This window comes from Hemicordylus capensis, chromosome 4 (assembly GCF_027244095.1).
Source record: "Hemicordylus capensis ecotype Gifberg chromosome 4, rHemCap1.1.pri, whole genome shotgun sequence".
Classification (NCBI taxonomy): Eukaryota; Metazoa; Chordata; class Lepidosauria; order Squamata; family Cordylidae; genus Hemicordylus; species Hemicordylus capensis.
Genome location: NC_069660.1, coordinates 242,715,417 through 243,292,132, shown reverse-complemented (window position 1 = coordinate 243,292,132; position 576,716 = coordinate 242,715,417). Strand labels below are relative to the sequence as shown.

General features: G+C 43.2%; 4 protein-coding genes and 2 long non-coding RNA genes across 18 annotated transcripts; 5 read left to right on the top strand and 1 right to left on the bottom strand.

The window, feature by feature from the left end:
* Positions 1 to 97,757: 97,757 nt before the first annotated feature.
* LOC128323216 (desumoylating isopeptidase 1-like) lies at positions 97,758 to 98,255 on the top strand. Its single transcript, XM_053245946.1, has one exon. It carries the CDS (start codon positions 97,758 to 97,760, stop codon positions 98,253 to 98,255), a length of 498 nt encoding a protein of 165 aa, XP_053101921.1.
* A 50,619-nt stretch (positions 98,256 to 148,874) lies between these two features.
* Positions 148,875 to 167,050, top strand: LOC128324483 (uncharacterized). Of its 3 annotated transcripts, XR_008306891.1 has the most exons (5): positions 148,914 to 148,962; positions 149,239 to 149,384; positions 160,200 to 160,327; positions 162,518 to 162,694; positions 165,247 to 167,050. It is a non-coding gene; the product is annotated as an uncharacterized LOC128324483 (long non-coding RNA). The 3 variants fall into 3 exon arrangements; XR_008306890.1 differs by having other exon boundaries at positions 148,875 to 149,384; XR_008306892.1 differs by lacking the exon at positions 149,239 to 149,384 and having other exon boundaries at positions 148,878 to 148,962.
* An 85,577-nt stretch (positions 167,051 to 252,627) lies between these two features.
* METTL4 (methyltransferase 4, N6-adenosine) lies at positions 252,628 to 286,563 on the bottom strand. Of its 2 annotated transcripts, XM_053249113.1 has the most exons (10): positions 286,162 to 286,563; positions 285,968 to 286,021; positions 282,983 to 283,463; positions 278,399 to 278,464; positions 276,805 to 277,171; positions 275,634 to 275,703; positions 268,464 to 268,638; positions 265,948 to 266,054; positions 264,561 to 264,652; positions 252,628 to 254,677 (listed from the first exon to the last, which is right to left on the bottom strand). In XM_053249113.1, the coding sequence occupies exons 3-10, from the start codon at positions 283,388 to 283,390 to the stop codon at positions 254,523 to 254,525; spliced, it is 1,440 nt and encodes a 479-aa protein (XP_053105088.1). In that variant the 5' UTR covers positions 283,391 to 283,463; positions 285,968 to 286,021; positions 286,162 to 286,563; the 3' UTR covers positions 252,628 to 254,522. The 2 variants fall into 2 exon arrangements, with proteins under 2 accessions (XP_053105088.1, XP_053105087.1); XM_053249112.1 differs by lacking the exon at positions 285,968 to 286,021.
* On the top strand, positions 256,144 to 263,268 carry LOC128324484 (uncharacterized). Its single transcript, XR_008306893.1, has 2 exons — positions 256,144 to 256,206; positions 263,107 to 263,268. It is a non-coding gene; the product is annotated as an uncharacterized LOC128324484 (long non-coding RNA).
* A 180-nt stretch (positions 286,564 to 286,743) lies between the features above and the next one.
* On the top strand, positions 286,744 to 307,074 carry NDC80 (NDC80 kinetochore complex component). Of its 3 annotated transcripts, none has more exons than XM_053313475.1 (17): positions 286,744 to 286,870; positions 288,144 to 288,262; positions 289,468 to 289,554; positions 289,992 to 290,118; positions 290,488 to 290,660; positions 291,697 to 291,799; positions 294,390 to 294,479; positions 296,652 to 296,745; positions 298,140 to 298,246; positions 298,372 to 298,516; positions 299,092 to 299,297; positions 299,795 to 299,947; positions 300,257 to 300,346; positions 302,815 to 302,907; positions 303,233 to 303,363; positions 305,467 to 305,569; positions 306,594 to 307,074. In XM_053313475.1, exons 2-17 carry the CDS (start codon positions 288,162 to 288,164, stop codon positions 306,729 to 306,731), a joined length of 1,941 nt encoding a protein of 646 aa, XP_053169450.1. In that variant the 5' UTR covers positions 286,744 to 286,870; positions 288,144 to 288,161; the 3' UTR covers positions 306,732 to 307,074. The 3 variants fall into 3 exon arrangements, with proteins under 3 accessions (XP_053169450.1, XP_053169449.1, XP_053169451.1); XM_053313474.1 differs by having other exon boundaries at positions 286,820 to 286,976; XM_053313476.1 differs by lacking the exon at positions 286,744 to 286,870 and adding an exon at positions 287,087 to 287,106.
* An 8,807-nt stretch (positions 307,075 to 315,881) lies between these two features.
* Positions 315,882 to 576,101, top strand: SMCHD1 (structural maintenance of chromosomes flexible hinge domain containing 1). Of its 8 annotated transcripts, none has more exons than XM_053245721.1 (49): positions 315,882 to 316,230; positions 360,084 to 360,159; positions 363,400 to 363,561; positions 371,983 to 372,065; positions 372,155 to 372,285; positions 378,873 to 378,987; positions 403,266 to 403,385; positions 404,379 to 404,545; positions 405,335 to 405,428; positions 413,644 to 413,854; positions 415,891 to 416,011; positions 416,091 to 416,274; positions 416,926 to 417,123; positions 417,668 to 417,781; positions 427,267 to 427,373; positions 428,385 to 428,467; positions 428,612 to 428,725; positions 429,113 to 429,190; positions 429,278 to 429,397; positions 442,353 to 442,497; positions 443,241 to 443,337; positions 445,212 to 445,284; positions 452,769 to 452,908; positions 459,739 to 459,873; positions 461,524 to 461,751; positions 470,518 to 470,586; positions 474,443 to 474,591; positions 475,084 to 475,172; positions 480,103 to 480,221; positions 480,833 to 481,000; positions 481,765 to 481,890; positions 482,304 to 482,383; positions 482,505 to 482,662; positions 497,769 to 497,881; positions 509,695 to 509,750; positions 512,075 to 512,162; positions 517,607 to 517,738; positions 526,812 to 526,964; positions 527,908 to 528,034; positions 528,219 to 528,338; positions 529,012 to 529,097; positions 530,470 to 530,592; positions 532,785 to 532,975; positions 543,313 to 543,422; positions 552,421 to 552,491; positions 566,403 to 566,574; positions 569,800 to 569,958; positions 572,597 to 572,714; positions 575,764 to 576,101. In XM_053245721.1, the coding sequence occupies exons 1-49, from the start codon at positions 316,087 to 316,089 to the stop codon at positions 575,765 to 575,767; spliced, it is 6,021 nt and encodes a 2,006-aa protein (XP_053101696.1). In that variant the 5' UTR covers positions 315,882 to 316,086; the 3' UTR covers positions 575,768 to 576,101. The 8 variants fall into 8 exon arrangements, with proteins under 8 accessions (XP_053101696.1, XP_053101693.1, XP_053101698.1 ...); XM_053245718.1 differs by having other exon boundaries at positions 315,883 to 316,230; positions 575,759 to 576,101; XM_053245719.1 differs by having other exon boundaries at positions 315,884 to 316,230; positions 470,566 to 470,586; positions 575,759 to 576,101.
* Positions 576,102 to 576,716: the final 615 nt, after the last annotated feature.

Sequence of the window (576,716 nt, the reverse complement as noted above, 5' to 3'; positions counted from 1 at the left end):
CCACCATCAAGCAGCGCATCATAGACCAGAACTTCCTGAACAGAGTCCTGAACTTCCTTACCAGTGATGGGCTTAGATCAGGCCTGCTCAACTTCGGCCCTCCTGCAGATGTTGGCCTACAACTCCCATAATCCCTGGCTATTGGCCACTGTGGCTAGGGATTATGGGATTTGTAGTCCAAAAACAGCTGGGGGGCCTAAATTGAGCAGGCCTGGCTTAGATATTCTGCCTCTCCAGAGGCATACGTCACTCCATTTTAGGTCCCAAAGCACAGGAAGGCGTTCACTCTGGCTCACTTTAATGCTCTCCCTTCAGCAGTGCTAGAAGGCCATTATAGAAGAACTCTATTTGCAGAGCGCTTATGCCCTTGTGGCTCAGGGCAAATTGAAACTACCAAGAATGTCCTCCTCCACTGTTTGCTGTATAGAGATATTCACGCATCCCTCATTCTGCCATTGTTATGCAAGCACCCGGGATGATCAAGCCAATTCTATAACTCCTTGCTGCTCTCTGACTCTAAGCCTACCATCACATACAGCATTGCCAGGTTCTGTGGGGCAGCAACCAGCATTCATCAGCAGATGATAGACTCTGAGTCCTATCAGCCTTAGTTTGTCCTCCAGTGACTCAGGGTGGGCTCCACTCTCTCCTCATTCAATACTAATTATCAATAGTTTTATTACTTAGGTTTTTATGTGTTTTGACTTTTTATATCTTTTAATCTTTTTAATATCTCTTTTGACCCCTTTCATGCCACCCCTTCCCTTTTATGCCTTTTTTGCTTTTTTATGACTCTTATGCCTTTTCAAGCTTTTTATGCCCCCATAGCTCTTGTATACTTTCTATTATTTTTATTACCATATGTATTTTTACTTTTAATATGTAATCTCCTCTTATATTTTATGCTGGTCTATGACCATAAAAAAGATTGATTTGATTTGAAATTGGAGTTTGGCAAGGGAAACTGCAGGTTGCTTTTGCCGCAAAGCTGCAGTTGCACGCATTTGGATGTTCACAAATTCCAACCTCTGCCCCATTTAACTGTGGTTTCAGTTACGTGCAGATGTGGCCAATGGAGAGAAGGCGAGCATTAGTCAAAATTATTTTCCACATTTATATATTTATTTATTTATTCAATTTATATACCACCCTTCCAAAATGGCTCAGGGCAGTTTACAACAGAATGAAAACAATTAAAACCAGTTAACAATTACAATCAAAACTATAAAAATGGAATAAGACCAATTAAACATTCAAACAGCTAAAAACCCTGGAAAACCAGAGCAAACATTTAAAACAATTTAAATCAGTTTACAGCAGTCTAAAAACCCTGGAAGGCCAGGCCAAACAGATAGGCTTTAAGGGCTCTCCTGGAAGACAGTAATGAACTCAAATTGCAGATTTCTGCTGGGAGTGCATTCCATAGCCCAGGAGCAACTACAGAGAAGGCCCCTCTCTCAGTAACCACCAGACAAACTTGTGGTAACTGGATACAGACCTCCTTAGATTACCTTAATGTGCAGTGGGGATCATGCAGCAGAAGGTGCTCTCTAAGATAACTTCTTTAAGATAACTAGAGAGATAACTAAGATATACTTTTTTCTCCAGCATAATTATTTAGTGCTTTGGTACTCTTTCAAGATGTATATCTCCTTGCTTCACTTGAGTTGCCCTTTTTACACATGGCTTCCATTTGCATTAATTATTGTCTGCTTTATTCCATATTCCCTCTTTGCTGTCCACCATGAAAGACCTATGGATGAATATCTGGAGATTCCACCAAGGCAATCCATCCACCCTTTGTTTTTAGGAGGTTTGCCCAATTTATTTATTACAATTGCATGAAAAGGGATTTTCATTTCTTCCATCAGTTCACAGCCTCTTTTCTGGACTGCCTTATACTTCTTTGAAACTTATCTGATCACCTCAAAATGACAAAAACCTTCTGACAACTGTACTATGCACATTTATTTTAAAATTATTTTCTTTTAAAATGCTAGGCATCATTTCTTTTTGTAAAAATGATTCAGTCGGGAAGAAGATTATGGAATTTTATAGGCACTAAGATGTGGATGAGAAGCAGCACTATTCAAAGTGTCAGTGGCATGTGTCAGCTTCTCAGATGCAACTGAAAAAGATAAGTCCGGTGGTGTAATAGGTATGCACAGGAAAGATTATTCATGGCCCAAGAGAACAGATGCTTAAATGCAGAAATGCTCTCAGATGGCATTTCAGATGGCATTTCTCAGTGTAAGCAAGTGATGCATATCAGGGCAAAAATCCCACAAAAAAACACCCCAAACCCCTAGCTTCACATATACACTGATGGGGTCTCAGTTGTCAGTGACTGACCAGGAGAGAGATCTTGGGGTCATAGTAGGCAGCTCGTTGAAAGTGTTGACTCAGTGCACAGCAGCTGTGAAAAAGGCAAATTCCATGCTCTGAATAATTAGGAAGGGTATTGAAAGTTCTGGTCACCGTATCTTAAGAAGGTAATTGTAAAACTGGAAAAAGTGCAGAAGGGGGCAATCAAAAAGATCAGGAGCCTAGAGCACCTTCCTTATTAGGCAAGGCTACAGCATCTAGGTCTTTTTTAGTTTGGAAAAGAGGTGACTACAGGGAGACATGATAGAGGTGTATAAAATTATACATGGAGTAGAGAGAGTGGACAGAGAGAGAAATTTCTCCCTCTCTCATGACAACACTAGAAATAGGGGTTATCCCATGAAACTGAAGGCTGGAAAATTTAGGACCACCAAAAGTAAGTACTTTTTCACACAACACATGATCTATGGGATTCTCTGTCACAGGATGTGGTGATGACCATTAGCATGGATGGCTTTAAAAGAGGCTTTGACAAATTCATGGAGGACAGGTCTATCAATAGCTACTAGTCTAGTGGCCATAGACACCTCCAGCCTCAGAGGCAATATGCCTCTAAATACAAGGGGGGCAGGAGCAATGGCAGGAGAGAGGGCTTGCCCTCACCTCTTGCCTGTGGGCTTCTCAGATGCATGTGGTGGGCCATTGTTTGAAATAGGATGCTGGACTAGATAAGCCTTCATGCTAATCCAGCAGGACTGTTCTTATATTCTTGTGCAAGAAACTGATCCTGGGCCTTAAATCCATAATAATAATTAGCACTGACAGCAAATTATGCCTTGAGGTAGAAGGAGAGATAAAGAGGTGAGCTGAGAATAGTTGACCATGATCTTCTGGAATATAGACCAGGTAAGGCTATGCTTTTTGTTCTGTTGCTGTAGAAACATGCAAATTTTGAGAGTGTGGAATGCTAAAAAGCTTAGCAAAAGGTTGGTAGGTACGTTAAAAGATATCACCTCACCTGTTTTATATTTCTTACTGTCGGAGAACAACATAGTTTCAATCATTTATTCAGTCTTTTGGAACAGATTAATAACTATCCAAGAACTCCCATACTTTTCAAATGGGCAGTGATTGCCCAGTACTGTATAATTTGATATTCAAAACAGACTCTGGATTGTGTTTACCTTACAGAAAGAGGCACACAGGGTGGAGAGCAAAACTTATTGTCTATATGTGTGGGGTGCTTTATCCTTGTACAAAGTTGAAGCTTTTGATTGACATTTGAGCCCCTGGTGGTGCAGTGGTAAAACTGCCGCCCTGTAACCAGAAGGTTATAAGTTCGATCCTGACCAGGGGCTCAAGGTTGACTCAGCCTTCCATCCTTCCGAGGTCGGTAAAATGAGTACCCAGAATGTTGGGGGCAATATGCTAAATCACTGTAAACCGCTTAGAGAGCTTCCAGCTATAGAGCGGTATATAAATGTAAGTGCTATTGCTACTGCTATTGCTATTTATTCCTGCGTGGGCATCCATAGCGATACAGAGGATAGAAGTGTTTGTTTGTTTGCTTGTTTGCTTGCTTGCTTGCGAACATAAGAACAGCCCTGCTGGATAAGGCCCAAGGCCCATCTAGTCCAGCATCCTGTTTCACACAGTGACCCACCAGATGCTGCTGGAAGCCTACAGGGAGGAGATGAGGGCATGCCCTCTCTCCTGCTGTTAGTCCCCTGCAACTGGTCAGAGGCATCCTGCCTCTGAGGCTGAAGGTGGCCTATAGCCCTCAGACTAGTAGCCATTGATAGACCTCTCCTCCATGAAGTTATCCAAAGCCCTCTTAAAGCCATCCAAGTCATTGATGTGGTTCTCTGCCACCACATCTTGTGGCAGAGAATTCCACAAGTTGATTGTGTGTTGTGTGAAAATGTACTTCTTTTTGTTGGTCCTAAATCTTTTGGCAATCAATTTTATGGGATGACCCCTGGTTCTAGTGTTGTGTGAGAGGCAGGGAAAATTCTCTCTATCCACTTTCTCCACACCATGCATGATTTTATAGACCTCTATCAAGTCTCCCTGCAGTCATCTTTTTTCTAAACTAAAAAGCCACAGGTGTTGTAGCCTTGCCTCATAAGGAAGGCGCTCTAGGCCCCTGATCATCTTGGTTGCCTGCTTCTGCACCTTTTCCAGTTCTACAATGTCCTTTTTTAGATGTGGTGACCAGAATTGTATGCAATACTCCAAGTGTGGCCACACCATAGTTTTATAGAAGGGCATTATAATATAAGCAGTTTTATTTTCAATCCCCTTCCTAATTATCCCTAGCATGGAATTTGTTCCTTTCACAGCTGCTGCACACTGAGTTGACACTTTCAATGAGCTGTCCACCATGATCACAAGATCCCTTTCCTGGTCAGTCATTGACAGCTCATATCCCATCAGCATATATGTGAAGTTGGGATTTTTTGTCCCAGTGTACATCACTTTACAGTTGACAACATTGAACCGCATTTGCCGTTTTGTTGCTCAATCCCCCAGTTTGGATAGATCCTTTTAGAGCTCCTCACAATCTGTTTTGGATTTCACTACCCTAAATAGTTTGGTATCATCTGCAAATATGGCTACCTCGCTGCTTACCCCAACTTCTAGATCTTTTATGAATAGATTAAAAAGCACCCCTCTGAGTATAGATCTGTGGACAAATCCATTGTGAAAACTCTCCATTTATACCTACCCTCTGTTTCCAATCCACATTTATTCCCTTGTCCTCCTATCCCATGACTGCCAAGTTTTTTCAAGAGTCATTGATGAGGAACTTTGTCAAAAGCTTTTTGGAAGTCCAGGTATACTATGTCACCCAGATCACTTTTATCCACACAGCTGCTGACACTCTCAAAGAACTCCAAAAGGTTTGTGAGGCAAGATTTACCTTTGCAGAAGCCATGCTGGTTCTCCCCCAGCAGGGCCTATTCTTCTTGTCAATTTTATGCTTGAGAATGTTTTCCATCAATTTGCCTAGAACAGACCTGGAGACTAGTCTCATGATTGCAGAAAATCAGGCTAGCCTCTGCTAGCCCAATTTTCTGTAATCGTGAGAACCACCAGGCTCAGCTGCGAGCCCAGTGGTTCTAGAGTGGGTAACCCGCTCAAGTACTCCTGCCTTAAAACTGGGTTTGCAGAGCGAGCGCTCCCAAAACCCAGTTTTCAAGGTCATGAGTAGCCGCCGTGTTGCTCTGTGCAGCACCTACTTACGAGGAGACCCCCGGAGGGGAAGCGAAAAGCCACCTCCCGGCTCTGGGGGTCTCACCAGTATGCCCTGCATGCTGGCGCAGGGCATACTGGAGCTTCCAGGGGCCATGCGGCCCCCGAATGCCCCAGCCCCCACCAGCTTAGCCCACTCTCCCCGCTCAACTTCTCAAACCGGGTCTCACTGATCATGAGACCCGACTCATAAAGTTAACCGGCCTGTAATTTCCCAGATTGCCCCTTGATCCCTTTTTGAAAATCAGTGTTACATTTGCTACTTTCCAATCCTCCAGTACAGAGCCTGATTGCAGGGATAAGTTATATATATTTTGCAAGGAGGTCAGCAATTTCACATTTGAGGTCTTTAAGGACTCTTGGATGGATGCCGATGGGCCTTGGCAATTTCTTTTAATTATTTTTTCAGTTTAGAATATCATCTCTTGTCACTTCTATCTGACTCAGTACTTTAGCCTTTGTCTCTGAAAAGCCTGGTACAGGAACAGGTATATGCTCAGTATCCTCTGCCATGAAGTCAGATGCAAAGAACTCATTTAGCTTCTCTGCAACCTCCATATCCATATCCTCCATATCCTCCCTAATAATCCCTTTCACTCCCTCATTGTCTAATGGTCCAACCGCCTCTCTGGCAGGTTTCCTGCTTCTGATGTATTTAAAGAATACATCAGAAGGGGAATTGTTATTCCCCTTGATTCTTTTAACTAAATGTTCCTCAAACTCTCTTTTGCCTCCCTTATTGTCACCTTGCATTTATTTTGCTAGAGTTTCTGTTCCTTTGTGTCCTCTTCATTTGGGCAGGCCTTCCAATTTCTGAAGGAAGTCTTCTTCCCCTTTATAGCTTCCTTGACTTTACCTCTTAGCCATGCTGGCATCCTCCCAGTCTTGGTGGTACCTTTCCTCCTTTTTGGTATGCATTCTAACTGGGCTTCTAGTATTGTGGTTTTAAGTAAATTGCATGCATTCTGGAGCAAAATGACTCTCCTGATTTTCCCTTTCAGTTTTCTTTCCACTCAACTCCTCATTTTGGAGAAGTTTCCTCTTCTGAAATTCAAAGTGTATGTGCTAGACTTCCTTGCTGAATCTCTCCCTGCATGTATGCTGAATTTGATTGCACTATGGTCACTGTTCCCTAAAGGGTCGATGATACTAACATCCCACACCAGGTCCTGGGTGCCACTCAGGATTAAGTCCAAGGTTGCCTTCTCTCTGGTTGGTTCCATGACCAACTATTCTAGGGCACAGTCATTTAGCGTATCTAGAAATCTGATCTCTTTGACATTACCTGACTGTGAATTTACCCAGTCTATGCGTGGGTAATTGAAGTCACCCATTATTACTGCCTGCCTCTTCTTGATGCCTCCCTGATTTCCTTCTGCAACTCCCAGTCACTGCCAGCATTTTGATCCAGAGGGTGATATCACATCCCCAGTAGCACATTTCCTTTCAGGCCTTGTATTGTCACCCACAGGGTTTCTGCAGAGGACTCTGGTCCTCCTAGGTTTTCTAGCTTGTTAGATTCTATCCCTTCCTTACAATACAGTGCTACTCCACCTCCAAGGCGCCCCTCCCTGTCCTTTCTATAGAGTTTATATTCAGTGATAACAGTGCCCCACTGGTTCTCACTGTTCCACCATGTTTCAGTTATGCCCACTATATATACTTCTTCATTAGCAACCAAGCACTCCAGCTCTCCCATCTCAGCTTGTAGGCTTCTGACACTGGCATATAAGCTGCTATATTCTGAATCTCTTACCTGGTGTATGCTATCTTTGGGCTCTTTGCTCTCTTTGATCAGCTAGCACAGCCTTCTGTCTGCAATTTATGTGGTTCTACTGTGTCCCCTTCTGTTTTATCTGAATCTTTTACACCCTCGCACTTTAAGAGATGGCATTTGCTGAACTGGATACTGCCCAGCTCCTGTCAGCTATTCCCCAGGCATCATTTAAAGCTGCCCTGCGACCTTTTTGATTTTAAGCTTCTTTATTTTTGCTTGCATGCTTATTTTGAATTCCCCATGAAAATCTACAGGGCAGCTTGTAAGAACTGGTAGTGTACTGTGACACATAAATTAATAAAATCAGGCTTCTGTGACACTCTGGGTGTGCCTTCTTCCAATTAGATTTCTCTGAGACCTGGTAATTCTGTTAGGCAGTGCCTCAGAAATAATCAAGTGATACATGCAAATGACCCACCCTCAGAGGATGTCACCTGCTACTGCAGCATCTCTGAATCAGTCACTATTCTATAAAGTTGTTCACACAACCAAAGCTTACCCAGCCTGGGGAAGGCTGGGGGGAAGACAGGAGCCATCCTGCCTTCCCCCACATGATGTACACTGCTCTTGGGCTTACCAGGATCGCATACCCACATGGCCAGCGAGGGAACAGGGAGAAAGCAGGCTGTAGTGGTGCATTGGGGTGGACGAGCGTGGTGTATTGAGAAATTTTCCTGCCATCAGACGCTCTAGCCACCCAGCTCTGTGGCTGTTTGGGCTGCAGGCAACCTGAGGAGACACACAACCAGGGAATAGGGTGGAAAGTGTGCTCATGCCCTTCCACCTTGGTAAAAGCTTGAGGAGAATACTCGGGCTACCTGGCTGGACAGTGCTGGGATTGGGCCCAGTCCCAGTGCTCCACATGAGTAGCCCTACCTGGGAAAGGCTGTGTAAACCCGGGTAGGGCTGCTTGTGTGAACAGCCACTATATGTGCTTCCTTCCCACTTGAAAAAAAACTGGGTGGCATCAAAACTTTTGGTGGAGTGGTACACCTTTGACACCCACTTGTTGGTGCAGTGGTACACCTTTGACAGACACACCATTGCTGGATGGTTCTTCTTGTGAGTAAGCCTAGGGACCATGTGTGTTAACCCAAGGGAAAGGGGCTGGGGCCCCCTTCGCCAACTTTATTGTACAGAAAATAGAGCGGAACCATTCAATGATTCCTGGGTGGGACTATCTTTTAAACCTGGCCCCATGTATCTTCCCAGCAATCTCATTGGGTTGCCCTGTGTATAGTGCCACCGTGACTGCATGTGCTTATGAACATACTTCTTTATCAATCCATTTTCTGAGCGCAACGCATATAGTGCCCATCTTGCCATTCCGTTCCCTTTCTCACCTGATTGTCAGGAGGTAGAAACCAGGGACACAGTGGGAGGTGGGCATCCCCCCACATGCGGCTTTCCCATTTGACAGACAAAGTTTGGGATGGGATGTGGCATCATCCCTGTTGCCAGGCAATGGCTTGAGTAGTTCGGAGACAGGGGTGAGGCAATTGCTGGGAGAGGCGGCCACTGAGAAGCACAGCAGTCATGAAGTGGGCATATTCCTGGGCAGGTTTGAGCCACCTCTTTATGATTTCTGTTCCAGAATCAGCATGAAACCATGGTTATGGTGGCATCTGCATTTGGACGTAATGCTGCCACCCCCAAACCTCTCAGGTTGGAACAGCAAAACTCACAGCAAACCAAAGGTTCAAAATGGAATTTAGCAAGGGAAAGAACAGGTTGTTTTTGCCACAAAACCAGTTACATGCATTTTCATGTACAAGAATTCCAATCTCTGCCCCATTTAACTGTGGTTTCATATTATGTGTGAAGAGGGCTATCATTAATAACTAACACAATGAGGAAAATTACTCTAAATTGTCCCACTGAAATTAAAAGGACAATTTAGGCATTAATTAGGTTCAATGGGAGTACTCTGATTAATTTTCCTCTTCATGTCAGCCAATATTATTATTATTATTATTATTATTATTATTATTATTATGCTATTTACACACAGTCTACCAGATGTTATTGACTGGATTTGGTACTTTGACTATTGGGCCCTTTCCAAGTGTCTAGAATAACTAAAGAAGAAAAAGATATTGTTGTAGTATTCGTGCTGTCCTGAGTAGTGTGGCCTTCTGTAGTCGATGTGTTGTAATTTTATTGCTTCCCAAGGTGTAGAGGTGGTTTTCAAATTCTTTTAGTACTGCACCAAGGGCACATGTTGTTGTTGTTGTATACTGTGGGGTTTTTTTTAATGTTATCAACATGATTTACATAGAATAAAAATGTGGCTCTTTCTCCAAAGAGTCCACACTCTAAAAAGAAACTCAAAGTAGACACTGGCAACAACCACTGTAGGGATACTGTTCTGGGGCAATTGCTCTGCCCCTCCAAAATATAAATAGAATCATAGAATAGAATGTAAATTTTATATGGGCAGGGGATGTTTATTTGTATGAAGGAGCATTCAGTCATGCAGCTTCTCACTTGCAGTCTGATATAGATGGTGTTTTAAAAATATACATAAACAATTAACTCTTTTAGCTACCCTTCAAATTATATCAGATATTTCATCATTATGGTGATGTGGGCAATTTGACATGCACTTTTAAAAGAGAATAGACACATTGTCATTACCGCATGGCATGCATAAGGAAGGCACGTGTCTCACAAGCACATCCTGTCTTCTAGCCTTTGTTTCTTTTTATAAACCTGTAATATGCATAAATAACACTAAATAAGATAATGAATTATTTTAAGTAAAATGGTATGTACATTAATTTACAAGTCCTACTGGCATCTTTTTCTGTACATCCTTGGTAAGTCAAAAATAGCATGGGTAGCATGTGATGTGTGAGAAACTTTGCCAGAATGGTCTTGATTGAGCATTAACACAACTTTATTTAACCTGTTGGATTCCATAAAATGTTCTGGGATATGCCCAGATATGTTATGGGAAGAGACCAATTGAAGAGATTCAGAGACCAATTGTTGGACTTTCCTTGCCACCTATGGCACATAGACCTCTCCAGTTCACAAGGGCTCTTTCTCCTTCCATAGCCATGAATAGGGAAGACTCACTTACACAGATGGGGCTGATTCACTTTTAAAGTGCTATGAGCTATAATCCCAAGGACTACATGGAAGAGATCTATATCTTTCCTCAGCAAAGCTTCAAGCATTTTGTTTTTTCAGCAGATACAAACCAGGTGATTTCTGCTCCTGCTGGGGGAGAGTCTTTATCAGCACTTTTGGGAGGAGAGTAGCAGGGAATGTTGGGAGTTTTTAAAAAACCCAGCAAAAACCAAACTAGATGATCAGTGCTGTCCAAGTAGGATATGTTCACTAGAATCCATATAGAATATTTCATAGCTATCTTCAGATAAAATCATTCTCATGTTCACTGAGGAGGGAGAGCAAGATCACATTGAGGAACCTCCACACATTCAGTACTCCCAATTGCAGATAAATGCTGAATGCACTGATGCTCAGGATTTTTTATTCTGATGCTCAGGATGTGGCCAAGAAGTGCAATCCTGCCGCTCCCTCTCAAGTGTTTAGTGAATGCAAGGATGCTTTTTTCTTAAGCTGGCTCATGGCTTATTCTTGTCTGGCCTGTAAGCTACACACAGCCCTCCTTTCACCTATTAAGGCCTTTCACCCATTAAAGCTTTCCCATTTTCTTTCAGAATAACTGGCCTTTAGGAGAGCCATCACACAAAAACAGTGAGAAGCTATACATGTTGATGGTAAGAAAACCATGCCATTGACATTGCTATTGAACCAGTAATTCGTACCTTAACGTTACTTCATGGGAGCATATAGTCTGTGAAGGCCAGAACTGCTCCTGTGAACTAGGGGGGAAAGTGGTTAAGAACATAAGAACAGCCCTGCTGGATCAGGCCCAAGGCCCATCTAGTCCAGCATCCTATGTCACACTGTGGCCCACCAGATGCTGCTGGAAGCCTACAGGCAGGAGTTGAGGGCATGCCCTGTTTCCTGCTGTTACTCCGCCGCAACTGGTACTCAGAGGCATCCTGCCTTTGAGGCTGGAGGTGGCCTATAGCCACCAGACCAGTAGCCATTGATAGACCTCTCCTCCATGAAGTTACCCAAAGCCCTCTTAAAACCATCCAGGTTGTTGGCTGTCACCACATCTTGTGGCAGAGAATTCCACAAGTTGATTATGGGTTGTGTGAAAAAGTATCTCTGTTTGTTGGTCCTAAATTTCTTGGCAATCAATTTCATGGGATGACCCCTGGTTCTAGTGTTGTGTGAGAGGCAAGGAAATTTCTCTCTATCTACTTTCTCCACACCATGCATGATTTTATAGACCCCTATCATGTCTCCCTGCAGTCGTCTTTTTTCTAAACTAAATTGCCCCAGGTGCTAGAATATGGCATCTGGCCATAGCCTTGTCCCACCACCCATTGAATCATCAGGAGAGGTCGGTCCACAGTTGCCAGCAGCTCGTTTGGTGGCTACTCGGGGACAGGCCTTCTCTGCTGCTACCCCAGAGCTTTAGAACGCACTCCCTGCTGAAATAAGAGCCTTCTCATCTCCGACAACTTTTTAAAAGTCTTTAAAGATGCACCTATCCACCCAGGCTTTTAATTAAATATTGTTTTAACAGTTTTATCATTGTTTTAAAATGTTGTTTTAAAATTTTTAATTGTTGTACTGTTTTAATTTTTTTGTTTGCTCTTTGTAAACCACCCAGAGACATGGGTTTGGGGCGGTATAGAAGTGTGTTTAATTAATTATTTTAAAAAGTGCTCTAGGCCCCTGATCATCTTGGTTGCCCTCTTCTGCTTCTGTTTCTTTGGACTGGTCCCAACAAGCCTAGTGCCCTTAGAAACTGGGTTTCATTTTTATACAGTCTCTCATTCGTGCTTTTTCCAGTGGGTAGCCATGTTAGTGTGTTTCAGCAAAAATAACAAAGAGTATTCTGGCAAAGACTAACACATGTCTTGTGCCATAAGCCTTCAAGGACCTCAGTCCACTTGAGATTTTTGCACTTCCATTGTTGTTTACAGTTACTAATGTTCATTGTGTCCTTCTTATGCCATCAGGAACATATTTTTGGTAGGCAAATAGCATTTATGGGGTCAGGGGAGAGCAGCAAAAATCGCTCCAACTCCCACCATATGCATGTTCTGCTGCTTGGCAAGACTCTGGCCGAGTTCAGAGCAGTCTCTCTGTGGGGGGACAGCCACTGTTTCCCTTTGGCTGACAATAAGGCATTTCACATTATCATCTGGGTGTAGTTTGAGGGAGGGGAAAAGAAGCCCCCTCATCTCAGCCCCTATCCCAATCCCTACACAGGAACAGAGCCTCCCTCAGGCTCTCTTATTGTCTCTCTCTCTCCAGTTAATCAGGCTAGTACATGTTCCAATATGGAGAAAAAGAGCTGGCTTCTCCAAGATATCCTACAATGCATTGCACACACAGCAGACAGGCAGCCCTCATTCTGGAGTATCTCTTCTCTAACTGGCCCTTCTAGTCACAGAACTCTATGATAAAGAGCCACTGGAGGCCAGGGAACAGTATTAACAGCAATCTTCACACACAAGCAGCAGACTGAGATATGGGGGCTTCTTTTCCTCTGCAAACTGGGTTAAGATATGGGTAGAGAAGTGAGGGTACCATGTTTTGAGCAGGCTGTGTTTATAGGAATTGTGTGGGTTCACATGCTCCTGCAATCCTGGGCCTCTTTCTGCTCCATGTGTGTAAGACCTTTTTGCTTTCCCAATGTGTTGCATAAAAGTGGTAGGAGAGTGATGTAACAATGCCATATAACTTGATATGCAGAGCCAGCAGTAGCTCAAGACACCCTGGAGCAAATGCTGAGGGCACAACAATCCAGGAGGGAGTACTGCTCAGGGGTGCAGATGGAGAAAAAATCTGAAGAGGAACTCCTCAATTAAATTGGGGTGGTGGGGGGAGGAATGACAGTTTTTGGAGAGAGAGAAATATTGTTGAGGGGCTGAAGATATGGGTGATTAGCAAGTAGCAACCATCTACTACTAGCTAGAAAGTTGTTGTTGTTGCTGCTGGTGGTCCATTAAAAATGAAAGAAACCCACATCTCTTCCCATAGTAAGAGGAGTGGGCCTCCACAAAGGAGGGCTCCACAAAGATCACTTTGCCAAGGGCCCCCTTAACCTTGGAGCCAGCTCTGTTAATGTGTGTGCTCTCTTCTCTGTTAATATGTATCTGTTAATGTGTGTGCATTCTTCTCTGTTAATTATTGCACCAGTAGAAGGGAAAATGGAAAATAGAACCAGAGCACTAGAAAACCTATTAGGGGGTAATTCTTCCATCAAATTCCATTAGCTCCTGTTGAACTATGCATGGCTAACCTAGGTGCAGGATTGCAGCCTTTGTCAAGTACAAAACAGAATAGTATTTTCTATAAGAAACAGGCTGAACGTATCCCACCTCTGTTATCAATAACACTGCCCTGGTGGGTCTGTTATGTTCTACTGCCACTTACTTCTAGACCTGCTCGAATAGGCAAGTCTTTCGTTTGGTATTTGGATTTGATATGCCCTATTCTATTTGGTGCTACAAATGTCCTTTGGATGCTTCCCCTGATTCAGATTGAGTGATTCACATCCAAATATTTAATTGTCTGAAAAGGTTATAATGGAAAGAATGACCAAAATGCCTATAATGACCTTATTTGTTTGTAGAATGAAATGAAAACTACATCCTGTCCACAATGGAGGATATATTATGATTGGAACGAAACTGAGAGCTGAAGAAAGTCACTGGCCAGTTTGAGATGTCAATTTCAAAGGACTCTTTCTCATTTATGAAAGATTATCTTTTCCTTTTCAACTTTTCAACAAGTTACATTTGCCATTGAAAAACAAATGGCCGAATCTCTTCTAATCCCTCTAAATTGATTCAAACACTGATGATTCGATACAAAAGAGATTCAGATTGACCTATTCAATGCCCTATTTGACCTGAATCTCAGCCAAATTGAATAGCAATCCAAAGCTCTGCACAGTCCTACTTACTACATATTATAGTTCTTTGAACATATTCAGAAACATTGGCTCATTGTAGGTAGGTAGGTAAGTAGGCAGGCAAACAAACAAATAAGCTACTACCAAAGCTTTCTGTAAGCTATTTCTTTGCAACACCATTTAAGGTTCACTGGCACTGAACCCCAAGTTAGCAAACAAATGAATCAGACCTTCCAACTAGACAAAGATAAATGGGAATGATGTCATTTTACTCTACCCCACCTCCGCTTTCATCTGTCAACATAAAAGTGTTGTTTGTCTTTTGAAAGTCTCTTTTGTGCCTAAACTTTTACACCTGCTAAGAAAAAGAAAACCATCTTACTGTATTTACCAGAATTCAAGAGTAGGTGTTTTCCAAATTCCAAATTCTTTGGGGTTAGAAAGCAAGAAAATTCAGAGTCTTATTTCTTTCAGGTAAGTACAGTTATAACCTGTATTTAACCTCAATTTTTAGGGGATCATCTTAAATTCAGAGTTATCTTCTATTCGGGTAAATATAGTGCTTCACAAACGTATCTTCATCAGTTAACAATGGGAATTATTGCTGTGTAGTGCCAGATTGCACTATCAGAAAATAAACTTTCTAAACCATTCTTATTTGGTAACATATCCCCTCTATCTATTCAGGAAATATTCCTAGTTATAAGAACTCTAAAAACTTGTTGGAATTTAAAGACACAAGTAAAAAGTGTAAAAAAATGGTGTTATCTTATCAGTTTGACGAGGGATAAATGCCAGATTAGAGTCTGTTCAATTGCATAGTTCATTGATATTTGCATTATTTGTTAATGTTATTTGTTATTTGTTAATTATTAATGTTCCAGCACTGCTGTTGTGTCAATGAACTTCGACATTTTTTTATGTTTAAAGTTTACTCAGTGGTCTGGGTGTAGTGATGAAGGTGTGTCGCATCATGCGTCAATAGTGGGTACCCTCAGACAGCTACATTCCACACCACAATGACAATAGCACTGAATTTTCTTAAGCACAATATCTTGCACTTTGATGTGAGATATCGCCAAGTATGATCTCTAGAAAACTGTTCAACAATCAAGCAACAAGTGTGCATTTATTTCACACACAAAACAATCTGATTGCACCAAAAAAGCTCCAAGCATTAAAGGTGAAACATGATAATTAGACCCATCTCATTAGTTGAAGCTTGGCAGTAATCCAAAAATTTATCCTAATCAGAAACTGAACCTTCCTTTTATTAGCAAAACAATATTATGAAATTTCCTCATTAACAAATTACAAGGCACATTTATTTATTAGATTTAACAGTTGCCTATGAAGTGAATATGTACTGTATTATTATTCCTTGAAGACATTATGAACATAATGTATGTAGGGAGGGGGGAGTCTCTAGACACCATTATTTACAAAGACCGATTCCATTTCACTGAAATATAATCCTGAACAAATTCTCATTAAAGAAACACGTTGTTCTAGTAAGAAGTAATCTGCCTACTTTCCTTTCTCTATCCCTACAACTGGACTAAATTTGGTCCAAATTGGTTAGGCAGTTCACAAGTTAGTCCACTTGTGCCTCAAACATTCATGTGTCCGCCATCTAGAACTGGGGTGGATGACATCACAAACTATGTATTTGAGGCATTCCTATGGGTCCCTACAACTGTACATAATTTTGTACAAATTGGTTCCCACTTGCACCTCAGATGTTCATATGTCCACCATCTTGAATGTGGGTGGATGACATCATTACAATCTAAGCCACTGAGGTACCCCTGTATGTCCCTACAGCTGTAGCAAATTTGGTTCAAATCGGTTAGGCAGTTTAAAAGTGAGCCTACTTGCACCTCAAATATTCACACATCCACCATCTTGAATTCGGGTAGATGACATACTCACAAACTAGGCCATTGAAGTATCCCTATATGTCACTACAACTGTACCCGATTTGGTTCATATTGGTCCAGGTATTGCAAAGTCGATAGGGGATGAATGGATACACAGACAGACACACGGACGCAATGCAGGAGGATCTCATAAGCCTACTGGAAAGTAGGCTCAAAATCTTCTCCACATCATAATAAAATAGTCTAAACTTCAGAATGATAGCCAGGATGGTTATGAACATAATTTACTAGTGATTTACCAATTAAGAGACAACTTACTTTATCTAGACACTTCAGGAAAATGCTCAAAAATAAATGCAAAATTGGAATATGCAGTAAATCCTAATTAGTCTAGTTTAAGTTATTTTATATCCCAGCCTTTGACATTTTGCTGAGTTTTTTGTGTGACCATTTTCACCCACATTCTATGATCTTGGGGTCTCCCCTCAGTCTTCTCTGGCAAATAAAAAATAATATTTAATGAAGCAAATCATATTATCTTCAAAAGAATACTATACTAGACAAAGAGAGGGCTAGATCACACATGCACCTTCCCCCCAGATGAGAGCCGGTCTGTCACTGGGAGTGTATTACTCCAGATATCCCACAATGCACCATGTGACATGTGTGATACATTGGGGGGTCCCCCAGGAGATGGGTGCTCTAGGTGCCCATCTCTGTGTCCACTGGGACTGAACATAGCCCCAGCTAACAGACAATCCTTGAGCCTGGTTTAAGGGCTCGCTAAAAGCCAGGTTTAAAAGAGGGGCTAGGTAGTGCTGCCCTGCCGGGATCAGACCCAGTCCTGGCGGTTTTCACACATAGCCTAACCAGGGGAAGAGCTGGACATGGAGCTCTGAAACCAGGCACAGTTGCACCACAGGATAGTGGGACTCTGTGTACTAAATTTGAAGCTGATGGGCCAATTAATTGATTTTTAATAAAAAAATTTAAGACATGGAGGGTGATTCACTCTGTTTTTTAATTTCCCGGTTGATCTTTTGCAAGCCTACCACCTGGTGGCTGAATGAACAAAAAAAACGGTGAAATACCTCCCTGTCTAAAAACACTATTAAAAACCCATCAATTGGCTGATTCACTTCAAATTTAGTACGCAGAATTCCACTGTCTTGTGCTACAACTGTACCTGGTTTCAGAGCTCCATGGCCACCCCTTCCCAATTTATGATTTTTTTCTAATTTTCAATTGACCTTGATGTTACGAAGCCTTGTAGCTGGCTCTAAAGACATGTACCAACCTTGCACAAGACCTAAAGCAACTTTGTGGGTTTTTAAAAGTCAAACTTCTATGATTTTTTTTTTAAAAAATAGCAATGGTTTAAAAGAATGCAGGGTCTCCACCACACATATGCTCATATCGGCTCCTTCTCTACCTGGACCAGAAGTACTGTAAAGAGAACATGCAATGCGAACAATCCCTGTTTGGAAAAAACCTAAGAAACTGTAGCCAGACTTCAGAAGAATATGAACAGCCCCAGCTTTACTCTGAATTATGCCTGAAAACATTTATTTCCATCTATTTCTGCTTTGACTACTCTCATCCTAATTTGTCTGATGTTAGACCACTTCCTCCCATACTAAAGCTGGCAGTTTGGAAAGTCTCCGTGAGGACATTTTATGTTGGGATGGCACCATTTTCCAGACATACTTGTGAACAATAAAAAGCTTCATTCCCATCATGCCCAAATATGTGATCTAACTCATGTAAAGAATCCCAAACTACATCTGCCCTGCACATACTGTAGTCTCATTTCTTTCTGGTGCCATAGTGGTTCATGTAACTTATCTGATTCTCCTAATCTTCCACCTAAGAATTATGTTTTTTCCCCACACGTGAATTATTGAGAAAAATCTCAGCCCTAGGGCAGCCTTTAGGATTTTTGTTTCTTCTATACTACTAGGACATTTCCCCTTATTTAAAAAAATGTATTTGAAGACCAGTCCAGTTGTTCTTTATAACTACATTTTGAAAAGAAGCATGTGAATTTTCTAGTCCTATGTTAATGCCTTTGTCCTCAATCCTTACTAGGACTGAGGACAAAGGGGCATGTTTGAATGATTACACAAATATCCAAACTTTAATGGACAAGAAATTTATATATATACATCTCATATTTCCAGCTAATTCCATGCCAGCTGCACTGTCTGTTGGTGAATTTCTGGGTTTAATTTAAGATTCTGCTTCTTACTTGTAAAGCCCTTCACAACCTGGGACCAACATATCTTGAAGAGCATCTCTCCACTTGCCTTTGAAGGTTGTCATCAAGAGCCCCTGATCTGACTGAGTACATTTTTCTGTGTGGTAAAAGGCCATGGTAAGGAGCAGGGTTCTGACAATGGTTGTCCTGGTTTCCCCTTGACATTCATCAGTGCTCTGTGCTCATAGTTCATAGGCATCTCTGTAAAGTACATGCATTTCTCAGGGCCTTTAGTTCAATGGAGGGAGAAACATGTCTTGACTTTGGTGCTGTCACTGTTTAGTTTTAATGTTCACCATTTTTATCACTTTGTTGTATGGCAAGAAGCTGTTTATACATTATTTTAATTGGTTTTGAGTGCCACCTTCAGTATTTGTAGAAGGGTGAGGTATAAAGGATTTAAATGAGGATGGGTGGTATAAAACTGTGAAGAAGAAGAGGAGGAGGAGGAGGGGGAGGAAGAGGAAGAAAGCACTTTGCAGTAATCATGCCATGACATGACAAAGGTATGGATAATTGTGGCCAGATCTTCCTTCTTGAGAAAGGGACGCAGCTGGCATACTAGCAGAAGCTATGCAAAGGCACCCCCGGCCACTGCCTCCAGTGGAGCATCCAATAGCAGAGCCAGGTCTAGCAACAATCTCATTACACGAGAAACAAAGAAGGAATGGTGTTGCTTTCATCGTCAGGAACAATATAGCAATCACAGTACTTGGGTACAATGCAGTCAGTAACCGTCTAATATCAATTAGATTTTGTGGACAACCCTTTAACATGACAGTTCTTCAAGCCCCAATGACTGATGCAGGAGAAGAGGAAGTTGATGGGTTTTATGCTCAAGTTCAGTCTGAAATTGACAGAACATGCAAGCAAGATGTGCTGCTGGTGGTTGGAGACTGGAATGCCAAAGTTGGAAATGGTAAAGAAGAAAACACAGTTGGACTGTATGGCCTAGGAAACAGAAATGAAGCAGGGGAATGACTTATTCGTTTTTGCCAAGCCAATGATCTCTTCAGTCCTAACACATTCTTCATACAACCAAAGCGATGCCTATACATATGGACTTCACCAGATGGAGTACATAGAAATCAAATTGATTATGTTATTGGTGCAAGGAGGTGGAAGAGTTCAGTTATAACAGCAAAAACATGGCCAGGGGTCAATTGTGCAACAGATCATAAACTGCTCATGTGCAAGTTCCAAGTCAAGCTAAAGTGGAAAAACAAAGCTATCCAGCTTCCACAATATGATCTTGAGAATATATCCACCATTTTCAAGTAAAACATCAGAAACTGCATTGAAGTTCTGAACCTCATTGATAGGGAACCAGAGGAACTATGGAATGAAATCAAAGAAGTGGTTAAGGACGAATGTGAAAAGAGACTGCCAAGACCAAGAAGCAGAAGAAAGCAAAATGGATGTCAGAGCAGATGGTGGAAATTGCCAAGAAGAGGAGAGAAGCCAAAGTCAAGAAAGATAGAGACCTCAGGAAAGAACAATAGGGAATTTCAGAAAGCTATTAGAAGAGACAAGGAGCAGTATTACAATGACATCTGTAAAGACCTAGAGGATGGAAATAGACACAGAAAAACAAGGAAAGTTTTCCAAAAGATCTCTGAACTCAGAAGGAAGTTCCAACTTCGAATTGGTATATTAAGGGATGCCAAAGAACAGATAGTAACTGATTCAGAGAATATCAAACAGAGATGGAAGGAGTATACAGAAAATCTGTACAGCGGGGACATCAACATCCAAGATACTCTAGAAGATATTCCCTACTTGCAAGAACCTCTAGTATGAGAAGATAAAGTTAGATCAGCACTCCGGTCATTACCAAGTCTGAAGGCTACAGGAATTGATGGAATAGCTACAGAAATATGGCAGGCAACAGAAGAAGAATCAATCAAGGTTCTAACCAAACTATGCCAGCAAATCTGGAGAACAACACAGTGACCAACAGATTGTAAGAGGTCAGTCTACATACACATACCAAAGAAAGAAGACTTAACAGATTGTGCAAACTATTGCACAATATCCTTAATTTCACATGCTAGCAAAATAATACTCAGGATCATCCAACCCAGATTAGAGCCCTACATGGAAAGGGAAATGCCAGATGTTCAAGCTGGTTTCAGAAAAGGCTGAGGAACAAGAAACATCATTGCTGATGCATGCTGGATAATTGAGAAAGCCAAAGAACACCAAAAAGAAGTCAATATGTGCTTTATTGGCAACAGAAAAGTCTTCGATTGCACCATTGACCATGTCATGTTGTAGAATGTCCTTAGGAAAATTGGCATCCCAGAACATCTCATTGTTCTCATGAGAAACCTTTACACAGGACAGCAAGCCACAGTCCTGACGGATCCTGGTGAAACAGACTAGTTCCAGATTGGCAGAGGAGTAAGACAAGATTGTATACTTTCTCCTTATTTATTCAACATATATGCTGAACATACTGAAAGAAGCTGGATTGGAAGAAGATGAGTGTGGTTTTAAAGTTGGAGGAAGAAACATCAATAACCTGTGCTACGGTGATGACACCACTCTGACAGATAATAGATAAGAGTGTGGATGATCTGAAGCTCTATATAGGACTGGAACTAAATGTAAAGAAGACTAAACTAATGACAACGGGTACAGCAACCACCCTCAGAATTGATAATGAAGACATTGAAGTGGTGGATAGCTTCTGCCTTTTAGGATCGACCATCAACAGGAGGTTTTTCCACTATGCTATATTAACAGAAAAAAGTGAATTAAAAAATGCTTACAAAATCACATCACCAGAAGAAATCTTACAAACTGTGCACTATACTGGGCAATTTTACCATTTTCTGATCCACAACTCTAATCTGTTGTTAAGTACCAATGTGGTATCATAGCATAAATTCCCAGCCTGCTAAATATTGAAACACAAGAGCTGACAAGTTATTCACTGATCAGAAAGAAACACTTGAGGGGCTGATTTGAAGCAGGCTTAATTCCTGGTATGGGATGCTAATGGAGGCTGAACCTTCCTGAACAAATACTTTCTCCCAGGCTGAAATCTAGCCAAGACAAAGATACTACCAAAAATAACCCCTTTGGCCTCTCTGCAATTTCTGTGAGTGTGCCATGCAATGAAAAAGGAGAAGAGATTATTTAAATGTGAAGCTTCTAAACTATTAAAATTCTTTACACCCTCACAGACAACAGTCTTATGGAAATCCTGGATTAAATGGGACTTTAGTTTTTCAGAGTGGTTTCAGTGGTTTCAGAGTGGACCTTGTGCTTCCTTCCACTCAGCATTTCCATCTCATGCAAAATAGATCTTCACAACTCCCTTGGCATGTAGATGAGCAAGTTTTTGGAAATGCAGGGACACTCCGTACATCATCCTGCTCCCTTTTGCATCATCATCAAATGTGCATTTACTCTCAGAGCCTCCACTCTGACATTTGGCTTTTAATGTGAGGTGCAGTATTCATTTGGGAGAGCTTTCAAGAGGCGATTCATCCTCATGTGAAATTTGCCATTGTACAATCACATTAGAGACTAGGGTTGCCAACTCTGACTGTAGCTATTCCTGGAGGTTATTCACACATGGCTTCATGCCTCGGGATATCTGAAGAGAGAATCTCCTACGCAGCAGATTTGCAAGATGTTTAATTTGGGGCATTAAATGGACAGTTCACATAGCATTAGCTCCTCTCCGCAATCCCTGGCAGATCTTTTTCCTGTGCATTTGCACCAGCTGGTTCCAGGTTTTTCTTCCAACCAATCCTCACAGAGGACGAGTTGAGAGACTTTTTGTTTTGTTTTGTTAGTTTGACAGCCTTGTAGAAGAACAGCATGATGGGTTGCCAAGGGATCAGCAGCAGAACTCTTAACCCAAGCATGCAGAATCTGACCCAAATCTTTGCTGATTTTTAGAATGAACTTGCCTTTGTGAGTGAATGCCTTCATCCCCTCATGATCCCCTACCCACCACAGCCCAGAGGCAGGGAAGTTTAAAATAGAAATCATTGCATTCTCTGTCATGAAGAAAAATGCAGGCAAATCAGCTCAAAAAAGGGAGGGGCTCATGTTACAGCAGACTGTAGTCTCCATTCTGCATATCTAAAGTCTATGTTAAGTCCCACATTTTGCAGTTTGTGCTTGCACTTAACTCAGGAATTTCTCCCTCCCCCTCCCCTGGACTCCCTCCACAGAATTTCACCAATCTGCTAAAAACCCTCCCCCTCCAGCGCTTGCAGTTGCAAATACTCAGAGCTGTCAGAATCCCCTTCATTGAGTTTTGAAAAATGCCAAATGTTGAAAAACGCCACTCCACACATCAAGGTAAAGTGGTGGGGCATAACAGGCTTTTTTCAAAAGCCACTGGAAATAGAGGATTATTTTAAGCAGGACATAAATTGGGCTATGCCACAATGTGCAGCCTCGATTCGGGGGGAAACAGAGTCCTGTCTGTACTGGTCCCTGATAGCCCGAAGGGACTTCAAAGTAAAGGCAGCTGATATGTGGACTCACACTCTCCATTGCAAAGGAGATTTGGACGTAAATCCTTGTCTGTAAAGCCTCCTGGAGCCCCCCCCCCGCCCACTTCTTCTTCAGGTTTTGTTACCAGTTTTGTCACCATTTCAAACCATTGAAATCTCCTGGACTGCTTTCGACTGTCAGCTGGAAACTGAGGCAAATTCCTGGAGACTCCAGGCCAATCCTGGGAGACTGGCAACCCTATTAGAGGTCTACACCATCCCAGAAATGGGTTTAAATGAATCATTGAGCAGCTGGCCAGTTCTGGGACTTCCTGTTTTAAAAGCATCAAGCATGTGCACTGCACAGTGTTCCTGAAGCTTCCATTTGACCCTGACCCTTGACACTATTCAAAATCACACAGAAGGAAGTTCAGCAAATCAATGACTGATGCTTATATTAAGTGTTGTGAATATATGTACAAGAAGATGGACTTGGGCGGGGTTGGCATTGTTGAGCAGCGGCTTATGGCCCTCATACGGAATTTGCCTTTTAAAAGACAATGCAAAAAGTGGGGTTTTTTTTACCCCGGGCATCAGAGGTGCTATTACCCCCAGACCTTGGGGACCTGGTTCATGGCCTTCGAGGTCCAAGGAGGCCTCCAAAGGCCCAGGGGGACCCCCTGCTGCCATCCCACCCCACACCAGCCCCTCCATTGCCCCTTGGAGCCAAACGGTGGTGCCAAAAACTTCAAGAATTCTAGCCACCACATGCACAGATAGGGGTGGGGGTGAGCCGAGCAGGACTCCCCCACCCCCGTGGCGGTGGCGGGCAGAGTGGGAGAGGCCGCTGGGCCTGACTGTTCGACCCAGTGGCCTTTGAGAACGCTGAGGTGCTCCAGCGTGCCTGCACAGTTAGAATAGAGTGTCACAAGCCTGTGACGTTAGGGCTTGTGACGCTCTATTCCAACTGCACAGGCACGTTGGAGTGGGCCTGCTTGGCTCATCCCCAACCCCCTGGCCTTGCACAGAGTGGCTAAAATTCTTGAAGTTTTCCGCACAGCAGTTCAGCACTGCGGGGCAGCGGCAAGGTGGGGTGGCAGCAGAAGCCCCCACCCCCGGACCTTTTGGTGCTGCGGTTCAGTGCGGCGGGGCAGTAGCCTTCAAGAAATGCAGGTTTAACTTTTCAAAAACTTCAACTTTTTAATTTTAAAGCGGGGCGGGGGGTGGGCTCCGAAGCCCTTTAGGTCTGGACACCAAAATTACCTAGGTATGCCCCTGCTGGGCATAGATCAGGCTAAGCTCCAATGAGCAATGAAAACCCCAAATTGTGTATGGAGTGCTCACCGATAGCACACAGCGACTTCGACTTGAAGCTGGATGATATGTGAACACATACTTGCCCTTCCATGGTTAAGCAAAGTAAAATCACAGCCTGGGAATGCTCTTGCTTATTTTATCCATATTTTATGCACATTCCATGTTGCTAACAAATTGATTGTAGCCCAAGTTTTACAAACATGTCTATTGATTTTCCTCCATGACTCAGCCACTGAGTCCATCGTTCATTGTCATAAATAATTTCTAGAAGTAATAACAGCCAAGGTGGTGCCTGCTGCAAGAAAACTCCTTGATGTGGACATGTCCATGATTCAGGACACTCTTGATCTGGAGGGCAAATATACGCTGCAGTTATTCCATGTCGGATGACCCCAGCTATGCTGTCAACTGTCCTTAATGTTTGAATGACAGTTTCAGATGCCGTGATCAGGCTTCTCAATCCTCCTCCTGTTTTTTTTATTGGGCTTCTCCTGTGCTTCTTTAGGAGTTACCACAGGCCATTAGTGCTACCACAAGTCAAACACTTTCCAAAGTTGAAATTAAAATAGATTGGATTGGTGATAATTGCTTAGTAATTAAACTCTGAAACTCTGAAATGTGCTAGAAGATCATTCACACTATTGGTCTTCCTGACAACAGTTCCTAGTAGGAAAACATATGTTTTAAATCAGGTGACTTTAATGATGTTCTGAAGCCTGCTATTTTGGTTGGGGGCTGGTCACAACTATATAATGCCTTAACACCTTGTCCTGTCATAAGCATTGCTATCATAAGCATCTGCTAAGGTTGGTTTCCTGATATTTCATGTATTGAAAGAATTAAGAATACCAGAGATATGCAAAATTCCAGAGAATTTCCGGTGGCTATTCCCTTTTATAGATTGAAAGTGTAAGAGGACCTGCTCCTCATATTAATTTTAAGTTGCAGTTCTATGCCCACATATTTGGGAGTAAGTGCAATTGGACACAGTGGCCCAGTTCATATGTACAAGTTAATTGGAGTTAAGCATGGCTGAGGTTTCAGTTCTTAACTCCAAATCATCAAACCATGGCCAGCCATTCACCAAACCATGGCCAGCCAAACTCCAGTTGAAGGAGAGGGGAACCTCTCCCTGCTGCCCAGCTGCTGAGGCACATCCCTGCCGCCTCTATACTGGAGTTTGGAAAAGGCATGAAACAGTGGTTATAGCTGAGTCAGCATTTGGGTGTAGCACTTGGCAGCAAAATCTCAATTGTTGGTGGCAAAACTTAGGGATAACACAAGGTTCCAACTGGAGTTTGGTGAGGCAAACTGGAGTTAGCTTTTGGCCCGTAGCTGTGGTTTCACACTTTCTGGCATACTGAAGTTACAACCTCGGCTAATTATAACCGTGGTTATCCTGTACGTCTGAACTCAGCCAATGGCACTTACTCCTGAGTAAAATATTATAGAATTGTGCTGTATATTTGCTATTCTATAGTACCTGCTAGTATTACTTAGTTGTGGAACACAATAGAAACCAGCCTTGCATATGCCGAACTTTTAGGCTAGTGTTATGATTAGCAATACTTCATGCTTCTTCCTGGTACTTGAATTTTCCTTTCTCCAGGGGTCCAAATGCCTGAGCCAGGGGAGGTCCCTCATATGTTGAGGTGAAGTGGCTACCTCAGGCAGCAGATTACTGGGGTGTCCTCAGGGTGGCAAGATGCCCCCCCTCCAGTGCCATCAGAGCAGCTCTTTGGGACCCATCTGACTCTTGCAAGGCACGTGTCACTCCTTGCAAAGCTTGCAAGAAACACAAGGAGAGATGAAGAGGCTTCTGGAAACCCCTCTCCCTCCTTCCCTCCCTGCCTCCCAGAAGCTTGCAAGGGTGAGTTTTGAAAGGAGGCTGCTTCCTATCAGGATTGTGGGGCAAGGCATCACTTAGTGCCTCGTCTCTGATGCCACAATACCTTGAGCTGCCCCTGTCCTGAATTCATGTGATAAAATCCAGATCTCTCCATTTCATATAATGTTTCGTTATGATTTCCCACCCCTCCCCTTGCTGTCATGATTGCATTTTGCCATTGTGGCTACAGTTCATGGCTCCTTAATCCTGGCCACAAGTATTTTGGGTGTTAACATTACACAAAGCAAGAAACTGAAGCATCAGTAAGCTAGAGACAGAATTCTTGCTCGGCTATAATTAAACTGATATTATGTATTCTAAACAATTGACCATGAGATAAACATCATATTAATTTACAGGGGAAGTTGCTTAGGTAACCTCCAAAAAGCCATTGTTCTTGTAACTAGGATACATTTACATTGACAGTACAATGGCTCTGTCTAGATATGGTCCCCAAGGACACTTCCGAAGAAAACTGTCAAAGTCTCAAACAGCTATGAGAGACAAACACCATGTCCTGAGAGAATTGTTTCCCCATCATAAGACTGTCAGGGAATAGTATTGGTTGTTCCTCTATATTGTTATGCACCTAAAGCAAGTGTCTGCCTTTATGTGTGGCCCCTGATTTGGGATGGGTGGGTGGACTATGTGACAAATGTTTATCTCCATTTTACTTGCAAGTAACAAGTAAAACCTTATGTGAATTGGATTTGACTACTATTCTCAGTGGGATCAGATCTCTGACCTCCTAAAGTAAGCAGAGAAACTACCAGTATAAATGACAGCTCTTGTGATAATTTTGACAAGGAGATGACTCTTTTCTTAGCTCTATCACAATACCAAATGATGTTATGAGGGACAGTGATAGGCAGAAGACTATAGAACCTTTGGAAGCTTGCACTGAAATGTTCTTTATAAAATATAGTTAATGCATACATTAAATATATACAAGATAAGCCTGATCACTAATCTTTTTAAAAGGGGGTAGATTCATTGTTGTCTTTCCTTTAGATGCACCTCTTGTGCCTGACACAGGGTCCTCTCTGGTTGTCCATGGGCAGGGACATGACCTACTGGGCAGGTGGGCAGGTGGTGGGGAGGCTTCCCAAATCTTGCCTTCCCACCAGACATTCATTGTTTTCCTGATGGGGGCCCACTCTGCGCGCCCACACAATCAGCCCTGCTCCGTGCAGTGTGGAGCAGGGTGGATCACTCTGAGGCCAGGATTTGTCCCAGCTTCCGGGAAACCCACAATGCACCACGTGACACACATGATGCATTGGAGGATTCCCCCAAGAGATGGGCGCTCTAGGTGCCCATCTTTGTGTGCAGCTGGCCTGGAAACAGCCCAGCTCACACACAAGCAAGTAGCCCAGGATAAAGGAGTGTTTGCTCCCTAAATCTTGGCTAGTAGCCAGGCTAAAGCACCAGGCTAGGCGACACTGGCCCGCCACAGTTGGGCCCGATCCCAGTGGTTCTCATGCATAGCCTAACCCAGGCTAGGCATCCCGTTAGGCTGCGCATGCAAACAGCCTCATTGATTTCATTGGCATCTGTTTAATTTGGTTGTGTGTGTTTTAAATTTAATTTGATAGCTTGTATTGCTGGTCTACGACCAAAATAAAGTTTTACTTTACTGATAGCTTGTAGTTGTTTGGGGGGCTTTAGTGGGCATTCCTTTGGGGAGGAGGGAGGGAGGGATAGCTGAAACGACCTGCCAATGAATGAATGAATGAATGAATGAATGAATAGTATAGTATAGTAGATATGGATGAATAAGTTTTTGTACTGAGATGTTTATTACAGGTGGCCCTCATTATCTGTGGTTTCAACAACTGCGGTTTTGTGTAGCCACAGACAGGTCTTAGAGACCCAGTTTCTTTATCCGCAGTATAAAAAAATAGACAAAAATTTGTCTCTTTGTAGTTTTGTGTGGCTAGAAATGACCCAGAAATGAATTCCTATGTCATTTTCAGTCGCCATTTTACAGTGCAAAGCCATTTTGTGGCTCTTTTTAAAAAATCCCTGTGATTTTTCATGAAAAATTGGAGGAATTTGAGGTGGGAGATTCCTCGAGAGCTGAAGACCTGGAGAGCAAGATACAGCACTTTATTTCTCTTATTTCCCCCCTCCCCGCTTTTGTAGCCCTTCTTTGTGTGAGGGCACCTGGATCCCCATACGGGTGAGCTTTCTTTATTTGCAGTTTCTGTATCCATGCCTATAGGTGAGAACATGACCCCCATGAATAACGAGGTCCACCTGTATTTGGCAAATAAGTCCAAATGTATTTATTTATGAAATAAAAAATACCAATATAAAAACAGATGTTATATTTCCAAGTGGGCATGCTTGGAAGTAAAAGAAAAAAGCCTGTTCTCTGGCATCTGCTGGTCAACATCCTGACTAAAGCTGTATCCATGCAAGCACAAGAAACACAGCTACACTCCCACTTCCAAAACATGGGGGCTTGTGTGCAGGGGAGGGCAATTTTTCTCCAATCTCACTTTCTCCCAGAAGTGATTTGTGCACCTGGCAGTAGTTATTTCCCTGAGGGCTGTGACAACCATTATCATTTCTGTAAAGTTTGTCATTTAATACCAAAGTCCTCTTCCCCCAACATTAGGAACATAGGAAGCTGCCATTTACCAAGTCAGACCATTGGTCTATCTAGCTCAGTATTGTCTTCACAGACTGGTAGCAGCTTCTCCAAGGTTGCAGGCAGGAGTCTCTCTCAGCCCTATCTTGGAGATGCCAGGGAGGGAACTTGAAACCTTCTGCTCTTCCCAGAGCGGCTCCATCCCCTGAGGGGAATTTCTTACAGTGCTCGCACTTCTAGTCACCCATTCATATGCAACCAGAGCAGACCCTGCTTAGCTAAGGGGACAAGTCATGCTCGCTACCACAAGACCAGCTCTCCTCTCCTGGACATTGTACATCAACATTAAAAATGATTATAGAAAAGGATAGATTAGATATACATGGGGTAGTAAAAAAACACCCTACTGGATTCAGACCTAAGCTAAGGCTAATTATTTTGGCTCAAGCTCCACAAAGCCAGAAAATTGGGACCTAAGGCTAATACCTTAACAGACGTGCCACCTGATCAGTAATGATGTTATGCAATGCCACAAATTGTTCTCACTTACAACTTGCCCTCCATGCACCTACACAAGTTCTTAGCTCAAGAGATGTCATATTTAAAAGAAATAGAATTTTGAGACTTACAATGGTGGGACTTTTTGTGTGAGCTACTCATCTTAACTAAAAGAACATGCCATGCCTCTTTAATGGATCGAGAAAATAATACTTATTAGAAGGCAATAAATTATCACCTGATTCTATAAATATCGCTATTGCACCCATACCCAATGAAGACATAGCATAGCATCTATATATTTAATCCTCGTAGACGTGCCTGATGTGTGGCGAGTGCGTCCCAGCACTCAGCTGATTGGCTGAGTCGCAGAGGTGCCAGATTGGCTGGGCACCAGCAGTCAGCACTTGGCACCACTCACGACTCGAGAACAGTGGGCCGTTTGGGGAAGCCAGCAGCAAGGCGGCTGGCCACTTAGGGAAGCATTCGGCTGGCAGTGGCCCGCTCGGAGAAGCGGGTGGGTGGCTGGTGGTGGAGGCTGGTTCAGGAGGGGAACAGGGAGGTAGGGCAAGAAATGAGACTGGGGCAGGAGCCAGTGGGAGGGAGAGCAGGAAGAGAGAGACTGGGGTAGGAGGTGGGGGAGGGAGGGCAGAAGGCAAGGGGAGGGAGGGCAAGAAGAGAGAGACGGGGCAGGAAGTGGGGAGGGAGGGCAGAGGCAGGGGGAGGGAGGGCAAGAACAGAGACTGGGGCAGGAGGTGGGGAGGGAGGGCAGGAGGCAGGGGGAGGGAGGGCATGAAGATAGACTGGGGAAGGAGGTGGGGGAGGGAGAGTAGGAAGAGAGAGACTGGGGCAGGAGCTGTGGGAGGGAGGTCAAGAAGAGAGACTGGGGAAGGAGGCAGGGGAGTGTAGAAGAAACAACGTTCTCCTAACTAAACCCCTAAAAGTAAGTAAACTACCTCACAGATGCTCTGTACAGGTTCAGCTCGTAGTCTTTATTTCGGTCTTTGACCAGCACAACAGCAAAATAGACAAACACAGTTCAATCTATTCCTACAAAATAATAAAAAGTCTTTATAAAATTACTTAGTATAATAAGTAGAAGAAGCTAGAAGTTAAAACTATGAACATAAAGCTATATAAAACAGATTACCTCAGAGAGCGCCTTCTTCTGTATGATCCCCACTGCACATTAAGGTCATCTGAGGAGGTCCGTATCCAGTTACCACCGGTACGTCTGGTGGCGACTCAGAGGCAGGCCTTCTCTGTAACCGCTCCTGGGCTGTGGAATGCAGTCCCAGCAGAAATCCGTAATTCAAACTCTTTATTGACCTTCAGGAGAGCCCTTAAGACTTAATTGTTTGGCCTGGCTTTCCAGGGTTTTTTAATTGTTGTAAGGGTTTTTTTAATGTACTGGGTTTTTTAAGGGCATTAAAATTGTTTTTTAAACTGATTGTTTTATGGTATTTTAAAGTTTTTGTTTTTATTGTTGACTTATTTTAACTTTTATTGTTTTGTTTGTAAACTGCCCTGAGCCAAATTCGGAAGGGCTGTATAATAATTAATTAATTAATTAATTAATATAGAGGTTAGGCAACACTAATAACAGAATGACACTGAGTATAACGGTAGAAAGACAGCAAAATTATGTAATTAATACAGAGCAGTGTTAAATCTCATAGAATATTTAGTTCTTAACGAGCTCTGAACGAATTTTGCTACCTCTAAGGCAGAACTTGGCCACACAGAGACATCTTAGCCACATGACATCTAGAGTCATTCTGATCTGCCAAGAGAAAATTTAGGTAAAAGGAATCAGTACAGCCTGGATATGAGCTAATATCTGAAGAGATGAGCTTATGCTGAATATCACGGAAATAATGACAGTACAAGAGTATATGAGCTGTCGTTTCATTCTCGCCAGAGCCACAGGGGCAAAAACACTCTCCATATGGAATTCTTTGATATCTCTCTTCCAACACAGCTGTGCACAAGGCATTGCATCGGGCCAATGTCAGGGCTCTGCGGTACTTTGAGACTGTTAGCTGGTTTAAATACTTGGTGGGGGTAACGCTCAGAATTTGATTGCCCAAAAAGACACCAACCGGAATGGAGCCTTGATCAATTTTCCGCTCCATATCATAAATTCTTTCCCTTATTTTGAGTCTGGCATTTTCATAACCCAGGGTAGCAGTGTGGTGGGAGAAAAACCGTAATAATAATAATATAGCCTTTCTTCCACCCCTTTTTCCCACTTTGAGTGATATATGTCATTTAGCACCAATGGAGCTAAACCAATGGGATGGGAAATCAGCTTAAGTCAGAATTCAAAAATAATAATCCAAGCCCTAGCCTCTATTTTGAACAACCCTGCTTCCAGCCATATAACCACCCTAGGAATGCAGCTGAGGACCTGAAATATATTCTTCAGGAAATTAGATTGAACGCTTCTAATTGAGAGAAATTAGGGTATATGCCTAGCTGTACAAGAGCTGTGCATGGACTTTGGCCTCAAAGAGTTTAATAGCCGCAGGGCCAATGAAGACATGAGATACTTATATTGGATTAGCTTTTTCAATGACCTTCTTTAATGTGCAATAAAAGTTAAAAGTTTAAAAGTTTAAAAACATTCAAAAGTTTAAAACTTAAAAACTAAACCACAGATGTAACAAAATAGCAAACGTTTCGATGTAAAACATCATCCTCAGTGCTATACAAAGGTGGCTGAGTGATCTTAAATACAACTCCAAACAATGATTCCGCTAAAGAACTGAAGGCAATCAACCTATCCTGTGCAGCTCCCAATATCACATACAGGGAAAAGAAAAGAAAAGAAAAACATAGAAGGAGGGAAAAGAACACAAAGGCATGATAAAGTTCATATACTCAATAACCAATGAATTTCATTGCTTCCCTCATTTCCTCTTTAACATTTATAGTTGGGTGCAACTGTTCTATATATATATATATAACTTCTCTGATTTTTTGTTTCCTCACATCTATCTCCACAGCCAAGGTGAATATCTTTGTATTCACTTCTCTGCTTTGATGTTGTTCTTTAACATGGACTCCCCATGGTTTTGTTCTATCTCTATGCTGTATGTCTGCCAGATGTTCCTTATATCTTTTTATCAGGGGTCAACCAGTTTCACCAATATAAAGTTGCATGCACTCCCAGCATAAACTTCTAAACTTTTAACTTTTATTGCACATTAAAGAAAGTCATTGAAAAAGCTTTGCAGTGTGGAAATGTGTATTTCATCGCCCTTATACTGTCTTATATTGGATTAATATTGGGCTACAATTTTATTAAAATACATAGCTGAAAGGTAAAGAGGATTAGCTTTTGCCCGCTTCAGTGTGGTAGCTAGGGACTCACTACCATCAGCACTAGTCCCACTTAGATAAGTAGGGTGACACACCATGGCTCCAGACAGCATCAGTCCTAAGGTAGATGCTCTCCATCTTAGCCAACCTAGTGTCAAGGCACCTGCTTAATCAAGCCATATAGCTTTTCTGGAGACTGCCCCGCCCCTTGCAGGTTAGAGTGAGCACAAGGCAGCATTCCCTGAGCCATAAAACGCCTAGGGACTGTCAAGGACCCCTCTTTATGCCAAACATGTGCCTTAAGGTGTTCACTGACACTACCCCTGTAAGCTGCACTTGCACTATACCTGCCATTGTGACCAATGCAAACAAACAAACACACCCTGACTACCTAAGGAACAATAGTGCAAGGTAGGCAAAAAAAAGACCCATGACCAATGCCCATCTGTCCTGGGCCAAAAGATTCCTACCTGGCCACTGAAAGGGCGACCAGCCAGAGCCCGCACTATGTCCAGGGAGGGAAGGAGGGTCACTTCTCGGAATGTGACTGAGAGGGGCTGGGAAGCTGGTGCCGGAATGGCCCAGCAAGCCCCACCCACAAGGCACAGCTACAAATGAACAAGCCCCCAAAATCTCCTGCTTCATCGTTTGAGGACAGGGCAAAGAGGCTGCACCCTAGATAGGGGCTAAGGGTGAGTGGCCACATTTTTAGAATCGCTAACTCCTGTTAATTGTTTCACTAGCTTCAAAATAATTAGATGCTTAACAACCCAGTTACCGAACCAGTGGGAAAACTGCAAACCTTGCTTTGTACCAGGGGGTATTAATCCTAAAATATAACAAAAGCCCTAAGCGGTTACAGTTTCTTTTTACAACTAGTTAACTCAAATTCTTCATGTACAGTCATATTCATTCCTACTCTGAATGAATATGACTATTCCTCTAGGAGTCATCCAGTCCCCTGTTCACTCATGTGTCAGTTTTGGTGATAAATGCAAAGCAACCATAGATAAGCCTGGTACAAAGCACTTAGATCATTGTAAAGCTTAGCAGTTAGTCATACTGGCTGATATCCAGACTACCAAAGTGTCCAAGCTTCATGCAGCTGTGGGGATGCAGTGAGAGTCTGCACTCTGCTCTATTGCATTATTGAATTATGAGCACAGTGGCACAGGAGTGCTGATTTTTTAGGGCACTATCCTGTGTTCCAGAAGTGCTCTATTGAAGTAGAAAATACATCCCTTAAAGCAGGAATGCATTTAGGTAGGGAGGCACCAAGATGGTGATGCCATAGCAGCTAAACATTGGGTTTGCTTCAAAAGGAATGCATTTACACTTCCACAGAGTTCTTCCAGAGCGTGGGAGACTGCCCAGAAATATTATCTCCCTAGCACTCTTGCAGAATTGTATTAATGACTCAGAACAAAGTGGGGCTCTCATTGCATCCCTTGAAGTGTGGACTCTTTGGCAGCCAGGATGTCAGCTCTTAATTTCAGATAAATGATTGGAGTAAGCCCTGACCAAATTTAATTGAGACTGTACTCTTGGGATGGAAATCATTCTCTTACTATGAAAGGGATGATAACTCTGACTTTATTTTATTTCATGTTACCTGTACATACAAAAATTGCATCTTCAAAATAATGGATGAGGAGTCTTTCTTGGAAACAGGTCTTCCAATTTTCAATAAAAATTTCCTCCCACCAACTTCACCCACATTAAACAGTCAAAAGGAATGAAATCCCAAGCCATGCAGACTAAAAATAAAATAAGCAAGACTGGTTGACATTTTTAAAAAGACAGAAGCAGAAAAGGAAACAAAGCTAGCTAATTTCTTACTTGGAAAATTATTTATTTTCATTTGTGTTATTTGAATGAACATGTTCACTGTAAATTAGAGATAATAATTTACTGTGGATATTATTTCATTCTTATGTAAGTAAGCTGATTAAAATTCTCATAAAAGGCATTTTTTTCTGTTAAAATGTCTTCATAAAAATCATAGGCGCATAGGCACCACCTGTCTCTATTTACCAGGAACAATCCCTATTTTCTGGAGTCTGTCCCTAGTAAATCACAATCCCAATTTTGTCCCTGTCTTTTTTGTCTCTTGGGGATGCTTTGTTCATTTTTATTTTCCCCACATGAGTTGATGGAGTTGTCATTCTTAGGGATTCAGCTCCATCTCTGAGTCTGTAGAAAATAAACTTCCAATCCCATGTCAAGCAACCGCCACAGGACCATTCATGTGAGCACATGAGCGGTGGCGTCCCGAAGAGGAAACAGTCATATAGGGGAATGTAGGTAGGTTCCTGCCTTCCTCCCAGCCCTCCCTAGCCTCATGGCCAATGGTCGTGAGAACAATTTCACTGTTTCCCTGCCCCAGCCCCAGCTACGGCACCATGATGTTCCAGGGAAGGAATCAAAGTCATGATATTGCATTCTTTCCCAATTTCCCTCCCAGGGCAGGGGGGAATGGTCATTTCCCTCTAACTATAGGGGCAGCCACTTTCCCACAGTAATGCACCAGAGCGAGGACACAATGTCATCACATTGCTTCCTTCCTTGGGGTATTTTAAGGGGATCACTAGGGGGCAGGAAGTTGCATTTTAAATTTCCACCACTGTGACTGGCCAGATGGCAGTCAGTTTCCAATTAGAAGATATAAGGAACCCCACTTCTTGAATTCAGGAAAGCACTTCCACCCACCAATGCATCAGACTGATCCTTGGCTCAATTTTATGCATAAAACTCTGTGCATTGTCAACACAATGCAAATTAATTAGTATTGGATCAGAAAAGATGCTGATAATTTGCTTGGTACATACTAGCCCTAGTAACTGATGAACTCCTGTTCCCATCTACCCAGTACAGTTTGGATTGTAATGTCTGAAGAGAGACATATCTTCTGAGGGACATCTTTGGTGGGACATTTCAGGGTGTTTGAAGTCTGAGACACCTGAAGCCTCATTGTTGGCCTGATGTACTGATTACAGGATACAGAAACCAGAGCTGAATATTTGGAAGCTCTCTAATTATGGCATTTTCCAAAGACCTCAAGCTGCCAGCAGTATGGCCAATTTCTGCAGTATCAGAAGAAACTTTTTTTCTGCAGCCTGTAATCTGGAAGCTGGAATTACAGTTTGCCAAAAAAACAAACCTCAGTTTGCAGTTTGTCAAACCAACCAAACGTTTTCAATCCAGCAGTAATAATTTCATAGTTTTGAAAGAGATATGCTTAGACATAAGCAAACTATTACAAACTAGGGATGTGCAAAAGGGTTCTAAACCGAACCAGTTCAAAGTTGAACTGGTTCTTTCTGGGATTGAGCCAAACTGCCCCCAGTTTGGCTTGACCCTGGACCAAATTCCCCACACCGGTCTGTTTAGGGGTTCACAAACAAAAATAAATTAAATTTTTTTGTTATGTCCTCCGGGGGGGGTTGTCCAAGGCATCAGGGGGGTCGTCAGAGGTTTCCCCTCCCCCCCCCCCGCTGGCCTCTGTGTGGCCTGGGCATGGCCATTGCGTAAGTGCGGTGGCCTGCAAAATGGCCGCTGCACTGAGGAAAAGGCCCGAATAGGGCAAAGAACGGCTGAACGGGGCCATTTTTGAAGATGAGAAGGCCAGTGGGGGGAGGGGGGACCGCTGTGGACCCCACTACCACCACCTCGGAGAACACTCCCAGAGAGGGCAAGTTTATTTAAAAAAATTAAAACTTTTTTGTTTGCGAACTCCCCCAGAATAAACTGAACCAGGGGGGTCGAGGGGGTGTCAGATTGAACTGGCCCGGTCTGGTTTGGGTCTGGTTTGGACTCTAACCAAACCAAACCAGCCGGTTCCGTGCACACCTCTATTACAAACATAATCCAAAACAAGATGTGGAATTTTATTGTGAGGTTTTTTACTCATTTTGAACATATATTTTTATTTTGTTTATGAATGAAAATGGGCAAATGTTTTACCACACACTGATCAAAATTTGGCAACCTACTAGGGGTCAAATAAAATTGCTTTGTGGATTAGTTCCAGCCTATCAGCTAGCAATTGACCATATTTGATCTACAAGAAACCACATATCCAGCTAATTCCAAGGAAAAAATAAGCTATAGCATACCAGCAGAATCCTCCTGAGTAGGCTGCAAATTCCTATATATTTTCTTTTACCCACAAGTGGATATGAGTGATAATCATCACACTAAGAGGATGAATCTGCTACAACAGTATGATAATATTCTGTGGACGAGTAGAACAAATTAAGCAAGCTACAGCCCACTCCATGACATCAGGCTGTGCTTAGAATCTCAAGCAATGTAATATTAATGTCTATCTAATTGGAGAATTTATCAGGACTGCCTTGCCAGTAAACAGCCAGCCATCTGGGCACAAGAGGTTTACGTGATCACTGTTGATTGTCAAAACAGTGGCATTTTGCTGACCTTAAGAAATTTAATTTAAAAATGCTGTATTCCTCACCACATGGTATGAGAAACACAGAATATTCTAAGTGAGATTCCTTAACAGGCTGCTATACTTTATTACTTTACACTGTTTGTTAGTGGCATTTCATTTCATGCAACACTTTGATCATTGGCCGGCAACCAGTGGGTCAGAAACTAAAACTCAGTTGCAGACCAACCAACGGTAGGCCATAACACACTATTTTGCCTTTTTAAGCAATGCTTTTTTTAAAAAAGGTGGCAGGTGGGGAGCAGAGGGATGTGCTTTATGGGGAGGGAGGGAGGGAGGGAGGGAGAGAAATGGAGAGGAAAAAGACAAAAAATGGGGTAAAGAACAAAGACGACTGACATATATAGTGAAAAATGAATGATGAGTCCCCTATATCTGATTGGAATTCAAATTTAAACCTTGTCTGAAAAGGTTTAAGACTAGTGACATTGAAACATTACATTCTGAAAATAAAAATAGAACCAGAGATGGGGGGGCGGGTGGTTAATGATAATTATGGGTATGTTGAAATTATTTGATGGGGAGCACTGCACCTAAATATCTCAAGCATTTAACATGCGTATATAGTAATAGTTACTGCCATCCAGTACAATACAAAGCTTCACTTCTGAGGCAACAACAACCTACTACCTATCTTCACTTCCGAAGACAGCGCGTCATCTTCATGTGCCAAATACAGGTTTTTCTCAGGACAAAGTTTGCCACAAACAGCTCTCCATAAGTCTCATTGAAGTGAAAAAGTATAGCTCCCATTTATTTTATGGGGCTGGATGATTTAGATTTTATTTTACTTTTATTTATTGTTAAATTTATATACCGCCTTTCATTAAAAACAATCCCAAGGTGGTTTACAAAAGTTTAAAAACATATACAGTAATTAAAATGACAGTTAAAGTACTCAGCTAAAAATATGACAACAAATCTGATTTAAAATATATAAAATAAAAACATAAAAACTGGACACAGATTGACATCTAGGATTATTAATATCTTTTTGTACTCTCAGATATATGATATTGGAAAGAAAGGAGTCGACAGTTTGGTTCATGCCATAAAGAAGTCCTGAAATAATTGGTATTTTGCTATAGATTATTAAAAGGTTAGGGATAGGGAAGCCAAAATTCAGAACCCTAGAAGTCAGCTGCCAGAAATCAGCTGCAGATTCCTCCTGGCAAGACACAAAAAATGAATGAAAATTATTAAAGACAACCATTTCATTTGAATGAGATTTGTTCAGAGTTTATTCTGGCAAAGGTTGCTCAGAGAAATGCTTGTTCATGCCACATTATTGTTGAATTATTGTATGACAACCTCTGGATAACCAAATATCTATGGTTAGTAAGTAAATATTCTATGCATGGGTGTATTATTTTAATAATAATATATTTCATTCTAAACCATCATGACAGATGGTAATTGGGCAGTATAGAAATGTAACAAATGTTCACATGATGAATTTTATAATTGCAAGTTTCTTTCTGTTATCAGCTCATGTTGGAGGTTCTTAAGAATTTAGGACCTAGGTTGCTTTCTGCACATAACAGGATATGAGGGAGAAGAGGTATTTCTAGACAATTTCCTTTCCCTATATCTCCTGAGACTATGTCCCTGAGGGTTGCGGGGGGGAGTGTATGGGGAGTGTATTGGTTACTATAAACAACAGATTTTCTAGACTGTTGGGTTTTTTTTTTTAAGCCTTTTCATCCTTAACTAGTTTCTCAATGAATATCTGATTGTCAAATATCTGGTATCTGATTGTCAAAGAATATATCATTTAACAATCCTCTTGTGATTCATATCATCTCTGTTAGCATGAGAAAGAGGACTTATATTTTTTTATTATGAGGAAGGTCATTCATTCATTAGAAAATTAAATTAGCTATGGAAACATCAACAGTTTTAAGAGCTCGATCTGGAGGAGGAAAACAGATATTTATTTTTAATAAATGGAAGTTCATTGATTTTAAATCATATTCAGGAGAATAACAGTGGTAATGATGACCCCTGGGCCATATCCCATAGAAGAAAATGACTGACTCTTTTAGACAATTAGTCTGTCTTTTACAATGTACTTGACTACTCAGTAGCAGAGAATTAGAAGGATGAACTGACACAGAAGCGAATTCCATCTAAACCATGGGGATTGGTGTTAACTGTACTGCGCAAAAGCTGTATTGAGTCATTCGTTTTAAAAAAGCCGCTCTGCACAAGTAGAGTGTTCCAAGTGGGTCTGGACCTGCCTGCAGCAAGAATCCAGTCCCTTAGTCACCACCCCACACGTACACACCTGTGATTTTATGCTCACAGCATTCGTCTGAAGAGGCAAATCACCTGTCTCTGTGATCAGCAGGCTGAGGTACCTGCAGGGGCATGATGGGAGCTCTCACACAATTCCCCCTGTGTGAGTGCAGTTGGGGGACTGGCAGGAAAGGGGGGCACATTACACCCATTTGACCTATCAGGACATTTCTGTCAAATATTCCAAAAAGTCAAGGGTTTTTAAGCATTCAATAGAAACATTTAAAAAGCCAAAGTGGTTTTCAAAATGAATCAGGGGAGCAGTGCTTTTGAGCAAGACTTCTAAAAGAACTAAGCCAAGAACTAACATATTAAGTTCTAGTGCAAACTGATAATTGCAAATTAACAAGTCACTGGGCCCAGATAGAATACACTCAAGTATCCTTACAGAGCTCAAATGAGAACTGTTGATCCAACAAAAAATATGCGGCATGTCACTAAAATCAACCTCCCTGAAAGCACTGGAATTTAGTCTGTTCATTGCCACAAAATGTGCCTTAAGTGGCTCTAAAGAGGAAATTAGCCAAAATGAAGGAGAATCAGTCTATCAAGGGTTATTCGTTATTATAGTGAAGTGTGTTCAACAGCAGTTGCTGGGGGACAAGCAAAGGGAAGGACTGTCGCCATCATGCCCCGATTGTGTGCTTTGCCTAAACATCTGTCTGGTTACTGTTAGAAACAGGATACTGGATTGGAAGGGCACTTGGCCTGATATAGCAAAGCTGTTTTCCGGGAGCTGTTTCCCCTACCCGCATTAAAAAACCAAACATGGAACATTGTTACATGCATTTGCCTGAGATGTGCAGTTTGTCCATCAGTATGCATTGCATCATCTTAAGTGAAATACATTTCCTTTCTGTGAAACCTTCTTCCAGTCATGTTCACAAAGTATTCATCGCTAGGGCTCACACAAGCCCCCAGAAGAGCCACTGTTTTCTTTTCATAGTGGCTCTATCTACCACTGCTGTGAGAACTTAATTTCTGAACCAAACCCACCTTCATAGAGCTTTCTATTCTTCTGCCTCCTTGGGCTTTGGGTCTTTAGGAGCCAACTTCTCAGTCTCAGGCAGGCACTCTCAGCCATCTTACTGCAGTATCAATTAAGTGGCTAAAGCTTTGTCTGAGCTACAGATGGAGTAAAACATAAAAAATAGAAAAGGACTCTATGAAACAAAACAAAATAATCATGAACATTCTTAGAAAGAAGAAAAGTACTTAGTGCAAAGCACCACAACTTTCAGCAATGAATCTCTTGGGGGTGATGTTCTGAAGGAAGTATCTTGTTGTGATATAAAGTATTTATATCCATCCAACTGGCATAATTTTGTGAGTTCCACAAAACAGAAAATTGACTGTTTAGAGCAATAGCACCTACCTGCACAACTCCACGGATAGTTCTTAGAATACAAATAAAGAGAACAGTAAAATACTGTAGCTACATTCCAGTGTGGAGGAAGGAATAGTAACATACAGGAGTACAGTATCAGGGAAATGGGAATTGTGATGGAGGTGGGGGGCCCAACTGAGCTACTGAAGAATGGAGCCATGGAGAAAAATCATAGAATCATATGCCAGATGCAATTACATCTGAAACATTACAAAAGTTCATGCAGTCTGGAGAGGGGAAATGTCAAGAAAATGGGGGGTGGGTGTTGAAACCAAGGAAGGATAAGAGTGCAAAATAAGGCAACAACCCAATGGAAGGAAGGGAGTCAACAGCATGCAGATAGAGAGAGAGAGAGAGAGAGAGAGAGAGAGAGAGAGAGAGAGAGAGAGATATTTTATCTTTTTCACAGAAGACTACAAACTATTGGAGATAACCAGTGGCAGCTGGTGCAAAAGAGCTGGGTCCAGAGTCTGGATTACCTCTCTCCCTCTCTTGTTTTGCTCTGCCCCAATTAAACCTCCCAACCACCCTGATGAATTACCAGCCTGCTAGTCTCAATGTGGGGTGAGATGAGAGGGAGAAAGGTAGTCAAGGCAGGGCAGAACAGAAGAATCAGGCCCTGCACCTGCAATTTTCCTCCACCCAGGGCTGTCCCGAGGGGGGTGCGGGTCTGGGGGCGAATCAGCATGTGCAGGGCCTCCTTGACATTTCATATAATTACAGAATCATACTGATGACATACAGTGTAAATCGTGTGAATGAGGTTTTTGGACATGTCCAAACAGCTTGGACATATAATGCATTTCTAAAGAAATAAAAATAAAAAGCACAACATGCCTCACAGTTCTCAGACCTTCTGGGTTGCAAATCAACTCGAGCACAATGCATAGATAGATAGATAGAATATTGTTTGTTCCAGAAGTTTTTGTAATTTTCTGCCATGAAACAAGCCACATATGATTTTTGGGATGGGTTTAAAAACAACAACAACAACAATTTGTCCAATCCACTTCAATTTAAATATGCATATTCCTTCCTCCCTGCACTACATCTCTGCTCAATTCCAAAGCCCTATGCCAAGTCATTCCAGGTGATCTAAGGGATGGGGCTGAAAGGGGGGCATTTTACCCTTTTTTATGAAGGCAAAGGGCAGATTCTTCCATATGGGGGTGGAATAATGGTCTAAGGGGGGACTTCAGTTCCAGACATTTTTGTAATTTTCTGCCATGAAGCAAGCCACTTATAGGACTTTTTGGGTGGGTTTTTTAAATTGAAGGAAAAAAAATTAAAAACCAACCATTTGTCCAATCCACTTCAATTTAAATATACTTATTCCTCCCACCCTGCCCTACATCTCTGCGCAATACCAAAGCCCTATGGCAAGCCAATCCCTAAATATTCAAGGGGGGAGATAGCCACAAAAAAGGAAATAACATCATACCTCCATTACTAAGGCTGGGCTGGGCTGGGCAGAGGGTCTGCAGATAGCTCTGGTGCTGGTCACTCTCTGCCTGCCTGCCTGCCTGCCTGCTTGCTTGCTTCTTTCCTGAGCTTCAGGATTTATGTGCCCTTGGCCACCAGAAATCCCTACAGATTGAATGCAACATTTTATAAAGTCCAAAATGACCAGCAGGATGTCTATCATGACATTGTTTTCAGGATCGTGGCTTGTAATAAGCCTGAAGGCACATATAATTGATCCCTATAATATAGAAGACCATCTTTTAGGGAGAAATCTGACTGCTCATCTGGACCTGTTACAGCCAATTCTTGACAACGAGTTTGAGCAAATTGGTCTTGCACTTGTTGATCCCGTAACTGCTCTTTGATTGCAGGAAACTGAATAATTGCAACAAAATGTCAAGGTCGCAGCACGGTGGACACCAATTTCGAGACATGTTCAGCTGCATATTCAGGTTTTCGTGAAAGAGCATCCGCCTGGCGATTATGGGAGCTAGGTATATACATGACTTTAAAATTGAAGTGGGCAAAAAACTGGGACCACCGGATCTGCTGCTGATTGAATTTGTGGGTGGTTTGAAGATATTCCAAATTCTGGTGGTCTGTCTGTACCTCAATAGAATGCTGTGCTCCCTCCAATAAATGCTTCCACATCTCAAAAGCAGCCTTTATGGCCAACAGTTCCTTGTCCCAGATGGTATAATTCTGCTCTGAGATATTCAATTTCCTGAAAAAATAGGCTCAAGGTAGCAAAGCTCCATTGAACTGGCTGGGCTGTAATAAAACCACCCCTATCGCCACACTGGAAGCATCTGTTTCCACAACAAAGGGAGTTCGGGGATCAAGGTGTTGCAAAATAGGTTCTGATACAAAAAGTCTCTTTAACCCATCAAGGGCCTGTTGCGCCTCTGGTCCCCATTGAAATCAAGTTTTGCTTCTAAGCAAATCTGAAATGGGAGCTGAGAGGTGAGCAAAGCCAACAATAAATCTGTGATAGTAGTTCGCAAATCCCAGAAAGTGCTGGACACCTTTCACATTTCTGAGAGGGTTGCCAGTATACCACTACCTCTATCTTTTCTAGATCCATCTTGATTCCCTTGAGTGAAATCTGATGTCCTAAAAAGTCCACCACCAGAAGATCAAATGCACATTTTCCCAACAGCATACAAATGGTATTTCTGTATCCTCTGTAAAACAGCCCGAACATGAAAATAATGGGATTGTGGTGTTGGAGAATAAATCAAATCCAAATAAACAATCATAAATCTATCCAGATAATCTCGGAAAATATCATTCATTAGATGTTGAAAGACAATTATACTTATATTGCCCATATAGGTCTGAAATGCAGTTTTCCAGTCATCTCCCTTTTTGATGCGCACCAAATTGTACGCACCTCTCAAATCCAATTTGGTATAAATGGTGGCACCCTGAATTATGTCCAAGAGTTCTACAATGAGAGGCAACGGATAACAATTTTGAATGGTGATTTAATTAAGGGCTCAATAATCATTACAAAGTCTCAGTTCCCTGCACTTCTACTTTACAAATAGCATTGGTGCAGTGACAGGAAAAGAAGAGGGTCGAATAAAACCCTTCCTCAAATTCTTTTCGAGGAAATCTCACAGAGCAGCCAACTCTGGTTCAGATAGGGAGTAAATTCTCTCCTTCCCCACCCCCAGCAATACTGCTCCAAGTACAAGATAATAGCACAAACATATGGTCTATGCGGGGGTAATTGATCAGCTTCCTTCTTATCAAATACATTAGCAAACTCCTGATACTTCTCAGATAACTTTGCTGTAGAAACTGAGGACGCTGATTCCATCCCCCGCCTTAGCCGAGACTGGCCAGCAGTGCTCACGACAATGGTCCAATAAAAAAACCACCTCCCCTCGAGACAACGTAATACAAGGGTCATGTAAAGAAAGCCAATTCACCCCCAAGACCAAAGGATAGGGTGAAATAGTAGTCCCCCAAAACGGAATTATCTCCATATGTCCCTGGATTACCAACTGGAGAGGCTCAGTCTGCTCAGTTACAGGCCCGGAAAATAGGGGTCACCCATCTATTGTTTCCACTGCCACAGGAGATTCCAACAGTTTCCACTGAATTTGGTGGGCATTCGCAAAATCATCAAGTTACTGGAAGCTCTGGAGTTGTCCCTGGCAACAGTTCTCACTGGCATTTGCCCTGGGCGATAAAACGTGACTTGCAAACAGAGTGAGGAGGGGTGGGATCTGATAGGAGCCCCTACTTGACTCCTACAACCCAGACTTAAGATCCCAACTAAGGCCGGGCAGAGTCATTTCCCGAAACAGCAGGGTGGGGCTACTTTACAGGGCAAGTGTTTGCATAGTGTCCTCCTTGACCACAATACAGACACAGTCCCTGCTTGCCTGAGACAATTCTTCTCTTCCACAGTGAGTCGAGGACATGCTCCTCCCAGCTGCATGGGTTCCTCCCCTGACCTATCCGAAGCAGCCAGGGTCACTGAAGGAGTGGCTCTAGGAAGTGGCATAGCCCCCCTTCTTCCTACCAAAGTCTGATGGGAAAGCCGACCGTTTTCTAGCCGGGCATCAATCTGCGTGCCTAGTTCTATCAAGGCTTTAAGGATGGGAGGTTGCTCCACCCTTGCAAGCTCATCCAGGACTTCATCTGACAAGCCCTCCTGAAATTGATCCATAAGAATCACATCATTCCAATCTAATTGGAATTTCAACAAATTTAAAGAACTGGCATGTACGGCAACAGAGTCTTTTCCTTGGCGCAAACATCTAATCTGACAGTCCCTGCCTTTGAAGGATCTTCATAAGTGGCCCGCAACTCAGCCACAAAAGCTGAATAATTTACAAGAAGCAGTGCCCCTTGAAGCAAAAAGGGGGTAGCCCATTTGGCTGCAGGCCCAGTGAGGAGACTTATCACAAACCTCATGTTAAATCTATCATCAGGAAAGTCCTCTGCTCTTAATTGCATGAAGAGTCCACTGACTGTCCTAAGAAAGCATAAAACATAGCTGGAGATCCATCAGACTTATCTGGAACTGCCACAGGGCACTTATGATTTACAGCCAGGCATTGAGCCACTAACTGTGTACGAAGAGCTGCAAATGCAGTGGTTAACTGGTCGACCTGGTTTTGGAGGGGTTCTGCCATCTTCCCCTGGCACTCCAAGAATTAAAAGGGGTGGAAACCCCAAAGGTCACCCGGCCCTGCTGGCCCCTCCTGCGCCAAACACTCACCCTGGCCTGTCTCAATTATCTCCCCATTCACATCACCTGCCTGCTCCTCCTCAGGTGCCTCCGCACCTTCTAGTAAGTTGCCTGCCCCCCCCCCCACTCCTCTCCAGTGTCCTCGAGTGGGGGCATGACAGAGTTGGAGCTCTAACAGCTTCCCTGGGAGCCTTTCAAGTTGCACAGACACAAAAGATCAGCTGTGGGGAAATAGGTGGCTGGGACTGGGGGAGAGAGGAGGGCAGGCTGCATTGAGGGGCCTGTGCCAGCTCGGGGCTCAGGGCAATTGCCCTGGTCACCCTGCCCTAAGGACGGTCCTGCCTCCACCCCACCCCTGGAGGAGTTTTCCTCCACTCCAGCCATCAGTGGAGATGACCTATAAAAGAGAAAGATATGGGATACTAGAAGACAGAATGCAAACTCATGATAATGTTGTACCCATTGGTTTGGCAAAAGCTTCCCATGCAAAGCATGCAAAAGCAATAAAATCTTCAAACCTGGGATACAAGAATCAGCAACCATTTCCAAATAGTCAACTTTATTACAAACATATGATTAATTCAGAGTGTTCTACAATTAGTACCACAATATTTGCTGCAATTACACTGGCTGCAGTCTCACTATACCATTGCTGCCTGAATGTGTGGCTAGTTTCTTGCTATTCTGCAGGGGGCTGTAGAAGAAAGAAGTTAAATGTGCACTTATGAAATGAATTCATGTAAAAGGAAGTCATAATACACTATGTGTTAGATAAATATTATGATTAGTGAAAATAGTGAATTTAACAGGAAAAATATACATGATGTTTGATACAAAATATGCCAATCTTCTACTATCAACCTCTATAGCAATATCCAGAATGACTAAGAAATTGGCTCAAAACTAGGAACTGCATGTACTTCCTCCACTCAAGCCATATGCAGTTATTTGCATATTCCGATTAAATTTTCAGCCAACAGCAAAATCTACTTTATGAGGCTAGAAGGGGTTTTTTTTTAATTGCTTTGTTTTACTGTAAAGTCAAACAATATTTTTCTGAGGTATTCATGTGAATGGCAAGTTTTAAAATTAGTTTTGCTTAGTGATGGGAAAGGCAAAGAAACAAATAATAACAATGGGCAAATCATTCATATCAACCACTCCCTGAAATCAAAGCTCAGATTTTCAGAACAAATATGTTGGATTTGGAAATTGAAGACCCATTTCCAGTACTGTATCCCATTCTAGAGGGAGCATTGGAGGTGTTTATCATAGGAACATAGGAAGCTGCCATATACTGAGTCAGACCATTGGTCCATCTCGCTCAGTATTGTCTACACAGACTGGCAGCGGCTTCTCCAAGGCTGCAGGCAGGAATCTCTCTCAGCCCTATCTTGTTACTATCATTTTTCAAACTCAGGTTCCATTCTCTATATAAAAACCAAAAGTGCTATGAACATTTCCTTCCTTGTGAACGTTAAGAAGATAATGACTATAATTTTTTTCAGCTGCTTATGGGTACCTGAAGTGTTGGTAGCACTATAAGCACATAAGAATAAGCTGAAGTCATATACCCACTTACCCACATACTGACTTCAATAGACTTGCAATCAGCACTGGCTCATCAATGCTTGCCTCTTGAGGCCAACGGCAATGAGCTGCCCTATCCCTGTCACCAGCCCCACCCCCTGGGCTGGAGTCAGTGCTCTTCCTGCCCTCTCCCTCACTGGCCTCACTAGCCCTGATGTCAACCCTCTTCCTCTTTGCCACCAGTCTCACTTTCCAGAATGTGCTGCTGCTGGTCTTGCAGGCTGGCCAGGCAACGTTTATGTAGGAGAAGCTCACCCACTGGCCTCTTCTTATCACCTTCCTTCCCCCCCCCCACATCTGCCCACTGTGCCTTAGCCACCACTTTCTTACCAACTAGGTTATCTCCTACCCTCCACCCTCTTCTTCCATTTGTTTTATCCCATTTTTATCTGTGCCTGCGGCATTCCTTATCTCCCCCACCCTACTTGACTCTTCCCTCCTATCTCTCTCCCACTGTAGCTCCCCTCCAGCATCTGAAATGGAGGAGAAAAATTTTGGTGCTGAGGGGGGAAGACCAAGGGAGAGTGAGAGCAACAGGAGGAAAGAGCAGGATGCTGAGCCACATGGGCTGATACAGGAGAAAGGGAGGAGGAGGAGGAGGAGGAGGAGGAGAAGCTGCTGGATGAGCTGCTACTACATGAACACTGGCTGGCTGGCCTGCAACAGCAAGCAGTGGTATGCCTTGGAAGGTGAGGCTGGCTGTGAGGGGAAGAGGGGTAGTTTTGGGTCCAGTGAGGCAAGGGGTGGGGCTGGTAGGAAGGAAAAGACAGGAAGACAAGGGTGATGGCAATGCAGTTGAGGCAAGGTGGCTGCAGTAGGCATGTGGGGTGATGCCTGAGGGGGGCTGAGCAAGGGGCCAACATGCACTGCCTGAGGTTTGGCCTCATGGGGTAGCACCGCTGCTTGAAACTGCCTAAAAGATGTCAATCCTTATATTTCTGGCTAACATAGCTCTTCTTTCACAGACAATCGGGTCTGCGGGGTTTCCAGACACAGAACTGTGATTCAGCAACAGCAGTGCCACCCAGGGTAATGTTCTCTATATACCAAACCTTGTTATGATTGTTAGTAGTAAAAGTTGTGGCCTGTTTTCACCCAAGGTATATCTGTCAGTTTCCATCTTCTCACTGCTAATGAAATACAAAAACAAGTCTATAACTCAAAGAAATCACTTTCCACTTCTTATTCCCAACACTGCAATCCAGCTACTTTGTTCTTTCGTATCATGAGCAGATTCAGAAACACAAAGCAATCGCATCTTTATTTGGAAGAAAAGGTAATAGGGAGTGATTGGAACTAGATTCAACAGATTGCTAAAATATATGGAAGCTATTGCCATGATCACTGGAAAGCAGGCTAAGCTCGCTTAGCCCACTTTCCAGTGGTTGTGGGAACCACCGGGCTCACAGGTGAGCCTGATGCTCCCAAGGCAGCGGGCCCGCCTAAACCACCCTCCCTTTAAACGAGGTGAACAAAGTGAGTGCTTCGTTAACCTCATTTCATTGCTCGTGTGTCACTGCAGCACATGGCGACACACAAGTAGACTCCTGACCAGGAGGCTGCAAGCAGCCTCCCAGGCTCGGAGGTCTCTCCAGGATGTCCCGCGTGCTTGTGCAGGGCATCCTGGAACTTCTGGGGTCCATGTGACTCCCAATCCCCACAGCCCCAGCCGGCACCGTGATGGAGTGGGCAGTCGTGTGGGTACCTGATCCAGCTGCCCAGCTACAAGCAGCTGCTCATCTGCAGGGAGAGCGGGCTAAGTCCACTCTCCCTGCAGAACCCCCTCAGGTGCTTCACACATGTCGTGTGAAGTGCCTCGTGGCTTAAGAATGTTTTGACTAGCAAAACTGTGGGGTATATTTGATTCTTTGTAATACATTCAGAAAATCGAATTTTTGTGACTCTAGGTCTTTTGTTATTCAGGCTATGGAAAAAAACTATATTCTCTATAGGTTCACTTCTTACAATTTAAATAGTAAATTAAAATAGTAGTCTGCTTTATTTATCTCATCCTTTTCCAGAGAGGATTAGTGATTTTTGCATGCTAATATAGCCCTTACATTTTCAGAGCACCACATGTAATGTTGTATGTATTTTCTCCTGCCATGATAAGTAATGGAATTCATTTAAATATCCATAATGCAATTATTCATATAAAACTCATGGAGATAGTATTCCTAGATGATACTTTTAAAATATATCTATCCTGACACCCTATGCAAGTATTAAAGGCAGCTAACACAATATATTAAAAGAACGGAGAAAATATATTTAAAAAATGAAAAAGTGTAAACAGCAGTAAAATGATTATTTCTTCCTCTTCCCTCCCTAAATATCATGAATGTTCAGGACTGTCCCTAGGAGGTGCGGGGCTGGCAATGAGTGGCATTCCCCCTCAGCCATGCTTCTTTGCTGCCGCTCCTCCCCCTCCCCCCAGATAATCAGCAGGGTACTCCCCATTAGCTACATTACCCGCACTCCTCATCAGTCACTCGGTGAATTGACCCCCCCTGCTTTGTGAAAGGAAAGGAAAGGAAAGGAAAGGAAAGGAAAGGAAAGGAAAGGAAATTTTCCTTTATTTTCTGTAGAGGAAAATACCCTAGTAGACTTAGGGTTAATTTAGTGTATAGCACTAAAGACTTCCATTGCCCCCCCCCCCACCTTTGAGCAAAGAAGGAGGTGCATCAACTTCCCAGCCCCGTGCAAACTAGATACTAAATGAGAGGCCCATGTGCACTCAGGGTGCATGCATACGTCTCATTTAGTATCCAGCTTGTGTGGATAGAAACCAAAGAAACCAAAGAAAGGAGACTTAACAGATTGTGCAAATCATCACACAATATCCTTAATTTCACATGCTAGCAAAATAATACTCAGGATAATCCAACACAGATTAGAGCTCTACGTGGAAAGGGAAATGCCAGATGTTCAAGCTGGTTTCAGAAAAGGCCGAGGAACAAGAGACATCATTGCTGATGCATGCTGGATAACTGAGAAAGCCAAAGAATACCAAAAAGAAGTCAATATGTGCTTTATTGACTACAGAAAAGCCTTTGACTGTGTCAACCATGTTATGTTGTGGAATATCTTTAGGAAAATGGGCATCCCAGAACATCTCATTGTTCTCATGAGAAACCTATAGACAGGACAGGAACACACAGTCCTGACAGAACATGGTGAAACAGACTGGTTCCAGATCGGCAAAGAAGTAAGACAAGGCTGTATACTTTCTCCTTAATTATTCAATTTATATGCTGAACTGAGAGAAGCTGGATTGGAAGAAGATGAGCGTGGTTTTAAAGCTGGAGGAAGAAACATCAATAATCTGCGCTGTGCTGATGACACCACTCTGATAGCTGAGAGTGTGGATCATCTGCAAGCTCTAGATAGGACCACAACTGCCCAGAGATGTATGTTTGGGTGGGGGATAGATAGATAGATAGATAGATAACTGTAAAGACTAAACCAATGGCAACGGTTACAGCAACCAGCCTCACAATTGACAATGAAGACATTGAAGTGTGGGTAGCTTCTGCCTTTTAGGATTGACCATCAACAGTAAAGGATCCAGCAGGCAAGATATACGCCGCAGACTAGCACTTGGTAGGGTTGCAACGAAGGTCTTTGAAAGAATTTTTAGATGCGGTGATATGTCTATACCTACAAAGATTAGAATTGTTCGGACAATGGTTTTTCCAGTTACACTCTATGGATGCAAAAACTGGTCTTTGAAGAAGCAAGATAGAAAAAGTATTGATACTTTTGAACTTTGGTGCTGGAGAAGACTTTTGAGGATATCACGGGCAGCCAGGAAGGAAAACAAACAAATGGATCATAGAACAAATCAATCCAGAATTTTCACTCGAGGCACAAATGACAAGGCTCAAACTATCATACTTTGGACACATTATGCGAAAACCCAGCTCCCTTGGAAAGTCCATAATGCTTGGAAAAACTGAAGGAAAGAGAAGAAAAGGACAAAAAAGAAAAAAATATTTCTTTTTAGATTATGAGCCCTTTGGGGACAGGAATCCATCTTATGTATTTATTATTTCTCTGTGTAAACCTTCCTGAGCCATTTTTGGAAGGGCGGTATAGAAATCGAATGAATGAATGAATGAATGAATGAATGACCAGCAACAAGGTGGATGGACTCAATTATTATAGCAACAAATGCACCACTGAGAGACCTAAAAGGCCAAGTTGAAGACAGACCACCGTGGAGGGAATCTATCTATGTGGTTGCTATTGACTCGACAATGACTTGACAGCGCGTAATCAATCTATCAATCAATCACACAGGGCTGGAAAGTTTGATCACCTCTCTTTGCTCAAAGGAGGAGGGAGGGGAATGGAACTCTTTAGTGCAACTTGCTAAATTAACCCTATTCTGGTCGATGACCTTAAATAAATAAAACTGAAACTAAATTAACCATAACATTACAAGGGATTTTTTCTCTACAGAAGCAGTAGTTTAATTTCCTTTCACTGAGCAGGTAGGGGGTGAGGAGCAGTGGCTGATGGGGTCAGAGAATGGTTGGGCCCAGCTGTGGGGCCTAAGGAAGAGTGGGGCTGGCTGTGATTGCCCCGCTCACCCCGTCTAAAGAGTGGTCCTGTGAATGATATTGATTTAACCTGGCAATGAAAATATAAAAAAGGGGTACCTCATGAGCCTCTTTTGGGATTGAGCTCGAAACTCTGGGCCCCACCACTGAAAAGGACCTGTCTCAAGTCCAACCCACCCAACCTCTGATGGCAGGATCACCCAAATTAATGGGCTCCACTGGGAACAGTAGCATCTGATTATTCTGTGAGAAGAAAATCCTTTAAATATCCTGTCCCAGACTATTTGGGACTTTATACTAAGCCTAGAAACAGAATGGAAGTCAGTGCAGATCTGTAAGCATATATTGTCAGACATACAAAGACAATTAGCTTTAGCTTTCAGGAGGCCCTCGGCAAACTGCCCTCCAGCTCCCTCAAACAATGGGTGTTTCATCTAGTACTATCACCAAATTTCAAATCCCTCAGACTATGAAAACCAGGCTAAAAGTATTCCACAAGCAGATTCACAGTAGAATGATGCTTAGAAAAACAAGGTAGATGAGCTAAATTACATATTGCCGAGATGGCAAAGAATCCCCATGTCCATTCTCATCAGGCCTTGAACAAAATTCTCTTTGAAACATCACTCAGGTCATCACCCAGCCACCCAGGGTCCCACTGCATAGGTGTGGCGGCCTCCAAAATGGCCACCATGGCAGGGAATAGGCCCGGAAAGAGCCAAAGATGCTTGAACCAGGTGATTTTTCAGGAAAGGAATGCTGGTGAGGGGAGGGGGAACCTGCACAGACAGCTCCACCACCACTTTGGAGAAGCCCCCCGGAGGGGTTAAGCTGGAAAAAGAAAAGGGGAGAATTTTTAAAAAAATGTTCATTGAACCACCCCCCGCCGAACTGAACCAAACAAGCAGGGGGTTTCGAAGGGGGCCAAAACCAAACTGGCCTGGTGCAGTTTGAGTTTGGTTCAAATTTGAACCGAACTGGGCCAGGTAGTTTTGTGCACACCCCTACTGGCTATATTAACACTGCTATATTCACACTGCCATTGAGATCATTAGGAGAGGTCCATCTGCAGTTGCCCTAGTGTCTACTCGGGGACAGGCCTTCTCCACTGCTGCCCCAGAATAGGACTATCCATTGGCTGCCATATCTGATGGCAGATGGCAGCCTTGCACAAGATTGATGGGGAAATTTTAAAAAAGTGGAACACACTCCCCATCTTAAAAGTTCATTAAAAATTAATGGATTTTTTTTTTTTACACCAAACGAATTGTGGCTAGGGATAATGGGAATTGTAGTTCAACAACAGCTGGAGGGTTAAGATTGGCCACCTGTGTCCTAGGTTGTCCCAGAAAATGAGAGTGCCAAAATATGTCCATTTGACACTGGAGATGACCTTCCCCACATCAAGACATAATTCATATATCTTGGCTTTGCCTGGACCAGTCTATGGGGTCAGCACTATGGGATAGCAGTCAAAGACCAACTGCTGATGTCCAAGACCACATCTGTACCCAGAGCCTACATGCTGCTGATGGAACAGAAAACTTTCAGAGACCACTCAGTTAGAAGAGGCCCATAGATGGCAGGTTGCCAAAGGTGCCTGAAACTTGGAAGTCAATTCTGGCTTTGTCAATGAGCTCTGTTGTTCCTGCTGCTGTGAAGACAACTCAATGTAAGATCAGCCCTGATGCACAGGTAATCTATACCGCCAGTCTTCACAGCTATTATGCAGCAGAATTTACATTCTCTCTTTGTCCCAAGTGTTCTGTTTGCTGTTTCCATTTAATAATACCTCCTATTCAGATGGGCATTCTACTTGGTCCCATTTCACTGGACAACTTCAAGATCATTGCATTTTAATAGGCAAGTCCTCATGAGAAGATAGTGCATGTGCTTCAATAAAGTGTGAAGATGAGCCTTCCAGCAGAAATTAGATAAACAAGGGATTTTCTTTCACCATGGAGACAGGACTTTAAGTCACTGAGAAAGTAAGGATGTTGTGCTGTTCTTCACTTTGATATCTTGAACAAAGAGTACTGTGGTGAACTCTAGAGAAGAAAACATGCTGTCTCGAAAATGGACAAGAGATATTATCGTAAGGGGAAAACTTAATGTAGTTTTCCCCCTTTTATTCCCCACACTCATTGAGAGCATCCTCAGTTCCCAATGCAAACTACCAAGAAATAATAATCATGTATTATTCTCATTCCCTGTCTCGCAGGCTGAGAGAAAAAGATTGTTAATCTTTTGGCATAAAGAAAGAAAATATGCCTTGGGCATTTGCATGAAGCTTCTGTTCCTTGGAGCTGCCCACACATGTTAATACTAGCCAAGCAACTCCAATTACTACTGGATTCCAGAAAAATGCTAAATTTCTTCCAACTAATTTAACCAGTGCGTTTTTATTCACATTCCAAGCAGAGTACTAAAATAGCATCATGCATATATACAACATTCTCTGGGTTGTTATAAGCAACATGTATTTAATGTTAATAACTCCAGCTAATTCTTTATTAGCATGGTTTTAAGAAACAGCCTATTATTTGTCTTTTCAGGAACAAGTTTAGAACTGCTGCTGGAAAGATAAAACAGGCTTTACAACGTAATGGGTAATATTGTGATAGGGAAATGGTCATAGGTAGCAAAATAAAGCCTTTTCACCAGCCCTTAAGTATTTTTGTTAGCTTCTCTTTAACAATAAATCAATGAATTAGTTGATATACTGGTGACACAATACACATAATGGATCTACACCATATTCTTCTCTCCAGACCTTTTTATTGTGTAGATTAAAAGAAAATTAAATACTACAAATAAAGAACAGATGTTTCAACGTACAGACGTCAACTTCAGTGTTCCCTGTCTCACTGTTTAAAATCCACACTCTTATATCCCAGATACTCTCCCTAAATCTAATCAGGCATTAGATTCGAATGTGAAAAAAAGGGAGAAGGAAAAGTTTCCTGTCAGTGAAGGCAAAGCTGTGAGTCATCAATTTCCACCTTCACCTCCCCCCCCCCCCGCCGGGGCTGTAACTAGGGAAAATGGCACCTAGGGCAACCACTGAAATTGCACACACCCCACCCCCTGTCCAAACATCTGACACCCATCTTTCAGATCAGTGTTTCCCATAGTCTGGGAAACATACCAGTGGGGATTCAAACCGGCAACCTCTGGCTTGCTAGGCAAGTCATTTCCCCACTGCACCATCAGGTGGCTACTACAGGGCCTAAAAAAGGAACATCCATTACGTTCCATGGAGGCATCAATTATAAAAAATGAAGGAACCCATTATATTCTGCTGTAAGGGACACGTTCTGGAAAAGGCACATCTAACAACCCTGAGGACAAACTTCACTCTGTATTTATTGCATAAGCAGCTTGCTCACTGGCTAAGCAAGATACTCTTATACAGAAGCAGCAGACATGACCACAAGCACTGATCAATATTTTCATTTAGCTACAAACAGAGTTGGGGGGGGAGGGAGAAATGCAACATGCATACAATCCCTGCAGAAACTTGTCATATCCCCAAATTCTCATGCAATCTTTTACCAAATTAAAAATTGCCACATTAAAAACTCTCCTCATAGATATGTCCCTACGCAAATAATGGAACAGAAACCCACCCAGCCATCTATCCCAGAATGGCGCACCACTTACCTCCATCTGTCTCCAGCCCCGGAACTAGGAGGGTCCGTCCCTGTCAGGACATGGAACGCCAACACCTCCGCCATGGAAGAGCAGGAAGAGCAGCAAAAGGGGCTGGGTTTGCCGCAGGTAGCCTGGGCACTGGCAGGCGGGCACTTTCCCATTGGCTGTGGTCTAGAGAATGTGTGCATGACACCCCACCTACTAGGAGCACCCCCCCCCAGCAAGCACCTGCCATTCGTTTCAGGGGCAGGAGATGCTGAACAAGCAAAAGAAAGTTCTTCATCATGTATATAACCCATGGAACTCACTGCCACAAGGTGTGGTGGCCATAGGCTTTTAGATGTGTTTAGAAAGTGGGGTTAGGCAAATTTACAGTGGGAGATGGTGGATATATCAATGGCTAACAGCCATAATAGGTAAATTGAACCTCCAGGTAGTGTATACTTCTGAACACCAGATGCTGAGGGTCAATAATGTCAATAAAACCACTATGATATGATACCACTATGATAACCACTATATGATAACATAACAAACATGAAAGGTGTCATGCATCTAAAGAGGCAGTCACTAGGAAGAAATAGTAAGTGAAAAGGAAGAATGTAGCAGTTTATTAAATAAATAAGAAATAGCAGTACATTTATTAAAGATTAATACATGTACTTGGGATATTCATTGATGAAAGTGGTGGGGGAGAGGGAGAAGGTGTGACAAGGTCTTCTGTACTTTTAACTCTGACAAATTCTCCTGTTTTGCAGAACTGTTCACTTTCACCTCTGCCTGGCTAAGCAGATGGTGTAAGCTACAAGACTATACAGCATAAATGCTGCACGGTCTGGGTACCGGTGGGCAGGCACTCTCCCATTGGCTGTGGTCTGGAGAGTGTGTGCATGGTGCCCTGCCCACCCAGGCTACTAGGAGCCCCCCCAGCAAGCACTTGCCATTTATTTCAGGCAGCGCTTGCTGCCTGAAAGCATCTATTCCCCTTTCTCTCCCTCCAGATAGGGAGAGAAAGGAAGAATAGATGCTTTCAGGCAGCAAGCGCTGCCTGAAATGATGCCAAATAGCTTGCTCAGGCTCTTCGGAGCTTGAGGCCAAACCCCTTTGATATCACATGCAAAGGGGCATGACTTCAGGCAAGTGCTCAGGGGGGGCTCCTAGTAGCCTGGGTGGGGGGGTGCCTCTCCAGACTGCAGTTGGGGGCGGGGCATGGCAGGCACTTTGCACCCCCCCCAATGGATGAATTATGAATTATGCCATCTATTAAGATAATTTGGAGAGGTTCATTTACAGTTGCTACTGACTTGTTTTGTGGCAACTCAGAACTGGGCCTTCTCTGTGGATGCCCCAGGGCTTTGGAATATGCTCCCTGTCAAAATAAGAGCTTCTCCATCTCTGATTGCTTTTAAAATACCCTCAAAATGCACTTATTTTCTCAGGCTTTTATTGTTTTGTTTTTTATTTTGTTTTTATATTTGTTGTATTTCAAATTATGTACACCACCTAGGGATATACATAGCAGGTGGTATATAAATATGATAGATAGATAGATAGATAGATAGATAGATAGATAGATAGATAGATAGATGTGTATATGCCTCCTGACCTCTCACTCTTATATGAAAAGTAGAAGATACTACAAAGTGGTTAGAGTGCTGGACTAGGACCGGGGAGACCTGAGTTCAAATCCCCATTCAGCCATAATACTAGCTGGGTGACTCTGGGCCAGTCACTTCTCTCTCAGCCTAACCTACTTAGTTGTGAGGCAGTTGTTGTGAGGAGAAACTCAAGTATGTAGTACACTGCTCTGGGCTCCTTGGAGGAAGAGCGGGATATAAATGTAACAACAACAACAACAACAACAACAACTGATAAGGCAGGAACTGTGTGATTTGGGGTCAGTAGTACCTGACCCAAATATTAGAGCTGGTCAGAATTCCTGGAGCACAGCTTCTCCAAAGAACTCCCCACCACCACCTCACCACCACCTTAAGAAAAATATTATTATTTTCAGTAATGTACAAAAGAAAACAAATTACACCCCCCCACCCCAAAAAAAAAAACCCCACAACACACACACACACACACACACACAGAGAGAACTCATCTCAGGAAAAAAACATTTATTACTCTTCATTTATTACTCTTCATTTATTACTATTATTATTATTATTTCATGTAATATTCCATTTAGAATGTTTGTAACTGCATTTATAAAATAAAAACCATGTCCAGCCTTTCAGGTCTTATATTCACAAGTTTTATAGCATCAAAAAAATTTTAAAAGGGTAACCAGCATTCCAAAATGAAACACATAATTGAGATGAGCAGAAGCTTTTCATTGGGAAGATAACTTGTCCTGTACCAGCAACTCCTAAATTTTATCAAACCAACACTTAATTTTTGGAGGGTTCCTCCTTTTCTATTCCTTGACAATGCAAAGTTTTGCTGCCAGTAATAAAAGCATAATCGGTTCCCTGCATAAAGCAGACACTGGTGGATCCTAAAAAGCATGTAGCAAGATTATTTCAGGTTTCTAAGGCAACAACACAGATGTAATTTCCTTAACAAATTGAATTACTCTGTGCAAAAATAATTCAAGTTGCAGGCAAAACCATCACATATGAAGATATGATCCCATTTGACTACATCTCCAACACTTATTTGAATATTCAAGAATCATATGAGAGAGTTTTGGGGGTGTTCTGTACCATATAAAGATGACCTTATAAGCAGATTCCCTTAAATTTAAGGAAGAGGAGAAAAAAGGACCTCTAGACCATTTGTGTGTCCATATAAATTCATCTGTCTCAACTCCTAAATCTAAGAACATAAGAACATAAGAACAGCCCTTCTGGATCAGGCCCAAGATCCATCTAGTCAAGCGTCCTGTTTCACACAGTGGCCCACCAGATGCCACTGGAAGCCTACAGGCAGTAGTTGAGGGCATGCCCTCTCTCCTGCTGTACTCCCCTGGAACTGGTACTAAGAGGCATACTGCCTTTGAGGCTGGAGGTGGCCTATAGCACTCCAACTAGTAGTCATTGATAGCCCTCTCCTCCATTAAGTTATCGAAACCCCTCTGAAAGCCTTCCAGGTTGTTGGCTGTCATCACATCTTGTGGAAGAGAATTCCACAAGTTGATTATGCATAGTGTGAGAAAGTACCTCCATTTGGTCCTAAATTTCTTGGCAATCAATTTCATGGGATGACCCCTAGTTCTAGTGTTATGTGAGAGGGAGAAGAATTTCTCTCTATCCACTTTCTCCACACCAAGCATGATTTATGGACCTCTATCAGGTCTCCCCGCAGTTGTCTTTTCTCTGAACTAAATAGCCCCAGCTGTTGTAGCCTTGCCTCATAAGGAAGGTGTTCTAGGCCCCTGATCATCTTGGTTGCCCCCTTCTGCACCTTTTCCAGTTCTACAATGTCCTTTTTTAGATGTGGTGACCAGAATTGTACACAGTACTCCAGGTGTGGCTGCACAATCGTTTTGTATAAGGGCATTATAATATTAGCCGTTTTATTTTCGATCCCCTTCCTAATGATCCCCAGCATGGAATTGGCCTTTTTCACAGCTGCCACACATTGAGTTAACAACACTTTCAACTATTTGTCCACCATGACCCCAAGATCCCTCTCCTGGTCATTCACCAACAGGTCAGATTCCATCAACGTATACTTGAAGTTGGGGTTTTTCATCCCAATGTGCATCACTTTACACTAGCCAACATTGAACCACATTTGCCATTTTGTCACCCACTCCCCCAGTTTGGAGCGATCCTTTTGGAGCTCCTCACGAGTTTGTTATCATCTGCAAATTTGGCCACCTTGCTGCTTACCCCTACTTCTAGATCATTTATGAATAAATTAAGAAGCACCGGTCCCAGTACAGATCCCTGGGAGACCCCACTTCTTACTTCTCTCCATTGCAAAAGCTCTCCATTTATATCTACCCTCTGTTTCCTGTCTTTCAACCAGTTAGCAAGCCACACATGTACTTGTCCCCTTATCCCATGACTGCCAGGTTTCCTCAAGAGTCTTTGATGAGGAACTTTGTCGAAAGCTTTTTGGAAGTCCAGGTATACTATGTTGACTGTATCACCTTTTTATCCAAACACTTGTTGACACTCTGAAAGAACTCTAAAAAGTGTGTGAAGCAAGATTTACCTACCTTTGCAGAAGCCATGCTTGTTCTCTTCCAGCAGGGCCTGTTCTTCTATGTGCTTTAGAATTTTATCCTTGAGGATGCTTTCTATCAATTTGCCTGGAATTGACATTAAGCTATCTGGCCTGTAATTTCCCGGATCACCCCTGGTTCCCTTTTTGAAAATCAGTGTTACATTGGCTACTTTCCAGTCCTCCTGTACAGAACCTTATTTCAGGGATAAGTTATATATTTTATATATTATATATTTTGCAAGGAGGTCAGCAATTTCACATTTGAGTTCTTTGAGGACTCTTGGATGGATGCTATCTAGCCCTGGCAATTTGCTAGTTTTCAGTTTTTCCATACAGTTTAGAACATCATCTCTTGTCACTTCTATCTGACTCAGTTTTTTAGCCTCCATCCCCAAAAAGCCTGGTTCAGGAACAAGTATATGCTCAGTATCCTCTGCCATGAAGTCAGATGCAAAGAACCCATTTAGCTTCTCTGCAACCTCCATATCCTCCTTAATAATCCCTTTCACTCCCTCATTGACTAATGGTCCAACCACCTCCCTGGCAGGTTTCCTGCATCTGATGTATTTAAAGAAGTTTTTGTTATTCCCCTCGATGCTTTTAGCTAAATGTTCCTCAAACTCTCTTTTCACCACCCTTATTGTCACCTTGCATTTGTTTTGCCAGAGTTTGTGTTCCTTTCTGTGCTCTTCATTTATATAGCCCTTCCAATTTTGGAAGGAAGTCTTCTTACCTTTTATGGCTTCCCAGTCCATTCCCCAATCTCTCACATAACCCCCCCATAATAAGATAATTTTAAATTAATAATAATAATAATAATAATAATAAATTCTATTAATGAAACCTTTAAACTCTTGTGAGACTTCCATTAGCAATTTTTCAAACTCTGTTAAGGCTCTCTTAAACTGCAATGAAATGTTAACACCCCTAAAAGAAATCTAACTTGGTAAGTTTTGTTGACCTGCCTTTTTTACTAAAGCAGCCAACCTTAGTTTTTCAGCAAATCTTTCCAGGGCAGGATGGATAGCAAAGATCTATAGAAATTTCACAACAGCTGGAGATTTACTGTAATTCAGGGAGAAATGGAAGGGCTTAACATTTATCTCCAGGAACCCAGAACTAGGGATGTGCGAAACGTTTCAGATACAAAACGTTTTGTACCCAAAACAGCCTGTTTCGAAACGTGAACTCTCAACCCCAGTGCTGGCATCGTGTGTTTGCTCGGGTTGCTCACAGCCTGAGCATACACAGAGTCGGGCACATAGAGTGCCCATCATACAGGGATATCCCCAAAGGTACTGTGCTCATCGCACACTGCCTTCTGGGATATGTAGAGGCCAGGAAAATGAGTCCTAGCTTCTAGTGATCTGGGCTGCCAGGACAGTGATCCATGCTGCTCCGTACAGCACAGATTGTCTGTAGGGAAGGTATGTGAAACCCTGCCTTCCTCCAGATCCAAAAGTTTTGTATACAAAACAAAACGTCCCTGTTTCAGCTACAAAACGTTTTGTTGTTTCGGACCTCCATTTTGTAGTGATCTCTGAGTTAGTCTCCATTTTGTGTTTGACATCTCTTTGAATTTCCCACCCTTCCAGCCTTCTGATCGGTGACCTAAAGCATGGGCTGACCTGCTGACCTGCTGACAATTCCCTCCTTGTTCCACATTGGCTCTTTTGCTTCTTGCCACTCTTTACTGACCCCACATTGGCCAGGGGAAGGGTTGCTAACCCATGGGGTGCTGGGTTCTGCTGTTTCTGTGGTGTTTTGAGTGTAGATTCTCTGGTAGCATATGAGAGTGGATTCTTGTTTTTCACTGAAAATATCATATGCTACCAGAGAATCTACAATGAACACCTCAGAAACACAAAATCCAGTACCCCAAGGGCTTGTGGGTATGGAGGTAGTTGGCACCCTATGTGCACTACACAACCCCTCACTCTGGGAAACCCCAGTGCCCCCCAAGTGGAATTATGGGGCTGCTGAAACCTCCATTATTCCCTATGGGAGAAATCTTAAAAGACACATAAACTTCAACAATTCACAAAGGATCAGCCCTTTGCCCAATGGAGAGGAGAACTGGTCTTGTGGCTGAGCATGACTTGTCTCCATAGCTAAGCAGGATCTGCCCTGGTTGCATATGAATGGGAGACCTGATGTGTGAGCACTGCAAGATATTCCCCACAGGGGATGAAGCCACTCTGGGAAGAGCAGAAGGTTTCAAGTTCCCTCCCTGGCTTCTCCAAGATAGGGCTGAGAGAGATTCCTGCCTGCAACCTTGGAGAAGCCACTGCCAGTCTGTGAAGACAATACTGAGCTAGATAGACCAATGGTCTGACTCAGTATATGGCAGTTTCCTATGTTCCTAATACTTTTGAGATAATTCTGGAAGTTTCCTTGCCCCCATTGGGCACTACCACCCACCACACTCCGCTCTGGGTCATCCCTTTCCCCTTGATTTGAAGCGATACATTTGCTGGGATCCCCATTATTCCCTATGGGAAAATTCTTAAAGATGTGTAAACTTTAAAAATTCACAAAAAATCAGCCCTTTGCCTAATTCCTTTGAAATTTGGGTGGTAGCTTCCACCCATTGGACACCACCACCACCACCACCCACTCTTTTTGCCCTGGGACCCTTTTAAAAAATCCAAATTGATTCAGATTCGGATTCGGAAAATTCGGCTACAAAACAAAACAGGGCTGATTCAGATTCAGAAGATTTGGGTACAAAACAAAACGTGGGTGTTTTGATTTGGATACAAATCGAAACAAGAAAATTCCAAAATGCACACCCCTACCCAGAACCCAGCACCAAAACCGCTGTTAAGCACACTCTAAATTAACAATGGCATCAGCAATGAATCCAATCTACTTAATGCATCAGTGGGTAGCTGTGTCGAGGATTTCTAGTGCTGTGGACATGTGTTAACAGCCAGTCTGCTGACGAGGATGGGTGAGGCAGCTGCATCAGGCAGCATTTTGCCTTCTGCTGCTGCCTCCAACTGCCTCAGCATACCTCTTCCAAATGTGTATGTGCACTGACAACAGTGTGTTTCACACACACCAGCCACCACCACTGCTACCAGCAATCTCCTCCTCTCTCTTGCTCATCCTGCCCTGCCTTTTTAAAAAGAGCAGTACGAAGTGTCTTTGGATCAAAATTATATATTATGGATTGTATTGTGTTTTATTGAAATGATTAGAGATAGATGATCAAGATAATGTTCATCAGCATTCACCTGTACTTTAAATATCCCAATTTTAATGTTGATGACAAATCAGTGATATTATTGTCCATCAACCTTTATTGCAAATTAGCAATATTTCAAGTTAGAATGTTTGTTTTAACAAATTAATAAGTTATAAGACTATATATTTAAGTTAAGTAAATCTGTTACAGATAATTGTGGGATGTCTTGGAAGAATCACTACATACTGTATAAAATATTTATGAAATATGTTAACAATTAAAGGATAATTTGTGTATTTTGGTGTTTTTCTGGCCCTATCCACTCCCAGCACAGTACTTCCAGTGACTGTTGCTGGTGTCTGTCTTATGTTTCTTTTTAGATTGTGAGTCCTTTGGGGACAGGGAGCCATCTTATTTGTTTTTTTATTTCTCTATGTAAACCGCTTTGGAAACTTTTGTTGAAAAGCAGTATATAAATATTTGTTGTTGTTGTTTTTGGTTAATCCATTCCTTGATCCAGGCCAGCTTTTGAATGGGGCTTTAGTTACTTGTATTCCAGACCTAGAGTAGAGGCAGGGCTAAAAAAACAGCCAACAGCAAGAGCACTTGCCTCTCTGTAAAGAAAGGTAAAGTGTGCTGTCGAGTCAATTTCGACTCCTGGCACCCACAGAGCCCTGTGGTTTTCTTTGGTAGAATACAGAAGGGATTTACCATTGCCTCCTCCAGCACAGTATGAAATGATGCCTTTCACCATCTTCCTGTATCACTGCTGCCCTATATAGTACCAGCGGGGAATCAAACCGGCAACCTTCTGCTTGTTAGTCAAGCATTTCCCAGCTGTGCCACTTAAGGTGTCATTGCCTCTCTGCACACAATATCTATTTCATTAAACTATTAATATTCCTGATTCCACTCCACTGCCTTGTCCTGGCATATGACAAATCTTTCCCTTGTATTCTACATGTATAAATGAATGTACTAAATGTTATTATATATTTCAGTGCCTCAAAAACCATGACATTTTTGCAATGGTATGATGATGAGCACATTTATACATGTGCACAGAACCAGCTGGCCTGGTTCAGTTTGAGTTTGGACGGGAATCGAACCTGACTGGACAAGTTCGGTCCAGCATGCCTTAGAACCCCCCTGGTCTGGTGGGGTTCGCAAAGATTTTTTTTTTTTAAATCTCTAACCCCATTGGGGGGTTTCTTTTAGGTCATGGGGGGGTCCATGAGGGTTCTCCCTCCCACCGCTGGCCTAGTTAATCAACACCGTGGACCCTTGTAGACCCTTTTTCAGCCTATTTGGGCCTCTGTATGGAGGTGCATTGGCCATTTTGCCCACCACCATGCATGTGCAAATGGCCTCTGTGAGGCCTGACATGGCCCAGGGCCTTACAGAGGCCATTTGCGCATGCACGGTGGCCATTTAAAAAAATGTTTTATAAATGGCTGCCACACATATGGCCTCTGCGAGGCCCTGAGCCATCCCAGGCCTCACAGAGGCCATTTGTGCATGCACAGTGGTGGGCAAAATGGCCACCATACTGAGGCCCAAAGCAGCGGTGATTAACAAGGTCAGCAGAGGAAGGGGTAACCTTCATGGAAATCCCCCCAAAAGCCTAGAGGAAGCCCCCCAAAGGGACTAGAGGTTAACCCCCCGTAAATTGAGAACCCCCTGAACCATCGGGGGCAGGGTGGCCAGAACCTAAGGGGTATACTCAAGAGTCAAATGGGCCGTAACCCAAAATTTGGATTTAAAAAAGCCAAATCTGGCAACAGAGTCGGGGGGGTCGGTCTGAGGTCAGACCAAACGGAGGGATTCAGTTCGACCCTGGAGCCATCAAACTAACCGGTTCAACATAGAACAAAACTCCCCTAGAACTGTTCGCACATCCCTAATGTGAAGCCCAGTACTATGCCTGTTTCCTGAGAGGTAATGAACTGCTCAGAAGTCTCAATGAATTCAATGCCTAGGAATTTTATGGGACTGCCTCCAGATAATGGTGCCTAGGACTGTAGCCTTTAAAAATTGAGAATTCTAAACTGAATCTGCAGCAGGAACACAGACAAAAAGTACTGAGCATGATTTCTTGGATTGGGGAAAAAACTCTTGGCAAAGTATTAACCAAAATCCCATTGTTAATTCTTTGCTAATAAACTGGGATAATCTTAAATCTAAATTAAGTGCTCCTGTTCACACCTATAATTTATACTGAGAAATTTAATTAAAAACAATTTTAGGAAGCTTTGTACTGTGGGGCAGAAAAAGCTTCTCAATATTTCTTAATGAATCACAACATAATGAGTTATAATAAGATATGTACAATAACGGAAGCTGAAAAGCAGCCATTCTTCCAATATGTACCCATTAGGCATTATATTTAAGATTCAATAAAGATTTTAATTTTAAATGTTAACAGAATGTTTGATGGACTTGCAGTATTCCTCTTCCACCTGAGCTGCGAGGGAGGTATAGCCTATCTACAACACTGCGGGGGTGAAAAGCAAAATTGATGGTCATTATTTTCCTGGTCTTATGATCTAGCGTCTCTCGCTCTGCCTGGGTCCAGTCTATTATTCTTGCAGTGTATCTAAGAGGTATAGCCCAGGTGTTTATGGCTTGTATGGTGTTCTCACCATTGAGTTTGGACTTTAGGGTTTTTCTAACTCTCCTGATGTATTCACTTCCAATTTTAATTTCAACTTCAGTGTGTGCAATGTTATCAGCCTGGAGAATGCCCAAATATTTGTAATGTTCTTTCTCTTCCATGTTCTTGATCTTGCTTCCATTGGGTAGTTCTATTCCTTCTGTTTTTGTCATTTTTCCTCTGTTCATTATTAATGCAGCACACCTGTCTAGTCCAAACTCCATTGCTATATTGCTACTGATTATATGGACAGGGTTTAGCAATGATTCGATTTCTGTCTGGGATGTTCCATATAATTTCAGATCGTCCATTTACAGCAGATGGTTGATTTTACTTGATGTTTTAGATGTTTGGTATCCGAGGCCTGTTTTGTTTAGTATTTGTGAAAATGGAGTCATGGAGATTACAAACAGAGGTTTGTAATAGCCATGAGATTTATTATTATTATCTCTTGTTTACACAGTCAGACAGGTGTTATTGACTGCTTTGTTTTATCCAGACATCGAGTCCTTCCCAAGGACCTGGGATGGCTGAATTTTATTTTCAGTTGTTATAGATATCGTCGCAGAATATAGGCTGTTCCCAGTAAAGCTGCTTTTTGTAATTGGCTGATGGTGATTTCTGTGGCCCCTATGGTGTTGAGGTGCTCTTCAAGGTCTTTTGAAACTGCATCCAGGGCGCCAATGACCACTGGGATTATTTTGGTCTTTTTCTGCCACAGCCTTTCAATTTCAATTTGTAGATCTTTGTATTTGGTGATTTTTTTCTATTTCTTTTTCTTCTATTCTGCTATCCCCTGGTATTGCTATGTCGACTATTTTCACTTGTTTTTCTTTCTTCTCGACTACAGTTATATCTGGTGTATTGTGTGACAGATGTTTGTCTGTTTGTAGTCGGAAGTTCCATAATATTTTTACATCTTCATTTTCCTCAACTTTTTCAATTCGATGGTCCCACCAATTTTTGGCTACAGGTAGCTTGTCTTTTTTGCAGATGTTCCAGTGTATCATCCCTGCTACCTTGTCATGCCTTTCTTTGTAGTCAGTCTGTGCGATCTTTTTACAACAGCTGATTAGGTGGTCCACTGTTTCATCTGCTTCTTTACAAAGGCGGCACTTGCTGTTTGTTCTTGACTTTTCTACTTTTGCTCTTATTGCATTTGTTCTTAGTGCCTGTTCTTGTGCAGCCAGTATTAAACCCTCTGTTTCTTTCTTCAAGTTGCCATTCTTAAGCCATTGCCAGGTCTTGGTGATGTCTGATTTTCCACTTAAATTGTGCAAATATTGACCATGCAGGGGCTTATTTCTCCATTTTTCTGCTCGGTTCTTGACTTGTTCTTTCTTATAGGCCTGCTTTCTTTCATTGGTGTTGAACAGTTTTGCATTATTGACCATTTGAAGTGCATCTTCTTCACTGTCCTTGATATATTCTTCAAGGCATCTTTCTCCTCCTCTACTGTTTGATGGACTTGCAGCATTCCACCTGAGCTGCGAGGGAGGTATAGCCTATCTACATCACTGCGGGGGTGCAGAGCATGATTGATGGTCATTTTTTTCCTGTTCTTATGATCCAGCGTCTCTAGCTCTGCCTGGGTCCAGTCTATTATCCCTGCAGTGTATCTGATAACAGGTATAGCCAAGGTGTTTATGGCTTGTATGGTGTTCCCGCCATTGAGTTTGGACTTGAGGATTTTTCTAATTCTCCTGATGTATTCACTTCCCATTTTTATTTTAACTTCAATGTGTGTGATGTTATCAGCCTGGAGAATGCCCAAGTATTTGTAATTTTCTTTCTCTTCCAGGTTCTTGATCTTACTTCCATTGGGCAGTTCTATTCCTTCTGTTTTTCTTATTTTCCCTCTGTTCATTATTAATGCAGCACACTTGTCTAGTCCAAACTCCATTGCTATATCGCTACTGATTATATGGACAGTGTTTAGCAGTGATTCGATTTCTGACTGGGACTTTGCATACAACTTCAGATCGTCCATGTACAGCAGATGGTTGATTTTACTTGATGTTTTAGATGTTTGGTATAAGAAGCCTGTTTTGTTTAGTATTTTTGAAAGTGGAGTCATGGCGATTACAAACAACAGATGGGATAGTGAGTCCCCTTGGATAATACCTCTTCTAATGCTAACTTGTCCAAGAGTCTCACCATTGATTGTCAACTGTGTACTCCACATGCTCATTGCTTTTTAAAATAAATATCTGAATGTTTTTGCTGACTCCAGTTGTTTCTAAACAGTTTAGTATCCATGTGTGAGGCAATGAGTCAAAGACTTTCTTTCTACTTGTTTTTCTTCTCTTGCAATTTTCTAAAATCATTTTGTCAATCAGCAGCTGGTCTTTGGTGCCTCTGGTGTTCGGGAACTTTCCTTTCTGTTCAACTGGAAGCTGCTTATTAGTTAATAAGTGTTGCATGACTTCATCTGCTATTATTCCAGTTAATAATTTGAACAAGGTTGGCAGGCAGGTTATCGGTCATTAATTACTTGGAACTGCACCTTTTGCTGGGTCTTTCATGATGAGATCAGTTTTCCCAGTTGTTAGCCATTGTTCAGTATCACCTCCTTGCAAAATGTGATTGAACTGTTTTGATAGTTGTTTATGAAGGCTTGTTAGGTGTTTAAACCAAAAGCCATGCCGTTCATTGTCGCCTGGAGCAATCCAATTTTTAATTTTCTTTGCTTTTTCACTTATTAATTCCAGTCTTATTATTAGATCTTGCATTTGTTGGTTACATTTTTCGACCTCTTTTACCCAGCCTGCTTTTTTATTATAATCTATTGGATTGTCCCATTGTTTCCCCCAGAATTGCACTGTTTCTTCTTGATTTGGTGTTTCTAAGTTTCTTGCAATATCTCCTTCTATACTTTGGTAGAAACGTCTCTGATTTGACTGGAATTGGAGATTCTGCCTGTGTTGTGTAATTCTGGCTTAATACCTGCTAATCTTCTTTGACACTGCTGTTATTTGCTGCTTTATTATTTCCAGGACTTCTCTAATTTTCCTTGAATCTATATGGTATTTTTCGATCAGATACTGTTTGGTATTTTCATTCTTCAGCTTCTTGTCTTTCATATCTTTCAAGTTACGAGCATCTGATCTAAGCCTGGAGATTTTATTTTCTAATCTAATCTTCCATTTAGCTGATGTACTCCTCTCTTTTTTTACAGGTCCACTGATCTTATATCCGAGCTCTTGTTTTGTTATTGTTGCTGCACTGTACATTAGTTGGTTTGTTTCTTGTAAATTATTGGTTGTTATTTCTGCAAGTGCAGCATTGACATCTTTTAATGCCTGAGCAAGTTGTTTTTGGGCAACTGTTTTTAGAGCTGGAAGTCGAACTCTGGTGGTTGTTTGGTTCATGTGCTCAGTTATTTTTTGCTTTAGTTCTTGTTGCTTTTCTGTTAAACAGCATTTGGGTTTTTGAGGTGAAGGCAAAGGGGAGGTTGCCTGGTTTTTATTTTGAAACAGTTCAGCAACAGTGGCATCCTCTATTTCTGACACTTCCTCCACCTGCGCCTGAGCAACTGCTTCAGTTGGTGGTAATTCTTCTTCCATATCTTGAGCCTGTGTTGCTCTTTGCAGTTCTTCCAGTTCAACTTTTGTGAATACTTTATTCCTTATTATGAATCTTCTCTGGTCTTCTAGCCTTTGTTCTGTTATTTCTGTATCTGGATGCTTCTCTTTCCAAATTTGGTACATTCTTTTTAAATAACCTCTTTTAGTTGGACTAGACTTTTAATAGCAGATCATTATTTCCTTGTTGGCGTTTTCCGTATATTTTTTCCGGTTAAGCGACGTTTCTTCCAGTAACCCTATAGTCTCCAGCCCTGGTTGCTCAACTGAAGATCCTGAGTCCTGTTGCCCACTTGCCACCAGATATCTATGGACTCCAGCACCTGGTGTGGCCCTTGTTGCCCCGGGCGACGACCGATCCGGTATAGATTTATTAAAGTTATGTCTCACCATATTGTTGATGGGAGAGGCACTCTTTGTCTGGCTCCTCTGGTGAGACCTGTCCAGTATGGTTGGACCTCTGGCATAGCTCTCACCTTCCTCAGAGCACACAAGCCCCACAACCACGCCAAGGTAGTGCCTCACTGGGGGATTATTGCTGTTGTTTTTGTTATTGTTGTTGTTGTTTATAAACCACCCCATTCAAAGGCTCTGGGTGGTGTACAACAAATTTAAAAAGACCTAAAAATACACCATTTAAAACACAGTGCTAAAAACAATATAAAAACAATTCAAAAACTATTTAAAACTAATTAAAATACTTTAAAAATCAATTTATAAACTCTGGAAGGCCAGACCAAACAAGTACGTTTTTAGAGTTCTCTTGAATGCTGACAGTGAGCCTAAACTGTAGATATCTGCCAAGAGTGCATTCCATAGACCAGGAGAAGCTACAGAAAAGGACAGTTACGAGTTGCCACCAGACGTACCAGTGGTGACTGGAAGCGGACCTCTCCAGATGACCTCGACAAGCGATGGGGATCATACCAAAGAAGGCGCTCTCTAAGGTAGCCCAGTCCCAAGCCATTCAGAGCTTTAAAGGTAATAACTAGCACTTTGTATTTCACCTGGAAACATATCGGCAGTCAGTGCAACTGTTTTAAGACAGGCATAATATGATCTGTCCGGGGTACCACAGAGACCTGTCTGGCTGCCGCATTTTGAACTAACTGAAGTTTCTGAACTATGTACAAAGGCAGCCGCACATAGAGTGCATTGCAGTAGTCCAGCCTGGAGGTTACCACGTGATGCACCATTGTTTTGAGGTCGTTCTCTTCAAGGGATGGACACAGCTGTTGAATCAACCAAAGTTGTTAGAAAGTGCTCCTGGCCATAACCTCCACCTGACATACCAGGGTGACTCCAGGATCCAAGAGCACTCCCAAGCTGTGTACCAGTTCTTTCTGGGGCAGTGTAACCCCATCCATCACAGGAAGAGCTAACTCTTCCCTTAAATTCCAATCCCCACAATGAGCACCTCCATCTTGCTTGGATTCAACTTCATTTTGTTATCCCTCATCCAGCCCCTTACTGCCCATAGGCAGGCGTTTAGGGAGTGTATGCCATTTCATCGTGATGATGGTGATGGTGGTGATGATGGTGGTGATGGTGATGAGGAGAAATAGATTTCAGTGTCATCAGCATACGGATAACACCCTGCACCCAATCTCCTGATGACTTCATCCAGTGGTTTCATGTAAATGTTAAAAAGCATTGGTGACAGAATGGAGCCCTGAGGGATTCCATATTAAAGCTCCCATTTTAAAGAGGAACTGTCACCAAGCTCCACCATCTGGAATCTGCCTGAGAGATAGGAGCGGAACCACTGCAAAGCAGTACTTCCTATCCCCAATTCTGCCAGGCGATCCTGAAGGATGCCATGGTCAATGGTATCAAATTCTTCCAAGAGATCCAAAGAGTCACACTCCCTCTGTCGATTCCCTGGTAAAGGTCATCCATCAGGTCGACCAAGGCAGACTCAACCTCATAGCCCATTCTAAAGACAGTTTGAAATGAGTCTAGATGATCGGTTTACTCCAAACCTGCCTGAAGTTCTCCACTCTCTCAATCATCTTGCCCAGCCATGGGAGATTGGAGACTGGCCTATAACTATCCATCACTGAGGTACCTAGGGAAGGCTTCTTAAGAAGTGGTCTAACCATTGCCTTTTTCAAGCAAGGAGGCATCCTACCCTTCCTGAGCAATAAGTTAATAATATTAACAAGGCTATCTCTAACCATTTCCCTGCTAGTCACCTACCTTGCTGCTTTAGACCCCACAACTCCTCTGTATACCACAAGGCCACTTTTAAAGAAGTTTGGAAGGGATACTTGGGAGTAATCGTGTCTACTGCCCTGGTGAGTTCCCTATTCCAGGTTCCCACCAGAATCACTGGCAGGACCAACATTTAAACCCTCCAAGGCTTTTTGGAATCCTACTGGGTCTAGCAGCCATCTTGGGTGGACCATCTTAATAGGTCTTCCACCCCTGCAGGGCTGGGTTTTGGCTGTGAAACCAACCTTAATGTGGTCCGTCCATGAGAATGGGAAACCACAGGATCCCACACCCACGGAACACCGCCCTGATCCAAACGAACGACCAAATTGAGTATGTGGCTGGCAACATGAGTTGGTCCTGAAACTAGTTGGGATAGGCCCATAGTTGTCATGGCTGCTATGAACTCCAGACAAGCTGCACTAGACAAAGCCTCACAATGGATATTGAAGTCCCCCAGAACTAAAAGTCTGGGTGACTCCAACACCAACTCCAAGACTAGCTCTGTCAGCTCAGTTAGGAAGTCAGTTGGGCAGCGGGGTGGAGGGTACACCAACAGAATCTCCAATCTATCCCTAGTTGTCAGCCTCAGAAAGACACACTCAATATTAGTCAGCTGTCGCACAGGGGCCCTGGTAAGGAAAATGGTATCCTTATGGACCACAGCCTCTTCACCCCCCTGCCCACTTCCCCTAGCCTGCTCCACAACAGAGTAGCTTGGTGGAAGAAGCTGGGCCCAAACTGGGCCACTAGCTTCCCCCAACCAGGTCTCAGTTATACAAGCCAGGTTGGCTCCCTCATCCATGATCAAGTCATGGATGATTTCAGTCTTACTCTGAACTGACCTGGCATTGCAAAGGAGCAAGGCTAGGTTTTGTGGGAAGTTAGAACTGCTCCCTGAGGCTAGAGAGCTGACAAGGCAGCTGGAAGTGCAAACAGTTACTGAATTCTTAGTTTCCCTTCCCCTGTAATGGACACCTTGTCGTGAATCTGTCAGGCTAGCCAGACAAAGTGTAACAGAGGCAGAAGCAGAACAGCAAAGTCTAACAGGAAAAAATTCTCCAAACCAGTTCCAGTCAAAAGAACCCAAACGCATGACAACAAAAGTCCTGGCAAAACCCAATAAAAGGAGGACTAGCAATATTCAACCAAGACCTCCAACCCCACCTTAATATAACTCCCCTCCCCCCGACTCCAGTCCCACATTGAAGGCCCGGCACCAAAGGCCTGCCCGCTTTGGCAGTCACCTACAGGCAGTCCTCCAGCATGCCTTCCTCCAATATATGCTACCAAGACCTCCAGAAATATCCCCTCTCACGAGAGATCTCTGGTCTTTAGGGACAGGTGGAACAAGTCAAGCATTCAGGTAGAAGGCACAGGTGGAATAGGATAGCAATCAGGCTGACACAAGCTGGTTCTTCCAAAGGTCTGCGGCTGAAAAAACAAACCTCCTGAACCAAGACAGGAATGTGTGCAGGCACAGTGAGATGGCTATTGTTTGTCAGGAGAGGCATTGACAGAATCTACCCCGCTTCTTCTCTTCACCGTCTCCAACCTCCCAGATGCTCTTAGCGTGCCTTCCTCCAATATATGCTACCAAGGGCTAGTAGCATTCGTGTGAATACCCCTCTCCCAAATGGTGGAAAGAAGTGGTGTTGTCACAACTTTCTACCTAAGTACAGTAAAGAGTTAGAGTGGCATTTAAATGGAGATCATGCTTAACTTGATGATGTAATAATTTTGTATAAGCATACTTGGAACCTGAGGGGTGGATGAGGATTCTTAGGAGGCTAAATTGGTTCTAAGATTTAATCCTCCAAAATTAAATTTTACTCACTGGGCAACATACCAACACATATGGAAGAATGTTTTGCATGTGCAAGGGTGGAATGAGACATTTTTGCTGATCCCCTCCTTCCTCTGCTGCCCCAATGGCCCCTCACAATAATGTCCCTGAGGGTTGGGAGGACATTCAGGGACATATTTTCATGGGCATTGGGGGTAGCTGAGAAGTGAAGTTAGACAAAAAAATCTCCCCTCTTGCACATACACACTAGTGACATTGATTGGTAGGTTGTCTGCTGTGATTTATTATCACTTAACAGTGACCTTAAATTTAAAATTGGAAAACAAATTATCATAATTTTGGGTAGAAACACCACATTGGGTAGAAACACCACTGTAAATGCCACAGTAAGGAAAAAAGGCTGGAAAAATTGCAGAAATGCCGCATTGGCGTAAAGGCCACAGTTAGAGGGAGATATCATCCATTATTTTTTGTTGTTGTGTTGAATGCTTAAAATTTTACTACCATACAGTTAAGTTTAAAATTTCACTACAGCTAAGCATTGTAACCTATATCCTCATCAGTCTTAACACAGTGAAAGGAAATGAAAGCAATGAAAGGAAATTAAGACATAAATGCTGGACACTTTTTTAAAAAAATAGTTTATTTTTTTTAAATTTTAACACATTACATTGCAGAAGTAATTTCCCATTACACTTCATAGGAAATCTTCTTTTATTTATTTTTAAGCACATCACATTATAAACTTCAAATTGCATGTCAAAGGAAACATTGTTTGCTTTTTCCCCCACATCACATTCCAAAAACTATAAATTTCAAATTGCACTTCAAAGGAAACATTGGTTGCTTTTTTTGCACATCACTTTCCAAAAAATTATAAATTTCAAATTGCACTTGAAAAGAAGCCTTTAAAGTCTGAATTATCACTTTCCAAAATAAAAAGGCTTAACAAGGTCTCATTTAATTTTTCAGGATAGTCTGCGTGCTCGTCATTTTCATCCTCTTGTGAAATGTCAGTTGCATTGCTTTCAGCATTTCCAGATTGTATAATTCCAGCTTCTGTGAAACCAGAAATCACTGAAGAAGTTTTAACAGCTTTCCATGCTTCGCAGTAGGTGACCTCGCAGTAGGTGCTTTGCGTATTTCCCCACCCTTTGTTAATGTATGCAGGCCTTTCCTCATCCAGTTTTCCCAACACTTCTGCATTTCACATTGTAATGCCTTGTTTGTGGATAAGTCTAAAGGCTGCAAGATTTTGGACAAACCGCCAGGAATCACAGCTAGCATAGCTGATACCATTTTGCATTCATTTTTAACAAGGCAGGATATTGTTACATCTCTTGGAACACAAAGCAAAGTAAAAACTTTAAAGCAAATCAGAGAGTACAAAATAAAAGCAGTAAATTTACACCGTCTGCTGGCCTGAGTGCAAAGATAATAACCATAAGTATACAGAACAACCTACAAATCAAACCCTAATCTCGGGAATAAATGACCCCACCAACCTAGGAACTTAGGAACCTGCCTTATACCAAGTCAGATCATTGGTCCATCTCTAGCTCAGTATTGTCTATACAGACTGGCAGTGGCTTCTCACAGGCAGGAATCTCTCTCAGCCCTATCTTGGAGATGCCAGGGAGGGAAGTTGGGACCTTCTGCATGCAAGCATGCAAGTGCTCTTCCCAGAGCGGCCCCATCCCCTGAGGGGAATACATTGGCTGGCAACAAGTGCAACATGACCTCTCCAGATGACCTCAGTGAACAGTGGGGATCATGCAGAAAAAGGCATTCTCTTAGGCATCCCAGGTCCAAACCATTTGAAGTTGTAATGGTTTTCTGTTCATTTCTTTCCTAAATGTTAAGTTACTCCTAGGGAAATCAAAGGCTTAATATCCAAAATATACAAAAGGTATTTGGCACTGCATGAAATAGAATAAACTGGGGATCTAAAATGTAGAAAAATTGGAGTGAATTTAGGATCTTCTGTTATTGATGACAAAAGGATTTATTTTAAAGAAATTGTAACAAAAATTAATACATTCACAAGATTAAATGAAAATCATTTAAAACTTCTGGGTCAATGGCATTTGATGTCTAAGGAATGAAACAATCTACACCCTTCTGCATTATAAATGTTAGAGTTTGTGAAACACTGAACACAGCCGTATTGGGTCTTGTATCAAAACTAATGTATATAGGAGGAAAAGTAATAAAAGCAGTTAAAGAGATAGTAAGATATTTTATTTGACATCTCATATTTTCTCTCTCTCTCCCATCTAATCATTTCCCCCTCTTATGTGGAGTTGGCATTTCATTCTTCTTGCCCTTTCCTTTATTACAGCCAGGTCTTGACTTCAGTTTGGCAGATCCTGACACAGTTTTTCTGTTACTGAAATTACATTTGTCATTGCCGTAGCACCACTACTATATATCTTAGGAAGTATGTACACATGTGTTTAAGTGAAACTATCTGTCTTGTGTGCCTCCAAGTGAGATTTATTACTGCATGTCTTTGAATTGCTTGTCTGTCTGTATTTCAATCATGCACCTCACTCCACATTGTTTCACAACTGTTCTTTTTTTGTTCCCCATGCAAGATCTGAATCTTTTCTTCTTCTTTCTTTTACCCTATACCTGACTTGAAGCAGACAGTTATTGCAACTTTTGTTTGGAATTAAGAAGTAACTATGCAGCACGTTAGGCTGGAAGGAAAGCAGAACACAACCTACCTTTCCCCACATGATCCTTGTCACTCCAGGATTGCTTGTGCTGTGTGCTCACACAAGTAGCATGTGAGCTATCCCAGAGTGGTGAGGGGGCAGGGGAAAAGCAGGCTGCGGACTCCTGAATCCTACAATGCACCATGTGAGAAGCTCAGTGCATTGGGAGATCTCCCTGCTGCTGACGCTCCTTCCTCCTGGCACTATGGAAGCTCAATCATTGGCAGCTTGAGCTTCCACATGACTAGGTGGTGAAGGAGAAGGGCACATGAGCACCCTCCTCCCTTACTTTAGCTGGGTACAAAGCCAGGACTGATCTCAGAGGTTCTCATGATCAGCCCTATCCAGGCTAGCACTGTTTGTGAGAACAACCTCAGTGTGTCTGCTTCCTCAATGCTTGCAACAAGCCAGTGCTTATCTAGTTCCAGTTAAGTTTTGTCTAACTGAAGAAGTGTTACAGGCAATCCTGAGTGTTACAGATAGGGGTGTGCAATTCAATTCAAGGTCAAATTGATTTGGGTGGAATCGGGGTCAATTTGCAGATTCAACCTCAAAACGAATTGCCCTCAAAATAGAGGACCTGATTGGGGTTCAAAGCAAATCACACCTGATTTGACCCAAATCAATTTGGGTGATTCAAGCACCATTTTGAAGCCTGCTTTGCTGTGGAAATGGCCCTCAAAATGACACCATTTCTCCAGGGAGAGCTGGTCTACCAATTGGGGTCAGCGGGTAGACCAGCCCACCCTCCAGACTTCATGCTTCTGTCTGCTTCAGAGGACTAGTCTATCTGGTAGACTACTCTTCTGAGGCAGGCTGACATACCAAGTCCAGAGCAGAGCACTTATCTACCTGCTGACCCCAATTGGTAGACCAGCTTTCCCCAGAAAAAAGCACCATTTTGAGGCCCATTTTTCCAGCAAAATGGGCTTCAAAATGGCACTCGAATCACCTGGATTCATTGAGACAACCGGTGAAGCCAGCTTCAAATCAAATTGCAGAATTTGATTAGTGCACACCCCTCATTACAAAACTTATTTGGTATCTGAGGCTAGCACAAATAATGCATTTTCCCCACAACGGTGCCATGTTTCTACAGAAATGTGACAGGTGTCAGAATACTTGGATATGGAGAGTTATTATGTATCCATTATTTACAGCAGACTCGTAACTAATGACGTTAGCTGTATAAAGAACACTGAGGAAAGATTTACAATGTAATTGCTTCTCACTAAATTGGAGAAAGAAAACAAAATGTAATTGAAAATGTTGCAAATCGAATTACAGTACAAAACAAATCCTTTACAAAATATCCCTGCATGGATTTGTCTTGATACAATAGTTTGTCTTGCTTCTTAAATATGTCATTCATGCTACAATAAATGAAGAACGTTCTTGAATCTGCCAAATAAACCAGCATATCTTTAGAAAGATATGCCTAAGAGTTCAGATTATCAACATAATTTGGAAATGCCCTCTGAACCTTAAAATTATCAGCATATTGCCTGGAGTAATTTAGGAACAAATCAAAACCCTGGCATTTTTGAACTCTGTCAGAAATAGCAAAACACATGCACAGCTCCTATAGTAGATTGGTTTGTGTTGCATCAGTGACTAATTGGTTATTTAACATAACTATGTAACTAGCAGGGATACAAGTTGTCTGTAGCTGTTTTCAGAGCATGGAAAAGAGTTTTCATTTGTATGCACATTCCCAGACAGCTCAAGGCCTCTCAACATTGGTGAGTGAAGACACTGGATGCCATCCATGTCCACATGACAGAATATTCCAAAAAAGAAGTCATCAGTTTTGGATTCACATCCCTTAACAACATTACTTGGTACCATTGCTTGTAACCCATGCCATTCTATTTCTCATAGGACAGCTGGCCCTACTTGGTGTAAAACGTCCCTGCTCCTATACCTGAGCAAGGCTGGATCAATTAACAGGCCAATTTGTTAAATGGCCAATTAATGAATGTAAAGAGGCAGCCTCAGGAAGTCCTCAACTAAATAGCTGAACTCAGTCACCTTCCTCAAATGGTCATAGGCTGATAAGCTACAGATGAAGCCAGATCTTGTCAGCTCCTAGCCAGGAAAGAGTCTGCTTGTTGCTCTCAATCTCGATTCTAGAAGCCACCAGCTGTTCATGAAGCTGGCTGAAGTTCCACCATCTCAGCTCCCTAGCAAGCAGATCAGCAGTCTCTTTGTTTTTTCAGAAAACAATAACTATCAATCTTCTAGAAAGCAAAACTGTAGGTTTTCAACTTGCTACAAAATCTAGAACAGGTTTCTGAGTTTTTATTGTAACAAAGCTGCATTCTATTGACTCTTTCAGCTCTTTCTTTGACTCCAACACTACTAAACAATAGGGATGTGCATGGAACCAGCGCCTGCCAGTCCAAAGGTGTGTGTGTGTGGGGGGGTAACTTTAAGGGCAAGGGAGGGTGCTCTTACCCCTCCCTCCATGTTCCCCCCACCAGTGCTGTGATTTCAAACAGTCCGGTGGGTCAGCAGCATACCTCCCTGCCACCCTATTGCTTCCTTGGACTGGAAGTGACCAGAAGTACCTGGTGCACGTGTGCACATCGTACTTGTGTGTGCATGTGGTACATATGTGCACACATATCATGTGTGCATGCACACTGGGAACTTCTAGTCACTTCCAGTTGGAGGAAGCAACGGGGTGGCAGGGAGGTACGGATCATTTGCATACACAGCACTGGCAGGGGAAACGCAGCGGGAGGGGTAAAAGCACCCTCCCCCACCCTTAACATTATCTACCACCCCACTTCGAACTGGCTCTAACGCCAGTCCACGGAACCAATTCAGCGCTTCTAGCACTTAATGGTTCAGTGCACATGCCTACTAAACAAGAACCACCATAACAAATAAAGTACTAACCAGCACTCCTGCCCATCTTTTTGTCAGGGCTCTGGCTCCACTCCTCCTCTTGTCAAGGTGGAATATCTACACACAGAAGCAACTCAAACCATGGCACACACAAAAATATCATTAATTCACATTATACATCCACATTTGTGGTTTTACTCCAAACATAGCTCAAGATATGCAAATTAAACTCCCACTAACCTTTCTGGGTTTCCCCCTGCCCCCAAGTCTCTGCAAACATTACTTATTTGGTGTGCTCCACTAGATGGCAATCTAAGGCCTAATCTGTTACACTAAGAACAATCACAGAGCATCATTCAGCCCTTTCAGTTGTGTACTAAACCAAACATGTGGGAAGGCAGCAAACAGTGGATAATGTCAAACTGCAGGTATGGGGGAGTGTTATTCTGCTATCATAGTGCAACTCTGCTAGTCAGAGTTGTCCACTGTATGGATGGGTGAAGAAATCACAAGCAGAAGGACTGCACAGAACAGATTTGCACTCATTGCACATTTGTCCTCCAGTTATACAACCACCTAAGTGCTAACACAAGCTGCGATAAGATGCACTTATCTTAATTAGATACAATTTTTATACTATGAATTTGATAAGCAAATGCAAAGAGAGAATGTTGCTAATGGTTCCCACAGACACCAGCCTTCAGAACTGGGTCAGTTGTGTTAACAACTGACCTGTTTTTAGGTCAGTTTTTAGTGGATTGTTTTCTATATTTTCCTACAAACCTGAAAGCATCACACTTTCATTTAAAACTATGATTAATCTATTTTGGGGTCACCAGGCCATGACCTGACATCTCACCAGGCCTGTGCAAATTCAGATTTGAAAATTCAGATTTTATCTGAAATTGCCCAAATTTGGTAAAATCCAAATATGATATTTTTCAAAAATCAGCTTAGTAGAGTTGGAATTAATTCTGAAATATCAAAATTGATTTCAGAAATACTTTGGAATTTCAGAATTAGCAAAATGGTACAATCCCCCCCCCCCCAGAGATGAATAGGAAAATGCAATGGGGAAGACAAAAATTAATATATAATTAATGTACTTTCCCCTTCATTTGGGGGTGAAATGATGGTCCTAGGAAAGACTTCAGATCCAGAACTTTTTGTAACATTCTGGCTTGAAACAAGCCATATTTCACAATTGTTAGCCATTTTAAATATTTTTTAAAATATCACCAAAAATCAGAGGAGTGGCCCATAGCTTTGAAAAAATAAAAATAAAACTGAGTCCTGCCAATGGACTGCCAGTTTTCATAACTGTATGCCCATGTAAATGACATTTCCTAAGAAGCCAGAATCCTTCCTGCTGGGAATAACGCAAGGAGTGTTTTCTGCAACCAATTTAACATTCTTTATGTATGCTACTACGGCGGCCAGAATAATATATGCACAGAAATGGAAGAGTAATGAACTGCCTTCAAAAGAAGATTGGCTGATAAAAATTTTGGAATATGCAGAGATGGCAAAACTCACAGCACTGATAAGAGATCAAAATTTGGAATGTTTTAAAGAAGATTGGAAACCATTTTTATTATACTTAAAGAACTATTTCCCTAATATTGATTTTACAACAGGGTTTGAAATTTAGTAATAATAGCAGGTTGGGTAGATGAAAATCGAGTTTGTAAGGTTTAAGATATATGTTTTGAATTACTATTATAGCAAGGGTTAATTCTATAGTTGGTGATTCACGAGGAGGTGTGAGCAGGAAGTCAATATTTGTTTAATGTGATGTGAATGTTAAGATATTGTTAAAATCAATAAAAATTTAAACATGAAAAAAACCACTGCATGCCCATTCATTCTGGAAATATAAAAGGGAAGGGGAAAGGAGCATGCTGTTACCCCATTTCATGAAGGCAAAGAGCAGATCCACCCACATGCTGGTGGAAAGATGGTTCAAGGAGGGTCTTTAGTTTCTGAAGTTTTTGTAAAGTTCTAGCTTAAAACAAGCCAGATTTTAGTATTTTTAGCCATTTTTACCAAAAAAAATCACCAAAAATCATAGAATTGAGCAATTCTCTGAATTCACTATGAGCAGCTCTGACTTCTTTCCCCATATGTGCAGAATGTTTTAAGGCTCTAGGACCAACAGATAATGTTTCATGATTGTTTTAAATTTCCCCATTGGGGGGAAATCAGAATTTAAGTCAGAATTCGGATTCAGATTTCGAATCCGAGCTGATATCTGACATCGCTTGAGCCCATAGGATCCAAATCTGAAATTGTCAAAGTTAGATTGGGTGCAATCTGAATCTTAATTTACTGAACATGCACAGGCCTACAGTACATCTCACTAGCATAATATACTCATAGAGAGACTAGAAAAAGAATATAGATGGCATTTAACAATCATTTGGAAAGCTGTGGGATCATCCTTCCAGACTTATTAGCTGAAATATTTTTGTGGAGATGGGTTTAATAAGAATTTGTGGACTTTAAATTGTGATTTATTTAATACTGTACATTCACCAGTTTCTAAATGTGAAACTGTCAGATTTATTGCTTTGTGGCAGAAGCATTTCCCTTACACTTTTTGGCAGACAGACTATAAAGCATCTTGTCTATTTTCAAACAGTATGTGAGGTCTTAAATGATTATGCAGATCAGATGGAATGTATTCAAGATATGACAGACTTTCCTCAATCAACTGGGCTTTAGGTTCAAGGTTTTCATTGTTTTGGTATCTTTTACCCAACAACATGTCAAGCACACATCTCTCTGCTTGGGACAAATCTGCACATAAAAGACCTCAAATAAATTTCTTCTTTTAGGGCTAATTTGTAGAGCAAGAATATCATTTGTTTTTAAGGCAGAGCATGTGTATTTAAACACTTGCTCCCTGTTTAGATTTAAGACAGACATTTGAAGTGTGATAGAAATAGTTTGAAAACATTCTCTTCCCTGAAAACGAATGCCTTGGAATGCATTGAATGTGCATTCCCATGCAGAATCACTTCCACCACACTAGAATTATTTCTGTCTTCACCTAAAGATCTTCAAACTGAACCCAAAGCAAAAACCAGTTGAGAACAGGTGTTGTGTGTGTGTGTGTGTGTTTGTGGTTTTTTTTGTGAACCACAACTGAACCTGAACCTAAAATCTTAAGACTTACTTGAACCTGAACCTGAACCAATCCCCTAAATAAACAAAAAAGCAGTAACTGGTTCAGAATAAGTGTTTCAACCCCTACTAGCTTGGCAAAGAGGCACCTTTTAACGTGGTGATTCTCTTTTATTTAGCAGGGGGGGGGAGTAACTGGCTCTATCCACCCCCAGCACAGTACATCCAGTGACTGTTGCTAGTGTCTATCTTATTTTTCTTTTTAGATTGTGAGCCCTTAGGGGACAGGAATCCATCTTATTTATTTATTATTTCTCTGTGTAAACCACCCTGAGCCATTTTTGGAAGGGCAGTAGAGAAATAAAATCCAATCAATCAATCAATCAATAATTCTTCAATTAGTAGTGAGGGCTCCTTTCTGCATCTTCAAAGGAAATTATATTTCCTAGTGAACTATCTGAAAGAGAAGGAGGAGCAGTAGAGGTTGATAGGCAGGGCCTGGGACTGGTAGTTTGGTGCTCAAGTAGAAACTTCACTTCCCCCACAGACCTTTGGGCTTGGTTCATACGTAACGGGAAACCAGAGGTTCCTTCACCTCCAGTTTCCAAACCTGAATGTCCAAACCAGGGGAAATGGAGTTTGCGGGGAGAAGTGACCCACAGTTTCTCTTGCCCAACTCCACTCTGAACCTTCAGTCAGAGTGGAGTTTTGCCACTGCAAATTCCAGTTTTGCAATGCCAGCGTTATGTACAAATGCTGGCACTGCAATTTGGGCCCCATGGAGCTGGTGTCGAGGGAGAAAGCTCCTCCCTCACTCTGGCCTGATTGGCTGTGCGGGTTGTCCTTCTGTAAAGAAGGAAGCCTGCACAGCCAGCAATCCCCACCTCTCTGCAGTCTTGCTGACTGCAGAAAGACACTATCCCCAACACCCAACCGCAGAGGGGAAACAGGAAGGTGGGGAGCAGGGAACCACAGGTTCTGTTTTACATATGAACCAGCCCTTGTTGTCCAGCCTCAAGAACATCTCATTAGATCCAGAAACTGCAACTGTCTGCAAGCTGCTTTTATTATTTCCTTACCATCCATCCTAAGCAGGGCAAGTTAAAGTTTTCCTTTTTATTCAGTTAGAATAGAGTCCTAGTTGAGAAAAGGGAGATGGATATTTAGCTATAGCCCTTTAAGTCTTGAGGAAGGGAGATGAATATAACAACCTGATTAATAATCACTTTACTGTTTTACTTGAGCTTCCCTAGGTGGTTCTTCCCTTTAGAGTGGGTCTAAAGCCTTTTCTCCTCTGGCCACGAATACTCTAGGACTAGGGGATTATTTATTTCAAGAAATATAGAAAATTGGTTAGGCTTGCAGGCAATGTAATTTTTTTTAAGAGCCTAGGAAAATCACTGTTCCTCTATCCACAGAGCAAGAATTATGTTATATTGCTGTACTGTGAATGTATAGCAAGGAGCATAAAAACAACATTACTAAGCAGCTTTTAAATGTTTTTCCCCTCAATTTAATGTTATTATTGAATTCATTTTTGCAGATTCACATTGCAGCAAAAGAGTTTATATTATTCTACTTGAAATGTATCTGAAACTGGATTAAAACTTGTTCACATATTTAGAAGAGGGGTAACAACTGTCCATATGCAATAACATCTCTATCAGTAGCTGCTGCTTCCAGAGGGGAGGGTGTGTGTGTGTGTGTTTACATTGTGAGGCCTTTTGGAACAAGGAATCATTTTCTCATTCCTTTTGTTGTGTAAACAACTTGGGGGACTCTTTTGTATGTGTAGAAAAGCAGTATAAAATATTCTTAATAATAACTGTTGTACTTCTACAGACAAATAAGCTTTGATCATACATGCACTTAAGCCTTCTTCTGGGATACTTGGTTCTCATAGCAGGGCTACTCCAGCCCTCCATAAGAACATAGGAAGCTGCCTTCTACTGAGTCAGACCATTGGTCCATCTAGCTCAGTGTTGTCTAAACAGACTGGCAAAGGTTTCTTCAAGGTTGCAGGCAGAAGTCTCCCTTGGCCTATCTTGGAGATGCCAGGGAGGGAACTTGGGACTTCCTGCATGCAAGCATGCAGATGCTCTTCCCAGAGTGGCTCCATCCCCTAAGGGAAATATCTTACAGTGCTCACATGTAGCCTCGCATTTATATGCAAACCATGTTGGACCCTGCTTAGCAAATGGAACAATTCATGCTTGCTACCACAAGACCAGCTCTCCTCCTGCAAATGTTGGCCTACAGTTCCCATTATCAATTATTATTGGCCACTGCGTCTGGGGATGCTGGGAGATGTTATCCAAAAGCAGCTGGAGCATCACAGTTGAGTAGCCCTGTGACATAGTCTCTTACTAAAAACTCAGGGTGAATAGTCTCTTACTTCACTCTCAGGGTGAAGTCACACTAAAAACTTTGTAAATGAGGGCTCTCAAATAGGGGCTTTTTCTCTCCAAGTACAAATACCACATTACCAGCACATTTATAACTTAGATTTTAGCAACAATCATTTCAATTATTATAATTACTCAAAATATTATGAAATAATAGTAGACCATTCTACCATAACCTCACTGACTATGGATCAAAGATATGGAGCTGCAGCAGTTCTCATCTTAGTTAGGATGTTTTACATCCACACTGAAGATAATGCTCTAGGACTGTTTCAGAGAAACTGGTTCACAGCCTAACCATGCATTTAGCCATACAGTTAAAGTCCTAGCAAGATAAAAAGTAACGGAAGTTACCGTATTAAGGAAGATGTCCTCTTTTTCTAAAGACACAGGGACAAGTTGGGATTTGACCCCCTCAACAGGGATGTAGCAAAGTTGAAGTGGGCCCTGGGCTAAGCCATGAAGATGGGCCCCCTGCTGGCATCTTCTTCCCACCATGTATTCGCTGCAGGAGGACTATCTGGACATGGTGAAAGGCAAAACATTCTTGGCATGCCCTTTCTCTCATTCCTATGCAAATAATATCACACACTACCCACATGCCAGTCAGGAGCCATCAGCTTGCCACTCAGCTAGGTGGGGGGAGAGCAAAGAGTGGGGTTTTCCCCAGCCAGTGTACCCCCTCATGAGCCCAGAAACATTTGTTCCCCAATACACCATTCAATTATAGCTATGTCCCTGCTCATCAGTGAAAGTCTTTTCATATCCCCTAAACAACTCTGTTCACTCTCCCTTGCTGCTTCCTATCTGTGAAGCTGCCACCTTTATCATGTACATGGTCCCACCATCAAATGGTCTCTCAGATCCTAAAAACAGATCTTTTCTGTGTTGCTTGTCCTCGTGACTTGTCCTCTTAATCCTCATTCTTTACTTTAATCAAGTTTTGAGGCTGTTCTCATGAGCAGCCTAGCCCAGGCTAGGGCAGCCTAACCTAGGCTAGGTTGCTCGTGTGGAGCACTGGGATCTAGGGGTGTGCATGGAACCAGCTGGTCCTGACATTACCCAGGCCACTCAGAGGCCCATTGTGAAGGCACAGCAGCATCCAAGATGGCCACTGAGCCGGGGGGGGGAAGGCCCGAATGGGCTGGTTTTGGACAGAATGGTGGCCGGTGGGGGGAGAGAGAACCTATGTGGACTCACCACCACCTCAGAGAACACCCATGGAGAAAGTACATTTAAAAAATATATATATATATTTAAAAAAACCTCATGAACCCCTCAAACTGGCTGGGGGTGGTCGTCAGAGGTCTGACCAAATAGGGGGTGGTTCGGTTTGACCCCAAACCATTGAACAAAACAGGTTCAATGTCAAACATGTTCGACGTCCAACCTGTTTGCCATCCCTACTGGGATCCGCATGGATCCCAGTGCTCCTGCCCAGTCCAACCCCGCTCCAAAGCAAGTGCTCCCCCCTTTTAAAAATATCTCTTTATTGTTTTTCAGCAAAATAACAGAAATAGAAAAGAGACAAGGAGGAAAATAGATAAAAGAAAGATAAAAGTAATTTTACAATTAGCAGTTCTTAGACATCTCATAATTACATACATCAATTGGAAAGTCCAGCAGCCCTCTGTTCTCCACCTTCCAAAAAACACCCACCCACGCAAATCCGCCCTTGCCAAGAATTATAAACCAACCAACCAACAAACAAACCACAGAAGTACAGCTTTAACTAACCTTATGTTCTAGAAAGAGAAACCAAATCTTGGATGAGGGTGTTGACCCTGTGCTAAATTGTAAATTATGAAAGGCTCCCAAATAGACATAAATGTTTCACCTGAAGTATTCCGTAAGCAGTAACCTTAGCCATAGAGGCATATTACCATAATTTTAATAACCACTCATCTACCGTCGAGATTATTTGTTGTCTCCATTTAGCCACATATAAGATCCTGGCTGCAGTAATCATATACAAAGACAGCTCTGAATACTTAGTAGGAATATAGGATTTAGTCATGTTTAACAAAAAAAACCCTCTGGAGAGTAAGGAAAATTTATGTTTAAAATTTATTGTATCTTACAGTGAATTTTTTTCCAGAATTGTTGCATTTTGCTACATGTCCACCACATATGATAAAATGTCCCCGCATGGCTCTTCCAACAATCTCCAGAGTAATTACAATCCATCTTTGCAATCATTGTGGGAGTAATATACCATAGAAAATACATTTTGTACCAATTTTCCCTTAAAATGCTATTTGCTGTAAATGTAATGTTCACCTTCCCTCGGTATTCCCATGGTTGCATATCAATTGTTGTGTTTAAATTTTGCATCCACTTGATCATACAGTCTTTTATCTGTTCTGTTTCTGAATCATATTTCAATAACATGCACATGCTTTTTCTCTTTTAAAAAAACCCCCACAAAGCCCCAAAACTGTACATGGTAAATCCTCACACAAACAGGGATAAAAATAATCCACAATCCAAAGAAGGCAATGCTCTTATTGAGATCAACCAAAAAGTAATGAGCATCAAATGGTTAATTTTTATGTCCTGCAGAAGTCTTCATCAGGGTAGGTGGAATGTCAAAAGGTAACCTTAACGGTTTGGGCCCTGGATACCTGAGGGACCGAATATATATATTCCAATTTAATATTTTTATTGTGTACTTTTGATAGTCTTGCATTGTTTTAAATGTTTTATAAACTGCCTTGAGATCATTTTAATGAAAGGCGGTATTAAAAATTAACCATTAAATAAATAAATAAATAAATAAATAAATAAAGCCAGAAAGGGGAATGTTAGAAGTATCCCAAGCCTGTCGTTTATAACATTTAAAGACACAGGGCAACATCTAGACTAATGCCACCCTCATTTTAGAACGTTTCAAACATGAGCAATTTTTTTCTGGTTTCCCTCCCTTCCCTGTGCTACCTTGATATCTCCCAAAAATGTTTCATGAGGGCTGGGGTGAGGGACCCTCAGATATATACATGATGGGAATTGGCAAAGAGGGGGTTGGCAAAAATAATTGTGTGTGCAAAATATTCTAATGTGGGCAGTGTTCATATGGATGCTCACAAATGTTTACAGGGTTTTATGCAGACTTGGATTAGTCTTTGAAAGGTATATGACCATTTCAAAACAGCCCTATTTTTTGAAACTCATACCTTTCATAGATTAATCCAAGGCTGAATAAAACGCTCTGAACTCCATATTTAGATTTTCAAACTGCAGACTCAGGGCATGCCCCCTCCTGCAGTTCTTTTGTTTATCATCTCGCCTGGTGAAAATTTCTGTAAGACTTGAGAGCTTGCTCATTGATACTTAGAACTTTCTGGCTCAACCTAATGAAAGCATTACTTACTTTGGATTGTGACCTTTTCTTGTAATGGACTAACATGGACACCTACAATTTTGTGAACAGCAACAAGGTGACTTGATATTTTGCAGATCAAGCTGTTTCAAAGTTTTCTACAAGTCCCTCTTGCCTTAAAATCAGTGGAATTCATATCATTTGTAGTTGAGTTGATAGGTAATGGACCCTGATGACTCATAGAAATGAATGAAGTGTTTGACTTCTTCTTTTGTGGCTGTTTTTTGTTTTTGTTTTAATTGGTGAATATGAGTTGTTATCTCCAGTTGCCCTTTCCAGCCACTGCAAATGGTAAATATCAGCATTGATTGGATGGAACCTCTTAATTCTCTTAATCGATACTTCATTCATCCCAGGAATGTATTTGCTCCTATTTATTTAAATAAATGTCAATCAAGTCTTTCTTTGAAGAAATCTAGACAATGCTGTTACATAGGAGGAATTCTACTAGCTAGCAAAAACACCTTAAACTTTCATTTTTATGTAGTTCATAGCACTGAGAATGTAACCTTTGTAAATTACACCTGTAATACAACAGCTAATGTCAACTCTATGGACAATGTATAGATGTAGTTGTCAACTAGGATTCAGAAGTATTCTGTATTCAATTTTTTATAAATATTATTTATTTAGATATTTAGCCCAAAATTTAGGAATGAGTAATGCCACTTTAAAATTACATAATGAAATATTAATAACATATAATTCATGAACATATAATTCATTTGTGGGAGAAGAGCTGGTCTTGTGCTAGCAAGCATAAATTGACCCTTTTGCTAAGCAGGGTCTACCCTGGTTTGCATTTGAATGGGTGACTACATGTGAGAGCACTGTAAGAAATTCCCCTTAGTGGGTGGGGCTAAGAGCATCTGGGTGCAAGTTCCTTCCCTGATCTCTCCAAGACAGGGCTGAGAGAGACTCCTGCCTGTAATCTTAGTGTTGCCAGAAAGCCATATTTTGGGGTAGCACAGTAAGCATGCCTCTACACAAATAACTCAATCATACTGGATCATGGGCTCATGATCCTAGTACCCACTTTACTCAGCCTAGTCAAAAGAACTGAGTCTTGGCTCAAAGCAGGTTGAGGTTATGCTGGAAGCGTAACCACAGGTTATGCTGGAAGCGTGCCCTCAGGTCTAAGTTATCAAGGCTGACCAAAACCAGGATGTGCCTATGCCTCACTAACAAGGAATGGCAGGCTATTCAGAACCTACTTCAAAGACAACTCACAGACAGGAGGAATCTTCTGATCTATAAGAGATAGCAGTGGAGAAATCTGGGGAGTAATGCAGATAAGGCAGCACATTTCTCACACCCATTCTGAATTAGCAAATTAGCAGTCGAGGACTCAGTGGAGTAGCCCATCAAAACTATAGCTATGTAATCTTTCCACACCTGGTCTTAAGATAGTCAACCAAGTACAGTCCTATTCATCATGTACATCACATTTTTATTCCCTCCCCCAGGTGTGGGCAAAATTGCAGGGAAACTCTCCTTCTCATTTACCAATGGAAAAGTACAAAAAACCCTCCATGTGCAGCTTCCACGTGGCGGGAAAACTTGGTAGGTTGCTGAACAATTAACATTGAGGCATGTTTGCACCAGAGTAAAACCCTTTTTCCTGAGTTAAAAATCCACTCAGAGGCGGGTAAATTCCAAAAAACAAAAGGGGGGGGGGACTTTATTCAAAATACTACAAACTGCTTTAGTCTGACGCTTTCTCAGCATTTAGTTACAGATAACAGAAACACTTAGTACTTGCAAGAATACTTTCAAAGAGCACTCCAGCTGGTATTTGGAGGCACACTTTAAATATCGTGGTTACTCAGTTGTAAAGACAATTCAAAAAGCACCCCCAGTTGCAAGGAACCTTTAAAAGCACCTTTACAGGGTACAGTGACTTCAACAGAGCCCTGATTGGATAAAAGGGCTCAGGTTCAGTTCCTCTTAATTACGTTATAGATAAAAACACTATAGACCAATTGTAAGGATTTGCAAAAGCACAAAATCAAAAGAAATCTAATGCAGGCTACCTAACACACGGCTCCCTGGCTAAACCTTTCCCCGAAGCCGAAGCCCTTGGCTTCCTTTCCCCTTGTACTCACTCCAAACTCCAGGAGATAATTCAAGTTTCCTGCAATCCTGTCTCTCAAGGATCTGCAGATATCTTTCCATGAAAGAAGTCTCCGGGCTGGCTGATGACCATGAGGCAGCCAGACCTCATCACTGGTACTCACAAAGCCTGCTCCCCATCTTCTCTCCTCCCCTCCTGGCTCCTCCTGAGAACAAAGACCCCCTTCACTTCCTGCCACCGGACCCTCTAGGTCCTGGTCACTGTGAGCTGAGTGGCTGATCCCTAGAGGTCATTGCCTGACAGACAGGACAGGGTTCACTTCCAGTTCACTCTTTAGGGGAGGGGAGGGCTGATCACCACAGTTAGTTAGTTAGTTTGTTTGTTTGTTTTTGAAGTTTAGGCTGTTTCCCCCTTACCACCGCTATTTCTCATTTGTATTATTTATTTAAATATATGAAAACACAGAGTCCCCTTCTGGTAAAGTCCTGAGGACAGGCTTCATCAGTTCTAGCAATCAGTCTGAGGAAGAAATTATTCAGGGCTATTTCAAACTGAACAGGTGTCAACCCTACTTGGAAGCTAGATGACACAAACCATCTTTGTACAGTGTACTCACAGTCATTCACATATTATATTCAGTGCATAGACAGTAGTACACTTTCTACCTGTACTTGAGAGTTCTCCACCCAGGTTTACTTTGGAAATGAATTCACATACAGTCATTCACACAAACACCTGTACATGTGTACAGACATCTGTAATCTCATACTATGAAATTTCTGAATAGGGCTACTAAGCGGCAAGAATTTAACAAGTACACACAATGGGCTGTCCTATTGCAACATTTGCCATCAGAATAAGTGAGACGGCTAGTGGGGAACCTTTTGTCCCCTGCCATGATGGAAGAAACAGAGAATATATGAATATATATGCAATATTAGTCTAAGGTACCATTTGACATGTACATGTTCTGAAGAGCTGGAAAATGTGATTACCAGTTTCTTTGCTCTGAATAAAAGGTAATTGGATGCCTTTGATTTTATAGTGGAGACCAGTCTGGCTGCCACATTTTGAACTGAAGTTTCCGAACTATGTACAAAGGTAGAGCACATTGCAGTAGTCAAGCCTGGAGTTTACCAGCTGATGCAGCACTGTTTTGAGATCATTCTCTTCAAGGAATGGACGCAGCTGTAGAATCAACCGAAGTTGATGGAAAGTGCTCCTGGACATAGCCTCCACCTGGGATACCAGGGTGAGGCCTGGATCCAAGAGCACTCCCAGGCTGCGTACCTGTTCCTTCTGGGGGAGTGTAACCTCATCCAGCACAGTAAGAACTAACTCTGATCCCCCGCAATGAGTGCCTCTGTCTTGCTTGGATTCAGCTTCAACTTGTTGTCCCTCATCCAACCCATTACTGCTCGTAGGCAGGCATTTAGGGAATGAATGCAATTTCATGATGATGATGATGATGATGATGATGATGATGATGATGATGATGGAAGTAGATTAGGGTGTCATCAACATACTGATAACGCCCTGCACAAAATCTCCTGATGACCTCACTCAGCAGTTTCATGTAGATGTTAAAAAGCATTGGTGACAGAATGGAGCCATAAGGGACTCCATATAATAGCTCCCATTTTGAAGAACAACCATCACAAAGCTCCACCATTTGGAATCTGCCTGAGAGATAGGAGCAGAAACATTGCAAATCAGTGCATCCTATCCCCAGCTCCCCCAGGTGATCCAGAAGGATACTATGTACAAGAGTATCAAATGTCACTGAGAGATCCAAAAGAACCAACAGTCACACTCCCTCTGTCAATTCCCTGGTAAAGGTCATCCATCAGGCCAACGAAGGCTGTCTCAAGCCCATAGCCTGCTCTAAGGCCAGTTTGAAATGGGTCTGGATAATTCGTTTCCTCTAGAACTGCCTGGAGCTGGTTAGCTACCACTCTTTCAATCACCTTGCCCAACCATGGGAGATTGGAGACTGGCCTATAAATGCCCATTGCTTAGGGATCTAGGGAAGGCTTCTTAAGAAGTGGTCTAATCATTGTCTCCTTCAAACAAGGAGGCATCCTACCCTCCCTCAACAATGAGTTAATGATATTAACTAGGCCTTCTCCAACAGTCTCCCTGCTAGATAGAAGCAGCCAAGTTGGGCAAGGATCCAGAGAGCAAGTGGTAGGCTGTACCGCCCCAAGCAGCTTGTCCACGTCCTCAGTCATCACAGATTGAAACTTATTCAATCTAATACTGCAAGAAGGCTTGCTGGACACCTCCTTAATAGATTCTGCAAAAACAGCAGAGTCCAGGTTGGCCTGAATACAAGCGATTTTGTCCACAAAGAACCCATTACAAGCATTACAGCAGAACATAGTCTCTGGGGACTGGTTTGCAAATGCTCCCTGACCAGGGTAACAAAACAACAACAACAACAACAACAGTTCTGCTATGTCTATGATAATGCAAGAATAAATGAAACATACCTCTAGGGTTATGCACATCTTTGGAAGAGACATGCCTCTTTTTTCTTCTTCAATGACTGATCTCACCTGCTGCTAGTTCCTCCATGGTTTTCCTCCTGACAACTATTAACACCTCAGTAAGCATGAGAATGTTGTCTTGCAACCAGTTTCCACCTATTTCTCTCAGCAGGGATATGTACTGACAATATGTTTGGCATGCCCATGTTGGGGGAAAATATAGCAGATTCTCCTGATTGCTTTCTTCTTCATGTCACAGATAGTTCTACATGAGTTATCTAGAAATTATGAGTTTCTGCAAACAACATCTTCTAACCTAAGGCAACACAAAACGTCAAGGTTAGATTGCAAAAGTGTTAATGGGCAACCCAGTGGGGAGCGGGGGAAGAGAGAGAGATTGCTGCCAGTAAAATCATGAAGATTGTGTTTCACAGGCTTGGGAAAAGGTGAATCATTTTCAGTTCTCACTTTCACACAAACAAAAGGTAGTCTTAAGAGGTGAAAAACCATCATTTTCATATGTGAACAGTGAAAAGAGAAATCAGAAAGGCTGACACAGCACCATTTCATACCACCAGCACTTTCAAATCAAACTCATATAATATTATTTATTTATTTTTTATTTTTTATTTGATTTTGTAATTTATTTATTTGATTATAAATAAATAAATAATATATAAATAAATATATTAAACTACCACCTGCCTATTGCCAAATATCTTAATGATCAAACTACTGCCAAATATCTTAACTTTCTATCATAAATTAGCATTTCTCTGAAGGTACAGTTAAGAAGTATACTACTATGCATGCAATGAATATAACTTGTGAATAACTGCACCTAAGTGCAATTTGCTACTCACTCATCCCAGTGAGTGGTAGCTGAAATATGTTATCTTTATTGTGCATGGCCTCTTTCAGAGGCAAGCCCAGAAAACCTCAGGGTGAGAAGTCATGTGAACGAACTGGAGAAAACAGTTTGAGTGTTGCAGCAGAAGCCTCTGTGAGTAGCTAGATATATGACGTCCTCAGGAGCCTTCTAGGGCAAGACAGAGAGACAGTCTGTTGATGGCTATGAGTGTGGTATCCACTTTATCCTTCTTTGATCCAAATTGGTCCCAACTTACACTTCAAACGTTCGTGTATCCATCATCTTGAACCAGGGTAGGTGACATTACAAACTACATCATTGAAGTGTCTCTATGTGTTCCGACTCCTGTAGCAAATGTGGTTCAAATTGGTTAGGGGGTTCACATGTTAGCCCAATTGTGCCTCTTTAATTGGGATAGATTACATCATCACAAATGATGCCATTGAGGTGTCCCTGTGTGTCACTCACTACAACTGTACCAGATTTGGTTCAGATTGGTTAGGCAGTCCATAAATTAGCCTACTTGTGCCACAAACATTAACATGTCTGCCATCTTGAATCAGGGTGGATAACATCATTACAAACTTCATCATTGAGATGTCCCTATGTGTCCCTAAACCTGTAGCAAATTTGGTTCAAATTGATCAGGTCCATAGGCATATCTAGGGGTGAAGCAGCCAGGGCACGTGCCCTGTGTGCCACTTGTGGGGGAGGTGCCAGTGCCATGCTGCTTCCCACCCCCTCCCCAGGAAATTTATTTTTATTTTTTAAAATTTAACCTGTAGCCCCTTTGGGGGGCTTCCTAAATGCCGGCGGGGAGGTATGCAAAGGTTCCCCCTCCCCCCGCCCAGCTGGCCTCTTAAATCACCACCACAGCCCATCCTGGGATGATTTTTGGCCCCTTCCGGCCTGCAAAAATTGGTGTGGTGGCCATTTCGGAGGCTGCCACACATGTTCAAATGGCCTTTGCGAGGCCTGGCAAGGTTTAAGGCTTCTCAGGGACCATTTGAGCATGTGAAGTGGCCATTTTGTTTTCAGCGGCCATTTTTTTAAAAATTTGTTTTATTTTTAAAAGATGGCCACAGCACATGCTCAGTAATCTTATAAGCAGGCCAGCATCCCCATTTGTTATTCCTATGTTGCCGAGAGGAAATTTGCTGGAAGAAAGTCTGACTTTGTGGCAGAGTGCTGGACAGTGGAATATGGGGCAATTGAAATAAGTTGAGAGGGCAGAGATGTGGCTACTTTTCATGGATAGGATCTGTGGCATTCAGAAGGAAATCCTGTCCATGACAACTGCTAGGCTAAACATCTAACTGCTAGGCTAAACATCTTAGCTTGGACACCTTTTGGAAAAACACAAGAATGATCTACCTCTTTGAACTGGCCTGTGGGAGCGAGTGTGAAACTGGAAAAGGTAAAGAATGTCAGTGGTATTACAAGGAGATTAATTTCATTATGTTTTGCCTTTTATTATCTGCCCCACACTTTTGCTATTTGTGGGTTACACATCTAAACCCAAATCAAAACACAGACAAATGATTTAGAAGGCACCTGATTAATTTTGATAGCAGAAATATTTTGCAGTAGTCTTGGCAAGGATAGCAGGAACAGGTGGCAGTCAATCATTTCAATCAAAGGAGTTGTGAACACAACATTTCTACACAAAATTTAAAAAGCAAACACAGGTAGTCAGTCTGCATTTAAAGGGCATTGTAGCTGGGGATGATGGGAGTTGTAGGGATGCAATACTGGGAAACTCTGCAGCAAAGGATGGGAGCGGGAGAGGACGATGATCTGGGCAGACATACACTTATGATGGACATCACAGAATTTCATTACATGGCTGTGATTTAAGAGGCCAGTGGAGGGAGGGGGAACCTTTGCAGACCCCCCCCCCAGCCTTTAGGAAGCCCCTCGAAAGGACAACAGGTAATAAAAAAATATTTAAAAATTAATATAAGTTGATGTTTGGACAGGGGTGCAATTTCAGTGCTTGCCCTAGGCGCTATTTTCCCTAGATGCACCTCTGACCAGGCGGTTCACCAGTTTGCTCCCTTGTACCTCAAACATGTACACATCTGCCATCTTGAATCAGGGTGGATGGCATCATCACAAACTAAGCTGTTGAAGTGTCCCTATGTGTCATTCACTACAACTGCACCTAATTTGGTTCAAATTGGTTAGACAGCCCACAAGTTAGCCCATTTGCGTCTCAGATATTCACGTCTACCATCTTGAATTGGGCTGGATTACATAATCACAAACTACGCCATTGAGGTTCTCTAAAGCTGTAGCTAATTTGGTTCAAATTGGTTAGGTGGTTCACAAGTTAGCCCACTTATGCCTCAAAAATTTACACATTCGCCACTTTGAATTGGGGTGGATGACATCATCACAAACTACACTATTGAAGTGTCCCTATATGTCCCTACAACTGTACCTAATTTGGTTCATATTGATCCAGGTATTGCAAAGTTGATGGGGGGATAGACACACAGACAAACACACACACGGAATGCTGGGTGATCTCATAAGCCTACAGGAAAGTAGGCTAAAAAGGACATTATAGTCTGACACTCTAACCACTAGCTGAGTGGGGATTTGACAGATTCAAATCCACATTCAGCCATGAAACTCACTGGGTGACCCCAGGTCAATCATACAGGGTTGTTGTGAGGATAAAAATGGGGGCAGGACCATGTATGCTTCCTTGAGTTCCTCAGAAGAAGGGTGGGATACAGATGTAATAAATAAGATAAAGAAATATGGGTATCAGAATTTGTGAAAAGGAAGAGAATGAATTCATTGGCTGTGATACACATTATAATGAGTGTGATAATTCTGAAATGCATCATCTCATACTGTGTGGGAGGAGGCAATAGTAAACCCCTCCTGTAGTCAAGTCAAGTCAAGCTTTATTACAGTCAGAGACCAGCATAAAATTACACATTAAATGAAGGTAATACTAGAGAAAGGTTATGTTGATAGAGGCGATTGCAAATATGATAACTATTGTTTAAAGGCTAGACTTTAAAATAATTACAATTTAAAAAGAAACGAGCTATACTACTAAGAAACAAACACTGCTAAACATACTTTTCCATAATAAAATGCACAGAAAAGATAGAAGGGAAATTTAAATAGTGCTAGTAACAAAGCTGAAAATGATTTTATATGTGGTAAAAAGCTAGAATTAAAATTAAGAATGGCTAAAACTGTAATGGTTACCATAAATTGGACTGTTACTAAAAATGGTAAAGTTACACTAAATGGTAAAATACACTAAAATACGCTAAATGGTGAAGTTACACTGCATTGATCTAATTAAAAAATGCATTGCCATAGTGCAGTTAGTATGATATGAAGAATATGGAGGCGAGTGTTATCAGGACTCAAATTAGGGGAGCCCATCAGCTATCATCTTTTGCCGGATGCCAATCGCAGCCACACAGAACTTGGCAACGATCTTTGTGGTGGTGCGGTTAGAGTCAGATAGCAGCAATTGGATTTGGAGTGACTCGTACAACCCGGAAGCTTGTTCAGCAGTGGAGAAATAAGGGAGACACAAATGTCTCTGTAGAACAGGCAGTAAAGAAGGACATGCTCAGTGGTTTCAATTTGTTCAGAGCCGCAGGGGCATAATCACTCTGCGTATGGGATCTTTCTGTATCGACCCTCTATTACTGCTGAGGGGAGACCATGGCAGCGGGCCAGAGTGAATACCCTTCTGTGGCTTGGGGCTTCCAGTTGAGAAAGGTATGCTGCCAGAGAGGCCATATATCTAAGCTCCTCATTTATACAAAACTTTGGGACACTGCTGAGATCCGCTTGATGCTCAGTGTCTGTGATGCGCTGTTCGATGATAGCTTTTGCCTGATCATATCCCATGTTGATCAGGGACAGAGGGGCGAGGCCCAGGGTAGCTAATTTCATCTCAATTGCCTGAGCCCATATAGAATGGTAATCATCATGAAGGGTTAGAGGGGCAAGACCAATTGGACTGAGGAATAGTTTGAACCAATAGGAGAGAGTGGCCACCCATACCCTAGCCTCAGTCTTGATCAGACCTGTCGCCAGGAGTAATGTAGCGTTAGAGACAAATCTTGGTACACGCAGTGCTGCCCTGAGGAACTTGGATTGTACCCATTCCAAAGTCACGATATTGGGAAAAGAACCCAATTGAGCACCATAAAGTAGCTGGGCTAATGACTTGGGTTGGAATAGTTCAAGAGCTGCAGGGACATAGTGGCCTCCTCTTGTGCGCGTACATTGAAGAACAGCGGAGGAGCTTCTCTGAGCATTTAAGGCCACATGATCTCCGTGGACTTTTCTGGAGCCACTTGAATGAAAGACTACACCCAGGTATTTAAAATGAGTCACTTGTTCAATTTTATGTCCCTCGATCCTCCAGGAGTGGATCTTGGGCCTCCTAGCAAAGGCCATTATTTTAGTTTTGTTATGATTGATTTCCAGACTGTCTTCCTTGCAGTGCAGTGTCAGAGTCCTCAACGCTCTTCTAAGGCCAATGGGAGTTCTTGAGAGGATGACAGCATCATCTGCATATAGTAGGGTGGCTAGGTGTCTCCCAGTGAGCTTAGGAGGATGGAAGTCAATGTTGCTGAGCTGGTCCACCATTGAGTTGATGTAAAAATTAAATAGGAGTGGGGCCAGAATGCAACCTTGCTTGACGCCCTTCTGCACTTGTAAGATGACAGCACTTGTAAGATGACCTTGTGAGCTACACCTCACCTTGAGTAAGGTGTTAAGATGCAGTGTTCAAATGAGATGCAGTAGGCGCCAATCAGTAGTGGAGGCCTCCAGCTCCTCCCATAGTTTTACATGTGAGATGGAGTCAAAAGCTGCCTTAAGGTCGATGAAGGCAGCATAAAGGGAGGTCATCCTACAGGAGGAATATTTTCTGATGAGATGCTATGCATTGATCAATAGAGACCTTTCCCCCCCACACTGCCCTCAGGATCTCTCTGTGGCTGCTGCTCTCTCACCCACCTTCTCCAATGCCATGGACTCACCTCCGATGTTGCACCTGGTGAAACTCTATGTTTACAACCTGTCCAAGGGCATGGCTCGGTGTCTCAGCCCTATCATGCTTGGGAAGCAGCTGGATGGTATTTGGCATACCTCCATAATTGTCCACAGGGATGAGTTCTTCTATGGTAGTGGTGGGATCTCCAGTTGTCCACCTGGTGGGACAATGCTCGGGCTCCCAGACTTGATTGTAGACCTAGGATTCACAGAAGTTTCCGAAGAGCTCTTCCTGGAATACTTGGCCTCATTAGGGGAATCCATATTCCGAAGAGACACTTATAACCTTTTTTACCATAACCACAATACATTTAGCAATGAAGCGGCACAATTCTTAACAGGGAGAAAGATCCTTTCCTACATCACTGACCTTCCATCTGAAGTTCTTGCAACACCCTTTGGAAAAGCTCTACGGCCACTCCTTGACCTCTCCTTTGGACAAGCTCTACGGCCTCTCCTTGATCCAGCCACCTGAAGGAAATACTTTCAGCAGACATAATGGGCAGAGCTAGCAGACATGGTGGAAAATGCCTCAAATCATCCGGGCATCTCCTTTTTAAACCCTGGTCTACCAGATTCCTATCTTAGAATTTCATGCCACAAGTAACAGCAAAATGGCATTTCAGACTTTCCAGGGAGAGTATTTACTGGATTGCATTTGATCTGATGCTACGAGGAAAAAATTGTCATAAAGTCAAATAGCATTATATTTACTTAATTAAAGTTGTTTTTGTCTTGGTTCACTTCCAATGCTTTTTAAAATCCCCTGCTGAGAGAATAGAGCAGGCCTGCTCAACTTCGGCCCTCCTTCAGATGTTGGCCTACAATTCCCATAATCCCTGGCTATTGGCTGCTGTGGCTGAGAATTATGGGAGTTGTAGTCCAAAAATAGCTGGGGGGCCTAAATTGAACAGGCCTGGAATAGAGAATAGAAAGCCCATTGCACAATTTAGAATAACATGGGTAGCACTGAGTAGCTAGTCTTAGCCATCCCTTGCCAGACTTGCTTATTTTTCATATCCATGTTATGGTATATTTGTGGCAAATATAGCACCAAAAATGTAAAACTTGCAACACTGAAGTCCTAGTTAATACTAACCCATTATTAAACTTGAACCCCTCCTGTATTCTATCAAAGACAACCACAGGGCTCTGTGGCTGCTAGGAGTCGAAACCGACTTGATGGCACACTTTACCTTTATCTTTAATAGGATGGATTAATGTGAATGACAGAAAAGCAGATGATGACTAACAACAATGGGAGTGATACCAAAAGGCAGTAAATCTGAACAGGCTTTTAACACAAAATTGAATGTTTCAGTTTCTATGAGATATCTACAGGCGAAATAGAAGATAGATTGGTTAGAGCTGAACCCCTGTTGTAATGGTGCCATGATACAACTGAAAGCTACTGTAAGCTCAAGTAAAATAGCATTAGCAAGATGTTTTAGTGATTTACTCTTAATCATTCATTTTGCTCAGAATAACCAGCAAGTTCTCCCGAGTATCTTAACATATGTATTGCTAAGGCTATATCATAAAGAGGTTTATTCCAGAGCTTAGAACCAATTTCAGAAGCTGTTGCCTAAGGAAGCTGAGAAGGTGCTTAAAGAGACTCTTAACCATTGCCCATTTGAGCATGTTACTGAGCATACCTAGAGACTCTTCCTGAATTATGGATGTTGTTAATGTTTCACTGTGGGCAGAGAAGGGAATCATATTTCATCTGTGTTAAAAGAGGCAGTAGTTCAACTGTTATTTACTAAAATGAATAAAACCAATCTTTAATATTTGTGTTGACTGGATTTACCTTAAACATGGGCTCAACATCTCTGTTATGCTATTGCTCAATATGTTCTAATTTGCAGGGGTTCACCTTTAACACTAGCTCTCTGTGCCAGGATTCATCCCTAGAGTACAAATAATTTTTGCCTCAGCACTCAGTAATCAATTTAACTCCCTCCCCCACAAAAAAATCTGAACACAAGGGATAAAATGGAGTTGAAACAAATATTCACAAATATTCAAAATCCAACAATTTTTCCAGTTGTACTAAATAAATGTCTTTAACCAGGTTATGTAGAATATGTCTTTAATAGGGATGTGCATAGAACTAGCTGGCCCAGTTTGGTTTGAGTCCGGACCGGACTGACCGGGCCAGTTCGGCCCAGTACCCCCTCGAACACAAGTGTTCTTTTTAAAAAAATTTAAGCCACTTACCCCCTTCGGGGAAGTTCCTTGAGGCGGTGGGGGTGGGGGTCTGTGGAGGTCCCCCTCCCCCCTCCGGCCTCCCTTATTGCCGCCAGCAGCCCATTTGGCTGCTTTTTTGGCTCGTTCAGGCCTTCAAACCTCGCAGGCCTTGCAGAGGCCACTTGCATAGGCGTGGCAGAAATGACCGCCATGCCTCAGTTTGAAGGCCCGAACCAGCTGAAAAAGCATCCAAACGGGCCACTGCCAGCAATAAGGGAGGCCAGCGTGGAGAGGAGGAACCTCCATGGACCCCCCACCACTTCAAGGAACTCCCCCAAAGGAAGTAAGTGGCTTAATTTAAAAAAAAACAACTCTAAAAAGAACTCATGAACTCCCGAACAGTCTGGGGGTGTTTGGTCTGGGGTCAGACTGAACAAGGGGTGGTTCGGTTCGACCTCGGACCATCGAACCGAACCAGCTCGACTTTGAACCTCTTGAACATCGAGCCGGTTTGCACACCCCTAGTCTTTAACCAGATTATCTGTCCTGGTTAAAAGTGGCTTAACCATAGCAGTTTGACTAGGATTACCTCAGAAATCTGCATTCTCACAACCAGCTTCACAGGGCTCAGCAATCATGGTTAACTCTTTAAGGAGGATTGCTTTGATTGTGAGAACACAGCCTGAGAAACTTCAATGCAAAATCCAATTTCACAGTTTAAACATGAAAATGCAAATATTCCAGACTGCTTGGCACTTTAGGGAAGAGGCTGTAGCAGAGGATCTGCTTTGCATACAGGAGGTCCCATTTTCAACCCCCAGCATCTGGGAGTAAAGGAGGGAAGAAGCCCTGATTGAAATCAATGAAAGCCACTGCCAGTTCCTGCAGACAATACTGAGCTAGATGGACCAGGGGGCTGACTCAGTGTAAAGCCACTTCATATGTTCATCTCTTGATTATTTTGATTATGGCAAGTTTTAAATTTTAAATATCATAAATTGTCTACTGTGACATACTGCCTCTCTGAGCATGAAGGTGTCATATAGCCATCATGATTAAAAGCCATTGATACACTCACGCTCCATACCTTTTAAAATTGCATAACCTCTAGGGCCAACACAGTAGCCCCTTCCTTTATCACAGCATCTTAATCTTTGGGGTGTGTTTTTAAATACATTCAGGAGATTTTCCGTGCTGCTACTTGCATCCCATGACATTTTTAAAAAAATGTATACACTTCCAGAAAAAGCAGCAACAGAAAGTGATATCATTTGCACCAGTCAAGAAGATAGTTTAACTTGGTGATAACCTGCAGGAATTGAACAAATATTACTCCGAGGATTCTGCTTCTGTTCGGGCTCATTTATAATCTTCTTATACAAAGCTGTCTCAAGGCATGTTTCACCATGAGTGGTTTTATCATGGAGGCATTTCTATCTTTATATCAAGAACAACTCTCCGGGAATTATTTGCAATGTGCATAGTGTTTGCCTTTTGTTAGCATGAATTGTTTGCAAATAAATGAAGTAATTGTGGATTTTCATAAATTGTACTTTATGAAAATGGAGCAACTTTTGCTCTCCAAGTTATTGGTATATTATTTGCTAGGGAATAATTTCCATTAACAATGTGTTAGTTAATATGCCAGGTTATTGTTTATGTTTATTAACTGGATGGCTTATGTAACTAGTCAGTTAAAATGCAGATTCAGACTTAATGATATACAGTTTGTGATTCAGTTCACCATGCTGAATATTTGAAAAAAGTTCTTAAAGATCGATTTTGTAACTACTCCCAATGGTGAAGTTTAATGAAAGTGAACACACTGCAATCATAATTAATTAGATTAAAATGAATTCCCTTCTGTGTTGGCCTCGGGATATGGAATCCTACTGCAAAAACTGTTTACCAACACTTACTTTGAAATAACTGAAGGTATGCTTCAGCTCAACCCCCAACAATAGCATTCCCTCCTATTCTTCTCAGCAAGCAACAATGAGATCATTCTGGCAAGGTTATGATGAAACTGAAAACAGGTTCCCTTATCTTAAATAGGGTGCCTTCAGACATAAATTTAACTGCAGATTCAACAGACCTGAAGTTTGCCTCCAGTCCCTTGTGCACTCCCAGACAATTACAACCTGCAGTCTAGGAGACTGCAAAGAGGGCAGAACCAGCTGTGTGGGGTTCCTTTGTCCCTGGAAGGAAAGCAGCACCTGCCTATGGAATTTAAGGGTCAGGAAGAGCTTCCTCCTTTAACTCCAGTTTGGGTGAGTTGCCCAATCCGGATAACACACTGGATCCTTAGTTTTGTAAGTGTACCTTACTTACAACTTTGGGTTCAATCAGAGGTTTTGGGGAGGAATTGGAACCATGGTTGGTCCGGGAACCCATCTGATAATATAAACCCATCTGAGGTGGGTTTGCCTCATGTTTCCTGTGACGTCCAAAGAGAGCCATAAACTAAAACCATATCCATGAAAGCAAGTACTGAAAATAAGGAAAATGCCTTAGACCAAACTTACACCTTCTGCATACAGAGTTGTTGTCACTGCATTTCATTTTCATACAAAGCTATATCTATCTATCTATCTGGCTTTTGGCTTCTTCAATTAGTAGCCCACCCCATCAAAAAAGGTAAGACCAACAACAATAGATAACCAGTTGTTCTAATAAGAACTAATCAGCCAACTTTCCTTTCACTGTCTCTACAACTGGACTAAATTTAGTTCATATCGAGATCCACAAGTTAGATCTCTTGCACCTCAAATGTTCATGCATCCATCATCTTGGATTGGGCTGTACGACTTCATTACAAACTACACCATTGAGGCGTCCCTGTGTGTCACTCACCTACAACTGCATCAAATTTAGTTAGACAATCCTCAAGTTAAATTGGTTAGACAATCCTCAAGTTAATGCGAGCTGCCAGGAGGGGGAGAGGAAAGCAGTGGCAGACAGAGAAAATGGCGGCAGTGTGTGTGTGGGGGGGGAATGGCGAAGCCCAGGGGGAGAAAATGGCAGTGGTGGGGGAAAGAGAAAATGGTGGGGGGGAGAAAACGGTGGTGGCAGGGGGAGAGAAAGTGATGGCTGCCAGGGGGACTGAGAATGGGGGGAAAGCCGGGGGGGGGGGACAAGAGGTGTAGATGCTCTGTGCCTGGGCCAGCTAGTATTAATTAATGTCCCAAAGCAGAGTCTTGCAATCTGTAGCTTCCTTAAGGTTGGAGAAGCTGCAAGCAGTCTGGGTAGACATTATTAAGCTAGATGGACCAACAGATGGCCTAGATAAACCACAATTGAGCTAGACAGACTTGGTGTAAGGCCAATTTCCTATTAAAATAAATAAATAAATAAATAAATAAATAAATAAATAAATAAATAAATAAATAAATAAATACTATCCAAATCTTATCCATCCCCAGCAGAGTACCTCCAGTGAATGTTCCTGGTGTCTATCATATGTTTCTTTTTAGAATGTGAGCCCTTTGGGGACAGAGATCCAACTTATTTATCTATTATTTCTCTGTGTAAACCACCCTGAACCATATGTGGAAGGATGGTATAGATATTGAATTAATAATAATAATAATGGAAGGATGGTATAGAAATTGAATTATTATTATTATTAATAATAATAATAATAAGTATTAAATAATATTATTAATATTAATAATATTAGCTGGAATAATAGCAGATGAAGTAATGAAATCGAAGTAATCGATTGACAAAACGGTTTTAGAAAGCTGCAAGAGAAGAAAAACAAATCAAAGTGTTGCATGGATTGACTACAAGAAAGCCTTTGACTCATTGCCTCACATATGGATACTAAAATGTTTAGAAACAACTGGTGTCAGCAAAAACATTCAGATATATCTTTTAAAAGAAATGAGCAAGTGGAATACACAGTTAACAATCAATGGCGAGACACTTGGACAGGTTAGCATTAGAAGAGGTATTTTCCAAGGGTACTCACTATCCTCTCTGTTGTTTGTAATTGCCATGACCCCACTTTCACAAATACTAAACAAAACAGGCCTTGGATACCAAACATCTAAAACATGAAGTAAAATAAACCATCTGCTGTAAATGGACAATCTGAAGTTGTATGGAAGGTCCCAGTCAGAAATCGAATCACTGCTAAACACTGTCCGTATATTCAGTAGCGATATAGCAATGGACTTTGGAATAGATAAGTGTACTGCATTAATAATGAACAGAGGGAAAATAACAAAAACAGAAGGAATAGAACTGCCCAATTGAAGAAACATCAAGAAGCTGAAAGAGAAAGAACATTACAAAAACTTGGGCATTCTCCAGGCTGATAACACTGCACACGCTGAAGTTAAAAGAAAAATTGGAAGTGAATACATCAGGAGAGTTAGAAAAATCCTAAACTCCAAACTCAATGGCGGGAACACCTTACAAGCCATAAACACCTGGGCTATACCTGTTATCAGATACAGTGCAGGAATAATAGACTGGACCCAGGCAGAGCTAGAGACGCTAGATCGTAAGACCAGGAAAATAATGACCGCCAATCATGCTCTGTACTCCTGCAGTGATGTGGATAGGCTATACCTCCCTCGCAGCTCAGGTGGAAGAGGAATGCTGCAAGTCCATCAAACAGTAGAGGAAGAGAAAAGAGGCCTTGAAGAATATATCAAGGACAGTGAAGAAGATGCACTTAAAATGGTCAATAACGAGAAACTATTCAACACCAATGAATGAAAGCAGGTCTACAAGAAAGAACTAGTCAAGAACTGAGCAGAAAAATGGAAAAATAAGCCACTGCATGGTCAATATTTGCACAATATAACTGGAAAATCAGACATCACCAAGACCTGGCAATGGCTTAAGAATGGCAGCTAGAAGAAAGAAACAGAGGGTTTAATACTGGCTGCACAAGAACAGGAACTAAGACCAAATTCAATAAAAGCAAAAGTCAAAAAGTCAACAACAAACAGCAAGTGCTGCCTTTGTAAAGAAGCAGATGAAACCGTGGACCACCTAATCAGCTGTTGTAAAAAGATCGCACAGACTGACTACGAACAAAGGCATGACAAGGTAGCAGGGATGATACACTGGAACATCTGCAAAAAAGACAAGCTACCTGTAGCCAAAAATTGGTGGGACCATAAAACTGAAAAAGTTGTAGAAAATGAAGATGCAAACATATTATGGGACTTCCGACTACAAACAGAAAAACATCTGCCACACAATACACCAGATATAACTGTAGTCAAGAAGAAAGAAAAACAAGTTAAAATAATTGACATAGCAATACCAGGGGATAGAATAGAATAGAAGAAAAATAGATTAGAAGAAAAAGAAATAGAAAAAAATCCCAAAATACAAAGATCTACAAATTGAAATTGAAAGGCTGTGGCAGAAGAAGACCAAAATAATCCCAGTGGTAATTGGCACCCTAGGTGCAATTCCAAAACAACTTGAAGAGCACCTTTATACCATAGGGGCCACAGAAATCACCATCAGCCAGTTACAAAAAGCAGCTTTACTGGGAACAGCCTATATTCTGTGATGATATCTATAATTAGAGCAACAACACTGATAATAACATTCAGCCATCCCAGGTCCTTGGGAAGGACCCGATGTCTGGATAAAACAAACCAGTCAATAACACCTGTCTGACTGTGTAGCAATAATAATAATAAATATGTCAATTCATTTAAAAATACTAAATTTAGACTTCAGTTAATCTTAGCATTGTATTTAATACTAATCTATTTAGGACAAGCAAACAACATGAATTATTTATTTTTATTTATATAGCATTTAAAAATATGAGATGCGCCATTGTTATGTATGTATGTATGTATGTATTTATTTATTTTTCAAATTTGTACACTGCCCCAAACTTTCGTCTCTGGGCAGGTAACAACAGCATACAACCAGTTAAAAACATATACAAAAACCTTAAAAACAATTTAACAATTTAAAAATAAACCAGAGATTAAAACCCAAAAATATTAGGAAGCTGAGAAAGCTTGGGTGAAAAGATGGGTTTTCAGTTGTTTTTTGAAAATTGCAAGAGATGGAGAGGATCATATCTCAGCAGGGAGCGCATTCCACAATCTCAGGGCAGCGACCGAGAAGGCCCGTCTCTGTGTAACCACCAAACAAGTTGGCGGTAACTGGAGATGGAGCTCCTCAGATGACCACAATGGGTGGTGGGGCTCGTAGTGAAGAAAACGCTCTCTTAAATACCCAGGGCCTAAGCTGTTTTGGGCTTTATAAGTTACAACTAGCACTTTGTATTTTGTCCGGAAAACTATTGGCAGCCAGGGTAGCTCCATCAACAGAGGAGTAACATGGTCTCTCCGAGATGACCCAGAGACCAACCTGGCTGCCGGATTCTGAACCAGCTGAAGTTTCCAGCCTATGTGCAAAGGCAGCCCCACATAGGGCGCATTACAGAAGTCAGGTCTGGAGGTTACCAACAGATGTACCACTGTTTCGAGGTTATTGATCTTGAGCAATGGGCGCAGCTGGTGTATCAGCCGGAGCTGATAAAAAGGACCCCTGGCTACCACCTCAACCTGAGAAACCAGGGAGAGGTGTGAATCAAGAGGTACTCCCAGACTGCAAACCTGTTCCTTTTGGGGAAGTGTGACCCCATCTAGAACAGGCAGATCAAAATCTTCTCTAGAGTTCTGACACCACACAATTAGTACCTCCGTCCTATCTGGATTCAGCTTCAGTTTATTCTCCCTCATCCAGCCCATTACTTCTTCCAGGCAGGCATTTAGAGTTGATATGCCATCTCCTGAAGAAGTTGACATGGAGAAGTAGATCTGGGTGTCATCAGCATACTGATAACACCCAGCTCCAAATCCCCTGATGATCTCTCCCAGCGGTTTCATGTAGATGTTAAAAAATACTGGAGAAAGTATGGAGCCTTGAGGGACACCATAATTAAGCTCAGATCTCACAGAGCAACAGTCTCCAATCGACACCATTGGGATTCTGTCCAAGAGGTAGGAGCGGAACCACTGTAAAACAGTGCCTCCCACCCCTAACATCCTCAGACGTTCTAGAAGGATACTATGGCCGATAGTATCGAAAGCCGCTGAGAGATCCAGAAGGACCAACAGAGTTACACTTCCTCTGTCAATTCCTAATTAGAGATCATCCATCAGGCCGACCAAGGCAGTCTCCACCCCATAGCCCACCTGGAAATCAATTTGAAATGGGTCTAGATAATCAGTTTCCTGCAAGACCTCCTGGAGCTGAGTGGCCACCACCCTCTCATTTATCTTGCCCAGCCATGGGTGGTTGGAGACAGGCCTATAATTGCTCAACTCTGAGGGATCTAATGCAGGCTTCCTTAGAAGAGGTCTAATGATTGCCTCCTTAAGACATGGAGGCATCCTGCCATCCCTCAGAGAAGCATTTATGGTTTCCACCAGGCTTTCTACAACCTCCCTGCTAGATTGAACAAGCCATGTTGGATAAGGGTCAAGAGAACAAGTGGTAGGCCGCACCGCTCCAAGCAGCTTGTCCACATCCTCAGGAGTAACAAACTGAAACCGATCCAGTCAAATTACATAAGAGGAGTTGTTGGGCACCTCCAGCTCAGTCATCAAATTAATTGTGGAGTCTCCATCTAGGTCGGCCCGAATCCGAGAGACTTTATCTGCGAAAAACTCTTTAAACACATCACAGTGGGTAACTGATTACTCCAAATTCTGATTCATGGGAGGGGGAGCAGATACTAGTCCCCTCACAACCCTGAACAATTCCGCTGGACGTGAACTCGCAGAGGCAATACAGGCAGAAAAGAATTGCCTCTTTGCTGCACGTATTGACTAAGCATAGATCTTTAGATGTGCTCTATGTTGCAATCTGTCAGATTCAAGTTGAGTCATTCTCCACTTGCACTCCAGTTGCCTACCTTGGTGCTTCAGCCCATGTAGATTTTCCATATACCAAGGGGCCAAATTTGAAGCAGGTTGGAGGGGACACTTGGGAGCAATCATCTCTACTGCCCTGGTGAGCAAGTTGTTCCAATTCTCAACCAGGGCATCAACAGGATCACCAGCAAAGCCAACACTGAATCTCTCCAAGGTTCTTGGAATCTTACTGGATCCAATAACCTCTTCTGGTGGCCCATTCTAATGGGCCCCTCGCCCTTGCGGAGGTGGGAGTGGTTGTAAGTACAACCTTAACCAGATGGTGGTCTGTCCATGACAATGGGGAAATCACAGGAACCTCCACCCATGGAACACCACCCTGATCAGAGTAGAACACCAAATCAAGCGTGTGACCTGCAATATGCATTGGTCCAGAAACCACTTGGGATTGACCTATAGTTGTCATGGCCACTATGAACTCTTGAACTACCCCGGACAGATTGGTCCCAAAATGAACATTGAAGTCCCCCAGCACCAAGAGTCTGGGACACTCCAATGCGAGTTTCTCAACCAAGTCCGTGAGCTCAATAAGGGATTCCGCTGGGTAGTGGGGCGATAGGTACACCGACAGAAGTCCCAATCTATGCCAATGTTACTTCTTCTATTCCCCACCACCACCGGGATAGCTGCCCCATAGTCAATGAAGGCACCCCCTGTCCCCCCATCTCCAGATGAACCCGAACACATTACAGCAACTTCAACCCAGGTCTAAAACAACTTAAAACTAATTAAACAGAAGACCTCTCACCCTCACCATCATTCTCCCTAGAAGTGGCTCCCTCAAAGGGGTGACCCCCTTTGGTGTCGCCCCTTTGGTGGTGACCCCGCCGCCACAAGGAGCCCTCCTATAAAGCCCAAAACTGAGCAGGTGACCTAAGGAACAGCTGAGTCCCTCAGGGGCTGGACCCAATCTTGCCCACACTTCCCACAGACGTTAACCTGAGGCTGCAGCCCCACAGGGGAAGCAAAAGCAGGCAGGCAGGCAACAGCAGAAGGAATCCCAGCACCCACCTGGTCTCTCTCTCCAGGCAGCACTGGGTGGGAAAGTAGATAGACTCTTCCTTTCCCTCTCTGCTGGGCTTCTAACACCCTGAAGTCACAAGGAGCCTTCCTATAAAGCCCAGAACTGAGCAGGTGACCCAAGAAACAACTGAGTCACTCAGGGGCTGGTCCCAATCCTGCCCACACACCCACAAATATTAACCTGAGGCTGCATCCCCACAGGGGAAGCAAAAGCAGGCAGGCTTTTGTATATATAAATACATATGTATAAATAAATATTATGTTGGCTCATGTATCAAAGAATGGTGGAAAGATCTTTTGAGAAAATAATTCTTTATCAATGGAACATTACAACAAAATTCTCCAGGTCCCATGTATTACTTTTTAACATTAACACTAAATGGGGCCATCTAGCTAATGTTCTTGCACTGAATGCCAAAGCCATTCATCAAGGGTGGCTACATCTTCTGCAGTATTAACACATCTCATCAGCAGAACATCCTTTCAATGTCACAGCTCTACTGCTATAGATCTGAGTTGAGTTCAACCCAAACATATAGCAAGGTAAAACAGCAAGCAGTATTGTTTGTTTTCTATTATCAGTGCAGTGTTCAGCATCACAAAAACTGACACCTCATGCATGTACGTTAAAATGAACTTTTCAGCTTTAATTGATTTGCCAAAATAAACAGATAAACAGAGAACATTTTGAAAACATAGTATTAGTATTTATTATTATTATTATTATTATTATTAATTGATCTCTCTCTTACACACACACACACACACACACACACACACACACACACACCAACCCACCCACCCACCCCCCGACAGCAAAATGGCCACCATGCAAATATACAGAGGCCCAAACAGGCCGGGGGGGGGGGGTGGGAGACAGAACAGGATGTGGTGGTGATGACCAAGGCCGGTGGGGGGAGCGAGAACCTTTGCGGACTTCCCACACACAGCCTAGAGGAAGCACCCCAAAGGAGATAAGGGTTAAAAAATCTTTAAAAAATAAAAAAACTCCCCCAGACTGAACGGGGCGGGTTCTAATGTGTGCCAGACCATCAGGTTTGAGTCCAGCCTGGACTCGAACCAAACCGGGCCAGCCAGTTCCATGCACATCCCTATTGTCTGGCCTGCACGCGTGTCTCCATGGCCTTCACTCTCATAAGAGAGCAGTCCATGGGAGAAGGGCTGTGACTGCACATTATTAGTGATTCTGCCCAATCCACAGGTACCCCTGGATGGTTCTTCTCGCAAGTTGTGAATGGGTCTCCCCAGAGCCTTCCACTCTAATGAGAGAGCGGTCTGCTCCAAAGCAGCATCACCTCTTGGCCTTTTGGCTAAGATCAAGTCTAGTGAAGGGACCGCACATGTTAAACCAAGGCAAAGGGGTTGGGCCTCTCTTCTCCAACTTTACTATACAAGAATATAGAGCACAGCTATTCAAGAATTCCTGGGTGAGTCTGCCTTTTAAACCCAACCCTGGGTATCGCTGCCCTGTCATATGTTCTATTTGCAGCAATCTAATTGGGTTGCCCAGTTTATGGTGCCACTGCGACTTCATGTGCTTGTGAACATACTTCTTTATTGATTAATATTTGGAGAGGGAAACATGTAGTGCCTGTCTTGCCATCCTGTCTCCTTTCTCTTCTGATTGTCAGAAGAGGGGAACAAGGGACTCAGTGGGAAGCAGCCACCCCCCCATGTGACTTAGAAGCTTGGGATCAGACGTGGCGGCATCCCTGTTGCTGGGCAACAACTTGAGTAGCTCAGAGACAGAGGTGGGGCAAGTGCTCAGAGAGTTACCCATCAAGAAGCGCAGCATGGAGTGGGCACATTCCTGGGTGGGTCTGGGGCCCCCTCTCTATGATTTCAGTTCCAGAAACAGCATGAAACCATGGTTATGGTGTCATCTGTGTTTGGATGTAACACTGCTGCCGCAAACCTCAAGTACAAACCAAAGGTTCAAATTGTACAGCAAACCAAAGGTTCAAATTGAAGTTTGGCAAGAGGAACCACAGGTCACTTCGGGTGCGAAACTGTGGTTTCACACGTTCAGACATACAGGAATTCCGACCTCTGCCTCATTTAACTGTGGTTTGGCATTACATGCAAATTATGCCAGTTGTCACATTTGCTGATAGACACATTATTTGCCTTTTCCTACACAAAACTGCTACCTGTGAAGATAATTTATAGTGTTTTGAAGGCTCTTTGGGAGCAAGGTGAGAGGAAAACATGGGTAGAAGTGATTGTGTGGAAGCAAGGTAGGAGGAAAAGCTACCTAGGTTTTCCTCCAATGTTGCTTCCACACAATCACATCTACCCAGGTTTTTCTTCTACCTTGCTTCCACACAACCAAAAATTGGGAACACACACAGTAGCAGTATGCACAACCCCCCCCCCAAAAGTGGTTCAGTTCAAATTAAAATTCATTCAAACCCGAACCACATTGCTCCGAACTGGTTCGGTCAAACCAACCAGCTGGTCCGGTCCATTTGATTGAACCAGTTTGTCAGTTCAGGTGACCAATATACTTGTAAAGGGCAATTCAGTGAGGATTCCCCTTTACAAATAATGGGGATGGGGGACTCTGCTAAAGGTAGAGGGCAGCTGGGCCGGGGTGGTGAGAGATGTAAAAAGCTCCCTACCTGGCTGCTGGTGCCTCCATTTGCTGCCACTTTTCTTCCCTGTGTGGCTCCAAGTGTACTCCACTCTCCTTTACCAAGCTGCTGCCAAGCCGGTGGCTTGGTAAATGAGTGAGGAGAGCACTTGGGGCCATGCCGGGATAGCAAACAGTGGTGAGTGGCAGTGCTGGCTGCTGCAGTGGCTGAGTAAAGAGCTTTTTACCTCTCTCATCAGCCTCGTCTGGTCACCCCTTATTATTGTGGAACCAATTCACCCAAACCAGGCCTGGTTCCATTTGGTCATAGACTGAACAACTCCTGGTTCAGTCCACAATTAAACCTACAAACCAGGCCTCTTCAAGGCACCCGTGCTAACTGGACAAAGAGGCACCTTTTTAACATGGTGATTCTCTTTATTGAGCAGGAGGAGAGTAACTGGCCCTATACACTCCCAGCACAGTACCTCCAGTGACTGTTGCTGATTTCTGTCATGTTTATTTCTAGATTGTGAGCCCTTTGGGGTCAGGGATCCATCTTATTCAATATTTCTCTATGTAAACAGCTTTGGAAACTTTTGCTAAAAAGTGGTATATAAATTGTTATTGTTGAGGCAAACCATTCTGATATGTACACTCCTAACACACACCTTCCAAACCTGGGTAGAATACAGTTTTTGATTGTGTGAATAACCCCATAGAGGTCACTTTTGCTTTTTGGTTTGGCTGAGTTTTTGCTCAGTTTTCCCATGAGTTGGCATCAAGGCAACAAATGCTCTAAGGCACATCAGATAGGAAAAATATATTATATATATAATATATAATATATATATTATATATATATATATATATATATATATATATATATATATATAAAATTTTCTTTCTTATAAATTGATTGGTTGTACAGTCTTAGGATGACTCAGTGTTCATAATGGGTTTGATCCTGCAGTTATTACGCAAGCAGTTCTCCTGTTGAGATCAATGAATATGATGTCTGTGTACGAACTGCAGGATTCAACTCATGACTCATATCTGTTATTATATTCCACCTACCATTGTTGTAACTCAAATAAGAGAATTTGCTTCAGTAGCAGTCATACAGCATTGTGGTTTAATATGTTTTTGAAATATCTAATGCTAATAGTTTTGCAGTGATGCCATAATTTGGACAAAATTAAGTAATCTAATTGGAGCTACTAATTCTACATTTATTTTAAGTGGGGCAACCCAGTCCTAAATACATTGCTGACTTAAGTGACAACTGCCCACATAATACACAACAGTATGGGGCTATGTGTGACCCTTAGGGACATGTTTCTGGAAGCAAAGGGGGCTTTTTGGAAGTGGGAGAGAGAAGTGAAAATCACTTCTCCCTCCTTCTCCACCTGTGCTCATCTGCAGAAGAAGTCTTTGCCACAGCTACTCTCCATCCTCTGTGAGTGCACAGTCCATTTTCCATACACATTCTGCTGCAGAACAGGTAGGTTATGTTCTTATCTCAACAGAACAATCCAAGTAAAAATGTGAGAGTTCAGTCTACGGGTATCTCCCTCTTAGCCAATATCCATGTAGTTTGCTCTACTGATAACACTACTAATTCATGCAGTCTGCACTGAATACTGGTCAAGATCCCAAGAGGTAATGTGGTTAGTTTAGGGCTTTTACAATGGTACCCTAAGGAGTGCTATATAAATGCCTTCTCATCCTCCCAGCACACTGTGATCTTGTCCAATGCAGTTAATGAGACATATAACATGCTTAAGGCTGCAATCCTAAGCCTACTTATTTAGAGGTAGCCCCACTGAAGTCAATGGGACTTACTTTCAAGTAAAAATGCATTAGATCAGACTCCCCCTTTGGCTGGATCATGTCCAAGTGTAGGAGCATTGCATATGTTAATATGTTTTAGATACAAGAACCTTTCACATTGTGACTTCTCTCTCTTTTCCCTTTAGTCAAACTAAATTCTAATATCTATCCCCTCCCTTCCCTTATGCATGGCAGTGCATGTGCACAACTCTGTACCTGCGAGTGGGAATCTCCTCCATTTATGTGAATTGATGGATCTGCAAAGAAGCTGGATCATACCATAGGCCTGTTCAGACAATCATCAATGTCATGATAGGAGGCATTCTACCCTAGTTTGTGTGATTGTGTAAACTCATGAAATCCCGCCAGCCTAGGTTGCTCAAAGCAGAGTAGCCCAGCTTCTTCACCCTGCTCTCAACCAAGGTAGAAGGAGAGGCGATCTCTCCTACCTTGCTTTTCTGGTCATGTGGATTCACTTACCTTTTTAATGCAACCACCAGGACCCAGCCTAGAAACAAAAGAGAGCTGTGGCTACAAGGACTGCCAAACATCTGTTCATCTGCTTCTACTGAGGTAGGAGCTCTCTGAAGCTCCTGCCCATCCTCAAACATTTGTGTGAACAGGCTTTTTATGTTACCTTAGATTAAAAGGTATTAATTAAACAAAGGGAAATGCTATGAGAGGTTTGATTCATATTTTCTTAGAATAACCGTGGATCAGTTTCTTGTTCTGTGTATTAAAACTGTGACACACACACACAAGGGCCATTCACATGACTGAGCACATGGTGGGGTGGGTAGGCTTGGGGGGAAGGCTGCTTCTACTCACCTTCCCCCCAGACAGTCACAAAAATGCTGCTGGGACCATGGACCATGCTCACAGACAATCTGCACTGCACCACGCAGCATGGCACTCCAGAGGCTGGGATAATGCATCCCTGCCTCCAGATATCCTACAGTGTACCACGCTATGAGTACAGTGCATTGACAGATGCCCTGTCAGATGGATGCTCTAGGCACCTATTTCTGTGTCTCTTCAGTCTGCATGCAGCCTGAGGAAACACACAATCCTGGAAGCCGGGTTAAGAGAGTGCTTGCTCCACTTAACCTCAGCTAAGAGCTGGGCTTAGGAACAGGGTTAGGCTGGGCAGGAGCACCAGGATCTGCATGGATCCCAATGCTCCACACAAGCAGCCTTAAAGAGTTCCACACTCATATACTAAAGTGAATTAAGAATCCCGCTTCACCCATAGATATGAAATGAAAAAAGCTGAGAAACATAACTCTTTTTTTTCTGTCCTGATTCTGCTAAGCAGTAACTAAAAGTGCAGAAGGATTGATTTATCCTTCTTGAAAACCATAGGCATGATCCAAACAAAATTAAGCACTAATTCCCATTATTTCAGACAGTTAACTCTCCCATTGAAACCAATGGGATTTAAGAGTGCTTAATTTTAGAAGAATTATGCCCTGTAGGTACAGACGGGAGTTATCACCAAGCATCAAGAAAGAACGTTTTACCCATTTCAAACAAAAAGATTTGCCCTTTTCAAACAACCCATCTACAGTGACTGAACATGCATGGGGCAGGGGGAAGCAGGAATGCAGCAAGAGGCCCCACCCCCAGCCAACCTGTGTTCTGTATGCTGTGAACATACCTTAGACACATGAGCATATTTGCCTTGTGTGAGGTGGGGCACACCTTTTACAGGGTTTTTGAGATTTCTTGATCTTACCTAAAGAGCCTATGAGGTGGTGCACACAACCTCACACCGCTGCTCATGGAGGTCTTCACGAAAGGCAGGAGCTCAACTGCTTTCCCCAACAGATGAGCAGCAGTGTCTTTGCCAGAGCCATGCTGCATTCCCACATAAGTGGCGGCACAGCAAAGGCAAAAGCCAGGAGTGGGAGGACTACTCCCTTCCATATCCCAGAGTGTTCTGAGCCATAAGCGTGGCCACTCCTTCCCCCAGCTCACTGCCAGAAATGGCAGCAGGCTGGGAGAAGCCTTTTAACACAGCAGAAATCATGCTCACGATCTCCTGCTGAGGTTCAACGAACCATAGGCTAAACGTCAGGCTAGCGGGGCAGAAGCATCGGGGATCAGGAGCTATCCTAGCGCTCCACATGAGCAGCCCAACCCTGGCTGAGCTGCCTTAGCCTGGGTTGGACTGATTGTGTGAATAGGCTCAATGTCTGTTGTATTAAGTAGGTTCTATTCATACAGCACACTGAATGAGCATAGGTTGGGGCAGAACCTGAGATCATAGGCCCACTTCCCCATATCTGTGATGCCAAATATCCTGTGTGAAAAGGGCTTTTGATTACTAATCATACCAATAAATCATACATTAACAAATACGGTATTAGCAGTTGCCTTGAATAGCTGGCAAATATTATGCAAACTAAAAGATGTTATATTTTGCATAAATGGCTTGTTGAAAAATTCAAAGAACTAACCAATCTATATCAAATTGAACTCTGCTCAACTAATTTATGAATAGGTCAACAGGCAATAAGTCACCCATAAATGTCTCCCTGGAAAGAATGTCATTATCTCTATTTCTTCTAACTCTGTGCTTATTAAAGAACTGCCATACACTTTGTAGTACATGAAGTGCCAAACTAATTGCTAGCCAAGTAATGATTTAATGAGACATTTTTGAAGCTGACAAAACACTTGCACTGAAATTTAAAACAGTCAGCAGACAAACCCTAGACATATTCCAATTAACAAGCCAAAGTAGGTGGCATCTCCTGATAGCTAACCAAACTTCATATATTAGTTTCTTTTCTTGCTGCTTGGAACATTTTCTTACAATACAAGTCCTATAATTAATACCTTCATACAAGAGAAAAGTAGCAATCAACCAGAATCCATGCTTGATCTCTCAGCATGTACACTATCAAATAGATGAGATCAGATTTTTGTTCTTTGGATTATTTAATCCAAAAATTCTCTCTCTCTCTCTCTCTCTCTCTCTCTCTCTCTCTCTCTCTCACACACACACACACACACACACACACTTCAATGTTCACTATACTAAAATGTATTGAGTACTTTAACCATGATTATTCACTGAAAAGGTGGAGAAACTTCACTTTTTAATTAATCTGATTGTCAGTAAAATAGCATGTGAATAGGGTTCTATGGGATAAATAAGTGAACATTAAACTGAGGGCAGGAATGTACCATTAGTGTTATGCTGGTAGGATGAGGACAGGGTTCCTACTATAATATCGTTTATGCCAGCTCAACATCAAATTATGCTGGCAAAATGATGTTAACTAATCTACTTCACAGGGTGGTTGTGAGGAAAAACTTAAGTATGTCATACACTGCTCTGGGCTCCTTGGAGGAAGACCGGGATATAAAATGTAACAAACAAACAAACAAACAAACTTTGAACACACTATAATTTTAAATCAGTGTAAATTCTCCTCTGTAAAATGATGTAAGGCAGACAAATGAGCAGAGATATGAAGATGGGACAGGAGAAGAGGAATGGCCATACTGATTATTTAATATATTTGTATCTTACCTGTTTGTGAAACAGCTCTGGGGTGAGTGGTGAACACCCTGAAATCTACCTTTTGGGCTCATGTGGGGAACAGCTCAGAAAGGAACAGTTTCACCTACGTTTTAATTTGCACAAAGTTGTGGATGCTGGAAATGAAGTGGACTGAGAGAAGATTTAACTTTCAGAATAAAAAGAAGATATTTATTTTAGGAAACGGTATAAAGGAGATAAATATGTGGTAAAAGCAATATTAATATCAAAAATACATTTCACTGCAATGAGACATTTTAGCTTAAAGTCCTAATTTTGTAAATTCCCAGGTGGACAAGAGAAGGAGCTTTTTGAGAACTAGGGGAGACTGGATCTAAGAAAAAGGAACAGAGATTGACTTTGGGCCCAAGTAGGGGAGAAGGCTCATATCACCTGGTCTGGACGGAGGGTTCCGGGGACCCCCGATCAACTTTGTTCCTCAGGAACAGGTTGGGCCAACACAGGTGCAAGTAAGTTGAAGGGCTTAGTCGTTGGAGATGATTCCAGCAGGGTGCTTCCTCCTTGGACCCAGCTTCCCAGGTTAGTGAGGAAGACTGGGCAAATCAGGCTGGGCAAGAAAGCCAATCTGGAAAATGGCACAAAATACTGAACACTGCCTTGTTTGGTGGCCAGTAGACAGTAAATCACCCAAAAAGCTGATGGAGTAGGTGATGGAGACCCAAGAGAAGTGTACAAGAGAGCACGTGAATCCCAGGGAGCACACAATGGAGTCCCAAGTAAGAGGCACAAGGGAGCACACTGGATCATGTAATTTGGGGTCCTTATACCCCAAAACATGTCCTGGGGGCAAATTCCAATTGACTATTGTCTAACAGGTGTGTTGGGTGGGTCAAACAAAGATCCAATTGTTCTGATCTTCCTCCCTGAGTGTAACAATGTGGGAATTGCCAAGGTATGCCAAGGCTGTTGTCATGAAAACAGAATGCATAGATGTGAGAAGGGGCATCTGCATAAACAGAAAAGTCCAGTAATCAGTACTTTTGATGGGTGCATCTCTTAGGTTCATTTAGCTTGTTCAAACTCCCGGGTGGGGGGGGGGATCTTTGCAAGACTTATCTGTGTTCTTCCTGTTGAGCTAATTGGCACATTAGCTGGCTGCTATCCTTTTTTGTGGAAGGAAGAGAAAGACAAGGCAGTTCATCCGGAGGGCAAAGCGGCCTTGGCAGAGAGTTAACCTGCTTGTAGTTAGTTAACTTCTGGGGTCTACTTAGGATTAGGGAGGATGTGCAACTGCTCCCCTTTACAATATGCTTGTTTAGGAGCCAAATCTAGGGGCAACAGGCCCACTGTCACTGTCATTGACTAAAACATGGAAGGGACTCCTGGAAGCCAACAGAAAAGCTTTACTAGTAACATTAAAAACATTATTGAGGTGACAAATCTACCCATACCCTCTGTGAAGACATCTCATTTTATTTCAGGGTTATACCTGTTGGTGAAGCATTATGCCAGCAAAATAAATGTCTTAACTAAATATATACCAAATATGAATTAATGGAGAGCCCAAGATGACTTCCAATAATAATAATAATAATAATAATAATAAGAAGAAGAAGAAGAAGAAGAAGAAGAAGAAGAAGAAGAAGAAGAAGAAGAAGTACATTGATGATAGGATACCAGCTGACCCATGAGTCAGTCATAGCAGAGCTCTAGTATAAAGGTGTCAACAAGAAAATATAAATCAGGTATCAAGATGCATTAAAGAAGTGAAATTATTCATTAGACAAGTATGAGCACACAAGTGATGAATTTGGTGATGAGGAATTGCAGTGAAAAAGAAGTAAACTATTTTCACAAGCAAGAAGTAAACTATTTTCACAAGCAACAAACAGCCAAGGAGAACAATCATTGGGTGGATAGATTATTTGTGTCTTGTCATCTGTTTTCTGTCAGGTATTATAGAGCCCTTAGCATCTACTTTGGAAATCAATGGATGGAAGTGGGATCAAGATGATGCCCACTGGCCCCAACTCCATACATTCAAGGTTCTATTGCATAGAAGCAAGCTATGCATACGCACAAATGCACATACTGTAGAGGAAGGCTCTGAGGCTTAAAGGGGCTTTGCTTGTTATTGTAGGTGGTGACTTTCATGGTGCTGAGGGATTTATGCCAGGAGCTGTAAGGGACTCCTCTATATCATGTTCTTCCAGCCTGCTCTACTTTAGCAGGTGTTTGAACCTCCAGACTTTGGGCAATCTCTACCCCATGGGATCAACCACTGGCCTCATTTGCACGTAACACAGAACTATACAAATAATCTAATGGGCCCATGGTTCTGCGCCACCGTCCAAATTCTGCCCCCCCCCCCCGCTATCCTGTCCAATTTCACTGACGGCAGAGAGGAAGGGAAACTGGCTGTCTGGGCTTCATTTTTTACTGAAGGACAGCCATGACACTCAATACCAACTGGAGTGAGGGAGGAGCTTCCTCCCTCAAGTCCAGTTGCAGAGTGACCAGACTTCAGTGCCAGTGTTCGGATGTAACACTGGCACTGCAGAACTGGAGGTCCAGGCAGCAGACCCCACTACAAACTGAAGGTACAAATAACTCCTGGGAGGGAAACCATGGGTCCATTTTCCATTGTGATTGTGGTTGCTCACATTCAGACATACAGATTTTGAAACTGATGTCCCTTTAGCTCGGGTTTTGTGTTACTGTGGGAATGTGGCCACTGGCTCCGCTTACCACAGGAAGGGTATAAGTACTAGCTTCCTGTCTAAAGCAAGCCTTGCCTTTGTATCAAGGTCTCCTTGTTCCTGGTGTGTTGTGTCTGTACTTTCTGGCTTGACTACTCAGCTTCTTGGCTTGCTGCTTGGTCCTTGGATTCTGGTTGTCTGCCTGGCTTGATCATGGACTTCATTCTTTACCTTCAACTCATCACATGATTATGACCAGTCTACCAAATTTCTGACCCCTCACTGATTGGACCCCTCACTGACCTCATCTCCTGCTCACTGGTGTTTGGCTCCCTACCTGACTATGAAAGCCAATCCTGCCTTTGAGTTCTGTGACACCTGGAGCCTGACACTCCAAATCAGAGGATGCAGGTAGGGCTGTATCCTCAGGTAATGACTGAGGTGTTGGATCTGTTTCTTCTTATTTCCCTGGCATTGGATCACCCAGGGTCTGAGTTGTAGGGTTTTCCCAGTCTGTTTCATTCCCTGAACTACTATTCCCTACTCATCCCACAATTGGGGAGATCCCAAATTTGGGGTCAAAAGAAGAGGCTTCCTATGTAAACACTGTACCCTGCCAAACTGGAGAATACCGTTCATCCACAGAGAGCCTACACATGTCTGGATGAAGATGTGAAAGTCCCCGTACAAATGGGACCTTTAAAACATCCAAGTTCCCTTCTCATTATTGTCTGAAATAGCTTGAGTTCTGGAGAGGTGCGAGTGGGAGCGTTGATTTGTGGGAAAGGTATAATTTTACTTATTTAATCAGATCTGTTCTCCAGCAGGTGTAAATAATAATGCTTCAATTAAACCAATTAATTGAATCAATCAATCAATCAACTTTATTAAAGTCAAAGACGAGCATAGGTAATAATACAGTAAAATAGATAATAGAGCCATATTGGAAGTTGCTACATAACAGATTCATAAATGCATACAACTATCAATGAATATAAAAATGTCTAAGAAGTATAAAATATTTAAAATAAGCTATAAGATATACTAAAGGGTAAAAGCAGGATAGCTAAAAATATAAGGGAAAACAGCTAACTGATAAAACTAATAAAACTGATAAGACAACTAACTTGTGTAAGCAATATAGTGCAATCTATATAAAAATTGGTCTATAGCGAAATACAATTCAAATGTGATGACTAGTAAAATAGAGGTAAAACATGGTTAAATATATAAGTACATATAACTATCTATGAGTTAAAAGCATCTAAGAAAGTAAAAGTATTTTAAAAGACATGTTAGGATGTACTATAAGGTAAATTGGTCAGTAGTTAAAATCACAGGTTATGGACTGGCAGTCAAGAGTCCGACAGATCTTGCACACTGCTGTGCAGAACCTAGCAACATTGTACATGAGGGTTCGCTTCTCATCCAAGAGCAGCATCTTAGTGTAGGCTTGACTGGGGCGGCCAGGGTAGTTGAGAGTAGAGGAAGTATGAGCTTCTCTAAGCTATCTTTATAAAACAGGCCTGAAAAGAGTACGCATTCAGTGGTTTCCACCTCCCCAGAGGCACAGGGGCAAAGGTTTTCCTTGAATGGGATCTTCCTGTATTTGCCTTCCAGAACAGCAGATGGAAGGGCATGACAGTGGGCAAGGGTGAATGCCCTTCTGTGGGTTGGTATTTTCAGCTGAGTCAAATATATGGGGGGGGGGCGGTTTGGATACCGTGAACCTAGAGCTGTCCAAGGCCAGGTAGCCAGGCACCATAGATCTGCCTGGCATTCCATATCCAAGATCCTCTGTTTGATGGCCTTTTTCATCTTGTCTCTGCCCATAGCAAGGAGGTGTGATGGGGAAAAGCCCAATAGTGCCACCTTATTATCAACTGCCTGCTTCCAGGAGGACTGGAATTTGTCCTGCAGTGTAAATGGGGCTAGTTTGAGCCAGTAATTGAATCAATTAATAATAATGTTCCAATTAAAGCAGATCTCTCATTATTTACAGAGGTCAGTCTTGCCTCTGGTGTTGTGCTTTTCACAATGCAAATCACAATTTTTGCAACGTTTATGAAATTCTCTCAATACCAAATTATAAAAACTCTCCCTGGTTTCTCGGGTTGAGGCAGTGGCCAGGAGCTCTTCCTATTAGCTTTGGGTGATACATCAGCTATGTCAATTTCTGGAGGTAAATGACCTTAAAAAGAAGCCTGCATTAGATCCCTCAGAGTTGAGCAATTATAGGCCTGTCTCCAACCTCCCATGGCTGGGCAAGGTAACTGAGAGGTTGGTGGCCTCTCAGCTCCAGGCAGTCTTGGAGAAAACTGATTATCTAGATCCATTTCAAACTGATTTTCAGGTGGGGTAGGGGGTAGAGACTGCCTTGGTCGGCCTGATGGATGATCTCCAATTGGGAATTGACAGAAGAAGTGCGACTCTGTTGGTCCTTCTGGATCTCTCAGCGGCTTTCGATACTATCAACCATAGTATCCTTCTAGAACGTCTGAGAATGTTGGGGGTGGGAGGCACTGTTTACAGTGGTTCCGCTCCTACCCCTTGGACAGAATCCAGATGGTGTCGATTGGAGACTGTTGCTCTTTGAGATCTGAGCTTAAGTATGGCGTCCCTCAAGGCTCCGTTCTTTCTCCAATGTTTTTTAACATCTACATGAAACCGCTGGGAGAGATCATCAGGGGATTTGGAGCTGGGTGTTACCAGTACACTGATGACACCCAGATATACTTCTCCATGCCAACAGCTTCAGGAGCTGGCATATCCTCTCTAAATGCCTGCCTGGAAGCAGTAATGGGCTGGATGAGGGAGAATAAACTGAAGTTGAATCCAGATAAGACGGAGGTACTTATTGTGCGGGCTCAGAACTCCAGAGATTATCTTGATTTGCCTGTTCTAGATGGGGTCACACTTCCCCAAAAGGAACAAGTTTGCAGTCGGGGAGTACTTCTGGATCCACACCTCTCCTTGATTTCTCAGGTTGAGGTGGTGGCCAGAGGTGCTTTCTATCAGCTTCGGCTGATACGCCAGCTGCGCCCGTTTCTCAAGATCAATGACCTTGAAACAGTGGTACATCTGTTGGTAACCTCCAGACTTGTCTTTTGTAATGTGTTCTATGTGGGGCTGCCTTTGTACGTGGTCTGGAAACTTCAGTTGGTTCACCATGTGGTAGCCAGGTTGGTCTCTGGGCCATCTCAGAAAGACCACATTGCTCCTCTTCTGATGGAGCTTCTCTGGCTGCCAATAGGTTTCCGGGCAAAATACAAAGTGCTAGTTGTAACTTATAAAGCCCTAAACGGTTAGGCCCTGGGTATTTAAGAGAGCGTCTTCTTCACTATGACCCACACCGCCCATTGAGGTCATTTGAGGAGGTCCATCTCCAGTTACCACCAACTCGTCTGGTGGCTACACAGAGACGGGCCTTCTCGGTCGCTGCTCCAAGATTGTGGAATACGCTCCCTGCTCAGATACGATCCCCCCATCTCTGGCAATTTTTAAAAAACACCTGAAAACCCGTCTTTTCACCCAAACTTTCCCAGGTTTTTTAGAATTGTTTGTTTTTGATTTTATGGCTGTTTTTAAATTGTTGCATTGTTTTAACTTTTATATGTGTTTTAATTGTTTTTATGTTAACCACCCAGAGATGAAAGTTTGGGCAGTATAGAAGTTTAATAAATGAATGAATGAATGAATGGATGGATGGATGAAATAAAACAGTGGTACGTATGATGGTAACTCCAGGCTTCACTACTGTAATGTACTCTAGGTGAGTCTGCCTTTGTATGTAATCCAGAAACTACAACTGGTACAGAATGCGGCTGCCAGGTTGGTTTCTCGGAGAACCCAAAGAGACCACATAACACCTATTTTAAGAGAACTGCTATGGTTGCCGATATGTTTCTCAGCAAAATACAAAGTGCCGGTTATTACCTTAATGGCTTTGGCCCAGGGTATTTAAGAGAGTGCCTTTTTTGTTATTAACCTAAGGGCATGTAATAGGGGGACAAGTACATGTTTGGATTGCTAACTGGTTGAAGGACAGGAAACAGCGGGTAGGTATAAATGGAGAGTTTTCACAATGGAGGGAAGTAAGAAGTGGGTTCTCCAGGGATCTGTACTTGGATCAGAGATTTTTTAATGTATTCATAAATGATCTAGTAGTAGGGCTAAGCAGCGAGGTGGCCATATATGCAGATGATACCAAACTCTTTCAGGTAGTGAAATCCAAAATGGATTGTGAGGAGCTCCAAAAGGATCTCTCCAAATTGGGTGAGTGGACAACAAAATGGCAAATGCGCTTCAATATTGTAAAGTGTAAAGTGATGCACATTGGGACAAAAAACCCCAACTTCAAGTATATGTTGATGGGATCCAAGCTGTTGGTGACCAACCAGGGAAGGGATCTTGAGGTCATAGTGGACAGCTTGTTGAAAGTGACGACTCAATGTGCGGCAGCTGTGAAAAAGGCCAATTCCATGCTAGGGATCATTAGGAAGGGGATCGAAAATAAAACGGCTAATATTATAATGCCTTTATACAAAACTATGGTGCAGTCACACCTGGAGTACTGCATACAATTCTAGTCACCACATCTAAAAAAGGACATTGTAGAACTGGAAAAGGTGCAGAAGAAGGCAACCAAGATGATCAGGGGCCTGGAGTGCCTTCTTTATGAGGCAAGGCTACAACACCTGGGGCTATTTAGTTTAGAGAAAAGACAACTGCGAGGAGACATGATAGAGGTCTATAAAATAATGCATAGTGTGGAGAAAGTGTATAGAGAGAAATTCTTCTCCCTCTCACGTAACACTAGAACTGGGGGTCATCCCGTAAAATTGATTGCCAGGAAATTTAGGACCAACAAATGGAGGTACTTTTTCACACCACGCATAATCAAGTTGTGGAATTCTCTGCCACAAGATGTGGTGACAGGCAACAACCTGGATGGCTTTAAGAGGGGTTTGGAGAACTTCACAGAGGAGAGGTCTATTAACGGCTACTAGTCAGAGGGCTGTGGGCCACCTCCAGCTTCAAAGGCAGGATGCCTCTGAGTACCAGTTGCAGCGGAGTAATAGAAGGAGAGAGGGCATGCCTTCAACACCTGCCTGTAGGCTTCCAATAGCATCTGGTGGGCTTCTGTGTGAAACAGGATGCTGGACTAGATGGGCCTTGGGCCTGATCCAGCAGGGCTGTTCTTATGTTCTTAACCTTGCTGCCTAAAACAATCTTCTGGAGTGGTCTGGTTTGGATCTTCTGGAGAGGTCCTGCCACCAGCTAATTTGGTGGTGACTCGTGATCAGGCTTTCTGTGTGGCTGCCCTGGGTCTTTGGAATATTCTCCCTGTTGAAATAAGAGCATTATTATCTCCTTCACTGTTTGTTTTCAGGAAGACCCTCAAGATGCACTTGTTCTCGCAGGATTTTAACTAGAACAAATTTTAGTAATTTGTTTTAAAAACTTGTTTTATTAGATTGTTTTAATAGTTACTGAAGAGATTTTTAGCAGATATAATACATTTTGACCTGACCGGATTTGTTCCAAAGAGACACATGAAAGATAATTTAAGATATATTTTGAATGCCATTGAGAACATTACCACAGGGGGGAAGGAAACAGCAATGGTCTTTCTTGATGCTGAGAAGGCTTTTGACAATTTGGAATGTCAATTCATGTTTATTGTGCTGGAAAAGATGAATTGTTGGCTGAATTTTATTTCTTGGATTCAACGTATCTATCTGGAGCAGAAAACAAAAGTAATAGTGAATGGGGTAGTATCAAAGACATGTTCCGATACAAAAGGTACAAGACAGGGATGCCCACTTTCACCTTTATTGTTTTTCCTGGCTCTGGAATCAATGGCATGGGAGATACAGCAAGAAGAAAGAATATCAGGAATTAAGATGGCCAAGCACGAACATAAGATAAAGCTATATGCCTCTGCTAACTTGGCAAAGATGCACCTTTTAATGTGGTGATTCTCTTTATTTGCAGGTGGAGAGTAACTGGCCCTATCCACCCCCAGCACAATTCCCTCAGTGACTGTTGCTGGTGTCTATCTTATGTTTCTTTTTAGATTGTGAGCCCTTTGGGGACAGAGATTCATCTTATTTATTTATTATTTCTGTGTAAACCGACCTAAGCCATTTTTGGAAGGGCGGTATAGAAATCAAATCAAATAAATAAATATGCCGATGATGTAGTATTAACAATTACCAAACCAAAGATTTTGCTGGTCTATGTAATAGAGAAAATCCAACAATATGGGGAGGTTTCTGGATACAAACTGAACAATAGTAAGATGCAGATGGTAACATGGAATATTAAAGATGAGGAATGGAAAGAACTGGAACAAAGAACAGGATTTCAGTCCAGTATTAGACCAGTAAAATATCTGGGGATTAATGTAACGGCAACAAACAAAGACTTATTCAAAAATAATTATTTACTGGTATGGAATAAAATACCGGCTTAGCTGAATAGATGGCAAGAATTAAATCTTTCATGGCTAGGCAGAATTTCAGCAATTAAGATGAATTTCTTGCCTAGGATTAATTTTTTATTTCAAATGTTACCAATAAGAATTGAAGAGAAGACTTTAAATGAATGGAAAAGACAGGTGAACTATTTTATTTGGGTGAATACAAAGCCTAGAGTGAAATTTAATATTATGCAAGACTCAGAAAAACATGGAGGATTAGCCACCCCAAACCTGAAACTGTTTTACCATGCCAGTTGTTTAACATGGATTGCAGAGTGGATCAAAGCCCCATATGGATGGGTTACAAATATGGAAGGATCAGACATGACTAGTGACCTATATAGATATTTGTGGACAGAGGTAAAGAAAGTGGATGTAGAAATCAAAAATCATTCCATTAGGCACAGCCTGTTAAAGGTATGGGGCAAGTATAAACAAAGGATAAGTCCAGCATTGTCACCTATAGCCTCGATATCGAATATGTATTTCCATGGAGAAGAACATACAAAACAATTTGATCAATGGAGAGCATACAATTTTTAAGTCTTATGGGAGGAAGATAAAAAATGAAATCCATTCCATGTTTAAGTCAAGAATGATGAACATCCTTCATGGCTATTGTATTCACAGATTAACAGTATAATTCAATAAGTACGGAAGCAAGGTGGAAAGTTGAGAGACTTGACAGAATTTGTAACTCTAATAACAAAGAACTCAGAGCATTTGTTGGGCCTTATATATAAATTACTACTTAAATATGACTTGGAATCAGAACAGGTGAAAGACTGTCTGATAAAATGGATGCAGAATTTTAACAGAACAATAGAGATCCATCAGTGGGAATTTCAATGGAAGGTGAAGATAAAATTTACAGTGAATAGTACCTTGAGGGAAAACTGGTATAAAATGTACCTACGTTGGTATATTACCCCAGCAGAGATTTCAAAGAACAATAAATACTCTGGGGATTGTTGGAAATGTCAAGAACAGAAAGGTACTTCTTATCATATGTGGTGGACATGTAAAAAAGCACAAAATTTTTGGAAAATAATACATTTGAAGATGCAGCAAATCTTCCATATAGATTTTCCGTTCCCCCCGGAGATTTTCATGTTAAATATCACTAAACCATATATTTCGGCAAGATACACTGAACTTTCTTTATATATGATAACGGCAGCAAGAATCCTCTATGCTTCTTGCTGGAAAACAAATCTGATTCCATCTCTATATGATCAGTATCTTAAACTGTGGGATTATGCATCATTGGCCAAAATTACTGCATATATTAAGAAAAAATCTGAAGATTCTTTTTCTCAGACACAGGAACCATTTATTCAATATAATATATCACAAGGTTTGGTTCCTCACCCAAGATTTGGTTTCTTTTTGTAGAGAAATTAAAGGCTGAATGCTCTGTGCAGATAACAAGTACACTAATTATTCACCTTACTGTTCATGTTTTTAAATTTGCAGCCATTTATCTTTTAGATTGGAGAAGGGGAGAGGGAGATGATGTGTAAAGAACTCAGGTGGAAGTAAACAGACTGTAATGAGAATCCTTGTAATTGTATCATTTGATCACGTCTTGTTTTTTCTTTTTTCTTTTTTTCTTTTGTTATTCCTATTTTTCTTACGTTTTTCTGTTTATATTATGGATAAAATAATAAAAAATACTATTTTTAAAAAGAGCGAGATTGTTTTAATTGTGTTTTGTGGATTTTTAATCTGTTCTTCCATTATTATATTGTTTTAGATTTTGTCCACCGCCTAGAGATGTACATATCAGGCAGTAAAAAAATATGATAAATAAATACATTTTTAAAACTGATTTTTTTAAACTGATTTTTAGACCCACAAAAAAACCCCATGTATATCTTCCTATTTCAACCTAGTTTCAATCAATGTAAAAATAATTTGCACTGAGGAAGGGAGAGAATATATAGTTGTTTAGAATTTAAAATTTACTTAGGGCAACCATAAAATGAAAAATGTGTGTTGTGACTGCACTGAATCTTAAACCAGTTATCATTTACCCTTAGGGAATTCTGGAAAAGAAATCAGAATGCTGATTAGGATTTGTGACCAGGTAGGAGAGGTTTTTCAATTGAACTTCTTGAGACAGTGATTTGGCAATATAAGAGTTTTTGAACTGTGGTTGCTGAGAAAGCTATTATGAACTGGACTATGGGTGGCACTGCTAGATAAATTATTGAATATATAAGGCCATTCTTTAGTCTAACTAAGGTGGTCACTGCTTTTCCAGATTTTAAACCCATATAACTATCCTATGCTGTTCCAGCAACAACATTAAAAACACAATAATAGTGGGGTGGGGGGAATGCACAGTAACAACAATAGCCACTGGCCCTCAATCATCACATCACTCCTGATGATGCCACACAGTATGGAAGCAACACAAAGGAATGTCAAGAATGCCATGGTGATGTCACTTAACCCTTTCAATACGCTCTCCCATACACAAGGCACAAACATATCCAGAAACAGACTGTTGACTGCCTCCAGTACAGCTAATATCAGAACTCAGTGGGAAGGAGGACAGCAAATGCCTACTGCCAGAAATACCAGGGTTGCCCAAGACAGTGAGAACAGACATGAAAAATGCTACGACCACAAAGAGAAGGAAGGACTACCATTCCAGTAATTGGCTACAACCCAATCAATAGTACCATGACTTCCCCAAAGAAGGGTTCATGTTCAGCTACAAGAACATATACTCAGCAAAACTTTCAAAACAGCACAGTTGTACTGGTCTCCATATGAAGTGAAAGAGCTTTTTACAAAGAGAGGGAAGGGAGCCACTTGGATAAGAAGAATGGAAAATACAAGAAGATTACAGGAAATAACCCTGTGAGCTGCCTGTTGCTCAGTGGGTCAGAGACTAGAAGAGCCAGAGGAAATTGGGTAAGCAGTGCGCTCTCATCCTTCTCCAAAGTAATGGAAATCCAACCTCTACAAGACAAAGCTTACATTTGGGGGGGAGGGGTCTGGCAGGCAACAATAGTTTTACATGGGAAAGGAGGAGACCGTAAGAACCCAAGGAACAACATTCCAAATACATGACCACATAAGCTCAGGTTGATAGGCCTTGCCATTTTCAAACTACACAACTTATGATCCCTATCAGGAAATGACACTCCTCCATTGTTTTCTGCTAATAAGATGTATTGTGAGGTTTCTCCTGTGTCAAAGGGAGTACTTGGCCAGCTGTTATCACCTCCTCATCTCCAAATAGGGCATTTTCACCAGTCTTCCAATTTGCCTTCTGGAGTAAGAAGAATGGAGAACAAAACAATTAAAGGCTATTAGTCTTGATTACTATATGTGTCCATCAGGAACCAGCGAGGCGAGGCAAGGTGAGGTAGTCAGGGTTGCAGCATGCCAGACAGCTCCCAATGAGCAAGTTGTTCCAACAAGAGCCAGAGGTAAGTACCTTCAGGCTTAAACTATGCCACCCAGGCTCTTCCTTTCTATCTGGAGAGATCTACAGGGGCAGGCCTCTGGCCTGTAATCTAGCACTTTTCAAAGTCCCTCCTGGCATCTTGCTGGGAGCATGAGGCATGTGGTGTGAAAGAGGCTAGTTCATTAGTGGACTCTGGCTCAGTGAATGCCAATTCCAGGACCTCTGCTTCTATCACAGCTGGCACGCTCAGGTCACAGCTGGCAACCTGAAGTCAGACTAGTTGGGACTGCACCCAGAAATGGCTCCTCTGAACCAACAGCATCCCCATCCTCTCAGGCTCAGATTTTGCACTATGACTTAGGGCTGGGGTCTTGCAAATATGCTACCTCCAGGTTCAGAGGCAGTATGCCTCTGAATAATAGTTGCAGGGGAGTTACAGTGGGAAAAGCTACCTACATCTTCTGCTTGTAGGCTCACCAGAAGCATAAGCTGGCAACTGGGGGGGGGGAGGATGCTAAACGATAGGCCTTGACCAGATCCACCAGGGCTCTTCTTATTCCTCATGTAAGTGGTGGTGCAACATGTTGTTCAACATGTTGTACAACAATTTGCTAGTGTCCCATGTTGCACTAGAGGTAGTGCAACATCCTCCATTAGCTCAGGAACTAGTCCAGAATAGAAGTCTCTTTCTTCATGCAACTTCCTTGCCTTATGTCCTTATATTAGCACAACAGCATTATGCAAGTGCTACACTAAATTTCCCTTTATTCTGTCTTCTCCAATCTGCACATAAAAGATAGTTTTAGTCATCACTGCTGTGTCCCAAATTCTAAGTTCTATAAAGCTATTATGATAGGGGAGGAATAGACTTCTTTTCCCAATAATATGAAATGGCAATTTGGGCAGCCATAGAAAAGTGGCTTCAATTATCTCCAATAATTATCTCCAAATCTACCTTATCTATCAGATTATCTATGTAATTTAATAGTATATATAATCGATCTGCTGAGATTTCGTAGCCAGTAACCTGTTCAAATATACACCAGGACCTGAATTCAAAAATGTGTGGAGTTTTTTACATCTCAATTCTTCAATTTTTTCCTGCATTTTCAACGGCTTGTACATCTCATCAAGGAGATTCTCTATCAACCAATACATTTTATGGGGAACAGAATGTATGGTTTATAATGGTAGCACACTGAAAAAGCAGACTAATTTAATAACAGAACCACTCCAGTGTCTCTATACTAAGCCAAAAGTAATAAAAACACTCAGCTATAATGACACTTAAATTATTTATAAATAATTTGAAAAGTACTGCTCTTTTATTGATATGTTGGAGAAAAAATGAGTGTGGAATTATAATTAAACTTAATGAAAGTGGCTGCAAGTACACTCATAAGGAAATATAGTAATGAGACACTTGAATATAGTAATGAGACACTTAAAACTGCAAAAAAAAATGTAGCTTTAAAAATATTGTAATAGCTTTGAGGAAATGAATGAGATTCTTTCCTCAATCTTATCTTGCACAAAAGAGGCACCTTTAAAAAAAAAAAGAGCTCTTAATTTATCATGCGGTTATATTCTCTAAGGCTAAGCCAATGGAACCAATGCAAATTATCTGTAGCAATGGCAGATTATTGTTATAACACTAGAGAAGATAAACAGGCAACAGAAAAAACAGCCACATGTAGGAGCTAATACCTGATTCTAAACAAAAGTTCCTAAGAGAATTTGTACTGATACATTTTTTGGTCAGACTATTGTGAATATGAATACAAATACTGCAAATATTTATATACTGCTTTTCAACAAAAGTTCCCAAAGTGGTTTACATAGATATACATTTTTATTATTTACATAAATAGATAAATAAAATGGCTACCCTGTCCCCAAAGGGCTCACAATCTAAAAATGAACATAGTCACATTATCTCATTATGTAATCAAGTTATCACATTATTTTAATATCACATAAGGAGCTTCTATGTTTTTAATCAAGAAAGACTTTGGTTCATCTCTGTTCATACAGGCCTACTGCTGTTAAGCTATTTTTAAAACTGCTTTGCACGCTCTGTAGCTGGAAAGAAAAGGGAAGTTTAGCTGGCTATGGATCATTTTATGCAAATTAGGTGCCATAGTTACAATGTTTTCTGATGGGAATACAGACTGGAGCCGGTATACACCTGGGACCCCCCACACCAAGTGTCTGCTCTTATGACTGGCGAGGTCACCTCATCCAGATATATTTTTGCTAATGATACAACAGTCAGCAATTAATAATTTTTGCAAACAAGGCAATAGTAATTGATTTTAATTATCTTCTAAAATGACATCTTTCTGATTACGATGAGTTGTATCTTCTAATTAGAAGTGACCTATCAAAACTTAACAAGTACCCCAAAACCATTCCCTTGGGAGGCCAGGAAATTCCCCTGAGACAAAGGATTATAAAAGTTTAGGCCATGGATTTGTTTTTTGAACCATCCTCATCTATTCCCTTTTTGAACTTTCCCCATCATTTTTGGACTTTTCAGCTTTCTGAACTCCCTCCTCCTCCACACCCCGAGCTTTTGGCTTCAAGCTCTAGCTATAGTTTTTGTGATTTTTCTTCTGGTTTTGTATTCTATCCTTTGATTCAGCAGGATTGGTGAGATGGCTATTGAATTCTTTAATCTGCTTAGACATTTTAAGGTTAACTCTTCTAACCTAACCTAAATGTAACCCAAATAAAATGTTAGCTTGATTTCTGGAGTGTATGCTTCATTTTCTGGGCAAGCAGCTTCTCAGAACACGATAACCCCATAGCTAAAATTTGGCTACTGGGGAATATTAATAATCAATAATTCTAATGGCAGTATGCCCAGCTAAGCATTTTGTGTAAGTGCACTCTGTGTGTGTGTGTGTGTGTGTGTGTGTGTGTGTGATGTGTGTGTAATTCTTCCTATTTTTCCAGTCATCTTTTTGTTGACATGTTGATGGGATTTCTGAACTGAAGGAATAACCCCTACATAGGCATCTTGTAGGAGAAATAAATCTAAGGAACTAGAAGGCAATTTTAAGCCCTCCCATAGCCTCACTAGACAATGTACTCAAAATAATGAATTAGCATCTCCTGGTTGCTAGGGAATGGCACCTTTGAACATCTAACAAGGAAGAGCATGACAAGCTGCTGTCTGAGACAAAAGATGTATTAGAGAGAGGTTAATTTGATCCCTTCCATTTTCCATTAAAAGGTGAAACTATTTGTGGCCAATGACAATAATCCAAGCATTGCTCTGGATTTCCCCTCGCACTTTCAGTACTTTGTGGCCTCCAATTATCCAATAAATGTGTAGACTAGTTAGTAACTAAATGCAGCTTCACATTCTTTGCTAATAAGAGTGGATGCAGTAGCAAGCTGAGTCATTATTTAATATAGGTGTCACAGTGATTATATGCCCATGGACAATTTATTTCTTCAGCTAAATTTACAGTTTAATAATATTTGTTCATTATTACATCATCAGAGAGTACTCTGAAAAGAAGCCATAAGTTCAAAAGGTGATATACAACTTTATTAAATTCTTGTTCCTTATAATGAAATTGCTTTCAAACAACTGGTTCGCTTTCAGTTGGAGAGGACTGTAGCTCAATGGAAAAGCCCATGATTTCCATGCAGAAGGTCCTAGGCTCAACCCCTAGGAACTTGAGGCAGGAGTGGGAAAGACTTGTCTGCAATTGTGGAAAACAGCTGCCAGTCAATACAGACTGTACTTATTCTAACAAAGCCAGAAGCAGTAACGTTTGTCCAGGAATTAAAATTGAGGGGTATTCAGATTGTCAGAAGGGTGAGACTGTGTGTGTGTGTGTGTGTGTGTGTGTGTGTGTGTGTGTGTGTGTGTGGGGTGTGAGTCGGTTCGAATTGAACCTGCCTAGTTCAACCAGTCATGCTTGAACCAGACTGGCCCCCCAAAAGAAGGGGCTGGTCTGAATTTGAACATAACTGGGCCCGGTTCGGATCGAATCGGTTCAGCCTGGTTCGGCTGGTTTGATTGCCTTGATTGCTGGTTGAACTGGTTCAGCCTGGTTCAACAACACAAACGGAACTACCACCAGTTCTAATGAACCAGTTCATGGACTGGGCAGTTCAGTTCAAATTCAGTTCAAATTCAAACCAAGCCACCTGTGCCAGTTCCATTCACACCCCTAGTGTGTATGTGTGTGTTTGTGTATAAAATAATTAAATAATAGCCTGAGAGACCCTGGCCCTCTTCTTAACAGCTGAGGGGAAAAGACGCCTTAAAAGTCCCTCTGATTATTAGACCTGAGATTTCTTCAAGTAGAGCCTTCGGTTTTTCACTCTCCTGACCTTTTTGTCCCTGGCTAATTGAATGACTGACTGACTATAGAGCTATTGATGCTGCAGGTTCTTTGAAGTCCAGAGCTTTCTTTGTCACTGCAGAAAATGGAAGTTCTTTCTCACTCCATTCTTGCTCAAATCAGTCTCCTCAGCTTCTCCTCAGCTTCCTCAGTCTCCTCCTCAGGGACTGCAAAAGAACAGAAATTATTCTTTTCATTTTGTATTTAGATGTATTTGTCTTAAGATATTACAAAATTGTTGCCTATTGGAAAACATTTTTTGAAGTTAGTAAATTTCAACCCAAAAGTATCATCTAGAGTTCAGTCCCAAATTAAGGGTTTAAAAAGCTCACTGTTAACTTTTGAGAGAGCCCAAAAAACTTACTTGTTTGGCCTGACCTTCCAAGGTTTTTAATTTTTTTAAAGTATTTTAATTAGTTTTAAATGGTTTTTTATTGTTTTTCATTGTTTTTATATTGTTTTTAGCACTCTGTCTTAAATGGTGTGTGTTTTCCTGTCTTTTTAAATATGTTGTACGCTGCCCAGAGCCTTTGGATGAGGCGTTTTATAAATGTAATCAATCAATCAATCAATCAATTTCTGATACCCTATTCATCTTATAGGGGTGGTGGTTCAATGTTGATCTTGTGGCAGCAAGCATGAACTGTCCCCTTTGCTAAGCAGGGTCTCTGGTAGCATATAAGATTTTCAATGACAAACTATGGATCCACTCTCATTTGCTATCAGAGAATCTACACTCAGAACACCTCAGAAACAATAAAACTCTGTACCCCATGGGTTAGCAATCCATGGGGGGTGGTTGCGCCCTATGTGCACTACACAACCACTCGCTCTAGGCCACCCAGGTGCCTCCCAAGTGCAGTTATGGGACTGCTGAAACCTCCATTATTTCCTATGGGGAAAGATCTTAAAGACGCATAAACTTCATTAATCCCTACAAAATCAGCCTTTTGCCCAATTCCTTTGAAATAATTCTGGTAGCATCCTTACCATCCACCACACTCCGCTCTGGACCACCCCTTTCCCCCCAATATGAAGTGATACATTTGCTGGAATCCTCATTATTCTTTATGGGGAAAATCTTGAAGAAGTGTAAACTTCAGAAAATCGCAAATAATCAGCCCTTTGCCCAATTCCTTTGAAATTTGGGTGGTAGCTTCCACCCATTAGGCGCTACCACCACCACACCACTCTTTTTGCCTCAGGACCCTTTTTTTATCCAAATCAATTCGGATTTGGAAAAATGCGGGTACAAAACGAAACAGGTGTTTCAGGGTGGGGGTCAGATTCAGACCCGAAATGAAATGGGGGTGTTTTGATTCGAGTCCAAATCGAAACACAAAAATCGTTTCATGCACACCCCTAAAATTGCTGCTAAAGCCATCCACACACTACGGTGACACGGTGACCTCCATTTCAAAATGGCTCTTTATCAAGTGCTGATGGACATGGATCTTGTGAGCTTCATAAATCAGTATACTCACATTTCTTGATAATAGACTGGTTGTGTTGCCAAATGTTGTAGGAACATTCTTATCGCAAGAGATTTGAGCTGAAGAAATACTCAATATTGTGCTACTTCTTCTGTTGCTTCTAGAAAATGCTCTTGTGAAAGTAGGTGCAAGGATGAGCAAGCGTTTTCCCCTTTCTGTTAGCTAGTTTCATGGGGGATCTTTTTGGTTCTTTTTGTGGCATATGTATAAAGATCCCAGTTGTGTGTGTGTGTGTGTGTATACATACTTTATCTGTAGAGGGCAGTCATTGAGGCTCTAGACACAATCTGTGTGTACAGCCTAGCCGAGCTCAGCGGAGAAAGTGGATTTAGTCCACTCTTCCCACAGACGAGCAGGGAGCTCTCCCTGGGCAGCCAGATCAGCCACCCACATGATTACTGGCTCCATGACGGAGACGGTGGGGCAGTGGGAATCAGGGGCCATCCAACCCCTGGAAGTCCCAGAATGCTGTGCACAAGTATGTGGGGCATTTGGGGAGACCACCCAGGCCGGGAGGCTTGCTGTAGCCTCCCAGTTGGGGGTCTCCCCATGAGTTGCTGTGGTGCAGTGTCTCACGATCAGGAAAATGGGGTTAGCGGAGCATTTGCTCCACTAACCTCATGGGGGGGGCAGGTTTGCTTCCAGGAGCCATGCGGCTCCCATTGCAGCACACGACCGCAGGAAAGTGGGCTGGGCTCCCTTAGCCCGCTTTTCTGTGGTCGTGAGAATAGCCTAATTGTGTTGTTGCAGTAGCTGAATAGCAACAAACAATACTGGATTAAAATGGCCTTTATTCCTAGATAAGACAGAAATTGTATTAATTCTTCATATTCTCCAAAAGAAGCCCCACTTTCCTGCTGTTTGTTGCTTCTGCTGAAGTCTTTCTCGAGCAATTAATGTTGCTGGTGAACATAGAACCTGGAGGATATTAAAAAGAATTAATGGCTTTTGTATTACCTTCAGGTACAGGCTAATTCTCTATCTTTCTAGGAGGATGGATAGTCAATGGTAATGAAAATAGCCTTGAGGAAATTTGGTGCTTATTAATCAACTCCCTCTTCAGCAAATGTCACAAAATATCTTAATAGTCACAATCACAAGTCAGAGAGCGAGAGGCATTTTGAGAAGTTATCTCTTCATCTTTAAGCCTTCACTGAGATAGAAACTTTTACATATAATCGTCCCCTCATCCTGCATATAGGCTGTCTAGAGACTTTGTAGTCAGGCAGTATATAAATTAAAGAAATACATAAATAAATAATATAAATAATATAAAATCAGCAAATTCAGGGGGATAGCAAAACCATAGCAATGGGTCTTCAGAAAAGCTACTCTAGGCATTATCCACAGAAAGCACAGCAAAAGTGTAGCCTCTGTTGCTGCCTTTGAGAGCTAAGCCACTGCTTTGATGCTTCAGATACAACATAAGTGTAAAACAGAGCTAGCCCAAACTGGCAAAAACCATCAGCATGAAATGATATTTCACAACGTGAGTGAAAGGTGATGTGGACACTGAGGATGGAATCCTGAGTGTCAGGGGGAGGTGTCACTTTCCCCACCACGGCCTGTTTCTTCACGGGGGCCATGACTGAGCTAGACCTTTTAAATGTGCTGTGCTTCGTTATTTGTAAATGACTCCACTGAAACAAACTCATTCATTTGCTGAAATCCGGTATCAGAATTCTTTTCCTATCTACTTACCTTCCTACCTTAGGGTGTCATTTTATGAGTCCAAATGGTTGTTTTACTGATTTCTTTTCTGGGTGTGCAGCTTCAACAATGTGTAGCCTTTTAAGATTCTGAGTAGGGACCTTGCTCTTTTCAGAGCTCCCCCAATTTGATCGGTCTCTTCCCCTGTGTAATCACCTCTCCCTGTATATCTAATTGGCTCCTTGTTTGTCAAGGTGAACTTTTACAATGTCAGACTAATTTTTTGAAATGTGCATGGTTTCTATGACAGCTCTATAGCCTGCAGAGGTTGGAATGAATTCCATATCAGTTAGTATCTTTTTTTCACAAGTGAAAGAGTGTGGGCTTTAACAGTGAGCTGGATAGATTTATGAACTATCTGGCAGGATGTTTTTCAAACAATTCTATTAGGATTATTGTGGATTCTTCTTATGACCCTCCCAAACCAACAGGCAACTGAAGTATTATAAAATTCAAGCGAATGCAGACAACAACCATTTGTGCTATTGTCCATGTTTATAATGGCATCACTTTTTAGGTTCTAACACATATTGAGGTTGTTCTGTCATTCTGCCCAGCACCTAAAAGCTGTCAGCCAAGGCACGTTTTGCCCACAGGCCTTCTGGAGACAGGACGCACGTGTGCATCTTCCTTCCTCCTGTAAGTGGGTGAGGCTACATGGTTGTGCTGGCCCATGGGGGAGTGAGAGCCACATTCATATACACAGGACACACTCCCTTCCTCCCTCCTCACTTTTAAACAGGCTGCTGGCTCCCACACACCCTTCTGATTACTCAATGAGAGGCTAGCTGGTCGCTTCCGGGCGGAGTAGGAATTTTTGTTTTCATCTGAATTGGCTCAAGGTGTCGAATTTTTTGTTTCAGGGAAGTTAAGGGTGGGAGTTGTTTGTTGTTTGACAAAGTTGTTTGACTTTGGTCACACAAGTGGGTGAGCGTGGGCAAGGTAAGGTAGGGTATTCATTGGTGTTCAACCAGAGGCACTTTTGTTTGGTGAAGGGTGGCTCCATGGAACAGCCCCTCAGGGTTTTGCTGTGGTAATGGACCATTTTTAGGTGGCCACTTTAATCACCCACTCAGAGCTTTTGGGGGCTCAAGGCGGGCAACTGGGTGGCTGCCTTCTTGGCACAGTAAGCAGTAAACTGTGTGGATGGAAGAAACTAGACAGCAGTCGCTGCTGACTTCTTTCAGACCCGGTTGATTCACCCAACAGTGATTGGGGCAGACAGTTCCCGCTAGGAGGCTGAATGCCCCTGAAAGGGGTTGGAGCAGTCCACACTCTAGTTAATTGTTGCTAAGCTTGTTGCATGTCCTTTATAGTTGGTTAATAAAGTGTGACCCTGTTTAACCCATACATGTTTGTCCTGTCTTCATTTGGGGAGTCCAGGGGGCAATCACACGCACTCTAACCCAGGCTAGGGAAACCCAGCCTGGGTTAGGCTGGCATAAGGACCACTGCCAAGCCCAGTTTTTGTAACCTGGCTGTTAGCCAGGGTTACATTATATCGTATGAGACCATTATATCATAGGCTTGAGTGAGCCCTTAACCTGGACTATGGGATCATGAGTACCCATCTCCTTGAGGAATCCCCCCAATGCACCACACATGTCATCCAGGCCTTTGGAGCTCTGCACTTTGCCAAAGAGCATGGATCATCTGAGAGCGTGGTTCACACTCCCAGCATCATTGCAAGGGTCATCTGGGGGGAAGGTGAGTTGGACAAGCCTTCCCCCCCTGCCCTCCTGGTCGTGTGAATGGCCCCATCTATTACTATTTTTAATGTTTTTAAAAAAAACATTTTTTAAAAAAACACATTTCTGAGCTGTCACACGCAGAGTGTGTCAAAAGGGATAGATTTCTGATAACCAGTAAAGGATGATTGATCTGGTGGAAATGAAAAATGGGAGTACAAAGAGGGAGAATATGGAAATCTTCCCAACTGGCTCCCTCTTCCCGGCTGTAATGGGACTGAACTCTGGAGTGGTCTTATTACTCTAAGAGAGATACAATGAGAAGGCTTTCCTTCCCTTATCCACCATACACCACCTTTCCCGTTGTCTCTTCTTTGCTCAGCTGTCAGGTCCTGAAGAGCCTCGAAAAGCACAGCAGCAACCTAGAAGAGCCAATAAAGTTCTGTACTTTCTGTTTCATTTTGACTTCCGTGAGGTAAAAGCTTCATTTAGTGCCTTTCTAAATGTTCAGAGCCATCTAGTGGCTAATGCTACAGGGCAGGAAGCAAGATGAGGTAGTGCTGGAGCAAAGAGAAGGGCTGCAGAAAGGGATGCGAGAGGAGCCAGGAAAAGTGGAATAGCTCAAGGTCTCCCAAAATATCCCATCTGTCACTGCCTATGAGAGCTGTTGAGTTATATATAATGAGAGTTAGGATATGTTAGCATGTTGTTAAGCTATAGAAATAGACAACCTAGATAAATAAAATGCCAAGCTTGGAAAATACTCACAAAACAGAATGTATAGCACTTACGTGGGAGATGAGTGAACCAAGTTAGAGCTTTACAAGATGAACACCACAATTCTCACATTGATTTCACAATCAGAAGGATCCAATAATGTTTGTAAAATAAATATAGCTTGTTTAAAAATTGTTTTATATTTCTCGGCATGTTTTCCAGATAACACCTACTACAATTAGCATCTTTTTAAAACATGTGTTTTCTCTGCAACCTTGGTGTGGGCAGGGCTGGATTATGAACTGCTGAAGTCCTATACTGTGTCAAGCTTCAGAGGCTCCATAGCATTACAAAAGGGGTTGGAAGTCCTGTCTCAGACTGCCATTCACCCCACTCACCATGCTGCTCATGGTTACAACAGCTGTAATCTGAAGAGACAAATACCAGTGATGGCGGGAGTCAGAGGCACCATTCCCCCTGGACTTCCAGGTAGAAGCCTGGTCTTCCCTGCAGGCCTTGGGGGCCCCAAATTCCCTCCCAGGTGTGGAGGAGTGGTGAACCATTGCTGGCCCACATGGCACCACACCATCTTGGCCCACCCACATTGTGCCATGCCGGGCGGCCAAGCATGAGTCACACTGCACAACCATGCCTGTGCGTGCCTCGGTGGCCACCACTATGGCTTTTTTGCAGCAGCCTTCAGGCGCGGGAAGAGTGGGGAGAAGGAACATGGTGGTGGCAGGAACCAGCCCCAGCAAGGGGGTAGAATGCCGCCACTTTGGTTAGTGGTGGGAGGAAGGCAACACTCCCCCGGTGGCAGGGGGAGGGCTCTGCTCTGACTGTTGGGGGACAGGGATGGGAGGAAATAAACTTGTTTTCACATTTCTTCCCTCCCCGCCTGCTGAAGTGGGTGGCATTCCTCCCCACTCACTTGGGCTGGTACCCTCCGCCATCATGTTCCTTTCCCACACCTCAGCCATGCCTGCACATATTGTGGTGTGAGCTAATTTAAGTGGCAGGATTGAATCTGTGTTTGTCACTGCTATTAAAATATTGGCAGAAACAATGGTGGTAAATGCCACGTTTTTCACAAAATTGTGGGGATTGCAATATTCATGATGCCTGTGGTATGATACAATGGTATCGTACAATGATATAATGGTATGCTATAAGTTTCAAGGCCACAGTGAAGTTTGAATAACAGCATAACAAGGCGCTAAAGACAGAAGGGAATAAAAAGTTCTTGCTTACCCCCAGCTAGCATGGCTACATACATCACTGATTTTTATTGAGGCGAGTCTCACGATCAGTGAGATGCCTGGGAAGAGGTTTGCGGGGAGAACAGGCTTGATATTGTTATTGTTATTGTTTTCACAGTCAGAAAGGTGTTATTGACTGGTTTGTTTTATCCAGACATCGAGTCCTTCCCAAGGACCTGGGATGGCTGAATTGTATTATTAATGTTGTTGCTGTTGTTATTATAGATATCGTTGCAGAATATAGGCTGTTCCCAGTAAAGATGCTTTTTGTGATTGGCTGATGGTGGTTTCTGTGGCCCCTATGGTTTCAATACGCCCTTCCAAAAATGGCTCGTGGCGGTTTACGCAGAGAAATAACAAACAAATAAGGTGGAAATCTGTCCCCAAAGGGCTCACAATCTAAAAAATAACCCCATAAGATAGACACCAGCAACAGTCACTGGAGGTACTGTGCTGGGGGTGGATGGGGCCAGTTACTCTCCCCTTGCTGAATAAAGAGAATCACCACATTAAAAGGTGCCTCTTTGCCAAGTTAGCCCGCTCTTCCCACAGACAAGCAGGCAGGAAGCCCTGGGTGGCCAGATCGGCCACTCACACAACAGCCAGCTCCATTACAGAACCGGTGGGGGGGGGGCTGCAGGGATCGGGGGCCACACGGCCCCTGGAAGTTCCAGGATGCCCTGCATGAGTGCATGGGGCATCCTGGAGAGATCCCTGAGCCTGGGAGGCTGCTTGCAGCCTCCCAGCTGGGGCTCTCCTCGTGTGTTGCTGCAGCGCACACATCGTGGGGCTTCAAAGAAGAAATTAACCAGATCTCGCATGCGCAAGCCCGCGCACAAGCATGTGTGTGTGTAGCGGGGATGCTTATGTTGCAAAGGGGGGCCCTGTTAGCCCACTAGGTCCAGGGTACAAAATGGTTTTTTTAAACATTTATTTCCCACTCTTCCTCCAAGGAGCCCAGAGCAGTGCACACGTGGCTATGTTTATCCTCCTCACAAAGACCTTGTGTGGTAGGTCAGGCTGAGAGAGAAGTGACTGGCCCAGTTCCACCCAGTGCGTTTCATGGCTGAATGGTGGTTACTCCTAGTCCAACATTCTCACCACGATACCATGCTGCCTATGGTATCATTCTTTAGAGAGTAACTCCATTCTTTAGAGAGTAACTCCTGGTTATAACTACTGAGTAACCTAGTCTTGATGTCAGCCAGGTTTTATAGTAAAATTGAAATTGGACAACGAACAGAATAATTCTAATTCAGAACTACCTCCACACAGTCCCTCACGGCCATCCTAAAATGCAGAGACTGAATCAAGAAGCACATTATGGTGTCCTTTCTTAAGCTTCCCTCATTCTGGACTTGTCAGCCAGAAACCTCAATAGAATGGAAGGAATAGAGAAGGGCCAGTGAAGGTTTAGATGAAGCAGGTAAGAAAAGGTTTGCCATATTTATAAAAGTACAGAAACAGTCTGTAGAGGATATGTTGGAAAGCATGAACTATAAAGGATTTTGTACATATAATTTATGGAAATACTGGTTGAAAACTGATCAAAGTCATAAAGAAGAGAAGATTAAAGAAGACATGATAAGCAAGTGTCTAATGTGTAAGAAGCTATTTTGACAGAAGAAGAAGAAGTTTAGCAAGGTCTTCTCAGAGAAGCACAGTAGAACAAGTATTGGAATTGCAGCAGATCTAGTGTAGAAAAAGGTAGATAGTGGAACAGTGCTCTGAGAAGTTTAAAAACCCTGGAGCTTTTTTAAATGTAGGTTTGATTTAATGATCATCTACCAGGCCCAGGAAGCCCTGCCCTTGCAGAAGGCTCACTACATCATGCTGGAAGCCTTGTCCAGTTCTGATTCTACAATCACGTACAACATATTTCCATTTCTTTTACTGTACTAACATCCTTCATCAGTATACATAAGCAGGAGCAGACTGTGAGGGCGGCACCAGGGGAGCAGCGAGAGGCACCTTTAAGGAGTAATAGGCAGCATGTAAGCAGCACCTGCAAGCTGCCATGCTCCACCCGCAATCCCACACAGGGTTGTGACACTCCGCCCGGCATCCAGAAGAGCCGCAGTGGGGCACTGGTCTCTGCGCGTGTGCAGAGGCTACACACACACGCAGAGGCTAGGGCCCCGCCATGTCCCCATTGGATGCCAGGCGGAGAGCCACCGCTCCATGTTGGATTGCAGGCAGAGTGCGGCAGCTTGCTGCTTACACACTACTTACACAGGTGCAGGTGCTGCTTACACACTGGTAAGCACCTGCTTATTACTCCTTAAAGTTGCCTTTTGCTGCTGCTGCCCCCACTCCCGGTGCTGCCCTCACCGGCCACTCCTGTATGTAATGATGGCTTTTTTTTGACTGAGGAGGAAAGACGTATTCCATATAACACTGAGTACCAACAACTGTCAGGGAGGAGGATCTTTTGAAAGGAAGCTGAATGAGTCTAATCCTATTGAAGGTCATCTTTTTATCCTGTAGAATACAATTGTTGAATGTTTCCTTCTACAATTCACTGCTGGCATCAAGCACCTGAATTCCAGCATAGCAAGTGAATAATGAATTATTATTCAACTCTCTAAACCTCATCTATTTGGTGTGTTGGCAACCAAGGTCAATAATTTGTTTTCAGAGTACTTCAGCCATGAGAACTGCACATTAAAATTTCAGAATTTGAATGTCAAGGGTAATTAAAAGAAACGCATGTTATTTTGATATGAACGCATTTCTCAGAAAAAAATTTGGAAAGAGAGGAATTAAACCCAGCCAAAGTAAAGTTTACCACTTAAAGCTGTCCTTTGCTATATTTAATGCACTTCATGAATCGTATATGCAAACCAATGTGCACTCATATTTCAAAAGGTAAATCCATATGTGATACACTGAAATGCATATTCCTACCTCTCACTCACACACATTATTTTCAAATTGCTTACAGACCATGTCAGGATGTAAAATACATTACAAACAACAAGAGCCTCATGGTTGATCTGTTCCCAGGGTAATGAGACCTGGGATACAAGCAAGGGGGCAAAACTGAAGAAGCCTAAGTGGGATCCCTCAGTTAAGCAACTATAGGCCTGTCTCCAACCTTCCATGGCTGGGCAAGGTAAATTGAGAGGGTGGTGGCTTCCCAGCTCCAGGCAGGCTTGGAGGAAACTGATTTTCTAGACCCATTTCAAACTGACTTTCAGGTGGGCTATAGGGTAGAGGCTGCCTTGGTTGGCCGGGTGGATGATCTCCAACTGGGAATTGATGGAGGGAGGGTGACTCTGTTTGTCCTTTTCAATCCCTCGGTAGCTTTTGATACTATCAACTATAGTATCCTTGTGGACCATCTTGAAGAGGTTGGAGGTGAGATGCACTGCTTTGCAGTGGTTCCATTTCTACCTCTCTAGCAGATTCCATCAGGAGAAAGTGTAACCTCTCTAAATGCCTGCCTGGAGACGGTGATGGGATAACAAAATGAGACTGAATCAAGATAAGACAGAGGTACTTATTGTGTGGGGTCAGAACTCAGGAGATGATTTTTATCTGCCAGTTCTGGGTGAGGTCACACTTCCCCAGAAGGAACAGGTATGCAGTTTGGGAGTGCTTCTGGATCCAAACCTCTCCCTGGTGTCCCAGGTTGAGGCAGTGGTCAGAGGTTCTTTCTATCAGCTTCAGCTGATACGCCAGCTGCATCTGTTTGAGATAAACAACCTCAGAGCAGTGGTACATGCTGTTAACCTCCAGATTTGACTACTGCAATGCATTCTGTGTGGGGCTGCCTTTGTATGTACATATACCAGAAACTGCAGTTTCTACAGAATGTGGCAGCCAGGTTGTTCTCTGTTTCATCTTGAAGAGACCATATTATTCCTGTATTGAAAGAGCTACACTGGCTGCTGATAGGTTTCTGTACAAAATACAAGGTACTAGTTATAACCTATAAAGCCCTAAGCTGCTTAGGCCCTGGGTATTTAAGAGAACATCTTCACCCTGAGCCCCACTGCCCATTGAGATCATCTGGAGAGATTTGACTGCAGTTGCCACCGGCCCGTTGGCTTTGGAATGCACTCCCTGTTGAAATAAGAGCCTCCTCATCTCAGCTGCCATTCCTCACCTTCTCTCTCCATTCAGTCTCTGACATGCACAGCATTAAGTGATGAAAGTGGCAGCTGAACTTCCCAGCACTGCACAAGCTGGATACTAAATGAGAGGCATATTTGTGCTCTAATGCTTGATCAGGGTGCACGCACATCTCTCATTTAGTATACAGCTCGTGTGGCACTAGGAAGTTTGCCTTTTTCCTCATTTGAGCAAGGAGAGAGGAAAATTTCCCAGCGCGCCATGAGCTGGATATTAAATGAGAGTGGTGCATGCACCCTGATCAGGCATTACAGTGCACGCATGCCTCTCATTTAGTATCCAGCTCACATGACGCTGGGAAGTTCGGTCACCTCTCTCATCACTAGAACGAGGGAGGCGATTGAACTTTAGTGCTGCGAGTGCTGGATACCCAGCGGGGCGTGGTGGGGAGGAATGACAGTGGCAGCAAAGAAGGAGTGCTGCTGAAAGGGAGTGCCACTCACCCCCAGCCCGGCACCCTCCTAGGGACAGCCCTGAATGAATCTCTCCATGTCTTGATTCTTCAGGATGTAAAGATTGTTCTAACCACAACCTTCCCACATACAGTATAGGTGAGAATAGGGAGCAAAACTGTCAGGTCAGAAACACTGGCACACCTCTTAAATCCCAACCACTTATGTTTGCTTCTGCATCTTTTGCTATGTGCTATGTTGGATTTGGGACCAGGCTAGAGCTTCAATTGTGAGTCAAGTGACTGATAAGAACATTAATATGCAGTCTATCGTGGATTGTATTGGTAATTTATGACACCTGAAATATTGGGGGAACTGCCAATTTTACCTAAATTTGAAAATGAACCATCAATTTCATTCCAATGCAGGGGCATCACCACAATTGGGCACATGCGTGCCAGGAATGTAAGCCCTGATGACCTGGAGGGCCACCCTTGTTGCCTTCCCAACCCCCTATATTGCACACCCCCACTGTGGAACTTGCACCAATTCTATGCCACATGGCAGGAAACAAACAAACAAAAACAACAACAAAAAGTGAGAAGGAGGGGAAAGAAGCAACAAGCGAAGGGGCAGTGGGAGAGGGTAAGCAAAGTGGCAAGCAAAAAGACTGCAAGGGAGGGGGAGCAAAGAGGCAAGTGAAGGTGTGGGGGAGCAAAACAGCAGGCATAGGGGTGCCGGGGTGCTCCAGAGTTCACACCTGGGTCATCTTCAACCTGGCTATACCTCTCTCAATGATACATTTGAAAAATTACAATACCTTCATAGCAATGGTAAATGTCTGTTCTTAAGCATTCCTAGCATGAATATTTCATGTTTCAATATGGAATCTACAACAATTCCTGTTTACAAAGCTGACGTCTCAATCTCCACTTCCCTCAAGCCACTATTTCTCCATCAAACCAACTACCCTAAATATTAGAGGTAACACCTTGCAGGCCCAGAACATGGCTCAATAATTTCTATGGAGTGTAGTAGGGTGCAATGGGTTTCACTGGGGCCCCTAAAAGGCCTGGTACTGTAAAACCTCTAGGGCGGTTTCCAAAATAGCTGTTCAACAGCAGCAAAATGCCTCCGTTCAGGCTAGTCGCATTCGAAATGTAAACAGCAGGGGGAGCAGTCTCGTGGAAACTAACAACCAAAAAACCCAGCAACTTCCTTATGCCAGATATATGATGTGCTAGCTCTACATCACAGTGATTAAATTCGAAACAAGGCATTGGAAATGTAAACTGCACTCTGCTGACCGCATAAGGATTACGGTGTCACAGTGCAGGAAGTGTGGAAGCACACTACCTATCTTTTAAGTCAGCAGACACCAGGGAGGCAGTGGATGCTCTGAACGAGAACCTGGAAGCTCTTCTGGACTGGATGGGGGCAAACAAGCTGAAACTTATTCCAGATAAGACAGAAGTGCTCTGAGTTGCTAGAACAGATCATCTGAGTAATGAGGTAAATCTGGTCTTGGGCGGGGCCACACACCCTCTGAAAGACAAAGTCCACATCTTGGGGGTGTTTCTGGAACCAATGCTGTCCTTGGAGGCACAGGTGGCTGTTGGACCACATTTGTCCATATTAATCTGCCAGGGCCCTCTGCTCATCATCTCATGCCCTGCTCATGGCTCCACCACTAACAGAAATCCAGTTGTAAGGGACTAGAAACAGGGCCTTTTTGGTTGTGGCTTTGGAATGCCCTCCCTGAAGACCTTCGCCATGCTTTTTCCCTCAGTGTTTTTAAAAACAACTAAAACACGTCTTATAAAAGAAGCTTTTTAGTACTCCATCTTTGGTTATATCTGGTAGGTTTTTTAGTTTTTATAATTCTCAATTTTTAGCTTTTAAAATAATTTTTAATTTGAAACTTAATTCTGATTGTGGTTTTAGCCAGGACTTCTAACTTGTTTACTTAATTTGGTTAATTTTATTTATTTTATTTTACACTGTATCTATTTTGTTGTTGTGAGCCTCCCCAAGCAGTAGTGTACTGGAGGGGTGGGGTATAAATTTTTTAAATAAATAAAATAAAATATATCTATCCATCTAAATGGATACAGTGGTCCCTCGACTTACGAAGTTAATCCGTTCCGAACGCACGTTCGTAGGTCGAAATTTTCGTAAGTCGAAAAGCGCACCACGGAGGTCTGGAAACATTCGTAAGTCGAGGAAACTGCATCTAAAAATTCATAAGTCGAGGAAGCCGCATCTAAACTGGCAACGACTTCCGGTCATTTTTGTCGTTCGTAAGTCAAAAACTTCGGATGTCGAGTAGTTCGTAAGTCGAGGGATCACTGTATATGGATTTGTACCCATCCGGTCTCATCCATGTGAAAATCTGAATGCTTTCCCTTTAAGAATTCCAACACTGAAGTTATTCAGGAGATTTTCCTATCCCATTTTTCTCCCACAATATTGAGCCACTAAAATATCCTGATTTTAATAATCAGTAATCACTGGGAGTTTAATGCTGATTCTGATAGATTGCAGACCAATCTGGGAGGGTTGGCCACCCAGTCTCCACCCTAATAGTAATTGTTGGAGAAAACACCACCTGTTGGTCTGGAAATCAGCTACTCCTCCAGAATGAGTGATTTCAGAAAGAGTCTTAGGAAGGGGTCCCATGCTTCTCAGTAGTGCAAACTAGAGCTGCAGAAGGATGCTAATTGCTCTCTCAAGAAGTTTCTGTTTCTTCTTTTGAATGTCTGTTCTTAGCCCCACAGCAGCTCTATTTCGAATAGTCTTTCAAGAGCCCGTAGGATCCAGTTCCACACAGCAGCTAAACCTTAGCCCTTGGAGATTTTTTAACAAGAACAATAATTATAATTAAGTTCAAGGCTAAGATGTGGTATTACACAGTGCAGTCTGCTGATTGTTCTACAATGCACATATAGTGGGCTCAACCCTTCTATGGGCCCTGGTGAGACAGTCATCTCAGGTGGCAGATTGGAAGAGGTGGCAGTGGGGACACCCCTGGGGTGCCTCCACTGCTGCATCTGCTTCAGCTGTTGCCTCAGTGAATCTTTGCCACTGCTCAGGCTTATCCCTCATTGGCTTCTAATTGCTCCACTCGCCTTGTCTGTAGGGGGCAGGAAATGGAGCAACAGGAACTTTCCTATTGCTCCATTTCCTGTTCCCTGCAGGCAAGGAGAATGGGGAAGTTAGTGTTGGGAATTCTCTCTGGTAAGAGATACCTTCTATTACAGCAGAGTGCAGAGAGGCAAAACACAGCAGAGTCTGCCCAGGCATGCGTGTATGCTAAGAGCCAAAAGAAACTTAGAGCCAGTTCATAGTTTCAACTCAATATGACGTATCTTTATTGGAGAACTCCATTCTAGAAAGGAAAGTGGAGAGATAGAATCTCTAATCTAGCTAGCTAGCTGGATGCAGAGAGATGCTGTCTGCATCTCTGCACACATGGTGCAGAGAGAAAGGCGAGTGTGTGTGCTAGGGAGAAGAAGAAGAAAGGCAGGCAGGCAGGAAGTCCCTGAGAGTAGCAATCTACAGATCAAAGGGATAGTGTCAGAGCAGTAGAGAGGAGGAATGACCAATGTCTTGACCCCTCTAGCCCTCTGACTCACTAGTCTTTCCCCCTCTGTCACTGAGGCATGAGGCAGCGCAGAGTCCTTCACTTCCAACAGTTAGAAGCCAGTGAAGGGTCTGAGTGGCAGTTGCTTCAGGTAAGGAGGGGGTGGAGAGAAGAGGTCAGGGTTTGATTTAGGCACACAGAGAGAAGTTATTCCTTGATGCACTTCACATACTGAGTAGATAAGGGGTTGATGGGTGATGGGATGGCAGGAAAATGGGAAAGGTCAGTGTTTGTGTTGGGGCAGCGGGAGAAGTTACTCCTCAGCACTGCTTTGTCAGCTGTAGAGAAAAGAAAGGTTGGTGGGGCTTTTGGAAATATCACTGCTAAGAGGACCAGAGGAAGTCAGTGACTTGGTCATCTGCCTCAGGCACCAGCTGGACTTGGACTAAGCCTGCTGTAGACACTGGAGCTCTGCACATCTTCAAATGAACACACAGAGGCTGGGATTGGAGCTAGCCAACACAATCACACTCCCCACACCATTCATGTTAATTTGAATGTCTATAAATTGCAGTAAGTGATATTTAATCTGTAATATTTGTAATATTTTGTCAAACTGCATTTATTTACATGTTTTTGCCATCATACTAGCTGATAATCCATTATGTAGAAAGAATAATCACATGGAAAGTATATGTAGCATTTTTCAAATATTTTTGAAACAACTACTGTTATTGTCTTCAAGATGTCTAAGATAAGAGATTGACTAGGCCTGCTGCCACTTTCATTAAATCCAGCCTCATTTAAAAAAGACTGTCAAATGACTTCTTTCTAAATGTAAATTTTTCCTATACTTCAAGACCTCATCTCCCTCCTCGATTTCCTGACACCGTCTTTCACTCTGTCTCTCTCTCCCTCTCCGTGTGTGTGTGTATCTGTGTACGTGTTAATGTTTGTATGTGATGTATAGGAAATGGGAGTGGAGGCATCCTGTTTAATTGTTTTCAGTTTTCTGAGCAGTATGTAATTATGGCTAGAAAAGAAGAAAGTGGTCCTCTGATAGCACATCATTGCTTTATCTCCTGGGATGACTGATGAATGTAATAACCTTTTTCTGAGGGTAGAGGATCATCATACAGCCATACCTATATGATGAATAATATTAGATTATTAGCATTTGAGTGCTTTATTGTATGAGTTAGACCTGCCAGTTTTATGTTAGTATTTATATTACATTGTGGCTCACTCAAAATTCATTTATCACTTCTTCAAAGAAGCTCAAGGTGGCATATATGTGGCTATTCATTTTATGTAGACTTAGGTTCAAATCCTGAATTGCCTGCTCATATTTTTTTGGATCATCTAGGTGTCAAACATTAGACCTGGGCACTTTCCAGATTAGACCCGTCATTTGTGGACAATATGATCCTAACTCTTGCAAATTCTGGATGTTCAGCTAAATATATTGAAGAGTTACAATATTTTGCGGAGGTATCAAGATTTTCAAAAATCTCAATTGATGTTTTTTCATATTCCTCCTATAGTTCAGAAAGAGGTATCTAATATATTGAGAATACCGGTGGTCTATCATTCTTCGATACCTAGGTATCAATGTTACTAAAAATGTCAATAAATTATTTAATAATAATTTTATCCCAGTCTGGAAAAAATTAAGTAAAGAGTTGAAATGTGTGTGTGTGGGGGGGGCATATTAATATATTAGGACAGATTGCAGCTGTTAAAATGATTGTTCTTTCAAGATTTAATTTTTTGCTTAAATCTCTCCCAGTGGAAATTAATGATAGAATATTATCACTATGGCTTAAGAAAATTGAACATTTTTGTTTTAGCTCTAAAAAACTGGATTAATAGGAAGATTGTATATAGACCACAGAAGAAGGGAGGATGGGGGATTCCAAATTTAGGACTATATTATCAAGCTGCACACCTTGGACATATGATTTCATTTATACTAGAAGACTCAACTAAACACTGGGTCCAAACAGAGAATATACAAGAGGCAGACAGTTTTTTAATACAAGTTCTTTTTTGTTCAATTTTTTCCCCAAAGATAGCCAGGATTAACCATTTATTTACTAAAGCCATGTTCCAGATATGGAAGAAAAGATATAAAGAGTTGATGGGGACTATTTCACCATTAACACCTTTAAAGACTTATTTTGACCCAGGTAATAAATATGTTTTAATTCAGCTGGATTTATTGAGGAAATATTGGGACAAACAAAACACCATCTCATGCTTAAAGAACAAGGTCCTGATGCACCAAGAGTGGGGAAGAACTTGCATGCTCACTTGCATTCACTTTTTTATCATGTGGGGCTGAGCCAGTGGACAAAGTATTGTCAGGACCAACCCATACAAACAATACTGTCTGCCAGCCTAGCCCTGAATTTGTGATTAGGGACAGTTTAAATGTTCCACTCCCTTATATGTGAAACGATGCCTGGAGGGAATAGGATAGGTAATTGCTTGTAGTCACATTCGCGACTCGTAGTCACATTCGAACCAGTTAGTGGGGTCAGCAGACAGTGCAACCTGTCTAATATTGACCTAATATAAGAAATGGCCAATACTAGGGGTGTGCATGGAACCGGCTGGCCCAGTTCAGTTCTGCATCCCCTAGAAACCACCACCCCTGGTCCGGTTCGGCCGGGGGGGGGGGGTGTTCATTAATTTTTTTTCACTTTTTTCCCCTCCGTTCATTGGAGTGGCGGGGCAGTCCACAGAGGTTCACCCTCCCCCCCACCAGCCTTAAAAATGCCCCCTCCGGCCTGTTCGGTCCATGTTTGGGGTCTGTTCGGGCCTCCGCATATCAACACGATGACCATTTTAGAAGCTGCTGCACATGTGCAAATGGCTTCTGCCAGGCCTGCCATGGGCCAGGGCCTTGCAGAGGCCATTTGCGCATGCACAGCAGCCATTTATTTTTCAAAAAAACACAAAAATGGCCACTGCACATGTGCAAATGGCTTCTTCAAAGCCCTGGCCCATGCCAGGTCTTGCAGAGGCCATTTGCGCATGTGTGGTGGCTTTCAAAATGGCTACCATGCTGATATACGGAGACCCAAACAGGCCCCCAAACCAGCCTGAACAGGCCGGAGGGGGGCATTTTGAAGGCTGGGGGGGAGGAGGAACCTCCGTGGACCCCCCCACTGCCCCAACAAACTCCCCCAGAGGGGAGAAAGGTTTAAAAAAATGTTTTTAAAAATTGTGAACTGGTGTGGGGGTTCTGTCCAGGTCTGGATGGAACCAGGGGGGATTTCGGTTCAACACAGAACCATCGAACCCCCGAACCAGTTCACACATCCCTAGCCAATACAATTAATAACTGGAGTCCATTAAAGTAGGTACTGGATAATCTCATTTTCTGAGTTGAGAGCCGTTGGGCAAGGGCATCTTCAGACGTCTAATTTGTTAGTCCCTTCTTACTAGCTAACTATTGAGCTGCTGCAGTTTGGTGAGCTCTCTCTTTCCCTCTTCAACCTCATAGCCCTGACACTGAATGGCCCTCTCTCATTCTTCTCAGTCTCCTCTCATTTTTTTGCCTTTAATATTCACTTTAAAAACGTCATCTCCTCAAACTCTTCTCTTCTCAGATTCCTCCACAGATTTCTGAGACAGAAGAGCTGCAGTGGTTATTACCTGTGATCACTCCCAGCACACATTTTCTCACCACTGTTTTCTTAATCCATCCCTTCCACAATGTTCCAGGAGCATCATTCTTTTTGTCCACAGAGACTTAAGGAGAAACATTCTTGGACCATATGACTAATATATATCAGAAAAATAATATCTAATATCTAACACCATTGTATGTCTATACTTTATACAAACAATATTGCAAAGTGCATGCAGTACCGTGTCCCCTAGTTTTTTGTGGGGGTTTTTTGTTTTGCTTTTTGTTCTATGGTGGCAGTGTCACCACCAATGTGTGTGGTTTACAGGATCAGTGAAAAGAGCTTTAAGTCTTCTTGATGCTTCGACATGGCAGATTCCATACCTCACGACTGTGTGACTGTTATTCCATTATCCTTCATGAAATAGCATTGACATAAAAGACTGGAACTGATAAAAGGAGTTATCCAAGGTGGCAACATTACTATGCTGCCATAACAAATCACCTACATTGGCAGGAATTTCTCTCTTCTTTAATATGCAGTTTGTTCCACTTCACAATAAGTGATCAGTAGCACGAACACAGTTGCCTGTATTACTACTGATAACTCCCTGTCCTTGCCACATAAAGGATTAAATACCCTCAATTTGATGATAAACAACCTATAAGAAAATATCTAACCAGATATTTGATATATTGGCACAGCTCTGAAAGTTTTGAAATAGGAATTTCTTACAACTGCTTAGAGATTACATTTAAATTCTTCCCTGATGTTTATATTTCATTACTGAATATTAAACTAAAAGTACTATAATTTAATCTTTGTGCATTTCCACCTTTCTTCTTCTATTGCTTTTAAGCTATTATCACAAGAAGCTTTTTTTAGGGAGTGACCGTGTTGCTTCTGTCTTTTGAATGTTCAAATACCTTTAAAAAATAAATAATAAATAAACTAGGATATCTACCTGACTCAGTATCCAAGGCAACAAATCTCTAGCTAATGATCCACTAGATTTCACTGTGGAGGTGGTTTATTGGTTTTATTAGTTTTACCAAGTGCTAAAGAAAGAGGCTTCAATTGAAATACCTCCTTAAACCTGTGTGCAATATAGACTGACAAAATTAGTGTAGGATGGCAAATTTGGTGAACATTTTTTAAAATGGAACATATTGTTTTAATTTTAAGCAAAGCAGAAACCTTTGACCCTTGCCTTGTCAGTTCATACATGGGTTTCAAGTCTGAGCTTCATTTCTAGAAGGTCACATTTGATAAATTAATTGCAGATACTGAGACAGAACAAAAGCTCTTCCATGACAAACTAAACTACTGAAGGTTGAGGGTAATGATAGCAATAGGGATGTGTGAAATGTTTCAAAATTGAAATGTTTTGACTCGAAATGGGCTGTTTTGAGTGTCTCAAGCTTGAAACAAAACGCCCTTTAAATAAAGGGCCTGTTTCAAGCTCAGAACAAAACAATAGCAAACATTTTGACATTTTGAGCACCATTTTTGAGGCATATTTTTCCTTTGCTGATTGGTTTATCACTGGCTTGGTTTATCACTGGCTTCCAATTGGCTTCTGATCCTATGGGGATTTTGGGAAAAGTTGGAAGAGCCATTTTTTGTGGGTTGGATGGTAGGTAGCATCCATCATGCCCTACCATGCAACACACTTTGGTGTCCCTAGGAGATATCCATGGGGAATAATGGGGTGTTTCATGTTTCCCCATTGTTCCCCATGGCCCAAACACTTGAAATGTTTCGAGGTTTGTTCTGTCAAAAAAGGGGGTCACCTGCTGTTTTGATGAAACCTTTTAGCCATCTGCATTTAGTTTGGTGCTCAAAACAAAATGCAAAATCCATTTCATGCACATCCCTAGATAGCAAGTACATTGGCCCACTCCCTGGTGACTACAAAGAGTGTTCTATGTGAACCACATATATACTCTCAGACTGGCACGGGACTTCTGTTATACACACTATTCTGGAAAAACCTTTTCCTTCACAATTTGCATAACACTATTTCCTAGGGATGTGCAGAACATTCTGGGATGAGCCATTTTGAGTACTCCATGCTCAAAACAGAACCCCCTTTAAAAAGGGAGCCTGTTTCAAACTCAGAACAGAACGATCTGGTCCGAAGCAGAATGTTCCGTTTTTGGAATCCAAAATGATGCTCTTCTAGCCTCCGTGCACATGCTATGGCCATGTGCAAGATCCATATTAGGGGTGTGCACAAAACCACCTGGCCCAGGTCAGTTCGAGTTCGAACCAAACCCAAACCACACCGGGACAGTTTGGTTCAGGGCCCCTTCAACCCCCCCCCCTTTGGTTCAGTTTGGAGGGGTGGGGTTGTTGAACAATTTGGGGGAAAATTTCTTTCTTTTTTTAACTTATCCCCTCTCGGGGGGCTTATCCAAGGTGGCAGGGGGTCCCCCTCCCCTGCCAGCCTTCCTTTTTGTAAAAATCACCCAGTTCAGGTGTCTTCAGCCCATTCCAGGCCTATTCTCTGGCATGGCAGCCATTTTGGAGGCGGCTGTACCTGCTCAAAGGGACCCTGCATGGCCTGGGTCTTCTTCAGGAGCTGGCATATCCTTCTTAAATGCCTGCTTGGAAGCAGTAATGAGCTGGATAAGGAGAATAAGCTGAGGCTGAATCCAGATAAGACAGAGGTACTTATTGTACGAGGTCGGAATTCCAGAAACGATTTTGATCTACCTGTAAATAAATAAATAGATGGAATCACATTTCCCCAAAAGGTACAGGTTCGCAGTTTGGGAGTGCTTCTGGATCCACATCTCTCCCTGGTTTCTCAGGTTGAAGCTGTGGCCAGAGGTGCTCTCTATCAATCTATCTATCTATCTATCTATCAATCCTTTATTACAGTCAGAGACAAGCATAAAATTTATACAGGTTAAAAATTACATGCTATGTGATGGTACATAACTTGAAAAATCTAAAATTAAAGATGATTGCAGTTTTAAAAGGCAAATTAAAATATGTATTAGTACACATCAACAAAAGGCTAAAACTAAGAATGACTGCAGTTTAAAAAGCAAAATAGATAGAATATACTCGTTAAAACTAAATAAGCTAAAAACTTAAAATTACTAAAGCTAAAAGAGATAAAATAATTATAATATAATGATACAGTTTCTATTATCGAAATGGCCCCCCCCAAATAAAAGGGGTGTATAAAATTGTAAAAGTCCAGATTTAAAATTATAAAAAGCAATAAAAAGAGGGGGGGAGGAAAACAATGAAATGTAGTAAAATACAATAAAATGCAGTACAATGCAATAAAACAATAAATATGGAATAAAACAATAAGTATGGAGGTTTCTATCCACTTCAGTTGATTCTCCAACAGCGTCCCTTTCTGGAGATCAGTGACCTCTTCTGTAATGCGCTCTACGTGGGGCTGCCTTTGTACATAGTCCGGAAACTTCAGTTGGTTCAGAATGCAGCAGCCAGGCTGGTCTCTGCGTCATCTCAGAGAGACCACATTACACCTCTGCTGATGGAGTTACACTGGCTGCCTATAGGTTTCCGGGCAAAATACAAAGTGCTAGTTATAAAGCCCTGAATGGCTTGGGTCCTGGGTATTTGAGAGAACGTCTCCTTCATTATGAGCCCACCGTCCATTACGGTTATCTGTGGAGGTCGTCTCCAGTTGCCACCAGTTCGTCTGGAGGACACACAGAGACCGGCCTTCTCGGTTGCTGCCCCGGGACTGTGGAATGCGCTCCCTATTGAGATATTATCCTCCCCACCTCTGACAAATTTTAAAAAATATTTTAAAACCCATCTTTTTACTCAGGCTTTTTCAGCTTCTGGATAATTTATAGGTTTTGATTTTGTAACTGATTTCTAAATTGTTAGTTTTTATTTGTTTTTATGTATTTTATATGGGTTTTCAACTGTTTTATATCATTGTGTACCGCCCAGACACACGAGTTCAGAACGGTATACAAGTGTGATGAATGAATGAATGAATGAATGAATGAATGAATGAATGAAATGACGCCCATGCATGCGCAGAGACAAAAAGAGCGCTATTTTGGAATCCAACATGGTGCTAGGAACATTCAGTTCAGAATGAACTGCAGATTTTGTATTCTGTTCTGAGCTTGGAACAGAATGCAAAATTCATTTGGTGCACACCCCTACTATTTCCCATCTATTTTGGTAAATAACCACTATGACACTAGCATGCTTTTGCTACATTTTTTTTTAACACTGTGCTGTCTTCCTTGTTATCTTATGTCACTACTTTGCTCATGTACTACACATAAGTGCTTTCTCCTCTTAGGTCTACAGTGAACTTTATTTTAACACACCTCACACATATATGTAAACTTGAACCATCTTCATTTATGGGCTCCATTCATGATGTTTTTGCTAAAAGGGATACTAAGAACAACAAGAATGTGCAGCAAATGCTGCAATTCCACCAATTGTTGATTCTAAATAAATAATCATCAACTCTCTTTATATACTATCGTTCTAACATGAGTGATATACTCAAGGTGATATACGTAAGTGTTCCCAGATGCCCTCCAATTCAGGCACTAACCAGACCTACTTAACTACAACAGATTTAATTACTCACTACCTTCTTCCTCCCTCCAGTCTTGCTGTTCCGCATAGTTCTGGGATTCCACAGAGTCTGCAACATCCCATCAAAACAGTGGTCTGATAATGAGATGAAGATAATCTCAAACTGAGAAGTGAATGTTACCTTGAAGATCTTTGCTAATGTTTCTTACTTTCTACTTCGAGGGAGAAGAGAGGCATAAATTCTAAACTTACAATTCTAGGCACACTTATTTGAGACTAAGCCCCATTAAACACTAGGGGTTTACTTCGAAGAAACCATGCAAAGACTCAGGCTGTAAGTGTGGTGGAAGTATTCTTTGTTCTGAAAACAAATATATCAGAAAGAAGCAGATGTGTTTTCGTCAAACCCTTTCCACCACATTTTAGAATGCATGTCAGTCTTCATTTGTGTGTCATAAGAATTTTCTGAATGCCTGAGAAGATATTATATAATAGCTCTAGAATACCAAACTAGTTTTTGCACACTTCTAGTATTACAATATACCACATGGCGGGGGTGGGGGGTGGGTGGGCTTTTTTCTTGTGATAAAGAAATAAGAGCTGACCCAAAATGGAGTTGCACTTTTCATGAACATCTTTGCTCTCTGCAAAAAGTTAGTTCTCTCTTTTCATTTATGTTGTGTTTGAAAAGATAAAAAGCTTTCACAGCATGCCCTGCTCCCCTCTCCAACACCCAATTAGATGGTGGACCCCAACACCATTTAGACAACAACAGCACTCCATTCTCTTGTACCAGTCAGACAATGTTGTTCCCATGGAGGATGAGGGCACAGTGATGCAGGAAGCCTTGCCATCACTGAGGTAGCTATATTTGTTCACAACTAAGGGCAGAGTTCCATTCCTATTTGAATGGATGTTTCCAGAAGGTGGTGCTGGGGGACTGCTATTCTGCAATGTGGATACTCTGTTTTGGAGTCCCTCAGGGATCTGTGTGGTCCCCCATGCTTTCTAACATCTACATGACCCCACTGGGAGAGGTCATCCAGATGGGTTGAGTGGGGTGTCACCAATATGGAGATGACACTCAGCCAGGGGCATAGAGACTATGGAGCAAGGGAAGACAACCATTCCCCAGCTTCCAGGGTCTGGGGGGCCACCAAGGCACTCCCCCACCCTTGGCCAGGGCACACCTTGCCCCCTCCTGAACCCAGCTGGCAAACAAAGTGCTCGCCAGCTGGGAGTCTGAAGCATACCCCTCTTCTCCTCAGCCAGTGTTTCATTCACTGAAACACTGGCTGTGCTGGGGCAGGGGTGGGCGGAGCCCAGCCAGCCAGTGTTTCAATGAAACGCTGACCGGAGAGGATGGGAAAGGGTCCAAATGGACCGTCTGCTGGGCAGTGGCTCCACCCCCTGCATCTGACATCAGACACAGGGGGTAGGGCCAATGCTGAGGCCAGACTCCCTAAGCCCCTGCACTCAGCTCTGTCTCTCCTTTTCATCAAATGCAGGTGAGGCAGTGGTTGTCCTGAACTGTTGCCTGCACTCAGTAATGGTCTGGATGTGGGCCAGTAAACTGGCAACCAGTGCAGTCGACATAGCAATGGTGTATTATGTTCAGTCCAGACAAGACAGAGGTGCTGTTAACTGGTGGTTCATCTGTTCAGTTAGGTGAATTTCAACCAGCTCTAAGGGGTTTGCACTTCCCCTGAAAGAGCAGGTTCATAGTTAGGGATGCTCATTGATCTATCCATGTTTCAAGTGTCACATTCACTTGTGACAAGTGTCACAAGTGGCATGGAGCACCTTTTATCTGCTTTGGCTGATATACCAGCCATGACCATATCTGGACAAAGACAGATAGCTTGGCAGCAGTTATCCATGCACTGGTAACCTCCTGCCTGGATTACTGCATTGTGTTGTATGTGGGGCTACCTTTGAAGACTTTCTAAAAACTTCAGTTGGTGCAGAACAGAGGAGCAAGACTGCTCACTAGGACTGGCCAATTCAAACATATTACACCATTGCTATTCTGTCAACCGCACTGGTTGCTAGTGAGTTTCAAAGTGAGCTTTAAAGCCCTACAAGTATTGCCCTTTAAAGCCCTAAATGGCTCTGGACCAGTCTACCTAAAGCAGTGCCTTCTCCAATATGTTCCTGCTCATTCTCTACGAACATCTTCTCTGGGTACCTCCATTTACAGTGGTACAACAGGTGGCTACCAGGGAGAGAGGCTTTTTGGTAGTGCCTCATCACCACCTGTGAAATGCCTTGCCAAAGATCCCACCTGGTGACCTCTTTATATGCATTTAGGCACAAGGCTACACATTTCTTATTCCAGCAGGCATTTGGCTTATAACTCTGTGGTTTACTTTGGTTCCTGCTGGCTCTTTAATGGTTTTATCCGTCTTACTAGTGTTTTTTCATTTTGTGCGTTGTTGTTGTTTTTACTATTTCTAGGGTTTTTTTAATGCATTCTTGATTTGTATTATTGTTGAATGTTTGTTTTTCCTCTGATTGTATTTATTCATTCATTCATTCATTCATTCATTCATTCATTCATTCATTCAATTTCTATACTGCCCTTCCAAAAATGGTTCAGGGCACTTTACACAGAGAAATAACAAATAAATAAGATGGAACCCTGTCCCCAAAGGGCTCGCAATCTAAAAAGAAACATAAGATAGACACCAGCAACAGTCACTGGAGGTACTGTGCTGGGGGTGGATAGGGCCAGTTACTCTCCCCCTACTAAATAAAGAGAATCACCACATTAAAAGGTGCCTCTTTGCCAAGTTAAGCAGGGGTTGTAAACCACCCGGAGGGCATTAGTCAGTTGGACAGTACACAAATCTAATAAGTAAATAGGTAAACGAATACTGTAGCACATAGATGGGCTATGTGACATCCACGTTCCCAGGAAGAAGACAATTTTTAAAAAATGGCACCAAAGCAAGAGTTGATGAGAGCTCTGAATACATTGCAAACAGGCATGAACAGAGAGACTGAAGTAGGCAGAAAGGGGAAATGCCCAGAAAAAGTTCCTCTTTCACACCAAAAACATTACTTGCAAACATTCAGCACAGCCCTAGAATAAATACTTACTTGCATGGTATAGCTGGTTATCTTTTTCTGACAATGTTTCTGCTTCACACTAGAAGGAATATCTGTTCGTTTCTTTCTTTTTAAACAGATCACACGGGTATTGACATTAAAATGTTTCTGGGAGCATATGAATGCAGTTCAGACACTTCAAACAGTATGCCATCAATAAAGAGCCATGTGAAAGTTTTTGCAAAGAAAAAATGAATTGTTAACAAGGTATAGTGCTTTAAATAGTACCTATTATAATCATATCTTTGTCAAATGCAAACTCTTCCAGGCAACAGCAGAGGGGGGGAAATGACAGGCATAAATCTCTGCAGGGTTACATCTGATATGCCCTAGCTTCATGCTCACTATCACATCCTGAGAGGTTACCAAAGAATAATAAAGCAGAAACTTGGTAAGACAAGTTCTGAGAAACCAGAGAGGGCCAGAACAGCATTTCCTGTGCTTATAGATTTTTGCAACTTGCACCATACATCATTTATCCCATTAAGTCCAAGTCAATCACCCATGTTTTATGCCCAGTTGCTCTTCTCACCTTTAACCACCAAAATTATATACAAAAGGTGAACATTCTATAATGTTCCATACTTCTTTTGTATTAGAACAAAGGACTGAGAAGGATAAATTTTAGGGACGTGCAAAAAATTTCGGGCACAGATCGATCTGTGCCCGAAACGAGCAATTTCGGGTGATTCAGGGCCGAACCGAATCACCCCTGATGCCCCCCGATATTTTTCGGGGCCGAGCCGAATCACCCGAATTTCGGGGCTGAAAAATTCGGGTGATTTGGCTCATGACCGATTTTTTGGGAATTTTTGAGGTTTTAGTGACTTTGGGGCAGTTCGGGGGCATAGCATGGGATCTGGGGAAAAAGAGTGGAGTGGGGTGGTAGTGCCTAATGGGTGCAGGCTACCACCCCAATTTCAGGGGGATTGGGCAAAGGGCTGATTTTTGCAGAATTCTGAATTTTTCATGTCTTTGGGGCAGATTGGGGCAGAAAGTGGGGCCCGGGGCAGAAGAGTGGGGTGGGGTGGTAGTGCCCAATGGGTGGAGGCTACCACCCCAATTTCAGGGGGATTGGGCAGAGGGCTGATTTTTTGGGAATTTTTGAAGTTTTTGTGTCTTTGGGGCAGATTGGGGGCAGAAAGTGGATCTGCCCCAAAAGAGTGGGGTGGGCTGGTAGATAGTGCCTAATGGGTGGAGGCTACCACCCATCCCCAATTTCAGAGTGATTGGGCAGAGGGCTGAATTTTGGTGAATTTCTGAGGTTTTTCTTCATAAAGTGCAGTGTGCTAGATTGATCCATTCATCATATTCTTAGTACAGTGGTCCCTCGACTTACGAGCTACTCGACATCCGAAGTTTTCGACTTACGAACGACAAAAATGACCAGAAGTCGTTGCCGGTTTAGATGCAGCTTCCTCGACGTACGAATTTTTAGATGCGGTTTCCTCGACTTAGGAATGTTTCCAGACCTCCGTGGGTGCGCTTTTCGACTTACGAAAATTTCGACCTACGAACGTGCATTCGGAACGGATTAACTTCGTAAGTCGAGGGACCACTGTAAATGAGAGTGTGAAAAAGTGAAAGTGGGGTCATGAGAGTTGTTTAATTGAAAAAAATCTCATTTGCTATCATAGAATGAGAATTCACACCTCAGAAAATAAGGGAATAACATCCCTTCAGAAAAACTTCTGAGGGGACGGGTGAAATTGGGGACGGGTGGTAGCCTCCACCCATTAGGCACTATCTTAGCCCACCCCACTCTTTTGGGGCAGATCCACTTTCTGCCCCCAATCTGCCCCAAAGACACAAAAACTTCAAAAATTCCCAAAAAATCAGCCCTCTGCCCAATCCCCCTGAAATTGGGGTGGTAGCCTCCACCCAATAGGCACTACAACCCCACCCCACTATTCTGCCCCAGGCTCCACTTTCTGCCCCAATCTGCCCCAAAGACATGAAAACTTCAGAAATTCCGCAAAAATCAGCCTTTTGCCCAATCCCCCTGAAATTGGGGTGGTAGCCTGCACCCATTAGGAACTACCACCCCACCCTACTCTTTTTGCCCAGATCCCATGCTTTGCCCCCAAACTGCCCCAAAGTCACTAAAACTTCAAAAATTCCCCAAAGATCAGCCCTTTGCCCAATCCCCCTGAAATTGGGGTGGTAGCTTCCACCCATTGGGCACTACCACCCCATCCCAATATTTTGCCCCTGGGCCCCTTTTCCCCCCAAATTGATTCAGATTCGGATTAAATCCGAATCCGAACCGAATCAAGGGTGATTCGGGTGGCCCATATTCGGGCACAAAACAGAACAGGGGTGATTCGGTTCGGGTCCCGAACCGAATCACCAAAAATCCAAATTGCACACCCCTAATAAATTTATACTGTTCTACAGGGCTGTTGCTCCAGATAAAGCCTATCAGGTCTTCAATCAGCTGGGCTTCTAGAGAATTACAAGTGCCACATCTTGTATCTTGCAGCTGCTCGCAGAAGTGGGAGGTATGGATTCTAATTCTGCCTCCTCCACCATTCGTGCATCTAACAAAATTGTTATTTGCCAAGCTGCCAAAAAGTGAGTTTTGTCTTTGAAAGGCCTCAACCCAGCACCTCCTATTTCCCATTTCAGTGTTTCCCCCATGGAATCATCCTCTAGATATACAGAAAAGCAAGTAGCCCACTATTTCACCATGCATTCAGCTGCAACATGCATCAGTTCAGGGCCTATCCAGGTGGTAGTTTATTCCATCTTTTCTGCAGATTCCTACAGGTAATGTGGCTGGGTTTTCAGGTGACATTTATTCATTCATTCAACACATTTTTTTAAAGTTAATGTTTTTTGACATTTTGTATTTTACATACATCCTACATACATCTTTTCCCATGTCCCCACCATCCCTTCCCCCTGCCCTGCCCCGGAGCCCGACGTTCCCTCCCCTAGCCAGCCTTTGCAGGCTGCGCTGGCTGGGGGGAGGTTGAGAAAGAAAGGAGAGAAAGAGGGAAAGAGAAAGAGGGAGAGGGGGAGCAGAGAGGGAGGGAGGGAAGAAGATAAGAAAATTCACACCATTGCACCAATCAATCAGAAAGGGGGTGTTGTTGTTGTTGTTGTTCAAGAAAGTTCTCCCAGATTTCTGCACCAACATTCTGCAAATTATGCACTCATTCCTCACTCCTAGTAGGTGTGTGCATGGAAGCGGCTGGTCCAGTTCTGTTCGAGTCCAAACTGGACCCAGACTGGGCCAGTTCAGTACAGCACCCCCTCAAACCACCAGTTTAGTTTCGTCCAGGGGGTCCACTAGTTTGTTTGTTTGTGTTTTTTAAATTATTTTTCCCCTACACTTAGCCCCTCTGGGGGAGTTGTCCAAGGTGGCTGCGGTGGCGGGGGTTCCTGCGGAGGTTCGCCTCCCCGCCAGTGTCCCTTATTTAAGAAATCGGCCACTCTTTGGCCTTTCCCCTTCAGTGCAGTGGCCATTTTGGAGGCTGCTGCACCTGCGCAATGGGCCTCTGCGTGGCCTGGGTCTCCTGGCTACCAGTAAGCTTCTCCATAGCCATTTTTAGGCCCTCATTTCAGTCCCCACTCAGTTGGGATGTACCCCAGTACTGTGTTCAGATCCTTCTGTGCAAGGGATGAATCTATCACTAATTAAAATGCATAATAACCTTCCTCCAGAATCCATTCACTGTGGGACCATCCCAGAACATATGCACTAAGTTGGCGTAAGGATTATTGTATCTCCAGCAATTACTATTTGAGGCCATTTTTAATTGCTTAAGATGTAGATCTTAAGATGTAAGATTTTTAATTGCTTAAGATGTAGGGGCCCAATATGCCCTGAAAATAATCTTCCATAGGATATGGCACAATTAAATATCCATTGAGCTACATTTAACACTACCTAAAATATCTTGCCATTGCACTGGTAAGTCCCAGGTTCTATTTGTCCTAAGTATATCCAAGCCAGGGTCCCAGTCTCCATGCACGAAGGCATACAGAAATTTATTTAGATTTGAAAGAGGGGACATCTTAATAGCATGAACTAATATATCTGGAGTTGCTGGGGCTGTCAGGGTCCGAATTGAGTGGATATACTATGTTTCAATTGCATATACTGCCAGGCACTGAATGGGGGTAAGTAAAACTCCTCTTGTAGGGAAGTGAAGGCTTTGTAGCTATCCTCATTTATCAACTGTGATAGCCGGTTGATTCCTTCTTCCACCCAATGCTTCCATAAAATTGGCTGTTTACTTATCAATATATGCGGGTTTCCCAACAGTGTTATTTCCATGTGAGCGTAGGGGGTCGAAGTTTAGTTGTCTTGCCAGTTCGTTCCAGGCATGTTGGGCTGCGTGTATTATAGGAGATTGGTAATGTGGGTGTTTAAGTTATCTGGAGCCCAGTGCTTCCCAGTCTTCTAAAGGTTGCAGTTCTGCTAGCTCCACTTGTGCCCGTTCTGGCCTTTCCCCTTCTGTGCTAGGTTGCTTATGTTATTCAACATATTTTTATACCACCCCATACGCAAGTGTCTTGGCAGTTCACACAATCTAAAAAGACAACAATTAAAACATTAACACAATTAAAACAGTTTAAAATACAGATAAAAACTCTAAAACTTTAAACTTTAAAACTATAAACTAAAAGTCTGACTAAACAGATATGTTTTCAGGTGCTTCTTAAAAACATTCAGAGAAGGGGAGGCTGTAATTTTGTTAGGAAGTGTGTTCCAAAGTCCCAGTGCCAGGGCCTAGAAAAGGCCCTCTTTTCTACATATAGATTTTTGCAGATTGTTTGGTCACAATCAGCTGTACAACCCAAAATATTGTGGGCGGAGGAGCAGTATAGGCAGTTCATAGCCCAAACTGAGGAGATGTGATTATCTGCATGGGTGGTGATGTACAAAGCGGGTTGCCTCCCATGTACCTTGCATGCTGCCTAACTTCTGGAGCTAAGTGCATCTTTGTTCCTGGATGCATTCTCTTCCTATTTTGGCACTGCATGGTCATTTCTTTCTGTGATTAGATATTTTAAGTTGCATCTCACTTTTCCCTGTTTTAATTTTTTTAATTGCCTTTCTTTACATTATACTGTCTTCTACTATTTGCAAACTTACTGTTTTTGCCCCACTGTAGACCACCACTCTTCCTGATATTTGCAAGACATTGCTTCCCGCAGCAGCAGCAGCACCACCACCACCACCGGGAAGATCTCATATGAAGCCTGCCTGCCCGCCTGCCTTTCTCTTGCATAACAACATTCTTGCATTCTCCTTTCTCCCCCATCTTCCTCTATCTCTCTGTTGCTTTCAAGTGTTTGAATCAAGAGCAGCAGGAGAAACAATACTGCAGGCACTGGAGACTGAAAGTCACATCAAAACAATATTGTTTCCCTCTCACTGCTCCAAGATAAGCGAGATTTAAATAGCTTCAGAGGGCTTGAGCCCCCGGCAGTCATGCTCCAAGAAGAGTGAGGGTTGTCTCAATCCTGCTGTTTGGAGGCCTTAAGGGCACCACAGGATCTCATCCCACCCCAGCTCCACAACAGCCATTGCTGCAGTCTGGAGCTTACTCCCAGGGGAGTGTGCAAATGATTGCTTCCAAGGCATTAAAGGGAAAGGTTCCCTGAAAAGAAACCATCTCTAGAAGTGATTAAGAACTAAGCAACCATGTCCAGAGGAAAAGATACATCTAAATCCATACCAAATATTTGTTGCTTTTGTTCACTTTTGTCTTTTTGTTTGCTTGTTTGATTCCAAGCTCTCTCAGAGAAAGCTTGGCATAAGGGGGGCAGGGGAAGGCTGCGGAGGTGTGATAAACTGGAAAAGCATGACAACAGAATTTAGTTGATGATAATACCATAATTTATATTGAATACTAAAACCTACATTGTAAAGTTAGAAGATCAAACCACCATTAAATATTTACTGCTCTGATCTGGCTGCTTTTTTTAAAGGAAGGAATATATATATATTCCTCTGTGTGTGTATGTGTGCACACACACACACACACACACACGTTTATTTTCAAGATATGTAATGCCAATTTTTTAAAAAGCAGCCACATGGTGGTCTGAATATTTTATTTTATTTTATTTTATTTTATTTTATTTTATTTTTAAAGTTATTTTGGAGTAATAGTGCTGCAGGAAACGGCTTGACCCTTGCCATGCCATTATCCAGATCAAAGCCCCTCTCCCCTAAAATGCTATGATTCCCCCAGTGGAAAACATACCTTTATTGTGCCTCAATTTTATTTTATTTTAAATTATTTATTGCTAAGGTGTTAATAGCAGCTTTGGAGGGTGATGGAGATGTGGAAAATGTGACAGGGAAAGGGCTGTCTCCCAGCACCAGCAATCCAGTCAAAATTGGAGTTCCCCGACCCCTAGTTTTGTTAGCTTTTTTAGAAGTCAGGAGATCTGATCTTCTAGATCCAATGTGCTCAGCCTTTCTGCAAATAAAAATTATGCATTTTAAATGTTCCCTGAACTATTTGAAAAAGTAACATACTATGCATTAATTTCAGAACTTAGGAATGTGTTCAGTATTTTTAGATTATCCCTGAAAATGGGAAGTTTTCAGTGAAGTAGGTTGTTCTCATTCCTAATGCACTAATTATTGGGGAAACAGTTAAGCAGAAAAAGTGTTTTCTTCAAAACAAATAACTTAATTTCCCAAGTTGCAGCCCATTATGCCTATTTGTATTACTCACAAGACATTAAGTTTCACAATGAAACGTAACACATTGTGACTAATGCATCAACCTGACGCACTCATTTCTCAGTTGGGTCTCATTACTTGGTATGCCAGCCATTTTTAGCCCAAACTGTACCTCCACCCACATAGTCCTGTCATTATTTTGTTGTTTGTTATAATACATTTGTGACAATCTGAAGTAGAGGCTAAGAGCAAAAAATAAATCCTGATTTTGGATCAGACCACAGTGAGTATTATCTGTGAAGTCTTTTTAAGTTATTCTTTTTTAGTGACTGTTCTTGAACATTTCCTAAGATTTACAAATGTACTATTCCCTGTATTTTGATACAGCGAACTATATTAGGCCTAAGCAATAAGTAATACAATATCTGCCACTAAGAAGTTATGCAAGATTCTTTTAATGATAGATGTTCAACCAAGAGGAGATGAACAGATATTCAACCAAGAAAGAAGAATCTCATTACCTGTTCTGAAAATGTTTATTTCATCATATACCTGATGAAATAGTCTGAATAGTCCATTCTCTAGAGCAGGAGTATCCAACCTTGGGACCCCAAATGTTACAGGACTACAACTTCCAAAGGTCCTTGTGGCTGGGGATAATGGGAATCCCTACTCATGTATGCCCTTTTCATGGTCAGATCACTTCCTTCTGAGGTTTAGAGTCTTAGTGGCTACACCTCTCTGCAAGAGTGGAGGACCTATAAAAATGGTCTACCCAGAGACTGATGGACTCCAATGGATTACTGAGGGCTCTTGGGAATTTTCCAGAGGATGTGGCAATGGTGGCAGACAGGTGAGGCAATACCTGCAGAAGGGTGAGGCAGGGGATCTGCACTTGCTGGCAGGGGTGTATCTAGGGTAGGGCGGGCAGGGCACATGTCCTGGAAACCACTTGAAGGGGGGCACCATTTTTAAAATGATTTTTTTTTAATGGCCACCAAAAACAAAATGGCTGCCATGCATGCTGAAATGGCCTCTGCGAGGTCCTAGGCCATGCCAGGCCTTGCAGCCCTTTTTAAAAAACCATTATTGTAAATAATGGCCACTGCATATGCTCAAATGGTCCCTGAGAGACCCTAGGCCTTGCCAGGCCTTGCAGAGGCCATTTGAGCATGCGTGGCAGCCTCCAAAATGGTCACCACACCGATCTTTGCAGGCCCAAACAGGCCCAAAAATCAACCCGGGACATGCTGCGGCAGTGAATTAAGAGGCCAGCAAGGGGGAGGGGGGACCTTTGCAGGCCCCCCGAAGGGGCTAGAGGTGTGTGTGTGTGTGTGTGTGTGTGTGTGTGTGTATATATATATATATATATATATATATATATATATAAAATGTAAGTCATTGTACACATATTCAGTTTGGCACTATGTACAGAGAATCAGGGCTTGTGAATACTGAGCTGAAGCTTATGAGCTAGGATTGTATTCATTTGTTCTTGCTTTGCTTCTTATGATAAGTGAGTTAAATGTGATGTCTTAATAATATGGCTATTAATGGTGAGTTTGTCTTTTAATCAGTGTGAAATCCTTAATATTAAGGCCACTGGGAGTTTCTTGCTCTCTTTCTCTAATTTTAACTGTCTTTCTGAAATACTAGAATATATTCCAAGCAGTGACACAGTTTACTCTGCATATCCTTTAATTATTTTCAGAGTACCTGGGAAAAGTCAAATTCTCCCTTTATTATTTATTTATTTATTTGTTATTAAAACTTTTATACCGCCCTTCCAAAAGGTTCAGGGTGGTTTACATTAAAACACCATTAAAATCAGTTAATAATTAAAACAAAAATTATAAAACCATAGAACTATGATTAACAATTAAAAACATCATAAAACAACAATTAAATGGTCAGAACAATTTAAAAACAAGTTTTAAAAAGCTGAGAAAGCCTGGTCGAAGAGATGTGTTTTCTAACATTTTTTTAAAATTGCCAGAGATGGGGAGGCTCGTATCCCAGCAGGGAGTGCATTCCACAATCTCGGGCAGCATCCAAAAAGGCCCATCTCTGTGCAGCCACCAAAAGAGTTGGCGGTAACTGGAGACAGACCTCCTCAAGTGACCTCAATGGGCGGTGGGGCTCATAGCAAAGAAGACGCTCTCTTAAATATCCAGGGCCTAAGCCATTTAGGGCTTTGTAAGTTATAACTAGCACTTTGTATTTTGTCCGGAAACCTATTGGCAGTGTAGTTCCATCAGTAAAGGAGTAACATGGTCCCTCAGAGATGACCCAGAGACCAACCTGGCTGCTGCATTCTGAACCAACTGAAGTTTCCGGACTACGTACAAAGGCAGCCCCACGTAGAGCGCATTACAGAAGTCAAGTCTGGAGGTTACCAACAAATGTACCACTGTTTTGAGGTCATTGATCTCAAGAAACGGGCGCAGCTGGTGTATGAGCCGAAGCTGATAAAAAGCACCCTCAACCTGAGAAACAAAGGAGACACGTTGATCCAAAAGTACTCCCAGACTGCGAACCTGTTCCTTTTGGGGAAGTGTGACCCCATCTAGAACAGGCAGATCAAAATCGTCCCTAGAGTTCTGACCCCTCACAATTAGAACCTCCGTCCTATCTGGGTTCAGCTTCAGTTTATTCTCCCTCATCCAGCCCATTACCGCTTCCAGGCAGGCATTTAGGGAGGATATGCCAATTCCTGAAGAAGTTGACATGGAGAAATAGATCTGGGTGTCATCAGCATACTGGTAACACCCCGCTCCAAATCCCCTGATGATCTCTCCCAGCGGTTTCATGTAGATGTTAAAAAGCATTGGAGAAAGTATGGAGCCTTGAGAGACACCTTACTTAAGCTCAGATCTCAAAGAGCAACAGTCTCCAATCGATACCATCTGGAATCTGTTCGAGAGGTAGGAGCGGAACCACTGTAAAACAGTGCCTCCCACCCCCAACACCCTCAGACGTTCCAGAAGGATACTATGGTCAATAGTATCAAAAGCTGCCAAGAGATCCAAGAGGACCAACAGAGTCACACTTCCTCTGTCAGTTCCCAATTGGAGATCATCCATCAGGCCGACCAAGGCAGTCTCCACCCCATAGCCCACCTGAAAGTCAGTTTGAAATGGTTCTAGATAGTCAGTTTCCTGCAAGACCGCCTGGAGCTGAGAGGCCACCACCCTCTCAGTTACCTTGCCCAGCCATGGGAGATTGGAAACTGGCCTATAATTGCTCAGCTCTGAGGGATCTAATGCAGGCTTCTTTAGAAGAGGTCTAATAATTGCCTCCTTAAGACAAGGAGATATCCTGCCCTCCCTCAGAGAAGCATTTATGGTTTCTACCAGGCTGCCTACAACAACCTCCCTGCTAGATCGAACAAGCCATTTTGGACAAGGGTCAAGAGAACAAGTGGTAGGCCTCACCACTCCAAGCAGCTTGTCCACATCATCAGGAGTCACAAACTGAAATTTATCCAGTCGAATCATATAAGAGGAGTTGTTGGACATCTCCAGTTCAGACATCAAATTAATTGTGGAGTCTCCATCTAAGTCGTCCCGAATCCGAGAGATTTTGTCTGCTTAAAATTCATTAAACACATCGCAGCAGGTGACTGATGCTTCCAAATTCTGGTTCTAGGGGGCAGATACTAGTCCCCTCACAACCCTGAACAACTCCACTGGACGTGAACTCACAGAGGCAATACGGGCAGAAAATAACCGTTTCTTTGCCGTACGTATCGCCTGAGCATAGATCTTTAAATGTGCTCCATGTCGTAATCTGTCGGATTCGATTTGAGTCTTTCTCCACTTGAGCTCCAGTCGCCTACCTTTCCACTTCAGCCCCTGTAGAACTTCTGTATACCAAGGGGCCAATTTTGAAGCAGGTCGGAGGGGACACTTAGAAGCAATCATGTCTACTGCCCTGGTTTATTTATTTATTTATAAAACTTATGTAATAGTGATGCTACAATGCATAGTAGAGAATCAGACAGGCACTTCTGTTTAGTTTTCCAAGTACACATAGTATTGGGGTATTTCGGGAGCCCCGGCATACTGCAGTTTGCAGCATTCTTTGGTCTGGCTACATCCACAGCTAAATAGTTTTTGAAATATTAAAAGATTAACGAGCTTGACTTGTATTTTTTAAGCTGATATTATGGTAAAGTTATCTGAAAGATGGGTGTCAGATGTTTGGACAGGGGGCGCAATTTCAGTGCTTGCCCTAGGTGCTATTTTCCCCAGATACGCCTCTGCTTGCTGCCCTGTGGCATAGTTGCTGCTTGACGTTGTCACCTCACTTAGCTCATTAGGGAGCCGCCTCTGTTAACAAGTACAATGGCAGATCACAAATCACATGTTTGAATAATCTGGAACAAATTGTATAACAGATATCAGTGAGTAACCCCACAATCATTTTGGTCATCAATATCATTTACAAGAACACCAATACCATTCTGTGAAAACATAAATATCTGATGATCTGTAACTTCACAGAAAATGTGTGGGGGATATTTTGAAAGAATATTTTAAAATCAATTGATGCTCTCCAGCATCTGTGAGTTGAGCTTTGAATGAATCCTTTATGATTCTAAAAGTAATATTAAATCTATTTCCCAGTGGTGACTGCAAACCAATATTTTCAGCTAGGTCATATAACATGGAATATTTACATAATTTGATTACCTTCACTAGCACTCCAAAAATTGTGAAAACAGCAGGAGGAAAGAAAGGAATGTCTAGATTGTTCCAGATTTGTATTTCTCTACTAATACAAAGCACAACAAATGAAGGTATGCATTATTAAAAAGCAGAGAAGAGAAACTCACTATTTTCTTGTGCACTCAGATTATAGTCAATATGTTCTTCTCTTCCAATTTTTAAAGAATTATTTGTCGTCTGTGATAGAAAAGTCCTTTCCTGATCAATTTGTGATTATAAATTGTGATCAATTTGTGATTACAAATTGTGATCAATTTGTAAATTGCCTATAAATCCAACTTGCATAGAATTCTATAAGGGCAAGATATCACATTAAGATGGTATCCTTATTTTGTAAACTTAGCCTGTTCAATGTCAGTTCTAGGAAAAATAATATGTTTATTACGTGTACAGTAATTATCAACATTTCTTTTGATCTAGAAATGTTTTCTTTGTGAAAATATTTCCAGACAGCTACTTTTATATTTATATTCAAATTGTATATTTTTAGATTGCTGATCTTATGTAGGGTTTTTTTTAACAGGAAATGTATATCATTATATCTTATTATTTTAATAGTTTTATATTGTGAGCTGCCTTGTGCTTGTTTTTAATATGGAAATACAGGATATAAAACATTAAAATAAAGCAAAAACAGACAAAAACTATTTGGACCACTTAGTGATCAGACCCATTGCTTTCTCTTCATTAACCATTGCACAGGCCAGACTACAGCTCCAGCTGGTGGATGATTAATGAATGGAGTATAATTCTGGTCAAGAGATCAGTCCTGACTAGTATCTACATTCTTGAGAGTATGCTTGGAATTTTTGTTTTGACTTGTAGTCTGTCCTTCAGGGCAGTATACATGCCATTATTCCATCTTATCCTCACAATACCACTGTCAGTTAGTTCAGGCTGAAGGTGCCTTGCTTGCAGTAAGACCACCCAGTGAGCTTCCTAGCTGAACAGGCATTTGATCTCATTTCCTGTTCCATAGTCCTTTGTGTGAGAATAGAAGATTTGTATATGAAAGGCTTCTTCATATAACTACTCTGTTATACCTGCTAACTGAGCAAAGAGTAGGGGTGTGCACAAAGCAAAATCTGCAATTCGATTTGAGGATGAATTGAATCACAGACCCCCTGAATTGTTTCATTGAAAGCAGCAGGCTTGGTTGGCTGACTTGATGAATCAGCCCCGAATCACCTAAATCAATTTGGGTGATTCACGTACCCTTTTGAGGCCCGTTTTGCAGAGAAACAGACCTCAAAATGATGCTCCCCACACCAGGGAGAGCTAGTCTACCAATTGGGATCAGCAGGTAGACCAGCCCTCTGTTCTGGACTTAGCGCATCAGCCCACCTTGCAGGACAGGCCTACCCAGGAAGACCTGTTCTCTGAGGTGGGCTGATGCACTAAATCTGGAGACCAGCTCTCCCCGGAAAAGACTGGAAGACCAGCTTTCCCCAGAAGAACAGGAGAACTGGTCTGCCAATTGCAATTGGCAGGTAGACCAGCCCTTTGTTCTGGACTTGGCACATCAGCCTCCTTGAAGGACAAGTCTACCCAGGTAGACCTGCCCTCTGAAGCGGGCTGACACACTAAGTCTGGAGCGGAAGGCTAGTCTACCCACCAATCCCAAATAGTAGACCAGCTCTCTCGGGGGGAGGTGCCATTTTGAGGTGCATTTCCCCAGCAAAATGAGCCTCAAAACGACATTCAAATCACCCAAATTGATTTGGGCTGAATTGATTCCACTTGACCCAAATCAGGCCCTACATTTTGAGGGTGATTCAATTCAAGGTCAAATTTACAAATCATCCCCAATTTGACCCAGATTCGATGGCGAATCGCATTGCATAGCCTTAGCAAAGGCGCCTTTCAAAAGTGGTAAATCTCTTTATTATATTAAGCTGGGGAAGAGCAACTGTCCCTTGTTTTATAGATTTATATGTTGGTACATAGCAATATGAGAGATGTACAGAAGACCAGGCAAAGCACACTAGATGGGTCATTACCTGTAGGACAGTTTCATTGTGGCCATTGCACAGTGTGCCACAATTGTGAGAAACATAAGAAATTCAGGAATCCTCTGCATGGTCAGGAATATCCCATTGAGGACTCCTTTAATTGTAACACAAAGAAAGTTATTTATGTCATTTGGTGCCCTTGTGCATTGCTTTTTGTGGGGATGAACACTAGGGATATTTAAAAAGAATTATTGAACAAGAATTTGTATTAAAAATTAAATTTAATTAAAATTAAAAGTTGTATTAAAAGAAGGAAGGTACAGGCACCTTTGGTCAAACATTTTGTCGAATCAAACCACAAACCCAAGATGTCCACAACAGAACATAAGATTTTGGTGTGTGGAAAAGATCAGGCATAGCAGTGAGAATCTTCATAATTTATTAGCACACCAGGAACTTTTTCGGATCCACACACTCAAAACATGGACTTCCTATGGGTTGAATGAGGAAGTGAACTAGTTTTCTGGATGTTGTTACTACCAATGGCTAAAGATATAATTGCATACTGATTTGTTACATTATGGAGTATGTAATTTGGATAATTTGATTATTTGATAATTTGATTACTGAAAATCTGTACAGCAGGGACATCAACATCCAAGATACTCTAGAAGATATTCCTTACTTGCAAGAACCTCTAGTATAGGAAGGTGAAGTTAGATTAGCACTCCAGTCATTACCAAGTCTGAAGGCTACAGGAATTGATGGAACAGCTACAGAAATATGGCAGGCAACAGAAGAAAAATCAGTCAAGACTCTAACCAAACTATGCCAGCAAATTTAGATAGTGACACAATGGCCAACAGACTGGAAGAGGTCAGTCCACATACCCATACCAAAGAAAGGAGTCTTAACAGATTGCACAAACCATCACACAATATCCTTAATTTCACATTCTAGCAAAATAATGCTTGGGATAATCCAATGCAGATTAGAGCCCTACATGGAAAGGGAAATGCCAGATGTTCAAGGTGGTTTCAGAAAATGTCAAGGAACAAGAGACATCATTGCTGATGTACTCTGGATATTTGAGAAAGCCAAAGAATACCAGAAAGAAGTCAATATGTGCTTTATTGACTACAGAAAAGCCTTTAATTGCACCAACCATGTCAAGTTGTGGAATATCCTTAGGAAAATGGGCATCCCAGGACATCTCATTGTTCTCATGAAACCTATACAAAGGACAGGAAGCCACAGTCCAGACAGAACATGGTGAAACAGACTGGTTCCTGATAGGCAAAGACAAAAAGACAAGGCTGTATATTTTCTCCTTATTTATTCAATTTATATGCTGGACATATACTGAGAGAAGATGAGCATGGTTTTAAGCTTGGAGGAAGAAACATGAATAACCTGCGCCTCACTGATGACAACATTATGATAGCTGAGAATGCGGATGATCTGCAAGCTCTAGTAATGAAAGTCAAGGAGCACAGTGAAAAGATGGGAGTACGACTAAATGTAAAGACTAAACTGATGACAATGGGTACAGCAACAAGCCTCAGAATTGATAATGAAGACATTGAAGTGGTGGATAGCTTCTGCCTTTTGGATCAGCCATCAACAGTAAAGGATTCAACAGTCAAGAAATATACCACAGACTAGAACTTGGTAGAGTTGCAATGAAGGCTTTGGAAAGGATCTTTAGATGCTGTGACATGTCTACACCTACAAAGATTAGAATTGTTCAGACAATGGTTTTTACTGTGACACTGTACTCTATGGTTGCAAAAGCTGGACTTTGAAGAAGCAAGATAGAAAAAGTATTGATGTTTTTGAACTTTGGTACTGGAGAAGACTCTCGAGGATACCATGGACAGCCAGGAAAACATAATTGATCATAGAACAAATCAATCCAGAATTTTCACTCAAGGCCCAAATGACCAGGCTCAAACTATCATACTTGTGACACATTATGTGAAAAGCCAGCTCCCTTGAGAAGTCCATAATGCTGGGAAAAGTTGAAGGAAAGAGAAGGAGAGGGCGACCAGCAGCAAGGTGGATGGACCTGATTACAACAGCAATGAATGTACCACTGAGAGACTTTAAAGGCCAAGTTGAAGACAGATCATCCTGGAGAGAACCTATCTATGTGGTCACTAAGAGTCGACAACGATTTGATGGCACTTAATCATTCAATCAATCAATCGTCTCCTTGAATTTCTTTTACCAGAGTTTATGTTCCTTTCCGTTCTCCTCATTTGGGCAGGACTTTCATTTTCTGAAGGAAGTCTTCTTCCCTTTTATAGCTTCCCTGACTCCTTGTTAGCCATGCTGGAATCCTCCTAACTTGGTGGTACCTTTCCTCTTCCTTGGTATACATTTCAACTGAACTTCTATTATTGTGGCTCTGAATAAGTTCCATGCTTTCTGGAGTGATTTGACCCCCCTGACTTTCCTTTTCAGCTTCCTTTTTACCAATCCCCTCATTTTTGAGAAGTTTCCTCTTCTGAAGTCAAACACATCTTTGTTGGGCTTCCTTGGCAGTGTTCCATTCACATATAAGCTGAATTGGACCACACTACGGTCACTGTCTGGGCACCAATTGGGATTAAATCCAAGGTCGCCTTTTCTCTGGTTGTTTCCACAACCAACTGTCCTAAGGCACAGTCATTCAGCATGTCTAGAAATGTGGCCTCTCTGTCAATACTCTAATGTGAATTTGCCCACTCTATGTGTGAGTAATTGAAGTCACTGATTGTTAGATCTCTGTCTCTGATGCTTCTCTGATTTGCTTCTCCAACTCCAGGTCACTCTCAGCATGTTGATCCAGACGGTGATAAGAACATAAGAACAGCCCTGCTGGATCAGGCCCAAGGCCCATCTATTCCAGCATCCTGTTTCTCACAGTGGCCCACCAGATGCTGCTGGAAGCCACAAGCAAGAGTTGAGGGCATGCCCTCTCTCCTGCCATTTCTCCCCTGCAACTGGTTCTCGGAGCCATCATGCCCACAGCCCTCTGACTAGTAGCCATTGATGGATAGCATTCCCTTTGTAACATATTTCCTTACAGTCCTCATATTGTCACCCATAATGATTCTGTGGAAGACTCCAGTCCTCCTAGGTTTTCTAGCTTGTTGGATTCTATCCCTTCTTTAATATACAGTGCTGCTCCAGTCCTCCCTTCCCTGTCCTTTCTGTAGAGTTTGTATTCAGGAATAACAGTGTCCCACTGGTATTCACCATTCCACCAGGTTTACATTATGCCTGCTATATCTATATCTATGTTTTCATTAGCAACCAAGCACTCCATTTTGCCCATCTTGGCTTGGAGGCTTCTGGCATTGGTATATAAACATCTATACACCAAGTCTCTTACCTGGCGTTGGTGTGTGCTATCTCCCTTACTGCCACTTGACCTTTTTGATCTGCTGATATGTGTTTCCATCTGTTCGACCCATGGTTCGGTTCTGTCCCCTTCTGGTTTATCTGACATGTTTGCACCCTCACACATTGTTTACCTGAAAATGTTTATATGAAATGTTTGCCCCTTAGGAGTTTTTACTTGCCAAACCAGATACCACCTAGTTCCTGTCAGGCTTCATCCCCTTGGCATCATTTTAAAAGCTGCTCAGCAACCGTTTTTATTTTAAGCACCAGCAGTCTGGTTCCATCTTGGTTCAAGTGGAGCCCATCCCTTTTGTACAGGCTTTCTTTGCCCCCAAATACCTAACAAATCTAAACCCCATCTCCTGGAACCACTGTCTCATCAACATTTCAGCCAAACCCCTCAGCTCTGCCTGTCTCACTGGCCCTGCCTATGGAACAGGTGATACTTCAGAGAATGCTACCTGGGGGTCCTGGATTTCTATAAGCTGCTAGCAGCCTAAATTTGGCCTCCAGGACCTCCCGACAGCATTTCCCACCATTGTTGTTGCTGAAGTGCACACAACAGCTGACTCCTCCCCAGCACTGCCTAGCAGCCTATCTAGATCCTGCGTCACACCTCAACCTTCATACCAGGTAGACCAGTTACCATGCTGTCTATGGCACTGGCAGCATCAGCTCTCAGCTGCACTGTCTCATAGTGACCACTGAGGTGGGTGGGTAAGGGTCATAGATAAAAGTGCCAGACCCCTCCCTTCTTTGTTTTTCCAGTGTTAGTCTCCATTTTGTCTAACCCGAGATGGCTATTTGTTTTGGTCTCTCACCAGAGGCGTATCTAGGGTAAATAGTGCCTAGGGCAAGCACTGAAATTGCACCCCCTGTCCAAATATCTGACATCCATCTTTCTGATAACTCTACCATAATATCAGCTGAAAAATACAAGTCAAGCTCGTTAATCTTTTAATATTTCAAAAATTATTTAGCTGAGGACGTAGCCAGACCAAAAAATGCTGGAAAGCTGCAAATTTTACTATGCTAGGGCTCATGAAATACCCAAATACTATGTGGAGGTGTACTTGGAAAACTAAACAGAAGTGCCTGTCTAATTCTCTACTATGCATTGTAGCATCACTATTACATAAGTTTTAAAAATAAATGGAGAATTTAACTGTTCCCAGATACTCTGAAAATTAGGGGTGTGCACAGAACCGCGGAGCTGCGGTCCGGCACTGGTGTGGGGGGTTCCAATAAGAAATGGGGGGGCGTTACTCACCCCGGAGACAACCACACCGTAATTCACTGAGCAATCGGGCGGCAGGATATCTCCCTGCCGCCCGCTTCATTCCCCGCTCGGCGGCTCCGTCCTCATGTACTCTGAAGAATCGTCCTCCTTAAGCATTTAGACCCTTCAAAGCCCCGCTGGTGCTCGGCTGGCGGGTGCTCGGCTGGCGGCCGCCCCAAGAGGACCCCTGCTGCCCCCAAGAGGACCCCTGCCACCCCCATCCTTAAGAAATCACCTCCCATGGGAGGTGATTTCTTAAGGATGGGGGTGGCAGGGGTCCTCTTGGGGGCAGCAGGGGTCCTCTTGGGGCGGCCGCCAGCCGAGCACCCGCCAGCCGAGCACCAGCGGGGCTTTGAAGGGTCTAAATGCTTAAGGAGGACGATTCTTCAGAGTACATGAGGACGGAGCCGCCGAGCGGGGAATGAAGCGGGCGGCAGGGAGATATCCTGCCGCCCGATTGCTCAGTGAATTACGGTGTGGTTGTCTCCGGGGTGAGTAACGCCCCCCCCCCCCCATTTCTTATTGGAACCCCCCACCCCATCCTCCCGAACCAAAACCACCCCGTGTCCGGACCGGTCTGGAGGCCTTTAGAATGGCCTCCGAACCGGTCCGTGCACATGACTACTGAAAATAATTAAAGGATATGCAGAGTAAACTGTGTCACTGCTTAGAATATATTCTAGTATTTCAGAAAGACAGTTAAAAAGAGAGAAAGAGAGCAAGAAACTCCCAGTGGGCCTTAATACTAAGGATTTCACACTGATTCAAGGACAAACTTACCATTAATAGCCATATTAGCAAGACATCACATTTAACTCACTTATCACAAGAAGCAAAGTAAAAGCAAATGAATACAATCCTAGCTCATAAGCTTCAGCTCAGTATTCACAAGCCCTGATTCTCTGTACATAGTGCCAAACTGAATATGTGTACAGTGACTTATATTGTATTAAATTTTTTTTAAAAACCACAATTATCTGTAGCCCCTTCGGAGGACTTCCCAAAGGCTGGGGGGTGGGGTCTGCAAAGGTTCCCCCTCCCTCCGCCAGCCTCTTAATTCACTGCCGCAGCCTGTTTGGGGCCTGTTTGAGCCTGCAAAGATCGGCGTGGTTACCATTTTGGAGACTGCCACACATGCTCAAATGGCCTCTGCAAGGCCTGGCAAGGCCTAGGGTCTCTCAGGGATCATTTGAGCATATGCAGTGGCCATTATTTAAAATAATGGTTTTTTTTAAGGGCTGCAAGGCCTGGCATGGCCTAGGACCTCGCAGAGGCCATTTCAGCATGCATGGCAGCCATTTTGTTTTTGGTGGCCATTAAAAAAAAATAATTCATTTTTAAAATGGTGCCCCCCTTCAAGTGGCACCCGGGGCATGTGCCCTGCCCACCCCACGCTAGATATGCCCCTGTCTCTCACTTCAGCCATGAGCTACAGCTGAAATAAGCTGCAGGCTCTTTCACATTTGTTTGTAACCTTTTAAAAAAATAAATCCTTGTAGTTCTTCAGTACTAAAGAACAGACAAGCTGGGCAAGGCTGAGAGGGAAAACTAATTTATTAAATAAGGGAATTAACACAAAATTTCTAGAACTCGCAAGCCCTGCCCTCCATACCAATGTGCTTCATAGCCTCATTGTACTCATCTTACATTACAGGCTCATTCAAATGACTGGCAAAAGGGTAGGAGAAGTGCCCAGCCTGGGTAGGAAAGCCAGGTGCAATCCCAATTTTTGGTTGTTTCCTTGCAGGCATTAAGGTGGGGGGGCTTTTCCTTCTATCCTGGTAAAAAGATGGGGACGAAACATCCTACGCACCTGCTGCCTTGCACATGATCATTCTCCCTTCCTCCTACCTCAATCTTTGCAAACACATGACCGGAGATTGGGAACATGCCTGGTCACCATTTGCTGGCAAAGGCTGAGCAGTTTCACAAACCTTCAGGGGTTTGTGAAAGTCCACCAATGTCTTGGGCTAGATGAGAATGAAAGCAGTCCTCAGCAGCACCGGCAGACTCAGCATTGCTAATGACCTTGAAGAGAAGGAAGCAATATAGAATTTGTTCATTAATTTTCTTCATATTTTTGTTCTACATCAACCTCAGACATATTTCACACACACACACACACACACACACACACACACACACACACACACACACATCTTTAGGGGTACTACTGTAAGTCAGGCAGGACTGCACAAAAGCCAAGGCCATTATTGATCAACAAAAAATGACTGGAATGAGTTCGAACCAACACTGGTTTAAATTAAAATCCCAGAGCAGCTGTATGCTTCCACTCATTTAATTTACTTATGTCTTCTCTTAAAGATATGCATTCTTTGAGTGTCTAATGCAATGTGCTTTCTTATGACAGTCAACCCTGGAGCAAAATTACTTGGCACATCTGATTAGATCCAAGAATGATAAGCAGTGATTCACAAAGCACGTCTGTCCACTTCCGGCATTCAGCTGGCACAAAGAGGAAAACTTACCAGACTGACCTTAAACCAAAAGGGCCAGGTCCCAATTTGCTATCTAATCTTCTTGAATGATAGATTGGAGATGTAAGAAGACTCATCATGATTGAGCCCGTTAACTGCTTTTCAGACATATAATAATTCATTTTGCACTTACTTTGAGCTCTGTGCCCCCATCTGACTTTATAAAAGTCATCGATTTATGTTAGCTGGAGAACCAAGAGTCTTTATTAAAGACAGGCATTCTCCATCTGCTCAATCCTTACCTTTTTTTTTTTTTCCCCTTTTCTGATGGATTTGCCCATCTCCCATTGAATCAACACTTTCCCCTGTGTGGACTTTTTTCCATGGGAAGAATACACAAGTGGCATCAAATTCTGCCATTCTTAATCTCATGATGTATCCAGATGTTTTCCCTGGGACATGAATGGGAACATGAAAGAAAACCTTGACATTATCTCTATCATATTGGCTCTATCATATTGCATTTTTCCCCTACCAAAACAAGGTGACAATTACCTTTAGACAGAAGATTAATTCCTCCAGAACAGGTGTGTCAAAGTCAACAGCCATTTAAGTTTTTTTTTTTAAATCTCTTGGTGGGCTGAACTGTAAAAAAAAATAAAAATCCTTATATTCTTGAATATAATAATGATAAATAAATAAAATATTTCCTCTCCCTGGCTCTCTCTTTCCCCCTCACTATCTCTCCTTCTGACTCTTTCCTCTTTGTTTTCTTCCCTCCTCTTTCCCTACCCCTGAGATGAAGACTGCAGATGCCATCTCTCTCCTCTCCTCTCCTCTCCTCTCCTCTCCTCTCTGGCCTCTCTCTCCTGGGCGTGCTCTGTCTCCCTGCCACTATTGCTGCTCTTACTGTAGCAGTGTGCATCCAGCTCCTTTGCCCACTGCTTGTAATTGCTGCTTGCTTGCTTGTCCCTCTGTTGCTTCTTGCTGCTCTTCTCCTCAGCACTGCAGTTCTCCCCACTGTATTCAGGCATCCTATAGGAGCTCAAAGGAAAGCACTCACAGAAGTATGGTACTCTTTGCAGCTCACCTCAAATGGGCAAATGCCTTGTGTTGCCACCGACTGCAGGTCAAAACAATCAACCATAAAGGCTGCATGTTTGACACCCCTGCTCCACCCTTATCATACCCTTGCTGGCATGGATAGCTTCCTTAGTTCGCCTTTATTTTATTACTCAGCTTTTTCATGGGCTTGAAAGCTTTGTCCTGCCAAAACAGCAACAGATGCTTTACGGCATGCTTTCTCCCATGTCACATAAATTTGCTCCTTTTTTGTTTCTCCCACTTTTGTTTTTGAAATGACTGAACAATGCAACTGCCAGAATTAATTACATATCTGGGTGTTCACATATTAATGAAACAATTAAAACGCTTGTATTTGAATAATTAAACTACACTGTAATACCTGCTATGATCACCATTTTTAAAAAATGGTTGACTGTCCCATTTAAACTAGTGTTGGAGGAAACGCTCTGTATAACATTATGGAGCTTTCTCAGACACGTAAGCGAATGTGGTAGCTTCAGGTTGCATACTATTATTATTTCTTGTTTACATAGACAGACAGATGTTATTGATTGGTTTGTTTTATCCAGACATCAAGTCCTTCCCAAGGACATGGGATGGCTGAATTTTATCATTAATACTGTTGGTTATTATAGATATCGTCGCAAAATATAGGCTGTTCCCAGTTAAGTTGCTTTTGTAATTGGCCGATGGTGATTTCTGTGGCCCCTATGGTGTTGAGGGGCTCTTCAAGGTCTTTTGGAATTGCACCCAGGGCACCAATTACCACTGGGATTATTTGGGTCTTTTTCTGCCACAGCCTTTCAATTTCAGTTTGTAGATCTTTATATTTGGTGATTTTTTCTATTTCTTTTTCTTCTATTCTGCTATCCCCTGGTATTGCTATGCTGATTATTTTAACTAGTTTTTCTTTCTTCTCGACTACAGTTATGTCTGGTGTATTGTGTGGCAGATGTTTGTCTGTTTGTTGCCAGAAGTCCCATAATATGTTTGCATCTTCATTTTCGACAACTTTTTCAATTTTATGGTCCCACCAATTTTTGGCTACAGGTAGCTTGTATTTTTTGCAGATGTTCCAGTGTAGCATCCCTGCTACCTTGTCATGCCTTTGTTTGTAGTCAGTCTGTGCAATCTTTTTACAACAGCTGATTAGGTGGTCCACGGTTTCCTCTGCTTCTTGACAAAGGCGGCACTTGCTGTTTGTTGGTGACTTTTCTACTTTTGCTTTTATTGCATTTGTTCTTAGTGCCTGTTCTTGTGCAGCCAGTATTAAACCCTCTGTTTCTTTCTTCAAGTTGCCATTCTTAAGCCATTGCCAGGTCTTGGTGATGTCTGATTTTCCAGTTATATTGTGCAAATATTGACCATGCAGTGGCTTATTTTTCCATTTTTCTGCTTGGTTCTTGACTTGTTCTTTCTTGTAGGCCTGCTTTGTTTCATTGGTGTTGAATAGTTTCTCATTATTGACCATTTGAAGTGCATCTTCTTCACTGTCCTTTATATATTCTGCAAGGCCTCTTTTCTCCTCCTCTACTGTTTGATGGACTTGCAGCATTCCTCTTCCACCTGAACTGCGAGGGAAGTGTTATTATTTTGATTTCTATACCAAACTTTCAAAAATGGCACAGGGTGGTTTACACAGAGAAATAATAAATAAATAAAATGGCTCCCTGTCCCCAAAGGGCTCACAATCTAAAAAGAAACATAAGATAGACACCAGCAACAGTCACTGGAGGTACTGTGCTAGGGGTGGACAGAGCCATTTACTCTCCCCCTGCATATAATGTCAGGGACACATTAGAAGTGAACCCTGTGAAGCTTTGGAATGAGTTGAGATGACTGCTGTATTGAGGTTTCTCCACAGATACCATGGATGACCTTGACAGTAACAAATTCCTTCACTTGACTGAATTCAGATCCCATATTTGGGCGATTTGTTTTGGAACCAAATCTTGCCAGGCTTGCAGAGGGGCACTTTTGTTTTGTGTACAAATCACCCAAAACGTAGATTCAGGTACAGATTGTTCTGTACCCGAAACGTTTCACACATCCCTACTGGAAAGTAGTTAATGTAATACCTATTTTCAAAAAGGGATCCAGAGGGGATCCAGGATATCACAGGCTGGTTAGCTTAACGTCTGTGCTGGGCAAATTAGATGGAAAGCATACTTAAGAACAAAATTGTTAAACATATAGAACAGGTTTTGCTGAACGAAAACCAGCAAAAATTATGGCTTCTGCAAGTGCAAGTCTTGCTTTACCAACCTTTTGGAGTTCTTTGAGAGTGTCAAAAGGTATGTGGATAAAGCTGATCTGAATGACATAGTAATTGGACTTCCAAAAAGCTTTTGACAGGGTTCACCACCAAAGGTGCTTGAGTGAACTTAGCAGTCATGGGATAAAGGGACAGGTTCAATTGTGGATTGGTAACCGGTTGAAGGACAGGAAACAGAGGGTAGGAATAAATGGACAGTTTTCACAATGGAGGGAAGTAAGAAGTGGGGTCCCCCAAGGATCTGTACTGGGACCAGGGTTCTTTAACTTGTTCATAAATGATCTAGAAATTGGGATGACCAGTGAATTGGCCAAATTTGCAGATGACACTAAACTGTTTAGGGTGGTGAAATCCAAAGCAGATTGTGAGGAGCTCCAAAAGGATCTCTCCAAACTGGGTGAGCAGGCAACACACTGGCAAATGTGGTTCAATGTAAACAAGTGCAAAGTGGTGCATATTGAGGCAAAAAATCCTAACTTCAAGAATACGCTGATGGGATCTGAGCTGTCAGTGACTGACCAGGAGAGAGACCTTGGGGTCATGTTAGACAGCTTGTTGAAAGTGTCAACTCAATGTGCGGCAGCTATGAAAAAAAGGCAAATTCCATGCTAGGGATCATTGGGAAGGGGATAGAAAATAAAAATGCTAATATGCTAATGCCCTTTCCAAATCTATGGTGCGGTCATATTTGGAGTACTGTGTGCAGTTCTGGTCACCGTATCTTAAAAAGGACATTGTTGAAGGAATCTTTAAGAAGGACATTTTCCAGTTGTAGAACTGGAAAAGGTTCAGAAGAGGGCAATCAAGATGATCAGGGGCCTAGAGCACCTTCCTTATGAGGCTAGGCTACAGAATCTGGGGTGCTTTAGTTTGGAAAAGAGGCAACTACAGGAAGAAATGATAGAGGTGTATACAATTATGCATGGAGTTCCTCCTACTGTAACTGTCAATCAAGCCCATTTCTTAATGTTGAGCTGCCAATTAGGCATATTTGGTTTTCTGCTGATGCCAAACTTACTGACATATTGTGGAGTCTCTTCTCTGGTCCATGAAATAGACATGATGACACTCTTACTTAGATTTTCTTGGCACTCACTTCCTTTTCTTACTGGTGACATCTATTTTCTAAGCTTAGGACTCAAGGCTCAAAAACGGGGGAGGTGGGAGGTATAGACATTGCCAAGAACTGTGGATACATTGCCACTCCTGTGGATACTGTACCTGGGTACAATGTACAAACTTTCAATAATGACTGAATACAGCTAAACTCCCCATCTGTTTACAACTCTGGTTGGCAGATTTTAAAAAAAATGTTTGAAGTAGGGTAGAGGAATACACTGGCTACCACTCTCCTCCGCTGTCAATGTGCTTAGTGGCCATACCTCTGACTCCCCCCAACATTCACAGTAAGTCCTGAATGTGGGTGATAAGCCCTATTCACTCATTACTTAAAGCATGAACACTGTACCCATGTACATCATCCACAGGAGTGCCCTGCCCCCATACAAACACACTCTGTATTTCTGCTAAACTTGTGATAGTTCTCATGTTACATGTGTGCATGTCTTCAGAGGCTTGTGAAAGTCCATCTGTGTCTTTAAATGGATACGTGAGGATGAAAATAGCCCAGTCTGCCTGAATTCTGGTTCTTTTTCATCCCTACTTTTGTTGCCCCTAAGTGGATGTGAGAGTTTTCTACAGAATAAGTGTTCCCAACCTGTGGCACTCCAGATGTTGCTGAACTACAGCTCCCATCATCCCCAGGTACAATTTATTGTGGCTGGGGGTTATGGGAGTTGTACTTTAGCAACATCTGGAGGAATACAGGTTGGGAACCGCTGCCATAGAAAACAATGGGGAAATCCAGGATTTTTGCATGGCTTGAACATACAGCACCATCTGCTATAATTTGTGATTGTTTAGCAAAGCACCAAGAGGAAACTGCCCACTCCAGTTACAAAGTAGTGCAGAGCCTTATTATTGCAGTTAGTCAAGAACAAGCATGGAGACTGTAGTGCAGTATAAAGTAAATAGGATTTATTAGGTTAAGTGCATTTGAGATAGGAAAGACCTATCCTAACTATGAGCTACATAGTGAATAGGAACGGGGAGAGAGAGAGATGCTCCCATCTGCTCTCCAAGGAGAAAGGAGGTAGATCTGACTCACTACAGGAAATGCCTGCGTGAAAAAAGCAGGGGTCCTAGAGTAGAGGCAAAGCAGGGACAGGTAAGGGGACCCTCACTAACAAGCTCTAATCCCAATGCCCCTAGTGGTCATTAGGATAGTTGGTGCGAAAGGTTAATGCACTGGAACTCCATCTCCAACAGCATCCTCCCCACCACCAGCAAACAAAAGATAGCACCAAAGACAGGAGTTCCCTGGAACCTGGAAGTTCACTCTCCAGACAAAAGAAATTAGTTACTCTGATAGTTTCTTATGTCTATGTGCTCAACTGTCCATACATCCTGGAAGCTCACTTATGTGTTCTTTTTTAATGTTCTTTTTCTTTTAGTTTACAAATCTGAATACTTCTATGTACCAAGTGATTCAAAATATTTCCCTTATTTTGTGTGGCACTATATCTTCCAAACAAATAGGCACTCAACCACCCAGGTTTGACATTAGTGGTGATGGTGGTGGAGTTGGCTTGTATGAACAGCATTTTATTTTATTGCTTTCAAGCTGTAATAAGGCAGCCTCCCCAATTTTAGCAGATGACTAATGAGAAGACTTAATAAAATTGAAAAACCCTTAATTAATAGTTGCAGTGGATCAGAGCAGTATGCTCTGAGCAACTACGTTTTTTCTCACGTAAGAAGAATCTAAGAAGTCAAGTATAGAAGCAACACTTTTTCTTTTTACAAAGAACAATCTTTGCTTCTGCACTTAAAAGAATACATTTAGGACATTCAAAATTTATTTCATCTTCTTTTAGAAGCACAGGATTAGGCAATAAATAATTTTCTTCAGATTTACAGTAAAGATTCAACCAAGCCATGTCCTAAGAACTCTAACATTACAAAGAACCAGGTAGAATAAAAAAATAATTAGGACCTCAGGAAGTTTAACTTCTTCAGTTGCCTATTCTTTTATCTGTTTTTCTTCTGCCTCAAAATTATGTCAGATATCAATGACCTCAGGGTAAGAATTAAAAGCATCAGCCGGACTTTCTGACATATCAATTCTTTCCTCTCATTTCTCTACCTCAAGTTTTGTTTTTCTTAAAAACTTTCACTGGGAGTTTAGATTAGGGGGAAGAGGGTGAACCTATTCAAGGTATCTATAACAACCCCAAACTAATCCTATGGATATGTTAAAGGCCAATTAGCAGAAAACAGCTCTCTTACACAGCCCATGGCTCCTGGAAACAGCTAGCTCTGCACACAAGCTTCTCAATGTGAAGCAGCTTGTTACAAGAATCAGAGGTTTCACACAGGTTATACAGGAAGCCGCCTATTATCAAATCAGACCACTGATCCATCTATCTCAGTATTGTCTCCACTGACTGGGTGTCAGATGGGAACTTCCCAGACATGGAGATGCCAGGAACTGAACCTGAGATCTTCTGCATGAAAACAGTTTTTCAGTTGACAACCATGAAAACAATTATAGATTGCCATGCCTGACAAAAAGATATTATTGTGAGGACTAGTTAAATGTGGGATGAATGCTTGTGTTTTGCACAAAGTTTCTTTAAAAACCGCTTGATTCAGCCACAGGACTACTATTTATCATGTCTATAGTAGCTTAAAACTGCAGGGTACCCTGCAGTCCCTTATTGTATTTGTGATCACAACAGCCTTGTGAGATATTGTGTGAGACTGGTCACCATTACTATCGTGTGTGGGGCCAAGAAAGTTGAAGAGCCTGATTGGTACTGTGCAAGTGTTAAGGAACAGTGCTTGTACAGTACAGTACAATCCCATGTTCTCGATTTTTAAAATTTATGTTACGTATTTATTTATATCTTGCTTCTCCTCCAAGGAGCCCAGAGCAGTGTATGTGGTTTATGTTTGTTCTCACAACAATTCTGTGAGGTAGGTTAGGCAGAAAGATAAGTGACTGGCCCAAAGTCACCAAGAGAGTTTCATGATTGAACATGGTTTTGAACTCGGGCCTCCCCACTCCTAGTCCAACGCTCTAACCACTACACCCTTCTGGCCAGGGGCGTAGCTAGGGGAGAGGGGGCCCATGTTCATCCCTCTTTCTGGCGGCCCCCCAGAGTGAGGGAGATAATTAAGAAAATAGGGAGGGATGGAGCTGGAGGGCCCTCAGGAGCTGGGGGCCCATATTCTTTGAATCCTTTCACTCAGTTATAGCTACGCCCCTGCTTCTGGCTCTCTGTCAGCTGGGGAGGAATCGGATTTCACAGAGGCCCCCTTATGCCAGCACATCTTGAGATATGCTTCCACTGGCAATCTTGTGCCAACGTAACATCATGGATACTAGTAGATTCTTGGATGCTGGTGGATTCTTGCACCGTTACTCTGTCACAACTCCACTGGCAAAGGGAGTTGTGGCAGCAATAGGGGCAGTCAGTGGTTTACCACAAGCAGAAGAACCTGAATCAAATCTTATTCCCCTCCTGATGCTGCTTTCAGTTGCTCTGGCAGTGGTGCAGAAGTAGTGCAAGTTAAAACTGTGCCATTGAACTCCCATTGAGAGCCAAAATACTCTGCCCCCTCCTCAACCGCCCTTGGAGGATAGGACTCAGACTAATTCTGCTGCCAGTCACAGTACATCCATGTATAGTCACCTGACAGGATTCAGAAGCCCATAACTCAGATGTTAGGGCACACCGCATGAGGCTGTAGCTCTCTGGCCTCATGTTGTGCATTATTCAAGCACACAAGGGACAACTTTGGTAGAAGCAACCATGCAGAAAGGGCACTTTGCATGAAAGCATCATGAATACAGTTGCTCAACTATATGAACATTCTTTCTAATGGCCATACAGTTGCACAAGTGTGTTTTTGCAGTTTTCTGGCAGGGGTGCAAGAATGTTCTTGCGCAATGGCATCAGCATTGTGTTTCCAACCCATGCAGCAGTGCAAGCAGAGCATTCCACTCCACGGAATGCCAGCCACTTCTAACACTCGTCTGCTTAGAAGTTACTTACAAGAACTCTGCCTCAGGACTCCAGACAAGCAGCGAATCATATGCAGAATTTAAACCAGAGACCTCCTGGCTCTGAAACCTGTGCTTTCCCACAGGGCAAGGCTGAAAATACAATCTTCTTGACCCCATTGCATATGGCTGGGCTGTGGCCTAGGGAATGACAAAGGTCATAAGAACAGCCCTGCTGGATCAGGCCCAAGGCCCATCTAGTCCACCATACTGTTTCACACAGTGGCCCACCAAGTGCCACTGGAAGCCACAGGCAGGAGTTGAGGGCATGCCCTCCCTCCTGCTGTCACTCCCGTGCAACTGGTACTCAGAGGCATACTGCCTTTGAGGCTGGAGGTGGCCCACAGCCCTCTGACTAGTAGTCGTTGATAGACCTCTTCTCTAGGAAGTTGTCCAAACCATTCTTAAAGCCATCCAGGTTGTTGGCTGTCATTACATCTTGTGACAGAGAATTCCACAAGCTGATTATGCATTGTGTGAAAAAGTACTTCCATTTGTTGGCCCTAGATTTCCCGGCAATGAATTTCATGGGATGACCCCTGGTTTTAGTGTTATGTGTGTGAGAGAGAAATTTCTCTCTATCCACTTTCTCTACACCATGTGTGATTTTATAGATGTCTATCATGTCTCCCCACAGTCATCTTTTTTCTAAACTAAAAAGCCCCAGGTGTTGTAACCTTGCCTCATAAGGAAGGCGCTCCAGGCCCCTGATCATCTTGGTTGCCTTCTTCTGCACCTTTTTCAGTTCTACAATGTCCTTTTTTAGATGTGGTGACCAGAATCGTACGCAGTACTTGGGGGCGTATCTAGGGTGGGGCAGGCAGGGCACATGCCCTGGGTGCCACTTGAAGGGGGCGCCATTTTTAAAAAAATTTTTTTTTAATGGCCACTGAAAACAAAATGGCCACCACACATGCTCAAATAGCATCTGTGGGGCCCTAGGCCATGCCAGGCCTCACAGATGCCATTTGAGCATGCGCAGTGGCCATTTTGTTTTCAGCGGCCATTTTTTTAAAAAAAATATTTTTCTAAATAGCCACCACACATGCAAATGGTCCCTGCGAGGCCCTAGGTCTTGCCAGGCCTTGCAGAGGCCATTTGAGCATGCATGGCAGCCTCCAAAATGGCCACCACGCCAATCTTTGCAGGCCCAAACAGGCCCCAAAATCAGCCTGGTACCAGCTGCAGTGGTGAATTAAGACGCCAGTGGTGGGAGGGGGAACCTTTTCAGACATTGTCTTTTCAGACCATTGTCTTTAGGAAGCCCCCTAAAGGGGCTACAGGTTAAAAAAATATTAATTTAATATAAGTCACTGTACACATATTCAGTTTGGCACTATCTGCAGAGAATCAGAGCTTGTGAATACTGAGCTGAAGCTTATGAGCTAGGATTGTATTCATTTGCTCTTACTTTGCTTCTTGTGATAAGTGAGTTAAATGTGATGTCTTAATAATATGGCTATTAATGGTGACCTTTTCTTTGAATCAGTGTGAAATCCTTAGTATTAAGGTCCACTGGGAGTTTCTTGCTCTCTTTCTCCCATTTTAACTGTCTTTCTGGAAAACTAGAATATATTCCAAGCAGTGACACAGTTTACTCTGCATATCCTTTAATTATTTTCAAAGTATCTGGGAAAAGTCAAATTCGCCATTTATTTTTAAAACTTATGTAATAGTGATGCTACAATGCATAGTAGAGAATTAGACAGGCACTTCTGTTTAGTTTTCCAAGTACACCTCCACATAGTATTTGGGTATTTCATGAGCCCCAGCATACTGAAATTTGTAGTTTTCCAGCATTTTTTGGTCTGGCTACACCCACTGCTAAATAATTTTTGAAATATTAAAATATTAATGAGCTTGACTTGTATATTATTATTATTAATTCAATTTCTATTCCAAATATGGCTCAGGCTTTTTGTCAAAAAAGCCAAATATGGCTTTTTGAGCTGATATTATGGTAAAGTTATCTGAAAGATTGGTGTCAGATGTTTGGACAGGGGGCACAATTTCAGTGCTTGCACTAGGTGCTCTTTTCCCTAGATACGCCTCTGGCAGTACTCCAGGTGTGGCCGGACCATGGTTTTGTATAAGGGCAATAAAATATTAGCAGTTTTATTTTCAGTCCCCTCCTAATGATTCCTAGCATGGAATTGGCCCCTTTCACAGCTGAGTGTCAACATTCAGTCAACACTTTCAATGAGCTGTCCACCATAACCCCCTCTCCTGGTCAGTCACCAACAGCTCAGATCCCATCAGCATATGCTTGAAGTTGGGGGTTTTCGTCCCAATGTGCATCACTTTACACTTGTCAGCATTGAACTGCATTTGCCACTTTGTCACTCACTCCCCCAGTTTGAAGAGATCCTTTTGGAACTCCTCAGAATCAGAAAGAGTTTGGTATCATCTGCATATTTGGTCACCTCTCTGCTCACCCCTGCTTCTAGGTCATTTATGAATAAATAAAAAATCACCGGTCCCAGTACAGATCCCTGGGGACACCACTTCTTACTTCCCTCCATTGTGAAAACTCTCCATTTATACCTACCCTCTGTTTCCTGTTTTTCAACCAGTTAGCAATCCACACATGTACCACCCATGACTGCTAAGTTTCCTCAGGAGTCTTTGATGAGGAATTTTGTCAATAGCTTTTTCAAAGTCCAGGTATACTATGTCAACTGGATCACCTTGTTGACACTCTCCACACACTTGTTGACACTCTCAAAGAACTCCAAAAGGTTGGTGAGGCAAGATTTACCTTTAAGGAAGCCATGCTGATTCACTCCCAGCAGGGCCTGTTCTTCTATGTGCTTTACAATTTTATCCTTGAGGATACTTTCCATCAATTTGCCTGGAACAGACATTAAGCTAACCAGCCTGTAATTTCCCAGATTGCCTCTGGATCCCATTTTGAAAATCGGTGTTACGTTTGCTACTTTCCAGTCCTCTGGTACAGAGCCCGATTGCATGGATAAGTTATATATTTTAGCAAGGAGGTTGGCAATTTCACATCTGAGTTCTTTGAGGACTCTTGCATGATGTTGTATCCATCTCCCATGATGTATCCATCCCTGTAGTGGCACCGTGGAAGATTGGCGAGGAGTTCAGTGGTGTAACCCATTCTTGCCCTCTACACATGCTAATAATCATACATTGCTTATAATCATATATTTCTGCATATAGAATGTTAATTTCAGGCCTTTTCTCCTTGGGCCTTTCCAGAAGAAGTGAACTATGAATGGCCCTGGCTCTCCTAGACCAGGTGCAGACTTGATGTTTATATCTTGCCAATTAGCACAGCTAGGCATCAGCAATGCTTCCCAAAATCATTAGGAAGGATGAGAGACTTTGCCCAAGACACAGATAATGGTTCTCAAAACATTTAGGGAAGATGAATCAGGCTGTGCCCAGGATTGGAATGCACTTGGCATCCAATCACACTTTTGCTGATAAGAAAGCCCATCAATCCCTTTGTCCCCTGTTAGATGAAAGGAATAAATTACCCAAATTTTGCACACATACAGTTGATGGGAGGGGCCCCCACAGCCTTCTCTAGGTGCTGTTTAAAGGTATAAAATTGTTGGAGATAAACTTCCAGTGTATCGACCTTTTGCACCAACTGTCCTAATGACCACTAGGGGCATTGGGAGTAGAGACAGTGAGTCAGGGTCTCCCTATCTGTCCCTACTCTATGACCCCTGAACTGACTCTGCAGCACTTCCTGTGCTGAGACACAATCCTTCCTTTCCTCCTAGAGAACAGATGGAAACATCTCTCTCTCTCTCCTTACCTATCCACTATGTAGTCCTTTAGATTAGAAATAGGTCTTTCCTATCTAAGTGTATTTAACCAATAAATATTTAGTGTTTAGTCATACAAGGATCTCCATGTGTTTTCTTTAAATAGCTGCAATATCCAAACCATCCTCTGCTACCTACTCTGTAACTGGAGTGTGTGCTCATTCCTTAGTGCTCTGCTGTTTTACCTATTGTGGGTAAAAATCAACAACCTCTAACAAAAATGAGGCACACAGACACCCTAAAGCTGGGAGTTCTGTGTAGGTCAAGGAAGCCATGGCCAACGCTGCACACCAGAAGGGGCACTGAGGGTCATTCCGTCCCTTTCGAGTGGACTTCCCTTGGACAAGGTCCCCAGCAGGGGAGAAACGTATGACTGTTCTTTAATCTGTGATCTTCTCTTTATTCTTTGATTCTCTTTTGGTTTATTACTTATTTTCATTTCATCTGTAATCCTCTTTAAACTATTTTTGAGCTTTGCTTAATAAAACCTCTTGTTAGCATTCAACACAGGTTTGAGCCTATTGTCTGTGAATCCCAAACAACCTGTTGCACACCAGCTAGCTAGCGGTGGCAATATAATCCCCCATCTGCCACTATGCTTAGGTGTTGCCTGCTACATTGAGCCAGCAGTGTGGATTGAGCTCCTGCCTCCCTTCCCCTACTGACAGAACTGTAGCTGATGAATGGTGGTAACCCATACCATCATTCCCTATGTTGGGCTTTGAATCCACATCTCCTGCCTTCCATCCAAGTGCTCTAACACTGGGCTACAGCCACCAAACCTGAGATCCCACAGAGAGCCCGGAGTGCTACAGAGCTGCCAGCTCAAAGTCCAAAGGGAAACTTCAAGGCAGTGTTTGTTATATAGTAGTCCTATTCCTGTCACGCCAAATTCATTCTGGATTGATTGATTAAGTGCTGTCAGGTCAGTGTTGACTATTAGTGACCACATAGATAGATTCTCTCCAGGATGATCTGTCTTCAACTTGGCCTTTAAGGTCTCTCAGTGGTGCATTCATTGCTGTCGTAATAGAGTCCATCCACCTTGCTTCTGGTCACCCTCTTCTTTTCTTTCCTTCAACTTTCCCCAGCATTAAGGATTCCTTGAGGGAGCTGAGTCTTTGCATAATGTGTCCAAAGTATGAGCCTGGTCATTTGTGCCTCAAATGAAAATTCTGGATAGATTTGTTCTTTGATCCATTTGTTTGTTTTCCTGACTGTCCATGATATCCTCAAAAGTCTTCTGCAGCACCAATGTCAATACTTTTTCTATCTTGCTTTGGGCAGCAGTGATATAGGAAGGTGCTGAAAGGCATCATCTCATACTACATGGGAGATGGCAATGGTAAACCCCTCCTGTATCAAGAAAACCACTTGGCTCTGTGGTCCCCAGGAGTCAACACCGGTACGATACAAGCTTTCCTTTCCTTCCCTTCAAAGTTCAGCTTTCACATCCATAGAGTGTCACGGGGGCAACCATTGTTGAAACAATTCTAATCTTTGTAGGTATAGACATGTCACAGCATCTAAATATCCTTTCTAAGACCTTCATTGCAACCCTACCAAGTGCTAGTCTGCGGTGTATTTCTTGACTGCTGGATCCTTTACTGTTGATGGTCGATCCAAAAAGGCATTCATTCTTATGTAATCTAAATTTCAGGTTTCGATTGTCCCTTGGTCCAGGATCCTTTCACCCAAGCCATCAGGATCAATCATAAGCCCTTTCATCTTTGCAGCTACAGCAGGGAAAATTTATTTTTCTTTCAAGTAATGTAAAAAAAGAACATTTTTATATTGCCATTCTCTTTTTCCTCACTGCAGCAAAGGGAGTACTATGATATTTACTTGTACAGCAATGACTATAAAATTCTCTCTTCCATTCCACAAAACTCTTGAGACACATTTTCAGGCAATAGAAATAATAAACATTAATTTTTAAAAGAAAACTGAAGCAACAAAGACAAAGAAGAAGAAGAAGAAATTATGGTTCCTTTCTCTTAGCAGGAATTGGATGGGTGGGTGGGTGGGTGGGTGGGTGGAGGGATGGATGAATTTATTATTACAGTCAGTGACCAGCAATCAAAAAATAAAATGGAAAATAAAATTAAAGTAAAATAAAATCAAAAACAGGACTGGGTAATAGAGTATCAAAACATAGACATACAGAGGTCTCAGTTACAATTAATCGACTGCTCCTGCCTCAATTTGCATGCTGCAGCACGGAATCTTGCTACCCCAGCTGCGATTGCTGTATGCTGGTCTGCCAGAAGAAAGGAAGTATAATACTCTTCTGATCGACCTGGCATGTTTTTTTTTTATAAGTGGTTCAATCCAGGCAATGTGAATGTCCCTATAATATAAACAGAATAAAAGCACATGTGAGATGGACTCGATATTGCCTGAACCGCATGGACATAGCCAGTTCCTGAATGGTATTCTCTTAAATCTTTAGCAGGAATTGTAATATTGGAATTAGAACCAATTCAATCATTCAGGTGATCACATGGTATAATCTTCACTGTGACTGTATCATCTCATTTTTAAAAATGCCTCAAGAGAAGTCCACATATCAAAGAGAATACTGTGCTTAGAGATAGTAGAATTTCACCTGCTTTGGTATCTACAAGTACATCCTTACCACAGCAACTTGACAGTATAAATTTGTGCCAGTGCTAGGGTGACAGATCCATTGCAATGAACTGTACCTTCCAATCTGTCAGAGTCAATCCTGACTCTTTCATCACCCCCTGCACTCCGAGAATTATCTCTGGCAGCGGTCTCTGTTGTATCGAAGCTTTTACCCAGCATGGTAAAGTAATGCCAGTAGTGATTATAGCAGTTACACCTACAACTCCAGAAAAGAGAATGAGGCTGACTTCTAGGTGATGGAGCCAGAGGCAGATATCAGTCAGAATGAGCTGCAATATCATTCCAGCAAAATATTTGGATACTAAGTGCTTTTCCAGTGGCTGCCAGTGAGCTACAAACCCCACAATCTACCTTGATAGGAGCTTCTCCCACTCTCTCAGGACCTGGCAGTGACAAAAGCAATATAATGCCCAGAATGACCCTGTTCCTGAATGGGGCCTGCTTGGAAATCCAGTATACTGGGAGACCCAAGTTCAAATCCCCATTCAGCCATGATACTTGCTGGGTGACTCTGGGCCAGTCACTTCTCTCTCAGCCTAACCCACTTCACAGGGTTGTTGTGAAAGAGAAACTCAAGTATGTAGTATACCACTCTGGGCTCCTTGGAGGAAGAGCGGAATATAAATGTAAAATAGAAAATAGAAATACTGAAGCAAACAGAGCAATGGACTAAAGGCAGGGAGTCTTCATTCAGATCCTCACTCAGCCATCAAGTACCTGGTCACTATTTGGATGGTGTTTTTTTTTTTTTTTTTTAAACATTTTATATCCCACTCTTCCTCCAAGGAGCCCAGAGCAGTGTACTACATACTTAAATTTCTCTTCACACCAACCCTGTGAAGTAGGTTAGGCTGAGAGAGAAGTGACTGGCCCAGTCACCCAGCAAGTCTCACGGCTGAATGGGGATTTGAACCCGGCTCTCCCCGGTCCTAGTCCAGCACTCTACCACTACACCACACTGGCTGGTGTTGCAGTGACATGGATAGTGTTGCACACATCTCCATCTAGCATGACATCCTGCCATCACCTAATTGTGCATGGGGATGGTTCACCTGAACCCGCAATGCACAGGAATAATATTTAATCTGTGGTCGATTAAGGGATTAGGGATGTGCACGGAACTGTTTGGCGCTCCAATCTAGGAGCGCCAAACCAGTTCCGTCAATTGGTGTTTGAGCTGGTTCAGAGGGAGGGGGTTCTTTAAGGAGCAGGGGCCGCTGCCTCCCTGCCAATCCCTGCCCTTTGCTTCCCCCCGCCCCCGCTGACACTTTCGCAAAAAGTGGGCACGCAAGGCTGCAGCGTGCCTCCCTGCAGCCTCAGTCAGTGTCGGCACAGAAGTTGCTGGCATGTATGCACACACAAACTTTGGCCACTTCTATGCCGAGAACTGTTGTCCCAAAAATGGGGTTCGTGCCTGGCATGCAAGAATCCAATAAACACACCAAGGGTGGAAATGGTTCAAAGTTTATTCTGTGCAGAATAAGGTGCTGAGGATCGTTCCCCAAGCAAGTGCACATCCCCAAACTCAGCATCAGGCTTATATAGCAAAACTTACAAAATTCCAGTCACCTCACCCTCCGCTGGCTTCCCCCTCCCCTTCCTGTTAGTTAGCATTTAGATATGTAAGCAAACATTCTTTAGTATAACCATCCCTCTGTAACTTGCTCTGTGTATTCATTATCTCCTGTGGCCATTCTCCCTTCTTTATGATGGGAAACAGAGGTGATTGATTCACACACACTAATGGCTAATTTGTTGCGAGCAAAAGGCTAAGCTATGCAGGCAGTTAAAGCAGTCCGCTGACTGTCACTTCCATTTTAGCTTAATGGCCTTACATCAAGGGAAGGGGTAAAATGGCTGTACCCTGGCTCATCACTGACACTGACTGGGGCTGCAAGAAGGCATGCTGCAGCCACATGCACCCGCTTTTTTTGAGAGCACCAGTGGTCGGGACAGGGCTGGCAGATAGGCAGTGCTTCCCCTGCCCCTTACAGAAAATCCCCCGCTCTCCCGGAAGTGCACGGACCCGGTTCCATGCACATCCCTTCCCTATAAGGGATGGTTCAGGCAAACTCCCCCCCATGAAATTAGGCAGAGGCAGAAGAGCAATGCCAGCTGGGGAGAGAGAGAAAGCTGCCCCCATGTTTCTCACTCACCTGATTAGAACAGGGTGGCAGACTGATTGTTCAAACAAGTCCATTGTTGCTTATCTTCTGCATTATATCACAGTTGTGAGGATACATTAAGAGAATCCCAGGTAAGCAGTTTAGAGAATCCTAAATAAGCATTGTGTCAACTATGTAAAGAAAAATGGGATAAAAATCTGATAACTAAATGAATAGTGTTTGAGGGGAGGGTAATGATAAATGACATTGTTCTCCCTAGCAAGAATGCCAATAAAGTCATTGTTCCTCTTACTTTACTGATAATGGCAGGTTGGTGGGAAGGGAACCCACCTAGTACCAAATACTATTCTCCTGTGCCACTGGATCATGGAGCATTTAGCTGTGAGGCAATAAAATGAAAATTACCCTTCTCTCATTCTCTGGGACCAACACACCAACAAGTTCCACACAACTTTGCTTTAAGCAGACATTTCTCAATATGCCACCATCTTTTGTTTGTTTGTTTTATCGTATACAAGCTGCGGTGTGTTATTAAAAGCTTTAATTAAAAAAACAGAATGAAAAAAGCCAACATTGCGAAAGAGTGACTTTATAACACCCAGCAGGGGTTCATTGCTTCAAAATGCTTCATGGTCTGATGTCTCAGTCTCAGTTACACATTTTGATGACACAGTAATTTATTTCCATTTGCCTCAAGCCTGGACCTAACAGAGAGCTGTTTTGCAACTCAGCTGTATGCCAGCATTTTTTCAGTTATTTTCCATGTTATGGGAAAGTGGATGTTTATATGGTCTTCTTATGATTCACAATAAAAGACACTCGAAAGGCCTATCCCTATGGGCCACTATGCCAACAAACATGTAGCAAGATGTAGCTGAATAAAAATGACTGCCTACTCAGAATCCTAGCCTGCTAAACCTACCATTAACCCTAGAAGTAATGTGGTATATAAGTTAGTGTGTTGGACTAGGACCAGGGAGACCTGTGTTTGAATCGATCGCACTGGATAATCTAAGGCCAGTCACTGTCTCTCGGCCTCACTTGCTTCACAAGGTTGTTGCACAAATAAAAGGAGATATCCCATGTTTGCCATCCTAACTAAGCTCCTTGAAGAAAGGGCAGGATATAAATGTGAGTAGTAATAATACAAACTCAAATCACTGTTAGGACTCTTGTTCAGGTGTTGAAAGATGTTATATCCAGCAGATGGATATACATGGAATTGTCTGTTTCAAATCACCCATTGGTTTAACACAGGGGTAGGCAACCTTGGCTCGTCAGCTGCTGTTAAGCTACAACTCCCATTATCCCCAACCATAATAAATTGTGGCTGAGGGTGATGGGATTTGTAGTTCAACAACAGTTGGAGAGCCAGGTCTAACAGATGCCCACCCCTGGTCAAACAGATGCAAGGAGCTATTGCTGCAGGGCTAATAAGGGAGCATTCAGTGAACCTAAACCACACAAACTCCCTGCAGTGTAATTATCTGTTGCATTTGAATGCTTTCACATGTATACTTTTAGTTCTCATTTTACCCTCTGCAAGATAGATTTAACTGATAAATGGATTAACTTGACTCATGGCTGAGTGAGAATTTGAACCTGAAATTCCCAAATCCAAACACAGGGCTACTCAACTCCAAACCTCCTGCAGATGTTTGTCTGCAGCTCCAGTCATCCCTGACTATTGGCCACTGTGGCTGGGGATGCTAGGAGCTGTAGTCCAAAAACTTTGAGTAGCCCTGTTAAGCCTATACGTTATAGATATAGCCTCAAGCCTAATAACCGCCTAGAGACTTCAGTAGTGGATAGTATACAAATATGCTAAATAAAATTTATACACACACACACACACACATACATCATTCTTTTAAACTATGTGAATTATATGAAAAACTAATCTATGGGATAGACCAGGGATTCCCAACCTGTGGTACTCTAGATGTTAAAGGTAAAGGTAAAGTTGTGCTGTCAAGTTGGTGTCAACTCTTGGCAACCACAGAGCCCTGTGGTTTTCTTTGATAGAATACAGGAGGAGTTTACCATTGCCATCTTCTGTGCAGTATGTGATGGTGCCTTTCAGCATCTTCCTGTATCACTTCTGCCCGATATAGGAGTTTCCCCATAGTCTGGGGAACATACCAGCAGGGATTCAAACCAGCAACCTCTTGCTCCCTAGGCAAGTTACTTCCTTGCTGCGCCATTAGATGGCTATACTCCAGATGTTACTGAACTACAACTCCCATTATCTCCAGCTACAATTTATTGTGATTGGGAGTGATGGGAGTTGTAGTTCAGCAACACCTGGAGTACCACAGGTTGGGAACCCATGGGATAGACTGTAGTGCAATCTACTTTTCTTTAGTTGGTATCTTGGACATTTGGATCAACTGTATTGATGTTAAATTGATATTGGGCAGGAACCAAATTAAGTTAGCCATGACTAAGGTCAATGAGACAAGTTAGTCACAACTAACTGAAGTCTTATTAATTTCCATAGGACTTAGACATGACTACCTTAGTGTGGATGTATTGATATAATATCACATAGCAAGGCGGGTCTCACAATCGGTGAGACCTGCCATAACGGGGTTAGCAGCTTAGCCTGCTCTCCCCGCAGACGATCCCTACTGCAGCCCTGGGCAGCCGGATCAGCCACCCACACGACTGCTGGCTCCGTCATGGAGCCGGCGGGGGCGGTGGGGATCGGGGGCCGTATGGCCCCCAGAAGTTTCAGCATGCTCTGCGCAAGTGCTGGAGAGACCCCAGAGCCGAGAGGCTGCTTTTTAGCCTCCCGGTCAGGGGTCTCCTTGTGAGTTGCCGTGGCGCATAATCATAGAGCCCAGGTTAGCAGAGTGCTCACTCTGCTAACCTGGACTTAGGGGAGGGCTTCACAAGCGAGTTACCCACTTTGCGGCAACCGGGCTCGCCTGAGAGCCTGGTGCTTCTCATGGTCCGCTAAAATTGGGCTAGGCTCCCCTAGCCCGATTGTAGCGGACCATGAGAATAGCCTCAGCTACTGTAATGAACGTAGAGGCCCTTTACCTTCTCAATCACACACTTTTAGCATGGTTTGATAGCACAATATTGTTTATCAGTAACAAAATGGAAAGCAGCTGCCTCAAAGTAATTGTGCTGGTATTTTTCTCTTATTTTTCTCTTTATGTTCTAATTGGCAGCTTTTTAACTAAATGAGATGTGGGCTTTTGGTCACAAATTCTAATTTCCTCTAGCCAGACTGTTGTTCAAGCTAGCTTGTTGACTTCTAACCTTATAATATATATATAAATTTATTGGCAAGAGAGGGAAATGCAAAAACATATAGCAATGTTTTCTTTGGAATGCTGCTTTCATAATGAACATAAATTGTTGGCATTTATCATCATGTGTGATGTAATCATATAAAGGCCTTTTCCATCTTCATCCCCATAAGGTACTGTTAGTTATATTGCATTATCATGACAAATGACAAGATTGCTTCCATGACATTTAGGCTATTACAAAGCTCTGAAGGGAATGGTTCTGTATAATGTTAGCCAAAACCTGCTGCAACAAAGACATGATGCATCGAAAAGATACAATCACAAGTTTGGAGGAAATCAGCAATGGCAGAAAATTGGTAAGTAACATTATTTCACAATATTTGTTTGAGGAAAATGCTTTCTTTAAAACATAGCTAATAATTAATTCATGGAATTCGCTGGTGCACAATGTGATGATGGCTGCAAGCTGAGATGCTTATAAAAAGGAGATTAGACACATTCACAGAGGACAAGTCTATCAGTGGTGATTAGTCACAATAGCTACATAGATCCCCCAGTTTTAATGGCAAAATGCTAAGGAACAGAAGCCCTGCTTGTGGGCTTGCTTGAGATATCTAATTGGCCAATTAGGAAGTAGGGTGCCACACCAGATAGACCTTTGGCTTGACCATCAGGGATGTTCTTAAACTGAAACCATGCTGCAGGCACCTGTGAATAGTAGGTGTTTAGACTTTTGTATAGGATATTCAATGAGCTGGGATGTCAGCAGGAGACAGGAAGACTGGCATCCCTGTATAGGATGGCTTCAGTGGTGGTGGTGGGTGGGGAAGTAGTGTGTCAGCATTGGCAGAGAGGGTAGACTTTTTTGGTGGAGTGGAGAACACATGGGCACTTGATCATTATATTGGATGAATAATTGGAGGAATAATTCTCTCCCAAGTTGAACTTGTTCTCTCAGCAGGAAGGAATAGCAACACCCTTAACCCAAATACCTTCTATCTTGCCCTTAGAAAGCTTGGACAGGAAGAGAAAACTATCCTGGAAAACAGACAGGAAGGTTTGCCCTAATCCAGAAAGGCAGTATTTTCTAAGAGGGATCTGGCCCATTTTCGGAATAAGTTTTAAAATGTAAATAAAGGAAAGTGTTTGACTCCTGGCGCCCAAAGAGCCCCGTGGTTTTCTTTGGTAGAATACAGGAGGGGTTTACCATTACCTCCTCCCACGCAGTATGAGATGATGCCTTTCAGCATCTTCCTATATCACTGCTGCCTGATATAGTACCAGCAGGGATTCAAACTGGCAACCTTCTGCTTGTTAGTCAAGCACTTCCCGCTGTGCAGTGTAAGTAAGTTTCATTAATAAGGTAAATAAATTAATGATGTTAATTACCTTACCTCTATAAGTATTTATAAAGCAAAATCCTTGCTCCCCTAATAATGTTCTTTGCCACCCCTTTGCTCTCCTAGTCTAGAAGTTCTAGAGTTGCCCCTGTCAGGAGGGCACAAATAACCATGGCCAGGCAAGTAGGGTGGAGTTGAATGATGTTGCCTTGCTTATTATTCGTCAGAACTGCTATAGCTAAATCCAGTTCCTAAGATCAAGCTGTAAGTGCAATGATGATGCATCATTTTGCAAAAATGACTTAGAAGTGCTCAGGATGAGAAAAATGCCAATCCAAAAGTCTGATCAAAAGTAAATTTCATGCTTGTCTCTTTTTCTGTCAAGACTTCACATTGCTTTACCTGATGAAAACAAAATCATGGCATTTCATATTGTCATAAAATAATGGGAGGGTTTATTTGACATATTAGTGATGAGCTAATGCTGGCTAATATTACAAATTGAAGGATATAGATTTTAAGTCAATCACTGTCAACTGGGCAAATATTAATAAATACCCAAAGTATTTCCTTAACATCTCTCATGACATATAATATCATCAACCTGTGTACAGTTCTTAAACTGAGACTGAACAAAGCCAGTAGGAAGTTACAGCTAGACACCAGTCGCTAAGCCATACTTAAGCCAGCCATGGTCTGGTACATGAAAACATTCTTCATATATAAAGTTTAAAGAAATTATCTGGCTGGTATCTTTATTTTAGACAATCAGAAGTATGGCTTGCTATATGACCAACTGTAGAGCATTACAGTTCTAGGCTACCTATCACACCACATTGTCCACTGCATCTGTGTAAGGCAGGAGTTTCCAAACAGTGGTACTCTAGACGTTGCTGAACTACAACTCCCATCATCCCCAGACACAATAAATTGTACCTGGGGGATTATGGCAGTTGTAGTTCATCAATATCTGGACTACCACAGGTTGGGAACCCCTGGTATAAACCCTTCTGCCTGCCAAATTTATAACTACCACCACTGAACATCATGAACTTGCCTCTTACAGAATCAGTTATTTCATTTGTTCCAATAGTGACTATATCAACATGTAGCAGTTCTCCTGGGTCAAAGGTCAAGGTCTTGGGACCTTCTGCATGTGACAATGGTGATTTTTGCCACTGGAGCAGCACTGTCATACCAAGTCAGTGTGCTCGTACAATATCCTGCATTAATTTGCAATGTGTCATGACCTTATGCTGGTGTTGCTCATCGTTTTAGAAACATTTTCTAAAGCAATGGCTCATTTGATTTTTTAAATATTCTGAACAGTAGTTGACATACCATGCTGAGATCTGTCCATCTAAGAGAGAGATATGTGCACTTTTAGCTTACTTTCCAGTAGGCTTATGAGATCACCTGGCATTCTGTGTGTGTGTCCGTCTATGTGTCCGTCAGTGTGTCCACCCCCATCAACTGTGCACGCCTGGACAAATATGAACCAAATTGGGTACAGTTGTAGGGACACATAAGGACACCTCAACGATGTAGTTTGTGATGATGCTATGCACCCCTGTCCAAGATGGCAGATACATAAACTTTTGGGCGAAGTGGGCTGACTTGTGAACTGCCTAACTGATTTGAACCAAATTTGCTGCAGCTGAATGGACACATAGGGATGCCCCAATGGTGTAGTTTGTGATGATGACACCCACCCTGATCCAAGATGGTGGATGAATACACTTTTGAGGCACAAGTGCACTAACTTGAGGACTCTCTAACCGATTTGAACCAAATTTGGAACAGCTGGAGTGAGTAACACACAGGGATAACTCAATGGTGTAGTTTGTAATGATGTCATCCACCCTGATCCAAGATGGTGGACACATGAACATTTGAGGTGCAAGAGATCTAACTTGTGGGCCTCTGTTTGCACCAAATTTAGTCCAGTTGTACAGACAGTGAAAGGAAAGTAGGCTGATTAGTTCTTACTAGAACAACTCGTTCCTAAGCTTTGTTCTGAATTGCATTGAAATAGAAGTTGAGTACTTTTAAATGGAGTTTTGACAGTTTCCCCAGTCCCCTCAAGAGTTACAAATAACCTTAAACACAGCTCTCTTTTAAGCATCTCCCACACACATTGGGATAGCATTTTGCTTTAATCTGAAAGATTTGCAGCAGAGCTGAATACACATCCTGTTTCAGATTTCAAGGAAAAGAGGCTGAGAGGATGTTGAATTTTTTACTGCTTGATTATGATCTTTCAGAACAAATTTTTCTTAAAGATGCCTTTGTAACACTGTTTGGAAGACTAGAGAGGAAAGTTATTTTAGCAAGCAAAGTAGTCCCCGAGATGTTTTCCAACATTAGATTGCCAACAAGTGTCTTCTGGCAATTCTACCACTTAAAAAACAAGCTTAATATAGCTAGAGGGTCATGAAAGCTCTGACAGTCTTTTGGGTACTTCCAGGAATAAGAACAATTTCACATTTATTTCTGTTTGACTCAGTAGCTGAAGTCCCAGTTCTTTTGATCCTCTGTTGTTTCACATCAAGCTTCTTATTTTTCTTTATGCTACTAATCACATAAGATGCTGCCTATTTTGCTGCCTGAAGGATCTGCCCCCTTATCTTTGGATACACTGATGTATGACATGATGAAGAAAATTACTAAAGTTAACCAATGCCCAACTTGTTCTTTTAATTTCAGTGGAACTGCTCTGAGTAATTTTCCTCATCATGCCAGCCACTCACAATTACAGGTGAAACTCGGAAAATTAGAATATTGTGCAAAAGTCCATTAATTTCAGTAATGCAAATTAAAAGGTGAAACTGATATATGAGACAGACGCATTACATGCAAAGCGAGATAAGTCAAGCCTTAATTTGTTATAATTGTGATGATCATGGCATACAGCTCATGAAAACCCCAAATCCACAATCTCAGAAAATTAGAATATTACATGGAACCAAGAAGACAAGGATTGAAGAATAGAACAATATCGGACCTCTGAAAAGTATAAGCGTGCATATGTATTCAGTACTTGGTTTGGGCCCCTTTTGCAGCAATTACTGCCTCAGTGTGGCGTGGCATGGATGCTATCAGCCTGTGGCACTGATGAGGTATTATGGAAGACCAGGATGCTTCATTAGCGGCCTTCAGCTCTTCTGCATTGTTTGGTCTCATATCTCTCTTCCTTCTCTTGGCAATGCCCCATAGATTCTCTATGGGGTCAGGTCAGGCGAGTTTGCTGGCCAATCAAGCACAGTACACTGTATACTTTTCAGAGGTCCAATACTGCCCATACATTATGCAGAAAGGAAAAGAAGCCCATCATTATTATTATTATTATCATCATCATCATTCACATTTTATATCCCACTCTTCCTCCAAGAAGCCCAGAGCGGTGTACTACATACTTACATTTCTCCTCACAACAACCCTGTGAAGTAGGTTAGGCTGAGAGAGAAGTGACTGGCCCAGAGTCACCCAGCAAGTATCATGGCTGAATGGAGATTTGAACTCGGGTCTCCCTGGTCCTAGTCCAGCACTCTAACCACTACACCACACTGGCTCCTTTTATGTATGAAGGCACTGGGACACAGTGTTATGTGTGAAGGCAGCTATAGTTTATTGCTGACAACAGATAATTGTCTCTTCACCCTTTTGTGTCATATGGCCACTAGTAGCCTAGTACATTTTTCTCAAATTCATCTGCTAAATAGCCATCTTTGTTCCTTATCCCCCACAACTGAGAAGTCTTAAAATAATTTATTATGCTTAAAGCTTATGAAGTCCTACTCATATGAACTAATTATGCTTATGGTATGCTAGCTGGTTCTGGATACATATTGGTTATTGATTAAGCCCCTATATATTTCCTACACTTCCTTTCATGCTTAATATACATCTTATATCAGTTTTTAGGGGATATCTAGCAAGTAAAACAGGAACAAAGAAATTCAGAATTCGGGGCGGGGGTGGAAATTATGTTTATGTGTTATTTCCAGCAATTTCCCGAATATTCATTACAATTTTCATTTCCCATATCTCCCCCCTGGGCTCTAATGATGGTTCCTAATAACACTAGAGCTTTATAGACAATAATTATTCTCTTATGTAGGCCTTGAGAATTCAGTATCTCAAGTGAACTAAAAATAGCACAAGCATCTGATCTGAATACTTCAATTAGTAAATGTCAGAATTGCATATAATGCCAGGTATGCTCGAATTTAAACTGAAATGTATTGAATCAATATCAATACTATTGATATGTAATTCAAAGGACAGTAGCACATTTTCCTTATCAGTTAAATCATGTGATACAAGGATTATTGCTTCTACACTATCCTTTCAGATCACTGGGTTAATCCAATGCAAAGCAAAGGATTGGAAACAGATATGTGGATGTTATTTAACAGAAGAGAAATCTGTATGAAGACATTCTGCCCATATAAGGCCTCCATTTTAATATTGTTCATAAAAAAGAACTGTCACCATATCAACATGTAAGATGTTTCTGAGATATTCAGCATTTCACAGTTACTCTTACCTCAATAATACATGCCAACTAAGTGCATCTCAACTTAAATTTCTTCCTGCGTGACTTTTTAAAATGTATGGACTATACGCATAATTCTGGGTATGGAACTCTGCATCAGAGTAAACATGTAGCTCTGGAATGGGATGCACGTAATTATTCTCTTAAACATACAGTTGATGTTGTAGAGCTTGTGATCTGCCCAGAGGTTTAGGAATATGGCAGGCCATGCACAGAAATAAGTATAAATGTGTTCCCTCCTACTGAGGACATCTTATAAATTCAATTTGTGCCTCTTTCAGATTTAGCACTAGGCGATATGAAGTAGCAGTCATTGAACATATGTTCATGGACAGTGTGGGCATGGATTTGTGGAGCTGGGCTTGTTGGCACACTTGCGTAGATACTGATTCTGGATACAGTTGTGGTAGCAAGCATGACTTGTCCCCATAGCTAAGCAGGGTCTGCCCTGCTTGCATATGAATGGGAGACTTGATGTGTGAGCACTGCAAGATATTCCCCTCAGGGGATGAAGCCGCTCTGGGAAGAGAAGAAGGTTCCAAGTTCCCTCCCTGGCCTCTCCAAGATAGGGCTGTGAGAGACTCCTGCCTGCAACCTTGGAGAAGCTGCTGCCAGTCTGTGAAGACAATACTGAGCTAGATAGACCAATGGTCTGACTCAGTATATGGCAGTTTCCTATGTTCCTAAATGGAAGGGTGACATAAGTATTTATCACATAACTAACTAACTAACCTAGTGTTAACTCTTATTGAGGCAGTTCTCATGCACAGAGAACAGCAGGCTCCCAGCTGCCATTGGGGGGAATCCCCATAATGGGAGGCTCTCTCACACAGTGCATTATGGGAGTTCTGGGGGCTGGGACGAAGCATCCCAGAACCTGACCCTCCATGCTGTTGGCAGCTCCCGGCAATCATGTGGATGGGTGATCTGCCCATCCAGAGAGAGAAGATGAATCGTCTGTGGGGAAGTAAGTGAGAGCAGCTTTCCTCCACGCTCTCTCTTGAACAGTGATAGAGCTCTATAACAGAATATTTTCCTCAGTTCTCTCCACTTTTCCAGAAACTATTCTGTTTTAAGTGGGTCAGCTGGGATGACACATCATCAGCTCACACAGTTAGAAAGCAGACATACCAAGAGCACACATTTTGTGCAGATGTTCCAGTGTCTTCCCAACATGTTCCTTTATAATGTGAGGGTGGGCTGTTCATCCCAGTTTTTACTCCTTTGGTGAAGTCTGATTTTCGCCCCCACCCCCAGTCGAGAAGTGTGGAGCCCTGACTTTAACCTGAGCTGCACAGGCTGCTCGTTTGCAAGGTCAAATGATCTGCTTGCGTGGATGATCAGTGAATGAGTAGTCCCTGCTGGTTTGAGGATACAGTGGGACAGAGTACCCAATCTATTAGGGGACAAAACTCTAACACTTCAGAGATGAAATGATGCTACTGTTAATTGGAAATCCAGTTTGAGAAAATTAATTTTTGGAAATGAATGCTGAGGCAAGCAATTAATATTCACAAGATGGAGTGCAACCTATGATACTAGCTGTTTATTGGGGGCTAAGTTACAATGAGCAAAGAAAACTGTATTTGGGAGTATAGGATGGGGTGCAGAATGTGCAGGCCCTTTGGGGAGCAGGGTGCAGTATTATATATTATATATGCAAAATTGAATGAATAAATAATATATATACCACTGTGCAGTATTTCATGAGTGCAATTGGCAGTGCTATATTCTGGTATGAACCACCACGGGCGTAGCAAGGTTGGAGTGGGCTCAGCGATGAGATTTTAAAATGCACCCCCCTCACTGATTTCCTCTCCTTCTCCTAGCCCAATGTCTCTGCTAACTATCCCAACTAGTTACAAGGTGTAAATGACAGCAGACCCAACTAATACAACAGTATCAATGAAGAACAGTAATCATTGCACACATCCCAACTAGAGAAAGGCATGCTATCCTGGTATTAAAAAATATTTTGTATCAGTACTTCTGAACTGATATTTAAGCAAGTGAGTCCCACTATGACATTAAGAGAAAGTATTTATCCCTGTTAGATTTGAATTGGCATTTTGTGTAAATGAAGTATTCTTTAAAAGGATGATTTCTGCAGTCAGTATTGTTAGAGGTTGTTGATTTTTACCCACAATAGATAAAACAGCAGAGCACTAAGGAATGAGCACACACTCCAGTTACAGAGTAGGTAGCAGAGGATGGTTTGGATATTGCAGCTATTTAGAGAAAACACATGGAGATCCTTGTGTGACTAAACACTAAACATTTATTGGTTAAATACACTTAGACAGGAAAGACCTATCTCTAATCTAAAGGACTACATAGTGGATAGGTAAGGAGAGAGAGAGAGATGTTTCCATCTGCTCTCTAGGAGGAAAGGAAGGATTGTGACTCAGCACAGGAAGTGCTGCAGAGTCAGTTCAGGGGTCATAGAGTAGGGACAGATAGGGAGACCTTTACTCATTGTCTCTACTCCCAATGCCCCTAGTGGTCATTAGGACAGTTGGTGCAAAAGGTCGATGCACTGGAAGTTCATCTCCAACAAGTATACATAGTCTATAATATTAGAAAGCAGAGATTCCCACAGAAGAAGAAACATGTTAGTTCTCTGTAATATTTCAGATAAAGCCTGTCCCTTTTAGAATTATAAATATTATTGGAAATTAAATACGAACTCATTAAGGTGAGAGAGAAGGGAACGGGAAGATACAATAAATGCCAACTAAACCATTGACCTAAGTTAGAAATGTAATGAAGTCTTCACTTCTACCTTGGCGAGGGCAAGGAAGAAGTTGCTAATGCCCCAGTAACAGCTATAATATCCTGGTTTTCCTAACTGTTTCACATGAAAAGGCATTACTTTTTACCAACCTAACTCGGAAGCAGGGGGCGGGAATACAGCATCAAAAATAACCCAGAAGTTCTGTCAGGAGACAAAAGAATAGGTCCTCTGTTACTTTTAAAAGTTCACATGCTGCCACCTCTGTAAAAATGCCAAGAACAGCCATACACAGACCATGTTGTTGCCTCTCCCCACCCACCCACCCACCCCCTAGAAATTATCCGCTTGCTTATTAGGATGAAATACAAATAAACTGGAGGCTCTCTTGCATGTAGTAATGGCTTTTATTAAAGCACAGTTCCGGGTGTCCCTTTTGGCTGCAGCAGCAGCACAAGCCCCCTCAACTCTCCCACACCCTGAGAAAAAGGAGGAAGGAGCCCGTTGGAGCCAGCACTCACCTGAGGAGCCAGGCTCCATGACTCTCCTCCTCCTCAGCACACACACACACAGCAGCCATGCTCCCTGCCTACAAACGAAGCAGTGGCCAGATGCTTAAACCAGCAGCAAGGTGGGAAGCCGGGAACAGTGGCCTCAATAAATGGTGCATGGGCGTCCCTCACACACAACAATCTCTCTTGCTTGCTCACCCACCGGCCAGCTGATGCAGCTGCTCCTTTCTGCTTCCATGTGCGGAGGGCTCTGACATGTCATGCGTCCATCCGAGAGCCCTGACCAACGCCAGAGAAGGCAGGCTGGACGGAGCCAGGACAGGGTTGAAGCAAAAGGGAGATGGGGAAAGGAGAGAGGGGACTTGAAAGAGACAGAGAGCGAAGGAATACCCCTGGCCGTAACACCAAATGAAGCGTAGGCGTTGGGAAGCCAGGACGATGATCATGTGACATGCCTCTGGGGGGCCCCTTGAGGCACCGGGCCCAGAGACAAATGTCTCCACTTTCCCAAGGGTAGCCATGCCCATGTGAAACACACACACACACACAAATGGTGCCCTAGGCAACTGCCTAGGTCTGCCTAGTGGAAGGTCCAGGCCTGGTTCATTCAAAGGACCATGGAGCCAGAATGTTCCTGTGACATCTTTGGTTTATGTTTGTAAGTATAATGTTTAGGAGTTCACTCCATGTTTTCTAGTAGCCTGAACATGCTAGGATTTGGAGCAGATGATTGATGTACATCCTCTCAGATCTTGCACTAAAATTATGGTTGTTCTCTCTCCACTGCAGAAGTAGAAGGGCAGGAAAAGAAAACAAAAGTCAATCCACTAATACAAATATGCAACATTTGATTATTATAGGTAATTGGAAAAGGCTCACATGAGGAAAAAAAAAAAGAGGGAAACAAGGGAATCAGAGTGGTGTAGTAGTGGTTAGAGTGTTGGACTTAAACTGGATAAACCCTGAATCAACTTTCCACTCTGTCATTAAGCTCATGAGTGACCTTGGATCAGGTCCAGCTTATTGCCCAGGCTAACATACCACACAGGGTTGTTGTGAGAAACCAAAGAGGAAGCTATCTATGATACCCTGAGCTTGGCTAAAGGGTGAGATAAAAAGCTGACAGATAAAACTTATGCCAGGGTTCACCTCTGGACTGCTTTGGGGGGTTAGCAACAGTCAGTGACCTTGAACAGAGTCAATTTTCCTAAACATGGTGAACATAAATGCTCTCACATTTTGGGAATTAGGAAGGAGGTGTTAGAAGCAGAATGCTTGAACCCAGACATCTCTCTTTAAAGAAATTAGGAATAGAAGAAGCTATGGCCAGGGGCAGAATAGCATGAAGACTTCAATTTTATGTTCTTTTCAAGGAAATCCCAGCAACCTAGGAATACAGGGTAGATCTGAGCAAAGATCCAAAATTTAATTTAAAAATACTTTCACAACTAAAGTGAGTCATTCTGGAGAGGGCATTAGTACTTCACTTTCCCCATACTATAGAGTATTTTATTTGCTTGGCAGAAAACTGGTAGTGATCTTAACCTGAAATGTCTGTGTGTAATTCCTAAGATTTCCCTTTTGGAATAAATACCAAGGAGTGGGGTGGGAAAATAACTGGAGCTAGAAATGGGAGTATGTGTAGCCCAGTTCCACATTTACATATCCATTCAGTCAAAATAAAGCAATAATACAATTTTTGTAAAGATGCTAAACAAAGCACCACCAAGATCTTTTAGGAGGGTTCCCCCCCACCACCACCTTTTGCTTCCGTGTTAAGGGAAGTATGTGCACATTCAGTTTGGTAGAAGAAAAATAATCCCATTCTGCATCACATTAAATGATATTTAATTAATTTTCTTGTGTATGATGCCCTTAAGATGCTTAATAATACAACCTCATTTCATTGTGTTAAGAGAACAAAGAAGTACCTTTAGGGTCTTTGCTAATTACAAGATTACCAAAATACAGAATTGTTTCACAGTGTTTTCCATACAAAGCCCCAGAGCTTCACTGCTCCTAAATCAAGCATTGTTTAATGGTTACATATTAATTCACTCTTGTTTAGATTTTAACATTAGATTGTTTAATTGGTGGCTTTTCTAGAAAAAGGTCCTAGACTTTGTTCTGCTTTAGAAATAATGTTCATCAGTCCCTCGTAAACAACACTGAAACACTGAATCCCACATTAAGTCCATGCTTAATTTCATATGAGAGTCATTATGGAAATGTATTCATAAATTTCAATATGGGTTTCACATTCAGAATGAACTAAGACAAATGAAATATTGTGAGAAAGTCCATTAAGCTCCCAAAATGATATCATAGTTTGCCTCCTAGGGTTCTTTCCTCGCACACATGTAACAAAATAAAATTTGCCACAAACAAGCACCAAAGGACCCAAGAAGCCATTTACCTGAACAGTCTTTTCCCTACATTAACTGCATTCTACATCTCTGACTTTGTATGGACAGAGGAAGCTTTAGTCAAGACAAAGGAAGACGCACTAGTGACAGGTGCAACTGGAATCAAATGCTTTGGTACTGAGTTGCAATACAATTCAGTTTAAAACCAACCTTTGTCTGAACTAGAATTGACCTAAGTCAAGAATTTATCTAGGTCTAGCTAAACTGAACTGAGGGAGACTTCAAGCAGTCCCCATGGCATGGAGAAGGTGACAAAAAGGAGTTGATCACCCTTGCTAACTGAGGAAGGAGGCACCTAAAGTGGTGATTTTTCTTATATTTAGCAAGGGAATAGTGACCTTCCATATGCATGCCCAGCGCAGCATCCGTTCAGTGGTTGTTGCTGGTGTGTCTACCTTATGTTTCTTTTTAGATTGTGATTTTTGCATCATCCTACTTATTTAGTATCTATGTAAACCACTTTGAGAACTTTTGTTGAAAAGTGGTATATATCTGTTGTAGTAGTATTGACTCCAATTTAAACAACTTAGAACTAGTCTCCAACATACTAGAGCTGGGCAATGTGCAAAAGCATGTGGTAATAGCTCAGCACTAGGAATGTTTGGAAACACTGTTTATCTATAACTGATGTGGCTGTACATCTGTTCACCTTCCCATTAAGCAAGAAACGTATGTAATGTGACTCACTTGCTTGAACAGAAGAGGCACCTTTATTTATTGGAAGCATTTATATTTGTCTTTGCACCAAAGACTGCTTACATCAAATAACGAATAAGCACTGGGCAATATCTGGACTAAGTTAGTCATGGATATTGCCCAGTTTGCAATAGAAATTAATGGAACTTTAGTTTTCCATCACATTAATTTCTCATTTCTCAGAGTAATTAATGGGACTAAATGGGACTTTAGTCAAGACAGATTTGTGTCATTGATTTGAGTGGTATTTAGTGGGTAACTATTGTATTTACCCAAATACGACTCTGAATTTAAGACAAGCCCCTATAAAAACAGAGGTTAAATACAGTTTGCACCTATATTTACTCAAAAGGAAGAGGACTCTGAATTTAAGATGACCCAGTGATTTCTAACATCAAGGATCCCCACTGCTCATTAAGATCATCAGGAGAGGTCTGTCTTCAGGTGCCACCAGTTCATCTGGTGGCAATCTGAGATTGGGCTTTCTCAGTTGTTGCCCCGGGATGTGGAATGTGCTCCCTGAGAATATAAGAGGCTTACTGTCCTTAAGTGTGTCATCGAGTCGGTGTTGACTCCTGATGACCACAGAGCCCTGTGGTTGCCTTTGGTAGAATACAGGAGGGGTTTACCATTGCCATCTCTCGTGCAATATGAGATGATGCCTTTCAGCATCTTCCTATATCGCTTCTGCCCGATATAGGGGTTTCCCATAGCAATAGCAATAGCACTTACATTTATATACCGCTCTATAGCCGGAGCTCTCTAAGCGGTTTACAATGATTTTAGCATATTGCCCCCAACAGTCTGGGTACTCATTTTACCGACCTCGGAAGGATGGAAGGCTGAGTCAACCTTGAGCCCCTGGTCAGGATCGAACTTGTAACCTTCTGGTTACAGGGCGGCAGTTTTACCACTGCACCACCAGGGGCTCTGGGAAACATACCAGCAGGGATTCGAACTTGCAACCTCTGGCTTGCTAGTCATTTCCCTGCTGCGCCATTAGGTGGCTTTTCTTTGGAGGACTTCAAAAGAGCCCTAAAGAGCCATCTTTTCAGCCTGGCTTTTAATAATATTTAATTGGTTTTAACTGGGGGTTTTTAACGCGTTTTTGTTACTTTTAACTGTTCTTATTATATCTTTATGTTAATTTTTTAAATGTTATATTATTTTTTATATGTGTTAATCTCCCTGAGCCATTCTATGATGAACAATATAAAATTAAATTAAACAAACAAAAACAAACAGACATGGAAAAAACCTAGTCTTGGATTCAGGTAAACACAGTATTTTGGATACTACTCACTATCCATTGCAATGAAAAACAATAAAATAGAAACAGCAGACAGAGAAACATCAGATAATTCATGAATTTAAAATAATCAAAAATCAAAAGGCACAAAAGGTCTGGGCAACTAAAAAAAGCATTTGTTGGAGCCTAAAAGAAGGTAGTACTGTAGAAACCTGCTGGATGTGCTTGGGGGAATTGTTCCTTAGTGTGGATGTACTAAACAAATTCCTTTGTGGTAAGTAAGGCATCTCAGATATAGGCCATTTGACTCACTCCTGAAAATGATTGAGTTGCATAAAGCTTTGATTTGCAAACTTCAAGCCTCAATCTGGAAAGGGCAGGATGGGACTAGATGACTTTCTGATTCTTTGTAGTGCTATTTTTCTATTATTTTAATAAATGAAATGTGAACCAGGTCACAAAATACTGTCGGTGAACTTACTAAACTGTACTCTTTTTACGCCTTCAGTATATAATGTATGCTTCATCAGACTCAACTGCTTAGAAAGTTGCTTATATTGACAGTAAATGTTTACCTTAGGCATTTAAGCATATCCGTCAGTCCTTTAGTCAAATGAATGGAAACAAATAATTCTTTTCTATTCATTTATCACTTATCCATGTTTCAAATCTGTTTTTAGATACTGATTGGGACTCTGCACGCAGTCATTTTTTCAGCTTTATTGGGGTCAATATTCCAAATTTAATCTTTCTCCCTCTCCCCATATCTGGTCCTGGTATCTATATGGGTTCAAATGAAAGAGATCATGGAAAGCACACTCAAGTTAGTAAAGTGATGTCCCACATGCAGACATACTGGGTAAGAAAATGTGTGGAAAGTTAGGTCAGCAGGAGTTTCCCTTCACCAAGGTACCCCTTTTGTTTTAAAAACTGGACCTCTGCATATACTTCATGTGTGATTGGGGCAGACCTGCTTTGAAAAAGATGGGTCTGCTGCCATCACATTTAGTTTGGCCCACAGTGAAGAACCTGTGAGTGGGTTCGGACAGGGACTCTGCTAGCCAACCTGTATTTGGCCTCAGAGTTCTGGCTCCAGCAGGCAAGCAAGCCCCTTTAGACACCATCTATTCCCTTCACAGACAGGTCTTTCTGTCTGCCCTGCCAGTTCGTCTGGCAGATACTTTTCTGCCAGTTCGTCCACAGATACTTTTCTGCAGCTTACATGCAAGTTTTTCTTTACCAGGTTCTACAAATCCTGGAGGCTGCTCTATATAAATATCTTCTTTGATGTGTCCATGAAGAAATGCAGTTTTCACATCTAAGTTATCCATTTGCATTTTCTTTGCTACTGCAATGCTTAGGAGTGTCCTTACTGAGGTGTATTTTACAATGGGAACAAATGTCTTGCCATAATCTTCCCCATATATTTGCAAGAATCCCTTTGCCACCAGTCTCGCTTTGTAATGCTGGACATCCCCTTCTGCATTTTGCTTAATTATAAAAATCCACTTGCACCCCACAGTCTGTCTTCCCTCAGGTAGCTCTGTGAGTGTCCATGTGTTATTTTTGTGCAATGATTCCATTTCTTCTTTCACAGCTTCCTTCCAGGTTTGTGCTTCAGTTGCAGGTAAGTTGTCAATTTCTTTCCAAGTGCTTGGTTCTTGCAACTTTTCTCTCTTTGCAATGTGGAAAAGTTTCTTAGGTGGAACTCCTTTATTTTGTTGTGTTGAACATCACACCCTTTGTTCATTATCAGCTTCCTCTTCTGCTGAATCGCTACCAGGTGTAGGTGTAAAACATATATTGGATTGTTCCTTTTGGTTATAATGCCTTGTTTCTTTCTCCATCTGAAAATTGGGCTCTAAGTTCGGCAGTTCACTAGTGGTTGGTATTTCATTTTCACTGAATATGCTACATTGCATATTTTAATTGTTTCTGTGACAAGATCTAAAATCCTATATCCTTTACATCCTATGGAATGTAAAGGATCTCTGCTAACTTAGCAAAAAGGCACCTTTTAACATTATGATTCTCTTTATTTAGCAGGGGAAGAGTAACTGGCCCTATCCACCCCCAGCACAGTACCTCCAGTGACTGTTGCTGATGTTTGTCATATTTCTTTTTAGATTGTGAGCCCTTTGAACAGGGATCCTCAACGTTGGGCCCCCAGATGTTCTTGGACTTCAACTCCCATAATCCCCAGAAAAGGCCACTGGGCCTGGGGATTATGGGAGTTGAAGTCCAAGAACATCTGGGGGCCCAATGTTGAGGATCCCTGCCTTTGAGGACAGGAATCCATCTTATTTATTTATATTTCTCTGTGTAAACTGCCCTGAGCCATTTTTGGAAGGGCGGTATAGATATCGCATAAATTAAATTAATAATAATAATAATAATAATAATAATAATAATAATAATAAATAGCCAACAAGTATTCCTTCCTCAAATCTACAGTTGAGTTTGGTTCTTTTGACTTTTGGTATATACAGTAGGTGTATGCTTTAGATCCAAACACTCTCATATGACTCAAAGTGGGCTTTTTGCCATGTCATAACACATGGGGCGTTGTTCATGTGGCCTTCATTGGCCACCTGTTTTTCAGGTAAGTAGCAGTCATCACTGCCTCTCCCCAAAATTTATTAGCCAAACCAGCATCTACAAAAATGAATCTCGTGATTTCTATAAGAGAACGGTTCTTTCTTTCCACCACTCCATTTTGCATCTGAGTATAAGGAACAGTCTTTTGGTGTTCAATGCCCTCCTCCTTTAGGAATTCCCAGTGTGCATGCCACCACTGTCAGTGTGGAGGATCTGTGGCTTTCTCCCAATCTTGTTGCTCATTCTTGCAACATATTATTTTAGACTTCCTAGTACTTGTCCCTTTTCAATTAACAGGTATGTAGATGTGTATCTAGAATAGTCATCAATAAAAGTAAAAACATACTTATTCCCTCCTGATGTATTAACTTGCATAGGTCCAAAAACATACCTATGAATCAGATCCAAAGGATGTTGTGTTTTTCTTTGCGTGGAAGTAGACCATGTTGTCTTTGCTCTCATACAGCATGCAAACTTTGATTCAGTACTGCAGGGGGCTATTTTTAGATCCTTCACCAAATCCAACTTTTCAGCCTGACATATCATTTTGGCATCTCTGTGACCTAACCTTCTGTGCTACGAATTCAGACATCCTGTGTGTGTGCATTCTTTCACAGTTTTGGCCTTTTCAGTCACACATTCTGCTTCAAACATTCTACTTGTAAAACTACTTTTATAAGCAATTCCTGTTTATGAGTAATGAAACAGTGCCTCCCTTTAAATTTTACCTTGTAGCCCCTTTCTGTAGCATATTTTATAGATATCAGACTTGTTTCTAGAATAGGCATATACAAAGCTTCTTTAATTGTTAATCTGATGGTTTCTCTTTTCTCTAGTTTGCAGAGCAACTGTGCAGATTCTTTCCCTTCTGCATACATCTGTTTTCCATCTGCCAAGTATATAGGGATTTTACAACCTGTATCTAGGCTTATAAATCTTTCCTTTTCTCTGATCAGGTTGCTTGTAGCACCTGAGGCAATGCAAATACCACTGCTGCATTTATCAGACTTAGCTTCCAAAACTTTATATGTCCTTGTAAAGAGACAAAGAGCCCCTGGTGGCGCAGTGGTAAAACTGTCGCCCTGTAACCAGAAGGTTACAAGTTTGATCCTGACCAGGGGCTCAAGGTTGACTCAGCCTTCCATCCTTCCGAGGTCAGTAAAATGAGTACCCAGACTGTTGGGGGCAATATGCTAAAATCATTGTAAACCGCTTAGAGAGCTCCGGCTATAGAGCGGTATATAAATGTAAGTGCTATTGCTATTGCTATTGCTATTGCTAAAGTATACCTTTGCTTATTAACTTTAGTCCCTGGTTGTTTGTAAGTTTTATACTCTGTGTTCCCAGATGACTCACTCTCTTAGCAGCTTGGTTTTGCTTGCCTTTTGTCTGCAAACGCTTTGTTCTTGGGACACTAGTTCTGCAAGTGTTTGGGGCTTCCACAAATAAAGCATTTATTATTTCTTTGCAAGCTTCTAAATGCATTTTCTTCACTTTGCTTTGGTCGCCTATCGTCCCTTCTGTGCAAATCAAAGTCATCTAGACAGTTAATTACAAATTGTAAAACTGCATCCTTCTTGACTTCCAAGGCACTACTCACACTATCAAAGCACTGTGGCAAACTATTCAGCAGCAATCCTATCAAAACTGTATCTGGCATGATTAGTTCTTGAGCTTGCAGTTGCCTAGAAATTTCTAACATTTCATTTATGTGCTTGGACAGACTTTCTCCTTCTCCAAATCTTTTATTGCTCAGTTTTCTTACAAACTTCTTTTTATATAATCCCTTCAGAGTTTCCCACGTATCCTTTGCATTTTCTTTGTCTCTTAGATGCACTACCATTCAGTCACTCACCGCCAAGCAAATCATTCCTGAAGCCTATTCATCTCCTTTGTCCCATTCTTTCTGTTCCTTTGCTTCATCTGCAGGATTCTGGGTGTTCAGAACACTGCCAAGTCCATGACTCTTGAGGAGCATTTCCATCTTGAAAGACCAGAGCTCATACTCAGGACCTTGCGACTTTTCAATCATTTGGAATCCTCATGCTATCTCCATTTTCAAAGCTTTTCTCTTTGTTTCACTTTCTATTGAACTCTCTAAGCTTTTCTCTTTTATTTACTGGCTCCTGGGCCAATAACCCTTTGTAGGAGAAGAATGGCAGCTCAGTCCCCAAATAGTAGAGCAAAAGCAATTTGGTGAGAAAGCAGAAAAATAAGAAGTCTTGAGATAGATCTTTAGTACTGAAGAACTACACGGATTTATTTAAAGAAAAGATTACAAACAAATGTGAAAGAGCCTGCATCTTATTTCAGCAGTTGCTCATGGCTGAAAAGAGAGACCAAAACAAATATCCATCTCTGAAGAGACAAAATGGAGACTAACACTGGAAGAACAAAAAGGGGAGGAGTCCAGCACTTTTTATCCATGACCCTAACCATGGGTTATCCATGATCCTAACCATGGAGGAAGGTAACGGGGGTGCAAGGCCATTCCACCTGCCTTGCTGAGACTTACCAACTGGCCCCTTTGCCTACTGTGGAAACTCCAGCCCAGACAGGGAGTAGCCTGCCTGTCTGCTCGTCTGTTGCCAAGTTCCAGCTGGCTGGCTAGCTGCCAGCCTCCCAGATTGTTGAAATGTACCACCTGTCACTTGTCCTGGGAGCTGCTTGTGGAAGGAGTGGCTTTCAAGGCTTGCAGGCTTAAAAACAAGGAGGCTCACTGAAGGTGTAGCCATCAGCTCACTTGTAGGCAGCAGCCAAAGGGGGCTGGGCCTTTGAGGGTGCATGGTCTTTTTGCAAGTATGTGTTTGGGCTTTCTTGAGTAGGATGGTGCTGGGGTGTGATAACACCCAGCACCAAATCTCCTGATGACCTCACCCAGTGGTTTCTTGTAGATATTGAAAATCTGTAGATATCCCAAGAGATAGGAGCAGGAGGAGTGGCTTTCAGTTAGGAGCGGGATAGGAGATAGGAGTGGGAGGAGTGGGATCAATTGCCCAGCATTTTGGAAGGGTGGTATACAAATCAAATCAATCAATCAATTCTGGGGCAGCTATTGCTGTAGTGGTGGGGAATAGAAAAATTGGCACTGGCAGAGCAGCTGGCTATTACAGGAGAAGGGGAATCAGTAATTTAGTAACTATTTCCACTTCCAACTACTTTGTCAACTCTCAGGCTCTCTTTAAGAAGCTTTCCCTGGACCCCTTAGTGATGGATAATTACACACCAATCTCCAATCTCTCTTGGTTGGGCAAGGTGATTGAGAGGGTGGTGGCGAACCAGCTCCAGCAGTTTTGGAGGAAACTGGTTATCTAGACCCATTTCAAACTGGCTTTAGAGCTCGCTATGGGGTTGAGACAGCCTTGGTCAGCCTGATGGATGACCTTTACTGGGGAACTAAGAGAGGGAGTGTGACTCTGCTGGTTCCTTTGAATCTATTGGTGGTGTTCAATATCATCGACAATGGTATCCTTCTGGATCGCCTGGGGGAGTTGGGGATAGGGGGCAGTGCTTTGCAGTGGTTCCGCTCCTATCTCTTGAGTAGATTCCAGATGGTGGAGCTTGGTGACAGTTGCTCCTCAAAACAGGAGATGTTACAGGGAGTCCCTCAGGGCTCCAATCCGTCATCAATAATTTTCAGTATCTACAAGAAACTACTTGGTGACGTCATTGGGAGATTTGGTGCTGGGTGTTATCAGTATGCTGATGACATCCAAATTTACTTTTCATCTTTATCATCAGATACTCTGTAGGCAGGCATTCTCTGAATGCCTGCCTACAGGCAGTAATAGGCTGGATGAGGTGTATCAAATTGAAGCTGAATCCATGCAAGACCGAGGTGCTCATTTGGGGGGCTCAGAATCTGAGGGGTGTGTTAGATCTTCCTGTGCTGGATGGGGTAGCACTCCTCCAGAAGGAGCAGGTGTGCAGCTTGGGAGTACTCCTGGCCTCAGGCCTCACCCTGGTATTTCAAGTGGAGAGCATGGCCAGGAGTGCTTTCTATCAGCTTCTGCTGATTCGTCAGCTGCACCCATTCCTTGAATAGGATGACCTCAAAACAGTGGTGCATCAGCTGGTAACCTCCAGGCTTGACTATTGCAATTGCTCTACATGGGGCTGCCTTTGTATGTAGTTTGGAAATTTCAGTTAGTTCAAAATGCCAGATTGGTCTCTGGGGCAACCCTGAGAGACCATATTATGCCTGTCTTGAAACAGTTACACTGGCTGCCAATATGTTTCCGGGCAAAATACAAAGTGCTGGTTATTACCTTTAAAGCCCTGAATGGCTTAGGTCTGAGTTATCTTAGACAGTGCCTTCTTCTGAATAACCCCCCACTGCACATTAAGGTCATCTGAGGAGGTCTGTCTCCAGTTACCACCAGTTCATCTGGTGGCATCTCAGAGGTCATGAGGTCATCTTCTCTGTTGCAGATCCTGGGCTATAGAATGCACTCCCGGCAGAAATCCATAATTTGAGTTCATTACTATCTTTCGGGAGAGTCCTTAAAACCTATCTGTTTGGCCTGGTCTTCCAGGGTTTTTAAGCTGCTGTAAACTGTTTTAAATTATTTTATATGTTTCCCAGGGTTTTTAACTGTTTGAATGTTTAATTGGTTTTATTCTGCTTTTATAGTTTTGATTTTAATTGTTAACTGGTTTTAATTGGTTTTATTCTGTTGTAAACTGCCCTGAGCCATTTTGGAAGGGTGGTATATAAATAGAATAAATAAATAAATAACACACACACACACACCAGTGGTCCCTACTAGACATTGCATCCGAGAGCTGATGCTGCCAGGGTCCTAGCTCCAACAATAACAAGAAGCACCTCCCCTATGAGCCTTCCCCTCTTCTACTCTCCCAGCAACTGCAGTCCTTCATAAAGGCTCTGCTTCATGCTATTCTTTAAGGAAATTCATTCTGTGGGCTCTTCTTAGTGGTGTTGCTTTAGTTTCGGGAACACCATCCCCATTTCTAAACATTTCTAAATGTTGGAAAGTGAGTGAAAATGTATTTGTTTTACCAGCTTTTTGGATTCTGCTAATGCTCTTGCATTTGATTGTCTCAAGCTTATATTATTGGTGTTTACTGATTTGTTTCATGTTTAGGCAGCACAGATGGAAGCCTTCGGGCTGATTAAGAGAGCATTAGTAAAGAATGCAAGTTTCACAGCCATGGGGGGGGGGGAAGGCAAGAATAACAATAAGATAGACGTATGTTTTATAACTTTCCCTTGCAAACACACAAAAATATTGTGCTGGTTTAACTAAGGCTTTATTCAAAAGCAACTCCATTTTTTTCTCCCCTTTTTCTTCTTTTTTCTCTCTGACACACACACACACACACACACACACACACACACACACACACACACACACTACAGGATCCCCACCGGGACAAACATCTAAACAAGAACACACAAAAGATAACTAGACAGAATACAACAACCTGTATCTGGGGTAAGCCTTCCCTTCTTCTTCTCAACTGAATTATTGCTTAGAGGCAAGCAAGCTCCCAGCAGACATTGTCCTTCTAGCTAAAAAGAGGTGGGCCCAAGAGATCTTCCTCTTACTTCTCTTTGATAGTTGTGAGTGTTTAGCTGGGGGATGGAATGGCCAAACTGCAATTGATCATCTTGCCAACGGATCATGTTATCCTTCCCAGGCATCAGTAGCCACAGGCTAATTGGGTGCTTGCTGGAAGGAAAGTTTTTTGTCACATTTAATAGAGGAGAAATGGAGACAGCATGTAACTCGCCCCAAAGTAAGTGATAATCCTTTGGCTATACTGGGATTTGAATCCAGATGATTTTTATCATCTATTTATTCTTCTGTGTTCATAGGATACTAGAGGGATAGAAAATCTGTTAGCATTAGAGAAGGAAAAAAAGCAGAATTTTCATAGAATAACTTCTGCTAAAATATATAAGCATTTCATGAATATATTACTATTGAGCCAAGACACATTACAGGAAGACCTTGAATGATAACATAAGAAATCTATTACAAACCTAATTTAAGTGCATTTTGTTTAATGGCAAGCCTGCACAACGAAACGCATGTATCTAATATTCTACTACATGTATTTGTGAATTGGGATGCAAACTTCTAGTCCTTAAAAAAAATCAGAATAAATTATCTTATCCCAGGCAGCCAGAATTGAAGGGAGGGGGTAGAGTTAACAGTGTTTGACAGACAGTAGTTTAAGCATCCAAAATGTATGCAGTTGCTAAAACAGTTTATACAGAGGTAGTACACTCAGCCAATAAGAAAGCATGATTCTTGTCCTGAAGCTCCTCCCTGTGGTTCCAAAAAGATAGGCTAGACAATCCTGTGAACCCACTATGAAGCTAGCCACTAACACTAGCATTGCATCAGTGTAATATCATTGCAATCCTGTGCATCTTCAGCAGTAAAGGAGAAAGCAAACCAATACCAGGAGAAGCAAGAGATCAAGTGGCAACAATGCCACCACTCATAAATCACAGTATTGTGAACCAATCAAGTCCCTACATTATCTATCTCTGGAAGGTATGGGCCTTCAATGGCAACTACAGAATGATTCTATGATGTCACTCTCCACAATACATGGCTATTTCTCGTGCTGTACAACCAAGCAGCCTGGAAGAGACCACAGAGGTTTTTTCCCCACCCCAAGTTTCCTGCTACAGTGAAGAAGAGGGTGGCAATGGAAACATGCAGCTATATATGCTTCATGCCTCACCCCAGAAAGGAATTCAAACCTTGGGCAGCACAAACAGCAACAACCTACTGACTGCCATCCCTGTGCCAGGCAAATAAACAAGAACAAACTGTGAAGGAACAGCAGACACTCATGTCCTAACAATCCCTCCTGCTGTTGTTCAACCAACAACATACTGATCCCTCCTTCTGTGTAAATTTACCAAGGCACAGCAGCGCTATAACTCACCTCCCCTTGAATAAATTTATTCAAGAGAGGTCAACAACATGCCATTTAACGCTTTTAGGCAGAACAATGGCACACTTCTTCTTGCATGCATTTAGCCAAAAGGGAAAGCTGATGGTTCAGCCCTCTGGGATGCTCTAACCCTTTGGGACTCAAGCAGTGTACACCTGCTCCTCACTCTCAACAATTATTCAAGACACAGTCGTGCACCATTTAATCCTTTTAAGCAGTGTATTGCCATGCCTCCTTTTGAATAACTTTATAATGTACAGGAGGAGACCACAGGGCAATGTTAGTCCCTCTGTAATGAGGTCCCATTTTTCAGATGGAATAACCTAGATGAGGCATTAATCAGGGACATCAATTGGAAGGAGGTGCAGACTGCACCTGCTATTTGTAGTGTTGCAGTATTTCTTATGAATAGTATAACGTACTATCCAGAGAGAAATGAAAAACATTTGAAGCAGACATAGCCCTAAAGTACAACTTTCTAAAAGCTCCTTAAGAAGTAAGACTCCATAATTTCCAAGGGCAGGGCTTATAAATATTGATGCACAGGAAATGGATGTCCTTCCTTCCAAGGACCTTCATTGCCAGTAGATATTTGAACCTACAGCCTTGAATTTACTAAAAGCAAACTACAAGAGGGGTGAAAAACATCGTCAATGTACAGTAGGCTATACAGATGAATATGTGTCCACATTTAAGTAGATAATTGACTGTGCTGACATGCTCAAGGTTATTCCATTATGTTTTACTCAAAGCTGTACATTTATACAGTTAGGCAAAACACATGGCAATGCAATAACAATACATCAAGCTTTTCTCCCATAACATGTATACCAAGAATCTCTGGCATAACACCCCATATTCATTGAAATCCCAGTTTTCTTCCTGTATTGGGGGGGGGGGGGATGAAGGAAGAAGTTATGCATCTTGTCCAAGTTCACATGGTTATGCTAGATATGTCCATACTTTACAGCTTGGTTCTCTCTGCTTATGCCTGTTCAAATATCGAACATAATGCAATTCTTTTCATTTTATGGCTCCTCTTTATGTTCAGTGCAAATGAACACAACAGAATACAAAGAATTAGAAAAGCTGAGATGATTTATAGGCCCCAGAGCAAACACTGTTATCCATCCCATTTTGACCACAGTTGTTTTCAGTACCTGCTCTGCCCATGCCTCTCACTCTCTCAGATTTCCAGGCCTTATGAAGATATCTTTCTTTGGTGTCTCTGCTTCCTACCTTCCTGATCATCAGTATTCACCTCCTTTTTCTGTCAGGATAGCACTACTGAGGACCAACAGGAGTGAGGGTCCTTCATGGAAAGGTTCAAAATCCAATTAAGTGTGGCTTCTGATGCTACATTCGGGCGGAGAGAGAAGCTGAACAAGTGAGTTGCATGTGTGCCTTTAGCATTTTCTGTACAATATCCAAAGAGTGGGAACAGTCATTTTTCTCTTCCCATCACTAACTTGAAAGTTTTCCTGAGCACCAGACATGGAGGAAAAGCACACATCTCCCTTAATGTCAGATGCATTACTTACTTCTTTGGATGTTACATCAAAAGCATAATAAAAGCAGACATGCAAACCAGGTGCTCATCTATTTTCCCTATTTGATCATAATATCTAAAGCCACTCTAAGTTTAGTCATAAATCTGAACCTGCAAAAAACCTAGAGAATCATATCCAAATTTGTCACAATACTTTGAGATCTTGGATATACATTCATGATTTCAACATGTAAGCTAGAAGTCTGTAGATTATTTTTTTTTAATTTATATGTTATTGGCCATCTGTAATAACCAACAGGGAAAGGACACAGGTACCTTGGGAGATTTCATCAAGGTAATTCCTTCACTTTCTGGAAAACATAGGACCTTTGCCAGAAAGGTATTAGCCACACAGCCAATACTGGCCCAGAAATAAAATCAAAAGTTTAAAATGTAGAAGTTTCAAATGGCATCACAAATATATCTAATTTTGTTTATTTAGTTATGTGCTGTTTATATTGCAATGGCTGCTCGTCAGCCATTTCTTTGTTAGGGAGAATGTCCAGGATATCTATGCTGATGTCTCATAATAATCAAAGTATCTAAAATGGAAGGTAATAGACTGGGAGATATGCTAAGCAGAATCTGTTCTGGTTTACATTTTAATGGAAGACGTGTGAGACATGTGTGAGCACTGTAAGACATTCCCTTCAGGGGAGGGGGCCACTCTGGGAAGAGCACCTGCCTGCTTGCATGCAGAAGGTTCCAAGTTCCCTCACTGGCATCTCTGATAGGGCTGAGAGAGACTCCTGCCTGCAACCTTGGAGAAGCTGCTGCCAGTGTGTGTAGACCAGGGCTTCTCAACGCTGGGTCCCCAAATGTAATTGGACTTCAAATCCCATAAGCCCCAGCCCCAGTGGCCTTTGTTTGGGGATTATAGGATTTGAAGTCAAACAACATCTGGGAACCCACGGTTGAGAACTCCTGGTGTAGACAATGAGGCACTTCACACAGCACCAGATGGGATTTATGCGGGGAGAGTGGGTGCTCCAGTCAAGTGGCTGCTCTGATCAAGAGCTCTGGGGGTTGGGGGAAGGGGGTGCCACCGCACAGCGCCCCGGGCCCTGGAACCCCAGGAAGGTACCGCGTGTGTGCAAGCAGCCACAGCTGACACACAATCAAATAAACAGGGGGAGGGGTAGTTAGGTGGGCTAGCCACCAGAGAACCACCTGTCTCGCCTGCAATCCCAGTGGTTCTCACAATTGCTCGAAACCAGGCTAAGGAAGCCCAGCCCAGTTTCGAACAATCGTGTGAATAGCTTCATTACTGAGCTAGAAGGACCAATGGTCTGACTTGGTATAAGGCAGCCTCCTATGTTCCTATGAACCAGAGGAGGATCAGTAGGTAAACTCCTTATACAGGTAGATCAATGTGCATTGCTTGATGTAAATAGATGGAGATGGCAGAGGAAGAATAACTGTTAAGGAGGGTATGTGAATAGTGAAAGAAGCTGATTTGTTACAAATGTTCTAGAGTTGGATGCCTTAACTTTTCAGTCCTGTTAGTGAGCTGTGAAAAGGAATTTCTACTTTTGGCAACTTTGAAGAGGACTCAGTGCAAACTCAAAGGATGAGATGTCTGGCCAGCTAACCAGTAGTAGAAGCAGAGCTGCAGGCTGGGAAGCAGCTACATTCTGAAATGTTTTAATGTGACATTAAAACACAGTGAGTGAAATTGTTTTTAATACATTAATTGCACTATTTCATCCATATCTTTGTAAATCTTATTATATTTATTTACCTGGTGTTGTAATATAAAAGTTGAAAATTTTAAAAAGGAAAGAAAAAGCAGGAGTTCATGCAAGACCCAGGTGGAAGTCCTTTTTGTAGCATTCAGATCAATGCTCTAGATATAATCCATACATTTCACTAGATCAAAAGCCCTGGGGGCTGAAATTGCCCTATCTTGCAATCCTGGTATAGCACCTGGCAGATTTATGCACTGTAAATTATTAATAATTATGCTCAATTATATGTGAACATTCTTGAGTTTTATTTTGTGTTTATGACTTGCCATGGCTATAATGTGCCGGCAAAGGTTTAGAAGAAGAATTTCCAACTAAAAATGTATTGCATTTTTTCCCCTGACACAGCCAAAGGGCTTCTCTACCTTAAGAGATGTAAAATGTGTTTGCTAATGAACCTGACCCTAAATAATTAATGAATTTAAAACAGGAGCATGCAGGCTACCATATGGGTTCTTGGTAATGTTAGAGTTCAGCAAATACAATATTAAAGTTATTGAAAAGGATCACAGTGCATGCAAACCTGACAGACAAATTGTTCCTATTAAAGTGATAGGAAAAGCTACAAAGAGAAATTAAGGTGATAAAACATAACAAATAAAGATAAAATGTAACTCCATAAGAAGGGTGGTAATGAGAAATGATCAATATGCTCTGCCAGAGGAGCTTCGGGGATTAAAGGAACTGCTGCAGCGAAATGTTATCTATAAAAAGAAAAGAAAAGAGGAAAATCTCTCTTGTAGACACAAGAGACCAATCAAGCTGAGAAAGTGAGTTTTACAAATATAACTCATGAATGTGGAGCTCAGTAATACCACCGCCAAGTGCATAACTTAAAATAAAAATGTGAAGGGCTTGGGGAAACTGTTATGGATTGCACTGCAGAGTAGAATCTGGAAGCTATTCATGGAATTTTGGTAGCAGACCCAATGGCTTCAAACCACCACTCCCCCATACCTAACCTGCTGTTTTGTATCATTTTGTTTGTTTAAAGATCTTCCTTTGTCCTTTGTCTTGCACAGGGCAATCAGAAAAAGTCTATCTGTTCTGGATATTAAGTTGCATAAAGGCCAGTGAGGTCTGTACAGATTTGATATTGCTATCTACAATCATTATTATTTTCGGTTGTGCACAAAGCATGTACAAAACTTTGTTTCCATGACAACTTCTGATAGCATCAGCATTGTGTTAGTGTCATGCAAACAAGACCCTAGAGCCAAATTTGTAATTAAAAATGTGGTTATTTTCTTAGTTTGGCAGCATCAAAATGAGTCACATAATAAAGTGGGGTACTAACTTTTTAGTGGTTTGGGCATCATTGGCTACAGCAGCATGCTACTCCTGGGTTCTGCTAATTATTGATGCCTAGCAAAGTGCCTATCAGTGAAGCTGAATGTTGGGAAAGAGTTTGTACATACAGCAATATAATAAAGGGAAGAACCTGTGCTGTTTAATCTATGAGATAAATCTCTTGCTTTAAAAAGAGTTTTAACTTTACCTTGAGCCCTATTCAGACATGGGAGGGGGAAGGATGCTGTACACATGTACAGCATCGTGAGAGTGCATCCTGAAATCCCACCCCAGCACTGACACACGAGATTGCTCCACCACTACCTTCCAATCACAGAAACAGCAGCCACCACACGTACAACATTTGCATCTTCAGACAAATGCCATAAGCGTGGAAAGTGCTGGGAGGTGATGCTTCTTGGCACGTCAATGCCAGGGTGGGACTTCCAAGCATGCTTTTGGAATGCTTTACATGAGTACAGCATTCCCCTTTCCCCCATGTCTGAACAGGGCTTTGACCATGATGTGTTATCATACAATGTCACAGAAGAGTGATGTTAAGCAATTTTCTATTAACAGACACATATCATGGCAATGAACAACAGGGGCAGCCTAAGGTACTGTGGCCCTGAGGTGAGACATCAAATGTTGCCTTGCCCCTTGATGCTGATGGGTGCCAGGTATTTTTCAGAAGTGACCCTTGCAAGCTTTGAAAGGGATGTGGAGGAGGGAAAGTTGCCAGGAGCATTGTTTGGCACAGACCTGGGGCCCAGAACCATATGCCCACTATCCTAGAGGGTCCCATGGTTTTCCCCAAGGGAAAAGAGGGTCCCTTTTAGATTTCTAGAATGGCTTGGCCTAGAGTTCTGAAATTTGGCACAGAGGTAGAAGATGTTATCACAACTCAATGTATTGCTTTTGAAGTAGATCACTCATCTGTTGGTTTTTAATGATTTTTTGAATTTTTAAAAAACGACAAGTCCTATAAGTGGCTTGTTTCGTGGCAGAAAATTATAAAAACTTCTGGAACTGAAGCCCCTACCCCCAGCCCCTCAGACATATTCAGGGGTGTAGCAAAGTTGGAGTGGGCCCAGAGACAAGATTTTAAAATGCCCCACCCCCCGCCTGAAGATCAGCTCATGAAGGCATTTAATGGTACTAGAGAAAGACATGCTGTTCTGGTAGCTCCAGGTCTTAACACCCACATCAGTTTTGGAGGATGAATATAACTGAAGGAAGCCCGAGCGGGTGCACAGCTGGGGGAGTCAGTCATGTGACTTGCCTCTGGGGAGGCCCCCAAGGCAGTGGGCCCCCAGACAACTGTCTCCCCTTGCCCTATTAAAGTTACGCCCCTGCCATCATTCTACCCTCATATGGAGGAGTCTGCCTATTGCCTTCATAAAAAGGGTAAACATCACACACACCCTTTTCACCTCCTTTTATATTTCTGGTATGGCGTGGTCTATAGTTCTGAAATTGGGCTCAGATGTAGGACAGCTTAGCAGGATTCTGTGTATTGATTTTTAAGTGGGTCAGTCTAACTGTTGATATTCAATAATTTTTTGAATTTTTTGAAATGGGGGGGAGTCACTCCTATTTTCATGGCAGAAAACTCCAAAAACTTCTGAAACTGAAGCCCCACTTAGGACCATCATCCCACCCCCACACGAAGGATTCTGCCTTGGGGACAGACAAATGCACTCTGGCCCAGATCTGTGGGTTTGTGGTGAAACTGATATAAATGGAAAGGATGCTTATTTTGCTGGGTCGGGGTGGGGGGTGTAAGCTCATTAGGTTCAGAGTCCAAAATTACCTACTGGCACGTCTCAAAGTTGCCAGCAGCCTCCTCTTCTCTCCTTGTGCTTCTTGCAAGCGTTGAAAGTAGTGTGAAGAGAGACACTCCTTGCAAAGCTTGCAAGGGGCAGATCAGTCCTGAAGAGCTGCTCTGATGGAAGCAGTGTGGGGCATCTTGTCAACCTGCTGGTACCCCAATAATCTGCCATCTGAGGCAACCAATTCACTTCACCTGTAAAGGGACTGCCCTTGGTGAACATCAAACACTTGATGACCTGAGGGCAAATGTACTTTTTAAATGAAGGCCTGTTGTTTAAAAGAAAAGTCTGTGCACCTCTTGCCAGACCCACCAAGATCCACTTACATCTAAGATCTATGAGTAATGAGGAAACAATGACCTATTTTAAGAAAAGAGAAAAGATTTGAAGAGCAGTCCTAATCCATTATATTGACTGCAACATACCTTACTTTTAAGTAAGTCTGATTAGGATCATAGCCCAAGACACAAATGTAGAAACTGCATCTTATGCACACCCACTTGAGAATAATCTATCCGGGCTGACTTCTAGATGACAGGGGAGGAGTAAGAGAAGTGCAGTAACTCCCTTCTACTCTGAAGCCCACTGTGCCTCCCAAAAATATGTCCCAGGGGTTGCTCTCAATGGATGTCAGCCACTGATTTCAGTGGTATATATGCATAAGTTTGGTCTGTGATTTACAACATCACCCTCAAATGATTTAGGTAGCAGCATACTAAAGAAATGACTTGACTAGCAAGCCAGAGGTTGACGGTTCGAATCCCCGCTGGTATGTTTCCCAGACTATGTTTCCCAGACTATGGGAAACACCTATATCAGGCAGCAGCAATATAGGAAGATGCTGAAAGGCATCATCTCAGACTGCGCGGGAGGAGGCAATGGTAATCCATTCCTGTATTCTACCAAAAACAAACACAGGACTCTGTGGTTGCCAGGAGTCAACACCGACTCGAGGGCACACTTTACCTTTATACTGAAGAGAAGATATCTCAGTTGTACCTCGCCCTTGCTCTAAACAACTCAAGTAACATACATGGGATACATGGACCATTTTATCTTCACAGCAAACTTGTCAGTTAAGTTAGGCTGAGGCACTAGCCTGAGGTCACCAAGTCAAAGTCCAAAGCAATGGCAATGCTTCTGGAAATACATTGGGCTAGTACAAAACTGTTGTGCTAGCTAGTTGTGCTAAGTCTAGTGTTATGCTACTGCAAGCATGCTTACAATTGTGCAACAGTTGCACAAATGTGGCACAATCCATTTGTTTTAATGGGAACTTTTGCACAAGAGTAATTTTGCACAAATTCCCATTTTATCACAACTAATCTAACTTCTTACACTAGTGCAAATTCGCTCATCCTGCAAGTGCTCTGTCACTCAGGATGTCAGTCACTGAGGTCATTCTCATGACCAGGGATATCTGGGCTAGAGCAGTCCTACATGGGTAGACTCGGTTGTGAGAAGCCAGGTAGCCTGAGTTTGAAACCCAGGCAAAATGTAAGGGAGGAGGGCACTCATGCACCCTACTCCTTCTCCACCCAGTTGTGTGGATGTTTTGGCTGCCAGCAGCCCAAGTATCCATAGAGCTGAATGGAAGGAGCACATGGTGCATTGTGAGATGCAGGAGGGCCCAGCCTGCATTTCTCCCTCACCACTCCTGGAGCACTCGTGCACCAGTCATGTGAGCACACAGTGCTTTGGAGTCCAGGAGCAGCTCCAATTGTGTGCAGGAAGGTAGGCAGGCTCCTGCCTCCCCCACCCCACCCCAGCCCCAGCTTGTGGTTCATGTGAACAACCCTACTGTATCTATCTGCTATACTGCACTGCTCTTGTTTGAGAGTCTCTGAATGTATTTCAGAAGTGAGGTAGTTTTTGAATTTTTATTCTTGGCAATAATTCAGTAGAGTACACAGACCAGCACTTGCATCTCAAGAGATATTGTGTATTATCTGTACATAATGAATACAAGGGGGGAAATCACTAGGCAATTCAAGTCTATACTGAAACCAAGATGATTGCTGTATTTTCTGTAAAGTTCAGGTCTTTTTCCTTTGTAATATTCAAGATTGGAGCCATAGAATATGAGAGGTCTAGATCCTCTTAAACATCATTTTATAGCAGGTCCGGCCCATCCACTAGGCAGACGTAGGTAGTTGCCTAGGACACCAATCCTTGGGGGTGCTACATGCCTCCCTTTCCATCTCCAAACAACCACTGACATTTCTGACTTCCTGGCAGTGCTCATTCACTCTAGGAACATAGGAAGCTGCCATATACTGAGTCAGACCATTGGTCTATCTAGCTCAGTATTGTCTTCTCAGACTGGCAGAGGCTTCACCAAGGTTGCAGGCAGGAATCTCTCTCAGCCCTATCTTGGAGAAGCCAGGGAGGGAACTTGAAACCTTCTGCTCTTCCCAGAGCGGCTTCATCCCCTGAGGGGAATATCTTGCAGTGCTCACACATCAAGTCTCCCATTCATATGCAACCAGGGCAGACCCTGCTTAGCTATGGGGACAAGTCATGCTTGCTTCCACAAGACCAGCTCTCCTTACTCTCTTCTCTGGATGGAGAGTGAGGAGGGGTGCAGGGAGAGAGAAAGAGTGCACAAGCGAAACCTGCCTTGCCTTGCCTTGCTTTCCTCTCTCTCTCTCCCATCCCAAACTCTCTCCATCCCAAATTCTTCCCCATCATGGTGAATGAGCAGCTTGTGTGGCTCAAGTTAAAGCCAGGACTCTGCACTTCTCAGGATGGGAGTGGAGGCACCAAAGTCAAACTTCACCTAGGGCACCAAAAATTAAGGGTTGGCCATGCTTTGTAGCTATAATTAGGGTATCAGATTCCAGTGGTGTTTCAAAAGTACTTTTAAGAGTCTTAAGAGTTGGAGGGATGCATCCAAGTAGACATTTAGCAGGTGCAGTTTCCCTAATCACTTCCCAGAGATGCCCTGCATGAATTTCTGCCTGATGCATCTCTGATCAAGGCAAAGTGTGGGTACATGGAGCCTCATTTCTAAATCCATCATCATATACCAGACTGTACAAAGTCTTTACAGCTTATATGGCGTGGAATGGGCTCCTTAACTTGCAATTTCCATTCTTTTTAGAGCACAAGTGGAAATGTAAAGCATCTTAACTCTCATCTTAAACCGAAGGTTTTTAGATTACTGAATATTCTATTCTAAATTTTTCTTCATTATAGTATTTTGGCAAGTCTGCAAGCTTGGAAAACTTATTTGTACAGATTTATGTATGAAATAAGGATAACATCTGCAAAGCTATTTGTCTGAATATATTTGTGGGATGAGGAGAGCATTTGTTATCATCAGATTTTATGTGTCTTGGCCAGAGGCCATAATAATGATAGTAAAAGTGAATATAGTGTGGATCATCGTGTTTGTGCTGATCATCTTGTACTTATCAGTTTAATCAGCTTTTGCCTGAAGTATGATTTCTTCAGCTAACAGCCTGATTCTATACAGAGTTAAGCATGTCTAAACCCATTGAAATCCATTTACTTAGGTATGCCTAACTCTGAATAGGATCTGACTGCATGCCTTTCTTCAAAGCCTGTGTGGCCACCCTTGATCTGCCAGTTCTCTATCAATCTGTTTGTCTATCAACACACCTTTCTCAGGTTTTATAATGCCTTTCTGCCCTGTGAAGCTACTATCATTCTCTCCAGATTTCTCTCACTCTGCATGACTAGCATCTAAGACATCCACCAAATAATTACATATAGAAAGTAAGAGGCAGCTCCAATGCTTGTTGAGAAATTTGGATTGCTTGACAGAAGGAAGAGTTATGCTCTCTGGGCCTGCAGTTCACAAGAACCAGTAGGGCACTGTGCAAATGAGAGATAAACTGTCCTAACTCTATGGACCAATCTTTCAGAGGCCATCAGACTGAACACTCTACAAAAAAAGACTGACGACTATTGCAGCATGCAGTAACCATCATTTTCCTGTGATGATTGAAGGCAAGAAATGGCACATCAATATCAGAGAAAATGAACAACAAACTACCCAAAATCAAACCAAGAAGTGCAGCCAAAGCAATATCTTCTCAGATGGCCTAGTCCTATCTCTCAGCACTCCCACCAGTAGTCCTGTCTTCATGTGACAGAAAGTACTTGTTTTCAGTTCAATGCCCATACAGCTCTGGAACTTGTGAAGTAGAAGAGTGTTGCTGAGCATGTGCAAGTACAAAGCTTATAATTTTAGCCAGGCTTCACTCCTAGATCTTGAACATTATTTCATTGTCAAAGCTCAAGAATGTGTGAAGAGAAAGTAGACATGTTTGGACCACCAAGCATGTACGTTTTCCCTCATTAGGATTTAGGGAACAGTGCTCTATGAACAAAGAACACACAGGGACAACAGCAACTACCTAGAATTACAAACAATATTGGGGAAAACGTCTTATCTGAATTAAAAGGGCACAGCTTCTTTCCCCATTGATATTATTTGTTTGCTGGTTTGTTTTATTATCCAATCTATAGATTGGCTTTGTACAAACTGTACCCAAGGTGCAAGTATAGTATAGAAATACTTTTTTAAAAAAAGCTGCATGTTAAAGAAAAAAGCACCATCAAAACAATTAAAACAACAGAGATTTAACAAATCCAAGACATGTGCCCATAGGAGACTCATCTGAAGAGATAGATGAGTTTGTAGGAAGTCTCAATGGTCAAGCTCTTATGTAATAATATGAAAAAGTCAAGCAGTCAATGTTTTGCTTGCATGCTTTGAGTTGTTTCCTAGCAAATGTTACTGAAGGGCAGCCAGACCTCAATGACGTTTATTATTGATAAAGAAAGTATACTAAAGGTCAGCAACTAGAGACAACTGACCCATCCTGCAAAAAGTGGTATCTGAGTCTCCGCTTGTCAAGCTAGAGGTGAGGGAGGTATGCAGAAGTAGCATCTCTTTAAAAAAACAACAACAACCCCTACCGGCATATACCAGACACTTCAAGGAACAGGGGAGGGGGAGAAGGGGAGTGCTAGGCTTCCACCACATACCCTTCGAGATATTTTTATTGGATCCTGAAATAAAATACTATGCTTAAGGCAAGAATTAAACAGAATCAGACACCACAGAATAGCTAAGAAGGCAAGTGCTGTGTTTAACTTTCCAGATTCAAATAACAGTAGCATCTCCCAGTTCATGTCTCCCTAAGATGAGCAAGGAGAGAGAATGTATAAGCTAGTGACCTGCTCCTGATATCTTCCCTAGGTTCCAAGGCATGGTCTGAAGGCACATAATGCAGCTACTTTAAGCAGAGCTGGTTCTCAGTGCCTGGATCAGAGATGATATACGAAGCCCACATATGCTTCTTTGGTGTGATATAAATGTAACCACCAAATAATAAGAATATTTGAACAGACCACAAAAAATGTTGGATGTCTCCTCCCATAATGAAAAAAAACATTATCCCATTATTAATTAATTAATTATTATTAACTGCTTTTCATTATTTTAACTGCACTTTTTTCAACAACAAAAGTTCGCCAAACAGTTTACACAGAAAAAGAATAAGAAGGTTGTTCCCTGTCCACAAAGGGTTCACAGTCTACACCAGCAACAACCACTGAGTGGGCACTGCTGGCATTGAATAGGGACAGTTGCTCTCCTCCTGCTAAATGTGAGGCACCTGCCATTACCCATCACATTCTAAATTATCTCTAGTTTTCTTATTTGTGGGGAAAGCATGTTACTCTTCTATATACAGCTGTCGATGGCAAGGAACTATCTTCCAGTCCTTGGATCCAGCATCTGTTCTTGCACAATAGCACCACTTCAAAGCTATCATTATAGATTTTGATGTTTCCCATCAACTGAGAAGCAAGCCCCCATTGTTCTTACTACCATATCACTGGAATGAATCTGGTAATATATACTTTCCATTCATTCACTGGCGTAACTACTGTTTGCCTTCCTTTTCAGGCATTAACATTATAAGAAATGTGAAGCACAGTTTGGTAATCACTACCCACTGAAGATATAAGTAATCTTCCTTAATCAGGCCTTTAAGATGCTTCAGTTTTTTTCCCATAATAAAGCATTTATATTACAGATGCCTAGACAGATTTACCATGTTGCCATTTTATTGATTCTTAAGTAGGGAAACTATCAGACTTCTGACTGCTTCTCATGGGGGAACTAATTAGATTATTTGATTATCTGGTTCATCAGAGTAGGAAATGCTTAAGTGTCACAGCTGGTCTCAGACTCTATGTCTTGTGCCATGATTTTTAAATGAAAACAATTATATTTTCACTGGGAAAACATTTTATATATGACTGGACAGTAAAAATGATCCAGGCACCAGATAACAACCTATCATGCTTGCACAGGGAGCCTTAACATCTGCAGTGCCTTTGAATTCATTTACAGTCATCCCTCTTTTTAATTTAGACTCAAAGAGGTTTCTTTGGAGCAAATAGCTCCTTAAAAATCAGACACCTAATTAGGTTGCCTGTAAAGACCTAAGGCTGACATTTCAGAAACAAGGCAAGTTCTCCATTTCAACTGAGCCCCCAACATCTGTTTATTGATGTAACCTTTCCAAATGGTGTTTTGGTTGCTACAAATTGCTCTGCCAATGAGATTTTTAAGGAGGAAAAAAATGATGTCAATCTACCGAATTGGTTTTGCTTGTGTGCCCATTCCTTACCACCTCTCTTGATCTCATAGGTTTTCAAGAGATTTCTCACAAACACAAGGACAGACAAGGAACATTAGCTTCAGGAGGATGCAGGGATGATTCCAAAGAGTGATGAGTACTTCTGGGGAGAGTGGTAGACATATGCACTAGCTGCATCCCACATTCTGTTCTAGGTATTACTGCTCCATAAGAGTACATATGGCCTCCCTAGTTGGCCTGTAGGTGACACACAGCTCTCCTAATAGCCTGTGACTAACACACATTTGGTCAATATTGGATTAGATTTCGGAGGGCTGAGTGGGAATAAACACTCAGACTTCTCCCAGTTTTTCCTCAAGGGCAGGGTATCGTTGATAGAGAACATCTTTAGTTATGGAGAAATGGGAAAGGATGCAGTGGGTAGAAGCTCAAAGCCTGATTTGTACATGGCATGGGCATGGAAAAAAAGGGAGGGGGATTCCTGGATGTTGCCCAGAGAACATTCGGGGGTGGGGGAAGCTATCTTCCAGTATCTATCTGCCTGCCCACCTGCCTGCTCATAGATTTATTTCTGATATAAGTTTTAAGCTGATAATTTTACTCACAATTTAAAAGCAAAAGCAAAAGATTATTGGATGTTGCATCACTTCCCTGGGATTGACTGATGTTACATTACTTTCCCTGGGATTCTTGGATGTGACATAACTTTTCTGCCGTGATTCTCTGTGAATACAATTTCCGGGCTACTTAAACAAATTAAAAAGCAATGGATGGTTGGATTGATTTGTAATTAAATACACAGAGTCTAGCCATCTTTATCTACATCTGTGACCATTTTCAGATCTCCCTATCTAGCCCTTGCATGTGTGTGATGTTTCTTTTTAACTTTCCCCATAGATTTATATGTGGATTTTTGCTAGAGAGGAGGGATATCAGATACTGGATTGGATCAGGTCCAATCCTGACATTTGAAGGGTCAAGGGGACCCAAAACTCACATCTGTGGTTCTGGATCAGATCAGACCCAATTTGTATTTTGTGATCGTGTATTACCCTAACAACTTTGGCCCTCCACCAGCTGTTATGCTAAAATAATCCTTGACTATTGGCCTCTGTGGCTGGGATGATGGGAGTTATAGTCCAGAAACAGACCATTATACCAATCGGGTGTCTGTCTGAACCAGGGCAAGGCAAATCAGCTGGGCAAAAAGGCTGGAAGCACAAGCTCTTAATTGAAGCTGTTGAACCAGCAGAAGGCTGGTGCGAGCCCCATCTATTCCTGGATTCCAAGAAGAGGCACCCAAGCTAGCCTCCCTCTCCTCCCAAGTAGACCTATCAGGAGGAGATCCTGAACAGCCATGAAGCATTCCACCTTAAGAGCTAGAGCTCTACCCTGGTGTAGTATCGCCTGTACTCCCAGGGACTCGGGGCAGGAGCCCCACTAGGGAGCATGGGACCTTGGGGAGTAGTTATTAAGCCCAAGGATCCAGGGGTGTGAAAACCAGGTTATTTTGTTTGCCCCAGGAGGCTAAACCAATGGGAGAACATTTGGCACAAACGTAAGAACATAAGCACAAGGACAACCCTGCTCAATATAAGCTCAATATAAGGCCCAAGGCCCATCTAGTCCAGCATCCTGTTTCACACAGTGGCCCACCGGATGGCACTGGTGCTGGATGCCTACAGGCAGGAGCTGATGGCATGCCCTCTCTCCTGCTGTTACTCCCCTGCAACTGGTATTCACAGGCATCCTGCTTCTGAGGCCGGAGGTGGCCTTTAACCCTCAGTTGATAGACCTCTCCTGCATGAAGTTATCCAAACCCCTCTTAAAGCCATCCAAACTAGTAACCAACACCACATCTTGTGGCAGAGAATTTCACAAGTTGACTATGTGTTGTGTGAAAAAGTACTTCCATTTGTTGGACCTAAATTTCTTGGCAACCAATTTCATGGGATGACCCGTGGTTCTAGTGTTATGTGAGAGGGAGAAAAATTTCTCTCTATCCTCTTTCTCTACACCATGCATGATTTTATATACTTCTATCATGTCTCCGTGCATGACACTTAATTGCATGGCTGATTGCAGCCAGGAGAAGCAGGGGACTTATTTCTGTATGCATGTAAAGAAGGATATCAACTTACAGAGCAGTGTACTGTCATACTGAGTTTACTGAAGTGAATAAAAGTGGTTTATTCTGGCATCAAGTATCTTACACTGGAAATAAAGGGAAAATGGAACTTAGAAAAATGCAAAAAAGATACATAGAAAGAAGCAAGTGTTTTCAAAACAAAACAATGAGCCTTTATACAACTATGGAGTTAATCAGTTTCCTGTCCATCCACTTGCTTATATCACTTAAAATCACTACTTGTTCCCAGCAACAGACATATTAAAGGAAAACTCACAGTTCCCATTCCATAGAGTCTACAAAAGAATTATTTATAACAGAAAGAAAGTTTGATATCTAGCAGTCATCCAGCAGGATAATTGCCAAAGTCTCCAGAAATAAAAGCACTCAATTAATTCTTTGAATATTAATTCTTTTTAATAGCCTTAAAGAGTCTAGGCATGACAAAAGACAAATACCTTTCCTAGTCAGGCTCTTGAGTGTGGGGATGAAGAACTCCAAAGGAAAAGGTTCTCCCTCAGAAACAGAAAGGTTATCTAAACCAAACTTAATAAAGAAAAATAAAGATATACTACAAAAATTCGCTGCAGAAAGCAAAAGAATAAGTTTGATTAAAAATGAAAAAGCAAAAGACTGGACTAAAGGACTAAAAGAGCTTCCATTCTCTCCAAAATATATTAGCAAACACAAAGAATTTCCTAAAGAACGATCTCCATACAGGGCCATCCTTAGGGTGGGGTGACTGGGGCAATTGCCCCAAGCCCCGTGCTGGCACAGGCCCTGCTCTGGCACACTGCCGTACAGCCTGCCCTCCTCTCTCCCCCAGTCCCAGCCAAAAACCTCACTCACACTGTTTACACCATATGTCATCAATCAGTATGATTCTGTAACGATAGGAAATGTTAAGGAGGCCCCGCACATGCTGATTCGCCCCCAGCCCCACACCCCACTAGGGACAGCCCTCACCCCACAACTTTCTAAGCCTCTAGTCTTTATATCCCAAGCCAATAACTTCATTTTTTAACTCTTTCATTGGTTGCTTTATCTTGTAGCAACTCAGCCATTTAATTAATAAAGTAAGTTTTGCATTAGGTAATTATGACCCTGGGTATGTTCAAACACTACAGTCATCCCTCGCCAACCGCGAGGATTACATTCCTGCACAACCCCATGGTTGGAAAATTCATGGTTGGTGAAACATAGGAATGAAAGGGAAGCAGGAGCTTGGGGCAACTGCAATTGCAAAAATACCTCAAAATAAAAGAAAAAATGCTTTAAAACTGCTAAAAATGACCAAAAATCCCTTAATATAGCCAAGAATCACCAAGAGGAATGAGCAGATGGAACCTCTGGAAATTTTTTGAAGCCCCAAGCATAACTCAAATGTTCTTTAAATCACCAGGAGTCACCTGGAGTCAGCAAGGTTCACCAAAAGGAATGAGAAGATTGAACTGCTGAACTCCCCAAAATCACTAAAATGCCCCCCAAAATCACTAAAATGCCTCACCAACTGTGGGTACTCAGGTCGTGGTTGGCAAGACCAGTCACAATTTCCTATTCGTGGCTACTTAAAACTGTGGTTGGCAGGGGATGACTGTATTTTGTATTGTTCTTTGTGTGGGAATTCAAGTAAGCCCAAGTTGACACAAACAATGAGGCTAGTCTCACGAGCATGCAAAACCAGGCTAAGGGAACCCAGCTCAGTTTTGCATGCTTGTGAGAACCACTGGGCTCGACGGTGAGCATGGTGGCTCCACGGCATCAAGCCTGCATAAATAGCCACCCTCTTAAACAAGGTTAAGGGAGCAAGCGCTCCCTTAGCCTCATTTTTTTAGTCATGTGTCTGCCACAGCTGCTTGCAGCCACAGTGGGCACACTTGTGGGGGGAGGGGGGTCCTAGTAATGCACGATCTGCCTGCCCAGGGAACCGCAGGGGGTCGCCTGTGGTGAAAGTAAGCTAAACCCTCTTTCCCCGCAGACCCGGATCATGTGAAGAGCTTCCTTGTATCAAGAAGACTGGTTATCTGGGTCCTACGATCCTTTAATGGTACCTTCTATTCAGCCGGCAATGTCAGTTAAGGCCTTGCACAGGTTACCATTGAAATTTCTTTTGTTTCACATATACCAGTGTTAACCCATCAAAATGCAGCATGTTCTCACTTCAACAAACTGCTGGCATGGCTGAAAAGCAAATCATGCCTCAGAAATATCAGTTCTTGACCCAAGCTGCCTTACAGATCAAGTCGTCTTCTTAACACCCCTGGGACAAACTTCATCCTGGGCTCCTCCTCTGATGGAGTTCCCTCTGGGTCGTTTTCTGGGTGAACCCCAACATCGGAGTGTACAAAAAACAGTGTTTCTACATTTTTATCCCATTTCTTTTTGCTATTTCATTCATTTAATTATTTCCATTCATTTTCCATTTTCCATTGCATTTTATGTTTTCCATCCAACTGGCATGACACTCTCTCCTGTTTCTCTAAAGGATTAACACCTGCCAAATTGCAGACAGATAGGGAAAGAGGTCCATGTTCTACAGGCAGTTTTAAAAGGTACACAGGCAGAGAGTCCATTTGTTATCCAACAAGTGTAAATAGAACTAAAAACTATAGGCACGGCAAAGAGCAGGGCTGGCCCTAGGATAAATAACACCCTGGATGAGGCGTGTCTTTGATTAGTTTATCAGTTACACCACTCCCCACCCCACTCCGGCTGACTGCAGACAGTATACTTGTTTTATTGCACTCCCACCACCAGGACTGGCCCTGCTCTTTCCCTGCTTCACTTCTGTAGCACTTCAGTATGGGAGGGGAAGGAGTTTCTCTTCACTCATGCCTTCACTCATACCTCCCTTTTTCCTTTTTCCTCTCCTGGAGCCAAAGCCATTGCTCTGGCTGCATCTGCTCTCTTCACCTTAACACACACTCTCTCTTTGATTTAATAGCCCAGAACAGTTTTGGCAATCTTGCTAGAGCCCTCCTGGTACCCCGAAGATTTCATCCTGGTCTTATGATACCTCATGCTGGCTGGACCCTTTGCCATTCCTTCCCTGACCCTCTCTATCTCGCCACTTGCTGGAGCTGTTGTCAGGTGAGCTTATCCTCTATGTTGAGCCCATGGCATGCCTGTTCCTGGGTGAGCTTTGCTGTTAGGGACGAACCACATTCCCTGGATACTAAGGTTGCTTTGTCTTCACTCTGCTGCAGCTTGAAGCTCAGGCAACACACAACAAATTGTGAGCCACCAAGTTCACCTTGGCACCCCCTTCAGATAGCACCAGTGTTCCCTCTAACTGGGATTCCCAGATGTTGTTGACTACAACTCCCAGAATCCCCAGCTGCAATGGCTTTTGCTTGGGGATTATGGGAGTTGTAGTCAACAACATCGGGGAAACCCTGTTAGAGGGAACAATGATAGACACTGTGAGCAACTGCCAGCTTGCCCTCCCATAAGGCCAGCACTGCAGAGTGGAAGTCAGGTAGACAGACCTGAGCTTCAGGTTATAGTAGCAGGCTGTGGCAGAGCAGAGAAATGACCATCAGTCAGACCTGGGCAGCTAGATTCAGTAATAGTTTTTGACACAGGAGAGGACTGGTGAGGAAAGAAGCAGGCCTGGGCACCAGGTTTTAGCAGCAGCAGCAGCAGCACACAAGAATAGCCACGTCAACCCAGGCAGAGAGAAAAATCATCACCACTAAATTTTAAAAGTGTGTGTGGGATGCACACATGCACGCACACTCACGCGCACACACAGTGCAGCATACTAAGTCTCTGCATACACTCATTAACACAGACTATAAGCTTTAATGAAAATGAACACACAGAGTTGTCCACCCCTAAGAACACACAGAGAGGTTCTCAGAGATCAGACTACTAACTAATAAATATAACTACAAACTAAGCATAATGAGAAAGGTAGGGAAACACAGAGAAGTTGTTCTCACAACCGCGCTGGGGAGGGTGGGTGGAGAGGCAGCCTGCTACCTGCCTTCCTTGCACTCTATCTCCCTGCCCCACACACGATTGGTGAGTGGCAGAGCTGGGAGCCAGAAGTCCTTCAACATCCCACAATGCACTGCACCAGGAGCACAGTGTATTGGGGGATTCCCCCACTGCTGGACGCTCTTGCCTCCTGGCTTTGTACATGCACATGACTGGGGACTGGAGTACAAGGGCATGCTCGTACGCTTCTACTTCAGTAAAAGCCTAGTGAGTGGGGGAATTCGGGCTACCTGAAATGGCAGCACCAGGATCAAGCCCAATTCCGGCACTCCACATAAGTGGCCCTACCCAGTTAGGACTGCTCGTGTGCACACCCATAGTGTGTAATTGACTGAAAATGAAAAATGGAACAGTAAGACCCTTTGCCACTCTATCACTCCTTCCCTGACCTACCACATCTGGCAACTGGTTTTGCACAAATACAAATAATAGACCAACAGAGGAACTTGCACATATTCATTCAAAGAGAAAGAATTCAAACAAGGAAAAAATAAAAAATAAAAACCTGAAGACTTCATGCATTCTTTTTCAGATTTCCACAAGGTCACTTCCTCTCTTGCCATTGTGATTGAGGGGTTCCGTTTGGAAAGAAGACCTCTCAAAACGTTGGACATTATTGCTAATATGTTTTTGAGTTGAAATTTGGACAATTTACAGAAGGAATCTCTCTCCCTCTCCCTCTGCCTGTTGCTTCTACCTATCCCATTTTGGTTGAGTTCTTATAGAAAAATGAATGAAATAAATAAATATATAACCATTTGGAACTCTATCCTATTTTTCTGGCATGTGTTTCTTTACAAGTAAATAAAAAAAATAAATTGACCCGATTCATTTTCATTTTTCATCTGCTACAAAATAATGGCGCATCTCTAATCTCCAGCTTGAAGTCTCTTCAGTTCACGATCTCAATACATGGCAAAAAGCCAGTCTGTACTGTATTTCAGCCATGTCCATTTGTGGCAAGAATTATTGTGACACACTGTCATCAGACATTGGAATCAATTCAGGTTTGTCTTTTAGCATGCCAGTGTAAACACTCCTCTTGGACAGAGTGGCTTTTCCCGGCAGCTAACACAGCTGAGATTCCCATGAAAGAAGATCTTAGTGGGAATGGAATACAACTGCCTAGTTCTGATCAGTGAGATGCTACTGTTTTTATGAATGAAAATTAAATATACATGTCATTCTTTTGCCTAAACAAATATACTTCTACAATAGTGTTTTTTATTGTAAAGCCCAGGAGCCAGTGGCAGCTCTCATCAGCCCTATGTGCAGCTCCCTGATTATGTGCATTGGAGCTGTGTGGAGTTTCAGTCAAAGCTGAATACTCTGCACTGCCCCCCCCCGGCACCATCCAGAGATGACTGCTGCACTTTGCCCAGCACTGGTGGGGCTCCAGCAAGGGAAACAAAGCCCTCTTGAGCCCCAGCATCATCTTAGGAGGGATATACGGAGTGCTGGGAAATGTAGCCCTTCCCAAATGCTTTCCCCCTAGAGCTCTTAAGAGAGGGCTCTGTCTCTCTTAAAGGGCCCTTCCAGCACTGAGAAAAGTGCAGTACTATGCGGAGATCATGTTACCAAGAGAGCCTGGTTGCGGGGTTTCCTCTATATTTGGAACTACAAGCCTTTCGTTACCATTGCTTGCACTCTGGATCTCACGAGACGATGAGATCTCCCTGTTGCCTGTAGCTAATTCAAAGGGCATGTCACTTTGGCACGTAGCTTGGGAGAAGGAACACTTAGGTCAAGTTCAAAGCACAGGACTGGAGGAGGCCCGCCACCCACATTGTCAACCCCCTGCTTACTCACAGGTGGGATGCTGGAGGGAATGTGATTTAAACAAGTGATGTTCTGTAAAGCATGAGCCAAGTATTCTCCCTATGTTGGCACAGTAGATTAGGGATGTGCATGGAACCACGGCGGGGCAGTTCGAAGGCAGCGGGGGTCTGCCTTTAAAAGAGGGGGATGGTGCACTTACCCCTCCCGCTGCTTTCTCCCCACTGGCATTGGGTTTTTTAAACAGCCCATCGGGGCAGCAGCGTACCTCCCTGCCACCCCATTGCCCTTGTCTTCCGGATACTACCAGAAGTTGCTGACGCAGGCGCTTCACCCTCCCCCACTCTTTAAGAGAGACCCCCGCTGCCTTCAAACCAGCAGAACCGCTAGTTCTTTGAACCGGTTCGGAGGCCCATAAAGGGCCTCCGAACCAGTTCCATGCACATCCCTACAGTAGATCAGGTCAAGATAGAACCTCCTCAGGAGGGAGTGATCAGACAGCAACCGGTCATCTCCTTTGCTAAAACATATGTTAATGGCTGACTCAGGGCCACAGGAAGCTAGTTTGTTTACATTTTAGCTACTCACAGATATCCTGACAGACACAAGAAATAAACTCTGATGTGTTCATTTTGCCGCACCCTACATGGGTCTTTTCAGACCTTCCCTGGCCTTTGTCCAAGAAGGAACTCACTCTTCCTTAGCTTTTGTCCAAGAAGAGACTTACTCTTCACTTTTGAAACGAACAGTGTGGCGTCCTGTCCTTTGTCCTTATTGTCCACCTTTGCAAGGTGCAATCAGCATAATGCCCTTGGGCAAGAAATTGGTCAAGGCACCATCAATCAGTGTGCTTTCTCTGTCTCTTGGGATCTGCATGTCTCCTGTGTCATTTGTGTCCCTAGCTCAGATTCACCAGGTGGTTCTTCCTCGGATCCATCATCTTGTCTTGGCAGAGGCACCTCCATTTTGCCCTGCCTTGACTCTCACTCCTGTTTCACTTTTCACCTCCAGACTGGCCCTTTTCCTTACTCAGTCTGCGCAGCACTCCTGGCTGCAAGATTTTGGCTCATTTTTTAATTTAGCCTGGCTGAAAGTCCTCTGCCTAGTTCCCGCTCCTGCCTGCCTTTCTTGGAGGAAAGAAGCCTCTCGGCTGCAACTGAGCTGCTGGGCTTCACAGCATTCCTCTGGGAAGGACTGAGGTAGTATAGAACCCCTATTCCTTAAACTCTACTTACCTTTTCCCTTATTTTTCTTAAAAATCCAAATCTGTCCACATGATAGAGGTCTATAGAATCATGCATGGTGTGGAGAAAGTGGATGGAGAGAAATTATTCTCCCTCTCACATAACACTAGAACCAGGGGTCATCCCATGAAATTGATTACCAGGAAATCTAGGACCAAAAAACGGAAGTACTTTTTCACACAATGCATAATCAACTTGTGGAATTCTCTGCCATGAGATGTGGTGACAGCCAACAACCTGGATGGCTTTCAGAGGAGCTTGGATAACTTAATGGAGGAGAGGTTTATCATTGGCTACTAGTCTGAGGGCTACAGGCCACCTCCAGCCTCAAAGGCAGGATGCCTCTGAGTGCCAGTTGCGGGGGAGTAACAGCAGGAGAGAGGGCATGCCCTCAACTCCTGCCTCTGGCTTTCAGCGGCATCTGGTGGGCCACTGTGCGAAACAGGATGCTGGACTAGATGGGTCTTGGGCCTGATGCAGCAGGGCTGCTCTTATGTTCTCTCACCAACCTTGAATAAACTTAACTGGAAACTCAAACCAAATTGCATCCTTGTGAGCTGCTTGGTCCTGTTACATAGGAACATAGGAAACTGCCATATACTGAGTCAGACCATTGGTCTATCTAGCTCAGTATTGTCTTCACAGACTGGCAGCGGCTTCTCCAAGGTTGCAGGCAGGAGTCTCTCTCAGCTCTATCTTGAAGAAGCCAGAGAGGGAACTTGGAACCTAGATGCTCTTCCCAGAGCGGCTTCATCCCCTGAGGGGAATATCTTGCAGTGCTCACACATCAAGTCTCCCATTCAGATGCAAGCAGGGCAGACCCTGCTTAGCTATGGGGACAAGTCATGCTTGCTACCACAAGACCAGCTCTCCTCTAGACCTGTTGGTTTTGCTAGTTAAATATTGTTGTTCTTAACCATTATTTTCTCTTTCTTTACCCCTAAACCCCAAACAAAACCTCACTTTGTCTCCACTTTAATCTCTCTGTTCAGATGTTTCCGTAACCTGAGCTTTGAACAAATTTATTATGCAAGTGGGACTGCTCCATTTAAAATAGCTAATTCCCCACCCCCCACAAGCCTAAATCATAGCTTAGGGTCCCTGCCACGTGTCCAGGAGCAGATCCATTAACAGTCAGCACAGTGAAGCAAGGAAGTAACTTGCTTAGGGAGCAAGAGGTTACTGGTTCGAATCCCCGCTGGTATGTTTTCCAGATTATGGGAAACACCTATATTGGGCAAACACGATAAAAGAAGATGCTGAAAGGCGCCATCTCATACTGTGCAGGAGATGGCAATGGTAAACCCCTCCTGTATTCTACCAAAGAAAACCACATCGCTCTGTGGATGCCAGGCTTGATGGCACAACTTTACCTTTACCTTTACAGTGGGAAAAGGCTCTCACTTTGAAGGCCCCCCCGCCAAAGAGGTCCAATTCTTGAAAAACAGTGAAGATCATTATTCTACAAAGTAGGAGTTAAGTGTGCTGCTGGAGTCACATTAAAAAGTAAAGAACAAACAAACCCTTGGACTATATATTCCCTTCTGAGAGATCAATAATGATATTTAAGTATAATTTCAGTCTGGCAACAAGTATTAAAAGGTTGCCATGTCCTTAATGGAAAACTCAACATTTTGAAGTCTTGTAAATTATGTGATGTGCCATATTTACATCTTATTGTGGTGGGCTGGGTTGCTTTTATAGATGTGGCAGAAGCAGTACTCATGCTTTATCTTTGGAGCTCCCACAATGCTCTGATCTTGTGTCCCTAAGCTCACGCTCCACAATTACTATGCTGAAATGTAGCAGAATTCCCTGCCCCCCGAGAAAGTCATCTACTGTATCTGTGTGACTCACTGCTCTCCTGATTGGTCCAGAGCAGGAACAGGTAACCACCTCTGAGGGTGGATAATTCTAGCATGTCTATGCACCAGGTGAGGTTGGATCATTAAATAACTCCTGATGGGGAGACGCAGCAGAATTACTTGTCCTCACAGACTAATTTGAAGGAGGCTTGCTATGATTTCACAGTCTTTCATCACCTAAATTGATATATTTTTCACAGTTCCCTAGTGGGCCCCTGGCCACAGTTTGGAAATGACTGCACCACTAAAAGTCACCTTAGAGAAAGTCAAGGAAGGTTCCACAAGCCATGCACACAAGTTCTAAGATCTGTAGAGTGAGTCATCACCCCGACCTCCTTTAATAACATGAATAAATATTATACCATGCCTTCTCATCTTGCAGCACTCCCATCTATTAATAGATGTATGTATGCATCCCAATTTGTATTTCATGCTTATCCTAAATGATGGTTGGAGGGAGATAAACCTAACAAACTCAAAGCATTCATTATTTCCTGTACAACCACAGTAGTGTCTTGGGGAAGAGATTGTTTTCCCCCCTTCAAAATCTGTTCATTTACCATTATTAAGGCTGAGCCAGTCTGCAGGCAACACAGTTATAGCAGAACCACCCAGTCACAGAGGTGCTTCCTTTTTTGCATCATGATTTAACCTTCTCAAACAGGAGGCCTCTTGGGGTTGCCAGAAGATTTCTGTGCAAGTTAATTTCATCGCTTGCCTTCATCAATAGATCTGTTCCAAAAACACCTCAAAGAATTACTGGCCATATTTTTGCTTATTAGACTATAAATATAAGTAAAGGTCATATGCTAATTTGACATTTTAAAATCAAACTCCATCCTTCACTTGCATTTATAAAAAAAGGTTTGATAATATTCATTGATATAATCTAAAAACCAAGGTTAAATATATTCAAAATGAAGTTGTCTTTTCTAATAAGAGACGACCACAACACCTGCCACTGCCCTAAACTATTCTCTGTCAACCAGAGTTTCATCCCAGAACCCATTTTCAATGCCAAGGTGCTGCTTGGAACACATACAATTATAATTAATTTTGAAATAAAATAAATTCAGAGTATGTGTCTGGTGCCCCTCTCACCACTGTAGTGACTGGAAACAGCATCAACATCAATGGGAGAATACAGCTTCCAGGACATAACTTTCAGGTTGTCTCAAGCCCCCTTAATTGCTATTATTATTGACTATTGATCTCCTTTCTTTGATGAGCTCAGGACTGCATACATGGCTTTTCACACTTTTATCCTCATGACAACCCTGAGTTGAGAGATGGTGACTGCTCAGGGTCACCCAAGCAAGTATCATGGCTGAGTGGGGATTTGAAGTCAGGTCTCCCCATTCCTAGGACAACATTCTAGCCACTATACTACACTGGCTTCCATATAAATTTGTTGAATCTATATTAAAAGCCAGCACAGGTTAAACTGGAAGCACTCCTCTGCCCTGGACGGTGAGTCATCAGACTGCAGATTAAGTAAGGTAAAGGTAAAGTGTGCCGTCGAGTCAATTTCGACTCCTGGCACCCACAGAGCCCTGTGGTTTTCTTTGGTAGAATACAGGAGGGGTTTACCATTACCTTCTCCCGTGCAGTATGAGATTATGCCTTTCAGCATCTTCCTATATCACTGCTGCCCGATATAGTACCAGCAGGGATTCAAACCGGCAACCTTCTGCTTGTTAGTCAAGCATTTCTCCGCTGTGCCACTTAAGGTTAAGTAGTCACATCTTATTTAAATTATAGCAGATGACTGTTGCTTTCAGTTTTGAAAAGCAGATCATTCTTGCATTGCTGCTGCCTAATTTCTTTTGATTTGCAGTTCAATGGAAGGCAAAATAAATGTGTTCATTGGGCTTAGACCCAAGTAACTATGTTTAGGATTACAGACTTCAATAAGCAGATTCCATTATCTTCTATTCCATCTCCTACTGGATAAAACAGATTAGTTCTGTTAATTCATTCATTCCCCGCTCCCTCCCTCCCTCCCCAATCTGAAGGGAACACCTCTTCCTCATCCCATCATCTTCATCACACTCACATTGCTCACACAGCCTCCATGCCAGCCAAGAGCCCCCTACTATTCTCTCTCCCTCTCCAATAATTCATAAAAAGGGAGCAAGGGTAGAGAAGGAGCTGTAACATGGATTATATTTACCTAGTTTTACCTAATTTCAGGTAGGTTGCAATGTCAAGTTACTAGATCTCAATGAATAGGATTTTCCTTTCTTCCCTCTTCTTTTCCCTTACTGCTGATTAGACTGATATTCTTAGTCGCAACAGAACAGCACATGCCGAAATTCTGATTTAATGCTTCTGGCCATTTAACATCCTCCATAAGGGATGATGGCATCTTTTATACCCCAGGTTATTCTCCTGGTATCCCCCAGTTTTGCAAAAGGCCAAAGACCCAGTTCCTGGCAAACCCTCTAGGCTAAGCAATTACTACAGTGGCTTTTGCTCTCTCCCCCACGCCTTTTTGTAGTGCAGAATACAGTAGTTATAAACCAAATCAAGGGGTGGATTTTTTCTTTTAAAAGGATGAATTTCTACCACTTATATTAAAAACAAAAGGATAATTAAGGGGTGGGGTGTGGGGAAAGGAGTACAATTTCACAAGCTCTGAGCAAAGACCAAAATAAAAATGGTTTAACGCTATTCTCTCCTTCACATGTTCCTCAGGCATTTAAGTCAGAACAGGCCTGTTTACACTGAGTTATTGTTGATTTCTTCTTTTGGTAATTTCCTTGGATTGTGATTGTTAGAATCTAGCCATTCACTGTATCTCTCTCTTAAACCTTACATAGGGACATAGGAAGCTGCCATATACTGAGTCAGACCATTTGTCTATCTAGCTCAGTATTGCCTTCACAGACTGGCAGTGACTTCTCCAAGGTTTCAGGCAGGAATCTCTCTGAGCCCTATCTTGAAGAAGCCAGAGAAGGAACTTGGAACCTTCTGCTCTTCCTAGAGCGGCTCCATCCCCTAAGGGGAATATCTTACAGTGCTCACACTTCTAGTCTCCCATTCATATGCAACCAGGGCAGAGCCAGCTTAGCTAAGGGGACAAGTCATGCTTGCTACCACAAGACCAGCTCTCCTCTCTAACCTTCCCAGAGTTCCACTCTTCATAAGTTATCTCCGTACTATATCTCTCTTATCTTGACTGCACTTGTTTTACACTAGAAACTTTTAGCAAATCCCTCCCCAGAAGTTTCTAGAGTTTGATCCACTATCACATACATGTTCTCTGTCACAAACATACTTGTGAATGAAGGTATGGATAATATCATCCCAGCACATACAAATATGAACATCCTGACACACTTTCAATGTGTCTTGAACTGGGGCTGTAGCCCAGTGGTAACATGCAGAAAGTCCCAGCTTCAGTCCTTGGCATCTCTAGATAGGTCTGAGAAAAATTCTTGCCTGAAGCCCTAGTTAGCCACTGCCACTCAGAGCAGACAATACTGACATAGATAAGCCAATGGTCTCTCAGTAGATGGCAGATTCCTATGTACACAGACCCCAAATACCTTTTAAAATAGCTTTCTAGATAGGGACTATGTGGCGTATTCGCTGCTCATTATGAAGACAAAGAAAATGGTTGTCTATATGAAGAGTAAGAGATATATTGGTAGATGATAGAAGACATGTTACTGTGCTCTGTTTTGGAAGAGAATGGGCTCTGAGAGCCAGGCTAATGCTTTGGACAATGAAACATACAAGGATCCTGAGCTGGGAGGTATCTTTCAAAACAGATATGAGAACATAACATTTTAGTTACAACTTGGAACTCAGAAGCATTTTCCAGCTGACAGCAGATGTCAAAAACTTTCCCCTACAACATGTAGCAAAAACCAATGATATGTATGTGAAAAACAACTCAGACTGGAAGACAAGGCAATATTCTGTGAAGTGGGTACAACACTAAAGGAAAAATATAAATTACTAAAAGCTGTAGATCAAAGTTTCCCAACCTCCATTCTCCAGATGTTGATGGAGTAAAACTCCAATGGCCAAAGGGAGTTGTACTCCAACAACATCTGGGAATTCAAGGTTGGGAACCTGTTGTAGATTATGGTTGCAATCTTGTGCACATTTACTTGAGAATGAGTCCAGTTGAACCAATGGAATTTACTTCTGAGTAAATATGTAAGGGCCACACTACACAGTTGCTACATGCAAGAATTCTTTACCTGTTTATAAGTACACAGAAATTAATTGCCTCCTATATGCAGGCTTGTGTCAAAATCTAGAGTACAAAATGAACTCTGCATGCCAAGGAGCCATAAGGTCACTTTTGAGCTTCAAAAGCAACCAGCATAGGGTATGGTGTTTGTGGGGGGACCAGCAATTCCATTGGAAATACCAACAGGATCTTTCGGACAGTGACTTTGTGGTGTACCCCCCTAGTCATTATGAAGAAAATCGAAGAAAAAAAATGAATTAGTAGATTATTTCCTTCTAATTCGTTTGCATCCTGCATTCCTACCCACCCACCCCCACAAAAAAGGCATGTTTTTAGCCTTGTTGGTCCCACCAGATAAAAACAACAAAACATCTTAAATCAAATAAATGCACAACTTGAAAAATAAAAGGCTTGTAAATAATGTATCAAGAAAATTATTCTTGAAATTGATTTTTTATTATTAAAGTACAAAAAAGTCAGCGTGAACATCCAGAGCTTATTTAAAAATTTAACAGCATGCTGAACAATCCAAAGTTTATCTAATTTGTAGTAGAATAAGATTTATTCCACTTTCTTTTAAATAATGGTTATTTCTTCCTAAGATATTTCTTCTTATGCAGTCTTTCATACATACATACATATGGTAATTTTCATTACAGTATTTTTGTCAAAGCAAACCCAAAGGAGAGAGAAGGACATACACAGTTAATCATTCAAAAAATAATAATTTATTTTTCTAACTATTGTAGAACATCTTTTTAAGAAGAGCAAACTTTCAAAGAATACATATTCAATGAAAAGTCTTCTTGTTCAGTGTCAGGGGAAAAAGAACGCATTAAAATAAAGACCTGGGTACCTATCCAAATCCTAATGAAACCAACAGAACAAGACGGCTACAATCATTTTAAGTCCTGTTGCTTTCAATGTGACAAAATCACAACTAACTTTGGCTGGATCAAGGTCATGATCCTTTTGTCTTTTTAAATACTTGTGAAGTGGCCAACAATAATAGGAGCCTTAGAAATACTGGCTGACACTCTGGCTAATGCACTGTAAACGTTCCCAACACCAGCACACATGCAGCACTAGCCCCCACAAATGTCCCTGTGCTTCCAAAGTGTAGGCATTCTTGTGCAAGAGTAATTATTTCAGACGTCTGGCCATGCTCCAGAAGCACTCTGCTAGAATGGAAACAAGCCCTGAGGTTCAGGGATGCATTTCTGCTGTAAGAGAGTGCTTCCAGAGTGTGGGGAGAGCTCCCAAAGAACTGCATTCCTGCACAAGAGTTCCCACACTTCAGAAGCGGTTTTAGTACTGTATGTAGCATAGGTTTTAGTACTGTATGTGTGCTGCTGTTTGGCACAGGCATGCTGTGTTAGGATGTCAGCCATTAATAATAATTTCCAGCTCAAATCTTACATTGTTCAAAAGCCTGTTTTTCTAAACAGAAAGGAACTCATTAAATAATAAAATGTAAAAATTGTTATAGAACAGCAAGACTCTGATTACAAAATAGAAGTTTAGATGTTAAAAAAGAAGAATATGTAACATTTTAAAATATAGAAGGAACAATTTACCAAGCATGGCAGATGTGCAACTTCCAATCTTTGCATATAAGTTAGGACTGTGTATTATTTGTAGACAGACAATACATTCTTAAGCATCCTTATAACAGATGAGGCTGAAACTGCATACATGGTTCCCAGTACTATGGAGAACCACATGTATGGCACCTAACACACTGTTAGCATGCACTGGATTTGGTGCTTGTTCAGCATATGCAATTCCTATCTCTAGCACTTCAAATGTATATGGATAAATGTTCCCAATCATTTTGTGATCCATAATTCCATCCTACTTTGAGCCACCGCACATGGTTTACTGCTCACTCATATTCATGAGAAACACATCTGTAACAGGGCCTACAGGTGTAACACAGTATTGGAAATAAATCTATTGGCAGCATAGAAGACGGAATATCCCTTCCTTGCTTACATTCACACTCTTCTCTTTCACTCATGCACAAATCACTTGACAACCCATGGTGAGATCTACATGGAATAATGCCAATGTACATACAGTTCTGGATCCCAATTGCAAAGGACACGTTCGGTTTTTGAGGACTGTTATCTACACGGTGGCCCAAATGATCAAATTCTACAAGATGGCTGCAAAATCCATCATGTCCATGTCATAATGTTATCATAAGGATTTTAAAACAATGCTTCCCCTCCATTGTATTCATGCTGCACTCCATGTAGTATGATGGCAAAGTCCAGAAATACAAAAATACTTAGGCAACCCTAGTCATTTTTTATTTTATTTCGCAAAGCACTGAAGTAATCGATGTGCTGGAATTTGAGAACTTCATTGCCCCAACTGGTCCATCCAGGCTGCAAATTCCGGGCAAACAATTCCAAACATTCCACATCTGGCCTGGTATATTCTTTCAGGATTTCTGGAGGGGTGAGGGGAGAAGGGGTGGTGGAAAAAAACACATGCGGCTGAAGATAATGAAATAGAAGGTTTTTTATTTTTTTAAAAAAACTCAATTTCCTCCAAGCTGTTGGGAGACTGAAAAAAAAAAAGGCTCTTTCATTAAAAAAGATGCAGCAAATTAATTTCAAGGATTTCATTAGACAGCCTTACTATTTATAGTCAGAAAGGCATATGAAACAAACAACCTTGAGAGTGTGAACAATACTGTCAAAGCTTTCAGCCACTCATTTATCAGTATTCTTTTGGAGACAGGGAATGAGGATTTCAGTACCTCCATAAAGGACCTTTGAGTTTTCAGTATTGACAACCACAGCATTTCAATGGGACTGGGCTTTATTTTAAAAAGCAAAATAGCCAGATTTATTTAAAAGATGTTCTAAAGTAGTTTTCTTTGGAATTGAAAACAAACTCATAAATAGAAACTAACAGAGTAAGACAAAACCATGGCAGGTATCAAATGAGTGTAACGACAACTTGCTTTCAGGGGGAAATACTTCCAGCTTCATCTTGTACATATTTAATGTACTCTTATTTTAATTGAATTTTCTCCCAGTATGCCTCAACTTTAGACCTGCAGGCCTAGTGTTTGGGCATTGTTTTCTGCTACATTTGGGCACATCTATGTTTAAACCAATAACATTGTTATGGCTTCTTTCTGCAGATGCCTGAGATCGTGGTTTACTGCGTATGCTGTGGATTGATCGCTCTGTCAAGCTGTCCCTAGAGCTGCTTGAGGGGAAGCCACCAGTTAAAGTTTTCGACTGGTATAAGATATGCAACTAAATATGTCTTAAAATAAATGATTTGTACAGTAATTTGTCTGTATAATCAGCTAAGTTTTGTAACATTCCTTAAAAATGTTATCCACTACATCTAAGCTCTATAGTTAAGTATCAGCTTTGGAAAGCACTGTGCACTCTGACACTAATTCAGCACACTCCCAACAGAAGATTTTGAGAATATTCACAGACTGTATCACAAGTACAATAATAAGCACGGGACTGGATAGAACCTTTGTTGATAAAGTTCTGTTAAAAACTGTACACATACCCATAAAATCACTTACCTGTTTACTGAGGTTTACAGCAACTATCCTAGCACTACCACTATTTCCTCTAGGTCTTTAATAGCTGCATGGCAGGCTATGCTAGGAAAAGCTCACCATTTGAATTCCAGCCTGTCTTACAGCTGTTAAAGACAGAAGTTCTGTTCAGGCATTCAACTGTACTCACAAGCGCAGAAACCTGACCAGCCCCAGCATGTCACTCACCCCCTCCACCCTGCTGCTCATGGTTACAATGGCATTTGTCTGCAGAGGAAAACACTAACTGTGATGGCAGGTTCTTCTGTGATCAGCAGCTTGGATTGTTCTAGGCTGATGATCACAGAGGCATCACCTGTTACAGTCCTGGTTACTGTAACCAGGAGCAGCAAGGTGGAGAGGATGAATGACGTGCTGGGATGTCTTGAGACCTGCTTTCAGGGCTTGTAAGTGGGTAGAGCTGAATACCTGAACAGGGTTAGAGTCTACTGGGGCAAAGGTACTAACCTTATTCTAACCCAAAAGCTCATGGTACAGAGTTGCGCATGCTACATGAAAAGGCTATCCCTTTAATTACACAATTAGCTCATCAAGTGGAAAGGCAACACTGGTCCTCCTAGGCATACATAGTTACTGACAGGTCTGAAAAGTGATGATAAAAAGTCTGGAAATAAAAAAGCGACACCCCAAAAGTACTACGTTTATTAGATTTTTCACCACTCGTAGTTTTGAAGTCCCTACACCAAGAATTTTGAAGGAAAATTTGAGGGGGTTCTTTTTAATTTACAATTGAGCTCAACTACTTTAAAATGGTAAATTTTTTAACAAAATATTGTTTTGTGACTTCATATAAAGTCAGCATGTCCACCAATGGTGGTGGACATGCTGTACAAAATGAAAATTAATTACAAGTTAATACATCATTTTAATACATACTGTAGGTTAGTGACAACCTATAGTTTTCAATTTTGTTGTTCTATTCTAAATACCTTGCCCACCTTCTGCTGTATCATTTTCAGAAAATTTATCTGCTGTGAGAAATGCATATAATTATATATGAAAAATTGGTCCATGTGTCTGGAATAACAAACTTTGGTAGCAAATATCAGGATAATCGTCAGACCATTAATGTGTGCAGAACGTGGATATTTTTATTTATTTATTTAAAACGATTTTAGTTGCTTTTCTACCAGCATAGCCACACCTACATGCAACCAAAAAAGTACATACCAATAATTTTTAAAAATATATATTAATCAGCTGCAAGAGTCAAAAACTAGCAGCAGCCCTGCCTCTGCTTGCCACTACCTTACCCCACCTTAAAACCAGCACTCTGAATGGATATTGATCTTTCAATGATGGTGAGAAGTGTCCATACTGGCATAGCCCTCGCAGCCATATTCTGATCTAGTTGAAGTTCCCAAACCATCTTCAAAGTGAGGGCCAAGCTGAAAAAATCCCCATGTGCAACCCTACACTTCAGAATATACCTTCCACAGAAAGAGTATCCATGAAAAGCCCTACCGGGTGGCAACTTTATCATATTAATTTCATCCCCTGCCAACATGCATTCTCTTCCCTGGATGCCTTGAAAAATTTTTCCTCCTTTCATCCTCTGCAGACTTCTCCAATTCTATCCGCAAAAACAGACCATTTAATCTTCTCTGCTGCTGATACCATTCGTACACAGAAATCATATAACTGCTTTAGATGGTTATTGCAAAGGTTTGCTTCGGCACATAAAAAGGCACAGTTGCTCATTTATCTTGTGCCAGAAAAGGGTCTCTCCTCATCAGGCAGGCTAGACAATTTAATAAAAGCTTAACATTTGCACAAGTCTTAGCAGCTCTTAGAAGAGACTTGCAGAAAATAGTGTTAAGAGGGGGTTGCCTACCCCCTGTCCTTTGTTGCTGCTCTTGCTTCTCATAATAGCCACGACACTGTGCTGAAACTCTGCTCCTATCCCTTCTAGCCTTAAATGGCTGGTAGCCTTATGAAGCAAAAAGAGGACGAAAGACACCATCGTTGCATTTACTGCTTGCTTAGTGCCGGCCTGTGTTGAACATAGGACAGCACTAGGTTGGCTGTAGACACTGCTCAAATTCTTCCTCTTGGGACAGAATGAAAGCATTCTGCATATGCAGACACCAAGCTATGCAGCTTGCTATTCCAGTGCTTGCCCAGGTGCCAATGATCCATGTTAAAGCCAAGCAAAGGATCAGCAAGTTACAAGGCTGATTTAGAACAAATACGCTTTCTGAAAGCCGTTACTTACAGCCCATTTGGTTTTCCATCACAGCTGAACCTCCTTTCATGATCACTTAATGCAGATTACTTGTGCCTTATATCAAGTCAGAGCATTGGGTCCATCTAGTTCAGCACTGTCTACACTGACTGGCAGCGGCTTCTCCAAGATTGCAGGCAGGAGTCTTTCCCAGCCCCATCTTGGTGATGCCAGGGAAGGAACTTGGAATCTTCTGCAGGCAAGTGCTCTTCCTGGAGCAGCCCCATCTCCTAAGGGGAATATCTTACAGTGCTCACACATGTATTTTTCCATTCAAATGCAAACCAGGGTGGACCCTGCTTAGTAAAGGAGGCAATTCATGCTTGCTGCCACAAGACCAACTCTCTATCATAGTGTTTAAATGGGGTGGTGGGGGGAAGTGGATGCTTTCCCACCACCTTCAATGCCTGCTTATACAGTAGATGTAACGAGTGTTCAGTTCTGCATTAATGATTGTGATTACAGAACCAAGCAAAAGTAGTTTTGGGTTAATTAATATGCATAGGTTTGATTTTGTGAATGTAGCATTATATGCCCTCCCATGGAAAGAGAACCTATAACCCTTTGCAAAATTGTAAACATTTAAGAGATTTGGAACAGCATTCTTATTTTCCAAACAGCATTCATTTGCTTTCAGATAAATATGCAAAGATCTCACCATCTCAATTTCTTCCAGTGTCCTCCCACTGGAGAAAAAATACAGGAACAACTTAGGAATAGAGATGTGCAGTGATCTTTTACCCTCTGCAACTCCCCCATCCATGCCCAAAAGCATGCACCAAAAGTGCATTATGAATAGGAGTTCTAATGCTTCTATTATGTGCACAACACTTGGGGTTACCAATTATTAATCTTAACAGAGCCATGATATATGATTTTCACAGCTGGAAGATGGATACTTGCATAAATCATGTCAAGTATCAAACTACTCATTCAGCATGGAAGATGGATAATTAGATAAATCATATCAAGCATCAAACTACTGATCCAATAAAATGTGCATATAATGATGGAGATAATTCTTCAATACCTAACCCTATTAATTTTATTTCAGAAGGGTAACATCTCTAATTTCAAGGAACAGCAACTTATAGTTTTATATTTTCCAGCTGATATGTTGCAATAGCTATGCAGCACAATCCTATGCAAGCTTACTCAGAAGTAAGTCACAGTGTTCAGTGGGGCTTACTCTCGGGCTTTAGGGCCTAATCCAAAATTGTTATGCAGACGATGTCTCTGTAGACCATGGGTTCTGTTGGACTACAACTCCCATAATCCCCAGCCACAATGCCCTTCAGCCACTGTGACTGGGGATGATGGGAATTCTAGACCAACATCATCTAGGGACCCAGATGAGAACTTCTGCTGTAGACAATTAGCCTTTAAATAAAGAAAAGTTAAAGCATCAGACAGAGTAAATGATCTTACTCAATGATCAAGTCAAACAATTATTAAACATTTCCTCTCAAAAATACTACTTCTTTTAACAACTTATTAAGTGGCTGATTAATTTTTATTGAGGAACATGTTTTAAAATTCTGAGGAAAATAACACTGTTCAAGCAGGATCAAGTTATTACAGCTTTAAAAACCTCAAATACTTTAGCAGGAACAAGGAAGTGCAAGTAAGGGAAATAAATTTTATTGATTTTCATTGTCAAACTGAGAACAATACAAAAATTAATCAAACAAAATATATTACTATATGAGCTATCAGATTATTATTAAAGAAACACATCATCAAGTGCCACTCCTGTGATGTCTCCGTTAATACTGATAGTGCTTTTACAAGAGCAGGACATGATGGACTGAAGAACAGATAGCAACAGAGAACAAGTGTGACTCACAAATGAAATACGAATTTTGGAGTTAAGTGATCAGGTTTTTAGTCTTAATTCTCCATGCTCAGCCTTGCCTGTCTAAAGCCTGAACACAGAGAGAGTGGGCTGGATTCTAACTAGGACTTCTGCAAACAGAAGAAGATCCATTTGGACCAGGAGTTATTTTTGCCCATCCCGTCTTTCCTTTGCAGCCCCGTGAGCTTCCCAGACTATGTCCTTGAGGGTCAAGGGGCCCTCAGGAATAGATCTGTAAGAGTACAGGGGACTGCAAGAGAGAAAAGGGAGATCAGCAAAATTGGTCCCTCTCTTGTGCAAATGGAACTTTTTGTTCAACTCAAATCACCTCACAGTATCTAAGAATGGTTCAGTCTGGCTTGGCAGGGAGAGTTAAGCATAGATCTGCTCAACTGAGCCACTTCTACAACCACCAGAAGAAACAAGCTCCCTCATGAGGTCTCTCTTTACGAGAGGCTACTCCAGGGACTTATTAGCAGGACAACAAAAATCAATTAAGTTGCCTTTGCTATACTGGGCTGCCTCTAAAGCTTCACACAAAGTCACTGTGGTCAAACAATGGAAGTTCAAACCTGTCTTTTATATATTTATTATTGTTTGGAATTATTTTTTGCATCTCTACCGGGAAGTAGAAGCAGAAGGAACGAAAAGCCTGCTGTACAGTTGTTTCAGTATTCTGAATTGTATTTCATTTTCTATATTTGCATAAAGAAGTTTAAATACATTTAGAATGACACATCAAAGCTGTGATCATTAAATGCAGAACATGTATCATTAGAAACTCCTAGAGTCATGATTTCATAGTTAAATACTCTGCAGGAAACAAAACGTCTTCTCTTTTTTCTTTTTCTTTTTTGATGGCTTACTTTAATTTGCAAATTCCTCTTCCTTCAGAGAAATAAATTGTTATAATCAGTCATTAAAAGGCTGCATACATATCAACATCAGTATTTTCAAACTGTAAGAAGTAATGTCTGCTAGACAGCAGCAATAAATACAGATATTGCTGCAATTGTTGCTCCTTAAAATAGAACATGGATTTGTGTGGATGAAATGAAACATTTCATGGATTTGTGTGGATGAAATGAAATAGTACTCCAGGTAGCAACCCCTGGAGTTCTGCGTACAATTTGGGTCATCACGTCTGAAAAAGGACATTGTAGAACTGGGAAAGGTGCAGAAGAGGGCAACCAAGATGATCAGGGGCCTAGAGCACCTTCCTTATGAGGCAAGGCTACAACACCTGGGGCTATTTAGTTTAGAAAAAAGATTACTACGGGGAGACATGCTAGAGGTCTATAAAATCATGCATGGTGTGGAGAAAGTGGATAGAGAGAAATTCTTCTCCCTCTCACATAACGCTAGAACTGGGGTCATCCCATGAAATTGATTGCCAAGAAATTTAGGACCAACTAACAGAGGTACTTTTTCACACAACGCATAATCAAGTTGTGGAATTCGCTGCCACAAGGTATGATGACAGCCAACAACCTGGATGGCTTTAAGAGGGGTTTGGATAACTTCATGGAGGAGAGGTCTATCAACAGCTACTAGTCAGAGGGCTATAGGCCACCTCTAGCCTCAGGATGCCTCTGAGTACCAGTTGCAGGGGAGTAACAGTAGGAGAGAGGGCATGCCGTCAACTCCTGCCTGTAGGCTTCCAGAGGCATCTGGTGGGCCATTGTGTGAAACAGGATGCTAGACTAGATGGGCCTTGGGCTTGATCCAGCAGGGATATTCTTATGTTCCTAAACATGGATTTGTGTGGATGAATGAGATTTCCTCTGTTTTATCTCAACTTTCCTTTTTATACTGTCCAAAATAAGCTGGGAATTTTGAACCAGTTCTCTCTACTGGCAAAAGAACTATGTTTCACTATCACTGATTTTCACTCTACCTTTTTCTGCAACTGACAAGCCACTGACCACATTCAGACCAGGTTAGTCATGACTAAGCATCACTGAAATTAATAGGACTTAAGCTAGTATGACTAACTTTTCTCACTGATTTCAACAATACTTGATTTCAGTATTGCTGGATGTTGTCCAATAATACTGAAATATATCCCCACCCACCTCTAGAGTTCAGCTGTCTGAACTCCATGTCTGAATTTTCTGCACAGTCTTGTGTCACCCTTTAGAAACGACTCTCTAACTGCTTTTCCTTTATTCAAACTTGTAATTATCTGAATGGTTTAAAGGTTTGCCAGATCTTGTGAGCATTAAAATGAAGAGTGGAAACTACAGTGTGGATTAACAGTTTGTTCTATCGGATTCTTTTTTCCAATAAAACAAAGCATGTAATTGCAAACTTTCCCAGGTGATCAATAAAAGAGAAAGAACAAAGACTAATTTCTAACTGATTCTATCTAAAGCTTAACAATTTTGTAACTTTCATGGCCTTTTTCATTAACAGGTTTTGAACTTGTTTTAAAGAAATGATTTCATCTAATATGCACTTCAAAAGGGATTGTTGAGATCAACATCCCAGAGGGGCAGCCTCCATATCAAACAGGGTAGGAGTCGACATACTAGGCCACAAAATGGAGAACAGGAGGCTAGGACATCAGATTCTGTTTGTTTGCTTCCAGCAGCAGGGTTGTAGCGTTCCCCAGCTACTGGCTGTTTGACCCCTCTTGCCTGGATCTCAGGTTGTTACGACACAGACATCCATGTCTGGATGTTCTGTCACCAGTGTCTTTACAGTGATGTCAGCATTCTGGGCATAGTCCCTCCTCAAGATGCTCCTCATGCACCATGGACCTCCTTTCTCTCTCCAACTGGCAGGGCTGTTCACTTTCCTCACTGCCTATAAATAGAGGAAGGAATGCCAGCTGCCCCCTGCTGGAATGAGGCCCCTAGTTCTTCCCTCCACCCACTTCCCCACCCCACCCCAGGGTCCTATGGCTTCATAGTTCTCTCTGCAGAGTTGGTCCCAGGCCTTGTGATGGCTTCAGAAGCTGTGTGCCTGGTCCATGGTGGTAAAAAGTTGAGTAGTCACATAGCTTGATCCAAACTCCACAGGACTGTTGCATTACATCACAATCATGCAGGGCATTATTTACCTCTTATAATGTGTTGGGCTTTTCTCCTCTGAACATTTCCTAGTTAGGTTATATTTTTACAAGATGACTTGGATATACAATTCATTTATATTTGCATATTTGCTTAAGACATGTTGTTCATTGTTTTCTGTTTGGTTTTTCAGATGTTGTTAAACACAAAGCTCCTGTTTTTAAGGAACGTTCAAAAAGACTTCTTGACTAGAAATACTTCATTCAGTACCTAGAAGTAAGATAGCATTCTTGAAGTCCTCTACCCGCCATGGGTGAATCACTGTATTTAGCAACAATGATTTTTCTGTTTGTTACCCATTCCCCTACTTCTTTAAGCTTTTGCTATAATTCTTTACAACCTGTTTCAGATTTAATTAGATATTTTAAACATCTGTTTTTAAAAAGTCCATGGAAAACAAATCTGGGGTGAGGGAGGATGTGTGGTAGGCAGGCATGGAAGCTAGGACTGTAGCTATTCAACATAATACACACACACACACACACACACACACACACACACACACACACACTTACTGACATTAAGATTTCAAAACTAAATTTCAATTTTTTGCTTCTTATTATAGCAGTGGCAGCATGTAGTATGTGGCTTCTGCTACTGAGTGGCAACCGAAGCAAAGAAATCTCCCTACCCACCATGTTCTTATAAATAGGTGCCACATGGCAGCAATGAAGGTAAGAAAAGAGTAGTACCTAGACCAAAGGGTCTAGAGTAGTTGTAGTATGAAGGTAAGATAGAGTAGTACTATGCAGGTGCATGGCTGCTGAATGATCAGTAGTATGGGCCCATGACACCATCAGCCCATTTCTACATTGGATGCTGCTATCCATTCATGATACAGCCCCAGCAGACACAAGCAGCCACTAGAATCTAGCCAAAAACTGCAAATTTATGACATTCACTGTAGATTTCAACATAATGGCAGCACACTTAGAAAGAGATGGTGCTACATGTATGTATATACCAAATTGTTTCAAAGTGTAATTATAAGATACACATTGAACCAGAAGGGACCCTTAATATTTGCAGTAGATGAAAGGGGTGGAACAAAGGGCAGGAAAAGATTGTTCTTCTCTTATTTTTCTCCTCCACTTCCTCAAAGATTCCATGTTTCAATGAAACAACCCAAATAATAAATGTATGTCAGATTCTGCATCTTGAATTATATCAGGAGAATCCAATACCAGAAAAGACCCAAATGAACCTCTCTAGCTGCTACCAATATGCATGCTCCTACTCGGTGCTCTAGCTGAAACACTCTTCAAAACACACCAAAACAAATACAATCTGCCAGTCAATTTTTAAGATCAAAATAATTTTAAAATAGCTATGACCATTACAAAACATAGATAGCACAAGTGTTTCTGATCAAAACTGCCCAGCTTCAAAGTAAGAAGTGCTGCAATTCACAGTTAGATAGCTAAGAAAAATGACAAAATTTTCAGTAAGTTCTTATCAGTATGCTATGGATAGCTGGAAATTAAAAACATAGTACTCAAGCCATAATATAGTTAGCCTCATGGATATCTGTATTTGAAAATATGCAATGTTCAAACTCAGCTTTATGGAGCCATTTCAAGAACATACCTGTAAGAGGAGGTTTATGTGAATGAAGAGTGCAAGGAACACTCACAATTAATTTATGATCTGGAATTGGAAGAGCTTCATCTTCTGAAATCCTATAGTATAAATCAGAACAAAATAAAAAGGTAAGGGTCTCAAATGAGAAATACAAGTGTCTTGATATAGATCCATATTTTCATAGGTCCTCTCTCCTCAAACAGAATTTAAAAAAAAATTATTTCAATGTCATACTGGATGATAAGCCCCAGAGAAGCTAAATATCTAAATGCTGAGTTTATTTGTTTTCCTGAAAGATAAAGAGCAGTTTATGAAATTGCTTAAGCTTCTACAAAAACAAAGACAATAAAGAAGGAAGACTACAGGAAGACGAGAAATACAACACAAACAATATATCAGTTTCAACTGTAGAATATTGCCTGCCCTTAACAAACAGATCTATATTTAATTCCATGGAACAAAAGATCTATCTGGCAGCAGCAACCAATAACCCCGAGGAGCTAACACAAGATGGCATGAGAAAGAACTATTTGCAGCTTTAGCCCAGGCACTCAAGGCTGGTACAACCCAGTATAATCTTACCCAGATTATACAGTGGCAGAAGGGAGTTTCTGTATTGCTGCAATTACCCCTTTCTGTTTGGGCCATTTTAAACAAATTTACCTACTCTTATACAAGCTGAAGCAGCTGCACTAATACCAGTTCTCAATCTCTTCAGCAATAGATTCTAGCCAGGAACCAGTGTTCCCTCTAAGGCATGCACATGCTCACATGTTTTTTGATGTCTGCTCAGTCAATTTTAGATCCCACTCAGGTTGAATCAGGAAGGTCCCACTCTGAATGCACGTGCACGCACACTGCCTTGATACTGCTGCCCTGAACAAAACTCATTCCACACACAGATGAAAAAAAATTAGGAGCGCACTGCCAGGAACCAAAAAACAGTGAAACTTGAAACTTTGGTGAACCCAAGGAGGCTTTAACCTTGTTGTGTTTGAACTTTAACAGCAGTTTCACATGCTAGTTATATTTTTTGTCAAGTGAAAGTGACCAGGATGATCTTGGCTCTAAAAGCCATCTGCTTGCAAGACCTCTCCAAGACACGACTTGAAAAACTGAAATTTTGTGGAATCATAGAGAAAAGGTAACTTCTTAGCTACGAAATGATACTGAAAGGAATATGAAAAAGACAACCAGAGTATTTTATGGCTTTCTTGAAGCTAACCTTTCATGAGCGCTGGAACAGAAGCAATACGTCAAACTTCTAATCACTGTGTTAGGAAAGGATCTTGCCCATTCCTTGAAGCTTGTTTGTAACCTCAGCTGAGCATTCCTAACGAATGCCACGTAAACGTAACACATGAATAAAACTGAGAAATCAAAGGACTCGTACCTTAACGGCACTTCTGTACTTCCTTGGACTCTGCCCAATACAAGAATCTCATAAGGCTTCTTGTGAGAAGAATCTAATGGAACCACAAATTCTCCAGACTTTGTAATCTGATACAAAGAAATTTGAAATCAATATTGCAAGTGCAAATCAACGTACACACTACTTTTTCTATTCAGTTATCCTTGTAAATATTGTTTACTATTGCTCAGTCTAGCCCACCCATGTCCAAATAAAAGTATACTTTACTGATCTGGTGTAATTCAATGTAAGGGTCAAAGCTACACCAAAGTCAGTCACAGAAACAACCACCACCTGGGTGGGCAGTACAAGAATAAAACAGCAACAAAAAGAGTAGATGACATCCTCACTAACACTGTGCTTGAGCAAGCTAGCTAGTTGCACAAAATCTGGAGCTTACGTTCCAAACATGTTTGCACTTGCACAATAAGACGTGCAATCTGTGCCAAACCTAACATGCTTTGCAGGGAACTTTGTGCAATAGCATAATTTCAAAAATTCCTATGACTTAGCTCAACTACTATTCATAAGGTTCTTGCACTAGCCACTAGCACAATTTTGTTTGATGCACAAGGGCAGCATCAGTTAGGATGTCAGCCAGTGGGATCAATAATAGTGATAGTTTTGTATGCACACAAAAATGAACAGTGGTATTGCAATTTCAGTTTCTCTTTCAATGTCACATGGTAAAAATGACCCCACATCATCAGAATGTACCCTGCAATTAACAACAACAAAAATCACAAGAGGTTGACAACATTAAGCATCACAGGGCACCTGACTTCATTAAGGTTGGGGAATACATGGAGTTGTAGAAAATTGAAACCAAGCGCTCATTAATTGCTTTCTCACTTCCCTGGTTCAATTTTACCTACTTTTTGGGGCAAGGGTTACACATGTGTTGTGTGAGTAAAAATGAAATAAGAATATATCGTAACTAGGGGCTGCAATGTTTAATCAATTAATTGATTAGACCTCTGATTGATCACTCCTGATTTATTGGTGCATTTGGTTAATCAGGCAACAGATGTGCTCATTTAACTGGGCAACATTTTTCAAAAACAATGTTAAACATTTTGAATCTAAGAACTTACAAAAAACCCACAGGTGGCAGGTACCATTTTAGAAGAGGTATTGCTCCTCTTCTAAGATGACAACTGCTATCTCTCTCACAGGAAGGAATGTCTCTTTTAAGATTGTGCCTGCAAAGAAAGGTGCATGTATCATCTAAATGTCAATTGATTGATTGCTCTTAGTGACCACATAGGTAGATTCTCTCCAGGATGATCTGTCCTCAACTTGTCCTTTTAGGTCTCTCAGTGGTGCATTCATTGCTGTCGTAATGAGAGTCCATCCATCTTGCTGCTGATTGTCCTCTTCTCCTTTTTCCTTCAACCTTTCCCAGCATTATGGACTTCTCAAAGGGAGCTGGATCTTCGCATAATGTGTCCGAAGTATGATAGTTTGAGCCTGGTCATTTGTTCCTCGAGTAAAAATTCTGGATTGATTTGTTCTATGATCCACTGGTTTGTTTTCCTGGCTGTCAAAGGGTATCCTCAAAAATCTTCTCCAGCACCAAACTTCCAAATAGTCAATGCTTTTTCTATCTTGCTTCTTCAAAGTCCAGCTTTCGTAGCCATAAAGTGTCACAGGAAAAACCATTGTCCGAATGATTCTAATCTTTGTAGGTATAGACACGTCACGGCATTTAAATATCCTTTCCAAGGCCTTCATTGCAGCCCTACCAAGTGCTAGTATGCAGCGTATTTCTTGACTGCTGGATCCTTTACTGTTGATGATCGATCCTAAAAGGCAGAAGCTATCTACCACTTCAGTGTCTTCATTATCAGTTCTGAGGCTGGTTGCTGTACTCGTTGTCATAGTTTAGTCTTCTTTACTTTAGTCATAGTCCCAGTTTTTAAACTGACTTTCACTACTAGAGCTTTTAGATCATCCGCATTCTCAGCTATCAGGTAGTGTCATCAGCATAGCACAGGTTATTGATGTTTCTTCCTCCAACTTTAAAACTGCGCTCATCTTCATCCAATCTAGCTTCCCTCAGTATATGTTCAGCATATAAACTGAATAAATAAGGAGAAAGTATACAGCCTTGTCTTACTCCTTTGCTGATCTGGAACCAGTCTGTTTCACCATGTTCCGTCTGGACTGTGGCTTCCTGTCCTGTATACAGGTTTCTCATGAGAACAATGAGATGTTCTGGGACACCCATGTTAATAAATAATGGTTTTTCCCCCCTTTCAGAGTTATACATATGCACATTTATGCATATTTCACTATTTAATCAAATTGAATTCATGCGGTTAACTTTTTTTTTTCACTTGGATGATATTCCTAATTTGATCCTGGAAGATAAAATGAAAGAAATCTAAAACGTATTTTTTTTAATTAAAAAAAAAAAATAGAGCTCTGTATATGTTAATTAATACCCATTAAAAAAATACACGGAAAATCACACAAGAGAAATTTTAACAACTTACTTTCACCCAATACCACTCTGCCAAACCATGCACGGACCAGTGGGGATAAAGTTCATTCTTTACAAAATTCAGGTGCTTCTGTCTGTTAGTCACCCATGTGACCATAAGACAATTTGGGGCTGCCAGTGCTGGCACAGGAATTTGCTTGATTTGCCATGGTGATAAGTAACCATACCTATATATGGATATATTCAGAAAGTTTGAGCTGGCTCAATACTAGAAAGGAAAACAACAGAGCCACATAGTCTCTTATATGATCACACAATCTTTCACAAACTTTTTCTAATACCTGTAACATTTAGAGAAATTAAAGTTGAGTCAAGAGCGACATCCAGTGGTGGAATTTGTTTGCATCACAGGTTGCTTGTTTCTTTATAATCTGAACTAATGAGTTCAACAATATGGATTAAAATATTATGTTAGCAGACCCACTCGCTTCACCATTTTGGGGTGCTTCAGTATACCTCCTAAACTCAAGCCTCAGCCATTTTCTTTCTCTATATTTTGCTTGGAAGAGAAATGTTGGCTGCCTTCTGGGTAAAAGGTTGTTCTGGCAAAGGGCTTTACTAAAAAGGCACTCCTCAGGATCATTTGCAAAAGACCTGCAACAAGCCAAAGGAAATGTCCCTCACAGATTGCATTATGGCACAAGCAGGAGAAATGCAGATCTGTCTGAGAGTGCCAAAAGGAACAAAAGAAAAAGAGATGCAAGCTCTCTTCCTTCTAGTTTGAGAAGAGTCTTCAAGGCTGAGTCGGACTCTCTGCCCATCTGTTCCTCCCCATGATTATCAGAATTGAGCCAGCATATGTTCCATCCTCCCTTCTCTTTGTCCACGTGATTGCTCCAGCAATATTTCATTTTGATTTTTGAATATCTTTTGTCAAGGGGCTTAGAGGAAAAAGCCACCCAGTCATAACCTAATCAGTACTGAATAATTTTCTTAGGAACAAGAGTTCCTAAACTCAATCAAGGATTATCTCCGAATTGATCTCTGCCAGTTCTTAGCCTCCAGTCAACGCTCCAGGGTATGTTTTTGCCTATAAGAACCCCCTTCAAACATGGGATCGCACTCACTCTCTTCTATGCCACCTAACCCTTTTGTGTGTGCTTTTGCACTGGCCACCCACATCTGACATCAGACTCTGCATCCCACACTGTCTTGGTGCACCCCAATGAGCTTGCTTTGTGCTTGAGCTCCCTGGAGCAAAGGATTTCCCACAGACTCGAGGAATGTGCACAAACCAGTTCAGAGGCCCTTTTACAGGCCTTCAAACCGGTTTGAACATCCAGCGGTTTGGCCAGATTGAAGGGGGGGGGGTTTCTTTAAGGACGGAGAAGGGTGCTCTTACCCCTCCTACCGCATTTCCCCCTCCAGCGCTGTCTTTTAAACCAGTCCAGCAATGTACCTACTTGACACCCTGGTTTTTCCCCAGACTGGAAGTGCCCAGTGTGCACGTCGTCCATGAACACACACGCATGTAAGCACAATGTGTGCATGTGTGCTGGGCACTTCCGGTCCAAGGAACCGAAGCGGCAAGGAGGTACATTAGATATTAGAACTCCATTACAGGAAATGGTAAGTACACAATAAATTTAGGTAAGTACACTGGAACCACTGGAGCTTAGATGTAGAAACAAATCAGGATAAGTACACAATTAAATACAGTGGTCCCTCGACCTACGAACTACTCGACTTACGCTGTTTTCGAGGTACGAATGACAAAAAAGACCGCAAGTCGTTGCCGTTTTAGATGCGGCTTACTCGACCTACGAATTTTTAGATGCGGCTTCCTCGACTTACGAATGTTTTCAGACCTCCGTGGATGCGCTCTTCGACTTACGAAAATTCCGACCTCCGAACGTGCGTTCGGAACGGATTAACATCGTAAGTCGAGGGACCACTGTACACAGTTAAGTGCACAGTGAACATTAAACACAATTCATATCACAAAGAGGTGCAATACAAGTTACCTCTGACCTGCAGAATCCTTTCAGACAAAACCCTTCCATATTTACACATATAGATACCATTATACCATATTTATAATCATATACTAGATTTAAAAATCAAATACCCCTTACCTAACTAAATTAAGTGCAATTTAAGCAATCAAAAACTACCTCAAAGCTTAAAAACAAAGGAGAATTATAATCTTGTTTTTAACAATCCATAAAATTGCCCCCCTAAAATTGCCCCCATCAACTCAAGCATTAGATGGATGAAGTTTTGCAGTCCACTTCCACCTTCTCACCCAATTACAAAAAGGCACATGCTCTCTCTCAAACCATGCAAGTTTCTTAAGTTTACTATACATGTATGATTTAGCCCACCTTATGTCCACACATTTGGCAGTTCTTCCCTGCTCACACTTTTTGGGACCCATCCCTTCCATCCCACTACTCATCATGAAAATAGCCCTCATAATGGACAGATTTACTATATGTGTGATGGAACAGGGGATCCCCCATAGGGGGTGTTGTGATGCAGAAAATCTGAAGATTGGGAAAAGAATGTTTCTGCCTCTTTCACTAGAGGGCTCATGAGCAAGAGGCAAGGCCAGGTTTCAAGTAAGGATGTGCTTGAAATGTGATTTGGCACCTGAATTGCAGCACAATCCCTTTGAAAATGAGGGCTTACACACCCCTGTTAACATGGAGAAGAGCAAGTCCATACTAGGGATGTGCACGAACCTGTTTGGAGGACCTTTTACGGGCCTCTGAACAGGTTCAAGCACCAGGTGGTTTTAAGGCTGGGGCGGGGGTCGCACTTTAAGGGCAAGGGTGCACTTACCCCTCCCTCCACTTTCCCCCCGCCAGCACCCAGTATTTCCCAAGTCCTACGGGGCGACAGCATACCTCCCTACCTTCCTGTTTGCTCTTCGGCCAAAAGTAGCTGGTACGCAGAAGTAACTGGCATGTGCAGTGGCCTTTGGCTGGGGATTCTGGGAGTTGTAGTCAACAACATCTAGGAATCCCTGTTAGAGAGAACACTGGTCCATACCTCCTCCTCCTCCTCCTCTCGCCGCCACTTCTGTAATCACAGTGCTCCCTCCAGCTATGATTGCATGCTGGCAAAGCATCTCCCAACTGCCCCTGCACGATGCCAGCACATGCATGCGCGGTGGTCATGTGTGTGCTGACATCATGCAGGGATGGCTGGGAGATGCCCTGCCAGTGCACAATCATAGCTGGGGGCAGAGCTGCAACAACAGAAGTGATGACGAGTGGGGGAGGAGTAGGTATGGACTGGCTTTCCTACGTGTTAAAGGGGCTATGTAAGCCCTCGGTTTTAAAGGGATTGTGCTGTGATTTGGACACTGAATCATGTTTCAAGAACTTCCCTAGTTTCAAGAGTCAAGCTAGGCTCTTGACAGAAGCAGCAGCTGAGGTGAACTATTAAGCAGAAGAGGGAAGAGAAGAGAGAACTCATTTTGCATCCCGCAGTTTTCCTTCTCAGTCACTACTGATGGAGCAAGGGCAACCAAAACTCATGAGCCCATTAAAGTGGAGTCAGAAGAGGAAACCACCACAGATCACCAGTTGGGAATCATCAGGATATGTCAAACAACTGAGATAGTCCGTTGATCTATCCAGTGTTATGTATAGTTTCTTTCCAAACAATGACAGAAATAAATTTCTCTCCTAAAAGCAGGGAAGCACAACAATTAAGAATAGCTATTGCACAAGAAAATTCAAATCTAGTAATTAAAATGGCAATAATATGTCTTGTCTTTCTATACAAGAGATAGTGTATATATATACACACACACATACATATATATCTCCTGAGACTACCTTTTATTTTGTATTTATTTCTGGCAACCCAAGTACTAATTATAGGAAAGCACTGACATACTGAAATCTACAATTTTATAGTCTTTAAAACCTACAACTTTTACAATGTGTACAGACATTTGAAGACAACCAGAGTTTGATGTAAATTCCCACACAGATTTACATATTTTCTACACCGAATTTTGAAAATTGATTTTTATTTATTTATTTAACATATTTCTATACCGCCGAAAACATGAGTCTGAGTGTTTCACAATTAAAATCAAAATAATTAAAATCATTAACATTAGAATAATTAAAAACCCAACATTAAAAGTATTAAAACTATAAATCTAATTAAAAGCCTGGGTGAACAATGCATGCCTATTATTCATGCAAGAGTCTTATTCCCAAGCAGTGAAGCCTGGATTACAGATGGTAAGATTATACAGGTGAAACTCGAAAAATTAGAATATCGTGCAAAAGTTCATTAATTTCAGTAATGCAAATTAAAAGGTGAAACTGATATATGAGATAGACGCATTACATGCAAAGCGAGATAAGTCAAGCCTTAATTTGTTATAATTGTGATGATCATGGCGTACAGCTCATGAGAACCCCAAATCCACAATCCCAGAAAATTAGAATATTACATGAAACCAATAAAACAAGGATTGTAAATAGAACAATATCGGACCTCTGAAAAGTATAAGCATGCATATGTATTCAGTACTTGGTTTAGACCCCTTTTGCAGCAATTACTGCCTCAATGCGGCGTGGCATGGATGCTATCAGCCTGTGGCACTGCTGAGGTGTTATGGAAGACCAGGATGCTTCAATAGCGGCCTTCAGCTCTTCTGCATTGTTTGGTCTCATGTCTCTCATCCTTCTCTTGGCAATGCCCCATAGATTCTCTATGGGGTTCAGGTCAGGCGAGTTTGCTGGCCAATCAAGCACAGTAATCCCATGGTCATTGAACCAGGTTTTGGTACTTTTGGCAGTGTGGGCAGGTGCCAAGTCCTGCTGGAAAATGAAGTCAGCATCCCCATACAGCTCGTCTGCGGAAGGAAGCATGAAGTGCTCCAAAATCTCCTGATAGACGGCTGCGTTGACCCTGGACTTAATGAAGCACAGTGGACCAACACCAGCAGATGACATGGCTCCCCAAATCAACACAGACTGTGGAAACTTCACACTGGACTTCAAGCATCTTGCATTGTGTGCCTCTCCATTCTTTCTCCAGACTCTGGGTCCTTGGTTTCCAAATGAGATGCAAAAGTTGCTCTCATCAAAAAAGAGGACTTTGGACCACTGAGCAACAGACCAGTTCTTTTTTTCTTGAGCCCAGGTAAGACGCTTCTGACGTTGTTTATTGTTCAGGAGCGGCTTGACAAGAGGAATACGACATTTGAAGCCCATGTCCAGGATCCGTCTGTGTGTGGTGGCTCTTGATGCACTAACTCCAGCCTCAGTCCACTCCTTGTGAAAGTCCCCAACACTTTTGAATGGCCTTTTCCTGACAATCCTCTCCAGGCTGCGGTCATCCCTGCTGCTTGTGCACCTTTTTCTTCCACACTTTTCCCTTCCACATAACTTTCTATTAATGTGCTTTGAAACAGCACTTTGGGAACATCCAACTTCTTTTGCAATTACTTTTTGAGGCTTTCCCTCCTTATGGAGGGTGTCAATGATGGTTTTCTGCACAACTGTCAAGTCAGCAGTCTTTCCCATGATTGTGATTCCTAATGAACCAGACTGAGAGACCATTTAAAGGCTCAGGAACCCTTTGCAGGTGTTATAGATTGATTAGCTGATTGGAGTGGGACACCTGGAGCCTAGACTGTTGAACCTTTTCACAATATTCTAATTTTCTGGGATTGTGGATTTGGGGTTCTCATGAGTGTACGCCATGATCATCACAATTATAACAAATTAAGGCTTGACTCATCTCGCTTTGCATGTAATGCGTCTATCTCATATATCTGTTTCACCTTTTAATTTGCATTACTGAAATTAATGAACTTTTGCACGATATTCTAATTTTTCAAGTTTCACCTGTACTTCTATCCCACGACGAAGAGACTGACACCAAACCTATTTTGTGACCAACTGATTGAGCCAGCAGTTAGTTAGTAGCTAGGCTCACTTAAGCCCATTTATTTCAATGGGCTGAAGCATGCCCATTGAATGTTGAAATTAATCGCTGTTTGTTATACAAGGCCTTTTGTTTTCTGGGAATGTGGCAATCTCTGGTAATGTAGACTATATTTTTTAATTTAAAAATCCACTTATTTGTCCTTGCTCAGTTAAAGCGGAGGGCGGAATAACCTCCACAAGTTATATTCTACACAATATGGAATTCACAGTGCTGTAAAGTCATTCTAAATAACTCTTTAATCTCACAGCTTTTTCTCCTCCATCTCTGCCTTGATTTCTTCCTATATGCCTCCCAGACTGTGATGCCACCTTTCCCTCTTCCTAATTCCACCTTTCCCTCTTCCTAATTCCAACTAATCGTGGAATTAGAATCTCCCAAGGACTACCTGTACAGTAGCCATTCCTAGTGTCCCATTTATATACCCATATTTATTTAAGCACATACCTATGTATACTTTTTAGTTGAAGTTGGAATGGCATTGCTTTAATTTGCCTCATCACTTATTTTAAAAGGATTTATAGGTCTTCCCCAGTTTCTGACAAGTACTGGCCTACCTACCACATTTTTCAAAAGACTTAATTAGGAACACACCTGAGCAGCTTTAATTTATCAACACACTCCACAGGCAAAAGCCCCATTAATTTTTATTAAACTTGAAACAGAAGAGCATGTTGAGAGTCAAACTGCTCATAAGGTATTATTTTCATTTATGAAGTATTCTCATTAAACAAAAAATTAGTTCAGCACAATAATCTCAAACACACCTCACTGTTTAAGAACAGGCTGCATACCCCTTCCTTCCAATCCCTAAACCACAGTATAATGTTTTGACCTCAGAATGACCACATTCCCCATTGCATTATAAAGCATTCATATGAATGTGATTCAGTTTAATTGAAGCTCTGTTAATACAAAACTGTAGCAACCCATTGGAGAATTTGATCAATGCACTCAAATATAGCGATTCCACTTAACAGAATGCTAAGAATCAGAACCCTTTGCCTCTGAGCATTCCAACTAGAAAAGAAACTAAAACTGCTAAGAGGCCTCTAATTAATTCCCCCTAAGCCTGTGCAATTGACTCCATGTTCTGGGCAAATGTCCTTCTACAAACAGTAACACTTCTTCATTGCACAAACTGCTAGTCCACAAACAATTAAAACAAAGGTACAGTGATTAATATCTAAAGGGGAACGGTTCAATATAAAAAAGTTTATTTTAAAATGTGAAGACCTACCTATGGCTTCTTTTAACAGATTTATTCTCCCATGGTGGATCGATCACAATTATGCCAAACTTCTTTTTATCTGGAAAGAAAACAAAAATCGGGGGGGGGGATCACTATTTAAAATAAATTATTTGACATGTCATAGAACATTTAGGTAAGGTAAAATGTGCCATCAAGTCGATTTCGACTCCTGGCGACCACAAAGCCATGTAATTTTCTTGGTAGAATACAGGAGGGGTTTACCATTGTCTCCTCCCATGCAGTATGAGATTATGCCTTTCAGCATCTTCCTATATCGCTGCTGCCCAATATAATACCTGCGGGGATTTGAACTGCCAGCCTTATGCTTGTTAGTCAAGCATTTTCCCGCTGCGCCACTTAAGGTGGTTCTAGAACATTTAAGCAGCTGTAAAACTATTTGAAATGTCATATAACATTTAAGCATCTTCCACCTCAGCCCCAAAAGCAGAAATGTTATATTTTCCAGACTTTCAAAATAGTAGTTGAAAGAATTTCAAATTTTATTTTTCACTGACAGTATGTTTATACTGATAGCTCTAATCACAACTGATATCTCTGATCACACACACAAAGATAAAAGAGGTACTTCTGATCAAACTGCAATAGCTCTATTTTATATTTATTCATTCTAACAGGCTGCCACATCAATTTCAAATGTACCATAAAACGCTTCTCATTTATTAAAATTGGGGGTGGGGGTGGGTTTCCACTAATCATCTATTAGCCTGACATCATCACTTCACATGAAGCATGATGAAGGTGAGTGCAGGCCTGGTGAAAATGAAAGTTTGCAACATTTCTGTTCAGTAAATATATACAAATACAACGAGTATTTATATACTGCTTTTCAACGAAAGTTCCCAAAGCAGTTTACATACAGAAATTAATTAATTAATTAAATGGCTGCCTGTCCCTAAAGGGCTCACAGTCTAAAAAAGAAACATAACAAAGACAACAGCTACTGGAGGGATGCTGTGCTGGGGTTGGATAGGGCCAGTTATAACATGCTAAATTCAGATACACAAATCTAAGTATCTGAACTGACAGCCAGGTTCTCTTTAAGCTCCTCTCTTTGCAACACCTTGACAAATTCTATCTGTCTATATACTGATGGATCACTGAATCACAAATGTGTAATCTTAATAGGAAATATACTTACAGTCCAAAAGCGGATGCATACAAGAAATATCAGATAAAAGAAAACTGCTTTGCGGGGGGAAGAGGTACTTCTGCCCCATTAATGACAGTATTTTTGTATCGTTTGTGGTGTTTTCTGTAAGACAGGAAAGTTGGACCTGTACTGGAACAGAGGCTCCCTCTTTTATCATGCACACAGCTCTTTGCTCACTCTCATTCACAGAAGGAAACTGTTTTGACATCTCACATAATTCAGCCAAACCACAATCACTGTGTCTCATAACATGAGCCTTGGCACAAATCTGTCTTGTAGAACTGAGTTGAAGGAAACCACTTCTAAGCCCCTCCTGGACTAAACTTCTGGTACCATTCAAAATCACTCCATGGATCTGTATGGTAACAAAAGACACAAAGGAAAAATACCTGAAATGGAAAAGTAAATTAAAATTCCAGACATCTTAGCCAACTTGTGAATTAGCATTTGTGAACAAGACTCTTAATATAGACGGACATGTCCGACAGCATAAGGCTTGCGCCACTGGCAACATGGCAACATGGCAATGTAACACAGGTGGCTCTGAACCTGCCTGTGCAGGTGTGGGGTTCTAACATACACTGCAACACTGCTGTGCCAGAGACTAATCAAGTACAGCTTACCCTTGCACAATTACAGGTTGTGTGTGCTGTGCATTATTTTTCAATGCAAGAAATATATGATCTGCGATTGCAAAAGAGTAAGCTGTACTGGCACCGCCCTCTTGCACAGCAGCACTGCAGTGTGTGTTAGAGCCCCACAGCAACATAGGCAGGTTTAGAACTGCCCATGTTACGCTGCAGCACACATCAGCCAGATTTCTGAATTAGGTCTGCAAAGCGAATATAATGGTGTGATTGTGCCAACCCATGCAAAGGTGGAAACTCAGGTTCATCTTCATACCAACAACCTTGATGTGCGTTCACATAATCACACTAATGTCAGCAACCCATATTAAACCTAGATTTGAACAATTGTGTGAACCATTCTACGATTGTCTCAGGTTTTAAAAAAAATAAACCATGAATGTGCTATTCTTATTGCTCTCTAAGTAATACTCTAATCCAACACTGGCTTGGATTCAAAAGTGCTCTTTTGCTAGTGAAAAACATCTTCACTCATGGAAGGGCTGTTTCCAACTCAGTGGAAGAGTGATAAAAGTGACCCCAAAACCAGAGGAGTTTCTCCATTCTCACTAGCTCTTTTCAAATATTTTAATGGTAAACTAGAGCTATAGGAGTCCATAGGCTCCCTCACTTTCATGGTTCATAGACCATAAAATTGGGAGGAAGGCATTTGGGCAATCTTGGATAGTGGGGTGCAAATCAAGGGTGCACAATCCTTATTGAAAATATTCCCAGAATTCATCCTCCTGTGTGAGAAATGTAAAAAATTAAGAATCTCTTATCATGGAGAGCTTATCATAGAGATGCAGAAGATAGGATTCTCTATGGTAAGAGTTCTTTCATGTATAGATTTCTCACACAGAAGGATGAAGGACGTGCTTGTATAAATTCTGCAGTAATCATGAAAGCGTGTATATAACAAACAATTCCTCATCACTAGTATTTTTCAGATTTACCTTTAAATGATATTCAAATGCATCACGTTCACCATGGTTGAGTTCACTGCTTTTTCTTTTCCGTTTCTAAAATGGACAACATACTCAATTGCTATCATTTAAAAATATTAACAACCAACATAGCATTTTTATACACATCTTTAAACTGGAAAAGATATAGGTCAGCTGTGTGATGAATTTGTATTCTAAAACAAAAGAAATATAGACAATCAAACCTTATTTGTATGCCACCTGAATCATGTGGGAGTTGCTTCTGTGGGACTGAATCAATGATTCTACATGGGTCAGGAAACTGACGTGGTTCCTAACCATACCTATGTAACCTAGTCTCCAGTTGTAACCATATTGTGGAGAGAACATTGGAGAGCTGCCACAGCAACGTTAGTTTGAATCTGAATCAAGGCACATTCACAGAATTATACAGCCAGGCCCTGTTGGGACAGTGACATGATTTTCAACTTGATTGTAAGAGATCTAGAGTTAAAATACCAAAAAAGCTCATGCTCTGGAGAAAAGGAGGGGCACACCTTAAGGGGAAAAATAGAATCCAGAGTGGCACTGGTACAACAGCCCTAATGTAAGCTACTTTCCTCCTCCTCCTCCTCACTACAGCCTTCTGAGCCCCTCAAATATCCATTCTGGAGTGTCAACGAACCCTTGGCAATGGCATGGGATACAGCATCGAGACCTGCAAGGGGATAGAGGGACTCTCCAGAAACTAGACAGACACACCTTTTGCGAGCAGAGTTCCACTCACCGGAAGCATCTCCATCCAGTTTACTGGAGATTCCCTCTGCAGCCACATCCAGTGCTATTGCCAAAGGTCCCTCAACCCTCAGGAATGGCTTTGGGGGAGTGGGGCTTGGGGCTGCAGCAAGGAGGAAGGGGCAGAGGAAATAGCTTGTGCTAGCAGTTTTGTGCCACTGCTTTGGATGCTACCCATTTAATGGTATGGAGATTTCTCTCTTTCTCATATACTTAAATAATTTAGGATCACCCAAAGAAATTAATTTGCAGTAGTATTTCCTTTTATTCATTCTGAACCTGTTTCACACAACATATACCTAATGTATAGAATTCATTGCTACAGGATGTGACAATAATCAATAACTCAGGTGGCTTTTTAAAAAGTCAGACAAATTCATGGATGATTCATAGTAGACTATCCCTACTAACTGAGCAACAAGGCGATTCTCTTATATTTAGCGGGGGAGGGGGGAAGCAACTGCCCCTACCCAAACCCAGCACAGCATCCCTCCAATGGCTGTTGCTGGTGTCTACCTCATGTTTCTTTTTAGATTGTGAGCTGTTTTGGGACAGGGAACCATCTTCTTTATTATTTATGCTTCTTTATAAACTGTTTTGAGAACTTTTGTTGAGAAGCAGTTACAGATGTGCCTGAACTGGCCTGGGCAGCCACGGCGATTGGGTCCTTTAAAAATGAGGTAAGCAGATCCTTATCTGCTCCTTCGCCACCCCACCACTTTTCTGGCGCATGGCACTCACATTTTAAAAGGCCATATGCTATAACAGACATGCTCAATCCTATTCTGCAGGTGGTGAACATGCAGCACACACACACACAGTCAAGCCCTTGCCCCCTTCTTTCTAGCCATTAGGCCAATTCACACATTATGTTCAACACTCGTACAACGAGTGTACAGTGTACACCGGTACAATCATTCACATGTTATACTGAACACAGGTACAGAAGTACACTTCCTATCTGAATTATGCATTTGAAGGACCTGTATCCAGGTTCACTTTTAAAATGAACACAAGTACAGTCATTCACATAAACATGTACAAGTGTACAGCAGGGATGTGCATGGTCCGGACTAGTCTGGACCAGCACTGGGGGGGGTCTCCCTTTAAGGGCGGGGGGGGTAGAACTTACCCCTCCCGCCACTTTCCCCCCTCCGGCACTGCAGTTTAAAGTGAAGATTTTGGGGCGGCAGCATTCTTCACTGCCGCCCCTGCCCCCATCGTCACCCGGCAGTCTTCCTCTGAGTAGCACGCATGCGGCGGCGTGCACGCACCGCCTACGTCACAGCGGCGCGCGTGCCGCCGCGCACACATGCTACTCAGAAGAAGACTGCCGGGCAACGACGGGGGCAGGGGCGGCAGCGAAGGACGCTGCCGCACCAAAATCTTCACTTTAAACTGCAGCGCCGGAGGGGGAAAAGCGGCGGGAGGGGTAAGTTCTACCCCCCACACACTTAAAGGGAGACCCCCCCCTCGGTGCCAGACTGCCGGACCGGTCCGGTCCGGTCCAGATCCGAACCAGTCCGGAGGCCTCCAACATGGCCTCCGGACTGGTTAGTGCCCCAGAGACTTGGCAGGCAGCTTCAGCGCAGGAGGGGGGAAGCGGTGGGAGGGGTAAGTTCTACCCCTCCGCCCTTAAAGGGAGACCCCCCCTCGGTGCTGGTCCGGACCGGTTCGGACCATGCACATCCCTAGTGTACAGACATCTGTACACTCGTACAGCACAATGACGGAATCAGGCTAAAGAAAGCCAAATTGATGAATAGAGGATTTGGTGGGATGGAGTAAATTTGGGAATATTTATATGAAGTTCCTGTATCTGTGGGTAAGACAGGCATGTTTGCAAAATGCAAACAATGAAACAAAGAAATATAAGGCCTGGTTGCCTGAATAAAACAGCCTTAGAGATGTGCGCACCTGTTATTGTATATGCCTATCATCTAAGAACAAAACCTATGCCTATCCCTGAGTATGTATTAAGCTTATATCAGACAATTAACATGTACTTTGACTAGAAAATGATGGTTAAACAGAACCTTTCTGATGTAAATTGTGATTTACATCATTAAAATGGAGTCCTTCTGTGAAGCAATTTAAATCACGATTTAAAGATCTGATTTCAATCAACTCAGATCAACCCTGGTTTCTTGACAGAAAAATGAGTCTTTGTAAAAATGGTTTTGCCTTCTTTGCTCAAGAGTCACTTTCATCCCAAGCTGTGCTAGGGGTAAAGAAGTGGGGGGATTGGGGGTTTCAGAAAAACAAGGAGAGGGAATATCTTACTTTTGTTCCCACATCTACTCCTGTAATTCTGTAGGATCTCCCACTAACAGGAATAAGGGAATGCCAACTTGATGCCTTAATTTTAGTGGCGCTCTGACAAGCACCCACATAGCAGACAAATGATGCAATGCACATCCCCCCTCTTGGTTTTGTTAAAGGCAAGAGTCATCTAACTGGAACCAATAACTTGAAGCTTTCCCTATATTTAATGGGGGACTGAGAGTAAAAACTACAGAATTAATTAATCTTGCCCCTATTGTGTTCCCAAAGTGCAAGCACTTTAGAGCTGTCATGAAGACGGACACATCCGTGTAGCACACCCGGTCGAATTCTTTAATCTTTGCATTTAAAACTTCCTTCCAGGACTACTGTTCAGTGATGTCAATGGTATTTATTTATTCAAAACATTTGTGTGCTGCCCTCCGGGGTGGCTCTCTCCGGAGGTGAATTGAGGCAATGGCCTCAGGCAGCAAGTGTGCCATAGAGTGGCGAGTGTAGGCATCCCACCTCCCTGCTTCTGGCCTGCTGCCATTGCCCCTCCTCCTCCTCCCTACTGCTGCCACTCCTCACCCTCCACTCCTCCTCCTGGGCATGATCTGCCTGTTCACCCACACCCCAGCAGAAGCAATGGATGGACAGGCAAACCAGCCAGTTGCTGCTGCTGGAGGGTAGGCAAAGCCAGGCACTGCTATAAGAGCAGTGGTGGTGGGCAGGCAGAGCACTCCCTGGGAGTGGGAGGCAAGATGAAAAAGTAGGGGAGAGGAGCAGGGGGCTCTGGCTCAAAGGTGTAGGGCTGGTGAGGTAGTACTTCGCACCTTGCTTCAGGTGTCAAACTACACTGGGCCACCATTGGCTGCCCTTCAGTTTCATGACTCCCAGGGTGACAACCATAAAAACTAAAACACAAAATAAACATTTGTCAGCGATATGCATTGCCGGCATATTGACTTATTTAAGTCTAGAACAAGTATGTGTCTAAGGTATATATTAATTTTGTTTTATATTATTCAGGAAATGTAGCAACTATTGAGGGGGGCATAGAAGGACTGGGACCATAACTAGTTCAAAAGAACAGAATCCAGAACAGGCCCACAGAAGTAACAAAACATGCACACATATGTTTGTAGGAACTTGTGTTCTGTCCTAATACCAGGATTTTACTTATTTGATTCTACTTACAGCTGGCTTAATACATTCGTTTTCTATGCTGTAAGCATATTATAGAGCAATACAATGATGATTATTAGAATTTCTATAGAGCAGGGGTTCTCAGTCTTCAGTCCCCAGAAATGACTGGACTACAACTCTCATCATCCCTAGCTACAATGGCTGATGGGTGACAGGAATTGTGTCCAACAACATCTGGAGGCCAAAGTTCGGAAAACCCTGCAATAGAGAGTTCAAAGCATCATATAATCTTTGTTTATATAAAAACAGCCACTAGGCTCCAGAAGTACTCTACAACAATTTCATCTTTCATTTATTTATGTTTCCCTTTCAAAAACAATTCTGTTGCACGGCTACTTTGTACTGCACCTTTTTAGCTTTTGCTGAATCACCACTCTTGGCTTCCTTCTGCTGTTCTGATCCACTATCTTCCAGACCAGCTTCAGGGCACCTTTGCCGGGGTTCTGTTTGAGAGTCTGCAGCTATATGGGGCTCAAATACATTAAAAAATTCTTCCCGAAATACATATGTGTCCTTTAGCATTTCACTTGCTTTGTTTCCTGTCACTTTGGACTCAGAATCATTTTTGCAATAATTTGTGGTCTTTGGGGTGGCAGCCACACCAGGATCTCCATTTGAAGAAGCAACAGGAATAGGACCCTCAAAAAAGGCACAGGCAACATGGTCATGGGAGTGGTACTGCTGGTAGCCAGACTTGTTTATGAAAGAGAGGTGGTCCAGTATCCACCCAGCTGACAGACAACATACAACAGACATTGTCTGCTCCTTCTTCTTCCAGGACACAATTCTTCCAACTGGATCCAATAACCAATTAAAACCCAGTAGTTCCCTGAAAACAAAAATAAACCGTGTACATTAGTGCACTGTTTTGACCCAAATATGCTAATGCTTCAATGTCTGTCTGTCTGTCTGTCTGTCTGTCTCTCTCTCTCTCTCTCACACACACACACACACACACTCACACATACACAAACACACACACTAAGAGATAACCTCCTTGAAACTCATTAATGTTAAATTATTTAAGGCTTTGCTTTTAAATTCCTTCCAGGATTGCAGCAGTTACATCAGTGCAGCTATTCAGTCACACACAGAAGCACGTGTTAATCTTCATCATACAATCCTATTCCTGATTTTTTATTAGAATATTTACATAGTCCAGGAGAACCCTATTGTCTGAACCACTTTAATCAAATGGCTTGATAATCTACCTAAAGAGGACTTTTGATAACAGAGGATGGAAGGGTGCGTTTAGCTCTGCTCACATACTCCCTTATTCACTCTTCTCACCATGCAGTAACCAGCATACAGGAAGATCTTGTGTATATTTGAAAGGGGCACCTCACTGACATTGTAAAATATCTAAGATAGAACATGAAAATCTAAAGTCCAATCCTGTTCGCACTTTGGATAGAATCCTGAGAACCAAGTAATGTTTATGAACACATTCTAAAGCTGAAATCTTAGGTAGGCTTTCCCAGGAGTAAGCCCTAGTGAACACAATGAGTCTTAGGACGGGGTAAGCATGCATAGAATGGTGCTGCATATCTTTTATAGTTGTGCTTAAAAGCAACTAATATTGAATTAGAGGGGATTTTATCCAAGCAAATTGTTTAGCACTGGAGTGCTGATTATCATGTATTTCTGCCATAACACCCAATGATCATATAACCCATTTTAAATAGCACTCTTATTTGAATAGCTTTATTGTTTAAGGGAATGCTGATTTTTTAAACAATTTCAACAAATGGTATTTTTCAATTTAACAATTTCAACAAATTGGATCACTGTTCAATTTGCAACGAAGGAAAACACCCTATGTTTTTAGTGGCTGTAACAATGTGAATACTTAGTCTGTCAACAGAGTTTGAGAGGCCACAAGAGTTGCCGCTTAGCCAGTTTCAAAATGGTCTGAAATGTACATAAAATTTTACATTGAAGAACAGTGATAAACCAATGACCTGTTTTAAAGTTTCCCAGTGAAATAAGATCATCAAATGAGCAACAGCTCCCTTCACTGAGACAAGAAGTACCACTTGAGCCCTCTAATTTTAGGCTCACTATGTGCACATCTTCAGAAGCAACAGTAGGAAAATTGTCTGAATCTTATACTATGTTAGCAATGGGTTGTATCATTCTCATGCATCAGTGTACCCCAGCATTCATCTCCTCGGTAAGCCTGATAAGGCTTATAAAAGCACTTTGCATGTAAAAAAATATTAGATTCACAATAACTCTCTTTCAGCGTCAGATACATCAGGACCTTGCAAAAACATAAAACATACAGAGCATTAGATCTTGCACTACCCTATGAATTTGATTTGTTCAGACAATCCCAATAGCTGCCAACCTCATTAAGCAAGGTTATTATTATTTATTATTAAAAATATTTACTTCCCTCTAAGGAAAAATATGGTTTTCAAAGTCATTTACATAGCAAGAGAAATGAAAAGATAGTTCCAGGTCCTAATGAGACTCACAGTCTAAAAATAAACAAAAGGGCAACACCCGCAACAGCACTATAAGAGATGCTATATTGGGAGGAAACGGGGATAGTCGCTGTCTACTAAAAAAGACAGCTAGCTACCACTTTAAAAAGTGCCTCTTTCTCCAGTTAGTATTTGCATGAACATGCTTGGTTGCACAGATATTTTTGAAGATGTGCTTGTGCATATACCTTCCCTTAAACAAGGCAACAGAAGTCCATAATGCTGGGAAAAGTTGGAGGAAAGGGAAGGAGAGGACGACTTGCAGCAAAGTGGATGGACTCAATCACTACAGCAATGAATGAACTACTGAGAGCCCTTAAAGACCAAGTTGAAGACAGATCATCCTGTAGAGAATCTATATATGTGGTCGTTAAGAGTCGACACGGATTTGACGGCACTTAACCAATCAATCAATCAATCAGACTCAACATATAAATACAGTATCTGTGTCTATGGGGCAAATCAAACCCTTAGTTGTATCACACACAGACACACCCCAAGTTAAAACTGAGGGTCTGCTTAAAAACAGTAAAGAAAGATTCTAAGAGCATGGTATAGAGGACACATGGTATAGCCTCCTTGCTGAAGCTAAGTAGGTTTCTTGCGGGGTAAGCAAGACCTGGGAACTTGCGGATACATCATGTTTCCATTATTTAAAGAAGGTAAAGTGTGCCGTCGAGTCATGTCAACTCCTGGTGACCACAGAGCCCTGTGGTTTTCTTTGGGAGAATACAGAAGGGGTTTACCATTCCCATCTCCAACACAGTATGAGATAATGCCTTTCAGCATCTTCCTATATTGCTGCTGCACGATATAGGTGTTTATCATAGTCTGGGAAACATACCAGCGGGAATTCGGACAGTCAACCTCTGGCTTGCTGATCAAGTCATTTTCATCGCTGTGTAAATAAATAAATAGCACTTTTCAGCATTCAGAGCTGAGCACTTCACTTGTTACCCTTACCACACTCCTATAAAATCCTGTCCCCATATTGTTGAAGAGGGACTGAGTATGTGAAGGAAGCTTGCACAAACCTACCTAGAGAGATGTTCGCTACTGCGGGATTTGAACTGGGGACTTCCTGTTTCACTCGTGCAGTCTGACCATTATAACAGCTTTACACGAAAGTAAGTCCCACCGAATGGGCCATGGATTTGGAACGGGGCCCCAGAAAGCGTGCATAGCTGGATGGCAGCATTACAGTACTGGCTTAAGTGGGTAAGTCGCGAGCTCTCGACGTCAGTGCAGTGGCAGGACAATCACCTCCTGGCAATCACGGGAGTCTACTGTCCTAATCTCGGCAGGGGACCGCATAGTATGCAGAGGGACACAAACCCCGAAGAAACTTTGTTCACACGGCAGCAGCGACTTTACTCTACGCAATGGACTGAAAGCACGCATATTTACGTAATGTGCGGGCGCTGCCTGTATAGTAGCACTTTCTCGTGATATGGGTAATGGGTTGTGGGCAGAAAACGAAAAGGAGCTTCACTTGACCATACTGAGCATGCTCCAATACTTATGAGCATGCTCAGATGCACAGGGAAGGGGTCATATGAGAAGCACGAGAAAGTGCTGCGACAGGGCGGCCAATCGGTAGCGATAACCATAGAGATGGAGGCTTTCTTGTACCATCATAGAGACAGGAAATATCTTATGGTCACTGACCAATGGAGATCCGTTTCCGGATTGGGGGACGTGACGTATAAACTAATAGGTTCACAAACGAAAACGTCACGATTGGCGGGTGATTTTGAAAACTAGCGGCCGTGGCGGAGAACGGGGCAATAGCGGATAGTGCTGTGAGGGAAGCGGGACCGGCTTAAGTTATCCTCACTGGAGCCGTGTTGGAGGTGTTGTCCTCGGGGTCCATTTTCTTGGGTGGAGAACGAAACGACGAGGGGGAGGGCGACAGCAACGCCAGTCTCTCTTGGGTTGTTCAGGAGAGAGTCTATAGTCTGAGGCGTCACCCCTGCTAACTAAGTAAAGAGGCATCCTTCAAAGTGGTGGCTTATATTTAGCAGGGGGAGAGCAACTGGCCCTATCCAACCCCAGCACAGCATTCCTCCAGTGGCTGTTGCTGGGGTCTGTCTTTTAGATTGTGAGCCCTTTGGGGACAGGGGACCATCTTCTTGATGTATTATTTATTTTTCCTATGTAAAAATAACCTTGGCTTTGAGAACTTTGGTTGATGAGCCATATATAAATATTGTAGTAATAGTAGTCATCTCTTGAAGTCTGCCTGGCGCTTCGGCCTTTCCTCAGGGGAGACATCGGAAGATTTCTCCCGTCTTCTATCAACCCCTGCTGACTGAGCTAAGAAAGAGGCATCTCTTATAGTAATATAAAATATAGTCTTTTATGATCAGCAAGAGGAAAGCCGCTCTCCCTGCACATCTCCAGGGCAGCATCCCTTCCAGGGGCTGTTGCTGTTGCCTCCCTCGTGCTTCTGTTTAGGCAGTGAGCCCTTCTGAGACGGGGAACCATCTTATTCCTTTTTCTGTGTAAAACTCTGAAGAACTCTTGTTGAAAAAGTGCTGTATAAATGGTTTTAACAGCATCCATGGGCGGTTCTGGGTCTCCTCCCGTCTGGGGCTGGAAGGGAGAAGAGATACTTGCAGAGAATGAATGCTGGCAGCGAGCCCCTCTCCTTCTATGGAGAAATGCGAGCAGCTTCCACTTTTTGGACAAGCTCGGCTCTACTGGAGCTTTGCATAATCTGGGGCACGGATGGTGGTGGTAAGCGTTGACAGCCTTTCCACCCAGCAGCCGCTGGTGGTCTCTCCCTTGCAGGGTTAAGGGTTTTCTTCCTTTCGGTGGTCTCCTTGTCCTGCCGCCGGTGGTGGAAATAAGGTTGCCAGGCTTGCCTGCTTTGGTTTCTCGAGATGAGTGTAGGGGCAGAAGTGAGGAGAAATGTCAGTTTAGGCTTACATGGGTTTCCGCTCGCTAGTTGCTCTTGGCAGAATCTTCACTCCTTCAGTGGTCTCTGCTAAAGGCAGTTGTGTCTACTTGTGTTGTAGTTGGGCTTGCCTACAGTGATGAGGCGCAGTTCCAGCACCAGCCGCACCAGTTGCCGGCAATCCATCCAGCCTCTCAGGGTGCAGGATACCAACAAGATAGGACTTCATACCCCACAACCGTAAGTCAAGACAAGCAGTTTATTCTGATAAGGTTTCATTTATTTACTTCATTCAGAAGCAAATGGTATACATCTTGGAAGTAAGAAGTGCTGTCTGTAGAGGTCTGGTACCTATTTTAAGTACCCAAGAGTAAGATTCTTAAAATAAGCATACATCAGGTTTTAGTATATATAAAACCTACTAGCTGACCCTGCACAGAGCATCTGTGCGCACTTTGGGGCCAACAGTTCCCCCTTCTCCCGCACCTTCTCGGCCTCCCTCTTCCTGGTGGCAGGGCTGCTGCTGCCTCATCTTCACCACAGCCAGGCCCACCGCCACTTCCTCACTGTGGCCAGGCCAGCCCTCCCACCACTGCCGTCTCCATTACCGTGGCCAGGCCCAGCTGCCTCCATTACCACCGCCACCTCCTCACCACAGCCGGGTGAGTCGCCTCCATTGCCACCACCACCTCCATTACCACTGCCGCCACCTCCCCACCGCGGCCTGACATGGCTGTCATCCTCCAATGTCCTCCTGCCCAATGCCAGAAACTCACAGCATGTCGTGAGAGTTCTGCCGCAAAAGCCAGCCATGCATCTCCACGCATGACCAGCCAATTGAATTAATTACATAAATGGGAAGCAAAAACAGGTTAAAATACATAAAACTTACGAAGTAGAACACTTTTTTCTTTCCAGCAGTTTTATACCAGTAGTGGACAACTTTATTGAAAGTAATATAATGATGATCAATAGGAATGTGTTTCAGAACATCTGAACCTAAATGATGTGCACCATTCAATTGGAACCACTTGGAGGTGGCTTCTTTTAGCATGCTTGTCTCCGGTGCAGTAGTGCATGCTTCTGGGGAGAGGCTCCTTTATGGGAAGCACTGCTTTATACTGCACCACTGACAGCTGAGTGGGAGTGCTGGGAAATGTAGTTCTTTCTCCATAGAGCTCTGTTAAGAAGGTGTTTGAAAGAACTACGCTCTCCTGCATGCCTTCCTAGCTGGCACTGAGGCAGTACAGGATTCTGCTTCCTATTAAGAGCTCCTTCCACACCAGAAGCATGCAGTACTGTGTGAAAACAGGTGCACAGCAAGCAGCCACCACCATACAGTTCCAAAGGTGTGATGCACATTTTGGCTTTGAACATTCCAAAGCCAAATTCCCTAATGATGAAATTAACTGTGATTTATACAAATCCATTCTCTTCCCTTGAAGGCAAGACAGGACAACCTTTGGAAAGCTGAGTGTGGGAAAACATGCACCAGGGACATCGGAGAGAAAAACCAGCTTCTTTGGCAAAAGGTAATGTGGCATGGATGTGACTTTGTTTTGGGTACTTATACACAGTGACCATGATGCTTGAAAAATTTTCACCTGACAGTTTGGATAGGAAAAAGTGGGGTATGGAGGTACTTAAGCAAAAGAACCATTTAGAAGAGTAGGCAGTAAAACTTTGTAGTGCTCTTTCTTGCCTGGAGGAATAGTGAAATATTGTTCTTCCCTATGCTGGAAGTACCAGCTGAGAGTGAGTGAGTGTCCCAAATCAAGGGAAGAACAGCATCGCGCCACATTTTTCCAGCTGGAAAATAAACACTGTGGTGGCATAGGCTGGCTTGTAAACTTGGATTATGAAAAATGCTCATCCGTCTTCTGTGTCCAAATAACTTTGTTTGTATGTATATTTATGGCTTAAAGATCCTACAGTTAATAATCAAGTTCTTTTGCTGCCTTGATTTTAGGACAAGTGGACCTGGAAGTTTACGAAACAGCCAATATGGTGCATTTGGAAGTATGGAGAAAATTAAGGACCCTAGGCCTCTTCATGACAAAGCATTCATCCAGCAATGTATTCGGCAACTCTGTGATGTAGGCAACATTTGTAAAATACCCTTATTTGTACTAGGTCTGCAATGTTTTCCTGATTTAAGTACTTTTCCAGAACAACAGGTGCAGAGTACTATGTTAGAAGATTCATTCCCCCGCCACCCCTTTGTCATATAGTCAGGAATGCTGCTTCTAAGAGGTCACTCTTGCAACACTTGCATCATCTTAAAGTGTGTTTTTTCAGAAGTAATGTTCATGTGCAAGTTTATGCAGATGTAATCTGTTATAACTCATATGATTGAGATTTCTTTACTCAGATTACAGCCCTGAATTGGATCATATGTGGCTTCATGCTGGTCTGTAATGGTGTGAAATCAACCATATACGATGTGTTCTTATCTGTTTTATCAGTTCCTCATAACATATGGATATGGTCCTACTGTTTCTGTGAAGTCACTCCAGGCTCCTTCTGTTAAGGACTTTGTGAAAATCTTCACTTTTATTTATGGATTCTTCTGCCCTTCTTATGAGCTTCCTGATTCCAAGTATGAAGAAGAAATCCCAAGAATTTTTAAAGAGTTTGGGTAGGTACCAGGATAGTTACCTTACATACTTTTTTGTCAGTAGGGGGTGGTGCTCTATATGCTTAGAATACTGAGATAAGTTATCTGTGTCTTAGAAACAGAAAACTACTTAACCAAAACTAAATTCCAGGGCTTATAATGCACTTTTCTTTATAACTGAATTAACCTTTAAAGAAGGTTAAAACTGTAGGGAGACATGATAGAGGTCTATAAAATCATGCATGGTGTGGAGAAAGTGGATAGAGAGAAATTCTTCTCCCTCTCACATAGCACTAGAACCAGGGGTCATCCCATGAAACTGACTGCCAGGAAATTTAGGACCAATGAATGGAAGTACTTTTTCACACAATGCATAATCAACTTGTGGAATTCTCTGCCACAATATGTGGTGACAGCCAACAACCTGGAAAGTGTTCTACTTTTCATGATACAGAAACAAAAACTTAACTAGTAAATGTGACACGGTCTCAAGAGAAGACTCTTATTTACTTGAGATTAATTAAAATGATTGCTGTACAGTCCACTTCTTCAGTACACATAATCACTAACTCTGATTATAAATATTATTGCACAGATTTTCATAAAAATGTAGAAGCATTGTGCAGCAAAGGATAGTTAAAGCATGACTAGAGACTCCGAATTCATGATAGCTTCCCCTTTGTCAATTTCCATCCCCATCCGCCAAAAGTACTACATATTTCACGTGGTCAGTCCCTCACCAGCGTCTTGGCACAAGAATAAATGTATATTACAAATGCAAACTGCATGAGTATATATGTACAAAAAGGAAAGGCTTCAGTTTGGTCTTGGTAGCTAGCCTTGCCAACCTGCTTATATAATTTCATGCTGTTATGTCACTACACACTGTCAGACTGCATGCAAAGTAAACGCCACTCAATTTGTTTTAATTTTTTGTTTAGAAGTGTGTGTTCTAATGGTAATTTGAACCTTAATTGTGTTCATAAACTTACGTAGTTTATTTTGTTAATTGTGTTTTACTATAACTTCTAATTTTCTGAATTGTTTTTCCTTTTAGCTATCCATTTGCATTGTCAAAAAGTTCTATGTACACAGTGGGAGCACCACACACATGGCCTCAGATTGTTGCAGCTTTGGTCTGGCTGATAGATTGTGTCAAGGTATCACAGAAAAATACAACCTCTGCTAGAATGTTGCCAGTTAACTTTATAATGATTTGCACATAATCTTACATGAAAATTTAATGCCATTTGAGAACTTTCAACTCTTTCACAAATGAGTTAAAAGGCAGAATATAAATACTCTATCTTTTGGCCAAATTTGGAATATGTGTTTTTAGCTCAAAATGAAGCATCTAGCAGTTCCTGTAATCAGATTATTTGCAACTTTAAATTCTATAACTACTATAGCCTGGTGCAGGCAATCAACTAACCATAGTCAAGGACTGTGAATGTGGCCTGAGCCCCCACACATTGTCCTTCCTCATTCCTCTGCATCCTCATTTCCATTGCAGAGATATGATATAGACATTTTGGATTGTTTTTCTGTGTAAACTGCCCTGAGCCATTTTTGGAAGGGTGGTATAGAAATCGAATCAATAATAATAATGATACTGAAGAAGAGCCCTGCTGGATCAGGTCCAAGGTCCATCTAGTACAGCATCCTGTTTCACACAGTGGTCTACCAGATGCCTCTGGGGAGCCCAGAGGCAAGAGGTGAGGGCATGCCCTCTCTCCTGCTGTTGCTCCCCTGCCACTGGTATTGAGAGGCATCTTGCCTCTGAAGCTGGAGGTGGCCCACAGCCACCAGACTAGTAGCCATTGATAGACCTGTCTTCCATGAATTTGTCTAAGCCCCTTTTAAAGCCGTCCAAGCTGGTGGCCACCACATCCCATGGCAAAAAATTCCATAGATTAATTATGCGCTGTGTGAAGAAGTACTTTCTCTTGTTGGTCCTAAATTTTCCAGCCTTCTGTTTCATGGGATGACCCGTGGTTCTAGTGTAGTGAGAGAGGGAGAAAATTTTATCTCTGTCCACTCTCTCCATTCCATGCATAATCTTATACACCGTGATCATGTCTCCCCTTAGTCGCCTCTTTTCCGAACTAAAAAGCCCCAGATGCTGTAGCCTTGCCTCATAAGGAAGGTGCTGCAGGCCCCTGATCATCTTGGTTGTCTTCTTCTGCACCTTTTCCAGTTCTACAATATCCTTCTTACAATACAGTGACCAGAACTGTTCACAGTACTCCAGATGTGGTCACACCATAGATTTGTACAAGGGCCTTATATTAGCACTATTATTTTCAACCCCCTTCCTAATGATCCCTAACATGCAATTGGCCTTTTTCACAGCTACCGCAGACTGAGCCAACACTTTCAATTAGCTGTCCACCACGACTCCAAGATCTCTCTCCTGGTCAGTCACCCTCAGACCCCGTCAGCATATATGTGAAGTGGGGGGGGGCGGGTTGCCCCAATATGCATCACTTTACACTTGCTTATACTGAAACGCATTTGCCATTTTGTCACCCACCGCCCCAGTTTTGGAGCTCTTCGCAATCTGTTGTAGATCTCATTATCCTAAATAGTTTCGTGTCATCTGCAAATCTGGCCACTTCGCTGCTTACCCCAACTTCTAGATCATTTATGAACAAGTTAAAGAGCACTGCTCCCAGTACTGATCCCTGGGGGACCCCACTTCCTCCTTCCCTCTACTGTGATAGCTCATGCAAAGCCCACAACGGTTTCACTCTGACTTACAAGCCAGGATATTAAGCAAACTTCATATTGTGGTTTCAAATTTCAATTTGTAAGCCAAAGTTAAACCAGTTCAAGGCTTCAAACAAGTTACAGATTCAAGTTCTAAAGAAATAAAGATTCCCATCTGCCCAAGCAGAGGTGATGAAGGAAAGTGGGAGCATGTGGGCTCAGTGGTCTTCACACTCCATTCACAGTCCTAACTATGTTCTGCTAAATGTCTGAATTTGCCCTTTGCCTTATCTTCCAGAGGGTAGCTGTGTAAGGTGCAACAAGATGGTTTGGTACAAGAGACTAACAAATGTTTTGTAGTATAAAATTCTTTGTGTAGCAGTCCACTTTATCAGATGCATATATCTGATGAAGTGGCCTGCAGTCCATGAAAGCTTATGCTACAATAAATTAATCTGTTGTATGAAAAATGTCTCGTGGCACCCTTGTTAGGCATTTACTTTACTGCAAGGCTTTTTTATATATTGTCATTGTGATTGAAAGCTGTGTCTAGGGTATTTTGAAACAATATCCATATATAATTCTGCTATTGGACTTGCTGCATCTAACTTGGTAAATGGTACTAACAAAAAAAAATTAGACAGCTGCATAAGGATGTGCACAAACCTCGGTTTGTGCACAGGTTCTGCACTGAACTGGTTTGGATGAGGTCCGAACTGGTTCAGTGCCACAGGGAGGGATGTGGCAAGCGGGATCTTTAAAAAAGAGGAGCGCAGGTAAGGACCTTATTTTTTTCCTCCCCTTTTAAGATCCCACTCACCACTCCCCTCCCCGTGGCGCCAAACTGGTTCTGCATCCCTAGAGCAGCATTGCTGTTAATAAGATAACCTGTGCACCCCTCTGCATAAAACAAAAGCAAGCTACTTTGTGTCTTTATTCTTTAAATTGCGGTGTCCTAGAATGAAACTAGAATTCTTATACAGTTTCATTCTTGGGAGTATTACTATTTACACATCCTAATATCTTCTGTGTCCTATCCAGTTGTATTCTGCAATGAAAGAAAACCCACCATCATTTGATGAAGGACAGACCTTAGAAGGAGAAACTGAAGATGGAATTATACATAGGAAGGTATCAATGCAAAAGTAGTACATATTCTGCTCAATCATTCATCATTTGTAGAGAGATACCACAAAGTTTTGTTTTAGATATTTGAAATATGTATTCTTGTGGTGTTGCTTTGAGGATACTAGAGAATTAGATATAAATGTATTAAAATTATGGTTAGTCTCTGAAAAGCTAGCACACTGGGTGTTAAACAATAGCAGCTATGCACACAGAGAACAGTTTAAAATGTATGTTCTAAAAGTTTACCTGGACTTGTCAGATACTATGCAATACCCATAATTTTTGTCCTGGCCTTGGCTCTTATGCCATATGTGGAGGATTCCCCCCCCCCTTTTAGCATCCTGCATAAGCCCCTTAATCACCCCCTCCTAAGCACACCTGAGACACATCCAATTATCTCCCTTATGTGTTTCCACAGGCCATAATCTCTTAGCAGTAATTGTCCCCCTTCTTAATTTACTTGGAAATAAGCTCCATTTGCTCAGTCCTGTACTTACTCCTGGGTAAGTATGCCTAGAATTGAAGACTTAGTGTTCTGGTATATCTGTATGTGTATTTCATCAGGCCATCCAGGGTCTTACAGTCTTTCTCCAACAGTTCCAAGTGCTTATTTCTAGCTCGTAGCCACCTTATTTTCCTTTCTAAATTCTGGGCTTATTTAAAACACAAAGAGGGTGTTAGTTTTATACTGCTTGCTAGGACTACCTTCCAAGACAATGGGCATGCAAGGTATCCCTGGGGTCTGGAAACATTGCTTAGTTTAAGAATGGAAAAGAAATGGAGGGTAGGTCTCAAGCCATTTCTATTATAAATTTGCTTATGAATAGCTATATCCAAAAATTATTAACACTCTCCAGTTATGAATGCTTTTGTATTTAGGAGTTGTCTCCATCCTGGTTCTATTTTCCAATTTACAGCAGGCTTTCTTTAAGGAGCATACCCAGTTAACTCCTTGCTTCAGTCATCCTAGTTCTGTGCGGGGAGAGGCAAAGCTTACATGCAGCCTTGCTTTGGGTTGCTTCAGATGAATCTCCGCCCCCTTTTACACATGATGAGCCTGAAGCTGCGTTGCAAATGTGCCCCCCTCTACATCACTCAATGATATGCAACATGTTCTCAGCGTGTCCTTCACTAGCATGTAAGAGGTGATCATCCAAGTGCTGCAAAACCTTGTTTAAACAGGGTTAAATGGATGAGGTTTAAAAAGGGGCAGCTGACTGAGGTTCATCTGAACTGGTCCAATGTCTACTATGTTTCACTTTCTTCAGTTCTCCTTGTAACTTTCTGTCCCTGCCACAAAGAAACCTTTTTGGCAGTGTGGTGTGACTTAGGCTCAGGGTAACAAACCAGAATTTTGTATATACTGATTATGATCAGGTTTTATTATTTTGTTACCAATAATGAACAACTTGTAATTGTATAAGCAATTGCATATTGTCTAATACTATGTATTGTACTGAAAGGTAAGCAATTGGGGTCGGGCTGCTTATTAAAAATAACAAAACAAAAAACAAGAGAAATTCATCCGGACCTAACCTTCGAATGCATTCTGTTTTCCCTATCTTGTCTGATTTCTTTCCCCAGCCTTCCTTGATTTGTGGTGATATTTCTTCAGCAAAATTCTTCCTTCCTTCAGGTTGTTAGGCATCTCAGTCTTTAATCACCAGCTGTGATTAAAGTATCTAATCACCTGCCTTTAATCACTAGTTCTTACCAACTGTCCCTTATAAACTCCTCTCTCCCCCCTCAGAAACTTCAGTCACTTTCTGCCAGACCTTTTTGAGAAAGTCAACCTCCTTCTTTTCTGTATGTTTATTCCTCATAGGTATATAAAAGAACAACTTTTGTATAAATCTATATCAACGTACGGTCCATTTCACCAAAGGAGGCTTTCGTGGGGGGTTAAAATATTAAATTTGGCAACTTTTCTTGAATTATCAACAAAGTATCTCACAAAATAAGTATGAAAATCTTATGCTTGTGCAAAATTTCATTTCAGCTCTGATTAAAATTCCATTGGTTCCATGAAATTTCATGGCTGTCCGAATAACCTGATTATTTTGAAGCTTGACCTGTAATACGATATGGATTTGTTTCTACTCCTTAAACCAACCAACCCCCCCCCCAAAAACCACCATCTTAAAATCAAACTGATTTGTACAATGCTGTTCTCAGCTCTTTTTAGACTACACCATAAAATGTTATGACCACTTTATGAGGGGTGGAGACGCATTTGAAGATTTTGATGCTGAAGTACAGTCAAAACTAAGTAAGCTTTCATTTTAAAATCCAGTAGAAAATAAATGTTAATCTTGCTATTCTTTTCTTACTTTCTATCTGATTTTCTGTAGCTTCTATTTCTACCTAGCTCTCTTGTCGTCTTAACAATCAACCAGGAGACTAAGATTAGGTTTCTAACAGTCATCTGGATATATAGCCTTCTGTGTACATACCCCCTCATTCTGCCACTTGTATTTGTATTCTCAAATGGCTTTGATGAGGTTGGGAATAAGAGTAGGTAAGAAGCCTTTAATTGAATAATATGAATAATATTAAATTGTATAAGATGCTTGATTTAAATTGTAGTAAAATAATGGTTAGAAAATAGATTGAACCACAAAAGAAATGTTAATGATTCCACCTGATCAGTAAATATGGCTTGAGTCTTGATCTGTTTGTGTTTGTGTTTGCAGCTGCTGCAGCAGCCAAGAAAATATGTGACTAGAATTAGTATAACGTGCTATTTTGATATCACCCTTGTATATATTTTTTTCTGAAATCAGGCCTATTTCTCTTGGCTGCTTCCATGTATGTTGCTTAGTTAGCTTTTCCTCAATTCCCTTATTTCAAGTAGTTCAAGCTTTTTGCACAGGCTGATATCCTGACTAATGAAGCATACATAACAAGCAATGTTGTGCCGGTGCAAAAATATCATATAGTTGTGCTAAAAAGCAGGGATTTGTGGAATTGTGCTGTAGGACTTGTGCAAAAGTTCCCTTTAAAACAAATGAGGCATGCTGCAGGTTCCACAACTGTTGCACAAGTGATCCTAGCGGTAGCACAACACTAGTTTGGAACACAAGCACAATGTCCTTCCACAAGCACTTAAGATGGCTGTCACTGAGCAGGACAACCTGGCTGGGATTAACTATAATCTGCCTCCTTCCCTCCTGCACCTATTCTACCTATCTGTAGAAGAGGGAGAGGTATGGAAACTACATTCCCTCTGTCAGAGATTTTGACAGTTAAAGTAACGAACATCCAAGTTCTATTTGGTTTTGTTTTATCAACACCTTGAGGGCTCTTACAGCTAAAAAGAAGTAAAAGCACCCTAAAGAAATGAAATATTCTAGCTCTATCATAAAGGAGCAGTTCAAATGAATATATTAAACAATTTGTAGTGTTATGAATTGAATTTGCATTTCATTTAAAGTGGCTAAAAATTATCCCACATGAATTGTACATAAGCAGTCTGTTTTATAGTGAAGAAAATAAACAAGCATTAATGTTTTATTTCAGTTTTTATTCAAAACACTTCAAGAACAGCTAGAACAGTCTCCTTAACAAACATTGTTTCCTAATACTTTCTTTTATTGTGATACCTCTGTATTCTGATATATTTTAACTTAAGGGGTTGATTTGAGTTTACTTATTTTCTTTCAGAGGATCTATTTAAAATAGATGAAAATCACATAGAGGCACTACAGGCCGAAGAAAAAAGTCTGAATGAAAAGATCGCAAGGCATGAGAAGGAGAGAGAAAGTGAACCAGTTAGTAAATGGTTACATGGGTTTGGAAAGAATACAAAAGCTATGTAAAGCTTCTGGGTATTTTTTTTTTTAAACTTATTGCAGTATGTTAATGGCAATTTCCCCCCTTCCTTTGTAATAAAAAGGATCGTCTAGTGACTCTACGAAAACTGAAATCGTCTTTGCAGACAGATGTTCTGAAATATGAGACTTATATGACCAACCTGGAGTCACACTCAAGCAGTATTAGCCAAAAATCAAAGGATATTTCTGATGAGATTGAGGCTGCTGGTAAGGACAAAAGTGCTGATCATCAACTTGTATAAGAATTTGGTTCTTGGCTGGAAGAGAATGCAGTTTCTAAAAGGAATGTTTATGCTGCTTTTTCCAAAGAAATAGAAGTGCTGTTTTTGAACAACCAGGGGAATAAGCAGCTGGAAACTAGTCATATATTCTTACAACTAAAAGAAAACAATCTTTGTGCCTGTACAGTATATGAGGTATTTGTAAGATGAAACTATATGGCAAAGTTTTCCCCTTTGGCCTTATATACCCAAGTGCATATATCTATGGGGCTGTATTTATGGTTGAGATAATTTCAGTATTGGTGTGCTTTCTCTTCTTAATACTAATTTTCTTATCTTGCGAAAAATAAGTTACTTCTGAGAGTTCTAGTTCCAAACACCTTGAAATTCTGTCCAAATAAATACAAATCCTTTACCAGATTAAATATTAGGAAAGTAAAATAAAAATGAATATTGTTAATTGTAGTGAAAATGCCTGTACTTCAGTCCATTTTTCATCTATTCTTCCTAACACTGTTACATGTATTTCTCCCCCAACACACACACACTTTTTAAATATAGCCTTGGAAATTGAAGCACTGAAACAGAAGAATACTCATCTGAGGCACATCTGTGATAATCAGAAGCACTCAGTTGCAGATATTGAGAGACTAAATCGTGAAAGAGAAGAGTTGCAACAGGCAGTCAATAAACTAACCAAGGAACTGGAGGCAGAACAACATCAGTTGTGGAATGAAGAATTAAAATACGCTAGAGGGAAAGAGGCGGTATGTGAATCCAAGATTTTTTTCTCCTCTCCCTCCCACCACCCCATAAATTTAAAGGAGTTGATAACCAAGTGGCAATGGTTGGAATACCCCAGTGTCTCCATTCATTCCATTTCCTCCTCCACAGACAAAGCATAAACAGGCTTCCTAAAAGCACTCACAAATACTGTGCTTAACCAGGTTAGGCTGGAAGCATCCCATACCTAGATGAGTGAGTTCAAGCCCTTAAGTGCAGAGTATATATACTATATACTTTGGCTTTGGCTCTTAATTACAGATATTTTAAGTGTTAATCCAGCTGTACATCTCTTAATTGTGATCATTTGAATTGTTAATATGTCAATATAATAACTCAGTCATAACTTCTCTAAAATGCCGAAACTTAACTTATACAGTCATAGGAGTTTAGTTGCAATCCTGTCCTTGTCCAACAGGTTTAAAATGAGGATAATTTGCCCCATAAAGCTATACTGCTTTAATTTTTTGTTCCTTAACAGATTGAAGTCCAACTGGCAGATTACCATAAACTGGCTCGAAAGCTGAAATTAATTCCTCCAAGTACAGAAAATTCTGGTGGCGTTGATTTTGAGATTAAGTTTAATCCTGATGCAGGACAAAATAGTCTAGCCATATACAAAACTCAGATTCAAGTAAGTGTGTACGGTCATGTTTCTGTCTAACCTTTTTGGCTGCCAACCAGTCTAACTAGTGTCTTTGCCAATTTCCCCTTCCTTCTGTAGCACTAAAATTCTGATACATTACCTTTTTAATGGCTTTAGGTTTAATTAGATGTCAAAATGTTCTTAAGGACTTAAGTGTAGTATTGCTATATTAAGTTAAACAGGTTTCTCTTGAATAGTATGAATGCTTCATTTTAAAAATGCTATAAATCCTGGTAAAATTGCACCCTGAACAGTCAAATTCTTGATTTTTCTATGGTATTTGTGTGATCACTATAGGCTCCTCTTGCGTGCCTTTTAAAAAAGACTCGTGAAGAAATATCATTGGCAATGAAGAGAAAAAATAGCTTAGAGGATGCTTTTGAACAGGTGAGTGTCTATCTACTTCATCCTCAATGAGAGGTCTGTGGCACTATGTGCTATATTAGGGTATATTAATTGCTCGGTGTTTCCCTCTTAAAATAATGATGTGAATCATGGATTATACAGGTGAAACTCGGGAAATTAGAATATCGTGCAAAAGTCCATTAATTTCAGTAATGCAAATTAAAAGGTGAAACTGATATATGAGACAGACGCGTTACATGCAAAGCGAGATAAGTCAAGCCTTAATTTGTTAAAATTGTGATGATCATGGCGTACAGCTCATGAAAACCCCAAATCCACAATCCCAGAAAATTAGAATATTACATGGAACCAAGAAGACAAGGATTGAAGAATAGAACAATATCGGACCTCTGAAAAGTATACAGTGTACTGTGCTTGATTGGCCAGCAAACTCGCCTGACCTGACCACATAGAGAATCTATGGGGCATTGCCAAGAGAAGGATGAGAGACATGAGACCAAACAATGCAGAAGAGCTGAAGGCCGCTAATGAAGCATCCTGGTCTTCCATAATACCTCATCAGTGCCACAGGCTGATAGCATCCATGCCACACTGCATTGAGGCAGTAATTGTTGCAAAAGGGGCCCAAACCAAGTACTGAATACATATGCATGCTTATACTTTTCAGAGGTCCGATATTGTTCTATTCTACAATCCTTGTCATTTTGGTTCCATGTAATATTCTAATTTTCTGGGATTGTGGATTTGGGGTTTTCATGAGCTGTACGCCATGATCATCACAATTTTAACAAATTAAGGCTTGACTTATCTCGCTTTGCATGTAATGCGTCTGTCTCATATCAGTTTCACCTTTTAATTTGCATTACTGAAATTAATGGACTTTTGCACGATATTCTAATTTTCCGAGTTTCACCTGTAATTTGCATGTTGCTTTCCCACAAAACTGTGCTCAAACCAGTTTGCAATACAAAAAACAGTAACTTGTTTAGAAAAGCAGTATATGTTATCTATGGTTTTCTAAGAGGTCACCTAATGGTGCAGCAGGGAAATAGCTTGCATAGGGAGCAAGAGGTAGCTGTTTTGAATCCCTGCTGGTATGTTGCTCAGACTATGGAAAACACCTATACAGCAGTGATATAGGAAGATGCTGAAAGGCATCATCTCATACTGCGCTGGAGATGGCAAAGGTAAACCCCTCCTGTATTCTACCAAAGAAAACCACATAGCTCTGTGGTTGCCAGGAGTCGACACCAACTCAATGGTGCAACTTTACCTTTTACCTTATGGAAGTTGCACCATCGAGTCGGTGTAGACTCCTGGCAACCACAGAGCTATGTGGTTTTCTTTGGTAGAATACAGGAGGGGTTTACCATTGCCATCTCCTATGCAGTATGAGATGATGCCTTTCAGCATCTTCCTATATCACTGCTGTATAGGTGTTTCCCATAGTCTGAGCAACATACCAGCAGGGATTCGAACCAGCTACCTCTTGCTCCCTAGGCAAGCTATTTCCCTGCTGCACCATTAGGTGACCTCTTAGAAAACCATAGATAACATATACTGCTTTTCAACAAAAGTTCCCGAAGCAGTTTACATAGATATAAATAAATAAAATGGCTCCCTGTCCCCAAAGGGCTCACAATCTAAAAAAGAAATATAAGATAGACACCAGCAAATAGAATTAGTAGAGGAGGTAGTGGTAGCAAAGTAATAATTATGTATATACTACTCTTCAACCAAAAATATATTCACAAAGGGTTTACATAGCAAAAAGAATGAAAAGGTACTTCCCAATCCTGAAGGGGCTCTCTGTCTAAAAAGAACCGCCCCCACACACACAGACACCAGCAGCAACAACCACTGGAGGAACACTGTGCTGAGTTGGATTAGGACAGTTGCTCTTCCCTTGCTAAATATAAGAGCCACAACTTTAAAAGGTGCCTCTTTGCCCTGTTACCAGAGAGTAGATTATGACAGAATGGGAAAGTGATAAGGAACTATCCAGGACTCTTAAACTTCTTTGAATTGCACTTTTTCTTGACTGGCAGATGTAGCCTACTTTTCAAATCTTGCTCCATGTGGAAAGCAAGAAACTTCTGAAAAATGAAAATGTGTTTTTAAAAATGCCGAATCCAACAACTACTTTGTTCTCTGAACTTGTTGGTAGTTGGTTAGGATGGATGATCTCTGGATGGGATCCAGACTTGCAACACAGCACTGTCAGCAGAAGCTCCATGTGTGAAATGAAGAAGAGTTGCACTCATGCAACGGATCTTTATGCGAGTGGAATTCTCCATCTGTTCATGGAAGGAGTTTTTGGTGGGCAGGGCGGGGCTGTAGGTTTGCATGCCACTCTCTGTCTCTATCACTGGAACGTAGAGTTCAAGTAAAAGGTTGGTCCTGGGCTGGATTCAAAGAAATCACCTACTACTTGCTGAACTGTTGTTCCAAGTTCACCGTTAATGTCTTTAAAATTCATGAACTTTAAGGAAAGGATGATGGAAGCAGAGCAGAACAACAGTGTGAAAATGCTAAGAGAAGAAGCCCAAAAACTGGAAGATATCTGTCAGCAGAAGATGAAGGTATGTGAATTAATACTTAGCATTTGTATACCACTTTCAAGCATGCAAAGGCCAGTGAGCACCACTTCAGCTGGGATGGTGAGGGCAGGGAAACACCATGCATGGAGGCCAACTGAGTGGGGAGCAAGGCACTCTGCCTACAAGATGCTGGGTTGGGCCCTTCTGCCTCGCACATTCTGAGTACCAGTAGCAGGTAAGTTTGCCACCAGTTTAAATGGCATTTCCCCACCCTCACCACTCTCCCTGGAGTGGCGCTCATTGGCTGCTACTGGTTCTTAACGTTGTAATTATAAATCTAAAGTGCTAATTCATATGCTTATCACAGGAAGCTGAAGAAGAAGAAGAAAAAAGTATGAAAGAGCTGGAAATGATGGAGAAACATAAATGCTTACTGGAGAGTGGCGTTAATGAAGGTGTCAGTGAAGCTGTGAAAGAACTACATGAAATTCGATGCAGGTAAAGTTAACTGTATACAGGTTAGGCTTTTGAGGTATTATGTACCTCCTAAGTTTCTAATTCTGTCACTTATGCATTGTCACTTCCTCCCATTTCATATTATATAGTCTGTTTAGAATATTGTCTTGTAAGCAGGCAGTACTAAGCACATGTATTTGGAAATGAGTTTCACTGATTTATAATGGAAACTGTTTTCAAGTAAACTATATACACAGCATCATCACTGTTCATCTATCTCTGTTATATATTTTGAAGAATTTGTATGTGTATGTTTGTGCAGAAAAGTCACACTTCCCAATGTTAACAAGTTCTGAATATAATATTTTAACTGTTTTCAACAGATTTTTAACACTCAATAATCAGATCAATAATTCCAAAATGGCACCATGCAAAACAGATCTTTCTTGGATTCAAATTGACTGTGGTTTTAAATTTACCATATATGGTCATTATTCAACAAAATGAATACTCTTTGAAGTTGACATCCTACAAATTTAATAGTTCTTTTACTTCCCTTTGGCAAGCACACTAATAAAAACAATTACATTCTTAGATATGAATCTAAGCTATTTTGTAAGAGCAGTCTAAAAATCAAACAAATAAATAATATATTTATTTAATTTCTTTAATTTTCCTGTAAATGTATCTATGCAAAATGACTCTGCCCAGTCAACAATGGACCTCACCTACTAATATTTTATAAAGTGGTTTAGGGGAAAAAGTTATATCTCTGCTCTTGAGGACCTGACAATCTAGATTTCAAAGTGGGAGAAAAAGGGAGTGGAAGAATGTGGAAGGCAAAGGTAACAAGAAATTAATGTACGCAACTGTAGTTACATATACTTAACTCCTCTCCACTGGGAAAATAGCCTAAGAAAATCCATAGTCATAAAAGTGAATTTTGATGAGTAATTTGAAAGGAAAGAGATGGCCACCTTGTAAGCATTAGGGTAATCTTAATTAGATAATAGATGGGCCAGCCTTAATTAAATGTGACTTAAGTTTGGAGTGTGTTATGCTAGACCTAGCAAAAATAAAGTATATATTTTTAATAAACCTTACAGTTTACAATTTTTTTCTGTGCCTTTCAATGCACTGCAGTATTTGCCTTCCCTCACCCCATATGCTTTTCTATCTAGTATCAGTATTAGCAGAGAAAAATTGGATGCTAGTCTGAAAATAGGAAAAAATTAACACAAGACACAAATGTTGCTTTTCTTATTGGGCCTCATTCTTTTATTCTCTATGTTACTACTACTATGAATATTTCTATACTGCTTTTCAATAAAAGTTCCCAAAGCAGTTTACATAGATATAAACTAACAAATAAATAAAATGGTTCTCTGTCCCCAAAGGGCTCACTATTTAAAAGCGAAACACAATACAGACACCAGCAACAGCCACTGGAGGGATGCTGTTTTGTGGCTGGATATGGCTAGTTGCTCTCCCCCTGTTAAATCATTAGAATTGCCACTTTAAAAGGTGCCTCTTTGCTCTGTTAGCAGGGCATCATCCATAGTGGCACTTGTGGCTTTGGTGTACTGAAAAGTTGCTGAGCACTTCTGCTTCTGAAAAGTAGAAGAGGAATTATCCAAATGCTTGTTTGCACAAGGAGTTCTTCATTTGCACATATACAGGCTTGCTCAAGAGATGCTAATACAAGAACTAGTCTGGAACAGAAGTGAATTACTTTGTGCAACAGCCATGTAGTAAGACTTTATGCCTGCACGGCAGCATTGATGCTAGCATTAGACTAGTCTAAATGCTACCCAATCTGTGTTTTAAAAATCGTCATATTTTCTGAATCCAAGAATAGGTTTTCCTCCAAGTTCTTTGATATTAGAAATCCCAGGGGGGCGGGGGGCAGGCAGTGTGTTAAATTCAGAGTCCTGTTCCCAGGTCACTATCTTAAATTCAGAGTAATCTTCAAGTAAATACAGCATGGTAACCTACCTGAGAACTTGTTCCTATAAAGTGCCTGTGTTAAATGTGCAAGAAACATGGGCCACAATATTTAGCACACAGTTAAGTATAGCAAAATTCATTTAAATCTGTGGTCTTTAGTCTGCCTGTGTTGAATTATGGTCATGATATATTTCCCAGATATCAAGTGGTTATGCAAATAACTTCAGGAGAGAGCAGGAAAATAGATGAAAATTTACAGCACCTTCTGGAAATTGTATCTACTCACCTTGCATCTGTGGAGGTAACTCATGCTAAACTAGCTAAAATGGGCACTTGTGACTGAATAAATGCTGATCTTTGATACTTTAAATGGTTATTGCTTCAGTGAAAGACCCTGTGCAGTCATAAGTGTGGCTCTTTTAAAAGGGGGATGCAGGAGAGAAAATGAATAATCAAGCCTATTTTATTCTATTCATACCTACATGCTGAAATTCCAGTTTACTTTATAAACTTGTAGCAGGGGTGTAACAAGGTTGGAGTGGGCCCAGAGACAAAATTTTAAAATGGGCCCCTTCCTGATACACACACACACACACACACACTTCACAATATATAGGGGTGGGGGGTGGGATTGTAACCCAGCGATCTCATCTCTTGATCCTTCTGGACTTCTCAAACGCATGCAAAGGAAGGATCATTCAGAATAATGAAGGAAGCTCGGCGGGTGTTGGAGTCATGTGATGCCTCTGGGGGGCCCCTGGAGGTGTGGGGGGGCCCAGACAACCGCCTCCCCTTGCCTAATAGTAGTTACACCCCTGACTTGTAGAATATTCAAGTGTTCATTTCTTCTTACTATTCAGAAATGGGCTGTTGACTAAAAGTCTCCTTTTAAAAACTCTTCTAAAACAGCAGCCCTGGTGCTTTCTACTCACTCCAAGTTTAGTTATGGTAAAACATGGATGGGGATGTGCATGCCATTGCAAGCAAAGCAATAAAGATTGCTCAGTTTTCTGCGCATTGTTTTATGGTTTAATCAGAAATGATGTGTAGGAGCCTGCTTCTGAGCACAGGGCTCTTTTCATAAATCACAGCAAAAGTCTAAATAGACAAGAGCCATGCTCTCAACATCACTTCATCTTGTTCTCTTGGATGTTTGTTGTGGAATGTTTTGTTTTTTTAAAGGTAAAATGTTTATAGATAACAGTTGAGGTTTACAGTTAATCAGATATAGTATAAGGTTTCTTCTCAAATGCAACTAAACCTTCCTAAAATATAAATGAAAGTATTTGAGTATCATTTGATTTGTTACTATACCTTTATTCTAGAAATACCTGATGGAACAGAATGCAAAGATTGATAGAGAATTTCATACATTTATGTCTGAGGATCTATTGGCTAACTTAAGAGAAATACTGAACAGTTACAAAAAGAAGACAAATACCTTGTATGCTTCCAACATATGAGAATGAAAATGTTGGCATCTGTGTAGAGTTTCAAGGCAATATTATATGCTTAACTTTGCTTTATTTACATTTTCATAAACAGTCCTTTTAGGCTTAATAAGTACACGTACACTTCATATGTGAATAAAATTGACTATCACTTTATTGTTCAGCACTGCAACGTCCTGTTGAATGTCTCACCAATTTAATTGCTTTATGAACATCTTGAGATGTTAGGTAACTAATGTTGGGTGAATAAGGCTTGGCCTAGTAAGCTGTCTAGGTCTTGTTACAGTTTCTCTTAATTAAATAGTTTGTAATATGTACACATTAGATCTTGGGAATAAACTCACTTTCTAAACTCTTTGGGTTATTATCCCATTTTGTGTATTGCTGCTCTGTGGTTTTTAGTTACCTGAGGTTTTCTTGCAGATGAATGTGGTTAAGTCTAGTTGTTAATCATTGGATTATTTGCATCATATCTGGTTCTTATACCTAGGAAGAACAAGCTTTTGAGTTGAGAGACTACTGTTATTAAGCTGAGCTTCAAGAAGTAGAGTAGAAGCTGCCTGTGATTCTTTGTTCAAGACTTAGTCAAGATACGGAGCATTGACTTTGTTCATTGAGATTTGGGGAAAATATGAGTTCAAGTTCCCATCTAGATCTGAAGTTCACTTGGTGATCTTGGGCCAGTCATATTTGTGCAACCTAACTTACTTCATAGTTATGAAGATGAAGTGATGTATCCTCCACCCTGATTTTCCTTGGAGAAAGAGTGAGAAATTGATTCTAATCTAAGGGCAAAAATCCCCTGTAGTGACCCTGCATACAGTATACTGTATGCAACTATAGTTGCTTCCTTGATGTTCTGCCAATGTGCAGTTCAGCATATTGAAATAAGAGCTCCAGACTTTTATACCGAACTCCACTTCTGCAGATTTTGCCAGGTACCTTTTTTTCATTGGAATCTCTTCCTCATTTGTGATTGCCATGTGCTCTTTAGCATCTCCAACGGCCATTGTCTTCTCTCTTACTTGGAGCTAAAATTATTGCTTATGTTCCAGTAACTAGATTACCGTAACACTTTTCTTAGCATTTCCATTTGGTGTAACATGGCCTACTTGCTGCCATGGTGATTTAAATTAAGTCAGACAAATTTCAAATTAAGTATTTCCCAAACAAGCAGGCACTCTGAGCCTTCATATACCAAGCACAATATAAAACCTCATGCAGCTCATGTAATCTTATAAACAAGAGACATGTCCCCTTCCCCCCGCTGGCCTCCCTTATTTAAGAAATCGGCCCTTCAGCCGATCTTTGGCCTTTTTCTCCCTTGGTGCAGTGGCCACTTTGGAGGCTACCATGCCTGCGCAATGGGCCTTTGCATGGCCGGGGGGGAGGCACCTCCACAGACCCTCCCCGGCCGCCTCAGACAACTCCCCCAAGGGGTTCAGTCCAGGGTCAGACAGAACGGGAGTGGTTCAATTCAAGCCTGAACTGTCTAACCAAACCAGTTCTACATCAAGCCTCTTTGCACATCCCTAGTAGACACCAGCAACGACTGCTGGAGGGATGCTCTACTAGAGCTGAATAGGATCAACTGCTCTTCGCTTTTTTAATATAAAGAGAATCACCACTTTGAAGGTGTTTGCTCAGTAGATATTTGTCAAAACAAAGTATTTCCATCAAAGTAAATACCAAACTGGTTAGTAAAATCATATACTTCATAATTCAGTTGCAGACATCTGATAGTCTGAGAAACATGGGAGTACAAGAACACCTACTTGGGTCCTATGAAAGATCATAATGATAAAACAAGAATGTATCTTCTGGATTCTAGGATCTGTGATGACCTCCAAGCCACTGCAAGTAAGGAAGCCCTCCTCAAGACATTAGGAATAGGCAGTATATAAAAGTAACCAATTTTATTTTTTCTGCTGTTCATTAAAGTCCAGGGTGCCTTACAAATAAAAGAAAAGCAGAATCTGCAATAAAACACTGTGCATAAATACAGCTAAAACATGATAAACCAGCAAATAAAATAGAGATACCAGGAACAATGTAAAGGATAATGCTCTGAAATAAAAACTAATTTAAAAAACAAAAACAAAGGGGGACATTCAGCTGTCTAGGAAGGAAGTTTCTCAAGTGGGGCCATTACCAAAGAGACCCTATCCCTGAGCTCTCAGCTACTAGTGAACCAGAGAGCAGTATCCTGGTGACAGATCTACAGCAAACTTGCAAGCAGAGTGTTACATGGACTGTCTAACTCCTGTAACATGGCTTCAGATCATAATGGAGTTTAAGGGTTAAAATGATGAATTAGGCTTGAAAGCTGAAAATTGGTTTTGTTTATATTTGAATACTGTCCAAATTTGTCTCTGGGTAGTTTAGCAACATAAAATAAATTAGAATAGAAATTAAAATTTTAAAACAATTTTTAAAACCACAAGTCTAGTATTAAAAGCTTGGGTGGACAAATGTGTCTTTAAAGATGTTTTAAAAGTTGTCAGATGGGGAGGCTCTAATTTTAGCAGGGAGTAGATTCCAGCATCTCACAAGAAAAGAATAAAGGCCCATCCATGTGTAGCCACCAGATGAGCTGAACCACTGGCTAAAGCTCCCCTCTTCCCCTCAGGCCTAGCTCCACTAAAGCTATGTGATGACTTCTAATCCAGGTGGAAACAGACAACTATGAATACAATAAATTCCCTGGGCTTATCCCCGCTTCACTTACTTAACTTGCGGTACGACCCAGCCAAGGCACTCACCAAATTACATATTATGGATATAGAGCACCAATCTGACATAGGCAAGGCCCCTAACTTCTTTGCCAGAGAAGGACTGAGTATATCAGCTCCTCCATGCTATACCTAACGCAATTGGAAGTCCCAAAGCACAGGAAAGCTGTTACACTGGTGCGCAGTACAACCACATCCAGAGCTGGTTGAATCATCCTATCTCTATAGGCTTTAACCTCAGTTAACTAGTCCACATCCAGCTCATCACTGCTTCCAGCCCCTGGTTCAGTACATTCTCTAATTCCCTAGGATCTGATATCAGGGGAAGGTAGAGCTGTGTGACATCTGCAAATTGATGACACTTCCATCCAACCCCCCTGATGACCTCTCCCACAGGTTTAAACAGCATGGTGGACAATACTGAGCCTTGTGGGACCCCATAGGCCAAAGGCCAAGGAGTCGAGCAGAAGTCCCCAGGCACCACCTTCTGGAACCTCCCCCAATAAAGGACCAGAACCAATGCAACAACCCCAATCCCTATACCTGAAATGCGGTTCAGAAGGATACAATGGTCGATAGTAATAGAATGCTTCTGTGACACACAGCAGAACCAATAGGGTTCTGGCTAGGGGTGTGTACAAAACTGTTTGGCCCAGTTCAAGTCCAAACCAGACCCAAACCAGGGCAGTTTAGTTTTGCCCCCGCATTGAACCACCTTGGTTTGGTTCGGGGTGGTGGTGGTTGTGTGTCATTTTTACTATTTTTTTAGTACTTACCCCCTTCGGGGGGCTTCTCTGTGTGAGGGGGGGTCCATGGAGGTTCCCCCTCCCCCACTGGCCTTCCTCATGCCAAATATTGCCCGGTTTGGCCCTTTCTGGGCCTTTACCCCTCGTTGTGGCCATTTTGGAGGCTGCCCTACATGCACAATGGGCCTGGCCACACAGGGGCCCATTACACATGCATGGCGGCCTCAAAAATGGCCACTGTGATGGGGGAAAGGCCCAGAAAGGGCCAAAGAACACCTGAACAGGGCAATATTTTGCATGAGGAAGCCTGGTGGGGGGAGGGGGAAACTCTGGAAAACACACACCCCATGGCCTTAAAGAAGCCCTCCAGAGGGGATAAATACTTAAAAATAATAATAATAATAATAATAAATCCATAACAATGACTTGTACTCCCTACGAATGTCCTGGGGTGGGGTGGTTTCGGTCCATGGTCGGACTGAACAGTTCGATCCCAAACTGTCGAACCAAACCCATTCAATGTCAAACCTGTTTACACATGCCTATTTCTGACCTCATTGCCTGTTCTAATGTGATATCACCTGTCCAGTACCTTCCTGCTGTTTGTACAGGGAAAAACAGGTCAGTCTCTGTGCTAAATAAATAGACACAAATCTTACATCAAAGATGGCCACATTCCAAAGTAAGTTTGAGAACATTTCAGGACACTCTGCTCTTGACTTGAGATTTACCATTCTACAACTAAGCAACTTCAAATGGAGTCTAGGAGACTGCAGCAGCTTGCATTAGGAAGACTGTAAATCTTATAGATCAAGGGTAAGCAGTGAGGTGGCCAAATTTGCAGATGATACCAAACTCTTTCAGGTAGTGAAATCAAAAACAGATTGTGAGGAGCTCCAAAAGGATCTCCCACTCCAAAAGGATCTCCCACTCCAAACTGGGGGAGTGGGTAACAAAATGGCAAATGCGGTTCATTGTTGGAAAGTGTAAAGTGATGCACATTGGGATAACCCCCAACTTCAAGTAGACATTGATGGGATCTGAGCTGTCAGAGACTGACCAGGAGAGGGGTCTTGGGTTCATGGTGGATAGCTTGTTGAAAGTGTCAACTCAATGTGCGGCAGCTGTGTAAAAGGCCAATTCCATGCTAGGGATAGGAAAGGGATTGAAAATAAAACTGCTAAGGTTATAATGCCCTTATACAAAACGATGGTACAGCACTTGGAGTACTGCATACAATTCTGGTCACCACATCTAAAAAAGGACATTGTAGAACTGAAAAAGGTGCAGAAAAGAGCAACCAAGATGACCAGGGGCCTAGAGCACCTTCCTGATGAGGCAAGGCTACACCTGTGGCTTTTTAGTTTAGAAAAGACGACTGTGGGGAGACATGATAGAGGTCTATAAAATCATGCATGGTGTGGAGAAAGTGGATAGAGAGAAATTCTTCTCCCTCTCACATAACACTAGAACCAGGGGTCATCCCATGAAATTGATTGCTGGGAAATCTAGGACCAGCAAAGGGAAGTACTTTTTCACACAATGCATAATCAACCTGTGGAATTCTCTGCCACGAGATGTGGTGACAGCCAACAACCTGGATGGCTTTAAGAGGGGTTTGGATAACTTCATGGAGGAGAGGTCTATCAACGACTACTGGTCGGAGTGCTCTAGGCCACCTCTAGCCTCAGGATGCCTCTGAGTACCAGTTGCAGGGGAGTAACAGCAGGAGAGAGGATATGCCCTCAACTCCTGCCTGTAGGCTTCCAGTGGCATCTGGTGGGCCACTGTGAGAAACAGGAAGCTGGTCTAGATGGGCCTTGGGCCTGATCCAGCAGGCGTGTTCTTATGTTCTTAACCAGTGGTAATCCAGATATTGCTGAACTACAACTCCCATCATTCCCAGCTACAATAAATTGTAGCTGAAAATGATGGAACTTGTAGTTTAGCAATATCTGGAGTACCACCAGTTGGGAACCAGTTATAGACAAATTTCTGTAATGATTTGTATGTTTCTTGTTGAAGTTCATCTTTTCCTGAACTTTTAAGATTACCCGAATTTGATCCAAATGCTTCCAATCTGTTTTCTTGCTATGTCCAGCAATGTGGGATAGGTCATGCTATCACAGGCTATGCCCACCCTTTATGCTAGTCAATTATGCTAGTCGCATTTTCAAGCAGATTGGACAACTTCTCACAGATGGTGTGCACAAGAATATACTTTGGCTTTGTAGATGTGCCCGAATTCATCCACAACTTTTTGCAGTTCTGCTGAAATGAGCTACTAGAAGCACATGACTGTTGGCCAGGCATACATGGTAGCACTAGGGAAAATCTAATGGCTGTGTGTCACTTTTGGTGATCTCGCTTTCATTTTTTGAAATTTATGTTTCAGAGTGGACACAATGTCAACAGGATTAACATTACATTTAACACATACATATCATAATCTATGAAAGAAGTAACAAGACAAAAATGATCAAAAGGACTTAAGCCACATGGACCTATTCACTTCCAAATAACTAGCCAAATGTATTGGCTCTCCCAGACAATAAGGCTGGTCTTGCTTGCTTCTGAACAATTCATACTCCAGGGCACCTAAGAATAATACTGTGATTTTTTGTGTGGCTTCAATGAAGATGAAATAGTAAAGTTATAAAATCCCACTGTGAATACATGTATATTGGTACCAATCATGAAGAGACTTATACAAGAATTTTACTTCACTATATTCATATTAATTGAATACTAGTGGGCCCGGGCGCAGAGCATCTGCACCTCTGGTTGGGCCCAGCTGTCCCCTCACCCCACACCGGCATGCCCGGCTTTCTGGCTGGCCGACTGGCCGTTCACCCCCTGCCATCGTCCCCCCCGCCATTGCCCCCCTCCCGCCAGCCAGGCTAGGCTGACCCGCCACCACTTCCTCCATGCGGCTGGGCCAGGTCCCACTGCCGCCTCCTCCTCCCAGCTGGCGGGGCTTCACCCACCATCCACCCACCTCTTATGGCTGGTGGGGCTTTGCCTGCCAACCCTCTGCCTCCTGGCCGCCACCCTTATTTCTTGCTGCTTCAATGCTGGAACCCTTGCGCGCTCTAGAGCATCTACGAGCTACTACTTGATTGCTCCCCTCACCCCCTGCCACAGCCCCACTCACCTCAGAGATCTCCTCACTCTCACCTGAGCTGCACTCCTGCTCCTCCTCCTCCATCCCGTTGCTTCCACCCCCTCACCCCTCTTGGTCGTGGCTGCAGCATTGCTGCCTCCTATTGGCCAAGCTGTAGCCCCAGAGACCTCCCTACCCTCACCCCGCTCCTCCCCACAGGAGCAGCAGCAGTGGTTGACCAGACCGTTCCTCACTGCTGCCACCACCATGGCCACTCGTTCCCCTCAGAACGCTGACAGGCCTGGGCCTATCCCTTACCTGCCTGCCTGCCTGTGACAATGGCCTCAGTAGCCCCAAACAGCAGCAGTGTTTGACTGGGCCCTTCCTTGCTGCCAGTGCTGCCATGGCCACTCATTCTCCTCAAGCTGCTGACAGAACATCTTTCAACCTGTTACAGTTGCATTCCAACTGACCTTAACCATCACAGGCTCCTCCTCCTTATATGCATATGGAATCCCCACTGCCCAATCAGGTGCTTCAGTGGGGGCGTGGCTTGCAACATCCCCACGCATCGCCCTGGACTGTCTTCAGGAATTAATAATATAGATTTTCTCATCAAAATGTCACCAAAATTGTTCTTTTGGTGAATCTGATCCCTATCTAGTCTGACAAGAAACTGGAAGAGAGTTTTCTAGTCCTGTGGGTGTGTGGTTGGGGTTGTCTAGGGTTTATTTTGGGGTGAGCAGTACCAGCTCCTTTTTAACTTAGACATATGCTGGATATTTCTGGCCAGGGGTGGGGCAGGTAGTGTGTCTCATTATGTCCTGTGCAGAAACAAAGCATTGGATCAGGTACTATGCTAATATATATGTTGTAGACTCTTCTGGTCCTGCAGTTGTGTGATCTGAAGTGATCCTAGGCTCATTTGAGGGGGGGTGCAGCACCAAGTCCTTATTAATTTAAACATATACTGGCCATTTCTGCCAAGGGGGAGTAGTGTGTTTGTCAATGTTCCATTCAAAAACACAGCATTGGTTCAAGTACTATGCTACTGCTGAAAACTGCAAAGGGTTCAAACACCTGGTGCAACGACGTCAGTTGATTACACCAAGAGGAGATCTAACTTACTTTATTATATTCTGCAGAATACTAGAAAGGTGATGCTCTATATCAAATGCAGCAAGGTAGAGCAACCCAAAATGGAATCCGTTCTAAGTATATATACAAAATGACAACAAGTTTCATACTTCCAGCAAATCGAAGGGCAGGAGATAGTCAGGTGATACATCACCATAGCAAGCTTCTACATCAAACAATGACTGACATTGTTACTACTTTGCATTCCTAAAACTATGCATCATTATTCTGAGCAAGAGAAACAACCTTCTTTCCAATCAAAGGGAAAGAACAGGATGGCCCATCACTTCATGACTGTTGCTGAGTTCAGGATACAAAAATAACATACCGTAGGAGTATGAGAAAGGAATACATGGGAACGCTGATGGCACCTAGCCAGATCCCCCCACGGTGTAGGAAGACATGTCAGGGCAAGTCTCAGAGCCTGTGGCTCTGTATTAGCAATCTAAAATGGCATAGCTTATGTCAACTAAAGCAAAACAGTCTATGGGTATTTTCCAGATATCACTGCATCTAGTTGGGGAGTCTTCTGGCCCTGGAGACATGTAGCTTGAGGTGGCCCAAAGCTTGTTTTGGGCTGTACAGCACTAGTTTCTTATTCATTTAAACATATACTGGATATTTCTGCATATTCCCAGTGTACACTATTTGATATAGCATCTTAGCTGTAACTTCTTTTTTAAACCTTTGATGTAAATTTTATGCTAGGCAAATAGGTTTTTAATGAATTGGAGCAACAGAATACCCAATATGTGCATTTGTCTAAGTTCGTGTTCAAGACAGCACTGGTGGCTCAAAAATACATTTCTCCATAAAATGCCCCACTCAGATTTTGATAGATGTTGGATACGTTTCTTGGCATACCTTCACGAGTACAAAAAACAAATTTCGTTTTTATTGCAATTAGTTTGACGAGGAACTAAAAAATGGCTGTCCTAACAGCACAACCCTAAACATCAAACAAAACGAAGTTGTTGAGTATAAGGCTCCAAGACGCAGATTGCCTCATGATGATTTCCTCCCCACCCCTTGATTGGCTGCACAGCATGCAGCGAGACGCCTGTAGAGGTCCAATATTGTTTTGGGCAGAAGAAGTGTCCCTTTCCCGGGTGGAGAGACTAGCAGCCTCTCTCACCCGTTACAGGAGCAGCTCCTGCGGGGGACCCCTGACTCTGGGCGTCTCGGGCCTCCCGTCGACACGGGCTTTGGAATACAGCGGAAGGGCACTGCTCCGCTTTCCGTTTTTACTCAAGCGGGCGAAGCATAACAGCAGCCTGTCACCTCTTGCCATAACCGCAGCGTGAGAGAATATTTTCTTTCTTTCTCTCTAACGGACGTGACGCACCTCACCTTAGAACCCACATACCAACAGCCGGATTGAAACTCCCGCGAGCGGTTTCGCTTCCGGGTTTGTTGGTTCTCGGCGGCCACTCCGCCCGCCCCGCCCCTTCGGTGAATTCCTCCACGCTTTTGTTTTTTCGCTCCCTCCGAGCGCTCAGCCCCGCCCCCTTCTCCCCCAGTCGGCCCCTGAGTGTTCTGCAGGCCACGCCCTCGGCCCCTGTGCCCGCCCTTTTCCTCAGCGAAGACGAAACCGCTTGCTGCGTTCGCTGGGGGGAGCGCAGCGCCGAAGCCGAGTGTTGTGTCCCAACATGGCAGCGCAGGGGACGAGCTACAGCGGCCAAGACCGGACCCTCTACCTGTATGACTGTCGCCAGGATAAGGCGGACAGTGGCGAAAAAGTTCTTAAGTGCCGTGAGAAAACCTATGAGGGCTTCCGGAACGCCGTGTGCCAGGTAAGGGACCGGGACTGGGGGAGCGAAGTTGTGAGGTAAAATGTGTCAGTTTCTAACGGAGGGGCAACTAAGCCGACGCCTTTCGAGCCTCCGCGACGGGATTTGCGGCACCGGCCGAACTGCGCAGAGGGCCAGGGGGGCGCTCTAGAAAGACCTGAACTTGAGCCTTTGGCGGCACGTGCTGGTGTGGGGCGACTGAGCGAATCTTCTGTCCGGTATCCGGAAAAATGCGGAACGAAGGGCTGAGCGGAAGGCAAGCAGGTGTGAAGGAGACAAACTCGCCTATTTTGATAGCCTGACTTGTTCAAGAACTCATTAGAGCAAACAAGCAAAGAGAAATTGGTTAAACACACCCACCCACCCCAACTTGCTTTATTTTTATAAACAAGTGGCTGATCCTCCCTTTAGAGACACCCAAAAGAAAACTGTTTCCTGTTCTGTTGGCTGAATAAGGGTTATAGCTATCAATCACAGGAGGGGTTTACCATTGCCTCCTCTCACGGAGTATGAGATGATGCCTTTCAGCATCTTCCTATGAATGAATCTTTATTATGGTCAGTGGCCCATAACAGAAACAGAACAATACAGCTCATTTCACAGATACAAGAAAATATTTAACCAAATCATTCTAATACCATTTACTCAACCAATTTGGATCTAATCTTGCTTGCTGCTGCACAGAATTTAGCCACATTTGGTGTTATACATTCATTGCAGTCTGCTATAACAGAAAAGAAACATACCCATCCTCTGTTCTACCAGGGATATTCAATAAAAAAGGGGGCAGCATCGTCCTATATCGCTGCTGCCCGATATAGTACCAGCGGGGATTTGAACTGCCAACCTTCTGCTTGTTAGTCTAGCATCTCCCCACTGTGCCATCAATTACTTTTTAAAATGGTGAGTCTCTTATATTTAGCAGGTGAAGAGCAATTGGCTCTGTCCTACCCCTGCACAACATCCCTCTGGTGACTTTTGCTGTTATCTGCCTTATGTTTTTTTCTAGATTGTGAGCCCTTTAGAGGACGGGACCATCTTATTTATGTATTATTTTTCTATGTAAATTGCTTTGAAAACTTTGGTTGAAGAGCGGTATATGTCTACTTGTAGTAGTAGTAGTAAGATCTATCTTTCTGATTGGCCTCCCCCTTGTCCATTTGATGGTCGTTCCTGTTGTTGACTCTGTGTGTGTGTGTGTGTGTGTTGTTTTAAACATCTGAGTATAAGCTGCCTTAAATTTTTGTTAAACTTTAAAAATAAAATTTGAAAAGCACAATCATGTAAGGCAAATGCAGCTCATCTTAAATGCATCCGTGCAAAGAAATAAAATTTAAACCAAAAACAGAAGCTGCAAATCCTTCCATTGTATGTGAGCCCAGGGATTATGCTAGAAACGCAAAACACCTGGTTAATGTTTGGCTCCCCTCCCTGCAAAACGTGAATGAAGGTGATAGTTCTCATATATGGCTGTTGTATAGTTTGCTGAATGTGCTTTTCTGATATTTGACAGCCATTTCTCATCATAATGTGGCGTACTATGCCAGAATCCTTAGCACTAGATGTACCTGCTGCTTGCCAAAGCTTCCCAGTTACTGATATCAAAAATAGCTTGAAGTTGTATTTTAGGGGTGTGCAGAACCAGGTTTGAACTCGAACTGAGTCGGCTTCGAAAAGAGGTGACTGGTCCAAGTTTGAACTGGGCCCAATCCAGTACAGACTGGATCAACCCGGTTCACCCTGGTTCAAGGGGCTATGGTTGTAAAGGAGAATCTGGTGAGGATTCCCTTTTACAAGCAAAGGGGAATCCTGCTTTTTAAAAGGGTTTTAAGGGCAGCCAGGGGGTGGCGAGAAGGCACTTTAGTGGCAGCAGAGGCTCCTCTAAACCCTGCCGCTGTTCCCTGTGACCCTGCTGTGTGGGCGGGGGGGGGGGGAGGGAGCGTCGTCAGGGTTTAGGCTAGAGGACCCGGCACTGGTAAGGTGCCCTCTTGCGAATTCCAAGAGTCATAATCAAGATGTAGTTGGTTAACCTTTGGAGCATCTTCTCTTTATAAGGCATTTCAATATACCCACACCATGTCACATCTGCACAGGGGCAGCTGTGTTGGGCCTTGCATTCCATGGACATACAATAAATAAAGCTGGGATTTTGAGCTAATATAATAATAATAATTATTATTATTTTTACATTTATATCCCGCTCTTCCTCCAAGGAGCCCAGAGCGGTGTACTACATACTTGAGTTTCTCTTTCACAACAACCCTGTGAAGTAGGTTAGGCTGAGAGAGAAGTGACTGGCCCAGAGTCACCCAGCTAGTTTCATGGCTGAATGGGGATTTGAACTCGGGTCTCCCCGGTCCTAGTCCAGCACTCTAACCACTACACCATGCAGGCTCCCCTATAACACATAGGGAAACCCCCAGCCCCCCTCAAACCAGGCCTGAACCATTTGGGCCCTGGTCTGGAAGGGAGCAAAACCGTACCTGTCCAGTGAGGATCCCCCTTTACAAGCAAATGGGAATCCTGCTTTTTAAAGGGTTCTAAGGGTGGGCGGTGGGACATCTACAAGTGGACAGCTGAAGGTTCCTGCTACAGAGTTTTGGTGGGAAAATTCTGGGATACAGCTCCCACCCACTCTGACTGCTGGCCATTGTAGTTGGTGGTGGTGGGAGTTGGCCAACAGCTGGAGAGCCAACATTGCATAGCATTGACTGGGTGGGGGGAATCAAAGGGCAATTTCAGCACTGCAAAATCTCTTGGGCTTGAAATGGCACTCCTGGAGTGCTTGTGCCCCCCCCCCTTTGCTACAGACTGCCACACTGTAGACTGTATTTGGTATATCAAACCCAAGAACTAGAATGGGGAGACAGACCTTGTGACACACTTTAAAAAAAAAGTTATAATAATGAGATTCCATTTAAAAAATGAAATGTGATCTTTGCCTTCTACAAAAACGGGTTCAGAAGCTTCTGGTAAAGGAGGGAACTTTGGCTTCAGCAAGGAAACTCTAAAAGAACTTGCTCTCATGTAAGTGTTCTTGCTCGGTTAAGCCCAAGTTAATGTGGATGAACTCTGGCACTGCAAGATAATTGGGATTGTACTCCTGGGACTGATTCTTCAGCAGAAGCTTCCTTCCCTGAGCCAGCCCTTCCCTCCACCAGGACAGCAGGGAGCCCATTGCATCAGGGCCAGGGCTGACGCCTCTGCAACAGTGTTCCCCCAACAGGGATTCCCAGATGTTGTTGACTACAACTCCCAGAATCCCCAGCCAAAGGCCACTGCAGCTGGGGATGTTGAGAGTTGTAGTCAACAACATCTGGGAATCCCTGTTAGAAGGAACAGTGCTCTGCAAAGACAAGGGGTTATAGGCTAAAGGCTGGAGTCCCTGCCATTCCCACAGCCCAGCAACGTGTACCCCGGGTATTTTTATTTTTATTTTATTTTGCTCACAAGAAGAAAATGGTTAATAGTAAGTAATTTTTTCTTTTGGTGCCATGTACTGGACTGCCAGTGACAATGGACTGGTTCAGATGTAACACAGAGCCAGGTTTACAATTTCAAATTCATATTCTGATTTATTTTGAAATTCTTGTTAGAATAAGCCAGGATTGTTTGGTTAGGCCATAATGAGCAATCCTGGCCTTTTCTAAATCAGAATTGGAGTACAATTCTTCCGAGCCTTGTGGAATAATAATAATAATAATAATAATAATTTGATTTCTATACCGCCCTTCCAAAAATGGCTAAGGGCAGTTTACACAGAGAAATGATAAATAAATAAGATGGATCCCTGTCCCCAAAGGGCTCACATTCTAAAAAGAAACATAAGATAGACACCAGCAACAGTCACTGGAAGTACTGTGCTGGGGGTGGACAGGGCCAGTTACTCTCCCCCTGCTAAATAAAGAGAATCACCATGGTAAAAGGTGCCTCTTTGCCCAGTTAGCAGGGGTAAGAAGAAGAAAAGTGGGGGGAGTGCTGAGAAAACCAAATCAAACCTTCTTTGATCCCTTTCTCCTCTCCTGATGTATTCTCTTTGAGAGGCACCCTATAAGGGCTTTCACTGCATCCCAGTCCCTTTGAATACATTTTGCAACTCCCTCCTTCTGTGTTCCCCCTCCCTCCCTCCCACCAGCAGTGTTCCATCTGAGGCGTGCGCACATGCCTGCGCTCACAATTTTTTTGATGTCCGTTCAGTTAATTTTAGATCCCACTCAGGTTGAATCAGGAAGGCCCCATTCTGAATGCATGTGTGCACAAACTTCCTTGATACTCCCACCCAGAACAAAGTTCATTCCACACATAGATGAAAAAAATTAGAGAGAACATTGTCCCCCAGCCAGTGGGGGCACAGTTGCCCATGACAACACTTGATTTGTATGATAACAAGCCAACCACAAAGCAAGGAGATGGCAAGCCAGTGCCAGGAAACCAATCAGCAAGGGAAAAACAGCCCTCCAAAATGGCAGGACTGACATGTTTGACATGCTGAAATGTTTGAACTGTGTTTGTTTTGTTCGAAGCTTAAAGCAGATCCTTTATTTAAAGGGCATTTTGTTTTGAGCACAAAACACTCAAAATGGCCTGTTTTGAGTCGAAGCATTTTGACATCAAAACATTTTGCACATCCTTGTTTCTTATGGGATAGGCCAGGGGTTCTCAAACTTGGGTCTCCAGGTATTGTTGACCCACAACTCCCATCATTCCCAGCCACAGTGGCCATAAGGCCATTATGGTTAGGAAGATGGGAGTTGTTGGCCAACAACATCTAGGGACCTATGTTTGAGAACCCTGGGGTAGGCAGTTATCCTTGAAAGAAGTGATTATATATAGAGATCATGTAAGATGGGTGAACTGGTTAAAGAGAAGATAAACTTTCAAGATGGACAGGCATTAGCTTTTCTGTTTAAGCCAGGAAAGTGGGATAGGGAGGAGAGAGATGACCCTCACCTTAGTTAATGGTAGCAGCATCAGAGCTAGCAAAGTACTGCCATAGCTATTATACTGCTACTCCTTCTGCAGGGAGGAAAGATCTTTTACTAGAATACACTTCTGTTTTGGACTGCTTGTTCATTATGGAAGTCTACTGAGAGATGACTGCCAATACACATACTGATGCAATACTTCTAATTAAAATATAAAACAAACACAAGGAGGGTGGTGGTGTTAGGTGCTCAGAGACTTTCTTTAGGGCAGATGAAACTGCGTTTTAGTCATTATAGCTTGTAACTTGGGATTCTTACATGTTTAGGAGGCTTCGAGGAAAACTAGTTAAAACACTGCAGATGTGTCTGATGGGCAAAATATGATCTTCCTCTACATTATATTAAAAGCAGAAGATCCAGAGTGCGTAAGGAGCATTAAAGAAAACTGAAGCTTGAAATTAGAAATAAGGCTCATGGTTGAGTCCCCTTAAGAGTATGGAACGGTTTGTACAGCAGGGTGTTTGTACTTTCTGAATATCAAGTGTTGCCCCTCTCTGTGCTCAATCTGTTATGTTGCAAATAGTGTGTGGACAGAGAAAACAGTTTTAGATCCTGGAGGGAGAAATAAGGAGGAGTTCTCTTCCCCCTAGAAAAGTGAAGGGAAAGGTAGAGTTCTTCTTCTTCTTTTTTAGGCCCAAGACACTGGGGATACCAGACCAGTGCTAAGATAAAACTTTTAAAGGAGAAAATTAAATTTCCGCTTAAAGTAATTGTAACAGAGGGATGAGTGAGTTGGAATGTTGGGAGAGTGGAGTGATTGACAGGGTGAAGTGGCAGTTGGAGAGGTTGACTGTAAAGGAGCTGGGGAGAAAGACAGCTGATAGAAGAAGAGTGATTATAGTTCAGTATTGTCTTTTATTTATTAATTACCTGCCTGTTGTCATATGCTCTTAAATAAAACCATTTACTCTGTTAACATTATGTATCCCTCTCCCTGTTTAATTTGGAGTAAAAGTAGTCCCATTCCACATCCTTGCTTTGCTATTGTTCAAGTTGAGATGATATAAGAGTTTCCTACTGATCTTTAATGCAGTTGGTAGTGGCAACAGCTGTTCATTTGACATCTTCGTTGGCCCCTGGGGCAGAGAGCCTTGTGTGGGACCCCAAGTACATCACAAATTTGGCAGCATGGAGGGATTCAGATTCATGGGGTTTGAATTTGATGAAAGACTGAATCACCCAGAAGGTTGGTGTGACCAGCACTTCTGAGGAAAAAGACCCAGAGTAATTGCAGTCAAATGTTGTTTGGTTTGATTCATTTGTTTAGGGAGATAGATGATAAAGGAGCAAGCTTCCAAAAAAGGTACCACTAGCAGAACAAGCAAATTTGGAAGCAGCTGGAGAAATGGAACTGAAACTGGACCAAACTCAGAATACTTATAAATTTGGAGGATAAAGGAAAGGCTTGAGATTGCATGCTTGGGCGGAGGTGAGAGAGAAAGAAGCCCAAAGACAGCAAGAACTGGAACTTAAATAGAGGAGAATCAAAGTGGTAGAGTTCAACATGGCACATATGACCTGGGAAAGTGTTCCTTCTCTCACAGTGACATGAAAATGCTGCACCTTGTACCCAAAAGGTGATGACACTGAAGCTTTTTCATCAGTTTTCAGAGAGCATGCAGTCATTTCAGATTACAGTTGTCCCTTGCCAACTGCAAGGGTTGCGTTCCTGGAAACCCTTTTGGTTGGAGAATTCGCAGTAGATGAGCCATTGGTTTCAATGGCAAATGGTGTTAGGGGAATGGCGGTTGTGAAGCAGCTGAAAACAAAATAAAAAATTGAAAGAATGGCTCCCAGATCCCCCCCCCAAATAAATAAATAAATTGCCAAACCATGGATACTCAGGTCACAGTTGACGAGGGCTGTCACAATTTCCCAGTTGCAGATACTCAAATCCACGATTGGGAAAACAATGATAGGCGAGGGGCAATTGCACCAGATAAGCACATAATTTAACCTTGGAGTTTGTATTTGTAGAGCTTTAAGTGTAAAGACTGTACATTATTAAGAACGTGAGTGAGGGAAAAATTTGACTTAATTCCTGAACATAGCTGAAAGGATTTCAGGACTCTGAAGAAGCCAGATGAGACATTTAGCCAGATGGGGTACTGTTTGGATCATTTTGCTGATTTTCTGGGTGGAAGGGTCCAAAGCTACAACTCAAGAATCTGTCATTGATCTTATTGCACTTCAGCAGTTCTACAATTCATTGCCTTTGGAGTATAGAGGAGCCATGCAAGACAAAGAACCCATCACAGTGGCCCAAGCAGCACAGATAGCTGATAGTATTGCTCTGCACAGAGAGATAGTGGAAAAACATCTATTTTATTGTGACTCCAGACCAAAAAGACCTTGGTATCCTATGGAGGGGAGTTCCCAGTCAGTGAATTTCAATCTAAGAGTCCTAATAAAGCTACACCCATAGGGTTTTTACTTGGAGGGAATCGGGAGAGAGGAAATGCTTTAATTGTGGAGAGCCAGAAGTTGCAGTGTTCAAAGGCATTGGCAGCTAGCTAGTCCAAAAAGCAGTGACTTCAGTTACCCAGAATGAGATGTAGGTTGCTCCTGTTAAGTCTGGCACTATAGCAGCAGCATTATCTGTCCCTGGAGGTTTGGCAAAATAATTAAGTGAATTGCTGTAGATTGAAGGACAGGAGGTTCTGGGGTGGAGAGACCCTGGAGCTGAGGTGGCCTTGGTTAAACATAGTCTTGTGGGACCTAATAAGTTTCTCCAGAGGAAAAAGACCATAATTGAAGGAGGACCTGCTTTACTGTTCCTGTGACTAGGGTTCAGCTGAAGTATAAAGGATGGAAAGGTACATGGGAAGTGGGACTCTGTGATGAATTGCCTGCTCCTTATGGGAGAAGTTCAGGAGGATCTGCATCCCCCAGACAACCCTGCAGTTCCCAGCCGCCCTGCATGAGTGCCCAGCTTTCCCTTTGTCACTCCCCACCCACACACCCCAGATGCTCCCAGGAATCGCTGCAGCTGTCTAGCTTTCCCTGCACCAGTGCTGGATGACTTTTAAAGAACCACCACTCTCCTATCTGGGGCAGTTGACCCATGAGGCTCCTTGTGGGAGCCGGGAATCTGAAGCAGAATTCAGACTTCTGCTGGCGTGCACAATCCTATTAAGTGATTTTAATTTGATGGATCTATATTGTTGATGTGTTTGTGGTATATTGATCCTGGTATGTATTCTAAGATTTTATTGAACCTGAGGAGGACATTTTATACCAGCAACCATTTATTTATGGCTAAATCTTTGGCTAAACCATTATATGGAGTCCAATTAGGTTCCTATCCTAACTTTATACCATTCAAAGTTATTCAAACAAAATTTTGGAGAGCATTGTTTCAGGGTCCTAGATGTGTATCTAATTTCTCTTAGGATGGAAGCAGGTCAGTGTTCCCTCTAATTTCCACTAGCAGTGAATGGAAAGAGTTCTGTTCTGGGGGGGCAGTATCATTTCAGTGTGCGTACATCAGAGCAACACACACAGATACATAAGTTTTAAGAAGGCGGCGTGCATAACGTGAAAAAAAAATGCCCCACCCCCCACCTCAACATTCTACACCAGGGGAGCCACTGCCACCTCCCCTCCTCCCCCTCTGTTAGGGCTATCCCTAGGGGGGTGCAGGGCTGGGGCAAATCAGTATTGCGGGGGCCCCTTAACATTTCAAATAAATAAATAAATATTTAATAGTGATGATTTTATGTCACAAACATACACAGTTTAACACAGCAGAGATGCTCCTAGGTAAATTTACCAAACTCTCTCTGATACACTCCTTTCCTTCCCACCCCACACACCAATGTCCACACACACCACAGACACATCCCTCTTAGGCACTCCTTTCCTTCCCATGCCACACACCTCCCTCCACAGACACACAAATCCCTCTGATGCACACACCTCCCTCTACAGGCTACAAACACACACCTACAGTGGGCGCATGCACACACACACAGTGTCTTTTCCCCTCTCCTCAGTACTCCCATGACCTCCACTACTGTCTGTCTCCTTTAAAGTTTTAAACACAATGCAGAAACAATTTGCACACACTCAATCATCTATTCCCTACTGAATTTAGGATGGAATTTTCCAAAGCAACATATGAAAAATGAACACAGCAGTTCTGGAAATTCCACTGTTTAATATGCCCATTCTTTCACTTTGGGAGAGCAAAGCTTATTTTACTTGCAGACAGTTGCACACATATCCGTTTTCCACCGTAATCTGAGACCATCCTGCATTATGGGTATTTCCTCATACCTTCAGGTAGCGACAGGAAGTTAGCACAGTAAAGGTTTCCTGGAGGGCTAGGTCATCTCTTAATCCCCAGTTCCTTTTCCTGTCGCCTCAGGATCGGCAGCAAGGAGAGAGAGCTAGGCAAGTTCAAGTTTTTCTCTTGGCTTTATTAATCCCTCTTAATACTTTTCAGCAGGGTGGATTTGATTTAAATCAAACTGATTTAAATCACGCTTTAAATCACTAGCAGGGTGGATAAAAATCAATGATTTTTTTAAAAAAATAAAAAAATCAGATTTTTTTGATTTAAATCGGATTTTTTTGATTTTTTTTAAAAAAATCATTGATTTTTATCCACCCTGCTAGTGATTTAAATAGTGATTTAAATCAGTTTGATTTAAATCAAATCCACCCTGCTTTTCGGACAAATTCTCACCCTCCGGTCCGCCTCTTACTCTCCGGTCCGCCTCTTAAAGCCCTCTTTTCAACTTCTGAATCTCCCGCGCTTACCTAAGGAGCTCCGACTAGACTATGTAGCGTGCCCACGCTGTGGACGCCATTTTGGTGTCATTGTCAGAGGGCGAACAAGGTGGCGGGTTTCAGCCACTATCCAAAACTACTACCGCCACCCTTACTCAGGGGGCGGAGAGCGGCAAAACGAAGGAGAAAAGGGCACCAAGCGCCACCCTTTCCGAGGGGACCGAGCGCGAGCGCGAGCGCCACCCTTTCCGAGGGGACCGAGCGCGAGCGCCACCCTTTCCGAGGGGGCCGAGACCAGTGCCCCCTGCTGGCATCCCTTAAGGGAGCAGAAGTCCCCCCTGCGCAAGTGGGCTAAAAAGGACAAGAAGAGGGAGAAGTGGGCGCCGGAACAGGCATCAGTGGCCAGGAAGCGCTGCAAAACGGTGACGCCGCTGGTCGCGCAGCTGAGCGAGTGCCTCCTCCTGCAGGCGGTCTGCCAACAAAGGCAACTGCACCGCATCCCCTCACCGTGCCTCCTAGCCCACCAGGGAGACGAAGCGGCTCAGAAAGGGCCAGTCGGGAGTGCCATGCCGGCAGCACAAGGGACGAAAACGGCAACTTGGGAAGCGCTGAGGGGCGATGGACTGCATGACGGCATCGCTGAAGTAGCCGCCAAGGACCCGCAAACAGCGGAGGTTTTGGGAGCCCATCCAATTGCGAATGGTGCCGTGAGTAACCCCCCGCAGGGGCAGGGGGGAACCCCATATCTCGGAGGAGGGAACCACATGGCTTAAGGGGTTCATAGCCAGGGAGCTTAAGTCACTGCTCCCGTCCCTGGTGGCGGAGGTGGGACCCTCTCTACCCAGGGGCAGAACGCGCCACAGCAGCGCTTCCTCATCCCCTGATTCAGGGATCTTTAGGGGAGCCATCCCAGAGGGCGAATGAGGGCGGTTCATCCCCAGGGCCCCCACAAGCAGGAAGTGAAGGCGCCCCCATCCCCCTTCTTCATCCTCAGACTCAGAATCAGCCTTGCCCATTGAGTCACCCCGTGGCCTTCCCACAGGACCTATAGGTCTACCGGTGGTACCGAGGGAACTGGGGTACCCAGTGAATCCAGTGAACCCCAAGGGGTCTGACCATGATACTTCGGGGACGGAAGAAGGGGAGATATCGGAAGAAGAGGAGGGGTCGCAACAAGCAGCGGGTTCCGTGCGCTTGTTTGCGCATGGGGATTACGAGGTGCTACTAGCCAAGGCCAGATGCACCATTAACGCAGTATTCCCTTTAGAGAACCCGAGCCCCAACCAGGGCTTGGACCAGGACGTTTTTCCCTCCACTTCCAACCCCACCCCTATAGTCCCTTCCCCCCAACTTTTTCTAGTCACCTTAATGGCAGAATGGGAGGCACCCTTGTCCCACAAGTCCATGTCCCAGTTCTACAATAAATTTTACGCGGTCCCACCTGAGGTGGCCACACTTCTAGCCCCACCTGTGGTCGACACCCCGCTCTCCCAACTGGTGTCAGGAGCCATACTCAGCAAGGAAGGCGAAGAACAGCTCAAGAGCCCTGAGGACAAGAAGTGTGAGGCCCTCCTTAAAAAAGCACACGAAGCTTCGGCAAACGTAGTGTGGGCGGCAGCAGCTAATTCAGTATTCTCCAGAGCATCAGTCCTTTGGGCCAAGGAACTGGTCAAACTGGTACCACCAGAGAACGCTAAGCTGCGCCAGGGCATCAACAAGATGGCCAAGGCTGCAGCGTTCATGGCTGATTCCAGCCTAGATTGCATCCAACAGGCTTCCAGAACCATAGGCTCAGCGGTGGCGGTCCGGCGCTGCCTATGGCTTAAGCTCTGGAAGGTGGACTCCAAGTCCAAGCTTAACTTGGCCTCCACACCGTTCAAAGGTGCAAGGCTGTTTGGGGACTCACTGGAGCCAGTCCTAGTGGACACCAAGGACAAGAAGAAGGTGATGCCATCGACCAGGGGAGAGTCCCAGAGACCTTTCCGGACGGGGGGTCAACCAAGGAATTTTTGCCCCACATTCAGACCATCCAGTTTTTCGTCTAGCGGGTCCTTTCGGGACTACCGCCAATACAACCAAAGACCAGCAAACCACCCCCATTGGCAACAACAGCGATCCAGAGGTGGGGGCCATCAATCTTTCAACAAACAGTTCCGGGCTCCAACTTTCCAACAACGCAGACAATGACTCGCCGGCGGTCGGAGGCAGGCTGCAACGCTATTAGGCAGCCTGGGCCACGACCACCTCCGACCAGTGGGTACTCCGGACAGTAGCAAAGGGCCTATCTCTGGAGTTCTCATCCCTACCACCAGACAGTTTCTGCTTAACGCCTACTCCCAGAAATCCAGAAAAAAGGCATCAGATGACACGGGCCATAGATAGGAGTGATAGAACTAGTACTGAGGACCGAAGCTGGGCTTGGCATCTTCTCGATACTATTTCTGGTCCCCAAGAAAGATGGGGCCTGGAGGGCAGTCCTAAATCTAAGACCCTTGAACCGATACATCATGAAATGTACATTCAGGATGGAGTCCCTCAGAACCATCAAGGAGGTAGTAAAGGACCGGGAGTTCCTGGCATCAGTAGACCTATCAGAGGCCTACCTCCACATCCCAATCCATCCAAATCACCGGCGCTTCCTGAGATTCGCCTTCAACAATCAGGAGTACCAATACAGGGTGATGCCCTTCGGCCTCTCCTCGGCACCCAGAGTGTTCACAAAGATCATGGTGGCATTGATCGCTCACATCAGGACCAAGGGGGTCCACATTCATCCGTATCTGGAAGATCTCCTTATCCAAGCGCCCTCTCTACCGAAGGCCAGGAGAGATGTTCCAGACACTCTGGACCTTCTGAACCTCCACGGATTCGTGGTAAACCACCAAAAGAGCCACCTGCGGCCAACGCAGAAGCTCCTACACCTAGGAGCGGTCTTCGACACGGCCAGGGGAATAATCACCCTAGCCCCGGAGAAGAGGAAAAACAAAATAGCCCAAGTCGTCTCCAGGATACTGGAAGTGAATACCAGCCAGGTCATGGAGCTCGCCACCCTCCTGGGATCCATGATAGCCTGTATAGAGTGCACCCCCTGGGCCAGGTGGCATTCACGCAGCCTGCAGTGGCTACTTCTTCCACACCAAGACGCCATCAGGACACGCTCACGAATTCGAATATGGGTCCCACTCGAGGTCCGGGTGTCACTTCTCTGATGGAAGTCACAGGCCCTATCCAGGGGACTACCATTCAGCTTCCCGAACAAAATAATCATCACGACCGATGCGAGCCTGGAGGGGTGGGGAGCCCATCTCGGACGCCTATTCGTTCAGGGAACCTGGCATCCCCGGGAAAGCAGGAATCAGATAAACTTGCTGGAACTCAGGGCCATACGCCTGGCGCTGATGCGCTTCCTACCACAGGTCAAGCATCGACATGTCCACATCCGCACAGACAACACTACAGCAAAATCTCACGTCAACAACCAGGGCGGAACCAGGTCCAGGAGACTCATGCTAGAAGCGGCCAGGCTCTTCACGTGGGCGGAGAGAAATCTCCTGTCCATAACGGCAGAGCACCTGAGCGGCACCTCAAACCACAGAGTGGACTGGCTCAGCAGGAGACAGATAGATGCGGCAGAGTGGACGCTGAACCAGGAGGTATTCGAAACAATGGCGAGGACACTAGGGTGGCCAGAAGTGGACCTATTCACAACCAGCGAGAACAGGAAAGTAGAACGCTTCTCTTCTCGGTTTTATCACCCAGAAGCGGAGGGGATGGATGCTCTGTCCGCCCACTGGCCAGGGGGGCTACTCTGCGCTTTCCCCCCCACAGCGATAATAGCCAGAGTGCTTCAGAAAACTCGGCAGGAAGGTGCACGGATCATCCTGATCGCTCCTAGGTGGCCACGGCGCCCATGGTTTGCCAATGTTCTGGGCATGTCCGTTCGGACGCCCTGGCCCCTGCCAAGACGGACGGACCTGCTGTCCCAGGGACCAATATGGCACCCCAATCCAGAATGGCTCCAAATCAACGCCTGGACATTGAATGGGAGAGCCTAGCAGCTCTGGGATATGACCGCAAGGTGCAGGATACTATTCTGGCCTCCAGGAGAGCATCCACCAACAGAATCTACCAGACTACCTGAAGGGCGTTCTCTCTATGGGCCAGAGGAAGGGGAATACTCCCAACAGCTGCAAGGGTTCAGGACGTATTATTATTCCTACAGGAGGGCCTAGATCAGGGACTGCGAGTGAGCACCCTCAAACGCCAGACCTCAGCTCTGGCATCCGCCTTGGAGCTACGATCTAAGGACTCAATCCTGCTTCATGACCACATAAAACGCTTTCTGAGGGGGGCCGCTAACCTGGCCCCTCCCCCATACCTAGATTCCCCTCATGGGACCTGAACAAGGTCCTCAATGCGCTCACGGGCCCACCATTCGAACCTCTGAAGGAGGCATCTCTCAGGGTGCTGTCAGGGAAAGTCCTTTTCCTGGTAGCGGCGACCTCCGCATGCAGAATTTCCAAGCTCAGCGCCCTATCAGTACAGAAGGAACTCTGCATTTTTCAGGATGAAGCGGTGATATTATACCTTGATCCCATGTTCTTGCCCAAGGTCAACTCAGTTTTTCATTGGTCACAGCCAGTCGTGCTGCCCTCTTTCTGCCCAAAGCCCACGCACCCCAGGGAAAGAGTGTGGCACTCACTGGACATTAGGAGGGCACTCCGCATATACCTGCGGAGAACTAGACCATTCCGCAAGACAGAGTTACTCTTCATATCATATAACTCAAAATCGATGGGTAACAAGGTCTCTAAGGCCACTTTGGCCAGATGGATTAGAGATACAATCATAAGGGCGTGTAACTCCTTGGAGATACCGGTCCCTAGCGGCATCACCGGGCACTCCACGAGGAGTGCATCCGCTTCAGCGGCGTTCTCAGCAAGAGCTTCACTCCAGACTATATGCCAAGCAGCTACATGGGCATCAATCACCCCATTCATCAAGCATTACAAAATCCTGGGAGCACACAAGGAGCAGGCCGCCAGGGGCCACACCGTGCTCCAGCAAGTGGTCTAAGATTCTTCCGCATCCCACCCAGGCTGGCACATATTCCTCATCTGGCTTGGGTATGTCCCATAATGCAGGATGGTCTCTGATTACGGTGGAAAAAGGAACATTGGGTATTACCTGTGAAGGGTCCTTTTTCAATGTAATCGGAGACCATCCAGCCCAACCCGCGGAAGGGAAACGCTCCCGAGGAAAACAACTGGTTCATACATTTAAAAAAAAAAAGGAAAGGAAGAATTAAGATAAAGGGGAGCGGGAGAGGTCTGCGTGAGGGCAGATTCAGAAAGCTAAGGCTGCCCAGAAAGGCACCTAGGGTTCAGCAATGAACCAAAATGGCATCTCGACCAAAACGGCGTCATGCGGATGGGCAAGTCTCTAGTTCTCTTCAGTAGTAATCACTGTAACTCTCTCTTCACTGAGTTAGTCACAGCAGCAGCATCCTTCGGCATGACGGTCGGAACAGGAACTGGGGATTGAGGTGACCTAGCCCTCCAGGAAACCTTTGCTGTGCTAACTTCCTGCCGCCACCTGAAGGTATGAGGAAATACCCATAATGCAGGATGGTCTCCGATTACGTTGAAAAAGGACCCTTCACAGGTAAGACCCAATGTTCCTATCTTCCTCCATAATGAGTGATGAAAAACTTTGCCACACACAGAACTAAGGGCTGGACACAATCAGGAAGTAACTAATTGCCTGCTCCTCACTAGAGGATCGCAAAACCCTTATCAGGTATTAGCATACAAATACAGGTTGAGTACCTCTAATCCGGAATTCCGAAATCCAGAAAGCTCCAAAATCCAGAAACCACCACAGCGTGCGCCCGCAACACCGACTCATTGCGGCTGAGCACCTTGTAACAAAACAAAAAACAAAATGCCTCAGCTCACTCACTCGCTTTGGCACTAGAGACTTTAAATAAAACCTAAAAAAAAAAGTACAGTGTACAGTAACCTTTTGTGTTTAGACTTGGATCCCATGCCCAAGATATCTCATTATAGTATGCAAATATTCCGAAATCCAGAAAAGTCTAAAATCCAGAACACTTCTTGTCCCAAGCAGTTCAGATAAGGGGTATTCAGCCTGTAGCTGCTGCTTGCTTTCTGAATGGAAAGCTATAAATTATCTGCAAGGGTCAGAAAGCATTTCTTGCTCTCTAAGAAAATGTAAAAAGCAGTTTTACTTACCAAAAAATGATCAGTTAAAAAGCACTGAAATGGTCAGCCAGGGGGCTGGGGAGGACAGAGATTGGCTGGAGGGCAGAGAGCTCCTGGCAGAAGTCCCTCCCTGGCCCCAGCTTTCCATCCCATCCTCTTCTTTCTGGCAATTTCTCGTCATCCTCCCTTCCTCCTCCTGCCGTCTCTGCCTTCTGTCCTCCTCTAGTTGCAGCATGCCACTTCCCTCCCTCTCTCCCTGGAACAGGAGAAGGAGAAGGGCCAGTTAGGGAGGGAGGGAGAGAGAGAGGAGGCAGCGCGCAGCAGGAACCTGGCAGGAGAGTGGGCGGAATGGGGCAATGCTTCCCGGCAGGGGATAGTGGTTGGTAGGCAGAACAAAACTGCTGCATGGGGGCCTTGGGGAGGGTGATAGCGCGCATACGTGTGCCTTAGAGGGAACAGTGAAGCAGGTATGCAGAAAATGGAGACTAGGGCATGGATGGCTATGTTTAATTACTGGTTGAAGTTAGAATTTTATCCTTATGATTTAGTCCCACTAGTACTAGTTGATCAGTTTCAATTTATTTGGAAAGTTGCTGGAGAAAAATGTATTGTGCTATGGTTTCTCTACTGATTTTTTTTACTCAGAGTTATGAATGGACTAGAACGAATCTTGTACAGTGTATTTTGGATCTGGAGTATCAAAATGAAATAAGGATTTGAATCAAATTAAAAATTGGTTATTTCCTAGCTTAAATCCAGCTGATTATTTGTTCTCCTTGATAATTGCTAGATATTGATTTAACGCCTTTCCTTTGGCATGACTGGATGGCAGATATAAAACAAATAAACTCCTGCAAGTTAACCCCTGTTAACTTTGGGCAGAGGCACCTTTTAACATGGTGATTCTCTTTATTTAGCAAGGGGAGAGTAACTGGCCCTATCCACCCCCAGCATAGCACCTCCAGTGACTGTTGCTGGTGTCTATCTGATGTATCTTTTTAGATTGTGAGCCCTTTGGGGACAGGGATCCATCTTATTTATTTATTTATTATCTCTCTGTGTAAACCGCCCTTAGCCATTTTTGGAAGGGCGGTATAGAAATCAAATAAATTAATAATAGTAATAATCATCATCATCTAAATAAATGCCTGTGTGGATCAGATGTAGTGGAAACCATGGGGCATATCTATATCTATATCTATATCTATATCTATATCTATATCTATAAATATAAATATATAAATATATATAAATAAAATTCCCTTTTTGTCTCAATTTCCAGGTAGGTCAAAATAATTTTATGTTTCATATCTCCTCCCTGATAAGAATGCACACATAACTTAAAGTGTTGCTAGATTGTGTGCTATAGCACATAAAACTTGCCTTAAAGAGTCCCCTTGCTCTTGTTTATTGAATCTGTAGTAAATAAGTGTAAAGGTGATATATGAATAGTTTTAGTATATAAGATGAATAAGCCTTTTTGGATTGATTTAGACAGAAAGTTATAGATTGTTCTATTGTGGTGTTTACTGTTGTGATGTATATTGATCAATAACCATAATAAAGATTTGATTTGATCCTGGTACGCATAATTTTTGTTCTGTTTGGTAGAGTTGTTTCAACAGTCAACCATTATAACCAGAACATTCTCTGCTGGTGTAGGAGGTCACCCAACGTGGGTTATGCCACCCACATGCTCCAGGATGCAGTAGTAAGACAAACTGAAGAACCTGCAAATAGGTCCCTTGTGAGTGGTCCTTCTCAGTTCTTGTTCCTCCCTCTGCTCCAGAGAGTCACAACTCTCACAGCTCTGTTGTTTTGGCCCATTTCTTCCTTTACTACCCAGATTGTTAGTTCCTTTTTAACTTTTTTTCCGCTGCTCCTTGTTTCCCTTCTTTCCTGGTCATGCTCTCCTGTTTCTCTCTCTTTGAAAATCAAAAGAAAAGGATTTCCCCTCCGTACTTTCCTATCTCCATGTTTGGGGGTTTGCCCTCTCTGTCTCCTCACTTTCTTTGGTGTTCTCTCCTTTCTTTTCCCCCAGTCAAATGGGGGATAGGAAAAAACTTGGTGTTCTAGCTTTCCAGAGCAAGCGTGCCCAACACCAGCTATTCGTGCCTAAACTGTGGGACTTGCAAGGATGGCTAAAGCCTTCAGAAAAAGCAGGAGGGAGCTCTGTGTGCCAGTGGGCCACAGCAGCTTACCCCTACAAAGCCCACTAAAAAGGGGGGAAAGGAGAGGACTCCAGGCACAACTCCAGTCACCGGAGCTCCCCAGCTATGAGCCTCAAACAAAAAAGAAAGCACTCCCATTTGTGCCAGCTGATCCCTCCAGCTGATCAGGCAAAGATGAGGGACAGCATTTCAGAGGGCAGCAGCATTTGTTTCTGATGCCATGCTGGACGCGTGAGATTCTTGGTATGTTCTATCAGCACTAGTATCCTGGCCGGATGTAACATATGGCTAAAACAGTGAAAGATCAATAACACGTCCAAATCCAATCTGACAGCTGTTCCTTAGGTGGGAGGGAAGCTATTTGATGGTGAGGTGTTTAAGGATGTCTTCATTGAAACTAAGGAGAAGCGCAAGGCTTTGCCCTTGGCACACAGACAGGAGGGCAAGGGGTTCTAACACAGGTTTCCACAACCATTCAGAGCATTCTGTCCTATCTTTCGGCCAATGGACTCCACAAGACTTTACTGGAATAGATCTAGAGGACAGGGCAGGCAGTCATTTCCTTCCCAGAACAGGGCCCCCTTTACCAACCAGGCTAAGGGCCCCAGACAGCATCAACCAAGAGACAAGTTCTTGCCTACCCCAAGATCCAAAAAACCAACAAAACACCTCAGGCTGCTGCAATCCATTCAACAACTAGTTGGGAGCAGGCCGTAGAACGAGTGCCAATGGGGCAAGAAGGCAAAGGACTATAGTCCATCCTCTTAACTGTTCCTAAGAAGGACAGTTCCTTGAGAGTTGTTCTGAATCTCAAGACAATAAACAACTATGTAGTCAAGAGGAGGTTTCGCATGATACACTCCACTCCATTGCGGAAGCCCTGCAGGCTGGAGACTATCTGGCATCAATAGATCTTCAGGAGGCCTATCTCCACATTCCCATACATTTGGACAGCAGGAAGTTCCTCAGGTTTTGCTACCACGGGGGCCACTACCAATACAGGGCTCTGCCATTTGGCCGCCTGTTGTTGTTGTTGTTGTTCTTCTTCTTCTTCCTTCATCATCATCATCATCATCATCATTCGATTTCTATACCACCCTTCCAAAAATGGCTCAGGACGGTTTACACAAAGAAATAATAAATAAATCAGATGGATCCCTGTCCCCAAAGGGCTCACAATCTAAAAAGCAACATCAGATAGACACCAGCAACAGTCACTGGAGGTACTATGCTGGGGATGGATAGGGCCAGTTACTCTCCCCCTGCTAAATAAAGAGAATCACCACATTAAAAGGTGCCTCTTTCCCAAGTTAGCAGGGGTTAGGATTAGCAACCAAAGGTTGCTGTTGTCAGCAACCTGAGTATTTACCAAGGTACTGGTAACTCCTAGTGGTGTACCTGAGACTTCAAGGGATACATTTATAGTGTTACTGGATGATCTCCTCATATGAGCCAGAACAGCAGAGAAGGTGTGTTTTGGCAGTGCAAAAAACAGTTTCTTCCCTTCAGCAGCATATGTTCCTGGTGAATGAAGGAAAGAGTAGTAGTAGAAGTTTATTACGGTCATTGACTAGTCATTACAGTTTGCATAATACGTTTACATTTTACAGAGTCTTGGAGTTAATAGTACAAGCTTTACGCAATTTGCAAGCAATAAAACAAAACTTGGCCACATTAATAGAAATCACTGGTTTAACACTTGACAGCAGATATTCCAGATAAAAAAGATCAGCATGGCCAGGAGGATATTTCTTTATAAGGGGTAAAATAAGGTTAGAACGACTATCCCTGTAGAATTGGCAGTAGAGGATTACATGAGCAGTTGTCTCTATCTCCCCTGAGCTGCAGGGCCAGCAGCATATTGAATAATTCGATTGTATTTTCCCTCCAAGACCTCAGTAGGGAGAATATTTAATCTGGCAAGGGTCAGGGCTCTCCTAAATCTGGATAGGAGAATGTGATCTGCTTGCATGCAGAAGGTTCCAAGTTCCCTCCCTGACTTCTCCAAGATAGGGCTGAGAGAGATTCCTGCCTGCAACCTTGGAGAAGCTGCTGCCAGACTGTGAAGACAATACTGAGCTAGATAGACCAATCATCTGACTCAGTATATGGCAGCTTCCTATGATCTAAGTAATCGGCCGGTTTGAAATTAAAACTCTGAACGCCTACATACATTCCCCCTGACAAACGTGCACATTCCTCTTGGAGATCTGTGTCTAGGAGCTGTTGTTTGATAAAAGGATAGCCTGATCAAAACTCCGGCCAATGAGTTCTCCCTGGGACGTGCCAAGATGTTGGAGCTTCATTTTTAAAGCTGTTGTCCAGGTAGATGTGAAGCTATCAGCTAGTACCAAAGGAGCGAGTCCAGTGGGGAAGAAGACCAATTTCAACCAGAATTTAATTATAAAAAGCCAAATTTTCATCTTTAAGGTGGTAACTCCAGCCTCTCTTCGGAGAGCAGCATTAGTAACACCACCAGGCACTTGGAAGATGGTCCTTAGAAATTTCGTCTGGACTACTTCCAACAACGTGGAGTTATCATAAGGGCCAATTTGTGTGCCATAAGGAATCTGAGGATAAACCTTAGCCATGAAAAGTTTAATGGCTTCTGGGACGAAGAGGGCACCCCTTGAAAAATGAAAAGATTTAATTGCATTTGCCACCTGCTGCGCGTTCTGAGAGACATAATTAAGATAAGCTTTGCAATTCCCTTTGGAGTGAAAAACCACCCCAAGGTATCTGAACACCTTCACCTGCTCAATCCTATGCCCATTTATAGACCATTTAAAATACCTTGGACATTTTGCAAACACCAGGCCTTTAGTTTTAGAGTAATTTATCTCAAAGCCTCCTTTACAGTATAAGCACTCAAAGATGCTAAGGCTCGACTTAGCCCTACTTTAGTTTGTAAAAGAAGGACAATATCATCAGCATAAAGTAGTATTGAGACATGCCTATTCATCAATTTGGGAGGATGTAAGGCTGGATCATTCAAGAATGGGACCAGGGAATTAATGTAAAAATTAAACAGGATTGGAGCAAGGATACACCCTTGTCGCACTCCCCTTTAGGTGGGCATTTCCTTAGAGAGGTGTCCTTTCATACTACACCGTACTCTAAGGCGGGTGTTCAAATGAAGATTATGTATTAGTAACAGGCGTGACTCTATGGTTGAATCCTTTAATTTCATCCATAGTCTGTCTCTTGAGATTGAGTCAAATGTTGCTTAAAAATCTATAAAAAAAGCAAACAAGGAGGATTTGGGCATAGAAGAGTATTTTTCAACTAAATTTTGCAAGACAAATGCTTGGTGAATAGTAGAACGGCCTTTACGGAATCCCGCCTGTTTGACTGAGATAATGTCCTCAGTCGAGCCATTCTTGCAGTTTCCCCAGAAGGTGCCTAGCATACAATTTACTAATGACATTGAGCAGACTTATCAGACAGTAGTTGCTGGGATCTTCTCTAGATCCTTTCTTATAAATTGGCACAATTATCGCCCCAGTCATCAGGAATTTTGGCAGTAGCATCTATGTAAGTGAATAATGAAGCTAAAAGAGGAGCACACCACTCCATGTTGTTATGGATAATTTCTACTGTAGTATAATCCAACCCTAGGGCCCTGTTCACTTTACATTTCTTGACCAGGGCCTCAGTTTCAGTAACAGTGACTGGGCTCCAGGCTGGCAGTTGCTCAACATCACAATCTAAAGTGACCGTGTGAGGGCATACCTTTTTGTACAATGCCAAAAACTGATGCTCCCATACACATGCTGGAATAACCAAATTAAAGTTAGAAGGGGCCTTCCCTAAGGGACACGAAACCAGACGCCAGAATTTTGCCTGGTTTCTAAGTTTTGAGGCATCAATAAGTTCAGCCCATTCCACTTTTTTTAGCCTGGAGTTTCTTATTTCGTAATAAATTCTTATATTGTTTCTTCAAAGTTACTAGGGATTGGGCTGAGACATCAGTGGAACCCTTTTCATAAGATTTAAAGATGTGAATTAACTTTCTTTTAGCCTCCAAGCAATCCCGGTCAAACCAGTTACACCAGGTTTGTTTGACCACCCTATTAGATATAAGCACCATTTTAACTAAGGCAGGTATTAGCAGAATAACCAATTGATTGTATAAGTCTAGGAGAGGTATGCCAGCACCATTATAGTGGCCTGCAACTATGTCAGCCTGCAGATTGGACACGATCAAGGACAAAATTAATCTATCAACACGTTGTAGGGCTAGACTCCAACTCACCCTGGTCCAGCATGGCTGATCCTCATTAGTGGGGCCTGACAGGCCTCCAAATGGATTGACTCTCTCTATGCAACTGTCAATGTCAAAGGTGAGTGGTTGCTCTCAGAGTGGGGAATTATTCGGAAATCGCATAAGAGGGGTAATAAATTTTGGGAAACTGCCATATAATTTATGAGGGATGGAGTCAGGCCTTCCCAGTGGGTGTATTCAGCCAGGTAATCTGAGGCTATCAGGATGTGAAGATCTGTCCTTCTAAGAGTCTGGATAAGATTTAAACCAAAAAAATTTCCCACAACATCTTTGGATTTCCTAGATAAGAGGGAAGGGAGTATAAGAAAATAAGGGGGACTGCTAAAACTTAGCAAAAAGAGAATTATCATTCAATGCAATCCTAGCGTTAGAATCCTCCGCCACAATTAGGTGGGCATTGTGATAATCTAATTGTACCTGACTTATAAAGGTCTCCAATTTCTACCAGATCATCCTAATTTCTGCATGTATTCTAGTAGGAGGTATATATACATTCATTAAAATAATGGATGTGTAGCCAAAGTCAACCCGGACTGTCATAACAAGATGGTCCAGATTGGGAAGTTGATTAAATCTGAATTGAAGGACTGTAGAGATAAAAATAGCCAGCCCCCTGGGGGGCTGCCTCTAGCCGTTGGGGCCATGGCACCGTGGGATAGAGACTTGTACCTGGGTAGATACAGATCCGTTTGGACCCAAGTTTCTTGAAATAAGATTTTATCAAATTCATTAGTAAACCGAAGCAGATCAAGGTCCCGTGATTTGATTTCCTACCCAGCGAGATTCCAAATACAGAAACGGATCTCATTGTGAGAGTGAGCCAGTCAGGTCGGGGGTGGGGGGAGAGGGAGGTTATTAGAGGTCCCCTCTTTCCTGGTGGATAGATCCCATGCTATCCTTCTCTTTATTGGAGAGGGCCTCTCAGTCAGGCAAGCGGTGGGCGGATGTAGAAGTGGAGGGTAAGCAATCAGGAGTTGGGTTGGATCTCGGGAGTAAACTTTTTGGACTCATTCTGGAGAAAGAGGAGGCAGTTGGAGTCAGCAGAGACAAAATCCGATCAAAATGAGGATCAGAGGAAAGGCCAGCCAGATGGCCAGGGGCGATTTGACCTGCTTCTTGTAGGGCCAGGGTGACCTGCTTCAAGAGAGCAGGCTCCTCTATCAAGTTACGAGAAAGTTGTGAACTGATTTGTTGACTTTTCTCTTCCAGGTACTCTGCTCCATTGCTTACTTTCACTGGCATCTCAGAAGCCATGGGCAATGGGGAAGCATTTGTGTTCACCTCCAAAATAGCTATATCATCTGCTATACTTATAAGCGTATCATGCAGATTTACCAGAGCATGTGTAAAAGTGTCCATAAATTGTTGTGAGTCGGGGACATCTAGAGAGTCAATAAAGGAGGAAGTTGCTGGGTTCACTGGTTGTGGAGAGAATTTTGAGGTGCGGGATGTAATCTTGCAGGAAGGGCGACCTTGACTTTTGGTCTGGATAACTGTGCAAGTTGGCGGTGTTTCTTTTTTGGGTAGAGATAAAGAGTTTATGCAGTGAAAGAGTCACCTTACTTAGTCCCAGTGATTGCAGCACCTGGAAGTGATTTTGGACACCATGGACAATCATTTCTCCCTCCCACAGGACAGGATGAAGGTTTTTAGCTCTTTGTTGGGGAAGGTGGCGAACCAACACGCCATGAGTGTTCTCCATCTGGCCAGGCTGCTGGGTCTCATGGCCCTGGATTTGGTGCCCTGGGCCAGGTTTCATCTTTGACAGTTACAGTGATCTCTTCTTCCTCATCAGTTGAGTATGGTGTACAACAGGACAAACTCATAGAGATCATTAGGTCACTATGCAAGTCGTTGCTCTCGTGGACCATCCTGGCAAACATGTCAAAGGGGAAGTCCTTCTTGGAGCCTGACAGAGTCTTGCTCATCATGTACGCAAGTCTGTCAGGGTGGAGGGCTCACTGCCTCAGTTCCAATGCTCAGGGATGTTGGACCGCACTGGAGTGCTGCCACAGCATAAATTGACTGGAGCTTCAGGCGGTCTACCTGGCCATGATGACATTCCTTCCACTCTTGAGAGGCAAGAATATACTTGTGTGCACGGACAATACTACCACCAAGGTGTATATCTACTGCCGGGGCAGTTGGGGGGATGAGGCCCAGGTCTCTGCACCTACAGTAGAGTTTTTAGGATGGGCAGAGGTCCATCTAGAGTCCCTTCTTGTGCATCATGTAAGTGGGATATCCAATGTCCAGGCAGACTGGCTGAGTCAGCAGAAGATACAACTGGCAGATTGGAGTACTGGCTGATGAGATGTCTGGGGATGTCTGTGATAGACTTGTTTGCTTCTCCAGTAATCGTGAAACTACTAGCTTCTTTTCACAGTTCCCATTGAGGAGGGCAGAGCCATGTGCACTTTCAACACATGGCAACTGTCTCTACTGAACACTTTTTCTCCATTCCTACTGATGTCACGCTATCTTTGAAGGCTTCGGATGTGTCATGTGATGCTGATTTGGGTGGCCTCATATTGGCTGAGAAGACCCTGGTTCTCTGAAATTGTGGCATTGGCAGAAGCTGGACTGATAAACCTTTCTGTCTGGGAGGACTTACTTCTTAGGGCCCAATTGTACATCCCGACCTGGCCTGGCTTCAGTTGACTGAGTGGAGGCTGAAAGGTCCTTACTGAAGAGGAGTCATCTGTCAGTTGCGGTAATAGACATGGTTTTGTCCTCCAGAAAAGTGTCTACCTTCTGTGTGTATTGGACCACATGGCATTGTTTTCTTCGGTGGGCTGCCAGGCAGTCGGTGAGGATGGATCAGTATAAGCTTCGTCACCTACTGGATTTCTTACAGGAGGGGCTCTCAATGGGTCTGAAGGCCAACACACTGAAGCAGCAGACAGCATGCCTGACACAAATGCTATTCCTACAGGGGAAGAGATACCACAGTCAGCACCCGCTTTTGCAAAGGTTCCTGTGAGGAGGCACTCAGCTGTCACCGCCAGTCTGCCCTCATTTCCTCTCATGGGATCTACATGTTGTACTTAAGGTTGTGCGGTTGTACACTGCCCAGCCAAGGCGATCAGTGCTGATTAAAATGTTGGTTCTTAAGCTGGCCTTCCTGGTGGTGATAACTTCTGCACTTAGGCTCTCAGAGCTTCAAGCTCTTTCTGTGAAGGATGATCTGTGCATATTTGCTGAGGACTCAGTGTGACTGATTCCAGATCCTTCAGTCACACCGAAGGTTAACTTGATTTTTCACAGGTCGGTGGACATTTACTTGTTTTCATTTTGCCCTGCTTCTCCACATCCTCGGGAAAAGCAGTGGCATAAACTGGATGTGAGAAAAGCGCTTTGTATCTACATTGACCGGATAGCCTCATTTTGGAAGTCAGATGCCTTGTTCATATCTTTCTGTCCTTCCACTGTGGGCCAGAAGGCGTATATGTCCACGATTGCTCGTTGGGTCAAATCCTGTATAGCAGTGGCGTATGAATCACAGTTCCTGAATATCAGAAATATGAATATCAGTTCCTAGACATGAATATCAGTTCCTGGACATATTACTGCACATTCGACCAGATCAGTGGTCATTTTGGCTTCTCTGACTACCAACATATCCCTAGAGGAAATATGCAAGGTGGCGACCTGAAAGTCCCCTTCTACATTCTCCAGACATTACAAGTTGGATGCATATGCCTCATCAAGGGCAGCATTTAGCTGGAGTGTACTGCAACGGGTCCTTCCTGGTCAGTAGATACAGCTTGGGCTTGTTCCCACCCGTGGTTGTGGCTGTGGTATTACCCATGTTGAGTGACCTACACCAGCAGAGAAAGGAACATTGGTTCTAACCATGAAGGTTTCTTCTTGCTGGTATAACAGAGGTCACCCAAGCCCGCCCAGGATTTGGAAGCTGGATATGTGGTCTGGAAAGGGGCTGCCCATTTTCTTCTTACTTATGCTATTTTTTTCTCCTACTGTGTGTGTTCATTTGTGTTCTGGCAGGGTCTGTTTGGACCTTTTGATGTGTATTTGGTTGAAAAGCGGTCTATCTATCTTATCTATCTATAAATGAATGAATGAATGTTTATTCTGTATGCATTCCCACACCTTTGAGCTATCAGGACCAAATGTGGCACAGCGACTTCTTGAGACCCTACGAGTAACATAGGGTATCTGAGAACTCCAACAACCACCCCGTGCAGACCGACAGGAGGATATACAGCGGGTATAGTCACAAAACAAAGAGCAAATCCCTTTGGGCTATCGGGACCCAACTTTACCCAGTGACTGCCTAGAACCCTTACAACCACCCCGCACAGACAGACAGGTGGATATACAGTGTGTAGAGTCTCAAAACAAAGACCAACACTGGGTTGCCCGAACAACACCGGGCACTTATAGCTAGTTCTTCATATTTGTATATTTGTTTTTCTGTTGTTGGGGATATGTTGTGTTTCCTCCTCTTGGCTTAGAGCTATTTCAATGAACTCAGAAGAACCGCCCACACAAGGGGCCTATTTGAGGGTTCTTAATTTTTTCTTATTCCTGTCTCCTGGAGCATGTGGGGGGCGTAAGCCACATTAGGTGACCTCCATTACACCAGCAAGAAGAAACCTTCACAGTGAGTACCAACATTCCTTTCTGTTGATCATAAAACTGGAATCATCTCTCTAGTCTAGCTGAACACTTATAGACATCAACCAGGTAACAAAAGCAGTCCCCCTTTAGTTCTGGTGCGGATCTAGTGTAAAATGAATGAGATGCAGCAGTTTAAAAGCTAACTTTTAAAGACCAGGACAAAAAACTGTTGACTATCTTCTTTGCCATCAGATCTTTCTTTTTAAAAATAATGTCTCTGTTTTCTAAAACAAAATTCAGGTAAGTGCTGAAGCACAATTCTGTGGTGTATTTTTGGGGTGGTGGAATCCCATCTATTTTCTGAGTTATTAGCCTCTGAATTCCCCATAATATGATGATAAAATCAACTTGATGCATACCAGCTGAAAATCAGGTCTTTTATTTGTTCCAGTGAGCTAACCAATTGGAGAATATGTGGCTGGAAAAACACATGCCAATTTACAAAATACTGACTCACTGGGTTTGCTGAAACATAGGAACATAGGAAACTGCCATATACTGAGTCAGACCTTCGGTCTATCTAGCTCAGTATTGTCTTCACAGACTGGCCGTGGCTTCTCCAAGGTTGCAGGCAGGAATCTCTCTTAGCCCTATCTTAGAGATGCCAGGGAGGGAACTTGAAACCTTCTGCTCTTCCCAGAGCAGCTTCATCCCCTGAGGGGAATATCTTACAGTGCTCACACATCAAGTCTCCCATTCAGATGCAACCAGGGCAGACCCTGCTTAGCTATGGGGACAAGTCATGCTTGCTACCACAAGACCAGCTCTCCTCTCCTCCATGCGTAAAAATAAAATTTTATATCTACCAATCTTCAAGCTGGAGAGTCATTAGAAGTCTCAGAAGTTAGAGGGGAAAGTCAAGGAAAGGTGGAAAGAGAGAGAGCCTCTCAAAGAAGCTTCCCTTAACCCTGAAAAGCTATTAGTCAAACAAAAGCCAAAAAGCTGCAAAGGCTGGGTCAACAGAGGGTAGAAACAAGGACATGGATTCAAATCTTGAATAGTTGGCTCAAGATTAACTTTTTTCCTTCAGAGAGAAATCTATTATTTCTGCCCACTCCCCTTTAAATGAGATTTGCTGAGGAACCAACCCCACCAATCACTATAGGCTCAAGGTTTCTTTTTTCTCAGTTTCCCTGTTCGGGGCAATAGGCCAGAACTGAACCCTTGCAATAAAAGACGGCTTTCTGTACTGTCCTTTTAATAACAATAGTCAATAGAATTTTATTACTCCTTTTACTATCACATCTCCCCAACTGATGATTTTTACACCACATTCCTTCTATCAGATAGGAAATTGTATGTTACCTATAGTATTGCTAAATTCTGTTTGGCAGCGTAAAATTTGTCAACAGTTAACATCTGGCCCTACTTATATATATTTATTAAATAGCTGTTGAGTAGGAGCACATTGTTTGTGGGACAGTATTCCTACATGAATGTAGTACTATTGTGAATATTGTGACTATATGTGAATGTAGAATTGTTGTATATTTGAATCTGATCAAAGATAGTAATAAAGTAATTCCCATCAGAACTGCCATAAGTTATGTTTGTGTGAAATCTAAAACCGTTTCTCTGATAAGAGTTTACATTTAATATCTAAAACTATTACACTTTAAGAACTTGTTCAACATCAACTGAGTAAGCTTAAGTACAATAAAACCAGTTATTTTAACATTAGCAAGGTGCTAGCATGTTTTATTTCCTCTCCCGCATTCATCAGAAGTGTTTCACCACACAAAAAAGCAACATTACACTGGAGAATGATAAGAAAGAATAGGCTTTATCACAACTTAATGGACTGTGATTTTGTCTCAGATCTGTCAAAGAGTCTGAGTGGTGGCAGAAGGATACCCAGGAAGAAGGGCAAGCATCACACAGCCATGCTTCACCTTGGTATTTCAGCTCAAAATTGGGCTGCTTAGGGTTGCATCCCATGAAGAAATTCAACAGGTGTAGCTTTCCCCAATCACTTGATAACCCCCCCCCCCATGAATTTGTTTGTTGCATCTCTACAAGGCACTGTACAAAGTTGTTAACAGCCTATATGGCACTCAGACCTCAGCTTACTTAGCAATAAATAAGAAGCAGGAAGGATGGACATGGATGGTTGAAAGAAAAGTGTTTACATTGATGGCTAGATGAAAGAAAGGTGGATGGAATGTGTGGCTGACAGGGATGGATGGAAAGTGTAATAGTGCTTCAGGGTTGTTGATGGGTCTACTTTGAATATTATTTATTTTATTTTGAATAAATATTATTTAATAAAGAATATTTATTAAAGAGATGCAAGTTTTGGGCAGTATAGAAATAAATAAATAAATAAAAATATTAATAAGGTGACTTCTAAAGCACATTTACTATGTCATAGCATTAGGAACGAGGACAGAGGTTTGAGGATGCAAGAAAGAATAGAGCCATTTGTCATATCTAACTGATGTAGGTGGGGTTCTTCTCTCCAGTTTGCTCAAGCATGTGATGAGCTATGGGGTGTAGAAGAGTAGCGTGCACAGGGGCAAAAGGTTGGTGCAAGAGGGGTCAATGCCCTTTGGGGAGAGGTAATCATAGCTGAAAGGTAGCTTGAGGGCATGATTGAATTCTGTAGGGAATGACTGAAGAGTTTCTGCATAATCTGAAAGCCTGTAGTATTTTGGATTGCTTGCTCTCTCTATAGTAAGGCATGAATATTGAGTATTAATTAGGTTATGTCCTGGGTGTCGCTTCCTGTGTCCTTCATTAATGAAGAAATGCTTCATAGGTGATTGCTGAAGGGAACAATCTGAATAGAAATGGGAGGAAGGACACTTCACACTATTTGGTATTACTCGCCCAAAACTGTTAACAATGGAAAAGGGAGAGTAAAGAGTTTCTACTTGAAACTTCCTATCAACGGAGGCTCATGGTGAGGGAAGGAAGTTAGCATTCCATTGCCTTGTGTCTCTTTTGTATCTTTGATTTGGTCTGCCCTGAACCTCTCTGTAGATTCTCAGATGCAATCAGAAGGGCATCTCCTTAGTCCATTACAGTCTTGCAATAACTTGGGGTCATCATGGGAAAATGCCTTATCAGAATGACCTGTCATGTCTGGAATGCATCCACTTAAAGCTTCTCTTCCAAAACAGGCTAAGAAATAAAATGGCTATGTTTTCTTGTTTGAAGGGTCCACTGAAGCACACAAAATGGCATAGTGGAGTGTGTCTGATAAGAGGGTGTTTTCTGCTGAGTAGATTTAGCCATGAGCTAAATCATGAGTCAAGTGAGTCAAGTGGCCCAAGCTGCAGTGTGATTTGGGCAGCCTACTGCTGCTATCTTTGCTTACTGGCAACCCTAGAATATAGTGCTGGCAACAGGAATTCTTGCACGTTGTTCCTGCTTGCTGCTGTTCCCCAGCTGGCTTGCCTAAAGTAAACAGCATGCATGCCATTATTGCCATCACTCCTGTTATGACAATGAAGTGGACATTCAGGACAGGTCATTATGCTGCCATGGCCTAGAAAAGATATGATGGTGTGGGAGAGTGAGTATTCTTTCACTGCCCTTGGTAACACTGGCCCTCTACATTTTTAAATTTTATTTTTGGGTGGCAGTCACTGCTACCAAAAAGCCCCCCTCCCCCCACAATGCCCACAAGACCTTTACCACTGCTGCTGCCACATCCTCCCCGTTCCTGCCCCTGCCTCCAATTCTTCCAGGGAGTAAACAAACAGTCTGTCAGTGTGCACAGTGTTTGATTCAAAAGCTGGCCAGATTCTGCAGTGGGCGCACATGTGCCAAAATACCACACCAGGACAAATCCATGCCCTCTGCCATTTCCAGCCAGCTTTTGAGTCACACACCGGACATGCTAATAGACTGTTTACTCCCCTTAAGAGCTGGTGGCAGAGGCAGAACTGAGGAGGAGGGAGCTACTGGTGGGCGGTTCTCAGTGGCCCCCGGGCACAGATAGCTCATGTTCTCTGAATGCATCTGCCCACCAGTAGTTGTGCCCCTGCTATGAAGAACCCCAACAGGACTCTTCCATACTGGCTGAAATAAGAACAAAAAGAAAACTGAGGTTCAGTATAAGTAACTGTAAAGTGATGTACACTGGGGCAAAATATTTTCTTCAGATATACATGGACATATGAATTTCATAGTTACATCTGTCACCAATGCCTTTTAATATCGACATGAAACTGCTGGGTGAGGTCATCAGGAGATTTGGTGCTGGGTATTATTAGTATGTTGATGACACCCAAATCTACTTCTTCTTTTCATCTTTGTCATCAGGAAACCGCACTCATTCTCTAAATGCCTGCCTACAGGCAGTATTGGGCTGGATGAGGGACAAAAAATTGAAGCTTAATCCAAGCAAGGTGGAAGTGCTCATTGTGGGGCCTCAGAATCTGAGGGATTAGTTAGATCTTCCTGTGCTGGATGGGGTTACACTCCCCTGGAAGGAGTAGGCATGTAGCCTGGGAGTACTCCTGGACCCAAGCCACACCCTGGTATCTCAGGTGGAGGCCATGGCCAGGAGTGCTTTCTATCAGCTTCAGCTGATTTGACAGCTGTGCCTATTCCTTTAAGAGGATGACCTCAAAACAGTGGTGCATCAGCTGGTAACCTCCAGGCTTGACTATTGCAATGCACTCTATGTAAGGCTGCCTTTGTACATAGTTTGGAAACTTCAGTTTAAAATGCGGCAGCCAGATTGGTCTCGGATAACCCGGAAACACCATATTATGGCTGTTTTGAAACAGTTGCTCTGGCTGCTGATACGTTTCCCGGCAAAATACAAAGTGCTGGTTATTCCCTTTAAAGCCCTGAATGGCATAGGTCCGAGTTATCTTAAAGAGCACTGCCTTCTGCACGATCCCCACCGCACGTTAAGGTCACCTGAGGAGGTCCATCTCCAGTTACCATCGGTTCGTCTGGTGGTGACTCAAAGGCGGGCCTTCTTTGTAGCTGCTCCTGCCCTGTGGAGAGCACTCCCGGCAGAAATCCATAATCTGAGTTCATTACTGTCTTTCAGGAGATCCTTTAAAACCTATCTCTTTGGCCTGGCCTTCCAGGATTTTTAAGCCATTGTAAAATGTTCAGCCTGGTTTTCCAGGGTTTTTAACTTCTTAAATGTTGTAATTATTAGTTGGCTTCATGCTGTTTTTATAGTGTTGATTTTAATTGTTTTTATTTTGATGTAAAATACCCTGAGCCATTTTTGGAAGGGAAGTATATACATTAAATAAACAAACACACCAGGAAAGAGACTTTGGGGTTGTGGTGTTAATTAAAACCTGCACTCAGTGTCCAGAATCTGTGAAAAAGACGAATTCCATGCAAGAGGTTATTAGGAAAGGGATTGAAATTTTATTGGTCAGTATGAATGCTTTTATTATACAGGAATAGAAATGCCTATAGAGTTATGGTGAGGTCTAAAAATGAGATGCAGCCATTCTTGGCCCTTAATATATTACCAGTCATAAAATCCAAATCATCATCCAATATGCCTGAAATGTGGCAGGGAGTAACAACACAACAATCATTACCCTTTCTCTTAATGTCATGCAGATCTAATGGGAAGTGACCAAGATACGTTAGTTTGAAATTAAGGTCCATGATGAAATGTGCTACTCTTTGTTTTAAATAAAATCCATTGAATATGTTTCCAGTTACTAACCTTTTGAAGTTCCCATTATAACAGGGTAATTGGCTGAGGGCGCACATCACAACATATGTTAAATGGCCTAATTGATTCTTTCTAATAGGAATCTTTTCCCTCTAAAGAAAACTGCTGCTTGACTTCTTCCTTAGTTTTGTGGATAATTGAACCACCATAGAAACCTGAACCATAGCTCTAATTTGACTTTTGTTCAAAAGAGAGACTGCTAGCTTGCTGAGCCTCTTCTGTGCCCACAGCAGTTGTCTAGCAGTGCAGTTTTTTTGAATTCCAGAGCAAGTTCTACTCTTGATAGGGGAAGGAGGGAAATAATGGGAGGATCCCTGAAAAACAGGGTTGAATAATAGAAAACTCTTAAAACTGTTGAACAATCCCCATTAAAGGAAAAAAAAAATGGGTAGGAGGAATAATGAGGAAGCCTGCCTTGGATCCCTCAGAGTTACGCAACTATAGGCCTGACTCCAACCTTCCATGGCTGGGCATGGTGATTGAGAGGGCGGCCATTGATATTATTGACAATAGTATCCTTGTGGATCGTCTGGATTAGAGGTGGGAGGCACTGTCTTGCAGTGGTTCTGCTCCTACCTCATGGGCAGATTCAAGATGGTGTCTCTTGGAGACTGTTCTTCAAAATCTGAACTTTCATATGGTGTCCCTCAGGGCTCCATATTGTCTCCGATGTTGTTTAACATCTACATTAATCCAGTAGGGGAGATCATCAGGCGGTTTGGTGCAGGCCCAGGTTGTTATCAGTATGCTGATGACACCCAAATCTATTTCTGCTTGTCAATCTCATCAAGATAACCTCCCTGAATGTCTGCCTGGAGGTGGTGATGGGCTGGATGAGGGATAACAAACTGAGGCTGAATCCAGATAAGACAAAGGTACTTATTGTGCAGGGTCAGAACTCACGAGATGATTTTAAACTGTCAGTTCTGGATGAGATCACACTCCCTGGGAAAGAACAGGTAGGAGTGTGCATGGACCGGTCCGGGGCCATGCAAAAGGCCTCCGGACCGGTCCAGAATTCGGCCGGTCCGGTGGGGGAGGGGAGTGTGGCTTTAAGGGCAGGGGGTGGGTAGTACTCCCCCCCCCGCTCTTCCCCCTCCGGCGCTGGACTTTTCTAAAACATTTTTGGGGCGGCAGAGTTCCTCCCTGCCGCCCCTGCCCCTGTCATTGTCTTCCAAGTTTATGAGCAGTAAAAGCTGGCGCCATGCATGTGCTCGTTGCGGCGCGCGCCTGTCTCTTGCTGCCGGCAGCCGCAACGGGCACATGCGTGGCGCCAGCTTTTACTGCTTGTAAACTTGGAAGACAATGATGGGGGCAGGGAGGAACTCTGCCGCCCCAAAAATGTTTTAGAAAAGTCCAGCGCCAGAGGGGGAAGAGCAGGGGGTGGGTAAGTACTACACCCCCGCCCTTAAAGCCACACTCCTCCTAGTGCTGGACCATGCCTCTGTGGTTCCGTGCACATCCCTAAGAACAGGTATGCAGTCTAGAGGTGTTCTGATCTCTCCCTGGTGTCCCAGGTTGAGGCAGTGGCCAGAGGTGCTTTCTGTCAGCTTTGGCTGATACACCAGCTGCTTCTGTTTCTTGAAATGACCTCAGAATGGTGGTACATATGCTGGTAACTTCCAGACTGGACTTCTGCAATGCACTCTACTGTATGTGGGGCTGCCTTTGTATGTAGTATGGAAACTGCAGTTCGTACAGAATGTGCCAGCCAGGTTGGTCTCTGGGTCATCTCAGAGAGACAATATTACTCCTGCGTTGAAAGAACTACGCTGGCTGCCGATAAGTTTCTGGGCAAAATACAAGGTGCTGGTAATTACCAATAAAGCCCTGAACAGCTTAGGCCCTAGGTATTTAAGAGAACATCTTCTCCGCCATGAGCCCCATCTCCCATTGAGGTCTTCTTGAGAGATATGTCTACGGTTGCCACCGGTTGATCCGGTGGCTACTCAGGGACAGTCCTTCTCCATTGCTGCCCCTGGGCTTTGAAATGCGCTCCCTGTTGAGATAACTTTCAAAAAGGTACTGAAGACATATTTGTTCACCCAGGCTTTTAATTAGATTTATCATTTTAATACTTTTAATACTGGGTTTTAAATTATTTTAATGTTTAATGTTTATATGATTAACTTTTAACCACCCAGAGACACAAGTTTTGGGTGGTATAGAAACATGTTCTATAAATAAATAAATCTTGAAAAGATCCCTTTAAAAGGATGAAGTGGTGCATAATAGAAAGATCCCTGTTAAATATAGAGAGAAGAAATAAAGGAAAGTTGATGTTTTTGTTTTTTTTAAAGAACAGGAATAACATATCTGTGTTAAATGGGGACTAACCCTACCTTCTTCCCTGCCCAGCATTCACATACCGTGGTCACTTAACTCTGACATAATGCAGAACATCCCACAAGGGTTGAGATCTATTTATATATATTTTTTTAAGTATGTAAAGGGCTCCTCCTATTCTTTGGTAAACAATATAACAATAAGGTGATAGTAAGAGACTTGTGGGAGTCTGTGGTTAAAAGACCCATTTCATACTGGCTTTCGGGTGGGCTATGGGGTGGAGACTGCCTTGGTCGGCCTGATGGATGATCTCCAATTGGGAATTGACAGAGGAAGTGTGACACTGTTGGCCCTTTTGGACCTCTCGGCAGCTTTCGATACTATCGACCATAGTATCCTTCTGGAGCGTCTGAGGGGGCTGGGGGTGGAAGGCACTGCTTTTCAGTGGTTCCACTCTTACCTCTCAGGCAGATTCGAAATGGTGTCCCTCGGGGACTCTTGTTCTTCAAAAACTTCGATATGGTGTCCCTTCAGACTGCATATTGTCTCCGATGTTTTTTAACATCTACATGAAACCGCTGGGAGAGATAGGAACATAGGAGGCTGCCATATACTGAGTCATACCATTGGTTTATCTAGCTCAGTATTGTCTTCACAGACTGGCAGTGGCTTCTCCAAGGTTGCAGGCAGGAGTCTCTCTCAGCCCTATCTTGGAGATGCTGTCAGGGAGGGAACTTGAAACCTTTTGCTCTTCCCAGAGTGGCTACATCCCCTAAGGGGAATATCTTGCAGTGCTCCCATTTCTAATCATCAGGGGATTTGGTGCAGGGTATTATCATTATGCTGATGACACCTAAATCTATTTCTCCATGTCAACATCATCAGGAGAAGGCATAACCTCCCTAAATGCCTGCCTGCAGGCAGTGATGGGCTGGATGAGAAGTAACAGGCTGAGGCTGAATCCAGATAAGACGGAAGTCCTTATTGTGCAGGGTCAGAACTCAGGAAATTATTTTGATCTGCCTGTTCTGGATGGCATCACACTTCCCCAGAAGGAACATGTATGCAGTCTAGGGGTGCTTCTGGACACAAAACTCTCCCTGGTGTCCCAGGCTGGGGCAGTGGCCAGAGGTGGCTTTTATCAGCTTTGGCTGATACACCAGCTTATTGTGTTTCTTGAGATAAGTGACCTCAGAACAGTAGTGCATCTGCTTCTTGACTATCAGACTACCAGACTACTTGACTACCAGACTTGACTACTGCAATGCACTCTATATTGGTCTGCCTTTGTACGTAGTCCGGAAACTGCAGTTAGTTCAGAATGCACCAGCCAGGTTGGTCTCTGGGTCATCTTGGAGAGACCATATCCCTCCTATTTTAAAAGATCTGCGCTGGCTTCCAATAAGTTTCCAGGCAAAGTACAAGGTTTTGGTTATAACCTACAAAGCCCTAAACAGCTCGGGCCCTGGGTATTTAAGAGAATGTCTTCTTTGCTATGAACCACACCGCGCATGGAGAGGTTGGTCTGCAGTTGCAACCAACTTGTCTGGTGGCTACTCGGTGACAGGCCTTCTCCATTGCTGCCCTGAGGCTTTGGAACACACTCCCTGCTGAAATAAGAGCTGCTCCATCTCTTACAACTTTTAAAAAGGCAGTAAAAACACATTTGTTCACCCAGGCTTTTAATTAGATATTGTTTTAATTGTGTTTTAATAGTTTTAACATTTTAAATTTTAATTGTTGAAATGTGTTAAACTTTTTGTTGGTTGTTTTAATTGTCTTGTAAATCACCTAGAGAACTTGCATTTTGGGCGATATAAAAATGTGTTAAACAAATCAATAAAAGGTGAGAAATGAATTATCTGTATACTCAGAGGCTGTACCCTTGACAAGATTTAAAATGTGCTACTTTCTAGACAGTAGGGAAAGAAAGACATAGACTCCCATAAGTGTGACTAAAGATGCCTTAGCATTATTAAAACAACATCTGCCCAAAACTATGTGTAGAAGGTACCCATAATTCCTTCCTAAAAGTTACCAGTGCATATTGGTGTTGATACCTGTCTGCAATGTACTTGACTCAAGTCCTCGAGTCCAGTTTATATCTTGTGAATTGATAACTTATTTTCCTTTGGGAAGAGGAATATACCAAGTTGGTTTTCAGTTTGTATGGTCGAAACGGTGTTGATTTTATACTGAATAGCATTGCTGGGCTATTGTGGGTGGGGAGAAATGAACTACTAATGCTGATAGAGTACTCTTACCCTACTCCCAAGTTCCTGTGTCATTTTTCACTTTTAATTTACTTTGAGCACCCATTTACAAAAACTTGAGACTATAAACTAGAGCCAGGGATCCTCAGTGTTGGGCCCAGAATTGATTCCCAGAATCCACAGCCAAAGGCTGTGGATGCTGGGAGTCGAAGTCCAAGAACATCTGGGGGCCCACACTGAGGATCCCTGGACTAGACTATATAAACTAGACTGCAGGATTAGTCAATTTTTTGTAATTGTTTTTATCTGCCATGTTCGACTTTATTCTTCATTGTTAAACGTTTTCTTTGGCTTGGAGAGCGATTAAAGTTTTGAGAAACTACTAAACTATGTATCTGAAGTAAAAAGTCATTGATTTCCGAAAGATTACTGTAAAGAACAGTACAAAATATTGATAAAACTTCACGTAAAATATGGTCGTACTAGCCAACCCGCACAGAGCATCTGTGCGCTCTTTGGGGCTGGCTGTTCCCTTCTCTCTCCTGCCCCACTCTCCCTCCCTCCCTTCTGTCCCACACTCTTGCCTCTCTTCCTCTCCCTCCCACCCCACTCTCTTTTGCCCTCCCTCCCCCTCACCCCCCTCTCTCTTGCCCTCCCCTCCCTCTCACCCTCCTGCCCCGGTCTCTCCTGCCCTCCCTCCCCTCCCCCTTGCTCCTCTGTCCTGCCCTCCCTTCCCCACTCTCTCTTGCCCTTCCCCTCCCTCTTCCCCTCCCCTCCCCTGTCCCACTCTCTTGCCCTCCCCCTTCCCCTTCCATCTTGCCCTCCCCTCCCCCACTCTCTTGCCCTCCCTCCTCCCCCACCCCACTCTCTCTTGCCCTCCCTCCTCCCCCTCCCCTTTGCCCACCCCTCCCCCTTGCACTCCCCCCTCCACCTGCATTTTTAAAAGTTCTACTTACCCGGCCACCGTCACCTCTCCTCCTCCCAGGCGGCTAACAGGAAAGTCCCGCCGCCTGGTTCCCTCCCACCCCAGTCTCCCACGGGCTCCTCCTGGCCTGGCCGGCGCACCTGGCCGAGAGCTGCCTACGTGGCCTGTCCGGCTGGTGCGCCTGGCTGAGAGCCGCCTGTCCGGCTGGTCGGCCCACCACACCAAGTGCTGCCTCTGCGGCCTGCCGTGCCCGCTGCCGCCTCTGTGGCCTGCTGTGCCCGCTGCTGCCGCTTGCCAGTCTTTGTGGCCAGCGGCAGGCCAGCCACCTCTCCCCCCACCCCCACCTTCTGCCCCGGTATCGGGGCCGCCCGCCAGCCGGCCACCTCACCACCTCGGCTGGGCCTGCCACCGCTTCACCGCGACCGGGCCGGGTCCGCAGCCACCACCCATCACGAGGCCGGGCCCGCCAGCGGCCATGGCTTGCAGTGGCCAATTCTCCTCCTCCTGGGTGTGCCAGCCAATCAGGCACCTCCACAGCCCAGCCAATCAGCTGGGCTGCCGGGACGCATTTTCCCTGGCACACCCAGGAGAAATATATATAGATGTTATGATTTCTGACCTTGAAGATGAAATATTTTTCTCAATCATTCCTTCTGTTGTGGCTATTTATAAGAAATTATAGGCAGTGGAACTGTTGTGTTTTACCTTTTACTGCTTTATTCAGTCAGGTTTACAGCAAAATAAGAGTATAATACCTCAGAAACTTAAGTCAAATGAAATGGCGACAGATGTGTATAGAGAAGTAGCTAGTTTTATGGGTTTTTTCGGCTTCTGCTTTCATAAGCTATATTTGGGTTATTGTCTCGTTTGTTTTAGTTTTATTTGCATTATTGCATTATTCATGTATGTTTTGCAATATTTTTATAAGTGTGTTCCTCACTGAAACTTTTCTGAGGCGTAACTTTTTTGGCTTCAAAGAACTTGCTGTTGCAAGCAAGTCTTGTGTGCAAAAAAAACAACCCTCTGTTGTGTGTGAGTACATGTTTTGAAATTTATCATACCAAGAAAAAATTTAGAAAGGAATGCCACTGTAGCAATGCCACCGTTCATAGATTAAATGTATGTACACTGACTGAAGGTCAAGCATCATTCCCCTCCACACACAGACATAGGTTCTTGAGGGCACAAACAGCAACTGAACTCACAAGAATGTAATAATATAAATCAAGCACATTCATGCAAATATGAGTTAGCTGAAATATTTCAACACACAATTTAACATCCTGCATGATTCTTTATCCACTCCCCCCTCTTTCTCTAAAGGACCCAATATTTAAACAACTGCATTTTCAAGAATATAAAGATGTAAAAAACCAAACAAACTAGGTAATGGGTTTTGGGGGTGGGGGGTGGGGAGACATTGGATTATTTTTTTAAATGCAACTTGAGGGCTGGGTGGGAAAGAGACCCACCATTCAGAAAAGCAGGCAAGAAGTCCCTTGCACCTCTCTCTCCTGGTTTGCACCCTTTCCCTTCACATAGCTGGGTGGAGTGCTTGGAAGGAAGGCATTTCCCCCCTCCCCCAGCTGCCCTCCTGCTACTGTGCTTGTTTTTCCAGGACATTTGCAGAGTTCAGGAGTTTTGCAAGCACAGAGAGCAGACACTGGTACAAAAAATGAAACAACCGCGGACAGACCTGATCTTCACAGGGGGCTCCATTTTTTACACACATACACACCTTAAACTCTTCCCCTTCTTCCCCCTTGGAGACAGTTTGCAAACTGCAGTCCAAGCTCCACAGTTTGCAAAAAACAAAAACAAGGGGTGGAGGACTTACTTTTTATTGACTTCCTTGTAGTGTCTTCGACTCCCTTCCACTTCCAGGTACAGCCTGCAATAGAAGGCAGACAGAACCACCCCCTCCCCCAAGAGGCTGAGCAGCGATCCATTCATTCTCAGCTGCCTCAGCCTGCTGGGGAGCCGGAGGAAACTTAGTTGAGGGGAAGTATGCTTCTCTCTCTCCTTCCATTGCCTTGATCAGGGGCGTAACGAGGCTGGAGTGGGCCCAGAGACAAAATTTTTAAATGGGCTCCTCGCTGATACACACACACACTCACTTCACATGTGACTTGCCTCCAGGGGCCCCCTCGAGGCATGGGGGCCCCCAGGCAGCCGCCTCCCCTTGCCTAATGGTAGTTACGCCCCTGGCCTTGATCAAGACTTTGCAATTAAATCTAGAAGAAAACTTTTTTAAAATTAAATAAATATTAAGGTATAAGTAAATAATGTGCTTGAATCTTAATGTCTTGTCAGTTAAGCAATGGAGGGGCTGGGGGGGGGCACCATTGTTGGGCTGTGCTTAGGGCATCCGTTGCCCTTAATCCGGCTCTGCTTCAGATGTACACTAACAGCATTTAACTCTAACTGGAGTTACAATTCCAAACTCTAATTCATGCTATAGACCTTCATCAAACTGTGGCTTGCAAAACTCCAGTTCCAGGACACCCTAGCAAGCTCCACAGCCCAGCTGTGGGCAAAGCATCACCACATCAGCAAAGTGGCTGCAATTGGCCACGATCTCAAAGAGTATGTGTCTGTTCTCCGCTAGCTTCCTTGGGCAGATTACAGCTTAACCCTTTCCTCAGTCTGCTTCTAGCTAAGTTATCTTAATTAATTTTCTTCAAAGCATTGGGTCATGGGACTAATACTTTGCAACAGAGGGGCACATCCTCCAACAGGGCTGTCCCTAGGAGTGCGCTGTGCTGGAGTAGATAACACGTGAGTCCAGGGCTGCTGTCTCCATGAAGTGCAGAGAGGTGGAGAGGAAAGGAGGTGGTAGGGAACAAGGTCCTCTCCTTATTCTCTCCAAAGCAGAGAACTTTTCCTCTCTCCTCTTCCTCATTTGCTCTTACTACTTTTCTTGATGCCTCTGTGCCTCCATGCATGCTCACTCAGCCCTTTCCTCGGAGATCAGTCTGGGTGCAGGGAAAAGCAGGGTGACAGCTTCAACACTTCATTCATTCATTTGATTCTATACTGCCCTTCCAAAAAATGGCTCAGGGCAGTGCTTCAGTGCTGCCTCCTCATCCTCCGAGTGGTGGTAGCAGCAACAGCAGGCAAGCAAGTAAGCCATAGAGCAGTCTTGGGCAGGGATAGAGAACTGTTGCTCTTACTGAAGAGGAAGCCCATTGAACTAAATCATTTACTTCAGAGTAATCTCAGCAAGCCTGCAAACTGTTATCAAAACTCAGAAAAACAGCTACTATTCCAGGACATGTTAAGCCTGAAACATCAAGATAAGAACCAAAGCAGGCTGTGGCTGTGTGAAGGGCACCCTGGGCAGTGGCAGGGAGACAGTGGGGATTGCAACCACTTGGGTGTCATAGAATAGTAGCTGTTTTTCTGGGATTTGAGAACAGTTTGTAGGCTTGCTGGGATTACTCAAAAGTAAATTATGTAGTTCAATGGGTTTCCTCTTCAGTAAGAATGCATAGGATTGCATCTGTAAAAGTGAGGCTTGCTTCTAGAGGTGTGTGTGTGTTGACTCCATACTTCTAATTGAAATAAAATAAATGGATATAAAAAGAATGATTTTACTTTACTGGGAAACAAAAGACTTTACAGGACCTTGCAGCAGGAATTAGTAAGAGGTTTGTGTCTTTTAAAATTTCACAGCACATGTCATTTGCCAGACAGAACAGGGAAGAGAGGGAAGGATATGAGGGGTGGGGCTGAATCTCTGAGAGGCTGTTGCTGTCAGAGGCGCTTAACTGTGGTTATGGGCAAGTCAGTGTTCTAGCATAACTCTTCGGTGGCAAAACCACAGCTGTCTGTAGTGAACCTTAAAGAAAACCTCAGGTCCCCACTGGAGTTTGTCAGGGCAAACTGGAGATAACATTTGAGGCTTAACAGAGGTTTTGCATGTTTGGGCATACTGCAGTTAAAACCTCTGGCAGCTTTAACTGAAGTTAAAGTGTATGTGTAATTTCATGCCTGTAGCGTATTGTGAGTAGTGGAAATTTTTTCCTTTCCTGACTCAGGCCAGGTTAATGGATAATCTCCCTGACCCGTCTAAACCAGTTCTGCAGCACGAGAGAGACTTTCGTGCTGAGTCATCCCTTTCCTGTGCTCTGAGAAGCAGCAGACTGGCTGGCTTAAAAATCTTTAATTTTCCAAACCCAAAAAGCTAAGAAAAAGACCTTGGTAAACCCAGAGTTTTTTGGTAGTCCAAAACGCTGCCACCAAGCACTCTAAGACTTGCCTAGAACCGGACCATTGGATTGAGTGCTTTAGTCCAAGGTCCCTCTATAGCTGGGTACTGGGCAAATGCAAAAATCTGCTCCTCCCCTTTTTTCTACCAGGCAAGACTAAAGAAAAACCTTTCCCTCCCATGCATTTTGCCTGCACATGCAGTTAATTATTAATTGGCCAAGCTCACCTTGAGATGTGTTCCGAACCAGAGAAATCTCCTGTCCCTACTCCTGCTGAGTTAATAACCAACCCGCTGAGGCTTATAAATAGAACAGAGGAAAAAAAAACTTTTGTTCAGTTACTACAGATTGGTTCTGTTTAAGACTTTTAGCTTTTTAGATACACTTAAAAATTGTTGTTTACAAGAATGCTTCAAAAGCACTCCGAATGATGCTGGGTCAGCATACATTACAATCTTAGTTACTCAGTTGGAAAGAACAGATGTTTAGGAAAACGCAAAGCACACACACAAAAGCAAAATAAATTCCTGATACACAGACTGACCAAACAAACTGTTCCCTATGTTGGGTTCCCCTTTCCTTGACTCACTAAACTCCTGATGAGAACCAAGCCTCCTGCAGATCTCTCACCCTGAGAGATTATCCTGCAGCTCCACTATGAGGCATCCAACCTCATGCAAGTCCACACTCTCTGCTCTGACTTCCTTACTTCATGCCAGAGATCCCAGCAACAGCTCTAGGTCTCACCCACCTGGTTTACTGATTGGGTGAGTGCTGGAGTTCACCAACCTGTCAGCCAAGACAAGAGTTCACTTCCTGTTGACTCTTTAGAGGATGGGAAGGCTGGTCACTACAAAGCCCATTGTTTAATTCTTACAATCTTTTGCTAAACTTGGGTTAAGCAGCAGAACATAATCCTGTCATGTTTAACAAGAATGGTTGAAGTGACTAACATCCTGAAGAGCTGTAAAATTACATAACCTTTTTGTATATATACAGAGAGAGAGAGAGAGGAGAGAGAACACTGACATAATTTAATGCCTTTTTTAAAAAAGGTAATAACATATCAAAATCCCCTTTGGTTTAAGATAAGGTGTGTACAATTTCAATTCATGCTCTAAGAAGTGTAGAAATTGCAAGTTAAGGCAGTCATCATCTTAACTTCCTTGCTATGTAACTGATTAAACTCAGTTTATGTGAGATTAGAGAATTTCATGGAGAAGAGCTGTCTCAGTGGCTATTGGCTATAATAGTTAAATAGAATCTTCAGGTTCAGACTAGAGCAGTACACCAGTGAATACTCCTTTCTGAAGATAGCAGTGGGAGAAAGCTATTGTTCTTGTGCCCTGCTTGTGTGCTTCTGCTGCTGTCTGGCTGATCACTCTGAGAAACAGAATGCTGAACTGTAAAGACCCTTAGTTTGATCTAACAGAGGTCTTCTTTCTTATCTTAACCTCTGCATTATCTAATTTTTTTCCTCTTTGTGTAATTACTATTTAACTTATGCTTGTAGGTATTTGGCATATCCTTTGAAGAAACTTTCATTATTACAACAACAAATAGAAAAGAGATCACGGATGAAAACTTTAGTAAGTATGCTTTTGTAATGGGTAAAAGCTAAATCAAAATGTATCTGATGAAGAGTGCAACAGCTTTTGAAAACCCATGCCCCTTCCATTCTGCCCCCCGCAAGGTTTTTTAGGAGTCAATGGTTGGCATCCAGACCATCTGTTCTATTGCACGTGGGATTAGGGACATTTTTCAGTGATCTCCCCTTTTCTCTGTTCCTCTCAAAACTCTGAAGAACCCCCAGAGACATAATTTTGAAAGGCACAAAGGACTGCAGAGGGAAATAGCCACTTCCCCCTCATGCAACAGAAAACCCTGGTGCATTGGTGCAAGATGGACATCAGGCAGCATTACAAATTTTAGATACTAATGCTAGATAACAATAGGAAAAACATTCTTCAGATATTTAGATCAATTTCATCAGTCAGATATTTGATATTTTTCTAGTCAGGGCTTGACAATTCCTAGGTGGCAGCTCGTCATTGCACCTGGAAATTTATGTGCGCTGCCTGAGCCAGCCAACTATGGATGCAAGCAGGAGGAGGAGTGACAAGCAAGGCAGGAGTGTTTTGCTCTCTCTTCTTCCTGGTTATATTGGACCATCACCTGCCTGAGCCAAACAGAAATTACCAGGAGGAGGGAGCAACTTGCCTCTGCCATGCTTGCTCACTCACTCCTTCTGGTCTCATCAGTCAATAGTCGGCTTGAGCCAGACAGACCTGATCAGGAGAAGGAGTGAGTGAGAAAGCAAAGTGTGGGGTCCACCCCACTTCTATGGAGTGCCACACATTTCTAGTGGCAAGTGGTGAGTCTCCCTGCCACCACCACATAGAGTAGTGAACAATCTGGCTCCCAAAGGAGGAGTTTTGGCAGCTGAAGTGGTTGGGTAGGTGACTAGAACGCAAGTGGAGGAGAACCCAGTTCGAATCTGACAGGATGCAGCATGTGACCCATTCGAAGACTTATGCGATAGTGATGCGTGCAGCAAAAAAGAGATTTTGGTCTGTGCACATTGTGACTGCAGGTTCATGCTCAGCAGAGCTATCCTGGGTTGTGAGGAGTTTAGTCTCTGCTCCTTCTACTTCAAATCAGCCCCCAGGATTGTTCTGCTATGATGCTTTTAATGGGTTCTTTGCGAACAAGATCTCCTGTATTTGGCCAGCTTTGACTCCAGTATTTCTGCAAGGTCTATGGAGGAGGTGCCCAGCAATCCTTCTTGCAGTATTAGGTTGGATCGGTTTCAATCTGTGACTCCTGAGGATGTGAACAAGTTGCTTGGGGAGGTGCGGCCTACCACCTGTTCTCTGGATTCTTGTCTGACTTGGCTGCTTCTGTGTAGCAGGGAGATTGTTGAAGGTGGCCTGCTCAATATAATAAATGCATCGCTGAGAGAGGGTAGGGTGTCTCCTTGTCTGAAGTAGGCAATGGTTAGACAATTCCTTAAGAAGCCTCCCCTGGACCCCTTAGCGATGGATAATTACAGGCCAATCTCCCTTGCTTGGGCAAGGTGATTGAGAGGGTGGTGGCCAACCAGCTCCAGGCAGTTTTGGAGGAAACTGATTATCTAGACCAGTGATTCTCAAACTTGGGTCCCCAGGTGTTATTGGACTTCAACTCCCATAATCCCCAACCAAAGGCCACTGAGCTTGGGATTATGGGAGTTGAAGTCCAATAACACCTGAGGACCCAAGTTTGAGAATCCCTGATCTAGACCCATTTCAAACTGGCTTTAGAGCTGGCTGTGGGGTTGAGACAGCCTTGGTCGGCCTGTTGGATGACCTTTACCGGGGAACCAACAGAGGGAGTGTGACTCTTCTGGTTCTTCTGGATCTCTCAGCAGTGTTAGATACCATCGACCATGGTATCCTTCTGGATCGCCTGGGGGAGTTGGGGATAGGGGGCACTGCTTTGCAGTGGTTCCACTCCTATCTCTCGGGTAGATTCCAGATGGTGGAGCTTGGTTACAGTTGCTCCTCAAAACCGGAACTGTTATATGGAGTCCCTCAAGGCTCCATTCTGTCACCAATGTTTTTCAATATCTACATGAAACTGCTGAGTGAGGTCATCAGGAGGTTTGGTGCTGGGTGTTATCAGTATGCTGAAGACACCCAAATCTACTTATCCTTTTCATCTTCAGGAAATGGCACTCATTCTCTAAATGCCTGCGTACAGGCAGTAATGGGCTGAATGAGGGATAACAAATTGAAGCTGAATCCAAGCAAGATGGAGGTGCTCAAAATCTGAAGGATGATATAGATCATCATGTGTGGCATGTGGTTACACTCCTCCAGAAAGAGCAGCTGCACAGCTTGGGAGTACTCAGGCGGAGGCCGTGGCCAGGAGTGCTTTCTATCAGCTTCGGCTGATTCAGCAGCTGCACCCATTCCTTGAAGAAGATGACCTTTAAAAAGTGGTGCATCAGCTGGTAACCTCCAGGCTTGACTTTTGCAATGCGCTCTACACGGGGCTGCCTTTGTACATAGTCCGGAAACTTCAGTTAGTTCAAAATGTCACAGCCAGATTGGTCTCTGGCGTAACTTGGAGGGACCATATTATGGCTGTTTTGAGATAGTTGCTCTGGCTGCCGATATGTTTCTGGGCAAAATACAAAGTGTTGGTTATTACCTTTAAAGCCCTGAATGGCTTAGGTCCGAGTTATCTTAGAGAGCGCTTTCTTCTGCACAATCCCCACCTCACATTAAGGTCATCTGAGGAGGTCCGTATCCTGTTACCACTGGTTTGTCTGGTGGCGACTCAAAGGCAGAAGTCTAATCTGAGTTCATTACTGTCTTTCAGGAGAGCCCTTAAAACTGTTTGGCCTGGCCTTCCAGGGTTTTTAAACTGTTGTAAACTGATTTACGTTGTTTTAAATGTTTGCCCTTGTTTTCCAGGGTTTTTAACTGTCTGACTGTTTAATTGGTTTTTATTCTGTTTTAATAGTTTTGATTTTAATTGTTAACTGGTTTTAATTGTTTTTATTCTGTTGTAAACTACTGTGAGCCATTCAGGAAGGGTGGTATATAAATCGAATGAATGAATCAATAATAAATATTTGGGTTGGCTTATAGTCAAAGAAGATTTGTAATGCTCACCTATGTAGTTTTTATTTGAAAGTTTGAGGAGAAATTATCTTTTTAGTGAGTAAATTAAAAAATGTTAACAGTTATATTTTAGAAACTAGCATTTTCATATTTTGGGAAGTCATTATGGATAATGAAGTTGGTTTTCTTACTATTTAGAGTTGCATTTGTATGTTGCAGATGAAATTGTCCAAGATGGGAAGACTTTCTACTTGCTACGATCAGTTGATCAGTCACTTCCCTCAGCAACAAAGGAGCGCATTGATTTCCTACCACATTATGACACTCTTGTGAAAAGTGGAATGTATGAATATTATGCTAGTGAAGGACAAAATCCTCTGCGTAAGTATTTTGAGTGTCCAGTGAACTATAAATGTATAAGAGACATTAGTTTAAATCAGTGCACTGTATTTGAGTTCATGAAAAGTGCTTTGCTGTTGAACAGAGACAACTTTTTTTTAAGGCAGCAGGATTAGTAGAAGCTTCCCTTTTATTTTCCTCCTCTTCCCATCCTTCATTTTTCTGTTTAATAGGAGACCCACCCACACACCCTAGAAGGAGCTTCCCCTAACAACAAAAACAAGAGACTCTCCAAAGGCCAGTCACAGCTCTTAGTGGGGCTGGGTCCTGCTTTCAACATTAATAAAAATGCTACTCTCCTCCATTCCATTTTGGTGGTTAGGCTTGCTGGGTGCTGAACATCACCCATGTGTTGGTTGTGTATGTATACTTTAACACTGGTTATGAGCTGTCAGTGACTAACCAGCAAAGATATCTAGGGGTTGTAGTGGATAGCTCAATAAAAACATGACCCATTGTGTGGCAGCTGTGAAAAAGGCAACTCCCTGGTTAACAACTACTAGAGAAGAGATCAAAGTGCAGAAGAGGGCAACCAGAATAATTATGGGGCTGGAATGCCTTTCTTATGAGGAAAGGCTGCAATATTTGGGGCTTTCAATTAGGAAAAAAGTGGCAATGTTATTGAGGAAAGCGGAATAAACACCCCCTCCCCACCTTGCAACACTAGAACCAGGGATCATTCAATGAAGCTGCTTGGCAGGAGATCTAGGTTGGACAAAAGGAAGGGCTTCATGCAGCATGTAATCAGTCTGTGAAATTTGATATTGTAAGATGTGCTTATGGCCATTAGTTCAGGTGGCTTTAAAAGACAAGTTTATGGAAGACAAGTAAGTATGTGATAGTCTTGACAGTCTTGACAGATTCAGTTCCCTCTAAGGTGTGTGCAAGTGCACGCTCTCACACATTTTCTGATGTCTGCTTAGTTAATTTTAGATCCCGCTCAGGTTGAATAAGGAGGTCCCACTCTGAATCCATGTGCATGCACTGCCTTGATACTGCCGCTCAGAACAAAACTCATTCCACACACAGAAGAAAAAAAATTAGAGAGAACACTGGTTCAGGGGCAGTATGCCTCTTAAAACCAGTTGCATGGGATCAATGATGGGAGAAGGGGGTATGCCCATGTTTCCTACGTGTGGGCTTTCCCAGAGTCATCTGACTGGCCACTGTGGGAAATAGGATGCTGGACTAAATGAGTCTTGGCATGATCCAGCAGTGCTCTTCTTATGTAAGCTATGATTGATTGCAGCTAGAAAATTTCAGTTTGCAAGTTGCCAGAAACTTGCAGAAGCAAATAGTTGCAAGCAAAAGACTCAGATAGAAGAAAGCAGTCTTTTGTTAGGGAATTCTTTTTCTTGCCTTATTTTCCTTTTTTAGCCTACTTTCCAGTAGGCTTATGAGATCACCCAGTATTCTGTTTGTGTATGTGTGTCCCCATAAACTTTGCAACGCCTGGACCAATATGAACCAAATCGGGTACAGTTGTAGGGACACATAGGGACACTATAATGGCATAGTTTGGAATAATGTCATCCACCCCAATTCAAGATGGTGGATGCATAAACATTTGAGGCACAAGAAATCTAACTTGACCTCGATTTGAATCAAATTTAGTTCAGTTGTAGAGACAGTGAAAGGAAAGTAGGCAGATTAGTTCTTACTAGAACAACCTGTTATCTCCCTGAGCTTGGGAACTGTAACTCATATGTTTGCATGTTTTGTAGTCTTTATATAAATGTGTATTCAGTAAACTTTAATCCCTTTTAAAGAAAAATCCTGCTTATGTTAATTCTTTTCCTGGTCTCTGCCACACTACTTATGTGAAGAAAGGATGAAAATGCTTCTATGCTGTTATCTTACCTCAGTTGAGCTGGTCTTGTTGTAGCAAGCATGACTTGTTCCCTTAGCTAAGCAGGGTCTGCCCTGGTTGCATATGAATGGGAAACTAGAAGTGTGAGCTCTGTAAGATATTCCCTTCATTGGACGGAGCTGCTCTGGGAAGAGCAGAAGATTTCAAGTTCCCTCTCTGGCATCTCTAAGATAGGGCTGAGGGAGATTCCTGCCTGCCACCTTGGAGAAGCCACTGCCAGTCTGTGAAGACAATACTGAGCTAGATAGACCAATGGTTTGATTCAGTATATAGCCGGTTCCTATGTTCCTAACTCTCAAGAGTTTGAACCTTTTGCTCACAGACAAGTGTGGAGGTTATGCTTGGGAGTGGCCAACAGGCAATGGGGTCATGTTCTCATCCTGTACCCCCAGAGATTCCACCCATCCTCCGTGAGCTGGCCTCTTCCAAGGTGTCTGATCCAGATATACAGAAATATCTTACTTTTAGTGTAAGCCCTCGCCTCTCTAAAAGTGTAAAGTCAGTAAATAGGGGATTTGGGGGGAGGAAGTAGATCTGAGCCAAGAAGTGTATGGATATAAATGCAAAGGACAAGGGAGAGAAATAGAAAGTGAAACAAAAAATGAGCAGAGCATATTCATGCAGTCCTGAGGAAATGTATTCCATGATTGGGACCAGCTCCTGGGTAACTCAGCCGTTCCTCAGGTCACCTGCTCAGCTTTGGGCTTTATAGGAACGCTGCCTGTGGTGGCAGGCTGGCCATCGGTGGGGTCGCCACCAAAGGGGCGACACCAGAGGGAGTCACCCCTTTGGGGGAGCCACTTCAGGGGATAACGAGGGTGAGGGCCAGGCTGTTTGGCTCAAGATCCCTTGTGGGTGTGTAAAGAAGAGTGGGTATCATAATTGTGCTTCTCTTTGAGCGCAATGTGTCTGGGTCTGTCTGGAGATGGGGAGATGGGGTATATCCACCAATTATGGGGCAGCTATTCCAGTGGAGGTGGGGAACAGAATTAATGCTGACAGGTCAGCAGGCTGCTGCAGGGGAAGGGAACTTAATTGCTGTCTCCCCTTCTGACTCTCCTGCCAGCTCTTTGACTTTGGAAAGCAATTCTAACCACCCACAGAGCCTCATCTTGCTCCTTTGTAATGCCAGGTTGGTCCAGAATAAACCTGAAATCATCCATGATTTGATTCTGGATGAAGGGGCCGACCTGGTATGTATTACTGAGACTTGGTTAGGGGAGGCTGGTGGCCTGGTCTGGTCCCGGCTTCTTTCTCCAGGGTACTCTGTTGAGGAGCAGGGGAGGGGAAGTGGGGGCGGGAGGTGGAGTGACTGTGGTCTACAAGAGCAATATCTCCCTTGCCAGGATCCCTGTCGAAGTTTCTGACCATATGGAATGTGTGTACCTGAGTTTGGGGACTAGGGATAGACTGGGACTTTTGTTGGTGTACCGATCGCCCTGCTGCCCTATGGAGTCCCTAAATGAGCTGATGGACTTGGTCTCGGGTTTGGCGTTGGAGTCTCCCAGGCTTGTGGTCCTGGGGAACTTCAGTGTTCACTTTGGGACCAATTTGTCCAGGGCGCCCGAGGAGCTCATAGCGGACATGACATCTGTGGGCCTAACCCAGGTTCCGCTTCTCCCTTGAATCAGTACTTAGAACCAACAATTACGCACTGTGACATTTTAAATGAATTCTTTATGGACAATATCTCTCGTATTCGGGCCAACTTGGGTTTAAACTCCACAAATGTTACTGAGTCTGATGCCGAGGTGTCCAGTAGCTCCTCTTATGCGATGACCCTGGATCAGTTTCAGTTTGTGACTCCTGAGGATTTGGACAAGTTGTTTGGAATGGTGCGGCCTACCACCTACCCGCTTGATCCTTGTCCGACATGGCTTATACCATCTGGCAGGGAGGCTGTTGCAGAGGGCCTAGCAGAGATTATCAATGCTTTTCTGAGGGAGGGCAGCATTCTTGTCTTAAGTAGGCAATCATTAGACTGCTTCTGAAGAAGCCTGCCTTGGATCCCTCAGTTAAATAACTACGGGCCTGTCTCCAACCTTCCATGGTTTGGCAAGGTGATTGAGAAGGTGGTGGCCTCCCAGTTCCAGGAGGTCTTGAAGGAAACTGATTATCTAGACCCATTTCAAACTGGCCTCTGGCTGGGCTATGGGGTGGAGACTTCCTTGGTCGGCCTGATGGATGATCTCCAATTGGTAATTGACAGAGGGAGTGTGATTCTGTTGGTCCTTTTGGATCTCTCGGTGGCTTTCAATACTATCGACCATAGTATCCTTCTGGTATGTCTGAAGGGATATGGGGTGGGAGGCACTGCTTTGCAGTGATTCCTCTCCTACTTCACAGGCAGATTCCAGATGGTGTCCCTTGGAAGCTGTTGTTCATCAAAATTGGAACTTTTGTATGGTTCCCTCAGGGCTCCGTATTGTTTAACATCTACATGAAACCGCTGGGAGAGAGCATCAGGGGATTTGGTGTAGGGTGTTATCAATATGTTGATGACTCCCAAATCTATTTCTCCATGTCGACATCAGGAGAAGGCATAACCTCCCTAAACGCCTGCCTGGAGGTGGTAATGGGCTGAATGAAGGATAACAAACTGAGGCTAATCCAGATAAGATGGAGGTACTTATTGTGCAGGGTCAACACTAGGGGGACGATTTTGATCTGCTTGTTCTAGAGGGGGTCATGCTCTACCGGAAGGAACAGGTGTGCAGTCTGGGGGTGCTTCTGGATCCGAACCTCTCTCTGGTGTCCCAGGTTGAGGCAGTGGCCAGAGGTGCTTTCTGTCAGCTTTGGCTGATACGCCAGCTGCGTCCATTCCTTGAGATGAATGCCATCTGCTGGTAACCTCTTGGCTGCATTACTGCAATTTGCTCTATATGGGGCTGCCTTTGTATGTAGTCTGGAAACTGCAGTTGGTTCAGAACACGGCAGCCAGGTTGGTCTCTGGGACATCTAGGAGAGACCATATTACTCCTGTGTTGAAGGAATTGCACTGGTTGCTGCTATGTTTCTGGGCAAAATACAAGGTGCTGTTTATTACCTATAAAGCCCTAAACTGCTTAAGCCCCGGGTATTTAAGAGAATGTCTTCTTCGCCATGAGCCCCACCGCCTGCTAAGATCATCTGGAGAATTTCTCCTGCAGCTGCCGCCAACTTATCTCGTGGCAACTTGGGAATGAGCCTTCTCCGTTGCAGCCCCTGGACTTTTGAATGCGCTCCCTGTTGATATAAGAGCCTCCCCATCTCTGGCAACTTTTTAAAAAGGCACTGAAGACACATTTATTCACCCAGGCTTTTAATTAGATCTATAGTTTAAATAATGTTAATACTGGGTTTTAAATATTTTTAATCTTTTAAATGATTTTAATTGTTAATTGATTTAATGTTTTTAATTGTGAACCACCCAGAGACACAAGTTTTGGGCAGTATAGAAATATTTTAAATAAATAAATGACACAGGAGGGTCCCTTTTAATAACTTTACGCTTTTCTAATCTATACTGATGATACGGTAGCAAGAGCTGTAGGAAGAAGAAGAAAATACATTCTGAACTCAAATCGATACTTCATTTATAGTAAAATGCATTGCTTAAGAATCGCAGACAGGAAATTGTCATGACTCTGCAAGGAGAGGACATAAGGTCTGTACTCATTAGTAACTTTTGAAGTATTCTGCCAGTGTGTGCTTTGCAGTTTCTTCACTGTTAAAGATATGTTGCTTCCGTGTCCTTGTGTACCTCACATTTGCCATGTTGTAGTAGTACACATGGCAAACGTGTACTACATATTTGCCATGAAGTGGCTCTGGACTGAGCTATTTCGTTTGTACCTGGTAGAACTAACTTCATTTCTGGGTAAGGACATTAATTTGCATTCTTTCTCTATGTTTAGAAAGAAAATTGTCTTTTGTCCTCTTTTTAAGATCCTTAGAACTTATAAGACCTCGTTACTTAATGAAGTAAATCTTGACCTCTGTGTGTTGTAGCAATCAAGAAAACAAGGAACATCACAGTGTCCTCCCCCAGCCTTTACTGTTCTGACTGCTGCTTCTGTCTCTTTGTGTAGTCTTTGTGTAAAATATCTCTGTATATGTGGATGAGCACCATAGGAAAATCCTAACTGCACTCATTTGCCACACCATTCTAGCTTTGAATCTCCATGAGCTCAAGGTTACCAGATCTCACCCATATACCTAATACCATCAGGATCTCAAACTTCTTGATCGATTAAAACTGTTTCACACTGGAAAATGAACCTCTTAGCTGGATTTCCAGTATCTTGGCTTCTACCTGGCACCCTGATACCCCTTGATCTTCACATATGTCAAACACTGCAGCACCTGATAAGGGAGTCTCATCTTACCATTAGACAAGCACATGGTATGCATTTCATTGGAGGATGGTGTACTCTCTCCCTTCCTCTCTCCAGCATGGGGAGCTTGAAAAAGTATCCTTGAATATACGTTATGGTCAGCTTTTAACCATTCTGAACTGGACTAGAGGCTTAAATAAGATTCTGATTGTAAGTACGCCTTTTTACTCTTAGGCAAGTGTTAAGAATTAGCAAAAATTTCTGTTTCTATGCCTGTACTCCTTCCTCTCTCAGTCCAGTTCCTTGTCCCTTCTATTCTAATAAACAGCTTATAAAGGAAAGACTGAGCTCTTTGGGTGGGTATTGGACATGCTCAGAGATTATTTTTCTAAGTGCCTGCCTATCTGTTTAGCTGAGAGGAGCGGCAAGTGGGAGACTGGAGGGGTCTTGTTTTGCTGTGACAAAGAAGGCTAGGAAGACCAAAGACTGTTGGCAGATTAGAGGCTAGGAAGATCAGAGACTGTTGCCAATAAGTGTGGTGCAGAATGCGGGCAATAATTAATTAAGAAGACCTCCAAACTAGTAAGCCAAGAGGCACAGCCCCAACTTGCTATGCCCCAATAGGAAAATGAAGGAGGTGGTGGCAGCATCCCAGATAAGTTTAAGGAGCACTTTTTGGGTGCAGAAACTTTAAAAACGGAAGAGCTGAGTCACAAATCCCCATTGCACACTTTACCCATAAATGGCCACTGGGCTCATAACCCAGCATCAAACACAGAATCTTCTTGCAGTGTCCCAAATCCTCTTCATCTAATTGGTGATAACAATAAAGGAAACTGCTACTGCACACTGCTTTTTTACAGTTGGGGCAAGAGTGCTGTATTACTTGTGGAAAATACTAATCTATTCATCAGAAGTCATTGTTTACTTTTATGTAATATAGCTAATTACACCTTCCTACTCTCTTACATCAGCTTCTGAGCCCTTCTACAATTATCTGACTCCCCCCATCTGGGGAGGTTAAGCAGTTTGTGACTAGGAAAGAGGACTTCTACAGTGGTGAAATCCAATCTATGCAATAACCTTCAAAAATAGATTTGTGAGGCACCAACATTATTATCGCTTAGAGGGCAGTAATACTTTTAAATTATTTGAAGTGGGTGATCTATACTTTTTCTGCTTTTAACCAAGTTTGACCAGATTTTTATTGAATTTTTAAATGTTCTTTTGATAATGGCAGCTGTTTTCTATGTTGATTTTATTTTGCATGCACATTTATTGTTTTAAGTGGACCATTTTTATTGCAAATAAAAAAGATTGAACATTTTAAATATGTTTAAATAGAAAAGCAACATATAAATATTTTAAATAAAATGTGTATTCAGCCATATCAAAGTGTTGAACATTTTTTAAATGGTCAGAATGGTTTCATGTGGAAATGAGCTCCATTAATTATTTGTCTGACATAAGAAAACAGTTTTTCATATTAATCCTTAGGACACTTTTACACATTGTTTCCAACAATACCCAGCAATAGTAGTTACAAAAAAGTATTTCATAGAAGGAGCAACTAAGTAGTTCAGGGGTCAGACAGTTTAAAGAGAGTTGCTGTGCCTCCTGCAATTTTTCTGCTAGGTCATCTAGACTAGCAGTGATCAACACTGGGATCAACACAGACTCCAAGTGGATTACAAGTGTCTGACAAGTGAGTCACATGCAAAACTGGAGGTGCCTGGTTTCGATTAAACTTCTGCATGATTGAGAGAATTGGATGTTCCTCTTCTTGTGTTTGGAATCCTTTTATTTCTTATGGAATTAGTTGTAGCTTTTTAAAAAAGCACTTTTTTGTTCTTTGTTCTTGCCCTCCCAGCCCCTTTCCTCAACTGTAGGAAAATTGGGTTTTACAGGATTTATTACACTGGTGTAGTCTTCCTCTTACATTTATTTCAAATTGCATGCTGAAGAGTTATGGATTTAAATATATAGTGATAAATCAGGGTAGTGCCAGAGAATACCAATATTCAAGTTGTGATAGGTTGTGGCAGTATTGTATATTGTACAGCAATGATTCGATTATAAGTGTAGCAAGTTTCTAATAAGCATCTGTTAATATACTAATAACTGTAAAACTGAAAATGTACCTTCGCAAAAATATGTTAAAACTGGATTTTTTTTCTTATTAAGAATTCTCAGAAAACTCTCTTTCTCTTTATTTAGCATTTGCTCTAGCAGAATTAATTGATAACTCTTTATCAGCTACTTCACAAAATACTGGGATCCGGAGCATACAGTTAAAGCTGGTAAGATACTAAGGAGCTGCTCAAGTGTTTTGCAAGCTTATTATATCATAGTATCTTAATACATGTTTCCTTTTGTCTTTTTAAAATAGTTATTTGATGACACCCAAGGAAAACCGGCTGTGGCTATGATTGATAATGGAAGAGGCATGACTTCTAAACAACTTAATAATTGGGCTGTATATCGTTTGTCAAAGTTTACACGGCAAAGTTACATTGAAAGGTTAGAAAATTCTAATCTCGATGATGTTTAAATATAAAATTGATTGTCTGAAGCTCATTGTTTCTTCATTAGTGTATTTGTAATGAAGTATTCATTAGAAATACACTGTATTTTGTACTTGTTTTCAACTGCTGGAGCTGGGCCAGCAGTGGGAGATAAAGGCAAATATACTGCTGGTGTAAAATCTATATGAATTCAGTAAGCCGTAAAAAAGATTAAAGATTGTGTGCCATCAAGTTGATTTCGACTCCTGGTGCCCACAGAGCCCTGTGGTTTTCTTTGGTAGAATATAGGAGGGGTTTACCATTGTCTCCTCCCGTGCAGTATGAGATGATGCCTTTCAGCATCTTCCTATATCGCTGCTACCCGATATAGTACCAGCGGGGATTCGAACCAGCAACCTTCTGCTTGTTAGTCAAGCATTTTCCTGCTGCACCACTTAAGGTGGAGAAAAGATTACCATAGTGAACCTGGTTTTGTTTCTACTTGTTTTTGTTTCACTATGGTATAGAAAAGATTACCATAGTGGAAAATAAACAAGTAGAAACAAAACTAGGATCTTTGTACAAGAAAAAGTCAAGGGATGAATTCAATGGAGTAGTAGTGAAATATAGTTTGGCAATATATGATCCTGCAGCCCAAATACAGCCCCAGTGGCGTACATCCAAACTAAGAGTTGCATGGAGGAAACACTTCCACACACCCACAAAAAGCGGGGATTGTTTTGGCAATCCCTCCTCCTTTCTGCAACCATCTGTATCTCCCAAAAATATGTCCCTGGAGGTTGTTAGGGATGTGCATGAACTGGTTTGGAGGTCTTTTTACGGGCCTCCAAACCGGTTTGAACCCTGGCCAGCTCAAGGGTTTGATGGTGGAGGTGGATTTAAGGGTGGGGGAGGATGCTCTTACCCCCACCGCCACGTTTCCCCCACCGGCGCACGATTCCCTAAAAAGCCCATTGGGGCAGCAGCATACCTCCCTGCCACCCCATTCCGATATTGTCTGGAAGTAACCAGAAATAGTAGCTGCAACTGCACGTCATTCTCACCGGGTGTGCGCAGCCGCAGTTACTTTCGGTTACTTCCGAACAATGTCAGAATGGGGCAGCAGGGAGGTACGCTGCTGCCCCAACTGGCTTCTAGGGAATCGTGCACCAGTGGGGGGAAATGTGGCGGTGGGGGAAGTGCATCCTCCCCCGCCCTTAAAGTCACCCTCCACATTGAACCTGCCCCCGCCGGTTCTGTGCACATCCCTAAAGGTTGTCAAGTACAGAAGAGTTTGTGTGACTTTGTATTTTGACTAAGACAGTCTTTTAGATATTTTGCTAGACTAAAGTTCTGTTCTTGACATCCTTGAGAAAACTGCACACCATTTATTCAAAAGTATTTGGGTGCACTCAAACTAAATCTCTTGTTTGAAGCTGTATTGTGGCAGCCCAAATCTGCAAAAATCAAAATAACTGCCAACCTAAACTGCTGATGGCTATAGTTGCTATACAAAAGATGATAACATGGGTTTTGTGTCTGTAATTATCCTCCCCCACCCCTTGCTGGAAATGGGTTTATTAAATGTTTTAAATGAACATTTTCGAGCGAAGCAGGTAAAAAAAAAAATCTTCTGCATGTATGAAGACAATGAGCAATCAGATTATTTCAACCGCAAACTATTGGATATATGCCTATTATTTCAGGGCTCAGCACATAAACTGAGCACGCTGAATACAGTTTAAAGTGTTCTACATGTAGCAGTCTCTATTCAGGAAAAGCACATTGTTCTTTCTGTTGCTCACACACTCTTTCCATTACTAATGGAGCTGAAATTAAAAGAACCATAATACAAGGATGTTCTGATTCTCTAGCTAAGAGGATTCTCTGAAGCTCTTGGGACAATTTAAGAAAGATTCTGAACTGGGAAATATTTGGATAAAAAGTGTCATTCTGACATTGAAAGTGTCAATCTGATCAATTTCAATAGGAAGAGCCATGGCTGGTAAATCTTCTTGAAGGGAGTATTTGCACATAAATTAACACTACAAGCTATCTTGATTATGATTATATCTACACAAGCGGGATTTGGCCTTTAAAAGAAGAATGAGTGCATCAAAGTCAGATGATTCACAATATTATGATGCTCTGGTGACAATATTGTTATCTACACAATTTAGAAATTACAACCAGCAAAGAAAGGAATGTGGTAGCAATTTATGAACATGGTATGCATGCTACTCTTATTCATCAGAGCCCAGCACAATTGTATTTGTGAACTATGTTTATTTGCTTTCCAGAAATGTTTCCACATTTACACCATTATAATCACACATTCTGCAAGATGAGGTTGTGTACTTGGCTGAGATGAACCATCTCCATAATGAAGTCAAAGATGAGTTCATGAGAGGTGACTTGGTAGTGAAGGGGACAAAGCAGAAATTTAGCCTAAATTGATCAGTGTAGAGCAGCAATATGCAGTAGGCAGAAAGCAAGTAATACATCAGTGTTGAGTAGAATGGTCACTGTTATAAACTCACAACCTGCATTACAACCAATATAAGGGAACTTTTCATAATTGGGAATGACTTCAAAATGATTCAAAATGAAAACACTCCAGCTATTTTGAAATTGGATCATGAAGATAAAAACAGTATTCTGTGAGTTCTGCAGAGATTCAACATGTTTGGACAACAACTTCCATGACTAACTTGCAGCACAGAGAGACCCACTTAAGAGTGGGTATCCTGCACTCTTTCTGTCTGTCTCAAAACCACATTGACAATGCTGGAGATCCTCCATGGCTCCTAAGTATAGCATCAGCACTTAGCAACACGTCTCCCATTATTGGGTCAGTGGGTCCTTGTTCTTCAGAATTTGGCAATGAATGACATTAAAAAAACCCTCTCCTGAACACTAAAGAGATGGGCCAAACACAAATGAACAGTTTTGTGAAAGATTCTCTTGCTGATGGTAATACAATTAAGTTCACATATCTACTATACAGGTTACTGGTAGTAGATATGTGATGTAAGGATTCCATCTCATCCTTCTGTGATGCAAAGATTGAAACCAAGAAGGAAGAATCCTCAGTGAAGGCAGATGGAAATATACTTTAGTAATTGTTATTGGTATTGTTGTTGTTCACTGCCTAGATTCTTTGGAGGAGGTGGTATATAAGAAAATTTTACTAACTAAATAAATAATCACTAAGGCCTTTCAAAAAATCAATAAGGGGTGTTTTAGGGGAGGGAAGAGCTCTATCCCAATTCCCAGGTAAATTTTGCCAGAAATAAGCAGAGCCTCCCTTAGACTCTGTTCTCCCCTGTTAGATGTTCAGGCTGGCATGCACTGCAGTATGGAGAAAACAGAGCTGGATTCTCCAGGCTATGCCACAGTGCATTGCATGCACAGCAGACAGGCAGCCCTCAGTACAGCAGCACCTCTCCTCTGACTGGCCCCTCTAGTCACGTAACTGTGATAAAGATAGCAGCCAGCTGCTTGGGAGCATTTTAACACCAATCTTTGCATACGAACAGCAGACCAAGGTATGGCGGCTTCTTTCCCCCTCCAACCTGGGTTAAGACCTGGATAGAGGTGAGAGTACCCTGTTTTGACTGAGCTGGGTTTTCAGGAGTTGTGTAGCCTCTTTCTGCTGTTCATGTGCAAGACCTTACTGCCTATTAAGCTGACAGGAAGGTGGATCTGTACAAATTATTACTGTATTTACCTGAATCCAAGACTAGGTTTTTTCCAAGTTCTTTGATGTTAGGAATGCGGGGGGGGGGTGTATCTTAAATTCAGAGTGCTGTTCCTTTGTGTTAAATACAGGTATAATCTCTGTTTAACCCCTATTTTTAAGGGGGCATCTTAAATTCAGGGTCATCTTCTATTCAGGTAAATATAGGTATGAATTTAGCTCATGATTGTGCAGGTTTCTCTTGGATACACAAATAGAAACCTAAAGACAGGCAACAAAGAAATTATTTGTTGTGTTGCCAGTGTGTTGCCAGAGGTGTGACCAGTTCACCACCAGAATTATTCTTGATGATACATCTCATCTGCTAATTGATGGTACCATAGTTGTGGCATATGGAATGCCTATAGAAGTCAGAAACTTTGTGAATTTGCAGACTCATTTCTGAATGAATATGCAAACTCCTAATAAATGTGGTAAGGCCCTTTGACAATATTTTTGACTGGTATAGAGAAGTATCAAAAGCTGGTACAAGGAAGAGACATTCAAAATGTGTATTGTCTTGGCTTGTTATCAGACAAATCAAGTGTTGCTATGGGTGACCGTGCCACCATTGGCAGGGAGGAGGGAGGGGAAGCACCAAATTAGGGAATTTCAAAATATATTCACAGGGACTGGGAGGCAGAGAGAGCCCCTATAGTATGCCTTTCTTGAAGAGGATACTTCGGGAAGGGAGGTTTGATGTTGCGGTTTTCTTTTCTCAGCACTGAGTAAAATATGCTGTTCTATTGGTGCTATATCTATCTAGTTCTGCAGCTTGACAAAGGCAGAACTTGGGTGCCTGCCTGCCTTGCATTGTTATTTGTTTTTTGTGAGATAGTATTGTGAGACATGGACAGTGGCAGCTCTGTGTGTGTGTGTGTGTGTGTGTGTGTGTGTGAGAGAGAGAGAGAGAGAGAGAGAGAGAGAGAGAGATTACTTGGTGATTTATCTGATGAGCTCCATGTCTGGCCTTGAGACTAACTTGTTCTTCACTCACTGCTCTGATCTGCTCTGCAATCTTCATTGCAACGTGTACTCAGTCAAAATGTGGCTGAAAGTACTCTAGTTGAGCGTATGTTTATGCTTGCTGCTAAGGGTGCTGCTGTTGCAATGCTAGGAAATGAGTCATAATAGTATGTGAGTGAGTAGAAGTGTGAGAACTGTAAGATATTCCCCTTAGGGGATGGAGCCGCTCTGGGAAGAGCATCTAGATTCCAAGATAGGGCTGAGAGAGATTCCTGCCTGCAACCTTGGAGAAGACGCTGCCAGTCAATAGACAATACTGAGCGAGATGGACCTATGATCTGACTCAGTATATGGCAGCTTCCTATGTTCCTATGAGTAACTTCTCCCAGTGATCTTACTGTAGTGCATGCACTATGGCTGGCTGTGGATTCTGGGTCAGTGATTCTTTTTTGGCCATTTTTGGACTGTGTTTGAAATGTGTGTTCTGTGTTGGGAGGGACAGATTCCTTTTTACTGTGTGCTTTCGCAGTGTTACACAGGGTTGCAAAATGCATTGCAAATTACAATGTAAAACTTTTGTGTGCACTGTGAGTGCAGCTTGTTCTGGCCATAGGGAAGAATGGGGAAACTCAAAACACCCCATTGTTCTCCATGGGTAGCTCCTAGGGACTCGAGTGTGGGTTGTGTGGTAGGGCATGAGGGTTGTGTGGTAGGGCATGATGGGATCCTATGTGGGTTTTGGGAAAAGGTTAAAATTTGTCCACTTACCCATCTCTTTTGTGGGTTGGGTGGTAGGTAGCACCCATCATGCCCTACCACCCAACCCATTTGGTGTCCCTAGTAGCTACCCATGGGGAACAATGCAGTGTTTCAAATTTCCCCATTCTTCCCTATGGCCGAAACACTCAAAACATTTTGAGTTTGTTAATCAAAACAGCCAGTTCAACTGCTGTTTCAATGAAACATTCAGGCTATTTCTCATTTCATTTTGAGCTCGAAACAAAACACAAAATCAGTTTTGTGCACAACCCTGATTGCTACCATGAAATATATAGATGTTCCTGATCATTGCTATAAATGTTTAATGGAGATATTTTGTGAATTATTTAATGTAGGGCGCTTTACAAAATGTTCCAATATATTGTCATAAGTTGAAATTTCTTAGTGGTAATTGTTTTAAAAGTAAGCTAATATATATTTTGAGGAGTTTGTGGATGAGTTTGTGTGACATAAATTCATACTTCCAGATTTCCTACGGATACCAAATTTTGCATACACATTTCTGCCACTGAAATTAACTGAATTAACTAATTTTTACATTGTGATATGCTGGGGGGGGGAGGTTTTTTTAATGAAATCATGCCCAAGAGAAGCAGAAGATCTTTCTCAAATTCAAATATACTGTGATCCAAATTTACCATATATGGTAATTCAATAAAATGAATAATGTTTAAAGTTGAAATTCTACACATTTCAAACTGTTCTTCCCTTTGGCAAGCACAGTAATTAAAAAATTGTAGCTATTATATATTTTTGAGAGTTTGCTTGTGGATTTGTTTGTGCAAAATAAAGTTACACTGCTTGATTACCTACAGATACCAAATTTTGCATAAACAATCCTGCCATTAAATCCTGCCACAAAGTAGCTGAATACACTACTGTTTACACTGGATTATCCTGGGGGAGAGCTGAACATAACTTTTTTAAAAATGTAAAACACAAAATGGCTCTGCAATGGACCTCACCTACTAGTTTAATAATATTTGCATAATTTGTTGTAACACTACAAAATAAATGTTAGCTGCCTTGATCTTACTTTGTTCAAGAAAGGTGAGTGATGAATGCTGACATAAAATAAACAATTTCTGTTTTTTCTTTTTATCTAATTCTGCTATTAGTGATCATTCAGGATATGTACGGCCCCCAGCAGTACCTCGCAGTTTAAACAGTGATATATCCTATTTTGGGGTTGGTGGAAAACAAGCAGTGTTTTTTGTTGGACAGTCTACCAGGGTAAGTAAAATTAAATATTTTCATATTTGTAGTAATTTGATGTAGTCGTGGTTAGTTAAGATAGCCATTACCATCAGAATTGTGACATACATAGAGAACTTTACAGTGTGCTGGTTAAACGTTAAAAAAAAAAAAAGCTGAATAGTTCACACAGTCATAGAACCCTGAGATTTGGCAAAAATGTTGTCATGTATGTTTGTTTTTAGAAAATAAGGATTCCTACACCAAAAATCCAATATGATGGCTAAAAATAATTATGGTGTTAATTTGGCAGAATTGTTGTCAGAAATGATTGATCAATTGCCTTTATTACAGTCTTAGACCAGAATAAACATAACAGTACAGTCAATCATAATAAAATAATATAATCATAAAAGAAAAAAGAACTAAATTCTAAAATGCTAACAGTAGAATGCTAACATGAAAAACTATAAAGCTACATTTAAAAGACTTGCCAACAGCAGTACAGTCAAGGAGGAGCTTCCAAGGCACGTTGAGCTCTTGTGGCTGAAAAACAGAATTTGGCTACTTGGTGTGTAACATTAAAATATTTATTAGATGAGAGAGATATAATATGAAGTTCATCCAAATGACCTGGCAAATGTTTTAGTAAGGACTGGATTAAACTAGTCCGAAGATCTGGGTAGAATATATATCATAAGAGAACATGGGCTATTTACTCAGTATCACCAGAATCATATGGGCATGACTGTTGGGAGACTGGAATATTGTCATACCTGCCCTCTAATAGTTTCAAAGGGAGGGCGTTAAAGCGGGCTCTAATAAATGCACATAAAAACTTGGCAGCACTACGTTTAGATAAGGAAGCTGCTGGAGAAGATCTCATGGACTCTCTAAGAGTTTCGTATGTTCTTGAAGTTTGACTTAAGTCATTCTGTAGTTCCGAATTCCACACCCATTGTTTGATCATATCCTTGGCCTTTTCAGTACCCAAGGATAATAAAAATTGTGGTGAAAGGCCACACAAAAACAATTTACCTCCAATACACTTCTGTCAGTTAACAAACCAAAACTTTGGCTTCAAAGCTAACTATAGCTAGCCAAACTTTGGCTTCAATTCTAATTAACCCAGCCTCTAATCTCAAGGCTGCATTTGGAATACATCTTACTTGGGATCAAAAAGAGGGCTCAGAAAACCAGATTGCACTTTTCCCAGGGGCCCGAAATTAGCATAAGGACCTAGTTATATTCTGTATAGGAGTTGCGCTACCAACTTTGCAGTAAATAGTTTGGTAGCAGCTGGGAGAAAATTCCCACCTTGAATTTGATGGAATTTTAAAATTGCCACAGCACTTCTTTGAGCCAAGGAAGAAACATAATTAACTTGGGCGATATTTTTTCTAGAGCCCTGGAAAAGTTCTGGATCGAGATCCGTCGACAGCCATAAGAGTAGGTTCTACGCCTGCGCAGGAATCCCCGCGGTAGCCGGGCCTCAGCTTGTCGAGGCGTCCAAGCCCCGCCCCCACGCAGAGTGTGCTGTTTAAGAGCGGGCAGGGCGCCATATTCCTCAGTTCTTTTCCAACCGCCTTTGCGTTTGGACCTTGGTCTGCCACCTCTCCGTCGGAAAGTTCCTCGAGTTCTGTTTTCAAATAGTGAAAATAATATTTATTTGGACTGTTTGTTCGTGTATGACCTATTTCTGGCTGACGACATTTCTCTATTTCTGATTCGGACCGGCTGATGACCCACGACTGGCTTTGACGCGGAATGGACTAAACTATCCCTCTCGCCCACGGTATGGCTGAGGAGAAAAAAATCTTTTAAGAGGTGTGAGGGCTGCAATGCTAAACTCCACTCCAAAGACCTCCATGATTTGTGCCTGATTTGCCTGGGCAAGGAGCATAATGTCTCCTCTTGCAAAATATGCCTCTCATTTTCTAAGCAGACACGGAAGAATCGGGCACTTCACCTCAGAGCGGCAATATACAACAAGGTGTTAAGTCCCTCAACACTGGGCACACCCCGTCCCTCAACGTCGAAAGCCTCACCTACTTCGACGCCTCACTCGAGACCGAGACATTCGTCCTCGATGCGTTCGGCGTCACCTCATTCGAGACCCAAATCCTCGACCTCGACAAGTTCTGGGCCTCCTACACAGGCTTTGATATTGAGCCACCCTTCGTCTTCGAAGGAAGTCTCTGCGACTTTGGGAAAATCCTCGACGTCGACAACAAAGCACAAACGTCGGGTCTCTTCAACTACCGACAGTGACCCCAACGTCGATGAAGATACTGATAGGACAAGATCTCTGAAACCGACACCGCGGAAGAAACAGAAGTTAATCGATCTGACTAAAGATCGTACGCTATCTCCTTTGACAACTCAGCCTTCCTCACAACCTCCTTCTGCACCTGACCATTGTGTTGAGGTCGACCCTCAGTCACCGCCTTCGAAGTTGACCTGACCCTCGACGCCGAGACAGACGTCGATACCGGGCTTCTCGATGCCGAGAGCAAGATCGCTTTCACTGGCTCCGACACCAGTCCCTTCATCCCCCCCATCGACGCCGACTGCACTTGCGCCCAGCGTCCCATTATCGCTACATACACCAGTGCTTTCTACATAAAAACAAGTCACTCCTCGATACCGATCACCGCTTCCAGCGTTCGACATCGAGGACACTGCTCCAGATGCCGAAGGGGGCCTCCACCCTTCTGCAGCACAGACACTTCTGTCTCTTCTGGACTCCACCGCAAGCACTCCGTCCCAGGCAACATTTAAGGGTTTCCCCCCATCGGAGGAGGATCCACAAGCTACCCTGGCTCAGCCATTTCATCCAGTCCCCTCACTCTCTGCAGCCCAGTTGCAGAGTCCTCTTCCCTGGCACACCTGTGGGTTTACCCATACACCGCCTGCCCACATACCTGGTTCGGGACCAGCGGTAACTTCCTGCTCCTGTGCACCTTCCTCGACGCCAACCCGGCCTTGGGAGCCCTTGACATCACTCCCCTCCGCGATGTCACTGACCACATTATCTGTAGCTGCTGCTACGGTTCGTCCAACTACCAAGCAGACAGCAACTCAAACTGCTGCGATTGCTGTCTCTGATTGATTTGTTCAGACAAGGCCCACAGTGACTCGCTCTATAGCGACTCAAACGTCATCTCTCACGACCTCACCTATGACAACAGTACAAACTCAGACTACAATACCCACATCACCCATGGCCTCGCCCTCTGAACACTATGGCTCGTCTGATTTTGAATCTGACCCTGAAGGAGAAGAGGCCATTGTTGAACCTCCTGCCGATGTGGCTCCAACAGTATATATGTCCCCCAATGAAGAAATGAAGGCGTACCACCGGCACGTTCAAGCCATGGCAGACGCCTTGGGACTTGACCTACGTTCCGGATTGGCAACCATAGACGACCCTGTCTACAACTTCATGCTGAGGGCACAATCTACAGCACCAGTAGCCCTTCCAATGCTCCCAGTGATAACAAGAGCTGCTAAATGCGCTTGAGAGGTCCTGCATACTTCCACCACAACATCTAAATGGCTAGAAAGCCTCCACCCCAACATCTTCCACCCCAACATTAAACGGCTAGAAAGTATAATGGAAAAGGACAATACTTACCTTTTGAAGCACCCAGCTCCCAATTCTCTAGTGATTTACTGTGCTTTTGCTTCCAATGCTGGTAAACGACATGTGGTTCCGCCTGAAAAAGAAGGAAGGAAGTTAGACCTTCTGGGTCGGAAAGTCTACTCGACTGCATGTCTGTCCATCAAAGTAGCTAACTATGCGGCATGTACTGCCAAGTACACCCACGGTCTCTGGGAGAACTTGCTAACTAAACTTGACACCTTATCACCAGAGGAACTCAGAGACAATTTTTGTAAAACCCTAGAACACTCGGGTGACCTCACAAGACAACAACTCAGCATCACGAAACACCTAGCTGAGAGCGAGTCCAGGGCCATGGCAGCTGCTATTACCCTCCGTAGGCATGCCTGGCTGAGATCTACCACATTGCAACTGGATATGAGAGAAAAGATAGAAGGTCTCCCCTTTGCTGGCACTGGTCTGTTCAGTGAGACAACTGATGCCACGATGGAACAACTTAAGAAATCCAAATTTACAGCAAAGACATTTGCATTGCAACCATCCACATCTACGTATGCGTCAAAATACCACTCATCCTATAACAAACAACGCCCTTCATTCCGTCAACAAGAATGCAGGGATTTCCGAAAATCCTACCAGCCGTATCACCAGCGCACTTACCAAAACAAGTTCAAGCCTACTCAACCTCAACGTCCCAAGGACTCAGACACCCAAAAGCGCCTTTGAGACGCAGGTCCGGCCACCGTCACCTCTCCACTCCCCATTCCCGCCATCGGGGGAGATAACATCTCAACTGACGGATCTCAACACCGATCCACCTCTTCCATGGCCTTCCATCAAGCTGGCAAGTCATGCCCCCGCATGGCAACATATAACATCAGACCGTTGGGTCTTGAAGATTGTATCTTCAGGGTACGCCATCGAATTCAGGTCGATCCCACGGTTCACGGGAATGAGATTTACCCCTCCTTCTACTACACTACGGGAGGCGGTCAAAGAACTATTGGAGAAAGGGGCGATTGCCCCAGTGCGGTGGGCGGACAGACGGGATGGGTTCTATTCCCGTTATTTTCAGATTCCAAAACGGGATGGAGGCATCCGTCCGATCATGGACCTTCGCAAACTGAACAAGTTTATCCACGTCAGGAAGTTCAGAATGATGGCGCTGCAACAAATTCTCCCGCTCCTCCAAGGAGAGAAGTGGCTAGCAACGCTGGATCTCAAGGACGCCTATTTCCATGTCAACATTCGTCCCCAGCATTGGAAATTCCTACGTTTCACAGTCGGCTACCAAGTGTACCAGGAGAATGTATTGCCCTTCGGACTCTCCACCGCCCCAAGGGTCTTTACGAAATGTATGGCCGCAGTGATTGCCTATCTCAGAACACAGGGAGTCACCATCTACCCATAACTGGACAATTGGCTCCTGGCCTCAAGAGAACAAAACGAGTTACGTTCTCAGATCCGCTGTGTATTATCAGTCCTCCACGACCTAGGCATCCAGGTCAATTGGAAGAAATCTCATCTGGAACCAATGCAAGTGGCAAACTACATAGGCACAGTGCTAGATACTATATGCCAAAGAGCATTCTTGCCGGAAGAACGGTACAATTCAATAAGGGACCTAGTGACTCTGTTCCAACACCACCCCATCCAATCTGCACAATCCATTCAATGCTTACTGGGCCTCATGGCCTCCTGCAATGCGGTAATCCTTTATGCCCACCTAAAGATGAGGAAACTACAACTGTGGTTTCTCTCTGTCTTCCACCTGGCGAGACACAGTCAGAGAAAACACCTCGAAATTCCAGCTCCGATTCTTCAATCCCTCTCTTGGTGGGCAGAACGCAGAAAGCTCTTGGAGGGGGTACCGTTCCAGACTCCTCCTCCAACAGTCTGGCTGACAACGGATGCCTCCCTGATGGGGTGGGGCGCACATTGTGTGGGTCGACAGACCCAGGGCAAATGGTCCCTGAGCCAGAGTCAACGCCACATAAACCTTTTGGAATTGCTAGTAGTCTTTCTTGCTCTACAATCATTACTACCAATCTTAAAGGACTCCTATGTCCAAGTTCAATTGGACAGCACAACAGCACAAGCATATATCAACCATCAGGGTGGTACAGTCTTCCGGAGCTTGTGCGCACTTGCTCTCCAGATGTGTCACTGGTGCATCCGTCACAGGATATACCCTCTTGCAGCTCATATCAAGGGACTAGACAACATCTTAGCGGACGGTCTCAGTCGAGTGTTCCTTCAAGACACTCACCATGAATGGGAAATAGACCCCAAGTATATCAACCCACTCTTCTGCCGTTGGCTGCGACCGTCCGTGGACCTGTTCGCAACCTTGAAGAACAAGAAATGTGCTTGTTTCTGCTCCAGAGCAGGTCACGACCCAGAGTCGCTGGGGATGCTTTTCAACTGGACTGGACGATGGAGACGCCGTACATGTTTCCTCCTCAGCCCCTGATCTCCAGAGTGGTGGCTCGCCTCTTGGCGTGCCCGATACCCTGCATCCTCATGACACCATGGTGGCCAAGACAATCATGGTTTCTGCAAGTACGAAGACTGTCCAAGAACCTTTTCCATCGTTTTCCACCAAACCCAGATGTTCTCTCACAAGACGACGGCCTCGTCCTTCACCCAGATGCTCAAACTCTCCATCTGACCACTTGGCGGATAGGCTTTTAGATGACATTTTATTAAATCAAAGGAAGTTATTCATGAGACATAATTATCACAAAAAGTGGCTTCGCTTTAAGACCCATGCAAAATCCCACGGTTTTTTGCCAAGGCAAGCGTCCATCCGTCAGGTACTCCTATATCTGTCCTCTCTGAAGTCAAAAGGATTGGCTACTGTTTCCATAAAAGTCCACCTAGCCGCTCTCTCATCCCAGTACCCAGGGTGTGAGGGTAGGACACTCTTCTCTCGTCCACTGAGCCTCTTAATGGGCCTCTCAAATGTCTACCCTCCCGTAAAATCGCCAGTGGAGCCTTGGAGCCTATCATTAGTACTCTCATCGCTAACTCAAACCCCCTTCGAGCCTATGGCCACAGCGCCTTTAAAATTGGTCTCCTTAAAAACCGCATTCCTAGTCGCGATCACAACAGCTCGTCATGTAAGCGAACTTACAGCCCTGAGAGTGGATTCCCCATACACCCAATTCCACGAGGACAAAGTCTGTATGCGACTAGACCCCTCTTTCCTACAGAAGGTCGTATCAGATTTTCATTTGAACCAAGATATTATTCTGCCTACCTTTTCCAGGAACCCACAATCAGCCCTGGAAAGGTCCGTGCACTCTCTAGACGTCCGTAGAGCTCTCTTATTCTATATGTCACATACGAAAGATTTCAGAGCCACTACGCGCCTTTTTGTGGCCTACAGCGGCTCCACCAAGGGCTTGCCAATATCTCGACAAAGGTTGTCTAGATGGCTAGTTAACCTCATCCTACTCACGTATGAGATGCAGCACAAAACGCCTCCAAAAGCCATTAAGGCCCATTCCACGCAGGCTTACGCTTCATCGGCAGCACACCTCTCGGGAGTTGGCTTCTTGGACATATGCAAAGCAGCTACATGGTTGTCCAATCTCCCAATTGTCAAACATTATGCCATAGATGTGCGCTCTGCTGCAGAGGCTCGTTTCGGGAGAAGCGTCCTTAAAAGGGTGTTACAATAGCACTACTGCACCCTCCTCCATGGGGAGCTTGCTAAACACCCACTCTTATGGCTGTCGACGGATCTCGATCCAGATAAACAGGTTGCTTACCTGTAACTGATGATCTGGTAGAGATCCGTCGACACCCATAAGACCCTCCCATCCTACCCCTCTGCAGTAGTGATGCTCTGTTATGTGCGTAACGTTATGCTTGCTGTTGGCCTTGGATCCATCAAATATAAACTCACCTGCTTATGGGATGATTGTCCTCCACGGTGGTCGTCCAAAAAACTGAGGAATATGGCGCCCAGCCCGCTCTTAAATAGCACGCTCTGCGTGGGGGCAGGGCTTGGACGCCTCGACAAGCTGAGGCATGGCTACCGCGGGGATTCCTGCACAGGTGCAGAACCCACTCTTATGGGTGTTGACGGATCTCTACCAGATCATCAGTTACAGGTAAGCAACCTGTTTATATTTAAAGCGTGGTCTATATCATGGTTATCTAGACGCCATTTCTGTATCTTAATACTATTAGAGAATATCATAACTTTTGGTAATTAATAACCAACTGCTCCTCTTTTCAGTGTTGAGCAAGGGCCTTAAGTGTAGGGGTGTGCATTTTGGATTTTCCTTGTTTTGATCTGGACCCGAATCGAAACACCCCCGTTTCATTGAAGGTTTGAATCTGACCCCCCCATCACCCCAGATTTGGTTTGGATCCAAATGAATCCAAAGCTGAATTGATTTGGATTTAAAAAACAGGTCCCAAGGCCAAAGGAGTGGGGTGGGGTGGTAGTCCTAATGGGTGGAGGCTACCACCCACATTTCAAAGGAATTGGGCAAAGGGCTGATTTTTGGTGATTTTTAAAAGTTCATACTTCTTTAAGGTTTTCCCCTTCATGTCGGGAGGAAAGGGGTGGTCAAGGCTGAGTGTGGTTGGTGGTAGTGCCTAGTGGGGGCAAGGAAGCTACCACAATTTTTTCAGAGGAATTGGGCAAAGGGCTGGTTTTTAAGTGATTTTTGAAGTTTACGCGTCTTTAAGGTTTTTCTCCATAGGGAATAATGGACTTCTCAGCAGCCCCATAACTCCACTTGGGGGGTGCTGGGGTGGCCAAGAACAAGTGGTGGTGTAGTGTGCAGAGGGTGCCAACAATCCCCATGGGTTGCTAACCCATGGGGTACTGGGTTCTGTTGTTTTTGAGGAGTTCTGAGTGTAGATTCTCTGGTAGCATATGAGATTTTCAATGACAAACCATGAATCCACTCTCAAACACCTCAGAAACAACAAAACCTAGTACTCCATGGGTTAGAAACCCATGGGGGTGGTTAACAGTCTCTGTGCACTACACCACCACTCGCTCTGGGCCACCCCAGTGCCCCCCAAGTGCAGTTATAGGGCTGCTGAAACCTCCATTATTCCTTATGGGGAAAAACTTTAACTTCATTAATTCACAAAAAATCAGCCCTTTGCCCAATCCCTTTGAAATCTGAGTGGTGGCAGGCACCCATTGGGTCACTACTACCTGACCCACTCTTCCTCCCCAGAAGCCCCCTTTCATTCCCAAATGTGCTCCAAAGAACATAACAACACACACACACACACACACAACGACAACTGCAGAGCTAAAGAACCAGGTTTCTTTCATGATATCACACAGATGCAACAGAGCAGGCTAGGCACTAGGGCCAGCAACAGTGCCCTGGCCCATGCCCTCTCTCCCTCAAGCATTTTTAGTCCACCACAAGCAACAGAGACACATTCAGCAACATCTGTGGCACCCGGCCGTAAAAGTGCGTTCAGTAAAAGGATGCAAAAGAATATTCTGCCTGCCAGTGGAGAAGTGCAAGGCTTGGCCCCCACTCCCGCCTACACAAGTTGAAAGAGTGATGAAAATACTTGACGACGACTACGGCGGCACACAATTTTTTGGTGCATTTCTGCAATGGATCAGAGCCTGTGGCATGAGCAAAACCTATGTAGATGCAAGCAGTCTTTGAATAAAAAGGCTAACAACTCACAATATGACCCAATCTTCATTGCAAAAACAACAAGTCCGTGCGTGCACAGTCGAGAGAAGTGAACTTGTCCTTTGCCCACACCCATGAGATCCATCAAAAGTTACATTAGGCACACAATTGCATTTTGGGATTGCATTGCAATGCATACTGCATGGGGGGGGGGCAAAAACAATAGTCATTGTATACCTTTGTGTGCGTGTGTGCTCTGCGAAAGGGTTAGTGGGTTTAGGGGTAAACATTTGGCTGTCGCCTTAGAATGCTGTGTGTGCTCTCTAAGTCTGCGTGAAACAGACATTTGTGAGGGCAGCACCAGCAGCAAGCTCATCCTTGGTGACAGCTGTTTGGGGGGTAGGGGTAGGGGCTAGGAGTGCATGTGTGTATGTGCTGCTGCTTCAGTCACAGTCCTTCCATGGGTGGAAAAAAGCAAAGCAAACTCTCAGACAACAAACATTAAATACAGAGTAGACAAGTGGAAGCCAAGCCACATTTGAAAAGAGAACTGCATGAACAACAGCTCAACATAACATCATCAGCATCACATTATCACATTGACACATCCATCATTTTCATTTCGGCATCAATTCAAAATAGTCAATGAAAGGCAATTCTTTCACATTGAAGGGAACAAGCATGCAAACCCTCTGTGACAGTGTGCTCCCCGTGTGTGTGTGTGTATTGTGTAATTCAATACGCATGCCATGTACAGCACATAGTATCCCAGAAACGTTCCTGTGCCTGCACACGCAGCAGCAGCCTGCCTCTGTGATGAATGGTGTGCCCACTTCTGCCTTCCAGCCCTCAGGACCGGGTGCTCCTGCAAAAGGGAAGTGCTCCTGCAAAAGTGGTGCTCCTGCAAAAGGGAAGGATCCACCACAGATGTTTGGTGCTGTGACAGTGACTACAACTCCCACTGTCCCTAGTCTTGATGGTGGTTAGCCATCACAACAGTGGGAAATGGGAGTTTCTCAGCAACATCTGGGAGAACCCCTCCCTGATTCAGGGAGCACTCACTAGCCCTACCCAAGAGTGCCAGCACAGCAGCAGTCCACCATCTCGGGCTGGCAGTGCAGTGGTGCCTGTCTGGATGTGTCAGCAGCACTAAGGGGCAGGGAGGAACTATGACACATCTTGGCTGGGATGAGCTGCCGTGGCATGGGAGGAGCTGCATAGGGGTGACAAGAGGTCACTCACCCTCCACGGCCAGCTTGGGGTAGCCCAGCAAGGGGAGGTTGGCTTTCAAGAAGACCAGCTGCTCGACCAAGTCAGCATCCAGATGTGAGCGCAGAGGGGTCACCATGTCCCCGGCCATGGAGAACAACCTCTCGCTCGTGACACTGGTTGGCGGGCATGAGAGGAACCAGACAGCAACGGTTGCCAAGTCCGGCCAGACTTGGCAAAGCGTTGCCCAAAAGTGGAACGACTCCATCTCCTCGTCTTCTGTCACCTCCTCCAAGTACCGCAGAACAATCTGCTCAGCCTGGCTGGAGCGAGGGGCAGGCTCCTCCTGTTTCCCTGGCAAGATACCAGCACAGCCCTTTCTGAACCCCGTGGTGGCGGAACGCAGAGGTGGCACTGGCCACTCCACTGGTGCCATTGCCAGAGAAACTGTGCTGCTGGACTGGGAAGAAGAAGTGGTCGTGGCAGTGTTGCTGGGGATGGAATGTGCACTGCCAGGCTGCAACCCAGCCCCCTCCTCCTGGTCGCCTGCATCACCTACACCTAGCCTCCTATTCTCTTCACACCTGATGTGTTCGACCAGGAAGTCCCTCTACTTGGACAGCTGGCCAGGAGGCACATCGCGGCCCTTCATCCTTGGGTCGCAGATGCATGCCAGGACATGCCATGAAGATGCACCCAAGGGTGTCTTGAGCTGCTCGACTACCCCAGTCCTCAACCAACCTGCCAGGCCAATTGCGTCCCCAGTGGTCAGAGTGGTCTGCAGATCACCCATGGTCTTCTTGAGGAGAAGAGTAACGGGCAAAGCCTGGCTCAGCATAGCTGCCTCATTACACAAGCTGTTCGTGGCAGGATAGAATGGCTTGAGTACTGAGATCAGCTCAGAAATGAGCTGCCAATCTGCATGGACTAGCGTGCACACATCCAAGCTACCATGCCTTGCTAGGCTGCAGAGGACTCCCTCTTGCTTGTGCATGGGCTGGAGCAAGAGAAAAGCGGAGTTCCACTGGGTAGGAACATCCTGGTGGATCAGGTGTTCAGGCATGCCCTGCTCAACCTGCCTGGCCTTGAGCAGGTGCCTTGCCTTTTCACTCCAGTGGAAGTGGCCAGCAATCTTGTGGCACTGCTCCACAAGAGCAGCCACGGAAGTAGCAGGATCTGGGGCTTGAGCCTGACCTAAGCCACCTGCCCTACCCTACATGCTCGCCCTGGACTTCAACGCCTCCTTGAGCCCAAGCGCATCCTGCACCACTAGGTTCAAGGTATGCGCAACGCAAGCGATGTGCACACCATAAACATGCTTAGCTGCCTCACTAATGTTGGCTGCTTTGTCGGTGACCATGAAGCCTCGGCGGAGGCTTGGTACCCCGGCAAGCCAATTCTCCACCTGCCGGTCCATGACCGCCACCAGCTCATCCAACCTGTGGTCTGTGTCCATCGCCTCCACATGTAACACTGCCCAAGAAGGCATGCATGCATGGGAGGAGCTGGATACAGTGCCAGCAGAGCCAGATGTCCCCTCTCCCCCATGCCCCCACCAGTGGGCTGTCAGAGGCATGAAGGCAGTGTGCAGCCCATTGCAGCTCGTCCAGAGATCCGCAGTGAAATGCACACTGGTGCTGGTCCCAGCTGCACGCAACTGAGCCAACACAGCCTCCCTGCACGCACAATACAGGGAGAGCACCACCCTCCTACTGAACGTGGTGCATGAGGGGATTGTTTATTCTGGGGCAAGTAGCTGGAGTAGATGGCGGAAGCGGACATTATCCATGATACAAAAAGGCTGGTTGTCCAAAGTGATCATTTCACCAATGGCTGGAGTTATGGGATATGGCTTTCAGCAATCAGACCGCTTGCCCAGAGGCTGCACCCACCACTCAGTCAGTGTTTCCTGCCTAGGAGCAGGAGCCACTGGCTGCTTGTTGCTGCCACTAGTTGAGGCACTTGGCCTAGAGCCACTGCTAGCAGAGATCTCCAGACCCAGGTGCAGGTGCACCAACAGACCTGTGGTACTGAGGTGCCTAGGGTCCTTGCCTCTACTGATAAGCGCTTTGCAGTGGGTGCATGCAGCATGGCTAGGATCAGGGCTGATGATTCTCTCAGCAGCAAGAAAAAATAATCAGAAAAACCTAAAAAAATAATAACAAAAAATATCTTTTCTACCAATTCTCTCTCTTTCTCAATAAAAAACCAAAAAATGCAGGAGAGAAGGGCTGACACAGGCAGCAGGTTGGCCTGGCAGCAAGGCAGAACGTTAAAAAACCAAAATATTTCTCCTTCTCTTTTTCTCAAAAAAGGCTGGAAATGCAGGAGAAAAGGCAGGCAACCGTCAAGGCAGAACAATGGCATAAATGCTGAACAATAGCGGCCAGCAATGCATGCTGAGCAAAATGAATGCTCAGGCAATGGTGGACAAGGCCGAGGGCAGCAAGGCTAAGCAGGCATGCAACAGAGCTCTCTCTTCTCCCACAGAAGGCAGTAAAAAGGAAGAAAATGTCTACTGCTGGCCCTCCAAATACCCTCCTGCAGATCCCTCTGAAAATCCCCCCACCTTTCCTCCACCTCCCTTCCTCCATCTCCCTTCCTCCACCTCCCCCACGCTTCCTCCACCTCCCATTGGCCAATGGGGGTAAATTTGGCTCCTGCAGAGCCAAATATGGACATTCCTCTGCAGATCGGAACTTTACAGTTGAAAGCAATGGAAGGCTGAAAGGCGGGAAATTCAAGCAGACATCAGAACTCAAAATGGAGGAGGAGGAGGAAGAAGCTCTTTATCGATCACAAAATGGAGGGCCAAAACTATAAATTTTTCGGAGCCAAAGTGGGCGATTTGTTTTGGCTCCAAAACTTTTCAGACTGGCTATTGGGTGTTTCGTTTTGGCAACGAAACACTCGAAATGGGCTGCTACGGGTACAGAACATTCTGTATCCGAAACGTTTCACACATCCCTACTTAAGAGCTCTCTTAAGACCAATTTGGGTCTGTGATAGGATAACAGCATTGTCTGCATAGAGTAGAATAGAGAAACGCTTATCCACCAGCTTTGGAGCATGAAGGTCTCTAAGCCCTGCAACCATTTGATCATGGAATTGATGTAGATATTAAATAAAAGGGCCAATATACACCCTTGTTTGACCCCTTTAATTGAATTAGAAAGCTGGCCATCACCATTGCATCTTAATTTGTCTGGTGTTATCATAGAGTTTATACATAAGCAACAACAAACATTTATCAATATTAAAGCTCTTAAGTTTAGCCCATAGAGAGAGTCTTGAAATTGAGTTGAAAGCCGCTCTAAAATCAACAAATTTAGTGTACAGTGTAGTTAGAGCTACGAGTATATTTCTCTGCTTGGTGCTGTAAGACCAGACAATGATCAATCATAGATCTACCAGCTCTTAAGCCCGCCTGTTCCTTTTCAAGTATATTCTCTTGGTCTAACTAATCACAGAGATTCTAGCACAAATGCCTCACATACAATTTGCTAATTATAATCAAGACTTATAGGTCTATAATTGGTAGGATCATTTTTGCTGCCCTTTTTGTAGAAAACTATAGCTACACTTGTGTCATCTGGGATGTGCACTGAGTTTATATAGGTAAATAATTATTCTAGGATGGGAGCCTACCAATCAGTATTTCTGAAAACAAAACAAGAAATGGGGGCATGGATACTTACTTTTGAATGCCCAGTGATTCCTCTTACGCTGAAAAGAATGAAATGTTACTTAAGCACGCTGAATATATTCTTGAGCCGTGCATGCCATGATTTCTGAATAAAACCGCTGTTAAAGAGAAATGCCAACTCTGAAACTAGGAGAAATATTCAGAGCCATAGAACGCTAGGCAATAAGATCGCCGTGGAAATGTCCTTGCCTTCAGCTACTCCCAGAGCTGCTGCCAAAAAGCAGAATGCTTTTGATAAACAAGAGAACCAGATGCAGTCAGCCACCCCACTTTTTAGAGTTAACCCCTTAAGTGAAGATTTTCCAAATTGAGCTGAGCTGGAGGCCAGGCTATTGGAAATAAAATGTGCATTTAAGGAGGCAAAAGAGCAGGCAGAATATCTTCATTCACTCCCCCATGCCCAACCAACTGACCCGTTATTTTCTGCAGTAGAAAATGAGGAGAGTGAAATGGAATTTATTAACATAACAGGAGTTGCAGGATCTGATGGGTCTTCCCTAGACTCCCCAGCTCTGCCTAAGCAGAGATATTGGACACCCTCCCCAGAGAACAATAAAAGAATATGAGGTGGCAGCCCAGGTATTATAATCAGATGCTTCACCCTCACTATAGGAACATAGGAAGATGCCATATACTGAGTCAGACCATTGGTCTCTCTAGCTCAGTATTATCTTCACAGACTGGCAGCAGCTTCTCCAAGGTTGCAGAACAGGAATCTCTCTCAGCCCTATCTTGGGGAAGCCAGGGAGGGAACTTGAAATCTTCTGCTCTTCCTAGAGCGGCTCCATCCCCTCAGGAGGGCTCACTCCTTGGACTCACAAGTGTCCCAATTTGAATTTCCAGCTACAGTGGGAGAAGATCCACCTATAAAGGAGCCAGGGAGTCATGACTTAGTTAATGCCAAGCCTAGCAAGTCTGAGGCAATCAGTGGTGTGGCCCTGTCTTCAGATGCAAGACTTGGATCTCCAAGAACCTATGCCTTCACTATCAAATTTGGCAATGACTGTTTTACAATCTAGCCCCAAGAGGCCTTTCTCACCCAATCTCCAACTACTGGAGAACCTCCCCTTGGCTTTTGTTTGGGGGCCCTGAATACAGTTCCTATGAACTTAGATTGGACAATCTCCAGTGATCTGTAGTTGGAATAGGGCCCCAGTTGTGTACCGAACAGAAGCTGAGTCAGTGTTTTGGCCCTATCCACCCCAGCACAGTACCTCCAGTGACTGTTGCTGGTGTCTGTCTATTGCTGGTGTATATCTAGAAACGAGATTTCAGAGGGTGGAATCCAAAGCACGGAACTTAATTTTCAACTACTGACTTACGATCTGTTTCCCCACTCTGGGCTGATTCCCCTTGTACTGGCCAACAGCTTTCAGTCTTCATGGACAAAGGAACTGCTGGCAAAATTCTCATCACTTGGCTTCTCTTTACAATATCTGTCATTATTAGGGTATAATCAAGCCAAGAAGTTTCTCCAACAGAGGACCTTGGACATCAGGTATAAAAATGACCTACGTGTCATTCCACAGACCACAAGAGGGCACCTTGGCGATCTCTGCCGGGATTATTTATTGTCACCAGTTATTTATTGTCACTCTGTCTGTCTAATCCTCAGAGAGTGTTCTTCAGAGCAAGATATGCCTTACCATCGGCAGTTTTTTATGGGAAATTTCTGAAAATTCCCTTGGCCGGTAGGATCTGCTCTTGTGGTTTGAGTGAGGTTGAATCTGTCCACCATGTGTTGCTATATTGTTCCCTTTATGACTATCAATGTAGTCTTATTGTTCCCTTGCTATTACGTTACCCCAGCCAAACTGATAAATTTTATGTCACACTTCTCCTTGCAGATAAGAAATCTTCTATCACACACAAGGTTGCTGAATTTTGTGCATCCGCTGTTAAGATCCACCAACAATTAACTTCAACCCTTTAGATCTTACTATAAAACATTTACTTTGTTGGTGTATTGCATAATAGATTTCTTGTCTCAATGTTGTATAATTTGTTGTGTTTGTTTATTTATTTTATTTTATTTATTGTTAAATTTGTATATCGCCTTTCATTAAAACAGTCCCAAGGAGGTCTTTATTACATCTGATCTATGATCTAATAAAATTATTCATCCATATCAAAATGGATGCATTGAGATCAGTTGGAAATTTGCTTCAGGACAGTGGTTGGATTGCAGACCATATCAAAGCAGGCATAGCATCATCTGTTACTGTACATTCATTTTTTACATCCTCAAACTTAATGAAAACACAACAAGTGCAATGAATCACAGCATGGAGTTTGTATAACCTGAATAGAACTTACAGTCAGTATTGTACTGAAGGAACAGATCTTTCAAAAGGCTGTGTCATGGACTTTGAAAACATGTGAGAAAAGTATACTTGAAATCCCACAGTTTCATTTCTGGTAGCTTAATACTTTCAATTGAATTGACCATCCTCACTCTTACTCTGTCATTTAGGGAAGCAAACTTTGTACTGTACTGTGAAGCATTATATGTTTTGATACCATATTTTTTGGCTAATGACAATTCCAACAATTCCTGTTGACTCCCCTTCCACTTAGGGGACATGCTATCATTGGAAAACCTACACCATGGATAGCTGAGCAATATCACAAAGGCAACTTTGTAGTTCACAAATCTGAGAGAGAATATTCAGCTCTGCTACTTGATCAAGTGCACAAGCAGACAAATAAAGTTATTAAGGGTGATGGTGGAACCGTTGGGGTCACTGAGAATCCAGCAGCACTGAGCGGGTAGACAATTGCTGGACCTGAAGTGAGCTGTCTAGTGAAAGAAAAAGAGATTGTTTCAGGTATCAAATACTTTACAAAAAGCAATAGTCACCACAAACAATGTGGTGGAGTTCAACAAGCATTCTTTGATGGAGTGTGAAAGCACACAAATAGGGGTGTGCACGGAACTGGTCCGGCACTGGGGTGGGGGGTTCCAATTTAAAAAGGGGGAGCTTTACTCACCCCTTCCAGTTAAAAAGCGTATTTCTTGTAGTAATTGGGCGGCAGGGTGCCGCCCGCTTCAATCTCCAAGTCTGGCTGGCCGCGGGCTCCTCCTTGGTAGGCATAATCGGGCGGCAGGATCGCTCCAAGTCCCTGCCGCCCGCCCTCTTCATGCTGAGCAAGCCCCCCCCCCCCGTCAGCTGGCGGCCGCCCCCTGTGCATATTAGGGGGTTCCCCCCTCCCCTCCACCCCCTTCTTGCCAAGTATCCCCCCCCCTCCATTACAGGAGGACGGCAGGAGAACTCCCTGCCGTCCCCCTTCTCCTTTGCCGGCTGGGCTGCAAATGGTTCCTAGGAAGCCTTTCGCGCGCAGTGCGCGAAAGGCTTCCTAGGAGCCATTTGCAGCCCAGCCGGCAAGGCAAGCGGACGGCAGGGAGTTCTCCTGCCGCCCGCTCGCTAAAGTTAACGTTAACTTTAGCGAGCGGGCGGCGGGAGAACTCCCTGCCGTCCGCTTGCCTTGCCGGCTGGGCTGCAAATGGCTCCTAGGAAGCCTTTCGCGCACTGCGCGCGAAAGGCTTCCTAGGAACCATTTGCAGCCCAGCCGGCAAAGGAGAAGGGGGACGGCAGGGAGTTCTCCTGCCGTCCTCCTGTAATGGAGGGGGGGGGATACTTGGCAAGAAGGGGGTGGAGGGGAGGGGGGAACCCCCTAATATGCACAGGGGGCGGCCGCCAGCTGACGGGGGGGGGGCTTGCTCAGCATGAAGAGGGCGGGCGGCAGGGACTTGGAGCGATCCTGCCGCCCGATTATGCCTACCAAGGAGGAGCCCGCGGCCGGCCAGACTCGGAGATTGAAGCGGGCGGCACCCTGCCGCCCAATTACTACAAGAAATACGCTTTTTAACTGGAAGGGGTGAGTAAAGCTCCCCCTTTTTAAATTGGAACCCCCCACCCGAACCAAAACCACCCCGTGACCGGACCGGTCTGGAGGCCTTTAGAATGGCCTCCGAACCGGTCCGTGCACATGACTACACACAAACATGATACTGGAAATGGGACAGCCTTTTACAGAATTATCAACAGACCTCCTTGTTCTCCACACCAGAGATATTGCAGATTGCAGTTGTGCTGACATGATTTTAACACATTACGACAGAGGTAGAGAACAGTTCAAGTCATTCATGGCGGGACTAGACAATGAGGAAGAAAGCTTCTAGCAACCTATTAAGAAAGACAAGTTGTGTTTCTTTAAACAGCAGGTTGCTGCTCCGCCATTTGCAAGGAAGGCAGATCACAACCTTTTCGCACAACTCTTTTATCTCCTATCAAAGCAGACAATTGGATTTGTAGGAATTTTTAAAGTATGAAATCCCGTTATCTCCAGCCACACTGGCAATGGGGAGCTTCACGTACGTGAGAAGTCTTGATTGATTGAAGTTTTTAAAGCTGATATAACAGTGCTGCAGGAAGTACCAGTAGCAGATATCATCATAGAAAATGGGTCTACATTGGTCAATATCCTAAAACCATGGAAAACAGGAACTACTTTTAATTGCTCTGCAGTGAATTTGTTTCTTCCTACTGTGCAGGCATACTGTAGAGAATACAAGAGATGTGACATAGTTTTTGATGTTTACTTGCAGGACAGCCTGAAAGCAGAGACTAGACGTCACTGGGGCAAAGGTCCCAGGAGAAGGATCGCAGGAAGCAACACAGCACCAAATGACTGGAAAAGCTTATTAACTTAATCTAGCAAGAAAAGTGAGCTTTCCCACTTTTTAGCAGATGAGATGGCAGGACTCTGTGCAGAGAGCACAGTTATTGTAACAAAAGGAGAAAACGTCTTAAGCAATTAAAATATCTGCAAAGATAATTTGGCTCCTGCTCACATGAAGAGACCAATACTTGCATATTTGTCCATGCCAAATGTGCAGTAGCATGGGGGGCTGGGTGCAAGGATGTTTTGATCAAAATGAATGGCACAGACGTTGTTATTGCCATTTACAGTGGGTATAGGAAAGAATCACCCCCTTTGATAGACCTTAAATTCTGGTTCCCTTACATCCTGAAATGAAAACACAAAGAAAATTCCCTTCACCAGCTGTACTTATCCAATGCAACCTATAACATCCAACTGAAAAACATCACAATTACAGTCCAGAAAAAGTGTCAGAAATAAAAAACAAGAATTACTGAGATTGAAAAAGGATCACCCCCCCCCCCCGGTCAATATTTTGTTGAACCACCTTTTGCTTTAATAACAGCCTTGAGTCTGTTGGGATACTTCTCTATCAACCTTGCACATCTAGATGGAGCAATATTTGCCCACTCCTCCATACAGAACTGTTCAAGTTCGGTCACATTGGATGGTAGGTGTTGGTGGACTGCTATCCTCCCTGGATCCGGTCGGCCCTCCAAACTGGATGGAAGAGCAAGGAGGAAACTGGTAAGAGAGGTTACCAAGAGGCCAGTGGCCACTCTGAAGGAGTTAAAGGACTTCATGGCAAAGAGTGGTTGTTCTGTGCATGTGACAACAATTTCACGAGCGCTCCACAGATGTGGCTTGTTCGGGAGGGTCGCAAGGAGAAAGCCACTTCTCAAGAAAGGCCACATTAAAGCTCGTTTGAGCTTTGCCAGAAGGCACCTTGAAGATTCTGATGCCAAATGGAAAAAGGTCTTATGGTCAGATGAGACCAAGATTGAACTATTTGTCCTCAACACCAAACAGTACACCTGGCGTAAATCCAGCACAGCTCACCATCCACAACACACCATACCTACAGTGAAGCATGGAGGTGGCAGCATCCTGTTGTGGGGATGTTTCTCTGCCTCAGGGACTGGGGCTCTCGTTAGGTTAGAAGGAAAAATGGATGGGGCAAAATATCGTCAGATTCTGGAAGAAAACCTGCTACCCTCTGCCAGACAGTTGAGGATGGGCAGAAGATTCACCTTTCAACATGACAACGATCCGAAGCACACAGCAAAATTGACCACACAGTGGCTGAAGGAGAAAAAAGTGAACGTCCTCATGTGGCCCAGTCAGAGCCCAGACCTAAATCCCATAGAAAATCTGTGGAGAGATTTGAAGATAGCAGTCCACCAACACCTACCATCCAATGTGACCGAACTTGAACAGTTCTGTATGGAGGAATGGGCGAATATTGCTCCGTCTAGATGTGCAAGGTTGATAGAGAAGTATCCCAACAGACTCAAGGCTGTTATTAAAGCAAAAGGTGGTTCAACAAAATATTGACATTGGGGGGGGTGATCCTTTTTCAATCTCAGTAATGCTTGTTTTTTATTTCTGACACTTTTTCTGGACTGTAATTGTGATGTTTTTCAGTTGGATGTTATAGGTTGCATTGGATAAGTACAGCTGGTGAAGGGAATTTTCTTTGTGTTTTCATTTCAGGATGTAAGGGAACCAGAATTTAAGGTCTATCAAAGGGGGTGATTCTTTCCTATACCCACTGTAATTTCTACCATCACTTCAGACCACGTGGGTTTCTTTTGGAAGAGAATCAAGGTGCCAGTGGATTCCTGTCCATGAAACTGCAGAAATATTAGGGCCTGGAGAAAAAAAGAGGACTACTCTTCATTCATTGGGTATATGAATGGGTACACACACACACACACACACACACACACACACACACCCCATATCTCTATCTGTCTATCTTACATAACATATCACATCTCTCTCTCTCTCACACACACACACACCCCATATAATCATTTCATGGCAAAGGCAGAAAGTCTGTGTGGCATGGATGGAATGGGTTTGATGAAGTGTCAAGTGAGTTTACAAAATTGAGTTAGTGCCCAGCAGTGATTGAAGACCAAGATCTCAACATCTTGGAGAGGTTTGCATTAGTAATGTATGACGTAGGTAGTACAGCTCTGCACATGAATGATGCAAGACTGGAACTCTTTGCAAGGAAACAAAAGTCCTGTTTTGATATTCTGCCAACCCAGGATGTTTTCTTAGTGTGCTCAAAGTGGGCTGTGTAGTAGGCAGGAATAATATGGGGCTAAGCAACTGCTTAGCCCCATATGGGGCTAATATGGGGCTAAGCAACATGGCAAGCACTGCTGAATGGATATGGACATTCATGGATACTGCTGAATGGGTATGGACAAAAGAGCAAGGTACACAGAAAATCCTATGGACAACACTCCACCTGTTGTGGAGCTTATGAAATGAACCTGAAAAACTGATTGCAAAGGAAGATATAAATGTTTCAAGAGTGGGCTCAACTGCACTGGACTGTGTAAATGTACATGCTTGGATTAGGAAGCAATCCAATGTCCTTCTTTTATTTCATTAATCCATAATTTCATTAATCCATAATTTTAAATCACTAGTCTAATATTGTATTATATATCCTAGTGTTGCTTATTACAGCCAGGGAAGTAGAACAGTAATGTAAACAATGTTACTTGCAATTTAGATATATTCATTCAATTTCATACTAAATGTATTCTGTTGCAAATACTGATGCTTAATTTCATCAAATAAAATCTATTCCATACTATCAAAATGCTACTCTCTCAATTTAATATCTGTCTGTAATTAATATTACAATTAAAATGCAATTTTATATAGGTGTGTTTATATACAGTATGTACACACATGCATATTTAAGAGAGCGCCTTCTTTGCTATGCGCCCCACCGCCCATTGAGGTCACTTGAGGAGGTCCATCTCCAGTTGCCACCAACTCATTTGGTGGCTACACAGAGATGGGCCTTCTTGGTTGCTGCCCCACGATTGTGGAATGCTGTCCCTACTAAGATACGAGCCTCCCCACCTCTGGCCATTTTAAAAAAACTTCTGAAAACACATATCTTCAACCAGCTTTCTCAGCTTTTAGAAACTTGTTTTTAAATTGTTTTGGCTGTTTAATTGTTGTTTTATAATGTTTTAATTATTAATTATTGTTTTATGCTATTTTATAATTTCTGTTTTAATTGTTAATTGATTTTAATGGTGTTTTAATGTAAACCGTCCTGAGCCTTTTGGAAGGGCGGTATAAATAAATACACATATACCGTATTTTTGCACAAAATATCTGTGGGTTATCTGATTTTATTTATTTATTTATTTATTTATTTATTTATTTATTTATGAATAATCTGTATACTGCCCTTCCAAAATGGCTCAGGGCAGGTTTTTTTGCAAACAAAAAGTGATCTCTGCCCACCACCCCTCTTCTCTTCTGACTGTCCTTTTTCTACCCCTCCCTCCCCCCCCGGTCTCTATCCCCACTTCCCTGTTTCTATCCCCACCACCCCATTTATCTTCTCATGGAGAGCAGCTGGGCATGGGCTTTCCAAGTGACTTTGAACAAGGACCCTAAGGAACTGTGGACCCTAGGCAGGTGTGGGTGCTTGCCGTGGGCAGGGACTATGCACATAAATATGGTACATATAAAATATATTAAGCATAACACATATATAATAGTATTTATATATATATATATATATATATATATATATATATATATATATATATATATATATAAAATAAAATATTTGGCAACATACTTGATTTCTACATGCAAAATCTTTTTTATTAATATTAGTGATTTATTATACATTCATTCCAGTTTCCATATTTGTCCATGCCAAAAATACATTAACATTCAGTTTTCACAAATTATGTTACATAAGAGTAAACCCATTGGAAATAATGGGCTTAATCTTGTGTAACACAGTTCATGCAAACACAGTTTTATAGGTGCCATTTGATTTCTACATGGAATCCTTTTTTAATTGATATTTGGGATTTATACAATATTCATGTCAAATTCCACACTTATGTGAAAAAGTGAACAATGCCATCCACTATCTGTCCCACTATTAGAAATGGTCCTGTTTCTGAGTCAGTGGTGGAAGGACAATTTCCCAGGCTTTCATGTTTGGCTGGTGAACTGAGAGAACATGCTATCTGTTTGTTAGTGCTGGACTAGGACCGGGGAGACCCGAGTTCAAATCCCCATTCAGCCATGATACTAGCTGGGTGACTCTGGGCCAGTCACTTCTCTCTCAGCCCAACCTACTTCACAGGGCTGTTGTGAGGAGAAACTCAAGTATGTAGTACACCGCTCTGGGCTCTTTGGAGGAAGAGTGGGATATAATTTTTTTTTAAAAAAGTAGTTGTCGTAAACCTTGCACTGGTGTTTGTTCTGAAAACCACGTAGACAGCTCACATTCTGCAACAATCATATGCTGTGAAATAATGAGGTGAAGGAAAGATGGATAGGCAGACCTATAGCATCCCTAATTAGAGGTGTGCATAGACCAATTTTTGTGGTTTGGTTTGAACTCAGACCAAATTCAAACCAAACTACTGGTCTTGTGGAGGTCACATAAATGGCCTCCACGCATCTACAAAGGCCAGAACTGTGTTGCCACCAGAGGATCGGCACGCACCTACTTTTAACGGTGCCCTCTCACCGCCCCTCCCCACCCCTGGCTTCCCTTAGAAGCCTTTTAAAGGCAGGATTCCTCTTTGTAAAGGGGAATCCTCACCGGATTACCTTTTACAAGCTTAGCCCCTCAAACCAGGTCAAACTGGTCCACAACAGACCAGGCTCAGTCCAGTTCAATCACAGACCAAACTGACTCTCTTGGAGGTCAGTTCAATTTGCAATTGAACTGTCGAACTAGCCTGGTTTGTTGCAAATCAGTTCATGGCAGGCCAGTTTGTGCACACCCCTATCCCTAGTATCTTACAGGGCTGTTTTTGAGAACACTGTAGGTTCGCCTCCTTTTTGACCACTCCATGGACTCTCCTTAAGTGAACACCAGCAACTTGGTTCAGCTGTCAGTCAGCAACAGCCTTCTTTTCCCCATGGACCACAGTAATTCCTCACTTTCCCTAGATCTGTATACTCTATATATGAGGGCCTGAATTTCTGGGTTCCCAAGATGGAAAGCAGGCAGGCCCTGCCCTGCCATGTTAGCATGTCACAGAATGTTTATTGGGATGTGTGCTGAACCCATAAGCTGTTTTGGAGCAAATGCATATTGATGTCCCACTCTGCCATCCAGTGCCTTTGGGCTCATCTGAAGTCCCTACTTCTTGCTTGCTCTTTGCAGTTGTGAGTGTGCCCCCTTTTAATTGTGACTATGAGGCTTTTCTGATGGGTTGTTTTTTTTTTAACTTTTTAACAGATGATAAGCAAACCTGTGGATTCTCAAGATGTTCATGAACTTGTTCTTTCTAAAGAGGATTTTGAAAATAAAGAGAAAAATAAAGAATTTATATACAGTGGATTCATTAGAAACAGAAAGGTAAGATAATCCCTGCTAAGTGAGCAAAGAGGCAGCTTTGAAAGTCATGATTGTCTATTAAGCATGGAGAGAGCAACTTCCCTCATCCAACTCCAAAACATCATCTCTCCAGTAACTGTTGCTGGTGCCTACCTTGTGTTACCTTTTAGATTGTGAGCCCTTTTGAGACAGGGAATCATCTTATTTATCAATTATTTATTTTTCTACATAACCAGTTTGAGAACCTCTGTTGAAAAGCAGTATATACATATTCATTGTAGTAATAAAGACACCTTAATAATTTGTTTAGACATACATACAAGTATCTCCTAGGATTTAGACAGTTCTAGTTCATGAACTGTAGTAACTAGTTTTCTTTCCTGACAAAAAACTGACCAAGAAGGACAAGAGCTGTTGTTATCCAGATTACATAGAAAGCTATCTTATAGTGGCCCACGTATTCTGTAGGAGAGCGGAAGAAGGACTATGCCCTCACATAGCATAGCTGTGATGAAGGCCTGTTTTGCAGCTTGGGAAAAACAATTTATGCTTCTCTCCCCACCCTCCCAAAGTCCTTATTACTTTCAGAAATATGTTCCTGTGCATTGCGTGACCCTCAGGAACATATTTCTGTAAGCAAAAACTTTCACTTTAGCTAAGCTGCAGCCTCTCTGCGAGGGCACAACCTTTCATCTGCTCTTCTATGGCTCTGGAACATGGGGGTCATTGAGTACAGCCATTAGTCCACCCATTTTATTATTATCTATACTGACTGGCAGCAGCTCTCCAGAGTTTTAAACAGGGATCATTCCTATCCTTACATGAAGATTCCAGGAACTGAACCTGGGACTTTCTGCATGCAGAGCACGTGCTCTTACACTGATGTATGGCCTATCCCATCCCTAGATGTGATGAGTCCCATAGCTTCCATGTTCCTGTTATTAGATCCTTAAATGAATTAATGGATAAATTTGCAGTGGGTTTATTTTATTTTTTTTAATTCCATTCTCATAGCCATCTGACTCTTCCCACATTGTTAATGATGATGAGCGATTCCTGCACAATCTTATCATGGAAGAAAAGGACAAAGAAAGTTTCACTGCTGTAATTATTACAGGAGTACAGCCAGATCATATGCAATATCTGAAAAATAATTTTCACCTTTGGACAAGGCAACTGGCGTGAGTTAATTATTAAAATGGCTCTTAAAAGGGCTTTTAAGTTATAATGTGGTTAGCCATAGATAGACTCTAATACCTAGTAACTTTATTAGTATTGTTTCAACAAAGCATAGAGCAGGGGTGGGGAACCTTGGCACTCCAGCTGTTTTTGAACTACAACTCCCACCATCCCCAGCCACAATAATTGTGCCTGGGGATGATAGGAGTTGTAGTTCAAAAACAGCTGGAGGGCCAAGGTTCCCCACCCCTGGCATAGAGCAATCTCATATGTCGTGTCAGTCTAGAGTATTGGCAATCACAGGAAAGTGCACAAGTACTTCCATTTGGCTGAATTTTTCTGTGGTGTTATATAGAGGGGTCATTTTCCCCACCCCACCCTGGCACTATTTTTCTGCAATAGTTGGAAGTAGTAAACCCTTTCCTGCCCTGGTATTCAGTCCTGTTTCTGTTGGTTATCAGTACTTGGACTCATTGAGATCAGGAACAGTGTAAATATATATGAGAGAGAGAATTTGAATCAGCATTGGTGGGGAGGGTGAGTTTCCAAGAGTGGCTATTATGAATCTATGCAAGCTGAATTTACTAGAAATATAGTGTGTGTGTGTATGTGTGTGTGTGCGTGTGTGTGTGTGTGTGTGAGAGAGAGAGAGAGAGTGTGTGTGTGTCCGTGTTTTCAGGCTTCCAAATGCCAATTGTGGGATGCCAGTTTTACATCTCTAACTTAAGATTAAGTAAATAGTTAATATTCTATGTACACTTACATTTTGCATATGTTTGTAATGATTACAGACATATATACCATTACTATATCCATGGACCAAAAGGAAATGAAGCTAATGTAACAATGAAGGAAGTTGGAGCTTTCAACAATATTAATATTGAGGTACAATCTCTATTGACTTCATTGTAAATGATTATATTGACTATTAATACATACAATGGTGTAGCATTGGCAAGTATAACTTTGAAGTGTTTGTTCTAAGGCAAATACGTGAAATTTCAAGGTAGCTTTGATATCTCAAGCTGCAGTTATGCAGTTATCAAGCTGTAGTTAATAATGGTGGGTGATTCAGATGTAACACTGAGCCATGATTCATTTTGTTTAATTGCAGCTAGTTTGTATGTTCGAAACCATGCCAGTCAACAAACCATAGTATCTCTGCAGGGATCCATGATCCCTCACAACTGGATCTTCTGCACTTGCACAGGAGGCCCACAGAAGACTCTATAGCTCTGTATAGGTGCTCTCGAGCCCTTTAAGGCATAGTGATATCAGAGCCTACAAAGCTGGCTGTAGAGCGCCTCCTTCTCCCATTCCTTCTCATCCACCACTTGTGCTGCCTTGTGAAGTATCTGCTCCCTTGTTCCTGTGAGAAAGTGAATATTGTTATTTAGACTGTTTTCTTGGTTTTGACTTGCACTGCTTTCAAAGCAAACTCTCTGCTTTCAAAGCAAACTTTCTGCTTTGACCTGGACGATGTTTTTTGACTATTCTTCTGTCTCTTGGATTTACTGCTATTTGGGTTGTTTGACCTCGAACTGTTTTTGACTGCTCTCTGGACTGTGTTTCTGGACTTGGCAATTTATCTCTGATTAGACTGACCAGATAGTTTTTGGACTTGGCTATGTCTACCCCTAAAAGTTTTAAAAGATGTGTAACCCACAGGGGCACTATGCCCTCATTTGACGGCCATGCTGACTGCCTCATATGTTTGGGGGATAGTCATAATATCAGTACCTGCAAGGTCTGTTTGTCATTTAAGAAAAAGAACTGTTTAAGCACGGAATTATGACTGAAGGCCTCTTTGTATAAAAATATTCTTGGTCCGGGGATCCCGAGGCCAAGTCTGCCATCGCTGCCGAAATCAGCGCCATCTAGCGCCGGTGTCCACCACAGTGCCGACCCCGTCATCCACCACATCTTCGAGTGCGGGTTTTAAGAAGCCTTTGGAGAGAGGCCGTGAGCACTCCTGGAGACATAAGCATGACCAACACCGCTTGTCTATAGGGGAGCTGCACAAAAAGCATGAAAAACATGCTTCGTCCTCGACATCAAGTTTGACGCTCTCTGCTTTGCTGAAGTCGCACTTGGCCCCGAGTTTGACACATAAGTCACTCACTTCATCTACCATGAAGACTCCGTTGCCCTCTACAATGCAGCCGACCACCTCATTTTGACCTCTGTCTTTGTCCTCTTCCAAGCCTCCGACGTTGGGAGCTTCAGTTCCGACCCCCTCGGCATCGAGGGACCTCAGCACTCCAGGACATTCTTCATCGTCGGCGTGCTTGGTGCCACAATGTGGGAACAAGGTAAGAGGAAAATTTGGGTAGAAGTGATTGTGAGGAAGCAAAGTAGGAGGAAAAACTACTTTAGTTTTCTCCTGCCTTGTCTCCATGCAATCACTTTTACCCAGGTTTTCCACTTACCTTGCTTCCAAAAAATGGGAGCACACACAGCTCCCAAACCTGGGTAGAACACAGTTTTTGATTGTGTGAATGACCTCATTGTATTTTAGGTGTGGAAGGTATGAAAATAAACAGACTTTCCCCCCTGTTTCCCCCCCTCCTACCCACAAACTTTCAAAATGCAGCAAGACTAAAAATGTGCAAAATCCACAAAATGGATAGTCATAGTTTGGGTATTTGAGCTGAGAATTAATAGCATGGAAATTTGAATGGAATCCCTCAAGAGATGGCTTCTGAGCCTTGAACGCTCAGCTCCTCAGCCTCCATCACAGTTTTTAGAAAGCATGTCAAATCATGGATTCTTACCCAGGCTTTTATATGATTGTCTCTGCTGCTTCTTCTTATGTTTTGCGCTGTTTTTGTGTCTTTTTATAATCTTGTTTTTAAATTTTATTGTGAGCCACCTTGGGATTTCTTAAATGAAAAGTGGGGTATAAATTTAACAATAAATAAATAAAAATAAAAAAACACAGGATGAGAAATTTTCATCCCTGATTATTAAAAAGGAGAAGAAAAATTGATCCAAAGGAGATACTTCTTGCTACTGCATCCTAATGAACTGATTGATCTGCCCTACTTGTTTTAAAGAAGGGGTAAATCTATTAGGAGCAAGCATTTTTAACCCACTGCTAACATCCTCTATTTTAGTTGCTTAAGATAAGATATGTGCAGGATTTGATGTATTAGGGTAGACTTGACCCAGTAGGGGGAGGTTCTTTTCTGGGCAGATGGAGCCAATTATCAGCTCAGATGAGAGGTCTTAAAGATCAAAGCTTTTATTCTGCAGAGGTACTACTTTGGCTTATGCTCAAAGCAGGACAAAGGACCATTACAGAGAGCATACATTTATACTCTTAAAATTGTTCTTCAGCTACATAGCAAATACGTCATTATGACTTGCTAAGATTAGGGAATAAACCACAAACATGCACACAGGCAGACAGACAGCCTTATCTCAAAATTGTTCTACATTCGCGGTCACTCTAACTTATGGGGGATGGAAGACTACTAGAGAGAATACACAGTAGTAAGCATCCTTCTAGCAGAGCAGATCCTTGAGTTTAGTTAAACATAATGGCGTCGCTTATGTCATGCTGTGAACCTCTATGCATTTCTGATTTACTATATTGATGGCCCAATATATACTGATTGATGGCCCAAGTCAGTATGAGAAGTAGAACACAGTTGGCCTACCAGAGGCAACAAACAACCCTCTGCAAAAAGTATCCCTGTTCCCTTCCATCATCGCTCCCTACCTGCAACCATTGTTCTGGCTAGTTTGTCCAGAGTAAAGGCCAACATCTTCTGTTGGGCATCGTACAATGTATCTCTGTGTCTTGTCACTGTACAATAGACCATTTCCCATGCCAAGTACTCATTCCTTGAAATTGGAAAGCTTCTTCAGAATCTCTGGTCATCCCACTCCCCTGATTCCATAATGAACTGTCATGTATCTATCCTCTGGCAATACTCATCTCCTCTGGATTGTTTCTGTATTTTCTGCTATCAGGTGTGACATGCAGACAACTGTGTTGTACATTCAGATGTCCTCTGCCTTTTGGATAGCAGCTTGGCATCTGCTGAGGTGACTATTCAGTTTGGAAGCGCGGTTGCGTGCATTCTGCCTCCTGTAGGGTAGACTTGATAAAAGTGGGAAATATAGAAATGATTGAGGGGCTTTAGGGAAACAGTTTCCCAGCTGTTTATGGAAGCATACAGTACACATTACATTTTTGACCTTTATCCAGAATGGGGATGAGTTTTACAACATGAAATGCTACTACAGCATGGTTCCGCAAGTTGTGGTAGATTCCACTTGTTACCTCATGGACATTTATGCAGTCATATTTCGGGCTTTCCCTTATTGCTAACAAGCTGTTGGTACCTCCCAGATTAGTGAGCAACATTCCATTGAAGCCAGTGATCTTGGGATACCAGGCATACACTCTCCAGATGTGGCTCATTAGTTTCTATCATGCTTCGCAATACACTATGCAATACAACATTAACTATTACTATAATCCGAGCAGGGTGGTGGTCAAGAGAGCTTTCAGGAGACTGAAATCTAGATATATATTTTATTATTATTATTTTATTGAACATATTTTTATGTTAGTTGGCACTTTTTATTTTAGTTAACATATTTTTATGATAGTTGGCACTGTACACCTTGCTAGATGTAGAGGGAAGTTATTGTGGCATATATTGATTGGGGATGTGCACAAATTGATTTTTTAAATTCGATTTGTACCTGAATCGAATCACCCCCTATTTGTTTTGGGTCCAAATCTGGCCAGCTAGCACAGGGGTGATTTGTTTTGTCCACAAATCTCCTGAAACAGGTAGATTCAGGTACAAATTGTTTTGTACACAAATCGATTCACACAGACATTAGGCACAGGCAGTGATTCTCTCAGCAGCAGGAAGTGGGTGAAAAGAAATTCTCTTCTCCTTTCCTCAATCAGGAAAGCAGGAACAAAAAGCAGGGAATCCACTCCAGGTGGCAAACAGGGCAAAACAAAGCTCCTCTGGCTCTCTCTCTCACACGCGCATGCATGCACGCTCGCTCTCTCTCCCTCTCCCTCCCTCCTCCCACTAAGCAGAAAGGCAGAATGGTGGCTGGATGCCTCCTTAAGTACATTGGAGAATCCCTCCTTCGAACTCCAAAGTATTTTCTTTGACCTTACCCTATCCAATGTGGGGTCAGTCACCCCTGGCAATACAAGATTTGAATGGAAACAAGCCAATCTGGAACCAGGGGGAAATCGCCAGCCAATCGTTGCACACTGTAAGTCACCAATCTGAAGCTTGGGAGAGTGGGATTTTTTTAAAGAAAAATTCCTGACACAAAATGGAGGCAGCAAGAGAAATAGCCACAAAATGGAGGTCTGAATCTACAAATTTTTCAGGTCTGAAATCTGGGCGATTGGTTTTGGACCCTAATCTGGCCAGCTAGCATAGGGGTGATTTGTTTTATCCACAAATCTCCCCAAACAGGTAGGAACATAGGAAGCTACCATATACTGAATCATACCTTTAGATCTGGTTCGTGATCCGTTGAAACCATTAGAGTGGGGGTTCTGCGCCTGCGTGGAAGTCCCTCGGTATCGAGTTCCATAGCTCCTCTTCAGCGCCTGTGCCCCGCCCCACGTGGCTATTTAAGGCGGGAGGAAGCGCAGACACCTCAGTTCCTTTTCGACCGCCAGAAGGATCACTTGTGATTTCTATGGCTCCTTAACTTAGTTCCTTGCGAAAGATTCTGTATTAGTTCTACTGGTTTTGACTTGGACTGATCTTTTGACTGTTCTACTGACTTCGGACTGTACATTGTTTGACTTACTGGATTGACTTCAGACTGTTTGACAGACTCTCTATCGCGCATGATTTTAAAAACGACGAAAGACGGGACGGATACGACGGCTGATTGACGAGGACTGGTTATAGGAGTGAGTATGATGGACACCCCTAAGGGGAAAAGGATTTCAAGCGCTGCACTAAGTGTAACGCAAAGTTGCCCTCCCAAGATGGCCATAGTCTGTGCCAGATTTGCTTAGGAGAGGCCCATCTCACCTCGACCTGTAAAATCTGCCTGTCGTTCTCTAAGCAAACCAGAAGAAATAGGGAACTGCGCTTGCAGGCAGCTCTGTATGATGATGTGTTATCCGCCCCCTCCACGTCTGCAAAATCTCCACATGGCTTGAGGGCCCTGGGTTCAGCCCAGTCTAAAACCTCTCTGCCTGCCAGCAAAACCCCTAAGTCCTCGAAGAGGCCGGGTGACAAAATGGCTTCCAACGAAAAACACGCGAAAAGATTGCCGTCCTCGAGCTCGACGCCGTCGCCTGGCTCAGCTCAAGAGCTAGAGACCTCTTCGATATCGAAGGAATCAGCACCGAAATGGCCTCCTTCTTCTACATCGAGGTCGAAGCACGTCGCTTCTTCGACATCAACACAGCAGGCTTCGACTTCATCTATGCATACCGCCTCTGCTCCATCGACGTCGATATCGATGCCGACCAAAACGTCAACGTCGACATCGATGCCGACAGAAACATCAATGTCGGTGTCGATACCGAGAGAAAATGCACCCTCGACACCGAGAACTGCCGATAGAATCGGAAGAACGGACCCTGCCGACATCGATGCTGACCATCCTGGCAGCTCGAGATCTGACTCCGGTGGTGACTCCAATCCGTTCCCCGTCGACATCCAGGGAAGGTGATTGCCATGACTTCAACTCAGACACCACACATGATTATTGTCTATAGGGGCTCACAGACTAAGTTGCGACAATCCACCAACTCGGCAGTGCAGACTGACATCATCGCGACGCCTCCCTCTCCTCACCCAACTTCACCGGAGGCCCAGCCAGCTACACCTACTCATTCCGAGGGGGAAACACGGTATAGTCGTCATGGCTCCTCCGATTTCGAATCGGATACTGAAACTCTGGAGGCTGATCCGTCCCCAGATGTGGCCACGCCAGCCCACGTGTCACCAACTGAGGAACTTAAGGCATATCACTCACATGTGAAACAGATGTCTTCAGCACTGGGTCTGGACCTCTCCTCTCAATTAAAGACCATAGATGATCCGGTCTATAACTTCATGTGACGGTCTCAATCATCTCAACCAGTCGCTTTACCACTTCTGCCCATAATATCTAATGCAGCACAGTGTGCTTGGCAAGTTCCTCACACATCTACTCCGACATCCAAACATCTGGAGGGACTTTACCGCATACAAGAGCAAGATAATATGTACTTGTTCAAACATCCTGTCCCGAACTCTTTGGTGATTGATTGCACAACCACTGCCAAGTCCGGGAGAAGACATACTACCCCAGGAGATAAGGAGGGTAGAAAACTGGATGTCTTGGGCAGGAAACTATATTCAACATCCTGTCTCACTGTTAAGGTGGCTAATTATTCCGCCTGTATGGCGAAGTATGGATATTGTATCTGGGAGGACTTGGAACAGAATTGGGATGCCTTGTCCCCAGAAGAACTGAAGTTAAAATTCTGTAAGACATTACAAAAAGCGGCGGACCTTACCTGTCAGCAACTGAGTACAGCTAAACATCTGGTGGAATTCGAATCTAGGTCGCTTACGACAGCAATAACGTTGAGACGCCACACTTGGCTTCGGTCCACCTCCCTTCAACAGGACATGAAGGACAAGATTGAAGGCCTGCCTTTCGATGGAAAAGGCCTATTCTCTAAGGAGACGGACACGACCATGGAGAAGTTAAAGAAGTCAAAATTTACAGCAAAGACATTTACTTCTACTTCTACAACATCGTATGGGAATAAACAAAGATCCTTTTACCGCCTGCGTCCTACATATAGACAGCAGGACCGCCGCAACTACTGCAAATCGTACCAACCGTATAATAAACGCGGTAACCAACAGAAAGCAAAATTTTGTTCTACTCAGCGGAAACCGTCTGAGGAAAACAAGCAGCGGCTTTGAGACCCAGGACAGCCCACCGCCTTACATGGTACCATGGCCCTACTCACCTCCCCACAACATCGGGGACAATGGGGATTGGCCTCTCAACACTCTGGCTCCCCCAGTAGCCACAAACAACATCAGGTTCCCAGCTATCTTCATGTGCCAGTGGTGCTCTCCCCCAGCTGCCCCCATGCAATGCCTCTGCATGTGCTGAGGCTATGTGCGTGCCGGCATCTCGCATGGGCAGTTGCGGGGAGAGTGCCACTGGCACGTGAAGATAGCTGGGAGGAGCACCATTGATTCAGGAAGTGGTGCGGCAAGCAGCAGAGGAGCAGATATGCACCTGCTTTCCATTTTAAAGGGTCGGGATGTGTTCTGAATCATGTCTCATGCGATTCATGCACATACTTAATCTCTGGCTGCCTTTAAAAGTCCCTCAAGATGTACCCGTTTTCTCAGGCTTTTCGTCAAAATTAATTTTAAACTGTTTAATTATTATTTTTATTCTGTAAAACTGTTTTAATTGTTGTTATTCTTTTTACATTTGTTCTGTTTTAAATTATGTACACATCTAGGGATATGCATATCAGATGGTATAAAAATATGATAAATAAAACAATTCCTAAGGAGGAGGAAGATTAGCATTTCTAAAATCAAGTCACAGTTTCAAATTATTCTTTTGCAGAATTGGTTTCTTGGAGAAATAAGTAGGAAACAGTTTTCTGTACATTGTAAGATCTGTAAAAGCGGGTGGGAACAGATGGAAGTAGAACTCTTCTCGGTACTTTTCAGCCATGCCAAGAGTAGCCAGGGAACTCCAAGGGTGATCTGAGATCTCAGAAGGAGCTTGTGTTTGGTTTTCATGCCCCCTTTCTTATTGTAGCCAATAGTAGGAGGGTAGCTGACAAGGCAATATTTTGCTGGCAGTAGGACAGAACTAGGTAGACTTGCTTTGAATCCAGGTACTTTAGAGGAGAAAGGAAGAGGGGGTGGAATTCTAACAAACCACAATGCAACAAAACATGTTAGGATTTCATGAACCAATCCTGAACCAATCCAATCCTGGCTTCTTAAACAAATAAAGTTAAAATAAAGCATAACACTGCATTATGCCTGAACCTGCCCTGTGGCAAGGAAACATATTCATAGGATGAGGAGCTTACACTTTTTTTTATATATAGGTTTCAATATTTGAGAAAGGGAAGACACCCAAGATTGTGAATCTTAGAGAAATCAAAGATGACATGCAGACCTTGTATATAAATACTTCAGCAGATAGTTTTGAGTTTAAGGCTCATGTCGAAGGAGAAGGCATAGTGGAAGGCATTATTCGTTATCATCCTTTCTTATATGATAAAGAAACCTTCCCTGAAGATCCTTGCTTTCCTTCAGGTAAGTTGGGTAACTGTCATGCTACTTCTAGAATCTGAATGATGAAAGATCAACTGACATTCCCATATGGATTTAGGTGTTTAGCATCAATATTATCAATGCATATTATACATCAATACATATTATAGAATGCTTGTATAATACACCATGACATTCTTGAGCTAAAGCACACCTTTATTTTTGAATGCCTGTTCCTAGAAAATGTATAATCACTTAATGGCATACTGGTAGCACAGTAGGAAATATCATTTTGAATTTTGTTGTTTGTAAATGAGACAATTTTTCTTACTTCATAAGTAAGACAGTTTTACTCTTCTATCATGAACCATGCATATCTGAGTCACTTTTTGAACAGTTGAAGGACTCTTCCCAGTTTTGGAGAGGAACCTGTTTCCTAACTGCTGTTTCTGCCATACAGTGATTTGGTTAAAGTGCCCTCCTTTCTGTCACTTGGGGAAAATGGACCTATTCCTTCTACTTCAGAATCTTGATGAGATATAACCAACAGAGAGAAAAAGAGAGTACCATCCCTAACATTGGTGTTGGCCTGGGGCAGAAAAAGAATAGTGCTTCTTTCTGGTCAGATACCATAGTGGTGCTGTTGAGAGAAGCCGGAAAGGAATTATAATATTGAGTAATTCAGGCTAGTAAGAAAAGAATAGTAGAAGTCAGTATAGAAAAGTGGCTGAGCTCTTGAAGGGTTATCTTTATCATTTCTGCTCTAGGCCAGAAAAAACTGATCTAGGGGAAAAAACATTAGGCCTATCAAATTGCTTACATCCAAACTTCATTTACCCTCCAGTTTTGAGTAGGCTTTTTGGTGTGCTAATAGCATATAAGACTAGCTGGAAATTAGAAATAGTGACTGAAATTCTGCATAGCGGAATGTTGGTGATAAGGGCTGGGGCTGCTACACAATGTGAATGATGGTGTTGCAAGTCAGGTGGTGGTCAGTGTTAACAATGGAAGTATCATTGCACAGATGCTGTTTTAAATCATTGTGTGACTGCCCTGTTATTTAACACTGTCAGGACTGCCTTTCATGTTGTACAGCAACTCTGGTGGGTTTCTAATGTCAACATTTGGCTGCACAGAATGTTGGCCACTGACTCTGATCTCCACTACTGAGGCGTGGACACCTCAAGCAGTTGCAGGGATGCAGTGAAAGTGCCTGTGCTGTTCCATTACATTCAGGATTTTAGCAGAATTGTGCAAGGTTGCTAATATTTCGGGATACTCTCCCATACTCTGGAAGCATTCTGTAATACTTGAAATGTGTCCCTTAAGGCAGGGGCACGTTCCTGGTATTATAGAGTGCTTCTGGAGCATGGGGGAGCACCCTGAAATATTAGCACAATTGTGCTACCTTGCCAAATGCAATGGGCGCTCTCACTGCATCCCTGTAGCTGCTTGAAGTTTCCATAGTTCACTAGTCAGGATCTAAATTAGGGATGTGCACGGAACCATGGAGGCGTGGTCCGGCACTGGGGGGACTGTGTCTTTAAGGGGGGGTGGTAGTACTTACCCCCTCCCCCCCACCGCTCTTCCCCCTCCGGCACTGGACTTTCCAAAAACGTTCTTGAGGCAGCAGAGTTCCTCCCTGCCGCCCCTGCCCCCCTCGTTGTCTTCAAAGAGTTAACGTAGAAAGAGCTGGCACCACGCATGCGCTCTTTGCGGCACGCGCACTCGTCTCCACAACAAGACAAGACAACAACGAGGGCAGGGGCGGCAGGGAGGAACTCTGCCGCCCCAAGAACATTTTTGGAAAGTCCAGCGCCGGAGGGGGAAGAGCGGCGGGGGAAGTACTACCGCCCCCCCTTAAGACACCCCCCACCGGAATTTTGGACCAGTCTGGAGGCCTTTTGTATGGCCCCGGACCGGTCCGTGCACACTCCTAATCTAAATCACTGATACAATGGTGTTACTATCTTATAGAGATAATAAATGGAAAGAGAGGCACAGAATGACTGTTGCTTTTTATAATATGTTATGTTTCTTCATTCCTTCATAATTTGAATCTTACCTTTTTAATTTAGGATTAAAAGACGATGAGGATGATGAAGAATGCTATATAATAGAAAAGGGAGCCAGAGGGAAAAGACCTATTTTTGAATGTTTTTGGAATGGAAGATTAATACCATACACAGCTATAGAAGAGTAAGATACGCCATTGCTACAAAGTATATGTTTCTATTATTGTTTGTTTAGGTGTCTAAAAGTTTTCTTTTTTCCTAAGCTTTGAGTGGTGTGCTGTTCCCAAGAAAAGAGGACTTGTCCCAGTTGAATGTTATAACAGAATTTCTGGTGTGTTGTTTACTAATGACAAATTTCAGGTCAGCACAAATAAGCTGACTTTCATGGATTTGTCAACGAAGTTAAAAAACAAAAACACACTTTTTACAAGAGTCGTCAATGGACAGGTAAAATTTTAATTTGCTTCCTAAAAATGAATGAATACATTTAGAAATGTAATGATTAGATGCAAGCTTTGCTTAAGTTGGCTGTTTTCTACTAGTTTATATTTTTTATTTTATCTTGGGAGTTAGGTATGAGATATCATAGTATATTTCTGTTTATGAAAAATATAAAATAGCTAATTGCAGCATGTTGAAAATTAACTTCCAACAAATAGAACGATTTCTGAGAGCCAGTGTGGTCCAGTGACCCAAGTACTAGGTTTGGATGTGGGAAAACCCAAATTGAAATTCCTGTTCCGCTGTGATGCTTGCTAACCATTGCTATGTAATCATCTCATAGCCTAGTAATTCACTTCCCATAGGATGCTAAAATATTGCTCTGAGCATCTTAGAAGGAAGTTGGGATACAAATGCAACTTTTAAAATTATGATTTATTAGAATTTGGGGAACTGGTAAAATCTACATGGAAAAATATCAGCAATACAATATTATTATGTAATCCAAAGTAACCTTTTTGGTGGGGGGGGGGAGATTTTGATTTTGCAGCCTGCACTAGAAGTTTGTCTAATGTACAAAAAACCTTCAGATAATAAGTACTGTACTACAATTAATTTGGAGCTTATTTTGTAATATATATACAAAACTCTTTACAGGAGCAGCGAATGAAAATCGACAGAGAATTTGCATTATGGCTTAAGGAATGCCATGAAAGATATGATAAACAGATAAAATTCATTAATTTTAAAGGGATAATTACACGCACTGATCTGCCTTCTAAAAGAATGCAAAGTCCTTGGGCTACATACTCGGCAATAGAATGGGATGGGAAAACATATAAAGCTGGACAAGTCGTAAGCATATTTCTTGTTGAAGAATGCAGACACCATTCTTAAAACTATTTTAAAAATGATTTAATGCATGGTTTGATGAGTGTTATAAAATACTTGCTCAAGAACACCTTATTAAAAGAATCATAAAAAATCTCAGGATTGTCTGATTCACTTCAAATCCACTATACAGAGTCCTGCCAACTGTACTGAATTTTAAAGTCCTAGGCCCAGCTATTTCTTTTTCCTAATTTTTTTCCCATTTCCCCATTGAACTCTATGAGGAGCAATCCAATTTTCTTTGTGTTTCAAATGTCATGAATTACAATTCTTACAATTCCAATCCAATATCAGGGACCTTGTATCAGATCAGAATTTGGCTGGGGTTTTTTAACCAATTGCAGCGATGGATAATTCTGACATTGCCAATCCGACTTTGCACAGGCCTACCATTCTGTTTGCAGCTTTAAAAAAGTCTGTATCTCTCTCTCTAACAAAGATTATTTCAGGATTAAATTATACTGCAAGAAATGCATTAAAAACAGATGAACTATTGTTTTTGCCCTAGGTGAAAACAATTAAAACACATTCAAAACTCTATGGAACTATAATCAGTTTTTTTCTATATGGAGATCATGATGGAGATGTGTATGCTACTGGAGGACAAGTTCAGATAGCATTGGTAAGTAAATCGTTGTATTACATTGGTCCAGTTATATAAGATCCAGTTATATAAGATTCTATATATAATCTTATATGAGATTATATATAAATTATATAAAATAGAATCAGATTTAGACGTAAACATTTCTTTGAAATCTTTACATAATAACTCGTTTAGGAAAAAAATGTCATAGCTACCTTCTAACCATGATAGGCAACCAACTGATTTCAGATGAAGACTGTCAATGTCTTTACATCCGCATCTTCAACAATAGTAATAGACTTTGTTACTGTCTGTGCAGATACTCAAACACATGCAGATACCACTTACGCGTAGTGGGAAACAGGATTGAATAGCCTGTCTTTTGTGGGCCTTACTAAGGTGAATTGGATTTCATATTGCCATAACAGCCTACAGACATAGATCCGAATATACACAGACTTGAACTGTATGATCTGGATTGAGAAACGTCGAGATCCATAAGTATGGGTTCTGCGCCTGCATAGGAACCACATGGTAGTAATGCCGCAGCTCGTCGAGGCGTCCAAGCCCTGCCTCCACGCCTCCACTGTGCTCTTTAAAGCCAGGTTTGGCGTCATGTTCCTCAGTTCTTTTCCGACCGCTGTTGTGTTTTGACCTCGGTCTGTCACTCTTCGTCGGAATAATTCTTCAGCATTATTCAATTTTGTGAGTTCATCTGAATAATAATAATAATGATGATGATGATAATGATGGACTGTTGTTTCAGAATTTGACCCATTTCTGGCTGACGGACAACGATTGGTGTTTTTGACCCCCAGAACAGGCTCGGCTTATGCACATGCCTATCGATATAGCTGAGGAGAAACAGAGCATTAGGAACATAGGAAGCTGCCATACTGTATACTGAGTCAGACCATTGGTCTAGCTAGCTCAGTATTGTCTTCACAGACTGACAGCGGCTTCTCCAAGGTTGCAGGCAGGAATCTCTCTCAGCCCTATCTTGGAGAAGCCAGGGAGGGAACTTGAAATCTTCTGCTCTTCCCCGAGGGGAATATTTTACAGTGCTCACACTTCTAGTCTCCCATTTATATGCAGCCAGGCAGACCCTGCTTAGCTGAAGGGACAAGTCATGCTTGCTACTACAAGACCAGCTCTCCTCTCCAGACCAGCTCTCCTCTCTAAAAATCTCCATGAGTTGTGTCTCATTTGCTTAGGAGAAGAGCACAACATGTCTACTAGCAAAATTTGTCCTTTTCGAAACAGACACGCAAGTATCGGGCTCTTCAGCTTCATGCCACCATTTATGACAGTGTTTTAAGCCCGTCGACTCCAGGCAAACCACACCTATCTACTTGGTCTTCAAAAGCTCCTTCAACATCAAAGTTTCATAAACCTTTGACATAGACGTTGGCATCGATAGGAACACCTTTGGCATCAAAAACTTCCAAACTGTCAACATCGACTTTTCATTCTACAGGCTTGACACTGAAGCCCACAGTCCGTGACTAAACGATCTACCACTGATCCATCGATGCCGAAACCAAAAGAGTATTAAAAAATTGACTTAACATGAGAATGGACACTGTCTCCATCGAATCTGCAACAACTTCCTTAGATACCGACACCTAAGTCAAAGGCTTCCCTCAACATCAACCCTTTCAAGTCCTCAATGTCTAGGAAGTCACTGATATCGACAGGACTTCTTGATGCCGACCGACACCGACACGGTCAACATTGAGGGCTTGCTCAGTGTCTCTGGCACTGACGCCGGTCGCCTTGTCAGCGCCGTTGATGCTGACTGAACACCATCGTGATGCTCCATTGACACCGATGGTCACCACACTTCCCGTTCTCGATGTCAAATCTACATACTCCAGTGCTGTTGACATCGAGGCAAGTCTCACCAGTGTCAATTGCTGATATCGACATTCTGTATCAACAAAAGGGAAGAAAAAGCGGATAGGGATGCTGGCTTAGACCCTACAAATACATGCACTTTGTTGTCCATTCTAGACTCTCCTAGTACCCTGTCTACATTGACGTTCAAAACCTTTTTCCCTGCAAGTGTTGAGGGGGCTCGCTTATGCTTATCAGCTTCACCTAGATAGCCCTTCAACCTGTTGTTCCTGTGAGTTCTCCCATACATCTGCAGCTGGCACCACTCTTACTATGGCATCCATGGGGTCCTGCTTCCCGGGCGCCCCATATGATTATCAGGGTGAAAGGCCATGGAAATTCTTTGTACAAAATCCTTTGCATACACTCTGATTTCTTCTGCATTACCAATTGCCACCCTGGTAAATAGGGACGCTCCAAACAAAACTGTCATGTTAGCTTCGGAGTCCACACAGACTCTACCACCAGCTGGAGTGTCTCAGGCAATGCAGACTAGCCTCGCCCCACACCTCAAGGAGGTGGGCACCCAGACATGAACGCAATCTCCGCCTTTGAAGTCCACTGTAGAAATCCTAACGTGTATTCCTTCATCTCCAACTGGGTCTCTGTCAGACCACCATGGATCCTCTGATTTTAGATCCAATTCAGAGGATGCAAATAGCTTAGCGGATACTCCAGCTGATGTGCCACCCTCAACCTATGTTTCTCCGAATGAGGAGATGAAAGCTCACCATAAGCATGTGAAGTTTATGGCAGAGGCTTTAGGCTTGTATTTGAAGTCTGAGCTTTTCACAATGGACAACCCAGTATACAATTTTATGATTAAATCACAGACCACTCAACCCGTGGCTCTTCATGTTCTACCTGTAATATCCAGGGAAGCTAAGTGTGCTTGGGAAGTACTGTATACATCCACTCCTACCTCTAAAAGACTGGAAAGTCTGTATAGAATACAAGAAAAGGATAACACTTAACTTTTAAAACATCTGGCACCTAACTGCCTGGTGATCAACTACGCCACCTCATCAAAAACTGGAAGACAACACATGACCCCATCTGAAAAGGAAGTAAGTAAGTTAGACCTCTTAGGGAGAAAAATATACTCGACTTCATGCTTGTCAATTAAAATTGCAAATTACTTGACTGGCATGGCTAAGTACAATCATGGCTTATGGGAATCTCTGTGGAGAGATTTAGATAATTTGTCACCTGAAGAAATCAAAAAGAAATTCCAGCAAATATTAGAAAATCAGCTGGACTGACCAGACAACAGTTAAGCACAGCAAAGCACCTTACTGAGTCAGAGTCTCGCTCCTTGGCTCCAGCTGTCACACTACAAAGAAACGCATGGCTTCGATCTATGAACCTTCAAAAGTGACATTAAGGAGAACATTGAAGGCTTGGCCTTTGATGGGAAAGGCCTTTTCAGTGAAATAACTGACTCCACCATGGAGCAATTTTTAAAAAATCAAAATTTACTGTGAAGGCTTTTACCTCTGTGTCATCAACATCCACTTATGGATCAAAGTATCGGCCTTACACCAACCAACTGAGGCCGGGTTACAGACAACAAGATCAACAGGACTATAGGAAACAATATAATCTATACCACAAGTGTCCTTGCCTGGGGAAGGGCAAGAATACTCAGTCCCAATGTACCAAGCAGGCGGAGACTGAGAAGCGCCTTTGAGGTACGACTGCGCACCAACACCCCTAAACTCCCTTCTATTCCCGCCACCAGGGGCACTGACATCTTGGCAGGCAAGCACCTCCAACTGCCTCACAATTCCATCTCTCCCGCCAGCGCACTACTCAATCAAGCTGGCATGCCATGCTCCTGCATGGCACTGCATAACATCGGACTGTTGGGTCCTGAAGATTATATCCTCGGGATACACCATAGAATTCAAGACGACCCCATACTTTATGGGAATTGGGAAAGTTATTGGGAAAGGGTGCACTCACTCCTGTGCAGTGGACATACAGATGGGAAGGTTTTTACTCTGCATCAGGAAATTTTGCATGATAATGTTGCAGGAGATCCTACCGCTTCTCTATTAAGAGAACTCAGTGCTGGATTTGAAAGATGCCTATTCTTATGTTGGCATAAAGGAACAACACAAGAAATTCCTATGCTTTATCGTAGATGAACAAGTGTACCAATACAATGTCTTACCCTTTGGACTTTCCACCACCCCAAGGGTGTTTACCAAATGTATGACCATCATGATCTCCCATTTGAGGATGCAGGGAATTGCAATCTACCTCTACTTGGACTATTGGCTCCTGACATCCAGAGACAGAGAAGAGTTACTTTCTCAGATACAGTATGGTTTAACTCCTCCAAGACGTGGCAGTTTCCTGGACTCCATCTGCCAAGAGCTGCCTGCTCAGAGCTATTTAGGGTGCTGCCAGTGGCAACAGGGTCTCCATCAAAGGGACAACACCAAAGGGGGTCACTCCTTTGGGGGAACCCCTTCCTGGGACAGCAAGGGCAAGAGCCAGGCCTCCTGGCCCAAATACTTGCATTTGGGGGCGGCATTTAATAGTATGGCTTCTGTTTTCAATTTAGAACTGGGTGAGATTGTTTTTATAATGTCTCTGGGCTTGGCTGGAGATGGGGAAATGGGGCGTATCCACTGATTATGAGGTAGCAATTCTGGTGGTGGTGGGGAACAGAAGAAGTAATATTGGCAGGTCAGTGGGTCATTACAGGGGAAGGGGAATCAGAAGTCTAATAGGTGTTTCCCCTTCCAGCTGCCCTGCCAACTTTTTGACCTTGGGCAGCAGGGCCAACCACCCTTGGAATCTCACCTTGCTCCTTTGTAATGCCAGGTCAGTCCAGAACAAATCAGAAACCATTCATGATCTGGCTTGTGGTGTATGCTGATGACACCCAAATCTATTTTTCCATGTCCACATCATCAGGAGAAGGCATATCCTCCCTCATCACCTGCCTGGAGGCAGTGATGGGCTGGAAGAGGGAGAACAAATTGAGACTCAATCCAGATAAGGAGGTACTCATTGTGTGGGGTCGAAACTCAGAAGATGAGTTTGATCTGCCTGTTCTGGATGGGGTCACACTTCCCTGGAAGGAACAGGTATGCTGTCTGGGGGGTGCTTCTGGATCTGGGCCTCTACCTGGTGTTGCAGGTTGAGGTGCCTTCTATCGGCTTCGGCTGACACGCCAGCTGCGTCCATTTCTTGAGATAAATGACCTCAGAACAGTGGTGCATATGCTGGTCACCTCCAGACTGGATTACTGCAATGCGCTCTATGTGGGGCTGCCTTTGTATGTAGTCTGGAAACTACAGCTGGTACAGAATGCGGCAGCTCTGGGTCATCTCTGTTGGTCTCTGGGTCATCTCAGAGAGACCATATGTCTCCCATATTGAAAGAGCTACACTGGCTGCTGATAGGTTTTCGGGCAAAATTCAAAGTGCTGGTTATCATCTATAAAGCCCTAAACGGCTTGGGCCCTGGGTATTTAAGAGAATGACGTCTTCGTCATGAACGCCACCGCCCATTGAGATCATCAGGAGAGGTCTGTCTGTAGTTGCCACCAGCTCATCTGGTGGCTACTCGGGGACAGGCCTTCTTCGCTGCTGCCCTGAAGCTTTGGAACACGCTTACTGCTGAAATAAGAGCCTCCCTGTCTTCGACAGTTTTTAAAAAAATCTTTAAAGAAACATCTGTTCACCCAGGCTTTTAATTAAATACCACATTAATAGTTTTAACATTGTTTTAAAATATTGTTTTAAGGTTTAAAATTGTTGTAATGTTTTAACTTTTTGCTGTCATTTATTTTAACCAATGTTTTAATCTCATTTGTTTTAACTATTGTTTTAACTTTTCTGATTTTTGTTGTAAACCTCCCAGGGATGTAAGTTTTGAGCAGTATAAAAAGATGTTAAATAAATAAATAAGTCAGTCAGTCAGTCAGTCCCATATAGAACTGGTACATGTCATCAAATACATTGGAGCTATATTGAACACGGAAACCAAGGGAGCATACTTACCCACAGAAAGTACGAGTGCATCAGAGACCTGATCCTGGTGTTCCAGCAACATCCATTGCAGCTACTCCAACGACTCCTGGGCCTTATGGCATTCTGCAACACAGTAATATGCCACACATGGTTGAAAATGAGGAAACTGCAACTTTGGTTTCTGTCAGTCTTCCATCCAAACCAAGACAGCCAGTGCAAGCATCTACACTCACTGTCTTGGTGGTCGAATGACTGGACTCTCCTAGAGGGAGTTGCTTTCCAGACTGCATCACCATCAATCTTGTTGACAACTGATTTGTCTCTGACGGGTTGGGGTGCCCACTGCGAGAACCATCGAATTCAAGGCAAGTGGACCCCTCAGCAGGACCAATTACACATCAGCTTCCTGGACTTGCTGGCCGTCGTCCAGGCAATGAAGGCCTTGCTACAACTACTGCAAGGCAAAGTTGTCCAAGTTCAATTGGACAACACCACGGCCCAAGTGTACATCAATCATCAAGGGGGAACCGTGTCATGGACCCTGTGTGCTCTCAGCATACAACTGTGGCACTGGTGTATCAGGTGTTCCCAATTGCCATCCACATAAAGGGCCTGGACAGTGTCTTAGCGGGCGATCTAAGTCGCATATTTGCCCAACAGCAGCAATACAAATGGGAGCTCAAGATGGAACACATTGCTCCTCTTTTCGACCTATGGATGAGCCCAACCATAGACCTTTTCTCAGCTTCAGAGATCATGAAGTGCACCCACTTTTGCTTGAGAGCAGGACATGACTCTCAGATCTAGGGGATGCTTTCCAGATGTACTGGACTCTAGAGACACCATATATATTTCTTCCACGTCCCTTGATAAGTTGAGTGGTAGCACATCTCCTGGCTGCTCCTACATCATGCATCCTAGTGACTCCATGGTGGCCAAGGCAACCATGGTTTCCACAGCTACTCATACTATCAGGAAACCATTACCATCGTCTGCCTCAAGAGCTAGATCTCCTGTCCCATTACACCAGACTTGTCTTCTACCCAGACGTGCTCACACTCCATCTGACGGCATGATGCATTGACTTCTGAACAATATCTTATTTAACCAAAGAAAGCCCTCCGCTAGTTTCCTGCCAAAACAAGCTACTGTTAAAGACATATTCCTATATCTGACTACATTAAAGTCACAGGGTTTGGCTAACATGTCCCTCAAAGTCCACTTGGCTGAGCTTTCTACTAACACCCAGGGTGTGATGGCAAAACACTATTCTCTCACCTGAAGAGTAAAGCCTTTCTGAAAGGATTTATGAATGGTTTATCCACCTATTCATACTCCAGTAGAACCACTGAGCATTTCTTTGGTGCTGTCCACATTGACTCAGAGCCATTTGAACTGATGGCTACTTCTACTGCCAAACTTGAGACTCTGAAAACAACCTTCCTGATCGCTATTACCACTGCGAAGTGTGTGAGTGAACTTACAGCTTTAAGGATAGATTCCCCTTGCACCAGGATCTATCCTGATAAGGTGCTGATGCGTATGGACCCTGACTTTTTTGCCCAAAGTAGTGTCCAACTTCCACTTCAGTCAGGACATTGTGCTCCCTACATTCTTCAGAGATCAAACTACACCTTTGGGATGCGTAATACACTCTCTGGATGTACGCAGGGCACTTTGTACTAACTAGTATGTACCAAAGACTTTAGAACCACTAAGCGCCTCTTTGTGGCCTACAAGGGTCCTGCCAAAGGCACTGGCATATCCAGAGAATGTCCAGCTGGCTGGTCAGGCTCATCTTTCTGACCTATGAGTTGCAGAACTTTAATCCACCAGAAGCAATCACGGCCCACTCTACCCGTGCCTACACTTCATTGGCTGCACACCTATTGGGGCTAACTTTCACGGATATCTGTAAGGCAGCAACATGGTCCATGGAGTTAACTTTCATTAAATACTACGCTATAGATGTGTGCTCTGCTGCCGAGGCGAGCTTCGGGAGAAGCGTTTTGAAGCGGGTGTTACAATAGCTACTACTGCACACTCCTCCATGGGTAGCTAGCTAAACACCTATACTTATAGATCTCAGTCCAGATAAACAGGTTGCTGACCTGTATCTAGTGATCTGGTAGAGATCCATCAACATCCATAAGACCCTCCTGGACCACCCCACTGCAGTAGTGCTCTGCTATGTGCATACCAGTTTGCATGCCATTCTCCTTCAATAATGATGAACTTACCTGTTTATCCAGATGATGTTCCTTCACAGCGGTCATCCAAGAACTGAGGAACATGTTGCCTAGCTACCTTTAAATAGCATTCTGTAGGCAAGGCTTGGACGCCTTGATGAGCTGCTGCATTGCTACCACATGGTTCTTGCGCAGGCACAGAACCCATACTTATGGATGTCGACGGATCTCTACTAGATTAATAATTACAGGTGAGCAACCTGTTTATCTGGACACCTCCATTTTGTGGGATGTAGATTGTGCAGGTAAGAGCCTACATGGTTAGGCTCTACGCAAATACAACTTGCAAAAATGGGGCAGAGTGAGCCAGCACAGTCTCAATCCCCCACTGAATGTAGGGCATTTTAGTATAGGTCTTCTAAAAAAATTACTGCATGCTTCCAAATTTGATTGAAAAATATTTAGTTAACTTTTTCTTCTAATAATGAATGATGGTTTTGGTTTGTAACTTCTCATACACTTAATCAAAAACTTTCCCATCATTGATCATCCTCTAGAAATTGTAGCTTTGCTATGGTTTTGCAGTTTGTAAATTCATTTCCCTAGCACCAATTAAAAGTCAGAAGTTTAATTAACTATACATCTGTATTTGTTTTCTCCACATACTGTATTTACTAGGGTTGTGCCTGAACTATGGTTTGAGCACCACTTGGGAGTGGGGAGCGAGAGTTTTAAGAAAGAGGAGAGTAGGTTCTTCTCTCTCTCCGTTGCCCCATGGAGTTTCCTGTTGGGGCAGCGCTTGCCCCAAGTACCCCCGCATGGTGCCAGTATGCACACGGCATCTGCGCATGTGCGGGTGCCATGTGCATGGTCAGCATGGTGTTGCTGACCACACAGATGGTGCCCATGCATGCACAGGTGCCATGTGCATACTGATGCCACGCGGAGGTACTTGGACCAAGCACTGCCACACAGGAAGCTGCAAGGAGTGGCAGAGAGCAAGTAAGGACCTGCTCTCTTATTTCTTAAAGCTCCTGATCCCAAATGGTGCTTGAACTGGTGCTCAACCGCGGTTCGGGCACACACCCTTGGTTGCATCCTGATTAGTATTTATGCAGAGGTGCCTTGTGATTACAAATGCCTTGACTGGTGAGGAGCTTGCAGCCACTGAGCATCTCTATGCAGATAGTTAGGATGCAGTCCTCTTTATTAAGGGGGATTAAAGCTGTCAACCAATCAAAAATGGCATTATGTACATTGTTAATTTACTAGTGTATCTTAAGAAACCTGCTGTTCACAGAGGATAGTTTGTGTTAATGCCAGATAAATATGCTTTGTTTACTATATTTCACTATATTCATGTTTGACTTAATGTCCTTGATATAAACTAATGATTCCCTTTTTTCCTTTTAAATAGCAATCCTTTAAAAACAATTTAATTTTTCAGGAACCTCAGGCATTGTATGATGAAATAAAAGTAATACCAATATGCAAACTTGATCGTTCAGTGTCAGACCAAGTAGTGAAGAAATACATTGAGGAGGAAATGGCCAGGTAATTTTTATGTAAGGCAATGAAGACCTCATATTTTAATTCAGAGATTTGCAGCCTATTAAAAAGCATATATTAAAAAATATTAACTTTTTTAAACAAGTGTGTTGCCCTCTTAATCAGAACAGCCTTTTTAGTTTATCAAAAGTGTTTTAATTAATGTAATTAATTAAACCAATTGCTCTGGAAATGGTAAATACAGGTGGCCGTTATCTGTGGACTCCGTATCTGTGGTTTCGCGTATCCATGATTGGGTCTTAGAGACTCAATTTCATTATCTGTGGGTAGAAAAATCCATGAAATTTGGCTATCCATGGTTTTGAATGGCCAGAAATTACTTCCAGTGTCATTTCCGGCCACCATTTTCCAGCAGAGAGCCATTTTGTGGTTCTTGGGGGGGAAATGCGGGGGGGATATTTGACCATTTTTGAAGTTTAGAGGGGCATTGCTGGAGACCTGGAAAATAAAGTACTGTCCTTTTCATCTCTTTTTTCTGCCCTCCTTGCTTTTTTGGCCCTTTATTGGTTAGGAACCTAACTCCCCCAATTCCCATTGACTCAAGGTTTCATTGTTCACAGTTTCTGTATTTGCATCTATAGGTGAGAACGGAACCCCCACCAATAATAAGGAGCACCTATATTTCAGTATGACTCATTTTGATTCTGCTAAAGATGATACTGACTGACATCCAGTCTAACTTACTCAATATTTATTTTATTATATATTTATTTATTCAATTTCTATACTGCCCTTCGAAAAATGGCTCAGGGTGGTTCACACAGAGAAATAACAAATAAATAAGATAAACAAAATTGATCCCTGTCCCCAAAGGGCTCACAATCTAAAAATAAACATAAGATAGACACCAGCAACAGTCACTGAAAGTACTGAAATATTACTACATTACTCGGGAGTTGCTTTAAAGGAGTACTTAATTTCAATATAACTTTTTTCAAACAGTTTAGTCAGGATTCAGTCACTGTATTTACAATCACAACTTATTTTTTTAATTAGGCTTCCTGATAAGTTGGCAGTAACATGGCCTGAAGGAGATGAAATATTACCAAATGAAACCAAACACGCAGGAGCAACTATAGGTATTTATTACTTCCATGTACAGTTTAATTTAAATATTCATTCTTATACATAATGAATAATTGGCACATGATACAAGTGATTAAAAAAACAACAGAATCTTGGACTTCTTTTTAAAAAAAATGTATATTGATCTTTTTTCACAGGAGCATTAAGAATTGAAATCTTGAATAAAAAAGGAGAAGCTATGCAAAAGCTTCCGGGTACAAGTCATGGAGGATCAAAGAGACTGCTTGTGGAACTCAAGGTTATTTTGCATTGTAAGAATGCAAATAATATTTTTTCTATGTTACTTTACCACTTTATTATTAACATGGATTAATAAGTACTGATTAAAATATATATACTGATCTCTAAAGTATCCATTTTGCTTATAAAGAATGGTGTAAAAGTCGGAGAATCTAGACTCTAAAATGGGAAGTTTCAAAAGAATATAATTTTTAGTGCAACTAAAAGGTGTGAAGCTACCCAGCAATAAGAACTGTATAAGACTTAACATTTTAAAGTTTTTAATTATCTCACTGTCCTTTTGAAAATAATAATGTATCAGAAATCTGTCTACCATATTATAATTGAATTATAATGTGCTTAAAGGATAGAATTTTGGCTCTTTTTATACAGTTAATTCTTTTTTTAATCTATTTAAGCTCCTGGTGGAAATAAGGAAATAATTTCTCATATCAGTCAGCATGGGGGTAAATGGCCTTATTGGTTCAAAAAAATGGGTGAGTAGTTTTACCTTGAATGCATCCAATAATGATCTCTATTTTGGTTATTTCATTTTTAACTTTTTTCCCCCTGATTATATGCAGAAAATATTAATACACTTGGGACCTACACCTTGAAACTGCAAGTGGTATTGAACGAAAGTAATGCGGACACTTATGCAGGAAGATCTCTTCCATCTAAAGTATTTAAATTTAATATAATAGGTAAGGATAATACCCGCATTGTGCTCCCAGCTCTCATTGTCTGGTCTCTGCACACACAAGTGTGAAGAGTTCAGTTCTGGGTTTTTTTAGCCTACTTTCCTTAAGGAAAGTCAGCTTATAAGATCGTGTGTGTGTGTGTGTGTCTGTACCCTTATCAACTACAGTGCCTGGACCTTTATGATCCAAATTTGCTACAGCTATAGGGACACATAGGGATACCTCAACGGCAGAGTTTGTGATGATGTCATCCACCCCAATTCAAAATGGCAGATGTGTAAATGTTTGAGGCGCAAGTGGACTAACTTGTGGACTGCCCTATTTGAATCAAATTTGCTAGAGTTATAGGAACACATAGGGACACCTCAGTGGTGTAGTTTGTGATGATGTCATCCAGTTCAAGATGCATGAACATTTGAGGTGCAAGTGGACTAACTTGTGAACCACCTAAACAATTTGTACCAAATTTGTTACAGCTGTAGGGACACATAGGGACAGCTCAAGGGCATAGTTTGTACTGATGTCATCCACCTGGATTCAAGATGGTGGATGCATCAACATTTGAGGTACAAGTGAGCTAACTTGTGGACTGCCTAACCTGTTTGGACCACATAGGGTGCAGTTACAGTGAGTGACACAAAAGGACACCTCAACGGCGTAGTTAGTGATGATGTCATCCACCCCAATTCAAAATGGGGGACATGTGAACATTTGAGGCACAAGAGGGCTAATTTGTGAACCATCTAAGCAATCTGAACCAAATTTGCTAAGCTGTAGGGACACATAGGGAGACCTCAGTGGCCTAGTTTGTGATGACCAATTCAAGATGATAGACGTGTGAATGTTTGAGGTGCAAGTGGGCTAACTTGTGAACTGCCTAACCAATTTGGACCAAATTAAGTCCAGTTGTAGGGACAGTGAAAGGTAAGTAGATAGATTAGTTCTTATCAGAACAACTGTTCCCCCCCTGCTTCGATCTGGATTATATGGTAGAAGCATTCTTGAAAGAATTAATAAATATAGTGTATAAGTACACCAGCATGGTATAGTGGTTAGAGTGCTGGACTAGGACTGGGGAGACCCGAGTTCAAATCCTCATTCAACCATGATACTTGCTCTCAGCCTAACCTACTTCACAGGGTTGTTTTGAGGAGAAAACTTACGTATGTAGTACACCGCTCTGGGCTCCTTGGAGGAAGAGTGGGATATAAAATGGAAAATAATATAATAATAATAATTTCTAAAAGGGAGCCAGAACATTTAGAAATTCAGTGCTACTACTTTTTGTAGTAGCATCCTTTAGAGTTTTTTGTATTATTCCTCACAAAGACCTTGACAGGCGTTTTTGCCATTTTTACACACGAAAAGCTGAGGTAAAGAAATAGTGATTTGCACAAAATAATGCAGGACCAGTGTAGATACAACACTACTGGCACAATCAATGGTGAAGAACCTTGAATGACTCACAAGATTACACATTCTGGACTCTCACCTCGTTCCTTTTTGTGTGCCTTTCACCACCATATTAAGCTTTATTTCTGCACCAGTGTTAACAGAGCTCATCCCTAACTTTTGTTCATACCTATTTAAGAATGCCCCAGTGCTGGGTTAACTATAATTAATGCTTGTGCATATTATAACACCAAGCTATGCTTCAGGTTACAAAATGAATTTGTGCAAGAAAAGAGGCTGGAAGAAATGCCTAATTCTGTGCTACTGGATGAGGACATCTTGTGTGAGTTATCCTTTCCTGAGGTTTCAGCAGCACATGCTTCAAAGGCAGGACTTATGCAAATTAGCTCAAAGCTTTAAGAGCCTGGGAGGATGACCCCACCCATTTCTTTCAGTCTGTCTCCAGAGAAAGCCCTTCTCCTTGCCAATCCGAGGGCTATCTCTTTTTCTACATTCCTTCATTTTACTCCTTTTGAATTCCTTCTATCCTCCTTTGACTCTTCATTCTTCCTACAAAAAACGGGAGAAAGACGTCTCTCCAATTTCTTTCAAATCCTCATGTACCCTGTTTTAAGACCTACCCCGAAAGTAAGACCTAGCAGTAATTTCTGATGCACCGCTAATTGCCCTATAGTGCATTTTGGGGGGCTAAAATTAATATAAGACACTGTCTTGTTTTCAGGGAAACACAGGTAGCATTTACCAGCTTTCCTCTCCCTCCTTCCCCTCCACTTCCAGTGAGCCAGAAAGTGCGCCAGGTTTCACTTTCTGGCTGCCACACCAGCAAGAAAGATCAGAAACATGCTAGATCTGGATCATGATCTAGTTGACACTCATAAATATGGGTTCTGCACCTGCACAGATTGATTTGGGCAGAATTTGCTAGCTCCTAGTGGCGCCGATAACCGCCATCTGCTCATGCTTCACGTTAATTGGTTTTGGAGGCCCATTCCCCTCAGTTCCTTTCTGACCATCAATGAAGTCACAACTTTAGTTGCTACAGCTCCTCCTTCAGTGCTTTCAACCTGTAGAAAAACAAAAAAAAATTTGTTGGCTTGACCCTGGACTGTTCCTGGCTACTCTTTCAGAAATTGTAACATTAGTTTTTATTAATATATCATTGTTTTTGACTTGGAACTCTAAATAGACTCTCTCTTGCTTAGCGAATGACTGTTACTTTTACAATATCTGCTTTTAAGTCTTATGACTTGAACGGGACTGGCTATTTCTTTCATTGTGTGTGTCTCCCCTCATGAGCTCGAAACCCCCACAAGAGAAAAAAAACCCTTTAAGAGGTGTACCAGTTGGTAAAAGAAAGCTCCCTTCTACAGACAGGCACGAGCTTTGCCTTCTGTGCTTAGGCGAGGGGCACAACACCACTCCTTGTTCTATTTGCAGCTCCTTCTCTCGACAAACCTTAAAGAATCAGGCTGCACAGTTACAAGTAGCACTTTTGGAAGATGCACTTAGTCCGGAGAAAACTGTGCCCAGATCTCCGTTGACATCAAGTTTGCTATTGAGGTTGACACCAGCGAATGCTATTGCTATGCAATCTAAATCCTTGGTGTCGGAGACTTAAGCGTCATGGGCTAGTTCTGCTTTTAGGAAACCTCATGCCCCTGTAAAGCATAAGGCTTCCCATAATGACAAGGAAAAATGCAAGTCCTATGATGGCTTGGCTTTGCCTCCTCCAAAGAAACAAAAGGATAAGAGCAATAAGCCATCCACTCATTGAGAGTGAGCGAGGCTACTCCATCTCTGACAAGCTTCGCAGCGCTATGTTAATTCACCAGAAGCAAACCTTTCAACATCAATGCCAGTGCCAAGTGAGGTCGCCATTACTACAACATTGACGCCTCAACGCCAGACAGTATCGCTGTCTCCGGTGCCTGCTCCGCAGCAGTCTCCTTCCACTCCTTGACACCCAGTGTTGATGGCAACACCCTTGACACCGAGACCAAGGGATCACACCCCTGTAACCTTTGACATTGAGGTGGAGACCAATCAGGATGCCGAGGCAGCTTTTGGACCTAGTTCCTGCAAAAAACATCCTGACTTTGCTGGAATCCAGTGAAAACACTTCTTCTGCTGCAACTTTTAAGGGATTCCTCAGTCAGGGACTTGAGGATGAGGTGATTTTGTTGAAGTCCCTCTCATGATTCCAAAAACACCTTCACTGTCACCTTTGTGCATCCAACAGTCTACTCCAGTGGGTCATGGTCTGATTCCAACAGGAGACTGGGGAGATGCATCAAGTAGAACATCTCCAAATTTACCTGCAAATTACAAAGATTACAGATTTTGGAAGGCTCAACAGAAGGCCAATCCTCAGTTGATTCAAACAGCTACTCAAGTTGCTCCACCGAGATTGGTTAATCAAGGTGCTGCAGTTCAGACTTCTGTACTGTGTCTTGTTCCTGCTCCACAACCAAGAATGTTCACATCCACTTCTCTGCAGACACTCACACCAGTTCTGAAGCCATGACCAGTAAATGCCATGGGCAGCCAGACAGTGGCCCCACCATGGTCTACAGCCACACAATCTCAGCCAACAGTCTCTTCCCATCCTGGCACTCACATAAGAACAGCCCTACTGGATCAGGCCCAAGGCCCATCTAGTCCAGTATCCTGTTTCACACAGTGGCCCACCAGATGCTGCTGGAAGCCTAGAGGCAGGAGTTGAGGGAATGCCCTCTTTCCTGCTGTTACTCCCCTGCAACTGGTACTCAGAGGCATCCTGCCTTTTGAGGCTGGAGGTGGCCTATAGTACTTCGTCTAGTAGCTGTTGATAGACCTCTCCTCCATGAAGTTATCCAAACTCTTCTTAAAGCCATCCAGGTTGTTGACTTTCACCACATCTTGTGGTAGAGAATTGCCACAAAGATGTACCTGCTTTATCTGAGGAAGATTATAATTCTGATTCTTCAGATACAAAATCTGCAGGCCACAACTCTGACCCCAGTCCAGACATGCCAACTGCTCCATCAATTTTTCCCATGGAGGAGATGCGTTCTTACCATCTTCATATTGCAGAGATGGCATCGGTTTTGGGCCTGGAACTCAAAAAGAAGACAAGTTATTTAGATGATCCCATCTACAATTCCATGTAAAAACACATCTGCTACTCAACCAGTAGAATTGCCAATGTTACCAGTCATTAGAAATGCAGCTAAATCCACCTGGAATGTTCTTCACACTTCCATGACAACATCAAAAAGATTGGCGACATTATATAATGATAATGTACAGGAGGATGAATATGAATTTCTCCTGAAACACTCAGCACCTAACTCGTTGGTGATTGTTGTGTCTTCTCCTCCAAGAGTGGCAGATTTCATACAACACCAGCAGACAAGGAGGGATACATAAGACATATGCCACAGCATGCCTTTCATAAAAGATAGCTAATTACATGGCATGCTTTTCCAAGTATACCCGCTCTCTGTGGGACTCTCTCTTCCAGGAACGTGACAACCTAACACCTGAGGATTTTCAGAACTTCACAGAGATCTTTTCAAAATCAACTGCTGTAACTCGGCAACAGCTCAGTAATGCAAAACACCTTGCTGAAACTGAGTCTTGAACTTTAACTTCTGCCTTCACTGTCAGAAGACATGCATGGTTGCATTTCTCAAATCTCCAACAAGACATGAAGGAGAAATTGAGGCTCTACCTTTGATGGGAAGGGCCTATTTTGTGAGGAGACTGACACAACCATGGAGAAATTGGAAAAATTAAATATACAGCAAAGACGTTCACATCTACGACACCCTCAAACTCTGCCACAAGATGCCATCCTTATGGCTGCCATCAAAACACCTATCATCAAAATAGGAAAGATTATAGATGGCCTTTCCAGAGATATAACAAAGTATATAACACAAAAAACAAAGGAAACAAAGGGGAACGTAATAAGGCTTCACAGCAGGCCAAGCAACATCTTGGATCAACCTGCCTGCCCATTTGTACACACCAGTTATAACATCATCCATCAATGCCAAAAATTCCATCAAACTGGCAAGTCATGCATATGCATGGCACAACATAATATCAGACTGGTGGGTCCTGAGAATAGTGGGTCCTGAGAACTGGTTAAGCCATAGAGTTCAAGACTCTGCCAGTTGCCACAGGGGTGAAATACACTCCTGCAAAAATGGCTTTGATGGAGGGAGTCAAGACACTGTTGGGAAAGGAGGCAAGTGGAGACTTAGATGGAGACTCCACAATTGCTGCAGTGTCTGAATTAGAGGTGTCCAGCAACCCCTCTTATGTGGTTCGACTGGATCAATTTCAGTTTGTGACTCCTGAGGATTTGGACAAGCTGCTTGGAGCGATGAGGCCTACCACTTCTCCTCTTGACCCTTGCCCAACATGGCTTGTTCTGTCTAGCAGGGAGGCTGTTGTAGGAGGCCTGGTAGAAATCATAAATGCTTCTCTGAGGGAGGGCAGGATGCCTCCTTGTTTTAAGGAGACAATTATTAGACCTATTCTAAAAAAGCCTGCATTACATTGCTCAGAGTTGAGCAACTATAGGCCTGTCTTCAACCTCCCATTGCTGGGCAAGGTAATTGAGGGGGTGGTGGTCTCTCAGCTCCAGACAGTCTTGGAGGAAACTGATTATCTAGACCCATTTCCAACTGGCTTTCAGACAGGCTGTGGGGTGGAGACTGCCTTGGTCAGCCTGATGGATGATCTCCACTTGGGAATTGGCAGAGGAAATGTGGCTGTGTTGGTCCTTTTGGATCTCTCAGCAGCTTTTGATACTGTCAACCATTCCTTCTGTAATGTCTTAGAACATTGGGGGTGGGATGCACTGTTTTACAGTGGTTCCACTCCTACCTCTCAGACAGTTTTCAGTTGGTGTCAATTTGAGACTGTTGCTTTTTGAAATCTGAGCTAATGTATGGTGGCCCTCAGGGCTCCATACTGTCTCCAATGCTCTTTTAACAACTACATGAAACTGGTGGGAGAGATCATCAGGGGATTTGATGCAGGGTGTTATCAATATGCTGATGACACCCAGATCTTCTTCTCCATGTCAACATCATCAGGAGATGGCATAATCCACCCTAAATGCTTACCTGGAAGTAGTAATGGGCTGGATGAGGGAGAATAAACTGAGACTGAATCCAGATAAGACAGAGATACTTATTGTACGGGTTTAGAACTCCAGAAACGATTTTGATCTACCTGTTCTAGATGGGGGTCACACTTCCCCAAAAGGAACAGGTACACAGTCTCGGAGTACTTCTGGATCCACACCTCTCCCTGGTATCTCAGGTTGAGGTGGTGTCCAGAGGTGCTTTCTATCAGCTTTGGCTGATACACCAGCTGCGTCTGTTTCTTTTGATGAGCGACCTCAAAACAGTGGTACATTTGTTGGTAACCTCCAGACCTGACTTCTGAAATGTGCCCTATGTGGGATTGCCTTTGTACATAGTCCGGAAACTCCAGTTGGTACAGAACGCGGCAGCCAGGTTGGTCTCTGGGTCATCTCGTAGAGATCATATCATTCCTTTGCTGATAGAGCTACACTGGCTACCAGTTGGTTTCCAGGCAAAATACAAAGTGCTGGTTATAACCTATAAAGGCCTAAATGGCTTGGGCCTGGGTATTTAAGAGAATGTCTTCTTCATTATGAGCCCCACTGCTCATTGAGGTCATCCGGAGAGGTCCATTGCTGTCAGCTTGGCTGGCAGCCACAGGGGGACAGGCCTTCTTGGTTGCTGCCCCAAGGTTGTGGAATACACTCCCTACTGAAATATGATCCTCCCCATCTCTGGCAGTTGTTAAAAAGCATATGAAAACCCACCTCTTCACCCAAGCTTTTTCGCCTTTTTATATTTTTAGGTTTTACTCTGTTTTGACTTTAAAAATTTTTTAAATTGTTTTTAAGTTTCATGTATGTTTTAACTTGTATGTTATTGTTAACCTCCCAGAGACAAAAGTTTGGGGCGGTGTATAGATTAGATAGACAGATATCTTGAGTATAGTGGGCAGCGAGACAAAGGGGTTTCTACTCCCGTTTTTTCCAAACACCAAAGTGGGATGTGGGAATCCACTCAGTAATGGATCTTCGCTGCTTAAATCTGTATTTAACCATTGCAAAATATCCTACCTCTTCTGTATGGGGAAGTGTGGATTGCAACACTGGATCTGAAAGACACTTACTTTCACATCAGTATGCAAGAAAATCACTGGAAGTATCTGAGATTCATGGTGGAAGTATTCACTGGAAGTATCAGATTCATGTAATCTCAGGATCTGAGACTACAATGTTCTGCCCTTCGGTCTGGAAACAGCTCCATGGGTATTCACAAAATGTATGGCAGTTATTCTTGCATACCTACATACTCTAGGTGTGACTATATTTCCATTTCTGGATGACTGGCTGTTGACAGCAAAAACCAACGGTCATTTACTTTCTCAAATCCCGTGTATTGCCAATCTGCTAGAGAATCTGGGCATTCAAATTAATTGGAAAAAGCCTTACCTAGTACCGTTCAAAAGACTGCAGTACATAGGGACAGTACTGGACATGGAACTTCAAAGGGTGTTCCTGCGGAAGAACATTACCAAAGAATATCAAAGCTAGTAAGGAGATTACAGTCGAATCCTACTCAAAAAGTACATACTTTACAGATAGTGCTGGGCCTCATGGCCTCCTGTACATCAACAGTGCAATATGAGATACTACGCATGTGGAAGTTTAAGTTGTGATACCTCTCAGCATTCCACCCCAATGTCGACAGTAAAAATCTCACAATTCCAGATTTCGTTCTGAACTTATTGAATTGGTGGACAAAGGAAATCTCCTGCGGGGATGGAGGGGGAATCTCCTTCAAAGAGCCAGTACAGGGGGCTGGCAACACTACAGACACCTCACTGATGGGCTAGGGTGCACACATGAATGACCTCAAGGTTCCAGGACAATGGACCCCACAGCAGAATGCTTTACAAATCAATTCTTTGGAGCTTCTGGCTGTCTATTGAACTCTCAAGTCTTTCAAACTACATCTGACAGGTCAAGTGGTCCAAGTTCAGCTGGACAATGCTGCTGCTGTAGCATACATCAACAAACAGGGAGGAACAGTGTCTCGCTCCTTATGCAACCTGAGTCTACAGATTTGGAACTGGTGCATTGTGAACCAGATCCACCTGGTTGTGATACACATAGAGGAGTAGACAACACATTGGCAGATGCTTTGAGCAGAATGCAAGTGCTCCTGTAACAACACGAGTGGGAAATAAACCATCGTCACCTGTAGCCCCTCTTCAGTCTACAGGGAATGCCAATGATAGACCACCATTAGGCCGTGAGAACTGGTTCTTCCTGCTTGCCCACTCCTACTGGGCCCGCAAACACACCATCCTCTCCCCAACCATCCAGTAGCATTCAAACTGTGATAGGCCCTTCCAGGCATGGAGGGAAAAGCCACAATGACTGCAGCAAGTGCGAGGAGCATTGTGAAGAGTGCAAACCAAACACAAAAGTGGAGGGAGCAGGAGAGGGAACCTAACAAGCTGCCACCAGTGGGTCCTGTGCCTAGCAGCAGCACCACAGCCCCTGACTCCCACCACAGAACCAGTTAAACCTGCACCTTTTGGACCCCCCACTCCCCAAGTAGACCTGACATTCTCACCCCTTTCTTCCTCCCAGAAGGAACAAAGAAGTTCCTTCTGCTTGGCAGAATTGTTTTCAGGGCATGCTGGCCTAGTCACTTCAGCAGGAAAGGGAATCATGGGGTTTGAGACAAAAATGGAAAAGCAGGGATCCTTTCTAATCCTCAGCTTCATCTTCTTCCTCATCACCTAGTCCCCAATCTAAGAAATCAAAGAAGAAGACTAAAAACATGGGAAAGTCCCCTAAATCCAAAATCTCATCTAAAACCAGCAAAACCCATGTCTCAGTAGGGGACAATGAACAATCTCATTCATCTGAGCTTTCTAAATATGAGGGTCTGGACTCCCCGGACCCTCAACCCCATCACCCGGATCAGATCCTACACCTTTTTCATCTCTACTTCACACACCAGTAGACCCTGACCCAGACCAGGATCTCAGAGAGAATGTAGAATGGTCTGATGGCTTTTCAAGATCTCACAGGCTATTCATTTTAGAAGATTTTCTGCCTCTTATGAGCAAAGCCATTACTACCCTATGATTACAGTCTCCCCCCTTCTGCAGGAGCACTAGTCTCCACCAAAGGGGACGTTAATATTCTCCAAATCCAAGCTCAAGGACAACTATATATCATTATCTGACTGCTTCATAGACACAGTTAAACAAGAGTAGAAACTGCCAGAATCTAATAGGATTTCTAGTACCATAGATAATAAATTTTATAACAGGATAGGTAATAAATTTATTTAGGTAATAAATAATAGGTAATAAATTTTATAAATCCCAGGAGGCTATGTATCTTTTTAAAGTATCCCCACAGATGCACCAGTATTGCTTTCCTATCTGGGGCAATTCTACTCTGAATGGGGATAGTTCACTGAAAGATGCTATGGACGAAAGAATTGAATCTGCCCTGAGAAAAGTGCATGAGGCCTCATTCCTTTTGGTTCATTCCTCTGCCGCTTCTTCTAGCCAGGGCTTCTCTCCTGTGGGTAGACGAGCTGATCCATAATTCACCAAATTATTCATTACACCTCAAGCAAACATTGCTAAAAACTCAGAAGGCTCAGGCCTTCATTGCAGATGCCATGCTAGATTCCACACAGTTTGCAGCCTGCTCCGTTGCCTCCATGGTAGTGACAAGATGCAACTTGTGGCTTACACATTAGCAATTAGACATGGCATCTCGCACAAATTTGGCTGTGGTACCATATACTGGCTCAAAGCTATTTGGGGATGAGGCTGCTCAGGAGATCCTTGTGGAAATGGACAAAAGGAAGGCACTCTCTACACCCCCTGCCACAGAGATGATAGGAGACCGGCCAGGAGACCCTTCAGACCCACATATTTCCCTCTTTGAATATACAGCACCCTGTTAACAAACCTACCACTACCATAAACAGTCCAGGACAACTCTACAGTAATCATGACTCATGGCTCTTCCTGGTGGGGAGGGGTCTGTCAGAACACTATCATGTTTTGTAGATAAGTCACCACCATAGATAAGTGGGTGCGCCAAATGATTCAACAAAGATACGAAATAGAGTAAACCCCCCCCAACCAGTTCCTCATAACACCCCAGTCACATTTACCTATCAAACAATCTGACCTTCTTTCAACTATTCAGCACCTAGAGTCAATAGGCACAATAGAACTGGCCCCAGTTCACCAACAAGGGACAGATATTTACTCTGTTTTGTTCACATGTCCAAAAAAAGATGGCTCCCTCAGTGGTCTTGACCTCCAGTTCCTAAACAAGTGTTTGGCCTCAAGTTCCTAAACAAGTGAGTGATGTGCAGAAAATTCAAGATGGAAACACTAGAGTTGATTGAAGAATCCCTTCACCACCTGGTTTACATGGCCACCATAGACCTCATGGAGGCTTACCCTCCACATTCTCATCCACAAGGACAGCTGCCTACTTCTAAAATTCAAGTATGCTGACAGTCAGTATTAATACAAGACCCTGCCATTCGAGCTGTCCTCATCCCCCAGGATATTCACAAAGATCCTGGCACCCTTAGTAGCTCACCTCAGGCTACAAAGCATTCAAATATTTTCTTGGACAATCTCCTGATCAAATCTTCAATTCTCCAGACAGGCACAGGAATGTAGATTCCACACTTCAGGCTCTGACAATAACTTCCTAATAAACAGGGCAAAAAGCCACCTCCGCCTCTCTTGTCATCTCCACAATTTAGGAGTCTTAAGAGACACCTCTCTAGACTGACTATTTCTCCCTCAGGAACACGTACAAAAACTGGCATGTACTTTTCACTCCTCCCATCGCCACAATTTGGTTCCCACTAGCCAACTGGGATAGGGAGTCCAGTGCTACAAATTTCTGTTCAAGGCAAGTAGATGCCACAAGAACAAGCCTACAACATCAGCTGGTTGGAGTTGAGGACCATACAATTGGCATTGCTAGTGTTCCAGTGTCTCTTCTTACAGAAGCATCTCCTGCAACATACCGACAATACCACGGTGAAGGCTCATGTAAACCTCCAGGGAGGAACCAGATTGAACTCACTTCACTAAGAGGCTGTACTCCTGAAGTGGGCAAAATGCACCTGGCATCACTAACAGCACATCATGTCAGTGGAATCCTCAATTCCACAACAGATTGGCTAAGCTGCAGGGAGATTTACCCAGGACAATGGAGAGTGGGCCATAGGGTTGAGTGTGCCTTGGTCAGCCTGGTGGATGACCTGTACTAGGGAATCGACAGAGGGAGTGTGACTCTGCTGGTTCTTCTGGACCATTGACTATGGTATCCTTCTGCATCGCCTGGGGAAGTAGGGGATAGGAGGCACTGCCTTGTAATGGTTCCGCTCCTATCTCTCAGGTAAATTCCAGATGGTGGAGCTTGGTGACAGTTGCTCTTTGAAATGGGAGCTATTATATGGAGTCCCTCAGGGCTCCATTCTGTCACCAATGCTTTTTAACATCTACATGAAACCGCTGGGTGAGGTCATCAGGAGATTTGGTGCAAGATGTTATCAGTATTCTCTGTAGCTGCTCCTGGTCTATGGAATGCACTCCTGGAAGATATCCTCAGTTTACGCTCTCTGTTGGCCTTTAAGAGAGCCCTAAAGACTTATTTGTTTGGCCTGGCCTTTGAAGGTTTTAAAATTGTTTTAAAGTATTGTTTTTAAATTGTGTTAAAATTGTTTTATATCATTTTAAGTTATGTTTTTTATATGATGGTTTTTTAAAATGTTTTTTAAACTAGTTGTTTAAAGCCTCTGAATGGGGCAGTTTATAAATGTAATATAAATAAATAAATAAAATGAATAAATAAAACAAAACATTTGACTACTGATGTTAACCTAGGGCAAGGTCAACCTCTTCTCTGCACCCAACAATGTCAAGCTCCCCAGATTCTTTGCTCAATTCTTCCCTCTTTTCTGCCAGGAAAGTGTCCCTGAGGGCTGCACAACCCTTAGAGACATATTCCCGACAGTCTACAGGGCTTTTGTGGGGAGGGGCGAGAAGTGAAAATTGCATCCCACTATCTGTGGGGTACTCCTGCAGTGCAGCAATAATCACATCCTGCTGTCTGTGGGGTACACCTGCAGTGCAGCTAGTCTTCCAGCTCAAGTCATAAACTGGACCATTGGCAAAATACATTTTTATTTGACCTTTGTTGTCCTTATTTCTTTTATACATATTTAATCTGGTGAGTATAGTTGCTAGTGGATTATAAGGTACTTGAGAATCCTCAATATATTTGTTCCTGTAGAGATGATGTAATTTGAAAATGCTTTCTGCTTTGTTTCCCCCCCTTGAAAATCAAATCAAAATTAAATAAAAGTACCTACATAATTGCATTGCAAAAATGCTATTTTCATTAAAAAGATACACTATTTTTATCTTCGCTCAGAGGGCAAGCCTCAGAAGTTTTCAATTGGTCTTTTGGATCCTCCATTTCGGGTTGGGCTTCCATTCAATATTCCACTAGAAGTACAGGATGAATTTGGTCATGCTACTAATCTGACAGATGGTATTGTACCAGTCCTTGAGGCTAAGTAAGTATCATTTTAATTATTTTGTTCTTAGATATCTTTTGAAGAAGCATTATGTTTGGCATGTTGGCTACAATCCTGTGAGTTCCTTGTGCTAGACCTTGCATGGGCCACCCAAGTGCTTTTCAAGCTGTCAACTGGCAATTAACCTGCACTGCCACAAAGCTAGGAAACTACCTGTTCAATTCCTCTACAGTTTGGTGGTGCAGAGGAGCTGATAAAACAAGTGCTTGCTGAATCACAGCTGATATTTAGTTTTTCAAAACCAACATGGCTCATAAATTGTGTGGTTTTTCACAGTGTTTCTCAATTATGGGAGGATGATATCCTGTGGTGATGGGTGACTCCTTCCATCTGCAAGACTCCAAGAGGCTTCTGGAAACTTGGCTGAGAAGATAAATCTCTCAGTTCTTTGTTTTGTCCACTAAGATAGCAAACCTCCCGCTTCTCTCTCCCTCTGCAGCATGCTTTCCCTTCCTCTAATTTGTTATTTCTTTCTCATATACCTACCTACTTATCTACATACATACGTACATCTCCAGGTGCAGGTCGTTTATATAAAAATCTAAAATATACCAGAGAGTTAAAAAACAACAGGGTATTTAGGTACATGTAAGTAATTAGACTTTGTGGCAACTTTTCTTTCTAAGCATTGATAAAACATATTGTGTATCTTTTAGCTGTGTTTAAAGGTGATCACTTCAATTCTTAAATTGTTTTTTCATTTCTTTTTCTGTTTTGCATAGTGGTTTAACATTGCAGTATGAAGAAATAGATAGAGGACCAAATTGTGCCATTAAAAGTGTAACTGCTAAAGGCCTTGTTAACAATTGCCAGGGCAGGGTGAGTTGAATGCCATCCAGCATGAAAAGAATAAATTGCTTTGCAATAATGAATCTGTGGATTTATATTTGAAGTCCTAGTCTCAGGTTAGTAATGATTATAACAGACTTACTGGCCCACATTCTACAAAGTGGTAGGTATGCAGAAGAAGGACTAAGGACAAAAGGCCCGGTTGCGAAGGCTTCTCGCAGCCTAGTGGACATGGAGCAGGAGGAGAGATTTGCATGTCTACACAAACCTCAGGGGCATATTTATGCACTCAGAAGGGTATTTTGCATCGAAGGGAGAGATGTAAAAATCATTATCCCTCTCCCTCTGCATCCATTTGGCTATGTGAGAAGCCTTCATCGGTAGGGGTGTGCACGGAACCGCGGAGCTGCGGTCCGGCACTGGGGTGGGGGGTTCCATTAAGGGCGGGTGGGGGCTTTACTTACCCCTCCCGCGCTTTCCACACACTGCCGCCGTAATTATTGAAGAAATTGCTCCTCCGATGGCTGTTCCTATTTTTAAAAATGGCTGCCCCCTTGAAGCCCTGGCCCCCTGCTGCTGCCTTGAAGCCCCCTCCCACCCCCTTAAATCTCGCCCCGGGCCCTTAAATCATGCCCCGATAACATTAAGAGGCGGGCGGCGGGGAGATGTCCTCCCGCCCCCTTCCCTGCTAGGCTGCAAAAGACTTTAGGAAGGCTTCTGCGCGTGCGCGCGCAGAAGCCTTCCTAAAGTCTTTTGCAGCCTAGCAGGGAAGGGGGCGGGAGGACATCTCCCCGCCGCCCGCCTCTTAATGTTATCGGGGCATGATTTAAGGGCCCGGGGCGAGATTTAAGGGGGTGGGAGGGGGCTTCAAGGCAGCAGCAGGGGGCCAGGGCTTCAAGGGGGCAGCCATTTTTTAAAATAGGAACAGCCATCGGAGGAGCAATTTCTTCAATAATTACGGCGGCAGTGTGTGGAAAGCGTGGGAGAGGTAAGTAAAGCCCCCCCCCCCGCCCTTAATGGAAGCCCCCAAACTCCCCACCCGAACCAAAACCACCCAGTGACCGGACCGGTCTGGAGGCCTTTAGAATGGCCTCCGAACCGGTCTGTGCACATTCCTATTCATCGGAGGGACACTGAAGACCTTTTGGGAGCATACAGCCTTTCTTCCACCACCGACTGCTGCACAAAATAAGGGCCAGTGTTTCCTAATATTTTTACAAGATTACTTAAAGATCTGTATGGGCAGCATCCCAACTAAGAGTCCCATGAACAGAAGATATTCTGCTTGTGCAAAGGAGGAGGGTAATCTTTACCAATCTTGCCTTTCCATCTATAAATCCCTGTACCCTGAAGAAACACTCCTTCCCCCTTTGTGTGATCAGTACATCTTCCATTAATAGAAAACCTAGTTGGAACGCTGTTTTGTATTGTATATATCTAATCAGTTTGTTAGGCTCTTTGTAGATTATACAATAAGAATATTCTAATAATATTTCATTAATGAGTGGCAGGATTGAGAAATGCCTTAATGCAAGATTTGGAAAGAGGTAGGAGGCTCAGTTAAGTAAAAGGTGTTCAGACATGAGTAAAGATATAAAGATAAATGCAGGGGCGTAACTACCATTAGGCAAGGGGAGGCGGCTGCCTGGGGCCCCCCACGCCTTGAGGGGTCCCCCAGAGGCAAGTCACATGTGAAGTGAGTGTGTGTGTATCAGCGAGGGGCCCATTTTAAAATTTTGTCTCTGGGCCCATTCCAGCCTCGTTACGCCCCTGGATAAATGGGTTATTTAAATAAATATTATTTCAGAGGACGGGGGTCTATTCCAAATAATAGTTCACATAATTGCTTAGTATGAAAGCTCAATAAGTGAATGCAGTGAACATTTGTAATTATTTTTCAATAGAACTTCACTCTGAAGGTTACTCTTCCTGGTCTGAAGGAAGAATCTCAGGCTTTGAAAATTAAACTTCTCCCAGGTAAGTGAAACATTTGTTAAAAGATATTCTGGAACTTTTTACCAGAGATACATTTAAAATACTTAAATTTATACGGCATTACAAATATATTATTGTTGTTTACACAGTCAGACAGGTGTTACTGACTGGTTTGTTTTATCCAGACATCGAGTCCTTCCCAAGGACCTGGGATGGCTGAATTTGATTATCAATGTTGTTGCTGTTGCTATAGATATCGTTGCAGAATATAGGCTGTTCTAAAGTTGCTTTTTGTAATTGGCTGGGTGGTAATTACTGTGGCCCCTATGGTGTTGAGGTGCTCTTCAAGTTGTTTTGGAATTGCACCTAGGGCGCCAATTACCACTGGGATTATTTTGGTCTTTTTCTGCCACAGCCTTTCAATTTCAGTTTGTAGATCTTTGTATTTTGTGATTTTTTTTCTATTTCTTTTTCTTCTAATCTGCTATTACCTGGTATTGCTATGTTGATTATTTTAGCTTGTTTTACTTTCTTCTTGACTACAGTTATATCTGGTGTATTGTGTGGCAGATGTTTGTCAGTTTGTAGTTGGAAGTCCCATAATATTTTTACATCTTCATTTTCTTCAACTTTTTCAATTTTATGGTCCCACCAATTTTTGGCTACAGGTAGCTTGTATTTTTGCAGATGTTCCAGTGTATCATCCCTGCTACTTTGTCATGCCTTTGTTTGTAGTCAGTCTGTACGATCTTTTTACAACAGCTGATTAGGTGGTCCACGGTTTCATCTGCTTCTTTACAAAGGCGGCACTTGCTGTTTGTGGTGGATTTTTCGACTTTTGCTATTATTGCATTTGTTCTTAGTGCCTGTTCTTTTGCAGCCAGTATTAAACCCTCAGTTTCTTTCTTCAAGTTGCCATTCTTAAGCCATTGCCAGGTCTTGGTAATGTCTGATTTTCCACTTATATTGTGCAAATATTGACCATGCAGTGGCTTATTTTTCCATTTTTCTGCTCGGTTCTTGACTTGTTCTTTCTTGTAGGTCTGCTTTGTTTCATTGGTGTTGAATAGTTTCTCGTTATTGACCATTTGAAGTGCATCTTCTTCACTGTCCTTGATATATTCTTCAAGGCCTCTTTTCTCCTCCTCTACTGTTTGATGGACTTGCAGCATTCCTCTTCCACCTGAGCTGCGAGGGAGGTATAGCCTATCTACATCATTGCGGGGGTGCAGAGCATGATTGATGGTCATGATTTTCCTGGTCTTACGATCTAGCGTCTCTAGCTCTGCCTGGTTCCAGTCTATTATCCCTGCAGTGTATCTGATAGCCCAGGTGTTTATGGCTTGTATGGTGTTCCCACCATTGAGTTTGGACTTTAGGATTTTTTAACTCTCCTGATGTATTTACTTCCAATTTTTCTTTTAACTTCAGTGTGTGCGATGTTATCATCCTGGAGAATGCCCAAGTATTTGTAATGTTCTTTCTCTTCCAGTTTCTTGATCTTGCTTCCATTGGGCAGTTCTATTCCTTCTGTTTTTCTTATTTTCCCTCTGGTCATTATTAATGCAACACACTTGTCTAGTCCAAACTCCATTGCTATATCGCTACTGAATATACGGACAGTGTTTAGCAGTGATTCGATTTCTGACTGGGACTTTCCATACAACTTCAGATCGTCCATGTACAGCAGATGGTTGATTTGACTTGATGTTTTGGATGTTTGGTATCCGAGGCCTGTTTTGTTTAGTATTTGTGAAAGTGGGGTCATGGCGATTACAAACAACAGAGGGGATAGTGAGTCCTCTTGGAAAATGCCTCTTCTAATGCTAACCTGTCCAAGTGTCTTGCCATTGATTGTTAAGTGTGTACTCCGCATGCTCATTGCTTTTTTAATAAATATCTGAATGCTTTTGCTGACACCAGTTGTTTCTAAACATTTTAGTATCCGTGTGTGAGGCAATGAATCGAAGGCTTTCTTGTAGTCAATCCATGCAACACTTAGATTGGTTTTTCTTCTCTTGCAGTTTTCTGAAATCATTTTGTCAATCAGCAGGTGGTCTTTTGTGCCTCTGGTGTTCGGGCAATTTCCTTTCTGTTCAACTGGAAGCTGTTTGTTAGTTAATAAGTGTTGCATCACTTCATCTGCTATTATTCCAGTTAATAATTTGAACATGGTTGGCAGACAGGTTATCGGTCTATAATTACTTGAAACTGCACTTTTGCTGGGTCTTTCATGATGAGATGTGTTTTCCCATTTGTTAGCCATTGTTCAATATCACCTCCTTGCAAAATGTGATTGAACTGTTGTTTGTGAAGGCTTGTTAGGTGTTTAAGCCAAAAGCCATGCAGTCCATCGTTGCCTGGAGCAGTCCAATTTTTAATTTTCTTTGCTCTTTAACTTATTAATTCTGGTCTTATTATTAGATCTTGCATTCGTTGGTTACATTTTTGGACCTCTTTCATCCAGCCTGCTTTTTTATTATAATCTATTGGATTGTCCCATAATTTCCCCCAGAATTGCACTGTTTCTTCTTTATTTGGTGTTTCTAAGTTTCTTGTAGTTTCTCCTTCTATGCTTTGGTAGAAACGTCTCTGATTCAACTGGAATTGGAGATTCTGCCTGTGTTGTGTAGTTCTGGCTTCATATCTGCTAATCTTCTTTGACACTGCTGTTATTTGCTGCTTTATTATTTCCAGGACTTCTCTAATTTTCCTAGAATCTAGGTGGTATTTTTGGATCAGATACTGTTTGGTGTTTTCATTCTTCAGCTTCTTGTCTTTCATATCTTTCAATTTACTAGCATCTGATCTAAGCCTGGCGATTTTATTTTCTAATCTAATCTTCCATTTAGGTGATGTTCTACTTTCTTTTTTTACAGGTCCACTGATCTTATATCCGAGCTCTTGTGTTGTTATTGTTGCTGCACTGTACATTAGTTGGTTTGTTTCTTGCAAATTATTGGTTGTTATTTCTGCAAGTGCAGCATTGACATCTTTTAATACCTGAGCAAGTTGTTTTTTGGCAACTGTTTTTAGAGCTTAAGTCGAACCCTGGTGGTTGTTTGGTTCATGTGCTCAGTTATTTTTTGCTTTAGTTCTTGTTGCTTTCCTGTTAAATGGCATTCGGGTTTTTGAGGTGAAGGCAAAGGAGAGGTTGCCTGGTTTTGATTTTGAAACAGTTCAGCAACAGTGGCATCCTATATTTCCAGCACCTCCTCCACCTGCGCCTGAGCAACTTCTTCAATTGGTGGTAATTCTTCTTCCATATCTTGAGCCTGTGTTGCTCTTTGCAGTTCTTCCAGCTCAACTCCTGTGAATACTTTATTCCTTATTATGAATCTTCTCTGGTCTGCTAGCCTTTGTTCTGTTATTTCTGTATCTGGATGCTTCTCTTTCCAAATTTGGTACATTCTTTTAAAATAACCTCTTCTGGTTGGACTAGACTTGTAATAGCACAGCATTATTTCCTTGTTGGCATTTTTTGGATATATTTTTCGGTTAAGCGACGTTTCTTCCAGTAACTTTGCTGACTTCAGCCCTGGTTGCTCAGCTGATGATCCTGAGTCCTGTTGCCCACTTGCCACCAGATGTCCAGGGACTCCAGCACCTGGCGCAGTCCTTGTTGACTCGGGCAACGACCGATCCGGTATAGATTTATTAAAGTTACGTCTCACCATATTGTTGATGGGAGAGGCACTCTTTGTCTGGCTCCTCTGGTGAGACCTGTCCAGTATGGTTGGACCTCTGGCATAGCTCTCACCTTCCTCAGAGCACGCAAGCCCCACAACCACCCTTCCAAAAATGGCTCAGGGCAGTTTATGTAGAGAAACAACAAACAAATAAGATGGAACGCTATCCCCAAAGGTCTCACAATCTAGAACGAAACATAAGATAAATACCAGCAACAGTCACTGGAGGCACTGTGCTAGGGGTGGATAGGGCCAGTTACTCTCCCTCTGCTAAATAAAGAGAATCACCACGTTAAAAGGTGCCTCTTTGCCAAGTTAGCAGGGATTTATGTGTATATATATATACAGGTCAAGAATCCTTTATCCGGACTGCTTTGGACCAGAGGTGTTCCAGATTTTGGACTTTTCCGGATTTCAGAATATTTTCATAAATATTCGGCTGAAGCAGTGAGGTAGATGACTGGAGCGTAGGTGGAGAAAGACTCTGCTTGAATCCGACAGATTGCAACATAGAGCTCATTTGAAGACCTATGCTCAGGCGATATGTGTGGCAAAGAAGCGATTCTTTTCTGCCCATATTGCATCCGCAAGTTCACGTCCGGCAGAGTTGTCCAGGGTTGTGAGAGGACTTGTATGTGCCCCTCCTTCCTTGAATCAGAATTTGGAACCATCGATTACCCGCTGTGATGTGTTTAATGAATTCTTTGTGGGGAAAATATCTCTTATTCGGGCCGACTTGGATTTCATCTCCGCACTTACTTCAGTATCTGATGTCGAGGTATCCAGTGACTCCTCTTATGTGGTTAAGTTGGATCAGTTCCAGTTTGTGACTGCTGAGGATGTGGACAAGCTGATTGGAATGGTACAGCCCATCACCTGTCCTCTTGACCCTTGCCTGACATGGCTTGTTCGATCTAGCAGGAGGTTGTTGTAGAAGGCCTGGTAGAAATCATAAATGCATCTCTGAGGGAAGGCAGGATGTCTACTAGTCTTAAGGAGGTAATTATTAGATCGCTTCTAAAGAAGCTTACCTTGGATCCCTCGGAGCTGAGTAACTACAGGCCTGTCTCCAACCTTCCGTGGCTGGGCAAGGTGATTGAGAGGGTGGTGGCCTCCCAGCTCCAGACAGTCTTGGAGGAAAGGGATTATCTAGACCCATTTCAAACTGGCTTCCAGGCTGGCTATGGGGTGGAGACTGCCTTGGTTGGCCTGATGGATGATCTCCAACTGGGAATTGACATTGGAAGTGTGACTCTGTTGATCCTTTTGGAGCTCTCAGCGGCTTTCGATACTATAGTATCCTTCTGGAGCGTCTGAGGGGGTTGGGGTGGGAGGCACTGCTTTGCAGTGGTTCCGCTCCTACCTCTCAGGCAGGTTCCAGACGGTGTCCCTTGGAGACTGCTGTTCTTCAAAATCTGAACTTATGTATGGTGTCCCTCAGGGCTCCGTATTGTCTCCGGTGTTGTTTAACATCTACATGAAACCGCTGGGAGAGATCATCAGGAGATTTGGTGCAGGGTGCCATCAGTATGCTGATGACACTCAAATCTATTTCTCCATGACAGCATCATCGGGAGAGGGCATAACCTCCCTAAATACCTGCCTGGAGTCGGTAATAGGCTGGATGAGGGATAATAAACTGAGACTGAATCCAGATGAGACAGAGGTACTCATTGTGCGGGGTCCGAACTCGAGAGACAGTTTTGATCTGCCTGTTCGGGATGGGGTCACACTTCTACAGAAGGAACAGGTATGCAGTCTATGGGTGCTTCTGGATCCAAGTCTCTCCTTGGTGTCCCAAGTTGAGACAGGGGCCAGGAGTGCCTTCTATCATCGAAGGCTGATACGCCAGCTACGTCCATTTCTTGAGTTAGATGACCTCAAAACAGTGGTACATCTGCTGGTAACCTCCAGACTGGGTTACTGCAATGCACTCTATGTGGGGCTGCCCTTGTACATAGTCCAGAAACTACCGGTGGTCCAGAATGCGGCATCTCTGGGTCATGTAGGAGAGACCATATTACTCCCTTATTGAAGGAGTTACACTGGCTGGCAATATGTTTCCAGGCAAAATACAAGGTGTTGGTCATAACCTATAAAGCCCTAAACAGCTTAGGCCCTGGGTATTTAAGAGAACATCGTCTTCGTTATGAATCCCACCGCCCATTGAGATCATCAGGAGAGGTCCGTCTGCATTTGCCACCAGCTCGTCTGGTGGCTACTCAGGGACAGACTTTCTCCGTTGCTGCCCCGAGGCTTTGGAATGCGCTCCCTGGTGATATAAATGCCTCCCCATCTCTGACATCTTTTAAAAAGTCCTTAAAGACGCATTTCTTCACCCAGACTTTTAACTGATATTGTTTTGATTGTTTTAATGTTGTTTTTAGAATATTGTTTTAAAATTTTAAATTGTGTTTTAAATTTCTTGCTTTTAAATTTTTTGTTTTTAATTAAAGTTTTACTTTTAATCTTGTTGTAAACTGCCCAGAGACCTATGTTTTGGGCGGTGTAAAAATATGATAGTTAGATAGATTGATAAATAAATAAATAAATAAATAAAAATGAGATCTCTTGGCCATGAAAGGTTACTGGTTGTTTTTTTTAAAAAAAGATTTTATTTAATATACTCTACTATATCCCTCCTTCCCCTCTCTCAGACCAGCTTGAGAAGCATGTGAGTGGCAGTACGATCCCATTCACAAAACTGGCTTGGCTCTGCCCTGAAGGAGGGCTCTTCTTGGTTGCTGAAGCCAGCATTTCTCTCTTTCTCTTCTCATCTGTTCCTGTTTGTTCGTGTTTATTCTGCTAGATCTTTACTCAACTGTGTGCCCCTGTTCTCTCCCAAACTCTTATGTATTTAAAAAAAAAATTAAAAACCTTTTAAACCTTTAAAAAACCCCAAACCTTCTTATGTCTTCCCTCCCCCCCCTTTTCCTTCCCTTCCCTCCTGCTGAGAGTGAAGCTTGAGAAGGCAGTAAACAAAAGGCAGATAGCAAAGCCTGAGGGGAAGAGATAAGCATCACTAATGAGCTGAGGAATCAAGGGCTGTATCGCTCCTGCAAACTGGAGGAGATTGAAGCTACAAGCCTTCTCTCTCTCTCTCTCTCTCTCTCTCTCTCTCTCTCTCTCTCGGCTTGGTGTCCGAATTTTGGAGCTTTCCGGATTTCAGAAGTCCAGATAAAGGATTCCCAACCTGTATCCACTTTTATTCTCATACTGGCAGATGAAGTATTTTTTAAAAGATAATTTATTTTGTTTTGCTTTGATTGTCTTGTATCTCTTAAGCTGAGGATGAACTTTAATTTGCGTTTGGTTGTTTGCTTACCTTTTTTAAGTTTATCTGGCTCAGTAGTTTTCCTATTTGCTTCCTTTAGACATAGTCACCTTGAGAATTAATCAGTACAGTGATACTATTAATGTTACACCAATTTTATTGCATGGAATGTATTAGGTACCTGGAATAAAAGTTTGAAAAATACTTGTCTTCTAAAAAATGTATTATGTATCATTTTAAAATGTATTGTATTTCAATTTTAAAATATTTAAAGGCACTTCTGCATGCTCAAGATGCCTCCCTTGAATTTCATCAATTTTTGTTGCAGCCCTGGCCCTATCCTACACCATTCCAAACCATCCTTTTACTCTCAAGAGCTGATTTTCCGGGGATAAGGGGGCAGGAAAGTTCTCTTCCATGACTGGAACTCACAGGCAGAGTTCTCTGTATCCAACCGATCGTTTGTGTCAGTTGGCTCTTTCAAAAGTATTCTGGAAGGTTGTTTTTTGAATTTCAAGCATTTTAAAAAATGAAAACTAAACTTCAGTTTGCGAATTCAACAGGACCTCCTAGGCAGCTGAATGTCAAACCAGATTCTGATATTTTGAAAATTGAAAATGGAACAGCATTCCCTTTTCAAGTTGAAGTACTAGATGAAGTAGGGAACATAACCACACAACCAAAATTAATTGTTTATTGCAAGGTAGGTGAATGATATATGCTTCTGTGATTCTTTTTTTAAAAATGTGACATAAAATTGGTTGGGTTATCTCACTTTCATATTACTGAAATGACAGTATAGAAAGTCTTTCTGTTTTTGCTGTTTACAGCTGTAGAAAATAAATTGAGACCTGTAAGTTAAGGAATCTTGTGTTGCTATTTGTTAGGTCTATTATGACCCATAAAATGTTCTTGGATAATGAACAAAAACAACAAAATAATTATTGGATAATCCAAAATGATCAGATAATCAACAAAGGCAAGTGAGGGTACCATTGGATCTGGGTCGAGATCCGTCGAGATCCATAAGAAGTGGGTACTGCGCCTGAGCAGGGACCATGCGGTAGCTATGCCGAAGCTTGTCAAGGTGTCCTGGCCACGCCCCACATTCTGTGCATGCTATTTAAGGGCGGCCAGGATGCACGTTCCTCAGTTCTTCTCCGACCGCCTTAGCGTAAAGACCTCGGTCTGCCGCTAGTCAGGAAGTTCCTCATCCTTCTCTTCGTGAGTTTGTGAGTTTTGTGATTTTTCTTCTCCAACGGACTGCTTCTTCGTTTTTACTGACTCGGACTGGCTGATGTACTCTCCCCCTCGTTCTGAACTCGGACCGGCTGACGAAATCTCTCCCTCCTTCTTAGACTCGGACTGACTGACAGAACATTCTAGCTCTCTTGACGATGACTGAGAAAAATAAATCCTTTAAGAGGTGCGAGCGCTGTAGAGCGAAACTCCCCTCGAAAGACTTACATGACTTGTGCCTGGTCTGCTTGGGTGAGCAACATAACGTAGCCGCGTGTAAAATATGTCTGTCTTTCTCCAAGCAGACCCGTAAAAATCGCGCCCTTCGTCTTCGGGCTGCTATTTATGATGACATGCTAAGCCCCTCAACGCCGGGGACGCCTTGCCCTTCAACATCGGGAAGGCGGACTCCCCCTAAATCCACCTCGGCTCCTCCATCGACATGCCATCGGCGATCCTCGAATCCGAGCCCAGGCCGTCGTCCTAAAGTTGCGTCAAGCAAATCTTGCAAAAAACCCTTGACACCACCTTCCACGTCGACAGCAAGACCGTCGACGTCCGTAAAAACGCCTACATCGACGCGTAAGGCGAACGGCCCATCGACATCGACCACGATGCTGACATCGACCACGGTACCGAAGACGATGCTCCCTTCGATGCCGACAACTCCTAAGCGTAAACATGTCGATTGTCCCTCGACACCGAAAGAGAAACGCCAGAGGCTTATCGATTTAACAGCGGAGCATACCCCATCGCCTTCAAGCGTACACCACCGCTCCCCTCTGTCGGAGCCTGCCAACACCAACACCTCACCACAGCCGCCGGTCAACACCAAACTGTCGGCGCCGACACGAGAGACTCTATTACCAGACATGGGCGCCCCAAGAGCTTTCTCCCTCTCGCCGGCTCCGACACCAGTTGCTTCTTCTCCTCCGCCCACGCCAAGGACTTCAGCCCTTCCACCTTCGACACTTAACACTCCGGTGGTCTCGATATCCAGGCAAGTCTCCCCTCGATGCCGATCGCTGCAACCGACTTTCGACGTCGAGGCAGAAGCTCCTGTGGATTCTGCCATACCTCTCGACATGTCTGAGTCCAATGCTCTACTTACCTTACTGGACTCGACATCGAACACTCCGTCAACGTTGACTTTTTTGGGTTTTCTCCCAGAGAATTCAACAGCTGCATCCTTGTTGCCTTGTCAGACTTCTACACTAACAGCGGCACATCTGCACAGTCCCCTCTCATGGCACACATGTGGTTTCTCTCATGCGGTTCCTGTCCAGTGCCTAGACTCTTCCTCACAGGCTGCCACTTGCGTGAACGCCCCACTGGGACCAGGGAGGCTTGTTTCGCATCTTGCCCAGTCAGCGCCACTAGCTGCATGCCCGAGACGTGCCACAGCTTCCACACAGACCGCTGTTGTTGCTATAGTGCACCAAGCCTCACAAACAAAATCTCTGGGTACACGCTCCATATCTACCCAAACGGATCTTCCCCCTCTCCAAAGGTCTGATGCAGATTCTTATGCCAGCATCACCCTCTACCTCGCATTCTGACCACACAGGCTCCTCTGATTTTGTTTCAGACCAGGAGGAAGAAGGAGAGGAGATAATTGTGTGGCCACCAACGGAGGTAGCCCCCACCACCTACGTGTCACCAAACGAAGAGCTCAAAACCTATCATAAACACGTCCGAGCTATGGCTGAGACTTTGGGTCTGGACCTTCATTCAGAATTGGCCACCATTGACAATCCAGTCTATAACTTCATGCTCCAGACCCAATCAACGGCTCCAGTTGCTTTACCCATGCTTCCTGTGATTACACGAGCCGCCAAATGTGCATTGGAAGTGCTACACACCTCCACCCCGACATCAAAGCGCCTAGAGAGCTTGTACCGAATACAGGACAAAGACAACGCCTACCTTCACAAACATCCTGCACCGAATAGTTTGGTGATTGATTGCGCTGCCACGACGAAATCTGGAAAGCACTACATGGTACCATCTGACAGGGAAAGCAGGAAGTTAGACCTCTTAGGTAGGAAAGTTTATTCAACCTCCTGTCTCTCTATTAAGGTGGTGAATTACTCCGCTTGTACAGCAAAATATAGCCACAGCATCTGGGAAACTTTGCTCTCAGACTTTGACACACTGTCCCCAGATGAATTTCGCAAAAAATTCTGCCACACTTTGGAGCAATCCGGTGATCTAACCAGGCAACTCCTTAGCATTGCGAAACACCTAGCAGAAAGCGAGTCCAGAGCGATGACTGCTGCAATTACCCTACGCAGGCATGCCTGGCTGCGCTCCACCAACTTACAGCCCGATATGAAAGATAAAATTGAAGGGCTGGCCTTTGATGGCACTGGACTGTTCAGCGACGCAACTGATTCAACAATGGAACAACTAAAGAAGTCGAAATTTACAGCAAAGACCTTTGCAAGTCAAGCCTCCACCTCGACCTCTTACCAGTCGCGATTCCGTCCTTCTTTCCAACGTCAAAGGCCTTCGTACCACCGCCAAGATCGCCGAGACTACTGTAGACCTTACGGCCAGTTCCAAAGGCGTAACTATCAGGCCAAATCTAAATCAGGCCAGACACAACGGAAGTCCAACGACGCCCAAAAGCATCCCTGAACCATCTCTCCGCTCACTGATGCCTCCTCTTTCCCTGTCCCTGCCTGCGGGGGCTCAACCATCATCTCTACCGCCACATTACATCAGACTGGCGAGCCATGCCCCTGCATGGCACCGCATAACATCGGACCGCTGGGTCCTGAAGATCATATCCTCGGGATATGCCATCGAATTCAGAACGTTACCACGGTTCACAGTCATGCGGTTCACCCCTCCGACGGGGGCCTTACAGGAAGAGGTAAAGGAGCTACTGCAAAAAGGAGCAATAGCCCCGGTGTCATGGGCAGACCAGCAAGAGGGCTTCTATTCCCGCTACTTTCAAATCCCCAAGTGGGATGGGGGACTCCGCCCCATTATGGACCTCCGCCATTTGAACAAGTTTGTGCGCATCCGGAAATTTCGCATGATGGCGTTGCATCAGATTCTCCCCCTCCTACAAGGAGAAAGGTGGCTTGCGACGCTGGATCTCAAGGACGCCTACTTCCACGTCAGCATCAGACCTCAGCACTGGAAGTATTTAAGGTTCACCATAGGAACCCAAGTATACCAGTACAATGTCTTACCCTTCGGACTGTCTACAGCCCCAAGGGTTTTTACAAACTGCATGGCCCCAATAATTGCCCATCTGAGGACACTGGGGGTCTCGATATACCCATACTTAGACAACTGGCTCTTAACCTCAAGGAGCAAAGATGAGTTACTTTCTCACATCCGTTGTGTGTTGGACCTACTCTGCGACCTGGACATCCAGGTGAACTGGAAAAAGTCTCATTTGGACCCAGTCCCAGTAACCCTGTACATTGGGGCTGTCTTGGACACGAACGCCCAAAGGGCATACTTGCCAGAGGAACGATATCTCCGCATCCAGGACCTAGCGCATGTATGTCAACGATTCCCTGTCCAATCAGCTCACACGATACAGCGCCTTCTGGGCTTAATGGCGTCTTGCAACAATGTCATCCACTTTGCTCGCTTAAAGATGAGGAAGCTCCAATTATGGTTCCTCTCTGTCTTCCACCCAGCCAGACACAGCCAACGCGAACATCTAAAACTTCCACCCCAAGTCCTAGACTCACTCACCTGGTGGACGTTGAAAAGGAATCTCCTCGAAGGCGTACCCTTCCAAATCCCAATCCCAACAGTCTGGCTGACAACAGAAGCCTCTCTTCTGGGTTGGGGGGCACATTGCGGCCGCCACCGGACTCAGGGCCTGTGGACACCAACACAAGGCAAACTCCATATCGATTTCCTCGAATTGCTCGCAGTTTTTCTTGCACTGCAAGCCTTCCAACCACTCCTCCAGGGCTCATCCGTGCAAATACAACTAGACAACACAACAGCCCTGGCTTACATAAACCGTCAAGGTGGAACAGTGTCCCGCAGCCTGTGTGCCCTCGCTGTTCAAATGTGGGATTGGTGTCTCCGTCACCAAGTTTCGCCTGTAGCTGTCCACATCAAGGGGATGGACAATATCTTGGCGGACGATCTCAGCCGGGTTTTTCCACAGGACACACCCCATGAATGGGCGCTCAAACCAGAGTATATCACCCCCATCTTTCACCAGTGGCTTCACCAGTGGCTTCAGATGGTGGACTTGTTTGCAACATCCCTAAATACAAAATGTGCCCGCTTTTGTTCCAGAGCGGGACACGACCCGTTGTCTTTGGGGGATGCCTTCCAATTGGACTGGACAACAGAATTACCATACATGTTTCCACCACAGCCAATAATAGCCAGGGTTGTGGCCCGTCTCCTAGCAACCCCCACACCCTGTATCCTGGTGACTCTGTGGTGGCCAAGGCAAGCTTGGTTTCCACAGCTACGCAGACTCTCCCGGAACAGGTACCAACGGCTACCTCAAGAACCAGACCTACTCTCTCAGGACAACGGCCTCATCCTTCACCCGGACGTTCACACCCTGAGGCTGACTGTGTGGCGCGTGGGATTTTGAAAAATGTCCTCCTGAATTGCAGGAAACAATCGACCAGGTGAAATTACGCCAGCAAATGGCTCCGTTTCCAGCACTGCGCAAAAGCCAGAGGTTTTTTGCCCCGACAGGCATCTATTAAGCAAGTTCTACTCTACCTCTCCTCCTTGAAAGTCCAAGACCTAGCTAATGTTTCCCTGAAAGTGCACCTGGCTGCCCTGTCCTCCCGTCACCCTGGAGCAGATGGCAAGACTCTCTTCTCTCACCCAGACAGTAAAGCCTTCTTAAAGGGCCTGACTAACGTCTACTCCTCGGTCAAACCACCAGTGGAACCTTGGAGTCTCTCCTTAGTTCTTTCCACGCTCACTGAAAAGCCTTTCGAACCCATGGCAACAACACCTCTGAAGCTAGTCTCCTGGAAGACCGCTTTCTTAATCGCCATCACGACGGCCAGGCGTGTTAGTGAGCTGGTGGCTCTACGAAGTGACCCCCCATACACTCAATTCTATCCTGATAGGGTCCTGATGCGTATGGACCCCACATTTCGACCTAAAATAGTCTCCAGTTTCCATCTGAACCAAGACATTATCCTTCCTACATTCTTTAGAGACCCGTCTTCAGGGCTGGAAAGATCCATGCACTCTCTCGATGTACGCAGGGCGCTCCTTTTCTACCTGGAGCATACGAAGTCGTTTCGAAAGACAGTTCGGTTATTTGTGGCCTATGCGGGCTCCTCCAAAGGGACCTGCATCTCCCGTCAACGTCTATCCATATGGCTAGTGGACCTTATATTGTTCACATATAAGCTTCAGTACCGAACTCCTCCGGAAGCCATCAAAGCCCATTCTACCAGGGCTCATGCTTCCTCCGCTGCACACCTCTCTGGAGTGACCTTAGTGGACATCTGTAAAGCCGCGACCTGGTCCTCACATACAACCTTTGTGAAACACTATGCTATAGATGTGTGCTCTGCTGCAGAGGCTAACTTTGGGAGGAGTGTTTTGAAAAGGGTGTTGCCTTGATCTCTACTGCTCCCTCCTCCTCTTTGGAGCTTGCCAAACACCCACTTCTTATGGATCTCGACGGATCTCGACCCAGATAAACAGGTTGCTCACCTGTAACTGATGATCTGTAGAGATCCGTCGACATCCATAAGACCCTCCCTTCCTGCCCCTCTGCAGTAGTGTACTAGGTTTGTAGCATGTGTTTCCATAAAGATCTTATGTATGTATTGAAATGAAATACCTTCACAAACTCACCTGGATGGTCGTCACCTTGCAGCGGTCATCCAAGAACTGAGGAACGTGCGTCCTGGCCGCCCTTAAATAGCACACATATAACGTGGGGCATGGCCAGGACACCTCGACAAGCTTCAGCATAGCTACCGCATGGTCCCTGCGCAGGCGCAGTACCCACTTCTTATGGATCTCGACGGATCTCTACCAGATCATCAGTTACAGGTGAGCAACCTGGTTTTTTGTGGCAGGCTAAACTATAGCTGTGTTTTACACTCAGAAAGCCTCTTAAATTCATCTTCAAACACCTCCAAAATTGCTTCTTATGAATGATGCTGTCTCCTCTGTAGGGAGAAGCTGGAGTCTTTTCATGATGATGGTATTCTCGTTTATTCTTATCACATTCTCCAGTGCCTTTAATGTCACTTTTGATGTGAAAATTCTTACTTAAATGGATATAACATTAATTGCTAATACACATGATGATATTAGTTTTCAGGAGCTCCAGACCTCCCTGTGTATGATGTGGATTGCAGCAGTACTGGGTCAAATATGTTAACTGGACCAGCTTTGCGTATACAAAATATAAAGAAAGATCAAACACTTAAAGCAAGGATTGAAATACCTGTAAGAAAAATACATATTTTATGTTTTGGTGTGTTAGCAAAATTCCCTGTTCAGTCTTAACTACATTTAATGATGGTGCTGATGTAACATAGTTCTGATTAAGGCTGAAGGGAGAGATTCACGCCTCAGTGTCAGGGAGAGGGCATATGATCCCATGGCCCATTCCTAATCTCTTACCTGCAATTGAGAGATTGACCAATGTTATGCCTGTATCAGTCCAAAGGAGTTTTCTCTTATCTTGACATAAACATGGGACAAATTGCCTTCATTCTATAAACTGACAACTTTTCTTTGGATTTAGGAGCCAGCTGATGGACACTTGACAAAATTACTGGATGTAGTAACAGACATAGTGGACAGGGAGTGTAAATGGGCTTCTCTTTATCCCCTTACAAGTAACATCCTTAGAACAGAAAAGGAGCAGCCTGGGATAATACAGATCTTATTTAAAAACTCTATCTCTGAATATTCTAGTCTAGACGTCATAGTTAAATTGCTTGGGTCCATGGCATCTGGGATTTACCATGCCCTGCTACCGAAGCACATCTCTTCAGGTTTGATGTCTGGTGTACATTTCATGATTGGGAACAATGATGGGGAGGTGAATGTAAACATACCTTCAGACTCTGAAGTGGATCAGTATCTGGGTGATAGGATCTCTGTTAAACTTCTTATCTATCTATTTATTTCTCCTAGGCATACCTGTCACTAATCTCATGTGTGGCAGCTCTCGCGGGAGAACTGCGGATTAGTGACGGGAGGTGGCAGCAGTGGGCTGGCCCAGCCGCCAGGATGAGGCAGTGGCGGGCCTGGCTGCTGGGGTGAGAAGCGGTAGCAGCAGGCCCAGTCCGGCTTCCAGGGTGAGGAGGTGGTGATGGTGGGCCCGGCCTGGCCCAGCTGCCAGGGTGAGCAGGCGGCGGGCCCAGCTGCCGGGGTGAGCAGGTGGCTGGGCTGCCAGGAGGAGGCAGCAGTGAGCTTGGCCACCAGGATGAAGAGGCGGCAGCAGGCTGGGCCGGCCTCCACGGCAGGAGGGGACGGGCCAGCTTGAAAGCCAGCCAGGAAACGCCGGGCGGGGGGGAAGCGGGCCAGGTAGGCTATCAGAGGCGCAGATGCTCTGCACCCGGCCCAGCTAGTTTCATTATAATTCCCTTGCTTCCTAACATTTTTAATACTGGCATTTGCACCTTCTGAACTGTCACTATGGCATCTCTGGTAGAGTGCATTACAGTAGTCTAACTACAAGGTTGCAAAGCCATGAGTGATGGTTATTGGTATCACTCTAGATATTAAATATCTTGGATTAGTGAGAAATTTGTAGTCCTTGATGTACGTATTTTTATGGGTGTTGTTTTTTGGATAAAAACTTCTGAATTTCAAACTTTTATTTCCCACCAAAGGAACAACTGCATTGGATTTCAGCATTAAATGGCAAGCCATGGAATAAGAGTATACATTAAATGATTTCAGTTGTGGTCTATTTTGTAGTCTATTTCATGATTTTTCAGTTGCTAATAAAAGCCAGTTGTAAAGATTAGCTAATATAACTGCATCTACAGTTCATTGATCTACAGTTCATTGGTGTAAGTACAGTATATATATGAAGTACCAGTTTTCTTGTTTGTACTATTCTTATTCTTTCCCCTTAATTAGGGTTGTAAAAGTGTCCCACCACTGGAGAAGACTATTAAACTGCTTCCCAGTAGTCGCGTTGCACGACTACAGATTTTCAGTGTGGGTGGAGGAAAAGCTATTCAGATCAAGCACCAGGATGAAATTAACTGGATTGCTGGTGATATGATGCAAAACCTTATTTTCCAAATGTATGATGAGGGAGAAAGAGAGATCATAACAACTCCAGCTCTGGCTGAAAAAATTAAGGTAGGTATTTTCAGGAAATTAGAATTGTTTGTTTGTTTAATATATTTGCATACTGACCTATACAAAAAAAGTCCCTGGGCGGTTCACAATCTAAAAACCATTAAAACATTGACATGATTAAAACAATTTTTAAAATACAATAAAAACTCTAAAAATCAAAACTTCAACTAAAAGCCTGACTAAACCAGGTATGTTTTCCTTCTTAAAAACGTTCAGAGGGGGGAAACTCTAATTTCATTAGGAAGTGCATTCCAGAGTTCCAAGGCAACTCCAGGAAAGGCCTGGTTTCGAGTCTCCACCAACTGAGCCGGTGGCAACCACAACCGCATCTCCCTAGATGATCTTAATAGACTGCAGGTTTGATGAAAAAGAAGGTGTTCTCTTAAATATCTCAGACCCAAAAGGCAGTCTGTGTAGTTCTTTTAAAATGGGTGTAATATGATCTTGCCTATTGAGGAAAGCAAGTCATATAGAGTGCAAATTCAAGAGATGGTGGTAGCATTGGGACTAGAGGTGCCCCCACCAGAGGATAATGTCACTGACCCAGTATATAGCTATTTGCCCTCCACGTCTGTGGCATGCCCAACAGCACCAATGCTCCCATCTTTAGTTGTTGTGTCGCAAGCTGCTTAAGGAAACCCTGGTGAACTCGACTCTTCCTTGTAAGAAGGTGGAGAACCTGTACAGGGTGCAGGAGGCCTCCTGCCCCTTTATATTCAAACACCCAGCTCCAAACTCACTGGTAGTGGACTTCACCCTCCAGTCCAACTCTGTTAAGAAACATTTGGCTCCAGTGGACAAAGAGGGGGCCAAGCTAGATTCCATGACGAGGCGGTCGTATTCCACAGCTTGTCTCTCTCTAAAGGTTGCTAATTATCTCGCTTGCATGACTAAGTACCAACAATCCCTCTGGGATGGCTTGAAGGGCGATGTGGTCAGTTTGCCAGAACCCTTCAAGAACAATTTCTTATCCACACTCTCTAAATCTGCTGACCTAACTAGACCTAACTAGGCAGCAGTTGAGTACTAACTAAACTGACTGAAAATGAGTCTAAAATGCTCACAAGCTCTATTGTCCTCCATCACCATGCCTGGTTTCATTCTGCACCACTGGAACAGGTCATGAAGGATAAAATAAAAAACCTTCCTTTTGACGGCGAGAGTCTCTTCGCCAAAGAGACAGATGGCATGTTGGAGAATATGAAAAAGTCACGCTACACCACAAAGACCTTTACGCAGCCCCAGTTGCCTTATAACCTGATCACAACCCAGATCACAAGACAGGTGGTTTCCAATGTGGTGCTCGCCAATATTCTAGGCACCTTTTCCATCAGCACCCCCAAAACAACCAAAAGGCAAAGCCTCAGGACCAGTCTAAGCAATCCTTTTAAGGTTTGCGACCTGGAAGTATCTTTGCCTGTACCCAGTGCTTCTGTCCTCCTTGCTCCCTTCCTCCTGTAAAGTGACATCAGATGCCTGGGTGTTGTGCATAGTGGCCACTGGCTATGCTATTGAGTTCGACCATCTGCCTGCCCATGCGGGCATAAAATACACCCACTTAACTATCCTCGAAAAAGAGGTGTCATCCTTGCTTCAAAAGGGTGCCATAGAACCTGTTCCTCCCTCTGCTATGCATACGGGATTATATTCTGGATACTTCCAGGTCCCCTAACATGATGGTGGTATCCGCCCCATCCTGGACTGGAGGGAACTGAAAAAGATTGTCAGGACCTCCAAATGGTTTCTTTGCAGACAATCCTGCTGTTATGGTGAGAAGACGAGTGGTTTATGTCCTTGGACTTAAAGGACGCCTATTTTCATATCTTGATAGAACCTCATCACCATCAGTTCCTGCGTTTTTATCTGAGGACTCGGTTGTACCAGTACAAGGTGCTTCCTTTTTGGCTTTGTACCGTGCCTAGAATTTTTACTAAATGCATGGTGGCTGCCATTGCCTATCTACACCTACAGGGTGTCTCTATGTTTCCCTTTCTAGGTGACTGGCTTTTTACTACAAGAGAAAATTCCTACCCTGCTGTTCAACCTTCAACTTGCTCTTTCTCTCCTGTCAGATTTGGGGCTCACTGTCAATCTGAAGAAGTCGGTCTTGACCCCACAGCGCACCATCCAATATATAGGTGCTGTTCTGGATGCCAACAAGACGCATGCTGTAGATGAGACTATGTAGAACGCACCCAGGCCATCCCCATGGTTAACACCTTCCAGTCTGCTCCCAGGCAGTGAGCCCAGTCTATTCAGCAACTGCTAGGTTTGATGGACTCATGCACCACTACTGTGGAGAACGCACGACTGAGAATGCAGAGACTCCAGCTGTGGCTTCTGTCTGTGTTCAGACCAAATCTGGACAGCCAGAACAAGTGGTTAGTTATCCCAGACAATGTTCTACATGACCTTGATTGGTGGTCCCTACCAGACTCCCTTTTACAAGGAGTGCCCTTTCAGTTACTGGAACTATCAATGCTTGTATGCAGGGCTGGGGTGCCCACTGCAGTTCCCTTTGGAGGCAGGGCTGAAGGAACTCTCAACAACAAGAACTCCACATTAATTTCTTGGAGCTCTTAGCAGTATTTCTGGTGTTCAAAGCATTTCTCCCAGTCCTCCAAGGCTGGGCTGTTCAGGTCCATATTGATAATACTATGGCTATCAGCTACCTTAACCACCAGGGCAGGGCAGTATCCAGGTCTTTGAACAACCTCACTCTGCACTTAGCCTTATTGGCTCCGATATCACTATGCCTTAAAGGGCCAGCTTAGAAGGAATAAATAATTGAGTTTGAGAGCATCAGTGTATGAATCAGTGTTAAAACCTTCACTGATGTAAACAACAACAACAACATAGTTCTTGGTATAGAATTCCTCTGTGTCCCCACTGATAACAGAGACTAGAGAAATTTCCTTCAGATAAATCAATAGCAATGGAAAAGTAAAAAATGTTCTACCATAATTCCTTAACCTCGAGGTGACATGAGAGTGCTGATGTAACTGTGGATCATTCCTCAAAAATGTATGTGTTCAGTTTCGAAGATCCTGAGAAAAAGATAAGGGAAGAAAAGAGGAAAAAGAAAACTCCCAGTGGAGCAGCTAGCTTTGGCTGCAAAACTCCCTTCTGAGTCCCCAGTGTTGATATTAAAGGAGAAGCCCCCAAGTACCCAATGTCACCTATACATTGAAGTATTGATGTTGTGGATTTATTGATTGATTTATTATGTGCCGTCAAGTTGGTGTCAACTCCTAGCAACCACATAGATTGATAGATTCTCTCCAGGATGATCTGTCTTCTCTCCAGGATGATTTTGGCCTTTAAGGTCTCTCAGTGGTGCATCCATTTCTGTCGTAATTGAGTCCATCCATCTTGCTGCTGTCCATCTTCTCCTCTTTCCTTCAACTTTTCCCAGCATTATGGACTTCTCAAGGTAACTGGATCTTCACATAATGTGTCCAAAGAATGATAGCTTGAGCCTGGTCATTTGTGCCTCGAGTGAAAATTCTGCATTGATCTTTTCTATGATCCATTTGTTTGTTTTCCTGGCTGTCCATGCTGTTGTCAAAAGTCTTCTTTAGCACCAAAGTTCAAAAGCGTCAATAGCATGTCATGGGAAAAACCATTATCCAAATGATTCTAATCTTTGTAGATATAGACACATCACAGCTTCTAAATATTCTTTCCAAGGCCTTCATTGCAACTCTACCAAGTGCTAATCTGCAGTGTATTTCTTGGCTGCTGGATCCTTTACTGTTGCTAGTCGATCCTAAAAGACAGAAGCTATCCACCACTTCAATGTCTTCATTGTCAATTTTGAGGCTGGTTGCTGTATCCACTGTCATTGGTTTAGTCTTCTTTACATTTAGCTGTAGTCCAATTTTTTCATTGTGCTCCTTGACTTTCATTACTAGAGCTTGCAGATCATCCACATTCTCAGCTATCAGAGTGGTGTCAACAGCGTAGCGCAGGCTATTGATGTTTCTTCCTCCAACTTTAAAACCACACTCATCTTCTTCCAATCCAGCTTCTCTCAGTATATGTTCAGCATTTAAGTTGAATAAATAAGGAGAAAGTATACAGCCTTGTCTTACTCCTTTGCCGATCTGGACCCAGTCTGTTTCACCATATTCCATCTGGACTGTGGCTTCCTGTCCTGTGTATAGGTTTCTCATGAGAACAGTGAGATGTTCTAGGATACCCATTTTCCTAAGGATATTCCACAACTTGACATTGTCGATGCAATTGAAGGCTTTTCTGTAGTCAATAAAGCACATATTGGCTTCTTTTTGGTAATGTTGATGTTGTGGAAGTCTCTCCATATGTACCAGTACAGTTGATAGAAGCAGCCTCACTAGCAAAATGGCATCAGAGAAGGGAATGAAGTTACTCAAACATTCATACTTTGTTGTACCCATCTTTTGTGTGACAACACTGACACTGTCATAGCCTGCAATTTACATTGCACTTAAGTTGGAAGACTCCTTCATGCTCTTCATACTCCTCTCAGTATGGGCACCACTGTGAGTATACATACGCCCCGGTGTCAGTACATAGGTTTCATGATGACTTTCCTGAATATAGAACAAAGAAATTCTTCATAAAATTGATTCCCTCATTATCTCCTGCCTCTGATGGTCAGTGCTGTAGACCACCACTGCTACATTTTCTGTTCCACCTTGGCCTACCACTAATTATCCTGATAAAGATATCATTTAACAATCTTCAGTATCAATATTGTCTATCATCACAGAGTTGACTAGCATCGTTTCAGTCCTCCTTTCCTAAACTATACTAGTATCCTCAACATCAACAAGGCCAACAGTTTCTAAATTGAGCTCTATATCCAGAGGGCAAGCTTCATTCTTCTCATGTTCCTGATGTAGACTACTCTGTTTCTGAAATTAAATTGTCTCACTCTTAATCTATCACATTGGAAAATCCTTCCAATCCTTTAAGCATTTCAAAAAGCACTGGAGTGTCCTGGATACTGGTCTGTACAAGTGCATTCTATTTGAATGTATGCATATAGGACTACTTGAAGATCATTAGCTACTGGTAAACAAGCTGTAATATATTCTCTTAGCCTCATAGGTGGAAGCTGTTGAAAAGTACTCAGTTATTCAGATCATGGCAACATTAATTTCTGAGGAATCATTTGTTTGGTGAAGGCTGAAGATGCCCAGCTATATAAAAAATCAGTAAAGGAAGTACAAATAATCTGGAACGTGATCTATTGCATTAATAAGGAATGGGTTCTGTGCCTGCACAGGGACCTCACAGATAGATTGACTAGCTTCTCATGACGCCCATTCTGCCCTCCATGTGCTCCATGCTTCCATTGAAATTGGCGGTTGGGGGCGCCATTTTCTCCGTTTCTATTTGAGCGTCAATACCTCATTACTGGCTCCTCGGTTCAGTTAGATTCTAGAGAGAGAAAGTGGGGGACATTTATATTCTGGCTGAACTTGGACTGCTTGACTATTCTTTTGCCTAATCTACTAAACTAGGACAAAGAGGTTTTTTGAAGTGCTGTGGGACCCTGGCCTCAGAGCGTGCCCCTCCGTGATCATAACAAAAAAACCCCATTCAAATGCTGTGTGGAGTGCAAGGCTAAGTTGACATCCATGGATCACCATGATTCCTGCTTGCTCTGCCTTGGTGAACAACACAACCTGGCAACTTGCAAAATTTGTCATTCTTTTTCCAAACAGACCATAAAAAATTGGTCACTGAAACTCCATGCAACGCTATATGATGAGGCAATTTGGCCTCCAATGCCTCAGCCAAGTTACCCCTCGTCATCGGGATCAAGATCAAGCTCGATGTCGGGCTCAGCATTGGGCGAGCAGTCGGAGTCTGCAGTCATGCAGTCTAAACCCTCGTGTGTGTGGAACTGGTGTACAAGTGGCCGAAAGAGGTCTCAATACCAGCACATTGCCATAAGGAGAAGAAAAGGAGGCACTCCTTGAATGAGGAGAGGGATTCTCCACCACATAAAAAGTATCACAGCAAGTCCAAGATGACTTGCATCTTGGCAGCACTCCTTCTAATGGGTTGCAGGGCGAAAGCCTTCCCTCGACATCGTGTGCTGGCCTGTTGCTATCAAGGTCTTCAACATCAAGGGATCAGGCATCAGTGTCGAAGGCTGCCATCCAGGCTCCAGGCTCAACATTAGTGCTGACGTCGACTATGATACTGAACACATCGACAGCGATGCCTAGCTCCCCGTTTACATGCTAGTGCAATCCCCTATGACACCTTTGCAATAGCAGGATTATGTATATATCAACGAGGGAACAAGATCAGGAGGAGGATGTCTCTCTGGACTCTAATACAGAGAATGTATTATTATCTATGTTTGGAATCCACAAACAGTGTCCCCCACCAGGGTCAACCTTCCAAGGCTTCCTAAACAGTGGCCTCGACATTGACCCAGATGTCGAGGAGGTCTCTGTCTCAGTCCCTAAGACTCAATCTATGTCACCACTGCACAACTCAACATCCAGGTCATCCATACCAATGCAGTTAATGTCATTGTTGCATTTACCAGCAATTGACCCTGTAGTGTCAGCCATTTACATTGCTGCCACGACCTGCAGCTACAGTTACAACAGTGACTTCTACACTATTGTCGTGGAAGTCACTGGTTCAGTATGTGAACATGCAAGGACTATTACAGAGGGCTTACAGGATTTGCATGGTCAGAGAGATCACCCATACTTGTGGTTTCCTATCTGCACATCTGTGACATGGTCTTCGCAGCAGCCATTTATAAAGCATTATGCCATTGACCTGTGATCAGCTGCGCAGGCAAGTTTTGGGAGGAGTGATTTGAAGCAGGTGTTGCCATAGGCTTCTGGGACTACTGTGCCCATTTCACCTAGAAATGAAGCTGGCTAATCACCCATTCCTTATGAATGCAACGGATCATGATCCAGATAAACATATTATCTGAACTGGTTACCTGTAACTGATGATCTGGTAGTGATCTACTGTATTCCTAAATCTGTCCCAAACCTCCCTGCAACAGTAGTAGTAGGATTATACTATTACAAAATGGGGGGGGGTGGTAACCAAGTGAGGACTCTGCATGATCGTCAGACAAAGGCGATCTGCAAGAACCTGAGAAAATGGCGCCCCCAACTGCCGATGTCAGTGGAAGAAAAGAGCACGTGCAGAGCAGAGTGGGCATCACAAGGAGCTAGTCAATCTACCTGCAAGGTCCCTGCACAGGCACAGAACCCATTCCTTATGAATACAATGAATCACTACCAGATCAGCAGTTACAGGTAACCAACCTGTTTTTCCTTTCTTGGAAAGCTTTTAATCTGCATTCTGAAGATAGATTGAATGTTGTTTATGCAATTGACTTGACAGTGTGTATAGAATCAGATAATGTTAGAGTCAGAAGCCCTTGAAGTAGGAGTGTGCACGGACCGATTCGGAGGCCATTCTACTGGCCTCCGAACCGGTCTGGACATGGGGTGGTTTTGGTTCGGGAGGGTTTGTGTCGGGGGTTCCATTAAGGGCGGGGGGGGCTTTACTTACCCCTCCCGCTCTTTCCAGTTTTTGCGCCGTAAGTACCATAAAAAATGCGGGCTGCAGGATCCCTCTCCGCCCGCTTCTATTCTCTTTGATGGCTCCGCGCTCGGGCGGGCGGCAGCTGCCGCCACTGAAGCCCCCTCGAGAAGCCCCCTCGAAGCTCTTTCGGTACCTTAAATCTCGCCCGGACCGAGTCTGACCACACTCGGGCGGGCGGCAGCGAGATGTCCTTCCGCCCGCCCGCTCCCTTCTCTGCCGTCTGCAAAGTGCAGGAAGCCTTCTGCGCGCGTGCGCAGAAGGCTTCCTGCACTCAGCCTTCTGCGCACGCGCGCAGAAGGCTTCCTGCACTTTGCAGACGGCAGGGAAGGGAGCGGGCAGGCGGAAGGACATCTCGCTGCCGCCCGCCCGAGTGTGGTCAGACTCGGTCCGGGCGAGATTTAAGGTACCGAAAGAGCTTCGAGGGGGCTTCTCGAGGGGGCTTCAGTGGCGGCAGCTGCCGCCCGCCCGAGCGCGGAGCCATCAAAGAGAATAGAAGCGGGCGGAGAGGGATCCTGCAGCCCGCATTTTTTATGGTACTTACGGCACAAAAACTGGAAAGGGCGGGAGGGGTAAGTAAAGCCCCCCCCGCCCTTAATGGAACCCCCCACCCCAGTGCCGGACCGCAACTCCGCGGTTCCGTGCACACCCCTACCTTGAAGATCTTCTAGTTCAACTAGAAGACCCCTGTTCAGTGCAAGAAACTGCTGCAGCATCTCTGGCAGATGGCTGTCCAGCTTCTATCTGAACACCTCTACAGCACAAGACAGACTGCTCCACTGTCTTAACAGCTCTTACAGCTAGGAAGTTCTTCCTAATGTCTAGCCTAAATCTGCTTTTTTATAATGTAAATCCATTGGTTCTAGCCCTGCCCCCTTGAGCATGGTAAAATGCAGGCTTTTAACATTTTGTCTTGTTGGATTTGGCCCAATATTCCAGCCTGTCCTGATTAGATTGAATCTTGATTCAAGCAGGGATAGACATTAATAAGCTCAAGATTGTGATTTCTGGGCTTATCTGAAGTAGCTCTGAAGAAAGCACACTGGGTGTGCTTTCCCCTCCCTTCTCTTCCAGTCAATACTGCAAATCGAATTGGCTGGCTGAGTATGGGCATGGCTATCCCATTTTTAATCTTTCTCTCTCTTTGAGTTGCTTTTACTTTCACTTCCATTCATTTCTCTCCAGTTTCCTCTCCTACAAAGAAACCTCTCTTGCTCCCCACCTGTCCTGCAGGAAAATTCTCTGGAAATTCAGGTGTTTTGATGTTAAAATCCCTTTTTCTGTCTATTGTAAACTTTTGTACAAACTGCTATTTTGTGACTGACTCTGCCTCCTTAAGCCTCCATTTTGTAACTGGCTGTGCCTCACCAAACTGTTATTTCATGCTTGAAGCTTGACAAAAATAAAAATAAAAGGCTCCTGGAAGTCTGAAGCCTGCCTACACTTGTACTAAGGTGCAGAGGCGTAACTAGGGAAAACGGCGCTCGGGGCAAGCACTGAAATTGTGCTCCCCCCCCCCCACTGCACTGATGGGATTCGCTGCCAGAAGATGAAGGGAGGGCTACTGGGAGGAGACAAATTCACGGAGGATGGGGGGGAAAGGTCTATCAGGGGCTACTAGCAATGATAGTTAGATGGAGCCTCCATGTTCAGAAGCAATATATCTGAATACCAATTCCTGGGGAGGGACCGTTGCCTTCATGCCCTGAAGGCTTCTGGCAAGCTACTGCAGAGAGTAGGATGTGCATAATGGTCTCTTGGTCTGACCTAACAGGGCTCTGGTTATGTTCTTAAATTGAACCTCCAGGTTCAGAGTTGTCTACCAGGGGCTGGCTATCCCCATCAAGCATTTCTTGTGAGCTTATTAGGACAGGGGTTCTCAAACCTAGGTCCCCAGATGTTGTTAGACTACAATACCCATCATCCCCAGCACACCAGGGATGATGGGAGTTGTGATCCAACACGCTCTGGGGATCTAAGTGTGAGAACCCATGTTAGGACCTTTGGCTTGCCACTATTGGCCATGCCTGAGAGTTTCTGCTGCAGCAAAGTTACATCGGACAGGGTTAACTCTTTAAGGGAAGGCTGCCGACCACGGAGATCAGTTCCCACGGTGATGGTAGACCCTTATCTGACTCTGAAGAGGGCAACCCCACACTGAGAGTGAAGGTATGCCTTTACACTTCTAACCGGAGCTGATCCTACCTCGCCGTGGTACTTACTCCGTTGTAATTCAGATAGCACGCGTTTTTGAGCCACATGCAGAGCAGAAAGGATAGGGAAAGAAACGAATTAGTCCGGCGCTTTTGAGAGCGCACTGATCCTGCAAAACGCAGTGTTTCCCCCCGGTTATGGACTTCGTTCTTGAAAGGATTTTTGCGGGCGGTGGGGGGGAGTGGGATTTTGGCTGCTGCCGTCTCTCCCACGATCTAGCCTCTCATGCAATTGGGGAAAGCCTAGGAACCCCCACCCAGCTCCTTAGAGGGACCGGATAAAAAGATAGTAAGTGACTGGCCAAAGAGGGGGTGGGTGGGCGAATGACCTCAGACCAAGCAGCCGCCGTCTCCTCCACCCCTCCCCCAAGTAAAAGTTGTTTATCAACAACGTCCCCGCCCCCCCTCACTGTCTGGACTTATCTAAACAGGTTTTGGGGCGGGCATCTTTTCTTCTGCCGACCCAATCACTCCCCCCACAAACTCCCTACAAGTGTTGGAGTTGGGGGTCAGTTCTTTACAGCGATCACAGAAAACTGTATCGGGGGCAAGGATTCGGTCTCTGCAGGGGTCGAGAGCCCTCAGAGGTCGCCCCCGTGTGCCTTGCCGGCAGTCAGTCCCACACATTTCCCGCCCCGGCTCGCTCTCCCCTTCGGGTCTCGGAACGGGGAAGCGGGGCGCCTGGAGAAAAAAAGAAGCCTTCGCAGCCCGATCCTAGGCACGTTTTACTGGGAAGCAAGCCCCCGCTGCCCCCCAACTCCACTGACTCCCAAATGAGCAGCGCTGCAACAGGAAAGAGGCTGCTGCCCTTGCTCTGCAACTCTCTGCCTTGGAAGTCTGGTTGCGTTCCGGAAAGACTTCAAACTGAGCCAATAAGTCTAGGATCGGGGTGTCTTTACTTGTCGGCAAACCCCAAGCCGCCGAGGGGCCGCGGAGGACCCCGGGCTCCTGGTTCCTGCAGTCCACTCCTGCAGTCCACTCCTCCCGGCCGCTGCCACCGCCAGCTTCCTGCACGCGCCTCGCGCAAAGCCTTCGCGAGCAGGGCTGATTCGGAACGAAGGAGGCTGCCTCCTCCGCCGCCTCCCTTTTCTCAATGGAGCTCTGGAGAGGCCCCTCCGGGGAGCCCACTCTGCGTTCCATCCTCCGAACGCTGGCGCCCCGAGTGTTCCAATCCCCCCTCCCTTCCCCGCCCCCGCCTTTTATTAATGGGAGACAGGAGGGAGCCCCGCACAGTGATTCAGCGGCCAGTCATCAAGGCTTTTCCTAGCCTACAGCCTCCATCCTCCCCCCTCACACTCCCTTTACTCTTCAAGTGGTGAGCAGAACTGGAGTGGTTGGGGGGCGGGGGGGTTACCCATTTACCTGCACAGCTCAGAACTGCAGCGCGCAACTCGGTCCAGGGTTAAAGCAGTTCCTGCAGAGAGTCAGCAGCGCTGTTCTTCTTTCTAATTCTCTAGCAGATTTGCTTTTATTAGACATGTAGATTTGTTTGATAGTTAAATTACGTTCCCTAATAGGAAGCCGAGAAGCAGCGAGCCAGGGGAGGGGTCTGAGAGGCACTTGCACCCAGCCCTCCGCTTGTTGCTCATGTGGAGTGGTGATTTGGCTCTGCTCTTCCGCTGCCAGGAGCCAATGGTGGGAGAGTGCCCTCCCCACCTGGAAAGATCTCGTCTGGCAAGTCGCGCCTGCGCCGAGGGGGGGGGGAGGGGCGCTGCTGCCGACCCGGACTCAATTTTTTTAAAAAAAAATGCCAAAAAAAAAAAACGGGAAAGGAAGGGGATCGGCAGGGGCACTTTTTGGCGCCCCCCCTACCAAGTGGCACCCGGGGCATGTGCCCCCCCTGCCCCCCCTATCGTTACGCCTCTGCTAAGTTGTTAGCTATCCCCACCCCCAATCCCTAAGCTTTGTATCATCTGCAAATTTCATAAGCATTCCTCTATTTTGTTTTCCAAATCATTTATAAAAATGTTGAGCAGGACAGAAGTTACTGGTTTTATTTTAATTTATTTCATATGTTCACACCTTGCCTTTTCATCTGATTTTGAGTCAACATTTTTATATTCACTGGCTGACATCCTGACTAAATTACTCAGTAGACGTCCTATTGAAATTAACAGGGCACGTTAGCTATGATTAACTTGTCCTATTAATTTCAATGGGACTTCCTTTGAATAATTTAGTCAGGATATGAGCCACTGAGCAGTACACCATACTGTGATAAATTTTTGGCAGAATTAATAAACTTGCTTTATTGATAGCAAGATAATTAAGATGATTCCTAATTATCTGTTTTTGGATCCATCTCCTTGCATGCATAACATTGCAAAGAAAATGCATGTACAACCTTATAAAAGATTTTACACCATGGCATGTTGCTGTCTTCTCATGTTGTTTAAAAGGGTGTGAAGTGTGTGTTACATAATGAATGACCCTGCTGTTTTTTATTTTCTTTAGAGAAGTTAGATAACAATACAAAATAATAAATACTATCTGACCTGGCACAGAGCATCTGTGCCCTTAGTTCTCCCTGTCTCCCCCGCCCCATCCCTTCAGCCCCAGTTCATTCTCCCCCAACAGCCAGCCTGACTGCCACTTCCTCTCGCCACCCAGCGGCTAGCCGGCTTGGCCGCTGCTTTCTCTCACCGCCCAGCAGCTGGCCAACCTCTGCTTTCTTTTCCTGGCTGCTCGCTTTCCTCTCCCCCTCCCCTCGCTCACAGAATCTCGCGAGAGCTGCCACAAATGGGATTAGCGATGGGTACGCCTTAGAGAAATAGATAGATAGATAGATAAATAAATAGATAAATAGATAGATAGATAGATAAAACCATCATCCAGTTAGAAACAGAAAAAAGCACAAGAATACCCAATACATACTATTTAAAGTGTTTTGTGTTTAGGTAAATTGGACACCCAAGGTTAACAGAGAACAACTGATTAAAGGATTGTTACCTGATGTGAAAGTACCAGTATCTGTAAAAGATGTGCGCTATTGTCTAGTTACATTCCATGATGACCATGTATCTTTGGAAAGTGCATTTACAGTCAGGTTTGTGCTTTTTAAAAATATATATATAGTTCACTGTATTGTGAAGTTTGTTCAATTATTGTTTCTGTTTGTTATACTAGATCAGAACGTATTTTTATGTCATTGGTAACTAACCATTTAAGTAGGAAATATTTGCTTACTTAATCAGTCCTATATTAGGAATTAATGATTTTTAAAATAGGCACACTGCAAGGACATATACCCCATGAACATTTTAGCATCCATTTTTATGCCCTACTTCCTGTGGAAATCTTTTTGTCAGGGTGGGAAAGAAAGGATGCTCAGTGGGGGGAAGTTATCTTCTACATATGCTCCAACTTGCACAGTGCATCAAACTAAAGTGAAACAAGCTTCTCTGTATTTTACTGAGCTCATATTATGATAGGTTGTCTTTAAATGAGGGGTGCATTTGAGTGAATTATGTGGAGGGTTTTTCTCTTTTTTAATCTGAAGTGTAGTATATGAATTAAGCAATTGCTGTTGTTTGTTTAGACCACTTGCTGATGAGCCAAAACATATTAAATGCAAAATAAAAGGATCAACTGTAATACCAATGGGTGAAAAACTCCAAGGTGAAATTGGTATGTACTGTAGCTGTACTTAATATTTTTTTTACTCTGACACTCCATAACTACAGGAATGCATATATGTGCCAGAACACAGAGCAGTAGTGGCTGGCGCACTGACAGGGGCACAGCAAGAGGCACCTTTAAGCATAAATTAGAAGGTGCTTACCTTTGCTCCAGCAGCAACCACAAGCTGTTCAGAGCTGCAGCGCATCACCCAGCACTCTCTGCAGTGGAGGATCGGCTCCGCCACTCACTTGGTTTCCACAGAGCCAATCCCCCGCCAGTAGCCAGGTGAGTGGCAGAGCCAATACCTCACCGCAGGGAGTGCTGGGCGGCATGCTGCAGCTCAGAGCAGCTTGCAGGTGTGGCTGGAGCGGAGGTAAGCACCTTCTAATTTATGTTTAAAGGCGCCTCTCGTCGCCCCACCAGTGGCACCTGCACCAGCCACTACTGACACAGAGTGCTTCACTGCAAGTTACAGCAACATCCTGTGCTTAGAAAATATGATGAGCTGCAGTCTAGATGACTTGCCTTACTTACCAGTGTCTTTGAGACGTATGGCCATGACATTGAAACTTGGGAATCAGTGCAGTGTAGTGGTTGGAGTGTTGGATTAAGACTTGAGAGACCTGGTTCACTATTCCCACTCAGATATGAAACTCACTAGGTTGACCTTAGGCCAGTCACTCTCTTTCAGCCTAATCTCAATCCCACAGGGTTGTTGTTAAAAGATAAAAAGAGGGAAGCATGTTTGCCACCCTGAGCTCCTTGGGGGAAGGATGGGATAAAAATATAACTAGAATCAGTTTGTCCACATCCTCAGGAGTATGAGAGTAACTGAAAGTGATCCAAAGTGATCCAATTAAATCCTACAAGAGGAGCTGATGGACACCTCTGCAATAGACTCTGCAATAGCAATGGAGTCTTGTTCAGCATGAATACAAGAGATTCTATCCACCAAAAAATGGCATTAAAGACATCATAACAAGTGACAAATGGTTCCAGTTTCAAATTTAAGGCAGAGGGGACATGAACTAGCCCCCTTAAAACCCTAGACAACTCAGCTGGATTGAATTTGTGGAAGCAACACAGGCCCGCACTGCCAGAGCATACATCTTTAAATGTTCTCTGTGTTGTAATCTATCGGATTTGCACCAAGACTTCCTCCACTTGTGCTCTAGTTGTGTACCTTGCCACTTCAGCTCTCATAGTTCTTCCAAGTATCATGGGTTGACTTTAAAGCAGGTTGGAGAGGATGTTTAGGAGTGATTGTGTCTACTGCTCTAGTGAGTTCATTATTCCATGATTGTGCCAGAACATTGACAGAATCACTATCAGAGCCAACTTGAAACCCTTGCACAGCTTCTTGAAATCCTGTTGGATCCAATAACCTTATTGGGCGGACCAACCTAATAGGCCCTTCACCACTGCAGAGGTGGTTTATGGTTGCAAGTCCTACCCTAACCAGATGGTGATGCATCCATGACTGTGGGGAAATTGCAGGAGTCCCCACCCACAGAACACCACCCTGATCAGTGCAAAAGACCCAGTTGAGATTGTGACAAGCATCATGCATTGGTCCAGAAACCACTAGGCCCAAAGTCGTCATGGCCACTATGAACTCTTGAGCCGCTCCCGACAACCCGGTCCCAAAATGAGCATTGAAGTCCCCCAACAACAACAACCTAAGCCACTCCAATGCCAACTCCATAACCAGGTCCGTTGGCTCAGTTGGGGACTCCGTTTGGCAGCGGGGTAATCAGTACACCAACAGAAGTCTCAATCTATCCTTGGTCCCTAAACTGCAGCAATATGCGAACTGGCTCAACCTCGAGCTGGTTTGACATTGAACTTGGCTGATTTGAGGGCTTGCCCTCGAGCTGAACCAGACCTAATTCAGCTCAAATTCAAGCGCACCCCCCCCCCGGGCCGGTCCAGGAGTTCTAACGGAATTTGTTGGTTTTTTTAAACTCACTGCCTCGGGTGCTGCCGCTGGTGTCACCACCAGAGTCTCTGGCAGTACCCCCTCCCTGTCCAGCCTCCCCCCGGTCTCCAATTGATCTGGTTCAGGCAGTTTCCCTGCCCTTTTTCAGCCAGTACTGGGCCTCTTCATGCTGGTGGCGACCATTTTGGAGGCCGCCTGAGCATACACACAGGCCATTTGCTTGACCAAGGTTCAGAAGAAGGCAGCCAAAATAATCACGGGCCTAGAGCACCTTCCTTACGAGTCAAGGCTCAGCATCTGAAGTTTTTTTTAGTTTAGGGAAAAAACTGTGATTATGGGAAGACATGATTGAGGTTTATAAAATTATGCATGGTGTGGAGAGAAATTTTTCTCCCTCTCTCACAACACTAGAACAAGGGGCCATCCCATGGAATGAGTTGTCAGGAAGCTTAGAACAGAAGAAAATACTTTTTCCACAGAGTGCATAATTAATCTGTGGAATTCTGTGCCACAAGATGTGGTGATGGCTACCAGACTGGATAGCTTTAAAAGGGGCTTAGACAAGTTCATGGAGGACAGATCTTTTACTAGCTACTAGTCTTGGTGACTATAGACTATATTTAATTATTATTTTATTATTTTACATTTTTATCCCGCTCTTCCTCCAAGGAGCCCAGAGCAGTGTACTACATACTTAAGTTTCTCTTTCACAACAACCCAGTGAAGTAGGTTAGGCTGAGAAAGAAGTGACTGGCCCAGAGTCACCTAGCTAGTATCTGGCTGAATGTGGATTTGAACTTGGGTCTCCCCGGTCCTAGTCCAGCACTCTAACCACTACACCATGCTGGCTCTATATCCAAGCTCATAGGCAGGATATCCTATATAATAAAATGGTTGGGTACCGGCGTCCGTGTCTTTTTCGGGTGTTCTGCGCTTGCGTGGTGTGCGCGTGCGCAGAACACGGCGAGAGAGACACGGAGCAGGCGCCGGCCGCCATATTGGGTGGGTGGAGGAGAAGCAAAGCGGCGGGCCAAGGAGAAGCAGCCGATGCCAGGCAGGGGGAGGAGCAGCGGCAGGCCAAGGAGAAGCAGCTGCTGCCACGCCAGCCGCCATGTTGGGTGGGTGGAGGAGAAGCGAAGTGAAGGGCCGAGGAGAAGCGGCCGGCGGCAACGCCAGGCGGGGGGAGGAGCAGCAGCAGGCCGAGGAGAAGCAGCCGCCGCCGGGCGGGCGGGCCAAGGACAAGCGGCCGACGCCGGACGGCCAGGAGAAGCTAGGAGGCGGCAGGGGAAGCCGGGCGAGGCAGCAGCGGCCCCAGGTGGTGCCGGCCCCGGCCGGAGGAGGCGGTGGGCCCGGGCGGGAGGAGGCGGTCGGGGAGGGGGGAGAAGGCGGCGGGCCCGGGGGAAGCTGGAGCCCGGGGGAAGCGGGCCCGGGGGAAGCCGGAGGAGGCGGCGGGCTGGCGGCCAACATTGGGCTCCACGGCGGCGGCGGGGAGACCGGGCCCGATGGCGGCGGCGGACGCACTCGGCCCCGCCAGAGATGGGGGGTGGGGAGAGAAAGTTAGCTGGCCCCAAAGGTCTACTAGCATCCATTAATTTAACGGGCTGAAAGTTACTCGTCTCTGAATAATAGTTGCAGGGGGGCAACAGCATGAGTGGGAGCATGCCTCCATCTCCTGCTTGTGGGTTTCCCAGAAGCATCTAGTAGGCCACTGTGGGAAACAGGATGCTGGACTAAAAGGCTTTGGGCCTGATTCCATAGGGCTATTCTCATATTACATAGGAGGCTGCCTTATATCAAGTTATACCATTTGTCCATCTAGCTCAGTATTATCTACACTGTCTGGCATTACTTCTCCAAAGTTTCAGGCAGCAGTCTTTCCCAACCCTACCTGGAGATGCCCGGAAGAAAGCCTGTGACCTTCTGTGCAAGCATATGCTATACTAATGAACTATGGCCCCATCCCTTTAGGGGAATATCTTATGGCAGACAGAGCTCACGTGTAGTCACCCATCCAAATGCAAACTAGGGTGGTACCTGTTTAGCAAAGGGGACATGTGATGCTTGCTACTGTAAGACCAGCTCTCCTCTTAAGACCAGCTGTTTGATTTAGGGTTTGTCTTTTAAAATTACTTATTGACCATTTTATCTTCATATTAGTAGCTACTCACTAGAAGATGCCCAATCCAAGTAAATATGCCTAGGATTATAGTTCTTCACCATTACCTTTAGTTCTGATCAGTATGGTTGCCTGCAACTCTTTTTATTGCCTAGATAAGTCAATCTTGTTGGTTGTCAAGTAAAGTATCATTTTATATCTAAAGATATACTTGAATACTTGCATGAATGGAAGACATTCTGCTTGTGAAAAGGGAAAGGGGTGATTTTCACAGATCCTTGCTTCACTCTGCAGCCCTATGTGCCCCCCAATTATATGTCCCTGGGGCTCCCTTCAACCCAGCAGACAGATTTTTAGTGGGCACAAGGAGCTACAGAGGGAAGGAGGGTATTATTGTTGTTATTATTATTATTATTATTATTATTATTATTATTATTATTTATTATTATTTCAATTTCTATACCGCCCTTCCAAAATTAGCTCAGGCGGTTTACACAGAGAAATAATAAATAAATAAGATGGCTCCCTGTCCCCAAAGGGCTCAAATTCTAAAATGAAACATAAGATAGACACCAGCAACAGTCACTGGAAGTACTGTGCTGGGGGTGGATAGGGCCAGTTACTCTCCCCCTGATAAATAAAAAGAATCACCACGGTAAAAGGTGCCTCTTTGCCCAGTTAGCAGGGGTTTTCATATTGATGAAAAGTGACCCTTCTTTCCCATGAGGACCTGCTTCCATAATGTTATGGAGAGCTCTAGGGTTATGCAAACTTATGTGTAGTGGTTTTCATTTTCTGAAAGATTATTTATTACACGTAAATATTTTGCAAGTATGAATGTAATACATTTCATGATCTCTTAACTTCTATTCTTTTTTAAGAGGTAATGATTACAGATCAGCATGGAAATCAGATTCAAAACCTGACATCATCTTGTGTGAATTCCCTTGGAATTTCTGGGAATGGTCTGGAGAAGTCAGATCTGAAAACTATTTGGCAGGTATTTCTGAATATCCTATGTAATGTCTTGTTTTCTTCCGTAAAACACTATTCATCCTATGGGGAGGAGAAGGGAGGGAACTTACACTGTTGTCCCTGGAGCAACCTACTAACATTCATACAAATATCCAGAAGCAGAGGAAGTACAGATAGGTTGCTTTCCAATGTTCTTTGAGTAGTCCTCTGTGCAGCTAACCCATTGGGATCTGCATTTGTTCAGAGCAGAAAATTCTAGAACTTTAGCAAGGGAACTGTCACTTACCCCTCTCTCTGGAGGGAGGACTCTGTGCATAAAGATGCAGGGCAAGCGCCCTCTTGTTTAATTCCCTTAACCATAGCAGAATGAACAGAATCTATCAGTGGGGAAGGAAGGTGGGAGTTTGACTATACACATAACCAATCATATGGACATGCAGAACCTGTTTACCACACTTAAACCTCCACCCCTGAACTTATCTCTTCTATTGGACATCTCTTTTCCTGCTCTTGTGCTGCTGAATACCTTTGGAGAAAACTGAAGTCTGATTTTGTTGTTTTTTAATTCATATGTTTTCTTTTTCTCATTACAACTTTAATGAGATCAAAATGCTGTGTATTTGTTTGTTTTAACAGGAAGATACACAAACCATTTGTGTCAAAGGCATCAGATTTAAACCTGGTCCCCCTGCAACCAAAGAACTGTGTTTTGCTTGGCGTGAATTCTCTCATTTCTTGAGATTGGATTTGGTTGCGGGGCCTCCAGCTAAATTATTGATTGTGGATTGGGCAGAGTTGGAGGAAGTAAGTCATCTTCAGTTGATTCTATTTGAAAATGATATACTCATAATAACTCTGTGAAACTTGAGGGGGAAATGTTATATTTTATTTCTAAGTATACTAATTGCTTAAAACTCAATTAACATGTCAGTCAGTCATTTATTGTTACAGTCACAGACCAGTATAATATGAACAGTACATTAGATAAAAGATTAAAATAACTTAAAATACATTTATATCTAAGATTGAAAAAGTTATGACAACGATAATTTCTTATTAACCAATCGCCGGCAAGTATTAATAGCAGCAGCACAGTATCTAGCAACTCTGTTTGTAATTGTAAACTCAGAGTCCGAAAGTAACAAAGAACAGTAAGAATGGCTCTGCCAACCTAGAAATTTACCTAATAATGGTGTAATAAATGCTGCACGAATATCCTTATAGAACAAACAGAATAATAAAACACGTCTGATGGTTTCAATCTGATCCAAGCCACAAGGACAAAGCCTCTATAGGAGGGGATCCTCCTATAATGACCCTCCAGAACCGCTGAGGGTAGACTGTGACAACGAGCTAAAGTAAAAGCTGCTCTATACTTGGGGATTTCGAGCCATGGATTAACATGGTCGCTTGAATGAAAGAGGGTACAAAAACAAAAGGAGTAATGCATGAAAATTACAGTTTGGATTAGGAAACTTCTTCCAAAGTCTGCATTTGATTAAATGGCCTGTGAATATTGTTGATATTGCTATATATCATTTTTAATAACAGTAATTTTCTGTTTGTAGCCTGTGTCAGTGATTAATGGCAAAGAGCTACAGAAACCTCTTATTGTCCAGCTGTACGATCAGTGGGATAACCTATCTTCTGAACCAAATGTAAAAATCAACCTTATAAAACCTAATAATATAAAGGTAAATGTCCTATGAACTCAGATATCACTTCTCAGTCTATTTCAGGCATTTCAAATATACTCTCTCTATTTTATTAAACTTCCTTCTCAGATAGGTAGCATGCTAAGGATGAGGTTACACCTTTAGTCAGTTTGAGTATATTCTAAGAAGGCAAGGCATTTAATTACAGAAAATACCAGATATTGGAAATGAAAAAAATATGCTGCTCTGTGGTGGCAAAATCATTATTGGTGCTTTGTCTTTATTTTATGGTGATGTGAGATCCTTCAGTAGCCCCCACAGAAGGATTTCACAGCTAGTCTAGGTATTCTGAAGCTCCCCCCTTCGCACATGAAGCACATTCTGTATCTTTGGCATCTTTATTGGTGCTCCTTGGTCTTTATTATTAATTAAAATAATTTTTTTACTGGCAGATTATTCCTTCAAACCAGCTGCATAAAACAGATGAAAATGGTAGAGCAAATTTTGGAGTTCTTTGTATTCATGCTCCTAGGTAAGTGATTAAAAATAGTTTAATTTTGTACAATATTGCCAGTGTGTCTAAAAGGTGAAAAGATATGTTGAAACCTTTTGAAAAACATGTATTAGAGTTTAACTACTACTGTGTTTTTTAGGGGAGAGCATATGTTACAGTTTAAAGCCACATACAACAAGAATACATTGCATAGTCCAGGAATAAGATTAAATGTTCTGCCTGACCCTGATAAACCTGTATGCCTGAATGTCAAGTATGACAAGAATGTTACCTTCGCAGCTGGAAGCATCTTACCTGGTGAGTAGTAGACTATAAAGTGGTATGGTAGTAGTAGTAATTTGTGGTGTGTTGTAGGGATGTGCACTAAGTGTTTTGGTGACTCTAAATTGAGGTGCAGAAATTCGTGCTGCCCCAGATGAATCGTTTTGACGGGGGGCAAATGGGTGCTTTAAAAGAGGAAGGCAAGTCTTACCTGCCATTCCCTCACTCCTCCGCCACCTCACCGTTGCGCTGCCCTATTAAACAGCTGCAGTGTCTGTTAGCCATGCCGTGCGCCTGCTTCCTGCTTGGGAACAGGAAGATCTGGATCATGATCTGTTGCCATTCATGATACATGAGTATTGCACCTGCGCAGAGACCTCTCGAATAGATTGAATAGCTCCTCGTGACGCCCCTCCCTGCTCTTCATGTGCTCGTGTCCGTTATATCCGGCAGTTCGGCGACATTAGTTCAGTTTCTTTATGACCACCAGAGTTGGTTAGTTAGTTATAAGTTTATTCGGTCATTGACCAGCAAATGATCACCAGAGCGTTCAGACCTCTATCGCTGTTCTCCTTGATATTGTAGAGAAATCAAATGTTTTAAAGATAGCTTTTTATGGTATATTGACTTTTGGATTGCCTAACGACCACTCTACTCTTGAGCGGCCAATGGATTTGTTTGCTGACCAATCGAACCAACTTTTACTGTTCTAATTCTTAACGGACAATGGCTTCAGTTTGCTGGGAAATGGAAAATAAATCAAAGGAGAAAATGATGTTCAAGCATTGCGAGAACTGCAAGGCTAAGCTGCCTTCTACTGATGGGCATGAATCCTGCTTGTTATGCCTAGGTGAACAGCACAGCCCATCTGCCTGCAAGATATGCACTCGTTTGCCAAACAAACTTTGAAGAACCGAGCTTTGCGTTTGTGCACAGCTCTCTATGGCGATGTCCTTTACCCACCGATGCCAAGACGTGTGTCGCTATCAACAACAAAGCATATCTCGCCATCTCCATCTGCATCTCAGGAGCCACTACGCTCAGCAGGATCTGCCTATCAGCAGTCTAAACCTTGCCGTCGACGTTGACCTCAACAGAGGAGGTTTTCAAACGCTCAAAGGATTGTACTACCAAAATGAAGAGATACCACAAGACTAAAAAGAGAGCTACAGACAGTGAGTTGACGGTGCCACTGAAGAAGCATTGTGACAAGTCTAAGGAGCAGGGTTCATCACAGATCCTCACCCCATCAACGGTTCAGAAGGAGAAATCACTCTTGCCCTCAGCATCATGGTCGACATCAAGAAGTGCTACGACCTCGATGTGGAAGGAATCCACGACATTGACATTGAAGATGGATACGGTATTGGAAGCATCAGGCCATTCAGCTGAAGCACAAGGTGTCGACAGGGGACCCAACACTGATGGACCGGTCAACATTAATGGCTTGCTTGACATTGAGGGAAGTACAACCAACTTCAGCATCAGAGAGTCTCCTGAGTTTGCCATTGGTAGCCTACAACACATCAGTGCAGAGGCCACATTTGCTTTTGCCTGCACATACGCCAGTAAGATCACCTCTTCTGGTATTTGATGAGGGCAGTTTTGGGGATGAGCCTTCCCTAGATCAGAATACAGCAAATACTCTGATATCAGAATCAAGCTTTATTATGGTCAGAGACCAGCATAAAATTACACATTAAATGAATGTAATACTAGAGAAAAGTTTCATGTTGATAGAGGTGATTGCAAATATGATGATAGCTATTGTAAAAATTTAATTTTAAATAATTACAATTTTAAAAGAGTCACGCTACTAAAGAGAAACAAGCTACTAGGAAAATAAAACTGCTAAACATACTTTTCCATAATAAAAGGCACAGAAAAGATAGAAGGGGAATTTAAATAATAGCAGTAATATAGCTTAAAATGATTTCATATGTGGTAAAAAGCTAGAATTAAAATTAAGAATGGTTGAAACTATAATGGTTGCCATAAGTTGGTAAAGTTACACGGAATTACACTAAATGGTAAAATACACTAAAATACGCTAAATGGTGAAGTTGCACTGCATTAATCTAATAAAATATTATGCATTGGCATGGCACAGTTAATATGATATGAAGAATATGGAGGCGAGTGTTATCAGGACTCAGATTGGGGGAGCCCATCAGCTATAATCTTTTGCCGGATGTCAATCGCAGCCACACAGAACTTGGCAACGATCTTTGTGGTGGGGGTGGGGGTGGGAGTTGGAGTTAGAGTCAGATTGCAGCAATTGAATATAGAAGTGATTTGTGTGCCCCGGAAGCTCGTTCAGCAGTGGAGAAATAAGGGTAGCACAAATGTCTCTGTAGAACAGGCAGTATAGAAGGACATTCTCAGTGGTTTCAATTTGCTCTTAGCCACAGGGGCATAATCGCTCTGCGTACAGGATCTTTCTGTATTGACTCTCTATTACTCCTGAGGGGAGACCATGGCAGCGGGCCAGAGTGAACGCCCTTCTGTGGCTTGGGGCTTCCAGTTGAGAAAGGTATGCTGCCGAAGAGGCCATATATCTAAGCTCCTCACTTATACAAAACTTTGGGACACTGCTGAGATCCGCTTGACGCTCAGTGTCTGTGATGCGCTGTTCGATGATAGCTTTTGCCTTGTCGTATCCGATGTTGATCAGGGACAGAGGGGCGAGGCCCAGGGTAGCTAATTTCATCTCAATTGCCTGAGCCCATATAGAATGGTAATTGTCATGAAGGGTTAGGGGGCAAGACCAATTGGACTGAGGGATAGTTTAAGCCAGTAGGAAAGAGTGGCCACCCATACCCTAGCCTCAATCTTGATCAGGCCTATCTCCAGGCGTAATGTAGAATTGGAAACACATCTTGGTACACGCAGCGCTGCCCTGAGGAATGTGGATTGTACCCGTTCCAAGGTCACGATATTGGGGAAAGGACCCAATTGAGCGCCATAGAGTAGTTGGGCTAATGACTTGGCTAGGAACAGTTCAAGAGCTGCAGGGACATAGTGGCCTCCTTTTGTGCACATAAATTGAAGAATAGCGGAGGAGCTTCTCTGAGCATTTAAGGCTACATGATCTCCGTGGGCTTTTCTGGAGCCACTTGAATGAAAGACTACGCCCAGGTATTTAAAATGAGTCACTTGTTCAATTTTATGTCCCTCGATCCTCCAGGAATGGATCTTGGGCCTCCTAGCAAAGGCCATTATTATAGTTTTGTTATAATTGTTTTCCAGATCGTCTTCCTTGCAGTGCAGTGTCAGAGCCCTCAACACTCTTCTAAGGCCAACAGGAGTTCTTGAGAGGATGACCACGTCATCTGCATATAGTAGGGTGGCTAGGTGTCTCCTGGCAAGCTTAGGAGGATGGAAGTCAATGTTGCTGAGCTGGTCCACCATTGAGTTGATGTAAAAATTAAATAGGAGTGGGGCCAGAATGCAACCTTGCTTGATGCCCTTCTGCATTAGGACGGCACTTGTAAGATGACCTTGTGAGCTACACCTCACCTTGAGTGAGGTGTTAAGATGCAGGGTTCAAACGAGATGCAGCAGGCTCCGATCAATAGTGGAGGCCTCAAGCTTCTCCCATAGTTTTATACGTGAGATGGAGTCAAAAGCTACCTTATGGTCGATGAAGGCAGCATAAAGGGAGGTCGTCCTACAGGAGGAATGTTTTCCGATGAGATGCTGTAGGACTATAAATTGATCAATAGTGGAGCGCCCCTCTCTGAATCCTGCTTGTTCCTCAGCAAGAAGCTTTTCCTGCTCCAGCCAGTCCCTGAGTTTCCCATGTAGGTGTCTTGCGTAAAGTTTACTGATGGTATTAAGTGGACTGATAGGTCTATAGTTGGCCAGGTAATCCTTCTTGCTCTTTTTAAAGATGGGAACAATAATTGCTACCCCCCAGTCCTTAGGGATTTGGCCACTCACGTCGATGAAGGTAAAGAGTAATGCCAAGATGGAGGCCGATCAATCCAGATTGTTTTTGATAGCCTCTGGGGGAATAAGGTCCTCACCTGGAGCCTTCCTCGGCTTCAGTCAGGCAACAAGGCTGTGGATCTCCAAGATGGATACTGGAGCCCATGCTGGAGTGTCTTCTATGGCACTAGAAGGGTCTCTGCCAGCAGCGATGGGATCTTTATATAGATCATAAAAGTGTTTCTCCCAGGTTTCTGGATGAATGTGGCAGTCCAGGTGGTTCGGACCATAGCTGGGAGCGGATTTTGCAAGACACCAAAACATGGCCGAGTCCTTGGATCAAGCGGCCTGGGTTAGTCTCATACAGGCCTCTTTCATGGCCTCTTTTTTCTTGCGGACCAGCAGGAGTTTATATTGCTTTTTCTGCTGAAGCAGGTCCTATGCTGCTCTCAAACCAGAGGTATGTTTGTAGACTTGATAGGTGTTGGCGAGGGCTTTTTTGGCGTTAATGCAATCCTTGTCAAAACACTGCTTGGAGGGGGTTGGTACAGAGCACGGGTCCTATGGGAAAGAAGCTGCTGTAGTTCCTGAACAAGTGCTTTGTATGATTCCAAAGGCATAGAAGTAGGATCATTATTTAGCAGCGATGAGTGGATTGACTGCAAATGATCAGAGGCAAGTAGCTCACGCAGCTCTTGATCTAACTGTGGTGACCATTTGGCGTGGCAATGTACTCCCTCTGCTGCACATATAGTGAGCCCGTAGTGGCTCTCAATGTGAGACTGGTGGATAAATGGTTTTAGGAGTAGCATGATAGGAAGATGGACACTTATCAAATTTAGGAATAACCTCCAATCCCTCCACTAGCGGTAGCAGGCTCCCTGATGTAATGGAAGTAGTCGATCAGACTCATTCTGGTGCTGGCGAGAAAGGTGAACTCAGCCAGGTGGTCACTTTCAAATGAGCCGTTCAAGATGGAAAGGTCAAGTCTCGTGGCCAGTTGGCTCAAGCAGAGACCCGCGTAGTTTGACTTTTGATCCTTAGAGAGGCGACTAAGAGGGAGTCCATCAGCCCCGGGGCTGGGTGGATAGACCCTTTGTTGGGAGTATAAGGTGGAGTCATCCGGACCCATCCTAGCATTGAAGTCACCACCCAGCACCACATAGGCGTTGGGGTTGAAGTGGATGAGATCTGCTACATAGTTTTCTAGCTCAGTCCACAATGTTCAGACCTGTGTTTTTCTGTGTTGGGGCGGGAGATAGATAGTAATTGTCAGCAACTCACATTGAGTGAATTGGACCAGGATGGCCATTGCATATTGTTTGATTGGTGGGAGCAGTCTGGAGGCTGCGTGTAGGGCTGTAGCAACGAGTACACCCAGACCTCCTTTGCATCTGCCACAACCGGCCCCAGGTAAAGCTCCAGTGGTATGTGAGTGGAAGCCATTGAGCAGTAGCTCCCCAGTAGTTCAAGTTTCCTGTATCAGTATAATATCGTGGGAGGCTAAATAGTCAGCAAAGGAGGGGTCCGAGAAAGATGCATGCCAGCCATTTACATTCCATGTTAGGATCGCAATTTTACGCTGGTCTGCTGAATATCATTGGGCATTTGGTGTTGGACTATCAGCAACTAGGGCGCCCGGTGTCTCTTGCAACCTATCGGCCAGGTGATCTAGAACCAGCCCAGGCAGGCTGGAGGGAGAAGCCACCTAGTTCTTCACCTCTGGTGGGTTGGCTTGATTGTCTGGGGTGGTACCAGGCCTTTCATCCAATGTGGTGATGTCTTCTGCAGCGTCTGGGGGCCTGGGTCTTGAGAGGCATCTGTAGTGACTTCCACGTTGTCTGGTTGAGCCTCAGTGGACGGGGGTAAGTCAGTTCCATGTTCCAGTTCTGTGGGAGGCGCTTCTCCTATGAGGGGTTGTTGTGTTGTCTCTGGATATTGGACTACTGCTAGGGGTGACTCCGCCTTCCCTCTCCTGTGCTGCCTCTATCCTCATAGTCATTTCCACAGCATCCGTAGCAGGACAATGCAGGGCTGGCTGCTACAAGGTGTAAGCAGCCTGTCTGGGACAAGAAGGGCAGTGACACTGTCAAAGTGTGGGTCTGTAGACAACATCACTCCTGGACGTAAATTCATCCTTTTAGTGGCCTCTGCATTTGCTGTGCTAGGCTATTTTGTTAGGGGGTGTTCACGCAGGTGGATTGATCACTGTCACTCTCCGCCCCTAAGTTGATGGCGAAGTCAGATGGATTAACCCTTAGGAGTGTTTTGATTGGAGACCTTAACTGGATTTCCATAGGGTCAGTGATATCTAGGTCAGTATCTGTGTCTGAAGCTGAGCTGAGATCATCATCATGTCTATCCGAATACAGTCTTTGGAGGAGGGCAGCCAGTTTATTTTTAAGCTGCATCAGGTCGTCTTGCTTGCATGATTGGCAGTTAGCCAATTCAGCAGGGTGAGTTGGCATCGTCTTATCAGAAGTAGCAGGCTGGGTATGTGACCTTGATGTCAGAATCGACGAGGTGGTGCCATAATTCTTGCGTTTGACTTTACTGGAGCCGTTGAATAAGTCTCTAGTGCCAAAATCTTTGAATACACGCTGGGGAGTAATCTTATATGTTCTCAAAAGGTGTTTAATATGAAGTAACTGGGTAGGCACTCTGGATGTTTTAAACTCTAAAAGTAATCTTTTGTGATCCAGCTGAGATGGCAGAAAATAGAAGTGTTCAATCTCTGAGGAAGAAACTTGAGAGTTTAAAATTTGGGAAAGTGAAGTAAGAATCCTTGTTTTATTAGCTCATAAAAAGGCATTGCATCTAGGAAAACAAATTAGGATTTGTTTATGTTGAAGGACTCTTTGCACCCGAAAAGGAGTTTCAGTTGCCAAGGAGGAGGAGAGGGCTGTGATGATGTCCTCGGAGTTGTTAACCCCTTGCTGGGACTTAGCTGTGAGTTGGGCAGAATCCTGAGTCTCTATTTGCCCCCAAATTTGGTTTAGACACCCTAGAACCAGGAGAAGACTTTCGGTAGCAATCAGGCAAACATCACTCAGCTGTTGGGTGATGACATCTGGCTGGGGACAAGTTGCTTGGTTGGCATTAGTGCTGCGTGGGTTCTGTCTTGGAAGGGTTCCCTTCCCCCTTCTTCTGTGTGCTGATTTGGGAGTGGGTGGGTTGCTATTAACCTCCCGGGGAGCTGGTCTGTCGGAGGGGGTCATAGTCAGGGCTGCAAATCTGTTTGAGGTACTTACAGCAAACGAAATACCCGGTGCTGCCTTGGCTGGGTGGGGGGAGTTTTCAATTCTCAGCTGTTTGGTCTTCCTCTCCTTCCCTGCTCCCTCATTGGGGGGGACTTGCTGGTGGGACTATTTTGCAGTCTTTTCTTCCCCCTGGATGGTGTCAGCCCCTTAGATGGCATGCCTGGGATGGAGAAATGTCCAGGCTCGTGCAGGAGCTGGGAAGATAGGCTGTTAGTCCATCGCCATCTTTCCCCGCCTCCCCCTCTGATGTCTATTTTGGACTCCTCCAACAGTACACCGTCGTGGTCCACTTTCCATGGCTTCCTTTCCATGTGGAAGAGATGCCCTGGACATTGACCCGGATGTGGAAGCGCTGCCCTTGACAACTCCAAAAACTCCATCTATATTGCCTATTCGTGTTGGAACAAATAGATCATCGCCTGCAGTAGTCCCAAGGTGCACTCCAGCCCTGCTGCAACAAGTCATTCTGTTTGGAGACTGCATTCACACAAACCCAGGAATCTGGAAGTGATCTGTTGTCATCATGAGAAATGGGTTACTGCTCCTGCTCAGGGACCTTCCGGATGGATTAACTAGCTCCTCTCTGGCTCCCCTCCCTGCCTTGCACATGCTCCGTGTCTTTCTTTTCCTGGCAGTTGGGTGCCATTTTGTTTCAGTTTCTTTTCAACTGCTGATGCGTTGAGACCTGTGGTTTATTGCTCCTCAGTTTATAGAAAAGAAAATGTTACTTAGGACAGATATTTCACCTATTCAAGGATCATCCCCAACAAGGGGCCGATCAGATCCAAAGACTACTCGGTTTAATGTCTTCATGCACAGCTACGGTTCTCCCCACTCAATTGTGAATGCATCGTCTTCAGTTGTGGTACCTGCGATTGTTCCGCCCTAACGTCAACAGTCAAGGGATGCTGCTGGACATCCCCCCACAAGTTCTAAAGTCACTGAGATGGTGGAAAGTGAGGGAGAATCTTCTGAACTGGATTGCTTTTGATCCTCCAACTCCGACGCAATGTGTCACAACAGATGCCTCTCTCATGGGTTGGGGAGCCCATTGCAGAGCCCATCAAGTTCAGGGTCTGTGGACAATGCAACAACAAAGTATGCACATCAGTTTCTTAGAATTGATGGCAGCTTACCTGGTGCTGAAGTCTTTTGCACCCTTACTTCAAAACACAGTTGTGCAACAAATGGACAATACCACAGTGATCGCCTATGTAAACCAACAGGGTGGCACAGTGTCATGCTCCCTGTGTGCTCTGGGCACCCAGTTGTGGAATTGGTGCATGTCCAAGAATGTTTATCTTGTTGCCATCCACATCAAGGGACTGGTCGCCTTGGCGGACGACCTCAGCAGGGCTTTCAGGAACCAGCAACATCATGAGTGGGAACTGAAACAAACATGCCTAGATCATTTGATAGAAAGATGGAAAATTCCTCAGGTGAATATGTTTGCTTCGATCATAAACAAGAAATTTCCACAGTTTTGTTCCAGAGCGGGCATTGGACAAGTATCCCTGGGGGATGCTTTTCAGCATTACTAGGGGAAAGGCCACCTCTATATGTTTTCCCCTCAACCCCTTGTCAACAGGGTGGTAGGCAAGCTGATACAAGACAATGCAAGAGCTATTTTGGTGGCACCATGGTGACCACGCCAGCCATGGTTTGCATCGCTGCTCAGACTGACAGGGAATGACTATTATCACCTTCCACTGGACCCCGATCTACTGTCAAGAGATGGTGGGGGCGGGGGGAATATTACATCCATCCCTTCGGACGTTGCAGCTAACAGCGTGGAAGGTTGGCTATTGAAAAATATCCTTCCGAACTCTCATCAAGCCTCCACCAGGAGGAGTTACGTGAGTAAGTGGAAGTGCTTCATAATTTATGTGAGAGGGCATGGGTTCCACCCATTCAAGGCCTCTACTAATCAAGCCTCATTATACTTAACCAGCCTGAAAGAAGCAGGCTTAGCTGATGTGTCTCTGTGGGTCCACCTGGACGCTATTTCAGCGAAGCATAAAGGCTGGCAAGGTCATTCTGCCTTTTCGCATCCAATGTGCAAGAAGTTCTTGCAGGGCATTAATAACCTTTACCCCCCAATAAGACACCCAGCTGAACGATGGAGCCTATCTCTAGTTTTGGCCTCTCTGATGGAAGCCCCTTTTGAACCACTTTGTGAAGCAAGCCTACATTACTTGATGCTCAAGACCGTCTTTCTAATTGCCATCACTACCACCCGACATGTAAGCAAACTAGCTGCCTTAAGAGCGGATGTGCTGTATACACAATTTCATCCTAATAAAGTAATTATACCTACTGACCCCGCTTTCTTATCAAAGGTAGTAACTGACTTCCACTTGAAACAGAACATCCTTTTTTAAGGAGCCTGAAACGCGATTGGAAAAAGCGTTGCACTCTCTAGATGTAAGGATGTGCCTTCTGTATTATCTAAAAGGAACAGAGCGTATAAGACAAATAAGATGCTCTTCGTCTTATTCAAAGGCAAAAATAAGGGCCTGTCTGTGTCTAGACAAAGACTGTCACACTGGCTAATGGAGCTCATTTTCTTAACATATCAACAACCTCGCAAGCTGATAAAGGCACACTCCATGATGCTACTTCCACTGCACACTTATCTGGTCTTCATTTCAAAGACATATGTGCGGCTGCTATATGGTCTACACACTTACCTTTCACAAAGCACTATGCCACAGACTTATGTATGGCGGCGGAAGCCAACTTTGGAAGAGAGGTACTCAAGAGAGTTCTTGAATAGTGGGTGAAATGGCTGCACTCTCCACCAAAGCTGGCTAGCCACCCATTTCTCATTATGACAACGGATCACTTCCAGATAATCAGGTTGCTTACCTGTAACTTATGATCTGGAGGTGATCCATTGGCAGTCATGAGACCCACCCATATCTCCGCTACAGCATTTTAAGGAACGACTTACCTATTTGGTCATTGGATCACACAAGGTGTGGATCGTCTATCATCATGCGGATCTGCTAGAAACTGAAACAAAATGGCACCCAACTGCCAGGAAGATAAAGGCATGGAGCACATGCATGGCAGATAGAGGAGAGTCTGATGAGGAGTATCCCATTACAGCCACTGGTGCCCACTCTGTGGATCAGGTGCCTCTTTAACAGGATGGTGTGCACATTGTGGAACTCACCAAGTGCAGGGTCTTTGGAATCTACATCAAAGGATGCTGCATATCAATTTTCTAGAATTGATGGTGGTGTTCCTGGTCTAAAATCTTTTGCAGTGCTCCTGCAGGGCCAGGTGGTGCAGATTTAAATGGATGATACAACTGCAATTGCTTACCTCAACCGTCAGGGAGCTACTGTGTCTCGATCCCTCTATGCTCTAAGTACTCAGATTTTGAACTGGTGCATCTTGCGTCAAATACACTTCATCACCATATATATCAAGGGGATGGACAATGTGCTCACTGAAGACCTCAGCAGGTCAGTGCTCAGGAATCTGCCTCATGAGTGGGAACTAAATTACAAATATTTGTCTCAGGTGTTCGATCTCTGGGGGCAGCCCATGATGGACATGCTTGCAACAGAGATAAACAAGTGGTATTGCTCCAGGGCGGGATTAGGACCTGGCTTGATGGGGGATGCTTTTCAGCACCATTAGGAGCAGGGTCGCCTTTACATGTTCCCCCTGCAGCCTCTTCTCAGTCAGGTGCTGACAAAGCTGATACAGGACAATGCAGCCTGCAGCCTGATAGCACCATGGTGACCCCACTAGCCATGGTTTGCCATGCTACTGAGACAAGTGAATTGGACTTACTACCATCTGCCGCAGCAGCCGGATTTCCTAATAAGAAAAGGGTGCTACACCCAAGCTAAAAAACCATTTGGTTGACTGCATGGAGAATCTGTTATTAGACAAAATATTGCTGAATATAAATAAAATATCTGCTAGACACAGCTATTCACGTAAATGGAAACGTTTCACAAATCATGCAAGGCACCATTCCTTTAAGCCTAGGAAGGCCAGTCCAAGGCAGGTGCTTCTATATCTTACTGGTCTAAGGAGCGTAGGGCTATAAAAGGTGTCTATTAAGATACATCTTGCGGCAATATACACATCCCATCATGGTTGGGATGGCAAGACTGTTCTCACATCCAGAATGCAAGCGTTGCTTGAGGGGGTTGAACAATGTGTATCCTCTAATTCGCAAGCCAATGAAACAGTGGAGCCTGTCATTGGTACTGTCTACCCTGAAGGAGTCCCCCTTTGAGCCACTGCATCAAGTGTCTCTGAAAATGCTAATGCTGAAAACAGCATTCCTGTTAGCGATCATGAAGGCGCGGAGGGTTAGTGAATTAACAGCCATGAGAATAGATGTCCCTAACACACAGTTTTACCCACAATATGTGGTGATGCATATGGATCCAGAGTTCCAACCCAAGATTGTGTCTGACTTCCATATAAACCAAGACATTGTGTTACCCACCTTTTCCCAAGATCCAGACAGTAAGTTGGAAAAAATGCTCCATTCCTTAGATGTCCGTAGTTGCCTCCTTTACTACCTACAGAGGACAAGAGACTTCAGACAGACAAAGGGTTTGTTTGTGTCTTTCAAGGGAAGTTCTGTGGGTCAGAAAATATCCCAACAAAGATTGTCTAGTTGAGTTAATTTGCATCATGTACAGGATACAGGACTTGCAGCCACCAAGGACTGTGAAGGCCCTTTCGACCAGGGCGTATGTTTCTTCTGCAGCTCATTTATCAGGCATAACCTTTAAAGAAATCTGTGCAGCGGCCACATGGTAATCACAGTTGCCTTTTGTAAAGCACTGTGCTATAGATGTACATGCTACTCTGGAGGCACATTTTGGGAGAGGTGTTTTAAAGAGTAGGCTACTGCTCCCACCTCCAGGAGACAGCTGGCTAAGCACCCATGTATCAGGAATGGCAACAGATCACGATCCAGATAAACAGGTTGCTTACCTGTAACTGATGATCTCGAAGTGATCCGTTGACATTCATGAGACCCTCCCATCCAGCCCCTCAGCAGTAGCAGGTACAATGTTGCAAAAAGGTAAAACAGAGCTTAAGAAAGCATTGCTGATATAGATGATAGTCACTGCTAGTGGTCTCCAAGAAAACGGAACTAACAGCACCCAACTGCTGGAAATAACGGACACGAGCATGTGCAGAACAGGGAGGGGCGACACGAGGAGCTATTCATTCTATCCAAGAGGTCTGCGCAGGCACAGTACCCATGTATAATGAATGTCAGCGGATCACTTCCAGATAATCAGTTACAGGTAAGCAACCTGTTTTTCCCTGTTTCCAGCAGCTCGCGGGTGATGTCAACACATAAATGGTGTCTGTGCATGCGCATACGTCATTTATGTGTCAATGCTGCCCGCGGGCTGCTGGAAACGAGGAATGTACTGTTCCCAAGCAGGAAGCAGCCAAGCAGCATGGTTTTTCAAAACACACTGCAGCTGTTTAATAGGGATAGCGCTGAAGTGAGGTGGTGGAGGAGCGAGGGAGGGGGAGGTAAGACCTGCCTTCCTCCTTTTAAAGTGCCTGCTCACCACCACCACCCAAATGCACAAAACGTTTTGTGCACATACCTAGTATGTTGATGCATCCGTTTGTAACAGCTTTACAAATTACTTATAAGATTGTTAGCCACCTTGTAAGCACATTGTCCTAAAAGGTGGGATATATCAAATGAATATTTAACCTTTGAGGAGGGCCTGTTCTAAGCATTGGACAATTTGGAGTGCTAGTATTTCTGCTCTTAAGTCATTTATTTTTCAGGAGAATGCTTTTCATTCCCGTTTTTTAGGACAAGGTGTATAGATCTTTCACCTTTAGGCTGTATAAATATTTGTAGCCCCACTCCATGTCAGTGTAGCAAGGAGTTGAATCTAAAACCAGTTTTAAAGAGGTTCTTCTCCCCCACCCCCAGTGACTCAGAACTGTACCTAAACACTTTTCAGCCTGTACTGGAACTTGACACTGAAACACAAAAAGTGATAATTGGTTCAAAATAAATGACACCCCTTGGTCAAAAGATGCCTATTCTAGGGTGATAGTGAAAGAACATACCAGCTTTTCTCTCAGACAAAACTACAAATTAATTAGATTGATAATATTACTGTTAATATTTATTTATTTATTCATTCATTCATTCATTCATTCATTCATTCGATTTTTATACTGCCCTTCCGAAATGGCTCAGGGCGGTTTACAATTAAAACAGAAATCATTAAAAACAAAACAGAGATACAAATATAAATACCAGTTTAAAACATCTTAAAAAACAATTAAACTAACAAAACAATTAAAACCCTGAAAACCAGGTTAACATTAAAAGAATTAAAACTGATTTAAAACCCTGAAAGGCCAGGCCAAACAAATGGGTTTTAAGGGCTCTCTTGAAGGTTAATAAGGAATCAAGATTACGAATTTCTGCTAGGAAATTTCTAATAGGAGCCAGCGTGGTGTAGTGGTTAGAGTGCTGGACTAGGACTGGGGAGACCCGAGTTCAGATTCCCATTCAGCCATGATACTAGCTGGGTGACTCTGGGCCAGTCACTTCTCTCTCAGCCTAACCTACGTCACAGGGTTGTTGTGAAAGAGAAACTCAAGTATGTAGTATACCGCTCTGGGCTCCTTGGAGGAAGAGTGGGATATAAATGTAAAAATAATAATACTGAAAGTCTATGATGGTTATGTAAACTCAAAGGATACCCCTAGTGGACAGTCCTGTAACTGCACTGGTTCCTAACAATGATTCCAAAAGGAGGAGATGAGACAGGATAAATGAGCTACTTTTAGCCTTAATGAGTCCTTAACCTTACCCATAAAGTACCCTTAGGCATTCCCTCCCACCCCCACCGGATTCTTTTGCTTAAGGCACTCCTAAATCATGTGCCAGAGGATGATAATGTTATTTGCAATATGTACATATGTTCACCACAGCTTAATGCTATTTTGGTAGTTATAAACATTGAATGTAAACTAGTCCTGTTAGAAACTTTGCATTAGCCTGCTTCCACCAGCATGACAGATACTGTCAAGAGTCTAGGTTTAGAGATTTTCCCCCCATGCTTTTTTAAAAAACAAAATTGTATTGATCATGTATACCAATACAACATAACACACAATGGAAAAAAACTTTTTCTACCAAGTGAAACACTTTTGCTAAAGACCTAATTAATAATCCTTTCAAACACTAACATAGCAAGGAGGAGGCGAATGTCCATAATTTCCCTGAAATAAAATCAGGCCACATTGCGCTCCAAAAAAAAAAAAAGCATTTGGTTTAGTCTGACCCGATTGTAGTCGAAAAATCTGAGTCAGCTTTTCCACAATAGCAATGAACCACAGATTTTGATACCAAGTATCAAGAGTCATGGCCCCTTCCCATGATCCTCCCCAGTAGACTGGCCCTCTCATGAGAGGGTGAGCCCACTGCCAGCAAGCTGCCAGTAGAGCAGCAGTTTCATTTGGTCTGCATGGACTACTTTGACGGGGTGATCTCTCACAATAGCATCCTGGATCACAGTGGGACAGACACCCCAGGATCTTTTGCCCTTCCTCATATGCATATCCTTCCTCAGAAGTCTTCATGTTCCCTTCGCTTTCCTGAGTAACAGGGAAATAATTACCCCCAGGACACACACCCCTGAAATCAAGCTTGTGCAGGGCTCTTGTGGGGGGTGGGTACTGTTGCTAATTGCAGCCATTCCACTGGCGTGCTGACGCTTCGCCCACAGTCTGGCCATGCAGACTTTTAACTGACGAATACACATGATGATATTAGTTTTCAGACCTTCTTGTGTATGATGTGGATTGCAGCAATACTGGGTCAAATATGTTAACTGGACCAGCTTTCAGAGGGTTTTAGTTCTGAGATGTAAAAAGGAATTTTGTGGACATTTCTTTGTTGTTCCCTCTTTCCACAGATTTCATGGTTAGTGTTATCTCTGAAGATGACATTATTATTAAAAATATACATCCAGGAAGAATTTCTATGAAAATGTGGGAAGGGCCCAGTACTGGAACTCTGTCCCAAAATGTAAGTATCAAGAAACATCAGTGTCTGGAGAGTGAAACAAATGGCTTTTCTTTGTTATAGCAAATAAATACACCAAAATAAAGGTATGTGATAGTATGGTGAGCCACTGCACAAGAAAATAGCTTAAAGCATATTAGTAGCCACCACTGGAAGCAATTTAAAGCAGCCTCTTTAGCCCTGTTCAGATGTTACTGAGCACCACACACTCATGTTTGCCGAAGCAGGGAGGAAGTCCCACCCTGGAGCTGTTACTCGGGGGTGAGTAACAGCTCCAGGGTGGGACTTGAGTAGCCAGTAGGAGGGGGTTCCTACTGGCTACTCATGGTTACAGTGTCGTTTGTGTGAAGTGGGTAGCACTGTAAATGTGAGTGAACCACATTGTGGTGAGCTATGGGGTGCACAGGCGCAGCGTGCATGTATGTAGCATTGGATGCAAGAGATCTATACAAGAGGGTCAGCATACAAGAGAGCTTGATGCCCTTTTGGGAGAGGTACTTATAGCAATAGCAATAGCACTTACATTTATATACCGCTCTATAGCCGGAGCTCTCTAAGCAGTTTACAATGATTTAGCATATTGCCCCCAACATTCTGGGTACTCATTTTACCGACCTCAGAAGGATGGAAGGCTGAGTCAACCCTGAGCCCCTGGTCAGGATCGAACTTGTAACCTTTTGGTTACAGGGTGGCAGTTTTACCACTGCGCCACCAGAGGCTCTTATAGCTGAAAAGTAACCTGAGGTCATGATTGAAGTCCGTGGAGAATGATGGAAGAGTTTCTGCATAATCTGAAACACTATAGTATTTTGGAATGCTTGTTCCATATAAGGCATGATTTAAGTATCAATTAAGTTATGTCTTGGTGTAGTATTCTGTTCTCTGTGCTTCAGAAACAAAATAATTGCTTCATAGGTGGTTGCTGAAGGCAGGAACCTGAACAGAAATGTGGGCGGGGGCACATCATGCTCTCTGGCATTACTCACCCAATCTTGTTAACAATGGAAAAGGAGTGAAGAGTTTCTCCTTGAAATTCCTTATCAGTGGAGGCACATAGTGAGGGAAGGAAGATAGCATTCCATCACCCTTTGTCTCTTTTATTCCTCTGATTTGGTCTGCCCTGAATCTCTCTGTAAATGTTCAAATCCAATCAGAGGGGCATCTTCTTTAATCCATTACAGACTTGCAATCACCTGGGGGCACAATGAACATAAGAACAGCCCAGCTGGATCAGGCCCAAGTCCTATCTAATCCAGCATCCTATTTCACACAGCAGATGGACCAGCAGATGCTTCTGGGAAGCCCACAGGGAAGAGCTGAGGGCATGACCTTTCTCCTGCCATTGCTCCACTGCAACTGGTATTTAAAAGCATCTTGCCTCTTAGGCTGGAGGTGGCCTATATCCCTCAGACTAGTAGCCATTGATAGACTTGTCCTGCATGAATTTATCTAAACCCTTGTTAAAGCCATCCAGTCTGGTGTCTGTCACCACATCTTGTGGCAAACATAAGAACAGCCCTGCTGGATCAGGCCCAAGGCCCATCTAGTCCAGCATCCTGTTTCGCACAGTGGCCTACCAGATGCCGCTGGAAGCCACAGACAGGAGTTGAGAGCGTGCCCTCTCACCTGCCATTACTCCCCTGCAACTGGTACTTAGCGGCATCCTGCCTTTGAGGCTGGAAGTGGCCCACAGCCCTCCGACTAGTTGCCATTGACAGACCTCTCCTCCATGAAGTCATCCAAACCCCTCTTAAAGCCATCCAGGTTGTTGGCTGTCACTACGTCCTGTGGCAGAGAGTTCCACAAGTGGATCATGCGTTGTGTGAAAAAGTACTTCCGTTTGTTGGTCCTAGACCTCCTGGCAATCAATTTCATGGAGTGACCCTTGGTTCTAGTGTTGTGTGAGAGGGAAAAGAATTTCTCTCTCTCCACTTTCTCCACACCATGCATGATTTTATAGACCTCTATCAGGTCTCCCCACAGTCGTCTTTTTTCTAAACTAAAAAGCCCAAGGTGTTGTAGTCTTGCTTCATAAGAAAGGTGCTCTAGGCCCCTGATCATCTTGGTTGCCCTCTTCTGTACCTTCTCCAGTTCAACAATGTCCTTTTTAAGATGTGGTGACCAGATGTGTACACAGTACTCCAAGTGTGGTTGCACCATAGTTTTATATAAGGGCATTATAATGTTAGCCGTTTTATTTTCAATCCCCTTTCTAATGATCCCTAGCATGGAATTTGCCTTTTTCACAGCTGCCGCACATTGAGTCGACACTTTCAACGAGCTGTCCACCACAACCCCAAGATCCCTCTCCTGGTCCGTCACTGACAGCTCGAATCCCATCAGTGTATACTTGAAGTTGGGGTTTTTCGTCCCAATATGCATCACTTTACACTTGCTAACATTGAACCGCATTTGCCATTTTGTCGCCCACTCCCCCAGTTTGGAGAGATCCTTTTGGAGCTGCTTACAATCTGTTTTGGATTTCACTACCCAAAAGAGTTTGGTATCATCTGCAAATTTGGCCACATCGCTGCTTACCCCTGCTTCTAGATCATTTATGAATAAATTAAAAAGCACCGGTCCAAATACAGATGCCTGGGGGACCCCACTTCTTACTTCCCTCCATTGTGAAAACTCTCCATTTATACCTACCCTCTGTTTCCTGTCTTTCAACCAGTTAGCAATCCACACATGTACTTGTCCCTTTATCCCATGACAGCTAAGATTCCTCAGGAGTCTTTGATGAGGAACTTTGTCAAAAGCTTTTTGGAAGTCCAGGTAGACTATGTCAGCTGGATCACCTTGATCCACACACTCGTTGACACTCTCAAAGATGTCCAAATGGTTGGTGAGGCAAGATTTACCTTTGCGGAAGCCATGCTGGCTCACTCCCAGCAGGGCCTGTTCTTCTAGGTGCTTTACAATTTTATCCTTGAGGATGCTTTCCTTCAATTTGCCTGGAACGGACATTAGGCTAACCGGCCTGTAATTTCCCGGATCGCCCCTGGATCCCTTCTTGAAAATCGGTGTTACATTTGCTACTTTCCAGTCCTCTGGTACAGAGCCCGATTTCAGGGATAAATTAAAGATTTTAGCAAGGAGGTCGGCAATTTCACATTTGAGTTTTTTGAGGACTCTTAGATGGATGCCATCCAGCCCTGGTGATTTGTTAGCTTTCAGTTTTTCCAGACAGTTTAGAACATCATCCCTTGTCACTTCTATCTGACTCAGCTCTGTAGCCTCCATCCCTAAAAAGCCTGGTTCAGGAACAGGTATATCCTCAGTATCCTCTGCCGTGTAGACAGATGCAAAGAACTCATTTAGCTTCTCTGCAACCTCCATATCCTCCTTAATAATCCCTTTCACTCCCTCATTGTCTAATGGTCCAACTGCCTCCCTGGCAGGTTTCCTGCTTCTGATTTACTTAAAGAAGTTTTTGTTATTCCCCTTGATACTTTTGGTTAAATGTTCCTCAAACTCTCTTTTTGCCTCCCTTATTGTCACCTTGCATTTCTTTTGCCAGAGTTTGTGTTCCTTTCTGTTCCCTTTGTTTGGACAGGCCTTCCAATTTCGGAAGGAAGTCTTCTTCCCTTTTATGGCTTCCTTGATGGTACCCATTAGCCATGCTGGCATCCTCCTGGACTTAGTGGTACCTTTCCTCCTTTTGGGTATACAGTCTAACTGGGCTTCTAGTATTGTGGTTTTGAGTAAACTCCATGCACTCTGGAGCGAAGTGACTCTCCTGATTTTCCTCCTCAGCTTTCTTTTCACCATACTCCTCATTTTGGAGAAGTTTCCTCTTCTGAAATTCAAAATGTCTGTGTTAGACATCCTTGGTGATTCTCTCCCCGCATGTATGCTGAATTTGATGGCACTGTGGTCACTGTTCCCTAAAGTGTCGATGACACTGACGTCACGCACCAGGTCCTGGGTGTCATTCAGAATTAGACCCAAGGTCGCCTTCTCTCTGGTTTGTTCCATGACCAACTGTTCTAGGGCACAGTCATTTAGTGTATCTAGAAATTTGATCTCTTTGTCCTGACTTGAATGTGAATTTACCCAGTCTATGTGTGTGTAATTGAAATCACCCATGATTACAGCCCTGCCTCTCCTTGACGCCTCCCTGATTTCCTCCTGCAACTCCCAGTCACTGTCGGCATTATGATCCGGAGGGCGATAGCATGTCACCAGTAGCACGTTCCCTTTCCGGCCTTTTATAGTCACCCACAGGGTTTCTGTGGAGGACTCCAGTCCACCTAGGTTTTCTAGCTTGTTAGATTGTATTCCTTCTTTAACATACAGTGCTATCCCTCCTCCAAGGCGCCCCTCCCTGTCCTTTCTATAGAGTTTATAACCAGGGATAACAGTGTCCCACTGGTACTCACTGTTCCACCATGTTTCTATTATGCCCACTATATCTATTTCTGCGTTAGCAACCAAGCACTCCAGCTCACCCATCTTGGCTCGGAGGCTTCTGGCATTGGCATATAAGCACCTATATGCTGAATCTCTCCCCTGATGTATGCTATTCTTTTGACTCTTTGACCTGCTGGCACAGGCTCCTGTCTGCTCTTTGTGCGGTTCTGCTCTGTCCCCTTCTGTTTTATCTTAATTCTTTGCAGCCTCACACTTTAAAGGATGGCTTTTGCCAAACGGGATACTGCCCAGCTCCCATTGGCTGTTCCCCAGGTGTCATTTTAAAAGCTGCTCTGCAACCTTTTTGATTTTAAGTGCCAGCAGTCTGTGTCCATCTTGGTTCAAGTGCAGCCCATCCCTTTTGTATAGGCCTTCCTTGCCCCAATATGTGTCCCAGTGCCTAACAAATCTAAACCCCTCCTCCCGGCACCAACGTCTCATCCACGCATTGAAACCCCTCAGCTCTGCCTGTCTCACTGTACTTGCGCGTGGAACAGGTAGTATTTCTGAGAATGCTACCTTGTGGGTCCTGGACTTCAAAATGCTACCTATCAGCCTAAATTTGGCTTCCAGGACCTCCCGACTGCATTTCCCTACATCGTTGGTGCTGACGTGCACCACGACAGTTGTCTCCTCCCCAGCACTGCCTAGGAGCCTGTCTAGACGCTGCGTAATGTCCGCAACCTTCGCACCAGGCAGGCAAGTCACCGTGCGGTCAACATGCGGGTCACAAACCCATCTCTCTATCCCTCTAATGATCAAATCACCCACTACAAGGAGGCCCCCACCCCCCAGAGGAGTATCCCCTGTGCGAGAGGATATGGGCTCATCATCCATGGAAGGGGTCCCTTCTAAAGGAGCATTTCCCTCTTCCTCAGACTGATGTCCTCCTTGCCCAAGACCTTTCTTCTCCCTGACAGCAGAGGAGCTACCAGCCCTGGAGCGGGATGCCTCTGTCACATCCCTGAAGGTCTCGTCCACATGCCTCTCTGTCTCTCTGAGCTTCTCCAGATCTGCCACCTTGGTCTCAAGGGAACGGATTTGTTCCCTGAGAGCCAGGAGCTCCTTGCACCGAGCACACACCCATGACTTCTGCCCATGGGGCAAATACAGTACTCATACATGTGGCTGTCTGTGCAATACACTGGGAAGTGCCCCTTCCCCTGCTGACCTTCTGTCTTCATACTGGTTTTGTTGGCTGTTTACAGTATTTAGGTAGCTTATTGTCCGTTTATTAGATAGTTTATTAGGATAGGTCACAGCTGTAATGGTCAGCTATTTAACTGTCCAAACAGCCTTTCCCAAGAATATAAGGGAAACGAGGGAGGGATATGTACTTACGTTCTCTTCTCCACCAGGCTCCTTGTGATCACAGGTGCTTGTTCCAGGCTCCCCCACACACTTCCCGCTAAACTCCTGCAAAACTCCTACGTCCTGTAAACTCCTACGTCCTGTTTGCTATCCCTGTTCGCTGTGCTCTGTTCGCTATGTTCTCGGGCCTTCACCTCATATGTAGAGTAGCCTTCCAACTGTCACACAGGATGTGAGTCAAAGGAAAGGAATGTGTGGCCTCTCCCAGCCCTAGCTGACTCCACCCCCTCCAGGTACCCACTAAGTAAACACTGGAGTTAGGTAAGAACTCCTAAGAACTCCTAGCCCTGTGATATCTTAACCCTAACAAGTAACACACAGAGAGAGAGAGAGAGACTAAGACCTACCCCTTAAAGAGAAACAACCCCTGCAAAACTCCCCTCATCCTGTTAGTTTGCTTGAAGGGGAAAAGGCTAGATGTTTAGAAAGGCTTGCTCACCTTCTCAGCTGTGTCTGCTCTTCCCAGAGTAGCCTTCCAACTTCCCATAGTAGCCTTCAAGAATTCCATAGATTAATTATGCATTGTGTGAAAAAGTACTTCCTTTTGTCGAGCTTAAATTTTTTGGCAATTACTTTCATGGGATGGCCCCTGGTCCCAGTGCTGTGAAAGAAGAAGAAAAATTCATCTCACTCGACACCATGCATAATTTTATAAACCTTTATCATGCCTCTTCTCAATTGCCTTTTTTCTGAACTAAAAAGTTCCAAGTATTGTAGCCTTTCCTAATAAGGAAGGTACTCTAGGCCTCTGATAATCTTGGTTGCCCTCTTCTGAACCTTCTATAGAGTCCTTTTTGAGGTATGGTGACCAGAACTAGTCACAGTATTCCAAATGTGGCTACACCATAGCCACATAAGGGCATTATGATATTAGCAGTTTTATCTTCAATCCGCTTCCTAATTATTCCAAGCATGGAATTGGCCTTTTCCACAGCTGCCGCACATTGAATCAACACAATGAGCTTTCCACCACAACCCAAGATCCCTCTCCTGGTCAATCACCGACAGCTCAGACCCCATCAGTGTATAAGTGACATTGGGGTTTTTTGCCCAAATATGCATCACTTTACACTTGCCATTTTGTTGCCCATCCACCCAGTTTGGAGAGGTGCCTTTGGAGCGCCTCGAAATCTTTTTTAGGATTTCACTACCCTAAATAGTTTGATGTCATCTGCAAAATTGGCTGTCTTGCTGCTCACTCCAACATTTATGAATGAATTAAAGAGCACTGGTCCCATTACAGATCCCCGGGGGACCCCACTTCTTACTTCCCTCCATTTCAAGAACTGTCCATTAATACTTACCCTAGGAACATAGGAAGCTGCCTTTATATTGAGTAAGACCATTGGTCCATCTAGCTCAGTATTGTCTACCCAGACTGGCAGCAGCTTCTCCAAGGTTACAGGCAGGAGTCTCTCTCAATCCTATCTGGAGATGCCAGGGAGGGAACTTAGAACTTTCTGCATGCAAGCATGCAGATGCTTTTCCCAGAGCGGACCCATCCCCTAAGGGGAATATCTTACATTGCTCAGGTACGCTTACAGTGCTCGGTATCTTCTGCCCTGAAGAGAGATGCAAAGAATTAATTTAGCTTCTCTGCAATCTCCATATCCTCAATAATACCTTTCACTCCATCATCTAATGGTCCAACTGCCTGCCTGGGAGGTTTCCTGCTACTAGTGTATTCAAAGAAGTTTTGATGCTTTTAATGCTTTTAGCTTGATGCTTTTAGCTAAATGCATCAAACTCTTCTCTTCACATCCCTTGGAATTTCTATTGCCAGAGTTTGTGTTTCTTTCTGTTCTCGTCATTTGGGCAGGCCTTCCAATATCTGAAGGAAGTTTTCTTCCCTTTTATAGATTCCTTGACTTTACTTGTTAGCCATGTTGGCATCCTCCTGGATTTGGTGGTGCCTTTCCTCCTTTTTGGTATACATTCTAACTGAACTAACTGAGGAAACTTAGCGGTCATGGGATAAGAGGACAAGTACATGTGTGGATTGCTAACTGGTTGAAAGACAGGAAACAGAGGGTAGGTATAAATGGAGAGTTTTCACAATGGAGGGAAGTAAGAAGTGGGGTCCCTCAGGGATCTGTGCTGGGACCGGTGCTGTTAATTTATTCATAAATGATCAAGAAGCCGGAGTAAGCAGCGATGTGGCCAAATTTGCAGATGATACCAAACTCTTTTGGGTAGTGAAATCCAAAACAGATTGTGAGGGGCTCCAAAAGGATCTCTCCAAACTGGGGGATTGGGCAAAAAAGTGGCAAATGCGGTTCACTGTTGGCAAATGTAAAGTGATGCACATTGGGACGAAAAACCCCAACTTCAAGTATACGCTGATGGGATCTGAGCTGTTGGTGACTGACTAGGAGAGGGATCTTGGGGTTGTGGTGGACAGCTCGTTGAAAGTGTCGACTCAATGTGCGGCAGCTGTGAAAAAGGCAAATTCCATGCTAGGGATCATTAGGAAGGGGATTGAAAATAAAACGGCTAATATTATAATGCAAAACTATGGTGCGACCACACCTGGAGTACTGCATACAATTCTGGTCACCACATCTTAAAAAGGACATTGTTGAATTGGAAAGGGTGCGGAAGAGGGCAACCAAGATGATCAGGGGCCTAGAGCACCTTTCTTATGAAGCAAGACTACAACACCTTGGGCTTTTTTGGTTTAGAAAAAAGATGACTGTGAGGAGACATGATAGAGGTCTATAAAATCATGCATGGTGTGGAGAAATTCTTCTCCCATAACACTAGAACCAGGGGTCATCCCATGAAATTGATTGCCAGGAAATCTAGGACCAACAAACGGAAGTACTTTTTCACACAACGCATAATCCACTTGCGGAATTCTCTGCCACAAGATGTGGTGATGGCCGACAACCTGGATGGCTTGAAGAAGGGTTTGGATAACTTTATGAAGGAGAGGTCTATCAACGGCTACTAGTCGGAGGGCTGTGAGCCATCTCCAGCCTCAAAGGCAGGATGCCTCTGAGTACCAGTTGCAGGGGAATAACAGCAGGAGAGAGGGCATGCCCTCAACTCCTGCCTGTGGCTTCCAGCGGCATCTGGTGGGCCACTGTGTGAAACAGGATGCTGGACTAGATGGGCCTTGGGCCTGATCCAGCAGTGCTGTTCTTATGTTCTTATGAACTTCTATTATTGTGGTTTTAAATAGACTCCATTCATTCTGGAGTGGTCACTCCCCTGCTTTTCCATTTCAGTTTTCTTTTCACCAAACTCCTCTTTTTAGAGGTGTTCTCTTCTGAAGTTCAGTGTTAGGCTTACTTGGTGATTCTATCTTCACATGTATGCTGAATTTGATCACACTATGGTCACTATTCCCTAAAGGTTCCACGACAATGACATCTCACAACAGGTCCTAGGCACCACTCAGGATTAAATCCAAGGTTGCCTTCTCTCTGGTGGGTTCCATGACCAATTGTTCAAGAGCACAATCCAGCTTATCTAGAAATGTGGCCTCTTTGTCATTCCTTGAATGTTAATTTACCCAATCTGTGTGCATTCACCCATTATTACAGCTCTGTCTCTCTTTAACACCTCCTTGATTTCCTTCTGCAACTCCCAGTCACTGTCAGCATTTTGATCAGAAGGGCGATAGCACGTTCCTTGTAACATGTTTCCTTTCAGTCCCCCACAATGTTTCTGTGGAGGTCTTCCTAGAATTTCTACCTTTTTAGATTCTATCCCTTCTTTAACATACAGTGCTACTCCACCCCCAATTCTCCCCTCGCTGCCCTTTCTGTAGAGTTTATATCCAGAAATAACAGTGTCCCACTGATTCACTGTTTCCCTTATGCCCACTATTTGTATGTTTTCATTAGGAACCAAGCACTCCAGCTCACCCATCTTGGCTCAGAGGCTTCTGACATTGGCATATAACCATTTATATGCTGAATCTCTTACCGGGTGTGTGCTATCTTTTTTATGGCCATTTGATCACTTTGACCAGCTTGCACATCATTCTGTCTCTTGTTACCTGGTTCTACTCTGTCCCCTTCTGGTTTATCTGAAGCATTCATACCTTAAAAGATGGCATTTGCCAAACTAGATATGGCCCAGCTCCTATCACCTATCCCTCAGATGTCATTTTATAAGCTGCCATTTTATAAGATGTCATTTTATAAACCTTTTTGATTTTAAGTGCCAGCAGTCGGGTTCCATTTTGGTTCATGTAGAACCCATCCCTTTTGTACAAGCTCATGTTGTACCATTATGTATCCCAGTGCCTAACAAATCTAAATCCCTCCTCCTGGCACCACCATCTCATCCACGCATTGAGACCCCTCAGCTCCTCCTGTCTTGCTGGCCCTATGTGTGGAACAGGTAGTATTTCTGAGGTTGTTACATTGTGGGCCCTGGACTTCAATATGTGACCTAGAAGCCTAGATTAGGCTTTCAGGACCTCCTGACAACATTTCCCAACATTGTTGGTGCCAACATGCACCACTACAGCTGATTCATCTCCAGCACTGCCTAATAGCTTATATGGATTCTGTGCGATGTCCACAACCTTCATACTAGGCATGCAAGTCATCGTGCAGTCCACACATGGGTCACAGACCCATCTCTCACAGACCCATGGGGAAACTCCTTATCAGAATGACCTGTCATTTCTAGAACGCAGCCAGCTAAAACTTCTCTTCCAAGCAGACTAAGAAAGAAAATGGCTAAGTGGCTATGTTTTCTTGTTTGCTGGGTGTACTGAAGCACAAGGAATGGTGTAGCAAGCGAGTTTGATAACAGCTGTGGTACTCAGTAACATCTGAATAGGGCTCTTGTGGCAGACTTCATATGTAAACCATCCCCTCCCTACTTGAGAGAGTTGAAGGTGAACTTGCCTTTTATCCTTTTTTTCTGGAACACCATCTGTCTTGTAGCAAGCATGAATTGTCCCCTTTGTTAAGCAGGGTCCACCCTGATTTGCATTTAAATGGGAGAGATGGGGCCACTCTGGAAAAAGATTCTGCATGCAGAAGGTTCTAAATTCCCTCCCTAGCATCTCCAGATAGGGCTGAGAGAGACTCCTGCCTGCAACTTTGGAGAAGTCGCTGCCAGTCTGGGTAGACAATACTGAGCTTCATGGACCAATGGTCTGACTCGGTATAAGGCAGCTTCCTATGTTCCTATAAGATAATTCATTCTTTTTGTCTTTGTGTAAGAGGACAGAAATCAATGAGCTTCAAAGTACTAGCAGAGGTCATAACTGGAAAGTTTAGAGTGAATTATCTTTACTATATTCTTCCCTTCTCTGCCACCTAATCTTGTTTATTGAGCTTGGAGTGTGTGTGTCTGTGTCTATACACACACACATATGTATTTATGTATCAGCATTCATATGTGTCACCTTGAGAACTGCATGTGCTCACACAATCTTTTTTAAAAAATCCATTTGATGCTGTTCAGGCATGTGCCCGAAACGTTTCGGAGGCCATTATGAAGGCCTCCGAAACATTTCAGCGCTGGGGGCGGTTTCGGCACCGGCGGGGGTAGCGCTTTAAGGGTGGGGGAGGGTGTACTCACCCCTCCCGCCGCATTTCCTACACCGGCGTGTTGTTTTTTTTAAGCCCCTCTGGGGCGGCAGCGTTCCTCCCTGCCGCCCCATTTTCCCCGTCGGCCGGAAGTGGCGAGTGCGTGTGCACCCGTCGTGCGCGCGCACACGGCAGAAGGGCACACGCAACAGGCACATGTGCACTCACGACTTCCAGCCACTTCCGGCTGACGGGGAAAACGGGGCAACAGGGAGGAACACTGCCGCCCCGAGGGGCTTAAAAAAAAAATGCGCCGGCGGGGAAAATGCGGCAGGAGAGGTGAGTACACCCTCCCCTTAAAACACTACCCCCACCAGCGCCGAAGATTTCTGTGCACATCCCTATTGCTGATGACGGTATATGCTGAAACGTTCAACTAGATTTAGTTTCCCCATTATCTCTTTGTCTTTTTTTGTGCAATATATATTAACGTTTATGTCTGGAACTCTTCTATTTCTTTTTCTTTTTTAGGTTACAACATTTGGCTGTACCAAAACAAAAGATGATGATGGCTTTTTTAACTTCACGTAAGGAAATTCAATATGGTTTTAAAGGGTCCAGCATAGCTTAAACATGTCATTTGAAGAAGGAGAAAAATGTAAATTTAAATTAAATTGGCAGCTTTATTTCTAAAAATGGTTTAGTGGCAAGCACTTTACTATTGCACCTTTTGAGTTAGCCACTGTATATCAGGATAAACACATATCATTAGGCAGCATTATCATCTTCTGATTTTGTGCTGGATTCATTTTATGGTCAATTGGTGCGAATAAAGGTTGACCTTGACCTTACTAAGGACCATAAAAGAAATGAAGGTGCATAGCAAATGTTAAATCACAATGTCCATACAACAGTTTCGGTGGAGAAAATATTACAGACCACACTTTCTGCCCAAATGGCAAGTAACATCAGAATTTTTTTCAATCCTACTGATAGTGAACAATATTTCAGAAGCACTGTGGTAATAAATGTAGTGCAATTTAGCTGATATATATATAGGGATGAGCATTGAGATAGTCATTTTTGAATTTTAAAACCCCAAATCCAGGATACAGGAAGACTTTCAGCATAGCTGCTAGTAATCGGGCTATGCATGAAACGCAAAGCAATAGCAAACTGAGGCTGAATCCAGATAAGACAGAGGTACTTATTGTGCAGGGTTGGAACTCGGGAGATGATTTTGATCTGCCTGTTATGAGTGGGGTCATTCTCTCTTGGAAGGAACAGGTATGCAGTCTGGGGGTACTTCTAGATCCAAACCTCTCCCTGGTGTCCCAGGTTGAAGCAGTAGTCAGGGGTGCTTTCTATCAGCTTCAACTAATACGCCAGCTGCGTCCGTTTCTTGAGATGAATGACCACACAATAGTGGTACATATGCTGGTAACCTACAGGCTGGACTACTGCAATGCGCTCAATGTGGAGCTTTTGTACATAGTCTGGAAACTGCATTTGGTACAGGATGTGAAGGCCAGGGTCATTTAGGAGAGACCATATTTCTCCTGTGTTTAAAGAGTTACACTGGCTGCTGATAAGTTTCCGGGCAAAATACAAGGTGCTGGTTTCCTTTCAGCACCACTCAGCTACTTAGAGAGAATCAGTTGTATTTCATGTTGCATTACTACTAAGTTCTGAGTACCTATAAAGCCCTAAACAGCGTAGGCCCTGGGTATTTTAAGAGAACGTCTTCTTTGCCATGAGCCCCATCACCTGTTAAGATCGTCTAGAGAGATTCGTCTGCAGTTGCCACCAGCTCATCTGGCAGCTGCTCGGGGATGGGCCTTCTGTTGATGCCCCTGGGCTTTGGAATGTGCTCCCTGTTGAAATAAGAGCCTCCCCATCTCTGGCAACCTTTAAAAAGACACTGAAGAAACATTTATTCACCCAGGCTTTTAATTAGATTTGAAGTTTAATGTTGGGTTTTAATGTGTAAATGATTTTAATTTTTTAATTGATTCTAATGTTCAAATTATTTTAATTGTAAACCACCCAGACATGCAAGTTTGGAGTGGTATAGAAATATGTTAAATTAAAAAAATAAAATAAAATTTGTGTTTTGTTCTGGCCAGTTCTGATGGAATGCCCCCATTCTGTCCGGACTTCCCGACCACCATTTTGAAATCCATAATGTTGCTCTTCTGACCTCTGTGCATGCTCTGCAGTGCTGCAGCCATTTGCATGGTCAGCAGTGACCACGCAAATGGCCGCTATGCGTGCACAGAGGCCAGAAGAGCACCATTTTATATTCCGAAATGGTTACCAGGATGGGCTTTTGTGCATGCGCATGTGCCATTTTGGATTCCAAAATGGCGCTCGGAATGGGACTTTCTGCCTCAGAACAGGCCGTTCCATTCCAAGCTCAGAACAGGCCCCCTTTTTAAAGGGTGTTCCTTCTGTTCTGAATTTGGAACACTTGAAACGGCCCATTTCCATGCGGAACATTCCAACCACGCAACATTCTGCACACTTCTAGATAGTAAGGTCTTTGTTGAATGCCTATCTGGTTTAGCATGTTACCCATTCAAAATATTACATGCAAAACAGGAGTTGATTTAGAGGAAGCCATAACATATTTGGAATGTGAGACATGGGGAAATGTTGGAGTATAATATGTTTGGCCAAGAAAGTGATGTTAAAGTACGTGACAGGGTAACCATTTCAATCTTCAAATATATGAATGCAAGAATTCTTCCTATTATTAAGTATAAGATGATGCTGTAGACTTAATTTGTAAGACAGTGATGAATACATAAATGGAAAATATCCTAACTTGGAGGAAAAACAGTCAGAGGTGTTAGGGAATATAAATAATTAGTTTTGATTTATAACTAAAATTCAGTATTTTATAATTTAGGGGGAAAATGGTTCCAGAGAAAGTGGGCACATACAGCATCCAGTTTGCTTTTGCCATTGACAAAATAAACATGCTTAACAGTGAACAGGTATATTATTTTGAAATAATATATAAAAGAATGTGTGTGGATAGTTTGTTGTAGATGCTGTCTTCATCATTTCTGTGACAGCTTTGACCAGCTGCAAACTAGTTTATGTTAACATTTAATCTGTGCTTAGAGACTGATTATTTACTAATATAAAAAGAAAATTATCAGAAAACAATTCTCAGGTGAAATATCTGCACCCCTCACTGACAAACCGCTGTTTCTTATAGAAATATACACATTTTTTAAAAAAAAATCAACACAGTTGTGACTGCTAAAGAATGCTATAAACCCATGCAGAAAACTGTGAAAATTTGTTCTGTAGGTGAGCATACAGTAGTCCTTTTATTTCAGTAAACCTCTTCAGGTACTTAAAATGGAAACTGTGGCATTCATAACTCCAAAGCTGAATTGCAAATAGAGGTGGACCTTGTCACTCGCAGTCTCCCGACAACCACAGTTTCACATATCTATGGCTGGCAATGGAGACCCAACCTTGGTATACACAGTTTTTAAAGGGTTAAAAACTGCATATCCATGGTTCTTAGGTGGCAAGAAGAGGTCTCCAGCCACCATTTTTGCTGATCAGAGCAATTTTGTGGCTCTTTTCTTGGTCGGGGCGGGAGGGATTCCCCTGTGGTTGATTTGGTTAAATCATATTTTTATACCACCTGGTATGTACATCTCTAGGTACATTTTTTGTGGCAAAATAGTGTAATTGGGGTGGGGGGGTGGGCAATGCTGGAAAACTGGAGACCTGCACCACATGGCATGGTATATTATTTATTTCCAGCATTTAAAGCTTTTTAAAGGCTGTTATTTGCCTCCAGCAACCCAGCCCCCCTGATTCCCATTGCTTCAATGTCTCATTATCCATGATTCCATTATCTATGGTTGTAGCCAAGAATGGAACCCTTACAGATAATGAGGTCCACTTGTAAAAACCTTCATTTACAAACATTAGCACCATTTATAGTCTATGCAATTTGCTTTAAACTAGATCCTAGTATACAGATAGTAACTTCATGACTATTGCTGCAACATCTGAGCAAATGTTAGACGTGATAATTACTGTTTGTCTGTGAACAGTTGTGGGTATTTAACCTTTGAATTGTTTTCTTTCATACTGCATCACTAGGTAATCAATTTCTATATAAAGAAACAAAACATTTTAATGTAGCAGCCAACATAGAAACTAATTTCAAACATGCCAAGTAATGTTCCATGAGCACAACCAAGGTTTATTTTTTCCAATCCCTGCTTCCTTCTGCAGCCTTCTATGCCTCTTGAAAACATGTCCCTAAAGGTCCCATAAACCTCAGAGACATATTTTCAAGAGAGATTGAGGATTTTCAGGAGAGACCAAGCAGTAGGAAGCGGGGATTGGCAAAAATCTCCCCTCCCCATTGTGTGTGTGAAATGTTATTCAGCATGTGCATTGTTAATATAGATGTTGACCACTAAATGTAAAGCAAAATATGGTGCTTTGCACACGGTGGCCAACAAGATTAGCAGCATTCTGTGCTGGAATGCTCTGTACATGGGCTACTGCAGACCCATTAGGCAGCCCTACGCTGCTGAGAATGAGCAGTGACGCAAACAGCAGTGAATGAGAATAACTGCAGTAGTGCTGCTTACAAGCCCACAGTGGTTCCTGCATGGATCATTCTGGTGACAGAACACTGTGCATCATGCTGGCTACTCTATTAGATTTTTATTTTATTTTTTACAGTTGTGTACAGTTGTGTCCTTTGAGCATTTCCATTATCAGATATTCAGCACTACTTATGATCGGGATCGGGATCTATTGATATCCATTAGAAATGGGTTCTGCGCCTGTGCGGAATCCCTCAGTGTGGAGTACCACAGCTCCTTGTGGCATTTCAGCCCCGCCCCATGTGACCACATGGCTGCTATTTAAGGCGGGAAGAAACACCGCTCCCTCAGTTCCTTTTCGACCACTGTAGTGATCGGTCACTTGGTTGCTGCGGCTCCTTGTTTTGGTTCCCTTATCAGTGTGAGTTCTATGGGGTGTGGGTAAAGGACTGATTTTTCTGGCTAACAACTTCGGATTTCAAATAATGACAAAGAACATGGACGATCCAAGGAAAGTGGACAAAAAAAACCCTTCAAATGCTGTTCCGAGTGTGGTGCTGAACTGCCTTCTCAAGACAGCCACGTCTTGTGCCTAGTCTGCCTTGGAGAAGTGCACAACACCTCAACATGTAAAGTCTGTATGTCTTTTTCAAAACAGACTAGGCACAATAGAGAACTCTGCGTGCAAATAGTCCTTTATGACAACACCTTAAGTCCTCTGGCTCCGTCAGCATCAAAGCATGGGGCAGGCTCATCATCTAACTCCCCGGACCCAGGGACTGCACATGGTCAGTCTAAATCCTCAGTGCATCCATTTAAATCACCCAAGCCTCTGAAGAGCTCAAAAGAGAGAATGACAGAGGGGGAGGCTTCAGAGCCTTCAAAGAAAAAATGAAAGGCTTCAGCATCGGAGAAGATACTTTCTCCGTCAAACCTCCAGGACATTATCATAATGTCAGTAACAGGACCTTTGATGCCAAGAGTACCATCAACAGAACGTCCATCAATGTCGAGACAGCCCTTTACATCGACTGACTCACAGGACTTCTCAGCATCGAAACCTTTCATATCGTCACAGAGTCAAAAAAACTCCAATGCCTCATCCATCGACACAAATTCCGACTTCGATGCTGATTCCCCCATCAGCGCCAAGGACAACTGTTTTGCCAGCCACAACACCTTTTCAATCGCCATCGACACCCACTGCATTAGATGTGGGCTCGGCTCTTAACACTCCAATATTGACGGAATCTAATCAAGTCACTCCTCTACATCAGGAGCCTGTAATTTTCTATGTTGGGGATGATGATGATGATTTACAGTTCTGGGTCCAACAACTGTGCAGATCCTACTCTCTGTATTAGACTGTAATACTAGCACACCTTCCACATAGACTTTCAAAGGGTTCTTGCCACAGGCAGAAGACCAGCTACAGACTTGATTGTAGGAGTCTACATCGACGTTGATACCAGCTCAGACTAAGCCACCGGTCTGGTATGCCCTTACTGCTGCTCATCTAGCCACTACTACTAATTGGCACTCATGTGGCTTTTGCCATGGACCAGCTTCTACTACCCAAAGGCCGGCTGCCTTGGGCTTGCATTCTCCAGGTCTTCCGCACGACCATCACAAAGACAAATCTTGGAGAGCTTCCAACTTCAACAGGCAAAACCCCTTAATGGCTGCCCTAACACGTGCAGTACCAGTAAGAATGTTGGCAACAGGGGACGCATCTTCCTCCTTGCCAAGGGAATAGGTGATGACTACAGCTGTCACTACACAAACGCTACCAATTTCTGCACAACCAGTAACCCTTCCAGTTCTTCCAGTGATTTCTAGAATGGCACAAAGTGCTTTGGAGGTAGTGCACACTTCAACCCCAACATCAAAGAGATTAGAGGGCCTTTACAGGGTACAAGAAGGTGACAACACTTACCTGCAGAAACATCCGGTACCTAATTCGCTCATTATAGACTGTGGATATAGTCCACATAAAATCTGGATATAGGCACACCACTCCCACAGACAAAGAGGACAGGAAGTTAGTCGTGATGGGCAGGAAATTTTATTCTACAGCCTGTCTATCAGTTAAGATTGCCAACTACTCTGCCTGCATGACGAAATATAACCATTCGCTATGGGATACCCTAGAACAAGATTTGGACAAGCTTTCTCTAGAGGAGCTTAAGACTCGATTTAGGCAAACCTTAACAAAATCCACAGCGCTTACTCATCAGCAGTTAAGTACAGCAAAGCATCTGGCTGAATCAGAATCTAGAGCACTAACTACGGCTATAACCTTGAGGCATCATGCCTAGGTTTAGGTCAGTCACCCTTCAAACAGATATGAAGGATAAGATAGTAGGGCCTCTCTTTGATGGCAAAGGCCTCTTTTAGGGATCATCACTAGTGGGAAGTGCACTCAAGACATTTGAGTCCAATATTCAGAGCCTGAGGTTGGCCTCAGATAGACTTATTTACAATATTACTCATCTAATGTCTAAATGCCCAGAGACGTAAGTTTTGGGTGGTATAAAGATGTTTAAATAAATAACTAATGTCTTGGTATTTAGCAGCGCTTTCAGCGAGGCATCCAGCCTGGGATGGGAAGTCAGTTTTCTCAAATCCGAGTAGCCAGAGTTTCTTGAAAGGTCTCTCTAACTTATACCCACCAATCAGACAACCTTTGGAACAATGGAGCATCTCTCTGGTTCTCTGGGCATTAACTGAAAAGCCATTTGAGCCTATATCCATGACGAGCCTAAAATTAATCTCCTTGAAGTCTGCTTTTTTGGTAGCAATCACTACAGCCCGGTGGGTGAGCGAGCTCACGGCACTGCGTATGGACAAAACCATACGCTAGGTTCTTCCCGGATAAGGTTCTCATGCGACCTGACAATACTTTCTTACCTAAAGTGGTATAAGATTTTGTTGTTCTATCTGGCAGAAACAAAGTCCTTCCCCCAAACAAAAAGACTTTTTGTCTCATACAAGGGAAAGACAAAAGGCCACTGTATATCCAGGCAGCGCCTATCACACTGGCTGGTGGAACTGATTCTACTAACCTACAAATATCAAAGAGTAGAGCCACCTAAATCAATAAGGGCTCGTTCGACAAGGGCCTACGTAGCCTCAGCAGCCCATTACCTGGCATATCCTTCAAAGACATTTTCAAGGCAGCAACGTGTTCATCAGAGTTGCCCTTTGTGAAACATTATGCCATTTACTTGCACTCTGCAGCAGAGGCAAATTTTGGGAGAGGTGTCCTAAAAAGTGTGCTGCAGTAACTACTGCTCCCTCCTCCTGGTTGAGCTAACTAAACACCCATTTCTAATGGAGCTCAATGGATTACAATCTAGATAAACAGGTTGCTCACCTTTAAATTATTATCTGGTATTGATCCATTGTCATCCATTAGACCTTCCCATACCTCCCCACTGCAATAGTTCAAGTATCTGAAATAGAATTCACCTGTCACTTGCTCAAAGGATGGTCGCCTGCTCCGGCGGTCATCCAGGAACTGAGGGAGTAGCGTTTCCTGCCTTAAATAGCAGTCATGTGGGGCAGGGATGAAACACCACAAAGAGCTGTGGTACTTCACTCCGAGGGATTCCACACAGGTGCAGAACCAGATCATAAGTTACAGGTGAGCTACCTGGGGGTTTTTTGTAATAAAAAGGCTGCAATGAATAAGATAAATATGTATATATTTGGGCTTTATATGTATATATGTAAATATGTATATATTTGGACATTTTTATCTGTGTTAAAAGACCTACTGAATGTTTCAGTAGCATTGACCTTCAGACTGCAAAATAAATCTTTGAGCATTTTGTTGGTCTTTTCTCAAGATTGTAATTGAAGTGGTGCCTAATGAACCAGCACAATTGGTGCCAGGAACTTTACCAAATACTCCTGCAGTCTCTAATGTTCGGGCGGTTGGCAGTCGTACCCTCGTTAAGGACTTGACCCTCATCATAATGGTAATTAAGTTGAATTGCATTTGATAAGTGACCTTAATGTGCTAGTCTTTTTAAAAAAAAACCACATAAATAAATGTACCATTGTTCCCCTTTGGAAGCAGGTATCCATTACTTACAATCAATGTTTTAAAATAATGGGTTTTCAGTTATACCAGATTGTTTGTATAAAACAATGTTTAAAATGTGCTAAGAATTTAACATTGCTGTAGAGTAATGTTAATTTACAGCCCTTTATTATGTTAAAATTCAATAAGGTCATTCACATGACCTGATTCTCAGAGCTGGGGAGGGCTGGCCTGCCTCCCTGCACATGATCACTGTACAAGTTAGAGCTCTGCCACTCGCTGTGGCACACGATCAGACCTGCAGCAAGCAGCAGAGCCAGGAGCCAAAGGAGAAGATCTGGGTCGAGATCCGTCAATCCATAAGAATGGGCTGTGCACTTGCGCGGAGACCATGCGGTAGCCATGCGATAGTTTGTCGAGGCGTCCAAGCCCCACCCCCATGCGTGCAGCGTGCTATTTAAGGGCGGCTGGACATCGAGTTCCTCAGTTCTTTTCCGACTGTTAGGACCTCGGTCTGCTGTTGCTGTCGGAAGTTCCTTGTGAGTTCGTTCTTTTAAAGAGTACTATTTTCGATTTTATTCTGACTGCTTTCTATGTGTATGACCACGGATTGGCTGAGGCAAAGGTTTTTGTGTATTGACCTAGACTGGCTGACGTGAATGTGTAGAGTTTGACCTGGACTGGCTGACAAGATTGGATAGTGTTTTACCCGGACTGTATGATGAAGTGCTCCCGGCTCTAGACCAAAGGAAACGGTTTTGACTATTCTGGAGAGATGGCGGACGACAGAAAAACCTTCAAGAGGTGTGAGGGCTGCAATGCCAAACTCCCCTTGAAGGACTTGCACGATCTTTGCTTGTTGTGCCTTGGGGAGGAGCATAACATGTCGGCGTGCAAAATTTGCCTCTCCTTCTCCAAACAAACCCATAAGAATCGGGCATTGTGATTGCGTGCCACAATTTATGACGAGGTGCTGAGCCCTTCGACACCGGGCACCCCTCGGAAACTGCCAAAATCTTCAACCTCAACTACTCCGACATCGAAGCAATCAACTTCAAAAGCGGGGACCTCGCCACCACGGAAAGGATCCTCAACCAGTCGACCTCGATTGGCCTCTGCTTCTCCACCCGGGCGGCATTCAAAATCGTCTTTGACACCGACTCGACATCGATCCACAGAATTGAGGTTGATACTGACAATCCACCCAGCAGTGCCGACAGCGGGACGTCTGTCTTCGACATCGACCAAGAGACACAAGCTGTCGACATCGACAGAAGATCAAGACTCCTCGACATCAACATCTTCAACACTGGCCAGCTCCGGAGACCAGCAAGCCGACTCGATGCCGAGGAAGTCATGCCCGAAACGGGTGGCATCAGATGGTGCTATGCCAACCACAGTTAAGTGCCAATGCTTGATTGACCTTATGGGTGAGAGAACACCATCCCCGACGGGTCTACAAGTTCTACATGACCCGCCGTTGCCTGCACAGCCGTCTCCAGCAGGGATGACTCCTCAATTGGGACCTACAGAATTGTTGACCACTGCTACATTGGGCCCTAGAGCACGCTCTTTGTCTCCGGCACCGACCCCAATAGCTTCGGCAACACCGATACAGCGGGAGCCATCGGTATCGACGATACACACACCAGTAGTTTCGACATCGAAGCAAGTGATGCCACGCCTTCAGGCTCCGCTTCCGATGCCGTTGTTTGACACCTGTGTGGATGTCGATGATGACCCTGCAGTAGCAAGTCTGGACCCCTCCACGATGTGCACTATATTGTCAATATTGGACTCCACATCGAGTACGCCCTCAGTATTGACGTTTAAGGGGTTTCTGCCATCTGATGGTGAGGAACCAGCATCAGCTCAGCGTCTTTCCTTCACCTCTCAATGCCCCAAGCCCTCCAACACCTTGGCACACTTGTGGCTTTGCATATGATTTGACTGCCTTACCTGCACCTGCTGCCTTACCTGCACCTGCTGTCCCGATGGGGACTAGTTTCCTGGGGCTCCCTATGACTATTCTGACCGTACGCAAGCATGGAAACCATGCGCTCCTCCTTTGTCCTACCTAACGTCAGCGACCCATACTGAACCTGTGGTAACTACCCAGCGTTGTACACAGACTGAAAAATCATCCACACGATCCATGGCTGTGCAGACCGCACAGCCAGCTAAATCGCTTCTCTCTACTGAAACTTGGACCATGGTGCCCGCCTAGCCCGTGCCTTCAGCTTCTGATCATTATGGCTCTTCGGATTTCGAATCCGACCCTGAGAGTGAGGGTCATGTGCCTGACCCGCCTACTGACGTGGCCCCCGATCACCTACGTGTCGCCCAATGAGGAGATGAAGTCCTATCATAAACATGTTCGGGCAATGGCTGAAGCACTGGGCCTTTACTTGCGCTCAGAATTACAGACCATTGATGATCAAGTTTACAACTTTATGGTCAAGACCCAAAGCACAGCCCCAGTGGCTTTGCCCATGCTCCCAATCATCACAAGAGCTGAGAAATGTGCTTGGGAGGTCCTTCACACCTCGACCAACACCTGTAAGCATCTGGAAAGTTTATACCGAATCCAAGAAAAAGACAACATGTACTGTATCTGTTAAGGCATCCAAACCCAAACTCTTTAGTTATGGACTGTGCGACCTCCTCTAAATCAGGAAAACACCATGTAGTTCCCCTTGAAAGGGAGAGTCGGAAACTCGATCTTCCGGGCTGCAAGGTTTACTCCACTCTATCTATTAAGGTAGCGAACTACACTGCGTGCACCGCAAAGTATACCCACAGCATGTGGGAAGACTTACGGGTGAACCTGGACACTTTAACACCTGTAGAATTCAAAGCTAATTTCCAGAAAACATTGGAACGCTCTGCAGAATTGACCAGGCAACAACTCAGTATTGCCAAACATTTGGCTGAATCAGAGTCAAGGTCTCTAACGACAGCCATCACTCTTCGACAACACGCCTGGCTTCGATCAATGCAGTTACAGGCGCATATGAAAGACAGAATCGAAGGTCTGCATTTTGATGGATCTGGCCTCTTTAGCAAAACCACTGACAGCACATTAGAGCAAATGAAAAAGTCCAGATTCATGGCCAGAACATTTGCCGACCAACTAACAACTTCCAATTTTTCAAATAGGTATCGTTCCAACACTACAAGACAACATCCTTCCTATAAGTGTCAAGACCATCAAGACTTTAGGAGGCGTTATTACCCATTCCAGAAACGTGCTTGGCACAATAAGTTGAAACTGACCCAATCACGTACAACCAAGTCCTCCAAGGCCCAGAAGCGCCTTTGAAGCTTCTTCCCGTCCACCGTCACCATCTCCCCCCCTCCCCCCCCGTGGGGACTCAGACACCATGGCCGCCGGACAGGAACACCGTTCCAGACATGCCATCCCCTTGCATCGGATTGGCAAGCCATGCCCCCGCATGACACCATATAACATCAGACCGGTGGGTCTTGAAGATAGTCTCTTCGGGATATGCCATAGAATTCCAGAAGATACCATGATTTATGGGGATGAAGTTTATCCCTCACTCAGAGACTCTGCAAATGGAGGTGATGGAACTGTTGGAGAAAGGAGCAATCGCTCCGGTGCAGTGGGTGGACAACGGGAAGGCATCTACTCCCACTATTTTCAAATCTCAAAGCGGGATGGGGGGCTGCGCCCTGTTGTGGACCTTCGCTGTCTGAACAAGTTTGTTCGAATTCGGAAATGTCAAATGACAGCATTGCATCAAATATTGCCACTCCGACAAGGGGAACGGTGGCTGGCGACCCTCGATCTACAGGATGCTTATTTCCATATCGGCATATGTCCGGAACACCAGAAGTATCTATGATTTACACTGGGAAGACAAGTGTGCCAATACAATGTGTTGCCCTTCAGGTTGTCCACCGCCCCAAGGGTATTCACAAAATGCATGGTGGTGGTGATCGCCCACCTGAGGACTCAGGGCATCTCCATTTACCCCTATCTAAAAGCGAAAGCAAGTTACGTTCGCAGATCCAATATGTATTGGACCTCCTGCGAGACTTGGGCATTCGAGTGAACTGGAAAAAATCCCACCTAAATCCAGTCCCAGTCATCAATTACATTGGAGCCGTACTAGACACCACTGTCCAAACGGCATTCTTGCCAGAGGACCGTTTCCAAAGCATTCGGTCCCTTGTCCAGCAGTTTCAGGACCAGCCATTGCAACCTGCTCAAGCGATTCAGCGACTCTTAGGATTGATGGCTTCATGCAATATGGTTATCCGTTTTGCTCAACTGAAGATGCAGAAAATCCAATTATGATTCCTCTCGGTGTTCAGCCCAAATGTAGACAACCAACAGAAGATGCTGCTGGTTCTGCCACAAGTCCTGAGATCACTGTTGTGGTGGTCAGACCAAAGGAACCTTCTGGAGGGGGTTCCTTTCCAGACTCCATTGCCATCTGTCTGGGTCACAACAGACGCCTCCCTTGTAGGATGGGGGGCTCATTGCCACGACCGCCAAATACAGGGGAAATGGACCCCACAACAGAGCAACTTACATATCAATTTTCTGGAACTGCTTGCAGTATTCCAAGCCCTATGTGCCTTTCTACCACTGGTCCATGGCAACACTGTACAAGTCCACCGGGACAATAACACGGCCCAGGCCTATGTGAATTGTCTAGGGGGTACAGTATCCTGCACATTATGTGCCCTCAGTGTCCAACTGTGGCATTGGTGGCAGTCCATATCAAAGGTCTGGAGAATGTCCTTGTGAACTACCTAAGTCCTGTCTTTCTACAGGACCTTCAACACGAGTGGGAGCTCAACTTGCAATATCTGGCTCCCCTATTCCACCGCTAGAAGAGGCCAACAATCAACCTGTTCGCGACCTCCAAGAATGCGAAATGCCCCCGCTTCTGCTCCAGAGTGGGTCACGATCGTCGGTCCTTGGGGGATGCCTTTCAGTGGGATTAGTCGAAGGAAACCCTCTACATGTTTCCCCCTCAACCATTAATCGCCAGGGTGGTGGTTTGCCTCCTGTTGGAGCTGGCCTCGGGCATCCTGGTGACCCCGTGGTGACCAAGACAGTCTTGGTTTCCACAAGTACGCAGACTGGCGAAGAACCAATACCACCTACTACCTGGGGCTCTCTACATCCTGTCCCAGGACGACGGTTAGGTGCTTCACCCAGACATCGATACTGCGTCTGACCGCCTGGTGAATAGACTTCTAGATTCCATTCTATTGAACCAACAGAAGCCCTCTACCAGACGAAATTACACGTCCAAGTGGCTTAGGTTCAAGGCTTATGCAAAAACCCACAGTTTCCTGCCCATTCGGGCTACTGTGAAGGACGTGCTGGTCTACTTTTCACAGCTAAAATCCCAAGGCTTGGCCAATGTTTCCCTTAAGGTCCATTTGGCAGCCCTGTTCTCTAGACACCCGGGCTCCGAGGGCAAAACGTTCTCACACCCGCAATGTAAAGCTTTTTTGAAAGGCCTGTCTAATCTGTTTCCACCTGTCAGGATTCCAGTTGAACCTTGGAGCCTGTCCCTGGTGCTTTCTACTCTTGACAGAGGCCCCATTTGAGCCTATGGCCACTTCTACCATGAAACTGCTCTCCCTGAAAACTGCCTTTTTGGTAGCAGTCACCACAGCAAGAAGGGTGAGTGAACTGACAGCGCTGAGGATAGACTCACCTTATACAAGGTTCTATCAGGATAGAGTCCGCATGCGCCTGGACCCAAATTTCTTGCCTAAAGTCGTCTCAGATTTCCACTTGAACCAGGATATTGTCCTCCCTACCCTTTTTAGGGCCCCAACTTCAGCCCTGGAACGGGCAATGCACTCATTAGATGTCCGGCGGTCATTGCTGTTTTATCTGGACCGCACAAGAGAGTTCAGGACAACGCCTCGCCTATTTATTCAAAAGGCTCCTGCTTATCTAGACAACAACTTTCAAGATGGTTAGTCGAACTTATCGGACTGACGTATAGACTACAAAAGAAAACTCCACCGGCAGTCATCAGAGCCCACTCCACTCGGGCCTATGCTGCCTCGGCGGCACACCTCTAGGGGATTAGTTTCCAGGACATTCGCAAAGCTGCAACTTGGTCCTCGGACACCCCTTTCATTAGACACTATTCTATAGACGTGCATTCAGCTGCAGAGGCTAACTTCGGGAGAAGTGTACTTAAGCAGGTATTGCAATAGCACTCCTGCATCCTCCTCTTTGGAGAGCTTGCTAATCGCCCATTCTTATGGATCTCGACGGATCTCAATCCAGATAAACAGATTGCTTACCTGGAACTGATGATCTGGTAGAGATCTGTCGACATCCATAAGATCCTCCCGAATCAACCCCTCTGCAGTAGTGCTCTTGACTGTGTGCATACCTGTGTCTACTGCTTGGCCTGTTCATTGCTGTTCTCACCTGTTAGCGAACTCACCTGTTCCAAGGGATGGTTGTTCACTTCGGTGGTCATCCAAGAACTGAGGAACCCAACGTCCAGCCGCCCTTAAATAGCATGCTGCATGCGTGGGGGCGGGGCTTGGACGCCTCGACAACTGCAGCATGGCTACCACATGGTCTCCGCGCAGGCGCAGAGCCCATTCTTATGGATGTTGACGTATCTCTACCAGATCATCAGTTACAGGTAAGCAACCTGTTTTTCTCCGGCATCCCACAATACACCACATCAGGAGCGAGGTGCATTGGAATTCTCAAACTGCCCAGCACTATTTCCACCCAGCTTTGTGCATGCTTGAGCTTCAAGCAGCTCGAGCATGCATAGAACTGGGGTTTGAGGTAGAAGGGTGCCCAGTATAGCCCAGATGAAGTATTTGGGCTACCCAGCGGGACAGCACTGGGATCGGGCTCAATCCTGGCGCTTCATATGAGCAGTCTTACCTGGATAGGGGTGCTTGTGTGAACAGCCCAATGTGTTTAATCTACTATTTCTGTCAAGGCTGGCAGCATACTGCTTGCATTTCATTTTGAAGGATGACATAACTCTCCTCCTGAATTATTCCAACACTGGGCCAGTTCAGACATCTTGTGAAACCATGGTTGAAGCAAAGTTCAAGAGCTAGTCATGAGAGCATGCACCCACCCTCCCCATTCCACCCAAGTGTCTGCTTCTGATTAAGTTAGAAGAAACCAAGATCAATTGTTATATCCAAACCAATTGATTTTTGTTTCTTGTAACTTTTTTACTTGACATAAACTTCAATTTGCAGCCTTGATTATAGAGCACAGTGTATTTCAAGTAAATAAATTGAATGAAGTCATATCGATTTATGTTGACATGATGACCAGTCGTGGTTTATTCAGATCTAAATCAGAAGTAGACACTCTTGTGGGCAGTGGAGGGGGAAGCATGTGTTGCTGAGAATGCGTTTCTGAGATAAACTAGGTTTTTACTGTGGTTCTACATGATGTCTGTGCTTGCCCAGTGAGTGTAATCCTAAAAGTAACAATAGTCTTTTTACAGATTCTTTTAAAGTATTGTCATTTAATCTGAAAATAAAAATCCAGTACTCTGGAAATTCATCACAGTTCATTCTGCCCTTGATTCCCTATAACAAACATAAACAAAATGCCCCATTTTAGCTTCTCAGAAAATGTTGTAACAAGTTTGTCTTGTTACATGGTCTAAATAAATCTTCATATGTAAGTTATGCTTGGATCTCTAGATGTCTCAAATGTATTAAAGCCTTGAAGTGATAACAGATATCCTCTATTAACCTGAAAATCAGAGGATGCATAATTACCCCTTTACTCCAAATTTTTGTAGTCGGAGGATGGGACGTCTGGAATACCTTCTGATCCTTGTTTTATGTAGAAGCAGGGGCGTAACTATAATAGGGCAAGGGGAGACAGTTGTTTGGGGGGGCCCCCAGAGGCAAGTCACATGACTGACTTCCCCAGCCACGCACCCACCCAGACTTCCTTCAGTTGTATTCATCCTCCGAAACTGATGTGAGTGTTAAGACCTGGAGCTACCAGAACAGCATGTCTTTGTTTAGTACCATTAAATGACTTGCAACGCCCACAATTTACAAAACCTTTTAAAATAATTTAGGATAATGTTCTATTGTGGTACATAGGTGTATATAGTGGGGGAGGCATTTTAAAATCTTGTCTCTGGGCCCACTCCAACCTTGCTACGCCTCTGTGTAGAAGCACTGTTTAACTGTGTATCTTTCTATTAACCCCCCCTTAGAAATTCAGTTGTATTAATTAAACAATTAAAACACTCAAGATATCTGACAAAATATGCCCCCCGCAAAAGACCTAGTTTTTCAAGTTAATAAATGTTAATATTGCATGGGCATGCCTACACACACTACCCCACTCCCCAAAAAACCCTGTATTTGCAGCAGATGCTTTCTTTACTTTTTGACTGAGCAAACTTCAGTTTGATGATAACATCCCAAAGCTGTTCAGAGGATAAAAGTCACTATTGCATGCACTGTATTTTCCCCACCTCTGTTTTGGAAAAGTTTTAATGTTCAGTTGCTTGATGCATTTTGAACTCAGGCATTCATGGTATAGTTGCAATAATTGTAATTTCATGCAATATGGATTGCAGAAAACTTCCAAAGATAGCTTTGGGAACAAAAATGAATACATGCACACAATGTGCTCACATGCTTCATTTGTTTTTATCATTAAAGTATATGGGCTTGGATTCAGATATTGAGTGAGCATAATAAAGCTCATGCAAGATAACTTTCCCACCCACTACCCCCCAGCAACCCCATGTGCTCCCTGAAAAGTATTTGCATGAAAGGTGCCTCTGCCTGATTTGGAGTAATTCCTGCCTCCTCCTAAAAGCTCATGAGTAGGTTTTGGGAGGTACAGAGGAATGCTGGAGGAGGTGGGGCAGAATAGTTTCCCTTACACAAACTTTGTTCTGCTTGTGCAAGGATTAGATCTAACTCAGTGTAATAACCAAGAAATACTGTAAGTTCTAACTCTGCTCTTTTCTTAACTTAAGGATAAATACAATAACTGTACTGGAAATTATTTGGATGGGAAAATCATAGCTAAAATTAAAAGTTCAGTTGAGAAAGATACGGACATCCCAACATTTCAGGGTAAAACCAGTATTGTTGAGTTTCCGTTTCATAAAGGAATTGTTGAAATTGAGGTGAGTCTTCTAGAACTAATACTAATAAATTTAAGTTTCTAGGTAATACTTCTGAAATGAAAACATTGTATTCATTGATACACTGTGTCATTTTACTTTATTCTGTATTCTTTATATAGCTTTTCCTATAATTGAGGAAACTTGAGTGTTAATACCCTTGATCTACCCGCAATTGTAGGTTAAATTCTGTATTGTATTAGGAGAATTATTTATATACTTACCCACAAAAAATTGAAAAAGCAGTTACAAAAGGAATGAGCAAATAGTTCCCTGTCTCAAAGGGTTAGAATCTAAGAAGGAACACAAGAGAGACACCAGCAACCGCCACTTGGAAGAATGCTATGCTCAGTTGTACTTAAAATGGGCCCAGTTGTACTCAATATTTGCAAATTGGCATCGTTGATAGTGAAGTAGTGTTTGTAAATGAGAATTACATCTTCTGTCTCTTAGGAACACCTCTAATCCCCTCAATCTAGTGTCTGCTTCCATGGTGACAGCAGTAATTTTAACTCCTCATTGGGAGTTGAATGCTATATGTTATTCATTTCAGTTCTCTCAACATCGCCTTTGTACCACTTTTAAATTAAAAGTGAATAATTAGTACAATTTTAATCAACAAAAAGCATACAAGGTACATGTATATATAATTTCTAAATTGTGTTTTTATGTATGTTTACTGCAGATATAGTTAAAATTTGACATTGTTTAGAAAGATGAAATTGATCTTTAATTCATTACAGGGTAAATTAGATTAACAGGAGGTAACAGTTAATCAGTACCTTTTAACAGTAACTTTTAAAGTAATATTGAAAGGTAGTAGTGTTTGGGGAAATTCCAGCACCAATATAGGGTATGAAAGTACTGTATAGCTAAATCATTTTCCTACAAGTATGATTTGGTTAAGCATACTTAAATAGATGATGTATACATTTTGTTTTTCCAGGCACTTGTACTGGCAGAAAATAGTCCAGGCAAAGATAGTACTGAATATATTCTTGTATTTGAGCCAGTCATACCAACTTTGAAAAGACATTTGGAACCTTATTGTCTTTCTTTTATGTTTTACAATGGTGAGCTTCAGTGTTTCTAATTTTTCTTTTTATAAAATCAAACTGGTGTTTTTCCATAATATTTTTTTAACTGTTTTTCTTGACTTCTTTTGATTTAACCATTATTTCATTATATACTTTTCTGATATTTAGAGAACAGACCAAAAGTCACAGTGGACCAAAATTTCTTAACGTTTCTTTTTAGGTTATAAAAGACAGCAGCAGATGGCAGCACTTACAAAAGAGAGAGACGGGCTAACTGAATCAATCAATGCATACAAAAAGATGTTTGATACCAATAATCAGCTTCATGCTGAACTAAAGGGTAAGTAATGTAAGAAATCTATTTTTATTTTATATATTTTTGCATGCATATGATTTTCATATCTAAAATAAATTTCCCTTTATGTATTTCATATAAGTGATATTCCATTTGAATAGTGCTCAGGTATAGTTTTGGATTACATAAACTTAATGGGTTTATGGATTACATTAAAATCCAGATATCAAAGCCTTTATGGATGCATATTTCCTCAAGGTTATAGTGTGTGAGTGAGTGAATGAGTGTCTGTGTATGTGTGTGTGTGAAACTGAATGGTAATGTGTTACTTTGTGTAGGTGCACATCACATAAAGCAGTTTCCTGTGATTGAATTTCTTCAATCACATGACTGCCGCTGATGTGAAAAGAGTAATGGTGGTGGTTGCTGGCACTCTGTGTACTGCCTGGTTCATGCTAACCTTCTGTATGGTCATGTACCCACATACTTTTGGAGAAACTGAGCTGTATAAAAACTGGCGTCAGTTCATGGAATGATTCTATGCTGAATGTGTAGGCCATCTCTGTTGAAAGTATTGAGCTTGAGATAATATCAGAGTCAGAACTTTTGTTCTGACAGCTTTTTACACTTTTGTGGGGTTCATCAAGGGATAAATAATATGCGTGAATTCACCCTCAATACAGACTTAACTGATTTCCACTTTCAATACATTTTTCAGATCAAGCCCAGATAGCTGAAACAAAAGAATCCGAGCTGAAAAATGAACTGAAAAAACATCAGATTGCCATACCTCCGACAAACATTGTATGACCACCTTAATTTCCATTCATTTTTAATTATCAAGATGTATAACAAAATGTTCATGAGGACAATTCCAAAACTGAAGACCCAGATGAAAGTATCTCAGTAGAACATACATTTCTTTCCCTCGTATCTAGATGGGTGATCTGACAGATGTATAGGATTTAGAAACCGGACTTAACACCTGATTAACAGCCTGATTCCCAGGGACAGCCATTTTGTTCCAAAGCTGCTGACATCAGCTTTGACATCATTCTTATTCCCAGTTAACAGAACCCGGATAGCAGCTGTTCCAAGTTTGGAACAGAATGCAAAACTTGTTCCGTGCACACTCCCAGCAGGTACCAACAACAGCCACTGGAAGCACTGAATGCTTTTCTGGGAATGGATAGGGCCAGTTGCCCTCCCCCTGCTAAATAAAGAGAAGCAGCACTATAAAAAGGTGCCTCTCTGCTCAGTTAGCAGGGGACTGCCATGTTGCATACAGTGGCTCACCATGTGGAGCAATTGCAATGCAGGTGTTGTTTTAAGTGGCCTCAGCATGGCAGCTGCTTCATGTGAAGTGTGCCTGAAATTGGAAGTGAGAACATCCTTACTTCAGGGGAACCAGAACAAAACTTGTCTGAGAACTTGTCAGCAGTCTGCCAACATATAGCCTGGTAATTTTCAGATTATTGTATTTTCTTAAAATGAACATTTTTGAAGCTTAGCTATTAATCTGCATTTAAACTATCATGAAGTATGGAATACAATTTCTCCCCCCCCCCTTTTTTTTTTTGGCATGGAAAAATTCTAATTATATTTAGAGGCTTTGAGACAGTCAGAATTCACTTTCTTGCTTAAGACTACAATCTTAAAATTAGTGGTCAACATGATGATTGACATTGGGGATCTTCTTAGGCTGCTGCACAACATATAAGGCAGCCCCAACAGTGTAGCATGACAGGGTTGCGGTGCAATGACTTAAACCTGTTTCGTTTCCAAGGGTGGCACAGCTATCAAGGGCATATTTCTCCATCCTTTTGGAGGTTAAAAAAGCAGCAAAAATAACTCCCCCCTCCACCTGCATTTCCCTGCCTGGCAAAATGCTGCACTGAGTCTTCCACTAGCACAGCTTCTATTACTCAGTTCTGTGCTGAGTTTCAGCCATTTGAAGTGAAACCAATCATTGCAACAGTCAAGCCGTGAAACACACATTCCAAATTCCACTGCTATAGGTCTATAGATAGAGTTATAATGATCTCTCTTTTTGTCCTGTTAAGAGCAACTGGAATTAGGTCTTACATCTGGTTCTACAATATGTATTTGTTTGTCTTTACAATTATTATAGACATTTGTATTTCTTTATTAAATAGTGCTGTGTCTTCATTTCCAGCTGCAATATGTTGATTCTGTTATAAAACAGAAGACATCTGAACAGGAAGCAATAATGAAACAACCTAGGAGAACATGCACACTTGCTAACTACCCAAAAGGCAGCAAAGATGTTCTAGGCAAGGTGAGTCTTTCAGTCTATTTAGAGCTATTAATATTCATTCTGTATCTTCATTTTTTTTTCCTTTTTAAAAAAATCTATTTTATCTTATATTGAAACTGAGAGAACAGTATGTTTGCCCATCAAGGTACAAGATCTTTGATATCCGCAAAGGGAGTTATACATTTAGATTGCTATTAGGAGCTGACATGAAGTGCTGATACAGTGATGTTGCACGCACGCTACAGGGAGGGGCAATTTTTATCAGTCTTTCCTGCACTCCGAAGCCTGCTGTCGCTCTGGAAAATATGTCCCTCAGGCATACGTTTTTGGAGTCATAGTGGGCTTCAGATCAATGATGGGGAAAGGCCAGAATGGGCTCAAGTGGAGCTAACAGAACTGAAACCCTTGGAGGGATGGGAAGCACTTGGCTCCAGATATCTTAAACATCCCCACTACCAATCGCCTAGTATACTAGCAGCCCGACACGCCTGGAAGGAACTGGCAAGGCAACTAAACTTTGATCCCTAAGCCCACATTGATATGACACTGTGGGGTAACCCACATATACTGATAGGCAAACAACCAATTTTGTGGAAACAATGGATTGATAAAGGGATTTACCAGTTATCACAGCTGAAATATGTAAATGATAGCTACAAACCCTTTGCACTCCTGCAAAAGGAGTTCCATCTACCACCGGCATGTGCCTGGCAATATATGCAACTGAGACATACCATATCGGCTCAATTCGGTCCAGACGCCCTGGCGACCCCAGCAACTCCAGCTATCTTTGGGCTTGCCATTAAGATGGCCTCTCTCCCAAAACTAAATAAGTACCTATATGCCAGTGTGCATAGAGACATAGACCCTGGGTTAGATTTACTTAGGGACAAATGGAACTTGGAACTTTCTGATAAACTGTCACCTGAGCAATGGCAAAATATTTTAAGTACTAGTGTTCAATGCAGTACATTGGATCTTAAATTGTGCCTCATCCAGCAGAAGATTATTTTCAGGGCCTACTGGACTCCTCTATACCTTATGAGATTAAAAATGTCCTCAAATAGTAACTGTTGGAGATGCAATAATCCACAGGCCAATTTAACACATATGTTCTGGGATTGTTGCATAGTGCAAGGCTTCTGGAGAGAGGTCACTATGCGAATTAATTTAGTGCTGGATTCATCTCTTGCACTGAAGGATCGAAAAGCAGTGTTGGGGTTTATTCCAACCAGCTGGGGACTAAAATACAGCTCTGAACAATGGCTTTGGCGGAGCCTGCTGGTTGCCAAGAGGTTGATATTGAGGCTGTGGAAATCTCCCAATCCCCCTCGTTGCGAGGATTGGGTACAGAACCTGCTTAAGCTTGCGGCACATGAAAAATGGGCCCTCTTAAAAGTAAATAAATTGGATAAATGGTCTGAAATTTGGATAATTTTCTTAATCTTTTCATAGAATAAGAATCTTTCTGACCTATCCACATCTTCTAGTGCAATGGTGATTCTCCCTTCTTCTCTTCCTTTTTTCCTCTTCTGTTTTTTTCTTTCTTCCTTTCCCCTTCCTCTTCTTTCTTGGGGGGGGGGGGTTATGGGGGGCAATTTGGGCATGTTGTTGCAAAATATAAATTGTTATAAAATGTTTAAAAACATTAAATTTAAAAAGAAAAAAGAAAAAAATTGCTCCTAGGATCAGTGCAGCATTAGCAGCAGAAGAGCTGCATTAGTCTGGATGCCAGCCAGGATCTTTTGTGGTATTTTTTAAATGGCAGTACCAGCACTAGCATTAAAAATTGGGAGTTTGTGTATGTGTGAACAAAACCTTCACAAGTACAATAAGTTAAATCATCATGTTAGTCTTGTTGAGACCCATTAATGTAGGGATAGGCAATTTTGGCTCTCCAGCTGTTGCTGAACTATAATTCCCATCACCCCCAGCTCCAGTTTATGGATATTGCATGCACTAATGGATATTGCATGGCCAACTGTGTCTGCATGTATGGCCCTTTAGCTTATAGTTTTGTCTGTTGTGGCTATGACAAAGTTGCTTGGAGGTTGACAGAGAGGTATGTGTGATTTGTGGCTTGAGGTTTCGTAAAGACAGATGGCTTGGCCTTCTAACTAGACTGAAGTGGATAGAGACAGAATTCTATCTTCCTTTCACTGGATAGAAAACAGTGATTCTCTTAAATACATTGTTTAAAATGTATATACCAGATTTCACATTTAGCACAAATTGAGGATAACGAAGCAGCAAAGGTCATCTCTTGGCATTTGGCAAGTGACATGGACTGTGTGGTCACTCTGACAACCGCGGCTGCTCGTCGTATCTTTGATGAAACCCAAGGCCGGCAGCAGGTGTTGCCTCTTGATTCTATTTATAAGAGGAATCTTACAGACTGGAACAGGTAAAGTTATATATTTCTCTATTTTAAATTATGCTTGGTTTTGAAGACCAAAATGTTATCATTCTAGAGTTTTCAGATTCTTTTGTTTGTTCATTTAAATGCAGAAATTAATTCCGATGACACATTGATTTTATAAATTTGGCCATCCATTCCTGTCCATGTTTTCTAGGAACTATGTCACACTGATTTCAATTAGACTTACTCTTAAGCAATGTGCATAGAATTGAAGCCTTAGGGTTACATATTTTCTTCTATATCCCCTTACAAAAACATTTTTAAACTAAACACCTCTCAAGAGCCCAACTGGACATGATGGGTGCAATCCATTTTAACATGGATCTACTTGAATCCTTCAGAAAGCCAAGGCTAGCAGGCAGTTTTATTTTGACAAGAAAAGGGATGCAATGGTGAGGAATGTAGAAGCCCTCCTGCCAATGGCTTACACCCCCACCACCACCACCACCGACTGTCTCCCAAACTCCCTTTTTTGAGTGATCAGCTGGAACAAATGTGCTTCAGGGGAGGGACTGCAAAGAGATAAACTGTGGGTAAGGAGAAGATTCTGCAGTCTTCACTTGTGTGACCCTTTTGTTATTCAAACTGGACCCCCACACACACACACACATTCACAGAATCTCTACTTTCTATTTGATTGGGGCAGATCCATGTTTAAACACAAATATAGGCCACTGTCACATGTCCTTGTTTGACATATTTGACATGACATGTTTGTCTTTGTGAGAAAATTTCAGTTTGCAATGAAAGGCATTTTTTTCTGTGAGAAAAGTATTGCTCATCTAGACCAAACTTCTCCCTGAAATGTCCCATTGTTGCAAAATATGAATCCATGAAACTTATCTCAGCCCTACACCTCTAACACAAGATTTCTTAATTTGATTAACTCTTTGAAAAATTGTATATACTCTTAATGATTAAATCTTAGCATTTTTATTTTATGCTTTGAATATTCTACTTTTGCATTAACCCCACCTGCATCACATACTAGTGTTCAGGTAGATGGAAGTTTATGTATTTTATTTCACATACAGGTGGCCCTTGTTATTTGCGGGGCTTTCATTCCAGCCTACAGCTGCAGATAATGGGACCTTGAGTCTGTGGGAATGGGGGGGGGTAGCCCCAGGAAATGACTAGAAAATCACAAAAAAAGCAAGAAAAAAACAGAAATAAAGATGGAGATGGCACTGTACCTTGGCCACCTTAGCTCTCCCACTCTCCAGCTGCTCCAATAGTGGACCCCAGCTCCTACAGTAGTACATAATAGTGAAGTTTCCCCACCCCACAGTTGAAGTCCATCACTTAACAGCACAAAACCGTGGCCTGACCGGTTGGTAGGATTGGCCAAAGAGGCAGCACAAAATTCAATCCACTTCAAGCAAACACACAGGGAAGTTTCTTCATTCCACTGCTGGAGTTAGCAGCACTCCATCTCTCTCTCCAGTCTCTGGCCTGCAGCAGCAAAAATAAAATTTAAAAAGCAGTGGAGTTCCTTCACTCCAGTGCTGGAGTAAGTGGCACTCCATCTTTCAGTCTTCTGCTTGGAGTACAGATCACATAGCAGAAGCAGGCCCTGCAGAGGCAGACCTGCTGCTGCTATAGTCATCATCATCATCCTCTTCTTCCTCAAAGCGGTGGAAAGTGCAGGTGTTGCTTTCTGGTCATGACTCCACAGCTGTGCTGGTGGGTGAAGCTACCTTTGCAGGCAGAACCCAGCTGCAGGATCTTGGATAGCCCCTTTGTGGTGAAGGGCTTGGGGAGTGTCTCTTCCTCTTTCACCTCCGCTTCCTCACTCTCTGGAGCTGCTGGATGTGCTCCTCCAATTCTTCCTCTGTGATCTCCTCCTAATGGATTGGAGGAGTTCCTCCAGCTCATGTAGAGCGATATCTTCCAGGCCTTCTCCACCAGCAATCCATTCCACCTTGTCGACTACAGAGGGAACAGCTGCAGCAGATGAAGAGGTGACTGCCCCATGCCACAACTTCTTCCACACTGCATCTTTGCAAGGGATACCACAATGTTCTCTATGCAGTCTGTGATGTTGACGTTCTTCCAGCAGTCACTGACTGACAGAGAGGGGATCGGCTTCCATGAGATCCAGTATTTTCCTGAAGGTGCGGCGAGTATAGTAGGAATTAAATGTCATGATCAGATTTTGGTCGATCAGTTGGAACAAGGAGGTGTTGTTGGGAGGCAAGAAGGTGATCTCCAAGTTCTGGTATGCACACAGCATGGCCTCAGGATGGCCAGGGGCGTTGCCGAGCAGCAGGTGGACTCTGAAGGCCAGGTTCTTGGAGGCAAGATATCTCTGCACCTCATGCAGAAAGCAATTGATCTGGAAGTGATCTATTGTCGTCATGAGAAATGGGTTACTGCGCCTGCGCAGGACCTTCCGGATAGAATAATTAGCTCCTCTCTGGCCCCCCTCCCTACTGTGCATGTGCTCAATGGCTTTCTTTTCTCAGCAGTCGGGGGCCATTTTGATTCAATTTCTTTTTGACTGATGATGCGTCGAGACCTTTGGGTTGTTGCTCCTCAGTATTAGAAAAGAAAGAGTTATTCAACCAGTACTCCTTCTGGTTCTACATTCCAAGGATTTTTGAGAGGTGGCATAGATATTGATGTGGATGGAGATTCAATCCCTAAAACCCCATCCATGTCACCTTTCACTGCTACAATAACTAAAACATGTCTTACTTGCTTTCAACTTGTTCAGCCAGCTGTATCAACGGCAACTTTGCCACCCGCTACTACTGCAGTGTTGTGGAGCCCATCTTCTACCTTTTTTCCTTCACAACCTTTGATGCCACCAAGGGACCCTTTCCACACAAGTGGGTTTAGACACACAATGTCACCAGTGACTCAGCTGGATTTTGCTGTGTTTCAGTTATGGAGGGCAAAGCATATACTTCAAGGACATGTTGCACAGCAGCAGCCTGTTCCTTTACAACAACGTATGCTGCCTCCTCGGCCTACTGCCCTTGCTACAACTCATCCTATACCTATGGTAAACATGGGAGTCTGTCAAACCTGTAGCGCCATCCTTGACTCAGCGCTCAATTACGCCGCCTCCTGCTGGAGATAGGTTGCATCCGCCCCCACATGCACACCCGTTGAATGCCCCGGTACAGATTCCAGAGATGGTGCATATACTGTACCATCTGACGACTCGTATGATTCCTCTGATTCATCAGAACCGGATACTGATGGTGAAGGGGGAATTCCAGAGCATCCTTCAGATCCACCCTCGGATGTACCCTGAAGCCTTCCACCTCACCTAACAAGGAATTGAAATTGTATACTAAGACAATACAGCAAAGATAATGCAGAAATAAAACAACCAACAACAGACCTTGAGAACCCTTTTTACAAAATGATGGCCACAGTGCAGTCAACACAGCCTGTCACCTTACCATGTTGCCAGTCATTTCTAAAGCAGCCAAGAAAGCATGGGAAGTCTTGCAAACTTCTACTCCAACTTCTAAGCACTTGGAGAGTTTATACTATATTCAAGAGGAGGAGAATGCTTACCTTTTAAAGCACCCCCAGTCCGAACTCTCTAGTGATAAAATGCGCGGCCTCCTCTAAATTGGACCATCGTCATTCCACCCCTTCTGATAAAGAAGGGAGAAAGCTGGACATTTTTGGATGCCTTATCGATTCGCATCATGAATTATGCGGCCTGTATGGCACATTAGAATTGTTGCCTGTGGGACTCTGCAAAAGTAGCTCTCCTCACTAAAACCAGAGGACTTTAAATCTAAGTTTGAGGAAATACTTAACAAGTCAGCTGAACTTAGCAGACAGCAGCTGAGTACATTTAAACACTTGGTGGAAACTGAATCTAGGACAATGACCACTGCAGTCTCCCTCAGGTGCCATACCTGGTTACGTTCTTCAACCCTACAAAATGATATGAGAGATCGCATTGAAAATCTGCTGTTCGATTCCAAAGGTTTCTTTAGTGACTTGACAGTTTCAACAATAGAGACTTTCTAAAAGTCAAAATTTACTGCAAAGAGTTTGTCTGCTTCAACAACTATTTGAGGCTCCTCCTGCTACCAGAATTTCAATCGGCAACGTTCTGGTTTCTAGTATCAAGACTGTAAAGAGCATAAGAAAGATGCCTCCAAGCAGATGATACCAAACTATTTAGGGTAGTGAAATCCAAAACAGATTGTGAGGAGCTTCAAAGGGATCTCTCCAAACTGAGGGAGTGGGCGACAAAATGGCAAATGCGGTTCAATGTTGGCAAGTGTAAAGTGATGCACATTGGGATGAAAAACTGTCAGTGACTGACCAGGAGAGGGGTCTTGGGGTTGTGGTGGACAGCTCGTTGAAAGTGTCGACTCAATGTTGATATTTAGCTGTGAAAGGGGCCAGTTCCATGCTAGGACTCATTAAGAAGGGGACTGAAAATAAAACTGCTAATATTATAGTGCCCTTATACAAAACTATGGTGCCGCCACACCTGGAGTACTGCATACAGTTCTGGTCACCACATCTAAAAAAGGACATTGTAGAACTGGAAAAGATGCAGAAGAGGGCAACCAAGATGATCAGGGGCCTGGAGTGCCTTCCTTATGAGGCAAGACTACACCTGTGGCTTTTTAGTTTAGAAAAAAGACGACTGCGGGGAGACATGATAGATGTCTATAAAATCATGCGTGGTGTAGAGAAAGTGGATAGAGAGAAATTTCTCTCTCACACACATAACACTAGAACCAGGGGTCATCCCATGAAATTGATTGCCAAGAAATTTAGGTCCAACAGATGGAAGTACTTTTTCACACAACACATGATCAACTTGTGGAATTCTCTGCCCCAAGATGTGGTGTTGGCTACTAGTTTGGATGGCTTTAATAGGGGTTTGGGTAACTTCATGGAGGAGAGGTCTATCAACGGCTACTAGTCTGAGGGCTACAGGCCACCTTCAGCCTCAGAGGCAGGATGCCTCTGAATACCAGTTGCAGGGGAGTAACAGCAGTAGAGAGGGCATGCCCTCAGCTCCTGCCTGTAGGCTTCCAGCAGCATCTGGTGGGCCAATGTGTGAAACAGGTTGCTGGACTAGATGGGCCTTGGGCCTGATCCAGCAGGGCTTTTCTTACGTGGTTAAGCAGTCTCTTTGATTTTCAAGACCGTCCACCGCACATAACATCATCGCCTACTGGAGTTTTGAACACTGAGCTGCTGGCTATCAGTGGCATACCTGTAATAAAACCTCTTTTGTCACCCCAGATCATCAGACTAGCCAGTCGTGCTCCAGCATGGCACCAGATAACATCAGACTAGTGGGTCTTAAGAATTATCAATTCTGGTTACGCAATCGAGTTTGAAACTTTGCCAAGCTTCAAGGGCATGAAGATCGCTCCAACAACTTTGTTGGGAAAGGGAGCAGTAGGGCCAATGTGTGAACAGACCATCTGAAGGGATTCTACTCATGCTATTTTCTCATTCCAAAGCAGGATGGCGGGATCAGAGAAATTATGGATCTACGCGACCTCAATCAATACATCGATATGTGCAAGTTCCCTATGACGACGACACAAGGAATCCTTCCATTCCTTGCCAGAGAGGAGTGGCTTGCTACGTTAGATCTCAAAGACGTGTATTTTCATATCAGGATTCAATGCAACCACTGGAAGTACTTGCAGTTAGCTATAGGAAGCACAGTGTTCCAGTATAGGGTCCTACTCCCTTCGGCTTGTCTACAGCACCAAGGGTATTCACCAAATGTATGGCAGTAGTTGTCGCTTACTTGCGCACACAAAGTATCGTTGCATTTCCTTTTCTAGACTGTCTGCTGGTACACCAGGACAGGTTGGAATTAGAGTCCCAAATCCAGTATGTCCTGCAACTGTTAAATGACTGGAGAGTCCACGTCAATTGGGACAAATCAAACTACAACAAAAAAAAATCCATTGGAGCAGTGCTGAACACACTGATGAAATGAGCATATCTGCTGAAGGAACGATATCGTCACATTTGTTCTCTGATGGAGACATTCAAAAACCAACCACTGCAACAGGCCGAACAAGTTCAAAGGCTGCTTGGCGTTATGGCCTCTTGTAAAGCAACCATTTTGCATACTCGCCTAGGTATGTGGTAACTACAAGTTTGGTTTCTGCGGTCATTCCACCCAAATGTCGACAGTCAGCAAATGCTGCTTGAAGTCCTGCTGCCTGTTCTAAACTCCTTGCAGTGGTGCAAAGTGCTAGAGAACCTACTTCAGGGCATATCTTTCAAACCTCCAACTCTGACAAGGTGGGTGATAACAGATGCCTCCTTGATGGGGAGGGGAGCACATTGCTAGAGTTGTCAGACTCAGGGCCCATGAACGGCACAACAGCAGAAGATGCATATCAACTTCCTGGAGCTGATGGCAGCCTTTCTGGCCCTAAAATATTTTGCACCCCTGATAAAGGACTCCACTATACAGCTCCAAATGGACAATACTATGGTGATTGCCTATGTCAGCTGGCAAGGGGGAACAGTTTCAAGGTCTCTATTTGCACTAAGCACACAACTTTGAAATTGGTACATTTTCCAAAATGTGTTCCCGGTGGCCAAATGGACAATACTATGGTGATTGCCTATGTCAGCTGGCAAGGGGGAACAGTTTCAAGGTCTCTATGTGCACTAAGCACACAACTTTGAAATTGGTGCATTTTCCAAAACATGTTCCTGGTGGCCATCCATATCAAAGGTGTGGAGAATATCTTAGCGGATGACTTCAGCAGGACATTCGAGAATCAACAACATCATGAATGGGAACTCAAGCAAGTGTGTCTAGACCGTCTAACCACCATGTGGGAGATCCCCCAGGTGGATATGTTTTGCGATGGAAGAGAACAAGAAATTTCCACGATAATGTTCCAGAGCAGGCATTGGGCGAGCGTCTCTAGGCGATGCCTTTCAGTACAACTGGAACAAGGTTCTAATGTATATGTTCCCCCCTTTCCTCCTAGTCAACAGGGTTGTGGGAAAACTGATACAAGACAACATGAAAGCTATCTTAGTGATACAATGGTGGCCACGCCAGAAGTTATTTGTGTCGCTACTCAGACTGACGAGGAACTGTTATTACCGTCTTACTTCTGTTCCCTCTTTGGCTTCTCCAAGATACAGGTGAGAGAGATTCCTACCTGCAACCTTGGAGAAGCCGCTGCCAGTCTGTGTAGAAAATACTGAGCTAGATGGACCAATGGTCTGATTCAGTATATGGCAGCTTCCTGTGTTCCTATGTTCTTGACTCAGATCTGCTAAAAAGAGACAGAGGTTGAATTCTGCATCTGGCTCTGCAAACGCTGCAGCTGATGGTGTGGAAGGTCGGCTATTAAAGAAAATCCTGCTAAACTGCACAAAGAAATTACACAGGTAAATGGAAGTGTTTTATCACCTATTCCAAAGGCCAGGGGTTTAATCCGTTCAGAGCTTCCATGGATCATGTCCTACTGTACCTTACCAGGCTGACTGAAGTGGGTCTGGCAAATGTGTCCTTCAGAGTTCATCGTGCTGCTATTTCGGCTAAGAATGGTGGTTGGCAAGGCAAGACCACCTTCTCTCATCCTCAATGCAAGAAGTTCCTGCGGGAGATTAATAACCTGAACACACACACACACACACACACACACACACCATATGCCACCTGGCTGAACAGTGGAGTCTATCTCTAGTGCTGGCTTCACTAACGGAACCTCCCTTTGAACCACTTCGTGAGGCAAGCTTGCAGTTTTTGACACTGAAAACTGCTTTTTCTCACCGCCATAACTACTGACATAAGGTTAGTGAATTGGCTGCCTTAAGGGTGAATGTTCCATATATGCAGTTCTTCCCCAACAAAGTGGTTATGCGTACCAACCCATCCTTCTTACCTAAGGTGGTGACGGATTTTCACTTGAATCAATATATCGTCCTCCTGTCATTTTTACAAGAACCTGGAACATGCCTAGAACAAACTTGGCATCCATTGGATGTCAGGCGCTGCCACTAAGCACGTGCACGGCAGGGGAGGGGTGCCAGAGAGGAGCTAATTAATCTATCCAGAAGGCCCTATGTAGGTGTAGTAACCCATTTCTCATGAATGACAACGGATCACCTCCAGATCATAAGTTACAGGTAAGCAACCTGTTTTTCACCCAGTCACAAAAAAACGTTGTATTCACTCATGCTCTCCTCTTGGCTCTTTAGAAGACGGGAAACGGATTTTATTCTTCCTTTTTGGGGCATGAGGGTTCTGTTCTCAGTACAGTAACATGGGCTTGACCACACAGTCCCCTGCAGCATTGCTGTACACCAGCAGTGAGGCAGTTCTTGATGCCTTGAAACCTGTAGAAGTCCTTTCTTCTTTGCTGATGAAGGAACAGAATGGCATCCACTTCCAGAACAGTCCTGTCTCATCAGCACTGAAGACCTGCCCTGGCCTGTACCCTCCAGACTGAATCAGCTGCTGGAACTCCACTGGATATCTTTGTGCCGCCTCGTGGTCTGCCAATGCTACTTCCCCTGCCGCTTGACATTGTGGAGGCTGTAGTGGTGCTTGTATCTTTCAAACCAGTCCTTGCTCACCTGGAAACTGCACTCAGCACCTTCAGATGTTCCTGCTGCTTGACCGCCTTCCACCACAAACAGCCTGCAGAGTCACAGTGCTTTCTCACAGATTACTGGTCCACTCAGTGGCACATTCCTCTGGGCTTGGTCCTCATCCACAGGCTGGGGGCTTTTTCCATCTGTTCCATGTAGGGATCGTGGATCCCTACATGGAACAGATGTGGATCCCTACATCATTATTATTATTATTTTGCATTTATATCCCACTCTTCCTCCAAGGAGCCCAGAGCGGTGTACTACTTTCTTAAGTTTCTCCTCACAACAACCCTGTGAAGTAGGTTGGGCTGAGAGAGAAGTGACTGGCCCAGAGTCACCCAGCTAGTATCATGGCTGAATGGGGATTTGAACTCGGGTCTCCCCGGTCCTAGTCCAGCACTCTAACCACTACACCACGCTGGGTCCACATGCAATGCCACCTTGAGACTCTGAAATGTGTGGACATCGCACTCGCACAGATACTGGCTTCACTTTTCTTGATTGAGTGGACAGTGGACTCACTGATGCCATAATGGCATGCAACAGACACCATGCTGTCCCCAGGAGCCAACATGCCTCTTCACTTTTTCACTCAAGGGCAACACTTTGCGAAATGTTTTGCCACTTCCCTCAGCAGAGCTCTCAGCTGTGCGCTTGATGTACAGTACAGTAATTTTGCCAGACACTCAACCCCCACGCTCCATTGATAAAGGACAGCACAAGACTGTAACTGATAAAATCAATTTTAATGGATACAGTACAGTATTTAAAATCAATTTTCAATGGATACAGTATTTAAAATTAATTTTCAATTGATACATAAAGTAATTTTTCTGGGTACTGTACAGTACATACTTAAAACAAATTTCACTGGATAAATTTTTAATTGCTATTTAAATTAACTACAATTATATGCTACAGTACTAGAATTAGTTATCAAGATTAAAATTAATTTTTATTTGAATTTCTAAATTAAATAGAATTTCATAAAAATTTAAATTAAGTTTATTAAAGTGATACAGTAATGTAATTAGCATCTTACCAGGGCAGCACAATGCTGCAAGAGGCTCTTCTAAGAAAACTTCACAGGGATGGCTAAAGAAACCACTGATACATGGGACCGTGAATATCAGAACCATGACTAATGGGGGCCACCTGTAGTTGCATTTTGAACCTCATGTCAACAAATTCCTAGTTTTAATAAATCTGCCTATTATATGTGGTTGACATAATTGCAGGTGATCCTCAAAGGCACAGGGCTGGTTCAGATATCATGTGGAGCTACCTTGTGCGTGCTCCTCCCACCTGCCCTGTCTGAACAGGAGGGGGAATGCTCACTCCCTAGGTTGATTGCCAACATGTGAAGCCAAGGTTTAATTTTGTCTCCACATGACATCAGAATTGACCCAGTGAGAGAATCTACCTTGTTTCTCCTTCACAATTTCTGCTGAAAAGAAAGAGTTGGACAATTCCAATTTAGTGTGGATTGCACCCCTGAGATCGGATGTTGCTATCTTTTTTCACCTAGAAGTCCAGTTTTTCTTCATGTGGTTCTTATTAGCAATGCTTTGCTTTTTAATGCTTTCTTCTGGTTAATAATGCTTTGGGATTGTCATTACAATCCCAACTCTCAGTAGTAGAATGCCCATAACTGACCAAATATTGTTTATGGTTTCATGTTTAACTGACTTAGTCAATGGGGAAATAAAATATATTTTTTCTATTATTTCTACCAGGCCTTTACCTCACTTACGAAATGGAAAAAATTATTTCAAGCCTATTGGAAATCCTGTATTTGCCAGAAATTTACTTATATTTCCAGAACACTCTCTTAACTGCCAGACAGGTAAATGTTATGAAGAGAGATTGCTGAAATTACATGTCAATAAGGCCAAATTACACATTATGTTAAGCATGTTGTTTACTGGTTTTCCTAAGTAGCTACCAGGAGCTTGGGACCACACAGTATATGGAGAGAGAGGACAAAATTCTATCAAACGATACCTAAATATTTTGACAGTAGTTGATTCAGCACTAATATTCAATGAAGCCTTTGTAAATAGTGGGTGACATCTTGAGTAACACTGCAGTTGTTCAGCTAAAAATGCACATGTGCAGAACTAGCAAAGGGAACAATTCATGCTTGCTACCACAAGACCAACTCTCCTCTGGTTACATGGAGTACTTCTGAGAAAAGGGGTAAAATTAGTGCAAATCTCCACATATGTAAACAAGTACCTGCCCTTCAGAAGTGGGAATACTAGTGATACACATGAACCGTTTTTTAGCTACATGTGCGCAGTGTCAAGATGTTGGCCAGTAAAATTTTTGATGATTCATTTATGCATAGTGTAAATAAAGGATAAACCACATGGCATTTTGTGGGGGGAAAGATTGCCTTATTTATTCGTTCATCCATCCATTCATTTTAGAGTTTTGTCTGAGTCATATCTAGGCAGCTAACAAAATAGTAGAAACACATCAACAATTTAAATACAAAAGAAACAAATTAGAACAGTTAAAAAAAAAAAGCAGCTAAAAACAGCAACTATGTACAGCACTTAAATCCACAGCCCATTAAAACTATTTCTGTCATCATTCCATCTGCTTCATTTCCTTGAAATCCCTAGAGAACCAGGGAGCCCTTTTGGCCCTTGCCAGTGTAACAGAAAGTTAAAGAGTGATTGTGTTTTGTCCAAGTCATCCCTGTTGTCATGGTGGCCATGAAGTCCAGAGCTTTTCCTGTCTGAGTGGCTTCCACATAACTGTTGAAGCTGCTCAAGATTGAAGTCCTTGGGCCTCAGACACCACCCCTGGGACCACCTCAATCAGTTCAGGCAGGGAGATGGTTGGGCAGTGGGGTGAATGGTACAGCAGTAGAATCCTAAACTTGTCCTGAGACTCCAGTACCAGGTGCAAGCACTCAGAGTGGATACCATATTGGACTCTGAACCAGAAAAGAGAAGTTGAATTCCTGTAGACTAAAGCAGTTTGACTTCTCTGACCATCAAGCCTTGGCTGGTGTTGCATAGAAAAGCCAGCTGGGCTTAAATGAGAAAAATGACCCTCTCTTTATTTTCCCAGCCAGGTATCTATAATACATGCCAGGTCAGCTCTCTCATCCAGGATTACATCCTGGAAAATATATATCTGGATCGAAAGCCGTCGAGATCCACAAGAATGGGATTCTGCACCTGTGCGGGACCCTCGTGGTAGAATGCTGCAGCTCTTTATGGTGACTGAGCCCCGCCTCCATGCCCACAGTTTGCTATTTAAAGGTGGGCCAGCGCCATGTTGCTCAATTCTTTTCCGACCATTGCGTTCGGACCTCGGTCTGTTGCTCCTTGTCGGATAAAGTTCTTCAGATTTTCTTCGTGACTTCATCTTTTTTTTTTAAGGACTGTTATTTCAGTTTATTGACTTGATCTTGGCTTCCGGATTATATTGGTGTTATTTGACCTTTCGAGCAGACTTTGGGCAATGCTATTCACTTATCAATTATGGCTGAGGAAAAATGGAGCTTTAAGAGGTGTGAAGGATGTAATGCTAAGCTCCCCTCTAAAGACCTCCATGATTTATGCCTCATCTGCCTTGTTGAGGAGCACAACGTCTCCTCTTTTAGGATATGTCTGTCTTTCTCTAAGCAGACGCGCAAGAATCAGGCTCTGAGGCTTTGCACCACCATTTATGATGAGGTGTTAAATCCTTCAACTCTAGGCGAGCCCCTCCCATCAACATCAATATCAAAATAGCCATTGAAAACCTTCTCAACCCTGAAAACATTGAAGCATTCGAAGTCTAAGACCAAACAGGCAACCTTGGAAGTCCACGGTACCGGCCTGTCGACATCAATATCTTCAAGATTGAAGGTGACACTGGAAACACAAGAGCCTCTTGACACCGACACGGATGACATCAAGGACTCGATCTCCGTCTCCAGCTCCAACATTGATTCATTCCTCAGCTCCATCTACATCTCCTGATCAATGTCAAGAAGCTCCGAAGACACCTGCTCCTCAGTTTCCAACTGCAGTGTCTATGCTACTTACACCGATGTTGTCGGCATCGAGACGGATTTCCCCCCGGTGTCAAATGCCAATGCTGACATTCAACGCTGATGAAGAGGATTCAGATAGAGGTGCCTGTTTGAATCCCTCCACAGCACGCACATTGCTATCAATACTGGACTCGTCCTCTAGTACACAATCTATGACCACATTCAAAGGGTTTCTTCCGACAACCACAGCTACACCTACAGGGTCTGCTACTATTTGTTCAGTTGACCAGCCATCATCTTATACCCTATCTTCTGCCCAATTGGAGGGTCCCTCTGCTTGGCACTCCTGCTGTTTCTCACACACTTTGGCTGTGGGATCAACGCTTACTATGGCTGCTATGGGAACTTCCTCTCCTGACTTTCCATATGATTTTCAGGAAGGGAGACGTTGAAAAATGGTTCTTTCAAAGTCCTACCATTCTCTTACTTCCTCATTGGCACAAGTTAGTCTGGTGAACATGCTAGCAAGTGGAGATGCTTCTGCTTTGCCAAGCAGACCTGTTGTGCAAGGTTCTATAGCAACTCAGACCCCTAGTTCACCACCTGTGCCTCTAATGTCAACGACAACTCAGACAACCACTCTGCCACAAAAATCTCCATGCTTGGCTGTGGGGACTCAAACGCCCTCTATGCTTCTGCCACCAGTAAAGTCTACTATTGAGACTCAAACACATATCCCGCACTCCCCAACTGAATCTCTATCGGATTATCATGGCTCATCTGGCTTTGATTCGTTCCCAGAAGATCCAGACAATTTGATGGATCCGCCTACTGATGTGCCTCCTTCTACCTATGTATCCCCTAACGAAGAGATGAAAGCCTACCATAAACACATTAGGGAAATGGCAGAGACTCTGGGTTTAGACCTGTAATCCAACCTAGCCACCGTAGACGATCCTATCTACAACTTAATGGTTAAATCTCTGTCATCTCACCCTATGGCTCTGCCAGTTCTCCCAGTTATCTCCAGGGCAGCGAAGAGATTTTGTATCGCATCCAAGGGAGAGATAATACCTACCTGCTAAAGCATCCTGCTCCTAGCTCCCTGGTCATTGACTATGCCACCTTGACGAAATCTGGACGGCATCACACCACTCCTGCAGACAAAGAGGGGAGAAAGTTGGATCTTTTAAGGAGAAAAATTTACTCCACATCATGTCTGTTGGTTAAGATCATGAATTATTCATCTTGCTCAGCAAAGTATAATCAAGGCCTGGCCTGTGGGAAGCCCTTCAAGGTGATTTAGACACCCTGTCACCAGAGGAATTTAAAAAAGAAATGCAAACAGATAAATTGGCTGTGTTTACTCGACAGCAAGTGAGCATGGCAAAACACCTAGCCAAGTCAGAATCTTGTCCATGGCAGCAGCCGTCTTACTATGGAGACATGCAAGGCTTCGCTCCACTAATCTTCAGAGCGATTTGAAGGAAAAAATTGAGGGCTTACCTTTTGATGGTAAGGGCCACTTTCGTGAGACAATTGGCTCCACCATGGAGCAGTTAAAGAAATCACTGCAAAGACTTTTACCACCACAACTTCGAATTGTTTCTACACCTCAAAATATCGCTCTTACCCCCAGGCAGAGGCCTGCGTTCAGACAACAGGATCGCCATGACTTCAAAAAACAATATCACCCTTATCGTAAATTATCCTATCAAGGCAAAGTCATTCAATCTCAGCGTAAGAAACAGGTGGGACTTAAAAAAGCATCTTTGAGGAACAGAACCACCCACCTTCACCTCTGCACTTCTCACCCTTCTCACCATCAGGGGCAGTAACATTTTTGCAGGTGAGCAACAGCACCAACCTCGCAATCCCATCTCTTCTGCCAGCATGCAAATCCCTCAGGCTGACACGCCATGCCCCTACATGGCACCGCATAACATTGGACCACTGGGTCCTGAGTATCATATCCTTGGGATACGTGATAGAGTTCAGAACGGCCCCAAACATTTCAGGGATGAATTTCACTCAACCATCCCTGCCATTGCAAGAGAAAGTGAAGGAGTTGTTGCAGAAGGGTGGAATCACCCCTGTGCAGGGGGCACACAGGCGGGACAGTTTTTACTCCCGTTATTTCCCAATCCCGAAGAGGGAAGGCGGGATCCACCCCATCATGGATCTGCGCCACCTAAATAAACTTATTTAGGTGGCGCAGATCCATGATGGGGCGGATCCTGCCATCGCTCTTCGGGATTGGGAAAACCAATTGGTTCTTCGCTGCCCTGGATATAACTGGGAGAACTGGCAGAGCGGTGAGATGACAGAGATTTAACCATTAAGTTGTAGATAGGATCGTCTACGGTGGCTAGGTTGGATTACAGGTCTAAACCCAGAGCCTCTGCCATTTCCCTAATGTGTTTATGGTAGGCTTTCATCTCTTCGTTAGGGGAAACATAGGTAGAAGGAGGCACATCAGTAGGCGGATCCATCAAATTGTCTGGATCTTCTGGGAACGAATCAAAGTCAGATGAGCCATGATAATCCGATAGAGATTCAGTTGGGGAGTGCGGGATATGCGTTTGAGTCTCAATAGTAGACTTTACTGGTGGCAGAAGCATAGAGGGCGTTTGAGTCCCCACAGCCAAGCATGGAGGTTTTCGGGATTGGTTCTGTGTAAGAAAAATTCACATGATAGCATTGCAAGAGATCCTACCGCTTCTCTATCAAGAAAATTGGCTTGCAACACTGGATCTGAAAGATGCATATTTTCATATTGGCATAAGAGATCAGCACAGAAAATATCTGAGATTTACCGTAGGAGAACAAGTGTACCAATACAAAGTTTTACCCTTCAGGCTTTCCACTGCCCCAAGGGTATTACCAAGGGTATTGCATACAAATGCATGTCCGTAGTGGTAGCCCATCTGTGGTTGCAGGGTGTAGCAATCTACCAATCTTTGTATGATTGGTTTCTGACATCCAAAGACCAAGGAGAGTTGTGTTCTCAGACATCATATGTTTTAAATCTCCTACAAGACTTGGCGATCCAAGTCAATTGGAAAAAGTTCCATTTAGAACCAGTACGTGTTATCACCTACATTGGAGCAAACTTGAAGATGGAAACCAGGAGAGCGTACTTACCCAAAGAGCGATACGAGTGTATCAGGGATCTGATCCACAAATTCTAACAACATCCATCTCAGCTGGCTCAACTCATTCAACAACTCTTGGGCTTCATGGTGTCCTGCAACACAGTAGTGCATTATGCATGGTTGAAAATGCACAAACTACAACTTTGGTTTCTGTCAGTTTTCTGCTCAAATGTGGACAGCCAACACAAGTGTCTGTAAATACCAGATCTCCCTTATAATTATCTCCCTTACCTGGTGGATGAACTGCCGAAATCTTTTAGAGGGAGTTCCTTTTCGGATTCTGACTCCAACAATCTGGTTGACAACAGACGCATCTCTACTGGGTTGGGGTGCCCATTGTGAGAACCATCAAATTCAAGGCAAATGGAACCCACAACAAGCTCAGTTGCATATCAGCTTTCTGGAACTGCTAGCTGTCTTCCAAGCGATGAAAGCCTTCCTACCACTTCTGCAAGGCAAGATTGTGCAGGTGCAGCTAGACAATACCACTGCCCTGGCTTACATCAATCAACATGGAGGAACAGCATCAAGGACTCTTCGTGCCCTCAGCCTACAACTGTGGCACTGGTGCATCAGACATCAGGTTTACCCAATAGCCATCCACATAAAAGGTCTGGACAGCGTCCTAGCAGACGACCCGGGTTGCACGTTTGCACAACAGCAGCACCACAAGTGGGAGATCGAGACGGAATATATTGCCCCACTCTTCAACAAGTGGATATGTCCTACCATAGACCTGTTTGCAGCTTCAGAAAACATGAAGTGCACACGTTTTTGCTCAAGGGTAGGTCACAACCCACAATCACTGGGAGACGCCTTCCAGATAGACTGGACTCGGGAGATCCTGTGCATGTTCCCACCATATCCGTTGATCAATCGTGTGGTGGCGCATCTTCTGACTGCTCCAACATCCTGCATTCTCGATACTCCATGGTGGCCAAGGCAACCATGGTTTCCCAAACTATTGGGAAACCAGTACCAAAGGCGGAGATAGATCTCCTGACACAAGACAACGGTCACGTCCTGCATCCAGACGTACTCACACTCTGTCTAACAGCATGGTGAATCAACTTCTGAATAAGTTTCTACTCAACCAAAGGGAGCCTTCCACCAGATGTAACTACTTTGGCAAATGGCTGCATTTTAAAGCCTATGCCAGAGCACATGGTTTTAAGCCTAAACAAGCTACCACTAAGGATGTACTCCTGTACTTGACTACCTTAAAATTGCAAGGTTTGGCTAATGTGTTCCTAAAAGTACATTTCACGGCACTCTCATCCAAATGTCCGGGCTGTGATGTTTTTTCCTCACCCAGATAGTAGAGCTTTCCTGAAGGGCCTCATGAATGTATACCCACCTATTCGTACGCCTGTGAAGCCATGGAACATAACTTTTGTCCTCTCAGCATTTACCCAGAGCCCATTTGAGCCAGCGAGTACTACTTCCATCAAACTAGTAACTTTGAAAATGGCCATCCTACTTGCTACAACTACAGTAAAGCACGTTAGTGAACTTACAGCTTTGAGGATTGATTCACCATAGACCGGGATCTACCCTGATAAAGTACTAATGTGTATGAACCCCAGCTTTATGTCCAAGGTGGTGTCTGACTTCCACCCTAACTAAGATATTGTTCTCCGTACCTTCTTCAGGGACCTGTCTACACCTTTAGAACGTGTGATTCATTCTTTGGATGTGCACAAAGTGCTTACCTAGACTGTTCTAAGGACTTTAGATCCACCAAGCGCCTTTTTATCGCTTACAAGGGCCCTGATAGAGGCTCCTGCATTTCCAGGCAAATAATGTCCAGATGGCTGTTTGAACTCATTATGCTGACCCACAAGTGACAGAACATGAAACCACCTGAAGCAATCAAGGCCCACTCTACCCATGCCTACGCTTCATCGGCTGCACACTTATCAGGGATAACCCTCATGGACATCTGTAAAGCACCTACTTGGTCCACTGAGTTGCCTTTCGTCAAGCATTACGCCATAGACATGCACTCTGCTGCCAAGGAGAAGCGTTTTAAAACAGGTGTTACAATAGCTACTACTGCACCCTCCTCCTTTGGGAGCTAGCTAAACACCCATTCTTATGGATCTCGACAGACCTCAATCCAGATAAACAGGTTGCTCACTTGTAACTTATGATATGCTGTCAACATAAGACCCTCCCAAACCCACCGCTCGGCAGTAGCGTTCTGCTATGCATGTACTGAGTGTGCATGCAATTCTCTTCCAATGATGAACTCACCTGCTATGGATGACCATCCTCCACGGCATTCATCCAAGAATTGAGGAACATGGCACCAGCCCATCTTTAAATAGCATGCTGTGGGCATGGAGGAGGGGCGCGGTCATCACAACAAGGTGCGGCATTCTACCATGCAGGCGCAGAACCCCATTCTTATGTATGTCGACAGATCTCTACCAGATCATAAGTTACAGGTGAGCAACTAGTTTTTCTTTGATTTATGGCATTTATAAATCAGTGCCACCAAATTCCATGATTAACTGCCAAGAGGACAATCAGGGTCTCTTTTGCTGGGGAGAAGACCAGAAGGAGGATAGACCCCAAATGCCTAGGCCCCTTTCTCCTTAGCTGCTATGGCTCCCCCTGCCCACAACAAATATGAAGGGCCCATCCACTCCACTCCAAAGTCCGTCCTGAGCTCATTAAATATATTTCTCAGTCAAATAAGAAAATATTAAACTAGCTAAAGTAATCCCATATAGTCAGCAAATAGACAATAAACCGTGTTCCCAGGGCATACAAAAACTCTTGTAACTTCCACCCTAATTCTCCAGCTTCACATAACAGGTCAGATATGTTTCTGCTCTCACCAGGGCACCCACTCCCCGCTCACAGAGGGTTAGCCCCTGACTTGTTAATCCCTGTTGTGAGAGCAAGGACACCTTGTTAATCCCCATTGTGAGAGTGAGGACACCTTGCTCTCACAGAGACGAGCAGGTAACTCCTTGTATCTCACCAGAGGCAATCCAGGTAGAAACCGATGATATTCAGAATAGGTGGACACTTGCCCTTGTAGAACCCCCAGATGGATGCCCATTCAGGGGTGTCCCCATCAGAGCTGTTCCACTGGCAGTGACCAATGCCTATGCCTATGCCAAGCCCTGGGGAAACTTCCACCCAGACTACCGCTGGACTCAGAGAAAATGTTGTACTGGCCCTCACTATTCTCCAGTTCATTTTGGAGTCAACTCCTTTAGAGGCAATTCACCAGTTGAACTTAGCACCTATGCTAAGGATAAATATCATCCACCCACCTAGAAGTAACTGTAAGCATCCAGATGGAACTTCCTTTCTGGGTTGGGCTTCCTCACTGGAGGCAGCTGTACCTCTGTGGAAATGGCCTCCAGCACTCCCCCAGGGCAACAAGCAAAAAGTAAAGGAGCATAGAGAAGATAGATTGCCTCTTCACAGACCTAAATGTTACTGCTGTTCTCTTTATGCAGTAACCACTTTGGAATTCCTTTTATTTATATATTTGGATATGTTGTATCATTGTAGTTGTTCTTATCTTGTATTAGAGTGGACAAATTTGCCAATATAATTTAGCGTTTCAAGAACCTACTAAATTGCTGTATCAATATGTCAGCATTGCATTCAGCTGTGAATATTCTAAATATTGTATTGTTGAAATCTCACTGTTTTATTTAACTTTATAGTCTTTGGGATGCTCTTATCAGATACCATTATTATTGACAATATGGATGCTGCCAATCATTACAGGACAGAGGTATGTATTACAATTTAACGTGCATTTGTTTTGTGCTTGTACAAATGTGTGAGGGACTCACAACAGGATTCTGTCAAGTTTTTATTATGTCAAAATATAAACGCTTCAGTCCTAAGAACTCCACAGGGCTTGTCCAATTTTATGTAGTTCCCTATGCTATGTTAAAGGTTGTTCTGGAGTGCTAGTGCTTAGAATTAGGATATGGCAAACAAGGCAGCCACCTAGGGCACAGCACACATAGGGGCACAATGAATGACAATTTTAAATATTAAATGCTATGCTTTGTAAACATGTTTTTAATATCAGAAAATTCTCCCCTTTTGGGCATATATATTTTTGTAATGCTTCAAGTTACAAGCATTAAAATTCAGTCCCAAACAGTGTTCCCTCTAACAGGGTTTCCCAGATGTTGTTGACTACAACTCCCAGAATCCCCAAGCAAAAGCCTTTGCAGCTGTGGATTCTGGGAGTTGTACTTAACAACATCTGGGAATCCCTGTTAGAGGGAACACTGGACCCAAAGCCTTTCAGAGGACAGTACTAAGAGATACTCAGCGATTTGTGGTGGGAGGGAGGGAGGACTTACCTGAAACATTACAAAAGGTGATAATTACAGTGTGAAACAAGAATCCCACGCTCCTTTCAACAGTAATTCACTAAACCTATAGCCTGAAATGTATACACGATCCAACTCCTTCTCAAGGAAGCTATAAATATGTTGTCCATAGCAGGAAGGAATAGCAGGACCCTATTGTTGTTGTTGTTTTAAGACTGATTCACATATATGACCCCCACCCCCAAAGCTAAGGAAGATGGGAATCATAGGTTCCCAAGGAGCACACATTCCTAGCGAGTGTGTCAGCGGAACCCAGCAAGTTAAGTTTCATATTAAAAGTTATTTTAAAAGCTAAAAATTGGGAATTATAAAAAAATAAAATTATTATTTATTTATTATTAATTCGATTTCTATACCGCCCTTACAAAAATGGCTCAGGGTGGTTTACAAAGAGAAATAACAAACAAATAACATGGCTCCCTGTCCCCAAAGGGCTCACATTCTAAAAAGAAACATAAGACACACACCAGCAACAGTCACTGGAAGTACTGTGCTGGGGGTGGATTGGGTCAGTTACTCTCCCCCTGCTAAATAAAGAGAATCACCACAGTAAAAGGTGCCTCTTTTCTTCCCAGTTAGCAGGGGATTACCACTCTCTCCTGCTGCTGTTCCCTTGCAACTGGTAAGTTGCAAGGGAGACATCTTGTCTCTGAGGCTGGAGGTGGCCTGTAGCCAATGTCATCAGACTAGTAGCCATTGATACACTTGTCATTCATGAATGTGTCTATGTCCCTCTTAAAGCCATCCAAGCTTGTGACCATTGCCACATACCATGGCAGAGAATTCCATACAGTAGTTATGCACTGTGTGGAAAAGTACTTTTGTTGGTCCTAAATTTCCTGGCAATCAGTTTCATGGGATGACCTCTAGTTATATTGTTGTGAGAGGGAGAAAAATTTATCTCTGTCCACTCTTTCTACTCCATGCATAATTTTATCCATCTCTATCGTTTCCCCACAGTCACTTCTTTTCCAAATTAAAGAGCCCCAGATGTTGTAGTCTTGCCTCATAAGGAGAGTGCTCCAGCCCCCAGTCATCTTGGCTGCACCATTCTACACCTTTTCCAGTTCTACAATGTCTTCCTTTAAAATATGGTTACCGAAACTTTACGCAGTACTCCAAATGTGGCCGCATGATAGATTTGTATAAGGGCATTATACTATTTTAACTTTCAATCCCCCTTCTAATTATTCCTAGCATGGAATTTGCCTTTTTCACAGCTGCCTCATACTGCGTCGACACTTTCAACAAGCTGTCCACCACAATTCCAAGCTCTATCTCCTGGTCTGTCACCAACAGCTCAAGCCCCATCAGTGTATACTGTATGTGGTTTTTTGCCCCAATATGTATCACTTTACACTTGCTAACACTGAACCACTTTGCTATTTTGTTGCTCACTCGCGCAGGTTGGGGAGATCCTTGTGGAGCTCCTCACAATCTTGTTTTGATTTCACTACCCTAAACAGTTTAGTGTCATCAGCACATTTGGCTACTTCTCTACTTACCCCAACTTCTAGATCATTTATGAACATTAAAGAGCACTAACTCCAGTACAGTTCCCTCAGGGACCCCAATTACTTCCCTCCATTGTGAAAACTGTCACTTTCTCCCCACCCCTTATAGAACTTGCTTAATGTCACTTTCTCTGACGCTGGGCTCTGAGGACATCTCACTAATAGATTAACCTTCCCACGTGCTTCAGAGGCAGGACTATGCAAATTTTGCTATAGAGTCTTTAAGAGTCTGGGAAGGGAAACCCCGCCCAGGAAGGGAAGCCCCGCCCAGTTCTTTTAGTCCTGTGAACTACACCAGGCAGAACTACTTCTCTCTTCATTCCTCAGCATTTCTACCTCCTTGTCTGTGTTTTTTTCCTGATTCCTTCTTTATTTCTGCCTCCCTTCCTCGAACCTTGTATATCTCATTTAAAATAAACCTCTCCACTTTCGTTTTTACTTATCCTCCAGTCCACGTTTGTTTCCCCCTCCCCCATCTCTTTGCCCCCCTTCTCTATCTACTCCTCCTCTATGGAGCCACTGCACCCCATAGACCATCTTCGGATGCTCCTGGTGCCAAGGGGCCAGAATCAAACTGGCTTCCCCACAAGCAGTACACTGCGGAGACGCCCACTGACCGCATTTCTGGCCATTTTGGTGGGGCAGGAAGAGACGCTGTCAGAGCCTGCCCATAGTCTCCCGCACTCGGTCTGTGAGACTAGGAGCCAGGCAGCGCTCAGAGAGGCCAGGACACAACCTCACTCCCACAACCTTTGGGGGCAAAGAAGAAGTCAACAACAGCCACAAAAGTGTCTACCGCCAACGCACCACCTGAGGCGGTGAAAGAGCACTGCCACCCATCACAGGGCAGGAACTTCGGGGGACTCCCACACAACTGGCCACGCCTTCCCCAACCCTATTCCACCGACAATAACGGCCACCATGGAGGAAACTGCCACTGTCTCTCTGCCCTCCACATCCGACAGAGTCATGGTGAGATCGTTGAATGCCGGGTCCACCTCCCATCAGGGCTCCCTCCCTCTGCCGCTGTCACTGGCCCAACTGTCCAGTCAAATGCCAGAAGCCTGGAAGTCCTGGTTTCAGGACACCATTGATTTAGCTCTAAAAAACAAAGACAAAAAGAAAAAGAAACATATGTGAGGGAGATACCCCTTCCCTTCATCTAGCCCTTCAGACCCCCTCCCAAAGAAATCCAAAAAGAAACATAAACATGCACGCAAGTACTCACACAAGCGCAAATCTAGCTCCAAACAACAAGAATCTACAGTACCTGGGAGTATACACTTCTCTGAAGGTGCAATAGGAGAAGGATCCCCAGTCTGAAAACCCCAGTGAACTGGCAGATCCTACTGATCCTGACATAGAAATATTCCCTATATAATTAGATCCTCTAGATAAAATCTCTCGGATTCAGGCCAACTTAAATGGAGACTCCACAAATAATTCAGTGTCTGAACTGGAGGTGTCCAGCAACTCCTTTTATATGATTAGGTTGGATCGGTTTCAGTTTGTGACTCCTGAGGACGTGGACAAGCTGCTTGGAACAGTGAGGCCTACCACTTTTTCTCTTAACCCTTGTCCAACATGGCTTGTTCTATCAAGCAGGGAGGCTGTTGTAGGAGACCTGGTAGAAATCATAAATGTTTCTCTGAGGGAGGGCAGGATGCCTCCTTGTCTTAAGGACGCAATCATTAGACCTCTTCTAAAGAAGCCTGCATTTGACCTCTCAGAGTTGAGCAACTATAGGCCTGTCTCCAACCTCCCATGGCTGGGCAAGGTAATTGAGAGGGTGGTGGCCTCTCAGCTTCAGGCGGTCTTGGAGGAAACTGATTATCTGAAAAAATTCAGGAAACTGAATTGACAGAGGAAGTATGACTCTGTTGGTCCTTTTGGACCTCTCAGCGGCTTTCAATACCATCGACCATAGTATCTTTCTGGAACATCTGAGAGTGTTGGGGGTGGGAGGCACTGTTTTACAGTTGTTCCACTCCTACCTCTCAGACAGATTCCAGATGGTGTTGATTGGAGATTGTTGCTCTTTGAAATCTGAGCTTAAGTATGGTGTCCCTCAGGGCTCCATACTGTCTCCAGTGCTCTTTAACATCTACATGAAACCGCTGGGAGAGATCATCAGGGGATTTGGAGCAGGGTGTTATCAGTATGCTGATGACACCCAGATCTACTTCACCATGTCAACTTCTTCAGGAGATGGCATAACCTCCCTAAATGCCTGCCTGGAAGCAGTAATGGGCTGGATGAGGGAGATTAAACTAAGACTGAATCCAGATAAGACAGAGGTACTTATTGTGTGGGGTCAGAACTTCAGAGATGATTTTGATCTGACTGTTCTAAATCGGGTCACACTTCCCCAGAAGGAACAGGTTCACAGTCTGGGAGTACTTCTGGATCCACACCTCTTCCTGGTATCTCAGGTTGAGGTGGTGGCCAGAGGGGCTTTTTATCAGCTTCAGCTGATATGCCAGCTGCATCCGTTTCTTGAGATCAATGACCTCGAAACAGTGGTACATCTGTTGGTAATCCCCAGACTTGACTTCTGTAATGCACTCTATGTCTGCCTTTGTACGTAGTCCAGAAACTTCATTTGGTACAGAATGTGGCAGCCAGGTTGGTCTCCGGGTCATCTCAGAGAGACCACATCACTCCATTGCTGATAGAGCTACACTGGCTGCCAATAGGTTTCTGGGCAAAATACAAAGTGCTAGTTATAACTTATAAAGCCCTAAACGGCTTAGGCCCTGGGTATTTAAGAGAGCGTCTTCTTCATTATGAGCCCCACTGCCCATTGAGGTCATCTGGAGAGGCTGGTGGCCACATGGGGGCGGGCCTTCTTGATTGCTGCCCCTGAGACTGTGGAATGCACTCCCTACTCAGATACGATACTCCCCGTCTCTGACAATTTTTAAAAAGAACTTGAAAACCCACCTCTTCATCCAAGCTTTCTCAGCTTTTTAAAAAATTTAGATTTTAATCTCTGGTTTATTTTAAATTGTTAAATTGTGTTAAGTTTTTGTATATGTTTTTAATTTGTTTTATGCTATTGTTAACCGCCCAGCAATGAAAGTTTGGGGTGGTGTACAAATTTGATAGATAGATAGGAGGGGGAGAGGTCTGATGGTCAGGAACCTGGAGCCCCCTCCATGTCTCAAAGACTGTTTCACCCTTAGGATTTTGTTCCCCTGATATCCAAAACTATTGATACTCTGGGGTTACAACCCATGCCTCCCACTGATTCTCAACCGCCCTCAAAAGGGGCAGTGGTTTTTCCCAAAACAAAAGATAAAGACAATAACCTTGCTTTTTCCTGAGCACCTCCTAGATGCAATAAAACAAGAATGTCAGATGCCAGCCTCCAACAGAAAATCGTTGGTGGTGTCAAATAAAGTATTACTCTTTTCATCAAGAGGCGGCAGACCTCTTCAAGATGTCCCCTACAGATGCCCTAGTGGTACAACTCCTCTTGGGGGCATTACTCCCCAAAGACGGGGAGGTAGCTCTAAAAGACCAAACTGATAAGCTTATTGAAGCAATTTATAGGCACTCCCAAGATGCTTCCTCCCTACCCATCAGGTCCTCAGCTGCAGCATCTCTGTGTTCTAGAGCATCCCTATTGTTGCTGGACGATCTACTGCATGATCCACCCACAGACCCTTCACGCCTAAGGCAACAACTATTAAAAATCCAGAAAGCCCAAGTGTTCATCTCTGATATGACTATGAACTCCATCCAATTCGCATCTAGGGCTTTTACGGCAGCTGTGATTGGCAGTCACAGTCTTTGGCTAAAATATTGGAGGATAGACGCCACATCCAGGGCAAATCTCACTTCAATGCCTTATGACAGCACAAAGTTGTTTGGAGAGGAGGCCCTTAAAGACTTGCTAGTAGAGAACAAAAGACAAATGAAAATCTATGCCTCCTATCCAACACAAACAGGACCATTTTCCACCTAAAACACATTTTCAGTTCTTTCATCCATTTTGGTCTTCCTTTCGAGGGCAAGACTGAGATCTCAGTGCCAGACCTGGAATTGCCAATGCCAAACAAAGCCCTTCAATCAGGGTCTCCAGTCCTTCTCAACCAAGGGCAAGTCCAACAAACAGCAATTCTGACTCGGGGATGGCCACTTTGGGGGGTTGGCTCTCAGCCCATTTCCACGTGTAGTCTCAGTCCACAAAGGACAATTGGGTACTCAAATCACTTCACCTGAGGTTCAAAATAGAATTAATTGCCTTTCGACCAAGCAGGTTCCTCCCAACACCAGTGTCATGCTTGCCTGCCAAACACGCGGGTCTCCCAGCTGCCATCCAACACCTCAAGGTCATAGGGGCCATAGAGAGGGTACCTGCCAATCAACAGCAGGAAGGCATTTATTCTATTCTCTTTACCATACTGAAAAGAGACGGCTCACTAAGAGCGGTTCTTGACCTAAAGTACTCAAACAAATGGATACCAAAGTGAATGTTTCAGATGGAATCTCTTCGGTTAATCTTGGAAGCCCTTCATCACAACGACTTCATTTCCTCCTTCGACCTTAAGGAGGCCTACCTCCATATTCCTATACATCCCCACAGCTGCCATCTACTTTGCTTCCAATATGCCAGAGTAGATTCCCAGTACAAGGCCCTCCCCTTTGACCTTTCCTCAGCTCCCAGAATCTTCACCAAAATAATGGCACCACTGGTAGCACATCTCCGTCTCCAGGGGGTTAACCTCTTTGCTTAACTGGACGGCATCCTCATCCAGTCTCCAGCCTTACAACAAGCACATACAGACATCAAGACGACTCTGCAAATGCTACAGGAGCATGGCTTCCTCATAAACATCCTAAAAAGCCAACACATCAACTACAACACCTGGGGGTCATTGAAATAATAATAATAATAATAATAATAATAATAATAATAATAATAATAATGAGACGTAACTTTAATAAATCTATACCAGATCGGTCATCGCCCGGGTCAACAAGGACCGCGCCAGGTGCTATAGTCCCTGGACATCTGGTGGCAAGTGGGCAACAGGACTCAGGATCTTCAGGCGAGCAACCAGGGCTGAAGATAGCAAAGTTACTGGAAGAAACATCACTTAACCGAAAAAAATATACGAAAAATGCCAACAAGGAAATAATGATCTGCTATTACAAGTCTAGTCCAACTAGAAGAGGTTACTTAAAAAGAATGCACCAAATTTGGAAAGAGAAGCATCCAGATACAGAAATAACAGAACAAAGGCTAGCAGACCAGAGAAGATACATAATAAGAATTAAAGTAATCACAGGAGTTGAGCTGGAAGAACTGCAAAGAGCAACACTGGCTCAAGATATGGAAGAAGAATTACCACCAATTGAAGAAGTTGCTCAGGCGCAGGTGGAGGAGGTGTTGGAAATCGAGGATGCCACTGTTACTGAACTGTTTCAAAATCAAAACCAGGCAACCACCCCTTTGCCTTCACCTCAAAAACCCAAATGCCGTTTAACAGAAAAGCAACAAGAACTAAAGCAAAAAATAACTGAGCACATGAACCAAACAACCACCAGGGTTCGACTTCCAGCTCTAAAAACAGTTGCCAAAAAACAACTCACTCAGGCATTAAAAGATGTCAATGCTGCACTTGCAGAGATAACAACCAATAATTTGCAAGAAACAAACCAACTAATGTACAGTGCAGCAACAATAACAACACAAGAGCTCGGATATAAGATCCGTGGACCTGTAAAAAAAGAAAGCAATACATCACCTAAATGGAAGATTAGATTAGAAAATAAAATCTCCAGGCTTAGATCAGATGCTAGTAAATTGAAAGATATGAAAGACAAGAAGCTGAAGAATGAAAACACCAAACAGTATCTGATCCAAAAATACCACCTAGATGCAAGGAAAATTAGAGAAGTCCTGGAAATAATAAAGCAGCAAATAACAGCAGTGTCAAAGAAGATTAGCAGGTATGAAGCCAGAATTACACAACACAGGCAGAATCTCCAATTCCAGTTGAATCAGAGACGTTTCTACCAAAGCATAGAAGGAGAAACTGCAAGAAACCTAGAAACACCAAATAAAGAAGAAACAGTGCAATTCTGGGGGAAATTATGGGACAATCCAATAGATTATAATAAAAAAGCAGGCTGGATGAAAGAGGTAAAAAAATGTAACCAACAAATGCAAAATCTAATAATAACACCAGAAATAATAAGTGAAAGAGCAAAGAAAATTAAAAATTGGACTGCGCCAGGCGACGATGAACTGCATGGCTTTTGGCTTAAACACCTAACAAGCCTTCATAAACAACTATCAAAACAGTTCAATCACATTTTGCAAGGAGGTGATATTGAACAATGGCTAACAACTGGGAAAACCCATCTCATCATGAAAGACCCAGCAAAAGGTGCAGTTCCAGGTAATTATAGACCGATAACCTGCTTGCCAACCATGTTCAAATTATTAACTGGAATAATATCAGATGAAGTCATGCAACACTTATTAACTAACAAACAGCTTCCAGTTGAACAGAAAGGAAATTGCCCGAACACCAGAGGCACAAAAGACCAGCTGCTGATTGACAAAATGATTTTAGAAAATTGCAGGAGAAGAAAAACAAATCTAAGTGTTACATGGATTGACTACAAGAAAGCCTTCGATTCATTGCCTCACACATGGATACTAAAATGTTTAGAAGCAACTGGTGTCAGCAAAAACATTCAGATATTTATTAAAAAAAAGCAATGAGCATGTGGAGTACACAGTTAACAATCAATGGCGAGACACTTGGACAGGTTAGCATTAGAAGAGGAATTTTCCAAGGGGACTCACTATCCCCTCTGTTGTTTGTAATCGCCATGACTCCACTTTCACAAATACTAAACAAAACAGGCCTCAGATACCAAACATCTAAAACATCCAGTAAAATCAACCATCTGCTGTACATGGACGATCTGAAGTTGTATGGAAAGTCCCAGTCAGAAATCGAATCACTGCTAAGCACTGTCCGTATATTCAGTAGCGATATAGCAATGGAGTTTGGACTAGACAAGTGTGCTGCATTAATAATGAACAGAGGGAAAATAAGAAAAACAGAAGGAATAGAACTGCCCAATGGAAGCAAGATCAAGAACCTGGAAGAGAAAGAACCTTACAAATACTTGGGCATTCTCCAGGCTGATAACATCGCACACACTGAAGTTAAAAGAAAAATGGGAAGTGAATACATCAGGAGAGTTAGAAAAATCCTCAAGTCCAAACTCAATGGTGGGAACACCATACAAGCCATAAACATCTGGGCTATACCTGTTATCAGATACACTGCAGGAATACTAGACTGGACCCAGGCAGAGCTAGAGACGCTAGATCGTAAGACCAGGAAAATCATGACCATCAATCATGCTCTGCACCCCCGCAGTGATGTCGATAGGCTATACCTCCCTCGCAGCTCAAGTGGAAGAGGAATGCTGCAAGTCCATCAAACAGTAGAGGAGGAGAAAAGAGGCCTTGAAGAATATATCAAGGACAGTGAAGAAGATGCACTTCAAATGGTCAATAACGAGAAACTATTCAACACCAATGAAACAAAGCAGGCCTACAGGAACGAACAAGTCAAGAACCGAGCACAAAAATTGGGGGGAAAGCCCCTGCATGGTCAATATTTGCACAATATAAGTGGAAAATCAGACATCACCAAGACCTGGCAATGGCTTAAGAATGGCAACTTGAAGAAAGAAACAGAGGGTTTAATACTGGCTGCGCAAGAACAGGCACTAAGAACAAGTGCAATAAGAGCAAAAGTCGAAAAGTCAACAACAAACAGCAAGTGCCGCCTTTGTAAAGAAGCAGATGAAACAGTGGACCACCTAATCAGCTGTTGTAAAAAGATTGCACAGACTGACTACAAACAAAGGCATGACAAAGGTAGCAGGGATGATGCACTGGAACATCTGCAAAAAATACAAGCTACCTGTAGCCAAAAATTGGTGGGACCATAAAATTGAAAAAGTTGAAGAAAATGAAGATGTAAAAATATTATGGGACTTCCAACTACAAACAGACAAACATCTGCCACACAATACACCAGATATAACTGTAGTCGAGAAGAAAGAAAAACAAGTCAAAGTAATCGACATAGTAATACCCGGGGATAGCAGAATAGAAAACAAAGAAATAGAAAAAATCACTAAATACAATGATCTACAAAGAATTGAAATTGAAAGGCTGTGGCAGAAAAAGACCAAAATAATCCCAGTGGTCATTGGCGCCCTGGGTGCAGTTCCAAAAGACCTTGAAGAGCACCTCAACACCATAGGGGCCACAGAAATCACCATCAGCCAATTACAAAAAGCAGCTTTACTGGGAACAGCCTATATTCTGCAACGATATATATAACTGACAATAAAATTCAGCCATCCCAGGTCCTTGGGAAGGACTCAATGTCTGGATAAAACAAACCAGTCAATAACGCCTGTCTGACTGTGTAAACAAGAAATAATAATAATAATAGACACCCAGGCACACAAACTCTTTCTACCACAAGAATGTCTTACGTCCCTGATTCAAGCTGCCACAGAAGTGCTAGTGTCCAGAAAAATACCCCTTTTGGCTCTAGCTTGCCTCCTTGGTCTCATGGTAGCTTCCCTGGACTCCATACCATGGGCCAGGTTTCACCTTTCATCTCTACAATGGTTCTTACTACCACATCACCTCTCCATTGCAAGGAAAATTAAGAAAGCCGTTCAATTACCGCCACCAGTCTGCCAATCCCTCAAGTGGTGGACACCACACCAACCTCATGAAAGGAATACAATTCCTGCCCCCCCCCCCCCGAGAGTCATCCTAACCACAGATGCAAGTGTCCACGGCTGGGGAGCCCACTGCCAATCCCTCTCAGCCCAAGGCACTTGGTCACAGGAGGAGTCCAACCACAGTATAAATCGGTACAAACTACATCAGGTTGGCTCTCCTAGCTTTTTGCCATTTCCTGACACAGAAGCATGTCCTAGTCAAGATGGACATGATCGCCAAGGCCCATGTGAACAAACAAGGCGGGTCCAGAGAACAATCTTTACAAGTAGAGGCCATGTTACTACTTCACTGGGCAGAACACAACCTAGCCTCCATCACAGTGCACCATGTCCAAGGAGACCTCAGTGTCATAGCAGATGGGCTCAATCAGAAGGAGTTACTACTCAGGGAGTGGGAACTCAAACCATCAGTTTTCCAGATGCTCACAGAGAATTTCAGCACACCACTAGTGGATCTTTTCACAACCCCTAACAATACGAAAACCAAGAGATTTTTTCCAGGTTCCCATGTGAACAAGCTGAACAAATAGATGCGCTCTCCACCCCCTGGCCACAGGGTCTCCACTATGCATTCCCGCCATTTTCCTTACTAGCTCATGTCCTCAGGAAGATCCACCTCTCCAGGTCGAAAGTGATCCTCATCGCCCTGTTCTGGCCCAGGAGGCCATGGTTTGTGGAACTACACAACCTAGTAGTAGCGGAACTGTGGCAACTTCCTGTCTCCAAAGATCTCCTATCATAGGGCCCCATGCATCACCACAACCCAGCCTGGTTAAGTCTAGCCGGATGGCTGCTGAATGGGGCCTGCTGAAGATGCATGGTTATTCTAACACAATCCTCGACACAGTGATGGTGTCCAGGTGAAACTCTACAAACCACATTTACTAGTACACTTGGAGAGCGTTCCTTCACTGGTCTGTTAAACACTCAGTCCCATGAGGGGACGCCACTATGAAACACTTGCTTCAGTTTCTACAGGACGGTCTAGACAAGAGACTAAAGCCAAACACTCTAAAACGACAAGCAGCGTCTTTGGTAGAACTCATCTCAGACGCTTCCACGAAGTCCATGATAGCACATCTGCATCTACAACATTTCCTAAAAGGGGCAACCTTCTTATCCCCACCTACGGTACATCGCTTCCCATCGTGGAGTCTACATATGGTCCTACGGGCCCTTCATTCACCTCCCTTTGAACCACTGTCATCTGTTCCACTAAGGACATTAACTTTCAAGTTGACCTTCTTGGATCACTGTCATGTCAGCCAGAAGGGTATCCAAACTTCGCGCCATAAAGATCTTTGTGTGTTCTCTGCAGACTCAGTCCATCTGATCCCAGATCCCTTCCTCCATCCAAAATTCTTTTCGATCTTTCACAACTCTCAAGACATCATATTGCCTTCATTCTGCCCCAACCCAATCCACCCAAAAGAAAAAGCTTGGCACAAGCTAGATGTACAGCACTACCTGAAAACATAAAATGTACTAAAGGTTTCCTTTCCACCAAATCCCTCTTAGTCTTGTTTCTACCTACATCCATGGTCGGCAGCCACCATTGCCAGATGGATCAGGGCATGCATAGCAATGGCCTATGATTCACTGCACCTTCGTCCACCAACAAATATACTAGCACACACTAATAGGGCAGCAGCAACATCAGCAGCTTTTTCAACCAATGCTCCAGTACATGAGATCTGTACGGCGGCTATGTGGAAAATGCCATCCACCTTCACAAAACACTACAAGTTGGACACTTACGCCTTGATGCTGTGTCCGAGGACATCCCAACCCACCCTTGCGCCTGAGCCTACTCCGCCGTTTTTTGTCTTCTTATCTCTCTTTCTCCCTCATTCCTGCTTGTTGAATGTTGGTTAAACTTTTGTTCCCTATTATTGGTATTCTCCTTCTTACCCCGCATGGGGGTGGGGGAAGGGAGAGAGTCTGTATTATCCTGTTTTTGCTCTTGGCCTAAAAGAACTGAGCGGGGTTTCCCTTCCCAGGCTCTTAAAGACTCTACAGCAAAACATGGAAAGGTTAAACCATTACCGTGTTTCCCCGAAAATAAGACAGTGTCTTATATTTATTTTAGGCCCAAAAAATGCACTAGGGCTTATTTTCGGGTAGGTCTTATTTTGCACACACCTCCCCGGCCACGGCAGGCAAGCACAGAACAACTTACTCCGAGGTAGTGCCCCAAGTTTCAACCCCGTCTCCTGCCGTTCTCGATCCCTGCGGCCAGCGCGCGGCCGCGAACCCCCGCCTCCTGCCTAGGTCTTATTTTCGGCTAGGTCTTATTTTCGGCTAGGTCTTATTTTCGGGGGAGGGCTTATATTAGCGGCACATCAGAAATTCTGCTAGGTCTTACTTTCGGGGTAGGTCTTACTTCGGGGAAACACGGTAGTGAGATGTCCTCGGACCCAGCGTCAAGAAGGAGCCTTCACGGTAAGTGGCCAATGCTCCGTTCCCTTGTACTCCCTTGAGTTCTCACTTGTTTATTCTTTGATTTGGGACTATTCTTGTAACTTTTCCATCATATTTTGTTATTCATACTCAGTTTGCTTTGTAGAAAAATAAACATTTGCACTTCTTAGACTTTTTTACTTGGCTGATCTCTGTATTCGTAGACAGGCTCCCTTCTCTGGGAGGAACTTTTCATTCTTTTTCTGCCTCCTGTTGTCCTGAAGAAGGCACTTCCTAGCAATTTTAGAATGTCCCTGCATTCTTGCCTAGAATGGCAATTTACAGATAAGAGGCACGATCTCTGTTTTCCCCAGATCCAGTAGGCAAAAGTTCACAACTGTTTTATCACTGTTAAATTTAGCATTCTTTGTCTTTTGAGGAATGCGTAAAATACGAATAACAATATGTTGACTTTGAAGGATTTTCAATGAAGAGCAACCCTGATTTTTAAGAGGTTATACAGTATATGTCTCACAACAGACCTATTATTAATGATTATCAATTCTTTTTTAATAGGTTGTGAAAATTGCACATTGCCCAACTTTGCTGACAAGAGAGGGAGACAGAATTCGCGGCAATGGCAAGTTTGGAGGCCTGCAGAATAAAGCTCCACCCATGGATAAGCTTAGAGGCATGGTATTTGGAGCACCTCTGCCACAACGTTACAGTGTTCTCTCCAAACAGATAGGTATGTTTAAAACATAATATATTAAATGATATTAACCTAAACAGTGTGGTTAGAGTAGCAATTTGGATTTAACTTTAAAAAGAGTTGTGTTAATTAAGATTGCTTCTACTACTATTAAACATGCAACAAATTATAATAGATGCTTGTAGCATTTTGCTATCTGTTTGAATTCTACCCACTGCCCTTCATTATAGTCAAATCATAATAGACTAAGGAAAATGTCATCAAATCATTAGTAAGTGAAACCTTTTTTTAAGCAGGCCTTACTTACTGAATCTTGCTTGCTGCCTTATTGACTTGTATACCAAATAAATCTTTTCAATATAATCTTGCTCTGAAAATGTTTTCATGCTTACATACTCTTTTGTGAAATACTGTTTTGAAGACTGATGTCTTTCATCATGTGCATCAACTTCCATTAAGAGAAACCGTGTGAACCCTCTGGCTTAGTTTTCAGATGTATGATTCCATTAAATCATGAATAATTTTCAGATGTATGACTCCATTAAGGATGTATGATTTTCAAGTGTATGATTCCATTAAATAAATATACAATTTATTGACTACTTAGGATCAGTTTCAAAGGTATGAGCTGTAGTATGCTTCATTAAGGGAGGGCAGGATGCCATCGTGCCTTAAGGAGGCGGTGGTAAGACCTCTATTAAAAAAGCCCTCCCTTGATCCCTCCAGCCTGGACAATTATAGACCTGTGTCTAACCTCCCCTTTTTGGGCAAGGTGATGGAGCGTGTGGTGGCGTCCCAGCTGCAGAGGGTCTTGGATGATACGGATTATCTGGACCCTTTTCAATCTGGCTTCCGCCCCGGGTATGGGACTGAGACTGCCTTGGTCGCCCTAGTGGATGACCTACGCCGGGAACTAGACAGGGGGAGTGCGTCCCTGTTGGTTCTGCTGGATCTCTCGGCGGCGTTCGATACCATCGACCATGGTATCCTTCTGGGCCGCCTCTCGAGTATGGGAATCGGAGGCACTGCGTTGCAGTGGTTTCGGTCCTTTCTTGAGGGGAGGGTTCAGAAGGTGGTGCTGGGAGACTACTGCTCGGCCCCGTGGCCGTTGGCCTGTGGGGTCCCGCAGGGATCGGTCTTGTCCCCCATGCTGTTTAACATCTACATGAAGCCGCTGGGAGAGGTCATCCGGAGATTTGGACTGAGTTGTCAGCAATATGCGGATGACACTCAGCTCTATCTCTCCTTGTCATCTGATCCTAGGGAGGCGGTGGATGTCCTGAATCGGGGGCTGGAGGCCGTGATGGGTTGGATGTGGGCTAACAAACTGAAATTGAATCCGGATAAGACGGAGGTACTGTTGGTCAGTAGGAGAGCCAATCGGGATGAGGAGATTTTACCGGTTCTGGATGGGGTTGCACTCCCCTTGAAGGAGCAAGTACGCAGCTTGGGGGTACTACTGGACCCGGCTCTGCTTTTGGAAGCTCAGGTGGAGGCGGTGGCCAGGGGTGCCTTTGCACGGCTTCGGCTGGTGCGCCAGCTGCGTCCCTTTCTCGAGAAGGCAGATCTGGCCACGGTTACCCACGCCTTAGTCACGTCGCGGCTGGATTACTGTAACGCGCTCTACGTGGGGCTGCCCTTGAAGAATATCCGGAAACTGCAGCTAGTGCAAAACGCGGCAGCGAGGGTTTTATCCGGAGCTGCCCGTTGGGAACATATCACCCCCATTTTGAAAGAGCTGCACTGGCTGCCGGTTCGTTTCCGGGTCCAATTCAAGGTGCTGGTTTTGACCTTTAAAGCCCTAAACGGTTTGGGCCCGGGGTATCTGAGGGACCGCCTGCTCCCACGGGTTGCTGCCCGCTTGACAAGGACATCTGAGGGGGCCCTGCTCCGGGTGCCGACAATGAGGGAGGCCCGGCTGTCGTGCACTCGGGACAGGGCCTTCTCTGTTGCTGCCCCCAGACTCTGGAATGCTCTCCCAGTGGCCATTCGTTCCTCGGACTCCATCACGGCTTTTAGAAAGCTTTTAAAGACTTGGCTTTTTACCCAGGCTTTTACATGATCGTTTTCTACTGCAGCTTCTTTGTGTTTTTATTTGTTGTATTTGTTGTATTGTTTTTATGCCTGTTTTTATGTTTTTATATTTTTAACATGATGTTTTTATTATCTTTTTATTGTATGTTTTTAACTTTTGTAAACCACCTTGGGGTTATCTTTTTAACGAAAGGCGGTATATAAATGCAAAAATAAAATAAATAAAAATAAAATAGTACAGCACTCCACTTTGCGAAGCTGTGCATCCCATATATGGTAGGGCATGGTGATGGGACATGAAAGTGCAATATCTGTTGTGGCACATCATCCTAAGTGCCTCTTATCATTTGAACTCTGACTGTTAATAGAGCCCCTGGTGGCGCAGTGGTAAAACTGCCGCCCTGTAACCAGAAGGTTACAAGTTCGATCCTGACCAGGGGCTCAAGGTTGACTCAGCCTTCCATCCTTCCGAGGTCGGTAAAATGAGTACCCAGAATGTTGGGGGCAATATGCTCAATCATTGTAAACCGCTTAGAGAGCTCCGGCTATAGAGCGGTATATAAATGTAAGTGCTATTGCTATTGCTATTAATAGACTTGGATCTATTATGGTCAGATATGACAGAGGAATGTGCAAAGATGCAGAGCTTATTACCAGATTTGATCTCAAAAATTATGTCCTCAGGGACACTCACAAATGACAGTTTTCTTACACAAATATGTATGTGTAGTTAAATGCATAGGCTTTGATCCTAAGGTGAGCTTGTGCAAGTGGAAGGCACTTCTGCTTGCACAAGAGAGAAGAAGTTTTTCATTGATTCCTCTTCCCCTTTCTGCTGCAGCCCCCAAGCCCCCCATACTACTTACTGTCTTGTTTCAAGATACATCAAGAGTAGGTTTTCACAGGGTGTATCCGACTATAGGGAAAGAAAACGTAAGAAAACCGCATTCCGCAAGCAGAACTCTGCGTATGGAAAATAAAAAGCAAATTTGACATGTACATATAATAGATCATGATTTGGATACTTTATTGTTTTTTGTGTGCATAGAAGTGATATAGGAAATCATGTGTGAAGTAGTTTTAATTAACTATTTTTATTAAATGGCACCATTTAATTAATTTATTAACAGTTATTGCTGCTTCTTTTAAACAATTTGTTCTAGAATAAAAGTAACATACAGATTGCAGCCATGTGCTTTATTATCCTACTGTTTTTTTACCTGTTAGATTGCCTTCAGCAGTACTGTCAAGCAGTTCTCAGACTTAATAAAGTAAATACAGAACTTGAAGAGCAAGAGCAGTTACTTAATACTTCAGAAATGCAAAAAAAGAAAAAAGAGCTTGCTGAGCAAGAAAGTAGACTCAGGATAATAGAGCAAGAATTAGGTAAGTCACATACTCATTTATACCTCAAAAAGGCAGTTCACAATTTTTATATATTTGTTTTAATTATGTTATTTTTATGATGCAAAAGCAAACCTCATAGTAGTGTGCTTAGAATTCACTTTACAAATGCAGTTTAAATATAACTTGGCATGATAATTCTTTTCAGCGGGGGAACTATGTAGTAGGGATCTGTGCATAAAGTTATATATGTATATATCTACAGAGATATAAAGATATTTCTATTTTTGGTGGCAGATCTAGGAAATATTTGTAGCTGAAGTGATTTATATAGTGAAGATGAACTGATGGTATTCATTTGTAGTTTTCAAAATGTCTTTGTATTTAAAAAAAAAAATCTTAGATTTCAGTTCAACAATTTTTCTCAAATGTACATTGGCCCACATGTTGCATCACATTATGGAGGTATTTCCAATCCACCCGCACTGCTATGGGCATCTAAGGAAACACTGGCAGTCTTGCACAAGTGCACAGTTACTTAAAATTGCATGTCCACACTATGGGAGCATAACTTACATTGGAAACAATGTACTGTAAGTAGCACTCCCAAAGTTTAAGTATTTGTGTACTTGCACTCTTACACAAGACTGCCAGCACTTCTGTTAAGGAACTGTGTGCATGATGAGAGTAGCTTTCATCATCATGAAGCAAGAGCATCACGTCCGCAGCATCTGCTGGACCTGCCATTCACCAATCCTCTAATCCTGTCTAGCACAGAAGAAATGGGCATTTTGCACCCCACCTACCTGGTGAGTATGGTAATTAAAAACCCTTTGAACTATGGCTAGGTGCCAGGCCCACAGTCACCTCTACCCATTGAGGCAACTCATCTTAATTGGCTGAGGAGCTGTCAACCTGAGCCCTCGTGGCCTACCTCTGATTGGTGGAAGGGGTTTACCACCCTTCCAGGTGCCTTGCCTAAGAAACTCTTTAAAAGTTTTATGTTTCCTTTGGTAAATGTCAGCTGTTTTCCATCTACTTGCTGGACCATCCATCAAGATATGTAAGTGCTTTGCTTTAGACTTTAGAATGTGTTAAGAGTTAGAAATGATTTTTGCATTATTTTGCTAATGCCTACCTGCTCTCCTACTCACCTTTGTTCCTGTAGAGTAAAAAAGTAATCATTTAGAGATAATCTCACCTCTTGTATGCATTGCTTAGAGACTCTGGAGTTGTGGCTCCCCACGAGCTGACTGCTTGGTTGAGCTACTTAAAGTGAAACTTACCTGAAGGGGTGAACTAAGCCTGGCTCCCACTCTAAGGAGACAGAAGGGGTCCTCCAAAGGATGATTCAGACTCAGACTTGCGTTCACTCTGGAAGCAGAGAAGGGTGGTAGCTATTACCAGACACCGCACTGGAGCAGGGGTGAGTGAGTACAACTGCCCAAACTCCAGTGAGGTTCCTTTACAACTTCTTTAGTCTCCCATGGCAGCATGGGCTGATTGGAAATGCCTGCCTAACACTGCAAAACATGTGGGCTATTATTTAATTTATGGTATTAAATCAAATATCTTGCTGTTAATGGAAGACACCATGTTTGCACTTTGACACATGCCAGTTTTTAAGATCTTTCTGCAAAGGTAGGAAGCCCCAAAGAGACCTTCTCTTATCCTGTCATGGCCTACCCCCTTTTTAAGGCTCCCTTCTCTGCATATGGCGAAGCCACTTTATCAATGGAGAGAGTGATAGTTTATATAATTAATATGTAAAATGTAACATATGTTGTAAGTTGGTGGGAGAAGGCAGGATAAAAGAGGAGGTTAGCAACTGTATCCCTGCAGAAAAATATTGGGTGTGAGGTGATTCAGAAATCCTCCCCATCACTATGTCTTACAATACTGGCAGGAACTAAGGGCTGGACCTGTATGCGTCTCTTGTCCTGCCAAGCAACTTTGATGTGTAAGCATAGCCTTCAATTGGGCAGGACTGGGAGCAACAAACTGAAAGGAAATAAGTGCCCTGCTATATGCTTCCTTTCTTTCTGAACTCCAAGGGGATGGTGAGGGGATTGGTTTCCAAGGAGGTATGCTCTGTGGCACACTTTCTCCAAGCCCAGTTTCAGAAGCACAAGATGCTTTCAATAGGACTGTCATTTTGCAGTTAATTACTTTGAACTGTAGCTTTTTTAAAAAACTTGCATAGATATTTTTTGTATGTGACAATGACTGACTTCCAGACAGTCTACTGATAACATGGCAGGAAGACACATCTGTGCAACAAGAGCTTTCCTAGCTGCACTCCAGCTGTGCAATCTCAGGCACACAGCAGGCAGGGCAGATTTCTGCTGTCTGCGCTGCTTCTGAGTATGCCCTATGTCATGCAAAAATATGTCCCTAGGTGTCACATAGTCCTTAAGGACATGTTCTAGGGAGATATCCAGAGGAAGTGTGGACCATCAAAATTTGCTCTCACCACTTTATACCTGCTCTCCACCTGAGGCTGCAGAGCTAGAGCAGTAGTGAGGAAACATTACTTTGCGTCTTCTTGCTGTGCTAGCAGTAGGCTGCTTTGACTGTCAGCCAATGTCTTTAAACTTTTAATCATACGATGTATGTTTGTGCCTTTTTTAAAATGAAGATATAACTGCTAGAGTTAATTCATATTTGTGGTCTTAATTAGGTATGACCTCATCAGGTCGATACACCAAATCATCACCTTACGCAGAAGAACCAGAAAGCGATGACAATCCAAATCCTCCAAAAAGAATGAGGAGAGAAACATCAAAAAGATTATACAGGTGTGTTTGTCAGTTTTAGACTGGAGTAGAATGAAAATTCTGCTTTTCCCCTTTGATATGAATATTTATGATTGGTAATTATCAATATAGACTATTTGCAAAAGCTCTAAATTGTCATTATGATTATGCATTATGTTATTTTTTTAAAACATATGTCGAGTCTGTTTGGATATGGATGCTGTTTTAATTCCACAGTCATCAGCCCAGCAGTCAGGAGGCAGACTTGCCCTGTGTTCTCTATAGGGGTGGTGGGTGCTCCAACTTGTTGACTGAGGAAAGGTGGCTTAGGCAGTTCACATTTCACTCTTGTTGCAGCAGTAAGGAGGAGGGGGAGATAATCAGTGGCTATAGTCGTCTGAGTGCTCTGTGTAGACATCTCTTTTCTCATGGTAGAGAAGGAGATGCAGTACTGGTGTTATATTTTGCAGCATGGGCTTTTACTTTCTGATGAGTCCCCTTTCCCTGGCTTACCCCTATGAAGCACTTTGTTTTTACAGCTCCAGTTGAAGGAGTGGTGTTAAGGTTCCTGTTGAGTGTTTAAGTCTGGTGTCCTGAGGCAGGATACCTTTCAGGTTTCTAGAAAATAAGTTGTATTCATCTATCCCTTTTTGCTATCTCTGATTGTGATGTTAGTTTACACAAAAAAGGGAGTACCTAACACAAAATCCCCCAACTCAAAATACTTAGATCTTAGATCTCTAGGCCAAGAAAAAAGTGATGTGACTCCATACTTCACACCTTGATATATGGAAGCGCACAGAGGGGGAAGCACCATGCCAACAGGAAAGGTGCACTAATGGCTTATTATGGGATAGGTGCCATCCCGATGCATTTCAAGTATCACTCTCCTACAGAGGAAGAACCTCCTAGAACACGATGTACAACAAGCTTGTGAGAAGAGGAAGACTGTGGGGGCAGTTGTTTGGGGCACTCCCCTGACTCTAATGGGAATGCCATTGTTGGGAGCAAAGCAGATCCATGAGTTAGGATTCCAATTAGCTTCTGCATCCTTAAATTCTCCCCAATTTTCTCCCCTTCGTTGGTTCAGTCCCATTGGTGGAAATCCCATTGGTGAGAAAACATTCCCCCCTCCCCCCCATTCCTTTGGAAGTCCCATTGATGAAAAAAGCAGGTTTTTTCCATATTTCTTTTTCTGAGGAAAAATTGTGTGTTTTCCCCCCAGGAAAAAAAGCTGGGTTTTTCCAGTTTCCCCCCAGTCTTTCACATCTCTGGTGGGGAGCCGCCTCCCTCTCACTGCCACTAGCATATAGTGTTTCTTCAGTATATGAGGATTTGAAATGACTTGTATCCTTCCAGCAGGCATAAATCAGGCATAGAATTGTGCTGTTTGTCCCTTAATCATTTGTTTTGCTAATGTTTTCCTTGCTTTCCATAGGATTGGGGAGCAAGTTGGAGAGGGAAGCTGTCTCCCTCTTCTCATTAAGTTATCTGTCCCTTAAATAATAAACAGTAGCCATGTTTCCTAAGGAATTATGTGAACATATATTTTCTCCAGACTTGGAGAAAACTTTTGATTTCTTTATCCATTCAGTGCTTTCTGATGAACAACCCCAATCAAGTTAAAATTAGTTGTAATTTAAGTGCAGTGGAAAGCAACAGTATTGAATGTGTACTTCCCTTGTTCCATGAATGATGCTATGAATGTACTATACCGTATTTTTGCCCCAAGAACCCATGGATTCTACAGTTCTTTACAAAAAGAAAAGGAGGGTGCGGGAACTTGAAAGGGTGTGGGCTGTCTAACAACTCACTGTCAGCCACCTCCTTCATGGCCCAGCTGTTCCCTGGTTGGGTATCTAGGAACATGGTATATATTTATACCAAAGGAGCCGTTACCAGGTTCCTTTCTATTTACACACACACACACACAGTGCTTCAGGGCCACAGGGTGGGTAAGTATTTTATTCCATGCCTGCCTTTTGCAGAAATGCACCCAAACTCTGCATTTTGTTGACTAGGGGTGGGGGAGAGGAAGTCAGCCACACTCCACTGCCGCCGCCGCCACCACCCCACTTACTGGTAGTATCCACCTCACTGCAGCTGTAGCACTAAGGAGTTCCATCACCTCCCTTCTCTTTGCTTGAGTTGGATACAAAATGAGAGGCACATCTGCATCAGGATTAGGCATTGGGTGCAGGCGCTATTGGAGTTTCAGTGTATCACCTTTTGCAGCAACTATCCTAATGACCACTAGGGCCATTGGGAGTAGAGATAGTGAGTAAGGGTCTCCCTAACGGTCTCTGTTCTATGACCCCTGATGCGACTCTACAGGTATTTCCTGTGCTGAGTCAAAATCCCTTTCTTTCCTCTTAGAGAGCAGATGGAAATATCTCTCTCCCCCTACCTATTCATTATGTAGTTCTATAGATTAGGATTAGGTCTTTCTTATCCAAAGGTGTACTTCATCAATAAATCTGCTTAGTATTTTAGTTCTGCAAGAAACTCCATTTGTCTTCTCTAAGTAGCTGCAACAACTAAACTCTGCATTCTACTCTGTAACTGGAGTGGTTAGCTTCTTTAGTGCCCTGCTAATTAACTGGGGGATAAAAATTACAACCCCCAACAGGCACGCCTCTCATTTTATCCAGCTCATGCAATGCTAGGAGGTTCAGTCACATCTCTGGTCCCTCAAATGAGAAGGGGGGCAATTGAACTCCTTAGCTCTGGAGCGTATTGGATACTACCAGTACATATTGGTATTGGATACTACAAAGGGGGGTGAGAAGTGGCGGCAGAGTGTGGCGGACTTCCTCTCCGCTACCGCCCAATCAACAAAACACAGAATTTTGGTGTATTTTTGCAAAAGGAAGGCATGGAATGAAATATTCACAGCTCCCCCCACTTAATGGAACAATTGCTGCTCAAAACTACAGGCTCTAAACAGGTGCGGGTGCTTGCCATGGGCGGGTTCTTGGTGCAAAAATACTACGGAATGTGCAATCTATGGTAAAAAGAAATTACGGCTGGTCCTTTAAGACACATTTTAATTTAATAACTACAATGACTTGTGCCTATTTTTGTAGTCCAGATGAATGGGTCTCGCCTCCTCCCATGAAGAAACAGCAGCAAACAGCAGCCTCTACATCAGAAGTTAATGGAACATCTCGAAAAAAGAAAACATAGACTTGTTTTAAAGTTATTGTATATAAAAATAGGTATCTGGTGAAACGAAGACCATTCATGTTGTTACTGTCATTAATACTTATATAGTGGTAGATAACTTCTATTGTTAGTAACAAGTTAGTCTAATTTTTTTTTATAGTTTCCCCCCATTCATTAGTTATTTAACTTAAACATGGAAGAATAAATATACTTTTTTATTTATGATTTTCCAATTTTTGAAATAAAGTTACAGTTCTAAAAGGCCTACTAGTATAATAGAATCTTGTATTTGCTGAAAGTGTAACATATTCTCATTGCTTTCATAGAAACATTTGATTAGATTCCAGCCAGTGCTGCCACAAAGGGAAAGAGATGATATTTGCCAATCCTGCTTTCCTCTGTGCTTACTGAAAATTTGCCCCGGGGGTATGCCTCGGGGACATATTTTCAGGGGACAGAAAGGTTTGCAAAAGGAAGGGAGATCAGTTAAAATTGCCCTCCCCAATATGCAAATAAAACTTCTTCCATTCACAGAAGTACTAGTTGGGATCCAATCCATTATATATTGGAAGATATATTGAGCTATCTGATGTATACCAACTGAAATTACACAATATACATGAGTTTAGTAATATCCAGTGTCCATGTGTGAAATCCTTAAGCATTATCTTGACTTTTAATGAAAGAGATCATCCAAAGAGTTGAAGCTAAGGATGCATTCACTATGAAGATTTGATAGATAATTTCATTTTCTTTCTCATGTGTGGCGCTGACAGAAGTGGCGCTGACCCAATTGAAGGCCCCTCTGGCCATGTGGGCCTTAGGACCGGGAGCTGCTCACCCTCCTCTTGTAGATGTACCACTGCCACCGGGCTTCTC

Bases quoted from the DNA above. Each gene is read 5' to 3' on its own strand.
- METTL4 (XM_053249113.1), bottom strand. From the start codon at position 283,390: ATGTCTGTTGTATGTTGTCTGTCAGCTGGGTGGATACTGGACCACCTC. The intron at 278,465-282,982 runs GTGCAGTACAAA...TGTCCATTTTAG, and splicing joins ATTCAGCAAAAGCTAAAAAG to AAACGGAAAAGAAAAAGCAG. The intron at 254,678-264,560 runs GTATGTTCTTGA...TCACCCCTCCAG, and splicing joins ACATAAACCTCCTCTTACAG to AAATCCTGAAAGAATATACC.
- NDC80 (XM_053313475.1), top strand. From the start codon at position 288,162: ATGAGGCGCAGTTCCAGCACCAGCCGCACCAGTTGCCGGCAATCCATC. The intron at 291,800-294,389 runs GTATCACAGAAA...TGTCCTATCCAG, and splicing joins GGCTGATAGATTGTGTCAAG to TTGTATTCTGCAATGAAAGA. The intron at 305,570-306,593 runs GTAACTCATGCT...CCTTTATTCTAG, and splicing joins CTCACCTTGCATCTGTGGAG to AAATACCTGATGGAACAGAA.
- SMCHD1 (XM_053245718.1), top strand. From the start codon at position 316,087: ATGGCAGCGCAGGGGACGAGCTACAGCGGCCAAGACCGGACCCTCTAC. The intron at 372,066-372,154 runs GTAAGATACTAA...TTTTTAAAATAG, and splicing joins GGAGCATACAGTTAAAGCTG to TTATTTGATGACACCCAAGG. The intron at 413,855-415,890 runs GTAAGTTGGGTA...TTTTTAATTTAG, and splicing joins AGATCCTTGCTTTCCTTCAG to GATTAAAAGACGATGAGGAT.
- LOC128323216 (XM_053245946.1), top strand. From the start codon at position 97,758: ATGGACTCACCTCCGATGTTGCACCTGGTGAAACTCTATGTTTACAAC.